This window comes from Neoarius graeffei, chromosome 5 (genome assembly GCF_027579695.1).
Source record: "Neoarius graeffei isolate fNeoGra1 chromosome 5, fNeoGra1.pri, whole genome shotgun sequence".
NCBI classification, from domain to species: Eukaryota; Metazoa; Chordata; class Actinopteri; order Siluriformes; family Ariidae; genus Neoarius; species Neoarius graeffei.
Genome location: NC_083573.1, coordinates 82800543 through 83342538, shown reverse-complemented (window position 1 = coordinate 83342538; position 541996 = coordinate 82800543). Strand labels below are relative to the sequence as shown.

At 41.5% G+C, this 541996-nt stretch overlaps 6 protein-coding genes and 1 non-coding gene across 11 annotated transcripts; 2 read left to right on the top strand and 5 right to left on the bottom strand.

Moving 5' to 3' along the window:
* Positions 1–6267: 6267 nt before the first annotated feature.
* Positions 6268–78766, top strand: si:dkey-192l18.9 (F-box/LRR-repeat protein 7). The gene is made up of 5 exons (XM_060920715.1): positions 6268–6407; positions 6509–6593; positions 20146–20235; positions 72231–72848; positions 75692–78766. Exons 1-5 carry the CDS (start codon positions 6375–6377, stop codon positions 76426–76428), a joined length of 1563 nt encoding a protein of 520 aa, XP_060776698.1. The 5' UTR covers positions 6268–6374; the 3' UTR covers positions 76429–78766.
* An 8000-nt stretch (positions 78767–86766) lies between these two features.
* On the top strand, positions 86767–134594 carry napga (N-ethylmaleimide-sensitive factor attachment protein, gamma a). The gene is made up of 11 exons (XM_060922470.1): positions 86767–86944; positions 88818–88885; positions 98968–99052; positions 99226–99243; positions 105213–105243; positions 108315–108424; positions 108517–108583; positions 113108–113178; positions 113289–113367; positions 113459–113668; positions 132858–134594. The coding sequence occupies exons 1-11, from the start codon at positions 86892–86894 to the stop codon at positions 133008–133010; spliced, it is 945 nt and encodes a 314-aa protein (XP_060778453.1). The 5' UTR covers positions 86767–86891; the 3' UTR covers positions 133011–134594.
* Positions 134595–136399: 1805 nt separating this feature from the next.
* On the bottom strand, positions 136400–143326 carry LOC132886302 (piezo-type mechanosensitive ion channel component 2-like). The gene is made up of 3 exons (XM_060920853.1): positions 143098–143326; positions 137005–137245; positions 136400–136884 (listed from the first exon to the last, which is right to left on the bottom strand). The coding sequence occupies exons 1-3, from the start codon at positions 143324–143326 to the stop codon at positions 136632–136634; spliced, it is 723 nt and encodes a 240-aa protein (XP_060776836.1). The 3' UTR covers positions 136400–136631.
* Positions 143327–144285: 959 nt separating this feature from the next.
* Positions 144286–151640, bottom strand: LOC132886301 (piezo-type mechanosensitive ion channel component 2-like). Its single transcript, XM_060920852.1, has 3 exons — positions 151412–151640; positions 145319–145559; positions 144286–145198 (listed from the first exon to the last, which is right to left on the bottom strand). Exons 1-3 carry the CDS (start codon positions 151638–151640, stop codon positions 144946–144948), a joined length of 723 nt encoding a protein of 240 aa, XP_060776835.1. The 3' UTR covers positions 144286–144945.
* A 959-nt stretch (positions 151641–152599) lies between these two features.
* On the bottom strand, positions 152600–498549 carry LOC132887095 (piezo-type mechanosensitive ion channel component 2). 5 transcript variants are annotated; one of them, XM_060922467.1, is made up of 53 exons: positions 497962–498549; positions 454226–454321; positions 404533–404658; positions 358425–358467; positions 326959–327118; positions 287410–287728; positions 277991–278204; positions 257966–258134; positions 257551–257691; positions 250050–250164; positions 248810–248958; positions 248341–248571; positions 243850–243964; positions 239662–239858; positions 239369–239517; positions 235703–235876; positions 233606–233829; positions 222586–222746; positions 219348–219524; positions 219007–219129; positions 218714–218914; positions 218334–218538; positions 215786–215887; positions 215526–215691; positions 206626–206869; positions 205359–205455; positions 205042–205207; positions 203441–203530; positions 202614–202732; positions 202137–202208; positions 200237–200340; positions 199166–199286; positions 194922–194993; positions 194589–194755; positions 191625–191704; positions 191517–191576; positions 188038–188220; positions 181844–182254; positions 179249–179507; positions 175318–175500; positions 173470–173719; positions 173219–173351; positions 169434–169581; positions 168305–168519; positions 168040–168198; positions 167672–167819; positions 165657–165845; positions 158219–158311; positions 157954–158123; positions 156086–156202; positions 155917–155996; positions 153633–153846; positions 152600–153512 (listed from the first exon to the last, which is right to left on the bottom strand). In XM_060922467.1, the coding sequence occupies exons 1-53, from the start codon at positions 498023–498025 to the stop codon at positions 153260–153262; spliced, it is 8418 nt and encodes a 2805-aa protein (XP_060778450.1). In that variant the 5' UTR covers positions 498026–498549; the 3' UTR covers positions 152600–153259. The 5 variants fall into 5 exon arrangements, with proteins under 5 accessions (XP_060778450.1, XP_060778448.1, XP_060778449.1 ...); XM_060922465.1 differs by having other exon boundaries at positions 191517–191704; XM_060922466.1 differs by having other exon boundaries at positions 191517–191704; positions 194922–194990.
* Positions 279519–279628, bottom strand: trnal-caa (transfer RNA leucine (anticodon CAA)). Its single transcript has 2 exons — positions 279591–279628; positions 279519–279563 (listed from the first exon to the last, which is right to left on the bottom strand). It is a non-coding gene; the product is annotated as a tRNA-Leu (tRNA).
* A 7206-nt stretch (positions 498550–505755) lies between the features above and the next one.
* Positions 505756–540881, bottom strand: impa2 (inositol monophosphatase 2). The gene is made up of 8 exons (XM_060922464.1): positions 540510–540881; positions 529724–529857; positions 521450–521554; positions 521306–521351; positions 521023–521131; positions 519360–519468; positions 514800–514951; positions 505756–507072 (listed from the first exon to the last, which is right to left on the bottom strand). Exons 1-8 carry the CDS (start codon positions 540591–540593, stop codon positions 506954–506956), a joined length of 858 nt encoding a protein of 285 aa, XP_060778447.1. The 5' UTR covers positions 540594–540881; the 3' UTR covers positions 505756–506953.
* Positions 540882–541996: the final 1115 nt, after the last annotated feature.

Genomic DNA, 541996 nt, shown 5'->3' with positions numbered 1-541996 from the left:
CGATCAGACCAGCCTGTACTCGTTTTAAGCATGCCAAACAAATATTTCTATCAGGAGGTTGAAAAAAAAAACTTTCTAAAAACAACACTAACTGGAAGGGCACTTGGTAGAGTGCATACCTCTGCCAAGCCACATACTCGGATTTGCATCAAAATATAATCAATTGTTCTTTGGCCCATTACTCACCTTTCCTCAAAATTTCATCAGAATTTACTTGCTACTTTTTGAGTTATGTTGGGAACAGAAAAAAAAAAATCCTGGCTCTGCATACTGGATTTGCATCATATCTGGATCCTGGATCCACACACATATCCGGATTTGCACCAAAATCTAATCAATTGTTCCTTGGCCCATGGCTCACTTTTCCTCAAAATTTCATCAAAATTCGCTTGCTACTTTTTGACTTATGTTGGGAACTGCTAAATAAATAAATAAATAAATAAATATTGGATCCGCATACATATCCGGATTTGCATCATGGATCTGCATATCCATCTAGATCCTGGATCCACACACATATCCGGGTTTGCATCAAAATCTACTGAATTGTTCCTCGGCCCATGACTTACCTTTTCTCCAAATTTCATCCGAATCCGTTTACTACATTTTGAGTCACATTAGGAACAGCAATTAAAAAAAATCAATCAATAATAATAATAATTAAAGCCACTAGCGGCCTTGACGGGCCCTCGCACGTGTGGTTCTGCAACCCAGGACATCCTGCCACCCAACAAAACAGTCACATGTCATATATTCATCAAATGTTCATCAGACAGGCCCATAACTGCTAAAGACTATCAGAATCAGAGTCATATTACAAGATATCAAGTTCAACATTCAGCAATATCCTACAGATATCAAATTCAACATTCAGTAATATCTTGGCATATTATATGTTATAATATTTCAACATATTACAATATATCAAATCGGCGGCACGGTGGTGTAGTGGTTAGCGCTGTCGCCTCACAGCAAGAAGGTCCGGGTTCGAGCCCCGTGGCCGGCAAGGGCCTTTCTGTGCGGAGTTTGCATGTTGTCCGCGTGGGTTTCCTCCGGGTGCTCCGGTTTCCCCCACAGTCCAAAGACCTGCAGGTTAGGTTAACTGGTGACTCTAAATTGACCGTAGGTGTGAATGTGAGTGTGAATGGTTGTCTGTGTCTATGTATCAGCCCTGTGATGACCTGGCGACTTGTCCAGGGTGTACCCCGCCTTTCGCCTGTAGTCAGCTGGGATAGGCTCCAGCTTGCCTGCGACCCTGTAGAACAGGATAAAGCAGCTACAGGACATGAGATGAGACAATATATCAAAAATCATTGTGCATTTTGTCTGCAACAAAATGCACAATGATAGAAAGGTCACTATTATTGTGTGTGTATGTGTGTGTCTGTTCGATTATTTGGTCCGCACCAGGCAGTAAAATTGTTACATTGTAGCATACAGACTGTGTGTGGTCCGCGTTCACACATGCAAATGAACCAATGCATCAGAATCATATTACAAGGCCCCGTCCACACGAGTACGTTTTTGTCGAATCTGCATAAATACTTTATCATTTTGGCCTCGCGTCCAGACGGAGCTGGCTTTTTCAAGGTGTGAAACCGGTATTTTTTGAAAACGGGTTCCAGAGTGGGAAAATCCTAAAACGCCAGATAGCCCGGAGTCATCTGGATGGCGAAGCGGATTTTTTCAGAAACGATGACGTATAAGCCCCGCCTCTCTAACCTTTAACCTCAGCTGCCACTGCTAGACGCGCCATAACAACAACAATGGCGGACTACAGGCTTGTGCTCGTACTGCAGAAACAACTCAGTCTATTACGGCTGCTACAACAAAACCTTCTGCTTTTATATTACTGCGAGGAGCAACAAAACTTCTCGTGTTATGAGCTTATTTTGTAAACAGCGTGTGACCTTTATACGCATGCTCCATGGCTTCTCTTCCGGTTTTAGTGTATTGGTGTGGTGGCGTCACAGCGCCACATACAGGCCTGGCATATGTACTACAGCGTTTTGGGTCGTTTCCATTGAATCGAAATGACGCCGTGTTTACGGAGATTTTTTTCAAAACGACAGCGTATTGGGTGAGGCTGTGTACTCGTGTGGACGGGGCCCAAGATATCAAGTTCAACATTCAGCAATATCTTGGCATATTATATGTTATATTATTTCAACATATTACAACATATCAAAAATCCCTTAGCAATTCAACTTCAGCAATATCTTGGCATCATGTTTGCCAAGTTTGACATGAATTTGATGAACCGTCTAGGAGGAGTACGTTAAAAATGACCATGTGTAATTTCACTCCAAATGGCCTTATGACATCATCATTCCAAAGTTCTACCCATTCATTTCAATGGGAAATGGAAAAAGGGGCGCTATGAAGTCCCTGGGCCATACCTGGGGCCAAAAGTCTGTGGCTGAGTAGCGAGGACAATGACTGATGTGTGTATCAAATTTCATGAGTTTCAGTGCATGGGAAATGCCTCAAATAAGGCCAAACGCGGCAGAATAATAATAATAATAATAATAATAATAATAATCCTTCGAAAAACAATAGGGTCTCGCACTGAATGGTGCTCGGGCCCTAATAATAATAATAATCCTGGATCCATACACATACCCAGATTTGCATCAAAATCTAATAAAGTGTTCCTTGGCCCATGGCTCACCTTTCCTCCAAATTTGGTCAAAATCTGTTCACTATTTCTTGAGTTACATTGGGAACAGACAGACAGACAGACAGACAGAGTTGAAAACATAACCTCCCCCAACAAAGTTCTCATCTCATCTCATTATCTCTAGCCGCTTTATCCTTCTACAGGGTCGCAGGCAAGCTGGAGCCTATCCCAGCTGACTACGGGCGAAAGGCGGGGTACACCCTGGACAAGTCGCCAGGTCATCACAGGGCTGACACATAGACACAGACAACCATTCACACTCACACCTACGGTCAATTTAGAGTCACCAGTTAACCTAACCTGCATGTCTTTGGACTGTGGGGGAAACCGGAGCACCCGGAGGAAACCCACGCGGACACGGGGAGAACATGCAAACTCCGCACAGAAAGGCCCTCGCCGGCCACGGGGCTCGAACCCAGGACCTTCTTGCTGTGAGGCGACAGCGCTAACCACTACACCACCGTGCCGCCCCCCAACAAAGTTGACAGAGGTAATAAAACAATCAAACAAAATTATTTTTAAAAATCTAAGTCAATCCGTTGAATCTGGCGCAAAATTATTTTACTTACCTTTTTTTATGCGTATGTAGAAAGTTAGTAAAGCTGATGAAAGTCTAGAGAGCTCCAGACACTTCTGTTAATTTAGTCTACAGTAATGTTCTGAAGAGATTTGGAGGTGATTTATATAATTTTTTATAGGCTTCTTCTTCTTCTTCTTTTGGCTCCCTGTCTTCTGCATCCTTCTCTACCACACCTGCCACTTTCATGTCCTCTCTCACCACATCCATGTGTCTCCTCTTTGGCCTTCCTCGTTTTCGTCTGCCTGGCAGCTCCATCCTCAACATTCTCCTTCCAACATGCTCTGCATCTCTTCTCAGGATGTGCCCATACCATCTCAGTCTCATCTCTCTTAGCTTAATTCCCAAGCTCTCCACATGTGCTGTCCCTCTGATGTGCTCGTTCCTTATCCTGTCCAACCTCCCATCGCAAACCTTAACATCCTCAACTCCTCCACCTCCAACTTTGCCTCCTGTCTCTTCGTTAAGGGTACGGTCTCCAATCCATACATCACAGCTGGTCTCACTACTGTCTTATACATCTTACCTTTCACTTTTGCTGGGACTTTCCTATCACAAATGACTCCCGAAATCCTTCTCCAACTGCTCCACCCTGCCTGCACTCTCTTTCTCATCTCACTATCGCAGCCCACATTTTCCTGCACAGTTGACCCCAGGTACTTGAATTCACCAACTTCCTTTATGTCTACTCCTTGCATCTACTGTATCATTCTTATAGGCTATTTTCCTAAAACCAGAGGTGGACAGTAACAAAGTACATTTACTTGAGTACTGTACTTAAGTACACTTTTTGAGTATCTGTACTTTACTTGAATTTTTTTTTTTTTTTGGAAACTTATGACTTTAACTTCACTACATTTGAAAGGCAAATATCGTACTTTTTACTCCACTACATTTCTATCAATGTCCTCGTTACTTGTTACTATGAAGCAGCTTTGAACCTAGATATTTTTTCTTTTCTTTTTTTTCTAAAACATGATTGGTTTTTTCGCAGGTGACACTGAGACAGCCGATCAGTAATCACTAGGGTCACGTCACGTCTACAGACTGTATAAAATCAAGTTCAATGATTTCTCAGCAACATTATTTAACACGAATGGAAGGAGGCAGTTCTTCTGGCGAATGCACGCACTCATGGCCCATGAACCCATGTTTCAGTTTTCTGAAAAGATTAAAGATTCGTTTTGTTTTGAATGTTTTCTTTGTTTGCCTAAAATGAACCACATCACAGCCTATGAAAACTCGCCATCCAACCTGCGGAAGCATATTGAGGTAAATAAACATTTTATTCCAAGAGAAAGCCGAGTAGCATGGTGCTTCAGTTTTCCTGGCTGGCGAGGGCCTTTCTCGGCCGGCGAGGGCCTTTCTGTGTGGAGTTTGCATGTTCTCCCCGTGTCTGCGTGGGTTTCCTCCGGGTGCTCTGGTTTCCCCCACAGTCCAAAGACATGCAGTTAGGTTAATGTGGGGCGGCCTTGGGCTGAAGTGCCCTTGAGCAAGGTACCTGACCCCTGACTGCTCCCCGGGCGCTCTGGTGTGGCTGCCCACTGCTCTGGGTGTGTGTGTGTGTGTGTGTGTGTGTGTGTGTGTGTGTGTGTTCACTGCTTCAGATGGGTTAAATGCAGAGGATGAATTTCACTGTGCTTGAAGTGTGCATGTGACAAATAAAGGTTTCTTCTTCTTCTTCTTCTTCTTCTTCTTCTTCTTCTTCTTCTTCTTCTTCAGTACTTTAACTTAAGTAAAAATTTGACTGGACAACTTTCACTTGTATCGGAGTAACATTTGACCAACGGGATCTGTACTTTGACTTACGTAATGAAGTTGGGTACTTAGATTAGAGATTAGATTAGATAGAACTTTATTGATCCCTTTGGGCGGGTTCCCTCAGGGAAATTAAAATTCCAGTAGCATCATTACAGGATAAACAGAGAATAGAAATAGAGAAAAACTTCTAGATAAATTAAATTTAATTAGGTATTTACATATACAAATATAAAAAAGAATAAGAATAAGATATGGGGAAGAGGAAGGAAAAAAAAGTCCAACAGAAGAGGTATTGCACATTGTCCAGTATTGCTTTTTGTCAGGCTAGGCTACTGCTCCTTCCCGTCCTCTGTCCTCCTGTTCCCCCTCCTCCCCCCCAGAGAGGAGTTGTACAGTCTGATGGCGTGAGGGACAAAGGAGTTTTTGAGTCTGTTAGTCCTGCACTTGGGAAGGAGCATTCTGTCACTGAACAGGCTCCTCTGGTTGCTGATGACGGTGTGCAGAGGGTGACTGGCATCGTCCATGATGTTCAGTATTTTGTCCATAGTCCTCTTCTCTACCACTGTCACCAGAGAGTCCAGCTTCATGCTGACCACAGAGCCAGCCCGCCTGATCAGTTTGTCCAGCCTGGATGTGTCCTTCTTGGATGTGCTGCCGCCCCCCAGCACACCACGGTGTAAAACAGGACACTAGCGACCACGGACTGATAGAACATCCACAGGAGTTTCCTGCAGATGTTAAAGGACCGCAGCCTCCTCAGGAAGTACAGCCTGCTCTGTCCCTTCCTGTACAAGTGGTTGGTGTTGCAAGTCCAGTCCAGCTTGCTGTCCAGCCACAGCCCGAGGTACTTGTAGGAATCCACAGCCTCGACTCCCTTGATCAGAACCTTGGTCTGGACCTCCCAAAGTCAATGACCAGCTCCTTGGTCTTCAAGGTGTTGAGCTGCACATGGTTCCTGTTGCGCCAAACGGCAAAGTCCATCTGCCGAAAACATGAAAAACAGTTGGAAGAGTTATAATGTAGACACTATCTGTGATTAAAGGGTGAAGTGTTTGGCCAAGAGTTGGACTGAAGTCTCAGCATGTGTCTGAGTAAAAAGGAGAGAAGAATGAGAGAGTATTAGATGGTGTGTGTGTGTGTGTGTTGGATGAAATGAGTGTGTACATTGAGGGTTAATGTTTGCGGTCTCTTTAAACGCCAGCTGTTCAGCCCAGACATCCTTCTGTCAGAGAGAGAGAGAGAGAGAGAGAGAGAGAAAGAGAGAGTGTGTGTGTCCCTCAGCTCACATCAGTCAGTGTGTATTAAAGTGTGAGTGGAGGGAATGAACGCACTTATCAGGACACACGCACAAACAGGATGCTGCTCAAGCCGGAGCTGTGGACTCTTCTCGTACTTAACTTTACACATCTTTCACGCCATAGTTTTTCCTCCATGCGTTCCTGAAATTGGAAGTACTTCTTAATGGATGTGTTCGTTGTTGTTTTAATCAGTGTGTCAGTGTAAAAGCGTCATGTGTGTTGGAGTGTGGGAGTTTCAGCATGGGAGCGAATAACGGCAAACAGGGTGGAAGTGAAGGTACGTCACTCACAACAACAACAACCTATAGGCTAATATTTCTCTCTCTCTCTCTCTCTCTCTCTCTTTCTCTCTCTCTCTCGCACACACGGTGCTATAAGTAAAGCACAAACTTTTTTTTAAGGTTCTTATTTTATGACTTCTACTTTATCATGTTGATACAAAACGGTTTAGATTTCCACACATTAGTTATTAAACGTTACAGGAAATGTTTTACATAAGATACACTCTACAGACAAAAACATAAGAAGCAAGTGGGACAAAGTGTCCAGAAGAACTGAATCTGGTTCTGGATGATGTTCAGTAAAACCTACACCTTATAAAACTGCACTAACTGTAACTGAGACTAATACAGTATAAATGTTTGGGGTTTTTTTTGCATTAAATATCGACTTTGTTTCATTTAATACTCTTTTTATTAATGCAGACGTTTCATTATTTTTGAAGGCATCTTTGCTCTGCATGTGCTTAAAACTTTTGTACTGTTCATCAATATTTTGACAGTTAGAGACTCCTCTACAGTCTCTAATCCATCCCTGTGCTCCTTGTTTTTATTCCAACACACATTACAGAAGGTTACTGCTTACATGATGTTTGCTTGATGCTTGCATGATATTTCGAAGTTGTTAGAGACTCCTCTACAGTCTCTAATCCATCCCTGTGCTCCTTGTTTTTAGTCCAACACACATTACAGAAGGTTATTGCTTGCTTGATGCTTGCATGATGTTTCGAAGTTGTTAGAGACTCTGCTACAGTCTCTAATCCATCCCTGTGCTCCTTGTTTTTAGTCCAACACACACTACAGAAGGTTATTGCTTGCATGATGTTTGCTTGATGCTTGCATGATATTTCGAAGTTGTTAGAGGCTCCGCTACAGTCTCTAATCCATCCCTGTGCGCCTTGTTTTTAGTCCAACACACATTACAGAAGGTTACTGCTTGCATGATGTTTGCTTGATGTTTCGAAGTTGTTAGAGACTCCGCTACAATCTCTAATCCATCCCTGTGCTCCTTGTTTAGTCCAACAAACACTACAGAAGGTTACTGCTTGCTTGATGCTTGCATGATGTTTCGAAGTTGTTAGAGACTCCGCTACAGTCTCTAATCCATCCCTGTGCTCCTTGTTTTTAGTCCAACACACATTACAGAAGGTTATTGCTTGCATGATGCTTGCATGATGTTTCGAAGTTGTTAGAGACTCCTCTACAGTCTCTAATCCATCCCTGTGCTCCTTGTTTTTAGTCCAACACACACTACAGAAGGTTACTGCTTGCATGATGTTTGCTTGATGCTTGCATGATATTTCGGAGTTGTTAGAGGCTCCGCTACAGTCTCTAATCCATCCCTGTGCTCCTTGTTTTTAGTCCAACAAACACTACAGAAGGTTATTGCTTGCATAATGCTTGCATAATGTTTCGGAGTTGTTAGAGATTCCACTACAGTCTCTAATCCATCCCTGTGCTCCTTGTTTTTAGTCCAACAAACACTACAGAAGGTTACTGCTTGCATGTTTGCTATCAAACTTTTTTTTTTAAACAGCATTTCTGTTTATAGCATGGGGGAAAAATCCACTAGTGATCTCAGCAGAGTGTTATTTCATGTCTACGGTCCAAACTATCCAAATAGCTGATTAAACACTATAGATCAATATGTGCCACTACATTTAGCTTATTTGTTATTGTGATTCGAGCCCTATAATATTCCTGAATCTTTCACTGACAAACCCCAAACACTATTTCTAGTTTTCTTCTTCTTCAAATGCCATGAGACGCGCATTGACAATTTCTCGTTTTTGCTTTTCATATTTATATAACAACATTTTGCCGATATGAGTGACATGTCATTTCTGATGACGATAACTATTTTAATAACAGTCAATAAAAAAAGGCAAGAATGAGCATGATCGCTTCCTCTATGTCATGAACCGGTTCCCAGACCTGCTTTGAGAACAAAGACACTGTCTGTCTACTTCTAAAATGTCCCAAGAAGTGGCTTATTCACACATCACAGAAATAAACTTGGAAATGAAAAGTCAGCTTAAGTCCTTGTCATGATTTGCCTTTTTAAGAATGAGCCCAAGAGCAGCCATGAGACTTGCTTAAACATTAAATTATTCAACAGTCCAAGGCAAACATCCACATCTGGGGCACAACCTACTGCTCAGACATAGGACGTTAACTGGCCAAGTTAAACTTTAAGCTTCAGTCAAGTCCTTGAGAAACCCTGAGGGAAATGTTGAATCTCTCTGTCTCTCTCTATCTCTCGACCACTTCTCATTATGTATCACTTCTCATACCGCAATGTATGACTACACACCATTTACAAGACTTAATCTGAAACCTGATTGGTCAGACAACGTTGACTAATTTTCTCTAACAGGGGATCTGACAGTAGTTCCATGTGCAAGACAAATCATGGATTCATATTAACATGCTCATTCTGGTCCATTATTGTTTCTATAGTAACAACTCATACATGAGCTCTTATGTTTGATACTCCACATTATCTAAGACTAATTAATAGATTACGAAAAGTGTCGGCATTTAAAAAACTAAAAATGTGTAATCATTGATATGGTAAAGCTTTCTGTCAGGAGATCTGTTAAAGATTAACGGAAGGAGTCTCCAGTGTCAGTTTTCGAATTTTCCAACACAAAGTCTTCAGGCGATGGGGTTTTCTTATTTTTCTGTCACATGACAAACTTTTGGGGTGGCACGGTGGTGTAGTGGTTAGCGCTGTCGCCTCACAGCAAGAAGGTCCTGGGTTCGAGCCCCAGGGTCGGCGAGGGCCTTTCTGTGTGGAGTTTGCATGTTCTCCCTGTGTCCGCGTGGGTTTCCTCCGGGTGCTCCGGTTTCCCCCACAGTCCAAAGACATGCAGGTTAGGTTAACTGGTGACTCTAAATTGACCGTGAATGTGAGTGTGAATGGTTGTCTGTGTCAGCCCTGTGATGACCTGGCGACTTGTCCAGGGTGTACCCCGCCTTTCGCCCGTAGTCAGCTGGGATAGGCTCCAGCTTGCCTGCGACCCTGTAGAACAGGATAAAGCGGCTAGAGATGATGAGATGACAAACTTTTTTTATTTTTTATTGCCTTAAGAAAAAAAACAGATTGGGAATAGAATGAGTGTTTGTTTATAGCTGCTAGAGCACAAGTGATAACAGGAACTGATTTGTTTTCCAGATATTCCATAACATCTCATCTCATTATCTCTAGCCGCTTTATCCTGTTCTACAGGGTCGCGGGCAAGCTGGAGGCTATCCCAGCTGACTACGGGCGAAAGGCGGGGTACACCCTGGACAAGTCGCCAGGTCATCACAGGGCTGACACAGACAACCATTCACACCTACGGTCAATTGCAAACTCCGCACATAAAGGCCCTCGCTGGCCATGGGGCTCGAACCCGGACCTTCTTGCTGTGAGGCGACAGCGCTAACCACTACACCACCGTGCCGCCTATTCTACAACATTAACAGGATAAAAAACCCCACGTTATTTATTTAATGTTATTAAATGAAATAATTTGAAATTGCTATGATGTAAAATGAATAAAATGTGGAGAACATGCTGTAACGGGGAAATAACCAATGCCCGGGAGGTAATATTAACTGCACTTGATGCTGTGCTACATGACACAAAGTTGTTGATTTATTTTCCTATAACGACACATCCTGTTGTAAAGCACAATAAAAGATGCTGAAATGAAACAGACTTGCAAGCAATTGATAGAAAATGAGTGAGAAGAAAAGTATATCTGAAGTTCAGAGCTACATAAAGTGGATAAGGACAAACTGCCCTTGTCATTGAGAAGGGCTGATTGTCCTGGCTCTAAAAAAAAAAAAAGTTTTGGGCTCTATTTGGGAACGCTGCTTGATGTTTTACCTGAGGCAGCGAACAAATCCCATCCAAATACAAATATTTAAAGTTCCAGTTTGACCCAAATTCATACGCTGACCCAGTATTTCAGCACAAGGTAACCTGCCAGTTGCTTGTCAAAACTCAATAAAAGAAGGAGAAAATGCAAATCTGATTTCTCCATTTCAACTGAAGCTAGATCATATGGATCCAATCATGGATAGAATTTATTATCTACAAATTTAGAAATGGAGCATCTGGCTCACTACTGGTGCGTTTCTCAAGACTTCATGTTAGCCAGGGTGTATTCAGTTCAATTAGTTACTACAGGAAGGTTCGACCTTAAAGCTGGACAACATTACAGACATGTATGAGTAACTTGGCATGCATGTGCATCTCTGCACACTGATACCTCATCACGGGTTTATAAATGCCATTTCTCTCCGTCTGTGCCACGAGCATCTGTACTCGACTGTGACCTCGTCTTGAATTTCACTTAGTGAACAAACACTCCACAAAGCTCGCTTTGCACCTTACATAAGCATAAGGCAGGAAACTGGTGAAAGTTTTTGACAGGTTGTTTTCCAGAAAAGTAAGCAAACAGGTCTCTTGGCTCTGGAGCTTTTCCCAAACCACTTCTTAAGAATGTGTCATTGGCACGTGGTGAGTGGAAGTTAAAGGAAGGGGAGACCGCAGTGCTCAACTCTCAAGGGTGTTCTCACGTTCGTATCTCGGCTGCTTGTGACATGGATGTATCTGCTGGAAAAGTGGGGAGAATAGGAAAATAGGAAGGATTCCACTGGAATAAATCATTGTCAGTGGTTTTTGGGAAGCAGCCCGGCTTTCTGCATCTTAAACAGGAAGAGCAGTGAAATATGACTGTGAAAACAGATCCGATTTATTCCCCGAGTGCAATGATCCCATGATTTTGCTTTAATTAAACAGAATTCAGAAACCGCTGACAAAAATGAGAAACAGAAAGTGATTAGGTGTGCCTGTGGTCTCTGTACAGAAGCAGAGTCAAACCTATGCTTTATGAATTCAAGCTGTGTCTGTCTCCGTTTCAAATGTTCACATGTGACCACTGGAAAATAATTGTCAATGGGTGCTAAGCTCCTGAGTAATGGAATTGCTTGTGCATGTGAAGTTTTTACACATCATTTGGAAGTCCTACATCTTGCCAAAAAAAAAAGTCATTTTATTAAAGGTTTTCTAATGCACTTAGTCTGATCAAAAGGCCAGACTTTTCACTGGCTTAACCAGACTAAGACTATAATGTTTAGGTTGATAGGTTTTAGGTTCCATTAAAGGGGCTGGCTCACCCTTCCCAGAATCCAGTTTGTCATTTTGTTTACATACTTCACTTTGTTTTGAGGCGGCACGGTGGTGTAGTGGTTAGCGCTGTCGCCTCACAGCAAGAAGGTCCGGGTTCGAGCCCCGTGGCCGGTGAGGGCCTTTCTGTGTGGAGTTTGCATGTTGTCCGCGTGGGTTTCCTCCGGGTGCTCCGGTTTCCCCCACAGTCCAAAGACATGCAGGTTAGGTTAACTGGTGACTCTAAAGTGAGTGTGAATGGTTGTCTGTGTCTATTGGCCCTTTTCCACTACCCTTTTTCAGCTCGCTTCAGCCCGACACGGCTCGCGTTTCGACTACCAAAAAACAGCACGACTCAGCTCGCTTCAGCCCTGCTTAGCCCCTAAAACTCGCACGGTTTTGGAGTGGGGCTGAAGCGAGCCAAACCGAGCCGAGTGGGGCTGGGGGCGTGAGCAGACACTCCCCTGTGTACTGATTGGTGAGGAGGAGTATCCTCACATGCCCACACACGCCCCGCGAGCATGCTGGGATCTGTAAACACCGCAAACCCGGAAGGAGAAGAATTACGAATTACGAGAATTTCTGAAGCCTTATGCACCTCGCCTCATCTATACACTCTTGCCAGTATCTGTTCGCGTTGTCGGTTTACTATTCGGGTCGTGAGACGACCGCTTAAAAGCTCACTGATGTCACTGTTTGCGCTGCTTAACGACATCACGTGACGTCCACCCACTTTCGCTAACTCCACCCAATGTGTCCACCCACTTCCAGCCAGCACGGTTCAGCGCGGTTGTAGTCGAAATGCAACTCCAACAGCCCCGCTCAGCTCGACTCAGCCCAACTCAGCACGGCACAGCTCAGCCGTGTTTGTAGTGGAAAAGCGGCATATGTGTCAGCCCTGTGATGACCTGGTGACTTGTCCAGGGTGTACCCCGCCTTTCGCCTGTAGTCAGCTGGGATAGGCTCCAGCTTGCCTGCGACCCTGTAGAACAGGATAAAGTGGCTAGAGATAATGAGATGAGACTTTGTTTTGAAAAACCTGCACGTATTTAAATAATATTGGCTGGTGTTGAGTGGTATATCAAAAATATTCCATTCAACTAGCATGATATTGAACTTGTCTTCGACTCGTTCAATATCATGCTAGCTGAATGGAATATATCTGATATACCACTCAACGCCAGCCATTCTTCTTCTTCTTCTTCTTCTTCTTCTTAATATTCCTTTCATGTGTTCAACGCGTCTTTCTCTCTCTTTCAAAATTCTTTCAAAATCTTCCATGTTTAACAAAGCAAACCTGGCTGCCATGTTTGTTTACAAATTGTCACAGTCGCTCACTAGCGTGGAAGTTTTACATCTCCAACACGTGACCTCATGTCTTGACAGCCATACAATATCGTAAACCATATTCGACTCGCATTCTCCATTGGGTAGAGTGATGTAATACACATAGGATAAGCGACATGCTAATGATATTGCATACTATCAAACCAAATAAATGGAACCTGCTAGAAGGGAATAGAACACGTGTTTTGTGTCCTGCATGTATAATATTCATCACTAGTGATCCCTTCTTGAACCGTTTCATCATCCTTGTGTAATGTGGAAGCGAACACAATATGGCCGATTATTTTCTTTCCTTCGTGGCCACCTATAAGACGTCCAAGGCCGGTTCTGTTCCATTACAACAGATTAACCATATGAAAACGGAATATATCAGTCAAAAGAATTTCAAACTACTTTGATAAAATATCTTCAATTTCACGTTACAGTTTATGATCTACAGTGGGGCAAAAAAGTATTTAGTCAGTCACCAATTGTGCAAGTTCTCCCACTTAAAAAGATGAGAGAGGCCTGTAATTTTCATCATAGGTACACTTCAACTATGAGAGACAGAATGGGGGGAAAGAATCCAGGAAATCACATTGTAGGATTTTTAATAAATTAATTGGTAAATTCCTCGGTAAAATAAGTATTTGGTCACCTACAAACAAGCAAGATTTCTGGCTCTCACAGACCTGTAGCAACTTCTTTAAGAGGCTCCTCTGTCCTCCACTCGTTACCTGTATTAATGGCACCTGTTTGAACTCGTTATCAGTATAAAAGACACCTGTCCACAACCTCAAACAGTCACACTCCAAACTCCACTATGGCCAAGACCAAAGAGCTGTCAAAGGACACCAGAAACAAAATTGTAGACCTGCACCAGGCTGGGAAGACTGAATCTGCAATAGGTAAGCAGCTTGGTGTGAAGAAATCAACTGTGGGAGCAATTATTAGAAAATGGAAGACATACAAGACCACTGATAATCTCCCTCGATCTGGGGCTCCACGCAAGATCTCACCCTGTGGGGTCAAAATGATCACAAGAATGGTGAGCAAAAATCCCAGAACCACACGGGGGGACCTAGTGAATGACCTGCAGAGAGCTGGGACCAAAGTAACAAAGGCTACCATCAGTAACACACTACGCCGCCAGGGACTCAAATCCTGCAGTGCCAGACGTGTCCCCCTGCTTAAGCCAGTACATGTCCAGGCCCGTCTGAAGTTTGCTAGAGAGCATTTGGATGATCCAGAAGAGGATTGGGAGAATGTCATATGGTCAGATGAAACCAAAATAGAACTTTTTGGTAAAAACTCAACTTGTCATGTTTGGAGGAGAAAGAATGCTGAGTTGCATCCAAAGAACACCATACCTACTGTGAAGCATGGGGGTGGAAACATCATGCTTTGGGGCTGTTTTTCTGCAAAGGGACCAGGACGACTGATCCGTGTAAAGGAAAGAATGAATGGGGCCATGTATCATGAGATTTTGAGTGAAAACCTCCTTCCATCAGCAAGGGCATTGAAGACGAAACGTGGCTGGGTCTTTCAGCATGACAATGCTCCCAAACACACTGCCCGGGCAATGAAGGAGTGGCTTCGTAAGAAGCGTTTCAAGGTCCTGGAGTGGCCTAGCCAGTCTCCAGATCTCAACCCCATAGAAAATCTTTGGAGGGAGTTGAAAGTCCGTGTTGCCCAGCGACAGCCCCAAAACATCACTGCTCTCGAGGAGATCTGCATGGAGGAATGGGCCAAAATACCAGCAACAGTGTGTGAAAACCTTGTGAAGACTTACAGAAAACGTTTGACCTCTGTCATTACCAACAAAGGGTATATAACAAAGTATTGAGATGAACTTTTGTTATTGACCAAATACTTATTTTCCACCATAATTTGCAAATAAATTCTTTTAAAATCAGACAATGTGATTTTCTGGATTTTTTTTTCTCATTCTGTCTCTCATAGTTGAAGTGTACCTATGATGAAAATTACAGGCCTCTCTCATCTTTTTAAGTGGGAGAACTTGCACAATTGGTGACTGACTAAATATTTTTTTGCCCCACTGTATGTTGCTGCGTTGTTGTAGATTGTTTGTTTATTTTTTGTTTTTTTTCCAAACGTAACCCATTGGAATGTCGATGGCTTCAAAAATGGTGACTCGCTACTCTTCTTCCCAGAGGCTTCTGGGAAGAATGAATGAGCTGGCCCCTTTAAGAGATTAAACCATTGATGGAAAGGAACCAAGGTTTAGACTTGGGATTGCTTTTCAGTCCTGCTTATATCCATGTACATCTGGAATACTCAATAATACCACAATCCTCAATCAAATGAGAATGTACGAAGGTTGCAGGGTCAAAAGCTGAGCTGGTCAGTTCTTCAGGCTGATCAATGCACACAAATGTCTTTTCAATGTTCAGCTCTACGATTTCGGTGATCTGAAATTGCTGTTTATGTAACAGGGAAATGACTGATATTCATACTGTGTGAGTGAAGCACTTTCACTCACTTACTTTGATGCATAGAGGATAGACTGATGGACTGTCTCCTTTTCCAGGCATTTCAACATGGAGGAAAACCACTGGTAGTCAAGCAAGAAAGAGTGATCTGTTGAAGTAACTCATTACATCTTTGAGCTCAATAGGTTAGTCTTGAGCTCTTGATTGAAGATCGGCACGCAAGGGATGAAATTTCTCTGAGCCATGGTCAACAAACAGCCGACTACTCAAATCGTATAGATATACCGACTACTCTTCTGTAATTTATTACTCTTTTAGGGTTTTATACTGTACTTGGCATACACTAGTGCTCATGATATGTGACAGAGACAGTAACAGTGTTTGAAAGCAAATAATTTGCCAGACTTCTGTGGTTTCTGCTTCTTAATTTCATAGATGGGAAGTGTTGTATAGCTTTAGTCATCTATATAATTATAACTTTCACATAAAGTCCACCATTTATTATGAAACAGTGCGGAATAGAATAGCTAGAACAAACAGCAAAGTGTATTTATAACTTCAGCTAATTGAGGCCATTTGACAACACGGCAAATTGCATCCACTTGTTTTGTGAGTCACATTTTAGGGCCTGATGTGGAAAACAAAGCAGATGTGCTGCTTCGGTGATCTCACCACATGTCTTTACAATGGGAATGATGAAGGGAATTTGTCTCATGTTAACCACAATACAGCACTGGTTGGTTTACCAAAGAAGAAATGCTGGAAATGACTGAATTAGCATGGGTTATTTGTTTAGGCATTGCCAATAAGGTGGGCTTTGCTACACCAGTGGTAATAAAAGAGGCTTGTTTGAAATGTTGTTGTAAGGGTAACGAGTCCCTGCTAGTCCCTGTGTGGGTGATGCTGCACCATTGCCATCATGCATAGCATTGTGGCCATGTAAAATGCTTGTGTGTTTGTGCGTGTAGATATGATGAGCACTTGAACAAAGCGTGTGAAGAAAGTCTTGTTTACATGGTGAACGCCTTATGTGGAATAAAGGCTCAAGATGATTTTGCACGAAGCCACTGGTGCTTTGAGTTTATGGCCTCCCATAAAACGGGCCCCTCACACACACACACAGACACACATTTTTTGCTGGTTTTGCATTTGTGGCTCCAGAGTCTTTGCTAAAGACCTTGATTTAGCCCTTCAATTTGCAAGACAAACATCCATATGTTAAGTTGACCATCCCGCATCCTCCAAACTGCCCATTTTATGGGCAAATAAAGATCAAGAGATTCTTATAATCTTGGTAAACTGACTATTCTGCTCTGAGAGCAGAATGACCGTTGGACTGGTGGACAGAGAAGGCTTAGCTCTGAGTTAGTGTTTAATAGATCATGAGTTCAAATCCCAGGACAGCCGGAGATCCATTGTTGGACCCTTTAACAAGATTCTCAACTGTTGAGCTCTATGCTTGAATAGTATCCTCTCTTAATCACTTAAATCAGTTTGGATAAAAGCATCTGCCAAATACTTGCAGGATAAATGGGTCTTCACTTTGATCCTGAGCAGTTTCGTACGTTTTCTCCTTGTGTCTATGTGGATTTCCTCCAGGATCTCTGGCTTCCTCTGGAGAACTAAAACCATGCAGGTAGGTGGATTGGGTATGCAAAGTTGCCCGTGTGTGTGTGTGTGCACACATGCAGTGGACTGGCCTCTTATCCAGGTTTTATTACCACGTTGTTCATAAATTCCACCATCTCCAGATCCACCATGATCCTGACCAGGATAAAGCACTTACTGAAGATGGATGAATGAGTATATTATTAAAACAGAACACGTACCATCCTGTGGCAATATTACAAATTCATTGCATTTGATCATTTTGATTTCATCAACAAGAAGCCTTTATTTTTCACACGTACACTCAAGCACAGGAGATACGCAGAACCTTTATTTTTAAATACATTTCTGAGTGGATAGTATCTCCATCCTTGACTCTTGTATGCTGCATAAATGAGATTAAAAAATATATTTTTGAGAGTTAAAATCGACTGCAAAATTGGCATTTGAGCTACCCCGCTGAGCCAGCCAGCCAGCCAGCCCTGTGTATGACGTCACAGCGGTAACCGGTTTTAAGGCCGAGGCCTTTGACAGCTACAGACCAAAGCCAGACTTGGCAGGCGAGAGTGGTTGCAATGGTCTCTTCGTTCGGATTCATTGGAGAATCTTTGGATTCCTCAGATAGTAATACATTGGACTGTGATAGTCCTGAAATTGGAGTGTGTGTACATGCTACTGCTATACACGTAGAACTGTATCAGTTCGAACCATTGAAAAGTGAATCCAATAGTAACACATCAGCCACGGAGGCCCCCACCTTAAGAAATAAAGCCAGAGAACAAAGCCGTCTAGAGAATTGGATGGAATTGAACTGACTGTCTCTTGTGACTCTCATTAAAACTGGACAGGCGTTATAACTTATGCAACATACATGTACATGCATGCAGTTTCACTGGTAAAATGTAAAAGGCTAATTAAATAAATAGATGAATTGAGACAATCACATTCTGAAGCAAATTAAATAATCTTATACTGGTAACTTAAACACACAATACAAGTTACATGTATTAATCTAAATGCAGGTAAACAACGAGTGTTGTTGTTGGTATGTAACCAAATGAGAGTCGCATCTTGCCCGTCTGTGTTCTCGCTTCTTGAAGGCCGATCTTGTGGCCGATTGTTTTGAAACAATCTGACTTTCAGTTCTTTGTTCAGTTCTTCGTTCATTCGCTTCTTCCATGTAAGGATGAGATAGTGCTGCTGAGGCGAGCATATCCAACGGAAAAAAAAGCACATCCAGTGGAGAAATCTGACTACTGGTCCACTCATTCTCCATTTTTCTCTATACTGAGTACTCTGTCATTACTGCTTGGCTCACATTCCGGGAGAACTGGTGCAACTGAACTTACTTTCCTTTTCTTGTAGTTTTCTTTTCCTTTAATTGTTGGTACTGCACCCTCTTTCAATACAGGCTTATAGCCAACGCTCCAACAGATCAGAGGTCTCGAACGAGTCATTAGTAAAATGTGCCTGTGAATTTCTTGCAAAATGTGTCCAAATCTTTGCAGTTTGAACATTCTTGGGCCATGAATGCAATGTAAATCCACCTTCTGTCATGTTGCTGCACCCGCCAGCAACACCTCTACATGGCATGGTGATAAATTAGCTCAAAATAGAGGATCAGAGTTGCAGTCAGCTCTGTGTTTTAGTATAGTGGAAATGGCAATGAGACCAATAGACTTCCTGCTGCGATGTCACAGATGTCAAGGTTATTCACTCAGACTGCTACTTCTATGAATCATTTTAATCGTAAAAATTACTATATTAGATTTATTGTTAACGCTTAAAACTATTCCTGTGCCATTCTTGAGGTCTCAAAGCATTTATAAACGAAAAGTGAGGCCGTGGTTCTGCATATCTCCTTTAAGCACACGGTGAAATTCCTCTGTGCATTTAACCCATCTGAAGCAGTGAACACACACATACCCAGAGCAGTGGGCAGCTATGTGACAGCACCCGGGCAGCAGTTGTGGGTTAGGCGCCTTGCTCAAGGGCACTTCAGCCCAACCTCAGGCCAAGGCTGCCCCATGTTAACCTAACTTGTCTTTGAACTGCAGGGGGGGAAACTGGAGCACATGGAGGAAACCCACGCAGACACCATACAAGCTCCACACAGAAAGGCCCCCCCCGGCCGCTGGGTTCAAACCCAGAACCTTCTTGCTGTGAGGCGACAGTGCTAACGGCTACACCACCATGCGCTATGAAAGCCTTCTTTCATGATACTTGTTCATTTAAAGTGGATCCCAAGTAATCCATAAGATTACGGTAGTTCCTGTCCTTGCCATTTTCAATTTACATATGGTTACGTTCTACATGTTCAGTATTTCCACATACAGATGCTAGTGTTTTGTTGTCAAATTTTTAAGTCTAGTTTTGGTAACATGACCCAATGTCTTTTATTGCTTTTCTGATTTGTATGTGCTATAACTGAATTCATGGATATTAAAAGGCAAAGAAAAAAAAAAGCTCTAGGACTGTCAGCGGTCAACGTAGTTTAAATGTGTCAAAAGCAGTGCTGTCATAGGGGATCATAAAAGAACTGAAACCAGTAAGTGATAAAACTGAGCAAATTCTTCCGTGTTTTGTTCCAGTGCTGGATACTGGTGCTCCTGTCACTGGCAGGAAGTGAGAAGGTTTTCGCTCATCTCCAGTGCATTCCTAATGAGTTTTCCTTCAATTTCTTATTCATGAAAACCTCAAACTTCAGTTTGGATTAAAAATACACTCAGTACCACTGGTAATTATCCAACAAATGGCTTGCCAACAAGGCTTGGATGTCTGATTACATTTTTCGGGCATCTGTTATAATATTGACTCGCAGTGGGAACCTTCACTCCCCGTCTTTCTATAATATATAATCAAACACTGGTTTTCTCACTGTTAAGCTGATTTGGCATCATGAGGAAGCCTGACATTGTTAAAAATACAGTAGATGCATTTCTATTCAGATAAGTAGGTATTCACAATGATGAATCATGTTCGACTGTGTTTTGGGTTACACAGGTAAAGGAAGCTCCAGCATTTCCTCCGACGTGAGCTCCGGCACGGATCATACACCCACCAAAGCTCCCAGGAATGTAACTGCCAGTGAAGGTAAGGCATCTGGTCCTCATTATGTGTGAAACCCCTTGCTCGACACGCCCCATCTTATGAAATGCTTTTTTGGGGGGGTCTTGTGTGTTCCAAAGATAACCTAAAATCAAAAACACTGTCAAATTTCTTGTTGCCAAAAGACTGAAGCACCTGAAGGCTGTTTGTATAGTAAATTATTAAAAACAAAACATATACCGTATAACTGCACTGTCTTATCTGCATGTGTGCTCTTCTAAAAGCTTTTTAATGAGTCCTTTCAAGTTTGTCAGTGAAGGATTTAGACCCGCTGGAATGCAAGAAACTATTTTGTTTCCTAATTGGCTCCTTAAAGGAAGATTGCAAGCAAGATTACAGTTGAACTTAAATCAGTTATGGTTGTAAAATCTTAAATTAGTTGCAAACGCTGAGATACTATAGGTTACTATATAAAGTGTTATTGTATCTCATGTAATCTGTTTAAAAATCATCTTTCTTTTATTCGCTGGTTTAAATGCAGTACTTGTAGTGCTTTACTTTAAACGAAAACATAATGAGACTGTCAATGACGGCGTAGCTCACTCTGGCCCGGCCTAGTCCAGAAGGAACGATCTAAAGTGGGCCACCTTGCGCAATAAATGTTGAAGGCTATAAGCTGTATATAGAAGCTATATACACCCTAGGAATACCGACCTATTTACCAGAAAGAATCCAAAACGGCGAGGAATTGACCGAGAAGAAGCGATTTTTGTTGAACTGCTCATTAAGGCTTAATTAGTCCATAACTTCATTAATAATTGTAATTAAGGAACTCTGGGTAGAAGTTACATGCACCCTAGGTACCCCTATCTTCATGCCAAAAAGAATCAAAATTGGTGAAGAATTGAGGGAGAAGAAGCGATTTGTATGGAAACTGCTCGTTAGGGATTAATCTTCATTATTAATTGCAGTTATGCAAATTTGGGTAGAAGCCATATGCACCCCAGGCAGACCGACCTTCCAACCAAAAAGAATAAAAATTGGTGAAGAATTGAGAGAGAAGAAGTGATTTTTGTGACATGTGGATGATGGACAATGGACAACACATGATGGCATAAACTCCTCGCCTCTTGACCAGATGAGCTAATAATGAACCTATGATAAAAGGTGTTAATTCTCACATTGACTGCATTTGCCAGTTTAACTTTATTTTCGAATACCTCGGAGTGCATGAATATGGGCTGTTGATCTTTTTAGGTCAAAACCCATTTTGGTTGGGTTGCAAGAGAGGGTCTAAAATTGGTTGCACTCCATTTAGTATGAACTTTTTGATGGTCTTTGCAATCGTTGAGGATAGTCTGATACCCCCGTAGTTATCAATGATATCCAGATGGCCTTTCTTAGGTAGCAGAATGATGTCGATGATTGATAGACCACTAATCTGGTTTCTGACAGTCATTGATTAGATTGTTGGTGAAAGTCAAGATGTCCTTCAGATCACACGTTTTTAATGCCTCCGGTGGAATACCATCAGGTCCTGGAGTTTTCCCTTCAGTGAGGGAACTTATAGCTTTCTCTACCTCTTCAATTTTGAACATCATGGATATCTAGGTCTTCAAAAGCATTACATTACATGACTGGCATTTAGCAGATGCTCTTATCCAGAGCGACATACAACAGGACCCTGACATACCAACAGCAGTGGGCAGCACAAGGAGCAGTTGTGGGTTAGGTGCCTTGCTCAAGGCCACTTCAGCCATTCCTGCTGGTCTAAGGAATCAAACCAGCAACCTTTTGGTCCCAAAGCTGCTTCTCTAACTTTTAGGCCATGGCTTCCAGTTGGAATGTCTTTATTATCATCTCCCTCAATCACAGACTCTTTCCCCAGTAGGTTGCAGAAGTGAGTTTCCTCCTTTGTTGCGCTTACTAAGATAGATACCTTTTTGGTGCAGACTTGCATCCAGTGACCTTGTTTATCAGCTTCTAGCTTCCTCTGTGTTTTGCCCAAGCACTCTCCACCTTCTCCAGTTTCTTGCTTGGCTCTTCTCAAAAAGTTCATTGTAAACATTCTCCAGATTATCTTTTTCTACCTGTAATTGTCCCTGGTTGACTCTTGTACTATCCTCCAAGTCCTGTACTTTCTTCTTCGCTTCTTTGACCAGTTGATTGTCTATCTTCTTTTGTGGTATCATGGTGTCTGCAGCTTCTTGGTTGGCTTTGATGAGATGGCTGTATGTTATTGATGGTGTGTCTACGCGTGTTGATAATTCAGCAAAGTGGTTACACACTATGACTGTGTCGAACTGTTGCAGATGTTTATCTCTCCGCACTGGCCAATTATAATTCTTCAGATTTGGAGGTGTTTTGCTACAGCAGAGTTTCAGTTTCATAAAAGCTGCTACCATACGATGGTCTGAGATAAGACTGATAAATGAGCTGTATGCTTCTACACTTTTGACAGAATCAATACACTTAATGTTGATCAAGTTGTAGTCCCCCTGCATCTTAGTACCACTCATGTCAGACACATATGTCCAGTGTTTTCCCGTCCTTTTCTGAAACCCAGTGCTGGTCACTGCTGGAGTGTAGTCTGTTGAGAACTTGTACATCAGTTTCATTGTTGTTGCTGTTTTCGTGGTAGCTGTACATAGCTTTGTCTTTCCCAAGGTGTCCGTTGAAGTCTCAAATCACCATGTCTTATTGCCCTTGCTAGGCACCTGACTAACTGCTCTTGCTGTTTGATGGTGTTCCTCAGCTTCTTCGTTTCCTTCCATGGGTGAATAGTGGGCTATGATGGTGGTTGCAGGATTACCGCTAAAGTTGCCATCAGTATCCTTTTGTTTTCAGAGTGACACTTCAGCGAGTGCATTTGTAGCATTCTGGTCTAACAGGAAACCAACTCCCCCGGATGCTCCATTTTGGTTATTTCGCCAAGCATGTCCCCTATTCATTGTACATCTCTCGAGTTCTTCAGCCTGAGTCTCCGAGATGAGAGAAGATCAAATACGTCATTACTGGTGATATTTAGGGAATGCAAAAAACAAATTCTCTGGTGACAAATGCTCAAATCTCATAGAATATATAACGTAGACTTCTAAAGAGTGAACCTCATTAAATTTATAGTGGTTAAATGCTTGATGATAATCCATTCCTGTTGCAGTGTTCTGTGTGTATTTTGGGAGCCACTTTAAATGGCACTCCTTGGCTTTCAACGATAAAAAATATATTGATTACATTCTTGGAATCCACATCGGGTTATTTGTTTTAATTAATTATTCTGATTTTTTTTTTTTTTTGAGGAACCAAGCACAACAGCACTACCAGTGGTCAAAGAAAAATACACAGAATGATATGAAGAAACGATGCTGGGGCTGATTTTTTTTCCTACCCCAGACTTGTACACCATGATTGTTCATGTGCATTACCATGTGGATAATTTACGATCATCCTTTTTCCCTTTGGAAGTCAAAAATACCGCTGCCTATCTGCCTTTAAGTGTGTGTGAGACAATTTGCCCCACATTATTCTTATTATTGTTAATAACCCCTTTCACATATGAAATCCGTTAATGTTTGAGGTAAAAACAATGCAGAATGGATGTCAAATTTTCATTTCCACTCAGTCTTTCATGGAATTACATATGGATATTGTGTATTCCCACCTGACTATATTTAACGGAATGCTATGGGGTTCTAACCATGTGAGACTGGATATGACGTGCAATTCACGAGGCAGCACGTCCATTGTTTTGAAAAGCCCAAGCCAGAAGCTGACACATTAGCTAGTTAGCAACTAACTTCTGGAAATGTCAGAACCCTGTTCATGAGAGCGAGAGAGAGCGAGAACATTCATATAACTTTATTACAGTATGTTGTTTTAATTTTATTACTAGTTACTGTTGTTCGTCATTGCGTGTAGTTTAAAAATGAAACTTTATCATGGGTATGTACATGAAAAACAAGCTCATATATTTAAGTTATTCCACAAAATCAAGCCGTACATGAGCTGATAGCCGACGAGGCGTGTAGCACCGAGTTGGCTATAAGCCATGTACGATGAGATTGAGTGGAATAACTAACTGTTTTATTCTATTCACTTACTTAGACTTAGTCGCTCCCATGTCTAGTGATGCATGAAGCGGTCAAGGTGCTCCATTTCGACCAGTACTGCGCTATTCTGTTGGCATATTTCCAAATTTATGGATCAGATGTAGGTCTCCACCATTTGTCGCCAACTCCTTTTGGGTTGCCCTCTTTTTCTCTTGCCTGTTGGGACCCATTTGGTGGCCTGGTTTGCAGGTCTTGTCGTGGGGAGTCTCGGTGCATGTCTTAGCCAGCGGAGGCGTCGCTTGCAGATAGTTGTTGATACAGCAGGTTGTTGACATCTGTCTCTTATCTCCTTGTTTGACACAGAGTTGTTCCATTTGATGCCTAGGATTTTTATGAGGCATTTGGTGTCAAATGCATCCAGTTTTCTCTCTTGGTTGGTTTTCAGTTGCCAGGTTTCGTATCCATATAGCAATGTGGATAGAACTTTTTTTGTCCATTTTCGTAGCTTAGTTTTGTTTATGGGTGCAGGGTGCTAGCCTGCAGCCCAACCCCCTTGCAGTTATATATAGACACTGTAGGAGGAAGATCGTCCCTGGTGTAGCCACATTCACTGGATTTTGAGAAACAGAGCATTTTTATTCTTTGCAAATTCGATAAATATAAACTTTTTATACAAACCGTCCAACAAAATCATTTCCGCTTAGAATGTAAACAAACCGGTGAAAAGACAGTAGCAATTTGTGAAAAATGTGATAATGATCATTCTTGGGGGTAAGAGATGTTCGTACCATCAAATACTTTTATTCCCTATTTTGTTGCTTTTTTTTATTTTTTGGGGTTTTGTTTTCGAATAGAGTTTTTTTTTTTTTGTCCTTGGTTGGTTCAGTAACATGCTCCGCCATTTTGTTTTTCTCTACTCATGGTATATGAGCTGATATCCTAGTAGTAGAGTAGCCAATCAGAGCGTGCAATTGCTCATATCCAGTGAATGTGGATAGCATAAATATGTATATATGATTCATTCCTATCTGTGGTTTTGGCTATCCGTGTTTGATCTTGCAACATGTCCTCCATGGATACGGCGCTCCCACTGTATCTGCTGATGTTTGTTTGCTTGTTAGTTTGAGTTTGCTGCAGGTTGTTTACTTTGAGGCAGTATTGAGTCGTGCTGTTGCAGTATCGTTATTTATGTCACCACCAAGAACATCACGACTAGTCATAACACGTAAATCTAACCATTTCGATTCCCACTGGAGCCCTAACAAAAGACTTCTGTAAATGTTACTAGGTCAACAGGGGGAAGATTAACGTTTCGACTTTGTGCTGTTTTGCTCCCACAGCATAATAATGGAAAATATACGTTTTTCACTGTGAGTGGGAATGGGGTAACAGAGACTTTGTGATATAATGCAGTGCTCAACCCTAATAGTTTCACTATCAACTTATTGATAGATATAAGATTAAGCTCTCCAGGTACTAAAAATAAACAGGACGTCGAATAGCAAGCATGCTATAGTAGAAGCATTATTTCCCCGCAGGCTGCTTTTCTGACTCTTCAGCTGCAGAGCCTGTTCCTGTTTAGCCGTCACACTTGTAGAAAAGTTTTCCAAGGAATTCAGAGTTTCTTTTTTATACCACTATCAGTCCCTATAATGAAAGCCATATTGTTGATAGTGGCTGTAATGGTGCAGTTATAAGGGCAGCGTGTGGTTGGGCACAAGTACTGCTCTTTGCAAAACAGCCTTCCAGGCGGGCATTGTTTTAATTACGGCATGGCACTCAGTTTTCCAAGGCTGAATGCCAGTAAGGCCGAATCCAACTCCGTATTTTGCCCCAATCTTCTCGTGGCTTTGCTTGTAATTGCAATAATAAGTGCCAGGTACTCAGTGAGAGCTGTATTTCTGTTTCTGGGATGTATGCTGTGAGGGGGCATTTACTTTGTTTTGGCTCCACTTGCCCTCTAAGGGAGAATCGTCTCTGTGAATTAAACGTTTCTATCCTGGTGGCAATGGTCTCTTTAAGGATGACTCCACCCCAGAGCACGAGGGTTTGAGTGTGAAAAACAGGTGTAGATCATATGCTGTGTGATCTTCATTGTCACCTGATATCAGTCCAGTTGAAGGGTTATGGGAGATTTTGGACAGACAGCTTTTGTGACACAGAAAGTGAATATTGGTTGGTGATGTCATCTACGTTCTGAACTGGTAACCTCATGAGAGGCTTCAAGTTACTTGAATAAAACTTGTCTTTTTTAAATTTTGTTAAACATCTTCCCACCTTGCACGGGAATTACAAGGTCCTTGAAGTACAACCCCAATTCCAAAAAAGTTGGGACACTGGGTAAAACATAAATAAAAACAGAATGTGATCATTTGCAAATCACGGGAACCCTATATTTCATTGAAAATAGTACAACGTATCAAATGTTGAAATTGTGAAAAATTGCTGTTTTTTAAAATTAAATGTGATATCAGCAATATGTTTCAAAAACGTTGGAACAGGGGCATGTTTACCATAGTGCTGTATCGCCTCTACTTTTAACAACACTCTGTAAATGTTTGGGAACTGAGGAGACCAATTGCTGTAGTTTTGAAAGAGAAATGTTATCCCTTTCTTCCCTGATATATGATTTTCAGTTGCTCAACAATATGGGGTCTCCTTTGTCGTATTTTGCACTTCATAATGCGCCAAATGTTTTAAATGGGAGACAGGTCTGAACTGCAGGCAGGCCAGTTTAGCACCCAGACTCTTTTAATACTGGGCCATGCAGTTTTAATATGTGCAGAAAGCGGTTTAGTATTGTCTTGCTGAAAGAAGGAAGACCTTCCCTGAAAAAGATTTTGTCTGGATGGCAGCATATTGCTCTGAAATATGTATATATCATTCAGCATTAATGATGCCTTCCCAGATGTACAAGCTACCCATGTGCACTAATGCACCCTCATACCGTACCATCACCGATGCTGGCTTTTGAGCTGTGCACTGATAACAAGCCGGATGGTCCCTCTCCTCTTTAGCCTGGAGGACATGGTGTCCATGATTTTCTAAAAAGAATTTCTACTTTTGATTCGTCAGACCTCAGGACAGTTTTCCACTTCGCCTCAGTCCATCGTAAAAGAGCTCAGGCCCAGAGAAGGTGGCGGTGTTTCTGGATATTGTTTATATCTGGTTTTAACTTGCATTTGTGGATGCAGTAATGAACTGTTTCCACAGATGATGGTTTTCTGAAGTGTTCCTGAGCCCATATAGTGATTTCCACTACAGACACGTGTTTGCTTTTAATGCAGTGTCGCCTGAGGGCCTGAAGATCACAGGCATCCAATGTCAGTTTTCAGCCTTGTCTCTTGCATACAGAGATTTCTCCAGATTCTCTGAATCTTTTAATGATATTATGTACCATAGATGATGTGATCCCCAAATTCTTTGCAATTTTACATTGAGGAATGTTATTCTTAAATTGTTGCACTGTTTGCCCACACAGTCTTTCACAGAGCAGTGAACCCCTCCCCATCTTTACTTCTGAGAGACTCCGCCTCTCTGGGATGCTCTGGGAATAAACAATCATGTTACTGACCTGTTGCCAATTAACCAAATTACAGGTTTTTTTGTTTGTTTGTTAGCATTAAACAACTTTTTCAGTCTTTTGTTGCCCTTGTCCCAACTTTTCTGAAACGTGTTGCTGACCTCAAATTCAAAATGAGCATATATGTTTTCAAAAAACAAATACAATTTCTCAGTTTCAACATCTGATATGTTTTTTGTACTATTTTCAATGAAATATAGGATTTCCATGATTTGCAAATCTTCACGTTCTTTTATTTGTTTTACACAGCGTCCCAACTTCTTTGGAATTGGGGTTGTAACCAAACTCAAAAAAAAAAAAAAATCATCACTTCCCATTGCAAAATGAGAACAGTGTCTAAGAGCCAGCATACACAAGCTAAAAAAAATGTAAATCAAAAATGCACTGTTGCATTCTGGGCCAGTCTTGAGTGATTTCAGAGATTCCTGGATGGTATATTGGGGTCTTGGAGGTCACTTTAGTGAGCACAGATTTCGAACACCTGCACCTTCAGTTTGTTCTGGACTCGGTGGTGTTTCATTGTTCAGCTTGTGGACAGAACCGATGGTGAATGGACCTGGCTCATCCAAAATGTATCAACTTGATTTATTTCAATTGCTACATGGGAGAGAGCGAGAGAGAGAGAGAGAGAGAGAGAGAGAGAGAGAGAGAGTGCTATCCCTAAATATCAGCTCAGTGCTCAATGCTGAACAACGATCGTGTACCACTTGACGACAGGAACATTTTCCCAAATCATGTGTTTTATTCGTTTGACTGTTTGTCTTTTCAGCTTTTTAATAAATTCAACACATTTACATCTTGTTCATTAGGAATGAAAAATTTGTCTGATTTACTTCCAGGTGCTATGCTGCACATTCTTCAGGGACCTACAAGGTTCAATGTAAGCATTATAAATTCTGCCCTAGCCTGGGAAGGGCTGTCATCGATGGTTTTCTTTGGCATGCTAGTGACTATGGGGCATGGTTTTTAAATGCTTTACCACAGAGTATATGAAGGAACTCGCTGCTTTGGGTTGTGGGTTGTTACCCCCCCTTTATTATTATTATTATTTTTTGTAGCACCATAAAACATTTTTGTATTTGATATTTTAAGTTATTGTTATGTGAACCATTTGATGGTCGCTGAAAAGGCAACATATTTAGCGAGACAGAATTGTTTTATGTGTATTTAATGTTTTCCCAAAAGTCAAATGGACCCATGTTATAATTTAAGATCAATAATATAAAATTTCATGCCATGTAATTACAGTATAACTGAGCATCTTCTTTTTTTTTTTGACAACCTTCGTGAACCTAATCCTTGGCTCAAAAGTGCTTGCTTATAAAAGGCAACTGAGATTTTACTGTCCGTTTGCTTTATCTGGACTCAAGCCATAGGTCATGGTGATGAAAATTCTGACCCTGTTAGTGAGTCAGGCAGTCAGCTCCATTAATGAGTCGACTCATTCAGCTCTTAAATGGCTCCTTGCCAGTTTTTTACCAAAAGTTGTTGGGCTTTGCCTATCTTACGCTACCCTTTACTTTGTATTGTGCTTGCTATGAAATTACGACGGTTGGCTTCATGGGGCTCAGAGGAAGCACATGTTGGTACCTATTGTGTAATAGCTACTGGGTAGGCATTAACAAGGAACTAAATTGAGGAAATTGTGTTTTGTTTTGTTTTTTAAAGGCGGGGGGTGTATTTCGCCTCTTGTATGCAAAATATAAATCCGATCAATGTTCATCGAAAATGACCTGGTCCAAAGAGTTGACTCATTCACAAATGACACATCACTAATAGGTTATTTCTCATGTTTTGGCACAGATAATCCAACAGACGAAAAACATAATTTTATAACCGAACACAAAGAATCCATCTTTTATTTTACTGGAGAGGAGAGTACTGACTGCAGAGCAAGTTAATTGAACGCTTCTGAAGATTTATGGACATTTAAACTGTTTCAAGCATGAGTGCATCATAGCCGGGAGATGTTCTCAGCACAGAGGATTTTGTTCTGCTCAACCACATCCAAAGTGTTCCTCCTACATCCGGGAAATTAAACTGAAATAAATCCTCATTGTTCGCTTTGTGGTACAAGGATCGTGAACAGACCAGAACAGAAGATCTGGAGTTTAGGAAGGAGGATGTTCTTCAGAGGACTGTTGATAGTTCAGACAGGTTGTGGTTGCTAACGTGCTGCAAAAACTCATCTCTTGGTACATATGCAGAATGTCATCTAATGAGGTGAATTTATTGGAAATTTCCTCGTCAAGGGTCGACTCTAGGGCCAGTTACGTTCTAAATGTTAAATAGCAGTTTCTAAGTATAGTTATAGGCAATAATATCCTGAACCTCAGCTCATTTTTGCATGTCAGGGTCTTATGTTCTTTATTTGAAACATGATTTATCATTACAAGTATTCCTTCCAATTGTGGAACGTGTCCACACAGCTGGAAGAAATGCGTATCTTCAAAGCAGAACACTAAATCATTGTTCATTAGCTCTCCAACTGATGATCTTCGAAGCACACTTCGCTGCAGTCACTCTACAACACACTCTTAATGTCCTCATCTATACTGAATTACTGGTTGTTTTGGTTTTTTTGGTCTTCTAATAACCTATATATTCCTTTTTCCTAGGTCAAGAACCGAGTTGAATTTCCATCTGAAGTAATTAAACTCACTGTACCATATCCACTCTGTGTGAATAATAAGTGTGGTCCTGTCCTCATTTCTTTTTTGGTACTGTGGGGTCAATGGAGGCAAGCATGTCAAAGCAGTGTAAACACTTTCCGGACTATTCCATACATCTGTAACACTGTAGTGCTCTCATACTACTGCTTGTAAACATGCCAAATACCAACACTTTCCATGTTTTCATCCATTTGTTTTATAGTACAAACATATCCTTGGTGCATAGTGTCAGTGTTGATCTTCTCCTTGCCAGAAAACGGAGAACTGAATGGATATTTGTTTTACACGGCCCTAAAAACTGCTCTCTGTGTAATGGAGTTTTAAATAGAGTCAAGTGATGGTGCAAATTACTATTGGAGGTTTCTAAATAAGACCAGTTTAGACATCCAAGACCAAGCATTTCCAACAAATCACCATTTCCTGGTTGTAATAGAGCATATGCCCAAAGACTTTTAAGTAAATACAATGTGAAGAATGATGGGTGGAACTCTGTAAATACGTCTTTTTGTTTTCTTTTTTTCAATTAAACATGGTACAAATGTTTCACCTCATGACTACTGTGAGTGATTCCAGTGTGTATGACATGTGATTAAGTGGTTATGGCATAGAAAGACCAATGACAATCTTTTCAGTCTTTACTAGTCTCAAGAAGTACCTATAGCAGAGGTGGACAAAGTACCCAACTTCATTACTTAAGTCAAAGTACAGATCCCACTGGTCAAATGTTACTCCGATACAAGTGAAAGTTGCCCAGTCAATTTTTTACTTTAACTTAAGTACTGAAGTACTTGCTTTTAAAAATAATTAAGTATTAAAAGTACATTTTCTGTCAACGCATCGTTGTATTATTGCCACAACGCTTACAAAACCTAATGCTGTTACCAAAGACAGAAATGTGAATTCACAAAATGAACGCGTGCTGTGCATCATGGTGGTTTAATGTTAAGCTAGCTAGTCAGTGAAGCGCCACCTGACATGCTAGCAAACTCTTTTCAAACTAGAAATCATATTGAGTAGCTAACGCTACTAGAAAAGAAACATTTCTACATTCTGTTTATTTAGCAAGATTATGCTAAAACATTTCTGAAAGGACTTCAGATAAGTTAACGTTATTCATGTTAGCATAACTCTGTTTTTACATGCTAACTAACAGTGTCCAAGTTAACTAGCTATGTGTTAACGTTAGCCGTGGACAAGGCTACGGCAACTTGGTGGGCAAATCCATAGAAAGTCATTTGACTAACCAGACTGCATAGCTATTGCAACGTTATCGCTAGCTCTAAAAGCACAGACAACTTCACTGCAAGCTTTCTCTTGGAATAAAATGTTTATATCCCTCAATATGCTTCTGCAGGTTGGATGGCGAGTTTTTGAAGGCCGTGATGTGGTTCGTTTTCAGCAAACAAAGCAAACATTTAAAACAAAACGAATCTTTAATCCTTTCTCCAGAAGAACCGCCTCCTTCCATTCTGCCATCAACTGATCGTGTTCAATTAATGCTGTGGAGAAATCACTGAACTTGATTTTATACAGTCTATGAACGTGACGTGACCCTAGTGATTACTGATAGGCTGTCTCAGTGTCACCTGCGAAAAAAAACAATCACATTTTTAGAAAAGGAAAAAAAATCCACTTTCAAAGCCACTTCATAGTAACGAGGACCTTGACAGAAATGTAGTGGAGTAAAAAGTATGATATTTGCCTTTCAAATGGAGTGAAGTTAAAGTCATAAGTTTCCAAAAAAATAATACTCAAGTAAAGTACAGATACTCGAAGTGTACTTAAGTACAGTACTCAGGTAAATGTACTTTGTTACTGTCCACCTCTGACCTATAGTAATATAAATATATATGCACTGTCCAAAAGCAGAGCTCCCGATGAGTGTATGAGCAAAATATTTGTAAGGGCACAAAATCAACCTGAATAGAATAACAAATAGCATATGAACCATCGAATTGTCTTCTCTTGTGTATTTCCCGTCAATAAATTGCTGCATTCTTTTGTGACCAATGATACCAATAATGAGATGCGCATTGCAGTTACAATTCATATTTTATTCCTTTCTTTGACACGACAAGTTATGCGCCAGAAACAACACCATCATGACATTTATTATGGTGTGACTCTGCTGGGTGCCTGGTGGACAGCAGTGAACCAGCACTTTCACTTTACATCATTACTATAGAGTTACAATCCAATATCAAACTTGATATGTCAGTTGTCTGGTTACATCTTTCACGTACACGTGTTCACACCATTAAGACTAATTACCCTGCACCTGTTCCTGATTAGAGCACAATCACAGCGCATACATATAAGGACTCTCAGTAACACTCAGACTTTGAGAAAGCCTTGTATTTTTTATCACTTTTCAGGTTTTGATCCTGTTTGTTTTTGGACTGTGTCTCGCGTGACCGCTGCCTATTTTTTGACTGTCTTTTGTCTCCATTTTGGATCGGTTTGCTAACGTGCTTTCAATAAAACTCTTCTTGCGCTTACATCTGTCTATCGCCCTTACATGACAGAAACTGTCAACTGTCCAACAAGTTAGTGGACTAATAAAACTGTTTTAACTAGTTTTATATGAAGCTGTCATGAATCTTTTCCATAAAATGTGTTAGTAAATAATCCCAAATTATTTGGAAAAAAAAAAGCAAATTAAAAATAAGTGCTGGATTAAAAAAACCCTATCTTATGTAAATAAAGATACAAATTTCTTTGTCTGATGGTCAAGTGTTTTGAGATACGTTGCCTTGCACTTGTGGTCGGGTTCCCTGTGGTAGTACACATTCGTATGTAGGTTTGTTCGTATGTTCAGACATCGTATGATCAGAACCATCAAAAATCAGGTTGATGCATTACTTTATTCTCTTAAGTATGGGGCTCTGCGCCATGTGTGCAAGGAGCTCCACTATAAATCTAGTCCGTGTTCTACTAGCAACACATGTGACTGGCTTTCTCAGGTTCAGATGTACCTCTGAGCAGGTGTTACTAAAATGGTGATGGAGCTTTTATTCTATCCACATTCACTGGATATGAACAATTGCATGCTCTGATTGGCTACTCTACTACTAGGATATCGGCTCATATACCGTGTGTAGAGAAACCGTGTGTATATCAGGCCTAGAAATTCATATATTTTTTCACCAGCCAGCCGGACTAGTTACCTTCCAAAGTAACTAGCCAAACAGAAAATCAACTAGCCAAAATTTGTTCATGTATGAATTTTACTTCTGTCAAAAATAACACAAAAGAGAGTAGTTACCATTGTTCATGACTAATGTGCATTTATTTCAAGACCCGAGTATTTTGATACTGTTGTTAAATACATAAATGAGAACAACACAGAGCACCATAATATAATAATCAACAAATAATAATATATTGAAAAACTTGGCAACTTGGTGTATGAGTATTGAAAACAAATACACTTACTATCATGACTATAGCACCCAAAATATGTCCAACATGCTTTCTGTATTTAACCATTTATGAGAGAGAAAGCATTAGGAGAAAAGCATTCCATATTGACTAGGAATCAACTTGAAAAAAAAGAATTATTCCATAAAAATCGTATCGCAGCCAAGGCCTACCCTGCTCCCACGTTTGCTTATAAGTCCTTTGTCGTTTCTCCTTCTCGTACGCTTTATCGGCGGCCTTTTTCTCCTCTTCAGACCGAGGTCGCTTTGTCCCCGTCTCTGGCGGTTTCTGTACACCTTTCAGAAAATTCCACATCGCAACGTAGCTTTGGCTGATGTAGATGTAAACAAAAACACATGTTTAAATGGGTGATAATGTGGCCACATCTATTGAATTTGATAACGTGATTACCGCGATATTCATCGAGATGTGTTATATGCATGCGCAGTAGTGAAAAAACCGACAGCCTGACTCGTACACGATATGATTCGGAATTCTTCGGTATTTTCCGTCCTGCCGATAAACACATAGATTAACACAGACACGGCACACGCTTGATATGTGGCGGCTTTAGTTGATGGTGTGTCTGAATCTTCGCTTCATATATATTTTTTATTTTCAGCTAGCCAGCCGGGCTGCCTAGTGACAGGAATTGCCCGCCAAATGACAAATTAAGTCGCCTTGGGTGACCGGACCACCATGAATTTCGAGCCGTGTATATATTTACTCTATGAGGCAGTAACCACAAAAATGACGCATAATCCAAAAATCTCATCTCATCTCATTATCTCTAGCCGCTTTATCCTGTTCTACAGGGTCGCAGGCAAGCTGGAGCCTATCCCAGCTGACTACGGGCGAAAGGCGGGGTACACCCTGGACAAGTCGCCAGGTCATCACAGGGCTGACACGTAGACACCCATTCACACTCACATTCACACCTACGGTCAATTTAGAGCCACCAGTTAACCTTACCTGCATGTCTTTGGGGGAAACCGGAGCACCCGGAGGAAACCCACGCGGACACGGGGAGCACATGCAAACTCAGCACAGAAAGGCCCTCGCCGGCCACGGGGCTCAAACCCGGACCTTCTTGCTGTGAGGTGACAGTGCTAACCACTACACCACCGTGCTGCCCCAATTTAAAAATCACAGAAGTAAAATATACCAAGTGTCTGTACTTTTATATTATTCTACTCTTACCTCTTACAGTTTTCGAAACTGCAACGTTCGAACCGAGGCTGACAGACACACGCTGTCGCCATGACCAAAACTCTTATTTCCCGGAAATGGCCCAGCGCTAGAGCTCAGTGGTCTCAATACTCTTTTCGACAACTTCCTGTAACAACTCGGAAGTGCGTCACATCTACATCACACATGGGACCACTGGCCGAAGAAGGTGAGGAAAGGGGGACGACCTGGAGTATTTTAAAATAGGAACGCACATTCCTTCTGTAATAAGCATAAACATGTCTGAAAGCGATTTCTTTAGTCTAGTCCATTTATTTCGAACGGTGAACCAAATTGTATACACTCACCGGCCGTTTTAATAGGAACACCTGTATGCGTACGTGCAGTGCGCTATTGTTACACTCCATTCTTACAACACGATGACCCTGTGGCCACAAGAACATTTAACAGTGTTCCTTTGTCATAAAGGAAATTTTTTTTTTTTAAATCTAACTGTTGAGAAAGTGCAGCTTTTTGTGATGAGATGTTTATTTCACATTTATGGAAGGAGTCAAGTGTCAGCACTTTGTACTAGTCAGGGGAAATGCTATAAATTTAAGTTTTCCATCAAAGGAAAGTCTAAGGATCAGGAATTTTGTGTTTTGCAGTTTCTCGGTAACGTGACAAGCTGTATTTTTTTTTCCCTGTCCCTAGCTGCAATAATAGATCAGGAGCTAAGTTGTATTTCAGCATTCCACTTCAATAAGTGTGACTATAAATGGATTAAATATAAAGTTCAAGTTGTGAGTCTAGTATGTTCGTATGTTAAGTTTGATTTGAAAATTTCACTAAGTGGCGGCACGGTGGTGTAGTGGTTAGCGCTGTCGCCTCACAGCAAGAAGGTCCTGGGTTCGAGCCCCGTGGCCGGCGAGGGCCTTTCTGTGTGGAGTTTGCATGTTCCCTCCGTGTCCGCGTGGGTTTCCTCCGGGTGCTCCGGTTTCCCCCACAGTCCAAAGACATGCAGGTTAGGTTAACTGGTGACTCTAAATTGAGCGTAGGTGTGAATGTGAGTGTGAATGGTTGTCTGTGTCTATGTGTCAGCCCTGTGATGACCTGGCGACTTGTCCAGGGTGTACCCCGCCTTTCGCCCGTAGTCAGCTGGGATAGGCTCCAGCTTGCCTGCGACCCTGTAGAAGGATAAAGCAGCTAGGGATAATGAGATGAGATGAGATTTCACTAAGTGAGAGCGTAAAACATGTACTGCAGCATCAGGTTTCAGTATTACCTTCAGTTTACTGTACAGAGTCTACATTTTCTCCTACTTCCAGCTGTCTTCACTATAAACCTCTTCCTAAGAATCTTACAGTAGCATCCAAATCTAATTAACAAACAACACTTCGTTATTACTCTGATAAAGGAAGTACATTTCATGCGGAATCCCCCCCGAACATCATGAAGCCCTGTTATTTGAAAAAGCATAAGGAAACATTCCTCTTGTCCTGTAACTCCTCTTCCCTTTCTCAAGGCCCCCTTATCTCTCACTGGGCGCTCTCACCCTCCTCTGCTCCCTTTCTCTCCGAGAAAGTCGGATTGTTTAAAACAAATAAAAGCCAGCAGCCGATTAAATGAGAGAACGCAGGAGTGAGGAGGACTTACCTCATATAAACAAAGAGTACAGTACAAGACTTGGAGCAAGTTTCGTAAGGAAGATTCACTTCTCTTTATGACTCGGTGTGGATCCTGTTACGGGGCACTTTTATGTGGCCACCAAGCATTTTGTATATAAGACGCTCCACACTGTAAGGGCTTTGATCATTCTCTGGGGAATCGCGTGGAGTAAATTTAAAAGATAATAAATGTAATAGTGTCCTGTATTGCTATGGTTCTAAGGGTAACTGGATAATCCCTTTGGAAGTAAATGTTCAGTATGAGGCCATGTCCTCGATGTGCTCTGAAATGTTTCCCTTGTACAATAACATAATTTCATACAATAACCATATCCACTGAACTTCCTAGTTGGCACTAATACAGAGCACTTTGTTGTTATTCAGTTTCTCAACCCAACATGCAAAGCCCCCCCGAGAAGTATTTAACTGTTTTTATATGTTTCCATGTGTGTGCATGCTATAATCCAATTATACAGCAATCCTATGACACCATGTCATTGCTCAGTGGAGAACAACACCTCTTCAAACACCTCAGTAATCTATTAGAAAGTAACACCTACCAGTTTTATTATATCGGAAACTTTTTCTTTTTCATCCAGTTTGATTTTCAGCCATCTCATTCAGCATTAATATAATAAGCCCACTGGACATGGATCAGGAAAGACTTCATTTGGAGGAGGAATATGAGAGCCCAGCAGGAAAGTGAGGGTTTGGCTCCGACAAACTTGAACCAAATGTACTCTGTCTGTATTTATGGCACGAGAATGGTCTATGCATTTCTTTCACTTGGTTTTGACACAATGATGTGTGGATGAGTAGTGTGGTTTTTTTTTTTAAATTAATTAATTAAATTTTTTTTTTTTTTTGGTTGTGCGCTACTCGGAAAAGACACCCTGACGTACCTATATGTTCTTATTAAATCAAACATGTATATAAAAGCATAGCTGTCGAACAAAATGTTGGCTTTGACAAGACTTTGCCCTCTTGTATGGCTCAAGCCGTTTAAACTATAGAGTTTGCCATTTAAACCGACTCCACTGACCCTTTAGCGTTTGCCATCCCAAAGGTTATTGGGTTCCCAAACTTGGTTTCAATTGACTGCTTGAAGACTGTTCATGGAATATTTTACAGTGACTTTATGGTTAGAGGGGAGTCAAAAAATTAGCTCTGCGTGATATAAAACGACATATCCAAACCTCATTCGTTTTAGATTTTGGGCTTCTCTGTCCAAGAAGAGACGTTATTACAAGTTTTAGGACTTTTTGTCTCCATTATTAGCAAGCACATTTGGTGTTTGGAGAGTGTGTGTGACATGTGTGCGTGCAATGTTTAAGGAGACGTACTTTCTCTCACAGAACTGTGATTCCGCATGGTCTCATTCATTCATTCATTCATTCATTCAGCTTCAGTAAAAATTGGTCCTGCTCAGGGTCACAAAAGATCCAGAGCCTATCTTGGAAATACTGGGCATTAAAGCGATGAACCAGCAAAAAGAAGACTGAACTCATGAAGATTAACACTACAAATAGCACACCAGTCACAATCGGAGGGGAAGAAGTGAAGGAGGCTGAGTCCTTTGTGTACTTGGGAAGCGTAGTAGACCGTCAGGGGGGCATGGATAGAGATGTAACAGCTAGGATAGGGAAAGCAAGAGCAGCCTTCATCATGCTGAAGAATGTCTGGGCCGCTAGAATGATACGATTAGCTACCAAACTCCAGATCTTCAACTCTAATGTCAAGTCAGTACTGCTCTATGGATCTGAGACATGGAGAACAACAAAAGCAACACAGCACAGGATACAAACCTTCATAAACACCTGGCTGAGAAGAATTTTTAAAATCAAGTGGTCAGACAAGATCAGCAACCTGGAGCTGTGGGATAGAGCAGGACAAAACCCAGTTGGAAGCCAGATCCTCAAGAAGAAATGGTCCTGGATAGGGCACACACTCAGGAAGCCACCATCCAGCATTACACACCAGGCCCTAACGTGGAATCCACAGGGCAGAAGAAAGAGAGGAAGGACAAAAAACAGCTGGAGAAGGGACACAGAGGAGGAGATGAGGAGCATAGGCAACAGCTGGCACGACCGAAGGAAGAAGGCCCAGAGACGAGTGCAGTGGAGGAACATCATCGGTGGCCTATGCTCCAACCGGGGCAAAGGGCCCAAGTAAGTAAGTAAAGCGATGAACCAGGAAATTTTGAAGTCACGAGGTTATGAAATGTCATTATTATACATGACTCCATATTGTTCTCAATGAAAAAAATTAAGCAGACTTTAGTTTAAAAAAACACGTTAACATTGTAACATGAGTCTGTTGGGCCATTTCCCTGGGCGCGGCCATACTGGATTAGCCAGATACATGGATGTATTAGGAGACGAAAATGAGAGTAGCGCTGCATGACTCAGGATTCCGCATGGCAGCATACCGTGTCGCACATCAAACAGATGGAAGATAAGCAGGTACATTTTTTAAAAAAATATAAATAAACAGGCAATAAACTCACCGCTACTTTATTTTGATTCCTTTTTAATACTGCATTTCCATAATTTTTGTGGAGAAATGCAAACAAATTGACCGAGAAGTCACGCGAGACCATAATATTACACTATAGTCTAGTTGTCACAACAGAAGGACTCTCAGGCACGCTCTGGACAGCGCACGCTCCGAACTGACAAATGTGCACACCACGAATGACCCACACCTGCACGGGATGAAGGTGCAATCAGCGCACCCATATAAGGACTCCGAATGCAGACTTGCTTTGCGAAGTATTGCGTTGTTGTGACACACATTATTTCCTTGTTTCCTGACTGAGTTCCTAGTTTGTTTCCTGTTCCTCATTTTTGATCCTGTTTCTGCTACAATATATTCTATTTGTGCCTCACTCAAACTTTTGCTTGTTTTACTGTTCATGATATACGTCTGCCCATTTGGACTGTTTGCACTTTTTCTTTATAATAAAGATCTACATTTGCATCCGTCTCCAACCATCCCTGACCGAATACGTTGTACTTTGTCCCACTGACACTAGTATAGCATGAACTTGTACACCTCTGCTGTGCTTGTGGAAAATGACATTATGCACGATGGAGTTATGGTTGCCGCTGACAAAAAATAGTCACGTCTATTTTCATCACTTTAGTGGTTATAGCATTAAGAACATTCAAAATGTACTGTAGCTTTTTTAATAAAGGACAGACAAAGACCGGCTTTTAGCTCAATTTGTTTATTTGCGAGATATTTTCTTTAATGCACCCATGCATGCACTCCATTCATTCATATCTATGGGCAGTTTAGCATAGCTAGTACACCAACCAACATGTTTTGGAGGTGGAAGGAAACTAGAGAACCCAAAAGAAACCCACACTAATGTCCATGCAGATAGTAACTCAAGGATCAAATTGGGGACCTGATAGGCTGCACTACCGTGCCACCCCTCATGGACCTACAGTTTTATTTGTTCTGTTTGATTGCTCTCACGGTGGCATGGTGGTGTAGTGGTTAGCACTGTTGCCTCACAGCAAGAAGGTTCTGGGTTCGAGCCCAGGGGCTGACAGGGGCCTTTTTGTCCGGAGTTTGCATGTTCTCCCTGTGTCTGCGTGGGTTTCCTCCAGGTGCTCCGGTTTCCCCCACAGTCCAAAGACATGCAGGTTAGGTTAACTGGTGACTCTCTAAATTGACCGTAGGTGTGAATATGAGTGTGAATGGTTGTTTGTCTCCATGTGTGAGCCCTGTGATGACCTGGCGACTTGTCCAGGGTGTACCCCGCCTTTCGCCCGTAGTCAGCTGGGATAGGCTCCAGCTTGCCTGCGATCCTGCACAGGATAAGTCACATCACACACACATCACATTATCTCTAGCCGCTTTATCCTTCTACAGGGTCGCAGGCAAGCTGGAGCCTATCCCAGCTGACTACGGGCGAAAGGCGGGGTACACCCTGGACAAGTTGCCAGGTCATCACAGGGCTGACACATGGAGACAGACAACCATTCACACTCACATTCACACCTACGGTCAATTTAGAGTCACCAGTTAACCTAACCTGCATGTCTTTGGACTGTGGGGGAAACCGGAGCACCCGGAGGAAACCCACGCGGACACGGGGAGAACATGCAAACTCCGCACAGAAAGGCCCTCGCCGGCCACGGGGCTCGAACCCAGGACCTTCTTGCTGTGAGGCGACAGCGCTAACCACTACACCACCGTGCCGCCCCACAGGATAAGTGGTTACGGATAATGGATGGATGGATGGAGGGTTGCTCTCACCCTTTGAACCCCCCCAAGCCATTGTAACATGGCTTCAAGTGTGGTGTTTTTTTAAAAATATAATTTTCTGGCTTTTGAGATTGACTTTGGCACACAATACACTTGGGTCCAATTCGCATTTCATCAGTCATCAGGGTTTAATGTGCTCGGGTGTTTCTTTACACAACAGTTTAAAGTAAGATGTTTTAAGATGTGTAACTGTCTTGACAACATGCTGCTTACAGAACACAACAGGATAAAAGTAAGGGTAAGAGTGCCCTTGGCATGGTAGATAAACAGTAACATAAAACTTTCGAAACAAATCACGTCACAGCTTTTCAGCTTGCTGCTTTCTGCTCAGCCTTGGGCCACACACACACACACACACACAAGCTCAGCTCCCTGGTAGTCTAGTGAGCAGCTATCTAAGGCACTAAATCAGCTTTGCCTTAGAAACACATCTGTGAACTTGAAACACAACATAACTAATGACATTTTGCTTTAGAAGAAAAAAAAAGCCTCATGCGGGTTTCAGAATGACATGAGGTTCCTGAAAAGAACCCAAAATCTAGGACTGCTCTGGGGAACCATTAGAGAAATCAAAACTGAGAGGAGAATGTGAGGAACTGCAAGCCTTTGCAGCTCTCAGGGTAGAATTTGTTGTGTTTTTACTTTGTTTTTTCTGTTTTTCTGAGGTTTCTAGCAAGAAGTAAAAAGACAAACTGATTGCGTTGGACACACTCGGTCTGGACGCTGTCTTTCCTTCTCCAGTGAGTGGGCATGAAAGAAAGCTCTTTGGTGTGGTCACTGTGATCTAGGCCTTTTGCGTAATGAAAGTGGTGCTGGGTTTGTGAACAGACGGATGTCAGTGCCATGTAGACGGGTTGTGGTGTCTTCGTGGTTATGGTGCTGAGCTGGTGTTCTGATCTGAAGATCTATCAGGTGACCTAAAGAAGAGGTTCACGTTTCAGTCTCAATGTTTTCCATCATCACGTTGTCCCAGGAAGCTTTTCTTTGCCGCGGTTGTCTCTGGTTTTGCTTATTTGGGATCTAAATCTGCATCCAGTTTTCTGTAAATGTGCTTTGAGCTTATGTTACTGACTATGGTGTTGTGTGGGTTTCCTCCAGGTTCTTTGGTATCATCCCATCTCAGAAAACGTACTGGGAGGCATATCGGCCATGATGTGAATGTGTATTTGTGTGTCCATAGTGTCTTGCAATGGACTGGGATAGTGTTTGGGGTGTATTCCCAACTCACACCCAGTGTTCCCAGATTCCTGGATGGGCTCCAGATCCACAGTGACCCTGACCAGGATGGTTTTGTGACAACGTATGTTGTTATTAGCTCATCTGGCCATAAGGCCGATGAGCTCTTGCCATGGCGTGGCGTCAGTCATCCATCCGTCGTCCACAATTCAGTTAAATCGTATCTCCTCCATCAGTTCGCCACGGATTTCCATTCCGATTGTTTTGCTTGAAAGAACTCATCACTCCATACAAAATTTGGTTATTGTTTTGTCAAATATTTTGCTAACGAGTTACTAATTAGGCCAAATTAACGAATTTTCCAGGCCTGTCACTAGAATTGTATCTCCTCTCTCATTTTCTCATCCGATTCCAGTTCTGACAGATGTTTTGGGTAGATCTCCCCTTGAGGAATAGAAGTTGTTTGTTGATTTTCCTGTTGTAAACAATTTGTTTACAACCTTGTTTATTTTCAGTTAAATTGTATCTCCTCCCTCAGTTCTCAGTGGATTTCAGTTCTGATTGTTTCTTTTGAAAGAACTAGTCGTTCTGGACAAAACTTGGTCATTGTATTGTCAAATTTTTGCTAACGAATTGCTAATTAGGTCAACTTACGAGTTTTGGGACTTCTCTCTAGAATTGTATCTCCTCTCTCAGTTCTCATCCGATTTCAGTTCTGATCGATGTTTTGGGTAGACCTTCGCTCGGGGAATAAACCTTGGTTTTTTTTTGTTTGTTTTTTCCTGTTGTAAACAATTTGTTTACAGCTTTGTTAATTTTCAGTTAAACCGCGTCTCCTCTCTGTTCTCAGTGGATTTCAGTTCTGATTGTTTTGTTTGAAAGAACTAGACCTTCTGCCCAACACTTGGTCATTGTATTGTCAAGTTTTTGCAAACAAATTAGTAATTAGGTCAACTTAACACATTCTTCTGACTAGAATTGTATCTCCTCTCTCATTTATCATGCGAATTCAGTTCTGATCAATGTTTTGGGTCGATCTTCTCTTGGGGAACAAAATTTAGTCCTGTGTTGATTTTCCTGTTGTAAGCGGTTTGTCGTGAAGGTTGGTCCTCTCTCACATTGTCACATTTCAGTTCTGTTTGATGTTTTGGTCGTCATGGTGGTTTTGATGGCAGCCCAGATGAGCTGCTACGTCCTTGATGTTCTGGTTTAGTTAAAAGTGCTGGCCAGTAAAATTGAATGGAAGACAAATCCCAAGACTTCAAGAGAACCACTAACCGTATGCCAAGCATTAACCCTTAATTGCTTGAATTATGTCTGGTTTCAGTAAATTGAGTTGGATAAACATGGCTGCCTGCGAGTAGCTGTAAATTTGGCGGTCTGTGTTTCCACTTATTTCCACACATGCTGTTGGATCTTTAAGAGAACCCTGGGAGAACTGTGTTTACCTAGGCCAGGGGTTTTCAAAGTGTGGGAGAGTCAGCCCCCCCTCGGAGAGCAAATAAACAACAGCGCCCCCCCTCACAATTTTTGTTGTTGCTATACTTAATGTTCCATTCGTATTTAAAAAAAAAATGGTTGTTGTACACATTATTTTTTTCTTTTTCACATTTTAAACATCCGTGCTTTTTAAAACATCTTGTTTTACACATTTTAAACATCTCATAGCATCGTTAGCTAGCGCCTCTTGGCAGACAACACACTGTGGTAGTGGAGCATCTTCAGATCCAGTCCATGAAAATCCAAACTTTAAATAATCATGGTCATACTTCCTTCTTTTTCCAGTCCCCCAGGATTCCACGGGCCTTTTTTGTGATTGTTGCGGGCTAAAATGTCTGATGTTGCGGGGGTTTCCAAAAAAATTGCGATGAAAGTTGCGGTGTTTAGGTTTTTGTTGCGATTACATTGCAGGAGGAAGTGAAAGTTGCGAGAAATTGTTGCGATTTTCTCTTTTTGTGATTAAAATTCAGTGATATGTTATTACTGAAAAACTATTGATTAAAAAAAACAAAGACACTGAGAAATGGTCCTATAAACAACTTTACCAATATAAAAGATTACCAAGACGACAAAAATGCAGAAAAATAGGCTTTACTTATCCAAATGCACCTGTTGGTTCAAAAGTTAAAGTGCAGAGAACCTCACAGCACAACATGAAGTTACCTTAAAATATAATATAAATGCCTAAGCTTTCATATAAGAAAAAAAAAACTATTAATACTAGTACTGTGTGCAGGCAGTCTCTCCTGAAGACTAAATTAAACAATAATTATAAACTAATAAAATAAATGGCTCAGGCTTCATAGAAGAAAAAAAAAACAATTTGAACAGAATCTCACAGTATGATGCTGAAGCTGCCTAAACAATGGAAAATAAAATACCATTTTGGCAAAATTGTTGGAATCCATTAATTTCTTGTATTAAGTAAAAAAATAAAGTGCACACAGTCCTTCACTGTAAACATAACACACTTTCAGTAACAGAATTTAAGCCTACATAAACACTGACTCGCACATCATGCAATGTTGCCAGATACTGCTGACGTTTTCCAGTCCAAAATATATTCAAAACCCGCCAAAATGCACTTGAAACCGCCCAATCTGGCAACACTGCGCGCATGCTGCTTCTCTTGAACATAGACATCCGGAAGTAAGGCGGAAGGTAGTTTGTCGATGTCACCTCAAGACAACGCCAACGACTGGTCAAATTTGCGGGAAAGTTGCGGTGATTGGATATAATTGCAACACCGCCCTGAATTCGCGGGGATTGGTTGAATTTGCGCTGAAGTTGCAAATCGCAACATCCTGGAGGCTCTGTTTTTTTGCTTGGCCGTCTCCTCACTCCCTGTAGCTTTAGGTACTAAAAATCGATCCATTTTGTCTCTCATGTTGCACCCCCCCGAAGAACTCTGGCGCCCCCCAGGGGGGGCGCGCCCCACACTTTGAAAAGCCCTGACCTAGGCTCATCTCATCTCATTATCTGTAGCCGCTTTATCCTTCTACAGGGTCGCAGGCAAGCTGGAGCCTATCCCAGCTGACTACGGGCGAAAGGCGGGGTACACCCTGGACAAGTCGCCAGGTCATCACAGGGCTGACACATAGACACAGACAACCATTCACACTCACATTCACACCTACAGTCAATTTAGAGTCACCAGTTAACCTAACCTGCATGTCTTTGGACTGTGGGGGAAACCAGAGCACCTGGAGGAAACCCACGCGGACAACATGCAAACTCCACACAGAAAGGCCCTCGCTGGCCCCGGGGCTCAAACCCAGGACCTTCTTGCTGTGAGGCGACAGCGCTAACCACTACACCACCATGCCACCCTTTGACCTAGGCTATTTACGTAACTATTTACCTCGGCTATTTCCATATCATATTTGTCTGTATGTTACAAGGCCTACTGCAGCCCCGCCTCTTTCCTTTCTTGTGGATTTATTGAACACTCCCTCTTGACTTTTTGACTGAGTTTTATGACCGACTTATAAAGCCACATATTTCATAAGTCAGTTTCTTTGCCCTCGTCCTGAGCAGTACTGTTTTTTCATCACCGTGCCGCACCATTTTTTTTTTTGTCTCACATTTTGTTTCCACTTCACCTTATTGTGAAGAAGTGACATCCAGTGTTCCTTTTGCCAGTGATCATTCAGCAGCAAGTGACAAAGTTTTTCACATCCTCTTGTGCTTGTGGATAGTGTTTGGCAGAATGTGGTCTATGAAAAAATCCAGATGGAAAGGAACTCGTCACAAGCAAGCTGGCATGAAGTTGATGGATTTGACTGTCTAGCCAAGCAGTACTGCAATAGATCGTTGGCATGAGTACAGGCTTTTGCACTTACAACATAGAGAATATATATATATATTTTTGGGGGTGGGGGGAGTGGTTCATCTCAGCCCACAGCTGCTCCATGCTGTACAATTCCACTGGTTTTGTACAGCGCACTGGCTCAGTGACAATACAAAAGGATCTTTCATTTTAAAAATATCCTCCCTTTCTCTGTACATCATCTTCAACTTATGTGCTAATTAGACCTGACACTGGTTCTGTAGCCATTTTATTGCCTTATTAGATGAAGCAAGAGCATTCTTGGAAGAAAATCTGCTTTTTTTTGTCATCAAAGAAAAATACTATGTGCCATTTTCAGAGTTGAGTTAAACATTCATAGTGAGGAGGTAATACTGAAATTAATTTCTGGAAAGTTGTTCAGACAGTTGCACTCAAGATGCACGAGCAGTTCAACAACACCAGAGTCATGTTTCAATTATTTTGTCTATTTATTTACTGTGTTTGTCTTCACTCTGTCCTGGTAGGGACCATGATGGATCTGGTAGATCCGGAGCCTGTCCTGGATCCTCACTAGATGAAGCACAGGGCACCACACACACACACACACACACACACACTTATTCACACCTATGTGCAATTAAGCACACCCATTTCACCTACTGGTGTGTCTCTGAGAGGAGGGAGGAAACCAGAGGAAACCCATTAGGACATGACATGCAAATCTCAATACAGGAAGTAACCTGAGGTCAGGATCAAACCAGGGACCCTGGAGCTGTGAGACAACAGTGCTACCCACCCTGTCTTACTTATTCGTGATTCTTAAAGTGCCATTCCACCATTGGATGTATTCTTTGGCATAAAATACAATATATTTTGACAACATATATAAACGGTATCACTAGATAGAGAAATCTTTTAGCTTCAAAATGATATATCAAACATAATTTTTTGACAACGACAAGTATATTAATTTTGCGACCAAAGTCACCTACCCTTTTAATTTCCGCGCGTGATGTCATCGGCAGGTTCCCCTTCTTGTGTACCACGTGACGTGTGATGTGGCACATATTATCAGCAATGGCGGATAGAATGCGATAAAAATAATACCAATAAATCTAGCTAATACCAATAAATCTAGCTAACTGAAAGATTAACTCAAAATTTTTCGCAATTTTTTTGGCCCCCATATACGAGGAGAAATGACTCTCTCACTTTGGGGGTTTCCTGGTCTAAAAATAGACCGACACATGGTACACAAGAAGGGGAACCTGCCGATGACATCACGTTTCACTACCGCGCGGAAATTAAAAGGGTAGGTGACTTTGGTCGCAAAATTAATATACTTGTCGTTGTCAAAAAATTATGTTTGATATATCATTTTGAAGCTAAAAGATTTCTCTGTCTAGTCATGTTGTCATAAAATATATTGTATTTTATGCCAAAGAATACATCCAATGGTGGAATGGCACTTTAACTTGAGCAAAAGGCTTGTGCAGTATCCGCTGTAATGAGAGGCAATATTTAGTCCAGCACCACTAGTTTAATATTTGTTGTAACAATAATATTTCACCATAAAATGATGAAATAATTACACACAAAAACATTGTGTATGCTTTAAGGGCAATATTAAATAAATAAATAAATAAATAAAGGATGAAACAAAAATTAATGAAACCGTGCTCACTATACACTCACCGGCCATTTTAATAGGAACTTGTTCTTGACTCTAAGATTCCTGTTCTTGGCTGCAGGAGTGGAACCCATGTGGTGTTCTGCTGTTGGATGCTGAGATGCTTTTCTGCTCACCACGGTTGTAAAGAGTTGCTATGAGTTGCTATATCCTTCCTGGCAGCTTGAACCAATATGACCATTTTCCTCTGACCTCCGTCTCTTATCAACAAAATGTTTGTTTCCACCCACAGAACTGTCTCTCACCTGATGTTTTTTGTTTTCGCACCATTCTGTGTCAACTCTCGAGACTGTTGTGTGTGAAAACCCCAGGAGATCAGCAGTTTCTGAAATACTCAAACCAGTCCCCACAGTGCCGCAGTGAAAGTCACTTTGAGATCGCAATTTTTCCCGTTCTGATGTTTGAAGTGAAGATTAACCGAAGCTCTTGATTTGTATCTGCATGATTTTATGCATTGTGCTGGTGTCAAGGGATCGGCTGATTAGATAAGGGCATCAAACAGCAGGTGGATGGGTGTTCCTATTAAAGCACCCAGTGTGATTGCTTTTAGATGTTTATTTGAATCTTTTTCTTCTTCTGATTTGTTTAGTAGCTATACAGAACAATTAGGTTATTTTAATAATCTAAATTGGTCATCCCAAAGAGAATAAAGTTAAGTGCTGCGTTAGACATCTGGATAAGCGTAACTTCATCCATGTAACTCTTGACGTACCTCTTGAACTTAAGTTTCCAACTTAAGTCTCCAACTTGGCCCGATTATTTTTGGAATAAGATTGAAATGTCAAAATACTACTGAAATATGATTCAAACACACAAAGTTTCAAATGCACAGTTCTTTCAGTATTTCTGAAATATGCATTAGGGGTACGTATTATTTGTCTTTCCCACCATTGTCCATTTAATGTCCTACTCAGTAATGCATTAATGGGGTGCGATCCATTATCTTCAGCTTTATGAGTTACATCTCAAATCACTGAAGTATAGTAGCTAATGATTGATCTGTAGGGACATCCATTCCTGAGCCCAAATGCTGATCCCTGCTGGTTTGTCAATCACTGGCAAATGGTGTCAGCCAAAATACCTTGCTGTGGTTACCCACTTGAAATGCAGAAGGTTTTCTTTCACATGTATTTTTCCCCTCTTTAATGTGCTCTATCCAAACCAAAGTCCAGATGTTTAACTTGTTTTTTTTCTTTGATATCTCAAACATGTGGATTCCTCGACCATGTGCAACTACTAGCGGTTCATGTCAAGGTCAGACTGCTGGAAGAGATATGAGACTCATTATATGCTCGCAAACAGCAGTCTGATTAAATATAAACATCATCCATATTAAGAATAATTCAGAAATTCTGATTGGGTCATGTTAGATCGGTAACATAATACTTGCAGCGTGTCTTGATCCTGATAACCTTTCCACAATATGTAGACATTCCCCACCCAATTTACCCGTTCTGTTTTGTCTGAGATATTGTCTCATGTGTGTTCAGTGGCTTTGGCTCTCCTTTTCAGTTTAGCTCTTGAGTGTGTATTAGTTTTGGTATGAAGATTAGTTTATGATTCGATTTCCTATTCGGTCTAAAGAGATAATCAGTCTTGGATCGAAATCCCAAATCTAATTCTCCTCACACTACAAACCCAGTGGGTACAGTTAAACTTTAATATCTTTTGGCTTCAGAGTGATGCTGGGAAAAGATTCAGTGCTTCTTCGCTGTTAGGATTTTGTCATATTTAATAAACCACTGAAATTGCTGAAGTTGCGATTTCCTTTTCAAACTCCAGTTGCTATGTTCTGATGTCAAAAGCGCTGATTATATATGCAATCAATTTAGCTATACTGATTTTTTTTTTAAATCCCAGAAGGATAATTGGTTACACTGTGTATATAATCTTCTTAGACAAAATTAGTTTCATGTGTCATTTTTTTCCCCCCTAACATTTGCCATTTGCTTACGTCTCCCATTGGCTGAATAACAGCACCGATCATGCCAGTGACTTGTGTTCTTGTCCATTTCAATTCATTCTTACACTGATTGGGTGCAGCTTCAGTATGTTGGTGCCTATATCAGTGATTTTCCTGCCGTACCAAATGATGCCACAAGTATTGTATGGGCTTGAGGCCTGGTGATTTTGCAGGCCATGCTCAAAATGTCCCAGTATTGCACTATGCTTGTCTCACAGATCCTGATTTGTTTCTCCATGCAATTCAGCATAATTTGTGCATTTTACAACCATTGCACAAAACCGAGCGCCACTATTTGTCCTTATTTCCTGTGAGCAGTAACCATAGACACTGTATCACATGACCTCATGCATACACCTGAGGCACAGTGGCGTGACATCTCTATAGAAATAAAAATGGAGAAATAATGTTGGCAATTGTGAATGCATTTTAACCCTTTGATGCAAAACATATGCACACCCCTTCTAATGCACAACATGGGTCAAAAATGACCCGCATTCATTTTCCAGGTTATTTCATGCTGAGTTTTTCTTTGCTCTATCTTTTGAAATCAATTTATTTTATGATTGAATATTCCAAGTATTCTTTAAATATCTTGTTTTTAATTACCACAAATCTCATCTCATTATCTGTAGCCGCTTTATCCTGTTCTACAGGGTCGCAGGCAAGCTGGAGCCTATCCCAGCTGACTACGGGCGAAAGGCGGGGTACACCCTGGACAAGTCACCAGGTCATCACAGGGCTGACACATAGACACAGACAACCATTCACACTCACATTCACACCTACGGTCAATTTAGAGTCACCAGTTAACCTAACCTGCATGTCTTTGGACTGTGGGGGAAACCGGAGCACCCGGAGGAAACCCACGCGGACACGGGGAGAACATGCAAACTCCGCACAGAAAGGCCTTCACCGGCCACGGGGCTCGAACCCAGGACCTTCTTGCTGTGAGGCGACAGCGCTAACCACTACACCACCGTGACGCCTATTACCACAAATCATTAATTTAATTTTTTCTTTCCTACTTCTCATCTCATTATCTCTAGCCGCTTTATCCTGTTCTACAGGGTCGCAGGCAAGCTGGGGCCTATCCCAGCTGACTACGGGCGAAAGGCAGGGTACACCCTGGACAAGCCGCCAGGTCATCACAGGGCTGACACATAGACACAGACAACCATTCACACTCATATTCACACCTACGGTCAATTTAGAGCCACCAGTTAACCTAACCTGCATGTCTTTGGACTGTGGGGGAAACCGGAGCACCCGGAGGAAACCCACGCGGACACGGGGAGAACATGCAAACTCCACACAGAAAGGCCCTCACCGGCCACGGGGCTCGAACCCGGACCTTCTTGCTGTGAGGCGACAACGCTAACCACTACACCACCGTGCCGCCTTCTTTCCTACTTTATGAACAAAAATACTTTTTATATTACTACACATGGGTCATCCAAGTGTGATTTAAAATTAAATGTCTTAATACTATAATAATAATTTGTTTCAAGTAATTACTTTAGCAGTGAATGGGGCCAGTTATTTATTTATTAACTATGTAGTTAGCTTAGCCAACTACAATAAAATTCGCTAACTAAAGTAGAATATGTCAACAGCTCGGTAGCTAATAGTAATTACTTGTAACTTTCTGACAAGTAATCTACTCACTCTTAAGGTAACCTAAACATAATAAATTTTTTCTAAGGTAATGTTCGAACAATTGGAAAACATTACTTCCATGTATTAGATGGGCAAAGGGCGCTGAGCTGAGCTGTGAAATGTCTGACACAAGCACAATTCACAGTTCCCACCAAACGCTGTAGTAAATGCATGCGGGTCGGTTCTGACCCATGTGTGTAAACTTGATGTAGAATTACAAAAGCTGTGCTTGTTCATAACTTAAGAAAGGAAAAATAAAAATGAGGATTTGTGCTAAACAAAAACAAGATATTTACTGCATATTTGGAAAAGTAAATGACAAAATGAATTTATTTCAAAAGTATATGATAGAAACACTCAGCCATACATGAAATAACCTGGAAAATGAATGCAGGTCGTTTTTGACCCATGTTGTGCATTAGAAGGGTAGTGATACAAAAAGGGTTTTTATTCAAAAAGTAAGAAAGGAAAAAATAAAATAAGGATGTATGATGATCAAAAACAAGTTAATTGAGGAATACCTTGAATACTGAATGATGGAATTAATTTATTGCAAAGATATAGAAGATAAAAACTCAGCCGGGTCACTTTTGACCCATGTTTTGCATCAAAGGGTTAAAACAACCCAAATGTTCACTTGTACTGAGAAGGAACAAATATTATATATTGAATATAAAATTCCCACTTACTAAACTAACGATGACTAAATGTATGAAACTTACAAATACACTGTGTGCACAATTATTAGGCAAGTGAGTACTCTGACCCTACCATTATTTCTATGCATGTTTTCCAACCGCAAGCTAGATACACTTGAATGCTAATTGGATTTAAGCATTCTCAGGTGGTATTTATTTGTGTAATGAGGGAGGGTGTGACCTAAAGTCATTAATACCCTATATTAAGGTCTGCATAATTATTAGGCAGCTTCTTTATCTCAGGCAAAATGGGCCAAAAAAGAGATTTAACAGACACTGAAAAGACAAAAATTGTAAAATGCCTATCAGAGGGATGCAGCACTCTTGAAATAGCTAAGCTATAGAAATGTGAGCACAGAACAATCAAACGTTTTGTTGCAAATAGTCAACAGGGTCGCAAAAAATGTGTGGAGAAGAAAAGACACAAATTAACCGCAAAAGACTTGAGAAGGATTAAACATGAAGCTACCAGGAACCCATTATCCTCCAGTGCCACAATATTCTAGAACTGCAACCGACCTGGAGTGTCCAGAAGGACAAGGTGTTCGGTGCTCAGAGACATGGCCAAGGTAAGGAAGGCTGAAACACGGCCACCACTAAACAAGACTCACAAGTTGAAATGTCAAGATTGGGCCAAGAAATATCTGAAGACAGATTTTCCAAAGGTTTTATGGACGGATGAAATGAGAGTGACTCTGGATAGACCAGATGGATGGGCCCATAGATGGATAACTAATGGACACAGGGCACTTTGACTCAGACACCAGCAAGGTGGTGGAGGGGTAATGGCATGGGCTGCTATTATTAAGGATGAGCTAGTTTGACCATTTCAGGTTGAAGATGGACTTAACATCAACTTCCAAACCTACTGCCAGTTTCTAAAAGATATATTCTTCAAGCAGTGGTATGGGAAGAAGTCTGCATCATTCAAGAAGGCCATGATTGTTATGCAGAACAATGCACCATCACATGCACCCAAGTACTCCACTGCTTGGCGAGCCCGCAAAGGCCTTAAAGATGACAAAGTAATGACATGGCCCCCTTCCTCACCTGACTTAAACCCTATTGAGTACTTGTGGCCCCTTCTTAAGCATGAGATTTACAGCGAGGGAAGACAATACACCACTCTGAATAGCATTTGGGAGGCCGTGGTTGCTCCTGCACAAAAAGTTGATCGTCAACAAATCAGAAAACTAACAGACTGGATGGAAGGCTCATGGCAGTTATTGAAAAGAAGGGTGGCTATATTGGTCACTGAATATTTTTGAAATGCTAGAAGTGTTTATTTGTTAATTCTGAGTTGTTTATTTGTTACACTGAAAATTAAAATAAACAAGTGAGATGGGAAACTTTAAGCTTTTCATTTAGTTGCATAATAATTCTGCACGGCGGCACGGTGGTGTAGTGGTTAGCGCTGTCGCCTCACAGCAAGAAGGTCCTGGGTTCGAGCCCCGGGGCCGGCGAGGGCCTTTCTGTGCGGAGTTTGCATGTTCTCCCCGTGTCCGCGTGGGTTTCCTCCGGGTGCTCCGGTTTCCCCCACAGTCCAAAGACATGCAGGTTAGGTTAACTGGTGACTCTAAATTGACCGTAGGTGTGAATGTGAGTGTGAATGGTTGTCTGTGTCTATGTGTCAGCCCTGTGATGACCTGGCGACTTGTCCAGGGTGTACCCCGCCTTTCGCCCGTAGTCAGCTGGGATAGGCTCCAGCTTGCCTGCGACCCTGTAGAAGGATAAAGCGGCTAGAGATAATGTGATGTGATGTGTGATGTGATAATTCTGCACACTAAATGTTGCCTAATAATTCTGCACACTTATATATTCCCCTGAGAAGGCCTAAACTCCCCTTTCCTTTGTTAATCATTCTGGTTTTAGGTTTATTAACAATTTGGATTGACTGAGAGCACTGTATTTGTTCAACGATAAAATTAATCATCAGGAATACAACTTGCCTAATAATTGTGCACACAGTGTAAATGGGCTCAAAACTCCTCATGGTTCATTCAGCCCGAGACCGATTATCAAGACCGAGTTTCACCCACAAATGTCTTCACAGTTGCGCTCAGCAGAAGAAGAGAAAAATTGTTGTGACTAATTATTTAGCCAGCCATTAATATGATGGGTTTACTTTTCACTTTGGGAGGACACACAGAGTGTCCTCTTGCACTCTCATCTCATTATCTCTAGCCGCTTTATCCTGTTCTACAGGGTCGCAGGCGAGTTGGAGCCTATCCCAGCTGACTACGGGCGAAAGGCGGGGTACACCCTGGACAAGTCGCCAGGTCATCACAGGGCTGACACATAGACACAGACAGCCATTCACACTCACATTCACACCTACGGCCAATTTAGAGTCACCAGTTAACCTAACCTGCATGTCTTTGGACTGTGGGGGAAACCGGAGCACCCGGAGGAAACCCACACGGACACGGGGAGAACATGCAAACTCTGCACAGAAAGGCCCTCGCCGGCCACGGGGCTCGAACCCGGACCTTCTTGCTGTGAGGCGACAGCACTAACCACTACACCACCGTGCCACCCCCTCTTGCACTCTAATATGCATAAATGTTTATATTAAACAGTAGTTATTTTTCTCAGGATTTGCACTGCAGTACAAATGTGCAGTAAATCAGCAATTCAAAATGCAGCTGAGCCATCGCTCATAAACATCCACGAGGTAAAAGTACAACCCCAATTCCAAAAAAGTTGGAACGCTGTGTAAACTGTAAATAAAAACAATGTGATAATTTGCAAATCATGGAAACCCTATTTGAAACATATCAAATGTTGAAACTGAGAAATAAACTAAGCTCTGTAGTAAAAGATTCCAGGTGCTAAACTGGCCTACCTGCAGTCCAGAACTATCTCCCATTTAAAACATTTGGCGCATTATGAAGTGCAAAATATGACAACGGAGACCCCGGACTGTTGAGCAGCTGAAATAGTATATCAAGCAAGAATGGGACAACATCCACCCATCATCTGTAGCCGCTTACCCTGTACAAGGTCGCAGGCAAGCTGGCGCCTATCCCAGCTGACTATGGCCCTGTTTACATTATTTCGAATCAGCGGATCATCAGATTAACGTTTTTAAAAAGATTCGCGTACACACAGCAACGCCAATACACGATTCGCGTGCACACAGCAACGCCAATACACGGATACCCTAATCACATGACTAATTAGACGGCACGTCACATGATCCCAGTGCATATCGGGCATGCGCAAGTCACTCACCACTTGCAAGTGGAAGGATGGCAAGCAAACACCTTCTCCAGCAAATAAACACACCTGGCTGTGATGTTCATGTTCTCACTGAGTTTAAGCACCTGAAGGAGGTTGAAATGTGTAAATAAACCTCAGTGCGGCTCAGCGCTTCCTCCTGCGCTCCAAATCACTCCGCCCTGAACAGCAAGTGCCCTCTGGAGGGTGCGCACTCCGGCCCTGCGCAGCTCACAGAGCGCGCAAGTGAAGCGCACGAGCAGTGATTCGGGACTGAGCCGCTGTGTGTGAGATCCCAACGCCAGCGAATCAGGAAGGTGGATGTCACAGTGATGTTGTCCAATGACGACGTCAGCTAGAGCTCAGCACAGCGTATCCGCATATTCTCAATGTTTACACAGCACCGGACCAGACACGAACTGGATTGAATACGTGGGCTCTGGCGGATTCCCGTTTCCCGGCGTTTTAATGTGAACGGACAGTGCATCCGCGAAGAAAACGAGACAGATACGGTCTAATGTAAACTTGGCCTCTGGGTGAGAGGTGGGGTACACCCTGGACAAGTCACCAAATCATTGCAGGGCTGACACACAGAGACAAACAACCATTCACACACTCATTCACACCTACGGTCAATTTAAAGCCACCAGTTAACCTAACCTGCATGTCTTTGGACTGTGGGGGAAACCGGAGCACCCGGAGGAAACCCACGCAGACACAGGAAGAACATGCAAACTCCGCACAGAAAGGCCCTCATCAGCCGCCGGGCTCAAACCCAGGACCTCCTTGCTGTGAGGTGACAGTGCTAACCACTACACCACCATGCCGCCGGAATGGAACATCATTTCTCTTTCAAAACTACAGCAGCTGGTCGCTTCAGTTCCCAAACGTTTATGGAGTGTTGTTAAAAGTGGAGGTGATGCAACACAGTGGTGAACATGCCCCTGTACCAACTTTTTTGAAACATGTTGCTGACCTCAAATTCCAAATGAGCATATATTTTTCAAAAAAACAATTTCTCAGTTTCAACATTTGATATGTTGTCTTTGTACTATTTTCAATGAAAAATAGGGTTTCCAAGATTTTGCAAATCTTCACATTCTGTTTTTTATTCATGTTTTGCACAGTGCCCCAAATTTATGGAATTGGGGTTGTAGCTACCTGGCTCCGCTGTTAGATTTAAAGCCATGATTTAAGTTAGTTTTATAGCGACACGTGATTTAGGATTGTTAAGACTTTATGATTTTAATATTTTAGAGCTTTTTAAGATCCTTTATTATAACAGTGATTTTAAACTATCCCTGTGTAACCTGACCTTCCTCCAGTGGAGAAGACACACACTTCTTTGCTAAGACTAAACATAGTAGAATTGTCGTAAAAATATCTCGCACGCTTTGACGTGCATAAATGCTGAAATTGCTGAATCGCTGATATGAATATTATTTTGCTTATGATTGAAGGTTTCATTCACACACACATATTGTAAGGTTTTATTCCTTTGTAAGGATAAATAATTGTAAATATTTATTCTTGACCAAGAAGGCAGTAATTCTTAATACTTAATACTTATTCTTAATATTGTAGTTAGAATGCCAGCTAGAAGGCATTGAATTCTGCGTAACTTGTAAGTTACTGTGTGACCTTCTGTCTAAGCTAGACACATTGTTCAAGACGTGTTTTGGAACATTCTATCAGAACATGAGGTAAATGTTGATCTGTTAGAACATCTGAAATGTATACAGGATATATTTTCACTTACACACATACATATTAAGGAATTGGAATTAAGATGTGATTTGCTGACTTGGGGCTGCACGGTGGTGTAGTGGTTAGCGCTGTCGGCTCACAGCAAGAAGGTCCTGGGTTCGAGCCCTGGGGCCGGCGAGGGCCTTTCTGTGTGGAGTTTGCATGTTCTCCCCGTGTCCGCGTGGGTTTCCTCCGGGTGCTCCGGTTTCCCCCATAGTCCAAAGACATGCAGGTTAGGTTAACTGGTGACTCTAAATTGACCGTAGGTGTGAGTGTGAATGGTTGTCTGTGTCTATGTGTCAGCCCTGTGATGACCTGGCGACTTGTCCAGGGTGTACCCCGCCTTTCGCCCATAGTCAGCTGGGATAGGCTCCAGCTTGCCTGCGACCCTGTAGAAGGATAAAGTGGCTAGAGGTAATGAGATGAGAATGAGATTTGCTGACTTAGCACAAGATATCCACACACACACATCTTACACCCACCCCTCTCTGAGGTCACACAGACACAATAGGCTGTTTAGAGAGATTATAATTTGTTATAAAAGGTGTTTGTAATATTTCATCTTTGGCGAGAAAACTGTGAATAAACAGCAGTGAAACCGATCTCTGGTTCTCTGTTTTTTTGCGGTGTTCCGTCCCAGATATCTGTTGGTGGCACGAGGGCATTGGTCTCAAGAAGTTGACCGTTCCAGCTGGGGGAACCCTAACATCCACCTTAGTAAGAATTGAATAAATATACACATTGCTTTTTTTTCAAAATTGGCTGAAGAATCATGAGTGGGAATTGTGGTCTCTAAGCTCAAAAACTGTGTGATTTCCTAGTTCATTAATAATCATTCAGCTCTATTTCCAGTTGTCATCCCTGAATGTCAGTGTTTGTTCTGCTTGGACAAGAAGCACAGAACTGATGATCCGGTTTTTGGTTTTTATATCAAGTTCAGTTCATCCAAGTGTGCAGTGTATTGACTGGGAACACACATTGACCATCTGGTGTCATTACATCCATTCGCTATCTGGTGTCACCTAGAAGAGGATGGGTTCCCTTTTGAGTCTGGTTCCTCTTAAAAGTGCATATCCTGGACCAAATTCGTTTTTTTTTTTTTTTAATATGAAAGAATGTCCCTTTACACACTCATCCAGAAGGGTAATTTTGCACAAGGCCATCTGTCTACAGCAGAAAAAAATAAAATGACAAAACCCATCTGGAAAAATCCCAAGGGAGTCTGGAGCCAGATTCGTGACGTCACCTGCGGAAGCGCCAGCAGGCTGCGCGAGCTTTGCACGGTTTCAGTGCACAGCCTGTGTAGACCAAGTTTAGCAGCTAGCGATTTTGCATTGAAATATGGAATTGTCACAATGAACGCAATGTGGGAAACGATGAGTACTAATCCCATCAAGATTGGTGTTACTACACCTTCCTACGATACATCTGTTAACCATTTTAATAATTACGCGATAACGTTGAAGAAATTTGCAGAAAACCACCAGGTCGTTTTCTCATAAACAAACCAGCGCTGACGTAGGATTCAGAGGGAGGCGTCCCGCACGCGACGTCATGAAAATCAATGTTTCCCAGGAAATCCAAATGCCAAGTTTTTTCAGAGGTAGACCAATTCGCCTCAAATGGCTCGATTTCAACTGAATTTTTCTGTTATTGCGCAAGGTAAAAAGATTGTACAAAATGTGACAGATATTTGACCAAAGTTTAATATAAAATAGGATAATTACATTGATCTTGGGTGGCATGGTGGTGTAGTGGTTAGCGATGTCACCTCACAGCAAGAAGGTCCGGGTTCGAGCCCCGTGGCCGGCGAGGGCCTTTCTGTGCGGAGTTTGCATGTTCTCCCCGTGTCCGCGTGGGTTTCCTCCGGGTGCTCCGGTTTCCCCCACAGTCCAAAGACATGCAGGTTAGGTTAACTGGTGACTCTAAATTGAGCGTAGGTGTGAATGTGAGTGTGAATGGTTGTCTGTGTCTATGTGTCAGCCCTGTGATGACCTGGCGACTTGTCCAGGGTGTACCCTGCCTTTCGCCCGTAGTCAGCTGGGATAGGCTCCAGCTTGCCTGCGACCCTGTAGAGCAGGATAAAGTGGCTACAGATAATGAGATGAGATGAGACATTGATCTTGCTCCTGAATTTACCCGTGATATGCACTTTAAGGTTTGTCTCAGGGAGTTATACAGATTAGGTCAACTGGCTACTCTAAATTGCCCATAGGTGTGAGTGTGAGCATGAATGGCTGTCTGACTCTGTGTTAGCATTAATTTGCAATAGACAGACTGGTAACCAACTCTCACCCAATGCCAGCTAGGACTGGCTCCAGCTCACCTGTGACCTGCAATGGATAAACGGTATAGAGAATGAATGAATCGAATTGAACCATCATAATCTTCAAACTGTAGTAAATACCTCCTGTAGGTACAAATATAGAACAACTACAGCACATATGCTGTGAATTAAAAGGGCAGTAAAATTTAAGCATGTAATAATAAATAAGCTTGACTGAAGTTGCAGGGATGATTTTCCTATAAAAGCGGGAGAGAACTTTTTGACCTCACTTCATCTACACGTACACAAAGATCGACACTTAGTTTCTCAAAACAGAAAGAAAAACCCAGCCACTTAGTCCCAGAATAGAGCGAATGAAAACATGCCCAGAGTCCATCTTGATCTAGCTGTTCCTGCCAGCTGTGATACAAGATGGAGTACACGTAGGTGGGCTAATTATCTCTTTCTGATTAGATGGCTATGGACTGTTGCCTGATCAGGGACACATGTAGACTAATTAGCTTTTTTGGAAACTGCTTCTTGGCCACCCTGAGTTGAATGGATGGATCCCAAGTTCAAGCAAGTTCTGCTGATTAGGAAGTAGTTGGCAATTGGTGCAGAGTACTTAATTCAGTTTGATTCATTCTTTACTAAGAAAATGTAGAAGAGCATCAGTTACAAAGAGGTTAATGCAGTTTACTTTGGAGAGACTACGGGATGAAGCTGACCATGGCTTTTCATTTGGATTGGTTTGGTTGTTCATGATCACTGGGCCTGTACAACATAAGATGGAGACAGCAGGAGTAATTCTGACTTGTAGATGTGTGTAGGCTTGCATAGCCCATGATGGTTGTGTGTAAAAGGGGAAAAAAAGTCTACAAAACCAAATATATAATGGATACGAGCATTTTACTGGGAAATATGCCACTCGTATTTTTCATATGAACTACGTCTGGGACATGGAGAACCCAAACTGTGACGTAATTCTCTATAAGTCACTTGTGAGGAAATTGATGAATTGTTTTGATAAATTTGGGTAGTTTTGTCTGTAAATGTATCTATATAATAAAAAGAAAACCATACATTTGCTTGAAGATAATGAAGTATATCTTCTCGTGTTGAAAAACTTGCATTTTTCATACAAAATACATCCAGGAGCTCAGTGACATTTCCCGATATTTCACTCCGATGATGTCACTCCCAGTGTTTAAATGGCGAACTGGCTCAAAAGTAAAATTCTTTTACTTAACTTTTTTTTTTGGTTGATGTGTCCATATAATATAAAGAACATTACACAGTGGAACAAAGATATAAAGTTTATCTTCTCGTGCTGAAAATAAATTTCACTTGTTCGCTTCACTCACTCGTGATGTATACATTCACCACTCGAAGATAAACTTCATATCTTTGCGGAACCATGTAATGTTCTTTATATTCTTTCTCTCTCCAATGTAAATTATAGAATATATAACATCGTGAGTGCATCCTTTAAAACAGACAACAATCTACATGGCACAGATGGTTTAGAGTCTTTTATTACTGCTACTTAAAGCAGACACTATACAAATGTGACTTAAATGCTCATTGTACATAAATGTGGTTCAGGTATTTATAATCCTGTGACTTGGAGCATGACATGAACATGTGGTGTGCAGTGCCTGATGGGTTCTGTAGTCCTGTGCCGCTGTTGGTGCTAACCTGACACAACAATGTAAAGGGAAGAAATAAAAAAATTATTTGTAATGAAAGAGGTAGGAATTAATATACAGTGGTGCTTGAAAGTTTGTGAACCCTTTAGAATTTTCTATATTTCTGTATAAATATGACCTAAAACATCATCAGATTTTCACACAAGTCCTAAAAATAGATAAAGAGAACCCAGTTAAACAAATGAGACAAAAATATTATACTTGGTCATTTATTTATTGAGGAAAATGATCCAATATTACATATCTGTGAGTGGCAAAAGTATGTGAACCTCTAGGTTTAGCAGTTAATTTGAAGGTGAAATTAGAGTCGGGTGTTTTCAATCAGTGGGATGACAATCAGGTGTGAGGGGTCACTCTGTTTTATTTAAAGGACAGGGATCTATCAAAGTCTGATCTTCACAACACATGTTTGTGGAAGTGTATCATGGCATGAACAAAGATTTCTGAGGACCTCAGAAAAAGTGTTGCTGATGCTCATCAGGCTGGAAAAGGTTACAAAATCATCTCTAAAGAGTTTGGACTCCACCAATCCACAGTCAGACAGATTGTGTACAAATGGAGGAAATTCAAGACCATTGTTACCCTCTCCAGGAGTGGTCGACCAACAAAGATCACTCCAAGAGCAAGGCGTGTGATAGTCGGCGAGGTCACAAAGGACCCCAGGGTAACTTCTAAGCAACTGAAGGCCTCTCTCACATTGGCTAATGTTCGTGAGTCCACCATCAGGAGAACACTGAACAACAAAGGTGTGCATGGCAGGGTTGCAAGGAGAAAGAACTGCTCTCCAAAAAGAACATTGCTGCTCGTCTGCAGTTTGCTAAAGATCACGTGGACAAGCCAGAAGGCTATTGGAAAAATGTTTTGTGGACTGATGAAACCAAAATTGAACTTTTTGGTTTAAATGAGGAGTGATATGTTTGGAGAAAGGAAAACCCTGCATTCCAGCATAAGAACCTTAAAGGAAAATGTCAGGACATCTGTCCATGAACTGAATCTCAAGAGAAGGTGAGTCATGCAGCAAGATGACCCTAAGCACACAAGTCGTTCTACCAAAGAATGGTTAAAGAAGAATAAAGTTTAGCCTGGGCCCGCCCATCCTAAGCATGACACAACATGAGGGCCTGTTGCGAGCTTAATAGCTCGGAGAGCTTTGAAGTCGCGTTAGCCAGGCTAAATAAAGTTAATGTTTTGGAATGGTAAAGTCAAAGTCCTGACCTTAATCCAATCGAAATGTTGTGGAAGGACCTGAAGCGAGCAGTTCATGTGAGGAAACCCACCAACATCCCAGAGTTGAAGCTGTTCTGTACGGAGGAATGGGCTAAAATTCCTCCAAGCCGGTGTGCAGGACTGATCAACAGTTACCGGAAACGTTTAATTGCAGTTATTGCTGCACAAGGGGGTCACACCAGATACTGAAAGCAAAGGTTCGCATACTTTTGCCACTCACAGATATGTAATATTGGATCATTTTCCTCAATAAATAAATGACCAAGTATAATGTTTTTGTCTCATTTGTTTAACTGGGTTCTCTTTAGGCGGCACAGTGGTGTAGTGGTTAGCGCTGTCGCCTCACAGCAAGAAGGTCCTGGGTTCGAGCCCCGGGGCCGGCGAGGGCCTTTCTGTGTGGAGTTTGCATGTTCTCCCCGTGTCCGCGTGGGTTTCCTCCGGGTGCTCCGGTTTCCCCCACAGTCCAAAGACATGCAGGTTAGGTTAACTGGTGACTCTAAATTGACCGTAGGTGTGAATGGTTGTCTGTGTCTATGTGTCAGCCCTGTGATGACCTGGCGACTTGTCCAGGGTGTACCCCGCCTTTCGCCCGTAGTCAGCTGGGATAGGCTCCAGCTTGCCTGCGACCCTGTAGAAGGATAAAGCGGCTGGAGATAATGAGATGAGATGAGATGACTTAATGTTGCTTTGGGAAAGGTTAATTCACCACACATTGACACAATCAATCCCAATTAAAGGAAAACTCCACCCTGAATTTCTCACTTATTATCATGTGATATTCCATGGCGTCCAAGATTTATTTTTTTAATGAAACTCTGAGCTGATTATATATATATTTTTTACATTAAATTACTGATATTTAGCAGACACTTTTATCCAGAGCAGCCTGGGGTTAGGTGCCTAGCTCAAGGGCACTTCAGCCATTCCTGCTGGTCTAGGGAATTGAACTGGCAACCTTTTGATCCTAAAACTGCTTCTCGAACCATTAGGCCATGGCTTCCCCATGGCTTGGTTTAAACTTGTTCTTTCATCAACATATCGGTCTATTTTGGCTTTGTTTAACAGTTTCCTACGTTACCCACACTGCTACTTGAATACTTGTATACTGATGCCAATGGGAATTTGCCCTTACTTAATCTCTACCTAAAGAGAGTGATACAGTGGTGCTTTAATCCTTTAATCTGTCCACCTTTCTCACCTCCTCATGTGTGTATATATTTGGATAAACTTCTAAAGCTTCAACTTTCATGCTAGCACTACTGTCAAAGCCTTCACGCTCATCATCCAATAGATCACTAACTAGCTGAGCCAAGTTTCTGTTGTAACTCAGCACAACTCTGTTGGAACTGCTGGAACTTTAAACCTGATGTTTATTGTCTCAACTATTTCTATTGCTGGGTTTCACATGACATCATATCCACCTCATTAGTTATTCAAAACTTTAGCTGGTGGTCTACCAAAGCTCAATTGACAAAGCGTTTGTACGGAGAAGGTGCATTGCTTGCATGAAAAATGCCTTACGCTTGCGTTGTTTTAGGTTGTTCAAATTGATCAAACCATGAAACTGAAAAGTTTCTTCAGGGTTCCCCGTGAACTAATAAAAAAGGTGAACAGGATTTCACAGAAAGACGTTGAGAAAGGTGGCTTTTGAACCTCTCCATGAACTCGAAGGGAGCCGAGTCGAAGCATGCTCGAGTTTGCAGTGATCACTTGGTGAAAGGTTTGTAGATCCTTCTCAGCTATATCCTTAGTGTTTTACAAGTACTTTACTTGCTATGTGTTGTTATTTTACGGTACTTTTTTTAGTCATGAAGTGCTAAAGTCCCCAGCTGTTTCTTTGTTTACTCCTCACAAAGTCCATATGCATGAAGGTCACGACAAAATTCTTCCCCAGCCATACAGTTACAATGCGCCGTGATCACTTCTCCGTCTTGTTTAACTAAGATCCAGGTTTTTAAAGGGGTTTCTGATTATCTTTGTGAATGATTTACCTGAGAGATAAGAGCCAACACAAGTGAGAATCAAGCCAACTGTTGTTTGTTTACACTTGCAGCGCTTCGTTGTAAAGACGTGAACGAAAAGCTTAAAAAAAATCCTTACACGGGCAAAAACAATACAGGATTCATTCGGCAGTGACTTGATAGCGAGGTCCTTTACCCAGCCACATACAAAAAAGTTGCAAGCCTCCGTACTCTTCCACGCTTTCATCGGTTTTGCGGTGTAGAAGGACGTCTGCAACACCAGATAGTTCGAGATGTCGGGGAACTCGACTGAAGGGTAGTTTTTGAGATCGTATGACAAATCCTTCTTTCTCAGACTGTAGGGGTAGATTCCATTGCACATAGCAATCTTCTGAATATATCTAAAGCGAGCAGTGGTTTCTAGATTACGAGCGTACTCTGAGTTATCGCTAGTTGTTTGCACTATGGCAGCCATTTAGATCACCAGCTATTTCACTTCTGGTAAAACTGCTAAGAAAAGTCATGTGACTGAAACCCAGCAATACTGGATTTCTCCTTAATGGATTGAATGTCGCTGGAAATTGGTGAGTGGGGGGTAGAGCCTCTTTCTTTTGTTTTTAGGAGTTAACAACAAAACTTGACCATTTTCCTTTCTGCACTATTAACCGCCATTGAACTGCACTGGAAATAATGTTGTTTTATGATGTCAGAGTAACACACAAGCACTATCTTCTCATGGGAGTAATAAAAATACACCAACCAATAAATTAACACCACCATCACCAGGTACATCACAGGTATTTCAATATAAATATATTTAATGTTTTATGGTGAAGTTTTCCTTGAAATGGAGCATTTGCATCTTTCATTTCATCTCATTATCTCTAGCAGCTTTATCCCGTTCTACAGGGTCGCAGGCAAGCTGGAGCCTATCCCAGCTGACGACGGGCGAAAGGCGGGGTACACCCTGGACAAGTCGCCAGGTCATCACAGGGCTGACACATAGACACAGACAACCATTCACACCTACGGTCAATTTAGAGTCACCAGTTAACCTAACCTGCATGTCTTTGGGGGAAACCAGAGCACCCGGAGGAAACCCATGCAGGCAACATGCAAACTCCGCACAGAAAGGCCATCGCTGGCCACGGGGCTCGAACCCAGACCTTCTTGCTGTGAGGCGACAGCACTAACCACTACACCACCGTGCCACCCCATTTGCATCATCATCTTTTTTTTTTATTTTTTTTATTTTTATTAAATTCATTCACTTAACAAACTATGTCAAAAATCCTATATGACACCACAATGCCAGCTTCTATTATCCTGGTTTATAATTCAGTTGGGCTATACTGTGTGTCGTATATGGACATGTGTTTAGAGTAAATGTTATTTGTCCGAGCAGAATAAACTGGTCATGACTGTACGTGCCTTTAAACACTGGATATGAGTCAAAGTCTGTTTCAGTATTTATACTGAAAATAAGTCCGAAGATAAACACAAGGATTATTGGACACAATGACCATCTTGAAGTCTTTTATGCAGGAATGACGAGCATGAAACCCATGACAGATGTGGTCACTTCACCAAGTAGCTTTTTAAATTCAACTCCAGGGAGAGTGGTACAGAAATTTAACCGTTAGCTTGGAAAGGACTTGTTTCACAAAGGTAGAAATGAACTTGCCTGTCCAAGGGGTCATTTCCAGCTGTGTATAATGTGTTGAATGTGCTACATGCTATAAATCCACTGGGAACAGCTGCATAGTAAGACCACCCAGGACTAAGGTCTCGGTTGTAGAGGAGCTGGGGCACTGAGCAGGGGTTGACCTAATCTCCTCTCTCTCTCTCATTTCAATCACCTGCCTTTTCTGCAGCTTTCTCTTTCATACTGGAGCTGATTGTGTCCTGGGGCAAATTCATGTGCATGTGTGGTTTAGTGCCAATGGTGGGAGAATATTAATTGAAATTCCTCTTTATTACACTAGCTCTTGATTGCTACTTTGACCTTGAACTGTCACACAGTGGAAATCAAGTGATAAAGTAGGACATTTTTCAATTCATGAATTGTATAAGAATTATAATTATTTAATCCAGAAAAATTCAGGTCTATGTTGAAAAGTATCTCAGTACATACAGTATATATTGCCAAGCATGTTTATGGCACAGCTAATTTGCACTTATTGACACATAACTCCATAAAGGACAAAACTCAGAGCTGAAATCTTCCAGTAATGTAGCTCAGCCACTGCAGTGCATCAGCTACCACAGACACACGCTAGTTGCCTCTGCCAATTTTATTAGAGGAGGTTATATTGTCGCCTCTGTTTGTTGGTTTGTTTGACTGTTCCAAACGTAACTCATAAAGTAGGGAACAGATTTTGATGACATTTTGAGGTAAAGTGAGCCATGGGCCAAGGAACAATTGATTGGGGGAAGCCACGGCCTATTGGCTAGAGAAGCAGTTTTCAGACCAAAAGGTTGTCAGTTTGGTTCCCTGGACCAGCAGGAATGGCTGAAGTGCCCTTGAGCAAAGCTCCTAACCCCCTACTGCTCCCCAGGCTGCTCTAGGTATGTTGTTTGTCACTCTGGATAGGAGCGTCTGCTAAATGCCCGTAATGTAATGATTAGATTTTCATACATGTCAACCTTTGGTCAATCAAACCTGTATAACCAACCTCCAAAATCCGTATTTCCCTTATAAAATCCTTATAAGATGCAAATTAAAATAATTTACCTAAAATTTGAATGATAATTAACAATGATTTGACAATGTTTGACAAAAACACAAAGTGTCACTCTAATGTTCTGAATTGTACTCCATGACAGCTTTTTTTAGCAGTTTGCACCAATACCTCACGAGGCTGCATGTCACAGCAAGTGTCTGTGTTGATCTTGCCGGAGTGCCCATTCAGAATCTTTTCAGTCGCTAGTGAAAGTCGCTCAGGTGGAAATACGCGTTTCAAACAAAATGTTACTTCATGGTTGGTGGGATTCTCGCAATGCGGTGTGCGCATGATCAAAAGTGGAACGAAGTCTCGCTACCACAAGATAACGCGCGATTTCATAAGACTCTTTTCTGGCTGTTTGTGCTTTCTGTGGTGTACAGTACGTTTGTAAATGTTATGCGCTCTTTTATCATCGTGGGAACTGATTATAGCTCTAAATAAATATTGAAGTTTTTTTTAAAGAATCCGTATAACTTTATTTGTACGCCCGTATACTACATTTATTGAATCAAATCCGTATAAAATATGGACATTCCGTATAGGTTGACATGTATGGATTTTGATGCAAATCCGGATGTGTGTGTGGAGCCAGGATTTTTTTTTTTTTGTCTGTTCCCAATGTAACACAAAAAGTAGAGAACCGATTTTGATGAAATTTTGAGGTAAAGTGAGCCATGGGCCAAGGAACAATTGATTGGGGGAAGCCATGGCCTATTGTCTAGAGAAGCAGTTTTTCAGCCCAAAAGGTTGCTGGTTTGATTCCCTGGACCAGCAGAAATGGTTGAAGTGCCCTTGAGCAAAGCTCCTAACCCCAGGCTGCTCTGGGTATGTTGTATGTCACTGTGGATAAGAGTGTCTGCTAAATGTCTGTAATGTAATGATTAGATTTTGATGCAAATACGGGTGTGTGTGGATCCAGGAATTTTTTTTTTTGGAGCTGTTCTCAACATAACACAAAAAGTAGAGAACAGATTTTGATGAAATTTTGAGGAAAGGTGAGCCATGGGCCAAGGAAAACATTATTAGATTTTGATGCAAATCTGAATATATGACTTGGCTCAATAAAGTATGTACTTTACCGAGTGCCCCTTTAGTTTTAATAATGTGGCATTTCATTTGTCGCAATTTAATGGCTAGTTTTATTTGTCTTAATTTATGGATCACCACATAAATAAACCAAATAAAAAAGTTAAGACACCAAATAAAAAAGTTAAGGACCATCCAACAGCGGCATCTAAGATCCATTCTGAAGATAAGATGGGATGATTATATAACGAATGATGAAGTCCTATTCCGCACCATGGCTGAAGACATCGAGAACATACTTATCAGAAATAGACTGCGCTGGGTGGGGCACGTTGCACGTCTGCCGGATGATAGACCAACTAAAGTGCTACTCTATGGGGAATTAGCAGAAGGCTCGAGAAAGATTGGACGGTCTATCCTTCGATACGAAGACACTATCAAGGATATTTTGAAACGTGGCAACATGCTTCACACATGGAACTTGGCTGTTCATGAAAGACTGGAATGGCGGAAGTGCATACATGACATAAGCAATAAGATTGATATGGAAAGGAAAGATGTAAATAAAAAGAAAAGGGTCAAGCATCAAGAGAAAAGAACTGCGCAACAAAAGAACATGAATAATCAACCAAACTAACTATTTACCAATTATTTATTCGCCCTCTTCACTCCAGTTGAACATTTACCTTGCTTTCACTATGTTACTTTTTGATAATTGTATTTTTACCCGTTTCGGGTTATAGGCGTATGGAAAATTTATGGATCCATCTTCTGGATTGTTGGATTGCTTTCTTTCAAGCTATTAACATGAACTGACTAGGTTTATAACTTTTTTTTTTCATAAAATGGTGTGTAACTGAAATAAATAAGCTGTTTTAAACTTGACCGTGTGTAATCCTTATATAAGATTCCAGTAACTCATGACAAATATATATGACCTGAAGCTGATCAATCAAGGTTCACATTAGTGAGTCTACTTATACATAAGTTTACACTGAGAACTCAGGAGCTCTTGTAGGATACCTATGTTTTTCCAATCTGACTGGATTATCATGAATACCATAATTCTTGTTTAAATGTCCTTGCAAACTATTTATTAATAAATTCATTCATATATAAGTTGATTAATGAGGCCCAGTGTGTGTCCGAGACATATGGCTGAATAAAATCTGGTGTCTCTAGCCAAAATCATCTCGACATTTTTCATTAGTCTTAAAGGAATAAAGTAAAGTGAGCTAAGGTTAGATAAATATTTCCACTGGAGTGCACCATATTGTCATTGTACTAAAACCAGTTTATGATGAAGTCTGTCAGAGGACCAGTTAAAAGCATTTTTTTTTTAAACGTGATTTTTATTTTTTTATTTTTTTTATTTTTTTAATATCTTTTGACAACTTGGTGGTACTTGATTTATATAAACTACAATGGCCATAGGACACAGACATGTCTAGACTAAAATGATTTCAGTGAAAGTGTATTTTAGTCCAAGAGAAATAATTTTACCAAAAAAAAATAAAAGTTTTGGCATCAGGGGTTTAAAACTATACAGACATGCAATAATGGATTACATACAGCTAATTTGTTTTCATTTGTCTCTTAGTACTCTCTAGATAGTCCTGAGTAAATCCCTGGTTTGTCTCTGTGTGTCTGAGAGATGCTTGGTTAGTTTTCAGAAAGCTGTCTGCTGTCCCACTGAAGACATTTTGCCCCCTGGAGAGCGAATCTGTGTATGTCATCATGACCTGGCCACCAACCAGCATGGTCTTGGGTCACGTCTGGAATACAAATCTACATGACATACTACATGCACACACGCATACATATACACCATAGTCACAAAGATTTACAGTGAAAGAAGGATTTTTGTCTCATTTATGTTTCAAAACGTTAAGGAGAGGATCCGTCTGTCCGTTGTGATGCGTAAATCTACAAGACGGCCACTCAGACTGCTGCCATCTTAAAACGATGTAGTGTATAAGTGTTCCCTTGCACCTATGCACTGCGAGAAATAAAGACTGGAATATTCATTACATGCAAAGTCGTTTATGAGACAGCTCATTACAAAATTTTAACATGAAAATCTGACACTAGTTTATCTTCTGAGAAAAGGATCATGAGGTAGGTCTACAGCTGCGTGAATGAATGTTTTCCTCATGCGGTCTTGTGACCAGAATATGGCAGAGTAGTGGGGAATTTGATGGGCTGTTGGGCTTGGTGTTATGGATGCCTCACTAATTCCTCCAGACTGATCCTGATTCCTTACCAAAAGACCTTGAGAAGCCCAGGTGCAATAATAAAGATATTTCCTGTACATAAAGGCATATCACATTTAAACCCTCATTTCCTCACCAGGATCATCTCCCAAAACTCTGCAAATGGAGCAGTTTATTGTGGGTTTGTGGAGACAGGGACTATGCATGTACAAATCAGGCTTTAAGAATGGTATTTGCCTTTATGGTAGTTTTTGTGTATGGAGAAACCGAGTAGATGGGAAAGCAGGAACAGATTATATGAATTTTCCAATTTAACATGTCTCCTTATCAGACAAAGAGCTTAACATTCAAATCTTACACAGATAGATCTTTACCTTAACTTTTGATTAAAGATTCTTATCCGAAACCAAAGAAAGATTGTTTAATTCCCAGATATTATAGTTCATAATTGTTCTGTGTAAGGCATTGTTCATGGAATTTCTGCTAGCACTCGAGAAGAGCGTGCTGGATTTGAGAGCCAGTTGTGATGCGAGAATCAGATAAAGAGTGAAGTTAATGCAGACTGAGAGACCTCATCTCATGCCATTGGTGTTGATGGGATCCAGCCAAGTGATCACTGCGTACTGCACATGTTTGCTCTTTATCTCTGCAATCAGTCACATCTGCTGACAGTACGACTTTCCGTGTTTATAAGGACCAATCATGAAACACCACACACACCATCTAATGTCTTCCCTTTGAACACTCTGATGAAACATTTAAGATAAAAGTGACACTTGATCAACACAAAATTGTGCCAAGATGATGGCTGTGGAAATGTCCTCCAGATCTGGGCTGAAAGCTTTAGTGAAAAAGTTGAGTGTTCGTTTGAGTATTTGATGACATCTGGTAAACCAGGCTGAAATGATTACACAAGTTAATCAGACTGTGTTTCACAGTAAAAGCTCTGGGTTACATTATATTTGAATACATTAGCATGTGCTGATCAAAGTTTAAGCACTAATAATTTACAGTTATTCCACAAAATCAAGTTGTACACGGGCCAACAAGGCGCGTAGCACCGAGCTGGCTATAAGCTGTGTACAATGAAATTGAGTGGAATAACTGTTTAATTTGGGCGGCACGGTGGTGTAGTGGTTAGCGCTGTCGCCTCACAGCAAGAAGGTCCGGGTTCGAGCCCCGTGGCCGGTGAGGGCCTTTCTGTGCGGAGTTTGCATGTTCTCCCCGTGTCCGCGTGGGTTTCCTCCGGGTGCTCCGGTTTCCCCCACAGTCCAAAGACATGCAGGTTAGGTTAACTGGTGACTCTAAATTGACCGTGAGTGTGAATGGTTGTCTGTGTCTATGTGTCAGCCCTGTGATGACCTAGCGACTTGTCCAGGGTGTACCCCGCCTTTCACCCGTAGTCAGCTGGGATAGGCTCCAGCTTGCCTGCAACCCTGTAGAAGGATAAAGCAGCTAGAGATGATGAGATGAACTGTTTAATTCTATCTACGGTCACTGGATTTTGAGAAACAGAGCATTTTTATTTTTTGCAAATTCGATTAATAAAAACTTTCTACAAAATGTCTGATAAAATAATTTCTGCTTAGAATGTAAACAAGCCGGCAAAATGGCAGTAGCAATTTGTGAAAATGCTATAATAATTCTTGGAAAATAAAAAAGGTATGTTCTTACCATCAAATACTTTCATTCCATATTTTGTTGCTTTTTTTTGTATTTCTGGGGGTTTTGTTTTCAAGTAGAATTTTTCTTTCGTTCTTGGTTGGTTCAGCAAGGGGCTCTGCCATTTTCTTCTTCTTCTTTTTTTTTTTTGGCAGTTGGCAAACCAACTTAAAGCTGCATTACTGCCACCAACTGGGCTGGAGTGTGAAACAGGAGATATTGTGGGGGCGAAAACAAACAAACAAACAAACAAAAAAAACCCTATATTCTTTAGCCATTTCTGTTTCTTTTTAAATACCTGATGACAAAGTGATATATCTGACTTGATGCGGGCTGTCATTTTGTTTTTCTCTACACATGGTATATGAGCTGATAGCCTAGTAATAGAGTAGCTAATCAGAGCGTGATTGCTCATATCCAGTCAATGTGGATAGAATAATAAGTGTTGTGATTTTTTCTCTCTCTCTCTCCAGATTCAGACCTGAGCATGAGGACACATAGCACCCCGAGTCCTGCTCTCATCCTGAACTTGAGTCCTTCTCATCTTTCTCCTCAAACTCTCCCCAATGGGTCTCCATCCTCATCCCCATCTCCATCTCCATCCCCCACCATTCCTAGAGAAACTGTCGCTATCGTCCATGCTCCTCCAGGAAGCTGCAAAAAGGCCTCCAAATCTCACTCCACTGCACTCATTGAATTTCTTCCAGACCCTGTCATTTTGCAGATCTTCGCTCACCTGTCTACTCCGCAGCTGTGTCGCTGTGCACGAGTGTGCCGCCACTGGTACGGCCTGGCCTGGGACCCACGTCTCTGGAGAACTATCCGACTAAGCGGAGAGTTACTCCATGCCGACAGAGCCCTGAAGGTTCTCACTCAGCGTCTGTGCCAGGACACCCCCAATATCTGTCTCACCCTGGAGATGGTGGTAGCCAGCGGATGCCCGAGGCTGTCTGATCGCGGCCTGCGTGTGCTGGCTCAGTGCTGTCCTGAGTTACGGCACCTCGAGATGGCAGGCTGTTATAACATTTCTAATGAGGCGGTATTTGACATTGTGTCCCGCTGTCCTAATCTTGAGCACCTAGATGTCTCGGGTAAGCAAAGCAGCATAGATCTCATTACTGCACCATACCACACTACTTCACAATTCCATGTTCCTCTGTTTGAACCTGAGGAATCTTGGGTTACTGTCTATGCAGAGTTTTGCTATGTTCTTCCCATGTCTGTGTGGGATTCTTCCAGGTTCTCTGGTTTCCTAGTGCCTCCAGAAAATGTGCCAGTTGGTCAATTGGCTAAACTGAATTGCCCCAAGATGTGAATGCGTGTCTGATTACAGTGGTGCTTGAAAGTTTGTGAACCCTTTAGAATTTTCTATATTTCTGTATAAATATGACCTAAAACATCAACAGATTTTCACACAGGTCCTAAAAGTAGATAAAGAGAACCCAGTTAAACAAATGAGAAAAAAATATTATACTTGGTCATTTATTTATTGAAAAAAATGATCCAATATTACATATCTGTGAGTGGCAAAAGTATGTGAACCTTTGCTTTCAGTATCTGGTGTGACCCCCTTGTGCAGCAATAACTGCAACTAAATGTTTCTGGTAACTGCTGATCAGTCCTGCACACCGGCTTGGAGGAATTTTAGCCCATTTCTCCATACAGTACAGCTTCAACTCTGGGATATTGATGGGTTTCTTCACATGAACTGCTCGCTTCAGGTCCTTCTACAACATTTTGATTGGATTAATGTCAGGACTTTGACTTGGCCATTCTAAAACATTAACTTTATTCTTCTTTAACCATTCTTTGGTAGAACGACTTGTGTGTTTAGGGTCGTTGTCTTGCTGCATGACCCACCTTCTCTTGAGATTCAGTTCATGGACAGATGTCCTGACATTTTCCTTTAGAATTCACTGGTATAATTCAGAATTCATTGTTCCATCAATGATAGCAGACTGTCCTGGCCCAGATGCAGCAAAACAGGTCCAAACCATGATACTACCACCACCATGTTTCACAGATGGGATAAGGGTCTTATGCTGAAATGCAGTGTTTTCCTTTCTCCAAACATAACACTTCTCATTTAAATCAAAACATTCTATTTTGGTCTCATCTGTCCACAAAACATTTTTCCAATAGCCTTCTGGCTTGTCCACGTGATCTTTAGCAAACTGCAGATGAGCAGCAATGTTCTTTTTGGAGAGCAGTGGCTTTCTCCTTGCAACCCTGCCATGCACACCATTTGTTGGTCAGTGTTCTCCTGATGGTGGACTCATGAACATTAGCCAATGTGAGAGAGGCCTTCAGTTGCTTAGAAGTTACCCTGGGGTCCTTTGTGACCTCGCTGACTATTACACGCCTTGCTCTTGGAGTGATCTTTGTTGGTCAACCACTCCTGGGGAGGGTAACAGTGGTCTTGAATTTCCTCCATTTGTACACAATCTGTCTGACTGTGGATTGGTGGAGTCCAAACACTTTAGAGATGGTTTTGTAACCTTTTCCAGCCTGATAAGCATCAACAACGCTTTTTCTGAGGTCCTCAGAAATCTCCTTTGTTCGTGCTATGATACACTTCCGCAAACATGTGTTGTGAAGATCAGACTTTGAGAGATCCCTGTTCTTTAAATAAAACAGGGTGCCCGCTCACACCTGATTGTCATCCCATTGATTGAAAACACCTGACTCTAATTTCACCTTCAAATTAACTGCTAATCCTCGAGGTTCACATACTTTTGCCACTCACAAATATGTAATATTTTCCTGAATAAATAAATGATCAAGTATAATATTTTTGTCTCATTTTTTTAACTGGGTTCTCTTTATCTACTTTTAGGACTTGTGTGAAAATCTGATGATGTTTTAGGTACCTATATTTATGCAGAAATATAGAAAATTCTAAAGGGTTCACAAACTTTCAAGCACCACTGCATGTGTTCATGTTGCCCTGGGATGGACTAATATCCTGCCCAGGGTGTATTCCCACCTTGTGCACAATGCTCCTGGGATAGACTCCGGATCCACCATGGCCATTCATTTTACTGAAGATGAATGAATGAATGAAATAAAATGCTAAGGGGTTTTAGAGGGAACTACATGTATTTCATGTTGTGTAATAGTTAGACATGTGGTGTGGATGATCACCAACATGGCTTAGTCGACACGCTGAACTTATCAACATATAATCTATATTTCATGGTGCCGAATCACTGCCATCATCCATCAAGCTGTATGCTGTTGGATTTGCTGGGAGAGTAATTCATAGCAGTGGTGCTTTGCTCAGAAAGCTGGGAAAAGCATTAAAGAATTTGGGAATTACTGCCAGTCTTACGGTTTCCCCTGGGAGAAGGAGAGGGCTGCTGAGTTCTGAGAGTCTCAACCTCAAGGAGAAGGGCCAGTCTGCTGCTTTCATTAATGCAATGACACACTCAAAAAAATCCTCGGTAGGCAAAGCTAAGCTACTGGTGCACCATTCAGAAAAGGAAGTAAACCCTTTGTCATAAGAATAGGTTTTGCTAGTTATGGTCGTGCATGTTGAGAGCGAGAAAAGAAAGCTGCCATATCAATTTAAACTGAAGGAAAACAGACACTGAAATGTTTCCTTTGATATTAAATGTCGCCCTGCATTTTCCTACCTTTTTGTATGTTTTCTCTAGGTTTTTTTCTCTACTCCCAGAAGTATATTACGATCTGCCATCAGGATGATTTCTGTGTAATGGGTTTATGGATTTATTTTTCTCTATATAGTTACTTGTTGGTAGTAATTGAGGTAAGATATTGTATGGGGGATTTATATATTTTATTTTATTTTATTTTAAAATAAACAGTACAATTGGACTGCAAATGTGTTGGTAACCATGGTCTGTGCAGTGAAAGTGAACAGAGCAGCAGAATTAAGATGAAGCACTGACAGTGTATTTCTGTAATCCCTCAGGCTGCCCTAAAGTGACATGTATAAGTCTGACCAAAGAGACTTCACTGCCTCTCTCTCCACTCCACGGACAACAGATTGGCCTGCGCTATCTGGACATGACAGACTGCACATCTCTGGAGGATGAAGGCCTGCGTGCCATTGCTCTTCACTGCCCGCTCCTCACCCATCTCTACCTGCGCCGCTGCACCCGGTTGACAGATGAAGCCTTACGCCAGCTGACTCTTCACTGTCCTGCTCTGCGCCAGCTCAGTCTGAGTGATTGCCATTTACTGAGCGACTTTGGCTTGCGTGAGGTGGCCCGCATGGAGGGTCAACTCCGCCATCTGAGCGTGGCCCACTGCAGCCGCATCACTGACGTAGGCCTGCGCTATGTGGCACGCTACTGTCCACGTCTGCGCTACCTGAATGCTCGGGGCTGTGAAGGCGTCACAGATCAGGGCCTGAGCCATCTTGCTCGTGGCTGCCCCAAGCTGCGGGCGCTGGACGTGGGCCGATGCCCATTGGTATCAGACATGGGACTTGAGGTGTTAGCACGTTGTTGCGTTGGGCTCAGAAGGCTCAGTCTAAAAGGATGTGAGAGTCTAACTGGCAGAGGGTTGAAGGCATTAGCTACAGGATGTCCTGAACTGCAGATGCTTAATGTACAGGAGTGCGAGGTGCCCGCAGAGGCACTGCAGCTCATACGACGCCACCGCAGGCGCTGCGTGATTGAACACACCAACCCGGCTTTTTACTGAGCACACGGGCGTCTTCTGACAAGCGGTTTATTTACCGCAGCTTTATGATCAGTTGCTGTCGAGTGTGTGTGTGTGTGTGTGTGTGTGAGGCTTAAGATGACAAGGTGTGCAATATGTCTGTAAAAAAAAAATAGTTACCTTGCCACTACATGATGTCGATGTGTGTAAGAGTATTTATCAGATAAAAAGGTTACTGGTTTTCTATTCAAAGTCTATTATGTCTGTCTGCTTTTGAAAGATAATATGTCTCCAAAAGCTTTAACTAAAATTATAAATCTGGAACGTGCTTTTCTGTGGCATTACCACTGTCCAAAGGTACTTTGCTTTATTTTAATCTGTGTGTTTTAATGGTTTTTGAAACTATCTTTATAGTTCTCTTATGATGTTTGTATGATACTGTTTCATGGGAATATTTGCACTTTAAAATTCATATATGATGATAGCTAGCATTGCAAAGATCTTTTTTTATTGTGTTTTGTTGAACAGCCCATACACTTTTCTGATATTTTATTTTATTTTTTTGTATTTTTGTTTTTCCACTTGCAATATGGAAGTAAAAAAAAATGGAACTGACTTCTACATGACCCTTTTCGAACCTCTTTTGTCCCTGAATATCAAATGGTCTGTATTGCATGTGCCTTTAAGAGTGACGTATGTAAGCAGCCCCTGTTCTGATTGGCTGACCTCTTCCTGCCCCCTACCTGTGACATGTAAAGTGGTATGAAAATCTCCAAAAAAAATTCAAAATGTCATCCGCTCAACAGGGCGGCACGGTGGTGTAATGGTTAGCATTGTCGCCTCACAGGAAGAAGGTTTTGGGTTCGAGCCCAGTGACCGATGGGGGGTCTTTCTGTGTGGAGTTTGCATGTTCTCCCCGTGTCTGTGTGGGTTTCTTCCGGGTGCTCCAGTTTCCTCCACAGTCCAAAGACATGCAGGTTAGGCTAATTGGTGGCTCTAAATTGACCGTAGGTGTGAATGTGAGTGTGAATGGTTGTTTGTGTCTATGTGTAAGTCCTGCGATGACCTGGCAGCTTGTCCAGGGTGTACCCCGCCTCTCACCTGTAGTCAGCTGGGATAGGCTTCAGCTTGTCCACGACCCTGCACAGGATAAGTGGTTACGGATAATGGATGGATCGATGGATAGTTATAGTCTGTGCAAATTAAATTAAAATTAAATACGAGTAGCCCAAATTAAACTGCCTCCTTTTTAGAATAGTTATGAACTCACTCCAGCCTGCAAAAACACCCACGTCAGGAAATTCTGAAAATAACCGATGCAATACATTACAATGAAATGAAGTACTGAGGTGTGTTTTGCTGTAAGGTGAACTGTAATTGGAAATGTCTTCTTCATCCATAAGTAGTAACGTTCAAGCAAAAATTGCACATTCTTGATCAAAAAGCAGTCCAGATTAAAATAGTTAAGTGCTTACCAGATTCTTCAGATCAAAATGCCACTCCTTTGCCAGTTCCAGATCCTTTGGAAAGCTGGGTAAAGATATATTCAGCAACATTTAGCTGCGTTCACCAATGTCTTCTGTATGCACCAGTTCATCTGTTTAACACTACCATTCAAAAGTTTGGGGTCACCCAGACAATTTTGTGTTTTCCATGAAAAGTCACACTTTTATTTACCACCATAAGTTGTAAAATGAATAGAAAATATAGTCAAGACATTTTTCTGGCCATTTTGAGCATTTAATTGACCCCACAAATGTGATGCTCCAGAAACTCAATCTGCTCAAAGGAAGGTCAGTTTTATAGCTTCTCTAAAGAGCTCAACTGTTTTCAGCTGTGCAAACATGATTGTACAAGGGTTTTCTAATCATCCATTAGCCTTCTGAGGCAATGAGCAAACACATTGTACCATTAGAACACTGGAGTGAGAGTTGCTGGAAATGGGCCTCTATACACCTATGGAGATATTGCACCAAAAACCACACATTTGCAGCTAGAATAGTCATTTACCACATTAGCAATGTATAGAGTGGATTTCTGATTAGTTTAAAGTGATCTTCATTGAAAAGAACAGTGCTTTTCTTTCAAAAATAAGGACATTTCAAAGTGACCCCAAACTTTTGAACGGTAGTGTATATGTAAATGTGTTCATGTTCATGGTTGTGATGTCACATGCTGAAACAGGCTGCATTTGAGTTTCTATATATAAATATCAATGTTTACATGGTACAGCAAATTGATTGATTAAACAAAAAACATGTAACTCCAATTTTCTACTCAGTGTTCTTTAAATGCCCCAATAATTATAGCAATAGAAGGGCTAATAGAGGTGTTGGTTGAAGGAAATGCTGAATGATACAACAAAGTATTGCTGCTACAAATAAAGGGTTACTTATTTAACATGCTTTAAATGTTGGACTTTTATTACAAATGTGCATATTGTCGTCGTCATCTTCTTCTTTCAGCCGTTCTCGGATAATGTCCCTCCATCATCTCCTGTCCTCTGTATCTTCTTCTGTAGCACCAACCATCCTCATGTCCTCCTTCACCACATCCATAAATCTCATCTTTGGTCTTCCGCTTTTCCTTCTACCTGGCATCTCCATCATTCTTTTCCCAATATACTCTGGATCTCTCCTCTGTACATGTCCAAACCATCTCAATCTCACCTCTCTCACTTTGTCTCCAAGCCGTCCTCCACTTCCTGATCCTTTAATATTCTCGTTTCTAATCCTGTCCAACTTTGTCACTCCCAGTGAACATCTTCAACTCCGCTACCTCCAGTTCAGCCTCCTGTCTTTTTGTCAGTGCCTCTGTCTCCAAATCATACAACATCGCTGCTCTTACTACTGTCTTGTACAATTTCCATACCTTTCACTCTTGCTGGCAACCTTCTGTCACAAATCATCCTGACACTCCTCCTCCATCTATTGCAACCTGCTTGCACTTTCTTCTTCACTTCTCTTCCATACTCGCCATTACTTTGTACAATATGTGCATATTGTGATGATGATAATTACTGTTCATATAGAATTTGGTTAATAAATAATGCATTGGGTGGTGTAGTGGTTAGCACTCTTGCCTCACAGCAAGAAGGTTCTGAGTTTGAGCCCAGTCGCTGATGGGGGCCTTTCTGTGTGGAGTTTGCATGTTCTCCCTGTGTCTGCGTGGGTTTCTTCTGGGTGCTCCGGTTTCCACAGTCCAAAGACATGCAGGTTAGGCTAATTGGTGGCTCTAAATTGACCATAGGTGTGAATGGGAGTATGAATGGTTGTTTGTCTCTATGTGTCAGCCCTGTGATGATCTGCTGACTTGTCCAGGGTGTACGCTGCCTCTCGCCCATAGTCAGTTGGGATAGGCTCCAGCTTGCCCGCGACCCTGCACAGGATAAGCGGCTACAGATAATGGATAGATGATGCATTGGGTTCATGTTATACATGCATAGGGTTGCAGAATGTACAAATAGGTTCATATACAAGATTCACCTTGAACTGAGAGTATCTCCCTGGTCCAAAGATGCAATGACACTGCTGCCCCCTGATGGTCCCAACTCACAGGGCGATTAACGCCATTTGGAGGTGTTTATGAAATTATTTATTTCAAATTACTACAAATTGTCAATTTCTCATATGATTGAGTATGAATTTAATTTACCCCGATCCAAACCTCATTGTGTCAAAACATCACCACAGTCAACGTAATTCACATGACAGTAATGCAGTTTAGATGAGAAAATGTCCATTAGGTCATGTCCTACAGACAAGGAGTAGAGGAATTAAAAAGCACTGGTCACTGTTTCAAAGCTCGCCTACACTTGGATATACTGCACTGACAACAGTTTGTTGACGTATACCACAAAAAGTCTTCTATTTCAGTCACAATGTTTCTGACGAAACTGCAAGTTTTGTACAAGGAAACTCCAGTGCAAGGAGTTCATAACTCGACCCATTTCCTAAGCAAAACCAAAAATCATTAAGGACTGATGAGTTGTTTTGAAAAGACCACAGACATGCTATTCTATTCACTCCAGTGTTTCAGCCTCATAACAATATGGGCCTCATCCTGTGGGAATCACATTATAATACATTAATACTTCCTCTGTGTAGTTGTGTAATGGCTAAGAAATATAAATCCATTTTACAGGCCTGGATGTTAAACACTGTTCCACTATGATTTTCCTACCAACGCACATGACTAAATAAATTCCAAGTAGTTTTTATGAACATGAGAAAGCTTCAGATGTCCTTTATAGTCCCTTCCCAATCAGGAGATCCAAATATCGAAAATCCAGAGTGACTTAGAGAAGTGCTTTAGAGTCTGTATCCAAAGCGTATGCTCATGCTAGGTCACTAGGTCGGGGACCAAGAGTACCATTGAGAGCATTTTGTGAAAACTAGTTACAACCCCGATTCCAAAAAAGTTGGGACAAAGTACAAATTGTAAATAAAAACGGAATGCAATGATGTAGAAGTTTCAAAATTCCAGATTTTATTCAGAATAGAACATAGATGACATATCAAATGTTTAAAGTGAGAAAATGTATCATTTAAAGAGAAAAATTAGGTGATTTTAAATTTCATCACAACAACACATCTCAAAAAAGTTGGGACAAGGCCATGTTTACCACTGTGAGACATCCCCTTTTCTCTTTACAACAGTCTGTAAACGTCTGGGGACTGAGGAGACAAGTTGCTCAAGTTTAGGGATAGGAATGTTAACCCATTCTTGTCTAATGTAGGATTCTAGTTGCTCAACTGTCTTAGGTCTTTTTTGTCGAATCTTCCGTTTTATGATGAGCCAAATGTTTTCTATGGCTGAAAGATCTGGACTGCAGGCTGGCCAGTTCAGTACCCGGACCCTTCTTCTATGCAGCCATGATGCTGTAATTGATGCAGTATGTGGTTTGGCATTGTCATGTTGGAAAATGCAGGGTCTTCCCTGAAAGAGACGTCGTCTGGGTGGGAGCATATGTTGCTCTAGAACCTGGATATACCTTTCAGCATTGATGGTGTCTTTCCAGATGTGTAAGCTGCCCATGCCACACGCACTAATGCAGCCCCATACCATCAGAGATGCAGGCTTCTGAATTGAGCACTGATAACAACTTGGGTCGTCCTTCTCCTCTTTAGTCCGAATGACACGGCGTCCCTGATTTCCATAAAGAACTTCAAATTTTGATTCGTCTGACCACAGAACAGTTTTCCACTTTGCCACAGTCCATTTTAAATGAGCCTTGGCCCAGAGAAGACGTCTGCGCTTCTGGATCATGTTTAGATGCGGCTTCTTCTTTGAACTATAGAGTTTTAGCTGGCAACGGCGGATGGCACAGTGAATTGTGTTCACAGATAATGTTCTCTGGAAATATTCCTGAGCTCATTTTGTGATTTCCAATACAGAAGCATGCCTGTATGTGATGCAGTGCCGTCTAAGGGCCCGAAGATCACGGGCACCCAGTATGGTTTTCCGGCCTTGACCCTTACGCACAGAGATTCTTCCAGATTCTCTGAATCTTTTGATGATATTATGCACTGTAGATGATGATATGTTCAAACTCTTTGCAATTTTACACTGTCGAACTCCTTTCTGATATTGCTCCACTATTTGTCGGCGCAGAATTAGGGGGATTGGTGATCCTCTTCCCATCTTTACTTCTGAGAGCCGCTGCCACTCCAAGATGCTCTTTTTATACCCAGTCATGTTAATGACCTATTGCCAATTGACCTAATGAGTTGCAGTTTGGTCCTCCAGCTGTTCCTTTTTTGTACCTTTAACTTTTTCAGCCTCTTATTGCCCTGTCCCAACTTTTTTGAGATGTGTTGCTGTCATGAAATTTCAAATGAGCCAATATTTGGCATGAAATTTCAAAATGTCTCACTTTCGACATTTGATATGTTGTCTATGTTCTATTGTGAATACAATATCAGTTTTTGAGAATTGTAAATTATTGCATTCTGTTTTTATTTACAATTTGTACTTTGTCCCAACTTTTTTGGAATCAGGGTTGCATATATTCTATCCACATTCACTGAATATGCGCAATCGCGTACTCTGATTGGCTACTCTGCTACTAGGATATCAGCTCATATACCATGATTAGAGAAAAACAAAATGTCGAAGCGTGTTGCTGAACCAACCGAGGATGAAATAAAAATTCTACTTGAAAGCAAAACCTCAAAAAATACAAAAACGCAACAAAATATTGAATGAAAGTATTTGATGATAAGAACATATCTTTTATTTTTAATTTTCAGGAATTATTATCGCATTTTTCACAAATTGCTCCTGTCATTTCGCTGGTTTCTTTACATTCTTCATCTTTAAGCATTCAAATTTCTTGATTTTTTTTAGCCTGGTTCAAAAGCTCAAAGAAGTTTGAAAATTACATCACTGAAATGTCCAAGAAAGAATTAAATAAATGTCTAAAGCTATTCTGTACCGCAGCACGACAGCAAGACGGCACTTTCTACAAAAAACAACAACACTAAAGTCAATTCGTGCAGCCATTGATAGGTTTTTAAGAAGTCTGCCTCAGCAGAAATGATTTTGTCAGATGTTTTGTATCAAGTTTTTATTCATCGAATTTGCAAAAAATAAAAATAAAAATAAAACTGCTCTGTTTCTCAAAATCCAGTGAATGTGGATAGAATAAAACAGTTATTCCACTAAATCTTGTCATACATGGCTTATAGCCAACTTACTACATGCCTCGTCGGCTATCAGCTCATGTACGACTTGATTTTGTGGAATAATTGTTAAATATATAATTGGCATTGATTTAAAAAATGTGATCCAACACAAACCAATACATTAAGACAAATATAACGAATCAATCAATTATGACAAAAGAAATGCCGTCATATAAACAGAGGAAGGTCTGGTCTGTGCATGGCCATAACTTACTTACTTTGTCTTTAACTCCTATCTGCTGTAGCAGACATTGACTGTCTAAGGCCTTAGCCAACCAAATCCAAATCTCTTTTACTGGAACATCTGTAAAATTTATCTGCAGTCATGCCGGTGTTTTTAAGCACTTCTTCTTCTAGTGTTATCATTGGTTTTCCTACTTTGCTATTCTTGTTGTCAGGGTGCTACTGGGCTGACGGGCCAAATGTGCTAGGTATTTTATTTGTTGTCTGTTGACAAACTTAATTATGTCTTCAGTTTTGCAGATGTTTTGCACATCACTGTTTGTTAAGATATAACTGAAGTCATGTTCTTGATCTTCTTTCGTTTTTTTTCCCTCTTGAACCCTTCTTTTATCATCTTTCTAAGCATGTTTGTATACTGTATGTTGCTCCATAATGCCTCAGGGCTTTTTATGCTCCCAGCTCTCTGTGCACTTGAACTCTGATAGTGTGTTGCAGGCATCATTAAATGCACATGAGCTGTGTTTGAAATGAGCTTTGCACATTATAGGTGATCAACAGATGCATATTAATACAAATAAAATCAGCCTTATCAAAATGTTTGCGAGTTCGATGGAAAATTTTAGTTCGGTTTGGCTTGTGCAAACATCTACGCACACCTTTGCTTAAAAGATTGATAAATGAAGCCCATTGTCAGTCATTTATTACAAGATTATTGATAGTCAAGTCAGTCAGTCAAAGTCCCTTCCATGCCAGGATCTGGTCTTCCCAGGCAGCCTCCTGTCCCAGTACTAACCAGCTCTTTGAGGGACATGGGTGCGGTGCTGATCTCCATTTCCGTAGCCCTCAGCCTCTCGCCTCTACAGCTAGGGTTACAGTGAGGGCTAGTCCTCTGGTAACCGTGAGAGTTTGACTCCCTACTCGCATCTGTATTGCAGCGTGCTTTTTGCCAGATAGCAGTAGATACCATTTTTATGATGGTCTTTGATATGACCCAACTGCAAGTAGAACTCGCGGTCTCCCGGTCGAGAGGCGCACACACTAACCATTAGGCCAACTCACAGTATAAGATTATTGATAGCTCAGGGAAAAAAAATGAGACAACTTACTTTTCTTCTTCCCCTGATCTTCAGGAAATTCAGATGATGCAACTTTCTGTTGAATATATGACTTGTGAAATACTTCAAATATTTGATAAAGGGGAATCATCTTCATGGGGTTGAATGTGTTCAGGGAACAGGGTTGAGTAAACGTAGTGGGAAATAAACAGTACATTTTTTCATAATGCAAAATGGACAATTTATGGAAAAAGAAGGTTTTCCCAAACATGGGATGTTAAATGAATTCACATATTACTGTAACAAACAAACAACAAGAAGAAACCTTTATTTGTCACATGCACACTTCAAGCACAGTGAAATTCATCCTCTGCATTTAACCCATCTGAAGCAGTGAACACACGCGCACACACACCCAGAGCAGTGGGCAGCCACACCAGAGCGCCCGGGGAGCAGTCAGGGGTTAAGTACCTCGCTCAAGGGCACCTCAGCCCAAGGCCGCCCCACGTCAACCTAACTGCATGTCTTTGGATTGTGGGGGAAACCAGAGCACCTGGAGGAAACCCACGCAGACACGGGGAGAACATACAAACTCCACACAGAAAGGCCCTCGCTGGCCAAACAAACAAACAAAAATTCTAAATACTCTACATGGCCAAAAGTATGTGTACTCCTGACCATTACAACCAGACGTGTTAGCTGAATATCTCTTTCCAACATCATAGGCATTAATATTGGATTGGTCCTTGACCTTTGAGTTTGAGGTCAAGGCTCTGTGAAGAGGTTCGAGTTCTTCCACTTTAACCTCAGCAAACCATGTCTCCATGGAGCTCGATTTGTGTACAAAGGCATTGTCATGCTGGATTGAGTCAGGTTTGGGCCTCTTAGTCACAGTGAGGGGAGATTATACAGCATACAAAGACATCCTATACAAATACATGCTTCTAAGATTGTGGCAGCAGTTTGGAGAAGATCCACATGCTATATGGGTGCGATGGTCAGGAGTTCGCAAACTTTTGACCATGTGGTGTATGCTAATAATTATACTTCAAGGTAAAGTGTAGTGAAGCATTGCTGATATGTTTAATTAAATATAATTAAACGTTTTCTATCTGAAACGTCTGCATCGTTATTGTGAAGGACACTATACCTTTATTAACAAACATATTTTGCTTTTATTTGCATCCATCTTTGAAAATGTAACATGTAGGTTGGCGCACCAAATTAGCATCACACAAATACACTCGCCGGCCACTTTATTAGGAACACCCATCCACCTGCTGTTTGATGCAGTTCTCTAATCAGCCGATCCCTTGACAGCAGCATAGTGCATCAAATCATACAGATACAAATCAAGAGCTTCAGTTAATGTTCACTTCAAACATCAGAATGGGAAAAAATTGTGATCTCAAAGTGTGACTTTCTTTCACTGTGGCATGGGTGTTGGTTTGAGCCAAACGGACTGGTTTGAGTATTTCAGAAACTGCTGATCTCCTGGGGTTTTCACACACAACAGTCTCGAGAGTTTACACAGAATGGTGCAAAAAACAAAAAACACTGAGTGAGTGGGTGACAGTTCTCATCTCATCTCATTATCTCTAGCCGCTTTATCCTGTTCTACAGGGTCGCAGGCAAGCTGGAGCCTATCCCAGCTGACTACGGGTGAAAGGCGGGGTACACCCTGGACAAGTTGCCAGGTCATCACAGGGCTGACACATAGACACAGACAACCATTCACACTCACATTCACACCTATGGTCAATTTAGAGTCACCAGTTAACCTAACCTGCATGTCTTTGGACTGTGGGGGAAACCGGAGCGCCTGGAGGAAACCCACGCGGAGAACATGCAAACTCCACACAGAAAGGCCCTCACCGGCCCCGGGGCTCAAACCCAGGACCTTCTTGCTGTGAGGCGACAGCGCTAACCACTACACCACCGTGCCGCCCGGGTGACAGTTCTGTGGGTGGAAACAAACGTCTTGTTGATAAGAAAGGGAGGTCAGAGGGAAATGGCCAGAATGGTTCGAGGTGCCAGGAAGGACATCGTAACTCATAGTAACTCTTTACAACCGTGGTGAGCAGAAAAGCACCTCAGCATGCAACAGCAGAACACCACATTGGGTTCCGCTCCTGCAGCCAAGAACAGGAATCTGAGAATCATGAACAAGTTCCTATTAAAGTGGCCGGTGAGTGTGTTTACAGCAATGACTTCTCACATAAATATTTGTCAGGAATCAGCTTTTGAATGTGTGGCTGAAGCACAAATAAATCTATTTTGTCATCTTGTTTTCTTGACTGTAATAACATCACCACCGCATCTCCATCATCATCCCCATCATGGGTGCCTCGAGCGCCCTCTAGCACTTTCGAGCATTTTCCAACCGGACAGTGAAACAGCCAATCACAGAGCAGGAGGCGGGGAACTATAGCTCAGCAGTTGCAACCCGGAAGTGAATAAAATTGCGGACTCGTCATCTTCCGTCTGGAGGAAGGCTCACAACAAACCGGTTGTTGTCTGTCACTGAATAGATCTTACTTGAATATAAACACTACATGGTGGAAGGAGCTGGATCAGAACCATGGCTCAGAAGATAAACGAGGCTCATGAACACATCGCTAAAGCGGAAAAATAGTAAGTGTTCATGCTCGGGTTAGTTCCGTGTGTTTCATGGCGCGAGCTGTGAATAAATCCGATATAAACACGCAGTGTCTGTGAGTGTCTGCCCTGTGTCTGTGAGTGTCTGCCCTGTGTCTGTGAGTGTCTGCCCTGTGTCTGTGAGTGTCTGCCCTGTGTCTGTGAGTGTCTGCCCTGTGTCTGTGAGTGTCTGCCCTGTGTCTGTGAGTGTCTGCCCTGTGTCTGCGAGGGCCTGCCCTGTGTCTGCGAGGGCCTGCCCTGTGTCTGCCCTGTGTCTGCGAGGGCCTGCCCTGTGTCTGCCCTGTGTCTGCGAGGGCCTGCCCTGTGTCTGCGAGGGCCTGCCCTGTGTCTGCCCTGTGTCTGCGAGGGCCTGCCCTGTGTCTGCGAGGGCCTGCCCTGTGTCTGCCCTGTGTCTGCCCTGTGTCTGCGAGGGCCTGCCCTGTGTCTGTGAGTGTCTGCCCTGTGTCTGCGAGGGCCTGCCCTGTGTCTGCCCTGTGTCTGCGAGGGCCTGCCCTGTGTCTGCCCTGTGTCTGCGAGGGCCTGCCCTGTGTCTGCGAGGGCCTGCCCTGTGTCTGCCCTGTGTCTGCGAGGGCCTGCCCTGTGTCTGCGAGGGCCTGCCCTGTGTCTGCCCTGTGTCTGCCCTGTGTCTGCGAGGGCCTGCCCTGTGTCTGCCCTGTGTCTGCGAGGGCCTGCCCTGTGTCTGCCCTGTGTCTGCGAGGGCCTGCCCTGTGCCTGCCCTGTGCCTGCGAGGGCCTGCCCTGTGTCTGCCCTGTGTCTGCGAGGGCCTGCCCTGTGTCTGCCCTGTGTCTGCGAGGGCCTGCCCTGTGTCTGCCCTGTGTCTGCGAGGGCCTGCCCTGTGTCTGCCCTGTGTCTGCGAGGGCCTGCCCTGTGTCTGCCCTGTGTCTGCGAGGGCCTGCCCTGTGTCTGCGAGGGCCTGCCCTGTGTCTGCCCTGTGTCTGCGAGGGCCTGCCCTGTGTCTGCCCTGTGTCTGCGAGGGCCTGCCCTGTGTCTGCCCTGTGTCTGCCCTGTGTCTGCGAGGGCCTGCCCTGTGTCTGCGAGGGCCTGCCCTGTGTCTGCCCTGTGTCTGCCCTGTGTCTGCGAGGGCCTGCCCTGTGTCTGCCCTGTGTCTGCGAGGGCCTGCCCTGTGTCTGCGAGGGCCTGCCCTGTGTCTGCCCTGTGTCTGCGAGGGCCTGCCCTGTGTCTGCCCTGTGTCTGCGAGGGCCTGCCCTGTGTCTGCGAGGGCCTGCCCTGTGTCTGCCCTGTGTCTGCGAGGGCCTGCCCTGTGTCTGCCCTGTGTCTGCGAGGGCCTGCCCTGTGTCTGCGAGGGCCTGCCCTGTGTCTGCGAGGGCCTGCCCTGTGTCTGCCCTGTGTCTGCGAGGGCCTGCCCTGTGTCTGCCCTGTGTCTGCGAGGGCCTGCCCTGTGTCTGCCCTGTGTCTGCGAGGGCCTGCCCTGTGTCTGCCCTGTGTCTGCGAGGGCCTGCCCTGTGTCTGCCCTGTGTCTGCCCTGTGTCTGCGAGGGCCTGCCCTGTGTCTGCGAGGGCCTGCCCTGTGTCTGCCCTGTGTCTGCCCTGTGTCTGCGAGGGCCTGCCCTGTGTCTGCGAGGGCCTGCCCTGTGTCTGCCCTGTGTCTGCGAGGGCCTGCCCTGTGTCTGCCCTGTGTCTGCGAGGGCCTGCCCTGTGTCTGTGAGGGCCTGCCCTGTGTCTGCCCTGTGTCTGCGAGGGCCTGCCCTGTGTCTGCGAGGGCCTGCCCTGTGTCTGCCCTGTGTCTGCGAGGGCCTGCCCTGTGTCTGCGAGGGCCTGCCCTGTGTCTGCCCTGTGTCTGCCCGGTGTCTGAGTGTGAAGTTAACATGGACATTTACTGTACGTTTCAGTTTAAAGACCAGTTTTATGAAGTGGAAGCCGGATTATGACAGCGCTGCGTCAGAGTATGGCAAAGCAGGTAAAGCCCTTCATCTGTCTTTAATAAACACACACACCACAGTAAAGTATACTGAGAGAGAGAGCAATACAGTAGTGAGGGAGAGCAGTACAGTAGAGAGAGAGCACAATACAATAGTGAGAGAGCAATACAGTAGTGAGAGAGAGTAATACAGTAGTGAGGGAGAGCAGTACAGTAGAGAGTGCAATACAATAGTGAGAGAGAGAGCAATACAGTAGAGAGAGGGTGAATAGTACAGTACACAGAGAGAGAGAGAATAGTGAGAAAGGACAGTATAGTATATAGAGTGTGAGAGAACAGTACAGTATTGAGAGAACAGTATAGCATATACAACCCCAATTCCAAAAAAGTTGGGATGCTGTGTAAACTGTAAATAAAAACAATGTAAAGATTTGTAAATCATAGAAGCCCTATATTTCATTGGAAATAGTACAAAGACAACATATCAAATGCTGAAACTGAGAAATTTTGTTTTTTGAAAAATATATGCTCATTTTGAATTTGATGTCAGCAACACGTTTCAGAAAAGTTGGGACAGGGGCAACAAAAGGCTGAAAAAATTGTGTAATGCTACAAAAAAAAAACTAATTAGGTTAATTGGCAACAGGTCAGCAAGATGATTGGGTATAAAAAGAGCATCCCAGAGAGGCGGAGTCTCTCAGAGGTAAAGATGGGGAGGGGTTCACCACTCTGTAAAAGACTGCATGGGCAAACAGTGTAAACAATTTAAGAATAACATTCCTCAACATAAAATTGCAAAGAATTTGGGGATCACATCATCTGTGGTCCATAATATCATTAAAATATTTAGAGAATCTGGAGAAATCTCTGTATGCAAGAGACAAGGCTGAAAACTGACATTGGATGCCTGTGATCTTCAGTCCCTCAGGTGACACTGCATTAAAAGCAGACACGTGTCTGTAGTGGAAATCACTGTATGGGCGCAGGAACACTTCAGAAAACCATCGTCTGTGAAAACAGTTCATTACTGCATCCACAAATGCAAGTTAAAACCAGATATAAACAATATCCAGAAACACCGCCACCTTCTCTGGGCCCGAGCTCTTTTACGATGGACTGAGGCAAAGTGGAAAACTGTCCTGAAGTCTGATGAATCAAAAGTAGAAATTCTTTTTAGAAATTATGGACCCCACATCCTCCAGGCTAAAGAGGAGAGGGACTGTCCGGCTTGTTATCAGTGCACAGCTCAAAAGCCAGCATCTGTGATGGTATGAGGGTGCATTAGTGCACATGACATGGGTAGCTTGTACATCTGGGAAGGCATCATTAATGCTGAATGACATATACACATTTGAGAGTAATGTGCTGCCATCCAGACAAAATCGTTTTCAGGGAAGGCCTTCTTTCTTTCAGCAGGACAATGCCAAACCACTTTCTGCACATATTAAAACTGCATGGCTCCATAGTAAAAGAGTCCAGGTGCTAAACTGGCCTGCAGTCCAGACCTGTCTCCCGTTTAAAACATTTGGCGCATTATGAAGCACCAAATATGATAAAGGAGACCCTGAACTGTTGAGCAACTAAAATTGTATGTCAGGCAAGAATGGGACAACGTTTCTCTTTCAAACCTAGAGCAATTGGTCCCCTCAGTTCCCAAACGTTTACATTGTGTTGGTAAAAGTAGAGGCAATGCAACACAGTGGTAAACATGCCCCGTCCCAAATTTTTTTGAAATGTGTTGCTGACATCAAATTTAAAATGAGCATATATTTTTCAAAAAACAATAAAATTTCTCAGTTTCAATATTTGATATGTTGTCTTTGTAGTATTTTCAATTAAATATAGGGTTTCCATGATTTGCAAATTATCACATTTTTATTTACAATTTACACAGCATCCCAACTTTTTTGGAACTGGGGTTATAGAGAGAACAGTACAGTATTGAGAGAACAGTATAGTATACAGAGAGAGCGAACAGTACAGTAGTGAGAGAAACAGTACCGTAGAGAGAGAGAACAGTATAGTATATATATATATATATATATGTATATATGTATATATATATATATATATATATATATATATATATATATATATATATATATATATAGAGAGAGAGAGAGAGAGAGATAGAGAGAGAGAGAGAGAGAGAGAGAGAACAGTTCAGTAGTGAGAGAACAGTATAGTATAGAAAGAGAACAATACAGTTTATATAAAGAGAGAACAGTATAGTGCATATAAAGAGACAGAACAGTACAGTAGTGAGAGAGAACAGTATAGTATAGAGAGGGAGAACAGTAGTGTGTGTGTGTGTATATATATATATATATATATATATATATATATATATATATATATATAAAAAATATACACACACAACCCCGATTCCAAAAAAGTTAGGACGAAGTACAAATTGTAAATAAAAACAGAATGCAATAATTTACAATTCTCAAAAACTGATATTGTATTCACAATAGAGCATAGACAACATATCAAATGTCGAAAGTGAGACAGTTTGAAATTTCATGCCAAATATTGGCTCATTTGAAATTTCATGACAGCAACACATCTCAAAAAAGTTGGGACAGGGGCAATAAGAGGCTGGAAAAGTTAAAGGTACAAAAAAGGAACAGCTGGAGGACCAAATTGCAACTCATTAGGTCAATTGGCAATAGGTTATTAACATAACTGGGTATAAAAAGAGCATCTTGGAGTGGCAGTGGCTCTCAGAAGTAAAGATGGGAAGAGGATCACCAATCCCCCTAATTCTGCACCGACAAATAGTGGAGCAATATCAGAAAGGAGTTCGACAGTGTAAAATTGCAAAGAGTTTGAACATATCATCATCTACAGTGCATAATATCATCAGAAGATTCAGAGAATCTGGAAGAATCTCTGTGCATAAGGGTCAAGGCCGGAAAACCATACTGGGTGCCCGTGATCTTCGGGCCCTTAGATGGCACTGCATCACATACAGGCATGCTTCTGTATTGGAAATCACAAAATAGGCTCAGGAATATTTCCAGAGAACATTATCTGTGAACACAATTCACCGTGCCATCCGCCGTTGCCAGCTAAAACTCTATAGTTCAAAGAAGAAGCCGTATCTAAACATGATCCAGAAGCGCAGACGTCTTCTCTGGGCCGAGGCTCATTTAAAATGGACTGTGGCAAAGTGGAAAACTGTTCTGTGGTCAGACGAATCAAAATTTGAAGTTCTTTATGGAAATCAGGGACGCCGTGTCATTCGGACTAAAGAGGAGAAGGATGACCCAAGTTGTTATCAGCGCTCAGTTCAGAAGCCTGCATCTCTGATAGTATGGGGTTGCATTAGTGCATGTGGCATGGGCAGCTTACACATCTGGAAAGACACCATCAATGCTGAAAGGTATATCCAGGTTCTAGAGCAACATATGCTCCCATCCAGATGACGTCTCTTTCAGGGAAGACCTTGCATTTTCCAACATGACAATGCCAAACCACATACTGCATCAATTACAGCATCATGGCTGTGTAGAAGAAGGGTCCGGGTACTGAACTGGCCAGCCTGCAGTCCAGATCTTTCACCCATAGAAAACATTTGGCGCATCATAAAACGGAAGATTCGACAAAAAAGACCTAAGACAGTTGAGCAACTAGAATCCTCCATTAGACAAGAATGGGTTAACATTCCTATCCCTAAACTTGAGCAACTTGTCTCCTCAGTCCCCAGACGTTTACAGACTGTTGTAAAGAGAAAAGGGGATGTCTCACAGTGGTAAACATGGCCTTGTCCCAACTTTTTTGAGACGTGTTGTTGTCATGAAATTTAAAATCACCTAATTTTTCTCTTTAAATGATACATTTTCTCAGTTTAAACATTTTGATATGTTATCTATGGTCTATTCTGAATAAAATATGGAATTTTGAAACTTCCACATCATTGCATTCCGTTTTTATTTACAATTTGTACTTTGTCCCAACTTTTTTGGAATCGGGGTTGTGTATATATATAATAGAGAGAGAGAGAGAGAACAGTACAGTATAGAGAGAGAACAGATATATGTATAAAATGAGAGAGAGAGAACAGTACAGCATAGAGAGAGAGAACAGATATATGTATAAAATGAGAGAAAGAGAGAACAGTACAGTATAGAGAGAACAGAGATATATAATGAGAGAGAACAGTACAGTATTGAGAGAGTGCAGCATAGTATATAGAGAGAGAACAGTACAGCATAGAGAGAGAGAGAACGGTACAGTAGTGAGAGAGAACAGTACAGTAGTGAGAGAACAGTACGAGGGAGGGAGGGAAAACAGTAGAGAGAGAGAGGGAACTGAGTGAGAGAGAGAGAGAGAACACAGTACAGTATACACAGAGAGAGAGAGAGAGAGAGAGAGAAACACACTACAGTGTACAGAGGGAGGGATGGAGGGAGAACAGTAGGGTATCGTGATACAGTGAGACGTTAATCCAGCTCTGTCCAGGCTGCTGCATGGGCAGTTAGTCACTGTGCTGCACTGACTGAATAATGTCAACAATATCTCAGTATTTTCCTTTGATGTTATTTTGAAGTAGTCTTGGATGTCTAAAACGTATATGATACATGCACCATATTTCTAAAAGGATGTGGACACCTGACCATCACACTAGGGCTGCACGATTATGGAAAAAATGATAATCACGATTATCTTGATCAAAATTGTAATCACGATTATTAATCACGATTATTCTTGATGTTAGGGAAATCACTTAAATTTTATTTCACTATATTCAAACAAACAATATGAACAGCTTTCAGTGCAGAATGAAATTTAAAAGAGAAGTTCTGATTTCCAAATGACAAATAAATGAAATTTATCCAAGAAATTACCAAAGGATGAAGGAACTGAAAACTCAATTGCAACAATTACATAGCATTATACTGAGGCCTACAAGTTTTTAGCTAGAAAGAGCAGCCTATCAACATGCTCTGGCTTTAAACATGAGCGAAGGCAGGTCACAGCATTGCCTCCAGTGCTAAATAGTCTGTTGTTCCGACATAGTTAGCTTTTCTCTCTCACCTCAATCTGTTACCTACTCTCACGCCATTAGGGGGCGAACCGACGCATGTAAGGTTTCATTACTGTGACTTGGCTTGCTTGCTTATTTAGGCGGAGTAATGAAACCTTACATGCGTCGGTTCGCTACCTAATGGTTGGCGGAGTACTGGTCAAAAAGTGCTTGATCAGATATGCAGCAGAGCTCGCATTTTAAATGGAAATAAATCACGATTTTCATTTAATTTAATCGTGGCAGCCAAAATCGCGATTTTCGATTAAATTCGATTAATTGTGCAGCCCTACATCACACCCATATGAACATCCCTTTCTAAAACCATGGCCATTAATATGGATTTGGTCCCTGTTGGATTTGGTGCCCCTTTCCTGCTGTACTACCCTCCACTCTTCTGAGCAGGCTTTCCACTGCAGGGTGTCTGATACATCGATCTGAATATGACAAATGTGCAAAACCATGATACAGTGGCTGAGAAAATGTAAGGGTGAGCATGTAGAGCACAGGCTGTAAATAATAAATACAGAAGTATGTATGTGTAATTTTACTCTCTGGTTGCTGTAGATTTTGCTGTAGCGTGTCTGTGGGATTTGTGAGAGCATTAGTGAGATCAGACACTGATGTCAGGTGAGGAGGTCTGGGGTGCGGTCAGTGTTCCAGTTCATCCCCAAGGTGTTCAGTTGGGTTGAGTTCCGAGCTTTGTTCAGGACGCTCATGTTGTTTCATTCCAACCATGTATTTATGGAGCTTGCTTTGTGCACAGGAGCATTGTCGTGCTGGAACAGGTTCAGGTCTCTTATGGCCCTTTTCCACTACCCTTTTTCAGCTCGCTTCAGCTCACTTCAGCCCGACACGGCTCGCGTTTCGACTACCAAAAAACAGCACGACTCGGCTCGCTTCAGCCCTGCTTAGCCCCTAAAACTCGCACGGTTTTGGAGTGGGGCTGAAGCGAGCCAAAGCGAGCCGAGTGAGGCTGGGGGCGTGAGCAGACACTCCCCTGTGCACTGATTGGTGAGGAGGAGTGTCCTCACATGCCCACACACACCCTGCGAGCACGCTGGGATCTGTAAACACCGTAAACCCGGAAGGAGAATAATTACGAATTACGAGAATTTCTGAAGCCTTATGCGCCTCGCCTCATCTATACGCTCTTGCCAGTATCTGTTGGCGTTGTCGGTGACAACAAGCCACAGCACCAAGACCAGCAACACTAACGACTCCATGTCCTCCATGTTTATTGTTTACTATCCGGGTCGTGAGACTACCGCTTAAAAGCTCACTGATGTCACTGTTTGCGCTGCTTAACGACATCACCTGACGTCCACCCACTTTCGCTAACTCCACCCAATGTGTCCACCCACTTCCAGCCAGCACGGTTCAGCGCGGTGGTAGTCGAAATGCAACTTCAATAGCCCCGCTCAGCTCGACTCAGCCCAACTCAGCACCGCACGGCTCAGCCGCGTTTGTAGTGGAAAAGCGGCATTAGTTCCGGTGAAGGGAGATCATCATGCTACAGCATACAGAGACATTCTAGATCATTTTGAGCTTCTGACAGTTTGGGGAAGAGCCACATATGGGTGTGAGAGTTGGGTGTCCACATACTTTTGGCCATATAGTGTATTTCTGCTACGCAGTGAGCAAATAAAACATTTTTTCTGCAACACTGTATAGAAGGTGGATAGGAAGAAATGAGAGCAAGAGAGATTTCCCACGATCATTAAACCTGTATCTCTTTCAATAAATAACTTGCTTATGAATTAAGTAATAAAGACTTGCTTCAGTGAATAATTCATTTAACTATTCAGTAATTTATTTAGTATATGTTAGTTTTTAAACTGACGATCGGATGATATTAAAGACTAAAGGATGGCGATATTTTCACTTGTTACGCTACAGAATCAGGGCTACAGCTACTGTATACTTTTTGAATTTCCCTCCAGGGATTAATAAAGTAATTCTGATTCTGATTAATCCTGATGATGTACTGCATTTCATACAAGCTAATTTCATCTCATTGTAATGTTATTAATTTAAATATAGAAAGGAAAGCAGCCTTTCTTCTCTGTTTCTTCAAAAGGATAAATCTTTGAATCAAAATAAAACTCTACTTTGCTCACATTAATGGAATGAATCAATATTTTAAATACTACATTCACCTATATATATATATATATATATATATATATAAATAAATAAATAAATAAACAAACATCAATATGTGATTTCATTTTCATCATGGATAAGAATTAACAATTATTATATGGCACGAGCTACTCCTGGTAAAATCGTGTGCTCTGATTGGTTCCTTGGCGGACAGTATTTTCCCGTAATACCCGTAGGCGATTACAGACTTTCTTTCCAAGGCGCCAGCTTTCAATGTTGCAAAAAAAAAAAAAATACCCCAAACAAACAAAACGGCAAAAAAGATGAACTGAAAATCAAAATGGAATCAAAAACGGCTAAAAGACAAACAAGAGCCACCAAGTTATTCAAGAAATGAGCGATGAAGAGCATCGCTAACCGCAATTCAGTTTTGAAACGACTAGCCGTTGATTCTGCATGCGTGACTCAAGCACGTTACAAATATGACGTGACTGAAAGCAACATCACACATCATTATACTGATTGTCTATTTTAATGTTAGAAATAAAAAAGCCATATAATAATCTACTTATTAACCTTGCTTGCTCGGTCTTTATGGGAAAATATCAGACCTTGGTCTTTTTGTACGGATCGAGCGTACAGCTTGGTCCGTACTGTCAAGATCTCAGTCTGATATTTTCCCATAAAGACCTGCGCTGAGTTAATAAGTAGTTACAGTGGTGCTTGAAATTTTGTGAACCCTTTAGAATTTTCTGCATAAATATGACCTAAAACAACATCAGATTTTCACACAAGTCCTAAAAGTAGATAAAGAGAACCCAGTTAAACAAATGAAACAAAATATTATACTTGGTCATTTATTTATTGAGGAAAATGATCCAATATTACATATCTGTGAGTGGCAAAAGTATGTGAACCTTTGCTTTCAGTATCTGGTGTGACCCCCTTGTGCAGCAATAACTGCAACTAAACATTTCCGGTAACTGTTGATCAGTCCTGCACACCGGCTTGGAGGAATTTGAGCCCATTCCTCTGTACAGAACAGCTTCAACTCTGGGATGTTGGTGGGTTTCCTCACACGAACTGCTCACTTCAGGTCCTTCCACAACATTTTGATTGGATTAAGGTCAGGACTTTGACTTGGCCATTCCAAAACATTAACTTTATTCTTCTTTAACCATTCTTTGGTAGAACGACTTGTGTGCTTAGGGTCGTTGTCTTGCTGCATGACCCACCTTCTCTTGAGATTCAGTTCATGGACAGATGTCCTGACATTTTCCTTTAGAATTTGCTGGTATAATTCAGAATTAATTGTTCCATCAATGATGGCAAACTGTCCTGGCCCAGATGCAGCAAAACAGGCCCAAACCATGATACTACCACCACCATGTTTCACAGATGGGATAAGGTTCTTATGCTGAAATGCAGTGTTTTCCTTTCTCCAAACATAATGCTTCTCATTTAAACCAAAAAGTTCTATTTTGGTCTCATCCGTTCACAAAACATTTTTCCAATAGCCTTCTGGCTTGTCCACGTGATCTTTAGCAAACTGCAGACGAGCAGCAATGTTCTTTTTGGAGAGCAGTGGCTTTCTCCCTGCAACCCTGCCATGCACACCATTGTTGTTCAGTGTTCTCCTGATGGTGGACTCATGATCATTAACATTAGCCAATGTGAGAGAGGCCTTCAGTTGCTTAGAAGTTACCCTGGGGTCCTTTGTGACCTCGCCGACTATCACACGCCTTGCTCTTGGAGTGATCTTTGTTGGTCGACCACTCCTGGAGAGGGTAACAATGGTCTTGAATTTCCTCCATTTGTACACAGTCTGTCTGACTGTGGATTGGTGGAGTCCAAACTCTTTAGAGGTGGTTTTGTAACCTTTTCCAGCCTGATGAGCATCAGCAACACTTTTTTTTTTTTCTGAGGTCTTCAGAAATCTCCTGTTTGTGCCATGATACACTTCCACAAACATGTGTTGTGAAGATCAGACTTTGATAGATCCCTGTTCTTTAAATAAAACGGTGCCCACTCACACCTGATTGTCATCCCACTGATTGAAAACACCTGACTCTAATTTCACCTTCAAATTAACTGCTGATCCTAGAGGTTCGCATACTTTTGCCACTCACAGATATGTAATATTGGATCGTTTTCCTCAATAAATAAATGACCAAGTGTAATATTTTTGTCTCATTTGTTTAACTGGGTTCTCTTTATCTACTTTTAAGACTTGTGTGAAAATCTGATGATGCTTTAGGTCATATTTATGCAGAAATATAGAAAATTCTAAAGGGTTCACAAACTTTCAAGCACCACTGTATTATTCGCCAAAAACGAAGTGAATATCGGTGAATAATAACGGAGATGAAGTCAAGATTATTATTCACTGAGCCTGAGGTGGATAATTGCTTTAGTATCAATACACAGGTGGTTTTATTTAAAAACTATTTTAAAAAATCATATTAAAAAAAAAAATCATTTGTCACTTATCTATGCCTACTCACATAAAATACTTTTTGTAATCAATAAAATAAATCACAATTCCACCTTACGTTTGAATAGTTTTAGACCAAACTTCGTAGCATCTTTCGTGCTTTCAGGTCAGGAACAGCATTTTCTTTTATAATTTGTAATTCTTCTTCATTTACGGTGACAAAGCGATTGGCCGCCGTTTTGCCGAGTCGCTCGAGGCGATTATCGAGAAATGGTCCAAATTTCTTGACCAATCAGCACATACGATTTCCTATAATCACTATCGTATTTATACTAAAACAGATATTTAAATAGATTTCAGTTAAGCATTATTGCACTTGGGCATGTTTAAGGAAGCCAAAAATTTTGATCATGAGCTAAATAGGATTAAATGTGCAGCCCTAGATTTTCTTTTTTACGAAGATGTGAGGTTTTTGTCGTGACACACACACTAAGGTCAGTGTGTTTTGAGTTTTTCTCTCCTCCGTCACGTTTCTCTGTTTACTTTCAGCTGTCGCTTTCAAAAATGCCAAACAGCTTGAAGAAGCAAAAGATGCTTATTTACAAGAGGCAGAAGCTCACACCAACAACAGAACGTATCCTTTCACCTCGAACTGGCTTCGTTAGCTGAACATGTCTGGATATGGTGTCTCATTTATTCTTTATGATAGAGTTCATGTTACTGTGTGTTCTGTCTGCTGAGTGACTCCTCATCTCCACAGTGTTGACTAAAAATACACTGGGTTTTTCTCCTTAAGTCATACTACAGGCTTTTCCATGCTGCAAAGTAAGGATTTGAAGCACGTAATTGGGCACTTTCACACCAAAGGTTGCCTTTTTCAAGTTTAGCTTCTAGGGTCATAAAAGTAAACTAAATGTGACATAATGTATCACTTTTGTTCAGAGCAATTCCAGCATTATGGACGTGACACTTGAACTCAAAATGGCAACAAATGACCCAGTGCATGTTTTATTGTCTCCCAGTATTTAAACAGGTGTTGCATATTTTAAGGCTGTACCATACTGGAGAAGTGATAGAACAAGAACAATTCCCATAGTGGGTCATTCTGTGCCAACTCACCTAAGGGTCCCCACATCACCGTCTCAGATCTCATCTCATCTCATTATCTCTAGCCGCTTTATCCTTCTACAGGGTCGCAGGCAAGCTGGAGCCTATCCCAGCTGACTATGGGCGAAAGGCGGGGTACACCCTGGACAAGTCGCCAGGTCATCGCAGGGCTGACACATAGACACAGACAACCATTCACACTCACATTCACACCTACGCTCAATTTAGAGTCACCAGTTAACCTAACCTGCATGTCTTTGGACTGTGGGGGAAACCGGAGCACCCGGAGGAAACCCACGCGGACACGGGGAGAACATGCAAACTCCGCACAGAAAGGCCCTCGCCGGCCCCGGGGCTCGAACCCAGGACCTTCTTGCTGTGAGGCGACAGCGCTAACCACTACACCACCGTGCCGCCCCCGTCTCAGATTTTGCTCAAAAAATTCTATAATCAAGAATCATATGTTTGTACCACACATGCAAAATATTAGCTCCCAATTCATTGTAGTTTTGGAACTACAGGCCTTTGAAATTTTGATGTCAAAATACCACATGACGAAATGGCTCTTTCCCCAACTTCAGAGACCCATAACTTTTTATTGCAGCTATCTAGACAGTTGTGTTTGCAGATTCTTACTGAATGATACCCACTCTTTTCAAATCTGTTGTCAGAAAGCCTCTGAATGACATACGTTTTGCATAATGGGAAGCCAAAAATGACGTTTTGGCCAAAATCACATACAATTCATTAAAACTCTAGGGGGCATAGTAGAAATATGAAGCTAGTTAGATTTTTTTCCTCACTACATAGTATTTGTAGGGTTGTTATCTGTTCACAGAAACATATTTTGCCATGAAATTTCAATTCCTGAATTTACAAAAAAAATTTTAACATCTTACGTCCTTTCCGAGGGGGCTAAAATAGGGCATTTTCGCCATCTTATTTGGTCATGTGGCTAGGGGTTTAGGATCTTCAAATTTTTTGTGAAGATGCTCTCATATAAGATGTAACTACTCCCTGATTTTTTTTAACAAACGCCCCTTGCTTCATATTTTAATAATTTTTTTTGTACATGGACAGTTTCATCATTTTTCACTTTTTTCCACATTCAGAACTCTGTAACTCTAAATTGGAAGATTCCTACTAGCAGCTATTTCAGATTTACATACACTGACACACAAATTTTCATATTTTAGTAGTTGTATGCCCAAGAAATTCATATTTTTCTTTCTATTGGGACCTAAAAACAGCTATTTGACCAAAAATGACAAAAACGCTGGGCAGCTTTTAATAAACAAGGGAATAATAAAGGGGTGTTTTGCACACAAATTAAGGCTTATAAGAACCTAATCTAGGCATACACATTTCCTGAACAACTTTTTCTGTATTGTATATTATTTTTTGCAATTAGAAAATTTTAGGTATAATTGCAATTTTTGTTGAATATCCTTGGAAAATATAGAAAAATAACAACAAAATTCTGGAGTAGTATTTTTTATATACTTCAAGGTTGTGTAAGCACAAAACATTTAGCAATGAGGTTTTATTTACATATTAACACATTCAATGATCCATGATCATGATGTTGAAAAACATCACAAGATTTGTACATAATTTAAAGTCAAATATGGGCATCCGTGATAATGGGTAATTCATTCACAGGCAGTACAGTTTCATGTGATGTGCTAAGACACTCATAAACTGTCATCTAGTAGTACATAAGTTAAAACTTAAGTCTTTCACAAGTTTGAAGTCATCCTCTGTTAGTTGGTAATGGCGTCCCCCACTTTTTATGTTTGGGGCCTCTACCACACAAAGGACATGAAGCAAAGGCACCCAACATTCATCTTTCCTGCTTTGTGGTGGCCATGAGAATGTGTTGCCTCGTCCTTGTCTCATGAAATTGACATACACATCATTTTCTTCTTCATTTCTGGTGACAATATTTCCAATGTACCATTTTCTGTCATAAACACAGGCAATATATTTGCCTGGCTGGTACATATTTGGTGCAGATTGGGACATTTGGCTTGGGGCCTGTAACTGGGACTGTAAAACTGGTGTGGTTTCAGGTCCTATGTCCACTACCGATGATGGTACCACATCAGAAGAAACCCTTCTCATCTCCAGCTGAGTGGGTGCAATTGGGCAGAAGCTGTGATGAGATCTTGTTCCAGGATAGAAAAAGTCACCACATCTTTAATTTATGAGGAAAATAGCCCATTCCCTCCAGAACTTGAAAAATATCAAGTCAACATTTTTGTCATTTTTGGCCAAATAGCTGTTTTTAGGTCCCAATAGAAAGAAAAATATGAATTTCTTGGGCAGACTACTACTAAAATATGAAAATTTGTATGTCACTGTATGTAAATCTGAAATAGCTGCTAGTAGGAATTTTCCAATGTAGAGTTACAGAGTTCTGAATGTGGAAAAAAGTGAAAAATGATGAAACTGTCCATGTACAAAAAAAATTATTAAAATATGAAGCAAGGGGCGTTTGTTAAAAAAAATCAGGGAGTAGTTACATCTTACTGAGAGCATCTTCACAAAAAACTAGAAGATCCTAAACCCCTAGCCACATTAACAAATAAGATGGCAAAAATGCCCTATTTTAGCCCCCTCGGAAAGGACGTAAGATGTTAAAAATTTTTTTAAAAATTCAGGAATATAATTTTCATCGCAAAATATGTTTCTGTGAACAGATAACAACCCTACAATTACTATGTAATGAGGAAAAAAATCTAACTAGTTTCATATTTCTACTAGGCCCCTTTGAGTTTTAATGAATTTTAAGCGATTTTGGCCAAAATGCCATTTTTGGCTTCCTATTATGCAAAAAGTATGTCCTTCAGAGGCTTTCTGGCAACAGATTTGAAAAGAGTGGGTATCATTCAGTAAGAATCTGCACACACAACTTTCTAGATAGCTGCAATAAAAAGTTATGGGTCTCTGAAGTTGGGGAAAGAGCCAATTTCGACATGTGGTGTTTTGACATCAATATTTCAAAGGCCTGTAGTTCCAAAACTACAACATAATTGGGGGCTAATATTTTGCATGTGTGGTACAAACATATGATTCTTGATTAGAGAATTTTTTGAGTAAAATCTGAGACGGTGATGTGGGGGAGTTCCTGAAATTTAGGTGAGTTGGCACGGAATGACCCTAGTACATCTAGGGCATGCCAGAAAACGCCAATAAAAGATGCGTTATGGACGTGACAGAAAAAGTATCACTTTTCTTGGGTGACTGTACATTTTTATCAAACTCTGTGAAATTGTAAACCTAATGTTGAAATGGAGATATCCATTTGATAGAGGGGTCCAAGGTGAATATTAAAAAAATCTTTGTTTAAAATATTTTGTATTTCATGCAGAGTTTCGGAAGGAAAAGTCAGCGTTATGGATGTGACGAAATTCCGTTATGGATGTGACGCGTCTGAAATAGACATGGCATATGTTTAGAAAATCAGCAATTTAACCACCATAACCCTTTGAAAAACTCTCTAAATATCAGCTAAAACTATCAAAGTTCTTAAATAATATTTAGGATGGCTATTGTTTTGCTGTTTTGTGGATTTTAGCATACATTTCTGTGGCTTGTGGCAATAATATAGAATTGTACATGATCAAAGTTGATTTTAGCTTGGGGTTTACATTATAAGAAAGAAAGATTGACAGTGACACATTAGGTTGGTTACAAATTGGTTCAACTTATTCACATCTGTAAAATACAGGCCTAGGTGATATCTCTGGGAGTGGTTTTGATGTATTACATGTTGCTTTATTTTTGCATGGTGAGGTTGACATTTACATGGAATTGCCCTTCACTGTTTTTGTGTGAGGGTCGGAAAGAAGCTACACAGTCAGTGGTTCTTCCATCCTATCATTATTGTGGAAATATTAGCCATTTTTAACATGTTTTTGACAGAATCTGCAGTCCCAAATTAAATTTTAAAATATTGCATTGAGTATTAAATAATTTCTGTCCCATGCATGGCTGAGCATGCTGCTTCCTTATATAGGGGGTGAGTCAAGAAATGTCCATTCCAAATTTCATGAAAATCGGTAAATTCGTTTGGCCGCTCTGGTGATTTAACTGAATCATGGCATTCCGTGTTAAAACAAATAAAGTGATTGTCCTTTCCTGAACAACATGAGTAACTGATAATGTGTTGTGCATTATCAGTCTAGAATAACATTTAAGAAATTGTTTTTCATCACTGTTTTCACCTCATTTTCAATTTGAACTGTTATTAAGCAGGTAGTGAGTTTTTCAGCTATTCGAAATCCTGATGTAGAATCTGCGTTAAAAATCTGTCCTCTCCAGAACTTAGGATAATCTGTAAAACTTACCTCAGTTTTATGGAGAAATATTCTTACTGGATTAATTAGGGCCCAACAATATAAAACCAATGAGAAACTATCGCATTCAAATGCATGGTTGAGATACATTTACATAAAAATGTTGTTAAAGGGGATGTCCTCTCCAGAACAGGATATTTAATATCATCTCATTCTCATTATCTCTAGCCACTTTATCCTTCTACAGGGTCGCAGGCAAGCTGGAGCCTATCCCAGCTGACTATGGGCGAAAGGCGGGGTACACCCTGGACAAGTCACCAGGTTATCACAGGGCTGACACATAGACACAGACAACCATTCACACTCCCATTCACACCTACGGTCAATTTAGAGTCACCAGTTAACCTAACCTGCATGTCTTTGGACTGTGGGGGAAACCGGAGCACCCGGAGGAAACCCACGCGGACACGGGGAGAACATGCAAACTCCGCGCAGAAAGGCCCTCGTCGGCCACGGGGCTCGAACCCAGGACCTTCTTGCTGTGAGGCGACAGCGCTAACCACTACACCACCGTGCCGCCTATTTAATATCATAATAGGCATATTTTGTACTGCGTTACACAATGCACTTCATGCACCAAACAACTCGGGCAGCAAACCTGGCCCTGCAAAAAAGTGCTTTATGGGTTCATTCTAAGGTCATTGGGTGCATTGGTACAGTTTAAGTGTAAACAGTAAACAGGTAGAAGACCAAAATTGATACATTGTATCATTTTGTTGTTTTGAATGATTTGATTGGTTTAGAATTATAGAGAGAATGCCCAGTTCACATTTCCAGGTCTTTAGAGCTAGCCTGTCCTTACCATAGGGCAGGTGCAGCTGTCAAGGTTGTACACAGTCCACTATTCAGGAGAGGACGTAATTTTTTTAACGTGGTAAGTTAATGTGCATTTTTCACCATATTTGATGTTCTGTCCCATACTTGATGGATATTTTGGTGTCTCTTTGTTCCATTAACATCTCTGCAATAATTAGGTGGAATGTAGGGGACCCAATCCACCAATTAGGCTTAAATCTGAATGATAATGTAAAAAAATCCAAATTTGTGAATTTTACCTTCCTGCTATGTTAAAACTAATCAATTTTGGAATTTGAAATGACTTGTAGCCTTGATACTTGAGGTACATGTTACCCAATATGTATTCTATGGAATTCAGGATGGATTTTTGCATTACATTGAAGTTCATTTTCAACTGTTTTTGGGACTTTTAAGGCAACCTTTGGTGTGAAAGTGCCCAATTGCTCCAACATTATACATTTGCTGTGTGTGTGTGTGTGTGTGTGTGTACACTGGCGATACTGAACCTGAGCTTCGATTTCTCTACAGGGCCCTGGAGCAGGCAGGGATGATGCTGAAGGTGAGTTCTTGTTGAAGTCAGAAACGGTTCAGTGATGTGGGCATGTGATTAAGATCTCAGAAGTACAAATTACTCATTGACATAGTTTGGGGAATTGAACAGAGGAGGAGGTGAGGATGCTGTCATTAGCGGGAGGGAACTTCCAAAACAGCCTACACTGGAAGAGTCGATCCTGCTTCACTAGCAGTGCAACAGTTGCAAAAGAAAAATAAGTTAAAAATTAAGAAGAAAAAAAACCCAGATTGTAGGTGTGCGTTCGAATTCAGCCCCCGACATTATTCTACCTTTGTGTTTTCTGTTCTGCCTGGCTTTTAAAGCAGTGACGCATTTCATCTGGAGTAAAAAAAAAAAAAAAAATCAACATTCAACATGTTTTGGATTATTTTGACTACGAATCAGGGATACATAACATATTCATATTGTCACTATAAGATAGCACATGATTTAGGTCACATGACTTTCCAGTAATTATCTGCGTTTGGGGGAGTCCCAAATTGAATTTGGGTTGAATATTTACACAATTATTTCTTGACTTGTTTGCTTATTTGCCTTTGTGGTATACTTGTACAATGAGAAGGAAGGTAAAGACAGTGTCTGAATGCTCATTAACAAAATTAATATCCGTATATTAATTGTATATTGCCTAGAATAAGCACAGAGCGTTTTAGGAATATATTTTTTAATAGATTAATTTTTAAGTATAAGTTGATGTAGGTTTTTAGATTAGGTTTTACATTTAGGCATTTCTGTCATTTATATTGTTACTTTTTTTTTTAATCTAGTGAATAGACATATATTACATTAGAATAATACTTTAGTATTTACATTATTCTTTCCTGCTCTAAAACATAACTGAATAGCAGAAAGAGGCAGAGAAACATACCTCCATTTTACCCTCGTCAACATATCCTATAATAAGTCTATAAATATGTAAATTGGGAACAGCCCCAAAATCTCCAGACACCACCGCTTCTCTCCTGGTAAACGAACACTGCATGGTCTGAATTTTGCTTATTGGGATCTGATAGGCTGTTTGATGGTGCAATACAACAACACTTGCAAGTCACGTTGTCAATCCTGACTCAGATTTTCGAATGAGATTTTTAGGTAGGATACTTTACGGTGGTGTAGTGGTTAGCACTGTCGCCTCACAGCAAGAAGGTCCTGGGTTCGAGCCCTGTGGCCGGCGAGGGTCTTTCTGTGCGGAGTTTGCATGTTCTCCCCGTGTCTGTGTGGGTTTCCTCCGGGTGCTCCGGTTTCCCCCACAGTCCAAAGACATGCAGGTTAGGTTAACTGGTGACTCTAAATTGACCGTAGGTGTGAATGTGAGTATGAATGGTTGTCTGTGTCTATGTGTCAGCCCTGTGATGACCTGGCGACTTGTCCAGGGTGTACCCCGCCTTTCGCCCGTAGTCAGCTGGGATAGGCTCCAGCTTGCCTGCGACCCTGTAGAACAGGATAAAGCGGCTAGAGATAATGAGATGAGACTTTACTGCGTGTTCAGAAATCTGGGGATGGGGTTAGAGGTTAGGGATTGGAGTTAAACCTAGTTCCAGTAGTATGGTAAAGTGTAAAATAACCCTAGGGTTAACCCTAACCCCTAACGAACCCCCTAACCCTAGATTTCTGAATATGCGGTATGGTAAACTGTAAAGTATTGAGCCCTAATTCCAGCAGTACAGTAAAGTGTAAAATAAGCCTAGGTTTAACCCTAACCTCATAACCCTAACCCTAGATTTCTGAATATGCGGTACGGTAAACTGTAAATTATTGAGCCCTAGTTCCAGCAGTATGGTAAAGTGTAAAATAACCCTAACCCTAGATTTCTGAATACCTGGTATGGTAAACTGTAAAGTATCAAACCCTAGTTCCAGTGGTACAGTAAAGCAGTGATTCCCAACCACTGTGCCACAGCACATTAGTGTGCCATGAGAGATCATCAGGTGTACCGTGAGACATTATCCAATTTCACGTAATTGTTCCGAAAATTATTTATTTACTGCAAATAATTTGTCTTCGTTCGTCTATGCCAGCGACGTATAGTGACCGGCAGAACAATTAAATACTCTTCCAATAGATGGCAGCAGGTAGCTAATTAACCTGTGTATCTACCTGTTGCCATTCAAACAATAGAATTAGTAATGCTTCGGGTGTGACAGCGGTGATGGCGATAGATAAATATTTGAAAAGAAAAAGTACACAATCCAAACTGGGCCCTGGAGAAAATTCTGACCCAGATGAAGGCCCTAGTATGAGTAGAGGTCAGAAGAAAGCAAAAAAGGTGATTTTCCACAACCTATCTATGCGAGCTGGGCTTTTCAAGCATGACTGCTTTAAAAACTAAAAAAGGAGAGAGACTCAGAGCTGTTGATCTTCGTGTGTGTCTTTCTTCAATTCCTACGAGTATATCAGCTTTGTGTTCAACTAAACAGGCCCAGGTTTCCCACTAAGGAAATTGTGAGTAAATTGAGACTAGATTATCATTTTATTTATATATATTTATATATATATATATATATATATATATATATATATATATATATATATATATATATATATATACACACACACACATTTTTGTGATATTTTTGTTTGGTGGTGTGCCGTGGGATTTTTCAAATGTAAAATATGTGCCGTGGCTCAAGAAAGGTTGGGAAACATTGCAGTAAAGTGTAAAATAACCTTTCAGGTAATATTTTTATGCCACTAAGTGGCATTATATTTTCTCAATGTCTGTCTGTCTGTCTGTTCAAGTTGCTCGTTAGCGTGATGTCTCAGAAACGAGCGGTTGAATGTTTATCGGCTTTATATGGAATCACCATCGTAACCAGAAGGCGAACTGATTAGATTTTAGGATTGATTCCTACAGGGTTAAGGTCACAGCAAGGTCAAATATCTGCAATTGGTTTTCTTTAATATAGTATTGGAGACATCAAAACCAGTAAGAAGTACTTAATTTGTTGAAGGTATCAGGTTCTACTTGTTTCGTAAAGAATATTGCCAGTCTGACTTTCCATACTGCCAGTCTAACTGTTTAGCAAAGATTACCATGATGCTTCTGCCTTCTCCAGGACATGCAGAGGCTGCCTGAGGCAATTCAGTACATAGAGAAAGCCAGTATGATGTACATGGAGAACGGTACACCAGACACTGCTGCCATGGCTCTCGACAGAGCTGGGAAGTGAGTGATTAAATATTTTTATAACCCTTACTCCATTAGAATGAGGCATCATGTGTGTTTTATTCCAATAACGGTGACACTATGATTGACAGGTTGATAGAACCGGTGGATTTAGCCAAAGCTGTGGATCTCTATCAGAAAGCTGCATCAGTGTATGAGGTGAGTGACTGACTAGAAAATGATTGTGCAAGAAAACATCGCTGACTTTTCGCTTTTGGATTTATGATCATAATGTTTTATTTGACTTGACCAGCAGTAGTGGCAGTGACGTGGCTATTTGAGCAGGTATTTTAACTATATACTTTTCATATTGTGGTGATTTGTCTAGCTTTATTTTTACAGCGGGATTATATGGCCATATAGCGTTCATATCATATATTATCTTATATGGACATAAGTGTTTTACTGGGAAATACACCACTCCGTGTTTTTTATACGAGCTACAGGCGGGACATGGAGAACCAAAACCGTGACATACACTGCCGTTCAAAAGTTTGGGGTCACCCAGACAATTTTGTGTTTTCCATGAAAAGTCACACTTATTTACCACCATAAAGCTGGGCATACACTGTGCGATTTTTTTTTTTTTTTTCTTCAATCGCGGTATTCAGCTGCTGCTCACACTGTACGAGTGAATCGCAGGGGTAAACAGCACGCAGCTTACGATTCCTGTTCTCACACTATACGATCCGATGCTCAGATGCTATCTGACTGCTCACACTGTACTTTCATACACGACTCGTTGAATTCTTATATCCGGAACTGCAACGTGAAAAAAAAAGAAGAGGAGGAGGAGACCGGAAGTCTCTGTTTTCTCTTCCGTATCTGTGTTCGTGCATGTGTAGTGTGACAGGTTGAGGTAAATCGGCTCGTGACACTGCTTCAACAGTGCGGTAGCCTCACGATGGGCGACCAGGATTTCAAACAGGTTTGATTTTCATCCGATCGATCAGGAGGAGGTCGTGAGGTGTTAATCGCTTGTCGTTACCCCATGTATACTACACTATCCGAGACGCACGATTGAGCCAAAACTCGGCCCAATCTCCAAAATAGTCGCACGAGTGAAAATCGTGTCAAAATTGGGCCAAAAATCGCACAGTGTATGCCCAGCTTAAGTTGTAAAATGAATAGAAAATATAGTCGAGACATTTTTCTGGCCATTTTGAGCATTTAATCGACCCCACAAATGTGATGCTCCAGAAACTCAATCTGCTCAAAGGAAGGTCAGTTTTATAGCTTCTCTAAAGAGCTCAACTGTTTTCAGCTGTGCTAACATGATTGTACAAGGGTTTTCTAATCATCCATTAGCCTTCTGAGGCAATGAGCAAACACATTGTACCATTAGAACACTGGAGTGAGAGTTGCTGGAAATGGGCCTCTATACACCTATGGAGATATTGCACCAAAAACCACACATTTGCAGCTAGAATAGTCATTTACCACATTAGCAATGTATAGAGTGGATTTCTGATTAGTTTAAAGTGATCTTCATTGAAAAGAACAGTGCTTTTCTTTCAAAAATAAGGACATTTCAAAGTGACCCCAAACTTTTGAACGGTAGTGTATATCTCTATATGTCACTTGTGAGGAAATCAATAACTTTTGATAAATTTGGGTACCTTTTGTTTATGAATGTGTCTATATAATAAAATCACACGTTGGTTTGAAGATATGAAGTTTATCTTCTCGTGTTGAAAAACTTGCATTTTTCATATGAAATACATTGCGGCTCTGCGTGACCTATTTAAATAATATTGACTGGCGTTGAGTTGAATGAGTCAAAGACAGGTTCAGTATCATGCTAGCTGAATGGAATATATCTGATATACCACAAAAAAAGCCATTATTATTATTATAATACAAATTCCTTTCAAGTGTTCAGTGCGTCTTTCTCTTTCAAAAACTCTCATAATCTTCCGTATTTAATGAAGCAAACCTGGCAACCATGTTTGTTTACAAATTGTCACAGTCGCTCGTTGGCACAGAAGTTTTACATCTCTGACGTGTGATGTCATGTTGCCTTGACAATCATGCAATATCGTAAACCATATTCAGTGCTCATTCTCCATTGGGTAGAGTGATGTAATACACGTAGGATAAGTGATATGCTAACAATATTGCTTGCTATCAAACCCGCTAGAAAGGAATAGAATGCATGTTTTTATTCCATTGAAAAATTGTCCTGTATGTATAATGATTCCCAATATTTCACTCTGATGACATCACTCCCAGTGTTTTTCTGCTGACTAGACGTGCGTTGTCAAAATGGCGAACCGGTTCAAAATTAAATTAATTTTTTTTTATTTTTTTTATGGATGTGTCTATGCAATATAAAGAACATTACACGGTGGCGCAAAGATATGAAGTTCATCTTTTCGTGTTGAAAATATTTTCATTTGTCCGCTTCACTCACTCATGAGTATGTTCACCACTCGAAGATAATTTCATATCTTTGCGCATCCGTGTAATATCCTCCTAATTATTTTTTTCGCGGTCCAGTTTCCATCCTGCGCTCTGATTGGCTGGCGAGCGGGTCCGTATCCTACAATACGGACCCCGGTTATGGACCTCTGGCGACTCGCTCGTTCACAACAACAAACATAGTAGCATTGTTTGTCAACATTTATCTTATTAAAAAAAAAGGTTTATTTATAAGATTATCAAAAATCTTATAAATTTTTGCCAGCATTTCTCAGGAGAATAGCATTAATTTTACAGCATGGATAGCGATAACGACAGTGTTCACAGCGAAAGCGAGTTTTACTACCCTGAGGAAGAAGAAATAAAATAAAACATTTCAGGAGAAAGCTAAAAACCTCTAACTGTTGCTAACGCCGAGCAAAAACATGGCTGAATCCTGAATGACTCAATTTTGTATAAATAGGGGACGACATAGGCGGCAAAATGTAGTTTTTTTCCTGCCATGGAAGTGCACTTGTATACCGAGGAGGAAGCCATTTGCATTACAGCCGTGAATGAGGATTCAAAATGGCGGCTCGGCTCGGTTTTCCCTTTCTGGCGCTCTCGTTTTCTGTTAGAATTTGGTAAAGAAAAAAATAAATATATTATTTACCAGCTTAAGGTCGGTCCGTATGGTGAAATACCGTGACCTCGGCCTTGAATACTGACCTCGGCCCAGAGGGCCTCGATCAGTACTTTCAAGACCTCGGTCACGGTATTTCACCATATGGACCTCCCAGCTGGTAAATAATATATATTAATTACATCACACCGTACTTACTTGAGAGATCACCCTAGGTATCATCAGCTACAGCTCTTTTACACTGAGCACGTTTTCTTGTCTCTCACAGCAACAAGTGGTTTGTTGGATGCTACAAAATATTTTAGTATGAATTTTGCCTTTCTTTTCCTTTCACCATTCAGTGCTTAATAAGCGATTGGTGAACAAAATAAATATATAATTTAAGTTATTCCACGAAATCGAGTCGTACATAAGCTGATAGCCGATGAGGCGCGTAGCACTGAGTTGGCTATAAGCCGTGTACGACGAGATTGAGTGGAATAACTCCACATTTATTGGATTTTGAGAAACGAAGCATTTTTATTTTTTTGCAAATTTGATCAATAAAAACTTGTCCGACAAAATCATTTCCACTTAGAATGTAAACAAACCAGCGAAATGACAGGAGCAATTTATGAAAAACGCGCTAATAATAATTCTGGAAAAAAAAAGATATGTTCTTACCATCATATACATTTATTCCATATTTTGTTGCTTTGGGATTTTGTTTTCGAGTAGAGTTTTTATTTCGTCCTTTGTTGGTTCAGCAACACGCTCCGCCATTTTGTTTTTCTCTACTCACGGTATATGAGCTGATAGCCGAGTAGTAGAGTAGCCATTCTGAGCACATGATTGCTCATATCCAGTGAATGTGGAGATGTATAAAATAGTGTGTGTGCATATGTGAGTCATTACTGAATAATTACTGAACATTGTGTATTGTAAAATGCCTTGGAATATCAAGATTTTAACCCGTAGTTTTTTTTTTTTTTTTTTTTTTTAATTCTTACAGTTCTTAAGTGGGATTGATTTATAAGGTGTTGACTAATTTTCTCTGATAGCTGCAATGACGATCACAGGTTTATATTAATGAAATTGTTCTAATGTTTTCTTTAGTAACAATAGGCAGATAAACCACATCTAAGGCTTTTGCGAGGCATTTTTATTAATAACGAAGACCTTGTCTCTCGATCAGTTATTCATGTGTTTTGAAATGATGCCTTCATGCTTAATCAGCCCCTTTAAGTCTGGAAAACCAAGCAAGTGAAAGCTAACCAAACGCACACAGCTCACTATTTGGTTAGTTCAAACATGTCCGATTGAACAAACGTGATTCTGATTGCATGATGCACGCTAGAATTTATTTATCATTCTAACATGTTTTGCGAACCTTTTCGTAGCGCTTGTTTGCTTCACTGAATTGTGGAATGCCTGTTATTCTAAAATGTCAGAAATAATTGAAGGGACCGTCAATGCTAGCTGTCATTATGCCGCCTTCTGACTGGGAGAGACTTTGTGTTAGAAGTTTTAACTTCTGTGTATCCATACAGCCTCCTCCCAACTGGAACATAGAGCAATGTTCATGATAAGAATATTGTGTAAATACTGCAGTATATCAGATCGTCAGCACAATTCAGAGAAGTTCCTGTTTTCTGTTACAGAATGAGGAACGTCTGCGGCAGGCTGTGGAGCTGCTCGGCAAAGCGTCTCGGCTCCTTGTCAGACAAAAGAAGTAAAGCTTGCTCATGTTCGAGAAAAGTGTATCTACTTTACTTTACTTTATAGCTGGTCTTTGAGTGAATTCACAGTTTCTCCTGTTTTTTTTTTTTTTTTCTCCTAAAGATTTGACGAAGCAGCATTGTCAATTCAAAAGGAGAAGAACATGTACAGAGACATAGAAAATTACCCGACGTGTTTTAAGGTACAGCATGTTTTACCCCAGTCCTCTGAATCAGCAGTGCAGCTGTTCTATACCTCATGATGTAGCAGATCTTTTGCTCTGTCGTGTCTAGAAAACCATCGCACAAGCGCTGGTTCACCTCCACAGAGGAGATTACGTCGCGGCCGATAAGTGTGTGAGGGAAAGCTACAGTATCCCAGGATTCAGTGGGAGTGAAGACTGTGTTGCGTTGGAGCAGCTGTTACAGGGATACGATCAGCAGGATGAAGAGCAGGTGGCCCGCGTCTGCAACTCGCCACTGTTCAAATACATGGACAATGACGTGAGTATTACATGGGCTCTGAGAACACGAGCGAATCACTTTCAACTTTCTGACTTCTTATTGCTTAATGGTACGACCCTGATTCCAAAAAGTTGGCATATCTGTCTCATTCTCATCTCATTATCTGTAGCCGCTTTATCCTTCTACAGGGTCGCAGGCAAGCTGGAGCCTATCCCAGCTGACTACGGGCGAAAGGCGGGGTACACCCTGGACAAGTCGCCAGGTCATCACAGGGCTGACACATAGACACAGACAACCATTCACACTCACATTCACACCTACGCTCAATTTAGAGTCACCAGTTAACCTAACCTGCATGTCTTTGGACTGTGGGGGAAACCGGAGCACCCGGAGGAAACCCACGCGGACACGGGGAGAACATGCAAACTCCACACAGAAAGGCCCTCACTGGCCACGGGGCTCGAACCCGGACCTTCTTGCTGTGAGGCGACAGCGCTAACCACTACACCACCGTGCCGCCCGGCATATCTGTGTAAAACATAAATAAAAACAGAATGCAATGATTTGCAAATCCTTTTTGACCTATATTCAATTGAATAGTTAATGTTTGAACTGATAAGCTTTTTTTTTTGTAAATATACACTCATTCTGAATTTAATGTCGGCAAGACGTTCCAAAAAAGTTGGAAAAATTGTGGAATGTTCAAAAAACACCTGTTTGGAACGCGCAATTGGAAAGGCTCAGTCGTTCACCAGCAAGGATGGGGTGAGGTTCGATACTTTGTGAACAACTGTATGAGGAAATGGTCCACAAGTTTAAGAACAACTTTTCTCAACATACAGTTTCAAGGAATTTAGGGATTTCACCATCGACAATCCATAATATCCTCAAAAGATTCAGAGAATCCAGAGACATCTCTGCACATAAGGGGCAAAGTTGAAAACGTATATTGAATGTCCATGATATTCAGTCTCTCAGGCAGCAGTGGATTAAAAACTGACATGATTTTATAAAGGATATTAGTGCTTGGGAACACTTCGGAAAACAGTTGTCAGTAAACAGTTAGTTGCTGCAACTACTATGCAAAGTGAAAGCCAACAGGCTTTTAGCAGACGCTGTTATCCAGAGTGACGTATAACATGCCCAGAGCAGCCTGGGGAGCTGTTAGAGGTTAGGTGCCTTGCTCAAGGGTACTTCAGCCATTCCTGCAGGTTCAGGGAATCAGACCGACAACCTTTTGGTCCCAAAGCTGCTTCTCTTACCTTTAAGCCATGGCTTCCCCACAACATCCAGAAACGCCACTGAATTCTCTGGGCCTGAGCTCATCTGAGATGGACAGACGCAAAGTGGAAAAGTGTGCTGTGGTCTGACGAGTCCATGTTACAAATTTGATTTTGGAAATCATGGACGTTGTGTCCTCCAGGCTAAAAAGGAGAAGGACCATCCAGATTTTTACCAGCACAAAGTTCAAAAGCCAGCATCTGTGATGGCATGGGGGTGTGATGGTGCCCATGGCATGAGTAACTTCTATATCTATGAAGGCACCATTAATGCTGAAAGGTACATACAGGTTTTGTTCAACGTCTTTTTCAGGGACAACCCCGCTTATTCCAGCAGGACAATGTCAGACCACATCCTGTATGTCTTACAACAGCACAGCTTCATCGTAAAAGAGTGCAGGGGCTAAACTGGCCAGCCTGCCTCTCACTGAAAATGTGTGGCGCATTATGAAGCGCAAAATACAGCGACCGAGACCCCAGACTGTTGAGCAAATGAAGTCATATGTTAAGGAAGAATGGGAAAGAATTTCCCGTTCAAAAATTTAAACAGTCTCCTCAGTTCTCAAATACTTACTTACTGAGTGTTTGTTAAAAGAAAAGATGTGTAACACAGTGGTAAACATGTCCCTGTCCTAACTTTTCTGGAACGTGTTGCAGGCATCAAATTCAGAATGAGTGTATATTTACAAAAAACACTAAAGTTTATCATTTTGGACATTAAATATCTTGTCTTTGTATTATGTTCAACTGGAGACAGGTCGAAAAGGATTTGAAAATCCTTGCATTCTGTTTTTACCATTTTACACAGGGTTGTAGATGTAGGGCTACATTCCAAATTACAGTCTGCACACTAAAAGGAATGGCTATATCATTGTTGTATTGATCTAGTGTTTAGGAACATGGTGTATATTTTCGGTTGCAGCCCAAATATTTGAGTTTCAGAGGATGTAAGTACCGAATCTTCCACCGTTATTGTCAAATCCTCAGTCGGGATGGGAGTTCTGCGTCCTTTCTGGGAGTTGGATCATTTGACTCATCATATCATATGAATTGAATCTTTCAGCTCCCACCATACACACCCAATTCAACAAACAACGCTATACCATTAATTAAAATGCTCCCATGGAAATCTCCTTTTAACATCTGCGTTGTTTGTTGAATTGGGTGTGTATGATGGGAGCTGAAAGATTCAATTCATATGATGAGTCAAATGATCCAACTCCCAGAAAGGACGCAGAATTCCCATCCCGACTGAGGATCTGAAGAAGTACCAAGAAGTCCACTCAAAAGAAGTGGATATAGAAACCACTCCATGGGATTGGATCCTTTCACGCTAACAAAGACGGATTTTTCCTATGAAAGAAAACTTTGCTAGCTAAATGTGACATTAGTAGAATTAATTTTGATCCTATTGTAGCCGGAACGAAGTACAAAGACCGTGGTCATGCACACTGTTGATTAACTTAATGTGAAGATAATTAACAGATAATCAACAGGTTTTAAGTTTTTTTATTTTTTATTTTTTGGAAGATTGTTTAGTCTTTTGTAATTATTTGTATCTGTACATGCACGACCCCACCAGCTCTGCCGATCAACTTATCGTGTTTTAAATAAAGTCATTCATTCGTTAAGAGCTGGATCATTATCCATCTGTTGAGTTCCCTGACATCTCAAACTACCTGATGCTGCAGACATGCTACATGGACAATCGGATGAAAACCTAGAAGAGCATGGACGAGAACCAGGGGCGTATCACCCGCGGGGGATGCGTACGTTTCATCCCCCCCACTTTTGTTGAAACACAATTTCATCCCCCGCACTTTTGTCAGATTAAAATCATTATGAAAATTATACAGCTACTATAAAATGTGTAACAAGGAAGTAAACTATTGCCATAACGTTAGACAAAAAACAGCCACGCAACGGACTCAAAACAGTTTCTCACCCGACCAATCAGCAGTTGCGTGAATTAGACCCCGAAGCCGCCGCCAGGCACCGCTAAAACCGCCATTTAGAATTTGAGCCGCCGCCAGCCAATAATTTTGTAAGCCAGTTTGAGCCGCTATCTAATAAAATTTGGCTGAGCCACTAAGAATTGTGTACATCAAATAATGGGTTTATCCACATCATGAGCTACAAGAAAAGTGACACAAACATGATCAACTGTACACACTAGTAGTAACACAATAGAGACGTATAGGCATACACTGTAGAGATTTAGAACTGATATCACAGCACAGAGAGCCACCACAAGCTTGCCGTTGTGACTACCTGTCTGGCTTCCCTCCCCTCACACCGTTACCACGATACACTGGGGAACCCACCCAGAGCATCAATCGACTCCGATATCGACGAGATGGCTGCATTCTTTGCCGCTGCTGAGGGAAAGTGTAAAGGTATTTTTTTTGTTTGTTTGTTTGTTTCACATACTTCGAGATTGATTAAAAAAAAAAGTACTCCACCACTCTACTTTCATCATAGTAAGATAGCTGCCAGTCCTTCACTGGTCATTGCTAGTGAGAGTAGATAGCTAGATGCCTTCCTCGAACAATCCAGATTAGCTTATTATTAGCATTGAACTACAATCTTGCTAGATTTATATTTACAATGAAGTAAGAGACCAGGGGACCTGTGGTAATTTGCTATTTATTCCCCCCATTTGTTTGATCCGTTCGCCCGGATATATGCCACACAGTGACGTCCAGTATCAACCATTTGTAGCCATAAACATTTTGGTGGCTGCAGCAGCCATTAAGGTTTTGGCTGAGTCAGCTAGCCAGCCAATAATTTCATCAGCCAGCCATTATCCTGAAAACAAACGGCTTCGGGGTCTAGCGTGAATATAATAGTCAGTTTGCGTAGCGTGACGAAAGCGCTCAATAACACAGTATCTGTCTGCAGAGCTGCAGAGCCAACACCAGTTTTACAGCTCCTGATTCACCGTTCCAGGTTTGACGTCGCATGCAGTGCTTACTGTGCCTGGCTCTGCAGACAGACCCTTCTCAAAGCGCTTGCGATGCCGTCGTTCAAACAGTTGTCCCAGGCGCCATGCCCTAAAAGATTGTGTTAATAGTAGTTACTAGTTGTAAAGTCAGTTGAGGCAAGTTTTTTATTACGAGTGTGTGTGTTTGTACCAAGTCTACTTTTCATGCATTATAACTGCTTATCACTTTTTAGAAGAGTTTTTCAATTGAGGTTTAAAGGCATTTCAAATCGAATGAATGTTCAATAATTGTTGTACAGTCTAATGTTATTTGGCCATTAAGTGTTTGTTGTATGTGTAGTCTATTGCATCTCATCTCATTATCTGTAGCCGCTTTATCCTGTTCCACAGGGTCGCAGGCAAGCTGGAGCCTATCCCAGCTGACTACGGGCGAAAGGCGGGGTACACCCTGGACAAGTCGCCAGGTCATCACAGGGCTGACACATAGACACAGACAACCATTCACACTCACATTCACACCTACGGTCAATTTAGAGTCACCGGTTAACCTAACCTGCATGTCTTTGGACTGTGGGGGAAACCGGAGCACCCAGAGGAAACCCACGCGGACACGGGGAGAACATGCAAACTCCGCACAGAAAGGCCCTCGCCAGCCACGGGGCTCGAACCCGGACCTTCTTGCTGTGAGGCGACAGCGCTAACCACTACACCACCGTGCCACCCTGTCTATTGCATCATTTTCAAATTTTATGCATTAAACCTGACGTAATACATGATGCAAACAAGTTTTGTACACGAGTTTGAATAATTAAAGACATTAAAAGCAGGAACTGCCCCGTCTTATTTGAATGCTATACTAAAGAGGTCCTTCCAGGATGCTGCGCTTCTCCAGCATGAACTGATTAGCCATGCCTCCTGCTCACACAAAGCCATCCCAGTCCAAACTGTTATGCATGATGGTGTATGATCTATACACTGTGTATGACTTCTTGGGCTATGTGAAGTTTTTGGTTTTGTGTATACCAGTGTAGGCAGCAATACTGACATCTCTGTTATAGAACAGTATCCTGTTACCTAGAATTATCACTCAATACTTTTTGCCTTCACTTACTGAATAATTACAGCCCTGGCAGGAACAACACCAAAACCCAACATGATAGATCTCTGCATGAAATGCAGAACTTGGCTGGAGTCAACTGGATTTATAGGCTTTCTGCTGTCCTCCCTTTCATTTGCATCCATGGACCATGGGGATGAAAAAGTTCCATATCGGTCATTGACAGTACATCGCAGTGTACACGCCGGGCGCGTATATAGCCATAAACCGATTTCTAATGATATGGCTTCCCCATTCCAGAACACCCCCACTTTTGGAAAGCTTGATACGCCCCTGACGAGAACAACTTTTTTTTATATGTGACTGGGTGAAAGATCTGGGGATCAGGACGTGACTAGATAAATCCTGTATCGTTTTTGCCCGGGTAAATAGGAGTTTCTGGGCTTTTTGTCCACGTCTTTGTGATGGTTGGTAGGGCGCTACAAGTTTTGGTATCGGGTGTAAACAAACGACAGCCACTCGATTCTCAATCCTTCCTGCTCTTCTGTTCCAGCAGGCATCACAGATCCATATAATTTACCTATTTATAGTGCTCTGTGTGTGTGTGTGCGCACTCTGTGTGCATGCGCAGGATAAATGTAGAGGAGGAATGTGACAAAAAAGCTTGTTCGTCTTAATTTACCCACAAATGTATTTATTCCACTTGAAAAGTGTTTGGCAAACCAGCGACTGAATTTGGGGGACGATGACATCCTGAACTATTTGGGTTCAAATGTGAAAAAAATTTTGCAGCCCACTAGCTGGCGCTTCGCAGTCCACTGCTTGAGAAACACTGCTCTAGGGTTTGCAAAGTGTTTCTTCACATTTTTCCCATGTCCTTTCCAAGCATTTTACAATGATTGGCAGGACTGGTGTCAACACCAGAATTATTGGCACCCTTCAAGAGAATGAGCAAAATTATTGTAGAAAAAAAATACATACAGTGATTTGACATTTACACCAGATGAGATCTGAATGAAGGTCGAAGAAGCAGCCTTTGTCACATGCCCACTCAAGCACAGTGAAATTCCTCCTCGCATTTAACCCATCTGAAGCAGTGAACACACGCATGCGCGCACACACAAACCCAAGCAGTGGGCAGCTATGCTACAGTGCTCAGGGAACAGTTGGGGGTTAGGTGCCTTGCTCGAGGGCACTTCAGCCCAGGCTGCCCCAAAATGACGTGACACAAAATGATTTACAACAGCTATCTCGGTCTCTGGGTTTAAACTCTATATCGAACGCCTGTTGAAGGCTGTGAACATGTACAGATCTTTAAATATAAAGGTGATTAATGTTATGAGCTAAGGATTAATTTCAGATACTTCTATAAGCATTGCCAAATAACATTTCCAGATGTTAACTCTAGGGATGTTTATAGGAGCAAAACTCATTATGTAAGTATTCTATTTCTATTTGAGTAATATTGGGTTTAAATAAACTGATGCACTGTTTGCATTTAAGCTCAAAATGCCACTCACTATGATAATCAGGTTACAGATTAATATTGACGAGGGTTCCGGTAGTTCTGAATTTGGCCTACGATAGTAAACTATAATACATTTTTACAACAGAGTAGTAAAAGTCCTTTAATCTCCGGTTGTACACGCTGTTCCTGCATTACTGTACTCGAGCGGCGGCTACAATTATCGACACCTTAACGATCTTTTGGCCGTTGCAAAAGTAGAAAAGACTTTTAAGACGTAAACTGTGCATGAATAATTACTCAAACTTCCATTGGGAAAAAGATGAGTTGGTTCCCGATTACTTAGCGTATCCGATCACGCGACACTGTTCCACAATTATCGACACCTTTTGTCAAGTTATCAACACTGTTCCACAATTATCGACACCTTTTGTCAACAGTTATCAACACTGTGTTCCACAATTATCGACACCTTTTGTCAACAGTTATCAACACTGTGTTCCACAATTATCGACACCTTTTGTCAACAGTTATCAACACTGTTCCACAATTATCGACACCTTTTGCCAACAGTTATCAACACTGTTCCACAATTATTGAAACCTTTTGTCAACAGTTATCAACACTGTCCCATAATTATTGACACCTTTTGTCAACAGTTATCAACACTGTTCCACAATTATCGACACCTTTTGTCAACAGTTATCAACACTGTTCCACAATTATCGAAACCTTTTGTCAACAGTTATCAACACTGTTCCACAATTATCGACACTTTTTGTCAACAGTTATCAACACTGTTCCACAATTATCGAAACCTTTTGTCAACAGTTATCAACACTGTTCCACAATTATCGACACCTTTTGCCAACAGTTATCAACACTGTCCCATAATTATTGACACCTTTTGTCAACAGTTATCAACACTGTTCCACAATTATCGAAACCTTTTGTCAACAGTTATCAACACTGTTCCACAATTATCGAAACCTTTTGTCAACAGTTATCAACACTGTTCCACAATTATCGAAACCTTTTGTCAACAGTTATCAACACTGTTCCACAATTATCGACACCTTTTGGCAATAGTTATCAACACTGTCCCACAATTATCGACACCTTTTGTCAACAGTTATCAACACTGTTCCACAATTATCGAAACTTTTTGTCAACAGTTATCAACACTGTTCCACAAATATCGAAACTTTTTGTCAACAGTTATCAACACTGTTCCACAATTATCGACACATTTTGTCAAGTTATCAACACTGTTCCACAATTATCGAAACCTTTTGTCAACAGTTATCAACACTGTCCCATAATTATTGACACCTTTTGTCAACAGTTATCAACACTGTTCCACAATTATCGACACCTTTTGTCAACAGTTATCAACACTGTTCCACAATTATCGAAACCTTTTGTCAACAGTTATCAACACTGTTCCACAATTATCGACACTTTTTGTCAACAGTTATCAACACTGTCCCATAATTATTGACACCTTTTGTCAACAGTTATCAACACTGTTCCACAATTATCGAAACCCTTTGTCAACAGTTATCAACACTGTTCCACAATTATCGACACCTTTTGCCAACAGTTATCAACACTGTCCCATAATTATTGACACCTTTTGTCAACAGTTATCAACACTGTTCCACAATTATCGAAACCTTTTGTCAACAGTTATCAACACTGTTCCACAATTATCGAAACCTTTTGTCAACAGTTATCAACACTGTTCCACAATTATCGAAACCTTTTGTCAACAGTTATCAACACTGTTCCACAATTATCGACACCTTTTGGCAATAGTTATCAACACTGTCCCACAATTATCGACACCTTTTGTCAACAGTTATCAACACTGTTCCACAATTATCGAAACTTTTTGTCAACAGTTATCAACACTGTTCCACAATTATCGAAACTTTTTGTCAACAGTTATCAACACTGTTCCACAATTATCGACACCTTTTGTCAAGTTATCAACACTGTTCCACAATTATCGAAACCTTTTGTCAACAGTTATCAACACTGTCCCATAATTATTGACACCTTTTGTCAACAGTTATCAACACTGTTCCACAATTATCGACACCTTTTGTCAACAGTTATCAACACTGTTCCACAATTATCGAAACCTTTTGTCAACAGTTATCAACACTGTTCCACAATTATCGACACTTTTTGTCAACAGTTATCAACACTGTCCCATAATTATTGACACCTTTTGTCAACAGTTATCAACACTGTTCCACAATTATCGAAACCTTTTGTCAACAGTTATCAACACTGTTCCACAATTATCGACACCTTTTGCCAACAGTTATCAACACTGTCCCATAATTATTGACACCTTTTGTCAACAGTTATCAACACTGTTCCACAATTATCGAAACCTTTTGTCAACAGTTATCAACACTGTTCCACAATTATCGAAACCTTTTGTCAACAGTTATCAACACTGTTCCACAATTATCGAAACCTTTTGTCAACAGTTATCAACACTGTTCCACAATTATCGACACCTTTTGGCAATAGTTATCAACACTGTCCCACAATTATCGACACCTTTTGTCAACAGTTATCAACACTGTTCCACAATTATCGAAACTTTTTGTCAACAGTTATCAACACTGTTCCACAATTATCGACACCTTTTGCCAACAGTTATCAACACTGTTCCACAATTATCGAAACCTTTTGTCAACAGTTATCAACACTGTTCCACAATTATCGAAACTTTTTGTCAACAGTTATCAACACTGTTCCACAATTATCGACACCTTTTGTCAAGTTATCAACACTGTTCCACAATTATCGAAACCTTTTGTCAACAGTTATCAACACTGTTCCACAATTATCGAAACCTTTTGTCAACAGTTATCAACACTGTCCCATAATTATTGACACCTTTTGTCAACAGTTATCAACACTGTTCCACAATTATCAAAACTTTTTGTCAACAGTTATCAACACTGTTCCACAATTATCAACACCTTTTGTCAACAGTTATCAACACTGTTCCACAATTATCGAAACTTTTTGTCAACAGTTATCAACACTGTTCCACAATTATCAACACCTTTTGCCAACAGTTATCAACACTGTTCCACAATTATCGACATCCAGATGATTATTTATGAAAAAAATAAATAAATCAGGATGTGGTATTAAGTTCACAAAACAGTTTTTATTTAAAATGTGTTGTACATAGACTTTTATATTTAGTACATTTAGTATAAATATATGGATGTCAGGTGGCACGGTGGTGTAGTGGTTAGCGCTGTCGCCTCACAGCAAGAAGGTCCTGGGTTCGAGCCCCGTGGCCGGCGAGGGCCTTTCTGTGCGGAGTTTGCATGTTCTCCCCGTGTCCACGTGGGTTTCCTCCGGGTGCTCCGGTTTCCCCCACAGTCCAAAGACATGCAGGTTAGGTTAACTGGTGACTCTAAATTGAGCGTAGGTGTGAATGTGAGTGTGAATGGTCGTCTGTGTCTATGTGTCAGCCCTGTGATGACCTGGCGACTTGTCCAGGGTGTACCCCGCCTTTCGCCCGTAGTCAGCTGGGATAGGCTCCAGCTTGTCTGCGACCCTGTAGAACAGGATAAAGCAGTGAGAGATAATGAGATGAGATATGGATGTCGGTGCTTTATGTAAATGAGGAAGTAATTCTAACGTTTTTTAAACAAATGAACTGATAATGTTTAACCCGTGTCAGAAAATCTTTTTGCTCCACTTTCGTAGATCAGTTTATTAGGGCCCGAGCCCTATGGGCGAAGGCCCTATTGTTCTTGTAAGAGTTCACTATTATTAGGGCCCGAGCCCTATAGGGCGAAGGCCCTATTGTTCTTGTAAGAGTTCACTATTATTATTATTCTTTATTTTTCTCCGCTGTTGGGCCATTTTCGGGGCGCTTGCCATGGGCGAAAACGCGCGAAATTTGGCGCCACTTCCGAGAATTGCCACCGCTACTCAGAACCAAAAGCCCACACTTGGCCGGGGCTCAGGGCCTCTATAGCGCCCCCTAAGTCGTTGTGATTTTGGCATCCTGCATTAAGGTGCCTGGTTGCCATATAGTTTGTAGTAGTGGCATGCCATTTGGTATGCATTTGTATCTCACTAAGCCGGACAAAAATGTAATGCCAATGTATTAGCCACGCCCAACAGGAAGTGAGGTAATTTCACTTTTGTGCGGAATGCATGGCCACGAAGACGGCGCAACTCCTCCTAGACCGTTCATAGGAATGTCACCAAAATTGATACACATCATCTACAGACATGGCTGACAAAAGTTACTAAATACGATTCACGTAGGATAAACCGTTCAGAAGTTATACGTCAATCAATTTTCACTTCAAAATTTTACATGCTAAAAAATTCATAATAAATCTTCTAATTGCTCAACACTGCTCATACTTCACACGCTAATCACTCATTGGGCTTCTGACATGTTACCCAATTTCTGTGATATTTCGCCACTGGGGGCGCTATTTTTGGGCAAAAAATCCAATCTTTCCTCAAATTTGGTCAAACTTCACGGCCACCCTCTTACTACCTCCCGTGTCATATATACCACATTTTGGGAATTTTCGTCCATGGGGGGCGCTGTTTTTGGCCGACGCAATTTCTCCAAAACGGGTTTTTGGTAAATTATTCCATAATGCTTTTCCTTCACACCACTACCTTGTGATAGTGCGTTGCTGTTGTGGTCACTTATTTTTCCATCTCATAATCACTCATGTACAGCATAGCGCCACCTACTGACATGGGAAAAACCAATAAATTTATTCTTCAAAAATCTATATCTCATCTTCTGTTTACTCAATTGTCATCAAACTTCATACGCAAACTCTTCATAGCTCACCTGACATGTACGCCAAATTTTGTGCACTTCCGCCCCTGGGGGTGCTGGTTATGGCAGAAATGATATTGCAGCTTCTGATTTGTCAAACTTGGCAAGCAAACTCTTTACAAGACCCTTTTTGGGGCGCTTGCCATGGTCGACATCGCACGAAATTTGGCTCCTTTTTCTTAGACTCCCACCGCTACTGAGGACCAGAAGCCCAGATCCAGGCGGGCCTCAGGGCCTCTATAGTGCCCCCTAACTCATTGTGATTTTTGGCCTCCCGCATTAAGGTGCCTGGTTGCCATGTAGATTGTAGTAGTGGCATGCCATTTGGTACGCATATGTATCTCAGTAAGCCGGACAAAAATGTAATGCCAATGCATTAGCCACGCCCAACAGGAAGTGAGGTAATTTCACTTTTGTGCGAAATGCATGGCCACGAAGACGGCGCAACTCCTCCTAGACCGTTCATAGGAATGTCACCAAAATTGATACACATCATCGACAGACAGGGCTGACAAAAGTTCCTAAATACGTTTCACGTAGAATAAACCGTTCAGAAGTTATACGTCAATCAATTTTCAATGCAAAATTTTACATGCTTAAAAATTCATAACATATCTTCAAATTGCTCAAAACTGCTCATACTTCACACGCAAATCACTCATTGGGCATCTGACATGTTACCCAATTTCTGTGATATTTCGCCACTGGGGGCGCTATTTTTGGGCAAAAAATCCAATCTTTCCTCAAATTTGGTCAAACTTCACGGCCACCCTCTTACTACCTCCCATGTCATGTACACCACATTTTGGGAATTTTCGTCCATGGGGGGCGCTGTTTTTGGCCAACGCAATTGCTCCAAAACAGGTTTTTGGTAAATAATTCCACAATGCTTCTCCTTCACACCACTACCTTGTGATAGTACGTTGCTGTTGTAGACACTTATTTTTCCAACTCATAATCGCTCATGTGCAGCATAGCGCCACCTACTGACATGGGAGAAACCAAAAAATGTATTCTTCAAAAATCAATATCTCATCTTCTATTTTCTCAATCTTGATCAAACTTGATACGCACACTCTTAACAGGTCACCTGACATATGTGCCAAATTTTGTGAACTTTTGCCACTGGGGGCGCTGTATATCTCGGCTTCTGATTGGTCAAACTTGATCAAACTTTATAAAACAACTCTTCATAGGTCCCTTGACATGTATACCAAATTTGGTGAACTTTCACCACTGGGGGCGCTCATTGCGCTGTAGCAGTTGCAGGAGAGGTGTTTACAATCATGAGGCACCAGGAGTATGTTGTTTTGGTTGCCTTAAACACACATGAATTGTGGACCACTGGGGGCGCTCATTGCGCTGTAGCAGTTGCAGGAGAGGTGTTTACAATCATGAGGCACCAGGAGTATGTTGTTTTGGTTGCCTTAAACACACATGACTTGTGGGGAATGGGTAGGCAGTCGGGAGCAAGTGTTGTAGCGTTACATACAGACTAATAGATGTCTAACAGAAGACAATCCTATGTAGCTATAGCTTGGTGACTGATGAGGTAAATACATTAATTCGGTTGGGAAGCCATGGCATAAAATGTTCTGTCCATGACAACATCTCAGCGCACCGTGTACTCTGTGTCCAATTCTGTGCTTTGTCACCATTGTGGGAGTAATGTCTCTTGCCACAGAAGCTGTGGAAGGTATTTCGCGGGGACGCATGCCCCCGCCCCCCTTGGCCGCTGGCGCGAGGGCCCGTCGAGGCCGCTTGCGGCTTTAATTATTCTTCCGTCTTCTTCTTCTTCTTCTTTATTTTTCTCCGCTGTTGGGCCATTTTCGGGGCGCTTGCCATGGGCGAAAACGCACCAAATTTGGCACCAGTTCCGAGAATTGCCACCGCTACTCAGAACCAAAAGCCCAAACTTGGCCGGGGCTCAGGGCCTCTATAGCGCCCCCTAAGTCGTTGTGATTTTGGGCTCCCGCTTTAAGGTGCCTGGGTGCCGTGTAGTTTGTAGTAGTGGCATGCCATTTGGTACGCATATGTATCTCACTAAGCCGGACAAAAATGTAATGCCAATGCATTAGCCACGCCCAACAGGAAGTGAGGTAATTTCTCTTTTGTGCGAAATGCGTGGCCACGAAGACGGCGCAACTCCTCCTAGACCGTTCATAGGAATGTCACCAAAATTGATACACATCATCTACAGACATGGCTGACAAAAGTTACTAAATACGTTTCACGTAGGGTAAACCGTTCAGAAGTTATACGTCAATCAATTTTCGATGCAAAATTTTACATGCTTAAAAATTCATAACAAATCTTCTGATTGCTCAAAACTGCTCATACTTCACCCGCAAATCACTCATTGGGCTTCTGACATGTTATCCAATTTCTGTGATATTTCGCCACTGGGGGCGCTATTTTTGGGCAAAAAATCCCATCTTTCCTCAAATTTGGTCAAACTTCACGGCCACCCTCTTACTACCTCCCGTGTCATGTATACCACATTTTGGGAATTTTCGTCCATGGGGGGCGCTGTTTTTGGCCGACGCAATTGCTCTAAAACGGGTTTTTGGTAAATAATTCCATAATGCTTTTCCTTCACACCACTACCTTGTGATAGTGCGTTGCTGTTGTAGACACTTATTTTTCCAACTCATAATCGCTCATGTACAGCATAGCGCCACCTACTGACATGGGAAAAACCAAAAAATTTATTCTTCAAAAATCTATATCTCATCTTCTATTTACTCAATTGTCATCAAACTTCATACGCAAACTCTTCATAGCTCACCTGACATGTACGCCAAATTTTGTCCACTTTCGCCCCTGGGGGTGCTGGTTATGGCAGAAATGATATTGCAGCTTCTGATTTGTCAAATTTGGCAAGCAAACTCTTTACAAGACCCTTATTGGGGCGCTTGCCATGGTCGACAACGTACGAGATTTGGCTCCTTTTTCTTAGACTGCCACCGCTACTGAGAACCAGAAGCCCAGATCCAGGCGGGCCTCAGGGCCTCTATAGCGCCCCCTAACTCGTTGTGATTTTGGCCTCCCGCATTAAGGTGCCTGGTTGCCATGTAGATTGTAGTAGTGGCATGCCATTTGGTATGCATATGTATCTCACTAAGCCGGACAAAAATGTAATGCCAATGCATTAGCCACGCCCAACAGGAAGTGAGGTAATTTCACTTTTGTGCGAAATGCATGGCCACGAAGACGGCGCAACTCCTCCTAGACCGTTCATAGGAATGTCACCAAAATTGATACACATCATCTACAGACATGGCTGACAAAAGTTACTGAATACGTTTCACGTAGCATAAGCCGTTCAGACGTTATACGTCAATCAATTTTCAATGCAAAATTTTACATGCTTAAAAATCATTACAAATCTTCTAATTGCTCAAAACTGCTCATACTTCACACGCAAATCACTCATTGGGCTTCTGACATGTTACCCAATTTCTGTGATATTTCGCCACTGGGGGCGCTATTTTTGGGCAAAACATCCAATCTTTCCTCAAATTTGGTCAAACTTCACGGCCACCCTCTTACTAGCTCCCATGTCATGTATACCACATTTTGGGAATTTTCGTCCATGGGGGGCGCTGTTTTTGGCCGAAGCAATTGCTCCAAACCGGGTTTTTGGTAAATAATTCCATAATGCTTTTCCTTCACTCCACTACCTTGTGATAGTACGTTGCTGTTGTAGACACTTATTTTTCCAACTCATAATCGCTCATGTACAGCGTAGCGCCACCTACTGACATGGGAAAAACCAGAAAATTTATTCTTCAAAAATCTATATCTCATCTTCTATTTACTCAATTGTCTTCAAACTTCATACGCAAACTCTTCATAGCTCACCTGACATATACGCCACATTTTGTGCACTTTCGCCCCTGGGGGTGCTGGTTATGGCAAAAATGATATTGCAGCTTCTGATTTGTCAAACTTGGCAAGCAAACTCTTTACGGTATTTCGCGGGGACGCATGCCCCCGCCCCCCTTGGCCGCTGGCGCGAGGGCCCGTCGAGGCCGCTTGCGGCTTTAATTATTCGTTGTTGTTTTGTATTTCTAGTTTTGTAGTTGACTGATAAATGATAGATGTCATTCCTCAAACCAAAATAGAAAATGTCTACTGATACTGTAATATGTGGTCGATATTTACAACAAACTGTTAAAAAAAAATCTGAATGGAATACAAAAATCTGAATATTACAAGCATGTAATTGTTTATACGCTAGGAATTTAATTCTGGTCTAATTCTATTTATTGCAATCGGATTCCAAATACTCTATAAGCGTTCCATTCTGTTATGAATCAGAAAAAAAAATTATTATAAATCACAGCACTTTTTTTAAATACTTCATCTACTTCAACAATGTTACACAAAGATTGATCCATAACAGTTGTAAATGTCCCTTAATTCCACAGGGTGTCGATAATGGCGGACACTGGTGAAAGTGATCACTATTATCGACACCTCACGTGACTTCTCAAACGCGCGTTTAGATACAAAATGGCGGCTGTCAAATGAAAGAGTAAGAAACAAAGTAGGTTTCGACAAGGAGATCATGAAATATCGGTGAATTTGAGAAGTAAAAACATGTCCATGATCTTTCCACCATGCTCACCACCATGTACCTGCGATGACTGATTGATAATGTCCAGGTTTTCCTCAAATTGCTGATCGTGTTATAAAATAAATTCCATCTTGGGTAACGAGCTGTGTCATCAGATGACAAGATCAAAGGGCGAGGGGGCGGGGTCTTCCGGCTGATTGATTAACCAATAATAACTGTTGTAACTGAAACTCAGCTTTTGTAAAGTTATTTTTTATTGGTAAATCTGAAAAGGTGTCAATAATTATGGACTGTTGATTAATTGTAGCCGCCGCTTTAGTCTTTTTGAATGTGCTGTCCTAGTTTTGAATGTTTTGTAGGTTATAGTAACATAATCTTACTTAGTATTTCCAAATCCAGTAGTGTGAGACACTCAACTCCATATCTTCAGCTCCCAACACATGTAATTTTAGGAATTAGTAACATTAAAGGAGAACTGAAGTCATTTTTAAACTTGCTTTATTTCTTAATTAGCGTGTTATTCAATTACGTTTTCGGTTTTAGTAACCTTATATTGTGACTCGTATTGGCAACTAATTGCAATTAAATATTATACTTATCAGCCTGTTTGGTTTTTAGCCGTGTTGAATTTAGGTCGTTTGGTCCATGGCAGGCGTCGCTTATGGCCCGGTCACACCGCCCGAACTTTGCTGGAGCGTTCCTTGAACGGTGAAAAAAATTCATCACCGCTCGTAACCGTTCACCACTGTTTAACAAAAGTTGGCCCCCGTTAAAGCAACGCCGTATACGCTCGGCCACCGCTGATGTTTCTCGAGGGGCCCTCCTACCGCTCCGAAAGTTTTGAGCTGCACAAAATATTGCGAGCGGTGAGGAGGGGGCAATTTTCCGCCCCGGCAAAGTTCACCCCCGCTCCACCAACGCCCAGTCAAAGTTTGGCACCGCTAGACGCAAGTTCGTGGACGCTTGGGTCCGCTAGGCCAACACAGAAATCTTGAACGCTGGACCACCGCTGCTTTGCTAGCGTTGCCCGGGCGGCGATTAAACGTTGCACAAACTTCGGTGGAGCGGCTGTAAGCGTTTTACGAGCGGACATGGGGTTGCTGGAACGGTGTCGGGCGTTGAAGCAGCTATCCATGGCGGCGATGAACTTTGGTTTGGCGTTGGTATAGAGGTGTCGGAGCGGGACCAGAATTTGGCTATAAATACGGGGAGAAATGGACCAGGAGCTCATTTGGAATCAAGCTGCCGTTGAGTTCAGACCTCATCTATATCGAATTTGCTCAAAGTTACAGTAAAACTGTATCACCATGGATGCTGAGAGACTTGCTATGATTGGTGCACTAGTCCAGCAGCAGAATCAGAACCTCCTCAGATTGCAACAAGCTGTTGACAGAAGGAGAAGAGAGAGAAGAAGGAGAGACAGAGTTGTGTGGGTCAGACAGTGGATACTGAGAAGGCCTGAACATGGACTGTATGACAAGCTGATGGTGGAGCTTCTATCAAAAATCTATCAGAACTTGTATCAAAACGATCCGTTCAGCTCCGTAGTCACAAGCGGTATGCCGCTAAACCAACTTTATACCCCCGCCGAGCCAAAGCCCGCATGCGCAGAACGCCGCTATACCAACGCTCGCGTCACCGCTAAACCAACGCCCGCTACCGCTCGCTACCGCTAAACCAACGCTAAAGCAACGCCGGCTTCAGCGGTGCACCGCTAAGCCAACGCCCGTGTTTTCGATTTTTTTCCCATTTTGTGCGCGGTGACGAGCGTTGTTGAAATTCGGCCCCCCCCTCCCTACCGTTCAAGGAACGCTCCAGCAAAGTTCGGGCGGTGTGACCGGGCTATTATCCGCGCGATCTTCACGAGACTTGTGCAAGACTTCGAAACGTGAAGTGTCAGCCAGGTGTCAGTGCCGCCATTTTGAAAACTCTTTTCCAAACGAAGTATTGCACAAAAACGAGTTTAAATGGCGATTACTGCCGACTTTTTCAAACTTCCAGCTTGATTACGTCAGGATTCGAAAGAGGGCGCGCGCGTCTTTTGACAACGTCGGCAGGTGTCGGTCACTTTGATTTCCGCTGTACGTTTAACTTCCATCCTACGATGTCTCGCACAGGTCTCAACGAATCTCGTTTACGGCCATTGCTTTGACATGTGGACTGATGTATTACAGAGCATATTTCAAACACTCATAACTTGCTATAGCAGCGACAAAATAGCTCTCAAAATGCATTCTGATATTTAATAAAATGAGATAAATAGAATTTTTTTTTTTTTAAGATTTTTTTGGGCTTTTTTCACCTTTATTGGATAGGACAGTGTAGAGGCAGGAAATGAGTGGGAGAGAGAGAGACGGGGAGGGATCGGGAAATGACCTCGGGTCGGAATCGAACCCGGGTCCCCGGATTTATGGTATGGCACCTTATCCACCTGAGCCACGACGACCCGTAAATAGAATTTTGAGAATAGAAATTTGCCTTCAGTTCTCCTTTAAATACCTGATTATGTTTGGAACTCAGATTGTCTGTCTTTTTTTTTTTTTTTTTTTTTGCACCAGTGATTTTAGGTACTGTAATGTCCCGGTCTGTTCAAACCTTCTATTCTTACCTTTATGCTTCACTTGTCAAATCTCATCTCATCATCTCTAGCCGCTTTATCCTGTTCTACAGGGTCGCAGGCAAGCTGGAGCCTATCCCAGCTGACTACGGGCGAAAGGTGGGGTACACCCTGGACAAGTCGCCAGGTCATCACAGGGCTGACACATAGACACAGACAACCATTCACACTCACATTCACACCTACGGTCAATTTAGAGTCACCAGTTAACCTAACCTGCATGTCTTTGGACTGTGGGGGAAACCGGAGCACCCGGAGGAAACCCACGCGGACACGGGGAGAACATGCAAACTCCACACAGAAAGGCCCTCGCCGACCACGGGGCTCGAACCCAGGACCTTCTTGCTGTGAGGCGACAGCGCTAACCACTACACCACCGTGCCGCCCCCCACTTGTCAAATAAACCTTACTATTTTCTTTTCCAGTACGCTAAGCTGGCTATCACACTCCATGTGCCTGGAGGAGGGAAGAAGAAGAAGACTGCTGCTGTTGCTGTTGCTCCTGGAGACGAAGGCGTGAACAGTGGAGGTGATAATCCTGAGGAAGAGGAGGACGAGTATGCAGGAGGACTCTGTTAGTTAGTTGTGCATAACCTTGGTGATCCCAGTGTCCATTTTCAGCCACAGGGAGAGATTTTCCAGGACTGTACATCCTACTGTTGGGGGGAAAAAAAAAAAGTTTGTGTGTTCTATGTATAGCTTTAATGCTTGATCAGGAATTGGTGACTCGAGTCACAGCCAGAAGGAGTTCTAAGACAAAGGAAAATCCACCCTGATGTTAATTTTTTATAATTAGCATGCTATCTTCAGTCTCCTCCCCCACCCTGTGCTAGAGACATCACTGTCTGACATCAGTGTGACAGACAACCACCAACTTCTCACAACAGTCGTGAGATACATCACCGGTATTTCAGTCTAAATGTATTTAATGCGTTTCAGTGTGGAGTTTTCCTTTAATCCCCAGTTTGTATTACTGTTGTAGGAAATGTGAGTTCACACATTGCTGAAAAATCAATTCCTGATTGAAGCATTAAGGCTCAGCTTTTGTCATGGGAAGCAGGTTGTAGCTGAACATTTCAAGAGCAGCATTCCGCTCGGGGTGCAGTTTCTGTTACTGCACCACGTCTTTCTCTGAGCTGCTGGAGGACACACTCTCCATAACCTTAGCATGGTTCAATCTGCCTTATCAAATGGATATACAGTACGTTCATATCACCTGCAGCCTGAGTACTGAGGCAGAAGCATGATCGTTACATTCAGTCAACATCACCATGATTCGCAGAACGTTTTGGCTTTTGCAATTCTTAACACACACGAGTAATCAAAACGTGTTTATGAAGCTATATATAAAATAATTCGAATTCCGCGACGAAGACGCATGTAAATCCAAAATAGTATAATTTATGAAATCAAAAGCTTATTTAATATAACCTGTATTTTTGTTGTCGTCACGGTAACGTGCTGTATGAGGGTTAAGTTATACAAAATGACTAAGTATTACCATGACGACAATCATTAGACCTTTTTTATTATTATCGTATAAATTTCAGCTCTCGATACCAGGTTTACCCTACATGCTGCAGCGTTGAAAACAATTGTGCCTGGAAATTTGGTTCGTCAAAGGAAAACATCATGGATAGAGTTTTAATAATTAATCAATCACTTTGTTTCGATATCACTCTACAGCCACGTTTCTCCGTCTATTTACCCATTCAAATCCAGGCTATATTCAGAAGGTATGCCTAATAATAAACTATATGATAAAATGCATGAAATGCCTTAATATTACTTTCTGGATCTGAATATAATGCATTTTCTTGTATATTGTGTATGAGGGGGAAAAAATGTACTGAACTGAAACTTCAGGGAACAATTTCTCTTTGAAGTAGTTTACCAAGAAATTACTGCTCGGTATTGGAAGAAAATGATGTATGGTGTAACAGATTTTGTAAGAAGTTATCTTGTGCAACTTTGTCCTTATACTTCCAGTTTGTGCTTTGAGATGTGTGCATGTACAGTGATGAATTATCTATAAACTCTAACTCGAAAATGTTTGAATTGCATGTAAACATACCGTGTAAATCGATAGAATCAACGTTTTGATGAAAAAAGTGCAACGTTTTCCTGAACCCAACAAAACTCCGATATAAAACAGAAATCTTACATTTTTGTGAATTTGTATTATATTTCTAGAACTTGAGTGTGAATGGTTGTCTGTGTCTATGTGTCAGCCCTGTGATGACCTGGCGACTTGTCCAGGGTGTACCCCGCCTTTCGCCCGTAGTCAGCTGGGATAGGCTCCAGCTTGCCTGCGACCCTGTAGAACAGGATAAAGCGGCTAGAGAGAATGAGATGAGATTTCTAAAACTGTTGTTTAATTTCCCACTCCCAAAGGAAATCGGGTCAATCTTGCGCACTCCTGCATGTTTGATTAGGCCCGCCTACTCAGGCATTCATTTGACCCATCCCACTTGCTCCCACACTGACTTGATTAATCCCACCTGTTCCCATACTGGTTTGACCAATCCCACCCTCTCCCATACTGGCTTGACCGATCCTGCCCTTTCCCACGCTGGTTTGACCAATCTCACCTGCTCCCATGCTGGCTTGACCAGTCCCGCCCTCTCCCACACTGGTTTGACCAGTCCTGCCCTCTCCCACACTGGCTTGATTTAATCCCACACTTTCCCACTCTGCCATGACCAATCCCAACGCTCTCCCACACTGCCTTGACCAGTCCCGCCCTCTCCCACGCTGGCTTGATTTAATCCCACACTTTCGCACTCTGCCATGACCAATCCCAACGCTCTCCCACGCTGCCTTGACCAGTCCTGCCCTCTCCCACACTGGTTTGACCAGTCCCGCCCTCTCCCACCCTGGCTTGATTTAATCCCACACTTTCCCACTCTGCCATGACCAATCCCAACCCTCTCCCACACAGGCTTGACCAATTCTGTTCATGCTGGCACTCACTTGACCAGTGCTTCCTCTCACACATGATTGACCAATCACACCCACTCTTGAAATTGCCTGACTAATGCCACCCACTCTTGCACACGCTTGACCAATCCTGCCGTAGAACGTTTGACCAATCACACCCATTCCTGCAGAAGGTTTGATCACCTTCTACGTGCTCCTGCAGACCTTCAGTTAGGCCTATCCCACCTGGTCCCACAGAAAATTTGACCAAACCCGTCCACGCCAGAAGGTAAAATTTTTTTTTTTTTTTTCCCCACCTGCAATGAGGTCCGTTGATTCTGTTTCCCAAGCCATAAACAAATTAGAAATTTAAATCACCATGACTCTGGTTAGGATGAAACTATTATTGGAGAAAGAATGAATGTGATAAATGTGTCACTCAGTGTAGCATGAGAATCCAGTACTCCCACGCTAATGAACATGCCCTTTTTGTTCTGTGAGCTTTATATCTGACTGCCTGCTCCTTCAACTTTTTAAGTGGGTCCTGCATCTTTCCCAAAGTGTGATCTTGATTATTACCACTATTAAATGAATGTCTCAGACAGAAAAGACACCTCAGACACCAGGTTTCCAAAATGTGCTTTATGCTCATGTCAGTGAACCACAATCCCATTCTACTCTACACAGAGCATCTGTAACTGCAGGACAGAAGAGTTCTTGATGCTGTGGCTGTTCGTAGCCGTATATGCTAAACCAAACTAAGTCCTGTTTTGATGATGAGATGACACTCCTGATAACATGGTTATCAGGTTTCCATACTCTCCCAAACACCGGTAATGAATCCTGTCGGTATGTCATATAACTTTTTTTTTTTTAATGAAGAACCCAAGCACTTCCCATCATTTTCTCTTGAGTCAAAAATGGCTAGCTTCTTTCAGTCAAAGTCTTCCTTTTCTTGCTCGGTCATTTTTGTGTTTACAGCTACCAGGACAGTATATTGCACAATCCAGTTCATTTCTGTTTGAGCAGGTAGGGGGTGCTAGAACACAGCTCAGCCCTGCTTATTAAAGTTTATGGCAGCTGCTCTATTCCCCCAGTCCTTTAGCTTTTCAGGTTCGGTTTAGCTCAACCTGTAGGTCACATTGTTGAAGACTCCACATTTGGAGGCCATTTTCTTATTCATTATCGTGTGAGCGCACTGATTATGTGGACAGACTCCTCTGCCGGCACGTCCTTCATCTTGCGCCTCGTTTCTTTTTATTCCCTGTAGACTCTTGTGGGTCATTTAGTCTTCTCTCTGGTCCACTTGATCATAGTCTCAGGTGAGCGGTAGAGGAAGATGAGCTTGGCGTACAGGTCTTCCTCTAGCTCGAGCTCTCCAGTCTCTCGCACCAGGAAGATGTCGGTGCACAGTTTGAGGATGCGATCCACACAGGGCAGCTCCTCAAACATGATAGAGTGCGAGATCCCACTGAAGAATTCGCGCACGAACTTGCCTATGACCAGCACCACGGAGGCATACAGACCCATGATACTGTAAGAGAGAAGAGTAACAACACTTTAATATGACTTAATGTTAAATTCTGCTGTGGGTAGGCTAGATAGGCATGGAAAAATACAGTTATACTTGGAATAAAAGTTTGACTGATCTTACCCATAGCCAGCAAGGAAGCCCAGGCTGGGAGGACTAACTTTATCATTGAAGACATACAGCTGCAGTCCAGCCTCCCCTTTCCTCTCCGCCTTCGCTCTAGATCTGATGTCGATCTTCTCTGCAGATGGCTGGTCCACGATCCACCACTCCTGAATCTCGCCACTGCTGTTATTGGTGCGTTCCAGATCCAACAGGATGTCCTTATAGACACCGTCTACATTAAGAAATAGAGCTGGGTGATCTTTTCACAAATGCCACATGCATGAACATCATTAAATTAATACAGCAACATTTCCAAACTGATGCCATTGACAAGAATTTCAAAATTTAGCACATTTCTCTGTACTGAGAAAAAACCCCACCTGTATTTAAGGGTGTTTTCACACTTGGTCCCTTTCAGCCATCTAACCGAACTCAGATCGATGACTCAGCATTTTTTGCGCATATGTGAACACTCCAACCGTACCCAGACCCCTTTAAAGCGAACCGAACTGAGACCACCTCAGGAGGTGGTCTCAGTACGGTTCGCTAAAAATCAACGGTACGGTTCGCCTAATCTGCGCATTGTGAACAAAAAGCGCACCGGGTTCATTTCGCCTTTTTCACTGTAGTTTAACCTTCTTCGTTTGCCGTAGTTGGTCACGTGACTGTAGCAGGGAAACTCAACTTCCTTTTGGAACTTACCACAGCCGCTGGAATAAATTTATTTTCCTTAATCTGCACTATTTTGATCAAAGAATACAGCAGGGCAAGCAGGGCAGCAGACATTTTGATTCAAGAGAAAATTACCCAGAATTCCGTGCACTGGGGGTCTGAGGGCTCTAGAGGACCTGGTGTGAACAGAAAGAGGACTGAGGCCCCATCAAAGCTTAACTGGACCAGAAAGAGAACCCAGTCCTCTTTGTAATAAATTCACAGTGTGAACACAAAAAGAACTGAGTTCTTTTTCTGTTGGTCCACTTTTTGGTCCACTTAAAGAGGACTGAGTCTGGTTCCTTTAAAGGGGACCAGGTGTGAAAACACCCTTAAACACTGTTATATTGGGAGCTTAAGGACAGTACACGTATTTCTCTGGAAACCTTCTGTAATCAAAAGTTATTTGTAAATTAATAAATATAATTGGTCTTTTCTAAGACAGATCTACATTTAAGAGAGACAAATTTCTAGTTATGAATTCCCAATGTTGTCAAAGTAACTGAAATAAACAGAAGTGCATTAGCAGGTGTATTGGGTTGTAGGTTTCTGGGTGGTGCAGTGGTTAGCACTGTTGCCTCACAGCAAGAAGGTTCTGGGTTTGAACCGCACAGTCGAGGGGGGCCTTTCAATGTGGAGTTTGCATATTCTCCCCGTGTCTGCATGGGTTTCCTCCCACAGTTCAAAGACATGCAGGTTAGGTAAAAATACCCAGCCACTGGGGTTACACAAGCCAGTGCATACTTAGCGCCATTCCCAAAGGTTGTGTCAAGAAGGGCATCCAGTGTAAAACCTATGCCAAATCAAATATGTGGAACAGGTCTGCTGTGGTGACCCTGAACATATGGGAGCAGCCAAAAGAAGAAGATTGGGTTGTAGGTTTCTATTCATGCTGTAAGTAAGAAATAAAAATGTCATGGGGCACACTGGAAAAAAAAAATCAACAATGGGGCAGTGTGATGTCCTGAAGTGTTGGCCCTCATTTACATCAGCAGTGGGCCAGTGATTATATATTTTGCTAACTAAAGAATGACATAGGTTTTATTTTATAGTTGACTTTTAATGTTGTGAAACTTCTGAAGCAGCTTAGTTCCTGCTATCACTTACATTGAAGTAAATAAGACAAACAAACCAACCATCCCTCCATCCATTATCTGTAGCCGCTTATCCTGTCTTACAGGGTCGCAGGCAAGCTGGAGCCTATCCCAGCTGACTATGGGCGAGAGGCAGAGTACACCCTGGACAAGTCGCCAGGTCATCACAGGGCTGACACAAAGACAACCAACCATTCACACTCTCAGTCAATTTAGCACCACCAATTAACCTAACCTGCATGTCTTTGGACTGTAGGAGAAAACCAGAGCACCCAGAGGAAACCCACGTAGACAACATGCAAACTCCATACAGGAAGGCCCTTGTCAGCCATGAGGTTCAAACCCAGAACCTTCTTGCTGTGAGGTAACAGTGCTAACCACTACACCATTGAATCACACATGCAGCTTGGTGGAAAGAGAATATTCCATTTGGAATCGAGCTGCCGTTGAGTTCAGACCTCATCTATATCGAATTTGCTCAAAGTTACAGTAAAACTGTATCACCATGGATGCTGAGAGACTTGCTATGATTGGTGCACTAGTCCAGCAGCAGAATCAGAACCTCCTCAGATTGCAACAAGCTGTTGACAGAAGGAGAAGAGAGAGAAGAAGGAGAGACAGAGTTGTGTGGGTCAGACAGTGGATACTGAGAAGGCCTGAACATGGACTGTATGACAAGCTGATGGTGGAGCTTCTATCAAAAATCTATCAGAACTTGTATCAAAACGATCCGTTCAGCTCCGTAGTCACAAGCGGTATGCCGCTAAACCAACTTTATACCCCCGCCGAGCCAAAGCCCGCATGCGCAGAACGCCGCTATACCAACGCTCGCGTCACCGCTAAACCACCGCTCGCTACCGCTCGCTACCGCTAAAGCAACGCCGGCTTCAGCGGTGCACCGCTAAGCCAACGCCCGTGTTTTTGATTTTTTTTCCCATTTTGTGTGCGGTGACGAGCGTTGTCGAAATTCGGCCCCCCCTCCCTACCGTTCAAGGAACGCTCCAGCAAAGTTCGGGCGGTGTGACCGGGCTATTATCCGCGCGATCTTCACGAGACTTGTGCAAGACTTCGAAACGTGAAGTGTCAGCCAGGTGTCAGTGCCGCCATTTTGAAAACTGTTTTCCAAACGAAGTATTGCACAAAAACGAGTTTAAATGACGATTACTGCCGACTTTTTCAAACTTCCAGCTTGATTACGTCAGGATTCGAAAGAGGGCGCGCGCGTCTTTTGACAACGTCGGCAGGTGTTGGTCACTTTGATTTCCGCTGTACGTTTAACTTCCATCCTATGATGTCTCGCACAGGTCTCAACGAATCTCGTTTACGGCCATTGCTTTGACATGTGGACTGATGTATTACAGAGCATATTTCAAACACTCATAACTTGCTCTAGCAGCGACAAAATAGCGATCAAAATGCATTCTGATATTTAATAAAATGAGATAAATAGAATTTTTTTTTAAAGAAAAAAAATTTTTGGCCTTTTTTCACCTTTATTGGATAGGACAGTGTAGAGACAGGAAATGAGTGGGAGAGAGAGACAGGGAGGGATCGGGAAATGACCTCGGGTCGGAATCGAACCCGGGTCCCCGGATTTATGGTATGGCGCCTTATCCACGACGACCCGTAAATAGAATTTTGAGAATAAAAATTTGCCTTCAGTTCTCCTTTAAATACCTGATTATGTTTGGAACTCAGATTGTCTGTCTGTCTTTTTTTTTTTTGCACCAGTGATTTTAGGTACTGTAATGTCCCGGTCTGTTCAAACCTTCTATTCTTACCTTTATGCTTCACTTGTCAAATCTCATCTCATCTCATCTCATTATCTCTAGCCGCTTTATCCTTCTACAGGGTCGCAGGCAAGCTGGAGCCTATCCCAGCTGACTACGGGTGAAAGGCAGGGACACCCTGGACAAGTCGCCAGGTCATCACAGGGCTGACACATAGACACAGACAACCATTCACACTCACATTCACACCTACGCTCAATTTAGAGTCACCAGTTAACCTAACCTGCATGTCTTTGGACTGTGGGGGAAACCGGAGCACCCGGAGGAAACCCACGCGGACACGGGGAGAACATGCAAACTCCACACAGAAAGGCCCTCGCCGGCCACGGGGCTCGAACCCAGGACCTTCTTGCTGTGAGGCGACAGCGCTAACCACTACACCACCGTGCCGCCCCCCACTTGTCAAATAAACCTTACTATTTTCTTTTCCAGTATGCTAAGCTGGCTATCACACTCCATGTGCCTGGAGGAGGGAAGAAGAAGAAGACTGCTGCTGTTGCTGTTGCTCCTGGAGACGAAGGCGTGAACAGTGGAGGTGATAATCCTGAGGAAGAGGAGGACGAGTATGCAGGAGGACTCTGTTAGTTAGTTGTGCATAACCTTGGTGATCCCAGTGTCCATTTTCAGCCACAGGGAGAGATTTTCCAGGACTGTACATCCTACTGTTGGGGGGGAAAAAAAAAAAGTTTGTGTGTTCTATGTATAGCTTTAATGCTTGATCAGGAATTGGTGACTCGAGTCACAGCCAGAAGGAGTTCTAAGACAAAGGAAAAATCCACCCTGATGTTAATTTTTTATAATTAGCATGCTATCTTCAGTCTCCTCCCCCACCCTGTGCTAGAGACATCACTGTCTGTCTGACATCAGTGCGACAGACAACCACCAACTTCTCACAACAGTCGTGAGATACATCACCGATATTTCAGTCTAAATGTATTTAATGCGTTTCAGTGTGGAGTTTTCCTTTAATCCCCAGTTTGTATTACTGTTGTAGGAAATGTGAGTTCACACATTGCTGAAAAATCAATTCCTGATTGAAGCATTAAGGCTCAGCTTTTGTCATGGGAAGCAGGTTGTAGCTGAACATTTCAAGAGCAGCATTCCGCTCGGGGTGCAGTTTCTGTTACTGCACCACGTCTTTCTCTGAGCTGCTGGAGGACACACTCTCCATAACCTTAGCATGGTTCAATCTGCCTTATCAAATGGATATACAGTACGTTCATATCACCTGCAGCCTGAGTACTGAGGCAGAAGCATGATCGTTACATTCAGTCAACATCACCATGATTCGCAGAACGTTTTGGCTTTTGCAATTCTTAACACACACGAGTAATCAAAACGTGTTTATGAAGCTATATATAAAATAATTCGAATTCCGCGACGAAGACGCATGTAAATCCAAAATACTATAATTTATGAAATCAAAAGCTTATTTAATATAACCTGTATTTTTGTTGTCGTCATGGTAACGTGCTGTATGAGGGTTAAGTTATACAAAATGACTAAGTATTACCATGACGACAATCGTTAGACCTTTTTTATTATTATCGTATAAATTTCAGCTCTCGATACCAGGTTTACCCTACATGCTGCAGCGTTGAAAACAATTGTGCCTGGAAATTTGGTTCGTCAAAGGAAAACATCATGGATAGAGTTTTAATAATTAATCAATCACTTTGTTTCGATATCACTCTACAGCCACGTTTCTCCGTCTATTTACCCATTCAAATCCAGGCTATATTCAGAAGGTATGCCTAATAATAAACTACATGATAAAATGCATGAAATGCCTTAATATTACTTTCTGGATCTGAATATAATGCATTTTCTTGTATATTGTGTATGAGGGGGAAAAAATGTACTGAATTGAAACTTCAGGGAACAATTTCTCTTTGAAGTAGTTTACCAAGAAATTACTGCTCGGTATTGGAAGAAAATGATGTATGGTGTGACAGATTTTGTAAGAAGTTATCTTGTGCAACTTTGTCCTTATACTTCCAGTTTGTGCTTTGAGATGTGTGCATGTACAGTGATGAATTATCTATAAACTCTAACTCGAAAATGTTTGAATTGCATGTAAACATACCGTGTAAATCGATAGAATCAACGTTTTGATGAAAAAAGTGCAACGTTTTCCTGAACCCAACAAAACTCCGATATAAAACAGAAATCTTACATTTTTGTGAATTTGTATTATATTTCTAGAACTTGAGTGTGAATGGTTGTCTGTGTCTGTGTCAGCCCTGTGATGACCTGGCGACTTGTCCAGGGTGTACCCCGCCTTTCGCCCGTAGTCAGCTGGGATAGGCTCCAGCTCGCCTGCAACCCTGTAGAACAGGATAAAGCGGCTAGAGATAATGAGATGAGATGAGATTTCTAAAACTGTTGTTTAATTTCCCACTCCCAAAGGAAATCGGGTCAATCTTGCGCACTCCTGCATGTTTGATTAGGCCCGCCTACTCAGGCATTCATTTGACCCATCCCACTTGCTCCCACACTGACTTGATTAATCCCACCTGTTCCCATACTGGTTTGACCAATCCCACCCTCTCCCATACTGGCTTGACCGATCCTGCCCTTTCCCACACTGGTTTGACCAATCCTGCCCTTTCCCACACTGGTTTGACCAATCTCACCTGCTCCCATGCTGGCTTGACCAGTCCCGCCCTCTCCCACACTGGTTTGACCAGTCCTGCCCTCTCCCACACTGGCTTGATTTAATCCCACACTTTCCCACTCTGCCATGACCAATCCCAACGCTCTCCCACACTGCCTTGACCAGTCCCGCCCTCTCCCACGCTGGCTTGATTTAATCCCACACTTTCCCACTCTGCCATGACCAATCCCAACGCTCTCCCACGCTGCCTTGACCAGTCCCGCCCTCTCCCACGCTGGTTTGACCAGTCTCGCCCTCTCCCACGCTGGCTTGATTTAATCCCACACTTTCCCACTCTGCCTTGACCAATCCCAACGCTCTCCCACGCTGCCTTGACCAGTCCCGCCCTCTCCCACGCTGGTTTGACCAGTCTTGCCCTCTCCCACGCTGGCTTGATTTAATCCCACACTTTCCCACTCTGCCTTGACCAATCCCAACCCTCTCCCACACAGGCTTGACCAATTCTGTTCATGCTGGCACTCACTTGACCAGTGGTTCCTTTCACACATGCTTGACCAATCACACCCACTCTTGAAATTGCCTGACTAATACCACCCACTCTTGCACACGCTTGACCAATCCTGCCGTAGAAAGTTTGACCAATCACACCCATTCCTGTAGAAGGTTTGATCACCACCTACGTGCTCCTGCAGACCTTCAGTTAGGCCTATCCCACCTGCTCCCACAGAAAATTTGACCAAACCCGTCCACGCCAGAAGGTAATTTTTTTTTTTCCCCACCTGCAATGAACTCCGTTGATTCTGTTTCCCAAGCCATAAACAAATTAGAAATTTAAATCACCATGACTCTGGTTAGGATGAAACTATTATTGGAGAAAGAATGAATGTGATAAATGTGTCACTCAGTGTAGCATGAGAATCCAGTACTCTCCCACGCTAATGAACATGCCCTTTTTGTTCTGTGAGCTTTATATCTGACTGCCTGCTCCTTCAACTTTTTAAGTGGGTCCTGCATCTTTCCCAAAGTGTGATCTTGATTATTACCACTATTAAATGAATGTCTCAGACAGAAAAGACACCTCAGACACCAGGTTTCCAAAATGTGCTTTATGCTCATGTCAGTGAACCACAATCCCATTCTACTCTACACAGAGCATCTGTAACTGCAGGACAGAAGAGTTCTTGATGCTGTGGCTGTTCGTAGCCGTATATGCTAAACCAAACTAAGTCCTGTTTTGATGATGAGATGACACTCCTGATAACATGGTTATCAGGTTTCCATACTCTCCCAAACACCGGTAATGAATCCTGTCGGTATGTCATATAACTTTTTTTTTTTTATAATGAAGAACCCAAGCACTTCCCATCATTTTCTCTTGAGTCAAAAATGGCTAGCTTCTTTCAGTCAAAGTCTTCCTTTTCTTGCTCGGTCATTTTTGTGTTTACAGCTACCAGGACAGTATATTGCACAATCCAGTTCATTTCTGTTTGAGCAGGTAGGGGGCGCTAGAACACAGCTCAGCCCTGCTTATTAAAGTTTATGGCAGCTGCTCTATTCCCCCAGTCCTTTAGCTTTTCAGGTTCGGTTTAGCTCAACCTGTAGGTCACATTGTTGAAGACTCCACATTTGGAGGCCATTTTCTTATTCATTATCGTGTGAGCGCACTGATTATGTGGACAGACTCCTCTGCCGGCACGTCCTTCATCTTGCGCCTCGTTTCTTTTTATTCCCTGTAGACTCTTGTGGGTCATTTAGTCTTCTCTCTGGTCCACTTGATCATAGTCTCAGGTGAGCGGTAGAGGAAGATGAGCTTGGCGTACAGGTCTTCCTCTAGCTCGAGCTCTCCAGTCTCTCGCACCAGGAAGATGTCGGTGCACAGTTTGAGGATGCGATCCACACAGGGCAGCTCCTCAAACATGATAGAGTGCGAGATCCCACTGAAGAATTCGCGCACGAACTTGCCTATGACCAGCACCACGGAGGCATACAGACCCATGATACTGTAAGAGAGAAGAGTAACAACACTTTAATATGACTTAATGTTAAATTCTGCTGTGGGTAGGCTAGATAGGCATGGAAAAATACAGTTATACTTGGAATAAAAGTTTGACTGATCTTACCCATAGCCAGCAAGGAAGCCCAGGCTGGGAGGACTAACTTTATCATTGAAGACATACAGCTGCAGTCCAGCCTCCCCTTTCCTCTCCGCCTTCGCTCTAGATCTGATGTCGATCTTCTCTGCAGATGGCTGGTCCACGATCCACCACTCCTGAATCTCGCCACTGCTGTTATTGGTGCGTTCCAGATCCAACAGGATGTCCTTATAGACACCGTCTACATTAAGAAATAGAGCTGGGTGATCTTTTCACAAATGCCACATGCATGAACATCATTAAATTAATACAGCAACATTTCCAAACTGATGCCATTGACAAGAATTTCAAAATTTAGCACATTTCTCTGTACTGAGAAAAAACCCCACCTGTATTTAAGGGTGTTTTCACACTTGGTCCCTTTCAGCCATCTAACCGAACTCAGATCGATGACTCAGCATTTTTTGCGCATATGTGAACACTCCAACCGTACCCAGACCCCTTTAAAGCGAACCGAACTGAGACCACCTCAGGAGGTGGTCTCAGTACGGTTCGCTAAAAATCAACGGTACGGTTCGCCTAATCTGCGCATTGTGAACAAAAAGCGCACCGGGTTCATTTCGCCTTTTTCACTGTAGTTTAACCTTCTTCGTTTGCCGTAGTTGGTCACGTGACTGTAGCAGGGAAACTCAACTTCCTTTTGGAACTTACCACAGCCGCTGGAATAAATTTATTTTCCTTAATCTGCACTATTTTGATCAAAGAATACAGCAGGGCAAGCAGGGCAGCAGACATTTTGATTCAAGAGAAAATTACCCAGAATTCCGTGCACTGGGGGTCTGAGGGCTCTAGAGGACCTGGTGTGAACAGAAAGAGGACTGAGGCCCCATCAAAGCTTAACTGGACCAGAAAGAGAACCCAGTCCTCTTTGTAATAAATTCACAGTGTGAACACAAAAAGAACTGAGTTCTTTTTCTGTTGGTCCACTTTTTGGTCCACTTAAAGAGGACTGAGTCTGGTTCCTTTAAAGGGGACCAGGTGTGAAAACACCCTTAAACACTGTTATATTGGGAGCTTAAGGACAGTACACGTATTTCTCTGGAAACCTTCTGTAATCAAAAGTTATTTGTAAATTAATAAATATAATTGGTCTTTTCTAAGACAGATCTACATTTAAGAGAGACAAATTTCTAGTTATGAATTCCCAATGTTGTCAAAGTAACTGAAATAAACAGAAGTGCATTAGCAGGTGTATTGGGTTGTAGGTTTCTGGGTGGTGCAGTGGTTAGCACTGTTGCCTCACAGCAAGAAGGTTCTGGGTTTGAACCGCACAGTCGAGGGGGGCCTTTCAATGTGGAGTTTGCATATTCTCCCCGTGTCTGCATGGGTTTCCTCCCACAGTTCAAAGACATGCAGGTTAGGTAAAAATACCCAGCCACTGGGGTTACACAAGCCAGTGCATACTTAGCGCCATTCCCAAAGGTTGTGTCAAGAAGGGCATCCAGTGTAAAACCTATGCCAAATCAAATATGTGGAACAGGTCTGCTGTGGTGACCCTGAACATATGGGAGCAGCCAAAAGAAGAAGATTGGGTTGTAGGTTTCTATTCATGCTGTAAGTAAGAAATAAAAATGTCATGGGGCACACTGGAAAAAAAAAATCAACAATGGGGCAGTGTGATGTCCTGAAGTGTTGGCCCTCATTTACATCAGCAGTGGGCCAGTGATTATATATTTTGCTAACTAAAGAATGACATAGGTTTTATTTTATAGTTGACTTTTAATGTTGTGAAACTTCTGAAGCAGCTTAGTTCCTGCTATCACTTACATTGAAGTAAATAAGACAAACAAACCAACCATCCCTCCATCCATTATCTGTAGCCGCTTATCCTGTCTTACAGGGTCGCAGGCAAGCTGGAGCCTATCCCAGCTGACTATGGGCGAGAGGCAGAGTACACCCTGGACAAGTCGCCAGGTCATCACAGGGCTGACACAAAGACAACCAACCATTCACACTCTCAGTCAATTTAGCACCACCAATTAACCTAACCTGCATGTCTTTGGACTGTAGGAGAAAACCAGAGCACCCAGAGGAAACCCACGTAGACAACATGCAAACTCCATACAGGAAGGCCCTTGTCAGCCATGAGGTTCAAACCCAGAACCTTCTTGCTGTGAGGTAACAGTGCTAACCACTACACCATTGAATCACACATGCAGCTTGGTGGAAAGAGAATATTCCATTTGGAATCGAGCTGCCGTTGAGTTCAGACCTCATCTATATCGAATTTGCTCAAAGTTACAGTAAAACTGTATCACCATGGATGCTGAGAGACTTGCTATGATTGGTGCACTAGTCCAGCAGCAGAATCAGAACCTCCTCAGATTGCAACAAGCTGTTGACAGAAGGAGAAGAGAGAGAAGAAGGAGAGACAGAGTTGTGTGGGTCAGACAGTGGATACTGAGAAGGCCTGAACATGGACTGTATGACAAGCTGATGGTGGAGCTTCTATCAAAAATCTATCAGAACTTGTATCAAAACGATCCGTTCAGCTCCGTAGTCACAAGCGGTATGCCGCTAAACCAACTTTATACCCCCGCCGAGCCAAAGCCCGCATGCGCAGAACGCCGCTATACCAACGCTCGCGTCACCGCTAAACCACCGCTCGCTACCGCTCGCTACCGCTAAAGCAACGCCGGCTTCAGCGGTGCACCGCTAAGCCAACGCCCGTGTTTTTGATTTTTTTTCCCATTTTGTGTGCGGTGACGAGCGTTGTCGAAATTCGGCCCCCCCTCCCTACCGTTCAAGGAACGCTCCAGCAAAGTTCGGGCGGTGTGACCGGGCTATTATCCGCGCGATCTTCACGAGACTTGTGCAAGACTTCGAAACGTGAAGTGTCAGCCAGGTGTCAGTGCCGCCATTTTGAAAACTGTTTTCCAAACGAAGTATTGCACAAAAACGAGTTTAAATGACGATTACTGCCGACTTTTTCAAACTTCCAGCTTGATTACGTCAGGATTCGAAAGAGGGCGCGCGCGTCTTTTGACAACGTCGGCAGGTGTTGGTCACTTTGATTTCCGCTGTACGTTTAACTTCCATCCTATGATGTCTCGCACAGGTCTCAACGAATCTCGTTTACGGCCATTGCTTTGACATGTGGACTGATGTATTACAGAGCATATTTCAAACACTCATAACTTGCTCTAGCAGCGACAAAATAGCGATCAAAATGCATTCTGATATTTAATAAAATGAGATAAATAGAATTTTTTTTTAAAGAAAAAAAATTTTTGGCCTTTTTTCACCTTTATTGGATAGGACAGTGTAGAGACAGGAAATGAGTGGGAGAGAGAGACAGGGAGGGATCGGGAAATGACCTCGGGTCGGAATCGAACCCGGGTCCCCGGATTTATGGTATGGCGCCTTATCCACGACGACCCGTAAATAGAATTTTGAGAATAAAAATTTGCCTTCAGTTCTCCTTTAAATACCTGATTATGTTTGGAACTCAGATTGTCTGTCTGTCTTTTTTTTTTTTGCACCAGTGATTTTAGGTACTGTAATGTCCCGGTCTGTTCAAACCTTCTATTCTTACCTTTATGCTTCACTTGTCAAATCTCATCTCATCTCATCTCATTATCTCTAGCCGCTTTATCCTTCTACAGGGTCGCAGGCAAGCTGGAGCCTATCCCAGCTGACTACGGGTGAAAGGCAGGGACACCCTGGACAAGTCGCCAGGTCATCACAGGGCTGACACATAGACACAGACAACCATTCACACTCACATTCACACCTACGCTCAATTTAGAGTCACCAGTTAACCTAACCTGCATGTCTTTGGACTGTGGGGGAAACCGGAGCACCCGGAGGAAACCCACGCGGACACGGGGAGAACATGCAAACTCCACACAGAAAGGCCCTCGCCGGCCACGGGGCTCGAACCCAGGACCTTCTTGCTGTGAGGCGACAGCGCTAACCACTACACCACCGTGCCGCCCCCCACTTGTCAAATAAACCTTACTATTTTCTTTTCCAGTATGCTAAGCTGGCTATCACACTCCATGTGCCTGGAGGAGGGAAGAAGAAGAAGACTGCTGCTGTTGCTGTTGCTCCTGGAGACGAAGGCGTGAACAGTGGAGGTGATAATCCTGAGGAAGAGGAGGACGAGTATGCAGGAGGACTCTGTTAGTTAGTTGTGCATAACCTTGGTGATCCCAGTGTCCATTTTCAGCCACAGGGAGAGATTTTCCAGGACTGTACATCCTACTGTTGGGGGGGAAAAAAAAAAAGTTTGTGTGTTCTATGTATAGCTTTAATGCTTGATCAGGAATTGGTGACTCGAGTCACAGCCAGAAGGAGTTCTAAGACAAAGGAAAAATCCACCCTGATGTTAATTTTTTATAATTAGCATGCTATCTTCAGTCTCCTCCCCCACCCTGTGCTAGAGACATCACTGTCTGTCTGACATCAGTGCGACAGACAACCACCAACTTCTCACAACAGTCGTGAGATACATCACCGATATTTCAGTCTAAATGTATTTAATGCGTTTCAGTGTGGAGTTTTCCTTTAATCCCCAGTTTGTATTACTGTTGTAGGAAATGTGAGTTCACACATTGCTGAAAAATCAATTCCTGATTGAAGCATTAAGGCTCAGCTTTTGTCATGGGAAGCAGGTTGTAGCTGAACATTTCAAGAGCAGCATTCCGCTCGGGGTGCAGTTTCTGTTACTGCACCACGTCTTTCTCTGAGCTGCTGGAGGACACACTCTCCATAACCTTAGCATGGTTCAATCTGCCTTATCAAATGGATATACAGTACGTTCATATCACCTGCAGCCTGAGTACTGAGGCAGAAGCATGATCGTTACATTCAGTCAACATCACCATGATTCGCAGAACGTTTTGGCTTTTGCAATTCTTAACACACACGAGTAATCAAAACGTGTTTATGAAGCTATATATAAAATAATTCGAATTCCGCGACGAAGACGCATGTAAATCCAAAATACTATAATTTATGAAATCAAAAGCTTATTTAATATAACCTGTATTTTTGTTGTCGTCATGGTAACGTGCTGTATGAGGGTTAAGTTATACAAAATGACTAAGTATTACCATGACGACAATCGTTAGACCTTTTTTATTATTATCGTATAAATTTCAGCTCTCGATACCAGGTTTACCCTACATGCTGCAGCGTTGAAAACAATTGTGCCTGGAAATTTGGTTCGTCAAAGGAAAACATCATGGATAGAGTTTTAATAATTAATCAATCACTTTGTTTCGATATCACTCTACAGCCACGTTTCTCCGTCTATTTACCCATTCAAATCCAGGCTATATTCAGAAGGTATGCCTAATAATAAACTACATGATAAAATGCATGAAATGCCTTAATATTACTTTCTGGATCTGAATATAATGCATTTTCTTGTATATTGTGTATGAGGGGGAAAAAATGTACTGAATTGAAACTTCAGGGAACAATTTCTCTTTGAAGTAGTTTACCAAGAAATTACTGCTCGGTATTGGAAGAAAATGATGTATGGTGTGACAGATTTTGTAAGAAGTTATCTTGTGCAACTTTGTCCTTATACTTCCAGTTTGTGCTTTGAGATGTGTGCATGTACAGTGATGAATTATCTATAAACTCTAACTCGAAAATGTTTGAATTGCATGTAAACATACCGTGTAAATCGATAGAATCAACGTTTTGATGAAAAAAGTGCAACGTTTTCCTGAACCCAACAAAACTCCGATATAAAACAGAAATCTTACATTTTTGTGAATTTGTATTATATTTCTAGAACTTGAGTGTGAATGGTTGTCTGTGTCTGTGTCAGCCCTGTGATGACCTGGCGACTTGTCCAGGGTGTACCCCGCCTTTCGCCCGTAGTCAGCTGGGATAGGCTCCAGCTCGCCTGCAACCCTGTAGAACAGGATAAAGCGGCTAGAGATAATGAGATGAGATGAGATTTCTAAAACTGTTGTTTAATTTCCCACTCCCAAAGGAAATCGGGTCAATCTTGCGCACTCCTGCATGTTTGATTAGGCCCGCCTACTCAGGCATTCATTTGACCCATCCCACTTGCTCCCACACTGACTTGATTAATCCCACCTGTTCCCATACTGGTTTGACCAATCCCACCCTCTCCCATACTGGCTTGACCGATCCTGCCCTTTCCCACACTGGTTTGACCAATCCTGCCCTTTCCCACACTGGTTTGACCAATCTCACCTGCTCCCATGCTGGCTTGACCAGTCCCGCCCTCTCCCACACTGGTTTGACCAGTCCTGCCCTCTCCCACACTGGCTTGATTTAATCCCACACTTTCCCACTCTGCCATGACCAATCCCAACGCTCTCCCACACTGCCTTGACCAGTCCCGCCCTCTCCCACGCTGGCTTGATTTAATCCCACACTTTCCCACTCTGCCATGACCAATCCCAACGCTCTCCCACGCTGCCTTGACCAGTCCCGCCCTCTCCCACGCTGGTTTGACCAGTCTCGCCCTCTCCCACGCTGGCTTGATTTAATCCCACACTTTCCCACTCTGCCTTGACCAATCCCAACGCTCTCCCACGCTGCCTTGACCAGTCCCGCCCTCTCCCACGCTGGTTTGACCAGTCTTGCCCTCTCCCACGCTGGCTTGATTTAATCCCACACTTTCCCACTCTGCCTTGACCAATCCCAACCCTCTCCCACACAGGCTTGACCAATTCTGTTCATGCTGGCACTCACTTGACCAGTGGTTCCTTTCACACATGCTTGACCAATCACACCCACTCTTGAAATTGCCTGACTAATACCACCCACTCTTGCACACGCTTGACCAATCCTGCCGTAGAAAGTTTGACCAATCACACCCATTCCTGTAGAAGGTTTGATCACCACCTACGTGCTCCTGCAGACCTTCAGTTAGGCCTATCCCACCTGCTCCCACAGAAAATTTGACCAAACCCGTCCACGCCAGAAGGTAATTTTTTTTTTTCCCCACCTGCAATGAACTCCGTTGATTCTGTTTCCCAAGCCATAAACAAATTAGAAATTTAAATCACCATGACTCTGGTTAGGATGAAACTATTATTGGAGAAAGAATGAATGTGATAAATGTGTCACTCAGTGTAGCATGAGAATCCAGTACTCTCCCACGCTAATGAACATGCCCTTTTTGTTCTGTGAGCTTTATATCTGACTGCCTGCTCCTTCAACTTTTTAAGTGGGTCCTGCATCTTTCCCAAAGTGTGATCTTGATTATTACCACTATTAAATGAATGTCTCAGACAGAAAAGACACCTCAGACACCAGGTTTCCAAAATGTGCTTTATGCTCATGTCAGTGAACCACAATCCCATTCTACTCTACACAGAGCATCTGTAACTGCAGGACAGAAGAGTTCTTGATGCTGTGGCTGTTCGTAGCCGTATATGCTAAACCAAACTAAGTCCTGTTTTGATGATGAGATGACACTCCTGATAACATGGTTATCAGGTTTCCATACTCTCCCAAACACCGGTAATGAATCCTGTCGGTATGTCATATAACTTTTTTTTTTTTATAATGAAGAACCCAAGCACTTCCCATCATTTTCTCTTGAGTCAAAAATGGCTAGCTTCTTTCAGTCAAAGTCTTCCTTTTCTTGCTCGGTCATTTTTGTGTTTACAGCTACCAGGACAGTATATTGCACAATCCAGTTCATTTCTGTTTGAGCAGGTAGGGGGCGCTAGAACACAGCTCAGCCCTGCTTATTAAAGTTTATGGCAGCTGCTCTATTCCCCCAGTCCTTTAGCTTTTCAGGTTCGGTTTAGCTCAACCTGTAGGTCACATTGTTGAAGACTCCACATTTGGAGGCCATTTTCTTATTCATTATCGTGTGAGCGCACTGATTATGTGGACAGACTCCTCTGCCGGCACGTCCTTCATCTTGCGCCTCGTTTCTTTTTATTCCCTGTAGACTCTTGTGGGTCATTTAGTCTTCTCTCTGGTCCACTTGATCATAGTCTCAGGTGAGCGGTAGAGGAAGATGAGCTTGGCGTACAGGTCTTCCTCTAGCTCGAGCTCTCCAGTCTCTCGCACCAGGAAGATGTCGGTGCACAGTTTGAGGATGCGATCCACACAGGGCAGCTCCTCAAACATGATAGAGTGCGAGATCCCACTGAAGAATTCGCGCACGAACTTGCCTATGACCAGCACCACGGAGGCATACAGACCCATGATACTGTAAGAGAGAAGAGTAACAACACTTTAATATGACTTAATGTTAAATTCTGCTGTGGGTAGGCTAGATAGGCATGGAAAAATACAGTTATACTTGGAATAAAAGTTTGACTGATCTTACCCATAGCCAGCAAGGAAGCCCAGGCTGGGAGGACTAACTTTATCATTGAAGACATACAGCTGCAGTCCAGCCTCCCCTTTCCTCTCCGCCTTCGCTCTAGATCTGATGTCGATCTTCTCTGCAGATGGCTGGTCCACGATCCACCACTCCTGAATCTCGCCACTGCTGTTATTGGTGCGTTCCAGATCCAACAGGATGTCCTTATAGACACCGTCTACATTAAGAAATAGAGCTGGGTGATCTTTTCACAAATGCCACATGCATGAACATCATTAAATTAATACAGCAACATTTCCAAACTGATGCCATTGACAAGAATTTCAAAATTTAGCACATTTCTCTGTACTGAGAAAAAACCCCACCTGTATTTAAGGGTGTTTTCACACTTGGTCCCTTTCAGCCATCTAACCGAACTCAGATCGATGACTCAGCATTTTTTGCGCATATGTGAACACTCCAACCGTACCCAGACCCCTTTAAAGCGAACCGAACTGAGACCACCTCAGGAGGTGGTCTCAGTACGGTTCGCTAAAAATCAACGGTACGGTTCGCCTAATCTGCGCATTGTGAACAAAAAGCGCACCGGGTTCATTTCGCCTTTTTCACTGTAGTTTAACCTTCTTCGTTTGCCGTAGTTGGTCACGTGACTGTAGCAGGGAAACTCAACTTCCTTTTGGAACTTACCACAGCCGCTGGAATAAATTTATTTTCCTTAATCTGCACTATTTTGATCAAAGAATACAGCAGGGCAAGCAGGGCAGCAGACATTTTGATTCAAGAGAAAATTACCCAGAATTCCGTGCACTGGGGGTCTGAGGGCTCTAGAGGACCTGGTGTGAACAGAAAGAGGACTGAGGCCCCATCAAAGCTTAACTGGACCAGAAAGAGAACCCAGTCCTCTTTGTAATAAATTCACAGTGTGAACACAAAAAGAACTGAGTTCTTTTTCTGTTGGTCCACTTTTTGGTCCACTTAAAGAGGACTGAGTCTGGTTCCTTTAAAGGGGACCAGGTGTGAAAACACCCTTAAACACTGTTATATTGGGAGCTTAAGGACAGTACACGTATTTCTCTGGAAACCTTCTGTAATCAAAAGTTATTTGTAAATTAATAAATATAATTGGTCTTTTCTAAGACAGATCTACATTTAAGAGAGACAAATTTCTAGTTATGAATTCCCAATGTTGTCAAAGTAACTGAAATAAACAGAAGTGCATTAGCAGGTGTATTGGGTTGTAGGTTTCTGGGTGGTGCAGTGGTTAGCACTGTTGCCTCACAGCAAGAAGGTTCTGGGTTTGAACCGCACAGTCGAGGGGGGCCTTTCAATGTGGAGTTTGCATATTCTCCCCGTGTCTGCATGGGTTTCCTCCCACAGTTCAAAGACATGCAGGTTAGGTAAAAATACCCAGCCACTGGGGTTACACAAGCCAGTGCATACTTAGCGCCATTCCCAAAGGTTGTGTCAAGAAGGGCATCCAGTGTAAAACCTATGCCAAATCAAATATGTGGAACAGGTCTGCTGTGGTGACCCTGAACATATGGGAGCAGCCAAAAGAAGAAGATTGGGTTGTAGGTTTCTATTCATGCTGTAAGTAAGAAATAAAAATGTCATGGGGCACACTGGAAAAAAAAAATCAACAATGGGGCAGTGTGATGTCCTGAAGTGTTGGCCCTCATTTACATCAGCAGTGGGCCAGTGATTATATATTTTGCTAACTAAAGAATGACATAGGTTTTATTTTATAGTTGACTTTTAATGTTGTGAAACTTCTGAAGCAGCTTAGTTCCTGCTATCACTTACATTGAAGTAAATAAGACAAACAAACCAACCATCCCTCCATCCATTATCTGTAGCCGCTTATCCTGTCTTACAGGGTCGCAGGCAAGCTGGAGCCTATCCCAGCTGACTATGGGCGAGAGGCAGAGTACACCCTGGACAAGTCGCCAGGTCATCACAGGGCTGACACAAAGACAACCAACCATTCACACTCTCAGTCAATTTAGCACCACCAATTAACCTAACCTGCATGTCTTTGGACTGTAGGAGAAAACCAGAGCACCCAGAGGAAACCCACGTAGACAACATGCAAACTCCATACAGGAAGGCCCTTGTCAGCCATGAGGTTCAAACCCAGAACCTTCTTGCTGTGAGGTAACAGTGCTAACCACTACACCATTGAATCACACATGCAGCTTGGTGGAAAGAGAATATTCCTGTGAAAGTAAAATGACTAATATTTCCCCAAAATTAGTACATAAATTTGCTCTTTAGATCCATACTTTACCTTTATATAGCTGTTCTATAGGTTTTGCATTTGAGTCACTGGGTGCTCGAATGAAACAGGGGAAGACCTGCTTTATAACTCTGTAAACAACATGAACCAGAAGAGTCAGGGTGCTTTTATATCCGTCAATGGAATTACTGATTAAATTCAGTCCGGTAGTTTTACTCACACAGCTTTGTTCCTTGTTCCGTTCAGTAACTCTATTAACTCTTGTCTCGTATTCATATCCAGATATGTCACATGCTTGTCCATGGCAATTTCAGCCTTAGCACCAAGACTAAGATTCCTATAAGAGACAATGCATAATTTTTTTTTTTATATACACTTGTGTTCAAAATAATAGCAGTCCAACACGACTAACCAGATCAGTCACTGTTTTTGGTGGAAATTATATTACTACATGGCAAATAATTTACCAGTAGGTGTAGTAGAGTCATAGAAAACCAACAGACCCAACATTCATGATATGCATGCTCCTGAATCTGTGTAATCGAATAATTAAGTGAAAGGGACGTGTTCAAAATAATAGCAGTGTGGAGTTTAATTAGTGAGGTCATTCATTCTGTGAAAAAACAGATGTCAGTCAGGTGGCCCTAATTTAAGGATGAAGCCAGCACATGTTGTACATCCATTTCTCTCTGAAAACCTGAGAAACATGGGTCGTTCCAGACATTGTTCAGAAGAACAGCGTGCTTTGATTAAAACGTTGATTGGAGAGGTAAAACGTATACTGTAAAGAAGTGCAGAAAATGATGGGCTGCTCGGCTAAAATGATCTCCAGTGCTTTGAAATGGACAGCAAAGCCAGAGAGACGTGGAAGAAAACAGAAGACTACCATTCGAATGGATCGAAGAATAGCCAGAATGGCAAAGACTCAGCCAATGATCAGCTCCAGGGTGATCAAAGACGGTCTGAAGTTGCCTGTGAGTACTGTGACAATTAGAAGATGCCTGTGTGAAGTTAATCTATCGGCAAGAAGCCCCCGCAAAGTTCCACTGTTAAAAAAAAGACGTGCTGAAGAGGATACAATTTGCCAAAGAACACATCGACTGGCCTAAAGAGAAATGGAAAAACATTTTGTGGACTGATGAAAGTAAAATTGTTATTTTTGGGTCTAAGGGCCTCAGACAGTTTTTCAGACGACCCCCAAACACTGAATTCAAGCCACAGTACACTCTGAAGACAGTGAAGCATGGTGGTGCAAGCATCATGATATGGGGATGTTTCTCTTACTATGGTGTTGGGCCCATTTATCGCATACCAGGGATCATGGATCAGTTTGCATATATCAAAATACTTGAGGAGGTCATGTTGCCTTATGCTGAAGAGGAAATGCCCTTGAAATGGGCGTTTCAACAAGACAACGACCCCAAACACACCAGTAAGCGAGCAGCATCAGGGTTCAAGACCAACAAAATGAAAGTTATGGAGTGGCCAGCCCAATCCCCGGACCTTAATCCGATAGAAAACTTGTGGGGTGACATCAAAAATGCTGTTTCTGAGGCAAAACCAAGAAATGCAGAGGAACTGTGGAATGTTGTCAAATCATCCTGGGCTGGAATACCTGTTCACAGGTGCCAGAAGTTCTCAGAAACCGTGGTTATACGACTAAATATTAGTTTAGTGATTCACAGGAATACTAAATCCTTAAGATTTTTTTCAGTTTATACAGTAAATATTTGGAGTTTGTAATGAAAAATGCAGACACTGCTATTTTTTTGAACAGCCCAATGTTCATTTTTCTTCATTTTCTGTAAAGTAATTAAAATATTGATACATTTTTCTTCATGTTTTGATGTAGAATATAATGTGCAGTGTTCCCAATGCATGGAAATAAAAACTATTATAAGGATGTTGAGCTTTACTCACGTTTTTAAACACACTGCTATTATTTTGAACACAACTGTATATTCTAAAAAAAAAAAAAAAATCCATCTTTTATATTCTTCTCTGACAAGCTGAAATATTAGTATTTCTCTTACACTAGTGAGTTCACTCTGCTCTTACATATACTGCATTTTGTGATATGTTCATTACCTCTGTATAGTCCAGGACATGGTGACAGGGAACTGGTCCTCTTTGCTCAGTACTTCCATGAGGTTTTTCCTGCTGGGTGGGCTGATGGTCCACAGAGAGTTGGAACTTCCCTCCAACTCCGCTACTGTCACATCCTCGGCAGTGTACGCCTCCAAAAACTGCATTGCACTCTGGAAACAAGATAAGAAGGGGATTTTCTTGCATTGTACATCATGTGAATACAATGTGGGTTTTGTACATGTACATGTTTTCTATGCAAACGTACCGGAATGTAGTTGTAGGAATTCATAAAATCTAGGAATTCTGCCTCTGTGACGTCCTTCAGTTGATTTTGCTGAGCACTCATTGTGAAGATTGGCTACAAGACAAACAGTAATAAAGTCAGCCCTGTTAAATGTTCACAGATTTCCATTTAGTGATGAACTAAAATACTCTCTTCCAACTTCTAGTTGGATCAAACCAGTGAATTGGACTCAGTATTACAGCTTATATTTGATTTTTGCAGAATTAAATAATAATAATAATCATCATAACCATCATCGTCATCATCATCTTTATTTATTAACCCTTTGATGCAAAACATATGCACACCCCTTCTAAAGCACAACATGGGTCAACAATGACCCGCATTCATTTTCCAGGTTATTTCATGCTGAGTTTTTCTTTGCTCTATCTTTTGAAATCAATTTATTTTATGATTGAATATTCCAAGTATTCTTTAAATATCTTGTTTTTAATTACCACAAATCATTAATTTAATTTTTTCTTTCCTACTTTATGAACAAAAATAATTTTTATATTACTACACATGGGTCATCCAAGTGTGATTTAAAATTAAATGTCTTAATACTATAATAATAATTTGCTTCAAGTAATTACTTTAGCAGTGAATGGGGCCAGTTATTTATTTATTAACTATGTAGTTAGCTAAGCCAACTACAATAAAATTAGCTAACTAAAGTAGAATATGTCAACAGCTCGGTAGCTAATAGTAATTACTTGTAACTTTCTGACAAGTAATCTACTCACTCTCAAGGTAACCTAAACATAATCAATTTTTTTCTAAGGTAATGTTAGAACAATTGAAAAACATTACTTCCATGTATGGAGCACTTGCATGTGACGTCACAGCCGATCCAGATTGTGACAGAAGCCATCTTGTTGGTCAAACGCCATATTTCCGCCTTCTGCTTCTACTTCTACCTTTTCTTCTGGAAAAACCTACTATATACAATTCTACTACAATGGCTGCGGCTACAAGCTCTCCCTACCTGTGCACGTTTTTTATGTGTATTTTTGCGTGTTGTTCGTCTGTACCAAACTTCAATATCCACTACAACCGTATGGACTTACTGGACATTGGTTTCCAGCAGAAAATGACGGTTTGTAGCGATTTCCATCGCATGCACAACATTCCGGACGAGAGAAAAAAAAAACATTCCGCACGAGATAGCGAGACCAGCGGGGTCTCCGTGGATTGTTATTGGAAGCAAAGCTAAGGAGGCGGCGCCGGGAGAGGAAGCAAAAGCGAGGCTGCAGAGCCGGCCTGTTGACTAAGCTCAGAAAACAGCCACTCAGATCTCCACTGCTAAGCCTCTACCTCTCCAACGCCAGGTAAACAAGACGGACGATTTGGAATTACAGCTGGAATTACCTTATTCTATTCTATTCTATTCTATAATTGGCTGGTCAGTGCTATACTCAATACTTAAGTGACTTACCCATCCAGTGAGGATCATTTTCTTGTTTACAAGATGCCACATCTGAGTCACTGACAAATCCTGAATTTCTGTAAAGAAAACTGTCCAGAGATTTATAAGCATGCAGTGCTTCACCACTGAGCAGCGAGGGAAAGTTAATGAGGTAATTATACACGTCCGGGTATTCCACCTCTGGCAGTTCAATATCCACTGACACGGTTGTGAAAACTCCGTCCGGAAAGCCATAAGGGTCACTAATCTGTAGATCGTTTATTTTAGACATGTATCTAGTTATCTGTTCATTAGAAAAATGAGCCGTGTAGTCCATCGGTTGAAATTGATCCATTCTGTACACGAGTGCAGCAGTATTCAGCTGTGCTGTTGACCGACAAGATGGCGGCTGAGTACTTTCCGGTCACGTGACTGCAAGATCTCTATTAGATGGGCAAAGGGCGCTGTGCTGAGCTGTGAAATGTCTGACACAAGCACAATTCACAGTTCCCACCAAACGCTGGAGTAAACGCATGCGGGTTGTTTCTGACCCATTTGTGTAAATTGATGTAGAATTACAAAAGCTGTGCTTGTTCATAACTTAAGAAAGGAAAAATAATAATGATGATTTGTGCTAAACAAAAACAAGATATTTACTGCATGTTTGGAAAAGTAAATGACAAAATGAATTTATTTCAAAAGTATATCATAGAAACACTCAGCCATACATGAAATAACCTGGAAAATGAATGCAAGGTCATTTTTGACCCATGTTGTGCATTAGAAGGGTAGTGATACAAAAAGGGTTTTTATTCAAAAAGTAAGAAAGGAAAAAATAAAATAAGGATGTATGATGATCAAAAACAAGTTAATTGAGGAATACCTTGAATACTGAATGATGGAATTAATTTATTGCAAATATACAGAAGATAAAAACTCAGCCGGGTCACTTTTGACCCATGTTTTGCATCAGAAGGTTAAGATAATTAACAGTTATTCCATGAAATCGAGTCGTACATGAGCTGACGAGGCACATAGCACTGAGTTGACTATAAGCCATGTATGGCGAGATTGAGTGGAATAACTTTTATTCTATCCACATTCACTGGATTTTTGAGAAACAGAGCAAAAACTTTATACATAATGTCCAACAAAATCATTTCCCCTTAGAATGTAAACAAACCGGCGAAATGACTACCAATTTGTGAAAAATGCTATCATAATAATTCTTGAAAAATAAAAAAGACACATTCTTACCATCAAATACTCTCATTCCATATTTTGTTGCTTTTTTGTAATTTTCTGGCGTTTTGTTTTCGAGTAGAGTTTTTATTTCGTCCTTGGTTGGTTCAGGGGGCGGCACGGTGGTGTAGTGGTTAGCGTTGTCGCCTCACAGCAAGAAGGTCCGGGTTCGAGCCCCGTGGTCGGTGAGGGCCTTTCTGTGTGGAGTTTGCATGTTCTCCCCGTGTCCGCGTGGGTTTCCTCCGGGTGCTCCGGTTTCCCCCACAGTCCAAAGACATGCAGGTTAGGTTAACTGGTGACTCTAAATTGAGCGTAGGTGTGAATGTGAGTGTGAATGTTTGTCTGTGTCTATGTGTCAGCCCTGTGATGACCTGGCGACTTGTCCAGGGTGTACCCCGCCTTTCGCCCGTAGTCAGCTGGGATAGGCTCCAGCTAGCCTGCGACCCTGTAGAACAGGATAAAGTGGCTAGAGATAATGAGATGAGATGGTTGGTTCAGCAACACGCTCTGCCATTTTGTTTTTCTCTACTCACGGTATATGAGCTGATAGCCTAGTAGTAGAGTAGCCAATCAGACCGTGCGATTGCTCATATCCAGTGAATGTGGATAAAATAAAAACGGATATCTTAAGTTACAAACATTAAATAGCTAAAAACATTAAAATATAGACAAAACACAGGGGGAAAAAATACAAAAATGCTAAAAATATATCCTGTTTAGAATTCATACTTAAAAATGAGTCTATTTACATAATTTTTAAATCTGTTGGAATTTGAGGGTGATGGCTGCTACTTTTCATTAGGTTATATGATGTTTCTTTCTTTTTCGGTAAAATAGCGTATAACGGCTGGGGCGGGTCTAAATTGCATTTCTTAAAAATATTAACATCTGCTTTCTCTAAGAGATTATGAATATTTACTTTATTTGAGCTGTATTTCCTTTTATAACATCTGTCTAAAAAATTCTAAATTTGAGTCAGATCGGAGTTGGAAGCACCATAAATAGAGAGTCCATACGAAAAATTAGGTAAAGCTAAAGTATTAAAAAGTCAGTCGACCTCTACCTGAGAAAAACCTTCCTTTCTGAGTCACCTAATTACATACAAACATTTATTTGCCTTGGTTCACTTAGCCTGTACATGCTTAGTGTATTTACAATTCTCTTGAGACGTTATCTCAAGAATAGCCAATTCTACACATTGTGGAATGTTATGAACAGGAGATAGATCGTGGCTGGAGCCTTTCTTGTGGAAAATAAGCTCTTTATGTTTTGATAGATTGCAATTCACATTATTATCCTTAGACCAAACAAGAAACTGGTCAACCAAGTCCAAGTGGCATTGTCCATTATTCCAGACCGGAACAATGACAGTTGAATCGTCAGCATATTTAAAAAGGGAGGGGTTGGTATCTAAGCTAATACTTAACATTAACACTGAACCTTAATTATTTCCTTTCTCAAGTGCCTTGCATTAGTATTCATCCCTCTTGAACTTTTCCACATTTTATAGTGTTTTAACCTGGAATTGAAATGGGTATCCCAACCTAATGGCCTCCTTACCCACTCTCTGATTTTTAGTGGATGGCCTGCTTTAGGCAGAGTCGCTTTTTGACACATTCTTTCAGTGTTTAATAATGGATTTAATGGTGCTCTCCTGGATGTTTAAAGTTTAGAGTATTTTTAGAACTAAACCCTGATATATATTTTTTCCAGAAATTTGTCCTGGACATGCTTTCATAATGCCTTGGTCTTCATTACGCTCTCAGGTCTTGCAGGAACAGGTGTGTTTATAGTCATATCATGCGACACTTCCTTGTTTCACCAGATATAGTTTAACATTTATGATTACTTAGTTCCGCACCAACCAATATGATGGATTTTTCTCCCACATGCTCCCTCCTAGGCTTAATAAATATATATATATATATATATATCTCATCTCATCTCATTATCTCTAGCCGCTTTATCCTTCTACAGGGTCGCAGGCAAGCTGGAGCCTATCCCAGCTGACTACGGGCGAAAGGCGGGGTACACCCTGGACAAGTCGCCAGGTCATCACAGGGCTGACACATAGACACAGACAACCATTCACACTCACATTCACACCTACGGTCAATTTAGAGTCACCAGTTAACCTAACCTGCATGTCTTTGGACTGTGGGGGAAACCGGAGCACCCGGAGGAAACCCACGCGGACACGGGGAGAACATGCAAACTCCACACAGAAAGGCCCTCGCCGGCCCCGGGGCTCGAACCCAGGACCTTCTTGCTGTGAGGCGACAGCGCTAACCACTACACCACCGTGCCGCCCATATATATATATATATATATATATATATATATATTATTTACCAGCTGGGAGGTCCATATGGTGAAATACCGTGACCGAGGTCTTGAAAGTACTGAGCGAGGCCCTCTGGGCCGAGGTCAGTATTCAAGGCCGAGGTCACGGTATTTCACCATACGGACCGACCTTAAGCTGGTAAATAATATATTTATTTTTTTCTTTACCAAATTCTAAAAGAAAATGAAAGCGCCCGAAAGGGAAAACCGAGCCGAGCCAAGGCGAGCCGCTATTTTGAATCCTCATTCACGGCTGTAATGCAAATGGCTTCCTCCTCGGTATACAAGTGCACTTCCATGGCAGGAAAAAAAACTACATTTTGCCGCCTATGTAGTCGCCTATGTAGTCCCCTTTTTTTTTTTTTTTATAATTTTTACTTTCTCTGCATGTTTTAAATTTACTTTAATTTTAACTCTATTCTATTTTATTCTTTATTCTATTCTGCTGGTTTCCTTTTTTTTGTTCTCCTCCTCCTATTTCTACTTTATTTTATTATTTTATTTCTACTATTGTTTAATTCTTATTATTTTCTTTTAATTCTTTTAATTAATTGCTTTAGAATAAAAATAAAATTATTTTATGTAATTTTATTTCTCCATTGTATACTGTTTTTGTTTTTACTTCTGTAAAGCACATTGAACTGCCATTGTGTATGAAATGTGCTATATAAATAAACTTGCCTTGCCTTGCCCTATTCAAACAAAATTGAGTCATTCAGGATTCAGCCATGTTTTTGCTCAGCGTTAGCAACAGTTAGAGGTTTTTAGCTTTCTCCTGAAATGTTTTCTTTTATTTTGTCTTCCTCAGGGTAGTAAAATTCGCTTTCGCTGTGAACACTGTCGTTATCGCTATCCATGCTGTAAAATTAATGCTATTCTCCTGAGAAATGCTGGCAAAAATTTATAAGATTTTTGATAATCTTATAAATAAATCTTATTAAAAAAAAGATAAATGTTGACAAAAAATTCTACTATGTTTGTTGTTGTTGTGAATGAGCAAGTTGCCAGAGGTCCATAACCGGGGTCCGTAACTGGGGTCCGTACCGTAGGATACGGACCCTCTCGCCAGCCAATCAGAGCGCAGGATTTGATGAAAACCGGACCGTGAAAAAAATAAAATGGGTTATTTGGGTGACATGGTGGTGTAGTGGTTAGCACTGTCACCTCACAGTAAGAAGGTTCTGGGTTCGAGCCCAGTGGCTGACAGGGGCCTTTCTGTGTGGAGTTTGCATGTTCTCCCCGTGTCTGCGTGGGTTTCCTCTGGGTGTTCCGGTTTCCCCCACAGTCCAAAGACATGCAGGTTAGGCTAATTGGTGACTCTAAATTGACTGTAGGTGTGAATGTGAATGGTTGTCTGTGTCCATGTGTCAGCCCTGTGATGATTTGGTGACTTGTCCAGGGTGTACCCCGCCTTTCGCCCGTAGTCAGCTGGGATAGGCTCCAGCTTGCCTGTGACCCTGTACAGGATAAGTGGCTACGGATAATGGATGGCTGGATAATGGGTTATTTTGGGGGGGCACGGTAGTGTAGTGGTTAGCACTGTCACATCACAGCAAAAAGGTTCTGGGTTTGAGCCCAGTGGCTGACAGGGGTTTTTCTGTGTGGAGTTTCCTCTGGGTGCTCCAGGTTTCCCCCACTGTCCAAAGATATGCAGTTAGATTAACTGGATACTTTAAATTGTCCATCAGTGTGGATGGTTGAGAGGAGAAAACCTCTATAATAATCCAGTAGAAGGCAACAGGAAACCACGACTGTTATTCTTCTTGAGAAACTTTGATGGCTGAAGCTGTCGGAGTGGACCTGCCATCAGGCACAACACTAAAGAAGAATGGGCTGTTTTGTGTCAATTCGTGACATACAGTATAATCCCAATGAAGTCCATTTCAGTTACAGGTTGTAAGACTACAAAATGTAGAAAAGTTTGGGGGGTGAATATTTATAATGTCATTGTGTTTGGGAGGAAATCTATCAGCTAGTAGCAAATTGTGGTGCAAAGCATTTTAAATTAGTGTTTTTTTTCGCACATGAATCTTGCTCACTTCTCCTAGCTTGTCCCACTTACATGTGGGGTCGGTGCTGTGTGGGCCTTACTGATCCACATGTCATTAATTGGAGCATAGTTTTACGCTGGATGCTCTTCCTGCTGCAACCTTCCCATTTCCAGTCTTGGGAAACAACCATTCACAGCGATGGGCAATTTAGAGTAGCCAGTTAACCTAACCTGCATGTCTTTGGACTGTGGGGGAACCTGGTGCACCTGGAGGAAACATGCAAAGTCCACACAGAAAGGCCCCCGTCGGCCACTGAGCTCAAACCCAGAACCTTCTTGCTGTGAGGCAACAGTGCTAACCACTACACCACCGTGCCGCCCCTTTTTTGCACATAAATAAATATCATAAATAAAGTAAAGCTAAAGTTGAGGCGCACCTGAAATCCTCCCAGTGTGATGGTGACCGACACATCCAGGGGTTTGTTGATGACGCCAGCCACTGATTTGATCAGAGACATGAAGAGCAGCGGGAACCAGACGATGCAGATGAGTAACATGACGATCATTCCACCCATCCCATACTTAACCACCTTCTTCTTCTTTTGCCCACGTGGCTGAGGATACCTCTGATCAATCACACACATACACATTTCTCTTACTATCATTTCAGCCAAATGCCCCTGCATCAGATATTCCTCTCTGTGGGGCATTCGGCCTCCACTGAGATACAGTATAAAAGCTTGCTCACATATATTGCATTACAACATCAACTGCATCATACATGTATCCTGTATTCTCTCCTCCTTTTTACTGAGTTAATGCAACACTTTTCTAAATGTATATACAGTTGTGGTCAGAAGTTACATGAATGTCATCTTGGATATGAATGTCATGGCAATATTTGGGCTTTCAGTAATTTCTTTGAACTGTTCTTTTTCTGTGGCAGAATGATTGTACAGCATACATCTTTAATTAAAAAAACCAAAACTCTAGAATTTGGTGCACAAGTTTTAATTTTCTTTGGGTTTTCTGAAATCAACACGGTCAAAATTATACATACAGCACACCTAATATTTGGGTAAAATGTCTCTTCGCAAGATTCACCTTGACCAAACATTTTTGTTTACCATGAACAAGCTTCTGGCAGAATTCTGGTTGGATATTTCATAACTCTTCTTGGTAGAATTGGTAGAGTTCAATTAATTTTTTTTTTTTTGGCATGGACTCAACTTATAAGCACGGTCCATACATTTTCAAAAGGGTTGAAGTCAGGACTTGTTTTAAGCTTAATATTAGCCTGCTTTATCCTTCACAACCAGCTCTGATGCGTGTTTGGGTTCATTGTCCTGTTGTAACTCCCAAGTCCCAAGTTGTGTTCAAGTTTCTGATGGATTATGCTGAAGAATTCTGAGGTAGTCCTCCTTCTTTATTATTCCATCCACTTTGTGCAATGAACCAGTTCCACTGGCAGCAAAACAGTCCCAGAACATGATGATCCTGCCACCACCAGCAGCTGGTATAGTGTCCCTCTGTGCATGGTGGCCAAACAACTCAATCTTTGTCTCATCTGACCATACAGCTTTCCTCCAGAAGGCTTTTTCTGTGTCCATGTGGTCAGCTTCAAACTTTAGTTAAGCTTGAAAGGTGTCAATTTTGGAGCAGGGGGTTATTTCTTGGATAGCAGCCTCTTAGTCCATAGTGATCTGAACTGTAGACAGTGATCCACCAGCTTCCAGTTCATGGCAGGGCTGTGTCATGGTGGTTCCCAGGTTGTTCCTGACCATCCAAACCAATTTCCTTTCAGCTGAGGGTGACAGTTTGGGTTTTCTTGAAGCAAAGTGGCTTGGCAAAGTGAGTACACCTCACAATAACTTGGATACAATTGTTTGAACTGATCTTGGAATTTGTAGTTGTTTAGAAATGGCTCCAAGAGACATTCCAGAGTTGTGTATATATGCGATCCTCTTTCTCAGATCTGCACTGAGCTCCTTGGACTTTCCCATTTTACTGTGTGTTGGTCAATCCAATAAGTGCTGTCAACAAACCCTTTTTATGAAGGCACAGAGACGCTACCAGCTGTAGTCAATCATGATCACTAACAGGAAGTTGAGAGGCCTCGGCCTTGGCAAGATAAGAGACATTTTGGAAGTTTCAGTACCTCTGAATTAATAATCTAAGTGAATGTATGCAAATTTTCCACCCTGTATGTATAATTTTGACCCTGTGTTGATTTCAGAAAACCCAAAGAAAATTAAAACTTGTGCACCAAATTCTAGTGTTTTTTTTTTTAATTAAAGATGTATGCTGTACATTCTGCCACAGAAAAAGAACAGTTCAAAGAAATTACTGAAAGCCCAAATATTCCCATGACATTCATATCCAAGATGATATTCATGTCACTGTATGTAAACTTCTGACCACAACTGTATGTTGTAAAATGTAAATTTCTCACTTTCTCTGATTCCCTCCAGCATTTGAGTACAAAGATGTGTGCGTAAATGTCCTCCACACAGATCCAGCTAGAGAGACTCAGAGTGGTGTCTGTCCAAACCCAGTCCATCACAGCCCTCAACTCGGTCAGGAACGGAACCAACCGGAACCTGAAAGCGAAACCCGCACAGACGCTGATTTACTCAGGACTGCAGAGAGTATATGGACACACACAATAACAGAGACTCCAGACCATTAAATTCCAGCTGTATTATTTATCCAAATCGTGTAAAATCATGAGTCCAGGCGAATTTATTAATGTGTGTAATTTGTATATTTGCTCTTCAGTATTTATGAGGCAGGGCAGTGATGCGTGTTCATGGTTCTCACCCCTGGAAGAGGAAAAGGTTGACATAATTATAGCTTTTGGTCAGGAAGTTGCCCAGCACACGAGTAGGGTAGCCACAACGGATCTGGTAGGCTGACAGACCAAAGTAGATGCACTTCACAAAGTACCAGAGCTGAGCCACCATGTTCTGACTGAAACGCCTAACAGAACAAAATAACAAAATAGGATACAGTTTCTATTTATATTTGTAATATAAATTCAAACTATGAAAAAGTTTCATTCTGTATGTAGACAGGAAGTATTTACCGCTCAGTGACTCCTGGAAGGATGAAGAACATCCAGAAATGGATACCAAACACTAAAATGACCTGAAAGATGACTTTCCCCATAACAGTCTTCCTCAGGTAGAGCGCACGGTCCACCACCATAGTCGCAAACTGGATGAGGACCATGACGAGGAATGCTTCGGGGACCTGATCCTCTGACAGAGACGACGTAATGTCTGCAGCAGCAGAGTGTTTCTATTCAGACATGAAAGACAGGATTGAAATTCAAGCTAAACATTCGAAAATTTCTGCTTTCTCAATGCATAAACACAAATGTCCAAGTGTTAAAAAAAAATCACTGAAGTGAAACATGAAAGAGGGATCATAATCTTATTGGAAAAGCTGAGTAAGTGTTGAATATGACAGGTACACTGATCAGACATAAAATTACAAACACTGACGGGTGAAGAAATGAATAACATATGGTTATCTCATTACAATGGCACCTGTCAAAAGGTGGGATATATTAGGCAGCAAGAGAACAGTCAGTTCTTGAAGTTGATGTGTTGGAAGGAGGAAAAATGGGCAAGTGTAAGGATCTGAGTGACTTTGACAAGGGCCAAATTGTGATGGCTAGATGTCTGGGTCTGAGCATCTCCAAAATGGCACATCTTGTGGAGTGTTCCTGGTATGCAGTGGTTAGTACCTACCAAAAGTGGTCCAAATGAGGACAACCGGTGATAGGGTCATGGGTGGCCAAGGCTCATTGATTTGCATGGGGCATGAAGGCTAGCCCATATGGTCCAGTCCCACAAAAGAGCTACTGTAGCACAAACTGCTGAACAAATTCATGCTGATACCGTTCTATTTTAGCCAGCATTAACTTTTTCAGCAGTTTGTGCTACAGTAGTTCTTCTGTGGGATTGGACCATATGGACTAGCCTTCATGCCCCATGAGACTCAGTGAGCCTTGGCCACCCATGACCCTGTCACTGGTTCACTGGTTGTCCTTCCTTGGACCACTTTTGGTAGGTACTAACTACTGCATACCAGAAACACCCGAGAAGATGTGCCATTTTGGAGATGCTCAGACCCAGACATCTAGTCATCACAATTTGGCTCCTACATTACACTCAGTTCTTCCGAGATAATACCAACGCTGAACCCACCCCAAAAGCCCAGAATCCAAAAACAATAATGATGAAATCGACAGTATCAGCCAGGAACATGAGCACGTAGACATCTGTCACTGCGCTGTATTCTGGGTGGATCAGGTTGTAGAAGAACTGGCGAATTGGAATGAAGATATCCAAGACTCTGAAATCACATACAGGTTGGGGAAACTTGTGATTATAAAACAGCATTCAAACATTTATTGTATGTAGTGGTGATAAATAGGCTTATTAATAAATAAAATTACATCGCTGAGGCATTTTTAGGGCATTACAAATCTCTTAACAAGGGTTTTATGGATGTTTTGCATACCCAGTGTACTTGGCTTCAGAAATAAGCTAGAAGGGCATACCTCCGCCAAGCCACATATTCGAATAAGCAGATGTTTACCAATCGGAAAAATTTATCCGAATCCCAAATCTGGATCCTGATCCAAATCAACATCAAAATCAAATCACTTGAACTTAGGATAATACTAAAGCTGGACGCCAAATTTGATCAAAATCCGTTCACTACTTTTTGATTTACGTTGGGAAAAGATAAAAAAAAAAAATCCTGGATCCGCATACATATCTGGATTTGCATCAAAATCCAATCAATTGTGCCTTGGTCCATGGCTCACCTTTCCTCAAAATTTTATCAAAATCTGTTCACTACTTTTTGAGTTATGTTGGGAACAGACAAACAAACAAACTGAGGCGGAAACATAATCTCAGTTGGTGGAGGTAAACATTTAGTGCTAGTGAGTTGCTATTGAGGTTTTTCACCTGACGTCACAGGGTCACGTGACGCCCCGGTGTCCGCCATTTTGAAGGTCAAGCTACATACTAACGCTGCAGACAGAGAGGGAGAACCAGCTTGAAAAAAAAAACGTGTTACAGACACCGGATCCAGTGTAAATAGCTGCCGGAGCACGCTCCGGCTTGCTCCTCCTCAAATTAAGCAGCGCGCTCCGGCTTGCTCCCCCTCAAATTAAGCAGCGCGCTCCGGCTTGCTCCCGGAGTGCTCCGGGAGCAAGCCGGAGCGCGCTGCTTAATTTGAGGGGGAGCAAGCCGGAGCGCGCTCCGGCAGCTATTTACACTGGATCCGGTGTAAATAGCTGCCGGATCATAATTACAGTAAACTAGTAAATACAGTAAAGGAAAAACTTGAGACTGAAAGGTTTTAACAGTCATCCAAATGACTGAACGTAAACATTGCTACAGTAACATACTAGCTATGTTGTTGACATTAGCTAGTGCTAACAGCTAGCTGCTAGTACACTGCTACAACACAGACACCGACCCTAATAATACAGTTCTTGGTCATTGCCTGGTAACAGCAAATTTATAACAGGCCATGTCTCAACAGACTAAGAAGTTATTTCAATGACATTTAATAACATTTTGTTTATCCTGAGGACCGAAAGTAAATGTGAACAAACCTTAGCTGTAATAAGATGGCGACCACCGGCTCCAGGGACGACCCGCTGATGTAGGCATGTTACCCAGCCTGACACAAAATATTTGTAGGCATCCAAACTCTTATACGCTTTCAGATCAATACCTGTGTATGGCGATGGGTTTTTAACGACATAGGTATACAGATCATGTGGGCCGAAGTCAGGTAAAGACGAGGGCTTGGTGTACTTCCGTACGTCAGTGAACAATCCTGGTGGAAGCAGGTAAACGTCGTTCTCCAAGCCTGCTAACCTCAATTTTTGCAAATACCTCTCCCTCTGCTCGCCCTGTAAATGCCCTACGTCGCTGGATAGTGAAGGTGTTTTCTGCATCTCGCTCCTTTTTCTTTTATGTTTTTCGTTTGTCGCCTTCCTCGCATTCAAACTGATTCGAGCCGTGACGTCCAAAATGGCAGCCTAACGATGCATCACATGACTTGGTCACGTGGGTGAAAAACCTCAATATAAATGCTTAACAGGCTTTAAGGAATACATTAAAAATGAATTACAGTGCCTTGCAAAAGTATTCATCCCCCTTGGTGTTTGTCCTGTTTTGTCACTGGAATTAAAGTGGATTTTTGGGGGGTTAGCACCATTTGATTTACACAACATGCTTACCAATTTAAAGGTGCAAATTTTTTTTTTATTGTGACACAAACAATAATTAAGATGAAAAAACAGAAATCTGGAGTGTGCATAAGTATTCACCACCCAAAATTAAAACTTTATAGAGCCACCTTTTGCTGCAATTACAGCTGCAAGTCTCTTGGGGTATGTCTCGATTAGCTTAGCACATCTAGCCACTGGGATTTTTGCCCATTCCTCAAGGCAAAACTGCTCCAACTCCTTCAAGTTAGATGGGTTGCGTTGGTGTACAGCAATCTTCAAGTTATGCCACAGATTCTCAATTAGACTGAGGTCTGGACTTTGATTAGGCCATTCCAAGACATTTAAATGCTTCCCTTTAAACCACTCCAGTGTAGCTTTATCAGTATGTTTAGGGTCATTGTCCTACTGGAACGTGAACCTTTGTCCCAGTCGCAAATCTCTGGCTGACTCACACAGGGTTTCCTCCAGAATTGCCCTGTATTTAGTGTCATCCATCTTTCCTTCAGTCCTGACCAGCTTTCCTGTCCCTGCAGATGAAAAACATCCCCACAGCATGATGCTGCCATCACCATGCATGTCGTCTGAGGGAGTTTTTCCTTGCCACCGTCGCCACAGGCTTGCTCATTGGGGATAGAGTAGGGATAAAATTAGCTCATATTTTAAGTCGTTCAAATTCTGTAAAGCTCCTTTGCGACAATGTTTATTGTTAAAAGCGCTATACAAATAAACTTGACTTGACTTGACCATGCTTCATTTTAGGGATGGTGTTCTCAGGGTGTTGGGTTTGCGCCACACATGGCATTTCCCATGATGGCCAAAAAGTTAAATTTTAGTCTCATTTGACCAGAGAATCTTTTTCCATGTGTTTGGGGAGTCTGCCACATGCTGTTGGGCAAACTCCAAATGTGTTTTCTTAAGGAATGACTTTTTTCTGGCCACTCTGTGGAGTGTACGGCTTAAAGTGGTCCTATGGACAGATACTCCCATCTCCACTGTGGATCTTTGCAGCTCCTTCAGTGTTATCGATGGTGTCTTTGTTGCATCTCTGATTAATGCCCTCCTTGCCCGGTCTGTGAGTTTTGGTGGGCGGCCTTCTCTTGTCAAGTTTGTAGTGGTGCCATGTTCTTTCCATTTTGCTATAATGGATTTAATGGTGCTCCCTGGGATATTCAAAGTTTGGGATGTTTTTTATAACCCAACCCTGATCTATACTTCTCCACAACTTTGTCTCGGACCTGTTTGGAGTGTTCCTTGGTTTTCATGTTGCTTGCTTAGTAGTGTTGCAGAGTCAGGGTCCTTCCAGAACAGGTTGATTTATACAGACATCATGTGACAGATCACGTGACACTTTGATTGCACACAGGTGGATCTTAATCAACTAATTATGTCACTTATGAAGTGAATTGGTTGGACCAGCTCTTATTTCTGGGTTTCATATGAAAGAGGGTGAATACTTATGCACACTCCAGATTTCTGTTTTTTCATCTTAATTATTGTTTGTGTCACAATAAAAAAACAATGTGCGCCTTTAAAGTGGTAGGCATGTTGTGTAAATCAAATGGTGCTAACCTTCCAAAAATCCATTTTAATTCCAGCTTGTAATGCAACAAAACAGGACAAAAACCAAGGAGGATGAATACTTTTGCAAGGCACTGTACATATTTATAGTGCAGCTTAATGCATGTGGAACATCAAGAGCTGGAGTGAAGCGAACAAGAATGACACATTATTTACATTTTGACTGTGAATTTCTTGGCTTTAATGATTTGCTCTCGGACTTTCTCCAAAATGAGTTCTTTGCGGCTCTTCTGCTGAACCCCTAACACACTGCCTGCACGAGACACACTCGTCCTTGTGAATGAACTGCCTATGGACACATACACACACAAACATGGAATGTTGTAACATATAATAAATATAAAAGACAAAATATAGACACATATGTTACACAATGCTTTTGTGCATTTGTTTCACTCCATGCTAACCTCCTCTGGAATGTGTTGATCTGTGAGAAATGTGTGATCCTGCACTGGAACTGTGCCGGCGCATGGCGGAGGGTGTGCTTGAGCGTTTTCTTGGCATGCGGACATGTATAGTCTCCATTAAAGTGTTCCGGGTCAGTGAGCTCCTTTCCCTTCGGACTGGGGGTTTCTCTGTGCTGTCCGAGTCTGAGTGACTGTACAGTGTCTTTTTAGCGTCTGATCTGGTGTCGTCCTCATCCCACAGACCATGACACTGATTCAAGAGGAGAGTGAATACACACATCAGCTTCTACACGGCTGTTACAAAGGTCATATCAGTGAATGTGTTGGGAAATAACAAGATCAACTGTGAGCTACTGCTCACGTACATATCCCCCCGCTCTCACTTCTATCAGAATGCAAGCAATCGAAAGGACACTTATTATGAATGTTGACTTCAACAAATAATTAACCTTGAAAAAAGTAAGTAAAGAGCAGTGTTCTCCCCAAGGATTTCAAATAGCATCCTGGTAAACTGTCATTTTGAAATAGCATTTTGCTTCTTGAAATAGCATCAAAATCCACCCTATATGCTTCATAAATACATTCAGTCGGTAAACAGGAAGTCGATGTGGGACAGACTTGAAAATGGTAGACATGCTATAGAACCCCAAGCTAAAGCTTGGTACCAAATATCAAGCAGTTGTGATTTGTAGTTGCTGAGAAAAGTGTTATGAAAATTTTGTAAATCCACGCTATATGTTTCGTAAATACATTGTCGGTAAACAGGAAGTTGATGTGGGACAGACTTGAAAATGGTATACACGGTATAGAACCCCAAGCTGAAGTTTGGTACCAAGTACCAAGAGGCTATGATTTGTGGTTGCTGAGACAAAGGGTGTTTCGGATGGACAGAGGTAAAAACCAGTATACCCCCCTCCTTCGGGGCGGGGGTATAAGAACAGGAAAATTGAAAATTACGTATTCCAGTGAATAATTTTAATTATACCAACATTAAAATCAAAAGCATATTATTTTCAAGACAAGTCGGTATAAAAGCAAACTATGGATAATATTCATCCTTGAAAAGAAGATTGACCACTTAACACATAAGATTCTGTCAGGTAAGACTGAGTGCAGCACAGAAATTTCATTAGTGGAAGACACTTTCATTTAGTGTCATTTATCTTTTACACGTTTTCTTATCTCTGATTAAAAAATACAGTTAAAAATGTCTTGAAAATCAACTGTAAATTTGTTATTAGGACGTTCTACCACAAACAAGACATCACGATCCTGAATGACAGGTGACAGAGGTGATGGATAAAAATTAACATTCTAATTTAATCAAGTAAAAGAAGGGAATAAATTATCTGACATAAAAACAGTTATCTATTAAGAATTGCACTATTAACCTGTTGGTAAGCCAACTGTTATTACCTAATTATGTTTTGATTGATTAGAAATGAAAAATTCCATGAAGGTCTTAATGTGGTTTTATATGGAAAAAATAACAACTACTTAACAATTAACCATAATAATAAAACAAAAAGTTAAATATAAATTTTGAGAAACTAAATTCACACAATAAAAACATGCAGTGCAAATATGATGAAAAGCTGTCTTTTTGTACAATAAACTGAAAAGTGACTTTTCTATACATTTGCTATATATGAGAAATACTTTATAAGTTGTCAACTGATTTTGACATTAACTGAATAAAGTTTCATCAAAATCAGACAGATAACCTGTGTGAATGTGGATTACATTACAGTAATTGGATTACATTACAGTTTGAGATGTCAAAACTCAAATGTCTGATATCATAGTAGGGCTAGTACAAAATGCTTAATCATAAACATAAAAACCTACCTTAAGAATTGAGCGATGGAAAAAGAGTGCCAGCAGTTGGACCAGGTCATAATGGACGTATCCCTCTTTTTTCTCAACTCCTATTATATTAGGAGGGTGGAACGGTTTGGTCTTGTCCAACTCTACGTTCTGATTGAAGGGGAAGAAACCAAACTGGAAGAAGTATTTTATTACTATGGTCACCTAGATGTGGAAAAAAGAAAGAATAAAATGTTACCTTCATGGCAGTGATAGCAGTTCACTGATTGAAACCTGTCATGTGAGTTGCCATTATGATTTTAGTGATTAGTGAAATTCAAAAACCTGATGCAATCTTCAAGCAGATGATAGTGTTACTGCAGGTGTAACAGATTAATGTTAATAAAGCTACAACAGATGAGTGATATTGAAGGTGTAACAGATGATAGTGTTACTGAAGCTGTAACAGAGATGATAATGTTAGTGAAGCTGTAACAGAGATGATAGTGTTACTGAAACTGAAAAAGAGATGATAGTGTTACTGTAACAGATATGATAGTGTTACTGAAGCTGAAACAGAGATGATAGTGTTACTGTAACAGATATGATAGTGTTACTGAAGCTGAAACAGAGATGATAATGTTAGTGAAGCTGTAACAGAGATGATAGTGTTACTGAAACTGAAAAAGAGATGATAGTGTTACTGTAACAGATATGATAGTGTTACTGAAGCTGAAACAGAGATGATAGTGTTACTGTAACAGATATGATAGTGTTACTGAAGCTGAAACAGAGATGATAGTGTTACTGTAACAGATATGATAGTGTTACTGAAGCTGAAACAGAGATGATAGTATTACTGTAGCAAAAAACAGAGATGATAATGTTACTGTAACAGAGCTGATAGTGTTACTAAAGCTGTAATAGATGACAGTGTTACTGAAGCTATAACAATATATTTGATTATTATATTTTTATAGAGTAACAATATTTTTATTTGTACATTTGTAAATATCTATTTTTCAAACTTATGGTTTGCAATTTATATTAATAAATTATTATTATTATTATTATTATTATTAAACAGAGCTGATAGTGTTACTGTAACAGAGCTGATAGTGTTACTGAAACTGTAACAGAGATGATAATGCTAGTGAAGCTGTAACAGATGACAGTGTTACTAAAGCTGGAATAGATGACAGTGTTACTGAAGCTGTAACAGAGATGGTAATGCTAGTGAAGCTGTAACAGATGATAGTGTTACTAAAGCTGTAACAGAGATTATAGTGTTACTGTAACAGAGATGATAATGTTACTGAAGCTGAAACAGAGATGATAATGTTACTGAAGCTGAAACAGAGATGATAGTGTTACTAAAGCTGTAACAGAGATGATAGTGCTACTGTAACAGAGATGAGTGTTACTACAGCTGTAACAGAGATGATAGTGTTACTGTAACAGATGATAGTGTTACTAAAGCTGAAACAGAGATGATGGTGTTACTAAAGCTGGGATAGATGACAGTGTTACTGATGCTGGAACAGAGATTATAGTGTTACTGCAACAGAGATGATAGTGTTACTAAACCTGTAACAGAGATGATAGTGTTACTGTAACAGAGCTGATAGTGTTACTAAAGCTGTAACGGAGATGATAATGCTAGTGAAGCTGTAACACATGATAGTGATACTGAAGCTGTAACAGAGATGGTGTTACTGAACCTGTAACAGATGATAGTGTTACTGAAGCTGTAAGAGAGATGATAGTGTTACTAAAGCTGTAACAGATAATAGTGTTACTGTAACAGTGCTGATAGTGTTACTGAAGCTGTAACAGATGATAGTGATAGTGATACTGAAGCTGTAACAGAGATGATGGTGTTACTAAAGCTGTATCAGAGGATATCATTATGAAAGCTATAACAGATATAATGACAGTGATACTGAAGCTGTAGGATATATAATGATAGTATTACTGAAACTGTAACAGAGATGATAGTGATACGGAAGCTGTAACAGCGATGATAGTGATATAGAAGCTGTAAGAGGATGGTGTTACTGAAGCTGTAACAGAAATAATAGTGATACTAAAGCTGTAAGTGATATAACGACAGTGTTATTGAAGCTGTCACAGAGATGATAGTGTTACTGAAGCAATAACATAGGTGACAGTGATACGGAAGCTTTAACATATTATAGTGATACGGAAGCTGTAAGAGAGTTGATGGTGTTACTGAAGCTGTAACAGGTGGAAGTGTTACTGAAGCTGTAATAGAGATGGTGTTACTGAAGCTGTAATAGAGATAACTGTGTTACTGAAGCTGCAATAGAGATGATAGTATTACTGAAGCTGTAATAGAGATAACTGTGCTACTGAAGCTGCAATAGAGATGATAGTATTACTGAAGCTGTAATATGGATGATGGTGTTACTGCAGCTGTAACAGATGGTGTTCCTTAAGCTGTAATAGAGATGATGGTGTTACTGAAGCTGTAATATGGATGATGGTGTTACTGCAGCTGTAACAGATGGTGTTACTGAAGCTGTAATAGTGATACTGAAGCTGTAATAGAGATGATGGTGTTACTGAGGTTGTAACAGATGGAAGTTATACTGAAGCTGTAATAGAGATGTTGGTGATACTGAAGTTGTAATAGAGATGTTGGTGATACTGAAGCTGTAATAGAGATGATGGTGTTACTGAAGCTGTAATAGAGATGATAGTGATACTGAAGCTGTAATAGAGATGATGGTGACACTGAAGCTGCAATAGAGATAATAGTGACACTGAAGCTGGAATAGAGATGATGGTGACACTGAAGCTGAAATAGAGATGATGGTGATACTGAAGCTGTAATAGAGATGATGGTGATACTGAAGCTGGAATAGAGATGATGGTGATACTGAAGCTGGAATAGAGATGATAGTGATACTGAAGCTGTAATAGAGATGATAGTGATACTGAAGCTGTAATAGAGATGATGGTGATACTGAAGCTGGAATAGAGATGACAGTGATACTGAAGCTGTAATAGAGATGATGGTGTTACTGAAGCTGCAATAGAGATAATAGTGACACTGAAGCTGGAATAGAGATGATGGTGACACTGAAGCTGTAACAAATGGAAGTTATACTGAAGCTGTAATAGAGATGATGGTGTTACTAAAGCTGCAATAGAGATGATGGTGTTACTGAAGCTGTAATAGAGATGATGGTATTACTGAAGCTGTAATAGAGATGATGGTATTACTGAAGCTGGAATAGAGATGATGGTATTACTGAAGCTGTAATAGAGATGATGGTATTACTGAAGCTGGAATAGAGATGATGGTGATACTGAAGCTGTAATAGAGATGATGGTATTACTGAAGCTGGAATAGAGATGATGGTGATACTGAAGCTGTAATAGAGATGATGGTATTACTGAAGCTGGAATAGAGATGATGGTGATACTGAAGCTGTAATAGAGATGTTGGTGATACTGAAGCTGTAATAGAGATGATGGTATTACTGAAGCTGGAATAGAGATGATGGTGATACTGAAGCTGTAATAGAGATGATGGTATTACTGAAGCTGGAATAGAGATGATGGTGATACTGAAGCTGTAATAGAGATGTTGGTGATACTGAAGCTGTAATAGAGATGATGGTGATACTGAAGCTGGAATAGAGATGATGGTGATACTGAAGCTGTAATAGAGATGTTGGTGATACTGAAGCTGTAATAGAGATGATGGTGATACTGAAGCTGTAATAGAGATGATGGTGATACTGAAGCTGTAATAGAGATGTTGGTGATACTGAAGCTGTAATAGAGATGGTGACACGGAAGCTGTAACTAGGGTTAGGGTTACCAAAGATGTAATGGAGAAAATGCTCTTATTGAAGCTGTAACAGACATAAAAATGTTACTGAAGCTGTAATAGAGATTATATATAGCTCTAATGGAGTTGATGGTGTTATTGTATCTGTACCTCTGTGTAAACTATGGCGGTCATCCAGAAGCGCTTGCTGGGCCGGGGTACAGACAGCATGGCCCACAGGAAGATGAGGATGGGGAGCACCAGTGTGGCCACTGATGCTGAGACCATGTGATTAAGGATAATGACTAGGTAGCATACCATCTCTGAGTGGGCCACCAGCATGTTATAGAGGGCATAACACAGCTGTAGGATCTGTGGCTGGGAGCTGTAGAAGCGCTCAGATTCCTCCAGCTCTTCATCATAGAACATCCTTTTGGAGAGAAACAGAAGCAATACTAAAAGACTGGAGATGACAAAATTTAAGACAGAGCATTTCACCAAAGGGCGGCACGGTGGTGTAGTGGTTAGCGCTGTCGCCTCACAGCAAGAAGGTCCTGGGTTCGAGCCCCGGGGCCGGCGAGGGCCTTTCTGTGCGGAGTTTGCATGTTCTCCCCGTGTCCGCGTGGGTTTCCTCCGGGTGCTCCGGTTTCCCCCACAGTCCAAAGACATGCAGGTTAGGTTAACTGGTGACTCTAAATTGACCGTAGGTGTGAATGTGAGTGTGAATGGTTGTCTGTGTCTATGTGTCAGCCCTGTGATGACCTGGCGACTTGTCCAGGGTGTACCCCGCCTTTCGCCCGTAGTCAGCTGGGATAGGCTCCAGCTTGCCTGCGACCCCGGGGCTCGAACCCAGGACCTTCTTGCTGTGAGGCGACAGCGCTAACCACTACACCACCGTGCCGCCCCTGCAGTTTTTATGTATGACCTTTCGATAATTGGATGACTGGGCAATTTAGGTAATGATGACACTATTAGTAAGTTAAGGCAATCAGTACAACATCGGTAACTATAGGAGTCTGCGATATATTTATGTTTATTTGGTTAAGGCAAGGGTTATCAAAACTTTGTACTGACAGAGACCCATTTAAACGTTGAGATAAATTTCACTGACTGACTTCAGGACAAATTTATTTAAAATATTATACATACAGGACACTTTTTCAATGGAATAAAAACATGTATTCTCTTCCCTTCTAGCGGGTTTCATTCATTTGGTTTGATAGCATGCAATATTGTTAGCATATCACTTATCCTACATGTATTACGTCACTCTACCCAATGGAGAATGAGCGTTGAATACGGTTTACGATATTGCATGGTTTTCAAGACAAGATGACGTCACACGGTGGAGCTAATGCGAATATTCAATGAGAAAGTTTTCAGTTGCGTATGTGCACAAGCATTTCTTTGTTTGCCAGGAAAGAGAAAGATGCATTGAACACCCGAAAGTCTACCACAACTTCATTAGAAATTCTTCACGCAAAATTACAAGCCATGGCGAACTGTTACTATTAGAGCTGGGACTTAAGCTCAGCTAAAACTTAGCCAAACACACCAAAAAAGCAACAGGGTAAAGGATTTCGCAAGGGATTAGCAGCAGAGTCCCAGGTTGCTCCGTTGTGTCTAGTTGCCGATGTTAAGTTTAAAAGTAACTAAGTAAATTAGACAGGGAAATTAATCCTTAGGTCTGAGTGAAAAGTACTGTGGCGAGCGTGCATGGAAAAAGAGTCTGGAGACAGAAATCTTACTTTCTCAGTTGTTTGCCTGTGCTACTTGCTCTCGATAGCACTGGCTTGACCGGTTTATTAGCATTTGGTAACACTACTGATGAACGCTACACCGGCTGGAAGCTGACAGCACCAACTCATGGGTAAGCTATAGTAGCGTTGGCCTTCGAGAATGCAGATATGCTGGTATGAAGAGAGTGTGTATGTATAATAATAATAATAATAATAATAATAATAATAATAATAATAATAATAATATTGGCTGAGTATATTTTGTGGTATATCAGATATATTCCATTCAGCTAGCATGATATTGAACTCATCTTCAACTCGTTCAATATCATGCTAGCTGAATGGAATATATCTGATGTACCATGAAAAAAAGCCAGCCAATATTATTTAAATAAACTATCCAAATATTAAGCTCATTCTTGAAATATGTACATTAGATTAATAATGCCATTATATTCAAGTTGATATTATTTACTTCGGCGGCACGGTGGTGTAGTGGTTAGCGCTGTCGCCTCACAGCAAGAAGGTCCGGGTTCGAGCCCCGTGGCCAGCGAGGGCCTTTCTGTGTGGAGTTTGCATGTTCTCCCCGTGTCCGCGTGGGTTTCCTCCGGGTGCTCCGGTTTCCCCCACAGTCCAAAGACATGCAGGTTAGGTTAACTGGTGACTCTAAATTGACCGTAGGTGTGAATGTGAGTGTGAATGGTTGTCTGTGTCTATGTGTCAGCCCTGTGATGACCTGGCGACTTGTCCAGGGTGTACCCCGCCTTTCTCCCGTAGTCAGCTGGGATAGGCTCCAGCTCGCCTGCGACCCTGTAGAAGGATAAAGCGGCTAGAGATAATGAGATGAGATTATTTACTTCTTTTTTGAGGTTGGGATTAAACCTATTCAACTGAAATAATCAAACAGATTAATAAGATGATGAGGTATGATTTCCATCAGCGTAACAAAATGCAAAAATCAAGATGCTTCATGAACCTCAGTGTGTGAAGCATGGGATTAAACAACTGACAGTGTGGTTTTTCTCACCTGTTGCGCAGAAGTTCACTGGCTGTGAGCTCGTGGCTCAGTGAGGGGACTGTGCTGTTGTCTGGTGCATTTATCCTGAGTTTTTTCTCTTCAGTGTGAGCTGCTGACTCATACACAGAGTCCAGACCTGTGGCCTTGCTGTAGGACGGAGGAATGTCTGCCTCTGAAGGGAACCTACTGAGCTGTGGCCATATCGTCTGCTCGGATGCTAATGCAGTTTCCCACTCAGATGCTAAACCACCTTTGAGAGTCTGCCCCTCACTGCTACAACGCCGGATAGCTGAGGGCTCAGGCAGCTCTGTGGTTGTCCATCTGTCACCACAGTGAGAACTTTCTCCAGCATTGTTTTGCTCTTCAATGGTGTCACCAGTGCCTTGGCGAGAGTATAATGTTGTGCAATGTGTGTTTTCACTGCCACAAGAGGAAAGAGGTTGAAAAAAAGCAATCAGATATTAGTGAATAGATATTAGCCAATTACAGCGTCTTGCAAAAGTATTCATCCCCCTTGGTGTTTGTCCTGTTTTGTTGCATTACAAGCTGGAATTAAAATGGATTTTTGGGAGGTTAGCACCATTTGATTTTCACAGCATGTCTACAACTTTATAGGTGAAAATTGTTGTTTTATTGTGACACAAACAATAAGATGAAAAAAAAAAAACCAACAGAAATCTGGAGTGTACATACAATGTAAAAAAAAAAGTTACGCCAACTTAAAAATTCAAGGCAACTTACTGCACAGGATTTTTGAGTTTATGTGACAACTAAGATTTTTAAGTTTTGAAGAAAGTTGTGCCAACTTGTACTTTTGGTCTCAGATAACTTAGCCTTCATATTCACACGAACTTAATTTTTTCAGTTTTACATGATAAGAATTCAACTTTAAGGCCACTAATCTTTCATCCAAGTAAAAACTAATTTGACAAACGAAATGTGCAAACACGCTCCCCATGGGGAGCGGCGGCGGGCTGGTGTGGGCTTCCTTATAGCTCCCCAGCTCAGCCGCCATGTGTTGGAGTTTACCCCAGTGAACGAGAGGGTCGCCTCTCTGCGCCTTCGGATTGGGGAGAGGGCTCTTGCTGTTGTTTGTGCCTACGGGCCAAATAGCAGTATAGAGTATCCGGCCTTCTTGGAGTCCCTGGGAGAGGTACTGAGGGGTGCTCAGACTGGGGACTCCATTGTGCTACTGGGGGACTTCAATGCTCACGTGGGCGATGACAGTGACACCTGGAGGGGCGTGGTTGGGAGGAACGGCCTCCCCGATCTGAACCCGAGTGGTGTTTTGTTATTGGACTTCTGTGCTAGTCACAGTTTGTCCATAACGAACACCATGTTCGAGCATAGGGGTGTCCATAAGTGCACGTGGCACCAGGACACCTTAGGTCGGAGGTCGATGATCGACTTTGTAGTCGTGTCATCTGATCTCCGACCCTATGTCTTGGACACTCGGGTGAAGAGAGGGGCTGAGTTGTCAACTGATCACCACCTGGTGGTGAGTTGGATCCGCTGGCGGAGGAGGAAGCTGGACAGACCTGGCAGGCCCAAACGTATGGTGAGGGTCTGCTGGGAACGTCTGGCCGAGCACTCTGTTGGGGAGGTCTTTAACTCCCACCTCCGGGAGAGCTTTTCCCAGCTTCCGAGGGAGGCGGGGGACATTGAGTCTGAGTGGACCATGTTCTCTACCTCCATTGTGGACGCAGCTGTTCGGAGCTGTGGCCGCAAGGTCTCCGGTGCCTGTCGTGGCGGCAATCCCCGAACCCGGTGGTGGACACCGGAAGTAAGGGATGCCGTCAAGCTGAAGAAGGAGTCCTATCGGGCCATGTTGACCTCCGGGACTCCTGAGGCAGCCGACGGGTATCGGCAGGCCAGGCGTGCTGCAGCTCGGGCAGTTGCGGAGGCAAAAACTCGGAACTGGGAGGAGTTCGGGGAGGCCATGGAGAAGGACTATCGGTCGGCCTCGAAGAAATTCTGGCAAACCGTCCGGCGCCTCAGGGGGGGGAAGCAGTACTCTGCCAACACTGTTTACAGTGCGGGTGGGGAGCTGTTGACCTCGACTGGGGACATTGTCGGGCGGTGGAAGGAATACTTTGAGGATCTCCTCAATCCCACCGTCATGTCTTCCACTGAGGAGACTGAGGCTGATGACTCAGAGGTGGACTCGTCCATTACCCAAGCCGAAGTCACTGAGGTGGTTTGCAAGCTCCTCGGTGGCAAGGCACCGGGGGTGGATGAGATCCGCCCTGAGTATCTCAAGTCTCTGGATGTTGTGGGGCTGTCTTGGTTGACACGCCTCTGCAACATCGCGTGGCGGTCGGGGACAGTGCCTCTGGAGTGGCAGACTGGGGTGGTGGTCCCTCTTTTTAAGAAAGGGGACCGGAGAGTGTGCTCCAATTATAGGGGAATCACACTTCTCAGCCTCCCAGGGAAAGTTTACTCCAGGGTACTGGAGAGGAGAATTCGACCGATAGTCGAACCTCGGATCCAGGAGGAACAATGCGGTTTTCGTCCTGGTCGCGGAACACTGGACCAGCTCTATACCCTTCATAGGGTGCTCGAGGGTTCATGGGAGTTTGCCCAACCAGTCCACATGTGCTTTGTGGATCTGGAGAAGGCATTCGACCGTGTCCCCCGTGGTATTCTGTGGGGGGTGCTTCGGGAGTATGGGGTTCGGGGCTCTTTGCTAAGGGCTGTCCGGTCCCTGTACGAACGGAGCAGGAGTCTGGTTCGCATTGCCGGCAGTAAGTCAGACCTGTTCCCAGTGCATGTTGGACTCCGTCAGGGCTGCCCTTTGTCACCGGTTCTGTTCATAATTTTTATGGACAGAATTTCTAGGCGCAGCCAGGGGCCGGAAGGAATCCTGTTTGGGAACCACAGGATTTCATCTCTGCTTTTTGCGGATGATGTTGTCCTGTTGGCTTCTTCAAACCAGGACCTTCAGCATGCACTGGGGCGGTTTGCAGTCGAGTGTGAAGCGGCTGGGATGAGAATCAGCACCTCCAAGTCCGAGGCCATGGTTCTCGACCGGAAAAGGGTGGCTTGCCCTCTCCAGGTTGGTGGAGAAGTCCTGCCTCAAGTGGAGGAGTTTAAGTATCTCGGGATCTTGTTCACGAGTGAGGGAAGGATGGAGCGTGAGATCGACAGGCGGATCGGTGCAGCCTCCGCAGTGATGCGGTCGCTTTACCGGTCCGTCGTGGTGAAGAAGGAGCTGAGCCAAAAGGCGAAGCTCTCAATTTACCGGTCGATCTACGTTCCGACTCTCACCTATGGTCATGAGCTTTGGGTAATGACAGAAAGAACAAGATCGCGGATACAAGCGGCTGAAATGAGTTTCCTTCGCAGGGTGGCTGGGCGCTCCCTTAGAGATAGGGTGAGAAGCACAGTCACTCGGGAGGAGCTCGGAGTAGAGCCGCTGCTCCTCCACATCGAGAGGAACCAGCTGAGGTGGCTCGGGCATCTTTTTCGGATGCCTCCTGGACGCCTCCCTGGGGAGGTGTTCCAGGCATGTCCCCCCGGGAGGAGGCCCCGGGGAAGACCCAGGACACGCTGGAGGGACTATGTCTCTCGGCTGGCCTGGGAACGCCTCGGTGTTCTTCCCGAGGAGCTGGCCGAGGTGTCTGGGGAAAGGGAAGTTTGGGCTTCCATGCTTAGACTGCTGCCTCCGCGACCCGGTCCTGGATAAGCGGAAGAAGACGAGACGAGACGAGAAATGTGCAAACAAAAATTGTTTGCACATTTCGTTTGTCAAATTAGCTTCAGGCTTAAAATAAGTGATTGTGTGACTTAACAAAAAAGCACTGCCACAACAGTTTTATAGCAGTTTTGCTACCATCATGTTAAAATAAACATGCTATTTGAACTGGATTGTTATTTGTTTTATTGTGGGATAAAAAGAAAATTGAACTCAAATTTTGAAGTTTTTACTTGGATGAAAGATTAGTGGCCTTAAAGGAACAGTCCACCATACTTCCATAATGAAATATGCTCTTATCTGAATTGAGACGAGCTGCTCCGTACCTCTCCGAGCTTTGCGCGACCTCCCAGTCAGTCAGACGCAGTCAGACGCGCTGTCACTCCTGTTAGCAATGTAGCTAGGCTCAGTATGGCCAATGGTATTTTTTGGGGCTGTAGTTAGATGCGACCAAACTCTTCCGCGTTTTTCCTGTTTACATAGGTTTATATGACCAGTGATATGAAACAAGTTCAGTTACACAAATTGAAACGTAGCGATTTTCTATGCTATGGAAAGTCCGCACTATAATGACAGGCGTACTAACACCTTCTGTGCGCTTCGGCAGCGCATTGATACGGAGCTCAGATATCAATGCGCTGCCGAAGCGCGCAGAAGGTGTTAGTACGCCTGTCATTATAGTGCAGACTTTCCATAGCATAGAAAATCGCTACGTTTCAATTTGTGTAACTGAACTTGTTTCATATCACTGGTCATATAAACCTACGTAAACAGGAAAAACGCGGAAGAGTTTGGTCGCATCTAACTACAGCCCCAAAAAATACCATTGGCCATGCTGAGCCTAGCTACATTGCTAACAGGAGTGACAGCGCGTCTGACTGCGTCTGACTGACTGGGAGGTCGCGCAAAGCTCGGATAGGTACGGTGCAGCTCGTCTCAATTCAGATAAGAGCATATTTCATTATGGAAGTACGGTGGACTGTTCATTTAAAGTTGAATTCTTATCATGTAAAACTGAAAAAAATTAAGTTTGTGTGAATACGAAGACCAAAAGTATAAGTTGGCACAACTTTCTTCAAAACTTAAAAATCTTAGCTGTCACATAAACTCAAAAATCCTGTGCAGTAAGTTGCCTTGAATTTTTAAGTTGGCGTAACTTTTTTTTTTTTTACAGTGTAGGTATTCACCCCCCAAAGTCAATACTTTGTAGAGCCACCTTTTGCTGCAATTACAGCTGCAAGTCTCTTGGGGTATGTCTCGATTAGCTTAGCACATCTAGCCACTGGGATTTTTGCCCATTCCTCAAGGCAAAACTGCTCCAACTCCTTCAAGTTAGATGGGTTGTGTTGGTGTACAGCAATCTTCAAGTTATGTCACAGATTCTCAATTGGATTGAGGTCTGGGCTTTGATTAGGCCATTCTAAGACATTTAAATGTTTCCCTTTAAACCACTCCAGTGAAGCTTTAGTAAACCTTCGTCCCAGTCTCAAACCTCTGGCCGACTCAAACAGGTTTTCCTCCAGAATTGCCCTGTATTTAGTGCCATCCATCTTTCCTTCAGTCCTGACCAGCTTTCCTGTCCCTGCAGATGAAAAATATCCCCACAGCATGATGTTGCCACCACCATGCTTCACTGTAGAAATGGTGTTCTCAGGGTGTTGGGTTTGCGCCAACATGCATGGTATTTCCCATGATGGCCAAAAAGATAAATTTTAGTCTCATTTGACCAGAGAATCTTCTTTCATGTGTTTGGGGAGTCTGCCACATGCTGTTGGGCAAACTCCAAATGTGTTTTCTTATTTTTTCTTTAAGAAATGGCTTTTTTCTGGCCACTCTTCCAGAAAGCTTCGCTTTGTGGAGTGTACGGCTTAAAGTGGTAGGCATGTTGTGTAAATCAAATGGTGTTAACCCTCCAAAAAGCCATTTTAATTCCAGCTTGTAATGCAACAAAACAGGACAAACACCAAGGGAGATAAATACTTTTGCAAGACACTGTAAGTGTCCATTAGGTGACTATTAGGTGTCCACTGTGTGAAGTATTACACACTTGGGACACTACAGAGAAGCATTTCTAAATACTGGTGAGCATTTACATCTATTTAAACATGACAGAGGCAACTTAACGTTAATAGATCAATATATCAATCATGTGCTGCTGATCCCACACAGAGTTCCAGTAGATTCCAGATTAATCAGAGAGCTTTGGAAACATCTTTGGAAATATCATCTGTCTGTCACCACTGTGCAACAGAAACCACCCACATTATAATGTGTGTTTCATTTAGACGACAAAAAAATCCCAGTGTCTAACAGTCAGCTGCGTCTTGTGTTAAAGCCACTTTATTTCTTGTCCTGTATTTGTTCAGATTGCTCAGTGAGACCGTGTGGATTGAAACACGAGACAAAATAGAAGCATATGGGATCCATTAGAAGTGTGATTTGATTAAAACACTTCAAAAACACTTTTAGAGTTCTGAATTTTAATTTGTTGACATTTTTTAACTGCTACCTGACTGCAGCACTGGCTGAACTCTCCGCAGATGATGAAGAAGAGGAAGAAGAGAGCTCCACTCCCTGCAGGCGGCGCAGTTTGGGTCGATGTCTCTCACTCGTCCTGAGTACGTGGTCCGCACCGGTCTCGCTGGACTCCAGTGTGGATTGACTGTACGCCATTGTGGACTCAGTGTACATACTGCAAACAAAAACACACACATGGCTTCTCACAATAACAGGGATTTTTTTTTTGTGATTGCAGGTTGCATGGGGCGGCACGGTGGTGTAGTGGTTAGCGCTGGTGCCTCACAGCAAGAAGGTCCTAAGGTTTGAGCCCAGCGGCCAACGGGGGCCTTTCTGTGCGGAGTTTGCATGTTCTCCCCGTGTCCGCGTGGGTTTCCTCCGGGTGCTCCGGTTTCCCCCACAGTCCAAAGACATGCAAGTTAGGCTAACTGGTGGCTCTAAATTGACCGTAGGTGTGAATATGAGTGTGAATGGTTGTCTGTGTCTATGTGTCAGCCCTGTGATGACCTGGCGACTTGTCCAGGGTGTACCCCGCCTTCGTCCATAGTCAGCTGGGATAGGCTCCAGCTTGCCTGCGACCCTGTACAGGTTAAACGGCTACAGATAATGGATGGATAGGTTGCATGATCATAGCTGATGTAGGACACTGTCTAAAGGATTCAGCAGGGTCACACAGAAACTCAGGTGCTTACAAGATTTCATTTCAGGTTTTACTGTTTAACACAGTTGGTATAGTCATTAAGACTCCTCAGAGGTTAAATGTGAACAGAAGTCATACATCACTGAAGCCACATTAATGGTTTATAATGAATGGCATGTTGAGAAAAAACAAAACAAAACATGGAGGCTTCTGGGATTTGCAGAAACAGAAGCAAATGAGAGCCAAAATCTGCTGAAGAGCTGGAAATTTCTCAAAGATGCTTCAAACAACAAACTATAAATCTGCAACAAGTGAACTTAAAAAATAACAACACTGTCAATGACGGCGTAGCTCACTCTGGCCTCGTCTAGTCCAGAAGGAATGATCTAAAGTGGGCCACCTTGCGCAATAAATGTTGCAAGCTATATACACTATATATAGACGCTATATACACCCTAGGAATACCGACCTATTTACCAGAAAGAATCCAAAATGGCGAGGAATTGACCGAGAAGAAGTGATTTTTCTTGAACTGCTCATTAAGGCTTAATTAGTCCATAACTTCATTACTAATTGTAATTAAGCAAATCTGAGTAGAAGTTATATTGTTCATGAGTACCCCTACCTTCATGCCAGAAAGAATCAAAATCGGTGAAGAACTGAGGGAGAAGAAGCGATTTGTGTAGAAACTGCTTGTTAGGACTTAATTACTCCATATCTTCATTATTAATTGCAATTATGCAAATTTGGGTAGAAGCTATATGCACCCCAGGCAGACCGACCTTCCTGCCAAAAAGAATAAAAATCAGTAAAGGATTGAGAGAGAAGAAGCAATTTTCATGAAATGTGGACGACGCCAGACAGACGGACAACACATGATGGCATAAGCTCATCGCCTATCAGCCGGATGAGCTAATAATGGGTAGAACCAACAAGCATGCATTCTTTCCAAACTTGTCCTGTCTCTATTTTGGAAAACTCTCATCTTGTCATGAAAACACTTTGGATAATTGGGTCATTTGAGCATAACACAAGCTTTCGAGCCCTGTTTTTGTCGGTTCCTACAGAACACTGGGCTTAGGATTAAAATGAAAGCTTTTTTGTATTCAATACAACACTGAACAGTTTCCCTGGAGGTAAATCTGAGTATAAAGTGTGTAGAAATGTGGCTAAAGTGGTCTGTCAACAGAAAAGCTGTGAGGACCATAGACATATAAACATAGACGCCGCATTCTGCATACTGTAGAATCATACGTCATCCTCGCCGCCATATTGGATGTGGCAAAGTGGAGATTCTTCAACGTCTCTGGTGTAGCGTCTAGACAGTAGCCGAGAATAAAGATGCCTCATTCATGTGCTGCGTTTAACTGTACCAACAGGTTTACCGTCCAAACGAGATCACATGGGATTACCTTTCACAGGCGAGACTGGAAAAATACTTTTCAATACTGTTCCTTCAGTCTTCAGTTTCCCAGCTCATCTCCACCGGGTAGGTGTATAGTTATAAGCAGTGAGAATTAGAGAATACAGTGCCACACTATGATGAACGTTTTTGAACGTATGATGAATGTTTTTAACCTTTCTGAATGTGAAGGAATCAGTGATGTATTTTGTTTTGGTATGACGTTAGAACCTGGCCGAACTCAGTTTGGCGGTCATTCAGCTCACTTTATTCAGCGAGAGTAGGTCTGTGTGGTGACTCAATAAATAAAATAGTACATTTTTATTTTCATTCACTATTTCCAGTTTTTCCACTATTTCCATCATTTATCATATTCAGTCTTGTAGGTTGGTTATTGTGGCCTCAGGTTTTGGTGGCTTGCTACGGTATGCTGACTGATTAGCTTACCTGAGCTATCTATCACGTATCTGTCGCTAGTTTGCAGTGTACAGGGTATTTCGCACACTATTTATAACCATCACATTAAAAGTTATATATGTTGTTTTGAGGGTGGCACGGTGGTGTAGTGGTTAGCGCTGTCGCCTCACAGCAAGAAGGTCCTGGGTTCGGGTCCTGGGTTCGAGCCCCGGGGCCGGCGAGGGCCTTTCTGTGCGGAGTTTGCATGTTCTCCCCGTGTCCGCGTGGGTTTCCTCTGGGTGCTCCGGTTTCCCCCACAGTCCAAAGACATGCAGGTTAGGTTAACTGGTGACTCTAAATTGACCGTGAGTGTGAATGGTTGTCTGTGTCTATGTGTCAGCCCTGTGATGACCTGGCAACTTGTCCAGGGTGTACCCTGCCTTTCGCCCGTAGTCAGCTGGGATAGGCTCCAGCTTGCCTGCGACCCTGTAGAAGGATAAAGCGGCTAGAGATAATGAGATGAGATGTTGTTTTGATGCCTGTTTCCCAAATATATACGTGTGTGTCTTAATGGGTGAATAAAAGGCATCGAGTTAAATATTATTGTAGAAAGGGGCTTTATGAAGTTCAGTCCATTTACTTGCATTGGTTTACGGGGAAGATTTGCCACATCCAATATGGCGGACACTCTGACGTATCCCAGCAACGGGGCCACCAGCTCAATGCGGCGTCTATGTTTATATGTCTATGGTGTGGACTACCTGCAGGATCTTAATTGTCTGAAGGCTAAAGGAGAAACCTACTGTACTTTCAGAGTATAAGGAATCCTTCACTTCACTCATTTTTGTACTTTACAGTCTTAATCTAAATGGATTAAATACATTCCTCCCCAAGTCTGGAAAAAAAATGCGGCGTAAAAAATCCCAACAACACAAAACAGTGGTTTCTTATGAAATCCAGTGAAACAAAAAGTGAAGGGAGCATTGCATGGTTTAATTGTGAGTGTCCTGAGAAGTACTTAGTGATGATGTACCTGGTCAGACTGTCTTTATTGGGAACAGAGTTCATGCTCTCGTCCTCTCTGTCCTGATGCTGTGCTGAGTCAGATCCACGCTGAACCTGCAGTCTCTCTGCTCCCTGCACAGCCGTCTCAGAGGATAAAGGTCTGCACAGCTGCTGCTGGTAATACGTGTGTATGATCCCTCGTGATGGAGTGTTTCCCTGCACACATTAGAGAAAAACATTTTAGTATCACACACTGGATCCTATTTCAGCATATGGTTTTACAGCAAGTTCATCCAAATGCTTGACTGTACTTGCTGAATAAGTAATAGCAGTTGATAAATAATCTGTTTTATTCTATCCACATTCACTGGATATGAGCAACCGTGTGCACTGATTGGCTACTGTACTACTAGACTACCAGCTCATATACCGTGAGTAGAGAAAAACAAAATGGTAGAGCGTGTTGCTGAACCAACCGAGGATGAAATAAAAATTCTACTTGAAAACAAAATCCCCAAAAATACAAAAAAGTAACAAAATATGGAATAAAAGTATTTGATCGTAAGAACATATATATCATCTCATTATCTCTAGCCACTTTATCCTGTTCTACAGGGTCGCAGGCAAGCTGGAGCCTATCCCAGCTGACTACGGGCGAAAGGCGGGGTACACCCTGGACAAGTCGCCAGGTCATCACAGGGCTGACACACAGACACAGACAACCATTCACACTCACATTCACACCTACGGTCAATTTAGAGTCACCAGTTAACCTAACCTGCATGTCTTTGGACTGTGGGGGAAACCGGAGCACCCGGAGGAAACCCACGCGGACACGGGGAGAACATGCAAACTCCGCACAGAAAGGCCTTCGCCGGCCACGGGGCTCGAACCCGGACCTTCTTGCTGTGAGGCGACAGCGCTAACCACTACACCACCGTGCCACCCGTTTTTATTTATCGAATTTGCAAAAAATAAAAATAAAAATGCTCTGTTTCTCAAAATCCAGTGACTGTGGATAGAATAAAACAGTTATTCCACTCAACCTCATCATACATGGCTTATAGCCAACTCAGCGCTACGTGCCTCATCGGTTATCAGCTCATGTACAACTCGATTTCGTGGAATAACTTAAGTGTAAGGTATAAAACAGGACAACAACAATGCTTTTATTGGAAAATAATGACAAACAAGGTGGCGTGATGTGGCTTGATGCATAGCAGAGTTACTGTTACCACCATGAAGTTGATTATTTTTCAATAACGGCACACCCTGAAGTGTTTAATTCCTCTTATTCTGCAGTGCCTTACCAGCATTTCCAATTTTCTATTAATTAAAGAACAGCACATTGTATGTTTTATGAATTTTTAGCTATGTTTAATGTTGTGGAATGTCCAAAGAATGAGTTAGTTCCTGTTATCAGATATGTTATAGCAGCTATAAACAGTCTTTCCCTGAACAGCCTTTATTGAAATCAATAAAACCAAAAAGCAGCTTGATGTTTTTTGTTTTGTTTTACACCAAGAAACTACAGCGTGTAAAGCCCTCGACCCTGAAGGCTACAGATTTAGCACTGATATTGGAGAGTCATTCCAAAAATACTCAATAAACATCTCCATACCATCTCCTTTACTCTCGCAGGGAGAAGCTGTGTTGCCAGATGATGCAATTTTGCCAGTTGTAGCATGTCCTCCCACAGGCTATGAGAAAATTTTATACTCATTCAGACTGAAGACTGACAACTCATTTGTTTCTACAATAGAGGAACAAGTCTCAGTACTCTAAGTAAATGCCAAGTTAAAGAGGCACAAAGCTCATAGCTTGTATCTAGATTTAGTCTGATAATGACTGAAAGTCCACAAGTTAATTCTTTAAGGTCCCAGGACTCATTGGTGCATCCAGTCTTACAGTAATATCACTTTGGAGAAAGATTCACCATATCAATGATTACAAACATTTTAAATTCATCCATTATCCATAGCCGCTTATCCTGTTCTACAGGGTCGCAGGCAAGCTGGAGCCTATCCCAGCTGACTACGGGCGAAAGGCGGGGTACACCCTGGACAAGTCGCCAGGTCATCACAGGACTGACACATAGACACAGACAACCATTCACACTCACATTCACACCTACGGTCAATTTAGAGTCACCAGTTAACCTAACCTGCATGTCTTCGGACTGTGGGGGAAACTGAAGCACCCGGAGGAAACCCACGCAGACACGGGGAGAACATGCAAACTCCGCACAGAAAGGCCCTCGCCGGCCACAGGGCTCGAACCCGGACCTTCTTGCTGTGAGGCGACAGTGCTAACCACTACACCACCGTGCCGCCCGTATTTTAAATCCCTTAAGTCCAAATGTAAATGAGTGCATTAATACGGACTTTACAGCTAGAACTATTGTCAGAGTTGCTGTTATAGAAAATAAAACATTCTGACCAATTAGATTCAAGAATTCAACAGAGCAGTGATACAGTACTGTGCAAAAGTCTTAAGCACATGTAAAGAAATGCTGTCGGCCAAAAATGGCTTAAAAATAATGAAATTAAATGCTTCAAAATAAAAAAAAAAAACTTTAAACAGCAGTAAGCCATAATAAATGAAACAAAGTCAATATTTGGTGTGAGACGACCCTTTGCTTTTAAAAAAAAAAAAGATTAGTAGTCTCCGGTCCAATGAGTGCAGTTTTATGCGGAAATGAGCTGTAGGTTTTACTGAGCATCTTACAGAGCCAGCCACAGTTCTTCTGGACACTTTGACTGTCACACTTGCTTCTTAATTTTGCACCAAAACCCAGCAGCCTTCATTATGTTTTCTTTTTTTAATCTGAAAAGTGGTCTTTTAGGTAATATGCTGCTCAGATACAAACTCTTTTTTCTGTAACATTTAATGTTGTGCTGGAAAACGAACATTTGGACTCTAAAATGTTTTTGTACTGACTCGATAATGTAGAAGTCTAAAACAGAAATTTATAACAAAGTTTTTATAAAAAAAAAAAGCCTGCCTAAGACTTTTGCACAGTACTGTACATCATCATGTTTTCCAGCTCTGGTGGCATTAGTCATGTTTGGTAAGGCTGTTTCTTTGGCTGCACCAGTACCTTTTTGACCTCGTGTGTGAGCATACAGCGTTCAGTGCGCAGAACAGTAGAGATGTCAATGTATTCCTGGCACATTGAGTTGAGCCAGGCTGTGAAACTGTCCAATAATGCCAGGAAGAGTACCCAGGAAAACTTCACTATGTTAAACACACGCTTCAGGATGTTGTCTAGAAGTGTAGAGGAAAGCCGTGAGTCAACAAACAATAGAAACTGTACAGATATAGAAAGAATATAAATGCACTGCGTATAACTCTTGTCTGATGTAATGTTAATGTGTAGAGTTTAACCAAAAGCTCGTGGCTGTAAGTGCAGTTTAAGACAACGATGATGTACCTGGCCCATCTGATCTCTCTTCTTCGACTGTGTCCTCCACCTGATCTCCCACCTCAATGGCTACATGAGCTGCTGAAGAGAGGCAAAACATCTCAGCTACTAATATCACTAAACCCTAAGATTAGAAAACCATTATTAAATATAATGTTTAATGTCTTGATACTGTAATTGATGCTGTCGCTGGTATAGTGTTAGACACTAGTTTTTAGTAGTTTTCAGGCAAAACTACGAGTTGATTTACAACCCCAATTCCAAAAAAGTTGGGACAAAGTACAAATTGTAAATAAAAACGGAATGCAATGATGTGGAAGTTTCAAAATTCCATATTTTATTCAGAATAGAACATAGATGACATATCAAATGTTTAAACTGAGAAAATGTATCATTTAAAGAGAAAAATTAGGTGATTTTTAAATTTTATGACAACAACAAATCTCAAAAAAGTTGGGACAAGGCCATGTTTCCCACTGTGAGACATCCCCTTTTCTCTTTACAACAGTCTGTAAACGTCTGGGGACTGGGGAGACAAGTTGCTCAAGTTTAGGGATAGGAATGTTAACCCATTCTTGTCTAATGTAGGATTCTAGTTGCTCAACTGTCTTAGGTCTTTTTTGTCGTATCTTCCGTTTTATGATGCGGCAAATGTTTTCTATGGGTGAAAGATCTGGACTGCAGGCTGGCCAGTTCAGTACCCGGACCCTTCTTCTACGCAGCCATGATGCTGTAATTGCTGCAGTATGTGGTTTGGCATTGTCATGTTGGAAAATGCAAGGTCTTCCCTGAAAGAGACGTCATCTGGATGGGAGCATATGTTGCTCTAGAACCTGGATATACCTTTCAGCATTGATGGTGTCTTTCCAGATGTGTAAGCTGCCCATGCCACACGCACTAATGCAACCCCATACCATCAGAGATGCAGGCTTCTGAACTGAGCGCTGATAACAACTTGGGTCGTCCTTCTCCTCTTTAGTCCGAATGACACGGCGTCCCTGATTTCCATAAAGAACTTCAAATTTTGATTCGTCTGACCACAGAACAGTTTTCCACTTTGCCACAGTCCATTTTAAATGAGCCTTGGCCCAGAGAAGACGTCTGCGCTTCTGGATCATATTTAGATACGGCTTCTTCTTTGAACTATAGAGTTTTAGCTGGCAACGGCGGATGGCACGGTGAATTGTGTTCACAGATAATGTCCTCTGTATTCCTGAGCCCATTTTGTGATTTCCAGTACAGAAGCATGCCTGTATGTGATGCAGTGCCGTCTAAGGGCCCGAAGATCACGGGCACCCAGTATGGTTTTCCGGCCTTGACCCTTACGCACAGAGATTCTTCCAGATTCTCTGAATCTTTTGATGATATTATGCACTGTAGATGATGATATGTTCAAACTCTTTGCAATTTTACACTGTCGAACTCCTTTCTGATATTGCTCCACTATTTGTCGGCGCAGAATTAGGGGGATTGGTGATCCTCTTCCCATCTTTACTTCTGAGAGCCGCTGCCACTCCAAGATGCTCTTTTTATACCCAGTCATGTTAATGACCTATTGCCAATTGACCTAATGAGTTGCAATTTGGTTCTCCAGCTGTTCCTTTTTTGTACCTTTAACTTTTCCAGCCTCTTATTGCCCCTGTCCCAACTTTTTTGAGATGTGTTGCGGTCATGAAATTTCAAATGAGCCAATATTTGGCATGAAATTTCAAAATGTCTCACTTTCGACATTTGATATGTTGTCTCTGTTCTATTGTGAATACAATATCAGTTTTTGAGATTTGTAAATTATTGCATTCTGTTTTTATTTACAATTTGTACTTTGTCCCAACTTTTTTGGAATCGGGGTTGTATAAAGGCATCAGATTTTTTCTTCATTTTCCTAGTTTCAACTGACGATACATGAACATCATTGAGTTACAAGTTAAGTGTGAACTATTCTCAGGAAAGACTGTGAAGTATCACTACACTAGGGATGTAAGTGAATATGTACAATTATTATATCCACATTCACTGGATTTGAGCAATCGCTCGCTCTGATTGGCTACTCTACTACAAGGCTATCAGCTCGAATACCATGAGTGGAGAAAAACAAAATGGTGGAGCGTGTTGCTGAACCAATGGAAGAGGAAATAAAAACTACTCGAAAACAAAACCCTAAAAATTATCACGTATTTAAAAGAAACAGAAATAGCTAAAAGAATATAGATTTTTTTTCCCACCCCAGTATCTCCTGTTCCACACTCTAGCCCAGTCGGTGGCAGTAATGCACCTTTAAGTTGGTTTGCCAACCACCAAAAAAACCCTAAAGAAGAAGAAGAAGACCCTCCCCCCCCAAAAAAAGCAACACATATGGAATAATAAACTGTGGGTGGTAGAAATGGGCAACTGGACTTGCTTGAAGATTCTTGAAAACGTTTCACCTCTCGTCCAAAAGGCTTCCTCAGTTCTGTCTGACTAATAGGGAGTATCCCTATTAGTCAGACAGAACTGAGGAAGCCTTTTGGATGAGAGGTGAAACGTTTTCAAGAATCTTCAAGCAAGTCCAGTTGCCCATTTCTACCACCCACAGTTTACTATGACCTGGATGATTGAGAATCTTCACAGATATGGAATAATAGTATTTGATGGCAAGAACGTATCTTTTTAATTTTTCAAGAATTATCGCATTTTTCACAAATTGCTGTCATTTCGCCAGTTTGTTTACATTCTAAACAGAAATGATTTTGCCGGATGTTTTGTATAACGTTTTTATTTATCGAATTTGCAAAAAAAAAGCTCTGTTTCTCAAAATCCAGTGACTGTAGATAGAATAAAACAGTTATTCCACTCAATCTCGTCGTACATGGCTTATAGCAAACTTGGCGCTCCGCACCTATATCTATCACCTATATATATGAGGCTGTCAGCTCATATACTTGATTTCATGGAATAACTTTCAAGTGTACATAAGTTAGAATGAACAGATGATGTGTTTTAAACAAAAACAAATACAGCTGCTGTTTTTTTTTTTCTTAGAAAGCTGAAAAGGAAAGTTCACATGCCATCTAGTACAAACTAGAGGTTACATCCTGATTGGGAAAGAGATCTTGCTAGATAATATCGCAGACCTGAATTACCGGGATTACAAAACAGTCCCGTCCACATCTGTATTTAAAAAAAATAAATAAATAATGCTTTTGTTTTAGGCCATGCCCACTCCGGGTTAAAAATTGAATGCAGATGCAGATACGATTATTTGGAGCCACCAGATCCAGACAGTGCCACTGCGTCACACTCTTACTGTACACAGGACTTTTTGATGATGACTGCAGCATTTTTTCTGTGTGTTTCCATTGTCCGAATGAACCCTATAGCTAAATACGTCAACCTCAACATTCTGGATAAGATAAAGAAAAATTCCTAATAAGGAATCACTTAAAACTTTGACTTGTCCCTATATGGTATATGCTGAAAAGTTCTTGAGTTCTTATTGGTGCATGACACAGTTCAGAAAAGACGTGTTAATCTATTTATTTCTTTAAGCAGTCTACTAAGGGTTAATGGTGGCTCAATAATTAAAGGCTTTGGATTACTGATCAGAAGGTTGGGAGTGAAAACCACAACATTGCTAGGTTGCCAGTGTAGGATGTAGGGCCCTTGAGCAAGGCCCTTAACCCAATCCGCTTTGGGGGCATCGTATCATGGCTGATGCTGTGCTCTGACCCCAGCTGGAATATGTGAAGAATAGAATTCCACTATACTGTAATATATATGTGACAAATAAGGATGTCTTCTAAATATGTTGCTGTAATCCTAACAGGCCCAGTCTTTTCAACATTTTGAATAACTATCTGGCACATTTGAGCTTGAAGTTCTTGGCTGACTGAGTTTCTCCTCTCCCATGTCCAGCCATTATATGGGATGAATTGACCATAGCAAATGCAACATGCTGGTCTTCATCTCTCAATACCCCCTGCTGAAAACGCCTAGATCTGAAAGGAAGCGTGCCAATATGGAGTTGGCCGCATTCAGGACTGGACACAGCATGGCTCCCATTTAAAGACTTGAGACTTGTTTTAAGTTCCTCATATAGAGAGACAGACAAAATTCTCATCCCTGATCAAAACATGGCGTTATAGGTTGAAACAGCGCTACAGAGAAGAGCGAAGAATGATTGCAGCAAGCGTGGACATGATAAACTGAATCACTCTGGGCTAGCCAGTTCTTCTCTTTGTTCTGAATAAAATATCTGGAATTGATCTTTCACATACCCTCCCGCTGGTCTTTCTTGGTTTTGCGTCCCTCTGTGTATCTCTGCCAGAAATGCCGCCTCTCTTTGCTGCGTTCCTTCATGGCTGTTTTGGAGTCAGTGATCCATGCATGATACACGAACTGAATAGACAGAACAATGCCAAAGACAGGCATGAAGAGGTGAGGGAACAGATTCGATTGGTTCGTGTTTGGAATTCATGATCCAGATTATTTTTGTGATCTCTTGTCAAGTATGCAAGAACAGTTTGACCACTAGGAAGACGCAATGTGTAAAACAAGGCTCGGGGTGTGTTTTAACCCAGATGTGACAATTTTTAATTGACTTTGGAGAAAAAACACAGCCTCAACATCAACCAACACAAAACCCGAGTCTCCACTGAAAAGTAGCCCTGCTTCTCGTGCATCCTACATTAAAACATATTGCACTGCATTTCGTTCACATGCAAAACTGACCATATGGCTCTTCATAGCTGCCTGGAAAACAGACATACGAAGCTGTGAGACATTCCTCAATGCCTCACCGTTCAGGCTCAGACCACACTCTGGTTTTCCTGAATGCACAGGACTAAAAGCAAGTGTCAGGAAAATACAGTGTGCAATGAAGCACACAGGCTGGGTTGGACCAAAGAGGGAAAGAAACATCATGCACAGAACAAAGGCACAGTAGAAGAAAATGGAGGGCAAAGAGAGATATATTAGGCCTCGTGGAAGTACCTTGGCTGCCCTGATTGCATACTGCAGTGTAGTTTTGGGGAGCATAATGACAGACTTAGATAAAGCCAGCAAAGCAGAGACAAACATTCAGATACCGTAGCTCTCTAGAAGCAGGACAGAGCAGGGACGGAGTTAGTAAGGACATGGTGTGTAGTCTTTACTATGGCGGTTCTAAACTTCCACACAGGAAGTTAGCAGTTAGTGGTCTGACAAATAAAGAAACATTGTTAAATGCAGAAAAAACAAAATGTCTGCAAGATCTCGGTGCTATAGGGCCACAAGAGTTAGATTATTGACTTTGCATGGTCAATATATACAGGGCAAATTAAATTCATAAAAAGTGTCATATGGCTAACTTGAAATGCAGATTTCTTCGGTGGTTCTTCCTCTTTTTTCTCCTCTTCTTCCTCTTCTTCTTCACTGTCCGTCTCGAACAAATAGTAATTCCCGCTTCTCACCACTGAAACAACAGGTAACAGTTAACAGTGTGGTCATTTTGGAGCCTAAAAGCATGTGCTGTACACAGCCTGTTAGGATTTTTATCCCATTTCTCCATCTCTATTTAGCGCTCTCTTATCACACAACCAGGGCCGAAGAATGCCAGCGTATGCCTCCGCTGAAACACGTGAAGCTGCCTCATCTCATTCTCATCTCATTATCTCTAGCCGCTTTATCCTTCTACAGGGTCGCAGGCAAGCTGGAGCCTATCCCAGCTGACTACAGGCGAAAGGCGGGGTACACCCTGGACAAGTCGCCAGGTCATCACAGGGCTGACACATAGACACAGACAACCATTCACACTCACATTCACACCTACGCTCAATTTAGAGTCACCAGTTAACCTAACCTGCATGTCTTTGGACTGTGGGGGAAACCGGAGCACCCGGAGGAAACCCACGCGGACACGGGGAGAACATGCAAACTCCGCACAGAAAGGCCCTCGCCGGCCTGAAGCCGCCTCATGTTTTCAAATTTCTGCTCATGAGATATCACAGGGCAGCTCAGAGGAAAGTGCTAACCACTATCTTCCGTATACACAAACTCACAGATGCACATGATTGCTTAGTGTTGCCGAGATTGACAGAGGACACAGCAACTTAATCCCTCCCACCCTGAGAGCACGGCCAATTCTGCTCTCTTGGACTCCCAGCCATGGATGGCTGTGACATCTTTGGGATTCAAACGTCCGATCACCCAATGATAAAGTGAGAGTTGTTCTGTTGTGCCACTCTGGAGTCCCCTGTGCACAGTTGTTAGCTCATCCGGTCGACAGGCGATAAGCTTATGCCATCATGTGTTGTTCGTTGTCCGTCCGTCGGGTATTGTCCATATTTCACGAAAATTGCTTCTTCTCTCTTAATTCTTCACCGATTTTTATTCTTTTTGGCAGGAAGGTAGGTCTGCCTGGGGTCCATATGGCTTCTACCCAAATTTGCATAATTGCAATTAATAATAAAGACACGGAGTAATTAAGCCCTAACAAGCAGTTTCCACACAAATCGCTTCTTCTCCAATTCTTCACCGATTTTTATTCTTTTTGGCATGAAGGTAGGGGTACCTAGGGTGCATAGAACTTCTACCCAGATTTGATTTCTCATGGGGCCAGAGTGAGCTACGCCATCATCTGGCTGACAGGCAATGAGCTTATGCCATCATGTGTTGCCTGTCGTCCATCCGGTGTTGTCCACATTACACGAAAACTGCTTCTTCTCTGTCAATTCTTCACCAATTTTTATTCTTTTTGGCAGGAAGGTAGGTCTGCCTGGGGTGCATAAAGATTCTACCCAAATTTGCATAATTGCAATTAATAATGAGAGCCCTAATGAGCAGTTTCCACACAAATTGCTTCTTCTCCCTCAATTCTTCACCGATTTTGATTCTTTCTGGCATGAAGGTAGGGGTACCTTGAGTGCATATAACTTCTATCCAGATTTCCTTAATTACAATTATTAATGAAATTATGGACTAATTAAGCATGAATGAGCAGTTCAACAAAAATTGCTTCTCCTTGGTCAATTCCTCGCCGTTTTGGATTCTTTCTGGTAAATAGGTTGGTATTCCTAGGATGTATATAGCATCTATATATAGCTTGTATATAGTGTATATAGCTTGCAACATTTATTGCGCAAGGTGGCCCACTTTAGATCGTTCCTTCTGGACTAGACGGGGCTGGAGTGAGCTACGCCGTCATTGATTTTTTTTTTTTAAACCTAAAATGAGTATTATAAAGATGAGAAGTGATGCGTGAGCACTCACTGGAGGCGTGATCAACCCAGGGTCTCCACCATTGTTTCCTTTTCCCTTTTCTCATCTCTTTACTCGTCTCTCCTGCAAAACCCAATGCAGTGAAGGATACATGAACCTTAAGAAGCACCATATGGATAAGAGTAGTTTGTCCTAACGTCTGGTATGTGTGAGCTCATATGTTTTCAATCCTGCTGCAGTGCATTTAAGGCGGTAGTTAAGCTCAGGCACCTGTGGAATTTATGAACTCGTCTGTGTTGTGAACTTTCAGTACACTCAAAACCAAACCTGACTGCTGCATTAAAACTTTATTTCTGACAAAATGAAATGTGACACTGAATAATACAAAGCTGTATATTTCAAATACTATATTCTTTGCAAGAGAAGTAAGACTAACGGGAACGGTATATCTAAATTAACTGCATATAATTCAATTAACATGGAGTCAGCTGAATGAGTCATATTTAGCTGACACAATTTACCACACACCGTCATCTTCCACTTCTTCTCTGGACAGTGATTGACTCTCGCCACTCTCCTGTGCCAAGCTCAACATCCTCTCCTTTCCCCTCTTAAATTTTTGCTGCCGGCTCTTAATACGGTCCATCCTGTGTGAGTGTGAGAGCGAGAGAGAGAGAGAGAGAGAGAGAGAGAGAGATTAGCGACAGTCCTTACTATGTCCGGTTTCAGTGGGTTGAGCTAAATGAGTTTTCTCCTCTGTGAGATTTATAGTAATAACACCAGGCCTTAATTGGGGAAAGAGTTTGAGAGAGTCGTTTCATATTAAGGTACGTGCAGAAGTGCTAAGTGCTTTGTCTTTCAACGACAGGGCTGGAGGGTTGGGAGTAAAACTGGGCAGAGCATAGCAGTGCCGAAAGATCCTTTTTGTCTCATATAAACACACTGCAGATGTCATGTAAACACAGCGTACTGACTTAGCACACCGGTTCTGCAGTGTGGACAACAAAACACTAAGTTAAAGCAGATTTTGAGGTATTATAGTAAAATAAATCGCTACTGCTTTGTCATTTCTATGAATTCAAATAAAAGTATTATCATTCTTATAATTAGTATCAATTCACATTATATAAAATTTTCACTAACTTAATAAAAACATGCATTTTACTGATGTGCATGCTGCACACCAGGAATAAGTAACTCATTGTAATAGGTAAAAAGATATTTTTTGAAGCACATTCTAGCTCCTCAAAGCAGGTTAATATTCCTCAGGTAAATATAATATCCATAATGGTCCAAGACTGTTCCATGAATAATAAATAGTGAGGTGTGAACTATGAGGTGTTATATAAACGCACTGTCGCTTTAGCAGGTCCATGGATTTTTTCTCCTCTTCAAGTCGTGCTTTCACTGCCTTCACAATTGTGGCCTGGAATAACTCCGCTCCTCTGAGAGAGAGAGAGAGACAGAGAGAGAGAGAGAGAGAGAGTAAAGACCACACGATTCAGATTAATGTGTTTGGCTTTATCTAATGCTTTAGCTGCTCATTGACAAACAGCTGGCTTCATGAGGTCAGTGTCAAGCACGCTGAATCCTGAATTTAATGCATGAAATAAACATCAGACTTCATTTATCAAGCTTTATACAAATGAGTTTATTTGTAAAATCAGTCACAAGAGCATTTACATACACTACCGTTCAAAAGTTTGGGGTCACCCAGGCAATTTTGTGCTTTCCATGAAAAGTCACACTTTTATTTACCACCATAAGTTGTAACATGAATAGAAAATATAGTCAAGACATTTTTCTGGCCATTTTGAGCATTTAATCGACCCCACAAATGTGATGCTCCAGAAACTCAATCTGCTCAAAGGAAGGTCAGTTTTATAGCTTCTCTAAAGAGCTCAACTGTTTTCAGCTGTGCTAACATGATTGTACAAGGGTTTTCTAATCATCCATTAGCCTTCTGAGGCAATGAGCAAACACATTGTACCATTAGAACACTGGAGTGAGAGTTGCTGGAAATGGGCCTCTATACACCTATGGAGATATTGCACCAAAAACCAGACATTTGCAGCTAGAATAGTCATTTACCACATTAGCAATGTATAGAGTGGATTTCTGATTAGTTTAAAGTGATCGTCATTGAAAAGAACCGTGCTTTTCTTTCAAAAATATGGACATTTCAAAGTGACCCCAAACTTTTGAACGGTAGTGTATTTAACAGTTATTCCATGAAATCGAGTCGTACATGAGCTGATAGTCGACGAGACACGTAGCACCGAGTCGGCTGTAAGCCATGTATGATGAGGTTGAGTGGAATAACTGTTTTATTCTATCCACATTCACTGGATTTTGAGAAACAGAGCATTTTTATTTTTATCTTTTGCAAATTCGATAAATAAAAACCTTATACAAAACGTCCGACAAAATCATTTCCGCTTAGAATGTAAACAAACCGGTGAAATGACAGGAGCAATTTGTGAAAAATGCTGTAATAATAATTATTGGAAAATAAAAAAAAAAGATATGTTCTTAGCATCAAATACTTTCATTCCATATTTTGTTGCTTTTCTTTTTGTATTTTTTGGGGTTTTGTTTTCGAGTAGAGTTTCTATTTCGTCCTCGATTGGTTCAGCAACACGCTCTGCCATTTTGTTTTTCTCTACTCATGGTATATGAGCTGATATCCTAGTAGCAGAGTAGCCAATCAGAACGCGTGATTGCTCATATCCAGTGAATGTGGATAGAATAAATATATATTATAAATCTTAAATAACACTGGCATGTTTTGTGCTCGTTTGCTTGGCCTGCAATGACTTCCAGGAATGTACTGGAGTCAGAACAACACACTTCTATCAGTGTTAATTTATTAACTGCACTTTTCAAGAGTATTTCAATGTTCAGTACCTGAAATTTCACTGCCATAGTGTGTAGGTGTGTCTCTGTGTATGTGTACCTGGAGGCCAGAACCTGTGAAGAGCGGATATCAGCCACCACATGCAAGAAGTAGTAGCTCATGAAAACCCGTCTCTGCAACAGCAGGGAGGCAAAACAGATGCTGTCCCAGATGATTCCTGCTTCATCACTGGGCAGTTCACACTGTTTATTCGCCTGCTGTTCCGCTAATTAACAAGAGACAGAAAGAAGGATTTAATACATTCGTTATTTAACTGCATAATGACACAATAAGTACTGAAATCGAACTTTTTGTGACTATTACCGCAACAACTAATTGACTCAGAAAGCCTTTGCATGCTTTAGGTGATAACTTACGTCGTGAATAGCCCTTTATAGTGCATGCCAGACTGAACAGCTGGATGAGCCAGCAGTGATTCACCACCAAGGCTTTAATATATCCACAGGCAGCTATCTGAGAAGTGAGAGGACATGGAGCAGCGTCATTAAACTCATAAATCTGGAGCCGTGTGGCACAAGGAAATGTTGTTGAAAGCACAACACACACACACACACACACAGACACAAATAAAAAACACACATAATTTAACTGAACTGACCGCTGCAATTTTTTAATTTTTTAATGAATGTCAATGAAATCATATTTATGATATTTAAGTGCACTTTGTACTGGACCTTCTATACATGGGTCATTCTAGAATTCGGGGTGCATTTCATGTCTCTGAGATAAACCTTTTGTTATTTTCCACAAAAAAAATCTTTATTGAACCAGTTTTGAACAATAATGCAAATTATGAAACATTTTCACCAATAGCAATGCTTGATGTACATTTTAGACCCAATTTATCCATAAATGACCCCCCCCCATTATTGGCTGTCTTCAACTATGGATTCATCCATTCAACTCGAATACACAGGAAGTGATTCAGTCTAACAATCTGTTCTTCGGGGCTTATTCTATTAACTGTTATAAAATCAATTGCACAGAAAGTCTATTTTCTGTATTATGTGAAATTCCAGTAATAAAATAAAAAATATATACTTTTTATCTGTTCCAATGTTCTTGCCAACTCTGTTAATGCTGTTATAAAACCGCATAAAATCCACAAAGACTTAATACGCATGAAACCTGCACCGAGAGACGTCACTTCCTCTGGCGGGAAACTTCAGAAAGGTAGTGAGGGATGTTATGTTTCTTCTCTCATTAATTTGAACAAAATCTTGAGGATACACCAACAGTCTATTAATTATTCGTCAAATCTGTTATTGCGATATTGGAGTGAATCTCTCACTCATTTTTTAAAAACAATAATATGATTAAAATCCATAAAATCCTGTTTTTTTTTTTTCTGTTACATGCCATGTGGTAGCTAGTTTGAAGTTAGCATGTGGAGTTAAGACACAAAATGGTGGGAAATGTCAACTCTTATCATCGGTTCTGTTAACGGATTGCCCAGTTTAACGATAACAGAGTTGACGATGACTAACAGAGTCCACACTTGAAATGTACCCACAATTATAGAATGGGCCATATAAAACATCCAATTTAGATGATACTGGATGGTACTCAAGAGTCCATCACCTCCTTCTCTGAGATCCTTCTATATGAATATGGTTTACTCACAGAGAGGATGTTCTTCATGGTAATGACAAACACGTTGTATGCGATGAGGAAATCCCAGTAACGCAGAATGGTTTTAATTGGTTTGAGTAACAGCTCGCCACCAAAGAGCAAGAAGTAGAAACAGGCTACCAGGTAACCCATGCAGAAGATGCTGATGCGTGTGGTCCCCGTAATGAAGATGATGGTGAGGACGAACCAGAACAGATAGCTGAACATGATCACCTTCAGCATATCAAGATATGAGCTAAAAGAAACAGAGGGAGAGCAAAAGAGACACATATGGAAGATGGTATTTGTAGTAGACATACAGATGTTGATCTAGATTGCTTAATGAGCAAGCCAGCAAGAAACGCTTGCTGGGATGACATGAGAAAGAATCCAAGAGAAGAAACAGATTCCAATGGGAACCAATCCTCTTTTGGAGACACTCACTCACTCACTCACTCACTCACTCACTCACTCACTCACTCACTCACTCACTCACTAACTAATTAACTAACTCCTACACTACTATGATTTGTTTACTCATGACAATGATTATTAAGTGTGCAACTTTGCCAATGGAAAAGTTCACAATATTATTTTTGTTAGCTCTAAATTATTAGTTTATTACCTCACCCGGGATGGAGTCCACCAGGGGGCGAGGTATTGTTTTTGGCGGGGTTTCTTTGTTTCTTTGTTTTTTTGTTAACGATATTATGGGAAAACAACTGGACCAATGTTCATGAAACTTTCAGGATAGATGGGCATTGGTCTCAAATAGAACCTCCAACATTTTGACCTTGGTGATCAAAATCAAATCAATTGTTCCTTGCATGATGACTCAGTTTTCCTCAAAATTTCATCAAAATCCGTTTACTACTTCTTGAATTACTTTGGGAACAGGCAACCAACCAATCCACAAAACAAACAAACAAAAAGAGCCAAAAACATAACCTCATCCAACAAAGTTGGCGGAGGTAAAAATGAATCTTCCAGAAGTTGACCAGTGTGCCAATTATCTAGTGACTTCATTTATTGGAATCCTGTGTACATTTTTAATTCCTCTGACTTCAAATACACATACTTCTGTTTCGTACCTTTTTATCACACCAACACTTTCAAAGAATCATAGAATAAAAAAAAAAATCCAAAGCCCTTCCTCAGAAAACTATCAATAACTTCACCCTCACAATCATCACACCTTCTTACTCATTTGTTTAAACTGGCTGTAAGCAGCACAGAAAGTGCACACTTGGTACATTTCACATTTCCATACACTGATGAATGAGCTTGTCCAGAATCCAAGTAGGAATAGCTGCCACAAAACATGCCACACGATTGTGGATTTCTACTTATATGAGTAATGAGTTGTGAGTAAAGTTCATGTTGTAGACCTTATTGGGTTACAGGACACGGTGAACACCGACAAAGACTGGTGAAGTCATTACGGGTTGCACAAAGTAACTGAACATCTTGGAGTTATCTGATATGAGGCAGGAAAGAACAGAGCACTACTGAGGACTTTTTTCCTTTTCCATGAAAAAAAAGCCTCACTTTTGAACGTCAAAACAATATCGATATGATGAACGGGATCGCTGAAAAGTGTGATTTTATCTGATTTTTTATCTTGTACTCAATATAGTGTAGAACAACATCCCACATGTTTTTAGCTCATGTATGAGAAATCACAATCTAAATGTATGTCTTAAGGCACAGATCCAGAAATATACATGGGAAAATGAGAACTTATTCACAAAATCCAGGAGGATATGCCAAGAGGAGTCTAAATTTCTGTCTTAGTATTGCTGGACCTGATTGCAATATTTCACTATATTGACCAAAACATTTTAATAAACAAGCTTGAAAACACAGTTGGACAGACAAGTTATTGCCTAGTATAGATCACAAATGTAAATCAGACTATTATCAGTTTTAACATAATTACTATTACTAGTTCATTAACATAAATGGTGATTTTACAGAGCATGGTGTCCCACAGGGCTCTGTATTAGGTCCACTATAATGCGCTGTTTAGATCCAACCCCTTGATCATGTCATAAATGTTGCTGGCTTCTGCTTCTTCTCTGATAATGAGAAAAAATTTCCTTCTTCTAAATTCTGACAAGACTGTAATAGTTATGTGGGCTTGTAGGTCTACCTTTAGTAAGGTTGCTGATTTTGCCCTGGAGCTTGATGGTGTAACTCTAGATATTGCTTAGTCATCGAATTCCCATGTAAGTTTTAAAAATTTTATATATATATCTCATCATCTCTAGCCGCTTTATCCTTCTACAGGGTCGCAGGCAAGCTGGAGCCTATCCCAGCTGACTACGGGCGAAAGGCGGGGTACACCCTGGACAAGTCGCCAGGTCATCACAGGGCTGACACATAGATACAGACAACCATTCACACTCACACCTACGGTCAATTTAGAGTCACCAGTTAACCTAACCTGCATGTCTTTGGACTGTGGGGGAAACCGGAGCACCCGGAGGAAACCCACGCGGACACGGGGAGAACATGCAAACTCCACACAGAAAGGCCCTCGCCGGCCCCGGGGCTCGAACCCAGGACCTTCTTGCTGTGAGGCGACAGCACTAACCACTACACCACCGTGCCGCCATATATATATATATATATATATATATATTTCAGTAATACATTTTTTTTCTATCTTTCCCAATTTTCTTGTCAACTCTGTTAACTTTGTTATAAAACCGCATAAAATCCACAAAGACTTTTAATAATATGCATGACACCTGCACCGAGACACGTCACTTCCTCTGGCGGGAAACCTCAGAAAGCCAGTGAGGTATGTTATGTTTCTTCTCTCATTAATTTGAACAAAATCTTGAGGATACACCAACAGTCGATTAATTATTCGTCAAATCTGTTATTTGTGTTTGAATGATCCTAGGAGCTATGTTGTCGGGGGCATTATGCCCCTGTCAGGGTTTCCCAAGGCAGACAGGTCCTAGGTGACAGGCCAGACTAAGAGCAGTTCACCAAAACCCCTATGGAGAGAAATCCGAGGACCGTGACGTCGCCCGGGATGACGCAGCCGGGGCCCCACCCTGGAGCCAGGCCCGGGGTTGGGGCTCGTATGCGAGCGCTTGGTGGCCGGGCCTTTGCCCATGGGGCCCGGCCGGGCTCAGCCCGAAGAGGTGACGTGGGCCCGACCTCCTGTGGGTTCACCACCCACAGAGGTAGCAGTAGGGGACTGGTGCAATGTGGATTGGGTGGCAGTCGAAGGCAGGGGCCTCGACGACCTGATCCCCGGACACAGCGGCTGGCTGTTGGGACATGGAATGTCACTTCGCTGGGGGGGAAAGAGCCTGAGCTTGTGCGGGAGGTTGAGAGGTACCGACTAGAGATAGTCGGGCTCGCCTCCACGCACAGCTTGGGCTCTGGAACCCAGCTCCTCGAGAGGGGCTGGACTCTCCACTTCTCTGGAGTCGCCCGTGGTGAGCGGCGGCGGGCTGGTGTGGGCTTGCTTATAGCTCCCCAGCTCAGCCGCCATGTGTTGGAGTTTACCCCAGTGAACGAGAGGGTCGCCTCGCTGCGCCTTCGGATTCGGGAGAGGGCTCTTGCTGTTGTTTGTGCCTATGGCCCAAATAGCAGTATAGAGTATCCGGCCTTCTTGGAGTCCCTGGGAGAGGTACTGAGGAGTGCTCAGACTGGGGACTCCATTGTGTTACTGGGGGACTTCAATGCTCACGTGGGAGATGACAGTGACACCTGGAGGGGCGTGGTTGGGAGGAACGGCCTCCCCGATCTGAACCCGAGTGGTGTTTTGTTATTGGACTTCTGTGCTAGTCACGGTTTGTCCATAACGAACACCATGTTCGAGCATAGGGGTGTCCATAAGTGCACGTGGCACCAGGACACCTTAGGTCGGAGGTCAATGATAGACTTTGTAGTCGTTTCATCTGATCTCCGGCCCTATGTCTTGGACACTCGGGTGAAGAGAGGGGCTGAGCTGTCAACTGATCACCACCTGGTGGTGAGTTGGATCCGCTGGCGGAGGAGGAAGCTGGACAGACCTGGCAGGCCCAAATGTATGGTGAGGGTCTGCTGGGAACGTCTGGCCGAGCACTCTGTCGGGGAGGTCTTTAACTCCCACCTCCGGGAGAGCTTTTCCCAGCTTCCGAGGGAGGCGGGGGACATTGAGTCTGAGTGGACCATGTTCTCTACCTCCATTGTGGACGCAGCTGTTCGGAGCTGTGGCCGCAAGGTCTCCGGTGCCTGTCGTGGCGGCAATCCCCGAACCCGATGGTGGACACCAGAAGTAAGGGATGCCGTCAAGCTGAAGAAGGAGTCCTATCGGGCCATGTTAACCTCCAGGACTCCCGAGGCAGCTGACGGGTATCGGCAGGCCAGGCGTGCTGCAGCTCGGGCAGTTGCGGAAGCAAAAACTCGGAACTGGGAGGAGTTCGGGGAGGCCATGGAGAAGGACTATCGGTCGGCCTCGAAGAAATTCTGGCAAACCGTCCGGCGCCTCAGGAGGGGGAAGCAGTACTCTGCCAACACTGTTTACAGTGCGGGTGGGGAGCTGTTGACCTCGACTGGGGACATTGTCGGGCGGTGGAAGGAATACTTTGAGGATCTCCTCAATCCCACCGTCATGTCTTCCACTGAGGAGACTGAGGCTGATGACTCAGAGGTGGACTCGTCCATTACCCAAGCTGAAGTCACTGAGGTGGTTTGCAAGCTCCTCGGTGGCAAGGCACCGGGGGTGGATGAGATCCGCCCTGAGTATCTCAAGTCTCTGGATGTTGTGGGGCTGTCTTGGTTGACACGCCTCTGCAACATCGCGTGGCGGTCAGGGACAGTGCCTCTGGAGTGGCAGACTGGGGTGGTGGTCCCTCTTTTTAAGAAAGGGGACCGGAGAGTGTGCCCCAATTATAGGGGAATCACACTTCTCAGCCTCCCAGGGAAGGTTTACTCCAGGGTACTGGAGAGGAGAATTCGACCAATAGTCGAACCTCGGATCCAGGAGGAACAATGCGGTTTTCGTCCTGGTCGCGGAACACTGGACCAGCTCTATACCCTTCATAGGGTGCTCGAGGGTTCATGGGAGTTTACCCAACCAGTCCACATGTGCTTTGTGGATCTGGAGAAGGCATTCGACCGTGTCCCCCGTAGTATTCTGTGGGGGGTGCTTCGGGAGTATGGGGTTCGGGGCTCTTTGCTAAGGGCTGTCCGGTCCCTGTACGAACGGAGCAGGAGTCTGGTTCGCATTGCCGGCAGTAAGTCAGACCTGTTCCCAGTGCATGTTGGACTCCGGCAGGGCTGCCCTTTGTCACCGGTTCTGTTCATAATTTTTATGGACAGAATTTCTAGGCGCAGCCAGGGGCCAGAAGGAATCCTGTTTGGGAACCACAGGATTTCATCTCTGCTTTTTGCGGATGATGTTGTCCTGTTGGCTTCTTCAAACCAGGACCTTCAGCATGCACTGGGGCGGTTTGCAGTCGAGTGTGAAGCGGCTGGGATGAGAATCAGCACCTCCAAGTCCGAGGCCATGGTTCTCGACCGGAAAAGGGTGGCTTGCCCTCTCCAGGTTGGTGGAGAAGTTCTGCCTCAAGTGGAGGAGTTTAAGTATCTCGGGATCTTGTTCACGAGTGAGGGAAGGATGGAGCGTGAGATCGACAGGCGGATCGGTGCAGCCTCCGCAGTGATGCGGTCGCTTTACCGGTCCGTTGTGGTGAAGAAGGAGCTGAGCCAAAAGGCGAAGCTCTCAATTTACCGGTCGATCTACGTTCCGACTCTCACCTATGGTCATGAGCTTTGGGTAATGACCGAAAGGACAAGATCGCGGATACAAGCGGCCGAAATGAGTTTCCTTCGCAGGGTGGCTGGGCGCTCCCTTAGAGATAGGGTGAGAAGCACAGTCACTCGGGAGGAGCTCGGAGTAGAGCCGCTGCTGCTCCACATCGAGAGGAATCAGCTGAGGTGGCTCGGGCATCTTTTTCGGATGCCTCCTGGACGCCTCCCTGGGGAGGTGTTCCAGGCATGTCCCCCCGGGAGGAGGCCCCGGGGAAGACCCAGGACACGCTGGAGGGACTATGTCTCTCGGCTGGCCTGGGAACGCCTCGGTGTTCTTCCCGAGGAGCTGGCCGAGGTGTCTGGGGAAAGGGAAGTTTGGGCTTCCCTGCTTAGACTGCTGCCTCCGCGACCCGGTCCCGGATAAAGCGGAAGAAGACGAGACGAGACGAGACGAGACAAATCTGTTATTGCGATATTGGAGTGAATCTCTCACTCATTTTTGAAAAGCGATAATATGATTAAAATCTATAAAATTCAGTTTTTTCTGTTACATGCCATGTGGTAGCTAGTTTGAGGTTAGCATGTGGAGTTAAGACACAAAATGGTGGGAAATGTCAACTTTGTTATCGTCGATTCTGTTAACGGGTTGTCCAGTTTAACGATAACAGAAGTTGACGATGACCCACAGAGTCCACACTTGAAATGTACCCGCAATTATAGAATGGGCCATATATAATAATATGTAAATGTATATAATATATTGTGATCATCTGAGACATATCCAAAATGAGACATATGTTACATGACGCTGTTCATGGCATGCTTTCATAACATCTAAACTAGACTACTGTAACATGTTGCTGGTTCGCTGCCCTGCTGCCTCTTTAAGGAGGAAAAATTTTACCAGGAAAAGAAAGTCAAAACACATTACTCTATTACTCTGTGAATGTTTTAGCTCTGGATATATCATGGTGATCCTCTGAAACTGTAGACCTAGTTTTAGGGTCAGATTTGCTAACAGTCTGAAGCATGTGCAAACACTCTTTTGGCATTAAAAAATAACCTACTGTCAGGATTTACTAAAGCCGTGCAGTGAAAAGTCAGTGTGGACAAAGTTATTTTTGCGGCTGACCTCATTGCATATGTATTTGTAGGAGGTTTCCTTTGTTTGGTAAGGTTAAGCTAATATCTCATCTCATCTCATTATCTCTAGCCGCTTTATCCTTCTACAGGGTCGCAGGCAAGCTGGAGCCTATCCCAGCTAACTATGGGCGAAAGGCGGGGTACACCCTGGACAAGTCGCCAGGTCATCACAGGGCTGACACATAGACACAGACAACCATTCACACTCACATTCACACCTACGCTCAATTTAGAGTCACCAGTTAACCTAACCTGCATGTCTTTGGACTGTGGGGGAAACCGGAGCACCCGGAGGAAACCCATGTGGACACGGGGAGAACATGCAAACTCCACACAGAAAGGCCCTCGCCGGCCCCGGGGCTCGAACCCAGGACCTTCTTGCTGTGAGGTGACAGCGCTAACCACTACACCACCGTGCCGCCCGTTAAGCTAATATTTTCTACTCAAAATATACCTTGTTTATGTGCTTGCGGAAGTCCCACTGCACACTCAGAAATGAGGCACAAAAAAAGAGCTCATGGTAGAATGGACAGAATTCCAGAATGCCAGAGGAAGATGTTACTAGTACATATCGATTGCCAAGGCACATTATTCTGTACCTGTTTTAGGCTGTTCTTGGTAGATTGTGTTGGTCATTATTAAAATGAACTGACTGCATCTGCGTTCATTAATTTGCACATTGCTGGTAGAAGACCTGCAGAAATAGTCACTCCTATTAGCGCATTTTTTAATTGCGACTTCATGCTAGTTTGGAATGCTTCGTAAATCTGGGGTGGCACAGTGGTGCAGTGTTCACCTTCTTGAACTTTTGCAATTGAAATGGACATCACCACCTAATACCCTCCTTTATGGGTGGCATGGTGGTGTACTGTTAGCACTGCTGCCTCACAGCAAGAAGGTTCTGGGTTTGAACCTCAAGGCCATCAGGGGCCTTTCTGTGTGGAGTCTGCATGTTCTCACCATGCCTGCGTGGGTTTCCTCCCACAGTCCAAAGACATGCAGTTAGGTTAATTGGCTACTCGAAATTGCCCACAGGTCTGAATGGTTGAAAGGAGAAAACCTCTATAATCCAGTAGAAGGCAACAGGAAATTGTACTGTAATTCTCCCCTAGAAACTTTGATGGCTGGAAGAAAAAGTCGTCAGAGCTGCCATGTTACTGCAGTGATATGCCAAATAGAGAGAGATTTTGCTATAATGGATTTAATGGTGCTCCCTGGGATATTCAAAGTTTGGGATATTTTTTATAACCCAACCCTGATCTATACTTCTCCACAACTTTGTCTCTGACCTGTCTGGAGTGTTCCTTGGTTTTCATGTTGCTTGCTTAGTAGTGTTGCAGAGTCGGGGTCCTTCCAGAACAGGTTGATTTATAGACATCATGTGACAGATCATGTGACACTTTGATTGCACACAGGTGGATCTTAATCAACTAATTATGTGACTTATGAAGTGAATTGGTTGGACCAGCTCTTATTTAGGGGTTTCATATGAAAGGGGGTGAATACCTATGCACACTCCAAATTTCTGTTTTTTCATCTTAATTATTGTTTGTGTCACAATTTAAAAAAAAAACAATCTGCACCTTTAAAGTGGTAGGCATGTTGTGTAAATCAAATGGTGCTAACCCTCCAAAAATCCATTTTAATTCCAGCTTGTAATGCGACAAAACAGGACAAACACCAAGGGGGATAAATACTTTTGCAAGGCACTGTAAAGTACTTTGAAATGAATTGTGCTTAATAATATACATAACAACAACTCTTTCTATCTTCTTATTATTCTTATTATCATTATTACATAATTGTTTGGCCGCCTACTTTATCCTACTGTAATATATTTATTAGTTAGCAGTACAAACTGAATCTGAATCTTGACTAGAGACGAACATATCAAGAAGCACTTCATTTCACTCTCTATTGGAAAATGTAGGAGCTTATTATTCTCAGTACAGGATACGAGAATGAGGGACGTACAGAGTGAGTGACTAGTCTGATCACTGCAGGATTACCGGCAATGGATGAAATCAGGGACAGGGTTATGTTGACTGAAGGTGGCAGCGTCCAAATCTCTGCAGATCTCCACATTATCACCAGCCAGGAGACGTACTGCAGGATCGTTCTCCTCATCAAACACATGTCTCTGCAGCGATGCACACAGCAGCAACATGAAATCATCTACAAATGGACAGAGATATAGATTAGAATGGAGATGGCGCATTGATCAGGTCTTAGAGAAAACCTTACATGTTCTGTGCATGTCAGCACTCACAGAGGAGGAAGAGAGGGTTGGGTCTGGTATGGAAGTCAGGCAGGTAGAGCCACTTGACCACATTGGAGTCCATGCTGGATGAGGGACGTCTCCATGGATAGTCTGAACCACGGTAGAGACAGAAACAGAATTAGCTGACTGTGCAGCACATTAGCCCATGTTTTCTGTTCTCACTCAGTTGCTATTTTTTGGTCAGAAATAAACATGCATGAATGGACTTTGGTCAAGCAGTGTATCAAGGAGCAGTGAAATCCCAAACCCATGTTACCACAATTGAGGCTCTGGTTTAGAGCAGACACAAAAACAAATCAGTACTTTCCTGACTTTAAGAGAAATATTAAAAATCCTTTCCTATTTATCACAACTGTTTCTTGTAAATGTGAATCAGACAGCTGACAGAATTTAAACTGGACCTAATCTGATTATTCTCTCCACATTCACTGGATATGAGCAATCGCGTGCTCTGATTGGCTACTCTACTACTAGGCTATCAGCTCATATACCGTGAGTAGAGAAAAACAAAATGGCAGAGCGTGTTGCTGAACCAACCGAGGATGAGAGAAAAACTCTACTCGAAAACAAAACCAAAAAATTATCAAGTATTTAAAAGAAACAGAAATGGCTAAAAAAACATAGTATTTTTTCCCCTCAATATCGCCTGTTCCACACTCCAGCCCAGTTGGTGGCAGTAATGCACAGGGATGAGAATGGGACATTTAAAAAAACTCTGAAATGTCTGCCAACTTTCCCACATAAAATATATATATATATATATATATATATATATATATATATATATATATATATATGAATGTTTTCAAATTCAATGATGGTTTAAAACGTTTATAAACTTTAAGATAACAAATCCCTACAGATATAATTTTATATATATATATATATCGTGAGTGATAATGGAGGTAACCGTAACGATATATTAGATTCCTCCTGACTCTATCTTTGACAATTTAAGTACAACGTACCTTTGTGCTTTTTTGTTTTGATGTGCTCCTGGATGTTTCTAGCTCCTCTGTTTCCATAATTGATCATATCTGAGCACAGAATACACAGAACCTTTCCCGGCATGTCCACTTTTCGGATATATTCCATCAGGCACGTCGTCACAGTTTGTGTCCCTATCTGCACGGTAACGCTACTATCGAGCCATGCCCATCGGAAACAATTCTTTATCCCGTTCGATTTATCGATTTCCCTGGCACGATCCTCATTTTTGCGGTCCAAAACTTTCGCCATATTGGCGAAGTAACTTTGAAAACTAACCAAAATAACTAGAACTTAAGAAGTGATCAAAACCGTATACGTATAGCTTGTTTCTCCGTGAATTGTAGAAGTGAGATGAAACTAGCGCCAAAACGTTGCCGGAAATCGTCGTGAGTTGTCGTTAGCATAAATATTGAAGAAAGCAATGACGATTTCCGTTATCACAGCTGCAACTAATTTTGCGATGAGCGTTGCCGAAAGATGCTGGCGGGCGGTCGGGCGGTCCTGCCTGCTTGTGCCACCACAAGCCTTGCCTCGCTCGTTTAAACGTTTCACAAAAATGACATTTTCAGTGGGAAAAACTCGGAATTCCGCAGATCCGCGGAAAATTCTCATCCCTGAATGCACCTTTAAGTTGGTTTTCCAAACACCAAAAAACCCTAAAGAAGAAGAACCCCCCCTCCAAAAAAAAAGGAACAAAATATGGAATGAAAGTATTTGATGGTAAGCGCGTATCCTTTTTTTTTAATTTTCCAAGAATTATTATTACAGCATTTTTCACAAATTGCTCCTGTCATTTTGCCGGTTTGTTTACATTCTAAGCGGAAATGATTTTGTCGGACGTTTTGTATAAAGTTTTTATTTATTGAATTTGCAAAAAATAAAAATAAAAATGCTCTGTTTCTCAAAATCCAGTGACTGTGGATAGAATAAAAAAGTTATTCCACTCAATTTCATCACACATGGCTTATAGCCAACTCAGCACTCCGCACGTCGTCGGCTATCAGCTCATGTATGACACGATTTCGTGGAATAACTGTTAAATATACTCAAAATATCACATGATCTTATTATACTGTATGTATAAGTGTTGCCATGTCATAGCTCCAAGGTCCCTGGAGATCATATGTTCTCTCCATGTTCTCTTGGGATCACTCTAGGTTCTCTGGCTTCCTGCCATTTCCCAAAAATATGCTGGTGGATGGATTGGCAAAGCTAAATTGCCCATATATATATATATATATATATATATATATATATATATATATATATATATATATATATATATGAATGAGTCTGTAAATGTGTGTTTGTGTGCATGAGGCTCTGATCTGACACTGACCAGGATAAAGCAGTTACTGAAGATGAATGAATGGGCAGATAATGCAGTGATCCCATGCAGTGTACCCTTGAGTATGTTGTCACTGATGTAATTCAGCAGCCAATATATACAGGAGCTTGATAGTTAAAGTAACTATTATCTTATAATTGTTTTAAAAATATTTATCAACCTGAGCTACTACTAAGGGGCCAGGTGTTGCCCTCTGACCTGAGCAGGCTGCCGGTGGGATACCAATGCATATCAGGTACTGGTAGGTAAGCATGCAGGCCAGGAAGCAGCAGTATTTGGGCCAGACCCCAGCGATGGCCTTCCTCCTGCGCTGGTACAGCACTGCAATCAACCCGAACGCATGTAGCATTGCACAAAAATCCATCCGCTGACCAATGACGTTCACGGCTAGCAGGAAGCAGGTCTAGAGGAAGGAGGATTCTTATTTAGGCTACAAACATAGAAAAGTTCTCTAGTCAAACATCACAATACTATGAGTATATTTCTACAGTCAAGTACGCCTACCAAAAGAACAAATAAAGTAATACAGAATGATTCCCCCATATAGAAACTCATATAATGATGCAGATATGTAGTACCTCTAAGCCGAACTTGTAGAAGAAGTAGTTGATAAAATACTTGGCACAATTAATGATGCCATCGTCCAGGTGTTGGCGTGTGATGTTGTGGAAGATTGTTCTAGTGACAGGAGCAGTCAGGTTGTTTTTCATACGGTAAAAATCTTGGTGCCGGTAGACAGTTACTTCAAATGCCAGTAGCGCTAACATCAACAAGTTATTCTAGACAGAAAGACACATGTAAAAGTCAAACATATTAAAGAAAATAAAACAGCATACATAGCTGTCTGTTTGTGGTTTTACGCTAAGCCTACCCTTAAATTCTCCAGTAATGGAGAGAACTTCTTGAGACCGACCCAGTTGGCAGGGTCTATTGGGCTGCTGTAGAGAACAGACCTGGCCATGTCCAACCTCTGAACATCTGTATAGTTATCCGGCTGAGATACAAAGCGAGAGGATGAGTAAATGGAGGATGAGAATATGGTACAATATAAGAAATTAGCTGTAATGAGATTTGATGAGATTAAACACACCACACAGCATTTCATTTCTACTTACAAGGGTTTACTTTCACTTCATGAAGTGGTTTTTTTGAGTGTTTGTATACTATATACATGCCTTCATTCTGTGTGTGTGTGTGTGATTTGTATCTCACCATGATGCAGGTTTTGGAGTATGTGGCAGGCTGGATGGAGGTGAGCTGGTAGAGCATTTTGCACACAATAATGACGCAGGTCCAAACAGTGCATGCGCTGGAGGCCAGAGGGCGAAACTGGTTGAAGGGCAGAGCGAAAGCCCAACTCACCAAGAAAACATAATTAAACAGAGACACCTGGAAACACAACACCGAGCTCATTACACACTTACTGACAACCTTCTTATATCATAAACCCTACCAATTAGCCATTTATACAGTTATATTTAACAGTTATTCCACGAAATTGAGTCGTACATGAGCTGATAGCCGACAAGGCACGTAGTAAGTTAGCTATAAGCCATGTACGACAAGCTTGAGCGGAATAACTGTTTTATTCTATCCACATTCACTGGAGTTTGAGAAACAGAGCTTTTTTATTTTTATTTTTTGCAAATTTGATAAATAAAAACTTTATTAAAAACGTCCGACAAAATCATTTCCACTTAGGCGGACTTCTTAAAAACCTATCGATGGCTGCACGAATTAACTTTAGGGTTGTTTTTTTTAATAGAAAGTGCCGTCTTGCTGTCGTGCCGAGGTATAGAATAGCTTTAGATATTTCAGTTCTGTAATTTTCAAACTTCTTTGAGCTTTTGAACCAGTCTAAAAATTTTCAGCAAATTTTAATGCTTAAAGGAGATATGCAGAACCATGGCCTCACTTTTGGTTTATAAACGCCTTGAGACCTCAAGAATGGCATAGGAATAGTTTTAAGCGTTAACAATAAATCCAATATAGTAATTTTTATGATTAAAATTGATTCATATAGGTAGCGGTCTGAGTGAATGACCTTGACATCTGTGACGTCACAGCAGGAAGGCTATCGGTCTCATCGCCATTTCCGCTATACTAAAACACAGAGCTGACTGCAACTCCGATCCTCCATTTTGAGCTAATTTATCGCCATGCTATGTGGCCGGTGCAGCAACACGACAGAAGGTGGAATTATGTTGCATTCATGGCCCAAGAATGTTCAAACTGCAAAGATTTGGACGCGTTTTGCTAGAAATTCACGGATTGGGCGCCTATGAAGTGGTCTCTCCTCTGCTCTGCACATTTTACTGAAGACTTGTACAAGACCTCTGATCTGTTGGAGCGTTGGCTATAAGCCCGTATTGAAAGAGAGTGCAATATCAACAATTAAAGGAAAAGAAAACTACAAGAAAAGGAAAGTAAGTTCAGTTGCACCAGTTCTCCCGGAGTGTGAGCCGAGCAGTAATGGTGGAGTACTCAGTATGGAGAAAATGGAGAATGAGTGAACAAGTCATCAGATTTCTCTGCTGGATATGCTTGCCTCAGCAGCAATATCTCGCCCTTACATGGAAGAAGCGAATAAACGAAGAACTGAAAGTCAGATTGTTTCAAAACAATCGGCCACAAGCTCGGCCTTCAAGAAACGAGAACACAGATGGGCAAGATCCGACTCTCATTTGTTTACCTGCATTTAGATTAATACATGTAATTTGTGTTGTGTATTTAAGTTACTGGTATAAGATTATTTAATTTGCTTCAGAATGTGATCGTCTCAGTTCATCTGATTATTTAATTAGCCTTTTACGTTTTATCAGTGAAAATGCATGAATGTGCATGTATGTTGCATAAGTTATAACACCCATCCTGTTTTAATGAGAGTCACATGAGACTGTCAGTTCAATTCCATCCAATTCTCTAGATGACTCTGTTCTTTGGACTTATTTCGTAAGGTGGGGTCTCCGTGGCCAACGTGTTACTATCGGATTCATTTTCCAATGGTTCGAACTGATACAGTTCTACGTGTATAGCAGTAGCATGTACACACATTCCAATTTCAGGACTATCACAGTCAGATGTATTACTATCAGGAATCCAAAGAATCTCCAATAAATCTGAACAAAGAGGCCATTGCAACCACTCTCGCCTGCCAAGTCTGGCTTTGGTCTGTAGCTGTCAAAGGCCTCGGCCTTAAAACCGGTTACCGCTGTGACGTCACCCACTCAGGGCTGGCTGGCTCAGCGGGGCAGCTCAAATGCCAACTTTGCGGTCAATTTTAACCCTCAAAAAATATATATTTTTTATTCCCAATTATGCAGCATACAAGAATCAAGGATGGAGATACTATCCACTCAGAAATTTATTTAAAAATAAAGGTTCTGTGTATCTCCTTTAAAGTTGAAGAATGCAAACAATCCGGCGAAATGACAGGAGCAATTTGTGAAAAATGCTACAATAATAATTCTTGAAAAATAAAAAAAGATACATTCTTACTATCAAATATTTTCATTCCATATTTTGTTGCTTTTTTGTATTTTTTGGGGTTTTGTTTTTGAGTAGAGTTTTTATTTCGTCCTCGGTTGGTTCAGCAACACGCTCCGCCATTTTGTTTTTCTCTACTCACGGTATATGAGCTGATATCCTAGTAGTAGAGTAGCCAATCAGAGCACGCAATTGCTCATATCCAGTGAATGTGGCTAGAATAATCAGAGTTATCTAGAGTTATTGCTGGTTGGCTGAGCTACAAGATGAGTTATATACAGGGTATACAAAAAGTCAGGAACCAATGGGACCAAGTATAATATTTTTGTCTCATTTGTTTAACTGGGTTCTCTTTACCTACTTTTAGGACTTGTGTGAAAATCTGATGATGTTTTAGGTCATATTTATGCAGATATATATTCAACGAAGAAAATCATTGACATTGTGAAACTCTTTTTAAAGAGACATTTGTTTAATATTTTTGAAGAAGTCTCCAGCATAGGTGTTTTGTAATAGTCAGAGGTAAAAGTATAACTTTTAGTTTTCCAGCATAGGAAAGCCCTCAAAATGCAGCATCTTCTTGAGTCAATCTCACAAAAACAGTGCAAAACTGTAGATGGCTCCACCACTTGGGACACCATAAAGTTTTTCATTAATTTGGAAACTTCGGCGTCAATATGCATCACAAGTCCCAGAAAGAATACAATTATCTCCCTGCCTACACCCACACAGAATATAAACACTGATAACTTTCACTCCAGGTCTACAAAAACCCAAATGTAATGATCCAGATCAAGTATGTATAGAGCTACAGAAGATCAGTACGTAGCATTGTTCAGGTTCAAAGTGAGAGTATTGGATCACTAGTGGCTAGTATTAGACCCATGAGCTGCATGTAACCCATAAGTCCGAGTCAGGTCCCATCCATTCAGGAAACTCTCTTTATACCCTCCAGTGAGCTCACCTCTTTGACAGAAACCCAGATAATGTAAGACGACACAATCTTGATGATATGAAGCTCCAGAAGCCACCAGATGAAGAGCTGCAGCTGATGGACATACTGCAGGAACTTGAGGAACAGTACAGTCAATCGGTCCATCACCAAGTGCCACTTATTCCTCAGATCTGCATGTGAGGAACAATATGCTAAGAACTTTGAGTGATGTATTCCAAAGAGTAATTACAATTTGATACAGATAATAACAGACCAGTAGAGATATTAATAGGTGAGAAAACCTAAGAACGTATCCACTAAATAGAATAGCAACAACACTTGGTGGGCCTCCGTGTCCTGAGAACAATGTGTATAAGCAATATCAGACGTTCGTCATTCGTTCAGGTTTTTATATTTCAGGTTCCTTAACGCTAACAGAGACAGATCGCTGTAGATGGCACATTTAATAAACTATTTATCAAAAATTACTGCCCATAAGTGGCGTTGCAGTCATGTTTTGAGGGCATGAGGTGAACAGCTGGTGTCAAGCAAAACATTTAGTCTAGTTTCTTGACAACAAAGAGGAAAAGCAGTAAATTCCTGAGAGCAGCATGCAACGTCCTCAAACACTGATGAATCATCACGGCATTTTTCGACATATTATGTCACTTCCTGATTAATGAAGAAACAAAAAAAACCCACGTATAAAATGTAAGCAGACGAGAAACTCTGGCGACACAAAAGCTTTTTGATCAACACTGGTGTAAATTATTTCAAAGCAGCTGCTTTGTGTTAAGTAAAGTGTAGTTGGAAACTTTGGTACACTGGGAACAAGACAAACTCAGATCACGTCTTACCTGGATCATCATTTTAAGAAAGAAAAAAAAAGATATGTACTTTTCCAATTCTTAAATATGTTTTGTGAGATACATTTTTTGTGGTACAATAACCAACATAAGGAAGCTTCTAAGGGAGCACAAACATATAGTCTTGGATAAAAGGGTTCAATCTAGAAGCCCATTTGGATTGTCAGTCTGGGGGAACCCTTAACTCAGGGGCCACCAACCGATGGAACACGGTCTGAAAGGTCTGACCCAGAAATGTTTCAACTGAACGGAAAAAATACTGTAGGGAAACATTCGCTGTATGAAAAGCTGGCTGAAGTTCAGCAACTCCAGATTTGTAAACATGAACAATCACAGCTTTTGGAGCAGATCCTCTGTTGTGGCTTATCCAATCCGCTTGCATTCATTTATTTATTTAGCTGAAGGAAGCTAATTGGCCCAGACATGAGATCCTGGTTTAGAAACATTCACAGACTTTTCATTTCATTTCCCCTCCCTGGTCTGATTGTAGTGACAACATGGCATCTCATCTCATTATCTGTAGCCACTTTATCCTGTTCTACAGGGTCGCAGGCAAGCTAGAGCCTATCCCAGCTGACTATGGGCGAAAGGCGGGGTACACCCTGGACAAGTCGCCAGGTCATCGCAGGGCTGACACATAGACACAGACAACCATTCACACTCACATTCACACCTACGGTCAATTTAGAGCCACCAGTTAACCTAACCTGCATGTCTTTGGACTGTGGGGGAAACCGGAGCACCCGGAGGAAACCCACGCGGACACGGGGAGAACATGCAAACTCCGCACAGAAAGGCCCTCGCCGGCCATGGGGCTCGAACCCGGACCTTCTTGCTGTGAGGCGACAGCGCTAACCACTACACCACCGTGCCGCCCACAACATGTAACACCAATGCTCACCGGCCACTTTGCCTTGCGACCCTGTAGAACAGGATAAAGCGGCTAGAGAAAATGAGATGAGATGTCCTTGATTCCAAGATTCCTGTTCTTGGCTGCAGGAGTGGAACCCAATGTGCTGTTCTGCTGTTGCATGCTGAGATGCTTTTCTGCTCACCACGGTTGTAAAGAGTTGCTATGAGTTACTATATCCTTCCTGGCAGCTTGAACCAATCTGGCCATTTCCCTCTGACCTCCCTCTCTTATCAACAAGGTGTTTGTTTCCACCCACAGAACTGTCGCTCACTCAACATTTTTTGTTTTTTGCACCATTCTGTGTAAACTCTCGAGACTGTTGTGTGTGAAAACCCCAGGAGATCAGCAGTTTCTGAAATACTCAAACCAGTCCATCTGGCTCAAACCAACACCCCTGCCATAGTGAAAGAAAGTCACACTTTGAGATCACAATTTTTCCCGTTCTGATGTTTGAAGTGGACATTAACTGAAGCTCTTGATTTGTATCTGTCTGATTTTATGCATTGTGCTGCTGTCAAGGGATTGGCCGATTAGATAAGGGCATAAAACAGGAGGTGGGTGGGTGTACCTAACAAAGTGGCCAGTGAGTGTATGTGTTTTGTTTTCGAGTAGAGTTTTTATTTCATCCTCAGTTGGTTCAGCAACACGCTCCGCCATTTCCTTTTTCTCTACTCACGGTATATGAGCTGATAGCCTAGTAGTAGAGTAGCCAATCAAAGCGCACGATTGCTCGTATCCCGTGAATGTAGATAGAATAAATTCAACTAGTCTTATTTATAAAACCATAAACCAGCCACTTACATTTAAGTGTTAAACGGCAACTTCTTTACCCATTTAGAAAGAAAGGAGATTTATGAAAGTGGAGCTTTACGCATTTTAGTTGCTTTAAAACTTCTGCATCAAACTCTGCAAGAGAGGGTTTCCCGATTATAGACAGTTCAAAAAATCTTGTAAAGAAGCTTTTAAAAGTGTATGATGAGAAAATAAATGAACATAAATATATATTTTGTTCAATAAGATAGTAAGAATAATCAAGGAATTTGAAAAAACAACAGTCTGCTGGAAGTGCAGTGGTGTAGTGGTGTAAGCTGGTGTTAAAATAAGAGTCACTGAGACACTTTGCTCTTCCAAACTGAATGTAGACAATGGAGCATGAGTGTTTTTTTTTCTTTGCTCTGTCTGCAACTGTGTTTACTCATCAAACATGTCTAGACACTTTTACTCCTGTCTGTTTACTTCTCTGCTCCTGCCCTGTGCTGCCAGGCCTCTCCCGGTGGTTTTATTGGCGCACAAGGACTTAAATGAATTGTGATTACTGGATATTATTTATGATTAAATTGTCATCCTCGGATCATTTAAATGTGCGTTATTCAGATTCAGGTTAAAGTTTAATAATTTGATAACAGCAATTTACATTAAACTTCCCTGAAGTAAAAGTATTTTCTGTGTTGTTTATTAACAAAACATCAAATTCAACATGAATAAACCTTTAAAGTAATGTTAAGAAAATAAGTTAACACATATACAGTAAGGGCGGCACGGTGGTGTAGTGGTTAGCGCTGTCGCCTCACAGCAAGAAGGTCCGGGTTTGAGCCCTGTGGCCGGCGAGGGCCTTTCTGTGTGGAGTTTGCATGTTCTCCCTGTGTCCGCGTGGGTTTCCTCCGGGTGCTCCGGTTTCCCCCACAGTCCAAAGACATGCAGGTTAGGTTAACTGGTGACTCTAAATTGACCGTAGGTGTGAATGTGAGTGTGAATGGTTGTCTGTGTCTATGTGTCAGCCCTGTGATGACCTGGCGACTTGTCCAGGGTGTACCCCGCCTTTCGCCTGTAGTCAGCTGGGATAGGCTCCAGCTTGCCTGCAACCCTGTAGAACAGGATAAAGTGGCTAGAGATAGTGAGATGAGATGAGACATATATAGTACCAGTCAAAAGTTTGGACACACCTTCTAATTCAATGCTTTTTTCTTTATTTTAATGAATTAAAAGACACTTCTTCATCTCATCATCTCTAGCCGCTTTATCCTTCTACAGGGTCGCAGGCAAGGCTGGAGCCTATCCCAGCTGACTACGGGCGAAAGCCGGGGTACACCCTGGACAAGTCACCAGGTCATCACAGGGCTGACACATAGACACAGACAACCATTCACACCTACGGTCAATTTAGAGTCACCAGTTAACCTAACCTGCATGTCTTTGGACTGTGTGGGAAACCGGAGCACCCGGAGGAAACCCACGCGGACACCATGCAAACTCCACACAGAAAGGCCCTCGCTGGCCACGGGACTCGATCCCGGACCTTCTTGCTGTGAGGCGACAGCGCTAACCACTGCACCACCATGCCGCCCACACTTCTTCATGTCTTAAAGTAATGATGGATGTCATTTCTCTTTACTTAGTTGAGCAGCTCTTGACATAATATGGATTACTACAGTTGTGGTATTGAATAGGGCTATTTACTGTATTTTTATTATTTACTGTTTACTGTTTGATCTCAAACATATTAAGAAGGCAAGAAATTGCACTAATTAACTTTTAACGAGGCACAGCTGTTAATTGAAAAGCATTCCAGGTGACTACCTCATGAAGCTGGTTAAGATAATGCCAATAGTGTACAAAGTATCATCAAGGTAAACACTGGCTACTATGATGGATCTAAAATATGAAACATATTTTGTTTTTATAACACTTTTTTGTTTACCAAATAATTCCACATGTGTCATATGTTATTTCTTAGTTCTAGTGTCTTCAGTATTGTTCTACAATGTAGAAAATAGTCACAGTACAGAACAAGAGTGCTCTGAGAGCACAATATCCCCCACTGGCAACTATGCTATCACTCCAGTAAAATGCGACTGAATTGAACGAAATTGCAATATGCATATTACCAACATATAACAAAGAATCCTGCCAAGTTTTGTGAAATTCCTCCAAAAATTGTGAGAGGAGTTGATTTCAGAAGGTGAGTACCCTTCCCAAGACGGACGGACAGAAATCGCCATGACATAATCCACCTTCGGGCCTTTCAGCCAGCGGGGGATAAAAAAACTATGAAAGAGTAGGGGTGTACAAACTTTTGACTGGGACTGTATTTAACGATGTTTAAATGTCAGTGAATTCACTAATAGTTATTCAATCCTATAACTGAATTAATAACTCCACTTAAAATAGCAAACAACTCAATTCCATCAGCTCTGGTTTGACTTCTTGCTTCAGCTGCCTTCATGTGCAAGTCAAAAGGTCCTACTTCCCACTTGTGAAATCAGAATTACGAGTACAAATATGGAAAAACGAATCAAGGGGAACAACTTCCAAGTCGGTAACTCGTAGTTCCCATCACTCTGATAGCATGTGAAGGCAGAATGTATCCAAATCATGGTTTTCCCCAAAGCGTTTTAGCGTATTGGGCCTGATACGCTTGCTCTGCCTGCCGATACGCTTAGTCGCTTTAGTTAAAATCCGATACGCTTAGATTTATACCAGTACGTTAAATTTCCTACCCACAAGTAATGATACATAGGAGAGCAAATAACAGATCCATTTACATATTGATTGATATTTGTGTTAAACAAGCGCTCTTTTTTTCCAATGTTTGTGTTGATTCTGTCAAAGTAATATGTCCGCGTGGTATGATGTAAACAAACTGTAATCTGTTGGCTACGTCAAGATCACGTGTTCAAACCGTCCAATAAAAATATCAAAAGAAAACATCAAACATCCCAGAATTTTCCAATTCATTATAAGCGATCTCAGTGGCTGGCGATGTTGTCCCCCACCAGACGGACAAAGCCGACTGATTTTAATCACAAAAGTTTGACCTAGTCTATTATCATTATGGCTTCGATCAAAGATTGGTTGAGTAAACGTCAACAAACCCACGTGAGTGATGGCGCACAAAACCAGACAACTGTCACGACAACGAAAACGTCGTCAATTTTGATCACAGCGACTGGCTCAAAAAGCACTCGCTGGACAATTTGATCCACATCAGCATGGATGATAGCGAGATGGACTATGAGAGGGTTGGCCAACATTGGGCCAAGCAAAAGCCAAGGAGAATTAATCTGCTTTAAAGGAGTAGAAAACTTAATTCATTAGTTTGGGTTTGCAGAAAGATTATGTACTTATAAACACTCTCACAAAGTGAAGTTGTCCAAATGTGTCAAATACAGCATCATTTCAAATAATAATCATAAGCATTTTTGGCAGTGTGACGTCACTGGGATCCATTTAAAGGGGAACAGAGGGCAATATATAGAGTAAATATAACAATAAAACACACATTAATGAACCTTATTCAAGACTTACAAAAGTTTTTTGTTCTAAGGTTGGAAAGTTATAGTGTTTTGAAAGTAGCTCGAGCAAACTATTTCCGCAGTTTGAACAGCCCGCCATGATATTAATTTTATCCAATCAGAATGCACGTTCATTTTCTCTGCGTAACACTCATGACGTATGTATGTGCCCAGTTGTGTTGGCTCATTGAGGTTGGGAATAGCACGTGTGAATCGGAAAGTAGGATGAATTGTAAGTGATCGGCTACACAATGCCACAGTGTGTTGCTTTCGGGTGTAATAACAGGACCGATGGAAAGCATAACGATCCTCCAGACGTGTCTTTTCACTCGTTTCCGCTGAAAAACACTAAGCGAGTTCGAGCTTTCTTCTCTTCTTTCGTCATCACCGGAGTCGAGAGTACCTCTCCTAGGTTCAAACTGGTACCCTTCTAAGCCATAGCCTGCTTGCAGTGTGTCTTGCGGGATCTCTTCGTATGATTCGACAGAGCTGTCGCTTTCACTTGATGCGCCCGACGCCATGATTACACGCTTCTCTCCTAGTGCAGTGGGTAGGGCTGACGTCACGGTCTTTTAAAAATGGCGACTCTTGTGCCGTTTAGCGTACCGACTATTATATTTACAATTACCAAGATATTTCGTTGTTTTCTAGTATATAAATTTGATAGAATACTTAAGAATACGTTACTTTGTCACATCAGCAGCTGTATATATTATATTTGGTACCCCTTTAACAAAAGAAGGCTCTGGATTATTCTTTTGTTAAAGGCTCACAGTGACATCACACTGCCAAATATGCTTATCATTATTATTCGAAATTATGCTACATTTGACACTTATTAACAAATTCTCCTCATGAATGTGTTCATAAGTACATAATCTTTCTGCAAACTTAAATGTATGAATTAAGTTTTCTTTTTCTTTAAATATGTTTTAATCTTAATCTAGTCCATTTAATAAAGTGCCAAAATTTAAACTTTATAATATGCAGTTGCCTTACTTTTCTTTTCGGTGTGTCTTAGTTATACATATATTATGGTAATTGCATCAGAAACATTCTAAATCATTATAGTTATAGTAATACAGCAATTTATTTTAAGGTGGCAGTTCTTAGGTTCAGATCCCTCTGTGATCAACAGGAGGTCATGATGATCGATTCTCTTCACTGGATTGCAGAAGATGGAGCAAACCACTGGTCATATTTTCAGGCACATTTTTGTTACAACACTACTTGATCAGAGATAATTAAGGGATCCCCGTAGATTTTCAATCTATCATATACCTAAGGAATCTATAACAAAACAGTTTAACTTGCATGTTGAACTTTAAGGTGAAATTTCAAATGTGTATACATTAAAATACTATTTAGGTCAGAAATCATTGAAACACTGGTAAAATCTATCCGATAATCATGGATCTAAAACCTCTCAGAGACCCTGAAAAGGTGGCATGGTGGTGTAGTGGTTAGCGCTGTCGCCTCACAGCAAGAAGGTCCGGGTTCAAGCCCCGTGGCCTACGAGGGTTTTTCTGTGTGGAGTTTGCATGTTCTCCCCGTGTCTGCGTGGGTTTCCTCCGGGTGCTCCGGTTTCCCCCACAGTCCAAAGACATGCAGGCTAGGTTAACTGGTGACTCTAAATTGACCGTAGGTGTGAATGTGAGTGTGAATGGTTGTCTGTGTCTGTGTGTCAGCCCTGTGATGACCTGGCGACTTGTCCAGGGTGTACCCTGTCTTTCGCCCGTAGTCAGCTGGGATAGGCTCCAGCTTGCCTGCGACCCTGTAGAACAGGATAAAGCGGCTACAGATAATGAGATGAGATGAGATAATTTCACAATCGGGCGGCACGGTGGTGTAGTGGTTAGCGCTGTCGCCTCACAGCAAGAAGGTCCGGGTTCAAGCCCCGTGGCCTACGAGGGCCTTTCTGTGTGGAGTTTGCATGTTCTCCCCGTGTCCGCGTGGGTTTCCTCCGGGTGCTCCGGTTTCCCCCACAGTCCAAAGACATGCAGGTTAGGTTAACTGGTGACTCTAAATTGACCGTAGGTGTGAATGTGAGTGTGAATGGTTGTCTGTGTCTGTGTGTCAGCCCTGTGATGACCTGGCGACTTGTCCAGGGTGTACCCCGCCTTTCGCCCGTAGTCAGCTGGGATAGGCTCCAGCTTGCCTGCGACCCTGTAGAACAGGATAAAGCGGCTACAGATAATGAGATGAGATGAGATAATTTCACAATCGGGCGGCACGGTGGTGTAGTGGTTAGCGCTGTCGCCTCACAGCAAGAAGGTCCGGGTTCGAGCCCCATGGCCGGTGAGGGCCTTTCTGTGCGGAGTTTGCATGTTCTCCCCGTGTCCGCGTGGGTTTCCTCCGGGTGCTCCGGTTTCCCCCACAGTCCAAAGACATGCAGGTTAGGTTAACTGGTGACTCTAAATTGAGCGTAGGTGTGAATGTGAGTGTGAATGGTTGTCTGTGTCTATGTGCCAGCCCTGTGATGACCTGGCGACTTGTCCAGGGTGTACCCCGCCTTTCGCCCGTAGTCAGCTGGGATAGGCTCCAGCTTGCCTGCGACCCTGTAGAACAGGATAAAGCGGCTAGAGATAATGAGATGAGATGAGACCCTGAAAATGCACCTGAGAGCATCTATTTTCAAAAAATTTTCCGGGGGGACATGCCCAGACCCCCCTAGTTTCGCTTCGCGCCTTCGGCGCTCGCTTTCACACCGTTGGCGCTCAATTGTCTGTGTACTATCATGCCAGAATTTAGGGCTTTAATTTTTTTCTGGGGAAAACACTGCAAATTGTTTTTCGTTGTAGCCATTTCAACTCCAGTCTTTCTTTTCTTGCTTTGTATAGCAGTGTATGCTGGTGTAGGTATAATATTAGGAGTAAGTGAAAAGTTTGGCTGCCCTTTCTCTGCCATTCTTGAGTGACTAGCTCGCTAGGGTTAGCATTATATCTGCATAACCTTGTGGAAGCTTCTCGTCAAGCACAATGAGCGCGCAGGCAGAGAGCACACAGGTTAGCAGGTCGGTATGTATGCAGGTAGACAGGAAGGGAGGCCATCCAGTTATTTAATTCAGATAGAATGAAATGACTGGACGGGCTTTTTACAGCCCTGTGACTTCCACAGATGACAGGCTTTTTTTTCCCCTTTTCTTTTTATTGATTTGATTTTGATTTATTAATTGGATGTCAAGATAATTTTAAGAAATATAACAAAACATATCTGAAAAAAATTGCCTACCATGCCTTTAATGAAGGTGTTGATGATTTGTCTTATTTGGTTTATTGTTTAAAAAAATAATACAAGTGTGAATTACTTATTATAATTACTGTGCAATGATGCTGAAGGTCATAGTTTGTTCATGTTAACTAATAATGTTCATTAGTATAAACACAGGGGCGGCACGGTGGTGTAGTGGTTAGCGCTGTCGCCTCACAGCAAGAAGGTCCGGGTTCGAGCCCCGTGGCCGGCGAGGGCCTTTCTGTGCGGAGTTTGCATGTTCTCCCCGTGTCCGCGTGGGTTTCCTCCGGGTGCTCCGGTTTCCCCCACAGTCCAAAGACATGCAGGTTAGGTTAACTGGTGACTCTAAATTGACTGTAGGTGTGAGCATAAATGGTTGTCTATGTGTCAGCCCTGTGATAACCTGGCGACTTGTCCAGGGTGTACCCCGCCTTTCACCCGACATAGGCTCCAGCTTGCCTACGACCCTGTAGAACAGGATAAGCAGCTACAGATAATGGATGGATGTAAGGAAGAATTACAAATGATGAAAGAAAATGCTGTTCCTAAAAGCACTAAAGATGCTACGAAGTCTGGTCTAAAACTATTGAAAGATAAGGTGGAATTGTGATTTATTTTATCAATTTCAAAACAAAGTATTTTATGTGACTCGGCATAGATAAGTGACACAATCTGCTCACGCCTTTATTACATTTGCATGCAGCTTTTGAAGTTTGAAATAATTTTTTTAATACGTTTTATTTTTATTTTTTTAAATAATCACCTGTGTATTTATATGAACACAGTTATCCGCCTCAGGCACACTGAATACTGGTGAATAATAACCTCGACTTTATCTCAGTTATTATTCACCAATATTCGCCTCGCCTTCAGGGAATAATTGGTAAATAATGTCAGTTAACGTTACAGTTATTTTCCCATTATTTCACTGGCAGTTAAAATAATCAGTATACAGCGTCACTGCTCATGTGTGTGTGTGTGTGTGTGTGTAATGTGGAACGGCATGATAGTGAGTGGATGTCAAAAGCACTTTTTTAAAGTGACGGTGTTGTGTACGGGCGGCACGGTGGTGTAGTGGTTAGCGCTGTCGCCTCACAGCAAGAAGGTCCTGGGTTCGAGCCCCGTGGCCGGCGAGGGCCTTTCTGTGCGGAGTTTGCATGTTCTCCCCGTGTCTGCGTAGGTTTCCTCCGGGTGCTCCGGTTTCCCCCACAGTCCAAAGACATGCAGGTTAGGTTAACTGGTGACTCTAAATTGACCGTAGGTGTGAGTGTGAATGGTTGTCTGTATCTATGTGTCAGCCCTGTGATGACCTGGCGACTTGTCCAGGGTGTACCCCGCCTTTCACCCGTAGTCAGCTGGGATAGGCTCCAGCTTGCCTGCGACCCTGTAGAAGGATAAAGCGGCTAGAGATAATGAGATGAGATGAGATGTTGTGTACTGAGTATAGCTGAGAACTCAGATTTCCTGGCCTTCTGATGAACTCTTCTCTCTCACATTTCAGTCATTGGACAATAAATCTCTATTTCTAACCCTATTGAATATGATATGTAAATGATTCTGCTTTATTGACTGATGAGTGACCATTAGTTAAGTCTCAATTCTGTTGTGCGTGCACGCACACACACCCACACACACACCCCAAGCTCCAAACCACAAGCTCCTCTGACACATTTTTCAGTAACATAATCATATCCTGAATATTATGACATTAAAGTAAATATTGTTGGACTGCGTAATGTAAAACTTACCGTCTCCCTGATCAGGCTCTGGTTCTGATAGTATGTGGCAGGAGAAACTCGTCGTCTTGGAATACACATCGCATATCTCTTCGTCTTCCTCTTCTCTTTTCTTAATGTCATCCTCATCCTCATCAAGATCTACCTTCTGCCCAATTTCTTCATCTTTTACAGAGGAGTTAAATTCAGGTTTTATCATAGATAAATCCGCCAAACTGCCATCAAGGTGCACGAGTCTGAAAAAGACAAGGTCAACTTGATTCAATTTTAACAAAACAACAACAACAATGCACATAAAAAGACAATAGGCGAAACAGCTTTACAGAAATGTGAATGTAGATTTAGATCTTTAATGAGCAAGTCAGTGGTGAATGTAGTAACGAAATCTCTGAATAAGGATGAATCTTTTGTGCACCAATTTTACTACTTCTGTCACCTTAAATTGAACCAACACCTATAAAAAAGATTAATTACTCAAACAAGAGTGCTTGGAGAGCACAATATCCCTGTCTGGCAACTATGCCATAACTCTGCTAAAATGCGATTGAATTGAACGAAATTGCAATATGCATATTACTGACATATAACAAAGAATCTTGCCAAGTTTTGTGAAATTCCTCCAGAAATTGTGAGAGGAGTTGATTTCAGAAGGAAAACACACTCTCGTGAAATTGTCAAAGTATAATTTTGTTAATCAAAGGCTGTAACTCTGGTAAAATGTGACTGAATTGAACGAAATGACAATATGTGTATTACCGACATATAACAAAGAATCCTGCCAAGTTTTGTGAAATTCTTCCAAAAATTGTGAGAGGAGTTGATTTCAGAAAGTGAGCACCCTTCCTGAGATGGACAAACGGGCAAACGGACATCGCCACGACACAATTCAACTTCAGACCTTTCGGCCAGCGCGGGATAAAAATTGTGAGGGAAGTTGAATTCAGAAAGCAAGCACACCTTGATGAAAATGCCGAAGTACAAGTTTGTTAATAATCAAGGGCATAACTCTGGTAAAATTTGCCCAAATTAAACAAAATTCAGTATGCGTATAACTGTCATATAACAAAGCCTTTTGCCAAGTTTGGTGAAATTCCTCCGCAAATTGTGAGAGGAGCTGATTTCAGAAGAAAAACACACTCTTATGAAATTGTCAAAGTATAATTTTGTTAATCAAAGGCTGTAACTCTGGTAAAATGTGACTGAATTGAACGAAATGACAATATGTGTATTACCGACATATAACAAAGAATCCTGCCAAGTTTTGTGAAATTCTTCCAAAAATTGTGAGAGGAGATGATTTCAGAAAGTGAGCACCCTTCCTGAGATGGACAAACGGACAAACGGACATCGCCACGACACAATTCAACTTCAGACCTTTCGGCCAGCGCGGGATAAAAATTGTGAGGGAAGTTGAATTCAGAAAGCAAGCACACCTTGATGAAAATGCCGAAGTACAAGTTTGTTAATAATCAAGGGCATAACTCTGGTAAAATTTGCCCAAATTAAACAAAATTCAATATGCGTATAACTGTCATATAACAAAGCCTTTTGCCAAGTTTGGTGAAATTCCTCCGCAAATTGTGAGAGGAGCTGATTTCAGAAGAAAAACACACTCTTATGAAATTGTCAAAGTATAATTTTGTTAATCAAGGGCTGTAACTCTGGTAAAATGTGACCCAATTTAACAAAATTACAATATGCTTATTAGTGACATATAACAAAGAAGTCTGCCAAGTTTTGTGAAATTCCTCCAAAAATTGTGAGAGGACTTGATTTCAGAACGTGAGCATCCTTCCTGGGACAGACGGATGGAAGGATGGACAGACATCGCCATGACATAATCCCCCTTCGGGCCTTTTGGCCAGTGGGGGATAAAAAACCATGCATGTCCATCTATCCAAAATCACAAAAATATGAAACAGACTCTATATGACTGGAATGCCCCAATGTTGCTGGATGGAAAATTACTGCTACAGTCATCACTGTAATCCTGTAAGACCTTCACTCACTTCTGGGATCAAGGAAGGATTATAACACAAAGTTCCTGAGCAACCCGATACATATAGAAGAGGACACACTGAGGATCAGTTTGGAGTGAAGTGGACTCACCTGGAGATGGTGCTTTTCTGCTTATCTGCGACTGCCTTGATGTCAGTGAGCTGCAAGAAACGTTCGTGGAAGTAGTGCAGGTGCAGGATACACACCAGCAAGAAGGAGGTGGGGATGAATATTCGTGTGAACAGAGCTGGAACAGAGAACCTCTCCAGGCCTAGATCTTCCAGCCTACACACACATACACACACACAGCTCAGTGAGCTTATTACACAAAGTGTTCAACCCCTTACAGAAAAAAAAACATGAATTTCCCATGTATTTCACATGTGATCACATCTTACCACATGTGATCACGTTACCACATGTGGTAACATGTGGAATACATGGTATCAGATTTTGTAACGTGTTACCATGTAGAGCACATGTGGAAAACATGTTACCACATGTGTAAAACATTCCCACATGTGATTCACTTAAAATTGGGCCAAAACCATATGTTTCCCATGTGCAAAACACATTTTCCACATATTTCACATGTGAGAAATCACATGTGAAGTTCATGTGGTTTTTCTGTAAGGGACCTTACTTTTTAATCATAAAGTCTTAAAATTACATTAAAATAATGTTGTATTTGTATTTTGTTGTATTTGTATTTTCGGTGGTGTAGTGGTTAGCGCTGTCATCTCACAGCAAGAGTTCTGGTCTGGGTTTGAGCCCAGCGGCCGGCGAGGGCCTTTCTGTGTGGAGTTTGCATGTTCTCCCCGTGTCTGTGTGGGTTTCCTCCGGGTGCTCCGGTTTCCCCCACAGTCCAAAGACATGCAGTCAGGTTAACATGGGGTGACCTTGAGCAAGGCACCTAACCCCTAACTGCACCCTGGGTGCTGTAGCATAGCTGCCCACTGCTCTAGGTATGTGTGCGTGTGTGTGTGTGCATGTGTGTGTTCACTGCTTCAGATGGGTGAAATGCGGAGTGGAATTTCACTGTGCTTGAGGGTGCGCATGATAAATAAAGTTGTTGTTCTTCTTTGTAAAAAAGTAACGTAGCGTTTCAGTTGAAACGAACTGCGACATTAACTATAACATTCCCTGACTGGTGTTTGGGGAAAACCCTTGTGTTTAAATGCTGAGTGACTTTTAGATGAGGTGATGAGAGACACTGATGTCGATGAGGCTGATAATCACAATGATAATAAGCATTTCCTATTGTGAACCAAATCTTTAAAACTTTGCAGTAACGTGTCCCCTTCAACATTAACAGCGGTTCTTTTAAATGTAGACATATCTAAATGTAGCTCTAGATGTAGTGAGCATCTTTCAGTGGAACTGGAATAAAATGTTTAAATGCCTTTTCAGTTTTGGGGAAACCAGATTTCATAATATGAGGACTTGTGATTGGGATCCGTACAAAATAAAAAAAAAAATGTTTAAAAATGACCGTGCGAAGGGATTCCTAGGTCAGTACACAGTACATACCTTTATGTTGAGCCCACATTTTTTAACCTGTCAATAACAACCCAAATGTATGCATGCACAAGTTTATATCCTCCTCACATACGGTACCAGGCAAAAGTTTGTACACCCCTACTCATTCAGGTTTTTCTGTATTATGACTATTTTCTACATTGTAGAACAATACTGAAGACATCAAAACTATGAAATAACATTTGGAACATATCTGGATTTACAGTGGTGCTTGAAAGTTTGTGAACCCTTTAGAATTGTCTATATTTCTGCATAAATATGACCTAAAACATCATCAGATTTTCACACAAGTCCTAAAAGTAGATAAAGAGAACCCAGTTAAACAAATGAGACAAAAATATTATACTTGGTCATTTATTTATTGAAGAAAATGATCCAATATTGCATATCTGTGAGTGGCAAAAGTATGTGAATGTGAACCTTTGCTTTCAGTATCTGGTGTGACTCCCTTGTGCAGCAATAACTGCAACTAAACGTTTCTGGTAACTGTTGATCAGTCCTGCACACCGGCTTGGAGGAATTTTAGCCCATTCCTCCGTACAGAACAGCTTCAACTCTGGGATGTTGGTGGGTTTCCGCACATGAACTGCTCGCTTCAGGTCCTTCCACAACATTTCCATTGGATTAAGGTCAGGACTTTGACTTGGCCATTCCAAAACATTAACTTTATTCTTCTTTAACCATTCTTTGGTAGAACGACTTTTGTGCTTAGGGTCGTTGTCTTGCTGCATGACCCACCTTCTCTTGAGATTCAGTTCATGGACAGATGACCTGACATTTTCCTTTAGAATTCGCTGGTATAATTCAGAAGTAATTGTTCCATCGATGATGGCAAGCTGTCCTGGCCCAAATACAGCAAAATGGGCCCAAACCAGGATACTACCACCACCATGTTTCACAGATGGGATAAGGTTCTTATGCTGGAATGTAGTGTTTTCCTTCCTCCAAACATAACACTTCTCATTTAAACTAAAAAGTTCTATTTTGGTCTCATCCGTCCACAAAACATTTTTCCAATAGCCTTCTGGCTTGTCCACATGATCTTTAGCAAACTGCAGATGAGCAGCAATGTTCTTTTTGGAGAGCAGTGGCTTTCTCCTTGCAACCCTGCCATGCACACCATTGTTCTTCAGTGTTCTCCTGATGGTGGACTCATGATCATTAACATTAGCCAATGTGAGAGAGGCCTTCAGTTGCTTAGAAGTTACCCTGGGGTCCTTTGTAACCTCGCCGACTTTTACACGCCTTGCTCTTGGAGTGATATTTATTGGTCGACCACTCCTGGGGAGGGTAACAATGGTCTTGAATTTCCTCCATTTGTACACAGTCTGTCTGATTGTGGATTGGTGGAGTCCAAACTCTTTAGAGATGGTTTTGTAACCTTTGCAGCCTGATGAGCATCAACAACGCTTTTTCTGAGGTCCTCAGAAATCTCCTTTGTTCGTGCCATGATACACTTCCACAAACGTGTGTTGTGAAGATCAGACTTTGATAGATCCCTGTTCTTTAAATAAAACAGGGTGCCCACTCACACCTGATTGTCAACCCACTGATTGAAAACACCTGACTCTAATTTCACCTTCAAATTAACTGCTAATCCTAGAAGTTCACATACCTTTGCCACTCACAGATATGTAATATTGGATCATTTTCCTTAATAAATAAATTACCAAGTATAATATTTTTGTCTAATTTGTTTAACTGGGTTCTCTTTATCTAATTTTAGGACTTGTGTGAAAATCTGATGATGTTTTAGGTCATATTAATGCAGAAATATAGAAAATTCTAAAGGGTTCACAAACTTTCAAGCACCACTGTATGTGGTAAACAAAAAGTGTTAAAAATAACAAAATATGTTTCATATTTTAGATTCATCAAAGTAGCCAGTGTTTACCTTGATGACGCTTCACACACTACTGGCATTATCTTAACCAGATTCATGAGGTAGTCACCTGGAATGCTTTTCAATTAACAGGCGCCTCGTCAAAGGTAAATTAGTGCAATTTCTTGCCTTCTTAATGCGTTTGAGATCAAACAGTAAATAGTAAATAATACAAATACAGTAAATAACCCTATTCTATATTACATCAAGAACCGAACTACTAAGTAAAGAGAAACAACATCCATCTTTACTTTCAGACATGAAGAAGTGTATTTTAATTAATAAAAATAAAGAAAAAAACATTGAATTAGAACGTGTGTCCAAAGTTTTGACTGGTACTGTACATGTATACTCACTTCTCTTTGCTCAAGCCAGTCATATTGGACCAGGCATGTAACGAGGACTCAAACTGAAACGTGTATATGAGGACGAGCACCAGCATGGTGTACACCACCACTGACATCCAGAAGTACTTCAGCATCCATCTCCACCTCTCATAGTTCAGCTGCGGGGAAAAAAAAAGTACAGAAATGACACTTTTTATAGAAGGAGGCACTAACACTAACAAAAAAAATATGAAAAACTATACAAGTGCTGTAATAATCATAATAATGGAGAACTATTCAGTAGACAGATACTACTGACCCACCTGATAGAGTGCTACACAGAAAAGGAACATCATCATGTAGATGATCTTGTACATGACGATGCGTCCCTCGAAGCTTACGAAAAAGAACATTCCTCCACAGATGTAGATCCAATACTTATTCAACATGGCCATTAGCGTATTGCCCAACACATCCATCATCTCTCTCTGTCCCCCAACCTGTCCATCCATATATTTCTCTGTAATAAGCACACACACACACATTACTAAATGGATCAACTTTCTCTTTTCCAATACCAATACTGAAACTTTGAGCTGATTATACTATTATTATATAAAATATTGTGTATTATTTAGAAATATTATGTATTTCTCCACAATAAAGCAGCACGAATAATTTTAGATTTACTTTATCCTTCGTCAAGAACGGAGGCCTTAAAAAAGCTTAAGTGGAAGCCACAGACATGCTGAACATCGAGCTACTTTCATTTAAAAGTGTCTAAACCAGCTGTTCGCTCATAAGTTTGAAATTAATTTCAATAAGGCTTATCACAACTATAACACTAGATTTAACAGTAATATCCGAAAAACAGCAGCCAACAGAAACTGGGGCTTGTGGACTTCTACGAATTTTGCTGTAGATGATCAGAACGAGTTAGATAAGTCCTTGAGGGAAGTGGCATCATTAAGAAAATTTAAAAAATGCCTCTGCAAAGTAGGTTTCTAGCATGTTTTGCCAAAATAGTCTCTCTCTTTTTATCTAAACAAAAAACAAGCAAACAAACAAACAAAAAACTTACTTTATCATCTATATATTATTATTTTTAGTGGAGTGATTTTCATTAACCCCTGAAATCTAAGTTAATCCTTTTTAGCTTACTGTACTTCAGTTGTACAATTTTCTTTTCAGTGCTCTCTAATCCACTTTCTAATTTATTATCCTGCGCTGGCCGAAAGGTCCGAAGGGGGATTATGTCGTTGCAATGTTCGTTCGTCCGTCTGTCCGTCCATCCCGGGAAGGGTACTCACCTTCTGAAATTAACTCCTCTCACAATTTATGGAGGAATTTCATGAAACTTGGCAGGATTCTTTGTTATATGTCGGTAATAAGCATATTGTAATTTCGTTGAATTCAGTCGCATTTCATCAGAGTTATGGCCGAGTTGCCAGTGGGGGAATATTGTGCTCTCAGAGCACTCTTGTTTATATTTTTGAGGACCCACTCTGACATTGGCATCCTCAATAAAGATCATTAATCATTCATTTCATTATGTTTATAATCATCTCATCTCTCATCTCATTATCTCTAGCCGCTTTATCCTGTTCTACAGGGTCGCAGGCAAGCTGGAGCCTATCCCAGCTGACTAAGGGCGAAAGGCGGGGTACACCCTGGACAAGTCGCCAGGTCATCACAGGGCTGACACATAGACACAGACAACCATTCACACCTACGGTCAATTTAGAGTCACCAGTTAACCTAACCTGCATGTCTTTGGACTGTGGGGGGAAAACCGGAGCACCCAGAGGAAACCCACGCGGACACGGGGAGAACATGCAAACTCCGCACAGAAAGGCCCTCGCCGGCCACAGGGCTCGAACCCAGACCTTCTTGCTGTGAGGCGACAGCACTAACCACTACACCACCGTGCTGCCGTTTATAATCATATATTTTTTATTTAAATTGTACTGAAGTTATTTTATTAAAATAAAGCAGTTTGATAAAAAAAAAAAAGTATGGGGGCGTCATGGCTCAGGTGGATAAGGCGCCATACCATAAATCTGGGGACCCGTGTTTGATTCCGGCCCGAGGTCATTTCCCGATCCCTCCCTGTCTTTCTCTCCTGCTCATTTCCTGTCTCTACACTGTCCTATCCAATAAAGGTGAAAAAAGCCCCAAAAAAATATTTAAAAAAAAAGTATGACTAATGCTAACCATATACAAGAAGTCTTTGAAAATACTCTTTTAGTCATTTAAAGGACTCAAGTCTGACACTCTTTCACATCTAAAGACAAAGTGTGATTAGTAACAGATATCCCAGTCTTATACCAAATGTCTCTTCAAGCAATTATCTATGATTTTGCAAATACTGGCGATCTTGCGGTGTCACTATTTGTATGAGCCAAGGCTAAAGATAATATTAAACACGGTTGATTTTATCAGAATGTCAAGACAAGAAAAAGACTGATAAAGACAGCTATCCTGACCACCTTACACTAAAAGATTGAGATGATGGGAGCGCACTCCAACTCCAGCAAAACTCTCATGATTTTATTCCGACGTTGGAAACTTGTCTGTGAGTGTCAAACTGTTTGAAAAGTCGTTTGGTGTAAGGCTGGCATTAACCAAACCTGGAAAGGCCGATAAGTATAATATTTAATTGCAATTAGTTGCCAATACAATTCACAATATAAGGTTACTAAAACCTTAAACATAATTGAATAACACGTTAATTAAGAAATAAAGCAAGTTTAAAAATGACTTCAGTTCTCCTTTAAATATCCAATGAACCCTTAAAGAACCATTTCTAAGAGAAACCCCTTTTCCAGCAACAGGGAATGGGTTCCGTTGTGGTTTGTGCACCAAATTTTCAGAGTTTCAACCAAAAATAAATCAGTTCAGAACCTGAAAAGTTGGTCTCAGCTGGAACTAAAATATAGCTGGTTTTTAGTGTTAACCATGATGACATCAGTGGGTGTGCCATTAGATTGGAGAAGAAGCAGAGTGTAATGATGGAGAACACAACGGAAAAGGATATATCTTCAGAAAAAAATGGACGGAAAACAAATATCTGCATTAACAAAACAAAAGCTCACAGGTAATCAGTGTGTTCCACCATCTTGCTACGACTGTTTACTCCCGTTGTGAATTGTGCAACACTAGTGGTGAACTGTTACTATTGGAGCTGGTACTTGAGCTCAGCCAAAACTTAGCCAGACACAACAAAATAGTAACAGGGCAAAGGATTTTGTAAGGGATTAGCATCAGGGTACCAGGTCGCTCCGTTGTGTGTAGCTGTCGATGTTGATTTTAAAAGTAACTAAGTCAATTACAGAGGGGAATGAATGCTTAAGTCTGAGTGAAAAATACTGTGTTGGTTCTATGCTTTTGTTTTTTTTTCTTTCAAATATAAAAATCCTGTTTCATCATCGACTTCGTTTTACATTTCAACTATAACTAGAAGGGCACTCGGTAGAGTTCATACCTCCGCCAAGCCACATATTATCAACATCAAAATTAAAGCACTTGAACTTAGGATAATACTAAAGCTGTACACCAAATTTCATCAAAATACGTTCACTACTTTTTGAGTTAGGTTGGGAACAAATAAAGACATCCTGGATCCAAATACATATCCGGATTTACATCAAAATCTAATCAATTGCTCCTTGGCATGTGACATGGCCCACCTTTTCTCAAAATTTCATCAAAATATGTTCACTACTTTTTGAGTTACATTGGGAACAGACAAACAAACAAACAAATGGAGGCGAAAACATAACCTCCTCCAACAAAGTTGGCGGAAGTTAATATAACTGTAAAATATAATATAATCAAATCTATTCTAACAAAAATGCACTCAAATCTCTTTATATGTAAACATTTCACTTCCTAAAAAAAAACCTTTAAAAAAAGGTGTCTTAGTGTGAAGTAGGAGAACATTAGGTCATGTGGCTTCTGCCATTATCACATGGCCTACTTTAACTTGCTTTATGTTGTTGGGCTACATGCAAATCTCTGCACATCTCTAATTCATTGCACACAGAGCTCCTAGAAAAATAGAAACTTTCGAGTGTGCACGAGAAACTACCTGAGAGAAATCTGGACTCCATAAATATGATGAAGCGTTTCTGACAGGGGAATGGCCATACAGAGGGATATAGTCAAGAACGTAAATCTACAATATATATCTTGAGAATGCGAAATATACCACAAGATATCATGAATCAACTAACAGGCGACATGTGCAACAGATTCTTTCTCATGCACACCATTTTTTTTTTACACACGTCCCTCCAGGGGCTCCGTAGTTAAAGGAATTTGTTCTGTTTTTTTTTTCCCACTCCAATATACGAGCCATGTTTTTTTGTGAATATTAATCTGATACCAGTCATGGATATCATGACGGACGTAAGGTTGGAAAACCAGAAGGCAAAAGGATAAATAGACGTGAAATTGCTTGGAAAGTTTAATTTGGGAAAGTAATTTTGTTCGAGAGGAAAAGGTATCACCTTGTGAGCTGTCCTCCACTCTGATATCAGACAGCTGTGTTTCGTCTCTCTGTCTCTCTCTCCTTTCTGTCAAAGCTTGTCTTAGAAGTAGCCAGAAACTCAGAAGACACAGGATCTACATACACACAAAAATATTTTAATTGACATGGAAGGATTTTTTTTTTAAGCCAGGTTTTTTTTTTAATGATCATTAACAGTCAGACCAATATTGTCTAGAGACTCTGGTTTGATATCAGTGAAAATGTAAAAGATTTTAAAACTCAGAGGAACACTAAAACTGACGTGTGTTATGATACCATTCTGGATCCATACAAATCTTTGCCAATGACTTTTCCCATCACAGGATGTTCTTGGTTCCTGTGTACAAGTCTGTCTCTAGATGAGTACAGCCTGCTAGAGTGTTGGATGCAGGATAGTGTGTGTGTGTGTGTGTGTGTGTGTGTGTGTGTGTGTGTGTGTGTGTGTGAGAGAGATGATTTGAATGAATTGGCAGTCTTGGTTTCTTCTTTCTCTGTAGAGAATGTTATCCTTCACAAATTCACAAAGAAATAACAATTTGTTTCCAAAATTAGAAAAAGTAAGCAATAGGAACAACAGTGAAAATTTTCATTATTATGGTTAAAACTGGTTTAAAAATCATCAGGCATCAGCGGAGAGATCTGGATTAATTTGTGACCAGCAAAATGTTTGGAAACACTGCAGCATATGTGATCTTGCAAGCCCTTCTTGCTGCCATCGGGATATTCCTATACCTCACACGGAAGTAAGAATATTTAACAGTTATTCCACAAAATCGAGTCGTACATGAGCTGATAAACGATGAGCCACGTAGCACCGAGTCGGCTATAAGCCATGTACGATAAGATTGAACGGAATAACTGTTTTATTCTATCCACATTCACTGTATTTTGAGAAACGGGGCATTTTTATTTTTTGCAATTTCGAGAAATAAAAACTTTATACAAAACATCCGACAAAATCATTTCCGCTTAGAATGTAAACAAACCGGTGAAACGACAGGAGCAATTTCAATGACAGGGCGGCACGGTGGTGTAGTGGTTAGCAGGGTTGCCTCACAGCAAGAAGGTTCCGGGTTCGAATCCAGCGGCTGGTGAGGGTCTTTCTGTGTGGAGTTTGCATGTTCTCCCCGTGTCTGCGTGGGTTTCCTCTGGGTGCTCTGGTTTCCCCCACAATCCAAATGCATGCAGTTAGGTTGATGTGGGGCGGCCTTGGGCTGAGGTGCCCTTGAGCAAGGTACCGAACCCCTGACTGCTCCCCGGGCGCTCTGGGCTGCCCACTGCTCTGGGTGTGTGTGCGTGTTCACTGCTTCAGATGGGTTAAATGCAGAGGATGAATGTCACTGTGCTTGAAGTGTGCATGTGACGAATAAAGGTTTAAAAAAAAAAAAATTGTGAAAAATGCGAGAATCATAATTTTTGAAAAATCAGAAAAAGATACATTCTTACCACCAAATACTTTCATTCCATAATTTTGTTGCTTTTTTGTATTTTCTGAGGTTTTGTTTTCGAGTAGAGTTTTTATTTCATCCTTGGTTGGTTCAGCAACACGCTCCACCATTTTGTTTTTCTCTACTCACGGTATATAAGCTGATACCCTAGTAGTAGAGTAGCCAATCAGAGCGCGCGATCACTCATATCCAGTGAATGTGAATAGAATAATCACAGTTCTCTTCTCTGCTATATGCTTATTGAGTAAACATATTGAATATTTATTTATGTTTCTTTTTTTGGATTAGACTGCAAGCAACTCTGAGTATTATACCATCCTGGCTGTCTTGTGTATGGTTGTGTACTGAATCAAAACACCTTTTGAGGTACATAGTTTTGACATCAGTGTGTTAATACTTTCATTAACACACTTTCATCCTGTTCAGGGTGAATCCCGAACCCAGGAACATGGACAACAATTCAGGTAAAAATGAATTCTTATACAACTTAAGACTTAGTTACTAGGTGTCTGAATTTGGCTGAAGAAATGTCCTGTGTAAACATCATGGTGTTTACATCACATATGCTTCAAAACCTTGAGTTGTGTGGTTTCAGACACTGTGTGACACACTGATATCTATAAAATAGTGCAGAGCTGTGCTCATCAGGGTGCTGGGGATCACGACACACAAGCATCCGACTCTTGCTGGAGGTATGGCCTAAAGTCTGAGGGCTGAATTGTACTTTAAAGGTAATATGAATGATAATAAAGTTTCTATTTAATTTGTGCAGTTTTCTCAGTACATACATATTCTGCTCATTTATGAAACTCTTGATGTACAACTCTTACTTTAAGGCAATAATAAATTAGTAGCCTGTTTAATTAAACATACTTATTAGCCTCCAGTACAAGTTTAAAGAAGCAAACTTGAAACCCAAATCTCAAACAAAAAACCTAATATGCTGCATTTGATGTCATGGGAAAAGTGTCTAAATTTAAAGGAGAACTGAAGTCATTTTTAAACTTTCTTAATTAACGTGTTATTCAATTACTTTTTCGGTTTTAGTAACCTTATATCGTGACTCGTATTGGCAACTAATTGCAATTAAATATTATACTTATCGGCCTATTCGGTTTTTAGCCATGTTGAATTTAGTTCGTTTGGTCCATGGCAGGGGTGGCACGGTGGTGTAGTGGTTAGTGCTGTCGCCTCACAGCAAGAAGGTCCGGGTTTGAGCCCTGTGGCCGGCGAGGGCCTTTCTGTGTGGAGTTTGCATGTTCTCCCCGTGTCCGCGTGGGTTTCCTCCGGGTGCTCCGGTTTCCCCCACAGTCCAAAGACATGCAGGTTAGGTTAACTGGTGACTCTAAATTGACCGTAGGTGTGAATGTGAGTGTGAATGGTTGTCTGTGTCTATGTGTCAGCCCTGTGATGACCTGGCGACTTGTCCAGGGTGTACCCCGCCTTTCGCCCGTAGTCAGCTGGGATAGGCTCCAGCTTGCCTGCGACCCTGTAGAAGGATAAAGCGGCTACAGATAATGAGATGAGATGAGATGGTCCATGGCAGGCGTCGCTTATCCGCGTGATCTTCATGAGACTTGTGTGAGACTTCGAAACGTGAAGTGTCAGCCAGGTGTCAGTGCTGCCATTTTGAAAACTGTTTTCCAAACGAAATATTGCACAAAAACGAGTTTAAATGACGATTACTGCCTACTTTTTTCAAACTTGTCCTGATTGCTATCAAAACAAACAAAACTTCCGGCTTGATTACGTCAGCATTCGAAAGAGGGCGCGCGCGTCTTTTGACAACGTTGGCAGATGTCGGTGACTTTGATTTCCGCTGTACGTTTTAATTCTGTCCTACAATGTCTCGCACAGGTCTCAACGAATCTCATTTACGGCCATTGCTTTGACATATGGACTGATATATTACATAGCGTATTTCAAACACTCATAACTTGCTATAGCAGCGACAAAATAGCTATCAAAAATGCATTCCTATATTTAATAAAATTAGATAAATAGAATTTTGAGAATAAAAAAAATTGCCTTCATTTCTCCTTTAATTTTTACTTGAAATATTGTGGGAAGCCATGGCCTAATGGTTAGAGAAGCAACTTTGGGACCAAAAGGTCACTGGTTTGATTCACTGGACCAGCAGGAATGGCTGAATTGCCCTTGAGCAAGGCACCTAACCCCCAACTGCTCCCCATGCTGCTCTGGGTATGTTGTACGTTGCTCTGGATAAGAGCATCTGCTCTAGTTACTCATCATAGGCCAAGTTTACATTAGACGGTATCTGTCTCGTTTTCTTCGCGGATGCACTTTCCGTTTACATTAAAACGCCTGGAAACGCCGGGAAACGGGAATCCGCCAGGGTCCACGTATTCAATCCAGATCGTGTCTGGTCCAGTGCTGTGTAAACATTGAGATACACGGATACACTGTGCCGAGCTCTAGCTGGCGTCGTCATTGGACAACGTCACTGTGACATCCACCTTCCTGATTCGCTGGCGTTGGTCATGTGACGCGACTGCTGAAAAACGGCGCGGACTTCCGCCTTGTATCACCTTTCATTAAACAGTATAAAAGTATGCAAATACTGCAAATACTGATGCAAATACTGCCCATTGTGTAGTTATGATTGTCTTTAGGCTTGCCATCCTTCCACTTGCAAGTGGTAAGTGACTTGCGCACAGCGGCTCAGTCCCGAATCACTGCTCGTGCGCTTCACTCGCGCGCTCTGTGAGCTGCGCTTGGGCCGGAGTGCGCACCCTCCAGAGGGCACTCGCTGTTCAGGGCGGAGTGATTTGGAGCGCAGCCGCTGAGGAGGAAGCGATGAGCCGCACTGACACATTTCAACTTACGTGCCGAATTAGTCATGTGATTAGCGTATCCGTGTATTGGCGTTGCTGTGTGCACGCGAATCGTTTTTAAAAACGTTAATCTGATGATCCACTGATACGGTCTAATGTAAACCCCACCATAGTAACTGGATTCAGACACAGACAAATAAACACTGACTCTCCATTGACGTGTCCTACCTTGGAGCCCAGTTCCCGAAAGGGCACCTCCTTCTTGAGGAAGAGGCCTGGTACAGGCTGCAGTGTCTGGAAGCTCCAGATGTACTGGAGCACAATGAGCAGATCCCCATAAAATACCATAAAGGGAGACGTGATCATGGCGTACTTCCTTCTGTCCCGCACCATCCACAAGGTGCATGACCAGATGAGGAAGACGAAAGTCAGCCAGCTCACGTATGTGATACTCCATGCCTGTGAGGAAGAGAAGCACGAGTGGCCTGTAGGCTGCAGGAGCTGGAGGTTGTTTTGAGTGTCGATGTAATTCTGTCTTGAGATCTGGCTTTATTTTTAAATGTGCATTTGCCAATGTTTTTGCCAATGTCATACAAAATAAAAAGGAAGGGCGGAGCGTAATTACCTTAATGAGGCTTAATTAAACTTGATTCCAGCTTCAGCTAAAAGCCAAAGACTACAGTTTGTATAAACTCACCATCATAGCGATGAGGGCACAGATGTAGCTCTGTTTCATAACAAAGCGAAAAATCTTGACCACTGCATTCACTCGGATGGTTCTCTCAGGCGAACCTGGGACTCCTGAGAGCACAGGGCTGATCTCATACACACTGGTGTCCATTCTCTCTGCAATCACAACACAACAATTGAAAAATAATAACTTAGAGAATTCCTCCTCTACAACAGCCGAAGGATCTGCCCTTTTCTCACCACTGACTCTACTCAGCTCCTGATCCAAGCACTGATCCTCTCCTGCTTGGACTACTGCAACTTGCTCCTTGCTGGCCTTCCAGCTTCTGCCATCAGATCCCTGCAGCTCATCCAGAACGCTGCAGTTCACCTGTTCTACAACCTCCCTCGTTCTTCTCATGTCACCCCTCTGCTTGTTGACCTGCACTGGCTACCTAGCACAGCTCACATCAAATTTCAAACATTGGTGCTAGTTTATCAGGCTCTCAAGGGGTTAGGGCCAGCATACCTCCAGAGACTGATCCACTCTACACACCAGCCAGATCCTTACACTCCGCTACTACTGGTCGCCTGGCCCTTCCTTCTCTCCACTCCTGCCCAGCCTGCTCAAGACTGCTGTCTGTCCTGGTTCCCCATTGGTGGAATGACCTTCCTATTGAGGTCAGAACTGCCGACTCCCTGACCACCTTCAAGCGCAGACTGAAGACTCACCTCTTCAGGCTGCACCGCTCCCCTTCTTCTCTGCCCACTGTGTAACTGCGTTTCGGTCTAGACCAACCCAAGCTGCGTACTGTCTAGCCTGGAGTTAGCTGTTTTGAGTTCTCTATTTAGTTGTACTTTATATGGTTGGTTTGTTTCCTTGGCTGTTTGAGTATTGGTACTTCAGCAGCATATTACACTAGGTATTGCTGTCACTCGTTCAGCTGGCACTACAACTTTCTTGTCTAGAAGTTCAGCACATCATGCACCTGACTTTTGCACTCGTTGTACGTCACTCTGGATAAGACATCTGCTAAATGCCATGTAATGTAATGTAATAACCTTTGGGGTAGTAACAGTATCACCATATGATTGATCATTTTCCAATAATAGCATCCTCAGTTGGGTTTTATCCCATACAGACTGCAATATCATGTCTTTATAGCTTATCCAGATGTAAAAAGGTATTTATATATACACATGGTGTTTTAATTGTATTTTGTAAATTTGCATTTTGATATCTTTGTCCATTGTAAGGGACAACTAACCTTCGTCTGGCTCATCCTGGCTTTTGTATTTAGGGGTGGAGTAGAGTTCTGGTCTGTTCTCCCGTGACAAAGTCATCAGATCCACGGGTCCTCCATTGGACGTCACAATCAATACCTGAGAGACAATTCAATATCCATTAATGCATTTCACCAGCTGCATAAGACATTTTTGCAACATAATACACCCTATATATAGGTCCATATTGCTAACAGGCCCATAGCTTGTCTATAGTTATACAATTTGTTAAATTTAGTCATGGTGTATAATGCAAGAAAAACTAATATTTTAAAATTGAATTTATGAACTTGAAAAAAAAGATGCCATTCTACGACCCAGGCATAAAGATACCATTTATAAAGTTTACAGTGGTTTCAGTACAAAACTGTATTTTTTATTGGCCCATTATATGCTTATTAAGTTCTCGTACAATGTATGATTTGACTGTGGTACTTTATAGTAGTAGTAATTGATATTACTCCTTAAACTCCCAGAACTCATCAAGCTCATCATCAATACTCATTAATTCATCTTGAGTAACGACATGATCCTGGTCACAGGCACTGAGGCATTTAGGGTTATCCTGGGCACACTGGGGATGAGGCATGAACACACTCTGGATGGAACCCCAGTCAATCTCAGGGCACTCTCACCATGATGCTGATATAAATATAATATAATACATGTAACAGGGGCACCATGAGCAGGACACATGGTCGGTCTTCACCATAGAGAGTCTAGTGTGATCAGCTCTTGAGTGATCATATCAAGTCAAGTCAACTTTATTGTCAAATATGCTGTACATGCTCGACATACAGCACAGATGAAATTTCAGCCCTCTCTGACCCACGGTGCAAACAGGCAATGCAATAAATAAAAAATAGAATAATTGAAATAAACAATACAAACAGTATAAACACTCTAGATAAGAACTAGACATAGACTAAATAAACTAGACATAGACTAAATAAACAATACAAACAGTATAAACACTAGATAAGAACTAGACATAGACTAAATAAACTAGACAGACTAAATAAACAATACAAACAGTATAAACACTCTAGATAAGAACTAGACATAGACTAAATAAACTAGACATAGACTAAATAAACAATACAAACAGTATAAACACTCTAGATAAGAACTAGACATAGACTAAACACTCATATATACAAACACACAAATTGGAGCAAATAAACAGTCAAGGGCACTTGAGGTATAGCAGGTAAACATGAAATAAGCAGTATAAACAATAAACTAATAGCTGTTAAGGTGAGGTAGTGCGGAATAGTGCAAATGAGCGAGGTAAAGTGAAATGTGCAGTCCCTGAGTTCAGTGTGTTAATGAACATTGAGTATGTGTGTGTGTGTGTGTGTGTGTGTGTGTGTGTGTGTGTGTGTGTGTGTGTGTTGTGGGGGGGGGGACCGTGAGGGTGACATCATGTCAGATGCTGAAGTGGGGGTAGGGGGGTGTACAGGCAGAATCTGTGGCAGGGGGCAGAGGGGGGAGGAGGGGCAGAACAGGGAGGGAGTTGAGCCTCCTGACCGCCTGGTGAAAGAAACTGTCCTTGAGCCTGCTGGTTTTGGCCCGGAGACTCCGCAGTCTCCTCCCCGATGGCAGGAGACTGAAGAGGCTGTGAGATGTGTGGGTGGGGTCACCTGCAATCCTGATGGCTTTGTGGGTGAGGCGGGAGTTATAGATATCCAATAGAGAAGGAAGAGAGACACCAATGATCCTCTCAGCTGCTCTCATGATGCGCTGCAGAGTCTTGCAGCAGGACACGGTGTAGGCGCCGTACCACACAGTGATGCAGCTGGTCAGGATGTTCTCGATGGTGCCTCTGGAGAATGTGTGCATGATGGGGGCCGGGACTCTTGCTCTCCTCAGTTTGCGGAGGAAGTACAGATGCTGTTGGGCTTTTTTGGCCAGTGATGTGGTGTTGTTGCTCCAGGACAGGTCTTCAGAGATATGCACACCCAGAAACTTGGTGCTGCTCACCCTCTCCACTGCAGCACTACCGATAGATAGTGGAGCATGCTGGGTGTGTGCTCTCCTGAAGTCCACAACAATCTCCTTCATCTTCTCCACGTTCAGGTGGAGATTGTTGTCCTTGCACCACATGGCCAAGCGGCTCACCTCACTCCTGTACATTGTCTCATCGCCATTGTTGATGAGACCCACCATAGTCGTGTCATCCGCAAACTTAATGAAGAGATTAGAGCTGGATGTTGGTGTGTAGTCGTGGGTCAGCAGAGTGAAGAGGAGGGGGCTCAGCACACATCCTTGGGGGGCCCCCGTGTTCAATGTGATGGTGCTGGAGGAGTTGCTGCTGACCCATACAGCCTGTGGTCTCCTCGTCAGGAAGTCCAGCAGCCAGTTGCACAGGGAGGTGTTGAGTCCCAGCTGGTCCAGTTTATGAATGAGCTGCTGAGGAATGATTGTGTTGAATGCTGAGCTAGTCTATGAACAGCATTCTGACATACGAGTCTTTTGTCTCCAGGTGGGTGAGGGCTGAGTGGAGGGCAGTGGAGATGGCATCATCGGTCGAACAGTTGGACCAATATGCAAACTGGAAAGGATCCAGGGCGGGGAGGGCAGACTTGATATGCCGCATGACTAACCGCTTGAAGCACTTCATGAGGATGGGAGTGAGTGCAATAGGGCGGTAGTCATTGAAGCAGGAGGGAGACGGCTTCTTCGGGACCAGGACGATGGTGGTGGCTTTGAGGCACGTGGGGACAACAGCCTGGCTCAACGAGATGTTGAAGATGTCTGTAAAGACATCTGTGAGCTCCTTGGCACAGTCTCTCAGGACACGACCAGGAATGTTATCTGGACCCGGGGCTTTCTGTGCATTTGTTGTCCTGAGAGCTCTCCTTACGCTGTCTGGGGACAGTGTCAACACTTGGTCGCCGGGAGGTGGTGGAGTCTTCTGTGCCATGGTGCTGTTGTCTGCCTCAAAGCAAGCGAAGAAGTCATTCAACTGATTCAGCAGAGACATAGAGTTGTCACAGGTCTGCAGCGAGGGCTTGTAGTTTGTGATGGTCTGAATCCCCTCCCACAGGTTCCTGGTGTCTCTGCTGTCATTGAAATAGTCAGCAATGTACCTGGAATACTGTCTCTTGGCCACCCTAATTCCTCGTGACAGGTTGGCCCTAGCTGTCCTCAGGCCCACCTCATCCCCAGCTCTGAAGGTGGCACTCCGAGCCCACAGGAGCCTGTGGACTTCCCCTGTCAGCCATGGTTTCTGATTGGCCCGAATGGAGATGGTTCTGGTGACCGTAACGTCGTCCATGCACTTCCTCATGTAGGCAGTGACGGTCTCCGTGTACTTTTGGAGATCTGTGGAGTTGTTGTAGGTGGCCACCTGTCTGAACATGCTCCAGTCAGTGGTGGAAAAACAGTCCTGGAGTGCCTCTGAGGACCCCTCTGGCCACACACGTATCTGCTTTGTAGCTGGTTTGGTGACTTTAACCAGTGACCTGTATGCTGGCATTAGCATAACAGTGGAGTGATCTGAGGCCCCAAGGTGGGGGAGGGGGAGGGCTTTGTAGGCGCCTTAATGCAGATTATTGTTTCCATGTGTGGGAAAGTTATGTCCATAGAGTTTTGGAAACACGCTCTTGGGGTTTGCATGGTTGAAATCCCCAGCCAGGATGAGGAAAGCATCTGGGTGGGCTGTCTGCTGCTCACTGATGTGCTGATAGAGTTCATTCAGTGCTTCACTCCTGTTGTTATTGGAGCCGGGAAGGATGTATATTGCTACCAGCAATATGGCTGTAAATTCCCTCGGCACGTAGAATGGCCGGCACTTAATAATTATAAACTCCACCAGTGGTGAGCAGTGTTTGCAGACAACAACAGCATCGCGGCACCAGGCATCACTGATGTAAACACAGAGTCCTCCGCCGCGAGTCTTCCCCCCCTCGACTAGCGCTCTGTCTGACCGGTAGCATGTTAGCCGGGCTAGCTAAATGGCACAGTCCAGGACGCTGTCATTAAGCCATGTTTCCACAAACACAAGGACACAATACTCACTCACAGACTTAGAAGATAAGCGGAGCAGGCAGACATAATCCAGCTTGTTGTCCAGCGAGCGTACGTTGGCCAGAATGATGGTAGGGATAGCCGGCCGGTGAGGGCTAGCCGCTAGCCTAGCCCGGATATCACCGCGCTTGCCCCTCTTCTGCTTCCACATGTTCCGCCTGTGGCGCTTCCACTGTGGGCTGGATGCAGGAGTGGGGGTTGGTGGTTGAGCAGGCCTCCGGAGCAAACCGTAGTCGCATAGCACTTCCGCGTCCGCTGGATTTATATCCGTGAATATAGTTCTTCGGATGTCGAGCAGAAACTCACGGGAGTATGTGCGCCTTTAGACTGATGGACGCGACAAAGATGAACAGATACACACTGTTTTAAAACACAAAAAACACGAAAACACCATTCTGTCGGGACAGAGAGGAGCCGCTGCGTGGGTACCTGCCGCCATCATATGTTGCACTTCACAAGGTGCTGGATGTAGAGAGACAAGTCTAGGATGCCTGTGTAGGCCGCTAGGAAAGGTGCTACTCCTCCAGTGATCCTTAACCCAGATGGTGAATCTAGGGGAAAAGGAACCCCGAGAACAAACCTGCCACCTAGTGCCTGAGGTGGTGAAACAAAAATCCCTACAGTGTACACACAATGCTGGGTCCCATTGCCTTGTGGGTAGCTAGGGATAGTGAAAGGCTAAGGGAACACAACTCCAACAGAAATATCAGTGTGGAGCCCTGTAGCTGGTATTTGTTCTAGTCCGACAAGTCCCTGGTAACTCCTGCATCCGGATGCATCTCCAGCCATTTCGACTATGTCCTCCCACTAGATCCAGATGTTTCTGGACGAGAGAGTGCGGATGATGCTGCGCAAGTCCTCCTCACTATAAACTAAGTCACACGTAAATCATTACATCAATCAGTGGTTGAAAAAATAACACACCTCTCTATCTATATCTATATCATAGCACTCTACTGCCAAGTCTCAGTACACATACAGCAGAAGGGAACCGTCAGGGCCTTCTAGTCCTTCAGAGAAGGCCCAAACACTTCAAATGTTATATTTAATTTCTTTCATTCTTTAATTGCTTTCATTCTTTCATAATTTCATTATACTTATTCTCTTCTAATTCTAATTTGGCCTCATTTTCTATCAAATTTGCTTCAGAAATGAAAGGGTTACTGTCCTGAAAACACTAAAATCAAGTTATCCAATGAGTTTTTTTGTTGTTGTTGTCTCTAGGTTGAGAAGAATTTAGAGCTGGCTCACTCATTACTTAGGACTTCATTGTCGGGACAGAAGGCCATGGCAGTGTATGTTTATGTAGGAAGTGACAGATGGATTAATCAATCAGATTTTGATTTATGGTGGGAGGGACCAATTTATCGCCCTAGACCTTCTCGAAGGCCAACGCGAGCTTAACCATGAGTTGGCGCCGTCAGCACAGCAGTGAAGTCACCTTCCAGCTGGTGTAGCATTCATCAGTAGTATTAGCAAATGCTAATAAAGCAGTCAAGCCAGTGCTATCGAGAGCAAGTAGCACAGGCTAACGACTAAGAAACTAAGATTTCTGGCTCCAGACTCTTCTTCCACGCTACACACTCGCCACAGTATTTTTCACTCAGACTTAAGCATTCATTTCCCTCTGTGATTTACTTAGTTTACCTTTAAAATCAACATCAACAACTACACACAATGGCGCAACCTGGCACCCTGCCGCTAATGCCTTGCAAAATCCTTTGCCCTGTTGCTTTTTTGGTGTCTGGCTAAGTTTTGACTGAGCTCAAGTCCCAGCTCTAATACCGTAGTACCGGTTCACCACTATTCTAACACTATTATGTTCATCTTATTGCATAATTTATAACGAATGCATTGAGGATATTAAGACCTAGATGAGAAACAGTTTTTGCAGTTAAATGAGAATACTCACAATATTCTGTAAATAATTTAGGAGTATTGGCAAAATGTGTTCGACCATGGGTGAAGAATCAGTGTTTTATACATTTGTGACTTCAGATTTGCTTGGCAAAAGTAGATTTTTATCAATGAGCGATTTCTAAAAGCAAGCTATTCATTGCTTTTCAGGACTTGGGGAAAGTTATACATGCTTTTATCTCATCTTACTTAGATCATTGCAATTCACTATATTTTGGCATTAATGCAGCTTCTCTTGATCACTTACAGTTACTGCAAATACAGCTACGAGACTCACTAGAATTAAGGAAAGAAACCACATCACCACGGTTCTGGCGTCTCTGTCCTGGCTCCCTATCCTTTACGGGATCCACTTTAAAGTTTTACTGTCTGTTTTTAAAGCTTTGAACTGTTTATCTCCCACCATCATGTCTGAACTACTGCCACTACTCTGATCCCAGGTCTCTAAGGGTTTCACATCAGTTACTGTTGGCTGTTCCACAATCTCAGGTTAATATATTAATGTTGATTTCAAGAAACCCCAAATAAGTTCAAACGTATGTGCCAAATGCCTGTTTTTTCTACTGAAGATGCATGTTGTACAAACACTCTCTTTCCCAGAAAAAGAACAGTTCAAAGAAATCATTTAAAGTCCAAGATTGCCATGACATTCATGTATGTAAGCTTCTGACTACAATGTGTGGTCTCTGGGGGATGAACAACATACAGTATGTAATGACTAACGTGGCACTCCTAAGCCCTGTTTTCTCTGCATAATAATGTGATCTTTCTTTCTTTCTCTTCTTGAGTAATGAGCTGAGTGTATGCGTATGTAGCCAGGAAATGAGCAAAACAGAAAGTGGCAAGTTATTTGTGTTGACAAGTTTTATGTCATTGACTAAATAAACCGTCCGATCTTACCTTGGGTCTCCTGTGTCTCCAAACCATCATTTGTTCCCCAGTTTAACATGAACAGTGATTGTTTTAATATATACACTACACATTGCCAGTCAGACCATAATCATACTCATGGTTTGCAAACTGTGGATTTTAGCTCATCCGGCCGACAGGACCTGAGGTGATGAGCTCATGCCATCATTTGTTGCCTGTTGTCCGTCCGTCGTCAGTCATCCACATTTCACGAAAATCACTTCTTCTCTCTCAATTCTTCGCCAATTTTTATTCTTTTTGGCAGGAAGGTCGGTCTGCCTGGGGTGCATATGGCTTCTACCCAAATTTGCATAATTGCAATTAATAATGAAGATATGGACTAATTAAGCCTTAATGAGCAGTTCAACAAAAATCGCTTCTTCTTGGTGAATCCCTCGCCGTTTAGGATTCTTTCTGGCAAATAGGTCGGTATTCCTAGGGTGTATATAACTTCTATATATAGCTTGTATATAGTGTATATAGCTTGCAACATTTATTGCGCAAGGTGGCCCACTTTAGATCGTTCCTTCTGGACTAGACGGGGCAGGAGTGAGCTACGCCATCATTGACGGTCTCGTTATTATTTATAGTGGTTCTGTCATAAGAAATAGGAAATATCCATTCTACCTTTCTCTCATCTGGGAGATAGCGTGCCATCCTCCACATCTCTCTCTTTTTCTCTGCTGTCTGACGGCGCTCAGGGCTTACAGGAGGCTGCTCTTCAGTGTCCTCTGCTACTTCAGCCTTCCCCTCTTTCTCTTTTGCCTGCTGGATAATCAATATGGCCCATCATAGCTAATTAGGATTAAATCCTTAATTGCAAATGAGTTCGGGAATCTCAATTACAAAAGAATAAAAGTCAAAAAATGAAAACAAATGATCAGAAACAGAAAGTAATGTTGGAGTCAGATGATTATGACAAATATCATTCTTTACAGGACCATTAATCACTGGCATTAATCATTTTTGATCCAGTTTGCCATTTCTAAACTGAATGACTAAAGTAAACGCTTCGTATCAGACAGCTTGCTTGGAGACTGACCGTGTCCACTGGTTCCTGCAGCCACAGGCGGACGAGAGTGGCCAGCGTGTAATACAGCACCAGGAGCATGATGGGATTAACGAAGTGGTGCCAATCAAGCTCAGGGTTCACCTTAAACATCCAAGTGTGGGAACAGTCACTCAGCACCACCGGAGAAATACCAAACAGACTGAGAAAGAGAAGCAGAAGGTCATTGAGTTAGGGTGTTGTTGGTAAAATGTCACAATTATTGATTTTTTTTTTTTTGGGGGGGGGACAGTCTGTTGTATAAATCAAACTCATTGTGCACTTATGTGAAATCACTTCCTGAAACTATTACTGAGACTTCATAGAGGACACTGTGTCCTCTCCAGCGCTGTGTATTCAGTCTCTTGGCTGCTAATCCACACCAGATCTTTCTGCTTTTCTTCGATACACAGAGTCACAATTCCTCTACTGTTGTTACTTTTTTGCTCTTACAATAGAGCTGAAGTGCCTGAGAAGCAAATAAAAAAAACAACCTCTTTTTTAAGAGGATAAAAATAAAAAGAAGGAGGCAAAAAGAGCTAAAACCAGTGAGCAGCCAAAGAGAACAATACGGTCAATCTCTCCAACTGTCGTTCAGTTTCATTTGATACCAAGCATTTTAAACGACCAGAATTATTTCATCCTGTCACTTTGGCTATGGTTATAAAGAATAATCATAATAATAATACGAATTTAAAAAAAACCCTACAATAAAGAACGAAGCTTAAACTGTAGGATGAACATGTAGAACATGAACTGTAGAGAACATGTGCTGCTCATATGCCTGGGTGTAGCTTTTGGATTTGAGTTCATGCTGTATGCTATAGGATCCAAATGAAGCAAGTCCTTTTATATCTTCCAAAGCAAATGGAAATCATCCAAGCCGTACTGCCATCATGAATAATTCTTTGTAGATGCAGAGAAATAATGAAATCTCATTTTATTTTGAACACATACTCAAGAGGAAAGGAAAATGGTACAAAAATGAAGCACTGTGGTATTGTGGGATTTTTAGGAGGCTGCTCCAGCTTGTTGTTTAAGCCCATTTCCATGTCAGATATAACAAAGACTTCCACAGAGACCAAAAGTGGGAATAATTAATACCATTTGTTCGGGATGTGTTTTTTGTGCATGCCACTAAAAAGGCCTCCAGTGGCTTCTAACATGGTGGTTTTTGAAATTGCTATTTTTCTGCCCTCAGTGGCTCATTACTGCAGTTTGGGTTAAACTGAAACGGATGCACACTTGGGCTAGAAAAAAAAATGCATTGATTTGGACTGTTTTTGTATCAACTCCTTTCTAACAGTATTTAGCTTGATGGTAGTCTTAGACCAATAACTCTTTGTAGAACCACCAGGATGTGTTTTTGATTGAGACGATAAAGCAATTTTGTAATTTGCTCTAGATAAGGGAATTTGTGAAATGCTGGAAATGTAAATATACAGTATACCAGTCAAAAGTCTGGACACCTTTTAATTCAATGGTTTTTTTCTTTATTTTTATGAATTAAAAGACACTTCTTCATGTCTTAAAGTAATGATGGATGTCATTTCTCTTTACATACTCAAGCGGTTCTTGACATATTGTGGATTACTACAGTTGTGGTGTTGAATAGGGCTGTTTACTGTATTTTTATTATTTACTGTTTGATCTCAAACACATTAAGAAGGCAATAAATTGCACTAATTAACTTTTGACGAGGCACCTGTGTACTGACCTGGGAATCCCTTCAGACGGTCATTTTTATTTTATTTTGCACAGATCCCAATCACAAGTAAAGTCCTCACATTATGAAACCGGGTTACCAAACAAAATGAAAAGGCATTTAAACATTTTATTCCAGTTCCACTGAAAGATGCTGTTAATGTTGAGGGGGACACGTTACTGCAAAGTTTTAAAGATTTGGTTCACAATAGGAAATGCTTATTATCATTGCGATTATCAGCCTCATCGACATCAGTGTCTCTCATCACCTCATCTAAAAGTCACTCAGCATTTAAACACAAGGGTTTTCCCCAAACACCAGTCAGGGGATGTTATAGTTAATGTTACAGTTCATTTCAACTGAAACGCTTCGTTATTTTTTCCATCTCATTATCTCTAGCCGCTTTATCCTGTTCTACAGGGTCACAGGCAAGCTGGAGCCTATCCCAGCTGACTATGGGCGAGAGGTGGGGTACACCCTGGACAAGTCGCCAGATCATCACAGGGCTGACACAGAGACAAACAACCATTCACACTCACATTCACACCTACGGTCAATTTAGAGTCGCCAGTTAGCCTAACCTGCATGTCTTTGGACTGTGGGGGAAACTGGAGAACCCGGAGAAAACCCACAGAGACACGGGGAGAACATACATCCACACAGAAAGGCCCTCGCCGGCCTCGAACCCAGAACCTTCTTGCTGTGAGGCGACAGTGCTAACCACTACACCACCGTGCCACTCTTCGTTATTTATTTATTTATTTATTTATTCATCTCATCTCATCTCATCTCATTATCCATAGCCGCTTTATCCTGTTCTACAGGGTCGCAGGCAAGCTGAAGCCTATCCCAGCTGACTACGGGCGAAAGGCGGGGTACACCCTGGACAAGTTGCCAGGTCATCACAGGGCTGACACAGAGACACAGACAACCATTCACACTCACATTCACACCTACGGTCAATTTAGAGTCACCAGTTAACCTAACCTGCATGTCTTTGGACTGTGGGGAAAACCGGAGCACCCGGAGGAAACCCACGCGGACACAGGGAGAACATGCAAACTCCGCACAGAAAGGCCCTCGCCGGCCATGGGGCTCGAACCCAGACCTTCTTGCTGTGAGGCGACAGCGCTAACCACTACACCACCGTGCCGCCCTTATTTATTCATTGTTTACAAATATAACATTACCTTTATTTTAATGTAATTTTAAGACTACCTCATGAAGCTGGTTAAGCTAATGCCAGTAGTGTGCAAAGCTATCATCAAGGTCTATGATGGCTACTTTGAAAAATCTAAAATATGAAACACATTTTGTTTTTTTAACATCTTTTTGTTTACCACATAATTCCATATATGTTATTTCATAGTTTTGATATCTTCAGTCTCGTTCTACATTGTAGAAAATAGTCAAAATACAGAAAAGCCTATGCATGAGTAGGGGTGTACAAACCTTTGACTGGTCCTGTATATGTGAAAAGAAATCTGCAAAGCTGGAGTGGATTGTAAAGCTTTTTGTTGTTTCAGCTTTATCTATTTCAGATAGCAGTTCTGTTTTTCCCCTTAAAGTCAATCCTGTACTACACTCACAGGAAAAAAGTACTAAACCACAGCTTTCCTTGCTGGGATGGTGTCCTCAAGGGTATGCCTTTTGTACTTTTAGTATGCATCTTTTTTTTTTTTTTTTTTACTTTTCTCCATTTTCTTGCTAATGAATCTTGGCCAATTCCCAACTAGCATGCAGAGCTCTCCTGTCATACAACAACAATCAACCAGGAGGGTGAAGGTTAACATCCTTCTGTTAAGACACATGAAGTCAGTTGAACACATCTTTTCAAACTGCTGCTCATGCTGACACATTTAGAGGAAATCACTATCCATCCTCTTCTGCCTACATGAGCTTACAGATGCCTGTTGTTGCCTAGTGTCGCTGTGATTGACAAGAAACAGAGAACGCCATCCCTATGACCCAGACTGCACAGTCAATTTTGCTCCCTTGGCTTTCTTGTTGCATGACTTCAGAGCCCAGTATGCATGTTGTACCTACAACCCCGATTCCAAAAAAGGTGGGACAAAGTCTCATCTCATTATCTCTAGCCGCTTTATCCTTCTACAGGGTCGCAGGCAAGCTGGAGCCTATCCCAGCTGACTACGGGCGAAAGGCGGGGTACACCCTGGACAAGTCACCAGGTCATCACAGGGCTGACACATAGACACAGACAACCATTCACACTCCCATTCACACCTACGGTCAATTTAGAGTCACCAGTTAACCTAACCTGCATGTCTTTGGTGGGACAAAGTACAAATTGTAAATAAAAATGGAATGCAATGATGTGGAAGTTTCAAAATTCCATATTTTATTCAGAATAGAACATAGATGACATATTAAATGTTTAAACTGAGAAAATGTATCAATTAAAGAGAAAAATGAGGTGATTTTAAATTTCATGACAACAACACATCTCAAAAAAGTTGGGACAAGGCCATGTTTACCACTGTGAGACATCCCCTTTTCTCTTTACAACAGTCTGTAAACGTCTGGGGACTGAGGAGACAAGTTGCTCAAGTTTAGGGATAGGAATGTTAACCGATTCTTGTCTAATGTAGGATTCTAGTTGCTCAACTGTCTTAGGTCTTTTTTGTCGTATCTTCCGTTTTATGATGCGCCAAATGTTTTCTATGGGTGAAAGATCTGGACTGCAGGCTGGCCAGTTCAGTACCCGGACCCTTCTTCTACGCAGCCATGATGCTGTAATTGATGCAGTATGTGGTTTGGCATTGTCATGTTGGAAAATGCAAGGTCTTCCCTGAAAGAGACGTCATCTGGATGGGAGCATATGTTGCTCTAGAACCTGGATATACCTTTCAGCATTGATGGGGTCTTTCCAGATGTGTAAGCTGCCCATGCCACACGCACTAATGCAACCCCATACCATCAGAGATGCAGGCTTCTGAACTGAGCGCTGATAACAACTTGGGTCGTCCTTCTCCTCTTTAGTCCAAATGACACGGCGTCCCCGATTTCCATAAAGAACTTCACATTTTTATTCGTCCGACCACAGAACAGTTTTCCACTTTGCCACAGTCCATTTTAAATGGGCCTTGGCCCAGAGAAGACGTCTGCGCTTCTGGATCATGTTTAGATACGGCTTCTTCTTTGAACTATAGAGTTTTAGCTGGCAATGGCGGATGGTGAATTGTGTTCACAGATAATGTTCTCTGGAAATATTCCTGAGCCCATTTTGTGATTTCCAATACAGAAGCATGCCTGTATGTGATGCAGTGCCATCTAAGGGCCCGAAGATCACGGGCACCCAGTGTGGTTTTCCGGCCTTGACCCTTACGCATAGAGATTCTTCCAGATTCTCTGAATCTTTTGATAAATTTATGCACTGTAGATGATGATATGTTCAAACTCTTTGCAATTTTACACTGTCGAACTCCTTTCTGATATTGCTCCACTATTTGTCGGCGCAGAATTAGGGGGATTGGTGATCGTCTTCCCATCTTTACTTCTGAGAGCCGCTGCCACTCCAAGATGCTCTTATTTTACCCAGTCATGTTAATGACCTATTGCCAATTGACCTAATGAGTTGCAATTTGGTCCTCCAGCTGTTCCTTTTTTGTACCTTTAACTTTTCCAGCCTCTTATTGCCCCTGTCCCAACTTTTTTGAGATGTGTTGCTGTCATGAAATTTCAAATGAGCCAATATTTGGCATGAAATTTCAAAATGTCTCACTTTCGACATTTGATATGTTGTCTATGTTCTATTGTGAATACAATATCAGTTTTTGAGATTTGTAAATTATTGCATGCCGTTTTTATTTACAATTTGTACTTTGTTTGGAAACAGGGTTGGAAATTGCCTGAAATGTACCTTTAAAGTTTCATTCTAAAAGATAATTACAGTCTAGTCGTATTTACCGGTACATTATATCCACATTTCCAGGTGAAACTGCATGTTAAAAGGTACAATAAGTGTAACCTTGAAGGTCCCACCACAGTAACAATTAAAAGTACAGATTAGCATTTTATTTTTGAGAGGGTATTAGAGTGAGGTGCAGATTCATTTGGACAGATATCTGGTTTAAAGGTGCTGACTGCGAAGTCATCTGAAATTTTTTATTTTTTTTTTTTGTGCATGGCATTTTCCTATGTCTTGCAAGAACAATATCATGCGCAAAAGATGTGATCATTTTGATGTCCTGAGGGTTGTTTTTCTCCATTTTGGGATCGTTTTCCTCCCTCTTGAGGTAAACAGTACGGTCCTACAGAAACAGCCAAACACGAGGAGCTTGGACTAATTAGCATAACTATAGGACTGTGTGGGCGGCACGGTGGTATAGTGGTTAGCGGTGTCACCTCACAGCAAGAAGGTCCTGGGTTTGAGCCCAGCGGCTGGCGAGGGCCTTTCTGTGTGGAGTTTGCATGTTCTCCCCGTGTCCGCGTGGGTTTCCTCCAGGTGCTCTGGTTTCCCCCACAGTCCAAAGACATGCAGGTTAGGTTAATTGGTGACTCTAAATTGACTGTAGTTGTGAGTGTGAATAGTTGTGTATCTCTATGTGTCAGCCCTGCGATGATCTGGCAGCTTGTCCAGGGTGTACCCCGACTCTTGCCTGTCGTCAGTTGGGACAGGCTCCAACTTGCCTGCGGCCCTGTAGAACAGGATAAGCGGCTACAGATAATGGATGGATGGATAGAACTGTGTCACACCAAGATGGCGACATGTGGAAAAAAACGTGACTCTGTATCAACCTCAGAGAGTTCTGAGTCACAGGGATGTAATTTGTGGTTGACATTTGCGAATAGATCCGTGAAACAAAAGACGAATATATCTTTTCTCTGTTACTGCTTTTGCGTTACTGTTTCTTTCTCTGTAAGATCAAAACATTAGGTGTAGAACTCCATACTCAGACTCATCAATCCAAGACAAGTGCTGCAAATTCTTCAGCAGATTTCATGTCTGTTTTATCCTTCAGTCGATTACAAAAAGTCGCTCTGTTCCTTCACGAAAATTCCTGCAGACAACCTTTTGGTTTCCATCGCTTTTCTGGCACACTTTCTAGCTGATTCACTTTCAAATTTTCCTTTTCTTTTCCTCTGGCTTTTAGCTGGAGGGAGAGCGGAGTCCGCCATGTTTGCCCACGCTGACTTGTTTTGGTTAAAAGTAGGTCAAACGCCCCACGGTGGTCATGTGATATTGTTGCTCGCTTGCTTAGGCAATATCCGGAATCGTAAAATGCGGGACACTTTTTATCTTGGCAAAACATTTACACACAGGATACACGGTGTGTGCAGCAGCACAACTCCTCAATTTCAACTCAAATCAACACGAAACATCTCAAAACTCTGACAGCAATTGAAACAGAACATTTTTGCCCAGAATTCAACTTTGCAGTCAGCACCTTTAACTAAGATAGAAACCATTATATTCTTTAAAATCATTCACTTGATGAGTTTTTATTAAAATGATTGATTTCTGGCGGCACGGTGGTGTCGTGGTTAGCGCTATCGCCTCACAGCAAGAAGGTCCGGGTTCGAGCCCCGTGGCCGGCGAGGGCCTTTCTGTGCGGAGTTTGCATGTTCTCCCCGTGTCCGCGTGGGTTTCCTCCGGGTGCTCCGGTTTCCCCCACAGTCCAAAGACATGCAGGTTAGGTTAACTGGCGACTCTAAATTGAGCGTAGGTGTGAATGTGAGTGTGAATGGTTGTCTGTGTCTATGTGTCAGCCCTGTGATGACCTGGCGACTTGTCCAGGGTGTACCCCGCCTTTCGCCCGTAGTCAGCTGGGATAGGCTCCAGCTTGCCTGCGACCCTGTAGAAGGATAAAGTGGCTAGAGATAATGAGATGAGATGATTGATTTCTCTAAAATCTTTTGCTGTCTTTGCACACTATCAGTCCACCTCGTCTTTTTGTATATACAGTACAAATGATAACAGTCTTCCTCTGTATCGACCTTGTTTTCTTTGTTCAGCCAATTTCACCCTACCGTACAAATTATCTGAATGTCTTTCAAACCTCATTCTGCAGCTCACACTTGTAAAATATCTGCCTTTTATGGTGCCTTTGAATGTGTATGAAGTTTCAAACACTGACTTCTGTGCTAGATTGAGACAATGAAGTGATAATGTTTAACACATTGAAATTTCGCTTTCCCGGAGGTCAAAACGCCTGTGTTTATTTGTGCTGTTGGGTCATGGTGTAATTTTTCATTTTGTAATCTTGGTTAACAGCTCCTAAATTAACATGAAGGGAAAAAAAGAGTTTAAACAAAGAGAAGATCTGGGACGGATCCTTCTGGAGAGATGATGTGCAGAGTTCGGCAGTTGAAGGTTCGGGGGACATTGGCAAAGCATTTATGACACAACAGATACACAATAATGAGGACTGGGAAAACTAAGCCGTGTGGTTTGGGAAATATTATACCGTACACACCCTGCACACTGCCTGCTGCATGCTACTCAACCGCCGAGTGGCTTTACTTTGATTAAGACCTAATTTAGAACAATTGCACCTACTTAACTCCTACAGCATTTTGTCTTTTTTTGCTCTCCCACTTTCTGTCTTTCTCGCTCCACTCTGTGCAGCGATTTGTGCAAAATTCCCTAAAACCAGCTGTGTAATTTCAGCACAGGCCAAGAGGCATCCTGCTGTAATGAGAACCACCTGGACCTTTGCAGGCTGTCGCTCCTACTTCCCTTTCTCTTAGTGTGAGTTTCTGAGTGAGCTATTAACATTTTCTCTGGAATAATACACAGCTATACAGGAAGGCAAGCTCAAATGTACACAGTAAAGTAACTCACATTTCTTACTGGTTATGTAGGAAGAACTGTGAATAAGTAAAGCAACGCTTTTATACAGCCGCATATAAACCACGCTTGTTTTTCATAGGATAATAATAAAAAATAAGTTCTGGTTGGATTTTTGTTTCAGTTACGACTTCAAGATAAAGGTCAGAGATGTAGCAAATAGATAAAAAAAAAAATCTGATCTTACTGCCTTTCCGAGTCCCATATGCAGTATAGCAGTATAACACTCACACATTTGCATGGACAACTTTATAAACAGTAAGCAACACAAAAACTCAACATGATATAAAGACCCTGCTTCCATCAGATCATCACTGAGTCCCTCTTTGACCTGCTATAGTCAGGGGAATATATGACTGATACAGGCATGCTATTAGCTCTTTAAATAACATGAAAATGATATATTTTATATAAATATTTATTTGATATATATCAGTGTTTCTCAAACTTTTTCAGACCAAGGACCACTTGGTCCCAAAAAAAAATTTCAGGGACCACCTGTCAACACCCACCCCACACAACACACACACACAGATGTGTACTATTAGGTGTTTTTAATTGAAAAAATTATGGTTAACTAAGGGGCGGCACGGTGGTGTAGTGGTTAGCGCTGTCGCCTCACAGCAAGAAGGTCCGGGTTCGAGCCCTGTGGCCGGCGAGGGCCTTTCTGTGCGGAGTTTGCATGTTCTCCCCGTGTCCGCATGGGTTTTCTCCGGGTGCTCCGGTTTCCCCCACAGTCCAAAGACATGCAGGTTAGGTTAACTGGTGACTCTAAATTGACCGTAGGTGTGAATGGTTGTCTGTGTCTATGTGTCAGCCCTGTGATGACCTGGCGACTTGTCCAGGGTGTACCCCGCCTTTTGCCCGTAGTCAGCTGGGATAGGCTCCAGCTTGCCTGCGACCCTGTAGAACAGGATAAAGCGGCTAGAGATAATGAGATGAGATGGTTAACTAAATACATTAAAGGCCTATCCATTCCATATCCTCCGTGGTTTTTAAAGGCAAAAGTATGGAGGTTTAAAATTCAGCAAACAGTTAATCAGAACATTTCATATCAATTGTTCAAAATTAGGAGGAACATGAATGAACAAAAATTTTAGATTTAACAGATTACACTTACTTGTCTTCTGCTCAAAACTGACTCTTTTTTCTTAATGGGAGGATCAGTGATTTATTATCTGGTTCCAAGCTGGACAGCTTTAATCTGTGACTGGGGGCCACATTGACTCGGTTTTGCTTTTTAGTTTTCAACCCAACCAGTGCTGAAAACCCAACCTCGCATCTGTATGTGGATGAAAATCGGTAGTGGTCAGGTTTTTTCCTCTTAACTGAACCTGTCAGCCACTTCTCCATCCTTGTCGTTTCACTTTCAGTAAATAAAAAAAAATCGCCACGAACACGAGCTAGTTAGGATTAGCCTATTATATGTTCAGAATTTTCGTTTGCTTGTTTTCAGGTCTGCCTGCCTGTTTGCCTGTGAGGCAGAGATTTGTGAGGTGACTGTTGCCTAGAGACGAGAGGCGGAATAAGAGCATGTGCACACTACAAGTTTTATGTGGTGCAAATTCAGATGCAGAACGCTTTTTAAATAATAATAATGATGAAATTACAGGCCTGTTTGATTGCCGTTAAAAACAAGATTGGATAAATTTAACTTTCTAATAATGTTACAAAGCATACGCTAGCTTATCTTGAAAACGCTGACTACATTTGTAGATCACCTCGTGGACCACCAGTGGTCCGCGGACCACACTTTGCGAAACACTGATATATATATAGGGGAGAGCGGGGTAAGACGAGCCAGGGGGTAAGATGAGCCACCCCCTGTTTCTAAGAAACAGTAAACAAATGTGACCATGTGACCACATTCAAAGGGGGGGCGGGACCATTTACTTACACTTGTGGAGAGGAGCACCACATGTCACACTAGGTGAGGGAGATATTTATAAAAATGTGTTTTTGTGCTTTCTAAGTCAATTCCATGTTTGTCCACAGTGAAGGTGATTTAGAGAAGACAAAAGTAGAATAATATTTAGACACATTAGGGTTAAGTTAGTGGCTTTCTAAGCTATGATATGAATGCTAATAAAAATAATTTTGATTAGCCTAATCCCCTTTATTAGCATTTTTCTACAAAATGGTGGCCACGGGGTAAGATGAGCCATTAGATGTGGGGCAAGTTCAGCCACTGGCTCAACTTACCCCATTGGTGGCTGAGCTTACCCAATATGGATGACACTTAAGTTTTCACATTTACTGGTCATATATGACAACAACAACAAATAAACAAACAAATAAATAACATGTTAATATAAATAATATGTTTAAAAGGTTTTTAATAAATAAAATAATGCCCTCTGTTATTACAGGTGTGCATGATGCCACACTCATACAAAAGAAAAACAGACAGGGCCGCACAGTCCTGTGCAGTTTTGGAGAGAGCCGCAGAGGAAGTCAGGAAAGGCAGGCCTATTCGGGCTGTGGCGAGGGATATGCATTTGGACAGGATGACTCTGACTAGGTTCATTGAAAAGATAAAGAATGGAGAGGTAGAGACAGGTTATACCAAGTTGGTGAAAGTGCATTTCTTCATTGGCCAGATAATCAAATTGGATGTCTTCGAAATAGAGGCAAGATTTCTCAAAAGAAGCCGGTCATGCCATGGCTCTGCAAGAAAGCCAACCTTTGTCTTCAAAGAGAAAGATGAGGCTGTCCTGTCAAGACAGGATATTGTGAAAAAATTGCCCTGCCCCTTTACTGTTGGGGGGACAGCACGGAGGGAGAGGCAAATGGTGTTCCCTTGCAATTTGAACGCTTGGAACAATGAATAATGATGAAATGATTGATGGAATGATTGCTGCATGTTTTAGCAATGTTTTAACCTACTGAAAGAAATAAGATTTTTTGGCACTGCTCTACTGTTTTAGTAATTTCTATAATATAGTATATCTCTCATTCCCTCTCTAACCATCCCTCTTTCTATCTATCTACGCATATCTCTCTCTCTATCCATCTATCTATCCCTCCCTATCCCATCTCGTTCTATCACCTCTCTCTTCATCTCCCCTTCTCTATGCAACGGCCCTATCCCCCACTTGATTGACTTGACTTGATTCATTGATTGCATTTCTAATAATAAAAGTTGTTTACTTTGTTAACCTAACATGTTTTGTGTTGGCTCAATTTACCCCACACAGTGGCTCATCTTACCCCGTGCATGGGGTAAGTTGAGCCACTTGACATTTTTTTTTCAAGAGGTAATATCACTCTAACCATAAGAGCTTATCAATTATTTTTTGCTCAGATAGTAACAGTACACTTTGAAATTTGGTATGGTGTGTAGACTGGAAGCAAAAATGGCTTTAACATGTAGTTATGATGAAAAATGTAAAAAGTGGCTCATCTTACCCCACTCTCCCCTAAAGGGTTGCCGGTTTGATTCCCGGGACCAGCAGGAAAAATGTGAGAGGAGTTGAGTGAATGAACAGTACTTTCCCATCCCTCTGTATCATCCCTGAAGTGCCCTTGAGCAAGGCACCTAACCCCCAACTGTTCCCCAGGTGCTGTAGCATAGCTGCCCACTGCTCTGGGTGTGTGTGTGTGTGTTCACTGCTTCAGATGGATTAAATACAAAGGAGGAACTTCACTGTGCTTAAGAGTACATGTGAGAAATAAAGGCTTCTTCTTCTTCATATACTGAAATGTGCTTACAGTGAACCCAGCAAATACTGAACGTTTCTCGAATATTAGCATGTGTTTCAGCTTCTTAACATTCCAGGAACATTCTCTTTTAGTTAAAAAAGCCAAGTGCTGCTCGCAAAACATTCTGGGAACTTTTAAACACAACGTTCTCTTATGAGTATATGACAACTGATATGGAACATTCACCAAATGTTGCTTATGGGTACTAAAGTACAAACTAACCTTCTAGGAATGTTCTGTGAGGGTGAGTCAAATAAAAACCTAAAAAAGTGTAACATAGATTAGTGAAACTCTAGAAACTACAATAAATTTGTAGCTGCTAAAATAAAAATGAACTACTGGTCCATTGTTCTCAGTCGGCCCTTTTACTGTGGCCTAAAACCTGATACACTTTTGTGACACTTTTGCTGCAATAAATAATGCAGCAAATAAATAAGTATGTAAGTAAGTAAGTTTTCATTTGACTCACTCTCATATTTCCTTCTATTAAAAAAAATCCTACCTGGAAAAACTCTGGGAACTACAAAAAATATGTCCTCAAAATGTTCCCAGAACATTCCGGTAACAGATAATTGTTAATTCAGGAAGTGTAACAGCCCCTGTTGGGGCAATCATTCATCCATCCATCCATTATCTGTAGCTGCTACAGGGTTGCAGGCAAGCTGGAGCCTATCCCAGCTGACGACGGGCGAAAGGCAGGGTACACCCTGGACAAGTCGCCAGGTCATCACAGGGCTGACACATAGACACAGACAACCATTCACACTCACATTCACACCTACGCTCAATTTAGAGTCACCAGTTAACCTAACCTGCATGTCTTTGGACTGTGGGGGAAACCGGAGCACCCGGAGGAAACCCACGCGGACACGGGGAGAACATGCAAACTCCGCACAGAAAGGCCCTCGTCGGCCACGGGGCTCAAACCCAGGACCTTCTTGCTGTGAGGTGACAGCGCTAACCACTACACCACCATGCCGCCTGGCAATCAATCAAAGTTTATTCAAAATATGTAATTTTTATTCTTTTTCAGCCAAATCTGTGTGCAAATGAAGCTCTAAATCTGTTTAAAGGTCATAGGCAATGGTCAGAGGTGAAACGTAGAATATCAACTTTATTGTGTAGAAGAACGACCCAAAAAGCAAAGTCAATTTTCCTAGTGTCTGATTTGCACCCTAAAATTGAATAAAACGGTTAAAATATACTGTTTTGCCCAATTTCCGAAGGTTTGTTTACATCTCACTTATGCGCACTTTCACCGCCAGGGGGCCGTCATCGTGACGTCATTCAAGCCAAACAGACTGGGAGCAGCTCTGTTTTTACCTGCGAACCGAGCACACGTGTATGGACTTTGGTCGTGAGAAGTTGTGTAAAATGTCTGAAAGTGATAGTGATTTTGAAGTAGGAACTCTCCAAATTGAATATCGAGAGGTGAAACCATATATGTATGAACCTATGGCTGTTGCGAAGCAATCGGTGAATGTGGCTCACTGGTTTGACCGTGCGGCCTCGGAATCGGACAGCGACTCGGCCGACTCTGATCGTGGTGACCCCGGACCTCAACAAGACTCGCACCCAAACAATTTATCCTGGTAGTTATGATAAATTCTTACTTTCATCGTAATACTAAATAAGAGCCCTTTTGAAGAATAATTAAACCGCCCTCCCTAGTGGATATAGGTAACGATTACTGGACACTGCGCTGGTAGGCCACATTAGCCTCCCATCCGCGGCATTATACTATTTATGGCCTACTCTGAACGAGGAAATATCCCTTTGTCTCATTTCCACAATGATTGTACAGGATCCCTCAGGATTCTTGACTTGTCAATTGCAAGCAAGAGTAAAAATGTTTACCTCCAATCTTCTCCTTTTTGCTTGAGCGTTGCTGGTCCGTTTCTTCTTTGACTGCTTGATTTTGTTTCACGCGCACAATCCACTCTCTCCACCTCGTCTCCTCTTCCGGAAAAAAACAACCCTCTGGCTTCACACGCACAATCCACTCTCTCCGCCTCGTCTCCTCTTCCAGAAAAAGTCAACCCACTCGCTCCGCATCTTCTCCTTTTTCGGAAAAAGCCAATCCTCTCGCTCTGCCTCTTCTCCTCTTCCAGAAAAAGCCAATCCATGCTCTCTGCCTCTTCTCCTCTCTCAGTAAAAGGTAAAAACTTCTTCCTGAGCCGGTCCTGTTGTTACAGTTCACTGCACATCAATAAGGCATGGTTTTTCTTTGGAAATTCCTGAACGCACATCTGCACTCAAGCCGAGCGGCAATGTAAGTGAACAGAAGTGGACTCAACTCAAGCGGTTTATTTGACTTAAATGACATCACGCGCCGAGTGGTCACGAAAATAGCCGAACAGAAATTCGCCACGATCTGCGCTAACTTATTTTAATTATTACTTATTAACAATACTTCTTGGGACCAGAAGAAAATTACAGAGGGTTTTTTAACATATAAAGTTTCAAATGTGCATAAAATTAAAACCATTGCCTATGAGCTTTAATTTTATATATATATATATATATATATATATATATATATATATATATATATATATATATATATATATATATATATATATATATATATATATATATATATATGAAGTTTATCTTCGAGTGGTGAACATATTGACAAGTTCATAGGTGAGTGAAGCAAACAATCTTTGTGCAACCATGTAATTGCCTATATTCTGTACAGTTTTATACTAAATTATACAGAAAGCACAAGTAACCACAATTATTACTGAATGTGGGGAAGCCATGGCCTAATGGGTAGAGAAACAGCTTTGGGTCAAACGATTGCTGGTTCAATTCCCTGGACCAGCAAGAATGGTTGAAATGCTTTTCAGCAAGGCACGTAACCCCAGACTGCTCTGGGTATGTTGTATGTCTCTCTGGGTAAGAGTGTCTGTTAAATACTATTAATGTAATATAATACCTCTAGTATCAGCAAAGTGTCAAAAAAATGGATTTGACATGATTTTCTTTCACATCTGTATAATTTAAGGACCTGTAATGTTAAACTGTAATGGTTGTAGCTTTGGAATTGCATTATATAGTCATTACACGTTTTGAATGTGTATCAGTGGATTCTAAAAACTGCCTTTAAACTGTGTGATATTCACCCCATTTTACTGTCACAAATAAAAACTCCATCTTGGAAAATCATTTTTTGGTCCTGGGCTAAGATCCGAGAATGTCATACTCACTAGCAGTGGTGAATTGTAAATGAAATATGTGGGATTGAAAAAGGAGCAGTTTGTTGAATTGGTGCAGCAGAGAGGCTGTCTTATTGATGTCTCATTCCAGTTCTCTCATGACAGGGCAAAAAGGTCGAAAAAAGGAAGATTAATTACATTACAGCTTCCAGGTACTGTATGTACAAAGCTAATTAGCATAATAATAATAATAATAACAACAAAAAGCGGGTGGCACGGTGGTGTAGTGGTTAGCGCTGTCGCCTCACAGCAAGAAGGTCCGGGTTCGAGCCCCGTGGCCGGTGAGGGTCTTTCTGTGCGGAGTCTGTATGTTGTCCGCGTGGGTTTCCTCTGGGTGCTCCGGTTTCCCCCACAGTCCAAAGACATGCAGGTTAGGTTAACTGGTGACTCTAAATTGACCGTAGGTGTGAATGGTTGTCTGTGTCTATGTGTCAGCCCTGTGATGACCTGTCCAGGGTGTACCCCGCCTTTCGCCCGTAGTCAGCTGGAATAGGCTCCTGCGACCCTGTAGAACAGGATAAAGTGGCTAGAGATAATGAGATGAGATAGTAAAAAGCTCTTTTCAAACATGTCTATTTTTTTTTTTCACTCCAAAAAATTGAAAACTGAATTTGAGGAGAAAATTCCTTAATACTAGTGAAATTATCTTGCTGCATCATGGACAGATAATTTTACTTGACTCTTGGAATAAATTGGTTACAATCTAGAACTAGTTTTAATAACCTCAGAGATGGTGTCGTGTATTCTTCTAATAGGAAATGCTAGATTGTTTCAACTATATTCAAGATATTCTAATTTGCTAAGAGATCATTTTTGCAGCGTAGAAGAATACAAGACACCAACTCTGAGATTATTAAAACTAGTTCTAGATTGTAACCAACTTATTCAAAGATGTCTTGTCAAGTAAAATTATCTGTCCATGCAGCAAGATAATTTCACTAGTATTAAGGAATTTCCTCCTCAAATTCAGTTTTCAGACTTGTGCAGTGTTACTATTATGACAATGTGAAACTATTTCATTTTTCTCCGCTGAAGATGTACAGACCCATGCTGCATCGCTGTGCACAACTCATGACTCATGATTTTCTCATTATTATCTCATGGCACAATTTTTGCAGGTCATATAATCATACAATGTGACAAGTATGCCATCTTAAAAGACATGAAAATGATTGCTTTTGGCAATCGCACGTATGCTACACATGCATTAGCTAGAGATATGGTTGAAAATAACTCTGGAATATTCCTTTAAAGGAACAGTCCACCGTATTTCCATAATGAAATATGCTCTTATCTGAATTGAGATGAGCTGCTCCATACCTGATATGAAACAAGTTCAGTTACACAAATTGAAACGTAGCGATTTTCTATGCTATGGAAAGTCCGCACTATAATGACAGGCGTACTAACACCTTCTGCGTGCTTCGGCAGCGCACTGATACGGAGCTCAGATATCAATGCGCTGCCGAAGCGCGCAGAAGGTGTTAGTACGCCTGTCATTATAGTGCGGACTTTCCATAGCATAGAAAATCGCTACGTTTCAATTTGTGTAACTGAACTTGTTTCATATCACTGGTCATATAAACCTATGTAAACAGGAAAAACGCGGAAGAGTTTGGTCGCATCTAACTACAGCCCCAAAAATACCATTGGCCATGCTGAGCCTAGCTACATTGCTAACAGGAGTGACAGCGCGTCTGACTGCGTCTGACTGACTGGGAGGTCGCGCAAAGCTTGGATAGGTACGGAGCAGCTCGTCTCAATTCAGATAAGAGCATATTTCATTATGGAAATACGGTGGACTGTTCCTTTAAGATTCTCCTCCCATGCTTGGTACTCAGTGTTTTTCCACGAGACCTTCTCAGTACAGTTAGAGTACTATACACATTTCTCTCCCCATTCACGTCTTAGCAGTTTCAGCCAGGCCAAAGAATTTCACAGATGAAAGATGGCATGCTAGTCTGCCCTGTGCAGCTGTCAAGCACATTGTTACCTGGCTGATTTACAGGCTTTATTCTGCCTTTAATCAAGCAGCAGAGCATCTACTGACCGCAGATGGGTGAACAATGCTTCAGTGAGGAATGAAGCCAAAACCCTACAACTCTGTACACACTGGAAAACTAGAAGGGCAGTGGGTAGAGCGCATACTCATGGGAGAAGCCATGGCGTAATGGTTAGAGAAGCAGCTTTGGGACCAAAAGGTTGCTGGCTTGATTCTCTGAACCAGCAGGAATAGCTGAAGTGCCACTGAGCAAGGCACCTAACCCCCAACTGCTCCCCAGGCTGCTCTGGCTATGTTGTATGTCACTTTGGATAACAGCATCTGCTAAATGCGATTAATGTAATGTAATGTAATATCTCCGCCAAGCCACATATTCAGATTCGCATCAAAATCTAATCAGTTGTTCCTGAGCCCGTGGCTCACCTTTCCTCAAAATCTGTTCACTACATTCTGAGTTACGTTGTGGACAAACAAACAAATAGTGGTGAAAAAATAACCTCCTCCAACAAAGTTGGCAGAGGTAAAAAAAAAAAAAGGAATATGTGGTTGATCAGATTGAAGAGAAAATAAGTATAATTTACATACACAAAATAAATTCTCATTAAAACATGATTTCATTGCGTATGGCCTAATGGTTAGATAAACAGTTTTAGGATCAAAAGGTTGCCAGTTTAATTCCCTGGACCAGCAGGAATGGCTGAAGTGCCCTTGAGCAAGGCACCCAACCCCTAACTGCTCCTCAGAATGCTCTGGGCATGTTGTACATCGCTCTGGATAACAGCGTCTGCTAAATGCCATTAATGTAATGTAATATAAGAAATTTAAACAAGTATCTAATCTACTAGTTAGAATTATATAGAGTGCGATCAATTGATGTTGTATCAACATGATCGAATTACATTATAAAGTCTTGTGAGGATGCTCGTGCTGACAGGAAGAAATCATTTAACTTAATTAGTCCATGTATGGAATAATAACACTATAGGTAACGTTGCCATCTAACAGTGCCAAGAACGCAACTTTGATTCTAAGCTGCACGATGGTGGAGTGGTTAGTACTGTTGCCTCACAGCAAGAAAGTTCTGGGTTTGAGTTTAGTGGCCGACGGGGGCCTTTCCGTGTGGAGTTTGCATGTTCTCCCCATGTCTGCGTGGGTTTCCTCCGGGTGCTCCGGTTTCCCCCACAGTCCAAAGGCATGAAGGTTAGGCTAATTGGTGGCTCTAAATTGACTGTAGGTGTGAATGTGAGTGTGAATGGTTGTCTGTGTCTATGTGTCAGTCCTGTGATGATCTGCCAACTTGTCCAGGGTGTACCCCGCCTTTCACCCATAATCAGCTGGGATAGGCTTCAGCTTGCCTGCGACCCTGTAGGACAGGATAAGTGGCTACAGACAACGGATGGATGGATGGCTATAAATTGACTGTAGGTGTGAATGTGAGTGTGAATGGTTGTCTGTGTCTATGTGTCAGCCCTGGGATGATCTGGCGACTTGTCCAGGGTGTACCCCGCCTCTCGCCCATAGTCAGCTGGGATAGGCTCCAGCTTGCCCGCGACCCTGTAGAACAGGATAAGCGGCTACAGATAATGGATGGATGGATAGTCCATGTATGGAAAAATAGCACCATAGGTAATGTTGCTGCCTCACAGTGCCAAGAATACAACTTTGATTCTTAGCTGCACGGTGGTGTAGTGGTTAGCACTGTCGCCTCACAGCAGGAAGGTTCTGGGTTTGAGCTTAGTGGCTGACAGGGGCCTTTCTGTGTGGAGTTTGCATGTTCTCCCCGTGTCCGCGTGGGTTTCCTCCGGGTGCTCCGGTTTCCCCCACAGTCCAAAGACATGAAGGTTAGGCTAACTGGTGGCTCTAAATTGACCGTAGGTGTGAATGTGAGTGTGAATGATTGTCTGTGTCTATGTGTCAGCCCTGTGATGATCTGCCAACTTGTCCAGGGTGTACCCCGCCTCTCACCCATAGTCGGCTGGGATAGGATAATGGATGGATCTGAAATCATTCACATGGAACCGATGTACACATCTGAATTAAGTAAATCCAGTGGACTTTTTCACTCAAGGACAGGAATCTGCTATGTACCACACACACACACATACCATGCAACTGAAGCAGGTGACCATCAGAATGAACCCATTCAGAATCAGGTCTCCATTTTTTTTATATCATGATCCTATTTTGTATAAAGCTGTAATCTCATTGGTTACAGTATAAATGAGAGCGCATCATGCTGGAACAGTTAGCATGTAGCTGAAAAGCCTTTTAACTGCAAAAACGTGCATGACCGAAATTGGACTATCAACCTTGAGACGTTTTACGGACCACGTTTTACACAACCTATATAACATTCTGCTTTTTGTAGTGAAAACAAACGTGACATTTGGTAATTCAAAACCAAAACCTTCCAAAAAGGCTTTGCCAAATATGGAGCCAGCAGTTTACCTCAGAAAGCAGTGACATAAATCCGCAATACTGTCAGACCTGCATGGCAAAATCATACCCTACTCTGAAAGCTACAGCAAACACAAGAAAGAAAAACCTCAGAGGATGGATGTGATGCTGGTGGTCTGACCTGGCATAGCGATTTCCAGGAGGAACGACTTCCTGGAAGAACTGGAACTGGTAGAGGTAGAGGATGATGAGATGTCCAGCGCTGAAGATGGCCATCAGCACACAAAGGCAGCTAAAGAGCAGTGTGTCAAACGAGCGGCAGAAAGACCACCATGTGCACAGGCCCAGAAAGGTAAAGAAGTACATGGCAGAGGTGAGGGAGGGCAACATGATGCCTGCAGGACGACACAGAGAACAATAAAGTTTTGATCGTCAATACAGATAAATTAAAAACATTCAAAGAAGTTATCCACTTCTCCCAAATGTAAATCAGTCAAGACATTGTTGGTGTCAGATGTTTGCTTGTATAGGTTTGCAATGTAATGGAAGTCTATCTCAGACAAAATCTTCTCCATAAAATACATGTAGAGACTTTTATGTGTGTTCTTTAAATAACATTAAGCTACATCATCTTAATTTAAAATGAAATGGATTGCCGCTAATATAAAATCAATCTGTAAGAAAAGCAAAAGAAAGAAAGAAAATTCTATAAAACAACGTAGATACTATACAAAGTACTGTGCAAAAGTCTGAGGCACCCTATTGTTTTTTTTTCATACAAACTTTGTCATAGATTTCTATTTTATAATTTCTACATTATCGAGTCAGTACAAAAACATTTTAGGGTCCAAACGTTCATTTTCCAGCACAAAATTAAATCTCATTATCTGTAGCCGCTTTATCCTTCTACAGGGTCACAGGCAAGCTGGAGCCTATCCCAGCTGACTACGGGCAAAAGGCAGGGTACACCCTGGACAAGTCGCCAGGTCATCACAGGGCTGACACATAGACACAGACAACCATTCACACCTACGGTCAATTTAGAGTCACCAGTTAACCTAACCTGCATGTCTTTGGACTGTGGGGGAAACCGGAGCACCCGGAGGAAACCCACGCGGATACGGGGAGAACATGCAAACTCCACATAGAAAGGCCCTCGCCGGCCCCAGGGCTCGAACCCAGGACCTTCTTGCTGTGAGGCGACAGCGCTAACCACTACACCACCGTGCCGCCCACAAAATTAAATGTTACAGGAAAAAAAATGATGGTATCTGAGGAGCATATTACATAAGAGACCACTTTTCAGATTAAAAAAAGAAAACATAATGAAGGCTGCTGGGTTTTGGTGCAAAATTAAGAAGCGAGTGTGACAGTCAAAGTGTCCAGAAGAACTGTGGCTGGCTCTGTAAGATGCTCAGTAAAACCTACAGATCATTTCTGCATAAAACTGCACCTTATTTTTTAAGCAAAGGGTCGTCTCACACCAAATCTTGACTTTGTTTCATTTATCACACATACACTCAAGCACACAGTGAAATTCCCCCTCTGTATTTAACCCATCTGAAGCAGTGAACAGCTATGTTACAGCACTTAGGATTAGGTGCCTTACTCAAGGGCATTTCAGCCCAACCTTCAGGCCATGGCTGCTCCATGTCAACCTAACCGCATGTCTTTGAACTGTAGGGGGAAAAACACCACCGCAAAATCTTTGTCAGAAGTGGGATTTGAACCCACGCCTCCATGGGAGACCAGAATCCTCACCATAGGAAGGCTTATTACACCTTGAGTCTGGCGCCTTAGACCACTCGGCCATTCTGACACACAAGCCCTTCTTTGGCAGCGGTGGAATTCGAATCCATGCCTCCAAAGAGACTGGCATCTTAATCCAGCACTTTAGACCGCTCAGCCATGCTACAATATTTATTACGGCTTCCTGCTGCTTATAGTATTTTTTGTCATTCTGAAACATTTTATTTAATTCTTCTAAAGCCATTTTTAGTCTACAAAATTTCTTTCCATGTGTCTAAGACTTTTGCACAGTACTGTATTTACAAACTTGATCTACACTGTCCAAGATGGCTGCCGCCATAACATTGGTCACATGCTGTGGACTGTCCAATGTTTTAAAATCTCTGATATATGATGTCTAAAAACTGTACTGTAACGATGTTGCTTTTGTTTAAAATGTAAATAATACTGCAGAAAATGTATATTTATCCCATGTTTTGATGCTGTTGAATAAGAACTAATGTAGAGAGAAATTGTTCAGGATCAGATATATATATATATATATATATATATATATATATATATATATATATATATATATATACACACACTATATATATATATATATATATATATATATATATATATATATATATACACACACTATATATATATATATATATATATATATATATATATATATATATATATATATATATATATATATATATATATATACACACACAGTGGTGCTTGAAAGTTTGTGAACCCTTTAGAATTTTCTATATTTCTGCATAAATATGACCTAAAACAACATCAGATTTTCACACAAGCCCTAAAAGTAGATAAAGAGAACCCAGTTAAACAAATGAGACAAAAATATTATACTTAGTCATTTATTTATTGAGGAACACGATCCAATATTGCATATCTGTGAGTGGCAAAAGTATGTGAACCTTTGCTTTCAGTATCTGGTGTGACCCCCTTGTGCAGCAATAACTGCAACTAAACGTTTCTGGTAACTGTTGATCAGTCCTGCACACTGGCTTGGAGGAATTTTAGCCCATTCCTCCGTACAGAACAGCTTCAACTCTGGGATGTTGGTGGGTTTTCTCACATGAACTGCTCACTTCAGGTCCTTCCACAACATTTCCATTGGATTAAGGTCAGGACTTTGACTTGGCCATTCCAAAACATTAACTTTATTCTTCTTTAACCATTCTTTGGTAGAATGACTTGTGTGCTCAGGGTCGTTGTCTTGCTGCATGACCCACCTTCTCTTGAGATTCAGTTCATGGACAGATGTCCTGACATTTTCCTTTAGAATTCGCTGGTATAATTCAGAATTCATTGTTCCACCAATGATGGCAAGACGTTCTAGCCCAGATACAGCAAAACAGACCCAAACCATGATACTACCACCACCATGTTTCACAGATGGGATAAGGTTCTTATGCTAGAATGCAGTGTTTTCCTTTCTCCAAACATAACGCTTCTCATTTAAACCAAAATGTTCTATTTTAGTCTCATCCGTCCACAAAACATTTTTCCAATAGCCTTCTGGCTTGTCCACATGATCTTTAGCAAACTGCAGACGAGCAGCAACATTCTTTTTGGAGAGCAGTCTCTTTCTCCTTGCAACCCTGCCATGCACACCATTATTGTTCAGTGTTCTCTGGATGGTGGACTCATGAATATTCACATTAGCCAGTGTGAGACAGGCCTTCAGTTGCTTAGAAGTTACCCTGCGGTCTTTTGTGACCTTGTCGACTATTACACGTCTTGCTCTTGGAGTGATCTTTGTTGGTCGACCACTCCTGGGGAGGGTAACAATGGTCTTGAATTTCCTCCATTTGTACACAATCTGTCTGACTGTGGATTGGTGGAGTCCAAACTCTTTAGAGATGGTTTTGTAACCTTTTCCAGCCTGATGAGCATCAACAACACTTTTTCTGAGGTCCTCAGAAATCTCCTTTGTTCGTGCCATGATACACTTCCAGAAACATGTGCTGTGAAGATCAGACTTTGATAGATCCCTGTTCTTTAAATAAAACAGGGTGCCCACTCACACCTGATTGTCATCCCATTGATTGAAAACATCTGACTCTAATTTCACCTTCAAATTAACTGCTAATCCTAGAGGTTCACATACTTTTGCCACTCACAGATATGTAATATTGGATCATTTTCCTCAATAAATAAATGACCAAGTATAATATTTTTGTCTCATTTGTTTAACTGGGTTCTCTTTTTATACTTTTAAGACTTGTGTGAAAATCTGATGATGTTTTAGGTCATATTTATGCAGAAATATAGAAAATTCTCAAGGGTTCACAAACTTTCAAGCACCACTGTATATATATCACTCACTCACTATCCATTTTGAGTCAGTTGACACGTCAGACGTGTGTATGACTAGCAGTCTTCAGCAGAGCTCTCCATTCAGCACGGTCTTGAGTTGCCTTCTCTGCGATATTCCATAGCTTCAAGTCAGCATGGACAGATTCTTTCCAACTTTTTTGAGGTCGGCTACAGTTGTTCGCTCCTTCAACTTCCAAGGTAGTACATCATATATACTACCTTGACATATATATATATATATATATATATATATATATATATATAAATAAAATACATACAGGACACTTTTTCGATGGAATAAAAGCATGTATTCTATTCAGTTCTAGCAGGTTTAATTCGTTTGGTTTAATAGCATGCAATATTGTTATTATATCACTTATCCTACGTGTATTACGTCACTCTAACCAATGGAGAATAAGTGTTGAATATGGTTTACGACATTGCATGGTTGTCAAGACAACATGACATCATACGTCGGAGATGTAAAACTTCCGCGCTAGTGAGTGACTGTGACAATTTGTAAACAAACATGGCCACGAGGTTTGCTTTGTTAAATACGGAAAATTTTGAGAGAATTTTGAAAGAGAAAGACGCGTTGAACACCTGAAAGGAATGTGGATGTATTATAATAATAATAATAATAATAATATTGGCTGGCTTTTTTTCGTGGTATATCAGATATATTCCATTCAGGTACTCATCTTCGACTCGTTCAGTTTCATGCTAGCTGAATGGAATATCTCTGATATACCACTCAATTTCAGCCAATATTATTTAAATATGGAGGTCAGTGTGTGCACGCAGAAGTAGGCAAACCCATGGTTTCTTAAATTAATTATTAAATAATACTGTATATAAGGTGCTCCAAGTACTCTGTAACAAATAATTCACTTGCACATGCAATGGATATTGATTAGCTATGTACAGCATGTTAACTTCAACCCAGTTATACATAACGGTACTTATAGGTATAGCTTACATGCTTGCTAATAACTTATTTGAGGAGTTTGAAGCACATATCACATACAGCTAAAGCATTAAGTATTTAAATTGAACAATTTTATGTTTATCCAAAAACGTTTAAAAGTTCAAATGAAACCTGTTTGCCTCAGTTTGCTGAATTTGAATGCAGCTAATATTTTGATTCTGTCAGGGTTGCCAGATTGGGTTGGTGTAATCAGTGTCATCTTTTTTATGTACAGTTAGGTCCATAAATATTTGGACAGAGACAACATTTTTCTAATTTTGCTTCTGTACATTACCACAATGAATTTTGAACAAAACAATTCAGATGCAGTTGAAGTTCAGACTTTCAGCTTTAATTCAGTGGGTTGAACAAAATGATTGCATACAAATATGAGGAACTAAAGCATTTTTTAAACACAATCCCTTCATTTCAGGGGCTCAAAAGTAATTGGACAAATTAAATAATATGTTCATTTTTAATACTTGGTTGAAAACCCTTTGTTGGCAATGACTGCCTGAAGTCTTGAACTCATGGACATCACCAGACGCTGTGTTTCCTCCTTTTTAATGCTCTGCCAGGCCTTTACTGCAGCGGTTTTCAGTTGCTGTTTGTTTGTGGGCCTTTCTGTCTGAAGTTTAGTCTTTAACAAGTGAAATGCATGCTCAATTGGGTTGAGATCAGGTGACTGACTTGGCCATTCAAGAATATTCCACTTCTTTGCTTTAATAAACTCCTGGGTTGCTTTGGCTTTATGTTTTGGGTCATTGTCCATCTGTATTATGAAACGCCGACCAATCGGTTTGGCTGGATTTGAGCACACAGTATGTTTCTGAATACCTCAGAATTCATCCGGCTGCTTCTGTCCTGTGTCACGTCATCAATAAACACTAGTGACCCAGTGCCACTGGCAGCCATGCATGCCCAAGCCATCACACTGTCTCCGCCGTGTTTTAAAGATGATGTGGTATGCTTTGGATCATGAGCTGTACCACGCCTTCGCCATACTTTTTTCTTTCCATCATTCTGGTAGAGGTTGATCTTGGTTTCATCTGTCCAAAGAATGTTCTTCCAGAACTGTGCTGGCTTTTTTAGATGTTTTTTAGCAAAGTCCAATCTAGCCTTTTTATTCTTGAGGCTTATGAGTGGCTTGCACCATGCAGTGAACCCTCTGTATTTACTTTCATGCAGTCTTCTCTTTATGGTAGATTTGGATATTGATATGCCTACCTCCTGGAGAGTGTTGTTCACTTGGTTGGCTGTTGTGAAGGGGTTTCTCTTCACCTTGGAAATTATTCTGCGATCATCCACCACTGTTGTCTTCTGTGGGCGTCCAGGTCTTTTTGCATTGATGAGTTCACCAGTGCTTTCTTTCTTTCTTTCTTTCTTTCTTTCTTTCTTTCTTTCTTTCTTTCTTTCTTTCTTTCTTTCTCAGGATGTACCAAACTGTAGATTTTGCCACTCCTAATATTGTAGCTATTTCTCGGATGGGTTTTTTCTGTTTTCGCAGCTTAAGGATGGCTTGTTTCACCTGCATGGAGAGCTCCTTTGACCGCATGTTTTCTTCACAGCAAAATCTTCCAAATGCAAGCACCACACCTCAAATCAACTCCAGGCCTTTTATCTGCTTAATTGAGAATGACATAACGAAGGAATTTCCCACACCTCCCCATGAAATAGCCTTTGAGTCAATTGTCCAATTACTTTTGGTCCCTTTAAAAACAGGGTGACACATGTTAAGGAGCTGAAACTCCTAAACCCTTCATCCAATTTTAATGTGGATACCCTCAAATGAAAGCTGAAAGTCTGGACTTTTTATCCATGTCAATTATATAACTATAACCTGAATATGTTTCAGTAAACAGGTAAAAAAACAAAATTTGTGTCAGTGTCCAAATATATATGGACCTAACTGTATTATTGTCCCATACATTTAGGTTGAAATCAATCTTGATGTTGGGAAAACACAAAATGATCTCTGTCAGTTGCATCATTCTTGGGGCGAACGACGGCAAGCAGCCTTGGTGAAGCTTCTCCAACTGACACGATCTCGGGCAGCATTCCTGATCTCTTCTGAACTCATCTCACATTCAGTACACAGCAGCTGAGATATGTAGTTGTTGAATTGCAACTTTGGGCTTCCTTTTGATGTGGTCCTGTGAGTTGGAGAGTACAAAGCATACTTTGACACAAGATATTTTGTGGGTCTCCATCGGGAATGAACAAGTAAGTGTAACTGACGATCGATGATGATGACAGACAGAGACTCTGACTCTGTTCGCTTGTAAACTTCTTCATTGGACACATGGTCTTCGTTCTTTATTTCAAGGATGATTCTTAAGCATGCGGTTTGGAATGAGTTGATCTGGTATTCATGCTTTGTAGTGATAAAGAAAGACGCTCAGAACGGCTGCTCTAAACAGGCTGATTTTCATCTTTAGTTCAGCACTTGAAGACCAAAATTTCTGAAGCTTCCAAAATGCGCCCCATGCTTTCCCTTTGTGATGCTTGATGTCATTTTCTGTTGAAGCAATGTAAGAACCCAAGTACTGAAAATCCTGCACCATCTCGAGTTATTTGCCTTCGTGGAACAATGAAACATCTGGGAAGTTGTATGATGCAAAATAAAAATAATCGATAATTCCGATTAACTGCATTAAAACTAAAGGAATGAGCCTGATTTGAAAATGTAAAGAGTAGAAAGTACAGATATTTGTGATAAAATGTAGGGAGTAAAAGAAAGAGTTGTCAGAAAAATAAAAACTCAAGTAAAGTACAGATATCTGAAAACTCTACTTAAGTACATTAATGAAGTATTTGCACTTTGTTACTTATCACCTCTGTGTCATACCATGACCTTAACTACATCAGGAACTGAAGTGGATATGAGTTCAAACAAGTAAGTGGACATTCACTGACCAAATCATTAGGAACTCTATTCTAAAACTGGGTAGCACTGTGCAATCAGAGATGCTTTTCTCTTCACAACTATTGTAATGAGTGATTATTTGAGTTGCCATACCCTTCCTATCAGTTCGAACAAATCTGTCTATTCTTCTTTTACCTCTCTCATTAATAACATGTGTTTACTCACAGAACTGCTGCTTACTGGGTGGTTTATTTTAGGGTTTTAAAAAAATTTTGTAGGGTTCCCCCCCTGCCGCCATAATGTTCTCTTGTGTAAAGTTTAGACAGTTAGCTTTGAAAATCCCAGCAGATCAGCTCTAACAACCATGCCATGGTCAAAATCTCATCTCATTATCTCTAGCCGCTTTATCCTGTTCTACAGGGTCGCAGGCAAGCTGGAGCCTATCCCAGCTGACTACGGGCAAAAGGCGGGGTACACCCTGGACAAGTCGCCAGGTCATCACAGGGCTGACACATAGACACAGACAACCATTCACACTCACATTCACACCTACGGTCAATTTAGAGTCACCAGTTAACCTAACCTGCATGTCTTTGGACTGTGGGGGAAACCGGAGCACCCAGAGGAAACCCACGCGGACAACATGCAAACTCCGCACAGAAAGGCCCTTGACGGCCATGGGGCTTGAACCCAGACCTTCTTGGTGTGAAGCGACAGCGCTAACCACTACACCACCGTGCCGCCCATGGTCAAAATCACTAGAGTCAATTTCCCCCTAATCTGATGTTTGATCTTAATATTAACTGGTGCTCTTGACCAATGCCTGCACGCATTTATGGACTGAGGTTTTGCCTCATGATAGGCTGATGAGATATTTGCATGAATGAACAGATGTTCCTAATAAATTGGTCAGCGGGTGTCTCATCTCATCTCATTATCTCTAGCCGCTTTATCCTGTTCTACAGGGTCGCAGGCAAGCTGGAGCCTATCCCAGCTGACTACGGGCGAAAGGCGGGGTACACCCTGGACAAGTCGCCAGGTCATCACAGGGCTGACACACAGACACAGACAACCATTCACACTCACACCTACGGTCAATTTAGAATCACCAGTTAACCTAACCTGCATGTCTTTGGACTGTGGGGGAAACTGGAGAACCTGGAGGAAACTCACACAGACACGGGGAGAACATACATCCACACAGAAAGGCCCTCGCCAGCCTCGAGCCCAGAACCTTCTTGCTGTGAGGCGACAGCGCTAACCACTACACCACCGTGCCGCCCATGGTCAAAATCACTAGAGTCAATTTCCCCCTAATCTGATGTTTGATCTTAATATTAACTGGTGCTCTTGACTGATGCCTGCATGCATTTATGGACTGAGCTCTTGCCTCATGATAGGCTGATGAGATATTTGCATGAATGAACAGATGTTCCTAATAAATTGGTCAGTGGGTGTATGTGCCAATATTTATGGAAAAGATTTTTTTTTTAAATGTACTGTTTTACTACCTATTAAAAGTGTATATACCTACAGATGCAGACTTAAAAAAAGTCTTCTCTGATCAATTACATTTAGTTTAACAGGGAAATTAAATAAAACTTTTTTTTTTGCTAAACCATTCCATTATATATGTCATTTTAATGATGTACAGCAAGCAGTCTTCAGATATATGTACCTGTAAGGCCCAGTAATATTGTTACAACTACTTTCCCTGCAGTTGCAATCAGATTTCCAATGATTTCTTTGAGTCTGGATGCCACTTCTGCTATCTGCCTCAGGATCTTCATCTTGGTGCTCTCCTCCTCCTCTTCCTCAGGCTCTAACCCCTCCAGCTCTTCCTGCCCTGCTTCTAACACCTCATCAGGTGGTTCACAGGCTTCATCACCCAACTCAAAGTCTTCCTCGAGGTGCAGCTCAGGCTCCAGCTTGAGCTTTTCATTTTTCTCCTCCTCATCTTCCTTTTCCTCTTCTTCCTCTTCTTCATCATCCTGCTCCTAAACAGATGTGAAAGAGAAGAGCTAAGAAGAGATCTGATTCATTTATAATGGAAAATATGTGGTAGCACTTAAAGTAATATGTACCAAAAATAACATATTCAGCAGATACATAAGCAAGAAATAAATATCAATAACATGATCAAATTATTCCAAGACTCTGCAGTCTAATGTTACACCCTCAAGGACACACAGCATTTGAAATCCATTAAACCATGAACAAGAATTCTAAATAAATACTGTACATCAGCGCTAAATAAAATGTTCAACTGTCCCCAGGGGAAGCTCACTCAGGACTGGAGTTAAACTCTGTCTGAGATGATTTTCTGAGAAGACACAGAACAACAACAACAACAACAACAAACCCTCTCCAACTTTTGTATATACAGCACTGCAAAAAATGGCCTTTCAAAAATAAGAAATAAAAGATTAAAACAAAGCATATTTGCTTGAATCAGGTGAAAAAAAATCTGCCAATGGAGCTAGTCAAATTTGACTCGGTAAGATTTCTTAAAGTAAGATGAAAAATCTAACCTGTTTTTAGATGAAATAATTCCAAAATAAGATTGGGGAACTTATTATGCGAGATCTGATTAACTCAAAATAATCAAAATGGTTCTTATAACAAGATCGTACTCCTTACATTTAGCCATTCAAGTCATTTTTATTTATTTCATTTTAAGGGTATTTCACTTAAATTCATGACAAAGTCTTAGCAGTAAAAACTGAATTTAAGATAAATATACTAATATTAGGATTGTTAACTTCTACAACTAAGCATTGCTAGCTTAAAAGATTCTCCTTTTGTGACCTGTAATTAGTAAAATACTCTAGATATGAGACCAGAGGCTATCTTGAATCAAGTTGACGACACGTGTAGCATTGCAACAAGGTTTTTTTTTTTTCCCATTTCAACATTCAAACATCTCTTAAGATTCCACTTCCCCAGGACCTCAGGCACCAAAAAAAAAATTAAATAAATAAAATTTAAAAAAAAGTCTACGCATTTTGACTTACAGTGCTTACACAACACCAAAGCAACAGTGCATTTTGGGGGCGCTGACTATTCATGTGTACGAGGGGTTTACAAGATCAGGCACAAAACAAACAAACAAACAAACAAAAAAACACTGAACTTAACTCACAGCATTCCAAAAAGACCTCACTAAAACGCCCTCCACTCACTCATAGCCTTTTTGAAGGCACTTGTCTGGTCTAGAGTCTGTACAGCGTCTAGAAGGAGCTCACTCTGAATGACTGAGAAAACAGTCACAGTAAACTTAGGATATGTAAGGTGGAGTTGAATTGTAATGAAAGATTCAAAGATTTCAGTAAAGTTCATTTATTCCCAAAACAAGCATACTTTTTTTTTCTTGAAACAAGATGAACCGCATTTGACAAATGTCCAAAATGTACTTACTTGTTTTTTTTTTTTTAATTGTTTTATTTTCAAAGGTGCTCCAAATAAGACTTTTTCAAGACATTTTGTCTATACAAGATTTTCAAGATGGACTGTCTAAAAACTAGCCTTTCTAGCTAAATGAGGTTTTGCTTGTTGGGCAATTATGTCTTATAATAAGGGTGGCTAGATGTTTTGACTTGAAAATAGACAAATAAACTTCCTAAGATTTTAATTTTTTGCAGTGAGGCCAATAGCTTAAAAAAAAAACATGAATGAGAAATATTCCACAGAATAAATCACACATATTGCCAACACATTTTGTCTCTGGAAAAAAAAAAAAGTAACTAAGCACTTAAATTAAACAGGGTTTTTAGCTTGATGGTATTCTTAGACTGTGCCTTTTTATACTAGCATGATGAGATGTTTTGACTGAGAATAAGGTGCTTCTGTAAGTCGGCAAATGTTCAAAAGATCTTCCTTAGGAACAGGACAACTTCACAAATAGTGAATGACATATGTTCAAAGTAATATATATACACATATAGTACTGCGCAAAAACCTGTGTGATGAAATGCTGTAGACCAAAAATGACTTGAATTAATATAAAAATTAATTCAACATTAAAAAATACTATAAAAACAGTAAGCAGTAAGACATAATAAATGAAACAAAGTCAATATTTGGTATGAGACGACCCTTTGCTTTAAAAAAAAAAGAATAGTAGTCTCAGGTACAATGAGTGCAGTTTTATGTGGAAATGCGCTGTAGGTTTTACTGAGCATCTTACAGAGCCAGCCACAGTTCTTCTAGACACTTTGACTGTCACACTCACTTCTTCATTTTGCACCAAAACCCAGCAGCCTTCATGATGGTTGTTGTTTTTTTTTTAATCTGAAAAGTGCTCTCTTATGTAATATGCTCCTCAGATATAAACTTTTTTTTCTGTAATATTTAATTTTGTGCTGGAAAACAAACGTTTGGACTCGAAAATGTTTTCGTACTGACTTGATAATGTATAAGTCATAAAATAGAACTCTATTAAGTTTGTGTGAAAAAAGGGTGCCTGAGACCTTTGCACAGTACTGTATTGTATCAATGCTGTTTTAGCTCACTGCAAAAAAAAAAAAAGAAAACTGAATTTGAGGAGAAAATTCCTGAATACGAGTGAAATTATCTTGCTGCATGGACAGATATTTTTACTTGACGAGACATCTTAGAATAAGTTGGTTGCAATCTAGAGCTAGGTTTAATACGGCACGGTGGTGTAGTGGTTAGCACGGTCACCTCATAGCAAGAAGGTTCTGGGTTTGAACCCTGTGGCTGGCGAGGGCCTTTCTGTGTGGAGTTTGCATGTTGTCTACGTGGGTTTCCTCCAGGTGCTCTGGTTTCCCCCACAATCCAAAGACATGCAGTTAGGTTAATGGGGGGTAGCCTTGGGCTGCAGTGCCCTTGAGCAAGGTATCTGACCCCTGGGTGCTCTGGTGTGGCTGTGTGTGTTCACTGCTTCAGATGGGTTAAATGCAGAGGAGGAATTTCACTGTGCATGTGACAAATAAAGGCTTCTTCTTCTCAATAATCTCAGAATTGGTGTCTTGTATTCTTCTAATAGGAAATGTGATTGTCACTTGCTAAGATATCATTTTTTGCAGTGTACTTTGTGGCAGTTAAATATAAATATATGTACACATTTTTTTAAAGCGGCAGCATGGTGGTGTAGTGGTTAGCGCTGTTGCCTCACAGCAAGAAGGTCCGGGTTGGAGCCCCGTGGCCGGTGAGGGCTTTTCTGTGCGGAGTTTACATGTTCTCCGCGTGGGTTTCCTCCGGGTGTTCCGGTTTCCCCCAAAGACATGCAGGTTAGGTTAACTGGTGACTCTAAATTGACCGTAGGTGTGAATGTGAGTGTGAACGGTTATCTGTGTCTATGTGTCAGCCCTGTGATGACCTGGTGACTTGTCCAGGGTGTACCCCGCCTTTCGCCCGTAGTCAGCTGGGATAGGCTCCAGCTTGCCTGCGACCCTGTAGAACAGGATAAAGCGGCTAGAGATAATGAGATGAGATGAGACAAATACAAAATGTCAGTATACAGTACCAGTCAAAAGTTTGGACATGCCTTCCAGTTCATCTCATTATCTCTAGCCGCTTTATCCTGTTCTACAGGGTCGCAGGCAAGCTGGAGCCTATCCCAGCTGACTACGGGCGAAAGGCGGGGTACACCCTGGACAAGTCACCAGGTCATCACAGGGCTGACACATAGACACAGACAACCATTTACACTCACGGTCAATTTAGAGTCACCAGTTAACCTAACCTGCATGTCTTTGGACTGTGGGGGAAACCGGAGCACCTGGAGGAAACCCACGCGGACACGGGGAGAACATGCAAACTCCGCACAGAAAGGCCCTCACTGGCCACGGGGCTCAAACCCGGACCTTCTTGCTGTGAGGCGACAGCACTAACCACTACACCACCGTGCCACCAGCCTTCCAATTCAATTTAAAAAAAAATTTAAAATTAAAAGACACTTGTTCATGTCTTAAAGTAATGATGGATGCTGTTTCTCTTTACTTACTCAAGCGGTTCTTGACATAATATGGATTACTACAGTTGGGGATGGAATAGGGCTATTGACTGTATTTGTATTATTTACTATTTACTGTTTGATCTCAAACGCATTAAGAAGGCAAGAAATTGCACCAATTAACTTTTGACGAGGCACGCCTGTTAACCTGTTGAGGCCAGAAAGAGTCTTGTTCCTGCCACTTTTATGTCTGTGTCGGATTATGGTGATGTGATCTATATGCATGCATCTTCTCAGAGTTTACATGCTCTTGACACAGTTTACCATGGAGCACTAAGGCTCATCACAAATTTTAAAGCCCTGGCTCATCATTGTTTGTTGTATGCTCATGTTATTTTGTCTGCCACGTAGACTTAAACTCTGGCATGCCCTCGTTTATACAGTGGCGCTTGAAAGTTTGTGAACCCTTTAGAATTTTCTATATTTCTGCATAAATATGACCTAAAACATCATCAGATTTTCACACAAGTCCTAAAAGTAAATAAAGAGAGCCCAGTTGGACAAATGAGACAAAAATATTGTACTTGGTCATTTATTTATTGAGGAAAATGATCCAATATTACATATATGTGAGTGGCAAAAGTATGTGAACCTTTGCTTTCAGTATCTGGTGTGACCCCCTTGTGCAGCAATAACTGCAATTAAACATTTCTAGTAACTGTTGATCAGTCCTGAACACCGGCTTGGAGGAATTTTAGCCCATTCCTCCATACAGAACAGCTTCAACTCTGGGATGTTGGTGAGTTTCCTCACATGAACTGCTCTCTTCAGGTCCTTCCACAGCATTTTGATTGGATTAAGGTCAGGACTTTGACTTGGCCATTCCAAAACATTAACTTTATTCTTCTTTAACCATTCTTTGGTAGAACGACTTGTGTGCTTAGGGTCGTTGTCTTGCTGCATGACCCACCTTCTCTTGAGATTCAGTTCATGGACAGATATCCTGACATTTTCAGTGAGAATTCGCTGGTATAATTCAGAATTCATTGTTCCATCCATGATGGCAAGCCATCCTGGCCCAGATGCAGCAAAACAAGCCCAAACCATGATACTACCACCGCCATGTTTCACAGATGGGATAAGGTTCTTATGCTGGAATGCAGTGTTTTCCTTTCTCCAAACATAACGTTTCTCATTTAAACCAGAAAGTTCTATTTTGGTCTCATCTGTCCACAAAACATTTTTCCAATAGTCTTCTGGTTTGTCCACGTGATCTTTAGGAAACTGCAGATGAGCAGCAATGTTCTTTTTGGAGAGCAGTGGCTTTCTCCTTGCAACCCTGCCATGCACACCACTGTTGTTCAGTGTTCTCCTGATGGTGGACTCATGAACATTAGCATTAGCCAATGTGAGAGAGGCCTTCAGTTGCTTAGAAGTTACCCTGGGGTCCTTTGTGACCTCGCCGACTATTACATGCCTTGCTCTTGGAGTGATGTTTGTTGATCGACCACTCCTGGGGAGGGTAACAATGGTCTTGAATTTCCTCCATTTGTACACAATCTGTCTGACTGTGGATTGGTGGAGTCCAAACTCTTTAGAGATGGTTTTGTAACCTTTTCCAGCCTGATGAGCATCAACAATGCTTTTTCTGAGATCCTCAGAAATCTCCTTTGTTCATGTCATGATACACTTCCACAAACATGTGTTGTGAAGATCAGACTTTGATAGATCCCTGTTCTTGAAATAAAACAGGGTGTCCACTCACACCTGATTGTCATCCCATCGATTGGAAACACCTGACTCTCATTTTACCTTCAAATTAACTGCTAATCCTAGAGGTTCACATACTTTTGCCACTCACAGATATGTAATATTGGATCAGTTTCCTCAACAAATAAATGACCAAGTATAATATTTTTGTCTCATTTGTTTAACTGGGTTCTCTTTATCTAGTTTTAGGACTTGTGTGAAAATCTGATGATGTTTTTGGTCATATTTATGGAGAAATATAGAAAATTCTAAAAGGTTCACAAAATTTCAAGCACCACTGTAAGTGTACTTTAGATCTGCTTTCATCATACCCTCAAATGTACGTTTATCAAAAAAGTGTGGGCAGTTACAGTCTTAGTTTGTGAGATCTGTTCTTACTTTCTGTTACAAAGGTCCGGACTGAATTTGGGGGGAAAAAAAGCATTTAAGTTTTTTTCCACTCTCTGCTTGGAACCAATTACAAACTGACCTGAAACTTAAGGAGTTAGTCTCATTACACATATTTAAAGTGATTTTAAATGATTTGCAGACAGAAACACCTAGCTGTAGCCTGACTTTTTGGTATATTGATTTTTAATTGAACTTTTGTCGATTACTTTTAAACTGTGGGTGGTAGAAGAGACCAACTGGACTTGCTTGAAGATTCTTGAAGACGTTTCACCTCTCATCCAAAAGGCTTCTTCAGTTCTGTCTGACTAATAGGGAGGATCAGGTATTTATCCTCTCATGGATGAAAAGCAATCCTAAGGTGTCGTTGAGTCATCCTGTTGGTGTGGATCACTGGGGGCTGGGTGTGAACGGCCTACAGGGAGTGCAGAATTATTGGGCAAGTTGTATTTTTGAGGATTAGTTTTATTATTGAAAAACAACTATGTTCTTGATGAACCCAAAAGACTCATAAATATCAAAGCTGAGTATTTTTGGAAGTTGGAGTAGGGCTTTCTTAGTTTTAGCTATCTTAGGAGGATATCTGTGTGTGCAGGTGACTATAACTGTGCATAATTATTAGGCAACTTAACAAAAAACAAACATATACCCATTTCACTCATTTATTTTCACCAGGGAAACCAATATAACAACTCAACATTCACTAATATACATTGCTGGCATTCAAAAACAAAAAAAAAAACAAATCAGTGACTAATATAGCCGCCTTTCTTTACAAGGACACTCAAAAGCCTGCCATCCATGGATTCGGTCAGTGTTTTGATCTGTTTGCGATCAACATTGCGTGCAGCAGCAACCACAGCCTCCCAGACACTGTTCAGAGATGTGTACTGTTTCCCCTCCTTGTAGATCTCACATTTGATGAGGGACCACAGGTTTTCTATGGGGTTCAGATCAGGTGAACAAGGAGGCCACGTCATTAATCTTTCTTCCTTTAGACCCTTTCTGGCCAGCCATGCTGTGGAGTACTTGGATGCGTGTGATGGAGCATTGTCCTGCATGAAAATCATGTTTTTCTTGAAGGATGCTGACTTCTTCCTGTACCACTGCTTGAAGAAGGTGTCTTCCAAAAACTGACAATAGGACTGGGAGTTGAGCTTGACACCATCCTCAACCCGAAAAGGTCCCACAAGCTCATCTTTGATGATACCAGCCCATACCGGTACCCCACCTCCACCTTGCTGGCGTCTGAGTCGGACTGGAGCTCTCTGCCCTTTGCTGATCCAGCCACGAGCCCATCCATCTGGCCCATCAAGACTCACTCTCATTTCATCTGTCCATAAGACCTTAGAAAAATCAGTCTTGTGATACTTCTTGGCCCAGTCTTGACGTTTCATCTTGTGTGTCTTGTTCAGTGGTGGTCGTTTTTCAGCCTTTGTTACCTTGGCCGTGTCCCTGAGTATTGCACACCTTGTGCTTTTTGACACTCCAGTGATGTTGCAGCTCTGAAATATGGCAAAACTGGTGGCGAGTGGCATCTTGGCAGCTTCACGCTTGACTTTCCTCAGTTCACGGGCAGTTAGTTTGCGCCTTTTTTTTTCAACGCGCTTCTTGCGACCCTGTTGACTATTTTGAATGAAGCGCTTGATTGTTCGATGGTCACGCTTCAAAAGCTGGGCAATTTTAAGAGTGCTCCATCCCTTTGCAATATATGTCACTATTTTTGACTTTTCTGAGTCCGTCAAATCCCTCTTCTGACCCATTTTGCCAAAGGAAAGGAAGTTGCCTAATAATTTTGCACACCTGATATAGGGTGTTGATGTCATTAGACCACACCCCTTTTCATTACAGAGATGCACATCACCTGGTATGCTTAATTGGTAGGAGGCTTTCAAGCCTATGCAGCTTGGAGTAGGCCAACATGCATAGAGAGGGTAATGTGGTCAACATACTCATTTGCCTAATAATTCTGCACTCCCTGTAGAGAGTCATTGGGGTGATCAATGGGTTGTTGGTTCTCTCTGTCCTCCTGTGAGTCACTGAAAACAGCTGGGTTTTGGTGTGCATTCAGTTGTCTGGGAAGTGTGCGAAGGACTGCATTGTATGTTGCTGAGAAATGATGTCTTAGACCACCACCTTTTCATCCATGAGAGGATAAATACCTGATACTCCCTATTAGTCAGACAAAACTGAAGAAGCCTTTCGGATGAGAGGTGAAACATCTTCAAGAATCTTCAAGCAAGTCCAGTTGCTCTCTTTTACCACCCACAGTTTACTATGTCCTGGATGACTCAGAATCTTAACAGACGAGATTACTTTTAAATTACCTCTTCATTGCATAACTTATTTTGGAAATTACTTAATGTTTGTGTGTATGAATGTATGTGTTGGTGCTAGGCTTTTTTAAACTGCGCTGGTACCTGTCTTAGTCAGGACACTCTTGTAAAAGATTTTTAATCTCAGTGAGTCTTTCCTGGTTAATCTATCCATCCATCCATCCATCATCTGTAGCCGCTTATCATGTACAGGGTTGCAGGCAAACTGGAGCCTATCCCAGCTGACTATGGGCGAAAGGCGGGGTACACCCTGGACAAGTCACCAAGTCATCGCAGAGCCGACACATAGAGACAAACAACCATTCACGCTCACACCTACGGTCAATTTTAGAGCCACCAATTAGCCTAACCTGCATGCCTTTGGAAAGGGGGAAACCAGAGCACCTGGAGGAAACCCACACAGACAGCATGCAAACTCCACACAGAAACGCCCTTGTCAGCCACAGGGCTCGAACCCAGGACCTTCCTGCTGTGAGGCGACAGTGCTAACTGCTACACCACCAATAGTGTGCAAAGCGTCATCAAGGTAAACAGTGGCTACTTTAAAGTACCTAAAATATGAAATGCAATTTTTGTTTACCACATAATTCCATATATGTGTTATTTCATAGTTTTGATGTCTTCAGTATTGTTCTCCAACGTAGAAAATAGTCACAATACCGAAAAACCTATGAAGGAGTACAGACTTTTGACCGGTACTGTATGCTAACATGACACAGAGGCCAAACTAGAAGGAAGAAAAGTTCCCAGTACCTGATCAATCTAATCTAAGGTAAATCTAATCTCCTTGAGTGGCTTCAGCATACCAGAGTGACTCGACTCCAGTCGTACTAAGCACAGCTGATTTAATCAGGAGAGACTATAACTCAACATGACTCAATTCAGACTGTTAGAGTCATGTTTCAAAAACAATGTATACGATAGACACTAATGTTCTGCTTGGAACAGAGATGTAAACTCTGGTTGCATAAAATTCAATGTCAGTTTGTTCTGAACACACACACACACACACACACACACACACCGTATTTAAAAAAAAAAAAAAACCAGGAAAAAAAGTTAATTAAAAAAAATGCAATTCAGTGCTTCAGAGAGCAAAAAGTGACCTCTGAAGTTTCCTCGTCCCAGTATAAGCAAACAGTTTTTCAAACTTCATTAGTAAAGGATTAAGATGGCATATGACACATTGACTTATGCATGAGCTCAATTTGAAAGTTGTTCAAAGTATTTCCTCAAAATGTCATTTTCAGGCAGTGTGCATAAAAATTGACCATTTTCTTTCTGGTAACTATTGCAGAGTAACTTTTTAAAAAAAAAAAAACTTATTCCAACCTTCTTCCATTCAAACGCAGATTGAATATGACCAAACTGCAATAAAGCTCAAGTAGACCAGTCAAAAGCATCTTGTAGATGCATGGCAAAAATCCCAAGTGTGCCTGACCTCACTGTATTTATCATACTACTGTGGTGAACGAAATCTCTGTGCAGCACAATTAAGGAGTTATCTCGATAGGCAAAATTACACAAACAAATCTTTTTCACATGTCTGAACAAAACGAAGAAAATTCCCTCTATGATGTGTGTAAACTCAGACCACTGAGCATCCTAATTGATTAAATGAGTTGCATTTGGTGAGTTTGGCACTGTTTGTGGAGCCTGTGTCTAGCATGTGGAGAGATATCAACAACGCCATTCATTAGAGTAGAAGACTGAGGAGTTTCGTCTCACATCCTCAACCTTATCTCATAAGAAATTCCTACGGATTTGAGCGAGTAAAGACGATGTGATTGGATTTCACTCAATTTCACATGAGGCCTCACCTAAATCTGTTTACCATTTAAATGAATTAAATCATGCGCAGTGTGAGAGCATTTGATATGTACTACATGTCATCAAGACTTTTGCTTAAAAAAAGGAAAATATTTCTAAAGACTGAAAATGGGTTGTCATTAGTTAGACTCTATCAGATAGCATGCTCATATGCATTCCTGGCTTGGCATAAACATTTTTCTGGGTTGTAGGTGAAATGTATTTTGTGCAATCTCACCTAATAAACTGAACACACTATCATTTTGGAAAGTTCCCCAAGATAAATTAAACAACCTGTCACCTGATTGCCTTATAAAACAACACCAGTGCACGTGAGAAATAAAGGAAAACTTTTACATGAATTAAATCATGTGAATAGTGATGTATTTGATAAATACAAAACATTCCCTTAAAAGGAGAAAACACTGGGGCTCCTGAATGATGCAACAGAACAGCATAGGTCTCCCTATCATCTGGAGGTCACTAGGTTGAATTCCGATGATCCCACAGCCATCAGTGGCTGGGAGCTCAAGACAGCAAAATTGGCTGTGCTCTCAGGGAGGGAGGGGTGGAGGTATCCTCTTTCTCCCCTGTCAGTTAAAGCCTAGGTCACAACCGGACATACGATTTTTTGGCTGTGCGATTTTTGGGGTTTCCCAAATCGCTGTGGTTTTTTTTGTTCATGGAGAAAGACGCGCGTTGGCCGTAAGTTTGTCTTGCAACCTGAAAAAAACGTAAGCGCCCATAGAGTTTGTTTGACATGACAAAGAACCTCTGCGGCCGGTCTGCGGCCAGTCTACGGCTCGAAAATCAGCACGTCACACGCACGCCCTCCGTGCGTTTCATGCGCGTCCTCCGTGCGTTTCTTGCGTTTTTTGCACGTAGACCGGCCGTAGGAGCACGTACGGCCGGTTGTGACCGAGGCTTAAAGTACTACTAGCCAATCATGGGTGTCTATGAGCTCATGAGTACAAATGTGGCTGGATAACACTTTCCTCGGAGTGTGTTTTGCCGCCCTGGACCTCAAAAGAACAGCAGTTCAAAAACATGCGGCTGGCTGGTGTCATGTGCCTCGGAGGAAGCAGGTGACAGATTTCGCCCTCCCTGGATGGTAGCTGTCATGTGACAGGGGAGATCTGTTTGGTGGATGGGAATTAGCCATGACTAAATTAGAGAGAAAATAGAGGAAAAGAAAAAAGGAGAAATTATTGCTAAAGAATGAGAATGGGTCATCGCTCATGGATCATAATTTACCAAGTAATTGTCCAAATCATTTCAAAGCTTGCGTTTACAAGGGATTTTTGGAATCCATCAGAAAATGTTATTTATTTTTTCCTTTTTAAAGCAATTTTGGTATCTAGAAACATAAACTGGGGCGGCACGGTGGTGTAGTGGTTAGCGCTGTCGCCTCACAGCAAGAAGGTCCTGGGTTCGAGCCCCGGGGCCGGTGAGGGCCTTTCTGTGTGGAGTTTGCATGTTCTCCCCGTGTCCGCGTGGGTTTCCTCCGGGTGCTCCGGTTTCCCCCACAGTCCAAAGACATGCAGGTTAGGTTAACTGGCGACTCTAAAGTGAGTGTGAATGGTTGTCTGTGTCTATGTGTCAGCCCTGTGATGACCTGGCGACTTGTCCAGGATGTACCCCGCCTTTCGCCCGTAGTCAGCTGGGATAGGCTCCAGCTTGCCTGCGACCCTGTAGAAGGATAAAGCGGCTTGAGATAATGAGATGAGAAACATAAACTGATTATCTTAAAGCATCTACATTTTTTTTGTGGGTGGCACAGGGGTATGGTGGCTAGCACCGTCGCCTCACAGCAAGAAAGTTCTGGGTTCAAGCTCAGTGGCCGACAAAGGCCTTTCTGTGTGGAGTTTGTATGTTCTCCCCGTGTCTATGTGGGTTCTTTCCGGGTGTATGTATGCAGTTAGGTTAACTGGCTACTCTAAATTTCCCATAGGTGTGTATGTGTGTGTGAGTGCACGGAAAGGAACCAGGCACCCTATTGCTGCAATTCTGGCCAAATCAACCAAGCATGGTTTGCCTCAAGCCTGGGTCAGGTTTGGCAGTGGCAACAACACTTTTGAGAATTTTGCACCACCCAATAGGTGTCTTTGTTCATCAATCTATTCATGGGGGCAGCCATGGACTGAAGGTTAGAGAAGCAGCCTTGGACTCAAAGGGTCGCCGGTTCAATTCCTAGGTCTGGCAGGAAAAATGTGAGGGGAATGAACAGCACTTTCCCTTCCTTCTGTATCATGGCTGAAGTGCCCTTGAGCAAGGCACCTAACCCCAGGCACTGTAGCATAGCTGCTCACTGCCAATGTGTGTGCTTATTGCTCACTTGTGCATGTGTGTGTTCACTGCTTCAGATGGGTTAAATGCAGAGGAGGAATTTCACTGTGCTTGAGTACATGTGACCAAATAAAGGCTTCTTCTCGACCTTCAAGAACTGTGTTATCCTGCTCAGGGTCATAGCATCATCCCACTTGTGTTTGCATACTCATTTGGAGTAGCCACTCGGACTACTAGAATGTTTTTCGGAGGTGTGAGGAAATTGGAGAACCCAGTGGAAACTCATGTGGAGTTTCACAGGAAGAAAATGTGAAGCTCCACATAACCCGAAGTCAGGATTGAACCTGGAATTTTGGAGTTGTGAGGGGGCAAAGCTACCTGTTGCAAGACCATGTCAGCTGGACATCTAGTCTAGTCTTCATAGAAGCAGAAAAATATCTTCAACATTTAAATAATATTGGCTGGTGTTGAGTGGTATATCACATATATTATATTCAGCTAGCATGATATTGAATGAGTCGAAGACGAGTTCAGTATCATGCTAGCTGAATGGAATATATCTGATAGACCATGAAAAAAAGCCAGCCAATATTATTATTATACATACACATTCAATGGAACAAACCTGGCAGCAATGTTTGTTTACAAATTGTCACAGTCGCTCACTAGCTTACTACATATTACACTGTTTTACGTGTAGTATGTATCTTATGGCATTTTCAGTTCTATTGTCAATGTTGCGACGGTTTACTGCGGGTGCCACTACAAACAAAGAAATGCTTCTGCGCATGTGCAGCAGAAAACTTTCTCATTGAATATTCACATCAGCTCTGACATGTGACATCATATTATCTTGACAACCATGCAATATCATAAACCATATTGCACGCTCATTCTCCATTGGGTAGAGTGACGTAATACACGTAGGATAAGTGATATGCTAACAATATTGCATGCTATCGAATCAAATGAATGAAACCTGCTAGAAGGGCATAGAACACGTGTTTTTATTCCATTGAAAAAGTGTCCTGTATGTATAATAATACAGCATATAGCATTGGATAAGCCCATGTACGTCAAGCGTATAGTTTACTGTGCATGCAGTACGTGGTCAACGTACAGTTGTACAGAAAATGTGCTGACAAACACAACTAGATTTTTTTAAAAATTTGTTTTCTTCATCCTCAACATTAGCATAAATTATTGAAACCTGAAACTACTGGCATGTGTTGGTGCAAGTTGTCTAGTCACATATCATTCTCATGGATGTCAATGTAAAGAAGTCAAAAAGTCATTGTAAACACAGCCACTAAATTCACCTCATAGGCGCTTAACAACAACACAAAGCAATGCTTTCCTAAGCTCCTAAAATGTCGCCTAATTGAAAACACCTAATTAAATGTGAATCAGTTGTGCTGTCCGTGGTGCTGAAATTAAGTGAACAAACAATCAAAATCATTGATAAAATACATTTTACAGGAGACCAGGACACATTTGTGTTCTACATACAGATACACATACAAAGAAAAACGCACTTCCACTCAACTACAGGCCATACAGTGGAATTTGGTTTTAATTATCTGTGTCACAATCCATAAACGTCTTCGCTTGGGGGAGAACACCACTCCTCATTACCACCCTTAAACTGCACATGCGGACAAAACACTTCCATGTAGGAAACAAAACAAGAGTAAAACAAGAGACAGACACAGACTCCATAATATGGAGTAAAAGTTTAACTAGTGTACAGTATGATGGTGCGTTTATGGCTGTCTATGTCTGTTTGTGATCAGTAGTTATTCTGATTCAGCACTCCGGTTTGTCATCTGACATTCTGACAGCATGAAGTAACTTAGCATATGAGAGAAAGAAAGAAAGAAAGAAAGAAAGAAAGAAAGAAAGAAAGAAAGAAAGAGAAAAGTAGGAAACAGACAGTGAGAAAGAGAGGAAGAATGGATGGGAGGAAGAGAAAGACAAAGAAAGAAGGATAGTAATTTAAGCACCGTCGCTGCCACCGAAAACACAACATCAGCTAATGCATTCCAGATGTGGCCTTCTTTCCAGTCAAACACACACACACACACACACACACACACACACACACACACACACACACCCCATTCATTTACACACCTACACAAACACACAAGGAGTAGAACGCTGGAATGCACATTCATTCTTAATGGCAGTGAAACACACTGAAGCAAGGACGTGTAGCTGCATTGCACATGTAGTTTCGTGGGGCTATATAAATATTGTACCAGGATTAATGTTGCATTCACCAAAATTCCCTCAAGTTTATACAGCGCCCACTTCACTGGCAGGATGTCTTGATTGTGCGCTACGCCAGTTCTTCAGCATTATACTGAGATACTCCATACGCCTTCCTGACAGACTGTGTATTTATATTTGATCTGAAATCGAGGGGTTATAAAAATATTCATTAAAACAAGAGTATCCCCCGCTGGCAACTATGCCATAACTCTGGTAAAATGCGACTGAATTGAATGGAATTGCAACATGTGTATTACCGACATATAACAAAGAATCCTATCAAGTTTTGTGAAATTCCTCCAAAAACTGTGAGAGGAGTTGATTTCAGAAGGCAAGTACCCTTCCCGGGATGGATGGACAGATGGACGGACATTGCCACAACATAATTCCACTTTGGGCCCTTCAGCCAGCGGGGGATAAAAACTGGATTCGGAGTTGAGTTACATGTGCATGCTTAGGTGTTGATATTGTTGGAATTGCACACATCGCTATGTAGACACACCTATGGCTTTATTTGCTGAATGGACAGCATAAGATTAGTACAACAGGGCAATGTTTTCTCAAAACAGAGGTGTATCTCAGGTATATGCAATTCTAATTATGGATATAAACCAATTTTCCTTCGGTGAGAGCAGCATGATTGAGGAGCAGTGTCAACTCCAGGACCGCTGTCTGATAGTCTAATATTACCACAATATATCATAATGCTTTTGGGCTCTGAATACAATTTCTTATGGAATTCCATTAAAGAGTAATATTACATACATAAATATGACATTATTCATTTAATAATAATAATAATAATAATAATAATAATAATAATAATATCATCTTTGTAAAGGCCACAAAAATAGCTTATTTTGTATTGAAGTGATCAGAAGAGACAACATCTTAATCAGGGATACTGTGTAGCTCAAGGACCAAATTGCTTAAAGCAAAGTGTTTTCTTTTGATCTGAATTTACAAAAACATTGACAACAAGAAGACAGAGTCATCTATATCCCCCGCCCTATATACCAAATATATACCAAGTTTCAAGATATTATTTGTCACATTTTTCAAGTTCTGCTGCAGGAAACCAACCGTACCTCTTTACACTGACCTCAGTAGCCCATGGCATAAACCCACCAGACCTTTGGTTCAGGTGAGCTAAAAAATAAAAATTTCTCACATTTGTTCATATCAAAAGGCATATACATTACTTAATCAACACATATACCAACTTTCAAGACCATATCAATCATAGTTTTCAAGTTCTGCTCTGGAAACAAAACCTACCCCTAGAGACTAACCTGAGAGACTAAGTCTGAAATTGTTTCCATGGAAACTTAGAAACTAAGTCAAAATCTATTTTTTATGTAAAAATTTGAAAAATCCTTTTTTTACAAAAATCCAAAAGAGCAAAAGGCACCAGTTCACATGTTGATTGATATGTATACAAAGGTTCATGGAGATATCTTCAGTAGTTTTAAAGATATGGCCCAGAAACAAAAACATGACCGGATGGACAGCCAGACAGATGGACGGACAGCCAGACGGACGGACAGATAGAGCCTGTTTCTATACCCCCCGCCAAACTTCATTTGGGCGAGGGATAATATTTTATTTATTCAACTTCAACGAAGCATGTGGAGGCCGAAATAAATTCAAGGATAGGAAAGGCGATGGCAGTCGTTCAGAGAATGCAGGCAGTGTGGAAATGCAATAAGATTTCCAAGACACTTAAAGTCAGACTCTTGCAGACAACAGTCTTGCCAATAGTCTTGTATACCAGTGAAACTTGGAAGATCACAGTGAAGATAAGGAAGAGGCTGAATGCATTCCAACAAAGGTGCCTTAGAAAAATCCACAGGATCACCTTCAGGAACCGCATTACAAATGAAGAGGTATACCTTAGTACTGGAACCTGACCACTGGTAGAATTAATCACGGAGAGGAGGATAAAATTCATAGGACACATGCCAAGAATGCCACCAGAACGACTACCCAAGACAGCGATTAGCTGGCAAGCAGAGGGGAAAAGAAAAAGAGGCCGACACAAAATGACATGGAGGCAAATGTATAGAAAAGATCTGGAGACTGTGGGCGTTGATGCAATGCAAGCTGACACTGCAGCACAAGACCGGAAGAAGTGGAGTCTACTTGTCACCCTATGCACAGAACAGCCCAGGAGGAACTAAGTCTAAGTAAGTCAACATAGCAAAATAAAAAGAGTGACAAAATAGCTTATATTTTGCACACATACTGCAATTTCATGACTTCAAGTTAGCATCTAAGGGCCATGTTACACTGTATGCATAATCAAATTTTTAAACATGAATATGTAGAGACAGAATTTTTCATCCCTTACTTAACTTAGCAATATCACACAAGCAAGAGTGCTCTCAATATCAGTAGTAATATTCACTATAACAGCACGACTGTGAGTGTAATGTTGCTTTTATTCAATAGTTCTATAGATATAAACAAGAATTTTGAGTAACTGACAGTTCAGACTAAATATGGCCAAATATATAATTCATATTTACTCCATCAATGAAAATAGTTCCCAAAGGAGCCACAGCTGGATAGGGACACTGCATGTTGCCAGACAATGCACAGACTGACTGCCAGCCCAAAGTAAGCGTAGTAAGTGAAGTAATGGTTTTAACATAATGATCTATTGAACTGGAGTTTTATGTACCGAACACAGACAAGCAGAGTGATAAAAATGGTGAAAGGTACCAGTTCTGTTCTTAATAACAGCACTCTTGGAAAGCCACTTTCCTGACCAATCAAATTAGTGAACAGGAACTACAGTGGTGCTTGAAAGTTTGTGAACCCTTTAGAATTTTCTATATTTCTGCATAAATATGACCTAAAACATCAGCAGATTTTCACACAAGTCCTAAAAGTAGATAAAGAGAACCCAGTTTGTTTGTTTGTTTGTTTGTTTGTTTGTTTGTTTGTTTGGCCATAAACGTACAATAAAAAAACGGTACAGGTGTGGCAGGGATGACACAAAAAAGCGTAAAAACTTGTTTCCATTGTGGTCCCTTACCACAGACAAAAAATAGCTACACACAATTAAAAAATAACAAAATAAAAAAATTTGACAATACTATATAACTGAATATCATGGGGAGCCTGTTTCTATACCCCCCGCCAAACTTCATTTGGGCGAGGGATAATATTTTATTTATTCAACTTCAACGAAGCAGTTAAACAAACGAGACAAAAATATTATACTTGGTCATTTATTTATTGAGGAAAATTATCCAATATCTGTGAGTGGCAAAAGTATGTGAACCTCTAGGATTAGCAGTTAATTTGAAGGTGAAATTAGTCAGGTGTTTTCAATCAATGGGATGACAAATAGGTGTGAGTGGGCACCCTGTTTTATTTAAAGAACAGGGATCTATCAAAGTCTGATTTTCACAACACATGTTTGTGGAAGTGTATCATGGCACGAACAAAGGAGATTTCTGAGGACCTCAGAAAAAGCGTTGATGCTCATCAGGCTGGAAAAGGTTACAAAACCATCTCTAAAGCATTTGGACTCCACCAATCCACAGTCAGACAGTTTGTATACAAATGGAGGAAATTCAAGACCATTGTCCCCCTCCCCCCAGGTGTGGTCAGTCAACAAAGATCACTCCAAGAGCAAGGCATGTAATAGTCGGAGAGGTCACAAAGGACCCCAGGGTAACTTCTAAGGCTACATCCACACGACAACGGCAACGAGATGTTATTTAAAAAAATATCGCGTCCAAATGGGCAACGATCAGTAAAATATCAGGTCCATATGGCAACGCAACGCTTGCTGAAAACGATGCAATACACATGCCACACCTCTAGGGGCGCTGTAAGACGGTCCCTTCGGAGACACCAGAACAATAGAAGAAGTAAGGACGCATGCGCATAAACTATTATGCGCGAGACTTCATATTAGCCACAAAGTCAGAAAAATCTGTTCGTAAAATTACATTATAATGACCAAATACAATGAAAAGTATTTTTCCAGTCTCACCTGTGAAAGGTAATCCCATGTGAGCTCGTTTGGACGGTAAACCTGTTGGTACAGTTAAACGCAGCACATGAATGAGGCATCTTTATTCTCCGCTTTGACCTATCCAATATGGCGGCGAGGATGACGTATGATTCTACGTGGAAGGCGGCGTCTTTAATGGTCCGGAATAAATTGAATGCTACACGTTGATGGATTAATTTGTTCTTCTACACCCTTTTTGAGGAATGTATTGTAGGACTTAAACCAACATCTGAAGAGGTGAGATCGCTCCTTTTTTTCCCTATTTTTGCTGGCGGGATTGACTCTCTCTCTCTCTCACTTTGCACCATTACACAATAAATATTCACAGTGAAAATATTTTGTAAGCGCGTTTCATGAACCAAGTTATAGGATTTGTTGACAACTCGCATCGAGTTCGTTACACTTCTACCCGGCGTGAAGCACATGTGGTTGTGACGTCATCGTAAACAAATCCGTTCTACTCATCCAGACGACTTCGCAATGGCAATGTTGCCAGATCTTTCCACTCTGGAACCCATTCTCAAAACATTGCATTTTGGGGCACCCAAAACGCCGGTGCCGTGTGGACGCCAGGCCGAAACGATAAACAATTGTATCGGATTCACCTGAATCCATTGCCGTGTGGACAGGGCCTAAGCAACTGAAGGCCTCTCTCACATTGGCTAATGTTAATGTTCATGAATCCACCATCAGGAGAACACTGAACAACAACGGTGTGCATGGCAGGGTTTCAAGGAGAAAGCCACTGCTCTCCAAAAAGAACATTGCTGCTCGTCTACAGTTTGCTAAAGATCACGTGGACAAGCCAGAAGGCTATTGGAAAAATGTTTTGTGGACGGATGAGACCAAAACAGAACTTTCTGGTTGAAAGGAGAAGCGTTATGTTTGGAGAAAGGAAAACACTGCATTCCAGCATAAGAACCTTATCCCGTCTGTGAAACATGGTGGTGGTAGTATCATGGTTTGGGTCTGTTTTGCTGCATCTGGGCCAGGACAGCTTGCCATCATTGATGGAACAAGTAGCTCTACCAAAGAATGGTTAAAGAAGAATAAAGTTAATGTTTTGGAATGGCCAAGTCAAAGTCCTGACCTTAATCCAATCAAAATGTTGTTGAAGACCTGAAGCGAGCAGTTCATGTGAGGAAACCCACCAACATCCCAGAGTTGAAGCTGTTCTGTACGGAGAAATGGGCTAAAATTCCTCTAAGCCGGTGATCAGTCCTGCACAACAGTTACCGGAAACGTTTAGTTGCAGTTATTGCTGCACAAGGAGGTCACACCAGATACTGAAAGCAAAAGTCCACATACTTTTGCCACTCACAGATATGTAATATTGGATCATTTTCCTCAATAAATAAATGACCAAGTATCATATTTTTGTCCAATTTGTTTAACTGGGTTCTCTTTATCTACTTTTAGGACTTGTGTGAAAATCTGATGATGTTTTTGGTCATATTTACAACCCCGATTCCAAAAAAGTTGGGACAAAGTACAAATTGTAAATAAAAATGGAATGCAATGATGTGGAAGTTTCAAAATTCCATATTTTATTCAGAATAGAACATAGATGACATATCAAATGTTTAAACTGAGAATGTATCATTTAAAGAGAAAAATTAGGTGATTTTAAATTTCATGACAACAACACATCTCAAAAAAGTTGGGACAAGGCCATGTTTACCACTGTGAGACATCCCCTTTTCTCTTTACAACAGTCTGTAAATGTCTGGGGACTGAGGAGACAAGTTGCTCAAGTTTAGGGATAAGAATGTTGACCCATTCTTGTCTAATGTAGGATTCTAGTTGCTCAACTGTCTTTGGTCTTTTTTGTCGTATCTTCCGTTTTATGATGCGCCAAATGTTTTCTATGGGTGAAAGATCTGGATTGCAGGCTGGCCAGGTCAGTACCTGGACCCTTCTTCTACGCAGCCATGATGCTGTAATTGATGCAGTATGTGGTTTGGCATTGTCATGTTGGAAAATGCAAGATCTTCCCTGAAAGAGACGTTGTCTGGATGGGAGCATATGTTGCTCTAGAACCTGGATATACCTTTCAGCATTGATGGTGTCTTTCCAGATGTGTAAGCTGCCCATGCCAGACGCACTAATGCAACCCCATACCATCAGAGATGCAGGCTTCTGAACTGAGCGCTGATAACAACTTGGGTCGTCCTTCTCCTCTTTAGTCCGAATGACATGGCGTCCCTGATTTCCATAAAGAACTTCAAATTTTGATTCGTCTGACCACAGAACAGTTTTCCACTTTGCCACAGTCCATTTTAAATGAGCTTTGGCCCAGAGAAGACGTCTGCGCTTCTGGATCATGTTTAGATACGGCTTCTTCTTTGAACTATAGAGTTTTAGCTGGCAACGGCGGATGGCACGGTGAATTGTGTTTACAGATAATATTCTCTGGAAATATTCCTGAGCCCATTTTGTGATTTCCAATACAGAAGCATGCCTGTATGTGATGCAGTACCGTCTAAGGGCCCGAAGATCACGGGCACACAGTATGGTTTTCTGGCCTTGACTCTTACGCACAGAGATTCTTCCAGATTCTCTGAATCTTTTGATGATATTATGCACTGTAGATGATGATATGTTCAAACTCTTTGTAATTTTACACTGTCAAACTCCTTTCTGATATTGCTCCACTATTTGTCGGCGCAGACAAAAAAGATCTAAGACGGTTGAGCAACTAAAATCCTACATTAGACAAGAATGGGTTAACATTCCTATCCCTAAACTTGAGCAACTTGTCTCCTCAGTCCCCAGATATTTACAGACTGTTGTAAAGAGAAAAGGGGATGTCTCACAGTGGTAAACATGGCCTTGTCCCAACTTTTTTGAGATGTGTTGTTGTCATGAAATTTAAAATCACCTAATTTTTCTCTTTAAATGATACATTTTCTCAGTTTAAACATTTGATATGTCATCTATGTTCTATTCTGAATAAAATATGGAATTTTGAAACTTCCACATCATTGCATTCCATTTTTATTTACAATTTGTACTTTGTCCCAACTTTTTTGGAATCAGGGTTGTATGTTCCATATCTTATTTCATAGTTTTAATGCCTTCAGTATTGTTCTACAATGTAGAAAATAGTCAAAATACAGAAAAAATAACCCTATGGATGAGTAGGCATGTCCAAACCTTTGACTGGTAGATTCATTACAGTGGCTAGTTTGTCACAGATTAGAGAAATGTATTTTCTGGCTAAATTTTCCTCTGGCTAATTTTTAGAAGCCAAATCGGCCAATTGAGGGTCCTGCTGCCAAATTACACATTTGTAAGTAATAACAGTGAATGGGCCTATCATAGTGACTTTAACGGGAAACACTTTTAATGAAAAACAACTGAGTATAATAGCTGTGTATGCACATTTATTCATGTGCATATTTGTCGACAGGAATGCACAAGTGCAAACGTCTTAGACTCTACATATTTAAGATACATTTTGTCTTAGATGTTTAGTTTCATGTCACCTTCATTTATGTGTCCGCTGATGTTCAGCGTTTAATCATTTATTTTAGCAAAAATTACAGGAATGTCCACATGCCAGTAAGTAAATATTGCATAACAGTCCTTTGATTCTGATAAAAAAAACATCTTTGAAGTCATTTTGGACAAGTAAAAGGAGGCATAGTGGGCTGAAAATGAAAAGCATCCAAGAAAAAAAAAAACCTACCAGTTGATTTCTGTTAAATAGTGTACTCTAAAGAATTAATGCAGTTACTGTTTACTGCAATACTGATATTTGGAAATTGCATTTACTTAATTTTGAAACATTTTTACAAGTATGATAATTAGATTAGATTAGATTAGATTAGATTAGATTAGATTAGATTAGATCGATCTTTATTGATCCCTTTGGGAGGGTTCCCTCAGGGAAATTAAGATTCCAGCAGCATCATTACAGGATAAACAGAGAATAGAAAATAGAGAAAAAACTTCTAGATAAATTAAATTAAATTAAGTATTTACATATACAAATTTAAAAAGAATAAGATATGGGGAAGAGAGAAAGGGGGAGAAGGGGCCAGCAGGAGAGATATCGCACTTTATATTGCACATTATACTGCACATTGTCCAGTATTGCTTAATATTGCTTATTGTTAGGCTAGGCTACTCCTCCTTCCTGTCCTCTGTCCTCCTGTTACCCCTCCTCCCCCCCAGAGAGGAATTGTACAGTCTCAGGGACAAAGGGGTTTTTAAGTCTGTTAGTCCTGCACTTGGGAAGGAGCATTCTGTCACTGAACAGACTCCTCTGGTGGCTGATGACGGTGTGCAGAGGGTGACTGGCATCGTCCATGATGTTCAATAGTTTGTCCATAGACCTCTTCTCTGCCACCGTCACCAGAGAGTCCAGCTTCATGCCGACCACAGAGCCAGCCCGCCTGATCAGTTTGTCCAGCCTGGATGTGTCCTTCTTGGATGTGCTGCCCCCCAGCACACCACGGTGTAAAACAGGACACTGGTGACCACAGACTGATAGAACATCCACAGGAGTTTCCTGCAGATGTTAAAGGACCGCAGCCTCCTAAGGAAGTATAGCCTGCTCTGTCCCTTCCTATATAAGTGATTGGTGTTGCAAGTCCAGTCCAGCTTGCTGTCCAGCCACAGCCTGAGGTACTTGTAGGAATCCACAGTCTCCACCTCAACTCCCTCGATCAGAACTGGTTGTGACCTTGGTCTGGACCTCCCAAAGTCAATGACCAGTTCCTTGATCTTCGAGGTTTATGCAACTAAACTTCATATAGTCTTCAGATGAATAAAAATAACTTTTTCAAGATTATCGCACCTTGGCCTATTATCACTGGACATTGCAACATGACCTGGATGACTAAAAAGTGTCATGAAATAAAACCATGCATGAGATTTTATAATTTATTGGTGTGTACTCACTGCATCCTGAAAGCATGTGAGGTTTCTAAAAGCCACAATGTGATAATCTCCATCACAGTTTGTCTGTAAAAGGATTATTACTGGCAATTATTACTGGCGATTATAATCACTGGTGGTTTCAGGATACAGGCAACTTACTACCATTTTAAATTCCTCAGTCTGTTCCATAAACTGGACAGACAAAGACTGGACAAAGACCCATCTTCAAATGTCCACTGGAGACTCAGATTTTGGCTGTCAGGGGTAGAGCATGACATGACCTTGTGCTGTTGTAGCCGAACCGCCTCAAGGTTTGGTGTTCTGGGCATTCTGAGATGCTTTTCTGCTCACTACATTTGTAAAGAGTGGTTATTAGCTCATCTGGCCAACAGGCGATGAGCTTATGCTATCATGTGCTGTTCACTGTCCATCCGGCATCGTTCACATTTCACGAAAATCACTTCTTCTCTCTCAATTCTCACCGATTTTTATTCTTTTTGGCAGGAAGGTCAGTCTGCTTGGGGTGCATATGGCTTCTACCCAAATTTGCATAATTGCAATTAATAATGGAGTAATTAAGCCCTAACAAGTAGTTTCCACACAAATTGTTTCTTCTCTCTCAATTCTTCACTAATTTTGATTCTTTCTGGCATGAAGGTAGGGGTACCTAGGGTGCATATAACTTCTACCTCATCTCATCTCATTATCTCTAGCCGCTTTATCCTGTTCTACAGGGTCGCAGGCAAGCTGGAGCCTATCCCAGCTGACTACGGGTGAAAGGCGGGGTACACCCTGGACAAGTTGCCAGGTCATCACAGGGCTGACACATAGACACAGACAACCATTCACACTCACATTCACACCTACGGTCAATTTAGAGTCACCAGTTAACCTAACCTACATGTCTTTGAACTGTGGGGGAAACCGGAGCACCCAGAGGAAACCCACGCGGACATGGGGAGAACATGCAAACTCTGCACAGAAAGGCCCTGATCAGCCACAGGGCTTGAACCCGGACCTTCTTGTTGTGAGGCGACAGCGCTAACCACTACACCACCATGCCGCCTAACTTCTACCTGGATTTGCTAAATTACAATTATTAATAAAGTTATGGACTAATTAAGCCTTAATGAGCAGTTCAACAAAAATCGCTTCTTCTTGGTCATGCCACACTCACAACCTGCCGTAAGTGTTTTGGACACACACGGGTCGCAGGGTTTGGTAGCTCGCAGCCGTGCCTCAGGGTCGCAATGAACATTTGGGGGAGGAGTACGGGCAAAATACTTGTCAAGTACAGGTTGCACGCCTGACTTACTCGCATACATGTCAACCTATACGGAATGTCCGTATTTTATATGGATTTGATTCAATAAACGTAGTATATGGGCGTATAAATAAAGTTATATGGATTCTTTAAAAAAACCTCAATATTTATTTAGAGCTATAATCAATTCCCACGATGATAAAAGAGCGCATAGCATTTACAAACGTACTGTACACCACAGCCAGCCAGTAAAGAGTCTTATGAAATCACGCGTTATCTTGTGGTAGCGAGACTTCGTTCCACTTTTGATCATGCGCACACCGCATTGCGAGAATCCCGCCAACCGTGAAGTCATAGACATATAAACATAGACGCCGCCTTCTGTGTAGAATCATACGTCATCCTCGCCGCCATATTGGATGTGGCAAAGTGGAGATTCTTCAGCGTCTCTGGTATAGCGTCTAGACAGTAGCCAAGAATAAAGATGCCTCATTCATGTGCTGCGTTTAACTGTACCAACAGGTTTACCGTCCAAACAAGATCACATGGGATTACCTTTCACAAGTGAGACTGGAAAAATAATTTTCAATATATTTGGTCATTATAACGTAATTTTACGAACAGATTTTCCTGACTTTGTGGCTAATATGAAGTCTCGTGCATATTAGCCACTCGGTGAAACCTGTCTCCAAACAACAAAGTATTTCCTTCATAACTACGCTGATAACACTTTGTGTTTTTGTCAAATATTGGATCTTTGTATTCATTCTGAAGGTTTATTGTTATTAATATTGAATAAAAAGTAACTGGGATATATCATTGTTAATTATCATTCAAATTTTAGGTAAATTATTTTAATTTGCATCTTATACGGATTTTATAAGGGAAATACGGATTTTGGAGGTTGGTTATACAGGTTTGATTGACCAAAGGTTGACATGTATGTACTCGAGCCATGGGAAAAATTGCACCACTAGCCTGTGGAAAGAGTATGTCTGACGCACGTGATCAGGGCATGGTCAGTGAGTGTGGAGTGCGTGTGACTTGCATTTTACCAGTTTCCTGCACTAGGAGTACGGGCCGCACTTGTAAAGCATGTGTGATGCACGTGATTAGCACATGACAATCACTCGTGACTTGTGTGATGCAAGCCAGGAGTGGGTATAAAACCAGCGTGTCTGCAGCATTCTGTGTCTGTCTTTCGGCTGAAGAACAATATCACTTCGTGCTGCTCCTCAGCTTCTATCATCTGCCTATAAGGGTTCAACTCCCTCAGCTGTTGCGGCGGTATGGCGATAGCCATCTTCTTCCCTTCTACAATGCTACACATTACATGATCGGTTCTTTGGTTCCTCCCCAATACCCAGAGTCTTGCCCCTCGTGTCACGTGCGGGTCGCATTCGCTGCGTGCACACCACACATAGGGGTAGAAAGTAAGTTATACTTCTGTCTTGGGGGCCGCACAAATACGTAGCAAGTGTGGAGTACTTGTGTAGTACTTCTGAGGCACGTCACTTGTACATTGACCGTGCATCGCTCGTGTGTCTTACTGTCATCACAAAGCCCCTACTAGCCAGGCTGCTGACTTGGTTCAGGCATACAAAAGGGTCCTGTACGTAGTGTATGCGTTCTTGATTTTTCGCAAGACCCGTAGAATCTGCATGTGCAGGACCAAAAGTCTCCATGGGCAGTCTGCAACCTTCTATGGCGCTGAATACACGCAAGTGTTGCATAAGTCTCAAGCACGGTTTTGCCAAATTTTTTACCGTAGACCGCCCCTAGTAGCACATACGGCGGGTTGTGAGTGAGCCTTCAATTCCTCACCATTTTGGATTCTTTCTGGTAAATAGGTCAGTATTCCTAGGATCTATATAGCTTCTATATATAGCTTGTATATAGTGTATGTAGCTTGCAACATTTATTGCGCAAGGTGGCCCACTTTAGATCGTTCCTTGTGGGCTAGACGGGGCTAGAGTGAGCTACGCCATCATTGACGGTCTCATTTGAGTTGTCATAGATGTCATTTCAGCACAAACCGGTCTGGCCATTCTCCTTTGAGCTCTGATTAAGAAGACTTTTCTTATTTTCTGAACATTAAAGGAAAACTCCAGGATTTATAACCTGGACTCTATTTTCCCATCTCTTTGGGTCCAAATATTTACTATGACACTTACAATTTTGCTATGATGGCTGAAGACTACAGTTGCCATGACAACCTTAGGACTACAGTTGTCATGAACAGTTTTACACTCAAGTCTCCATCAATGAACAGTTGATAACTTCAACAATGTAGGCTTCATGCTAAAACTAAGAGCAAGTTCTGTTTCCAGTTGAGAGTACGAGTATGCTTCATGTGTTTTGGCTGCCGCTTCTTGCCAGAGCTTTTTCTTTATTTTCTTTCCCCCCCTTTTTTTTCTGTGTTGGTATGGTTTGATGTTTGTTCTTTGTTTGAATGTTCTGTTCACCAGTTGTGGCATAGCTCCAGACCCAGTTTTGTGCACCAGTTTCCTCAGGCCTTGGTCCGCCATGGGTAATGCATATTCTGCTCACTAAGGACTGCAGTGAGCCCAGTCTTCTTACCTCAGTCTTTACCTGTTATCCCTCATGGTCATAAACATGGGCTGTTAACATCCCATAAACATGGGATGTAAACAAAGATCACCATCTGTGTTTACATCCCTCAGAAGGCAGATGCAGCCACTGCATGTGAGAGGATTCACTCTGTCACAGCAAGGCTGCAGACACAACACCCTGAGGCATTTGTCATCATTTCTGGGGACTTTAATCATGCTACTTTGGACTCTACTTTGGCTGCTTTTTACCAGGCTGTGGATTGTCCAACAAGGAACAACAGGACAATTGACTTGCTGTATGCTAATGTGAGGGATGCATACAGAGTCACACCCCTCCCCCCACTAGGGAAATCTGACCACAACCTGGTTTTTCTACAGCTGAAGTACACCCCCCTGGTTCAAAGGCAGCCTGCAACAACTAGCTCCATCAGGAGGTGGTCCCCTGAAATGGAAGATGCCCTCAGAGACTGCTATGACATCATGGACTGGGATGTGCTGCTTAGCCCACACTGTGAGGACATAGAGGGGCTGGGACACTGCCTGACAGATTACCTCAACTTCTGTGCAGACATGGTCTCTCCCGCTAAGACTGTATGGTGTTACCCTAATAACAAGCCATGGGTAACACAGGAAGTCAAAGCTGTCCTCAACAGGAAGAAGGCCACCTTCAGGAGCAGGGATAGGGAAGTGATGAAAGCAGCACAGCAGGAGGTGAAACGCTGCATGAGGGAAGCTAAGGACAGCTACAGGAGAAAGGTGGAGCAGAAGCTGAAGGAGAACAGCATGAGGGAGGTCTGGGAAGGTGTGAAAACCATCATAGGCCACAATACAAAGACCAGAGTCATTGAGGGGACAGTGGAGAGGGCGAACGAGTTGAATGGCTTCTTCAATCGGTTCAACCAGCCCATGTCCCCCCCACCCTCTCCCTCACTGCAGCCATCTCTCCTTCTTCCCTCAACACACCTCCCCCCAGTCATCACAGCAGCCCCCTCCTCCCTCTCCTCCCCCACCTCAACACAGACTCCTCTATGCATTACTGCAGACCAGGTCAGAGGTCAACTGAGGAAGCTTCACCCCAGGAAAGCAGCAGGCCCGGACAAGGTGTGTCCATGACTACTGAAGACCTGCGCTGCTGAACTGGGTGAACCACTCCAACGCATCTTCAACCTCAGCCTGCAGCTGGGGAGAGTGCCAACCCTCTGGAAGACATCATGTATCGTTCCAGTTCCCAAAAAGAATCGGACCAGCGAGCTGAATGACTTCCGACCGGTGGCGCTCACTTCACATCTGATAAAGATGGAGCGGCTTTTCCTCAGCCTCCTCAGACCCCAGGTACAACATGCCCAGGACTGTCTGCAGTTTGCGTACCGGGCAGGTGTTGGTGTGGAAGATGCCATCATCTACCTGCTACACCGAGCCCACTTGGATCTCGATAAGGGAAATGGCACAGTGAGGGTCCTCTTCTTGGACTTCTCGAGTGCCTTCAACACCATCCAGCCCCTATTGCTTCAGGACAAACTGAACAGGATGCGAGTGGACCCCTGCCTGATCACCTGGATCTCCAACTACCTCACTGACAGGCCGCAGTACGTCAGGCTGAAGGACATCATGCCTGACACTGTAATTAGCAGCACTGGAGCACCCCAGGGCATGGTGCTGGTCCCTCTTCTCTTCACCCTGTACACCACGGACTTCTGCTACAACTCGGAGCTGTGTCACATTTGCCGATGACACAGCCATTGTTGGGTGTATCAGTGACGACAGAGAGGAGGAGTATAGGAGCCTGGTGAGGGACTTTGCTGTGTGGTGCAACAGGAACCATCTGCATCTCAACACCTCAAAGACCAAGGAGCTGGTCATTGACTTTGGGAGGTCCAGACCAAGATCACAACCAGTTCTGATCGAGGGAGTCGAGGTGGAGGCTGTGGATTCCTACAAGTACCTCAGGCTGTGGCTGGACAGCAAGCTGGACTGGACTTGTAACACCAATCACTTATACAGGAAGGGACAGAGCAGGCTATACTTCCTTAGGAGGCTGCGGTCCTTTAACATCTGCAGGAAACTCCTGTGGATGTTCTATCAGTCTGTGGTCGCCAGTGTCCTGTTTTACACCGTGGTGTGCTGGGGGGGCAGCACATCCAAGAAGGACACATCCAGGCTGGACAAACTGATCAGGCGGGCTGGCTCTGTGGTCGGCATGAAGCTGGACTCTCTGGTGACGGTGGCAGAGAAGAGGTCTATGGACAAACTACTGAACATCATGGACGATGCCAGTCACCCTCTGCACACCGTCATCAGCAACCAGAGGAGCCTGTTCAGTGACAGAATGCTCCTTCCCAAGTGCAGGACGAACAGACTCAAAAACTCCTTTGTCCCTCACGCCATCAGACTGTACAACTCCTCTCTGGGGGGAAGGAGGGGTAACAGGAGGACAGAGGACGGGAAGGAGCAGTAGCCTAGCCTAACAATAAGCAATACCAGACAATGTGCAACATAATGTGCAATATAAAGTGCATTATCTCTCCTGCTTCCCCCCCCACACACACTTACCCTAACCCCCCTCCCCCTTCCTCTCTTCCCCATATCTTATTCTTTTATATTTGTATTTGTAAATCTCATCTCATTATCTCTAGCCGCTTTATCCTGTTCTACAGGGTCGCAGGCAAGCTGGAGCCTATCCCAGCTGACTACGGGCAAAAGGCGGGGTACACCCTGGACAAGTCGCCAGGTCATCACAGGGCTGACACATAGACACAGACAACCATTCACACCTACGGTCAATTTAGAGTCACCAGTTAACCTAACCTGCATGTCTTTGGACTGTGGGGGAAACCGGAGCACCCGGAGGAAACCCATGCGGACACAGGAAGAACATGCAAACTCCGCACAGAAAGGCCCTCGCCGGCCACAGGGCTCGAACCCAGACCTTCTTGCTGTGAGGCAACAGCGCTAACCACTACACCACCGTGCCGCCCCTGTATTTGTAAATACTTAATTTATTTTAATTTATCTAGAAGTTTTTCTCTATTTCTTTTCTCTGTTTATCTGTAATGATGCTGCTGGAATCTTAATTTCCCTGATGGAACCCTCCCAAAGGGATCAATAAAGTTTTATCTAATCTAATCTAATCTAATCTAATCTAATCTAATCTAATCTAATCTAATCTAATCTAATCTAATCTAATCTAATCTAATCTAATCTAATCTAATCTGTGTCCAAAATCACTCACTCACTCATTCTATACTCCCTACTCACTATATAGGGAATTACTATATAGAGGACTATACAGTGAGTTCATTGGTAAAATGAAAAAACACTTTTGGACACTATTCCGCCATGCCGTTATTTACGTCATTACTGTCGCACAATTAAAACATGCCAGATCAGTCGGCTGGTGGGTTTTGAAAATAATAAATACATGCATGTATTTTTGTGATAAATACATATTATACTGAGCGTATTTCCCACATTAATCAATACAAAGTACTTTGTGTCTGCTGCATCTTTCAGTTCTTTTAAATCAAGGATGAATACTTTCTTCTTTGCTGCTGCCTTAAATCAATTACATCATATTTGAGGCTTTTGATTAACTACTGGGGACGGCACGGTGGTGTAGTGGTTAGCACTGTCGCCTCACAGCAAGAAGGTCCGGGTTCGAGCCCCGTGGCCGGCGAGGGCCTTTCTGTGCGGAGTTTGCATGTTCTCCCTGTGTCCGTATTGGTTTCCTCTGGGTGCTCTGGTTTCCCCCACAGTCCAAAGACATGCAGGTTAGGTTAACTGGTGACTCTAAATTGACCGTAGGTGTGAATGGTTGTCCATGTGTCAGCCCTGTGATGACCTGGCGACTTGTCCAGGGTGTACCCTGCCTTTTGCCCGTAGTCAGCTGGGATAGGCTCCAGCTTGCCTGCGACCCTGTGGAACAGGATAAAGCGGCTAGAGATAATGAGATGAGATTCTATTTTAGCTTTTTTTCTATTCTCTTACTATTTTTAATTGTACTTGAATGGCCATTTATAATGTGTTTCTTCCTCCGTCCATTCACCCCAACACTTTACAATATTGTTGCCATTTTCACACCACAACTTATAAATCTGTTGTCATAAGGAAAAACAAACTACTGCTATAGTCAATCTAAAATACTTGACGTTCCTTATAAAACAGCTTTTACCGCAATGCATGATGGTATATATTGCTCGGTTAGTGACCATCGGTTGTACACTACTTTTCACAATGCATTGTGGGATACTATGCGTCCGCTATATAGGGTGTAATAATTCTCACTATACATTCAGACAGCACTACAAAATGGCGAATTCACTATATAGTCCACCATGTAATGAGTAGTGAGTGATTTTGGACAGGGATGGTTTCAGCTAACTTTCAGCTCTGTGCTCTTCATTTTATTAATAAATTAATTTATTTGTTGAGCGTTCCTTAAATACAATTGCAACAACAAACATTTTCATTGTTAAATTGCATTGTTAGCCTCACAAGAATATCATAATTAGGTGAACAAGAAGATTCAGTTGGCAGAACTCTTATCTAAACTTGAAAACATTATTAAAGTCAATAATAGTCAAAAGTTGAGAAAACTCAAAAATTATCAAGGCACGTTGCCTTGATAATTTGAGTTTTCTCAACATTTTCGTTTTTACAGGGTATAACTGGCACCCGTTCTGATGTCTACAAAAGAGATCTTTTCCACGTTGTCATACACTCATCCATATTGTCATAATCAGCTAAACATTCAGGCATTACTTTGGAAATAAACTTCACAAATTCTGTCTGATTTCTTCTTTTGTCAGCATCAGAAATCAGAAAACAATCGACTCCAGGGGTGCTGAGTCAGAGATTGGAAGAAAATAAAGTGAAACAATGACTGTAGAAACAGTAATTTTCAACAGTGTCTTTACAGCTGTTGACATAAACCAACACAGGCGTATTTCTGTAGGGATCTGTTCCATGCTGTCAGACACTTCGCCTGTATTTGCATGATTTTATGCATTGCACTGCTGCCACAGGATTGAATAATTGCATCCATGAGCAGGGGTACTGGTGTCCCTATTATGTGTATTTTCTGCAAAAATGTATTTTTGAGTGTGAACACTTCTGTGTGACCCAAAATAATAAAATTATTCAGCATGAATGCCAGGTTACACATTTCTCCTGCTATCCAAATACTCATTTGACCAGAACTGCAATGCTCCAAAACAGAATTAAAATGTGGAGCGCCACCAGGAACCAAAGTAGTGATCTGCATTTTGTGACAGATATGAGGCCAAGGAAAGATGCTAAGTGGCTTCATAGATATATGACCTGGGTTTTTATTGAGCAAGTATTTCATCTCTAACACAAACAGCTCATCGGTCTACAGGCTCCACCTGTCCGTTTCCCTTCTGACTCCACATCCATCAGTCCTCCTGTCAAACAGGCCATTTACCTGAATAAATACTGCCCTGATTGCAAAATAAGACATGGCAGAGGGGAATCATCAAAAATAAATAAATTCCATGCCAAGGAGAAGAGGAATTAGGCCAGGGCATTGCCGCCAGGACAAACAGGAACAGGACTGGCAGTCCTCAAGAAACCAAGGCTAGGCAAAAAAAAAAAAAATAGGATGGGTGAAGCAATGGTGTTTTTTTTCATGTATATACAGGGTATTTTCAGGTGTTTGTGTGATCTTGAGATTTTAAATAACAGCACTTTTAAATTCACAAATACGACAGGTTGGAAAGTGTTGATTAATTTTCTAAAATAGAAGCTCTGACAATATTGCCAGCTCTAATTCAGAGAGATTGGTGGACACATAATTTAAGATTAATAATAAACAGACATAAAAATGTGTTGCTTTTAACAAATCTTTATTTAAAGTTTATGCAAGGAGTCACCAGTGTCAGCACTTCTTCTTGGTCAGAGATAAAAAATACAGCTATAGGTTTTCTGACAAGAGAAAACATTTCAGAAGAGGAGTTTTGTACTTTTTGGTTTCTCTATAACATGACGGGCTGTTTTTTTTTGTATCATTAACTTAAGGAAATGACTGTTTATATCTGTTATACCATAAGTGATAACTAATTTGTCTGACAGACCTTTCCACAACTTTAAATGTAACAATGAAGAGTTTGAAGTGATTAACAGGGACATTTTGAAATTACAGGGTTATGAAATGTCATCATTATACATTAATACAAGATGTTCGAGATGAAAAAAAATTAAGAGGACTTTAGCTTAAAAAACATGTTAAAGTTGTAACATCAGTCCGTTGGGACATTTCCCTGGGCGCGGACATGCTGGATTAGCCAGATACATGGATGTATTAAGAGATGAAAATAACGGTGGTGCTGCATGGCGTAGGATTCCACACGTCTTCCTCATTCCGTCCTGGATCCGCTATTGCATGCAGCCAAAGCTATTATTACCGTCTATTTTTTTCAAGCATTATTTTATCTGTGTATTACATTTTAAGTATTCTAGTGGTTTGTGCAGGAGTAGTGTCTTCATCTATATCTTCTCAATGATGGGTAAATGCACCACCTACAAGTGTGAAAACCATGATTCGGAACCCAAGAAAACATTGGGACTGTCATGGCATGGCTATCCTTTGAAGGAACCAGGACATTTGGCTGAGTGCTTTCATCAAGTAAAGCGAGAAAACTTAACTCCTGGAAAAAGCAGCAAATTGTGCAGTAAGGATTTTACAGAAGATTGTTTTGTGGAGAAGTTGTATGAAAAAAATCACTGGGAAGAAGCGAGACACGAGGCAAGAACGACAACTGAAGCCAGACGCGATCCTGACTTTGTTTCACCACAAAACACCAGCAGCACGACAGCATCCCGCGTCATGCATCAAACGGATGGAAGATAAGCAGGTGATTTAAAAAAAAATAAACAGGCAATAAACTCGCCACTACTTTATTTTGATTCCTTTTCTAATACTGCATTTCCATAATTTTTGTGGAGAAATGCAAACAAATTGACCAAGAAGTCATGCTCGGCCATAATATTATACTATAGTCTGGTATAGCATGCACTTGTACACCTCCGCTGTGCTTGCGGAAAATGACATCATGCATGATGGAGTTATGGCGGCCTCCCTGACAAAAAGTAGTCCTGTCTATTTTCATCACTTTAGTGATTATATCGTTAAGAACAAATTCAACATGCAGCTTTTTTATAAAGGATAGACATAAAGACTGACTTTTAGCTCAATTTGTTTATTTGCGAGATATTTTCTTTAAAAGTACATCCCTCACTAATAAATATAAAATGTAAACACTGGCAAATTGATGTGATTTACAAGCAATATAACACTTCTGAAAATGTTGTTACCGGAAAATAATCAACTCCAGGGTGGTAAGAGTAACTCTGCTCAGCACCAGGCTGCATCACACCACCCATTATTTTCCTATAGCAGAACATCCTGTTACATTTTATTCTTTACTTAATCAATGTATCACTATAAGGTATAGACAAAATACATTTAAAATAAGATGTCTCATCTCATTATCTCTAGCCAATTTATCCTGTTCTACAGGGTCGCAGGCAAGCTGGAGCCTATCCCAGCTGACTATGGGCGAAAGGCGGGGTACACCCTGGACAAGTCGCCAGGTCATCACAGGGCTGACACATAGACACAGACAACCATTCACACCTACGGTCAATTTAGAGTCACCAGTTAACCTAACCTGCATGTCTTTGGGGGAAACCGGAGCACCCGAAGGAAACCCACGCGGACACGGGGAGAACATGCAAACTCCGCACAGAAAGGCCCTCGCCGGCCACGACCCCGGACCTTCTTGCTGTGAGGTGACAGTGCTAACCACTACACCACCATGCCGCCCCTAGAATAAGATGTAAAGCCTGAAATCTAAATCTGGATGTAATTTATGCATTTTTAAAGCTTATTTTAAACCTGAGAACTCTCCAGGGCAAGAATATTCGTTATGTATTCCACTAAGATTTCTGATATGTTTTCTTGAACCAGTGCAATGTTTAAATTTCCTGTTCTTTCTCAAAAAAAAAAAAGATCTCTTCCATTATTTTATATGTCATGTAATTAAAGAGCCAGCGCACAAGGCAGTACGACTATTATTATAGGAACTGGAGAATCTTAAAATCAATGACAGGCTCAAGTTCAAAACTGGCACTCAGTGGAAATTGATGCAATTTAAATATCAGCGCACTTATTGGATGAATTAATGTCTTGCGCACGTTATATTGAACGTAAACCTAATTTATACAGCAAGAGAATGATTCTAACTCTTGTGTAGCATTCCAGGAATCTGCAGGGGATTATATGGATCCTGTAGTTGTCATAGATGTGAAATATAACAGAAAAATGAATAAGGATCGAGAATAATAAAAAGAAGCATAGAATAGAATGATAATTATTTCCATGTCATCACATGCTTCCCAATGCTAGAAATGAAAGGATCACATGCTATAGCCTTTATTTTGCCAGATAATACAGTATGAGCCTGTGAGTTATAATTTACTCGTATATTATATTTGTAATTTAATTTACCATGAAAGCAACACATTCCAGTACATTTTAGTGAGTTCAAAAATAATTTAGCAAAAATCTTTGAACATCTTTCAATCTATGAGCATACAGTGCCATCATAACCACATAAGGGTTGCTAGTTCTAAATTAAAAGACCCTGTGATCTCTCTGATGTTTTATGATTTTCACAAGAGCCTTCTATAACTCAAGAAGTCTGGATGAGCCATCAGTAAAAACATTAAAACTGATTTTTATTTGGTTCCCAGAGCCATGTTTTTCCACAACACTCTCTACATCTCCATCCACATTATCTCTCAATCCACAAACCCAACCAGATAACCAGTAAATGGCACAGACTGGCAAGAGAAGTTCTCAGAGTGTATGTTAGTTGATCTAAAGCAGTAGCCGTCTCTTCATTTCAGAGGGTTTCCAGGCTGAGTGTCTCTGGCCCATTGTGGGAGGGAAGAACAGCAGCCTTGGGAGAAATGGTGCACTATGAAAATGTCTCTGGTTGATATTCATCTAGACAGTAATGGGTTCACCTTATTATCCTCTTCATAACTGTGGCTTATAATTTATCACCGTAGAGACCTTTCTATCTTCCTGAAAGGGAGCAGCCTCTCTTAGTAAAAGAGTAAGATATATTACAGGCCCCTGGTTGTGTGCACTCCAAGAAAGTATTAATCAAGCAGATTCATATAGAACAAAGAGAACAGCTTAGATATGAATAAGGAGTGGGCAACACACAATATACCAGCAGGGAAAATTTGTCCGGGTTATCAGAGAAGAACATTGTTTTTTGGGTTGTGGCTGCTCAACATGACAATATGATATCCATGTCACTATTAATTACATCATACTGTACTTTTCTGAGATATCACGGGTATCATTAGTAGAATTTCTATCACACTGACAGACTCTATTGGTACTCCCAGTAGTTTATTGGATGCTAGGGTAGTTGGCATGTGCCATCCTTGACTGCCACTCAATGGAGTAGTAAGGCGTCTCCTTCCCTCCACTAGCCTGGGGTGGTGCCTTGAGCAAGCACTAGCAACCCCTCGCTCTGCCCTGGTCAAGGTTATGACCGAAGACTGGACTCTGCAGACTGCGTGGAGGAGACCACCACCTGGTGGTTCAATGGGCAGGAAGGCGGACCCAGCAAAGTATTTGTGGAGTGTGATCAAGGCACAGTGCAACAAGTAGAACACTGTTGGCCATCCATTGCAACCCAACCTAGCTCCAGCTGTCTTGATTCTGTCTTGCCCCTGGACTCAGTTAGGTCAGGACAAGAGAGTGAGGCTGATGGCTGTGCAACTCTCCCTCACTCTAATCCAAGTCACGCACAAGTCATGACTTCAAATTCAAGTCTTGTGGCGATGGGCAAGTAGCGAAACAGCAGGTGCAGAAACACTGGAAACTATAGTCATGAACCTGCACACAGGCAGCCCAGGGTATAGGGTAGCTCTCTGCTGGAATGAAGCAGCAGCAGAGTTCGGCATCCCCCTGGGTGTCTGAGCAGCCCTGTTTAGGATTCGCTCTGCTCACCTCCATGGAGGAAGGGGCTAGAAAAGGTGCCCCAAACATAGTCTGCTTCACCTCACCCTGGCCAGCACACCACGGCTGGCAGGGATCCCACTCAGCCGTCAAAATACAACAAAAAGACAGTGAAGGTACTCAACCTTGGCACATGGAACGTCGACATGTGGGTGTACCCTCAAAGCCTGGATTGGCCTCATCAGTCACCTCCGGACCCACAACCGCCACCCACCAAATTGAAGTCATGGTGATCTTCGACCCCAAAGGATGAACATCATCATATTGGATGCTAAAATATTTTCCGAATGTTTTATTTACCCTTCTCTCTTCCATGTTAAATGAATTATTGTTTCTAATTTCAACAAAAATAATGTTGTACCATGATGCAGCACTACTCTGCTTTTTCTAAATCTAAGTACACCAATGTACAGACAAGTGACTAAGTAAAGTGAAAAAAAAAAAGGCAACGTTTGTTAGGAAGGTGCTTTTTATAAAACCACCATGAGCCATCATGAGCTTGGGCACAGATTCTACCGTCTATCTCTGGAACCATACTAGAGCACTGAACACCATTTTACTAAAAGACATTCCCTCAGTCATTGCTTTGAGAATGCTGGTAGCAAGCCTAACACACTGGTCCAGAATCTCACATGCATGTTCAACTGGGATGAGGTCTGGTGACTGTGAAGGACATAGAATAAGATCTGCATCATTTTCACACTCAAACCATTCACTGAGCCCTTATATCCTGTGGATGGGGGTAGGTCATCCTGGAAGAGACCACTCCCATTAGGATAAAGATATTTCATTGCAGTTATGACTTACATTGACCAAAAGTATGTGGACACCCCACCATCAAACCCATATGTGGTTCTTCCCCAAACTTGGAAGCACATTGTTGTCTGTAGTGTCTTTGTGTGCTGTAGCCTTAAGATTTCCTTTCACTGGAACTAAGAGGCCCAAACCTGTTCCAGCATGATAATACCCCTGAGCACAAAGTGAAGTCCATGAAAACATGGTTTACCAAGGTTGGTGTGGAAGAACTTGAGTGTCCTGCACAGGGCTCTGACTTTAAACCCAGTGAACGCCTTTGGGATGAACTGGAATGCTGACACCACCCCAGGCCTCCTGACCCAACATCAGTGCCTGATCTAACGGATCTTGCGGCTGAATGGACATTGGCTGGATATGGATATGGCTGAATGTGAATTGTGGCTGAACGGATTTCCAAAATTTAGTGGAAAACCTTCTCAGAAGAGTGGACACTGTTGTAAGGGGGAACAATTCAATATTAAAGTCAATGGTTTTGGATGTTCAATATTTGGGCGTCCCCACATACTTTTGGCCATATAGTGTTCTTCCTGTTAAGAGGACAAGTGGAGCCAAGTCATATCAGCAAAATGCTTCGAACAGAATAACAGAGTCACCAGTTTTTCCTTTTATTTGACACCAAATATGAGAAGTTCTTGCTGATCTGGGTATATTTCCTAACCCTAAACCAGATCAACATGCTTCATTGAAGGTATAGCCTTGTTGAAAATTTATAAATCTTGATTTATATTGTTAGGCTCACTGACAATCATACGATAATAGAAAAAGCCTTCTTTAGAAAACATCACAAGTCCTTCAAAGTATCAAATATTGTGTAAACTCACCTGGTTCCCCATGTCAAAGTCAGTACTATGCTGCAAGACATCTTTCCCTGGAGGTTTTTCCAGACTGCGACACAGGAGCCATGTAACCAGACCAGCAATGAACATGCCAATGTCTGGGATGAAAACACGGATGCCATTACCTGCATCTGCTCCACGGACACTGTAAAGAAATGTAAAAATGTTAGAAAGATTGTTTGCAAGCTGGAAGAAATGGTCTTGAACATCATCTCTATTCTTGTTGGTGTCATTTCAATGTGCTGGCATGATTCTTTGGGTTCATACTGACCTATTCAGTTGTTTAGGACTTTAAGCCAATATGTACCTTAAATCAATCTACACATTTCATAAATTATGTTAAAACTTTCTATTAACCAAATATACTTATTGAATTAATTATTTACATATTGTATTATTTGTATACAGTGCCTTTCACATCCCTTTATTGGCACCTCTTGTGAAGTTTAGTAAAAAACCTTAGAAAAAAATCTATGAGATGCTCTGCTCCATACCTCCAACCTTATAAATATTATAGGAGAAGACTCAGTGCTGTTTTACTGACAAAGGAAGGTTGTACAAAGTTAAATGCAGGGGTGCCAATAATTGTGGCACATATGTTTTTGTTGAAAAATATTATTTCTTGATGAGGAATTTGTTTTTCTCTGAATACATTTTTTCACTTTTTTTTATTAGCTCATCCGGCTGATAGGCGATGACCTTATGCCATCATGTGTTGTCCATTGTCCGTCTGGCGTTGTCCACATTTCACAAAAAACACTTTTTCTCTCTCAGTTCTTCACCAATTTTTATTCTTTTTGGCAGGAAGGTAGGTCTGCCTGGGGTGCACATACAGTGGTGCTTGAAAGTTTGTGAACCCTTTAGAATTTTCTATATTTCTGCATAAATATGACCTAAAACATCATCAGATTTTCACACAAGTCCGAAAAGTAGATAAAGAGAACCCAGTTAAACAAATAAGACAGAAATATTATACTTGGTCATTTATTTATTGAGGAAAATTATCCAATATTACATATCTGTGAGTGGCAAAAGTATGTGAACCTTTGCTTTCAGTATCTGGTGTGACCCCCTTGTGCAGCAATAACTGCAACTAAACATTTCCGGTCTTTATTCTTCTTTAACCATTCTTTGGTAGAACAACTTGTGTGCTTAGGGTCGTTGTCTTGCTGCATGACCCACCTTCTCTTTAGATTCAGTTCATGGACAGATGTCCTGACATTTTCCTTTAGAATTCGCTGGTATAATTCAGAATTCATTGTTCCATCAATGATGGCAAGCTGTCCTGGCCCAGATGCAGCAAAACAGGCCCAAACCATGATACTACCACCACCATGTTTCACAGATGGGATAAGGTTCTTATGCTGGAAGGCAGTGTTTTCCTTTCTCCAAACATAACGCTTCTCATTTCAACCAAAAAGTTCTATTTTGGTCTCATCTGTCCACAGAATATTTTTCCAATAGCCTTCTGGCTTCTCCACATGATCTTTAGCAAACTGCAGACGAGCAGCAATGTTCTTTTTGGGGAGCAGTGGCTTTCTCCTTGCAACCCTGCCATGCACACCATTGTTGTTCAGTGTTCTTCTGATGGTGGACTCATGAACATTAACATTAGCCAATGTGAGAGAGGCCTTCAATTGCTTAGAAGTTACCCTGGGGTCCTCTGTGACCTCGCCAACTATTACATGCCTTGCTCTTGGAGTGATCTTTGTTGGTCGACCACTCCTGGGGAGGGTAAAAATGGTCTTGAATTTCCTCCATTTGTACACAATCTGTCTGACTGTGGATTGGTGGAGTCCAAACTCTTTAGAGATGCTTTTGTAACCTTTTCCAGCCTGATGAGCATCAACAACGCTTTTTCTGAGGTCCTCAGAAATCTCCTTTGTTCATGCCATGATACACTTCCACAAACGTGTTGTGAAGATCAGACTTCGATAGATCCCTGTTCTTTAAATAAAACAGGGTGCCCACTCACACCTGATTGTCATCCAATTGATTGAAAACACCTGACTCTAATCTCATCTCATCTCATTATCTGTAGCCGCTTTATCCTTCTACAGGGTCGCAGGCAAGCTGGAGCCTATCCCAGCTGACTACGGGCGAAAAGCGGGGTACACCCTGGACAAGTCGCCAGGTCATCACAGGGCTGACACATAGACACAGACAACCATTCACACTCACACCTACGGTCAATTTAGGCCCTGTCCACATGGCAACGGATTCAGGTGACTCCGATACAATTGTTTATCGTTTAGGCCTGGCGTCCACATGGCACCGGTGTTTTGGGTGCCCAAAACGCAATCTTTTTGAGAACGGGTTCCAGAGTGGAAAGATCTGGCAATGTTGCCGTTGTGAAGTTGTCTGGATGAGTAGAACGGATTTGTTTATGATGACGTCACAACCACACGACTGTGAGTGCTTCACGCCGGTTAGAAGTGTAACGAACTCGATGCAAGTTGTCAACAAATCCTATAACCTGGTTCATGAAACGCGCTTACAAAATATTTTCACTGTGAATATTTATTGTATAATGGTGCAAAGAGAGAGAGAGAGAGAGAGAGAGAGAGAGAGAGACTCTGCCCTTAGGGCAGAGTCAATCCCGCCAGCAAAAATAGGGAAAAAAAGGAGCAATCTCACCTCTTCAGATGTTGATTTAAGTCCTACAATACATTCCTCAAAAAGGGCGTAGAAGAGCAAATTAATCCATCAACGTGTAGCATTCAATTTATTCCGGACCATTAAAGACGCCGCCTTCCGCGTAGAATCATACGTCATCCTCGCCGCCATATTGGATAGGTCAAAGCGGAGAATAAAGATTCATGTGCTGCGTTTAACTGTACCAACAGGTTTACCATCCAAACGAGATCACATAGGATTACCTTTCACAGGTGAGAAACAACAAATTAATCCATCAACGTGTAGCATTCAATTTATTCCGGACCATTAAAGACGCCGCCTTCCGCGTAGAATCATACGTCATCCTCGCCGCCATATTGGATAGGTCAAAGCGGAGAATAAAGATTAGCTGCGTTTAACTGTACCAACAGGTTTGCCGTCCAAACGAGATCACATGGGATTACCTTTCACAGGTGAGACTGGAAAAATACTTTTCATTGTATTTGGTCATTATAATGTAATTTTACGAACAGATTTTCCTGACTTTGTGGCTAATATGAAGTCTCGCGCATAATAGTTTATGCGCATGCGTCCTTACTTCTTCTATTGTTCTGGTGTCTCCGAAGGGACCGTCTTACAGCGCCCCTAGAGGTGTGGCATGTGTATTGCATCATTTTCAGCAAGTGTTGCGTTGCCATATGGACCTGATATTTTACTGATCATTGCCCATTTGGACGCAATATATTTTTAAATAACATCTCATTGCCGTTGTAGCCTTAGAGTCACCAGTTAACCTAACCTGCATGTCTTTGGACTGTGGGGGAAACCGGAGCACCCGGAGGAAACCCACGCGGACAACATGCAAACTCCGCACAGAAAGGCCCTCGCCGGCCACGGGGCTCGAATCCAGACCTTCTTGCTGTGAGGCGACAGCGCTAACCACTACACCACCGTGCCGCCCTACCTGACTCTAATTTCACCTTCAAATGAATTGTTAATCCTAGAGGTTCACATACTTTTGCCACTCACAGATATGTAATATTGGATCATTTTCCTCAATAAATAAATGACCAAATATAATATTTTTGTCTCATTTGTTTAACTGGATTCTCTTTATCTACTTTTAGGACTTGTGTGAAAACCTGATGATGTTTTAGGTCATATTTATGCAGAAATATAGAAAATTCTAAAGGGTTCACAAACTTTCAAGCACCACTGTAACTTCTACCTAAATTTGCATCATTGCAATTAATAATGAGGATATGGAGTAATTAATCTCTAACAAGCAGTTTCCACACATATCACTTCTTCTCCCTCAATTCATCAATTTTGATTCTTTCTGGCGTGAAGGTAGGGGTACCTGGGGTGCATATAACTTCTACCCAGATTTGCTAAATTACAATTATTAATGAAGTTATGTACTAATTAAGCCTTAATGAGCAGTTCAACAAAAAATCTCTTCTTCTTGGCCAATTCCTCGTCGTTTTGGATTCTTTCTGGCAAATAGGTTGGTATTTCTAGGGTGCATATAGCTTCTATATATAGCTTGTATATAGTGTATACTAATAGTTATTGCCCGTGAATCTGATTTCCTCTGAATGGTGCTCTTCGAGGTCCCATACAACTGAAACTCTCAGGCGAGTGGGGGAGGGGATTCCCCGCTGAGGCTGCACGCAGTGTGTTAGCGTGAGCATGTAGCCTATGGGAAATGAATAGTGTGTTGGATTAGCACTAATCCCATGTTTTGGAAAATCGAAAATGTTGTCTTGGGACCCTCCAGTGTGTCACCAATCCATGTGCAAAGTATGGAGTATGTGCATCCAGCTGTGTTGATTTGCATAGGTGAACAGACAAAGAGACAAACAGCCTTCCTTTAGTAGTATAGATAGCTTGCAACATTTTTTTGTGCAAGGTGGCCAATTCTTTCTGGACTAGATGGGGCTGGAGTGAGCTACGCTGTCATTGACGGTCTTGTTTCAATGTGAGATTAAGTGATTTCACCAAAAGGTGGATTTATTCTGACCCTTTTTTTTTACTAATCTTTACAAAGGGTACCAATAATTGTACTCTTCTATATACTCTACTATAATCTAAAGGTATGTGTCTAAGATACTTATCGGAAAGTACAACTACAAAGCACACAGTTCACAGTCAGTTTTTATACTACTTCGGACGTTTTCAGGTACTCTGGTCATCCCAGTAGTCAACACTCTATAAAATATATATTATTGAAAAACACTGTAATTACAAAAGACAAATTTGAATCCCAAAACTTCTTGAGCCAAATTATCTTGTAAAATATAGTATTTAGTGCAACAATGAGCTGGAGTGCCTCACCAGCGCACACAAAAATGAGCCACACTAAAGGTCTGCGATTGCCAGTGTCCTTGGTTAATGTGCTAGCCCGTCTGGTTCTCATTTCCATGCTCAGGCAAACTACAGCCTTTTGTGGTTCACTCTGCTCAAGTCCCCTGGCTCGCAAACAATCCCTTCAATCCCCAAATCAGCCTTTCTTTCCAGATCTGCACATTTCTGTCCTGAAAACTGAAACTCCACTTGTTTTATCCTTGCCCAGTCCAGGCATCACTCAGCTGCTGCCATTCTTCAAAACCCTCATTTTTAAGCTTTACATAGACAAGGTTAGGTTATACGGCATTAAGAGTTGAAGGTCTTTTGGAAAACTGGGGTGTATTACCACACTAGAGACCCATAAACCACAGTGACTCAACGTTCTGCAACACCATCTCACAATACAATGGGAACAAGCTCCATTGTAGCTATGTCTAATGCTAACATATGCTAGAACAAACAGATTGAGTCGCATTCCTTGTGAATTATATCTTGTTTGTCAATTACTGTATACATGCTCTCATCAGTCACTATATAAATCACAAATAACCAAATGAGAAAAAGAAAAACAGCTCAAACAACAACAAGATAAGCAGCCAAGTGGCTCTTCACCAGAAAATCATCTTGTACCTTGTTGATGTTGGGTCTCATACAACCCTAAACAAATGTTTGGATACACATGCGACTTGCTCTACATGGAATCCGGCTTTCAAAGAGAAATGTCGGCGACTGCGTAGCCTCTTTGAAGTCTACCGTGTTTGCCTCATAAAATTTAATAAGCAACAGACGGCGCTAGTTGACGCGAGTATTTTGCGATATGCTTTGTCCAGTGTAGACTCTCTCTAAAGGCGCCTCCCTGTACCTAAATAGTTTGCACTGCTGCTAAAGGCCACCTTTCATCTCAGTATGCTAATAAATAGAAAAGCGTGAGCTGGCAAAATGAAGGGCCTACAGATGGCACTGATTTGGGAATAAGACAGTGGTGAATTAACTAGGCAACTTTGGCCTGTAAAGAGAATTAAAAGGAGTCGCTATCAAAGTTAACAGTGAAAGTACCAATTTGAAGAGACACCCAGAATATTGTTGGCTCCACACAAAGATCTGTGTTTTTGGTTTGCTTTTAGAAGTCGCTGAGTGGTTTTAATTCTTGCATTTATTCAGAGGTTGGATTCTCATTCCAGCTGGGGTTGAGTTACTCTTTGATGAGTGCGGGTTGGATGAGTGGGGGGCAAAGTCATTAGCTGGCACTGAAGCCAGAACATCAGCAGGGGATAATGTACAGTCTGGAGGCTCTACAGACTGTCACATTGGCCAACAATACCTCCATCTCCACAGCAGGCACAAAAAAGGATCCAGGACCCAAATACCAAAAACCTGAGCTTTCAACAAGGCTGAAAAGATGAAATTGTTTAAAAAGAAGCACGAGACATAAATAAAGATATGCTTCCAACACCTTTATATATAGAATCTGCTTAAAAGCTCATCTTACATTCTTTTATTACGTTACTGGCACTGAGCAGACGCTCTTATCCAGAGTGATGTACAACATACCCAGAGCAGCCTGGGGGTTAGGTGCCTTGCTCAAGGGCACTTCAGCCATTCCTGCTGGTCCAGGGAATGGAACCAGTGACCTTTTGGTCCCAAAGCTGCTTCGCTAACCTTTAGGCCACAGCCCTCCCCATGGCTTATTATTGGTGGTTTATGTATGTATATACAAAAAAAAAATTAAGAGTTTCATAAGATAATAAAAAAGCTTGACATTTCTTATTATTTGTACTTCACATCAACTACTTTACAAATTTTAATACCCAAACTATAACTGAGTGCAAAAGTTTACATCCCCTTGGTTTCTGAGTAAAAAAAACCCAAAACATTTATTTTATAATTTACCTTACAACACACAAGTATCAGAGCATTAAGTCAGCAGTTATGCCTATTAGCATTGCCAAAAGTTTGCACACCCCCTATTAGCAAGCTATAGTTAAATTACTTGAATGTCCCTCATTGAGGACAGTCTTATTTAAGTCATGACAAGTTAAAATTCTTAAGCTGTTTGCCAGTAGGATCAGAACAAAGAGGTCACAAGACCTAGTACAGTAAATATTGATTTTCATATACAATACAAAAGTTTGCACACCTCTACTCATTCATAAGGTTTTCTGTTAAAGAATAGGTTTTCAGAAAATTTTGCCAGAAAAGAAATTTCTGTAATTTATGATAAACTAGTCACTGTATTAAAAATGCCAGTCAAAAAAGTTTGTATATGCCGAGTCATCCATAGGGTTTTCTTTTTTTTTCCCTTCTTTTTTTTCTGTATTTTGACTATTTTCTACATTGGTGTGCCTCGTCAAAAGTTAATTAGTGCAATTTCTTGCCTTCTTAATGTGTTTGAGATCAAACAGTAAATAGTAAATAATAAAAATACAGTAAATAGCCCTATTCCACAACTGTAGTAATCCATATTATGTCAGCTAAGTAAAGAGAAACGACATCCATCATTACTTTAAGGCATGAAGTGTCTTAATTCATAAAAATAAAGAAAAAAAACATTGCATTAGAAGTTGTGTCCAAGGTTTTGACAGGTACTGTATACAATATTTTCCATGTTGCGCATTCCTACTACAGAAGAGATTTTATGACCATTATTATGTAATGAAATATTTCTATAAATAGACCAGAAGTGGCTTGGAAAATACCAGAAAGTTACAGACAAAATCTGGGCCCAGTAGCAGGTCAACATGTTGAGGAAGGCAAGTTTGTTAGTCAATGAGATTTAATTTGTAACTAAATTTCAAAGGTCCAGCTGGCTTTCTGGCCATCATGTAATCCAATCTCATCTGTCAGAGATATCTGCAGTGAAGGTGGCCGATCATTATCACAGCAATTCTGAGAAGATTGAGCAACTGGACTGATTTTTATTTTTTTTTTTCATAACCTAAAGAGATTTTAATATGCCATATAATATAAGAACAATATAATCAATATTGCAGATAAAATAGCATGCCATGAGTAGTGACTAACTTTCCTAAACTTCTCTAGCCTAGTGAAAGTCTGTTGGGCTTTAGTTCTAAAGAGAGCAGCAAATTTATGAAAAATAAAAAGTATTCCAAATATTTTTCAAATATCCCTGCAGAGAACAGCATCTGGACCACACACTGACAAAAACTGTTCACAGAGCTGAGTGCAAATAAGAGCCATTCATCTAAAATCAGAGATATTTTACGAACATCATGCCAAGAGGCATCATCTCAACACAGTGATTTGAGAAGCCCACCATGTCAGTGTTCTTAAACTAGTGCCAGTGTCCTGGCCACATGGTGACATCTTTTCCAGTTTCTCTCACTGACATTCTCAGGATCTTCATTTAACACTTATGCTGACTGCACCTACATGCTCAAGAACCAAAAACCTATATGCAGCCAATACAGTTTTTGAGGTCAAGGGCCAAGGATTCCACCAGGGATCAATTAGCGTAAGGAGAAATTAATATAGGTGAATGATAGAAAGATAACACACAGGCACTATCTGCTATAGGAAGCCATGGCCTAATGGTTAGAGAAGCAGCTTTGGGCCCAAAAGGTTGCTGGTTTAATTCCCTGGACCAGCAGGAATGGGCAATGATTTTAACTTTATGCACATTTGAAACTTTATATGTTAAAAAACCCTCTGTAATTTTCTTTTGGTCCCAAGAAGTATTGTTAATACAGTGCCTTGAAAAAGTATTCATACCCCTTGAACTTTTTCACATTTTTCCACCTTACAACCACGAACTTAAAAGTTTTTTATTGAGATTTTATGTGATAGACCAACACAGAGTAGCACATAATTGTAAAGTGAAACGAAAATGATAAATGGTCTTCAAAATTTTAAACAAATAAAAATCTGAAAAATGTGATGTGCATTAGTATTCAGCCCCCCTGCGTCAATACTTTGTAGAGCCACCTTTTGCTGCAATTACAGCTGCAAGTCTTTTGTGGTATGTCTCTACCAGCTTTGCACATCTAGACACTGAAATTTTTGCCCATTCTTCTTTGCAAAATAGCTCAAGCTCAGCCAGATTGGATGGAGAGCGTCTGTGAACAGCAATTTTCAAGTCTTGCCACAGATGCTCAATGGGATTTAGGTCTGGACTTTGACTGGGCCATTCTAACATATGAATATTCTTTGATCTAAACCATTCCATTGTAGCTCTGGCTGTATGTTTAGGGTCATTGTCTTACTGGAAGGTGAATCTCCTTCCCAGTCTCAAGTCTTTTGCAGCCTCCAACAGGTTTTCTTCCAGGATTGCCCTGTATTTAGCTCCATCCATCTTCCCATCAACTCTGACCAGCTTCCCTGTCCCTGCTGAAGAAAAGCATCCCCATAGCATGATGCTGCCACCACCATGTTTCACAGTGGGGATGGTGTGTGCAGGGTGATGAGCAGTGTTGGTTTTCCGCCACACATAGCGCTTTGCATTTAGGCCAAAAAGTTCAACTTTGGTCTCATCTGACCAAAGCACCTTCTTCCACATGTTTGCTGTGTCCCCTACATGGCTTCTGGCAAACTGCAAATGGGACTTCTTATGCCTGTCTTTCTTCTTGCCACTCTTCCAAAAAGGCCAGATTTGTGGAGTGTACGATTTATAGTTGTCCTGTGCACAGATTCTCCCACCTGAGCTGTGGATTTCTGCAGCTCCTCCAGAGTGATCATGGGCCTCTTGGCTGCTTCTCTGACCAGTGCTCTCCTTGCTAGCTCTGTCAGTTTAGGTGGACGGCCATGTCTTGGTAGGTTTGCAGTTGTGCCATACTTTTTCCATTTTTGAATGATGGATTGAACAGTGCTTCTTGAGATGTTCAGAGCTTGGGATATTGTTTTTTTTATAACCTAACCCTGCTTTAAACTTCTCCAGAACTTTATCCCTGACCTGTCTGGTGAGTTCTTTGGTCTTCATGATGCTGTTTGTTCTTCAGTGTTCTCTAACAAACTACTGAGGCCTTCACAGAACAAGTGTATTTATGCTGAGAGTAAATTACACACAGTAGGACTCTATTAACTAATTAGATGACTTCTGAAGGCAATTGATTGCACTAGATTGTATTTAGAGGTATCAGAGTACACGGGGCTGAATACTAATGCACACCACATTTTTCAGATTTTTATTTGTTTAAAATTTTGAAGACCATTTATCATTTTCGTTTCACTTCACAATTATGTGCTACTCTGTGTTGGTCTATCACATAAAAATCTCAATAAAAAACTTTTAAGTTCGTGGTTGTAAGGTGGAAAAATGTGAAAAAGTTCAAGGGGTATGAAGACTTTCAAGGCACTGTAAGTAATAATTAAAATAAGTTAGCGCAGATGGCGGCGAATTTCTGTTCGGCGATTTTTGTGACCACTCGGCGCGTGACATCATTTAAGTCAAACAAACCGCTTGAGTTGAGTCCACTTCCATTTACTTACGTTGCCATTCGGCTTGAGTGCAGACGTGCGTTCAGGAATTTCCAAAGAAAAACCATGCCTTATTGTTGTGCAGTGAACTGTAACAACGGAACCGGTTCAGGAAGAAGTTTTTACCTTTTTCCGGAAGAGGAGAAGAGGCAGAGCGAGTGGGTTGGCTTTTTCCGAAAAGGAGAAGAGACGGAGCGAGAGGATTGGCTTTTTCCGAAAGAGGAGAAGAGGTGGAGCGAGAGGATTGGCTTTTTCCGAAAAAGGAAAAGAGGCGGAGAGAGTGGATTGTGCGCATGAAGCCAGAGGGTTGGCTTTTTCCGGAAGAGGAGAAGAGGCGGAGAGAGTGGATTGTGTGTGTGAAACAAAATCAAGCAGTCAAAGAAGAAACAGACCAGCAATGCTCAAGCAAAAAGGAGAAGATTGGAGGTAAACATTTTTACTTTTGCTTGCAGTTGACAAGTCAAGAATCCTGAGGGATCCTGTACAATCATTTTGGAAATGAGACAAAGGGATATTTCCTCACTCAGAGTCGGCTATAAATAGTATAATGCCGCGGATGGGAGGCTAATGTGGCCTACCGGCGCACTGTCAAGTAATCGTTACCTACATCCACTAGGGAGGGCGGTTTAATTATTCTTCAAAAGGGCTCTTATTTAGTATTACGACGAAAGTAGGAATTTATCATAACTACCAGGATAAATCATTTGGGCGCAAGTCTTGTTGATGTCTGGGGTCACCACGAGTCGGCTGAGTTGCTGCCCGATTCCGAGGCCGCGCGGTCAAACCAGTGAGCCACATTCACCGATTGCTTCGCAACAGCCATAGGTTCATGCATGTTCCTATGTTTCACCTCTCGATATTTAATTTGGAGAGTTTCTACTTCAAAATCGCTATCGCTTTCAGTCATTTTACACAACCTCTCACAACCAAAATCCATACACGTGTGCTCAGTTCGCAAGTAAACACAGAGCTGCTCCCAGTCTGTTTGGCTTGAATAACGTCATGACGACGGCCCCCTGGCGGTGAAAGTGCGCATAAGTGAGATGTAAACAAACCTTCGGAAATTGGGCAAAACAGTATATTTTAACCGTTTTATTCAATTTTAGGGTGCAAATTAGACACTAGGAAAATTGAATTTGCTTTTTGGGTCGTTCTTCTAGACAATAAAGTTGATATTCTACGTTTCACCTCCGACCATTGCCTATGACCTTTAAGTGCCCTTGAGTAAGGCACCCAACTCCCAACTGTTCCCCAGAGTGATCTTGGTATGTTGTACGTTACTCTGGATAAGCGTGTCTGCTAAATGCCTTTAATGTAATGCTGTAACGCAAGCAGGCAGAGCCGTCACCTGACAACGACTGAAGACCTGGACAAGGTACAAGGTAAGGTAAGGTAATGCTGTAGCAGCACTGAGGATGTGAAAAAAAAGTGTTGCTTTGCCTGATCTCTCATGACCAATCAGTGAGTCCAGACCTCTATACTTTCCTAACTCCTTACCTATTAGTTTAACTGTCATTAGTGAACAATTTATAGTTCCAGAATAATATGCTTTAGTATAAATACACAGGTGATTATAGAAAATTGCATGTGCTGATTGGTCGAGACATTCTGACTATTTCTCGATAATCACCTTGAGCGACTTGGCAAAATGGTGGCCAATTGCTTTGTCACTGTAAGTGAGGAAGAATTACAAATTATGAAAGAAAATGCTGTTCCTTAAAGCACTAAAGATGCTACGAAGTTTGGTCTAAAATTATTCAAAGGTAATGCAGAATTGTGATTTATTTTATCGAGTTCAAAGCAAAGTATTTGATGTGAAACAGCATAGATAAGTGACACAAGTCTGTGCCATGCCTTTATTACATTTGCATGACACTTCTTTTTTTAAGCTTTTTGCACAGGACAGTGTAGAGACAGGAAATGAGCAGGAGAGAGATGGGGAAATGACCCCGGGCCGGAATCGAACCCGGGTCCCCAGATTTATGGTATGGCGCCTTATCCACCTGAGCCACGACTCCCCCATTTACATGACACTTCTGAAGTTTGAAATAAATTATTTTTAATATGTTTTTTTCATTTAAATTATCACCTATGTACTTATACTAAAACAATTGTCCACCTCAGGCTCAGTGAATATCAGTGAATAATTGTTAAATACTGTATGCTGTTGAATTTTCATGTGTTTAAATGATGAGTCAGAAGGTGTGAGTAATTTCTATAGTAACAACTTACTCTGGGACTTGTATGACGGACACTCGGTTTATTCCTGAGCTTGGGTTGTTGTCTGCATACACTTTCTGTGCATGTTCTCTGTAGCGTTCCTCCAGGTCTTCTGGTTTGTTCCCACCTCAGAAAAACATGCCAGTAAGTGGACTGGCTTAGAAAAATTGCCTGTATGTGTGAATGTTTGTCTGTATGGTGTCCTGCGACAGACTGTTGTCCCATCCAGGGTGTATTTCCACCTCACTCCCAGTGTAGGCTCTAGATCCAACACAACCCTGACCAGAATAAAGCAGTTATTGAAAGTCGTCTTCTCTCAGGTGCTCTTAGGGGTCACCACAGCAGATCTACTCTGCATATTTGATTTGGCGTAGGTTTTACACCAGATGCCCTTCCTGACACAACCCTCCCCAATCTATCCAGGCTTGGGACTGGCACTAAGTATGCACTGGCTTTGACAAAGTGGCTGAGTATTCTACCTAACCTGCATGCCTTTTTGGACTGTGGGTGAACCCGGAGTACCCAGAGGAAACCCACACAGGCATGAGGAGAACATACAAACTCCATACAGAAAGGCCCCTGTTGGCCATGAGGTTCAAACCCAGAACCTTCTTGCTGAGAGGCGACAGTGCTAACCACTTCACCATCATACTGCATGTTGCTATGATAAAGATTTTTTTTTGTTTTGGAAGGGAAATTTATTTTTTTATTATTTAGCATGGCGGCACGGTGGTGTAGTGGTTAGCGCTGTCGCCTCACAGCAAGAAGGTCCTGGGTTCGAGCCCCGGGGCCGGTGAGGGCCTTTCTGTGTGGAGTTTGCATGTTCTCCCCGTGTCCGCGTGGGTGTGCTCCGGTTTCCCCCACAGTCCAAAGACATGCAGGTTAGGTTAACTGGTGACTCTAAATTGACCGTAGGTGTGAATGTGAGTGTGAATGGTTGTCTGTGTCTATGTGTCAGCCCTGTGATGACCTGGCGACTTGTCCAGGGTGTACCCCGCCTTTCGCCCGTAGTCAGCTGGGATAGGCTCCAGCTTGCCTGCGACCCTGTAGAAGGATAAAGCGGCTAGAGATAATGAGATGAGATTATTTAGCATTTTTGGAAGGAGTCTCCAGCGTCAGCACAGAAGCAGTCAGAGCTAAAGCTTTAACTTTTTTTGACATATAAACGTGTTTAGGAGAGAGGAATTTGTAGTTTCAGTCACATGACAAGCTGCTTTTTTTCTTTTTTATTAACTTCCAGAAAGAGAAAGAAGACAGGGTGGTGAGGGACACACTGTATATGGAAAAAAAATGTTTAGCTTTCCACATGGGGTAGCACAGTGGTGCAGTGGTTAGTATTGTCACCTCACAGCAAGAAGGTTCTGGGTTTGAACCTCACAGTTGACTGGGGCCTTTCATTGTGGAGTTTGCAATGTTCTCCTCATGCCTGTATGGGTTTTCTTTGGGTGCTCAGGTTTCCCCCACAGTCCAAAGAGAGAGGGTGTACCCCACCTCTCAGATCCGGCTGTGATGGATAAGTGGTGTAGATAAAGGAGGAATGGATTTTCCACATTATTAAAAGGACACAAAGTTCAATGTGCCATTCTATAATTTAAAAAAAAAATGCTGTGATGGTCCGGCATCAGGCCACGTCACATCTCCCAGTCAGTGATTATTTTTGCTATAACAGCACAGCCTGTTATGTTTTATTCCTGACATACACTTCATCCTAATGGCAAGTAACTAGCAATGTAATATCAATCAGTGTCATGACTATTTGATAAAGACTGTTATCCGTGAAGATGGATTACTTCTTATTTGATCCCTTTCTCAATTTGCTTGAAACCTGATTGCTTGCTTTGATCTGGAACACAGCTAATAGGAGTAATTGACATTCAGTAATTGTCATCTTTCGGATGTAAGGCTACCAGTTGTTCCGCTATCAGGAGAGACACACGCAACACTGATGTTCCCGGATTGTTTAGCAACAGGCTAACCTCCTTGGGGAGAAATAATATGCACATAATTTCCCTTTCCAGTTCTGCCAGTAGCTTTTCGTCAGCTCGGTTGCTGACTGAGCGCACAACATGCAGACGAGCTCAATATAAAAGTTACAGATCATGAGTAATACATAATTCATGACCTAGCAAGCTTGCACAGAGACCTGGATTAATCCTCACACAAGTCTGGCTTTAATCTAGCTCAGATTTACTCGGCATGGTTCCAACTTCCTGCTGTACTTTGCTCTGTTTATCCCATCTCCGTCCTAAGAAAATGGAGGCCTGGCTGGCTTCAAGTCTCAATCATTTTGGCCTTGTTGTTTGCAGAGTGAGTCAGCGAGGCCAGCAAAGCCACAACGTTGCACAGTGGTCTGTTTCAGGACACTGACAGCTCACAAACACACACCATTTTTCTTGTTTTTACCGTAGCTTTGAGCTTTTCAGACAACCTCTTCTGGCTTCTTGGAACACCTAAACATAGATATTTAACAAGGTTTAAGGAAACGAAAAGAGAGAACGTTCTAATAAAGTGAAGGATGAATCATCGATCTTCACAAAACACTACTTGTTTTGGCCATGGTGATTAGTTGATGTGAGTAAATAAGCAGATGATCAGGACTTGTTATTTTTTTCCTGGCTGAGCACAACTTCACCTGATGACAAGCTCGAGTTCAGGAAGCTTCTCCTCCACCTAAGGTAATATGCTAATGAGGTTGGCAAGGACAGCTTTTAACATTAACGCCATGCTCACTTCCCGATAATCCCTAATAAAGCTCTCTGAGTGCGGCTTTTACTGCTTAATAATTTTCACAGCAAATAAGAAACTGTCCAAATACATGGAGCCGAAATGGCCACCGAGGCTTTTGGCTGCTTTCTGTCCAAAGCTAACATGCAGCACAGTGCTACGATTCAGGGCTCACATGGCATTGAGGATAGGGAAGTGCCTGTTGCAACCTCTCTTGTGTTTTAATTACCTTTATCATCGGTTCAAGAAAAACAAGCTAATTTATTCTGCACCAATACCATTTATATAGCCAATGTATCATTTCATCAATTTGGCATCTGTAGCCAATGATGACCGACTTCCTAAATAATGATCAGCTATTAGAAAGCAATGAGTATCTGTGAAATAATATTTATTAAAAGGAATGAATATGAAATAAATCTGGAATCTTCAAAACAGTCCTTCAAAGTACTGATAACGGACTTATATAGCAACATTTCCGTCAGTTCAATAGTGCTGGAATCATCCTTTCTTACAGCTGAATTATGAAGGACACAGCTCAACATGGCCGAGTCAAAGGCATACGAAGGCGCTGCTGACAGCCGCCATACTACTCGTGCTCAGAAATTCACACCTATACACAATTTAGAGTAGTCAGTGAACCTAACTGAATGTCTTTGGACAGTGGGGGAAACCGGAGCACCCCCACACAGACACGGGGAGAACATGCAATCTCCACACAGAAAGGCCCTCATCAGCCACTGGGCTCAAACCCAGAACCTTCTTGCTGTGAGGTGACAGTGCTAACCACTACACCACCGTGCCACCCAAATAAATATGAGACAAAGCACTATGTTGAGGTCAAAATAGCCTGTCTGAAGATCCATCCATCCATTATCTGTAAACACTTATCCTGTGCAGGGTCGCGGGCAAGCTGGAGCCTATCCCGGCTGACTATGGGTGAGAGGCGGAGTACACCCTGGACAAGTCGCCAGATCATCACAGGGCTGACACAGAGACACAGACAACCTCATAGCAAGAAGGTTCTGGGTTTGAGCCCAGTGGCCAATGGAGGCTTTTCTGTGTGGAGTTTGCATGTTCTCCCCGTGTCTGTGTGGGTTTCCTCCAGGTGCTCCGGTTTCCCCCACAGTCCAAAGACATGCAGGTTAGGCTAATTGGTGGCTCTAACTTGACCGTAGGTATGAATGTGAGTATGAATGATTGTTTGTCTCTATGTGTCAGCCCTGCAATAATCTGGTGACTTGTCCGGGGTGTATCCTCATGGTAAATTTGGAGCCACCAATTAGCCTAACCTGCATGTCTTTGGACTGTGGGGGAAACTGGAGCACCCGGAGGAAACCCATGCAGACACGGGGAGAACATGCAAACTTCACGTAGAAAGCCCCTAGTCGGCCGCTGGGCTCAAACTCAGAACCTTCTTGCTGTGAGGCGACAGTGCTAACCATTACACCACCGTGCCACCCAAATAAATATTAGACAAAGCAATATCCATCCATCCATTATCCGTAAACGTGTATCCTCTGCAGGGTTGTGGGCAAGCTGGAGCCTATCCCAGCTGACTATGGGTGAGAGGCAGGATACACCCCGGACAAGTCGCCAGATTATCGCAGGGCTGACACAGAGACAAACAACCATTCATACTCACATTCATACCTATGGTCAAATTAGAGCCACCAATTAGCCTAACCTGCATGTCTTTGGACTGTGGGGGAAACCGGAGCACCTGGAGGAAACCCACACAGACATAGGGAGAACATGCAAACTCCACACAGAAAGGCCTCCATTGGCCACTGGGCTCAAACCCAGAACCTTCTTGCTATGAGGCGACAGTGCTAACCACTACACTACCGTGCCGTCCAAATAAATATTAGACAAAGCAATATGTTGAGACAAAAATAGCCTGTCTGAAGATATAGCAATAAATTTGAAAAAGAAATTAAAGGAAACTGATAACATTCACCTGTTCTGTTATTCAGCCAGCTTCAAAACATGACGTCCAGACTGCCAAACAACAGAATCTACAAAAGCCTGCTTGATCTCAGCATGCCCCGGCATCAGATACACTCTTATCTGAATGTCAAAGGAAACCAACCTCGCCAAAAAATTGCAAAACTTTTCCCTTAACAAAAAAGGTAACATTAATGTGGGTTAAACCAGTAACAGTAGCTTGTCCTTTGTCTTGTACACAGTTGTTTATAAGAGAGTGGAAAAAAAGTTATTATTCCCATGTATTTATTCAAAGGATCAACACAACATCGCATGGGAACTCGTTTTTGTGAGTCAGAATCTGAAGACCCCAGGCAATTTAGATATCTGGAGGATTTTTAGAACAAACAGCCACCTAATAAGACTAAACCAAGGAACAATAAATAAATGGACAGATTTTCCTCTTTTGCATCAGAGGATATAAATAAAAACAGACCGAGGGTAAGAGGATGTTCGTTAGATTTAATGAAGAATCTTGTCCCTTGCTAATTTATTTAGGGATGTGGACATGGATATTATGTAGTTATCTAACTATCGTGATCATTTCCTCATAGTGCATGGGAAAATAGTCTGTACTGTTCGTTTATAGTTGTTGTTGTTTTTTTTTTTTTATCAATGGACCAAGATAAAATGATAAGTGAAGATGAATGAATTAAGTTTTGTATTATAGCACTGTTGTCTTTGAATGAATAACTTTATTTGAACATGATAAGTTGATCAGCAGTGCTGGTGGGGTTGTGCGTGTACAGATACAACTAATTACAAATACAAAAGGCTAAAAATATACACAATCTTTAAAACAAAACAGCCTTAAAATCTGTTATTTGTTAATTATCTTCACATTAATTTAATTAATAGTATGCATAACTATTGTCTTTGTATTTAGTTATGGCTACAATAGGATCAAAATTTATTCTACTAATGTCAAATTTAGCGAGTAAACGCTGGAATACATTGAAGTTATTGTCAGTAAATTTCTTGCTAGATACACTGTTCCATACTATTGCTCCTCTGTATCGTATGGAGTTCCTTGTATAGTTGGTTTCTGGAATTGGAAGAATTACAGTGGTGCTTGAAAGTTTGTGAACCCTTTTGAATTTTCTATATTTCTGCATAAATATGACCTAAAACATCATCAGATTTTCACACAAGTCCGAAAAGTAGATAAAGAGAACCCAGTTAAACAAATGAGACAAAAATATTATACTTGGTCATTTATTTATTGAGGAAAATTATCCAATATTACATATCTGTGAGTGGCAAAAGTATGTGAACCTCTAGGATTAGAAGTTCATTTGAAGGTGAAATTAGAGTGAGGTGTTTTCAATCAATGGGATGACAATCAGGTGTGAGTAGGCACCCTGTTTTATTTAAAGAACAGGGATCTATCAAAGTCTGATCCTCACAACACATGTTTGTGGAAGTGTATCATGGCACGAACAAAGGATCATCAGGCTGGAAAAGGTTACAAAACCATCTCTAAAGAGTTTGGACTCCACCAATCCACAGTCAGACAGATTGTGTGCAAATGGAGGAAATTCAAGACCATTGTTACCCTCTCCAGGAGTGGTCAACCAACAAAGATCACTCCAAGAGCAAGGTGTGTAATAGTCGGCGAGGTCACAAAGGACCCCAGGGTAACTTCTAAGCAACTGAAGGCCTCTCTCACATTGGCTAAAGTTAATGTTCATGAGTCCACCATCAGGAGAACACTAAACAACAATGGTGTGCATGGCAGGGTTGCAAGGAGAAAGCCACTGCTCTCCAAAAAGAACATTGTTGTTTGTCTGCAGTTTACTAAAGATCATGTGGACAAGCCAGAAGGCTATTGGAAAAATGTTTTGTGGATGGATGAGACCAAAATAGAACTTTTTGGTTGAAATCAGAAGCGTTATGTTTGGAGAAAGGAAAACACTGCCTTCCAGCATAAGAACTTCATCCCATCTGTGAAACATGGTGGTGGTAGTATCATGGTTTGGGTCTGTTTTGCTGCATTTGGGCCAGGATGGCTTGCCATCATTGATGGAACAATGAATTCTGAATTATACCAGCGAATTCTAAAGGAAAATGTCAGGACATCTGTCCATGAACTGAATCTCAAGAAAAGGTGGGTCATGCAGCAAGACAACGACCCTAAGCACACAAGTTGTTCTATTGTAAGAATGGTTAAACAATGGTTAAAGAAGAATAAAGTGAATGTTTTGGAATGGCCAAGTCAAAGTCCTGAGCTTAATCCAATCGAAATGTTGTGGAAGGACCTGAAGCGAGCAGTTCATGTGAGGAAACCCACCAACATCCCAGAGTTGAAGTTGTTCTGTACGGAGGAATGGGCTAAAATTCCTCCAAGTCGGTATGCATGACTGATCAACAGTTACCGGAAACATTTAGTTGCAGTTATTGCTACATAAGGGGGTCACACCAGATACTGAAAGTAAAGGTTCACGTACTTTTGCCACTCACAGATATGTAATATTGGATCATTTTCCTCAATAAATAAATGGCCAAGTATAATATTTTTTGTCTCATTTGCTTCTCTGGGTTCTCTTTATCTACAGTACTTTTAGGACTTGTGTGAAAATCTGATGATGTTTTAGGTCATATTTATGCAGAAATATAGAAAATTCTAAAGGGTTCACAAACTTTCAAGCACCACTGTAACTGATGCCAGTACAACCTGTGTGTAGAAGTCCTCCAGTTGCTTCCAGAGGAGAAACTGCATATGTCGGAGTAAACTTAATTTAAGCGCAAAGGACTTTGCTACATTTGCAGCATGATCTGACCTGGACATCTTATTGTCCACTTGAACTCCAAGGAGTCGTTCTGAGGTTGTCTGCTTTATGATTTTGTTTGCAAGATGCAGAGCTTGAATGGGACCAGTAAATGGTTTGCTTTGCATGATCGTTGCTTTGCAACTGTCTGGCTGTGATACCAATAGATTCCTGTCACACCATTTCTGGACTTCAGCTAGGACCTTATTTAGTGTGTTTGTTAATACATTGATTGTTTCTGCAACACAGAATATTGTTGTGTCGTCTGCATACAAGTAGGTTTCCACAGAGTATATTGACTTTGGGAGGTCGTTTGTGAAGAGCGAGAATAACATGGGTACAAGGACTGACCCTTGCAGTATTCCATGCAATATGAACTGTGTATCTGAGTCATATCCATTGTACTAATAATTTGTATTTGTACCAATATAGCTTGTTTTTTTTTTCTTCCCAATTTACAGCTGTACAGTTTTGACGAGCCTTTGCTTACTGTGAAATCAGATTCCTGTTCTTGTCTGACAGGATTGGAACTTGATGAGATCTTCTGTTGTTTGTCTGAGAAGGTTCTCAGTCATCCAGGTCATCGTAAACCGTAGGTGCTAAAGAAGGCAAGTGGACTTGCTTGAAATTCTTGAAGACGTTTCACTCCTTTATCCGAAAGGCTTCTTCAGTTCTGTCTGACTAGTGGGGAGTAGTTGACTAGTCAGACTAGTGAGGACCCACTAGGCTGCTAACACTGTTCACACCTGGCCTCCAGTGAACTTAACACCTACAGGATGAGTGAGAGGGTCAACGACCCATGTGACCTCAACGACTCTCCTTAGGATTGCTTTTGGTCCACTCAAAGATAAATACCTGGAACTCCCCACGAGTCAGACAGAACTGAAGAAGCCTTTCAGATGAGAGGTGAAACGTCTTCAAGAATTTCAAGCAAGTCCAGTTGCCTTCTTTAGCACCTATGGTTTATCTTCTGCTGTTGCAGGTCATCCACCTCAAGGTTCAACGTGTTGTGCATTCTGAGATGCTTTTCTGCTCACCATGGTTGTAAAGAGTGATTATTTGAGTTAACACTGTCAACTTAATCCAGTCTGGGAATTCTTCTCTGACCTCTCTAATCTCTCACCTCTCACAGAACAACCTCTCACTGAATGTTTGTTTGTTTCCTGTATCATTCTGTATAAAGTCTAGAGACTGCTGTGTGTGAAAATCTCAAGAGATAAGCCGTTTATGAAATACTCAAAGCAGCCCATCTGGCACCAACAACCATGCCGCAGTCAAAGTCACTGAGATCCCATTTGGTATAATGTGCTTTAACTTATGTGCTTTGCTACTGCCATATGACTGGAGGGTATTTTTCACCAAGCAGCTCTCAGACACCGTCGGTTCACTAGTATTCATCAGAATCATGTCATCTCTCTCTCTTCCACCTGTCACTTCCCAGCAGACAGACAGCCGCCATGGTCGAGCAGACACGTAGCCAGTCAAACAATACCAATAATGCATAATAATAACAGTCCAGCAAACATGATTATAACGAAACTAAATGAGGCTCGTTTGAATGGTGCCACCTGTCCTAAAGACTAACTGAATCACACACATCTGTTGCCAGTCATCTCTGAGAGTCCCGTTTAGAGCTTTGAGTTCATCAAATAAATGAGCGCTGTCTAGGCTGTTCTTGGATGGTGCCTACTGCAGAGATATGGTATTGGTTTTCATTTCCTAATCTAAATTTGATTAACCATAACTATAATGCAGTGATCTCAGTTAAGAAATGCCAGTGTGAGAAATGTTAATTTAAACAGGACATCTACAGTAATTATTTTTAGTGTCGGAAAAGAAAAAAAACCTCAAAATCATACTTGAACATTTTATTTTCCTGATTATGGCACATTTATGCTGTGGTTAGACAACAAGCCCAGAATATCATTTAGGTTTTATAAACTATGCTTGACAAATTCTTTTCAGACCATAATATGGTATATTCATTATACTGTACACAACAGTTATGTCTCTGTATGTTAAAGCACTTTATACAATCAGTTGTTTTTACACGCTGCGAGTGAATGGCACCTGAAGAGACCACTGTGTGCCTAAAAACAAAAACAATTTAAAAAAAAAATTGTGGTTTGGGAAGAGTGGAAAGCCCAGCTTCATTCACTTTGCGCATTCCCTCCGAACCTTCAAGGAGATTCAGGATGCACTTTACTTCCTCATACACATGGATTTTTGGTAGAATTCCACAAAATAAGTGAGACGTCAGTCAAAAGTGGGTGGAGAAATAGGACATGTCGCTGATTACAAATTCCATTCAATGTAACCAAACTCGACAAGTAAAGGCCTTTACACACACAAGCCCTTTTTTTTCCCCATGTAATTAATTTGCATGTCGATCTATTTTTCAAACTGTTGTTTGTCATGAGTACTTTCACACAGAACGTCAATACTATGTAGTGAAAAAGCATCATCTTTTCACAACAAACTCAATTTTTCTGAGCTTTCGCACCATGAATAAACGTATCAACCAATCACGTTGTGCAGAATAAACGTTACGTCATGTGGTACGAGAACTGAGCGGCTATATTTCACCAGTGAACACACAACACAATGAGCGTTGCTTTCTTTCTTGTTGCCCAGCATCCTGTCTCGCAGGTTTAACTCTTGAACGAGATTATAAAACTCTCTCTGTTCTTGTTTGTAGCCAGAAGTTTCTCTTTTTTGAGAGCATATCTATAATTATTGTCTTCATCATTACTGGAGAACTCCATCATTGACTCCGGACACTACTGACAGTTGTGGTGCGAAGCCAGTGTGAAAAGAGCAGAAAATAGAATGTGAAATCTCATCTCATTATCTGTAGCTGCTTTATCCTGTTCTACAGGGTCGCAGGCAAGCTGGAGCCTATCCCAGCTGACTACGGGCGAAAGGCGGGGTACACCCTGGACAAGTCGCCAGGTCATCACAGGGCTGACACATAGACACAGACAACCATTCACACTCACATTCACAACTACGGTCAATTTAGAGTCACCAGTTAACCTAATCTGCATGTCTTTGGACTGTGGGGGAAACCGGAGCACCCGGAGAAAACCCACGCGGACACGGGGAGAACATGCAAACTCCTCACAGAAAGGCCCTCGCCGGCTACGGGGCTCGAACCCAGACCTTCCTGCTGTGAGGTGACAGCGCTAACCACTACACCACCGTGCCGCCCAGAATGTGAAATATTTGTAAAACTTTTAATTGAACTCTCTGTGCATACTCTGTGTGCAAAAATTGCACACAATTTTTTTTTTCGCATCACTATTTCATATCATATCCGGTGTGTAAAGGCCCTAAAGTTTGGGGACAACTTTTGTGTTGAATTTTGTCTGCCCCTGTGTGTTATTCAGGGGATTATAGGTACTCATCACTCTCATTTTTCTTATTTTTTGTCTGTCTGTCTGTCGACAACAATAAATAACAATATGCTATATTTTACAAACAACTGTAGGACCTTGGTGGAAGAACCATTCAGGTTACTACAGCTAATTAACAATTATTCACCGAATGCAAAGTGAATATCGCTGAATAATAACCGAGACAAAGTCAAGATTATTATTCACCGATATTCACTGAGCCTGAGGGGGATTATTGTCTCATCTCATTATCTGTAGCTGCTTTATCCTGTTCTACAGGGTCGCAGGCAAGCTGGAGCCTATCCCAGCTGACTACGGGTGAAAGGCGGGGTACACCCTGGACAAGTCGCCAGGTCATCACAGGGCTGACACATAGACACAGACAACCATTCACACTCACATTCACACCTACGGTCAATTTAGAATCACCAGTTAACCTAACCTGCATGTCTTTGGACTGTGGGGGAAACCGGAGCACCCGGAGGAAACCCACGCGGACACGGGGAGAACATGCAAACTCCGCACAGAATGGCCCTCGCCGGGGCTCGAACCCAGACCTTCCTGCTGTGAGGTGACAGCGCTAACCACTATACCACCGTGCTGCCCAGAATGTGAAATATTTGTAAAACTTTTAATTGAACTCTCTGTGCATACTCTGTGTGCAAAAATTGCACACAATTTTTTTTTCGCATCACTATTTCATATCTTATCTGGTGTGTAAAGGCCATAAAGTTTGGGGACAACTTTTGTGTTGAATTTTGTCTGCCCCTGTGTGTTATTCAGGGGATTATAGGTACTCATCACTCTCATTTTTCTTATTTTTTGTCTGTCTGTCTGTCTACAACAATAAATATAACAATATGCTATATTTTACAAACAACTGTAGGACCTTGGTGGAAGAACCATTCAGGTTACTACAGCTAATTAACAATTATTCACCGAACGCAAAGTGAATATCGCTGAATAATAACCGAGACAAAGTCAAGATTATTATTCACCGATATTCACTGAGCCTGAGGGGGATTATTGTCTCATCTCATTATCTGTAGCTGCTTTATCCTGTTCTACAGGGTCACAGGCAAGCTGGAGCCTATCTCAGCTTACTACGGGCGAAAGGCGGGGTACACCCTGGACAAGTCGCCAGGTCATCACAGGGCTGACACATAGACACAGACAACCATTCACACCTACGGTCAATTTAGAGTCACCAGTTAACCTAACCTGCATGTCTTTGGACTGTGGGGGAAACCGGAGCACCCGGAGGAAACCCACGCGGACACGGGGAGAACATGCAAACTCCGCACAGAAAGGCCGTTGCCGGCCACGGGGCTCGAACCCAGACCTTCGTGCTGTGAGGCGACAGCACTAACCACTACACCACCGTGCCGCCCTGGGGATTATTGTTTTAGTATAAATATACAGGTGATTATTTAAAAAAAAATCAAATTTATATTAAAAAAATTACTTCAAACTTCAAAAACAGCATCCAAATGTAATAAAGGCGGGGCACAGACTTGTGTCACTTATCTATTCTGACTCACATAAAATCCTTTGTTTTGAAATAGATAAAATAAATCACAATTCCACCTTACCTTTGAATAGTTTTAGACCAAACTTCATAGCATCTTTAGTGCTTTTAGGAACAGCATTTACTTTGTGATTCTTCCTCGCCTACAGTGATGAAGCTATCAGCCACCATTTTGCTGAGTCGCTCGAGGTGATTATCGAGAAATAGTCCGAATTTCTCAACCAATCAATGCGCGCGATTTCCTATGAACACCTCCATATTTATACTAATGTGTTTTAATACGCCTGCAATCCTGCACAGGATAAGCAGTTAAGGATAATGGATGGATGGATGGATGTTTTAATACTGCTGGTCCATTGGGGGCGGCACGGTGGTTAGCGCTGTCGCCTCACAGCAAGAAGGTCCTGGGTTCGAGCCCCGTGGCCGGCAAGGGCCTTTCTGTGTGGAGTTTGCATGTTGTCCGCGTGGGTTTCCTCCGGGTGCTCCGGTTTCCCCCACAGTCCAAAGACATGCAGGTTAGGTTAACTGGTGACTCTAAATTGACTGTAGGTGTGAATGTGAGTGTGAATGGTTGTCTGTGTCTATGTGTCAGCCCTGTGATGACCTAGCGACTTGTCCAGGGTGTACCCCGCCTTTCGCCCGCAAGGCAAGTTTATTTATATAGCACATTTCATACTCAATGGCAGTTCAATGTGCTTTACAGAAGCAAAAACAAAAACAGTAAACAATAGAGAAATAAAATTACATAAAATAATTTTATTTTTAATCTAAAACAATTAATTAAAAGAATTAAAAGAAAATAATAAGAATTAAACAACAGTAGAAATAAAATAATGAAATGCCAAAAAGAAAAAAGGAGAAAAAGAAAAAGAAACCAGCGGAATAAAATAGAATAAATTAAAGTAAATTTAAAACATGCAGAGAAAGTAAAGATTATAAAAAATGTAAAAATATTAATTATTTAACAGAAAGCATCTGAAAACAGCTTGGTCTTTAACCTAGATTTGAAGCTGCCAACAGCAGGAGCATTTTTAATGTCCTCTGGCAGTTGGTTCCATAGATGTACTGCATAGTAGCTAAAAGCTGCTTCACCACACTTTGTTTTAACAACTGGTTTTAATAGTAAATTTTTCTGTTGCGATCTGGTAGATCTGATTGGGTTAGGCCGCTGCAACATATCAGAGAGGTAATTGGGCCCTGTACCATTTAGAGATTTGTACACCAGCAGCAATGCTTTAAAGTCAATTCTGTAGCTTACTGGAAGCCAGTGAAGGGACCTTAGAATTGGGGTAATGTGCTCTGTTCTTTTTGTTTGTGTGAGAACCCTCGCCGCTGCATTTTGAACCAGCTGAAGTCGTTTGATGGTCTTTTTTGGCAGGCCTGTGAAAAGGCCATTGCAGTAATCAACCCTACTAGAGATGAAGGCATGTATTAGTTTTTCCAGATCATTTTTTGACATACAGCGACCCTGTAGAACAGGATAAAGCGGCTACAAATAATGAGATGAGATGAGATGGTCCATTGGGTTGCTACTGACACACAGATCTGGCAACCTCTGTCCCAGCATATATGCCACACAACTTCTACTGTACATCAGATTCCTCACGTCAAAGACATTCAACACACTAAACAGGATTTTTGCAACATTTTGTGGTAGTTTTGTAAATGAGAAGAGAATGGTGTGTGGTGTAGTGGTTAGCACGGTCACCTCACAGCAAGAAGGTTCCGGGTTCAAACCCAGCAGCCAGCGAGGGCCTTTCTGTGTGGAGTTTGCATGTTCTCCCCGTGTCTGCGTGGGTTTCCTCCGGGTGCTCTGGTTTCCCCCACAATCCAAAGACATGCAGTTAGGTTAATGTGGGGTGGCCTTGGGCTGAGGTGCCCTTGAGCAAGGTACCTGACCCCTGACTGCTCTCTGGTGTGGCTGCCCACTGCTCTGGGTGTGTGCGTGCGAGTGTGTTCACTGCTTCAGATGGGTTAAATGCAGAGGATGAATTTCACTGTGCTTGAAGTGTGCATGTGACAAATAAAGGTTTCTTCTATATAAAGCAGTCTTTTCCTTAGACTAAAACGTAACAGCAGCCATATGAATGCAGGGCTAAAAATAAACTTCAGTGCTTGGTCGCCACTCGGGCCAGTATCGCTGAATTCTTAGTGGTCCAGGCCAAAATAAAGTAGCCCTTAAATTTACTCTAGTCGAACACAACATTTTTTTTTAAACCATTTTTACTTGAATAACACCCCACGGCGTTTAACTTATGCCCCAGAAATGGATTAATCAACAACATTAATTCTATATCATTGTTGGTTACAACCCCGATTCCAAAAAAGTTGGGACAAAGTACAAACTGTAAATAAAAACGGAATGCAATGATGTGGAAGTTTCAAAATTCCATATTTTTTCAGAATAGAACATAGATTACATATCAAATGTTTAAAGTGAGAAAATGTATCATTTAAAGAGAAAAATTAGGTGATTTTAAATTTCATGACAACAACACATCTCAAAAAAGTTGGGACAAGGCCATGTTTACCACTGTGAGACAGTCCCTCTTCTCTTTACAACAGTCTGTAAACATCTGGGGACTGAGGAGACAAGTTGCTCAAGTTTAGGGATAGGAATGTTAACCCATTCTTGTCTAATGTAGGATTCTAGTTGCTCAACTGTCTTAGGTGTTTTTTGTCGTATCTTCCGTTTTATGATGCGCCAAATGGTTTCTATGGGTGAAAGATCTGAACTGCAGGCTGGCCAGTTCAATACCCGGACCCTTCTTCTGCGCAGCCATGATGCTGTAATTGGTGCAGTATGTGGTTTGGCATTGTCATGTTGGAAAATGCAAGGCTTTCCCTGAAAGAGACGTCATCTGGATGGGAGCATATGTTGCTCTAGAACCTGGATATACCTTTCAGCATTGATGGTGTCTTTCCAGATGTGTAAGCTGCCCATGCCACACGCACTAATGCAACCCCATACCATCAGAGATGCAGGCTTCTGAACTGAGCGCTGATAACAACTTGGGTCGTCCTTCTCCTTTTTAGTCCGAATGACACGGCGTCCCTGATTTCCATAAAGAACTTCACATTTTTATTCGTCTGACCACAGAACAGTTTTCCACTTTGCCACAGTCCATTTTAAATGAGCCTTGGCCCAGAGAAGACGTCTGCGCTTCTGGATCATGTTTAGATATGGCTTCTTCTTTGAACTATAGAGTTTTAGCTGGCAACGGCAGATGGCACGGTGAATTGTGTTCACAGATAATGTTCTCTGGAAATATTCCTGAGCCCATTTTGTGATTTCCAGTACAGAAGCATGCCTGTATGTGATGCAGTGCCGTCTAAGGGCCCGAAGATCACGGGCACCCAGTATGGTTTTCCGGCCTTGACCCTTACGCACAGAGATTCTGCCAGATTCTCTGAATCTTTTGATGATATTATGCACTGTAGATGATGATATGGTCAAACTCTTTGCAATTTTACACTGTCGAACTCCTTTCTGATATTGCTCCACTATTTGTCGGCGCAGAATTAGGGGGATTGGTGATCCTCTTCCCATCTATACTTCTGAGAGCCGCTGCCACTCCAAGATGCTCTTTTTATACCCAGTCATGTTAATGACCTATTGCCAATTGACCTAATGAGTTGCAATTTGGTCCTCCAGCTGTTCCTTTTTTGTACCTTTAACTTTTCCAGCCTCTTATTGCCCCTGTCCCAACTTTTTTGAGATGTGTTGCTGTCATGAAATTTCAAATGAGCCAATATTTGGCATGAAATTTCAAAATGTCTCACTTTTGACATTTGATATGTTGTCTATGTTCTATTGTGAATACAATATCAGTTTTTGAGATTTGTAAATTATTGCATTCCGTTTTTATTTACAATTTGTACTTTGTCCCAACTTTTTTTGGAATCGGGGTTGTAGATATTGTACATTATTCAAACATTGCACTACATTACAGTCATTTAGCTGACGTTTTTATTCAAAGTGACTAACAATAAGTGCATGTAGCCAAGAGAATCCAAGAGTGACCAGTGCTGAAGTACCAGTGTAAACAAATAGCTTACAAATACCATCCAATATCTGGAATGATCAGGGTAGTTAAGAAGTTGAAGAAACTTGGACAAATACATAGACAAGGAATTATTTAAGTATGATATGTTTATTGTTTCCAAAGTTTGACAACATTTGCATCAGCATTAAAATGGTTAGCCTGTCTGTGCTTCTCTGACCTAGCTTTTGCTTCTTGAGCATATACAAGAGACATTACGGTACAGTAGGCTGGTAGAGTTCTATTAGACTAGATCTAGGTGCTGATGGTTAATATGGTTATAGTTATGGTTATGGTATTTGGCAGACACTTTTGTCCAAAGCGACTTACAATATATAAACACTACATTATTAGTAAACCAATACAATAATACAGTCACTCTACTCTGACATAGCCGACCTTCCAGATGATACCTGCTGCATGACTGCAGGATTCCCCTTTTTTTGCTCTGGCTAAGCTCAACCTCAGCCTTTAAGCAAACAGACTCGCCCTGTCTTTTACACATAATTTTGCCAATTTTATTACTGTGTAGATAAGTGTAGTTCCTTAGCTCCTTGCCATCGACACCCTCAAAAAAGTCAAGTCAAAGTCCCTCTCACACCAGAACCTGGTCTTCCCAGGTAATCTCCTGTCCCAGTACTAACCAACTCTTTAAGGTGTATGGGTGTGGCGCCGATCTCCATTTCGATAGCCCTCGACCTCTCACCTGTACAGCCAGGGTTACAGTGGGGGGCTGGTCCTCTGGTAACCGCAAGAGTTTGACTTCCCCACTTGCATCTGTATTGCAGCGTGCCTTGCCAGACAGTAGTAGGTACCATTTTTATGATGGTCTTTGGTATGACCTGACAGCAAGTAGAACTCACGATCTCCCAGTCGAGAGGTGGACACGCTAACCACGAGGCCAACTCAGTCATCAACACCCTCACTAAGAATAAAATAATTGACAACGTCAACATAGCTGACATCGGGCCACAACTTCATGTCATCTATCCATTCCGTGAGGGTAGACAGATGGAGCACTCTGACTGTATTATCCCCAGAGCATGCCAGAAAATCAGACCCATGTAACCATCTTTTAAACATCTTCGATCTTACCTACCTAGCAGTTAGCGTTAGCTACAAACGTCAACACAGTGGAGCGGAAGAAAGATCTCGGCTTCCAGTATAATGCAGCAATGAATCCTGGGAAAGGTTAAAGTTTGGGAAAATTGTGGATATCATGGAGCGATCTGAAAACTCACGAATGGCTTTGAATTGTTCACTTTAGAACTAAACTTTTACTAGAATTCATGAACTTAGAGTTGAGGAAAGGAAAGCAAAGAAAGAAAGGTACTCCAAGGAAGGAACATTTTATTTAATTTTTATTGTCTTTTTTTTCGTACTTCTTAAATCGTACTTCTTAAACCCTGGTCAGTTTTTAATCGCCACTGGTGACCATGCGACTGCCAAGTTTCAACCCTGTGAATGTGCTCCATATTACTCACTTGTCCTGACGTGAGTCTCTTCATTTAGTATATCTTCATTTATTAACACATTTATACCTTTCTTCTTTAGTTCTGAGCTTTACATGCTATGGTTGACCATTTCTACCATTTCACAGCAACTTTTAAACTGAAATTTATGCATTTCAAACGTGACAATTATGTGATAAACTGAACTTTAAAGTCAGACTTCATGCATTTTGGGGCTGCAATAGTCGTGATTTGTGGAGCCCTCTTATGTGTGCACATCTGGCCCTGTGTGTGTATATGTGTGTGTCCCTCACAGTTCCTTTTCCCAAATAACTGCCTATTTTTCTTGATCTTATTTTATAGCTGTGTTTACAGTCCAGCCAGTATATATGTATATGTGTGTGTGTGTGTGTGTGTGTGTGTGTGTGTGTGTGTGTGTGTGTGTGTGTGTGTGTGTATACAAATAATTGCACAAACACTCAGTGTGTGGCCCTTGCTTGTGGTTATGTGTATTATTTGGCGCTCTATTAGAAATTTTTTAACTTGGCAGAATGTGTGTGTGTGTGTGTGTGTGTGTGTGTGTGTGTGTGCGCATTCCTTCCTCTGTTCTTCCTACATGTATCTTACACTTGCGTGTGGTAAGTTAGTAAAATTTGCTGGCTCCTTTAACAGCTATGTGCTTGGGTTGGATTGGATTCTGCCTCGCACTTGGATGAAAGCGACTGTCACATGAATAATAATAATAATGAATGTTCTTTTCTTTTATTTGCATGGCTTGATAAAATATCCTTCTGTCTAATATCCTGGCTTGTTGTGGCAAAGAAAACGTGGTCTCCAGTGAAAACATGCGGATCAAAGCAAACGATAAATTGTCTGTTGTCATCGTTCACATGTAAACGCTGTCCAGCTGAATTTATCATTTGGAGGCAACACACTCCTACCTTTCAAAGCCCAGCTGTCTTATTGATTTCTCCCATGATGAACCTGCGGGGGAAAAGAAGCAGAAGCAGGATTTAGAGACACAAATAACTTACTGAGTATAAACTATACATATAAAACAATCAGATTTTCACACAGGTCCAAAAAGTAGATAAAGAGAACTCAAGGCAAACATATTCTACTTGGTCTTTCATTTGTTAAGGAAAATGATCCAATAAATATGACATATCAGTGAGTGGCAAAAGTATGCAAACCTTTGCTTTCTGTATCTTTTGGGACCTTTTTGCACAGTAATAACCGCAACTAATCATTTCTGGTAACTGTTGCACATCGGCTTGGAGGAATTTTAGCTCATTCATCAGTACAGAACAGCTTCAGCTCTGGGATGGTGGTGGATTTCCTCCTATGAACTGCTTGCACAACATTTCTATTGGATTCAGGTCAGGACTTTGACTTGGCCATTCCAGAACATTAACTTTATTCTTCTTTAAACATTCTTTGTTGGAACAACTTGCATTCTTAGGGCCACTGTCTTGCTGCATCATCCACTTTCTCTTGAAATTCAGCTCATGGACAGATGTCCTGATATTTTCCTTTAGAATTTGCTGGAATCATTCAGGATTCATTGTTCCATCAATGATGTTAAGCCGTCCTGGCCCAGATGCAGCAAAACAGGCCCAAACCATGATACTACCACCACCATGTTTCACAGATGAGCGAAGGTTCTTATGCTGGAATGCAGTGTTTCTTTTCTCCAAACATAACGCTTCTCATTTCAACCAAAAAGTTCTATTTTGGTCTCACCATCAACAAAAGTTTTCCAGTAGCCTTCTGCTTTGTCCATGTGGTGAAGCAGCAATTATTGTTCTGGAAAGCAGTAGCTTTCTCCTTGAAACCCTGTCATGCACATGATTCTTATTCAGTGTTCTCCTGATGGTGGACTCATGAACATTAACATTAGACAATATAACAGAGGCCTTTAGTTGCTTCGAAGTTATCCTCACAGATTATTACACACCTTTTTATCTTTTCTTTGCTGGTTGATCACTCCTGGGGAGGGTAACAGTTATCTTGAATTTCCTCCATCTGTCTGACTGTGGATTGATGGAGTCGAAACTCTTTAGAGATGGTTTCATGACCTTTTCCAGCCTGATGAGCATCAACAATTCTTTTTCTGAGGTCCTCAGAAATTTCCTTTGTTCGTGCAATAATACACTTCTACAAACTTTAACAGATCTCTGGTTTTTTTTTTTTAATTTAATTTATATTTTTTTAATAAAACAGGGCAAACACTCAACACCTGATTGTCATACCACTGACTCAAAACATCTGACTCTAATTTCAACTTCAAATTAACTGCTAATCCAAGAGGTTCATATACTTTTGCAACTCAGTGATTATATACAACCCCGATTCCAAAAAAGTTGGGACAAAGTACAAATTGTAAATAAAAACGGAATGCAATAATTTACAAATCTCAAAAACTGATATTGCATTCACAATAGAACATAGACAACATATCAAATGTCGAAAGTGAGACATTTTGAAATTTCATGCCAAATATTGGCTCATTTGAAATTTCATGACAGCAACACATCTCAAAAAAGTTGCGAAAGGGGCAATAAGAGGCTGGAAAAGTTAAAGGTACAAAAAAGAAACAGCTGGAGGACCAAATTGCAACTCATTAGGTCAATTGGCAATAGGTCATTAACATGACTGGGTATGAAAAGAGCATCCTGGAGTGGCAGCGGCTCTCAGAAGTAAAGATGGGAAGAGGATCACCAAGCCCCCTAATTCTGCGCCGACAAATAGTGGAGCAATATCAGAAAGGAGTTCGACAGTGTAAAATTGCAAAGAGTTTGAACATATCATCATCTACAGTGCATAATATCATCAAAAGATTCAGAGAATCTGGAAGAATCTCTGTGCGTAAGGGTCAAGGCCGGAAAACCATACTGGGTGCCCGTGATCTTCGGGCCCTTAGACGGCACTGCATCACATACAGGCATGCTTCTGTATTGGAAATCACAAAATGGGCTCAGGAATATTTCCTGAGAACATTATCTGTGAACACAATTCACCGTGCCATCCGCCGTTGCCAGCTAAAACTCTATAGTTCAAAGAAGAAGCCGTATCTAAACATGATCCAGAAGCGCAGACGTCTTCTCTGGGCCAAGGCTCATTTAAAATGGACTGTGGCAAAATGGAAAACTGTTCTGTGGTCAGACGAATCAAAATTTGAAGTTCTTTATGGAAATCAGGGATGCCGTGTCATTCGGACTAAAGAGGAGAAGGACGACCCAAGTTGTTATCAGCGCTCAGTTCAGAAGCCTGCATCTCTGATGGTATGGGGTTGCATTAGTGCGTGTAGCATGGGCAGCTTACACATCTGGAAAGACACCATCAATGCTGAAAGGTATATCCAGGTTCTAGAGCAACATATGCTCCCATCCAGACAACATCTCTTTCAGGGAAGACCTTGCATTTTCCAACATGACAATGCCAAACCACATACTGCATCAATTGCAGCATCATGGCTGCGTAGAAGAAGGGTCCGGGTACTGAACTGGCCAGCCTGCAGTCCAGATCTTTCACCCATAGAAAACATTTGGCGCATCATAAAACGGAAGATACAACAAAAAACACCTAAGACAGTTAAGCAACTAGAATCCTACATTAGACAAGAATGGGTTAACATTCCTATCCCTAAACTTGAGCAACTTGTCTCCTCAGTCCCCAGACGTTTACAGACTGTTGTAAAGAGAAAAGGGGATGTCTCACAGTGGTAAACATGGCCTTGTCCCAACTTTTTTGAGATGTGTTGTTGTCATGAAATTTAAAAATCACCTAATTTTTCTCTTTAAATGATACATTTTCTCAGTTTAAACATTTGATATGTCATCTATGTTCTATTCTGAATAAAATATGGAATTTTGAAACTTCCACATCATTGCATTCCGTTTTTATTTACAGTTTGTACTTTGCCCCAACTTTTTTGGAATCGGGGTTGTAATATTGGATCATGTTCCTCAATAAATAAATGGTGAAGTGCAATTTTTTTTAAAATCTCATTTGTTTAATATGGTTCTAATTATCTACTTTGAGGACTTACTGATATTGTTTAAGGTTATATTTATGCAGAAACATAGAAAATACTGAAGGGTTCACAAACTTTCAAGCACTACTGTATATCTATGAATGTATTATATACAAGGTCATTGCTTGTAGGTGGGGGATAATTTTAGGAGCAAATAATTAAATTCTGTATAGTATTTATATGTATATAAGACATTATTCTATCCACATTCACTGGATATGAGCAATTGCGCGCTCTGATTGGCTACTCTACTACTAGGCTATCAGCTCATATACCACGAGTAGAGAAAAACAAAATGGCGGAGTGTGTTGCCGAACCAACCGAGGACGAAATAAAAACTCTATTCGAAAACAAAACCCAAAAAAATACAAAAAAAGCAACAAAATATGAAATAAAAGTATTTGAAGAATATATCTTTATTTTTCAAGAATTATTATAAAAGTATTTTTCACAAATTGCTACTGTCATTTCACCATTTTTTTTACATTCTAAGTGGAAATGATTTTGTTGGACGTTTTGTATAAAGTTTTTATTTATGGAATTTGCAAAAAATAAAAATCCTCTGTTTCTCAAAATACAGTGAATGTGGATAGAATAAAACAGTTATTCCACTCAGTCTCATCGTACATGGCTTATAGCCAACTCGGTGCTACGTGTCTCATCGGCTATCAGCTCATGTACGACTCGATTTCGTGGAATAACTGTTAAATATAATATTAAAAATGGTTTGTGGTCCAGAACGATATTTTTTTAAAGGTCCCATGGCATGAAATTTTCACTTTCTGAGGTTTTTTAACGTTAAAATGAGTTCCTCTGACCTTCTTAAGTCACCCCAGTGGCTAGAAATTTCATAATGTGTAAACCAAACTATGCCCAACATTTGAGGATGGCGCGTCAAAACGGCGCGTTGATAAACTCTTCCCTTTACTACGTCAGCAAGGGAGATGATCCCCATGCCCCCCCCCGGATTCCCACCCACTGTATGAATTGCCTGCCCAGTTGTAGTGAGGAGACCATAGAGGACACAACATGGCACCACCTAAGCGAGCGAAACTTGGAAATTGCGCTGTACATGGATGTGACAACACAGAAAAGAGTCTGTTTTTACTGCCGACAGGAGAGCCCCTGAAGACGCTGTGGCTTAATTTTATTTACTTCAATAATATGCCGTCGAGTCTACCTAAGACAGTGTACGTTTGTCGGAAGCATTTTCCTGAGGAATGTTTCCACAACTTGGGACAGTACAGGGCAGGTTTTGCACATCAACTGTCACTGAAGCCTGGGTCCGTACCAAGCATCCCTGCCGCATCAGCCACAAACAGCGAACAAGTAAGTGTATAACTGTTAAGTCGTTTTGCCGTGTTTTAAAATCGGTGCCACGTTAGCCTTGCAATGGCTACATTAGCTGTGCAGCTAACCGCTTCCTGCAGTTAGCCAGGTAATCTGCGCTACAAAACCAAAAAGCATGCAGCATGCTCTGTTAAACTGAGTTTAGTCTGGAAATTGACTGTAACTTATGAGCTTATGTTTTGCCGTGTTTTAAAATCGGTGCCACGTTAGCCTTGCAATGGCTACATTAGCTGTGCAGCTAACCGCTTCCTGCAGTTAGCCAGGTACTCTGCGCTACAAAACCAAAAAGCATGCAGTATGCTCTGTTATAATAGCCAATCAAAACAGTTTTTACAAAGACACCCACATTCTTTTTTTTAAGTCACTCGTTCATTTTATTTGTTGGTTTGTTCAGTAAAAACCCAAACATTTGTTGAATTTATTTTATTTCCTCGCGTCGCACCTTAATGACGTCAGCACGCGGTATTTTTCCCTTCGCGGTTTGTTCCTTCTCTCTCGCCATAGTAAGACACCCACATCCGCTTGTTCTGACCCACTGGAGGTAGCGTCACAGTGCTGTTAGCCAATCAGAGGTAACACGTTTACATGTCATGAATATTAATGATAAGACCCGCCCCCACCCTCTACCCTTCCCCACCTCCATGCTTCTCATTAGCAAAACGACGCACTGGGAAAAGCGCTGAAATGGGGCTTTCTCCCAGGAGGCTATATCTACGTGCCGAGGGTTCATTTCGAGAAAGGCTGCGGATATAACATCCGGAAACCTCCATGAGCCCGTTTAAAGCATCAACAAACCACCATGCCATGGGTCCTTTAAGATGGCTGAGAATTCACAGTTATGCTCCTGACAGTATATTATATATCACTATTCATCTGCAGATAAACATAATTTAACTGTATCTCATCTCCTGTAGCTGCTTTATCCTGTTCTACAGGGTAGCAGGCAAGCTGGAGCCTATCCCAGCTGACTACGGGCGAAGGCAGGGTACACCCTGGACAAGTCGCCAGGTCATCACAGGGCCGACACATAGATACAGACAACCATTCACACCCACGGTCAATTTAGAGTCACCAGTTAACCTAACCTGCATGTCTTTGCACTGTGGGGGAAACTGGAGCACCCGGAGGAAACCCACGCAGACAACATGCAAACTCCACACAGAAAGGCCCTCACCGGCCACGGGGCTCGAACCCAGACCTTCTTGCTGTGAGGCAACAGCGCTAACCACTACACCACCGTGCCGCCCAATTTAACTGTATATGCTTATAAATATTGAATGTTTTCCTGTAATGTTTGTATCATTAATTGCAAAGTCTAGCAAGGTTTAAATAAAGTGAAATACAATATCAAAAAAATGCATGCAAGCTACAGTATTGTCGGCCACTTAAACCAGAGAGCACTCACTTCTGAGTATTTCTTTCAATCCTGGACGTGCTGTACAGAAGGGCGTATGAGATATACACACTGTATGTAGTGATTCACACCTCTTTTACTCCATTTCACTGATAGAAAGCATGTGTTTCAAATTGCAACACATACTCTGTGTGGAGCCGAGCAGCTTCACGAGTCAGAGACAAGCTGTCATCTCACAGGAGGCCATGCATAAGAAATCAGTACGTCTGGAGTGAGCCCAGTTTTCAGCCCCCTCTCCCAGTGGTTTCTGAATCATGCTCAATCTCAAATCTGATCGAGAGAATAAAAGCACCAAAGCAAGCGGTCCACACATGACATACTGGACCTTCCTGTTATGATGGAGAGTCTGTTGATGATATTGACGCTCAGTGTGAGTATCCAGAAACATCTTTACGTGCTCACTCTCAGGCCTTTTGCACACTCTGTGTGTCTGAGAACGGTTGATTTTAACTTTATGCCTTCCAAGAGCAATGAACAGACAATCTCATGTGGTCCCTGGATATCTTAAAGAAAACTCTGGGGTTTTTTTGTTCAACATTTTTCAACTTAATCTCTATCCACCACATCTGTAACATATACACGATTACCACAGACAAGAATTTCTCCACGTTTTCCTGCACTGAGAAAAGAACAAAATGGCTGTTTACTTCAAACTAACTTATAATGCAGGTCCATGGGCGGTTGATGGGAAAGTAACAAAGTGTATATATGCAAAACATATTTTATGCAACTAGTTTTTCTTCTTAGATCTTTTTCCCAGCTCTGTGTGGGGTCGATGTGGTTACGTGGAGCCGTTAGAATTATGTTCTTTGCCTAAGGATTGAACAATGGCAGCTTGGCAGTGCTGAAGCTCAAATCCCTGACCATCTGATCAGTAACCTGGAGCCTTAACCCACTGAACCAGCACTAACCCCATTTTTTAAAATTCAGACAGGTTTCATGATTCCTTTAGTCAAAGTTGCCTGAAAAGTTGGTTGGAATTTATAAGTTATCAATGTAAACATGAAACAGCCACCATTCCCAACAGATTACACATGAATAATCCCAAAATTCCATGTTACGAAATTGCTCCAGTCAAGTCAAAGTCCCTTCCATGCCAGGATCTGGTCTTCCCAGGCAAAATGGCATTCCAGTACTAACCAGCTCTTTGAGGTGCATGGGTGCGGTGCCAATCTTCGTTTCCATAGCCCTCAGCCTCTCACCTATACAGCAGTAGGTACCATTTTTATGGTGGTCTTTGGTATGACCCGACCGCAAGTAGAACTCACAATCTCCTGGTCGAGAGGCGGATATGCTAACCATTAGGCCAACTCGCAGTAAATTGCTCCAGTGCTGAGAAGTAAAAAAATATATATATATATATATTTATTTTATAACAATTTGTGTGTGCCGTGTGTGCTTTCTCTCTCTCTGTCTCTGTTTCTCTCTTTTGAGTTACACATCAGTCCTGAGATACCAGTGATGCTGGCCTCTCCTGCTCTCTGGACCCGCCTGATCCATTCTGAGGCCCTGCTTCTGGCTGGAGTTCTCATCACTTCGCTCCTCCGATGACCCCATATGTACAACTCCTGATCCGTCCTGATGCCCTACTTCTGGCTGAGGTTCTCATTGCTTTGCTCCTGTGGAGGACGGCCCCATATGAACAGTCTAAAGATACACTTGGAAGATGTCTCTGGACACTTACAGTTATGCAACGATGGCTTAGGACTACAATTGACACAATAACTTTAGGACTGTAGTTGTCATGAACAGTTTTGCACTAAAGTCTCCATCAATGAACAGTTGATAACTTCAACAAAATAGACTTCATCCTAAAACTATAATTAATTTCTTGGTTACACAATTGCACCTTTTCGCGCACTTATAAATAGCTCACTTTTATAAGTTATGCAATCTGTTATCACCCAAATGGAAATGGGTTCCCTTTTGAGTCTGGTTCCTCTCAAGGTTTCTTCTTCGTGTCATCTCAGGGAGGTTTTCCTTGCTACTGTCGCCACAGGCTTGTTCATTAGGGATACATTTATTAATTCATATGCTTTGAAGCGGGGCGGCACGGTGGTGTAGTGGTTAGCGCTGTCGCCTCACAGCAAGAAGGTCCGGGTTCGAGCCCCGTGGCCGGCGAGGGCCTTTCTGTGCGGAGTTTGCATGTTCTACCTGTGTCCGCGTGGGTTTCCTCCGGGTGCTCTGGTTTCCCCCACAGTCCAAAGACATGCAGGTTAGGTTAACTGGTGCCTCTAAATTGACCGTAGGTGTGAATGGTTGTCTGTGTCTATGTGTCAGCCCTGTGATGACCTGGCAACTTGTCCAGGGTGTACCCCGCCTTTCGCCCGTAGTCAGCTGGGATAGGCTCCAGCTTGCCTGCGACCCTGTAGAACAGGATAAAGCGGCTAGAGATGACGAGATGTTTCGAAGCTTTATTTTTCTGTAAAGCTGCTTAGTGACAGTGACTATTGTTAAAAGCACTATACAAGTAAATTGACTTGATTTGACTTTGTTCAGACTTTTTCCAGTATCTTTCTCATCTTGAGATGTACTTTACTGTTGTATTTTTTATTTGAATTAGTGTCATATAGTCACTTTTTAAAAACCACTTATTAAAAAAAATCTGTCCATAGACTCCCATTATAAATTGAGTTTTCTCAGTATGGTGAGACATGTTGAAATTCTTGTCTGTGGTATTCTCACATACACCACAAATGCAGAGATTAGGTTAAAAATGTATGAGTGTATTCACTTTCAGTAACCGCTTTATCCTGGCGGCAGTCGCGCTGGATCCGAAGCCTATCCTGGAAACACTGCACACGAGGTGGGAATGCACCCTGAATGCCAGACCATGTACACACACATTCCCACCTAGAGTAGCCAATGCATCTATGAGCATGCTGTTGTGAGGCCTGAGGAGACCAGAGAACCCAGAGGAAACCGACATGGACATGGAGAGAATGTTTAAAATTCTGCAAAGACAGTAACCTGAGTTGAGGATCGAAGCAGGGACTCTGGACCTCTGAGGTGGCAAGGCAACCTGCTGTAACACTGTGCCATCCATGACAGAGGCAAGAAATTAGTGACTTGTTAGCATCATGTAGTGCAGTCCTTACAAATGTTTCATGTCAAATAGAAAAAAAGTTGCTGAAAGATTTCTTTAATGTCTTTGAGTGGGACTGAACACCTTGTTTACTTTGTTTAAACAAGTGTCACAGATATCTCTGAAGGTTTTCAGCTTCCCAGATGATTGGCTATAGGACGGTATTCAGAATCAGCGAAGTTCTCTGTATTTAGAGGTCCAGAAAGAAATTATTATATATACCTTGGATAAACTATATGATTATGGATTTAATTTGAAATAATAAAAAACCCGGGCGGCACGGTGGTGTAGTGGTTAGCGCTGTCGCCTCACAGCAAGAAGGTCCGGGTTCGAGCCCCGTGGCCGGCGAGGGCCTTTCTGTGTGGAGTTTGCATGTTGTCCGCGTGGGTTTCCTCCGGGTGCTCCGGTTTCCCCCACAGTCCAAAGACATGCAGGTTAGGTTAACTGGTGGCTCTAAATTGACTGTAGGTGTGAATGGTTGTATGTGTCAGCCCTGTGATGACCTGGCGACTTGTCCAGGGTGTACCCTGCCTTTTGCCCATAGTCAGCTGGGATAGGCTCCAGCTTGCCTGCGACCCTGTAGAAGGATAAAGCGGCTAGAGATGATGAGATAATAAAAAACCCAATCTTTTATTTATTTTGGTTAATGCCATTACTCTTCTCTTTCTACTCTTTAAAGTTTTATGCTGTTACTTTATGTTATGTACTCGTAAAGCAACCTCTGGTTTTAGAAAGGCACTATACAACAATCCGCCATAACATTAAAACTACTGAGAGGTGAAGAAGTGAATAACATTATCTCATTACAATGGCACCTGTCAAGGGGTGGGATATATTACGCAGCAAGAGAACAGTCAGTTCTTGAAGTTGATGTGTTGGAAGCAGGAAAAATGGGCAAATGTAAGGATCTAAGTGACTTTGACAAGGGCCAAATGAGCTACTGTAGCACAAACTGCTGAAAACGTTCATGCAGACACCTTTCTGCTTTAGCCAGCATTAGCTTTTTCAGCAGTTTGTGCTACAGTAGCTGTTCTGTAGGATTGGACCATATGGGCTAACCTTCATGCCCTGTGCGAATCAATAAGCGTTCAACACCCATGACCCTGTCGCCGGTTCACTGGTTGTCTTTCCTTGGATCACGTTTGGTAAGTACTAACCACTGCATACTGGGAACACCCCATATGGTGTGCCATTTTGGAGATGCTCAGCCCCAGTCATCTAGCCATCACAATCTGGCCCTTGTCAAAGTCATTCAGATCCTGACGTTTGCCCATTTTTCCTGCTTCCAACACGTCAACTTCGAGAACTGACTGTTCTCTTGCTGTGTAATATACCCCACTCCTGGACAGGTGCCATTGTAATGAGATAATCAATGTTTTCACTTCTTCACCTGTCAGTGGTCATAATGTTATGGCTGATTGGTGTATACGTAAACTTTAATTTAATTCAAAATTGTATCCATAAACAATTTGGACCTTCATGTAAGATATGCTTCTGCTTAAGATATAAAGATGCTGTCTCTTCTGAAAACAAAACATTATTTATAAATTGAATATTGGTCTCAAATGGCACCTTTTAACATGACATTATGCTTACATTAAACTGTCAGAGAGAGGTGCTAGAGGTAATGTTGCGCTGTACTCAAGCCTATATTATGCAACAAGTCCAAGTTAAGAACTGCACATAACTGAGACAGGCCTCTGTTTAGGCAAACTCCACCGACAGTTACACCTGTATGAACGTTTAACGTCTGAATATCAGTGTGTGCAAGTTTGGGTTTTAATCCTCACTATGTTCACACATTTCAACTCTGAGTGTTAAAGTCAAGGCAAAGTAACTTGTGTTATAATCTTGAAGATATTTCACCAGAACATGCATACATTCACAGATACGAGTTCATCAGAAAAGTGCCAAAGAAGACAAACATATCAACAGAACATGAAATGCTCTGCACTAGAGATGTCAGATGTGCATGTCCATCACTGAGGCTGATGCGATACACATCTCAAAGCGTTGCTCAGTGATCCAATATATTAAAGATATATGAAGTAAATACTAATGTGATACGATATGATTCACCCCGGACGGCGCGGTGGTGTAGTGGTTAGCGCTGTCGCCTCACAGCAAGAAGGTCCGGGTTCGAGCCCCGTGGCCGGTGAGGGCCTTTCTGTGTGGAGTTTGCATGTTCTCCCCGTGTCCGCGTGGGTTTCCTCCGGGTGCTCCGGTTTCCCCCACAGTCCAAAGACATGCAGGTTAGGTTAACTGGTGACTTTAAATTGACCGTAGGTGTGAATGAGAGTGTGAATGGTTGTCTGTGTCTATGTGTCAGCCCTGTGATGACCTGGCGACTTGTCCAGGGTGTACCCCGCCTTTCGCCCGTAGTCAGCTGGGATAGGCTCCAGCTTGCCTGCGACCCTGTAGAAGGATAAAGCAGCTAGAGATAATGAGATGAGATGATTCACCCCATTGTGATGCAGTGCGATTCGACACCATCTGATTCAACACAATGTGATGCAAAAGAACATCCATCCATTAGCCATAACCACTTATCCTGTGCAGGGTCGCAGGCAAGCTGGAGCCTATCCCAGCTGACTATGGGCGAGAGGCGGGGTACACCCTGGACAAGCCACTAGATCATCGCAGGGCTGACACATAGACACAGACAACCATTCACACTCACAGTCAATTTAGAGTCACCAGTTAACCTAACCTGCATGTCTTTGGACTGTGGGGGAAACCGGAGCACCTGGAGGAAACCCACACGGACACAGGGAGAACATGCAAACTCCACACAGAAAGGCCCTCATCGGCCGCTGGGCTCGAACCCAGGACCTTCTTGCTGTGAGGCAACAGCGCTAACCACTACACCACCATGCCGCCCTGCAAAAGAATGTCATGCTATGCAATTCAACATAGTACAGATAGTTTGATTTGATTTTGATTTTATTTCTTTGGTTTTTCTTAAGCAGACAGCAAACCATAAATTAACCCCCCCCCAAAAAAAAAAAAAAATCAGATTTTACCCAAGCAAAGATGTTAGAAATACACTCTTTTAATCAGCGCAATAAAATTGTGAACTTTTATGCTGGTCCACAGATACAAAATCAATTAGTCTTACTATCCCTTCTCTGCACAATAGATAGTACTGTTCAGGTGTGTTGCATTAGACTGACAGGTGTTAAAACCTGTGTATATATCCTCTCACCATGTTGGTGTTGTATTGAAAATCACAAGCGTTTCCACCTGCTATACCTGTGTGAGCCAAAAGCAACACATCATACACTGGTATTGCCCTGGACTGATGACAGAACGAAGACATTTTCCACGACAACAGACGCTGGTGAGATATTTGTTTACATTGGGAAAACTGACATGAGGGTCTTAAAGATTGTAAAGTGTCTACTGTGTATTGATCTTAACAACAATAATAATATATGAAGTGTATATATGTTCTACGAGGTTCAGTGATTATTTACTTTTGGTAAAGGTCAGACACACCCAAAATGTACACATGCACAGTATGTGATGTTCCCTCTCTCCCCCACTCTCTCTCTCTCTCTCTCTCTCTCTCTCTCTCTGAGTCTCTTTTTCATTATAGGTTTGTTTTTTCTCATAGAGTTACATAATGCAGTACCTCAGAGCAGCATTAAAACTGAGCAGAGCTGAAACCAGATCCATAAGGTACCTTGATTTTGGACTTGTTTCCTCTTCATTAATGCAAAGACTTGAGTCGAGATTTACTCAGTGACAGGCTAAAATACCAGCTCAACATCCAGCCAATGTTTTTCTATCGGTGCTCTGTGCACTGTCTGGTCAGTTTGTGTGAAACTTCAAAGTTTTGGTTTCTCCCGAAACTCAACTCTAATCTGGATCTGTGTGCTTAAGGCTCCTGAGTCCCCAGTCCTCTGGTAACCATCTCTCATATCCTTTCACCTAGTTTTTCATTAGGTATAGTATGCTTGTGTTCCTGCTGCTCCCTAAAAATAGGCAGAAATGTTCATCCATAGTGTGATTAAACCCATAATCTTTAGCTGCCTAGCTCTGAAAATCATAGCTTGTATTCATGTTTTCTGTCTTCTGAGCTCATGGTGTATTCTGAGTTGGCATTGCAAAGCACTCTATTACTATACTATTACAACAACAACAACACCTTGCAACAAGCTCTGGACATGAAAATGAAGTAGACAGACACACATGCATGAAGGAATCTTCTACAAGTATACACCTAGTTCTTGTGATCACTTATGCTGTAGCAGCAATAAACAGTCTTTCCTTCAACAAGCTCTCTTTGTTTCTTGCTGTCTTGAAACTAATAGGCCGATAAGAAAAGAAACACAACTTGTCGCATACATGAAACACTGCAACGAGCAAAGTCCTGCACTCTCACAAAATAAAAGATGTTATTGTACCTTTACATTACATTAAATTAATGGCATTTAGCAGACGCTGTTATCCAGAGTGACATACAGCATACCCAGAGCAGCCTGGGGAGCAGTTAGGGGTTAAGTACCTTGCTCAAGGGCACTTCAGCCATTTCTGATGGTCCAGGGAATCAAACTGGCAACCTTTTGGTTCCAAAACTGTTTATCTAACCATTAGGCCATACACAATGAAATCATGTTTGAATGAGAATTGTGTGTGTAAATTATGCTTTATATTTTCTCTTAGATCTGATCAACCACATATTCCTTTTTTTTTTAACCTCTGCCAACTTTGTTGGAGGAGGTTATGTTTTCACCTCTGTTTGTTTGTTCACAACATAACTCAGAAAGGGCACTTCAGCCATTCCTGATGGTCTAGGGAATCAAACCAGTGACCTTTTGGTCCCAAAGCTGCTTCTCTAACCATTAGGCCAAGGCTTCCCACAAGGCTTCTTTTAGAGGTACAATGACTTCTCACTGGGGCAGTGATATTATTTGTACCATTTATATATTGCTTGGGACCATATATGTACCTTTTTGGCCCCAAAAGGGTACACTTAGTTACCTTGAGGCCCAATAATGAGCCCTAGGAGGTACATTAGTGTAGATTGTACCTTTGGGGACAAAAATGGACTTCTACTGTACTCCTGTTTCTGACAGTGTGGATAGTTAAAGCAGCAGATTGTTAAGAACAGTTTGCAGTCAAGTCTCCATCACTGAACAGTTAATAACTTCAGTTTGATACAACTGACTTTAAATATAAAATTATAATGAATTCAGGAATGACTCTGATGCTAATAATAATAACAATGGCGGCACGGTGGTGTAGTGGTTAGCGCTGTCGCCTCACAGCAAGAAGGTCCGGGTTCGTGGCCGGCGAGGGCCTTTCTGTGTGGAGTTTGCATGTTCTCCCTGTGTCTGCGTGGGTTTCCTACGGGTGCTCTGGTTTCCCCCACAGTCCAAAGACATGCAGGTTAGGTTAACTGGTGACTCTAAATTGACTGTGAATGGTTGTCTGTGTCTGTGTCAGCCCTGTGATGACCTGGCGACTTGTCGAGGGTGTACCCTGCCTTTTGTCCGTAGTCAGCTGGGATAGGCTCCAGCTTGCCTGTGACCCTGTAGAACGGGATAAAGCGGCTAGAGATAATGAGATGAGATAATAACTGCTCATAAACTCAAATTTATAAACGCAATTAGCATGTTTATTATTGTACAGTATAAAGTTATAGAAGAGAAATTTTTATAATCACACTATCTGTTGTCACTAGTGATGGAGTTCCCTTTTGAGTCTGGTTCCTTTTAAGGTTTCTTTCTCATGTCATCTCAGGGACTTTTTCCTTTCCACTGTCACCTCTGCTGGCTTGCTCATTAGTGAAATTTTATAAATCTAATGTTTATCTGGAATTTATATTTTTGCTAAAGCTGCTTTGCGACAATGGCAATTGTTAAGAGTGCTATACAAATAAAAACAGAACTGAATTAAATTCTCTGTTCATAACAACAGCTTTTTATTCTCTCATTGTAAGGCTTAGATTAAATGCAGCATCCGCCATCTAGGTCTATGAATAAATTAGGAACTTAGGATAGATATACTGAACTACAATTCATACCATCTCTCATCTCATCTCATTATCTCTAGCTGCTTTATCCTGTTCTACAGGGTCGCAGGCAAGCTGGAGCCTATCCCAGCTGACTATGGGTGAGAGGCGGGGTACACCCTGGACAAGTCGCCAGGTCGTCACAGGGCTGACACATAGACACAGACAACCATTCACACTCACATTCACACCTACGGTCAATTTAGAGTCACCAGTTAACCTAACCTGCATGTCTTTGGACTGTGGGGGAAACCGGAGCACCCGGAGGAAACCCACGCGGACACGGGGAGAACATGCAAACTCCGCACAGAAAGGCCCTCGCCAGCCACTGGGCTCGAACCCGGACCTTCTTGCTGTGAGGCGACAGCGCTAACCACTACACCACCGTGCCACCCCAATTCATACCATTTCATCTCATTATCTCTAGCCGCTTTATCCTTCTACAGGGTCGCAGGCAAGCTGGAGCCTATCCCAGCTGACTACGGGCGAAAGGCGGGGTACACCCTGGACAAGTCGCCAGGTCGTCACAGGGCTGACACATAGACACAGACAACCATTCACACTCACATTCACACCTACGGTCAATTTAGAGTCACCAGTTAACCTAACCTGCATGTCTTTGGACTGTGGGGGAAACCGGAGCACCCGGAGGAAACCCACGCGGACACGGACAGAACATGCAAACTCCACACAGAAAGGCCCTCGCCGGCCCCGGGGCTCGAACCCAGGACCTTCTTGCTGTGAGGCGACAGCGCTAACCACTACACCACCGTGCCACCCCAATTCATACCAAACATTGCATATTAGAAATGTAACTGATTTAAGCAACATTCCACACCATCTGTGATTCAGTTACATTCAATAATGTTATGCATTGGTGGGAGTAGTAATAGCAACAGGATGTTGTGTTTTTATCAAGTAAACTACTGTCCATATGTACAATAATGTCTGTGGGTCAGTGTAATGGATGTGGAGGGGTAGTGAAAGTTCAACTCGCTGTAATTACAATACACTTCATTTACAAAAGTAATATGAGACAGCAGAACAGTGAACTCATGGGAAATGAGAATGTGGTGATAATGATGTCCTTATCAAACAGTGCATTTGTATTCATTCTGGTTACTTACTGTTAGTGCAATAACTATCATTCATGTACAAACACTTTGCTCTGCAGCTACAGACTGCACAGTCATATACCTGTTATACAACCCCAATTCCAAAAAAGTTGGGACACTGTAAATAAAAACACTGCGATAATTTGCAAATCATGGAAACCCTATATTTCATTGAAAATAGGACAAAGACAACATATCAAATGTTGAAACTGAGAAATTTAATTTTTTTTTAAATATATGCTCATTTTGAATTTGATGTCAGCAACACGTTTCAAAAAAGTTGGGACAGGGGAATGTTTACCACTGTGTTGCATCACCTCTACTTTTAAAAACACTCTGTAAATGTTTGGGAACTGAGGAGACCAACTGCTGTAGTTTTGAAAAAGAAATGTCATCCCTTTCTTCCCTGATATACAATTTCAGTTGCTCAACAGTTCGGTGTTTCCTTTGTCATATTTTGCACTTCATAATACACCAAATGCTTTAAATGGGGAACAGGTCTGGACTGCAGGCAAGCCAGTTTAGCACCCAGACTCATTTATTGCAAAGGCATGCAGTTTTAATATGTGCAGAAAGCGGTTTGGCATTGTCTTGCTGAAAGAAGGAAGGCCTTCCCTGAAAAATATTTTGTCTGGATGGCAGCATATTGCTCTGAAACATGCATCTATCATTCAGCATTAATGATGCCTTCCCAGATGTACAAGCTACCCATGTCATGTGCACTAATGCACCCTCATACCATCACAGATGCTGGCTTTGAACTGTGCACTGATAACAAGCCGGACGGTCCCTCTCCTCTTTAGTCTGGAGGACGTGGTGTCCATGATTTCTAAAAAGAATTTCTACTTTTGATTCGTCCAACCTCAGGACAATTTTCCACTTTGTCTCAGTCCATCGTAAAAGAGCTCAGGCCCAGAGAAGGTGGCAGTGTTTCTGGATATTGTTTATATCTGGATATTTTGGATATTGTTATATACTTGCATTTGTAGATGCAGTAATGAACTCTTTTCACAGACGATGGTTTTCTGAAGTGTTCCTGAGCCCATACAGTGATTTCCACTACAGACACGTGTCTGCTTTGAATGCAGTGTCTCCTGAGGGCCTGAAGATCACAGGCATCCAATGTCAGTTTTCAGCCTTGTCTCTTGCATACAGAGATTTCTCCAGATTCTCTGAATCTTTTAATGATATTATGTACCATAGATGATGTGATCCCCAAATTCTTTGCAGTTTTACATTGAGGAACATTATTCTTAAATTGTTGCACTGTGGGGCGGCACGGTGGTGTAGTGGTTAGCGCTGTCGCCTCACAGCAAGAAGGTCCGGGTTCGAGCCCCGTGGCCGGCGAGGGCCTTTCTGTGCGGAGTTTGCATGTTCTCCCTGTGTCTGCGTGGGTTTCCTCCGGGTGCTCCGGTTTCCCCCACAGTCCAAAGACATGCAGGTTAGGTTAACTGGTGACTCTAAATTGATCGTAGGTGTGAATGTGAGTGTGAATGGTTGTCTGTGTCTATGTGTCAGCCCTGTGATGACCTGGCGACTTGTCCAGGGTGTACCCCGCCTTTCGCCCGTAGTCAGCTGGGATAGGCTCCAGCTTGCCTGCGACCCTGTAGGACAGGATAAAGCGGCTAGAGATAATGAGATGAGATGTTGCACTGTTTGCCCATGCAGTCTTTCACAGAGCAGTGAACCCCTCCCCATCTTTATTTCTGAGAGACTCTGCCTCTCTGGGATGCTCTTTTTATACCCAATCAAGTTACTGACCTGTTGCCAATGAACCAAATTAGGTTTTTTTTAGCATTACACAACTTTTTCAGTCTTTTGTTGCCCCGTCCCAACTTTTCTGAAACGTGTTGCTGACATCAAATTCAAAATGAGCATATATTTTTAAAAAAACCAATAAAATTTCTCAGTTTCAACATTTGATATGTTGTACTATTTTCAGTGAAATATAGGGTTTCCGTGATTTGCAAATCATCATATTCTGTTTTTATTTATGTTTTACACAGTGTCCCAACTTTTTTGGAATTGGGGCTGTAGATTATGATTTAAAATAAAGTTCATAACATATAGAAAGTCAAAAATACTATTTAGACTATGCTTCAATTAAGTCAGGGCTTTAAGTGTAATCCTTAATGAAGTTAGTGTGGATTAATGACTGAATATTGATTCATGACTTCGCTCTGCTGAGAGGACAATTGGCTGCAACCTTCCATCTCTTCAGGACCTGTACGAGCCCAGGACCCTGAGGAGAGCAGAAAGGATTGTGGCTGACCCCTCGCACCTCAGACACAATCTTTTTGAATTGCTTCCCTCTGGTAGGAGGTGCCGGTCCATCAGAACCAAAACCTCACGCCATAAGGCCAGCATAAGGCCCCCACTGCAGCTGGCCTCATCAATAAGACCCCCACTGACTCTAATCTCTAAACTCACACTTTCATTCTGTAAAATAAATGCACTTCCTCTCTGAACTGCGATTTTGCCCCTTCATGGTCATGTCATTCATCTTCATTCTGTGAATTTTTATTGCACATTCCGGCACACACTGTATAGCTTGGTCATTTATTTATTTAACCCATTGCACATATTCTCTTCCTCTCACACATTCATATCATGACTCTTCTCCATCTTCATCCTGTGACTTATTTTTGCACATTCTGGGACATCCTGTACAGCTTGGACTTCAAAACATACTCCTTAAATATGTCCACTTTTCACATTTGTATAGTTTAGACTCTGACTTATTTTTAATTCTATTTATATTACTACTTTTGTATATTTTATATTCTTTTATTGTAACTGTTCAAGCACCAACCACCAAAGCAAATTCCTTGTATGTGAGAACATATTTTGGCAATAAACTTGATTCTGCTTCTGCTTCTAAATAGTGTCAGACAAACCTTAGAGAACTCTTCAGTATCTACTGGCCTTTTACTCAAGGTTTATAAGTGTAAAAAGCTGATTTATTAACACAGTCTACAGAGATTTGCATCTAGGCAAAAATAGCATGTGTTGTCCAATTTTGTGTGTGTGCCTTAATGAATATGCAATACTTAAAAGAAAAAAAAAAATCCTGGACAGAGTCAATGCAAATAGATTAATTTAGCACCCACAATGGTATTTTACTAAATCTAAAATCCCCTTTTGGAACATAGTGTGTGTGAGCGAATAAATCCATCCGGTGACAATGTATTAAATTTGAAGAAGTTTGTTTCCGCAAGATTTCCACAAGCTTGAGAAGGGTTATCAGTATTATTCCTTCATATCTCAAAATCATTCACATCAGATATTCACCACAGCAAATCATCTCATCTCATTATCTCTAGCCGCTTTATCCTGTTCTACAGGGTCGCAGGCAAGCTGGAGCCTATCCCAGCTGACTACGGGCGAAAGGCGGGGTACACCCTGGACAAGTCGCCAGGTCATCACAGGGCTGACACATAGACACAGACAACCATTCATACTCACATTCACACCTACGGTCAATTTAGAGTCACCAGTTAACCTAACCTGCATGTCTTTGGACTGTGGGGGAAACCGGAGCACCCGGAGAAAACCCACGCGGACAACATGCAAACTCCGCAAAGAAAGGCCCTCGCCGGCCACGGGGCTCGAACCCGGACCTTCTTGCTGTGAGGCGACAGCGCTAACCACTACACCACCGTGCCGCCCACAGCAAATCATACACTATTATTTCATGTTCAAATTGTACTTTCTACAGTTTTCTGATGCAGCTCACACCCTTGAACTGGTGTTATACTGGATACACAATTATACACATGTGGTTAAGTTTGGTTTCAGTTTGACCTTTCAGAGATTCCCTTAGATATCCTTAGTTATTCTATCCACATTCACGGGATATGAGCAATCGCACATTCTGATTGGCTGCTCTACTATTAGGCTACTACTAATACCGTGAGTAGAGAAAAACAGAATGGCGGAGCGTGTTGCTCAACGAACCAAGGATGAAATAAAAACTCTACTTGAAAACAAACCCCCCAAAAATAAAAAAATTTAAAAAATAAAGCAACAAAATATGGAATGGAAGTATTTGATGATAAGAACATATCTTTTTTTATTTTTCAGGAATTATTATTATCACATTTTTCACAAATTGCTACTGTCATTTTGCCGGTTTGTTTACATTCTAAGTGGAAATTATTTTGTCGGACGTTTTGTGTAAAGCTTATATTTATCGAATTTGCAAAAAATAAAAATGGGGGCGGCACGGTGGTGTAGTGGTTAGCGCTGTCGCCTCACAGCAAGAAGGTCCTGGGTTTGAGCCCCGGGGCCAGCGAGGGCCTTTCTGTGTGGAGTTTGCATGTTCTCCCCGTGTCCGCGTGGGTTTCCTCCGGGTGCTCCGGTTCCCCCCACAGTCCAAAGACATGCAGGTTAGGTTAACTGGTGACTCTAAATTGAGCGTAGGTGTGAATGTGAGTGTGAATGGTTCTATGTGTCAGCCCTGTGATGACCTGGCGACTTGTCCAGGGTGTACCCCGCCTTTCGCCCGTAGTCAGCTGGGATAGGCTTCAGCTTGCCTGCGACCCTGTAGAAGGATAAAGCGGCTAGAGATAATGAGATGAGATGAAAAATAAAAATGCTCTGTTTCTCAGAATCCAGTGAATGTGGATAGAATAAAACAGTTCTTTCACTCAATTTTGTCGTACATGGCTGATAGCCAACTCGGCACTACGCGCCTCGTCGGCTATCAGCTCATGTACGACTTGATTTTGTGGAATAACTGTTAAATATTCCCTTAGAAAACTTCATTTAAATATTGTTTTATACTTTGCATATGACATAAATAATGAGTAAAATCTGCTTCTGAGTTAGTTGTATTACATCATTCAGCCTCTATTCTTCAATACAATTCTTACGTGTAATCAAACATCTTGGATTACATTAATCTAAAGCATATGATTATACAAAACCCATGATTGAGGGTTGCAGCAAACAGTGATTATTATAATTATTATTTTCAACTAGCCGTTCATGTCTGATCCTGTATAGATATAACTGCATCTCCGTAACCTTCTGTTTCTTTCACTCTCCTTTTTTTTTTTTTTTTTTGTGTGTGTGTGTGTGTGTGTGTGTGTGTGTGTGTGAGAGAGAGAGAGAGAGAGAGAGAGAGAGAGAGAGAGAGAGAGAGAGAGAACAGCTGTAGGATTAGCTCAAGGCCTTAGTGCTGAATTTAAAAACAATAAAGTTCAGGAAAGCATAGAACACAGGATGGGGTATAAGGCTAAATAAAGCCTGTTCGATTCAGAGCATGCTGATTTAATAACAATGTTCTATGCAAAGAAGAACAACAAATGCTGATGTCAGTGAGCCTCTTGGGCAAATAAATAGGCTTTTTGCTTTCTGTTCTTTTTTTGGTCCATGAGCCTGATTTAAAAAAGTGTTAAAAATGCCTCAATGTCACATACACCTACAATGGGAAATAAATAAACTGGGCGGTCCCTGCCTTTCCCTGAAATTGTACGCTTTTGTTGCTCAAATACCAAGCAGTTCAGAAATTATTTTTATAAAGGCACCTGTGGCGTAGTTGCACTAAAACCAATCCCTTGCAGAAAGCGAGTGGTTTCTTATTGTTGAAACGCAGCCACTGCCAAGGCAGAGTGCACGCCAAAGCTCGGCAAAGAGTGCAAATAAAGAAGAAAAAAAAAATGTTACTGAAACCAGACTTTTCATCGGACTAGCAAGAAGAAAATGACACTCAACAAGCATAAGTGAGAAAACTAAATGCTTAAATATCACCGTTTAATCCCATTCCAACTAAGGATACAACTCTTAATTTTAGTGTTAAGATTTAACAAGTGTTTAGATTTAAATTTTAAAAATGCTTTTCAGTCTACATGCCATATAAGTCCTTTTTAGGAGTATGTGCATTTCACATGTACGTCTTAAAAAGAAATATGTATCTGACACTTAGATTTGTGAATCAACACAATTTTGTAACAAGAACAAAATCAAACCAATAAATAAATAAAAACCTCTACCAATGTATGTTTTAGAAATCATCATCAAGACTGTAAGCATCTGCACAAACTACTCGAGTCTCTGTGAATGAAATTCTATCCAACACCACTCCACCCTTGTGAGATGCTCAAATACAGTACTACATCATTACCCCAACCTTGTGTGGGTAATGATTTAAATGTGGCCTTTGTTAGAAAGCTTCATATAAAAGAAAAAAAAATATGGGTAAGAGTGCAGGCATATTTTTAGTGTGTGTGGGTTGTGTGTCCTGGGGAAGACAATTCTTATCATGGATTTTTTTTATATATAAGCTCTTGACGGCACACCAGAACACGTTGGGACATTGTTGTTATTATTATTGGCTGCTTTTCAACTTGGGGACGGTCGAAAAGTCAGGATTCTGGCATCAGGACAAAGCTACTGTAAGCTTACGCATGCACCAGAGAGGCGAACAATGGCTTATTAATTCACACCAAGAGGTCGCGACAGGAGGTCACAGTGAGGTGGGAGTCTCATTAGTGGGCTTAAAAATGCTTTCACATTCCACAATAAGCATTTCAAGTCCAGCAGACTGGAGATGTTGTGTAAAGCTGTGCCCGCCTGCCTGCCACAAGTATTTTTACCATCTGAGAACTTAAAACCATAGGAACTGTTTTACATTGTTATGCATTGCTCTTATAGATGGAGTCTAACTGATAAGCAAACCATATAATTACACACAGAAAATGTATGTTACAATATATAGTTATACAAAATTCACTGTCAAAGCGAATTTTGAACATCCTAATACATTCCAGTGTACAGATCTAGCGAAGCCACAACAAACTAAATCGTTAAAATTGTCTTATGTTCATCCGCTTTGTTTGATTCTGTCACTGCTTTTTGAATAAAAATATAACCTTCATTAACAATGTGTCGACACAAATCCATGTACACAGCCATGATGCTGTAATTGATGCAGTATGTGGTTTGGCATTGTCATGTTGGAAAATGCAAGGTCTTCCCTGAAAGAGACGTCGTCTGGATGGGAGCATATGTTGCTCTAGAACCTGGATATACCTTTCAGCATTGATGGTGTCTTTCCAGATGTGTAAGCTGTCCATGCCACACGCACTAATGCAACCCCATACCATCAGAGATGCAGGCTTCTGAACTGAGCGCTGATAACAACTTGGGTCGTCCTTCTCCTCTTTAGTCCGAATGACACGGCGTCCCTGATTTCCATAAAGAACTTCACATTTTGATTCGTCTGACCACAGAACAGTTTTCCACTTTGCCACAGTCCATTTTAAATGAGCCTTGGCCCAGAGAAGACGTCTGCGCTTCTGGATCATGTTTAGATACGGCTTCTTCTTTGAACTATAGAGTTTTAGCTGGCAACGGCGGATGGCACGGTGAATTGTGTTCACAGATAATGTTCTATGGAAATATTCCTGAGCCCATTTTGTGATTTCCAGTACAGAAGCATGCCTGTATGTGATGCAGTGCCGTCTAAGGGCCCGAAGATCACAGGCACCCAGTATGGTTTTCCGGCCTTGACCTGTACGCACAGAGATTCTTCCAGATTCTCTGAATCTTTTGATGATATTATGCACTGTAGATGATGATATGTTCAAACTCTTTGCAATTTTACACTGTCGAACTCCTTTCTGATATTGCTCCACTATTTGTCGGCGCAGAATTAGGGGGATTGGTGATCCTCTTCCCATCTTTACTTCTGAGAGCTGCTGCCACTCCAAGATGCTCTTTTTATACCCAGTCATGTTAATAACCTATTGCCAATTGACCTAATGAGTTGCAATTTGGTCCTCCAGCTGTTCCTTTTTTGTACCTTTAACTTTTCCAGCCTCTTATTGCCCCTGTCCCAACTTTTTTGAGATGTGTTGCTGTCATGAAATTTCAAATGAGCCAACATTTGGCATGAAATTTCAAAATGTCTCACTTTCAACATTTTATATGTTGTCTATGTTCTATTGTGAATACAAGATCAGTTTTTGAGATTTGTGAATTATTGCATTCCGTTTTCATTTACAATTTGTACTTTGTCCCAACTTTTTTGGAATCGGGGTTGTACATACATAGGTGCTTTTTTTTTTGTGGCTATTCATCACGTTTTAAACACTGTGCTGCCAAAATTCATTTTGTAGATTAAGTGGTTGGATGGAGCAAGTCTTTTTTCATTTATTTTTATTGTTAGCATACATAAACGCAAGCAAGTGCTTTTCCAACCATAGTTGGCACAATCTTCCTATAATCTCTTACGATGCCAATGCAATCACAGCTCCACAGTTCCCAGTCCAATCTTGAGCTCAGGTAATTCTCAGTGTCTGCATGGGTTTCTTTGGTTTCTTCCCAGAAACATGACTGTTGGTGAACTGGCGATTTGAAATTACCCCGGGGTGTATAAATGTGCAAATGTGTGTGCATAATGCACTGCCATGGACTGGCATCCCATCCAAACTGGCTTCATGCCTAGTGTTTCTGAGATTGGCTCTGGATCCAGAGACACCCTGACCAGCATAAAAGAGTGACTCAAAATTAATACATGAATGAATATACTATATATATATGTAGCTCTTTTAAAAATAGACATTATCTCAACATAGAATTAAATTTGGCTTTAGATATAATAGTAGGTCCCAGGGCTGGCGAGAAGGAAAGAAATTTTTTGACTTATGAAAAAGAACCCTTCTGAGGAACAAAGTCTCTTCTCAGCAACACCAGATAGTGGAACACATTGAATTGGGAAGCAATGGTGTAATGGTTAGAGAAACAGCTTTGGGACCAAAAGGTTGCTGGTTCAATTTCCTAGGTCTGCAGGAATGGCTGAAGTGCCCTGGAGTAAGGAATCTAACCCCCAATGGCTCCCTAGGCTGCTCTGGGTATGTTGTACAGTACATCACTCTGGATAAGAGCATCTACTAAATGCCTGTAATGTATAGTGTGGCAGCAGGGGCGTGGTCAAGTGTCAGTCTGTGACTGGAGGGTGGAGTCGGGGAAGGTAAGTGGCAGAATCACTGCACCTGATGTCAGTTAACCTGTGTTTGTGTGTCTTCCCCAGTGACCGTGCCCTATATAAGGAGAGAGAGAGCACAGGAAGGGAGCTCTCTCCCCAACCAGACGACTGATGTCTGTGTGGCTGGGAGACTGCAATAGCACTGAAAAGTGTAAAAATAAAGAGTTGAAAACTCAGTTCTGGCCTGCCGTACTTCTGTGCTCCACCCACCCACTCAAAGTTTTACAGTGGTGCCGAAACACCTGACGATCTTCCTATTGCACCAGCATCAGGGCCTCGAACCTTTGCTCTTGCTCCTTTCGGAGGGTGACCAGCGCCTGGTGCTGGCTCTGTTGGGCCATGGCAAGGGCGTGGATCAGGTCCACGAAGGGGGAGGACTCCATGGGGCTGTTCTCCTCTGTGCTCCGGTTCCCGGGTTTCGGCACCACTGTAAAACTTTGAGTGGGTGGGTGGAGCACAGAAGTACGGCAGGCCAGAACTGAGTTTTCAACTCTTTATTTTTACACTTTTCAGTGCTATTGCAATCTCCCAGCCACACAGACACGCACACACACATCAGTCGTCTGGTTGGGGAGACAGCTCCCTTCCTCTGCTCTCTCTCTCCTTATATAGGGCATGGTCACTGGGGAAGACACACAAACACAGGTTAACTGACATCAGGTGCAGTGATTCTGCCACTTACCTTCCCCGACTCCACCCTCCAGTCACAGACTGACGCTTGACCACGCCCCCGCTGCCCACAGTTTCTAGAAGAGTCATATTCACCAAGAACTGGTTTTCATTCCAACCAGATAGGACCCAAGTGCTTTGGAGAGTTGTTTGAACAATTTATTAAAAGTAGAATCAGGTTCTAGCTTGATTGGACTGAAAAACTGCATCAGCAGTTTACAGATAAGAACGTACTCAATCCTTACTGCTTAGTGACTGATTAAGCAGAAACTTCTATACTGAAAATGATTAATGATTTATCATAAATTTGACAAAAAGTATGTCTATTAAAACCCAAATTGCATTCACAATCTAAACATTTATCAGAACACATTTAAAGAGTTAACCATAGTATCAATCACTCAGTTACCATTTCCCTTATCATATAAATATAAACACATGGTACGGTGGTGCAGTGAAGATTAACACTGTTGCCTCACAGCAAGCGGATTCTGGGTCAGAACCTGACGGTTGACTGGGGTCTTTCTGTGTGAGTTGCATGTTCTCCTCGTGCCTGCGTGGGTTTCCTCCGAGTGCTCTGGTTTCTTCCCACAGTCCAAAGACATGCACATTAGGTTAACTTGCTACTCTAAATTGCCCATAGGTGTGAATGTGAGCGTGATAAGCTGTCCGAGTCTAGACCACTATTGATCCGAGTCGAGTCTGAGAATAAGACTCCACCCGCACCATTTGACGGTGGCTGTTTTGGCGCCATCAACATTAGTTTGTTCTTGAACATGACGTATGAACAGGTGAATGTGCATTCTCTTTGTCAGGGAGTATGAAGTATTCTGTCAGAGATGGTTGGGAGATGGATGTGAGGAGTGCAGAAGGTGTGTTTATTAATACAAGTGAAGACAGGTAAACAATCCAGAACGGCAGGCAAAATCGTAAAATGGTGAAACAGGCAATAGGTTGTGCCTCGCTCAAACAGGCTATCGTAGACTCAGCAGAATCAAAAACAAGAAACAGGAAATCAACGATCAGGAAACCAAACAAGGAAATAAGGCTCGGTAATGTGTCAGCAACACAACTCAATACTTCGCAAATAAGTGTGTTTTCACAGTCTTTATATAGCTGCACTGATTGCATCTTAATCCTGTGCAGGTGCGAGTCGTTTACAGTGCATGCACGCAAGAGTCCGCTTGGTGCGCCATGTCCGGAGTGCACCCAAGAGTCTATCTGATGCACGTGTCAAGGGACGCAGGTGTGATGCTCTTGCATGAAATTAGTACAAAAATTAATGTACATATAAATATCTTATGCCAAATTATTATGGCATGCTACAAAAAAATAAAGAAAAAATCCGAGTCCTCATCTCCAATTTACAAGTCTGAATGCAATTAATGCACAAGTCCGAGTCCAAGTCCGAGTCATCAGTGCTCAAGTCCAAATCAAGTCACGAGTCCTTAAAGGAGATGCGTCGAACCATGGCCTCACTTTCGTTTATTGAGACCTCAAGAATGGCACAGGAATAGTTTTAAGTGTTAACAATAAATCTAATATAGTAATTTTTACGATTAAAGTGATTTATATAGGTAGCGGTCTGAGTGAATGACCTTGACATCTATAACGTCACAGCAGGAAGTCTATCGGTCTCATCGCCATTTCCGCTATATTAAAACACAGAGCTGACTGCAACTTCGAGCTTCCATTTTGAGCTAATTTATCGCCATGCCACGTAGATGTGTTGCTGGCAGGTGCAGCAACACAACAGAAGGTGGATTTACGTTGCATTCATGGCCCAAGAATGTTCAAACTGCAAAGATTTGGATGTGTTTTGCGTGAAGTACATGGGGACATTGAGTGCCTACAAAGTGGTCTCTCCTCTGCTCTGCACATTTTACTGAAGACTCGTACGAGACCTCTGATCTGTTGGAGCGTTGGCTATAAGCCCGTATTGAAAAAGGGTGCAGTACCAACAATTAAAGGAAAAGAAAACTACAAGAAAAGGAAAGTAAGTTCAGTTGCACCAGTTCTCCCGGAGTGTGAGCTGAGCAGTAATGGCAGAGAATGAGTGGACCATTCATCAGATTTCTCTACTGGATATGCTCTTTTTTTCCTCCACTGGATATGCTTGCCTCAGCAGCAATATCTCACCCTTATGTGGAAGAAGCGAATGAACGAACAACTGAAAGTCAGATTGTTTCAAAACAATCGGCCACAAGATCAGCCTTCAAGAAGCAAGAACACAGACGGGTAAGCTCCGACTCTCATTTGTTTACCTGCATTTAGATTAATCCATGTAACTTGTATTGTGTGTTTAAGTTACCGGTATAAGATTATTTAATTTGCTTCCAAATGTGATTGTCTCAGTTCATCTGATTATTTAATTAGCCTTTTACATTTTCTCGGTGAAAATGCATGCATATACATGTATGTTGCATAAGTTATAACTAGGGCTGTCAAACGATTAAAAAATTTTATCGCGATTAATCTCAGAATTTCATATAGTTAATCGCAATTAATCGCATTTTTTTTTAATCTATGTAAATTAATAAGGCTTTTAAAGTGAAATGTTACAATTAAAATGGTGAACACATTTTATGCTAAAAGTACTTGTTAAAAACCGCTGGGACAAGAGAAAATGGTAAGGGAGTTTATTCACTCACATACTAGGCAGTACTGAACATACAAAAAACACAAAATTGGGTTTTGTGATGGATTAGGGAGCTGTAGTCTCAAATATAAAACATGTAGTCACATACTACTGTGTCTCAGTTCAGACATGTGTGACAAAAGAAAATAAAAATGAAATAAAACTTCAATTGTGCTGGAATTGTATTCAGTCACAGCCTATAGAACTTCACAGTGCTGTGCAAACAAAAATAAATTGCAGTTCGACTTCAAGAAAGACATTTAGTGTCATATCACAGTGCTACAGCATACTGAAATCTCACTTTACAAAAGTATTTTAGAACTGCAAAGTGCATACCAAAACCTACTCAATCACACTCTTCTTTTGAAATGAAACTTCCAGTTTAACAGACCTTTCTCCATCACTCACGCTTACTCTTACTGAAGCAGCGCGCGACAAGCCTCAACAGGAACTACGGGTGACTCGCAGGGCCAAATTAGAATTTGCGTTAACGGCACCATTTTTTTTAATCGCGATAAATTGAGATCGCGTTAATGCGTTATTATCGCGTTAACTTTGACAGCCCTAGTTATAACACCTATCCTGTTTTAATGAGAGTCACATGAGACTGTCAGCTCAATTCCATCCAATTCTCTAGATGGCTTTGTTCTCTGGCTTTATTTTGTAAGGTGGGGCCTCCGTGACCGACGTGTTACTATTGGATTCACTTTCCAATAGTTCGAACTGATACGGTTCTACGTGTATAGCAGTAGCATGTACACACACTCCAATTTCAGGACTATCACAGTCCAATGCATTACTATCTGAGGAATCCGAAGAATCTCCAATAAATCTGAACAAAGAGGCCATTGCAACCACTCTCGCCTGCCAAGTCTGGCTTTGGTCTGTAGCTGTCAAAGGCCTCGGCCTTAAAACCGGTTCCTGCTGTGACGTCATGCACTCAGGGCTGGCTGGCTCAGTGGGGCAGCTCGAATGCCAACTTTGCAGTCAATTTTTAACTCTCAAAAAATATATATATTTTTTATTCCCATTTATGAAGCATACAAGAGTCAAGGATGGAGATACTATCCACTCAGAAATGTATTTAAAAATAAAGGTTCTGCATATTTTCTTTAAAATTAGGGCACGAGTCAGACTCAAGTCCGAGTCCTGGACTCGAGTATTACAAGCCTGATCGATAATGAATGAATATAAATATATAACAACAATGAAGAATTTGGGCACCTCATAACCTCATCATCTCTAGCCGCTTTATCCTGTTCTACAGGGTCGCAGGCAAGCTGGAGCCTATCCCAGCTGACTACGGGCGAAAGGCGGGATACACCCTGGACAAGTTGCCAGGTCATCACAGGGCTGACACATAGACACAGACAGCCATTCACACTCACACCTACGGTCAATTTAGAGTCACCAGTTAACCTAACCTGCATGTCTTTGGACTGTGGGGGAAACCGGAGCACCCGGAGGAAACCCATGCGGACACGGGGAGAACATGCAAACTCCGCACAGAAAGGCCCTCGCCGGCCCCAGGGCTCGAACCCAGGACCTTCTTGCTGTGAGGCGACAGCGCTAACCACTACACCACCGTGCCGCCCCACCTCATAACCAACAAACGTAAATTTGTGTTAATGTTTTACAATGCTTATCATAAACCTAATGATATACAGTGCTCAGCGTAAATGAGTACACCCCCTTTGAAAAGTAACATTTTAAACAATATCTCAATGAACACAAACAATTTCCAAAATGTTGACAAGACAAAGTTTAATATAACATCTGTTTAACTTATAACGTGAAAGTAAGGTTAATAATATAAACTTAGATTACACATTTTTCAGTTTTACTCAAATTAGGGTGGTGCAAAAATGAGTACACCCCACAACAAAAACTACTACATCTAGTACTTTGTATGGCCTCCATGATTTTTAATGACAGCACCAAGTCTTCTAGGCATGGAATGAACAAGTTGGCGACATTTTGCAACATCAATCTTTTTCCATTCTTCAACAATGACCTCTTTTAGTGACTGGATGCTGGATGGAGAGTGATGCTCAACTTGTCTCTTCAGAATTCCCCATAGGTGTTCGATTGGGTTCAGATCAGGAGACATACTTGGCCACTGAATCACTTTCACCCTGTTCTTCTTCAGAAATCCAACAGTGGCCTTAGATGTGTGTTTAGGATCATTGTCATATTGGAAAAGTGCACGACGACCAAGGGCACGGAGTGATGGTAGCATCTTCTCTTTCAGTATAAAGCAATACATCTGTGAATTCATGATGCCATCAGTGAAATGCAGCTCCCCGACACCAGCAGCACTCATGCAGCCCCACATAAGGACACTGCCACCACCATGTTTCACTGTAGGCACCATGCATTTTTCTTTGTATTCCATTCCTTTGCGACGCCATACAGTTTTGAAGCCATCAGTTCCAAAAACATTTATCTTGGTCTCACCACTACAGAGTATAGTGTCCCAGTAGTCTTCATCTTTGTCAGCATGGGCCCTGGCAAACTCTAGGTGGGCTTTTTTGTGCCTGGGCTTTAGGAAAGGCTTCTTTCGTGGACGGCATCCATGCATGCCATTTCTCTGCAGTGTACGCTGTATTGTGTCATGGGAAATAGTCACCCCAGTTTGGCTTTCTACTTCATTAGATAACTGCAGTGAACTTGCATGCCGATTTTCTTCAACCCTTCTCATTAGAAGACGCTCCTGTCGAGGTGTTAACTTCTGTGGACGACCTGGACGTCTCTGTGAGACGGTTGCAGTTCCATCTTTCTTAAATTTGTGTACCACTTTTGCTACAGTATTCTGACTGATAAGTAAAGCTTTGCTGATCTTCTTGTATCCTTCACCTTTGTGGTGTAAAGAAATTATTTTCTTTGGGGAATTCTGAAGAGACAAGTTTTTTTAAATTTTTTTTTTATTTATTAGTTTATTTGTCAGGGACAATGCAGCGCACATTATTACATACATAATATCACAGTCAATGCCATAACAATATGTGTAGATGTGTTGCATAAAAGGTTTCTAGCCAATTGGCTAATTTGCAACCCCAGTCCCTGGTCAGGCCTTTCTAAAAAATAGTCCAAATATAATTTTTAAAAGCGCAGCATAGTGTGAGTTACACAGTAGCAGCAGATATATTGGATACCAATACATTACATCAACATTTCACAGAATCATGACCATATCACAAGAGCAGCGCACCATATGCATGTGTGCAGTTGCCGTTGCTTTTTCCCTTTTTTTCCATTCTCCTTTTTTAATATAAACATACAACATTAAGAACATCACAAAAACAGCACATCACACAACAACATAAACCCCAAACAGTTGAGCATCACTCTCCATCCAGCATCCAGTCACTAAAAGAGGTCATTGTTGAAGAATGGAAAAAGATTGATGTTGCAAAATGTCGCCAACTTGTTCATTCCATGCTTTGAAGACTCGGTGCCGTCATTAAAAATCATGGAGGCCATACAAAGTACTAGATGTAGTAGTTTTTGTTATGGGGTGTACTCATTTTTGCACCACCCTAATTTGAGTAAAACTGAAAAATGTGTAATCTAAGTTATATTATTAACCTTACTTTCACGTTATAAGTTAAACAGATGTTATATTAAACTTTGGCTTGTCACATTTTGGAAATTGTTTGTGTTCATTGAGATATTGTTTAAAATATTACTTTTCAAAGGGGGTGCACTCATTTACGCTGAGCACTGTAGTTGGTAAACAGAGTGAATTAATCTTTAGTTTTAAAATTGCAATATTAAACACTTTATGAGGATGAAGTGAAGAGACGATTTGGGAGTGGTTTGTGCCGTTTGGTTCATTGACCGATGAGGAATGCTTTTCATGCAGGAACTCACCTCTTGCCACAACATACCCTTTGAGCATAGGGACTCATTTTTCAAATCTGTTCATCTCTAAACTTCCTCCAGCTCTCCTCTACAGAAAGACTGCTTGTTTTCCTGTACCTCACCGCGGCCCGGCTCAGAAGCATACAGCTTTTTTTTTTTTTGGACAACTAGCTGAAATTTATTCACTGCCAACAGCTATTGGGCAGGAGATGTCATTTCTGGCACAGGTTTGGCATCTAGCATTGTACAGAGATGTTAAAAGCGGTCAAGAGACAGGAGACGAAGCTGGTGATAAGTAGTGCAGGATTCACGTAAATGTGTTACGTTATTGCCTATGCAATGCATGCATTAGTTTTTTGGTGGGAGACAGACATTTTCTAACACTAGTCCTATTCAGAAGTAGGGGGAAAGTGTGAAGAACAATTGGTAAGGAAGAAAATTTTATGTGCACATCATGAATCAAATCAGCTGATGTTGTGCAGGAGTTACTTTATATACGGTACCGGTAGATGAATCACTTTATTGTACTGTAATATCAAACTCCTGCACACTAATGAGTGCACAATGTAGTAACTAAAGGGTTTTGGGTTTGATTAAATTCCGGAGAACCAGAGGGCATCAACTGGTGGACCATGGTCTGGATGCGAACCCAGCAGGACTAAATTGAACACTCCAAAAAATATTGTAGCAGCTGATCAACGTATGAAAAGACTGGCTGTAGTTCAGCAACGAACCTTTTAAACATGAACCACTAGACTTCTGTAGCAGATCCTCTATAGCAGCAGATCACATGCTCACAGAGAAAGGGAACCATTTCCACAGACTTTCCTATCTTAAAATGTTATTTATCCTCTCTGGCCTTATTAGTAAAATGAAAACATGGTTTTGTTTTTTTTAAGTCAATGGGGAAAATAGAATATTTTGCATATATTGCAGTCAGGCAGCACGGTGGTGTAGTGGTTAGCACTGTTGCCTCACAGCAAGAAGGTCTGGGTTCAAGCCCCGTGGCCGGCGAGGTCCTTTCTGTGCGGAGTTTGCATGTTCTCCGTGTGGGTTTCCTCCGGGTGCTCCGGTTTCCCCCACAGTCCAAAGGCATGCAGGTTAGGTTAACTGGTGACTCTAAATTGACCGTAGGTGTGAATGTGAATGGTTGTCTGTGTCTATGTGTCAGCCCTGTGATGACCTGGCGACTTGTCCAGGGTGTACCCCGCCTTTTGCCTGTAGTCAGCTGGGATAGGCTCCAGCTTGCCTGTGACCCTGTAGAACAGGATAAAGTGGCTAGAGATAATGAGATGTCTCTCATCTCTTCAGAGTCCACGGCTCTAGTCAAAAGTGGTAGCATTCAACGCAAGTGAGAAACAATACATAACCACTTCGAATTATCTTATTTACAGGCATGTACGACTAATCACTCATGTTTAAGCATTAAAAATCAACTGTTGTCACTATTCAGTCATATTTTTTTCCGTAGTTTGATTCCTCCAGGTTAGACTTTTGCACACATTTCCCAAAGTGACTTTGTAAAATATTGTCAATTATTATACATACAAGACACTTTTTCGATGGACTAAAAACGTGTTCTATTCCCTTCTAGCGGGTTCCATTCATTTGGTTTGATAGCATGCAATATTGTTAGCATACCGCTTATCCTACGTGTATTACATCACTCTACCCAATGGAGAACGAGCATGCAATATGGTTAACGATATTGCACGTTGTCAAGACAACATGATGTCACATGTCAGAGCTGATGCGAATATCCAGTGACAAAACTTTTCTGCTGCACATGCGCAGAACCATTTCTTTGTTCGCCAGGGAAAGAGAAAGAAGAGGCTAATCCAGTGCTACTGATAGGATTAGCTATGCTATAATTAAGCACTATATAAATAAACTGAAAACTGAAACTAAAAATGTGCTGAACACCCAAAAAGAAAGGCTACCAAAAGTTCATTAGATATACTTCAGACACATTTACAAGAGAAAAACATATTAACGGACATCACAAAACTGGAAAAGATACGCATCGGAGGCTGGAAGGTGACTTCACTGCTGTGCTGACAGCACTAACTCACGGGTAAGCTAGCGTTGGCTTCACTAACACTACTGATGAACGCTATACCAGCTGGAAGCTGACAGCACCAACTCATGGGTAAGCTAGCAGTGGCCTTCGAGAATGCTGATATGCAGAGAGCGTATAATAATAATAATAATAATAATAATAATAATAATAATAATAATGGCTTTTTTGTGGTATATCAGATATGTTCCATTCAGCTAGCATGATATTGAACTCGTCTTCAACTCATTCAATATCATGCTAGCTGAATGGAATATATCTGATATACCATAAAAAAGCCAGCCAATGTTATTTAAATATCTTGCTAAAATACAGGATTAAAAATGACCCAATTTGTTACCCTGTATTAACTCTGGCCATGTGTATGTCTAATATGGTTTGTTTAAACACCAGCCGTTTCCAAACGTTGTTTGCAGCTCAGCTGTCACTTCCTCTTCCTCTCTACCCCATATGGATGAGGACAGGACAAGTGCTGAGCTTCTCTACTGTACTGTACTGTACTGGGATGAGTATATATGTGTACAGTATTATATCACACTATGTGAATGGAACCAGCACGAGATCCATTTTAAACAAATTGGGTAATATGGGTGACGTGGTAAGTTGAGCTGAAACTAGCTCCCACTTGGGGCCACTGCCAAGCAAGATGAAAGGAAATGGTTTCTGCATGCCGATCAATCGCAGAGGCCTGTTTGCCTCACAATGTGTTTCTTGTATATCGCTGATTTAACACTCACACACAAAAATGCTTGCGGGCTACGTCTTGTTGAAGTCAACCAAGGTAATACCAAAAAGTTGCACTAAAAAAAATGGAACAACTTTGAATGTAATATGACACAGACTTAGTGCATCGACAGTGGTCTAGTCATATTTGTAACTATATTCAGCTTTTTGCAATGTTTGGCTATTTTAGATGTTATTAAATTTTGGATTTTTTTTTTTCCTGGAGATTTTGTATGTTTCAGAACCACACTGGTAAAAGACCAGTTTGAGGAATATACAAGTTGACATGAAAATATTCTGAGGTGACAATTATGCAACCGCAACATTTATTTTTAAAAGTTTCCTATATTTGAATCTGCTTATAAATCACATGCACACCTGTAAATATTGAGCAAGTTTTCTTTTCGGTTACTAAATAAAGGAAACCTTGGGTGAAATGGAAGAAGAGCTATGAATAGGATAATGGCATCAGACAGCAATAAATGAGGAATGTTACCCTTCAGGTGTGAAGCACGGAGAGAAGAAGAAAACCGATACAATATAACATGATATTTGTCCTTTACTTATCTGATTTTATTGCGGCGTGCAAAATGCGTGTGAGGAAATGAAATACTAGAATACAATGTGTCCTCTATGTGTGTGTGTGTGTGTGTGTGTGTGTCTAAGTATACATGTACATGCATGCTCTGATCCCATTCCAAATTTTTAGGAAGTTTCATTTGTTTAGTTGATAAAGTAAACCTGCTGGGTTCACCACTTGTCCATGAACTTATGTACTGGGGTCACTGAGTTCGTCTGCCAATGATAACACAGCATATTATATTAAGCATATTATTTTAACTAATTTGAGATGGACCTTTCTGTTTCACGACCTGTAACTTTATATAAAGTACACTGAGTGCAGAATGTGAATAATTTAAGAGGCGGTACAATAGCACTGCATGACAGAGTGGTTATATCTGGTCAAACGATGCTGTTTATTAAAGATAGGGTCAGTGGTTTTAGGTCAGAGTGCTTTGAATAATATTTTACTTCTTTTCGTTTTGTAACATTCACTAGAATATTTGCTCAGAGGAGAAACTTGTTTCTCTGTAGCCGACCTGGACGAGAAGAAAAAAAAAAAACACCAGCCAACTTCCAATTAATGCTGCAGAGTGATTTTGGAGGGAACACTAAAGGGACGGGCTATAATTTTTTGTTTATTTTTAGCTCATCCGGCCGACAGCTTATGCCACTGTATGTTGTCCGTCGTCGTCCACATTTCAAGAAAATTGCTTCTTCTCTGTCAATTCTTCGCCATTTTTTATTCTTTTTGGCAGGAAGGTCGGTCTGCCTGGGGTGCATATGGCTTCTACTCAAATGTGCATAATTGCAATTAATAATGAAGATATGGAGTAATTAAGTCCTAACGAGCAGTTTCCACACAAATCGATTCTTCTCCCTCAATTCTTCACCGATTTTGATTCTTTCTTGCATGAAGGTAGGGGTACCTAGGGTGCATATAACTTCTACCCAGATTTGCTTAATTACAATTATTAATGAAGTTATGGACTAATTAAGCCTTAATGAGCAGTTCAACAAAACTCACTTCTCGGTCAATTCCTCACTGTTTCGGATTTTTTCTGGCAAATAGGTCGGTATTCCTAGGGTGTATACAGTATATCCATCCATCCATTACCGCTTATCCTGTACAGGGTCACAGGCAAGCTGGAGCCTATTCCAGCTGACTATGAGTGAAGTACACCCTGGAGAAGTCACCAGGTCATCGCAGGGCTGACATATAGCGACAAACAACCATTCACACTCAAATTCACACCTACGGTCAATTTAGAGCCACCAATTAGTCTAACCTGCATGTCTTTGGACTGTGGGGAAAACTGGAGCACCCGGAGGAAACCCACGCAGACACGGGGAGAACATGCAGACTCCACACAGAAAGGCCCCCATTGGCTGCTGGGCTCAAACCCAGAACCTTCTTGCTGTGAGGCAACAGTGCTAACCACTACACCACCATGCCACCTAGGGTGTATATAGTTTGTATATTATAGCTTGTATATAGTGTATATAGCTTGCAACATTTATTGTGCAAAGTGGCCCACTTTAGATCATTCCTTCTGGACTAGACGGGGCTGGAGTGAGCTATGCCGTCATTGACGGTTTCATTATATTTATATTTCAAAACCTCTAGCTTCAGTTAACCTCTGCCAAAAGCAATGACTGTAACAAACAAGCAAAAATAAATAAATAAATAAATATTTTAAAAAAATACTAAAAAAAAAAAACCAAAACCCAAGTAACAAATAATTAAACTCTCACTGCCAGACAATCCCTGGATATTATTAGAGTCAGAAATTAAGAAATAATTATTTGGTTTTGGATCATTACATTCCTGTGCCAGTGCTCCACTCCCCCTCTTTAGTTTCAAGCCAGTTTAATTTAAAATGGTTCTTTACATTTGTCAGTCTACTCTGCTTATAGGAAACATAGAGATTAAACAAAACACTGTAATTAATCAGATATGTAAGAACTAAATTAATTTATAATTAAATGTATTTATTTTTATCACATTCATAGCCTTTTTCTTTGCAGTGTGATATTTTTGCTTGAAGAATCCATCCATCTATCCCAGCTGACCACGGGCGAGAGGTGGGGTACACCCTGGACAAGTCACCAGGTCATCGCAGGGCTGACACATAGAAACAAACAACCATTCACACCTACGGTCAATTTAGAGTCACCAGTTAACCTAACCTGCATGTCTTTGGACTGTGGGGGAAACCGGAGCACCCAGAGGAAACCCACGCAGACACGGGGAGAACATGCAAACTCCACACAGAAAGGCCCTCGTTGGCCGCTGGGCTTGAACCCAGGACCTTCTTGCTGTGAGGCAACAGTGCTAACCACTACACCACCGTGCCACCTGCTTGAAGAATCATATGAAAAAAAATCTTTCTACAGATTTTCCTGCCATTGCTCCTTTTTTGAAAACCCAACTACAGCAGCTACCTGGCCTCATACCTCCCTGTAGCCAGGTGTGCAGGAAGTGACAAATTCTGGACAGGAATTTTTGGCTCTGGGGAAAATATTGAGGTTTAGGCTATACTTTCTGGAAATCACACCAGCACAGAAAAATTACTTTATTAGCCAATTAATCAATTTTAAAAATAATGTTTTCTTTTTGGAAAAAATTTAGAGTGATTTTGTTCAATTTCCAATGATGCTCAAAGATGTTCACATTTTGTTTTGGTTCCCTGTAATGTTTCTAATCCTTTATTATAACCATTCAGGAATACACACTAAAACAGTTAATGTTAAGGCTTAATGTTCAATATTTAAGAAAAATGCTATCATAACATAATTCCTAATTAAGAGAGAGAGAGAGAGAGAGAGATGGACAGAATAAGAAGGTAAAAAAAAGCCTAGATGATATAACAATGAGGATATTTATGGAAATCAAGTGTTTTGTCACTACCCAAAGTGAATTGTGTAATTTTTTAAAGTTTATTTTTAATTTACATATTAAAAAAACCAACAACAATTAACACTACTACTACTAATAATAATACATTCACCAGCCACTTTATTAGGAACACCCATCCACCTCCTGTTTGATGCGGTTACCTAATCAGCCGATCCCTTGACAGCGGCACAATGCATAAAATCATACAGATACAAATCAAGAGCTTCAGTTAATGCTCACTTCAAACATCAAAACAGGAAAAATTGTGATTTCAAAGTGTGACTTTCACTGTGGCACTGTGGGTGTTGGTTAGTGCCAGATGGACTGGTTTGAGTATTTCAGAAACTGCTGATCTCCTGGGGTTTTCACACACAACAGTCTCTAGCGTTTACACAGAATGGTGCAAAAAACAAAAAACACTGAGTGAGCGACAGTTCTGTGGGTGGAAACAAACGCCTTGCTGATAAGAAAGGTCAGAGGAAAATGGCCAGTGGTGGGTTTCCCCAAAAGCCTCTTAACACTAAGAGCATTTTAACTAGGAGAGAGAGTGTTCATTGTGCCACTCGCTCTACCATTTAACGATGATCTTTGTGCTATGATGCTTTTGAGAAACTCAGCACAGATTGGTTCAAGCTGCCAGGAAGGATATAGTAATTCATAGCAACTCTTTTTTTTTTGTAACTCTATTTTTATTAGGGAGGTCATTCACAGTCCAAGTTTGTAAAAATGCATAAATCCCATTTACAAAAAATACATAATAATACAGGTATAACCCAAATAATGGCATTAAACTTCATCTCATCATCTCTAGCCGCTTTATCCTTCTACAGGGTCGCAGGCAAGCTGGAGCCTATCCCAGCTGACTACGGGCGAAAGGCGGGGTACACCCTGGACAAGTCGCCAGGTCATCACAGGGCTGACACATAGACACAGACAACCATTCACACTCACACCTACGGTCAATTTAGAGTCACCAGTTAACCTAACCTGCATGTCTTTGGACTGTGGGGGAAACCGGAGCACCCAGAGGAAACCCACGCGGACACGGGGAGAACATGCAAACTCCACACAGAAAGGCCCTCGCCGGCCCCGGGGCTCGAACCCAGGACCTTCTTGCTGTGAGGCGACAGCGCTAACCACTACACCACCGTGCCGCCCTGGCATTAAACTTAGTCAAAATAATGCTTGTGTACCTTCTATTTTTCTCCCTTCCATTTTACTGTTAGTAACTGTGAACAATTGAACAAACAATGTCACACATACTCATTTATCTATAAAAGTCTGTTCCTCATAGTCCTTTGAAAATGGCAATTTACATAGCAACTCTTTTCAACCATGGTGAACTGTTAGGTTTATATAAGTATTATTCTTGACCAAGAAGGCAGTAATTTATTAAAATGGTGACAAAATTAAGGATTAATTTCTGTTCAGTTAAAATGACCTTCTGTCTCGGCTGGACATTGTTTGGGAACATTTTGCTTGTTTTGATATGAGATTTGCTTGTCTTTGTTTAGGTTTGTTCTTAATTTTTGTTTACTTTCTTATAACATATCTTTGTTGAAAAATTCCGTATGTACTTAAGCAATGACCTTTAAAATCTGTTTGTACCTTGCTATCATGTCATATCATCAGAAATATGTCATCATGTTATGATTTACACACACACATACATCTGAACATTCCATCAGAACAGTGATGTAATTAAGATGTGACACACACACACACACACACACACACACACACACAGATATCAAAATGATGTCACTTACTCACACCCTCCCATAGACACACACACACACCCCTCTCTGAGGTCACATACAAACACACACACATTCGACAGACACAATAGCCGTTTAGAGAGCTTATAATTTGTTATAAAAGGTGTTTGTAATCTTTCATCTTTGGCGAGAATACTGCGATTAAACAGCAGTGAAACCGATCTCTGGTTCTCTGTTTTTTTTTACGGTGTTCCGTCCCAGACGTCTGCAGGTGGTACAAGGGCAGGGGTCCCGAGAAGTAAGTTGACCGTTTCCGACTGGGTGAACCCTAACAATTTGGTGGCCCGTACGGGGATTACTCCCGCATCTCAGCATGCAACAGAAGAAGGACACATTGGGTTCCACTCCTGCAGCCAAGAACAGGAATCTTAGAATCAAGAACAAGTTCCTATTAAAGTGGTCGGTGAATGTAATAATAATAATAATATTAATAATAATAATAATAATAATAATAATATTATTATTATTATTAAAAATATCCAAAAGATGATTCTGCTTACTAATTAAGCATCAGGAAATAGATCCAAGAATCATCATAGATATCAGATGTATAGCATATTATATAATGTGCTAAGATTACTGTCCATATCTTGCAACTCTACGGGCTCGGCTCACACTGTGTTGTGTACCACCCAACATGACACAGCACATCTGCCCTGAGTGAGTACATGTTCCAGTAACGCTGTTCTCCATCTCGCTGTCAGTAGACCTGACCTCTGACCTCAGCAAGACAGCTTTATGTGTCTGTGTGATTTGTAACCAGTCTGAACGTGTATGACCTCAACACTCTGTGATCACCTGCAACAACACTGACCTAGTAGTGAGTATTTCACTCATCTGTGGATTCTGTCTAACTAACAGAAACCGCTTTCCTTATATGTTACGTGATATTATATTAGTTGTCAGATGTAACTGCAATTTTATATGAAATAATTGTGTACAGGTGGTCTAAGATCTGACTGCAAAACTTGATAATATTCATAACCATGTGACACATATACACTTATTACCGTTGCATGTTTAAGTCTCTGGAGCTCCATCAGAGAATATAAAGTGTTTCATATCCCAGCTGTGGTCTTCGGCACTTCTTTACCACATACTTGGCATCAGTTAGAATGAGTATGAACAGACAGAAAAGTCATTAGATCCAAGTCCTCACCATGACCATTTTAACAGTCTGAATTAAATCATTCAATTTTCCGGTACATTAGAAATGGTGGACACCAACACCTGGGAATACTTCCATGACTCATGTTAATGAACCACTTTTAAAGATCTAATGATAAATTAAAACAAGCACGCTAACCTTAAATGCTCAACTCATCTTTAACACTTCTAATCTCTCCCTTCATTATATTTTATATTCAATTTCAAGAGTGATATCATGTTTTTATAAACACAGACAGAATAAATGAAGTGGGCTGTTTAGAGTTTTGTGAGGTTTTCTTTATGGTTTTTAAACAGAATTTTAAGGAAGAAAATGGTTATTATTCTATCCACATTCACTGGATATGAGCAATCGCGCACTCTGATTGGCTACTCTACTACTAGGCTATCAGCTCATATACCGTGAGTAGAGAAAAACAAAATGGCAGAACATTTTGCTTAACCAACCAAGGATGAAATAAAAACTCTACTCGAACCCCCTCTCCCTCCAAAAAAAATCAACAAAATATAGAATGAAAGTATTTGATTGTAAGAATGTACCTTTTTTCAAGAATTATTATTAGAGCATTTTTCCAAAATTGATACTGTTTGTTTCAGTGTTGTAGTTGAGTCACTAAACCTCGAGTCTGAATCCAGTCTCGAGTCTCTAGTGTTCAAGTCCGAGTCGAGTCCAAGTTGAGTCCACTATTGATCCGAGTTGAGTCCGAGAACAAGACTCCACTCGCACCATTTGACGGTGGCTGTTTCAACACCATTAACATTAGTTTGTTCCTGAACATGACGTATGAACAGGTGAATGTGAATTCTCTTTGTCAGGGAGTATGAAGTATTCTGTCAGAGATGGTTGGGAGATGGATGTAAGTGCAGAAGGTGTGTTTATTAATACAAGTGAAGACAGGTAAACAATCCAGGGGTGGGTTTCCTGAAAACCTCTTAAGGCCAACAGCGTCTTTAATTACCTCCTATGATCCATCGTCAAGCTAATGTGGTTTTCCCGAACAACATCGTAGCCCAAGTAGTCCTTTAGTTTGCTCTGAGTTTATAAGGGACCCAGACTACTCGTTCAAAACAAAGAGCGACTGGCTCACATCCGAATACACAGACTGCACATGCGCCTCCGAGGGACTCTCAGAGTCAACGAGGGAAACTGGTGTTGAATCTGCTGCCAGCGTTCAATGATTTTTCTTGTACATTGCAAGTACATCGACTTAATTATTAAATAAATATACAAAAAACATTATGAATATATTTCAATATGTTATGGAATCGGGGCGGCACGGTGGTGTAGTGGTTAGCGCTGTTGCCTCACAGCAAGAAGGTCCACGTTCGAGCCCCGTAGCCGGCGAGGGCCTTTCTGTGCGGAGTTTGCATGTTCTCCCCGTGTCCGCGTGGGTTTCCTCCGGGTGCTCCGGTTTCCCCCGCAGTCCAAAGATATGCAGGTTAGGTTAACTGGTGACTCTAAACTGACTGTAGGTGTGAATGTGAGTGTGAATGGTTGTCTGTGTCTATGTGTCAGCCCTGTGATGACCTGGCGACTTGTCCAGGGTGTACCCCGCCTTTCGCCCGTAGTCAGCTGGGATAGGCTCCAGCTTGCCTGCGACCCTGTAGAACAGGATAAAGTGGCTAGAGATAATGAGATGAGACTATTCCATCCAGCCTGCTCATTAGGGATTTAACTCCACATCTGGATTTCTGTAAAACTACTTTGTGACAATGCCTATTGTTAAAAGTGCTATACAAATAAAATTGAATTGACTTGAACTGAAAAAAGGCTTGGAACAGAAGCATACAATAGCAGAGCAATACCCATAGCCAGATTATGAGGCTTGTAACTGAAAAAAACTTACATCGGGAAGCAAAATAAATATTTTGTGATTTATGTGAGTCTCTGATGAAAATTCACTCGCTGTTTAGAGAGGCTTCTAGCACATGGGCTGCAAAAAATAAATAAAACATCATCTTGGAAAGGGGCGGCATGGTGGTGTAGTGGTTAGCGCTGTCGCCTCACAGCAAGAAGGTCCGGGTTCGAGCCCCGTGGCTGGCGAGGGCCTTTCTGTGCGGAGTTTGCATGTTCTCCCCGTGTCCGTGTGGGTTTCCTCCGGGTGCTCCGGTTTCCCCCACAGTCCAAAGACATGCAGGTTAGGTTAACTGGTGACTCTAAATTGACCGTAGGTGTGAGTGTGAATGGTTGTCTGTGTCTAAGTGTCAGCCCTGTGATGACCTGGTGACTTGTCCAGGGTGTACCCCGCCTTTCGCCCGTAGTCAGCTGGGATAGGCTCCAGCTTGCCTGTGACCCTGTAGAACAGGATAAAGCGGCTAGAGATAATGAAATGAGATGAGATCATCTTGGAAAGAAGAAATATCTTGTAAGTAGGAAATCTGTCGAGTATTTCCTAATATTATATGGACACGAGTGTTTTACTGGGAAAGACACCACTTGTATTTTTCATATGAGCTACATCTGGGACATGGAGAACCAAAACCGTGAGATAAATCTCTATAAGTCACTTGTGAGGAAATCATTGAATTATTTTGATAAATTTGGATACTTTTTATTTGTGAATGTGTCTATATAATAAAAAGAAAAAAATCACATCTTGGATTGAAGATATGAAGTTTATCTTCTCATGTTGAAAAACTTGTATTTTTCATACAAAACACTTTGTGGATCTGAGTAACATTTAAATAATATTGGCTGGCGTTGAGTGGTATATCAGATATATTCCATTCAGCTAGCATGATACTGAACAAGTCAAAGAAGAGTGAATGGAATATATCTGATATACCATGAAACAAACAGCCAATGTTATTATTATTATTATTATTATTATTATTATTAATACACACTCTCTTCATATCAGCATACTCGAAGGCCAACGCAAGCTTAATTGCAAATCGGTGCCATCAGGGCAGCAGTGAAGTCACCTTCCAGCCAATGTAACGGTCATCAGTAGTGTTAGCGAATGCTAATAAAGCAGTCAAGCCAGTGCTATCGAGATCAAGTAACACAGGCTAACGACCTAGAAACTAAGATTTCTGTCTCCAGACTCATTTCATTTCCCTGTGTAATTTACTTCGTTACTTTTAAAATCAACATTGACAACTACACGCAACAGAGCGACCTGGCAGCCAAAATTCTCTCAAAATCTTCCGTATTTAATGAAGCAAACCTGGTGGCCATGTTTGTTTACAAATTATCACAGTTGCTCGCGGGCGCGGAAGTTTTATGTCTCCGACGTGTCTCTTTTCCAGTTTTTCGATGTCCATTGATATGTTTTGGTTTTTTTTTATCTTGTAAATATGCGTGAAAACTATCTAATGAAGTTTTGGTAGCCTTTTGGGTGTTCAATGCGTCTTTCTCTTTCCTGGCGAACAAAGAAATGATTGTGTGCCTGCGCAGCAGAAAAGTTACTCATTGGATATTCACGCTCCAACGTGTGACGTTGTGTTGTCTTGACAACGTGCAATCTTCTAACAATATCGCATGCTCATTCTCCATTGGGTAGAGTGGCGTAATACACGTAGGATAAGCGATATGCTAACAATATTGCATGCTATCAAACCAAATGAATGAAACCTGCTAGAAGGGAATACAATACATGTTTTTATTCCATCGAAAAAGTGTCCTGTATGTATAATAATTCCCAACATTTCACTCTGATGACATCACTCCCAGTGTTTTCCTGCTGACTAGATCCGTGATGCATGTTGTCAAAATGGCAACCAGGTTCAAAATTAAAGTTGTTTTGATTAACTTGCATTTTTTTTCCTGGTGGATGTGTCCGTATAGTATAAAGAACATTCCATGGTGGCACGAAGATATGAAGTTTATCTTCTTGTGTTGAAAATATTTTCACTCGTTTGCTTCACTCACTTGTAAATATATTCACCACTCGAAGATAAACTTCATGTCTTCGTGCAACCGTGTAATATCCTCTATTTATAAGATATAATAAACCAAATATAAGCTCATTAATCTTATTTCTAGAAATGTTGTTACTAATTTCAAGCTTGAAATAGTCTTGATCTGTTAGTAGAGCTTAATTTTCCCTAATTTTAAGCATATGTTCCTAGAAAGAAGCAAAATTATTATCCAATAGAATTAAAAAAAAAAATCTTGAAATGAGTATAAGAGTCTAAAACCAGGCTGAATAATCATATGTTTGATTTACAGTAATCTCACAATCAGAAATATTAGATCAGTTTGTCAAGATCTTTTCACCTGCTAATGTAGCGTGGACACTCAACCATGTAACTCCACATTCTGCCTCTGAAAACACTTCTGCTGGATTCGAACACTTTTCTGTTGATTACGTGCACGTTCCCCATCTTGTGCACAGATGTTGTGGCTTATAGCCGCTCAGAGATTGTGTATACTGCTACGTGCCAGTTATGAGCGGTGCTGTTTGGATAAATGCCCAGTCCGTCTTGGGGTTTCTGATAAAGCCCCCTTGTGTCAGGGTAAACAAACCCAGGAGAGAGCTTCTAACATATGGTTTCCTGCACCGGTGATCAGAGTCAGGCTGAGTTCATATTTAAATATATATATATATATATATATATATATATATATATATATATATATATATATATATATATATTTTTTTTTTTTTTTTTTACACTGCAATATCTTTTTGAGAGACAGACTAGGCTGGTACTTACAGTTGAAGTTGGGCTTGATGTTGTCTCCTGCTAGCAGGCTGTTAATGGTGATCTGATAAATGATGTGCAGCAGTAAGAAGGTCAAACTGGTGAAGCACAGGGATTTCAGCAAGCGTCCTGTGTGGCCTGGAGGAGAGACAGAGGTGTGTTTAGGAAAACATGGGACACTAATGATCACAGATGATGAGTAACTGTAAGGGTGTTTTATTTAAATATAGTTTTCTCAGATTTATACCTAAAGAAAGTCCTTGCAGTGCTACTGAATGAATTATTATTAAACAGGTAGAAAGACTTGAAAAGCTCTGGGCCCAGAGTGAGGCTATCTCTCATATGGAGAGGAAATCCAGAAATCCAGTTGTCCAGGTGAAAGTACACTTGTGATCCTCTGTATCTACACATTATGTGAAAGAGCTGTCATAATCCACCACTGTTAGCAGCAATACACCCTGCTTTACATCTCTCTCTCTCTCTCTCTCTCTCTCTCTCTCTCTCTCTCTCTCAGTAGTAATATACCACTGATGTTTTTGGCAGCCTGTAGACCATTCATCATGCAAAGTCCGCCGAACGCAGTGCGAGTTCAGAGCTGTTACCATTTTCAGAAAACTTCAACTGAAACAGCATGTGCAGGAGAAAAAAGTTGGACTCAATTTGTCCTCTGACACATAAACATCTCATGACGTGATGGGACACATGGATGGAAACAGCTGGGGGTCGATGCTGATAACTGTTTATCACGGTCACTGTAAAAGTCAGCAATCATCATCCAGAGTAGCACTTAGAAACACAGCCACAAACTCAGCCACAGACATTTACAGAAACACTGCAATTCAGTGAAAAAAAAAAAAAAGAGTAACAACAAACTAATGTATTGGTAATAAATTTTTGTGAAACTATTTAACAGTTATTCCACAAAATCGAGTCGTACATGAGCCGACAGCCGACGAGGCACGTAGCACCGGGTTGGCTATAAGCCATGTATGACAAGATTGAGTGGAATAACTGTTTTATTTTATCCACATCCACTGGATTTTGAGAAACGGAGCATTTTTATTGTTATTTTTTGCAAATTCGATAAATACAAAACTTTGTACAAAACGTCCGGCAAAATCATTTCTGCTGAGAACGTAAACAAACCGGCGAAATGACAGTAGCAATTGGTGAAAAATGCAATAATAATAATAATAATAATAATCTCATCTCATTATCTCTAGCTGCTTTATCCGACCCTGTAGAACAGGATAATAATAATAATAATAATAATAATAATAATAATAATAATAATAATAATAATTCTTGAAAAATAACAAAAGATATATTCTTACCATCAAATACTTTTATTCCATATTTTGTTGCTTTTTTTGTATTTTGGGGGGTTTTGTTTTCGAGTAGAGTTTTTATTTCATCCTCGGTTGGTTGAGCAACACGTTCCACTATTTTGTTTTTCTCTACTCATGGTATATGAGCTGATATCCTAGTAATAGAGTAGCCAATCAGAGTGTGCGATTGCTCATATCCAGTGAATGTGGATAGAATAATAAATAATAGCGATTGCGCTATATTTTAAATATGAGAAAAATATCCGTACTCAAACTTCATCTCTATTTTACGGGTAAATCCATGAGATACAGTATTACTTTGGTCATTACAAGTTGTTTCCCCTAAAATTTACAATATGTATATCATCTGTGGATGGAAGTGTGCAGGAATTACTTCTCCTACTCATTATATGAGGTTTAAAATGAGATCTAAAATTTTAGTGGCTCTAAATTACATTACAGGCTGAAAAACCAAGTGTTCTTTTAGTACATTCAGAGCTCATGAATTACATAAGCATTTTCAGTAAAACAAAAAATTGTATTTAATTTTGTGTTAAAGAATTTCACACTTTTTTGTATACAATTATTTACAGTATATACAACAGTAATGCAGTGGTAACATTAAAAACAGAAATGTGAAGCACAATTACAAACTACTTCTTCTTCTTTCTCTTTGTCTTCTTCTTGGTGAGGTCTTCATCCGTCTTGTGACGAGTCTGCCTGCTCACAATCTCTTAATTGTTGTTTGGCAGCGCGTAGGATTCAGTGCCATTGAGCTTGATCCAATGTACAAAACTTCCCCATCGCAATATTGTAATTCTCTCCTAGATACAGCTCAAGATCATTATCCAGCGTACTCAGGATGTTTAGTCCTGGGCGTCCAACACATCTAGAGCCATGGGCGGGAACCCAATCTAGCAGGAATTTAGGGAGCCTGCCATCTGACATTTATGCCACATGGCCAAACTAAAGGAGACGGCAGTAGCTTATGCTAATTCCCAGGCTACAGCAACTATTTCTCCTTCTTATCTCAAGAATCACATCTTCGATCTGCCAGCTTTATGTGCCGTTCCAGGCGGTAAGCTCTCCTTTAGAACTCTGGTCCTCCAGGTTGGAGGCTTTGCATAGGAGTATCTTCCCTGAAATGTCAAACCATCACTAGCTATAGAAACTCACAGAAACTCACAATTACAAAAGTACAACTGCTTTATTATTGTACAACCCTGATTCCAAAAAAGTTGGGACAAAGTACAAATTGTAAATAAAAACAGAATGCAATAATTTACAAATCTCAAAAACTGATATTGTATTCACAATAGAACATAGACAACATATCAAATGTCGAAAGTGAGACATTTTGAAATTTCATGCCAAATACTGGCTCATTTGAACTTTCATGACAGCAACACATCTCAAAAAAGTTGGGACAGGGGCAATAAGAGGCTGGAAAAGTGAAAGGTACAAAAAAGGAACAGCTGGAGGACCAAATTGCAACTCATTAGGTCAATTGGCAATAGGTCATTAACATGACTGGGTATAAAAAGAGCATCTTGGAGTGGCAGCGGCTCTCAGAAGTAAAGATGGGAAGAGGATCACCAATCCCCCTAATTCTGCGCCGACAAATAGTGGAGCAATATCAGAAAGGAGTTCGACAGTGTAAAATTGCAAAGAGTTTGAACATATCATCATCTACAGTGCATAATATCATCAAAAGATTCAGAGAATCTGGAAGAATCTCTGTGCGTAAGGGTCAAGGCCGGAAAACCATACTGGGTGCCCGTGATCTTCGGGCCCTTAGACGGCACTGCATCACATACAGGCATGCTTCTGTATTGGAAATCACAAAATGGGCTCAGGTATATTTCCAGAGAACATTATCTGTGAACACAATTCACCATGCCATCGGCCGTTGCCAGCTAAAACTCTATAGTTCAAAGAAGAAGCCGTATCTAAACATGATCCAGAAGCGCAGACGTCTTCTCTGGGCCAAGGCTCATTTAAAATGGATTGTGGCAAAGTGGAAAACTGTTCTGTGGTCAGACGAATCAAAATTTGAAGTTCTTTAAGGAAATCAGGGACGCCGTGTCATTCGGACTAAAGAGGAGAAGGACGACCCAAGTTGTTATCAGCGCTCAGTTCAGAAGCCTGCATCTCTGATGGTATGGGGTTGCATTAGTGCGTGTGGCATGGGCAGCTTACACATCTGGAAAGACACCATCAATGCTGAAAGGTATATCCAGGTTCTAGAGCAACATATCCTTCCATCCAGACGACGTCTCTTTCGGGGAAGACCTTGCATTTTCCAACATGACAATGCCAAACCACATACTGCATCAATTACAGCATCATGGCTGCGTAGAAGAAGGGTCCGGGTACTGAACTGGCCAGCCTGCAGTCCAGATCTTTCACCCATAGAAAACATTTGGTGCATCATAAAACGGAAGATACGACAAAAAAGACCTAAGACAGTTGAGCAACTAGAATCCTACATTAGACAAGAATGGGTTAACATTCCTATCCCTAAATTGAGCAACTTGTCTCCTCAGTCCCCAGATGTTTACAGACTGTTGTAAAGAGAAAAGGGGATGTCTCACAGTGGGAAACATGGCCTTGTCCCAACTTTTTTGAGATGTGTTGTTGTCATGAAATTTAAAATCACCTAATTTTTCTCTTTAAATGGTACATTTTCTCAGTTTAAACATTTGATATATCATCTATGTTCTATTCTGAATAAAATATGGAATTTTAAAACTTCCACATCATTGCATTCCGTTTTTATTTACAATTTGTACTTTGTCCCAACTTTTTTGGAATCGGGGTTGTACTTAATATACTTGAGTTTTTCTTTCAGCTCATACTTTTGGCTTTTACTCCTCACTTTTCAAAAGAAAATATCAACTTAGTTACCTCTGCACATAAATACACACTACATTTCTTTAGAATCACATATTTTTAAAGGGATTACATATTTTAAGCATCAGACAGCTTCAAGGAATGGATCAAAATTCCTAACGAGTCTAAATTTCAGTCGATGTGACATAAAGAATGAGACGTAATACCTCTCACTGTGCTCTATCTGCTACTACGTACACTGTGTATCGATCAAGGCAGTTTGTATCATGACAGCTAGGGCCCTAATAGCACTTGTGCATGGTACAAGTGTATTTTGAGGCATGTCTAAATCCAGTTCTGCGAGTTTAACAGCAGCAGAAATGATCGCAGCGCCAGGGGCATGGTTCAAAAGGTTTGTACTTAGTCTCTTAATTAATCATGGGTGTGTTTTGGGTGTACCATGCAATAAACCAATCAGAGTGTCATCTCCCATTCCCTTTAAAAGCCAGGTGTGCTTGCACCTTGGCAGATTGCTATAATAATGGTCGCAGGAAAGAACACTTCTCTGCAGAGGAAGTGAAACCATGCGAGCAAACCACCTCGAGCATCAGCAGGATTCCACTAAAGTTCCCTGAGGTGAAGCAGGTGTACGAGGAGGTAGCAGTGAGTAACAGCCGAAATAATATTAGTACTGACCTTTATGATATACTGTATATATTTTTAAATGTCTTGATGTACACAATACTATCTATTAATAATATTTCACGCTGTAATCTTTTCATCTTTAATCTTTTGTATGTGTGTGTGCACATCCCTGTAAGTATAACAAGCTGCGTGTATGGACTTTGATCACCTACCTATGTAGGCACATACTGCTATCTTGATAATGCACCCTTAAAATAACAGTGAAATACTGCACCATTGACTTCGGACCAGGTTTTTGTTGGGCAATCATGCAGTCTCTTTCTGTAGCCTCAAGAGAGCAATACACCAACAATGGACCTGACTAAACTTCATTTTAAGACCAACATGCCTCAGATGGGTGCAGGTGTAGTTGCTATTTAAACAATGTTGGCACTGGATGGGTAAATGACAACTGTGTCGGTCTCAAACTAACAAAGATGCTTGCGTTGTGCTTGGCGCTGTTTTGCGCCAGGTATAAGATGGGGCCTACACTGTCAGAAATAGGGATACAGTAGGAGTCTATTTCTGTCCCCCAAGGTACAATCTACACTAATGCACCCCCAGGGCTCATTATTGGACCAAAAAGGTACATATATGTTCCCAAGCAGTATAAAGGGTATAGATAAGTACCTTAGAGGGTACTGCCCCAGTAACAAGGCATTGTACCCCAAAAGGTACAAAAATGTACTTTATTTTCTGAGAGTGCCTAGAGTTCAGCATTTAACTAGTTTGTATGGTCAGAGTCATTAGCTGTGTCTGAGATCACTCACTCATTCACTACTCCCTACTCACTATCTAGGGAATTCTATATAGAAGACTATATAGTGAGCTCACTGGTACTGTAAAATGAAAAAACACTTTCAGACACTTCGCCGCCGCACCGTCATTTACGTCATTACTGTCGCACTGCCAGATCAGTCGGCTGGTGGGTTTTCAAAATAATAAATACATGCATATATTTTTTGTGATAAATACATATTATACTGAGTGTATTTCCCACATTAATAAATACAGAGTACTTTGGGTCTGCTGCATCTTTCAGGTTTTTTTTTAAATCAAGGCTGAATACTTTCTTCTTTGCTGCTGCCTTTTATTAAATCAAATTTGAGGCTTTTGATTAATTCCTCGCTCTGCACTGTAATTTTTATTCTTGTATTTTACCTGTCTTGTTCTATTTTAGTTTATTTTCTATTCTCTTACTATTTTTAATTGGACTTGAATGTCTGTTTATAATGTTTCTTCCTCCGTTCATTCATCCCAACACACTACAATATTATTGCTATTTTCACGCCACAACTTATAAATTTGTCTCGTGCGTGTTGTCATAAGGAAAAACAAACTACTGCTATACTCAATCTAAAATACTTATTGGTTCTTATGAAACAGCTTTTACAGCTTTTCTTTCAGTCCGACCGCAATGCATGATGGTATATATTTATTGATCAGTGACCATCGGTTGTACACTACTTTTCACGATGCATTGTGGGATACTATGAGTCCAATATATAGGGTGTAATAATTCTCACTGTACATTCAGACAGCACTACAAAATGGCGAACTCACTACATAGTCCACTATATAGTGGGTAATGAGTGATTTTGGACACGGGGATTGTCATGCTAGCTAAAATTTGAGAGATGAGGAGTAAAGCTGTAGCTGTTCTTAGCATTAGCTAAAGTTTTCCCATGTTCCTAGGTTCATTGCTGAAAAAAAGGTCAACCAAGTTTACCAGTTTATACTTTTCTACTTGAAAAATTTGTAGCTGTACTACAACTTTTACCGGAACATTCATGTGCTATATATGAGTTATTGCACTTTTAGTTGTGTGCAGAATTTGGGTACTTCAAGTCAAGTCAACTTTATTGTCAAATATGCTATACATGCTCGACATACAGCACAGATGAAATTTCAGTCCTCTCTGACCTACGGTGCAAACAGGCAATGCAATAAATAAAAATAGAATAACTGAAATAAACAATATAAACAGTATAAACACTCTAGATAAGAAACAGACATAGACTAAACACTCACAGGTATATATATATATATATATATATATATATATATATATATATATATATATATATATATATACACACACACACACACACACATACACACACTATATATATATAGCCCTGTGATGACCTGGCGACTTGTCCAGGGTGTACCCCGCCTTTCGCCTGTAGTCAGCTGGGATAGGCTCCAGCTTGCCTGCGACCCTGTAGAAGGATAAAGCGGCTAGAGATAATGAGATGATATATATATCACGGGCGATTGCTCTAAGACAATGAGGGAGGCTCAGCCTCCTCTAAAAATGACGAACATCGTGTAGGATGAAGTGCGCTAGGCTTATGTTATAGCCAACCTTATAACATTGCTATTTCAGATCCAGAATCATAGAAATATATGTGCTCAACCCAACTACAGTGCGAAATCATTCCGTTATAACTTTCCCCAGTTCGCCTAATGTGTGCGTGAGTTTTTCCCCCTCGTGACAACACGATGCAGCCCAGCCTCAGTGGACTTCAATGGCATTTGGGAGCTATGCGCTTTTCAATATCAAAATGCAAGACGGTTATTGGACAAATACTGCGAAAACGCCCGCCCCATGGACTCCCAGCCTCAGTGGACTTCAATGGCATTTGGGAGCTATGCGCTTTTCAATATCAAAATGCAAGACGGTTATTGGACAAATACTGCGAAAACGCCCGCCCCATGGACTCCCAGCCTCAGTGGACTTCAATGGCATTTGGGAGCTATGCGCTTTTCAATATCAAAATGCAAGACGGCTATTGGACAAATACTGCGAAAACGCCCACCCCATGGACTCCCAGCCTCACAGTGGGAGGGACATGGCAAAGCTTTCCGCGAGGAGACTGGTGATTGGTGAAAGCGGCCGGATATTTTCTTTGATTGACAGCTCATTTCAAATATAGACAGGCAGCGGTGAATTTCAGTTCAGTCCCATGCGGATTCGCAAGTGGTGTGGTGTACTGTAAGAGATCAGCTTACATTTCGATTTCATTCATTACATACAGTTTCTACCAGCTTTTTTAGTTTGTATATATTTTCATTGTAAATAAAGTGTAAATATAGTGTTGTCAAGTTTGCTATCTTAGTTCCAGAAATTTCGCTTATTTGAGTGACTGAACTTGAACTTGAGGGGGCTAGTCAGCTAGCAAGAAAGCTGCGTACGGATGCCAAGCATTGCTGATTTAATTTTGGCGAAGCCATTTGCCAGTCTTCCTTTCGAGGAAAAAATTTAAATTAAAGAGCAGGGTAGACCAACGCCTCAAATTGACTTGGTGAAAAAGGTAGGGAATAATACTCATTCCTTTCAGCTCTCCTGGTACGAGAAAGTGAATTGGCTAACAGCAAGTGACCCACATCAACAACAGTAAATAGGCTACTTTAGTAATATGTCATGGATGGACCAAAAATATAGAATCTATTTAAAATGTTTATGCTGAGTATATTATATTGGAATATATATTTTTCTGGATATGAATTACACACAGCTACAATTTGGAAAACATTTTTAAACAAAAATACAGCCGAGAACATTTCACACTACAGACCTGGATTAAAAGTGAAGGGTTATGAAAATTGACAATAAAACATTTCTCAGTCAAAATAAGTAAAATATAGGGAAAGTGTCATTGAATGAAATGTGTGGCACCCAGCTCTATGTTTGGCTCCCCAAGGTCAGTGCTTGTGTCTATTCCAGAACACTCTGCTGTTACTGCTGAGGTTCCTGACAAAGAGCTGCTTTCAATAATGATCAATTTTTAAACAACATGCCACAATTTTAAAATATAAAATGTTAAAATATACCCCCCAACACCACCATCATGTATACTGGACAGTAGGCTAATGGGCCAAAAGAACCTGTTATTTCACAGTTTGTGACCCTGCCAACAATCAGCCAGATCAGAGGCAAGAGTATGGGCAAAATTGATGTGTTTTTTCTTTTTTTCTTTTAAAATCTGGAAATATCGTAACCTACCAGCCTCCCCTGTTTGAAAGACTACCAGCCGCCACTGATATATACACACACACACACACACACACACACACACACACACACACACACCACCTCCGAGTGAAAATAAAAGATTCAAAATAAGGCAAATTCACAAGATTTGCTGAACTAAAATTCTGCTTTAATACCTCATAATCTGAGCACTTTCACCCTTTGGGCTAAAAAGCACAACTCTTAAATAATGGCGTCTGTGATGACTGGCCGCTTGCAATGAAAAAGTGACTGCTACACAGAGTGTGAGTGAAAGCAAGGCTTTGCGTTGACGTGTGTCTGGATGAAGGAGTCAGCCAGACCACAGACACAGTGCAGACCTGCACTCCTCTAAACACACGCTAAAGCTACACTTCCATTTCTCCCACAGGTAATACCCCATGGGTCAACAAGCTGCCACATGCAGCCTATCCACAATCATTTTTAGAAGCAGGTGCTCATAAATAGTATCACAACTAAACCCTCCACAGTAGCAGAGTGCAGAGTCCTTCACACAAGTGGTACTAACCAGAACACACTTCCATACAGTGGTGCTGGAAAGTTTGTGAACCCTTTAGAATGTTCTATATTTCTGCATAAATATGACCTAAAACATCATCAGATTTTCACACAAGTCCTAAAAGTAGATAAAGAGAACCCAGTTAGGCAAAAATATTATACTTGTTCATTTATTTATTGAGGAAAATGATCCAATATTACATATCTGTGAGCGGCAAAAGTATGTGAACCTCTAGGATCAGCAGTTAATTTGAAGGTGAAATTAGAGTCAGGTGTTTTCAATCAATGGGATGACAATCAGGTGTGAGTGGGCACCCTGTTTTATTTCAAGAACAGGGATCTATCAAAGTCTGATCTTCACAACACATGTTTGTGGAAGTGTATCATGGCACGAACAAAGGAGATTTCTGAGGACCTCAGAAAAAGCGTTGTTGATGCTCATCAGGCTGGAAGAGGTTACAAAACCATCTCTAAAGAGTTTGGACTCCACCAATCCACAGTCAGACAGATTGTGTACAAATGGAGGAAATTCAAGACCATTGTTACCCTCCCCAGGAGTGGTCGACCAACAAAGATCACTCCAAGAGCAAGGCGTGTAATATTAGTAGTGTTGCAGAGTCAGGGTCCTTCCAGAACAGGTTGATTTATACAGACATCATGTGACAGATCATGTGACACTTTGATTGCACACAGGTGGATCTTAATCAACTAATTATGTGACTTATGAAGTGAATTGGTTGGACCAGCTCTTATTTAGGGGTTTCATACGAAAGGGGGTGAATACCTATGCACACTCCAGATTTGGTTTTTTTTTTCATCTTAATTATTGTTTGTGTCACAATTTAAAAAAAAGAAATCACCTTTAAAGTGGTAGGCATGTTGTGTCAATCAAATGGTGCTACCCCCCCAAATCCATTTTAATTCCAGCTTGTGATGCGGCAAAACAGGACAAACATCAAGGGGGATTAATAGTTTTGCAAGACACTGTAAGTGTACTGTTATTATGCATACGTGCTGTTTTATGTGTTGCAACAAAACAAATTGTGTGTCTCTGGCATTAATACAAGAGAAATATTATGCCAAGTGGATTACTGCTATGTTTCCTATTATTCTCATTAAAGCTGCACATTGTTTTTTCCAAATTCAAACAGAGCTATCATCACTTTTAATTCAGCCTTGTACCTCAGCACCTACCTGTAATCATTGTAGAAACCTTAAAACGATGTTCTCCACATTCCCAAGCTACATCTGACAAGGTGCCATTCTTTTTACAATGCTTTACTGTTGTGGAAATGTTTTACAGGGCCCCGTCAAGCCACACTATTTTTTATTGTTCGCTTTTATGGTTTGTTTTGGCTTTGACTGATTAGAATGTGTTTTATTCATAACAGCAAATAAAAGGGGAAAATAAATTATTACAAAGCCATACAATGATTTAGCCTTAAACTGTTCCAAAATTAAGACTGAATGGGTGTTGTGACTGACAAAAATACACTCATTCACCTTCTTTAAATGTCTGATCCCAGGCTGGGTCATGGTGGATCTGGGGTAAATCCTGGGAACACTGAGAATGAGGTAGGAATATACTCTGGATGGGACTCCAGTTCATCATAAAGCATCATACACACATATTCTCACACTTGTTCTCAGCTAGGGGTAATTTTATGTCACCAATCTACCTACTGGCATGTTTCTGGACAGTAGGAGGAAACCAGAGAACCCAGATGAAACCTGCACGGATACAAAGTGAATATGCAGACATGCAAACATGCTCCACGCAGACAGACCTGAGCTCAGGATCAAACTGAGGACTCTGGAGCTATGAGGTGGCAATGCTACTCTCTGCACCACTATGTCATTCAAAACAAACAGACGTCATGTACGTAGATATTTAGTAACTAATCTGACCAGATATGAACACTACATAAGGTTTAATGGGTTATAGCAGTACTCCAACATCTAGGGAATTGTTCATATGGATTTTAGTTACAGTAATCAAATATTTAATGCACTGAGAGGCTCCGGTTGAAATTATGGATTCTCTGAAGTGACTGGCGCAGCCTCAAAGAAAATAGTACTATGCCAGTCACCAAAGAGAATCCATAATTACTGGAGCCTCTCAGTGCATGGTATATTCGATTTATATCCCTCATCAAAAAATTCCAAACTAAAAGTGTTAAGATTGAATCTCAGCATAAATTCACTTGAGGCAGCCATGTTTGTTGTTTACATCGAAATGACCTTTGACCTGTGCATGTGCAACATACCATGCTATTGCTTGCCTCACTAGGCTTGATCATGATATGTTGATCTACACAGACAGAAATGCTCGCGGAGCCACAGCTGTGACTCGATTTGGCCGTATAGCTTGAAATTGTGGCGTCAGTTCATGGTATATCCAGAATATACCATGGCTGACTCAAAGCATATACTTTTTATTTTTTTATTTTTGATGTCACAAGATACATTGCTTAATCGCTCCTGTGGAGGACGGCCCCATGAGGACTGTTGAGGGTTACACCTGGAGGATGCTCTGGACTCTTACAGTAATGCTTTTATGGCTGAGGACTACAGTTAACTTGCTAACTTTAGGACTGCAGTTGTCATGAACAGTTTTGCACTCAAGTTTCCATCAATGAAGAGTTTACAGCATCAACGAAACTGTCTTCATGTTAAAACTGTTAATGTTATAGTCATGCTGTCTGTTGTTGCCCAAATGAGGATGGGTTCCCTTTTGAGTCTGGTTCCTCTCGAGGTTTCTTACTCATGTCGTCTGAGGGAGTTTTTCCTTGCCACCGTCGCCACAGGCTTGCTCATTGGGGATAGATTAGGGACAAAATTAGCTTATGTTTTAAGTCGTTCAAATTCTGTAAAGCTGCTTTGCGACAATGTTTATTGTTAAAAGCGCTATACAAATAAACTTGACTTGACTTGACTTAATCAATCAAAATTTCATGTCACATGAGCCATCCTTGGCCAATCCCTGCACGGGAATTTTTTTGATGAGGGATATAATACATTTTATTCTATCCACTTTCACTAGATATGAGCAATCACATGCTCTGATTGGCTACTCTGCTACTAGGATATCAGCTCATATACCGTGAGTAGAGAAAAATAAAATGGCGGAGCGTGTTGCTGAACCAACCAAGGATGAAATAAGAGCTCTATTCGAAAACAAAACCCCAAAAATACAAACAAAGCAACAAAATATGGAATGAAAGTATTTGATGGTAAGAATGTATCTTTTTTCAAGAATTTTATCCCATTTTCCACAAATTACTACTGTCATTTTGTCAGTTTGTTTACATTCTTCATCTTTAAGCATTAAAATTTGTTGAATTTTTAGATTTGTTGAATTTTTTTTAGACTGGTTCAAAAGCTCAAAGAAGTTTGATAATTACATAACTGAAATGTCCAAGCAAGAATTAAATAAATGTCTAAGGCCCACTTTACACGGGGACGGTCTGAAACAAAAACGCAAAAGTCCGTTTTCGTTCCCACTTTTTTCCGCGTCTACATGACCGTTTTCAAGGAGGAAATCTGCGTCTATACGGTGATGCATAAATGTGTGGAATTCAATTGGATGTGCATGCCAGGCGGCTAGGTGGTGCTGTGAAAGACCTCCGCTATGTCTGCACGCATGCGCAACGTCTTCCGTCTTGTCTGATCTGCACATCTGCGCCGCGAAAACTTTGACTACTCTGGCTATGGTAAGTAAGTAAGTAAGTAAAAAAGTAAGAGCATACTATACCCGCCTCTGTTCATTAGCGGTATATGTGCAGATTCGGTATAGATGTTCGAACGACTCCTGGACGTTTATTAAAGCTGCCAGAGCAGCTTGAAGGTCCGTTGGATCGATGTAATCAGACATGCTCTTACTTTTTTACTTACTTTCTTACTTCCCGTGCTGGCATGTACAGTATATGACATATGTATGACGTAAACGCGTACCCGACATGAGCAGATCTGAGCAGAGTTTCACGTATTGGGTAGTTTAGACGGATATGCAACGGGGGCTGTTTTTAACTTATCCACTCTGGAAGGCGTTTTCAATTTTTTCCGTTTTTCAGCCTCGGAAACGCCGTCGCCGTGTAGACGAAAGGCACTTCCGATAAAATATTTAGTCATTTTTACCCGACACCGTCCTCGTGTAAACGGGCCCTAAAGCTATTCTATACCTCAACGCGACAGCAAGACGGCATGTTCTAATAAAAACAACAGTAAAGTCAATTCGTGCAGCCGTTGATAGGTTTTTGAGAAGTTCGTCAAAGCAGAAATTATTTTGTCAGATGTTTTATATAAAGTTTTTATTCATCGAATTTGCAAAAAAATAAAAATTAAAAACACTCTGTTTCTCAAAATCCAGTGAATGTGGATAGGATAAAACAATTATTCCACTCAATCTTGTCATACATGGCTGTGGCAGCGGGGGCGTGGTCAAGTGTCGGTCTGTGACCGGCGGGCGGAGTCAGGGAAGGTAAGTGGCAGAATCACTGCACCTGAGGTCTATTAACGTATGTTTGTGTGTCTTCCCCAGTGACCGCGCCCTATTTAAGGAGAGAGCAAGAGCAGAGGGGAGCTCTCTCCCCAACCAGAAGATTAGTGTGTGTGCGCGCGTGTATGGCTGGGAGAGTGTTGCAGCTGAAAATCTGAAAATAAAGAGTTTGGAACTTAATTCTGGCCTGCCGTCTTTCTGTGCTCCTCCCACTCATACGAACTGTCACAGTGGTGCCGAAACCCGGGAGATAAAGTACTCGTACTGTTGCCCACATCGAGCTCCAAATTGATCGCCAAGTGGCAAGGACCCTTTGAGGTCACACGGCGAGTCAAGGACGTCGACTACGAGGTGAGGCGAACAGACAGGGGTGGGGTGCTACAGATTTACCACCTCAATCTGCTCAAACTCTGGAATGAGGAGGTCCCCGTGGTGTTGGTGTCGGTGGTTCCGGAGAAGGCGGAGCTGGGGCCGGAGGTTCAAAAGGGAGCATTGGCATTGCGTACCTCTCTGGTCCCCTGTGGAGACCACCTCTCCCCGACCTAACTCGCGGAGGTTGCCCAGTTGCAGACCGAGTTTTCGGACGTGTTCTCGCCCCTGTCCGGCCACACCGACCTCATAGAGCACCACATTGAGACGCCCCCGGGGGTGGTAGTGCGCAGCCGCCCTTACAGGCTACCTGAACACAAGAAAAAGGTGGTTTGGGAAGAACTCGAGGCCATGCTCGAAATGGGCATCATCGAGGAGTCCCACAGTGACTGGAGCAGCCCGGTGGTCTTGGTACCCAAGGCCGACGGGTCGGTCCGGTTCTGTGTAGACTATAGAAAAGTCAACGCGGTGTCTAAATTTGACGCGTACCCAATGCCTCGTATTGATGAGTTGCTCGATCAACTAGGCATGGCTCGCTTTTACTCGACACTGGATTTGACAAAGGGTTATTGGCAGATCCCCTTGACTCCATTATCCCGAGAAAAAACAGCCTTTTCCACACCATTTGGCTTACACCAGTTTGTCACACTTCCTTTTGGGCTGTTTGGGGTGCCCGCTACGTTCCAGTGGCTGATGGATAGGGTCCTCCGCCCCCATGCCACCTATGTGGCCGCGTACCTCGACGACATCATTATTTATAGTAATGACTGGCCACGGCACCTAAAACACCTGAGGGCCGTCCTTAGGTCACTGAGGCAAGCGGGTCTCACAGCCAACCCGAAGAAGTGTGCGATTGGGCGGGTGGAAGTATGGTATCTGGGCTTCCACTTGGGCAACGGGCAGGTGCGTCCCCAAATTAACAAGACAGCAGCAATTGCGGCCTGCCTGAGGCCCAAGATCAAAAAGGGGGTGAGACAGTTCCTGGGGCTGGCTGGCTACTAACGTAGGTTTATACCTAATTATTCGGACGTCACCAGCCCGCTGACTGATCTCACTAAAAAGGGGGCACCAGATCCGGTCCAGTGGACGGAACAATGCCAGCGGGCTTTCTCTGAGGTGAAGACTGCACTGTGTGGGGGGCCACTGTTACACTCCCCTGACTTTTCTCTCCCCTTTATGTTACAGACAGATGCGTCGGACAGGGGGCTGGGGGCCGTTTTGTCCCAGGAGGTGGAGGGGGAGGACTGTCCAGTGCTGTACATCAGCAGGAAGCTGTTGGTATGTGAGGGGCGCTACAGCACCATCGAAAAAGAGTGCCTCGCGATCAAGTGGGCAGTCCTCGCCCTCCGCTACTACCTTCTGGGATGCCCTTTCACCCTCTGTTCGGACCACGCACCCCTCCAGTGGCTCCACCGCATGAAGGATGCCAACACGCGGATCACCCGTTGGTATCTGGCACTCCAACCCTTTAATTTCAAGGTGATCCACAGGCTGGGGGCGCAGATGGTCGTGGCGGACTTCCTCTCCCGTTGGGGGGGGAGTCGGCTGCAGGCCGGACGGCCGCCCGGCCTGAGTCGGGCGGTGGGGGTATGTGGCAGCGGGGGTGTGGTCAAGCGTCGGTCTGTGACCGGAGGGCGGAGTCAGGGAAGGTAAGTGGCAGAATCACTGCACCTGAGGTCTATTAACATATGTTTGTGTGTCTTCCCCGGTGACCGTGCCCTATTTAAGGAGAGAGTGAGAGCAGAGGGGAGCTCTCTCCCCAACCAGAAGACTAGTGTGTGTGCGTGTATGGCTGGGACAGTGTTGCAGCTGAAAAGCTGAAAATAAAGAGTTTGGAACTTAATTCTGGCCTGCCGTCTTTCTGTGCTCCTCCCACTCATACGAACTGCCACAATGGCTTAGAACTAACTCAGCACTACGCGCCTCAACGGCTATCAGCTCATATACGACTTGATTTCATGGAATAGTTGTTATTTATACACACACCATTTTATTACTAATAGATACCTATACATATAAAATGCAGACTATTTGTCTAAAAACAGAAAGTAGCAGTTTGTTACAGTCACAAAATCTGATATCAGTTGACAAAGTAACAGCACTCTGACTAAAAGAAAGAAAAAAACAGAGAATATTCACACCAGTTACTGCTAACAGAGAGTTTCAACCTTTTTGTGTTATTCATGCTGATAATACATAGAGATTTTTTTTTTTTAATGCATATGATTTATACTGTTAGGGGAGGTTGATATTTGTTTTGGGGGCCAGGACGGATATGGAAATTTACCAGGCATATAAGGGGCATTTTTGGATAAAAATGAATTAAATCAATAAATCTAGCTAAAACTAAGAAAAAACAAACTAGTCAATTTTTACAGTTGCTTGTATGCCCATGTGTTGATGGAGTGTGGAACCATGCAGAGCTTTAAGAGATACAACAGTAAAATGTCCTTAAAAACACCACTAGGGATAAACTCTTGGGCTGCTGGAGGCTGATCCTGGCGCAGGAAGCTCAAATATGGACCAGATGTGTTTGTGATGTCGGCACACAAGAACAAAGAAGGTTGTGTTAGTGCATGCCTATCGGCTCGCCATTTAGGCAACAGGCTCTGATTTCATTTCCCCCTGATGGGCTACTTCATCCATTCTGTGATGATTGAATGGGTTTCTGTGTTGTGCTCGAGCACTACCTCAGTTAGACTTTCTAAATACATCTGTGTGGATCATAAGGAAGGTAATAAAGTTGGATTAAACCAATAGAATACATGTTGTGCTCTATGAAGTTCCTTGTGCATGCCCAAGTAGTAATATTGTCATCCTGAATGCTGAAATTTCATCAGTCTGATTGTATTTAAACACCATTTCCTGATGACTTCATCTTGCCAAATTTTGGAATGAGCTCCTTAGGTCATTTAGAAAGCCCCGTGCTGAGAGCTTGACTCATGCCAATCAGAGATGTGGGTTTTGCAACTTGGCTTCTGTTTGCGAACATAATTTGGGATGCTGCTGGAGAGTAAAAAAAAAAAGCCTTTACAAAGACACATTGCTGATGTCTCAAGGAAGTTCAGTGTCATGTGGTAATCCTATCAGGGCCTCTATAAGCTTTTACTATTATTGGCATACTTGGCATCATTAATCTGAAATTCAGTACTGCCCGAGTAATATAGTAGAGAGTCAAACAAAATCAGATGAACTGTAAAATGTTGCTCCACTGGGAAAAGCTTTCATGTAGCGAATTACATAATTGATTTGAATCAATTCATTGTTGGACAGCAACCATTTCGACTGGGGCCCAGTAAAGAAGTCCAACACGACTGATGGATATGAATATGTTTCACCTTCCCATCCTGCATACACCAATTCGTAGGTTTATTTTATCCAAAGTGACTTGCAAATAAAGTAGAACACAATCTAAAGCCAAAAGTCAAGGGTCTTTCTCAAAAGCCTTGTGGTTCTCTGGCAGTCCTAAAATTTCAACTTGCATGACTTCATACATGCTTAGGATAAATAAATAATTTTTTTTTAAAAAGATCTATAACCCTGAAGATCTTTAAATTTTAACTCTTAATTTCCCAAAGAATATTTGAGAAACCATTTTTTCTCCCTAAGAGCACACTGCAATGTTTTTCACTTTGAGGCATTACAACTTCTCATATTACTGATTAGAAGTTGGTCACTCGTTGCATCACTGCATTTTAGTGTAAATTCTATTTTCAGATATTTTTTCTCAGTCATAACCTGAGTTAAAATGAACATTCCAGAGATTATTAGAGATTCGTTGCACTCAGAAAAGAAATTCCACAAAATCAGACTCCATAACATGAAAAGTGCCTCAGATATCAAGAGCTGTTGAACTCCACCTGACATCAGAAGTGGAAGACATTTTGCTCTAAAGTGTGTAGAATCTAATTGACTAACTAAAAACAGAGTACATTTTAATCCCTGATAAATCACTGATATTTCATATTTAATTTTATTTATATAAAAAACGTATTCAACTGCAGACATTTTAATAACTTATAATTGCAAGCTAAAACACGTCACATGCATAAGAAAGAAAGAAAGAAAGAAAGAAAGAAAGAAAGAAAATGGAAGTTAAGAAAGATTTAATTTTATTTATCCATCTATCCATTATCTGTAGCCGCTTACCCTGTACAGGGTCGCAGGCAAGCAGGAGCCTATCCCAGCTGACTATGGGTGAGAGGCAGGGTACACCCTGGACAAGTCACCAGGTCACCGCAGGGCTGACACACAGAGACAAACAACCATTCACACCTACGGTCAATTTAGAGCCACCAATTAACCTAACCTGCATGTCTTTGGACTGTGGGGGAAACCAGAGCACCCGGAGGAAACCCACATGGGCAGAACATGCAAACTCTGCACAGAAAGGCCCTCGCCGGCCACAGGGCTCGAACCCAGGACCTTCTTGCTGTGAGGCGACAGTGCTAACCACTACACCACCGTGCTGCCCGCAGACAGTTTAATAACTTATAATTGCAAGCTGCAACACATTTCCCATGTGAAATAATTAAAGAAAGAAAGAAAGAAAGAAAGAAAATGGAAGTTATAAAAGAAAGAAAGAAAAAGATTTAATTTTATTTATATTCATTCAACTGAAGACAGTTGAATAACTTGTAATTGCAAGTTGCAACACATTTCACATGCAAAATGTAAAATAAATAAATAAATAAATAAAATGGAAGTTAAGAATGAAAGAAAGAAAATGGAAGTTAAGAAAAAGAAAGATTAAATTTTATTTATATTAAAAACACATTCAACTGCAGACAGTGTAATAATTTATAATTGCAAGCTGCAACACATTTCACATGAGAAATAAATAAATAAATAAATAAACTGGAAATTATCAAAGAAAGGGAAAGAAGAAAAGAAAGAAAGAAAATGAATGAATGAATGAAAGATTTCATTTTATTTATATTAAAATCACATTCAACTGCAGACAGCTGAATAACTTGTAATTGCAAACTGCAACACATTCCACATGTGAAACAAACAAACAAACAAACAAAATGGAAGTTATCAAATAAATAAAGAAAGAACAATTTAATTTTATTTATATAAAAACACATTCAAGTGCAGACAGTTTAATAATTTACAACTGCAAGCTGCAACACATTTCACATGCGAAAGAAAGAAAGAAAGAAAGAAAGAAAGAAAGAAAGAAAGAAAGAAAGAAAGAAAGAACAACCCCCTGAGGTATTTACCATATAAAATGTAGCAGAATGTTTACGCTATTTCCTGGAGCAGAGAGGCAGCGTGAGTTCGACTCATTACGAGAACTAAACTAATGCCGTATTATTTCCTTTTAAAAACACACTAAATGTATTATGCTGTTAAATCTTTAACATCTGCCAGATTCCCTTTCAACTTATCTGTTTCTATTTTAGAAAAGCTAGCACAAGCCCTTTTCTTAAAAAAGAAAAAAAAATCCCTATATACTAACTGCAAAAACAGGAGACTCAGGAGATGCACTCACGGTTACACCAAGAAGAAAGTTCCCACAGTTTGTCTTTATTATAAATGATGGCTTTGAGTCAAAAAAAAAAAAGTCTGATGCTAAATTTTAAGTTCTGTTTTGCTTTTAATTTCACCTGTCAACCTCAGAACCTATCTATATCTGAATCTGTATCTGAATCATTTCTAAATAACCAAAACTAACCTGGACGTAACACCATAACATATGAAGACAGTAAAAGACATTAGCTGACTCAAACAGCCCTTGATTACATTTTATGACGTGACTCACAGCTGAGATATGTGCTTTTCTTGAAGTGTGTGTGAGAATGAGTAGGAGAGAGGGAGAGGGAGACTGAGCAGGAGGCTAACACTGAGTCACAGAATCAGTAACAAAGAACCAGTGCTTTCCTGAGTCCCAATCTGAATATCTCCAAAGGATATCTTGCTGTGCTGTAGGCACATCGGCAGATACTTAAAATTCCTTCTCCAATTCCTTTGTTGTTTAATCGCAAACATTTTAAACTTGAACATTTTCTAAAGCGAAATATAAAAACACATGAAAGTGTGTTCAATCACATGAACGCTGTTTGTTAGAGTTATCTGAGAATGAAAAGAATAAGTTGGAATGAAATCAATAGAACGGAACCGAAAAATGATCCTGTTGCCTCGTTGAACCTTGTGAGTCATCGTTTTCCTGAGGAAGCGCTGTGAAGCTGACTTACAGAGATCCACAACATTCAAGGTCCCTTTCCTATGACCTCTCCATTCTGCTCCGTTTCCTCAGGAAGCCATCTTGTCTCCTGCGTTTTCTCAAGTGGACAAATTGCATCTGTTTTGAGGCAAGAGCAGAGGACGGCCTTGTGGCCTTGAGATGCTGTTTCCTTCCCTTAAGTACTGCCGTGTGAATGTCTTTGCAGACTGAGCTGCTTTCTGGAAGTCTGAGTCTAAATGTCAAGTTGAATTACTGAAACATTAAATAAAGGTCAATGTTTTTGAGATAACCATATTTAAGTTCGATTTTCAACATTCAGGGAAATTCATTTGGCATGACCATTACAGCAGTAACAGTATTGCCAAAGCATTGACAGGAATTACAGTTTGAATTGTCTACAAATCCAACCAGTTTGCTTAAATTTACAATGAAGTGGGATCTTATTAAGCTTCAGCTGAAATAGAAATACACATCTCCTGTAACTTCCACTCAATTCTACGCAGCACATATCATCACCTTGTAACAATTTAGGAAAAAGCTGAAAGAGTTTCGGCATTATAATTAATCACCAACATCTGGCGGTGGTGACGTAAGGGCCAGCCAAGGTGCACCAACAGAGACTGTCTCTCCCCTTTCCTGCTCTAGCGGAGGGTCTTAACCAAACAAACGCCCGAACTGAGGCACCACAAGCTGAACAAAGCCACAGGTTCTTATGGTCTGTAGCCCAGCATAAATCTACTGCTCCACACCTTCCAGAGGGAAAAAGGTCTCACAGATCACTATTCATGTGTCTCCTGGACGATGTTAACATATTTGGCTTAGCAGTCATAAAATATGATAGAAGATTTTATTCTATTCACATTCACTGGATATGAGCAATCGTGTGCTCTGATTGGCTACTCTACTACTAGGCTATCAGCTCATATACTGTGAGCAGAGAAAAACAAAATGTCGGAGCATGTTGCTGAACCAACTGTGGATGAAATAAAAACTTTACTTGAAAACAAAACCCCCCAAAATACAAAAAAGCAACAAAATATGGAATGGAAGTATTTGATGATAAGAACGTATCTTTTTAAAAAATTTTAAGAATTATTATTATTGCATTTTTCACAAATTGCTACTGTCATTTTGCCAGTTTGTTTACATCCATCCATCATCTGTAGCCGCTTATCCTGTTCTACAGGGTCGTAGGCAAGCTGACTATGGGTGAGAGGCGGGGTACACCCTGGACAAGTCACCAGATCATGGCAGGGCTGACACGGAGACAAACAACCATTCACACTCACACCTAAGGTCAATTTAGAGCCACCGATTAACCTAACCTGCATGTCTTTGGACTGTGAGGGAAGCAGGAGCACCCGGAGGAAACCCACACAGACACGGGGAGAACATGCAAACTCCACACAGAAAGGCCCTCGTCGGCCGCTGGGCTCGAACCCAGGACCTTCTTGCTGTGAGGTGACAGTGCTAACCACTACACCACTGTGCCACCCACTTTGTTTACATTCTAAGCAGAAATGATTTTGTCGGACGTTTTGTATAAAGTTTTTATTTATTGAATTTACAAAAAATAAAAATGCTCTGTTTCTCAAAATCCAGTGAATGTGGATAAAATAAAACAGTTATTCCACTCAATCCCGTCATACATGGCTTATAGCCAACTCAGTGCTACGCACCTCATAGGCTATCAGCTCATATACGACTCAATTTCATGGAATAACTCTTAAATATTTAGTGAAGATGGAAAGAGTGTTTGATAATGTTAAACATACAATTATTATCCTATACACCGAGATAAAATTAATTAAATTTTTGCAGCATGTAGCATGTAGATGTTGAAGTGAAATCTGGATTTATTCAATTTGACTTGACTAGCGTTTCAGGAAAATCCCACCATGAAATACATTTAGATTCTAATATTTGTGATATGTTTAGTTATGCTGGTGCAAGAGCTTCTTTTTCCACTCAGCATTTTTCCAGTGATGTTTAATGTCATACTAATGAGAACTTTAGTTGTAGAATTGGTGCAGACATCGATGTAAACGCTGGACTCAAAGAGCCAGATTGCAATGTAGCTCCAGTATACGTATTACAGAGTTGCTCCAAGTTATGGAATAGACTTGACTCAGCTAGTTTATGATTTTCGAGGTGAGAAATGTGATAGCATTGACGGTAGTAATAGCAAGAAAGTTCTGAAAGCTTTGGAAGTTGATCTGTTTAAGCAAAGTATACAGATGAGGAGGTGAAAGAGCTGGACAGACTAAAGGGCTAAAGCTCTGCTGCATTGCTCTTGTAAAGCCCAGCGCACACATTGCCGATTTCATTGGAGCTTCGTGTGTCGGGCAATCGGTTACGAGTATATGGGCCTGATTTGATTGGTTCAAAATTCATCGCACACATTTGTGAGACATCGTACACTCAGCCTGAATAGATGGTCACGTGTTCAAGATACAGTGGGGCAAAAAAGTATTTAGTCAGTCACCAATTGTGCAAGTTCTCCCACTTAAAAAGATGAGAGATGCCTGTAATTTTCATCATAGGTATACCTCAACTATGAGAGACAGAATGGGGGAAAGAATCCAAGAAATCATATTGTAGGATTTTTAATGAATTAATTGGTAAATTCCTCGGTAAAATAAGTATTTGGTCACCTACAAACAAGCAAGATTTCTGGCTCTCACAGACCTGTAATTTTTTCTTTAAGAGGCTCCTCTGTCCTCCACTCGTTACCTGTATTAATGGCAGCTGTTTGAACTTGTTATCAGTATAAAAGACACCTGTCCACAACCTCAAACAGTCATACTCCAAACTCCACTATGGCCAAGACCAAAGAGCTGTCAAAGGACACCAGAAACAAAATTGTAGACCTGTACCAGGCTGGGAAGACTGAATCTGCAATAGGTAAGCAGCTTGGTGTGAAGAAATCAACTGTGGGAGCAATTATTAGAAAATGGAAGACATACAAGACCACTGATAATCTCCCTCGATCTGGGGCTCCACGCAAGATCTCACCCCGTGGGGTCAAAATGATCACAAGAACGGTGAGCAAAAATCCCAGAACCACACGGGGGGACCTAGTGAATGACCTGCAGAGAGCTGGGACAAAAGTAACAAAGGCTACCATCAGTAACACACTACGCCGCCAGGGACTCAAATCCTGCAGTGCCAGACGTGCCCCCCTGCTTAAGCCAGTACATGTCCAGGCCCATCTGAAGTTTGCTAGAGAGCATTTGGATGATCCAGAAGAGGATTGGGAGAATGTCATATGGTCAGATGAAACCAAAATAGAACTTTTTGGTAAAAACTCAACTTGTCGTGTTTGGAGGAGAAAGAATGCTGAGTTGCATCCAAAGAACACCATACCTACTGTGAAGCATGGGGGTGGAAACATCATGCTTTGGGGCTGTTTTTCTACAAAGGGACCAGGACGACTGATCCGTGTAAAGGAAAGAATTAATGGGGCAATGTATCGTGAGATTTTGAGTGAAAACCTCCTTCCATCAGCAAGGGCATTGAAGATGAAACGTGGCTGGGTCTTTCAGCATGACAATGATCCCAAACACACTGCCCGGGCAACGAAGGAGTGGCTTCGTAAGAAGCATTTCAAAGTCCTGGAGTGGCCTAGCCAGTCTCCAGATCTCAACCCCATAGAAAATCTTTGGAGGGAGTTGAAAGTCCGTGTTGCCCAGCGACAGCCCCAAAACATCACTGCTCTAGAGGAGATCTGCATGGAGGAATGGGCCAAAATATCAGCAACAGTGTGTGAAAACCTTGTGAAGACTTACAGAAAACGTTTGACCTCTGTCATTGCCAACAAAGGGTATATAACAAAGTATTGAGATGAACTTTTGTTATTGACCAAATACTTATTTTCCACCATAATTTGCAAATAAATTCTTTAAAAATCAGACAATGTGATTTTCTGGATTTTTTTTCTCATTTTGTCTCTCATAGTTGAAGTGTACCTATGATGAAAATCACAGGCCTCTCTCATCTTTTTAAGTGGGAGAACTTGCACAATTGGTGACTGACTAAATACTTTTTTGCCCCACTATATCACGTGATAGTACAAAAAAAAAATATATATATATATATATATATATATATATATATATATATATATATATATATATATATATATATATACATAGAGAAGTATTACATTTTGAATATTAGAATCAAAAAGGGATAATAATCCAAAATAGACAAATCAATAATAAGAACTGATTCTAATTTGTTCAGTCACTCTATGTGTATTACGTCACTCTACCCAATGGGGAATGAGTGTGCAATATGGTTAACGATATTACACGTTGTCAAGACAACATGATGTCACAAATCGGAGCTGATGCAAATATCCAATGAGAAACTTTTCTGCTGCGCATGCACAGAAGCATTTCTTTGTCTGCCGGGAAAGAGAAAGATATGTTGAACACCCGAAAGGCTACCAAAATTTTTTTAGATAGTCTTCACGCATATTTACAAGAGAAAAACATACCAACAGACATAAAAAAAACTGGAAAAAAGACACATTGGAGACGTAAAACTTCCGTGCTAGTGAGTGACTGTGATAATTTGTAAACAAACATGGCCACCAGATTTGCTTTTTTAAAAACGGAAGATTTTGAGAGAATTTGAGAGGTCACTCCGTTGTGTGTAGTTGTCAATGTTGATTTTAAAAGTAACAAAGTAAATCCATCCATCCATCTATTATCTGTAGCCGCTTATCCTGTGTACGGTTGCAGGCAAGCTGGAGCCTATCCCAGCTGACTATGGACAAAGTAAACTACACAGGGAAATGAATACTTACAGTAAGTCTGAGTGAAAAATACTGTAGCGAGTGAGCGCGGAAGAAGAGTCTGGAGACAGAAATCTTTAGTTTCTTGGTCGTTAGCCTGTGCTACTTGTTCTTGATAGCACTGGCTTGACTGCTTTATTAGTATTTGCTAACACTACTGATGAACGCTACACTGGCTGGAAGGTGACTTCACTGCTGCGCTGACGGTGCCGACTCACAGATAAGCTTGCGTTGGCCTTCAAGAAGGCCGAGGGAGATAAATTTTTGTTCCCTCACACTATAAATCAAAATCTGATTAGTTAATTCATCTGTCACTTCCTACATAAACATACACTGCTATGGCCTTCTCTCCCGGCAATGAAGTCCTAACCAATGAGTCAGCAGCTCTAAACTCTTCTCAGCCTAGAGACAACAAACAAAAAAATTTCATTAGATAACTCGATTTTAATGTTTTCAGGACAGTAACCCTTTCATTTCTGAAGCAAATTTGATAGAAAATGAGGCCAAATTAGAATCAGAAGAGAATAATTATAATGAGATCATGAAAGAATGAAACAATTAAAGAATGAAAGAAATTAAATCATATGTACCAATGGACATCGAAAAACTGGAAAAGAGAGTGTGCATCCATCCATTATCTGTAGCCACTTATCCTGTTCTTATCTATTCACCTGGTAAAGGTGTAGATCTGGAGGGTCCTCAGACATAGAGTGTTTTGGTAAACTGGGATGCATGGATGCTGTCAGTCCCCACTCGCTTGCTCACTTGAGTTTGTTGACGGTGTAGTGGCTGGCTGCTTTATGTCCCGGGGCTCCCTCATGCCTGTGTTACCTTCTGGCTCTCCCCTTTTAGTTATGCTGTCATAGTTAGTTGCCAGAGTCCCTGCTTGTACTCAGTGCAATATGTATACTGTTCCTACTTATTCAGGTGACATTGGGCATACCTAACAACCTGTGTTTTCTCCCCCCCCCCCCCCCCCCCAAAAAAAATAATCTGTCCCTTTGAGTTACATGTTGGTCCTGGGATAGAGATGCTGACCTCTTCTGCTCCTCGGACCTGCCTGATCCATCCTGGTGCCCTGTGTTTGGTTGGAGTCTCATCGCATCGCTTCTGTGGAGGGCGGCCCCATGTGGGCAGTTGGGGGTCGCGCCTGGAGGACGCTCTGGACTCTTGCAGTGGTGCTTTTGTGGCTGGGGACTGCAGTTGACTTGCTGACTTTAGGACTGCAGTTGACTTGCTGACTTTGGGACTATGGTTGTCGTGAACAGTTTTGCGCTCGGGTTTCCGTCGGTGGGGGGTTTATAGCATCAACAAAGCTGACTTTGTTAGGACTGTTAATGTTATAGTCACGTTGTCTGTTGTTGCCCGGATGGGGATGAGTTCCCTTTTGAGTCTGGTTCCTCTTGAGGTTTCTTCCTCGTGCCATCTGAGGGAGTTTTTCCTTGCTGCCGTCACCACAGGCTTGCTCATTGGGGATAGAGTAGGGATAAAATTAGCTCATATTTTAAGTCGTTCAAATTCTGTAAAGCTGCTTTGCGACAATGTTTATTGTTAAAAGCACTATACAAATAAACTTGACTGTTCTACAGGGTCGCAGGCAAACTGGAGCCTATCCCAGCTGACTATGGGCAAGAGGCAGGGTACACCCTGGACAAGTCACCAGGTTATCACAGGGTTGACACAGAGACAAACAACCGTTCACACCTACGGTCAATTTAGAGCCATCAATTAACCTAACCTGCATGTCTTTGGACTGTGGGGGAAACCGGAGCACCTGGAGGAAACCCACACAGACAGAACATGCAAACTCCACACAGAAAGGCCCTCGCCGGCCGCTGGGCTCAAACCCAGGACCTTCTTGCTGTGAGGCAACAGTGCTAACCACTACACCACCGTGCCGCTCAGAGAGTGTGTATGTATAATAATAATAATAGTGGCTGGCTTTTTTTCGTGGTATATCTGATATATTCCATTCAGCTAGCATGATACTGAATGCATCTTTGACTCTGTCAATTTCATACTAGCTGAATGGTGATGAATATCGAGATGAATATCTGATATACCACTCAAAGCCAGCCAATATTATTTAAATATATAATATGTCTAATAGTATGCCTATATGCATATACACATGTTCACAATACAGCAGATTTCCAGTTTAGAAGGAAACATCGGTCATTAAACAGCACCCTTGAGGTGGACTTGACAGTTAAGAGGCTCAACTGAGGCAGTGTCAAAATTCTGGGATTTAAACTCAACACTGCCAATGATACTTAAAACATCAATGCTAAGTGATTAACTCATACTTGAGGTATAATAGTGCTCAGAACTTTTTAGGGAGTGTTTCTCTACAGCCCTGTTGAGGCATGATATAAGGACGTTATGTGCTATATGGAAGCATCTATAGAAATGAAACATATAGACCGCTCAGAGGCTCTTTTCCCACTGTCTCCTCTCTATTTCCTGCTTTTCCTTCATTTCTCATGTTGTCGCAGCTCCCTGCATTGCTGCCAAAAATGGTGATTGACAACTTTTAAGATCTCTTTGACTCTGCTGTATCAGGTCAGTCTCTCAGTCCCGTCCATACCTCTTCTGGTCTCAATAGAACAGCCAGGAATTGGGCCAAAGCAGCACTTATGAGTAGGAGACAATCTGTAAAAGCCTTTTCAGGAGCCGGGGTGATTTTTCACAAACTCAGGAAGCTCAGGAGCTGATTTCATTTCCTGAAACCATGATCATTTTTTAGTTCCTGCTGCAAGGTCGGTATTTCTGTTACAGTTACAGGTACACAGCAATTTTGTTCATGGATTAAGTAGCAGCTGCTCATAGGAAGTGGAAAGGTTCATAATGTAGAAGCGTGCAAAGCTGATTAATAAAGGCTTGACAACAAAGAAAAGAAGAAACAAAAAAAACTATAAAAGCACAACACACCTTAAATTTCAACCATATTCATTTTTAATAAATCCTGCATGTCATTTTTCCACGTGCTGAAATGTCTCTGACTACTTTCACATTACCAGGTTGAAGTCATACAAAGTAAATGTTCTGTCTTAGGTTAAAGATCTGATTTTTTTCAGGACTGTGTGAAGAAAAAACTTCAAATCAGACCTGAGCCACTTTCATATATGATTCTAAGTTTGATACATAAGAAGAATAAGCCTTTATTTGTCACATGCACATTTGAGCACAGTGAAATTCATCCTCTGCATTTAACCCATCTGAAGCAGTGAACACACAGACATACCCAGAGCAGTGGGCAGCTATGCTATAGCACCTGGAGAGCAGTTAGGGGTTAGATGCCTTGCTCAAGGGCACTTCAGCCCAAGGCTACCCTATGCTAACCTAACCACATGTCTTTGAACTGTGGGGGAAACCCAGGCAGACACAAGAAGACCATGCAAACGCCACACAGAAAAACCCCCATCGGCCGCTGGGCTTGAACCCAGAACCTTCTTTCTGTGAAATAACAATGCTAACCACTACACCACCATGCCGCCACATATCCAATATATGGCCATGCACCATGAATGAGATGAGAACAGTCAGCTTGGAAAATCCTGTGGCTTTTTCCCAACGGTAATGCGCACGTCAGTGCCGTCGTCATCGTTCAGTGTCCACAGCGCTGCAAAACAACAATGGAGGACAGCAGAAGCGGTGGCTGTATTCAATAGAAGGATGAGGAAATTGGTGATTTATTTGGTATTTGGGAAACTGATTCAAGCAAAACTGGAAGGAAATTACTGAACAGTTCCCCAGGAGCTTTGTAATTAAAAAACATGGGTCACTTGTGATTATGAATGTATGCCATCAAGACAGATGGATCTGGTTAAAAAAATAAAAATAAATTAACCATCCAAGGAAGCTTGTAATGTGAGTCTCTGTCGCACAGTTTGGGTCACTTTTATTTCACATAACGAGTGCATTGGAAATGCAAACTTGGAAATGTACAGATCTTGTTCTGTTTCAAGACAGTTCCACAACTTTTCAATGCCTCTTAATATTCAGTTCACTTGAAATCAGCTGATTGGCCAGCAATAGAAGCCAAGCCAAGAAGCCTTTATTTGTCACACGTACACTCAAGCACACAGTGAAATTCGTCCTCTACATTTAACCTATCTGAAGCAATGAACATACACATGCACACACAAGTGAGCAATGAGCACACACACATACCCAGAGCAGTGGGCAGCTATGCTACAGCACCCAGGGACCATTTGTAGGTTTGGTGCCTTGCTCAACTTCAGCGCCCCATGTTAACCTCACCGCATGTTTTTGAACTGTGGGGGAAACTGGAGCACCCGAAGGAAACCCACGCAGACACGGGGAGAACACATAAACTCCACACAGAAAGGCCCCGTTGGCTGCTGGGCTCAAACCCAGAGCCTTCTTGCTGTGAGGCGACAGTGCTAACTACTACACCACAGTGCCACCCACATTGCACATATAGCAGACTGAATGGGTCAAAGAAGAATATCCTAGATTGTTTACAGGAAGTCCAGCAGGAGCTTGGCTATTCCTAAAACTTTGCCACTGTGCTGTTGCTAAACCAGCTATAAAGACCAACAATGCTATTACTTGGTTGAAACCCATGGCTGTTAACAAATGACTACAAGCATGACCAGTTTGAGTTAATGCCAAGGTGAACTTAATTAATGATGTGTCCTCATAGATGATGGACTGTGTACCTTTGGAGCTGCAGTAAATAAAAATACACAGCAACTATATCTAAGGTTTCAGTTTAATTATCTCACCAGTGTATGTGTTAACCTCAGGCGTTCTAGTGCAGTGTTTCTCAACTACTGGCCTGCAACCAAAGCGTCATCTAGTTGGCCACAAATTTTTTTTTTCAAGCTGAAGTTAATTTTTTACTCGTAGTAGGGTACAATTGCTGGGTTGCATCCGACGTCACATCCGACTTCATTAAGCTACGGTCACACTACAGCTCGCGATGCCTTGCGATGGGTTATCAATGAAAATGAGGCATTTTGGTAGCGATATACACGTGAGCTAAAAGTTGTGGTCACACAGTAGGTGAACAGTTGACTGTCAGGCCTTTGCGCACTTGAGTCTGGCGCAGCTCAAACAGCCACGCACGTCCATATAGTGCATTGTACGTGCGCCTGGGACCCAGTTGTTATGGAAAACACCTGATACTGGTTTAAGTGCAATCAGCATGTTCGGACACTTTTCACAGAGGCTTTGTGAAGCATTATTACTTTCACATTTGTTTCTAGCCATGTTTATAACGCTGTTTAAATAATCTGCTTCCGGTTTTGTTTTTGTAAATATCATGCCTCTTCCTACACTTAGATCCGTCTACCGCAGTCTATCTTGTAGTGTCCTGATACCCAGATGTTTAACCCAGCCATATATAAAAAAGTTGCACGCCTCTATGCTCTTCCAGGTTTTCATCTGTTTGTCTGTGTAGAATGATGCCTGCAGCACCAGGTAGTTTGAGTTGTTGGGGAACTCAACGGATGGATAATTTTCCAACTAATGGGAAAAATCCTTCTTTGTTAGTGTGTAAGAATCTATCCCATTGAGTGGTTTCTATATCCACTTCTTTTGAGTGTACTTCTTGGTTTTAATAACTTGCTTGTTTGTTGTACACAAACATGGCAATAAGTTCTTGTATTAATGGACCAGACTCCACTTTTGGATCATTAATCCCTTTTGACTGAGAATGCTCTGCATGCATGGTTTTATGTTGGCTTCTGGCACATCAATACATTTTTAAATACAATACCTACAATTAAAAACAGTTTGTTTTTATTGCATTTATTTAATTCCTGGGCTCCCATCTGTAACAGGGAGTGATGCTGCATTCCATTAATACACTTTACAGTAGATTATTAGATTCTAATAGAATAGATAAGTCAAAATAATTAGGGATCTTTTTTAGTGGGCCCTGACTCGTTACAAGTATGAATAGATAGGCCTCGAAGCAGAAACGGTTGAGAACCCCTGGTCTAGTGTATTCTGTGGATTAGCAGCACAGTTACAATGATTCATTCAGGCTGGAATGATCTATGCTACAAGATCCTACAGGCCTTGAAAACGTGTCAGACAGCATCAAAGCAGACGATACCTCAGGTGCTAATAAGTCAGCTAAATAAACAGTGAATATCATTCCCAAACAAAGTGTTGGCTTACTTTCACGGTCTGTAAAAAGCTTGCTATTGGTGACGTGTCTGATTGATGATAGCAGTTTGCCTCCACAAACCATGTGTCAGTGAGCGCTGATGAAAAGAGACTGTTGAAGAGAGATTTCCTGAAACTCTAAATAACTAGTTGGTAATGGTACAAAATATATACTCACCATTGGTCATGTTTGTTCATCCAGTAACACCTCTAATGATGTTTCTCTCATTATATATCACATTAAATCATAGCAAGCATGAAGAAAGGGCATCAAGCTTAACAAGGTGTGTTGCTCCATCACAGCTCCAGAATCCTGATCTGAAGCTACTGTTCGTATAGATTTTCACATGTTCACGTGGGTCGTGGCACAGTGGTGCAGTGATTAGCGCTGTTGCCTCACAGCAAGAAGGTTCCGGGTTCGAACTTCACGGCCGACGGGGACCTTTCTGTGTGGAGTTTGCATGTTCTCCCCTCCGGGTGCTCTGGTTTCCTTCCACAGTGCAAAGACATGCAGATTAGGTTAAATACCCAGCCACTGGGATTGTACGAGACAGTGTATACAACCCCGATTCCAAAAAAGTTGGGACAAAGTACAAATTGCAAATAAAAACGGAATGCAATGATGTGGAAGTTTCAAAATTCCATATTTTATTCAGAATAGAACATAGATGACATATCAAATGTTTAAACTGAGAAAATGTATCATTTAAAGAGAAAAATTAGGTGATTTTAAATTTCATGACAACACATCTCAAAAAAGTTGGGACAAGGCCATGTTTCCCACTGTGAGACATCCCCTTTTCTCTTTACAACAGTCTGTAAACGTCTGGGGACTGAGGAGACAAGTTGCTCAAGTTTAGGGATAGGAATGCTAACCCATTCCTGTCTCATGTAGGATTCTAGTTGCTCAACTGTCTTAGGTCTTTTTTGTCATGTCTTCCGTTTTATGATGCGCTAAATGTTTTTTATGGGTGAAAGATCTGGACTGCAGGCTGGCCAGTTCAGTACCCGGACCCTTCTTCTACACAGCCATGATGCTGTAATTGATGCAGTATGTGGTTTGGCATTGTCATGTTGGAAGATGCAAGGTCTTCCCTGAAAGAGACGTCATCTGGATGGGAGCATATGTTGCTCTAGAACCTGGATATACCTTTCAGCATTGATGGTGTCTTTCCAGATGTGTAAGCTGCCCATGCCACACGCACTAATGCAACCCCATACCATCAGAGATGCAGGCTTCTGAACTGAGCGCTGATAACAACTTGGGTCGTCCTTCTCCTCTTTAGTCTGAATGACACGGCGTCCCTGATTTCCATAAAGAACTACAAATTTTGATTCATCTGACCACAGAACAGTTTTCCACTTTGCCACAGTCCATTTAAAATGAGCCTTGGCCCAGAGAAGACGTCTGCGCTTCTGGATCATGTTTAGATACGGCTTCTTCTTTGAACTATAGAGTTTTAGCTGGCAACGGCCGATGGCACGGTGAATTGTGTTCACAGATAATGTTCTCTGGAAATATTCCTGAGCCTATTTTGTGATTTCCAATACAGAAGCATACCTGTATGTGATGCAGTGCTGTCTAAGGGCCCGAAGATCATGGGCACCCAGTATGGTTTTCCGGCCTTGACCCTTACGCACAGAGATTCTTCCAGATTCTCTGAATCTTTTGATGATATTATGCACTGTAGATGATGATATGTTCAAACTCTTTGCAATTTTACACTGTCGAACTCCTTTCTGATATTGCTCCACTATTTGTCGGCGCAGAATTAGGGGGATTGGTGATCCTCTTCCCATCTTTACTTCTGAGAGCCGCTGCCACTCCAAGATGCTCTTTTTATACCCAGTCATGTTAATGACCTATTGCCAATTGACTTAATGAGTTGCAATTTGGTCCTCCAGCTGTTCCTTTTTTGTACCTTTAACTTTTCCAGCCTCTTATTGCCCCTGTCCCAACTTTTTTGAGATGTGTTGCTGTCATGAAATTTCAAATGAGCCAATATTTGGCATGACATTTCAAGATGTCTCACTTTCGACATTTGATATGTTGTCTATGTTCTACTGTGAATACAACATCAGTTTTTGAGATTTGCAAATTATTGCATTCCGTTTTTATTTACAATTTGTACTTTGTCCCAACTTTTTTGGAATCGGGGTTGTACTTAGTGCCGGTCCCAAGCCAGGATAGACTGGGGAGGGTTACGTCAGGAAGGGCATCCGGTGTAAAACCTATGCCAAATCAAATATGTGGAACAGATCCACTGTGGCGACCCCGAATGGGAGCAGCCGAAAGAACAAGAGTCCCCATGTCCACGTGGGTTTCCTCCAAGTTCTCCAGTTTCCTTGCAAAAAACATGTAGTAGGTATATTGGCTACACTAATATGTGTGTGATGCTCTGTGATAAACTGCCATTCCATCCAGAGTTGTATTCCAGCCCAGTGTTCCTGGAGTAGGTTCTAGGGTCAGGGTGACCCTGACCAGGATAAAGTGGTGACTGAATAAAATGAATGAGTGAAAAGTATGAGGGATAAAGCAATTGAGGTCCAACGTTTGTGCATAAAATCTCTGATTTAATCATAGGGATTAAGCTAAGTATGAATAATGGAATAAGCTAAAGATAAGAGGAAAGGGAATATTCCCAGGTAATAAATCGACATTAAAATATGACTGTAAAATATGACATGGATTGCATGCGAGTATGAAAAAGGTTTGTACTCTCTGGGAAGATAAAATAAAGAATTGTTAACTGTAGGAAGCTAAGTTCAATTTGAGTCCAGCATACAGTGTGATGATGTGGCCCGGGGTTCAACTGACGGCCGTGATGAAGTAATGGTTGAAGTAGTGAACTGATGACATGTGTGGGGGTGTTTGGGGTGAAAGAAAAAGAGAAAAAACCACACACACACACACACACACACACACACTGCATTCCTCTCCTGCTCAGACTCTCCTCCTCCTCCTCCTCCTCCTCCTCACACAGATCACTCAGTGGAGCTTTCACTGCCTGTTGCTGGTATGTTCAGTGCAGTCTGGGTGTGAAAATGTGTCTCATTTTTAAAAGTTTTGACTGCTCCTTAACACATGGATTAAAATGAAGTTGGATGGCTTCTACAGCTGCATTGTGTTAGTCTGCAATGTGCACAGTACGATTGGTTTTATACATTTTGGTTTTATAAGTTCTTGTATAGGACAGCATGGTGGTGTAGTCATTAGCACTGTTGCCTCACAGCAAGAAGGTTCTGGGTTCGAGCCCAGTGGCCGATGCAGGCCTTTCTATGTGGAGTTTGCATGTTTCCCCCACTGTATCCAGTTCTTTAGCACAAGTCCTAAAGTCTCTTAGCACAACTCTATGTTCTTCAACACAACTCTGGATTATAGTCACAATAATCGAAAAAAATACTCATCTCATCTCATTATCTCTAGCCACTTTATCCTGTTCTACAGGGTCGCAGGCAAGCTGGAGCCTATCCCAGCTGACTACGGGCGAAAGGCGGGGTACACCCTGGACAAGTCGCCAGGTCATCACAGGGCTGACACATAGACACAGACAACCATTCACACTCACATTCACAACTATGGTCAATTTAGAGTCACCAGTTAACCTAACCTGCATGTCTTTGGACTGTGGGGGAAACCGGAGCACCCGGAGGAAACCCACGCGGACACGGGGAGAACATGCAAACTCCGCACAGAAAGGCCCTCGCCGGCCACGGGGCTCGATCCCGGACCTTCTTGCTGTGAGGCGACAGCGCTAACCACTACACCACCGTGCCGCCTGAAAAAAATACTCATCTTGATATAGAAAGGGGTTTATTATGATTGTTTAGGGACTGGAAGCTGGAATTTCTCCTGCTGTGCATGTTAAGGATCAGTTGTTGATCCCTGAAACGTGGACTGAAAATCCGATTCTTTGGTGTCTTTGGATATTTGTAGTTAAGCCATAACAAACCTTGAATTGTGGGCACCGTCATAGATAACTTCAGTCACTTCTGATCATATCCCAAATTCAACTGACTGTCAATAATTACGCATTTGCCAAATTAATTAACCGGAGGATTATGTCTCTTGCCCTGCTTGACAACATGTGTTCTGCCGACTAAGAGAGGACTCTATTCCTAAAAACTTACTCAAATTATTAAAAGTCCATTTGATATCACATATTACTGTTTTCATATCAAACATGGCAGTTTCAAGATGGTGGAGTGGGGAAATACAATCGCTTGTTTTTGATCGGAATCTCGGCAACTTTCATTAAAAAATCCATCAAACATCTTTAAACATGATCATTAAGTATTCATAATAAAGATTTGTTCCTGGATCTTGTGCTAAAGAACATTGAGTTGTGCAAAGAGACTTTAGAACTTGTGCTAAAAGACTTTTGTGCTAAATAACCGTAAACCTCCCCACAGTCTAAAGATATGCAGGTTAGGCTAAATGGTGGCTCTAAATTGACCGTCGGTGTGAATGTGAGTGTGAATGGTTGTTTGTCTCTATGTGTCAGCCCTGCAATGATCTGGTGACTTGTCCAGGGTGTACCCTGCCTCTCGCCCATAGTCAGCTGGGATACACTCCAGCTTACCTGTGACCCTGCACAGGATAAGTGGTTATAGATAGTGGATGGAAGTTCTTGTATAGATTCATAAGCTGATGCCTTAGCTATTTCTAAATGCTTACAGGATGCCCGAGGTGTATAGTACGCCAAACATCACATTAGACATTCTGTATCCCACATCTGAACTCTCAGTCTCAAAGAATTCATAGTTTGTGCGATTCAGCAAGCAATGACGTTTGGCTCGGTCCTGGAAAATGCAACTCGGTTCCACAGATGATTAAATTGGAAACACATCTTGGTTTATGGGTTTCATGAGAGCAACATACAGATGTCATAAATAGACAATGCCTTAATTTGGACAATCACTTCCTTCTGTTTTCTGCTATCCATCACTCATGAAATTCATACCACAACTTACCAAACTGCTCTGATAAAGCTTTATATAAACACATTACGCAACAGGTTTACACACATTCAGGAGCTGCTATTATAATTGTGGCTTTGGGCACAGTCCCACAACACCAATCACTATAACTATACCTATAACTACAACTATGACTATGCCTCTGCCTGAATTTAGTTCCAGTCTGGAGCAGTCACACCACAACTATAATCCCCACTATAATATCAGTTGGTCCTGTCACTCAGGGAAATAAATTCATGCAACTTAGGAATAGTCATGGAAGTTTCTTACAAGTAGTAGCACATTATTCTGGGTCACAGTGTACAGCTTGGACTCCAAAGCAACCCATGCGTATACTCCGGTGGTTGATATAATATGAATAGGTCACGGATTACAGAAATATAATTATAAAAAAAGGATACAAAATACGGAGTGGTTACGGATTTTAATACAGATGCATCACAGATGCTAATAATTTATGGATTGGTCACGGACGTTTCAGTATATTACAGATCGGTTACTGATTTCACACAGATGATGCATCACAGATAAAAAAACTTAAGAAGTCTAAAACAATTAAATATTTGGACTGCCGAAGTTCAGAATTAGAATATCTTACCTGTGTTTATATATTTACTTTATTAATTTACTGTTGATATTTCATGGAAAATCACATATCCATGAATAAAAGAGCCGCGCTTTGTATTTGTGGCAGCGGGGACGTGGTCAAGCGCCAGTCTGTGACAGGAGGGCGGAGTCAGGGAAGGTAAGTGGCAGAATCACTACACCTGACGTCAATTAACCTGTGTTTGTGTGTCTTCCCAGTGACCACGCCCTACTTAAAGAGGGAGAGCAGAGGGCAGAGGAGCTCTCCCCGAACCAGACGCCGAGTGTGTGTGTGTCTGTAAAGTTCATATAGTTGTTAGACTGAAAAGTGTAGCAATAAAATGCTCTATCAAACCGAACTCTGTTCTGCCGTCTTCTGTGCTCCACCCTTCTACATGAACCGCTACAGTGGTGCTGAAACCCGGGACCTGGAGCACAGATGCCGAACCGCCCCATGGAATCTTCCCCGTTCGCCGACCTGGTCCACGCCCTCGCCACGGCCCAACAAAGCCAGCACCAGGCGCTAGTCACGCTCCGTAAGGAGCAGGAGCAGCGTTTCGAGGCCCTGGTGTTGGCCCAGCAAGAGGATCGACAGGCGTTCTGGCACCTCCTCGCATCGGTGGGGACTACTGATGCTCCCACCGCGGGCCCGTCCCCCCTTACACTGACAAAGATGGGCCCGCAGGATAACCCTGAGGCTTTCATCACGCTCTTTGGGCAAGTCGCGGAGACCTCGGTGTGGCCAATGGATCAGCGCGCGGCGTGCCTCCTCCCCCTGCTAACGGGAGAGGCGCAGTTGGCCGCGCTACAGCTCCCCGCCGACTGGCCTACACGGACCTTCGCCGGGGCATCCTCCAGCGTGTGGGGCGCACCCCCAAACAGCAGCGCCAGCGCTTCCGTGCTCTGCGCTTGGAGGAAGTCGGCCGGCCATTCACGTTTGGCCAGCAACTCCGGGACGCCAGCTGGCGGTGGCTGAGGGCCGACAACCGCGACACCGAGGGGATTGTCGACCAGGTGGTACTGGAGCAGTTCATCGCGCGCTTGCCAGTAGGAACCGCAGAGTGGGTCCAGTGCCACCACCCGGCGTCACTGGATCAGGCCATCGAGCTGGCGGAGGACCATTTGGCGGCTGTTCCAGCGGCAGGACAGCAGACAGCCTCTTCTCTTCTCTCCTCTTCTCTCTCTGTCTCTCTCTCCCTCCTCCTGTGTCCCGTCCTCGCCCCATTCCCCCACCGCGGAGGCGGAGGCCGGCACCACCCCAGCCGGCCCGCCGCACCCGCGGTGCCCTCCCGTTTCTCCCTCCTGCGTCTGTCTCTCCTCCCCCCTCAGGTGAGTGAGCCCCAGAACACCGGTGCAGAGAGGAAGCCCGGGCCGGTTTGCTGGAGCTGCGGGGAGCCAGGCCACCTCCAACAGCAGTGCACGGTGGTTTGGATCCCCGACGCGCCAGAGGCCGCCCTCAATCGGGCCGGAGCATATCGCATACCGGTGAGTATTCAAGGGGATACATGTCAGGTGTTGGTGGATTCCGGTTGTAATCAAACCTCATTTCACCAAAGCCTGGTGCAAAACGAGGCATTGGGGGGAGCACAGGGGGTGAAGGTGTTGTGTGTGCACGGGGATGTTCACAGCTACCCTTTGGTGTCGGTTCACATTTTTTCCCGAGGGGAAAAATTCATAGTAAAGGCGGCGGTTAATCCTCGCCTCACCCACTCGATAATTTTGGGGACTGATTGGAGTTCAGGGAGTTGATGAGCTGTTTAGTGGAGAGTGGGTCCTGCCATACTTCAGCAGGGGGAGGTCCTGGTGTCGCCTTGGCGGGAGCAGCTGTCACAGAGCCGTCTACGTCATCTCCGCATCAGAGTGAGGAGCCACAGGCCCCTCCTCTCTCTCTCTCGGGGAATCCCTCGCGGATTTCCCGTTAGAACAGTTGCAAGATGAAACTCTGCGGCATGCGTTTGACCAAGTGAGAGTAATCGATGGTCAAACGCTCCCACCGAACGCCACCCCGTCCTTCCCCTATTTTTCTATTATGAAGGATAGATTATACCGAGTGACGCAGGACACTCAGACGAAAGAGCAAGTCCCGGCAGCTTTTAATTCCAAAGAGCCGCCGGGAATTGGTATTCCAGCCAACTCACTTTAATCCCATGGCTGGACACTTAGGGCAGGATAAGACACTAGCCCGAATAATGGCCCGATTCTATTGGCCGGGGATTTGTGGCGACGTTCGGAGGTGGTGTACGGCATGCCGCGAATGCCAGTTAGTAAATTCAGCGGCCATTCCAAAAGTGCCTTTGCGCCCTCTACCATTAATCGAGACCCCGTTCGAAAGAGTTGGGATGGATCTCGTCGGGCCATTAGATCGGTCGACACGAGGGTACCACTTTATATTAGTTCTGGTGGACTATGCAACGCGATACCCGGAAGCAGTGCCTCTGCGCAATATCTCAGCATGCAGTATTGCGGAGGCGCTCTTCTGCGTTATCTCCCGAGTTGGAATCCTGAAAGAGATTCTGACTGATCAAGGCACCACGTTTATGTCACGGACACTGCGCGAACTGTATGGGTTACTGGGGATTAAGCCGATCCGCACCAGCGTATATCACCCACAAACGGACGGTTTAGTGGAACGGTTCAACCGCACCCTCAAGAACATAATTAAAAAATTCGTAAGTGAGGATGCACGTAATTGGGATAAGTGGCTCGAGCCCTTGCTGTTTTCAGTGCGAGAGGTCCCCCAAGCCTCCACGGGGTTCTCCCCGTTCGAATTATTATATGGGCATAAGCCGCGTGGCATTCTAGATGTGCTGCGGGAAAATTGGGAGGAGGGACCTTCACAAAGCAAAAACGAAATTCAATACGGTATGGACCTGTGCGCAAAACTCCACACCCTCACCCACCTAACCCAGGAGAATTTGCGGCAGGCCCAAGAACGGCAAACCCGCCTGTACAACAAGGGTACGTGCCTTAGAGAGTTCGCACCGGGAGATAAAGTACTTGTACTGTTGCCCACATCGAGCTCCAAATTGGTCGCCAAGTGACAAGGGCCCTTTGAGGTCACACGGCGAGTCAGGGACGTCGACTACTAGGTGAGGCGAACGGACAGGGGTGGGGCGCTACAGATTTACCACCTCAATCTGCTTAAACTCTGGAATGAGGAGGTCCCCGTGGCGTTGGTGTCGGTGGTTCCGGAGAAGGCGGAGCTGGGGCCGGAGGTTCAAAAAGGGGCATTAGCGTCATGTACCCCTCCGGTCCCCTGTGGAGACCACCTCTCCCCGACCCAACTCGCGGAGGTCGCCCAGTTGCAGACCGAGTTTTCGGATGTGTTCTCACCCCTGCCCAGTCGCACTGACCTCATAGAGCACCACATAGAGATACCCCCGGGGGTGGTAGTGCGTAGCCGCCCCTACAGGCTACCCGAACACAAAAAAAAGGTGGTTCAGGAAGAACTCGAGGCCATGCTCGAAATGGGCATCGTCGAGGAGTCCCACAATGACTGGAGCAGCCCGGTGGTCTTGGTACCCAAGGCCGACGGGTCGGTCCGGTTCTGTGTGGACTATAGAAAAGTCAACGCGGTGTCTAAATTTGACGCGTACCCAATGCCTTGGATTGATGAGTTGCTCGATCGACTAGGCATGGCTCGCTTTTATTCGACACTGGATTTAACAAAGGGATACTGGCAGATCCCCTTGACTCCACTATCCCGAGAAAAAACGGCCTTTTCCACACCGTTCAGTTTACACCAATTCATCACACTTCCGTTCGGGCTGTTTGGGGCGCCCGCTATGTTTCAGCGGCTGATGGACAGGGTCCTCCACCCCCACGCCACCTATGCGGCCGCTTACCTCGATGACATTATCATCTATAGCAATGACTGGCCGAGGCATCTCGAACATCTGAGGGCCGTCCTTAGGTCGCTGAGGCGAGCGGGTCTCACAGCCAACCCGAAGAAGTGTGCGATTGGGCGGGTGGAAGTACGGTATCTGGGCTTCCACTTGGGCAACGGGCAGGTGCATCCCCAAATTAACAAGACCGCAGCAATTGCGGCCTGCCTGAGGCCCAAGACCAAAAAGGGGGTGAGACAGTTCCTGGGGCTGGCTGGCTATTATCGGAGGTTTATACCTAATTATTCGGACATCACCAGCCTGCTGACTGATCTCACTAAAAAGGGGGCACCAGATCTGGTCCAGTGGACGGAGCAATGCCAGCGGGCTTTTTCTGAGGTAAAGGCTGCACTGTGTGGGGGGCCACTTTTACACTCCCCTGACTTTTCTCTCCCCTTTATGTTACAGACCGATGCGTCGGACAGAGGGCTGGGGGCGGTTTTGTCCCAGGAGGTGGAGGGGGAGGACCGCCCAGTCCTATACATCAGTAGGAAGCTGTCGGTGCATGAGGGGTGCTACAGCACCATAGAAAAAGAGTGTCTGGCAATCAAGTGGGCGGTCCTTGCCCTCCGTTACTACCTGCTGGGGCGCCCTTTCACTCTCTGTTCGGACCACGTGCCCCTCCAGTGGCTCCACCGCATGAAGGATGCCAACGCGCAGATCACCCGTTGGTATCTGGCACTCCAACCCTTCAATTTCAAGGTGGTCCACAGGCCGGGGGCACAGATGGTCGTGGCGGACTTCCTCTCCCGTCAAGGGGGGGGGGATTCGGCTGCAGGCTGGACGGCCGCCCGGCCTGAGTCGGGCGGTGGGGGTATGTGGCAGCGGGGTCGTGGTCAAGCGCTGGTCTGTGACAGGAGGGCAGAGTCAGGGAAGGTAAGTGGCAGAATCACTACACCTGACATCAATTAACCTGTGTTTGTGTGTGTCTTCACAGTGACCGCGCCCTACTTAAAGAGGGAGAGCAGAGAGCAGAGGAGCTCTCCCCGAACCAGACGCCGAGTGTGTGTGTGTCTGTAAAGTTCATACAGTTGTTAGACTGAAAAGTGTAGCAATAAAACGCTCTATCAACCCGAACTCTGTCCTGCCATCTTCTGTGCTCCACCCTTCTACACGAACCGCTACAGTATTATATTTTTTATTTTCTGTGAATCCATATTCCGTGACTTCATGATGCAACAAGGATGTACAAAGATGCCCGGGAAAAATAGCAGGTGCTCAGACAACATCACATGTAAACAATTACCTGATTGGCCAGATGTTTATTGGATCAGGTCCAGGCCTGGAAAAATCACTCCAGAAGCAATCTCACCGATACGGATAAACACAGGCCTGGGCTATAGGTATTGTTATCGGTCTGGTGTGAACACCAACCTCAAACTGCAGGTGTAGGTGCAACAGGCTTATCAAATCAGTCTCATGTAAAAAGGGATCAGTCTCATAAATTCATTAATCATTAATTCAAGTGTCTAATAGTTTATAGCTAAACTATTAAAATCAATGGAATAACTTAGTGGTGATGCTGCTATTAGCTTCAGTGAGTATTGTAGCTCTAATGTAATACATTTACTCTAGATCTATAACATTCATATAACAACCCAATGGGCGAAGGCAATTAGAATACTTGTTTGGCAGAGGTTGGCACTCAGTGAATGTCGTAGCTGAGTCGCTATAACATCGACATCGCGACTTTGAGTGAAACCAGGTTACTGGATGAAGGGTCATTAACAGAGGAGGGGATGGGCTACACCTTTTTCTGGAAAGGCTACCCCCCTGGTGGACAACATCTGCATGGTGTGGGACTAGCCATTAAGAACACACTGCTGCCAAGACTCACTGAAACACCTGTGGGCATTAGTGAAAGACTAATGACCCTCCATATCCCCCTGGTGAAGAACTGCTTTGCTACACTTCTTAGCGTATATGCGCCAATCCAACAGTGAGATAAAAGACTCCTTCTATCAGTCACTAGATGAGGCTCTTTGCAGGATCCCCAAGAGTGACAAGATCATTCTGCTTGGGGACTTTAAAGGGCTGATGACAGGTTTTTGACATCTTTGGCAATGTTTTATACCATAAAAAGTAATTCCCGATGATCCATATATTAATTCACAAAGGCGCCTATTTCACAAGTTATGATAAAAAACGCGGCTATTTGGGCAAATTTGACGGGCTGCAGCACCCAGGAGACGAATGAGGAGGAGGGGCTATATGACGTCAGCGAAAGAATCTTCCTCCTAACTTACCAGTTTGTTGTTGATGCGACAGGTGTTCAGTTTATCATTATTAGTATTATTATTATACATTATATATATATATATATATATATATATATATATATATATATATATATATATATATATATATATTATGCCTTCGCGTTGTGTTGCCGGCTTTTGCTCCAAAATCCACAAGGATGGGGTAAGTTTATTCAAGTTTCCCAGAGATCCCGAGCTGCATGCGAAGTGGGTGAAGCAAGTCAGGCGCACTCGTGACAAGTGGGAGCCCTCACCAACATCCGTCCTGTGCTCTGAACACTTCGATTTGGATTGTTTTGACACCCTTCCCAGCTTAAAAGAATCTCTTGGGTGTGCAGTTCAGCACAAACGTGTGTTGCTACCATCAGCAGTGCCTACAGTATTCCGGAGGGGGTCTACTAGTAGCTATGCCGGATCCAGCAGTCGCCTGGGACAAGGCGACTCCTCCAAAGACAGTCCTCCTGTCAGAACATGTGTTGAGAAACGACATAAGATAAAGGTACGTAGAGCTATAGAGTGCTCCGACATGATGCTAAAAATAGTAACCATGCGGTCTGCGCAGCCATCTTGGAAGTGACTCGCTCCAGAGCGCTCATAGAGTACACATCATAGAGTACACATTCATGATAATCATAAATGTAATCATAAAGTCGGCGTGATATCAGTCATGTATTTGCTTGTGAAAGCTTGCGGCTTTCATGTAACTGCCGCCTAGCAACGAGAGGCAAAGGGTAAAGAGGGTAGGCTATCATAGATTCTATTCGGAAGAGATCAATACATGATTGCTTAAAAATTAGGTATTTTAACAATTTGCATCTGTTTTGTGATTATCATGACACTTGTGTGTTATATAGAACTGTATGTCTTATCAGCACATTGAGGATCTTCCACCGGAGGCTTTAGCAAGTACTCGTAGCAACACTACACTTTGCCCTTTGCCATGCGTTGTTAGGGAACGGTAGCAAGTTCCCCGATGACCGACTTCAAGAATATGTAGAAAAAATTTAGAAATTATACTTTCCAAAAGTCATTTGAGCTTAGTGTATTGCATTTCCATTTATATTGTAGGTTCTTGCTGATGTTTTTGCAGAGAATGACGCAGCTGCTGAATCTGAAGCTGCAGAGTTTGTATGTACTAGTTGTGAACATTCACATTATTATCAATCTCATTTATTTAAAATCAGATAAAATCATGCCATCATGATCACTGCTTAAAGTACCAGTATTTGGTTGTTCTTTTGTTCAGAGGAAGAGCTAGCACTAGAGAGTTCACCGGCGTTTTCATGCGCCATTTCCATTGAGTAGAACAGCCAGTGAACCGCAGCGTGTTCTTCCGCTGACGTCACAGCATGGCCGCGAGCCACGGACCCAGTTTTCTTGCGCTGTGCAATTAAAAGTTGGATATTCACGTAACAACAGCTTCTTTTCACGTAATTATAACAGAAATCTAACATGTTTGCCATGTTGTATAGTTTATTTAAGAAACTGCATAGAGTCATGTTCGTGTCATCAGCCCTTTAACGCCCAAGTGGGCCAGAAAAGTGGGATATGGGAAGGGGTGCTTGGCAAGCATGAGATTGGTCAGGCCAACTCAAATGGTATGAGGTTACTTGCCCTCTGCTCTGTGCACAACCTGACCATAACAACACCATCTTCCAGCAAAAGGCTAAGTATAAAACATCATGGATGCACCCACGCTCCAAACACTGGCACCTGATAGACTATGTCATAGTGAGACGCTGTGACATCAGTGATGTGCTCATAACCCGCGCCATGAGAGGTGCAGAGTGCTGGACAGATCACTGTATGATAATGTCCAAAGTCTACCTAAAAGTGCGCCCCCCATTGCAGAAATGTGGGCCCAATGGGAGGCGGCTTGACTGTGTGCATCTGGAAAACACAAAGGCAAGAGATGAGTTTCGTTGCTTCCTGGATGGAAAACTAGGGGAGCTAGAACTCTTCCTGAGTGGTGACCACTCCCTAGATGAGCAGTGGACAGCCATAAGCTCAGCCCTCCATGAAGCAGCAGCCCAGACAATCGGCTTTAAGTGCAAAAACCACCAAGACTGGTTTGACAACAACTCGGACACTATACATAATCTTCTGAATAACATGCATAAAGCACACCAGGTAGCCATAAAAACCCCTTCATCCAATACCGCCAGACAACTATGGCAGAAAGCTCGACAGGATGTGCAGAAGACTCTGTGGACCATACAAAATGTGTGGTGGACAGCAAAGGCACAGGAAATCCAGTCTTTTGCAGATAGAAATGACATGCACAACTTCTACAATGCAGTCAAATCTATCTATGGTCCAACTACCCACAGCATCACTCCCCTGAAAACAGCTGATGGTCTCAAAATCTTGAAAGACCAGAATAATATTCTTGAAAGGTGGGCTGAACACTTTAACACCCTACTAAATCAGGATGCTGATGTAGACCGAACCATTCTGAGTGAACTGCTTGAACACCCACAAATCGACAGCCTCAATCAGCCCCCAACATTCCGGGAGATTCTATCAGCTGTCCGCTCCCTGAAGAACAACAAGTCCCCCGGCACTGACAAAATCCCTGCAGAACTGCTAAATCAAGGGGGTTACCTCTGTACAAGAGTACTCCACCAATACATCGTCAAGGTCTGGGCAGACGAGAACATCCCACAGCAATGGAAAGATGCTAGTATTGTCACCATCTATAAGAAAGGTGACAAGGCCATCTGTGGAAATTACAGGGGGATATCACTCCTCGCTGTTGCCGGCAAGGAACTGGCCAAGGTGATGCTTCAGAGGCTGATCAATAACATCACAGAGTCAATGCTACCAGAGTCACAGTGCAGGTTTAGAAAGAACAGGAGTACTGTCGACATGATCTTTACAGCCCGGTAACTTCAGGAAAAGTGCAGGGAACAACACAGAGACATGTTTATGGCTTTTGTCGACCTCTCCAAAGCCTTTGAGACTGTGCAGAGAGATCTTTTATGGGACATCCTCCTCTGGATCGGATGCCCCAACAAATTTGTCAACATACTGCATCAATTTCATGATGGAATGACCTCTAGGTTGACGATAGGAGGAAAAGAGTCTGCCCCTTTCCCTGTGCGAACAGGAGTTAGGCAGGGGTGTGTACTAGCACCTGTGCTCTTCAACATCTTTCTTATATGTGTCACCCAGCTTCTCCACAAGGAGATTGAGAACAACAGTGGGGTGACAGTAGCCTACAGGTTAGATGGAAACCTCTTCAACATCAGGAGGCTGCAAGCAACCACCAAGCTCCACAGGGTGAAGGTCCTTGAGCTACAGTATGCAGATGACTGTGCTCTTGTGTCTCACACCCCACAGGACCTCCAGACTGTTCTTGATGCAGCAGTGAGGGCATATAGCAGGTTGGGGCTGACCATCAACATTGCCAAAACAGAGGTAGTCTGCCAATGGAGCACCAACATTCCATCCACACCACCTGTCTTTACTCTCTCTGGCAAACAACTGTCTGTAGTTCCATCATTCAGATATCTGGGGAGTATTCTCTCTGATGACAACAGCATTGACAATGAGGTCCAGAACCGAATCCATCAAGCATCAGCTGCCTTTGGGAGACTCAGGCACTGGGTCTTTCAGAATAAGAATTTACATCTCCACACTAAAGTCTACCAAGCAGCCTGCATTACCACCCTCCTCTACAGTTGTGAAGCCTGGGTCACTTATAGTCGGCACATCAAGGCCATGGAACAATTTCACATACGCTGCCTTCAGCGTATCATGGGGATCACCTGGCGGGATCGAGTACCTCACACAGAGATACTCAGCAAAACTGGCTGTATAAGTATTGAGGCAACCATCACCCAACACCAACTGCGATGGCTGGGGCATGTCATTAGAATACCTTATAATTGGCTGCCTCGCAAAGTGCTGTATGGCCAATTAGACCATGGCCAGCACTCCGTTGGAGGGCAAAAGAAGCACTATAAAGACCAGCTGAAAACAGCACTAAAGAGGTGCAACATGAAGCCTGGGGACCTGGAGCACATGGCTGCTGACCGCAACACCTGGCGGCAGCTGTGCTCAGATGGGACCCAAGCATTGGAGGGGAAGGACAGTGAGGAGACAACAGAGAAGGCTGAGGAAGAGAAATACATCCATGGATGCCAGTAACACCACCACCACTTTCATATGTTACACCTGCAATAGGACTTGTGGGTCTAGGATAGGACTATGTAGTCATCAGAAAACTCACCGTTGAATGACAGAAGTGGACGTCATCATCGGACTACGATGGACAACCACAAGCAAGCAAGCGTGAGAGTGTGTGTGTGTGTGTGTGAGTGTAGGCGTGTGCATGCATGTGCACAGCTGCGCACTAACGAGATGAGGAGGAGCTAGGGAGAGAGAGAGCGTGCGCAGGTACACAACAAGGAGGAGGGGAGTGAGGGAACGAGGCGGCGTGTGGGCGAGAGATGGGTGTGGTATGTGAATGTAGTGCGCGAGCCTTTGTGCTAGGCACTGCCAAAAGGGGGGGGGATGGGCAACAATGAGAGTGCACGAGGGAGCGTAACAAAGGATCGTAACTTAAGCGTTAGTCTCAACTAGGCCTTAAACCCAAACTTCTACCCAACCCTTAGCTACTCCTGAAATCCCAATGTTGAGGGGTGTAGTGCGACAGACATAGTTAAAGAGAGAGAGAGAGAGAACGCATGCACGATCTAACTAATACGAATAGGAAACAAAGCAAATCAAACCACACTCGGTCTAAGACCAACTTTCATGTGAATCAAAATGCGTACATTAAAACCATGAATGAATTCAAATAAACAACACTCTTCGCATTAACTAGCCACAGCTAAGACTAACAATTGCCCAAATGCCAGCCTTACTTGAGATTGCTCTTGCTTGGTGACTGAAGGTGCGTCGTCTGTTATCTGAAGACAGTGTGGAGCGCAGGTCCAGGGAGAAAACAGTTCTGTTCCTTTTGCTTTTACAGCTCATCAGCTGAAGATCTTCGGTGTCCTGTCGGTCGTCTGATGATCTGGAAGGAATCTTGTTTGTAGTTCATCGACGTTGCAAAAGGGAAAAGGGATCCGGTCGCCTTTTCTCTTTAAAAATACTGCGTGGGCTGCAGTAACTAACCGGTTCAGTTATTATTACAATTATGCAAAGATCAAATACATTGAACTTTGGCTAAAGGTCCAGTATCAATAGCTCATTCTTTGTTCTTCTTTAGCACAGATGCAACAACGTCTCTTTCACGCATGGGGATCCACCACCAGAGAAAAAGAATTTTGATTCCGCCGCGGGTTTTAAAGCACAGTTGTGACGTCACTGTATTTGGTATCCGGTATCATCTCTGTATCCAATATCATTACAGGGAGTCAGAAGAATGGGCGGAGATAGAACATGGCATCGAGTACAGGGATTGTTGTGTTCAATGCTATAACAGTGGAAGGGGAGAAGATGGGCCATAAAGTGAAGCAGGGAATTGTGGGTACTATGGCTATGGCATGGCAGCCCCCCTACACAGGGGATTGATTTATTTATAGTTATCGTTATAGTTGTAGTTATAGTTATCGGTATTGTGGGACCGGGCCTTTATAGTCAAATGAAAAATTCTCGGTGGAGCAATTAAAAATGCACGTCTGTTTTATAGTTTACATCTGCACCAGAATTATATGTTCATTTAATTGTCTGAGAGGTTTGCATTAACTTTAACATTTGTCTACTTCGTTCATTTCCTTGTGCCTCACTGAGGTGGTTAAGAATTTGAAAGTCATCATATTTTCTTTGGTAAGTTTCAAAAAATGCAAACAGCCTCAAACTTTTGTTAACAATCAAAGCAAAAGCATTGTTTAGTCAATAACATTATGTTCCTAAGCGGCTGAGAGCTAACCCTCATAGCTGTTGGGTTTTAACTGGCAGGACATCATGAAAACAAATATCAGATGTCGGCTCAGATATATCCTGCGTCATCACACCTGAAAGTAGTGCAGCCAAAGACACATCCCCAAATTTCCAGCCCACAGAGTTGCAGACATCATCAAAGAGAAGCCTTTTCTTTTCGATCATCTTTGACCCAGATTGCTCATGATAATCAAATTTAAGGTCAAGTAGCTTTGGGGACAGCTTGTCAACTCACTCCACAAACCTGCACAAGCAGTATACTGATGGAGCATAACAGATTCTCCTTCACCAAGCTTGGCTAGCTTGCTACAGTACCGTACATCAATCATGTGAGTACTACTTAGGCACCCTATTTAGTACCTAACATCTTCCATTTAAAGACTTCTATTTCCATAGCCTGGAAGTGTCATATTAAATGTGTATTACTTGCCTACTTTTTGACCAAAATCTTACCGTACATCCTGTATCTTTTGGAATAAGTGAAAGATAATGTCAGTAAAATAGAAATATGTCATTAGTAAAATAGATATAACATCCTAAAAAATTTTATAACTAATGAAGTGTACAAAGAAATATATCAACTGCCACAACCCTGAGAAAGTTCTTAGAAGCAAGTGGAAAAATTCGCATTGTCTGTTACATGTGCAAATGATGGGAATTCTGCAAAATCCTAACTTGCATTTCATGTCTTGGTTTCTTCATTTTGATTTTGGCGTATTGCATTCTCACCTTGCATTGTTGTCTTCGTCGGCTCTGCAAACAGCGGGATGAGCAGGAGGTAGACGAGGTAGACGAAAGACAGCACGTTGTACCGGAACAGACATGCTATAGCAAAAAGAAAGCAGATTAAATGTGTGAAATAGTGTCTGGGATGCCCACAGACTGCTTGAAGGCCTAAATCAGATCCTTTATTATAGTACAGACTAATTACAAGTGGCAGAAATAGCAGCAAAACAGTGCATATTAAAGGACTGAGATCATACATTATCCCCTAAGGACATTAAGGAGGCCTATTGCTGCTGCTAGCTCTGATTTATACTTGTAGAATTTGACATTCCAACACTGTTTAACAACAGACCGTGAGACACTCATGAAACACGCCAAATTTTCACAGGCATGCAAGAGTAAAAGAGTAAAAACTCACATTCGTATATGTCTAGTCCAAATCAAAACCACTGTGTGATGTCATCATTCTACTCAGGCACTCTGCCAGACATTATTTTATTCTAGATGCATGAAAATGATCATACATGCAACATCTGTATAAAACTGAGCAGCTTGTCTGTAATTAAAACCATACAATCAATCCACGTGGAGACTTAACCAATTTGACCTGATAGCCTCAACAGGAGACAAGATGGACTTAATTACTAAGAAGTGTTTTTGTGGAATGAATAATTCAGATTACATTGTTAAACAAACAGATAAGAGCTGGATATCTACAATTTACAACAGCCATCATTCATGTTTATTTTTTACAGCATTTGGCAGACTCTGTTATCCAGGGTGACTTACAGAAGCACTTTATAGTCTCTATCAAAAATATATATCCTCCTAGTACAGATAAGTCAGCGTCTAGGAATTCTACCCAGTTGTAATGTTGTTAGAGAAGAAATAATACAACAATGAGTTGGTACAGCAACAAAGTCTGTTGTTGTTTTTATTCCCCTGTCTCTTTCAGGATTTAGTGCTCCGTTATGTGCTTGGTGAAGAGGTAGCTTCTTTGTCTTCTTTTGAAGACAGACAGTGACTCAGTTGTTCAGACAGCCAGGGGAAGGTGGGTGCCCTGATAGAGAAGAATCATGATACTTGTCGTCCTTGACTTAGACAACCTTTATTGTCATTCAGTATGCAACAAGTGTACACAGAACGAAATTTTCATTGCAATTTGGCTCAGCACAGAATTAAATATGAAGTGTATTAAATTAAATTATGCAGCAGCAAAAAATATTATGAAGTGCAATAGTATAAAGTGACCTGTGGAATTAGGAAATGTTCCAGTATAAATAGAAGTTTAGAGTTTAGATTTGGAGTTCAGCAGTCTGGTGACCTGGGGGAAAAAGCTGTTACAGAACCTGGTGGTCCTGCACCAAATGCTGCGGAACCTCTTTCTAGAGGCCAGGAGGGAGAACAGTCCATGGTGAGGGTGTGAGGGGTCACTGATGATGTTTCTGGCTCGAGACATGCAGCGCCTTGGTGCAATGTCTTGAATGGAGGGAAGAGAAGTCCCAATGATTTTCTCTGATGTCCTCACCACTCTCCTCACAGTCTTCCAGTTGGAGGCACTGCAGCCTCCACACCACACAGAGATGCAGCTGGTTAGAACGCTCTCTATGGTGCTTCTGTAGAATGTAGTGAGGATGGGCCGGGGCAGGTAGGCTCTCCTCATCCTATGCAGGAAGTGCAGACGCTGCTGTGCCTTCTTGACGAGTGACATGGTGTTCACAGACCAGGTGAAGTTGTCTGTGATGTGCACCCCCAGGAACTTGGTGCTATTGACCACCTCCACAGCCGTGTTGTTGATGACAAGTGGAGTGTGGCTGGGCTGGTTTTTCCTGAAGTCAACAATGATCTCTTTAGTTTTGTCCATGTTCAGGATCAGGTTGTTTACCCTGCACCAGCCCACCAGCTGCTCCACCTCCTCTCTATAGGCCAGGTCGTTCTCGTCCCTGATGAGGCCCACCACTGTTGTGTCGTCCGCAAACTTCACAATGTAGTTGCTGGCAGCCCTGGGGATGCAGTTGTGTGTCATCAGAGTGAACAGCAGAGGGCTCAGGACACAGCCCTGAGAGGAGCCTGTGCTGAGGGTGATGACACTAGAGGTGTTCTGTCTGACCCGCACTTACTGTGGTCTTTCAGTGAAGAAGTATAGCAGCCAGTTGCACAGGAGGGTGCTGAAGCCCAGGGAAGCCAGTTTGTTCACCAGATGCTGTGGAATGATAGTATTAAACGCTGAACTGAAGTCCAGGAACAGCATCCGCACATGAGTGTTCTTCTCCTCCAGATGTGCAAGGCTCAGGTGAAGAGCAGAGGAGATGGTGTCTTCAGTGGAGTGGTTTGGCCAGTAGGCAAACTGGAAGGGGTCGAATGTGGGAGGGAGCCTGGAGGTGATGGTGGGTCAAGCTGTGCTGGAGATTTGAAGTGCCTTCGGGTAGGTGGGTGTCCATTTATGGCTTTGGAAGCATACATTAGTGTTTTAAATCTGATCCTATAGGAAGACAGTTGAGGGGACATAGGGTTAACTGAAAAACAAATCATGCACGTGCATTCTTATCGGATGCAGGGGTCTGATGGCATGCAGGAGAAAACCTGCCACACTGTCAGAAATAGGGGTACAATAGGAGTCCATTTCTGTCCCCCAAGGTACAATCTACACTAATGTACCCCTGAGGGCTCATTATTGGACTTCAAGGTAACTATGTGTACCTTTTTAAGATCAAAAAGGTACATATATGTTCCCAAGCAGTATATAAAGGGTACAAACAAGTACCTTAGAGGGTACTGCCCCAGTGACAAGCTGTTGTGCCCTGAAAGGTACAAGAGTCATCAGGAGATGACATATCCCCCTGGCCCCCACATGAAACCCCACTTCAAATTTTCTGAAGTTGAATTGGCTGCCATAGAAATACAGAAAAAATTAAAATCACAGAAATCCAAAAATGTCAAAAGGCACAACTCCTCTAGTTACTTAACATAACTGTTAGGTTTCGTGAAAAAATTCCTCAGTTTTTGAGTTATGCTCCAGAAACTAAAATGTTTACAGACAGACAGAACAATAGCTATATCCCCCTGCATTATATGCCAGGGGGATAACAATGATGTACTTTGTTTTCTGAGAGTGCAGGAGTGACTTGCAGTGATCCAATCTTGAGGTGACATGGAACTGAACAAGCACCTGAGTGACTTCCATGATAAATAATCCTCCTGATGATGTACAGGAGAATCCAGTATGACCAAATCAGGTTATCAGTATGGGGAGAGACAGATAGTTGGTTATCCTTAACTACACCCAGGCGAACTCCGCAGTGGCAGATGGTGTGATCTGAGAGTTTCCCAGAGAAATGACAAGATCTTGATATGAGGATAGAACTCCAAGGACACACAGCAGCTCTGTCTTATTATTATAAACAGCTATGCCATATCTCTATCCATTTATGCCATTAAAGTGAGTGTACTAAATTTATTATGACTTATTTTATCAAACATCATAATCGTCCTCAGAGGAGAAAGAAAGCAGACAGTTGCTGTAAGGCAAAGGAATTCAGGAAGAAAGTTTCCATTCAATAAAAAAACACTTGTTTGGAAAGCCACAAATCACAACAATCAGCGGATCCAAGCAGAGTTGAGCAGAGTAGCAACAATGCATCAAACAGATAAAGGATTTCAGCCATTAAAAAAAAAAGTTGTACACATAAACCAATGGCATGTATGTACAAATCACATTTTTTGTTTTAACTGAATATTTTTTGTACACAATCGTGTTGTTGCACTGATGCAAGTGCACAATTGTGCATGTGTCATAGAAGTATAGTGACCTTGTAGAAACCTTGCACATTAGGGTTATGACTGTGAAAGTGTTTTCAAAATTTATACCTTCCTGATGGTGCATTTGGTGAACTTTTACTCATATATTACTTTTTTGAAGTTATTTTTATTGGGTCATGCAAAAACCTCCCGCACCCAACATCACCTCACTTTTGATAAATACATGTGTATTAAATAAATAAATCATGATTATAAAATAAATTCATTGAAAGATGTGTAAAGTACGCAATTTATTGTTATATAAAAGTACTTTACACATCTTTCAATGAATTTATTTTACAATCATGATTTATTTATTTAATATACATGTATTTATCAAAAGTGAGGTGATGTTGGGTGCGGGAGGTTTTTGCATGACCCAATAAAAATAACTTCAAAAAAGTAATATATGAGTAAAAGTTCACCAAATGCAACATCAGGAAAGTAGAAATTTTGAAAACACTTTCACAGTCATAACCCTATTGCACATGCATAGTAGAACTACAGTGGTGCTTGAAAGTGTGTCAACCCTTTAGAATTTTCTATATTTCTGCATAAATAGGACCTAAAACATCATCAGATTTTCACACAAGTCCTAAAATCAGCAGGACTGATTTTAGGACTTGCTGGGTGGCACAGTGGTGTAAGTGGTTAGCGTGTTTGCCTCACAGCAAGAAGGTTCTGGCTTCGAGCCCAGCAGCTGGTGGGGGCCTTTCTGTGTGGAGTTTGCATGTTCTCCCCGTGTTTGCGTGGGTTTCCTCCAATTTCCCCCACAGTCCAAAGACATGCGGTTAGGTTAATATGGGATGGCCTTGGGCTGAGGCTGCTCCCCTGTTAGCATGGCTGCCAACTGCTCTGGGTATGTTTGTGTGCTCATTGCTTGCGTGTGTGTGTTCACCCCTTCAGATGGATTAAAGGCAGAGAGGAATTTCACAAGTGTGTGATGAATAAAGTTGTGCTTTTTCCTTAAAAGTAGATAAAGAGAACCCAGTTAAACAAATGAGACAAAAATATACTTGGTCATTTATTTATTGAGGAAAATGGTCCAATATTACATATCTGTGAGTGGCAAAAGTAGATGAACCTTTGCTTTCAGTATCTGATGTGACCCCCTTGTGCGGCAATAACTGCAACTAAACGTTTCTGGTAACTGTTGATCAGTCCTGCACACTGGCTTGGGGGAATTTTAGCCCATTCCTCTGTACAGAACAGCTTCAACTCTGGGATGCTGGTGGGTTTCCTCACATGAACTGCTTGCTTTAGGTCCTTCGACAACATTTTGATTGGATTAAGGTCAGGACTTTGACTTGGCCATTCCAAAACATTAACTTTATTCTTCTTTAACCATTCTTTGGTAGAATGACTTGTGTGCTTAGGGTCATTGTCTTGCTGCATGACCCACCTTCTCTTGAGATTCAGTTCATGGACAGATGTCCTGACATTTTCTTTTAGAATTCACTGGTATAATTCAGAATTCATTGTTCCATCAATAATGGCAAGCTGTCCTGGCCCAGATGCAGCAAAACAGGCCCAAACCATGATACTACCACCACCATGTTTCACAGATGGAATAAGGTTCTTATGCTGGAATGCAGTGTTTTCCTTTCTCCAAACATAACGCTTCTCATTTAAACCAAAAAGTTCTATTTTGGTCTCATCCGTCCACAAAACATTTTTCCAACAGCCTTCTGGCTTGTCCAAGTGATCTTTAGCAAACTGCAGACGAGCAGCAGTGTTCTTTTTGGTGAGCAGTGGCTTTCTCCTTGCAACCCTGCCATGCACACCATTGTTGTTCAGTGTTCTCCTGATGGTGGATTCATGAACATTAGCCAATATGAGAGAGGCCTTCAGTTGCTTAGAAGTTACCCTGGGGTCCTTTGTGACCTCGCTGACTATTGCACGCCTTGCTCTTGATCTTTTTTGGTCGACCACTCTTGGAGAGGGTAACAATGGTCTTGAATTTCCTCCATTTGTACACAATGTGTCTGACTGCGGATTGGTGGAGTCCAAACTCTTTAGAGATGGTTTTGTAACCTTTTCCAGCCTGATGAGCATCAACAATGCTTTTTCTGAGGTCCTCAGAAATCTCCTTTGTTCATGCCATGATACACTTCCACAAACATGTGTTATGAAGATCAGACTTTGATAGATCCCTGTTCTTTAAATAAAACAGGGTGCCCACTCACACCTGATTGTCATCCCATTGATTATGATGATTGTTGGCTCGCAATCGCAGGGTTGGGGGCATAGACTCGCAAAATCTTCAGCGCCCAGCTCCTCCACCACTACGCACGGATCTTATCCCGGTGCGTTGGACTCCTTGCTCCCTCCTCAAAACCACACGCACTGGCGGAGTAACTGCAGTGAATCTTCATTCACTACCAGCCCATATGAACTTAACATTATCCCCGATACCAGCAACTCAGACATCACCGATCAGCGTCGCCCTAATAAATGTCCGATCCCTGACAAATAAGACTTTTATTTTAAATGACATTATAACATCTCGTCAACTGGATTTTCTTTTTGTAACCAAGAGTTGGCTTACTGTTGGTGATCACCTTTCACTCAACGAACTCTGTCCCCCTCATTTTTGTTTTTTAAGCTCACCAAGGTCTTCTGGTCATGGAGGCGGTTTAGTCACCGTTTCCAACAACTCATTTAAATGCAGATTTCTTCCCACCAGCGCTTATTCTACTTTTGAGGTGTAACTCTTATCAATTAATGGCCCTGCCCCTGTCCTATGTGCTCTGGTGTACAGGCCCCCCAAAGCCTCTAGCACTTTCATTCAAGAGTTTTCTGACCTTTTGTCTGTCATGGCCTCTCGTTCTGATAAGGTGTTAATTTTAGGTGACTTTAACGTTCATGTGTGTTGTCCAAATAAGCCCATGGTGAGCAAATTTTTAAACCTGGTTGACTCTTTTAATTTAACCCAATCAGTATCTGGCCCTATACATCAGAAAGGCCACACACTTGATCTTGTCCTGTCATCTGATTTTCCTGTCTCACATTTCGTCATTTCTGACATCACTGTGTCAGATCACTTCATGATACAGTTTAAATCTCTCTGGTCCTCCTCCTATCCCTCCTCCCCCATCATCCCCTGCTCTTTTACCCGATCTGTAAACTCAGCCACTTCACAGCTTTTCTCCAATTCATTTTCTGACTGCCACCTACCCCAAATCACTGAAGCCCTAGCCACCTGCAGTGACACCGCCGAGCTTGTCAATCTTTTTAACTCTACTTGTGCCAACATTTTAAATGATGTGGCCCCTCTCAAGTCTCGGAAAGTTAGGTCCAATACTACACCCTGGCTTAATGATTCCACCCGCGCTGCACGACATGCCTGTAGACGGGCTGAGCATAAATGGAAAAAAGACAAACTACAAGTATCATATGAAATCTTGCAAGACCACCTAAAACGCTACCAACTCTCTGTACAGTTGGCACGAAAGGACTATTTTAGTAACTTCATAAACAAAGACGCAAATAGACCTAGAGTGGTGTTCAAGACAATCAACTCTCTTTTAAACCCAGCTGCTCCAGTTACCTCAGCTTCCAATAATGAAACGTGAGAAATTTTTTAAATTCTTTACTGAAAAAATTGACACCATAAGGGCAAACATTCCACAGTCACAGTTTAATTTCACAGATAGCCCCCATCCTGTTAATGTTCTCCAGTATTTTACCCCAGTGACATCTTCCCAACTGTCTGAGGTGATCTCACAGATGAAGCCCACTGTCTGTCCCTCAGACATCATTCCTTCTCGCCTTTTTAAAGATGTTTTCCCTTCCATTTGCCCCCTGATTTTAGCCATAGTTAACAGCTCACTAAATAATGGTGTTGCCCCCTCTTGTTTTAAACATGCCACTGTACAACCACTTTTAAAAAAGCCAAGCTTAGATCCTTGTATCCTAAAGAATTACCGGCCCATATCCAAGCTACCTTTTTTGTCTAAGATCTTGGAAAAGGTGGTTGCTTCTCAGCTTTTATCCTATTTGAACACGTTCGATATCTTTGACAAATTTCAATCTGGTTTTAGAGCTCTACACAGCACCAAGTCTGCCTTGCTGAAGGTACTCAGTGATATCTTGCTGTGTACTGACTCTGGGTCCAGTGCTGTCTTAGTCTTACTTGACCTTAGTGCTGCTTTTGATACAATTGATCATGACATCCTTTTAACTTGCCTGAAGAACTGTGTTGGTCTACAGGGCCCAGTTTTAAATTGGTTTACCTCATACCTGAAGGATCGAACTTTTTCTGTTCAATTGGGAAACTGCATATCATCCTCCACCCCATCAAATGTGGTGTCCCCCAAGGTTCAATTCTAGGCCTTCTTCTCTTCTCTCTGTACATGCTACCACTTGGCTCAATTCTACAAAAACACAACATTCAATACCATTGCTACGCAGATGACACACAGTTGTACCTGCCTGTGACAACACTCAACACCTCACTAAACAATCTGTTCAACTGCCTGGATGATATTAAAATCTGGATGGCAACTAATTTTCTTCAATTAAATGACAATAAAACTGAAGTAATGGTATTTGGATCCCCCTGTTCTGTAGCCAGCCTGACAATTGTACTTGGCCCCCTATCTGCGAATGTTCACAGTACAGTGAGAAATCTTGGCATTTCAATGGACAATTCACTGAGTTTTAACAGTCAGGTCAGCAGTGTGGTGAAGGGAAGCTTTTATCATCTTCGAACCATAGCCAAACTAAAGCCACTTTTATCTTCTACTGATCTTGAAACTCTCATTCATGCTTTTATTTCATCCCGTTTGGACTATTGTAACTCTTTGTACACAGTTTTAATCCAGTCTAACATCAATAGGCTACAAATGGTCCAAAATGCAGCAGCTAGGCTTTTAACTGGTACTAAAAAGACAGAACATATCTCACCTGTCTTGGCTCATCTCCATTGGCTACCAATTAAATATAGAATTGATTTTAAAATTTTACTTTTTGTTTTTAAAGCTCTCAACGGTCTTGCTCCATCTTATATAACAGAGCTTTTAACCCTCTACTCTCCCCTAAGGTCACTCAGATCATCCTCCCAGCAACTCCTCACAGTCCCCCACTCACGCCTCAAAAGCAGAGGTGACCGGGCCTTTTCTGTTTTTGCCCCAAAGCTTTGGAATAGTCTCCCACCTCACATCAAATCCTGCCCAACCATTGCCAGTTTTAAATCTAATTTGAAAACCTATGTTTTTACCCTTGCTTTTAGTTCAGTCTGACAGAGTTTTTCCTTTTTCTTTATTATCCTGTTCTTATTTTAATCTTATTGTTTCTATTTATTCAAGTCATATTTGTTGTTTTGATTTCTATTTATTTACTTATTTTAATTTGTGTATTTATTGATCATCTTTATCCTTGACTCTTAATATCTTTTTTTTTTAACTTGTCTTATATTCCTTGCCCTTCTTATGCTGTAGCCTGTGTCCTGCTCTGATTTCTAAACGCCTTTTTACTGCCTTTATTTGTGAAACACTTTGGGTCAACTGCTGTTGTTTTTAATTGTGCTATATAAATAAATGGACTTGACTTGATTGAAAACACCTGACTCTAATTTCACCTTCAAATGAACTGATAATCCTAGAGGTTCACATACTTTTGCCACTCACAGATATGTAATATTGGATCATTTTCCTCAATAAATAAATAACCAAGTATAATATTTTTGTCTCATTTGTTTAACTGGGTTCTCTTTATCTACTTTTAAGACTTGTATGAAAATCTGCTGATGTTTTAGGTCCTATTTATACAGAAATATTGAACATTCTAAAGGGTTCACAAACTTTCAAGCACTACTGTATAACCTGCGGGGCTAAGTATTAGCCTTGAGCCTTTTTAGACCTTATTTTGGGGCAAAGTGACCAAACTTTGTCAGTTTTCTTTTTAATTTACTTTTTCTTCAATCAGATTTAACTGATGATTTTATACATGCAGTTTTTATGTCTCAGTGGCCACTAAAAGTGCAGTTATGGCTTCTCCCCATTCATTTTGAGAAAGGCTTGATCTCCTTAGCCTGAAATAACTGCTCAGGCGTGTTACCAAGATGGCTGCCAAGTGACAAGAGTTGCCGATAAGGATTTTGGTATTTCATAGTTATGTTAACATTGAATATATGCTATATTTGAGTGATGAAGATGGATTAATTTTTTTTTTTAATTAAGCAGGCTATACCTTGAAAACAGATACAGATAATTAATAAATGTGCATGTTTCCAAATGAATCGTCATGTATATAGTTTATATATATACGGTATTTATATAGATAGATAGATAGATAGATAGATAGATAGATAGATAGATAGATAGATAGATAGACACAACCCCGATTCCCAAAAAGTTGGGACAAAGTACAAATTGTAAATAAAAATGGAATGCAATAATTTACAAATCTTAAAAACTGATATTGTACCCACAATAGAACATAGACAACATATCAAATGTCGAAAGTGAGACATTTTGAAATTTCATGCCAAATATTGGCTCATTTGAAATTTCATGACACAACACATCTCAAAAAAGTTGGGACAGGGGCAATAAGAGGCTGGAAAAGTTAAAGGTACAAAAAAGGAACAGCTGGAGGACCAAATTGCAACTCATTAGGTCAATTGGCAATAGGTCATTAACATGACTGGGTATAAAAAGAGCATCGTGGAGTGGCAGAGGCTCTCAGAAGTAAAGATGGGAAGAGGATCACCAATCCCCCTAATTCTGCGCCGACAAATAGTGGAGCAATATCAGAAAGGAGTTTGACAGTGTAAAACTGCAAAGAGTTTGAACATATCATCATCTACAGTGCATAATATCATCAAAAGATTCAGAGAATCTGGAAGAATCTCTGTGCGTAAGGGTCAAGGCTGGAAAACCATACTGGGTACCCGTGATCTTCAGGCCCTTAGACGGCACTGCATCACATACAGGCATGCTTTTGTATTGGAAATCACAAAATGGGCTCAGGAATATTTCCAGAGAACATTATCTGTGAACACAATTCACCGTGCCATCCGCCGTTGCCAGCTAAAACTCTATAGTTCAAAGAAGAAGCCGTATCTAAACGTAATCCAATGGCCAAGGCTCATTTAAAATGGACTGTGGCAAAGTGGAAAACTGTTCTGTGGTCAGACGAATCAAAATTTGAAGTTCTTTATGGAAATCAGGGACGCCGTGTCATTCGGACTAAAGAGGAGAAGGACGACCCAAGTTGTTATCAGTGCTCAGTTCAGAAGCCTGCATCTCTGATGGTATGGGGTTGCATTAGTGCGTGTGGCATGGGCAGCTTACACATCTGGAAAGACACCATCAATGCTGAAAAGTATATCCAGGTTCTAGAGCAACATATGCTCCCATCCAGATGACGTCTCTTTCAGGGAAGACCTTGCATTTTCCAACATGACAATGCCAAACCACATACTGCATCAATTACAGCATCATGGCTGCGTAGAAGAAGGGTCCGGGTACTGAACTGGCCAGCCTGCAGTCCAGATCTTTCACCCATAGAAAACATTCGGCGCATCATAAAACAGAAGATATGACAAAAATGGCCTAAGACAGTTGAGCAACTAGAATCCTACATTAGACAAGAATGGGTTAACATTCCTATCCCTAAACTTGAGCAACTTGTCTCCTCAGTCCCCAGACGTTTACAGACTGTTGTAAAGAGAAAAGGGGATGTCTCACAGTGGTAAACATGGCCTTGTCCCAACTTTTTTGAGATGTGTTGTTGCCATGAAATTCAAAATTACCTAATTTTTCTCTTTAAATGATACATTTTCTCAGTTTAAATATTTGATATGTCATCTATGTTCTATTCTGAATAAAATATGGAATTTTGAAACTTCCACATCATTGCATTCCGTTTTTATTTACATTTTGTACTTTGTCCCAACTTTTTCAGAATCGGGGTTTTATATATATATATATATATATATATATATATATATATATATATATATATATATATATATATATGGTATAGAGAGAGAGAGATTATTAGAGAGATTATTTATATTATACAGACACAGCCACAAAAAAATGCAAGTTAATCAAAAGAATTTGAACCGGTTTGCCATTTTGACGACGTGCATCTAGTCATTGGGAAAACACTGGGAGTGACATCATTGGAGTGAAATATCGGGAATTATTATATATACAGGACACTTTTTTGATTTTTGATGGAATAAAAGCATGTATTCTATTACCTTCTAGCGGGTTTCATTCATTTGGTTTGACAGTATGCAATATTGTTAGCATATCACTTATCCTCCGTGTATTACGCCACTCTACCCAATGGGGAATGAGCGTGCAATATTGCTACAAATATTGCACATTGTCAAGACAACACAATGTCACATGTTGGGGCGCGAATATCCAAATGAGCAACTTTTCTTCTGCGTATGTACACAATCGGTTCTTTGTTTGCCAGGAAAGAGAAAGGTGCACTGAACACCCAAAAGGCTACCAAAACTGTATTAGATATTCTTCAAGCATATTTACAAGAGAAAAAAAAAGCACATCAACGGGCATCGAAAAACTGGAAAAGAGACACGTCAGAGATGTAAAACTTCCATGCTAGCGAGCGACTGTGACAATTTATAGACAAACATGGCCACTAGGTTTGCTTCATTAAATATGGAAGATTTTGAGAGAATTTTGAAAGATAAAGATGCGTTGAACACCAGTTAATAACATTAATATTATTATTAAGAACACATGAGTTGTTATTAATAATAATAACACTGACTGGCTTTTTTTTCCATGGTATATCAGATATACTCCATTCAGCTAGCATGATATTGAACTCATCTTTGACTCATTCAGTATCAGCTAGCTGAATGGAATATATCTGATATACCACTCAAAGCCAGCCAATATTATTTAAATCTGTCAGTCAGATCCATGATGTATTTCGTATGAAAAATGCGAGTTTTTCAACACGAGAAGATAAACATCATATCTTCAAGCTCATGTGTGATTTTTTTTTATTTTTATTATTATATAGACACATTCACAAACAAAAAGTACCCAAACTTATCAAAACAATTCACCAACATCCTCACGACTGACTTACAGGGATTTATGTCACAGTTGCCGCCCGGATGTAGTTTGTATGAAAAATTTAAGTGGCGTTTTTAACAGTAAAATACTCACATATATATATATATATATATATATATATATATATATATATATATATATATATATATATATATGACTAATTAAAGTGATTCTGTTGTGTACATTGTTCTTTTTTTTCATGTACATTTAGGTCGACTTGACTATTTCTGTACTATTCACAATTTTTTCATACAATTCTGTATAAATGAAGACATTTGCCTTTTTTTTCCCCGAGGGGTGGGTATCAACTGACAATAATCAGTTATCAGGAAGCACAGACATTATTATTATTTTTTTTTTTATCATTATCTATATCAATGTCAAAAATCCCCTAATGGGTGGGCCCTACTTCTCAACTGCAAGTTCCTTCCCAGTCTGTGGCGTGATAGAAGCGTTTGATTTAGATCAATCAACATACACACATATTAGCTTGTTAAGTCTATAACATTGACTATACAGGTCACCATTTTGAGGAGGAAAATGTACACCACTCATCACAGTTAGCTTGTTGCTAAAAAATAACAAAAACAGAGCGGTCCATGTTTTTGTCCACTTCATATGTCGATTGTGCCGAGATCAAAAATGGCGTCATTCTGTCCTTCAAATCACCAATTTTGAGGGGAGTCAAATGCAGCATTACCTAATGCATGTCCAATCATCTCAGATGATCTGCTTTATATCTTATATGACCCTGAGCCATGAGACCTGCAAAATTGCACTGCATTACCGGAAATTAAAAAAAATCATCAGTCAGCTTCCAAAAACACCTAGGTCTTCTGCAAATGTTATTGAAAAAATAATCACCACCATATCACCTCAGAAGCAACATGAGCTTGAAAGATGAGGCATAAAACGTAAGCTTGAAGACAGTTTTGTAGTGGATTCAATAAAATCCAGAATATATAGTCTTAGAAATACAAGAATGACAGACAAAAATAGGAGAGAGTATCAAGTTCTCGCCCATGGTGCATGCAACTCTGTTGGAAAGTATTCAGGGATGAAGAGAAGAGTGGCAAGATTTCTTGGGATCGGTGGCAAGGTCTTGAGGGAAAAAAACTTCGTAAGAAAGAAAAGGAAAGATGTTATTCCTGAAACAACTAGGCAAACCATCCAGGAGTTTTGGTTTTCTGAGGGAATATCAAGAGAGGTGCCGTTAAAGAAACGTGTGAAGAAAATGCAGCCACCATTTCTGTTGGAATGTAGCTACACACAGGCATACAGGTGTTTCAGAGAAAAAAACCCTACTGTAAAAGTAGGCTACTGTAAGTTTGTGGCACACAAGCCAAGAAATGTGATGCACATGAAGACCCTGGAGCAAATTGCATGCTGTTGCATTCGATGTGAAAATGTTAAGTTGAAAGTCCAGGCCCTTAACCAAGCAGTTGTCAGAATGCAGGTTAATGACCTTCGAGTGAAGAAACCTGATGACCTCTCTGCTAAAACCATGTGCCCACCAATCAATGGCCAGCTCAATTTGAAATGTATTCAGAGGAAATGCACACACTGCAGTGTGGATGCAATCAGGAAGCATTACTTGCCATTGATGCAGAAGGATCATAATCGGGTGACAGTACACAAATTTGATCAATGGCAAAATGTCAGTGTGGAGGTTATTGGGAAGGATCTAGAAGGAAATCATGTGAAGAAGCAGGTTAAGCGCCTCAAAAGGGTGACACACAATGTTGACAATGTATCACAAATTGTGCAGCTCTTGATGTCTGATATGGAGGAGTATTCTGCTCATAAATTCAGGGCAGATTGGCAGAAGTCACAGTTCGAGCACTTGAAGGCCAACATGCCACCAAAGTCTGTGGTCATCGTAGTGGACTTTGCCATGAACTACACTTGCTTTTTGCAAGATGAAGTTCAGAGTTACCACTGGGCGCCACCCCAAGTGACCATCCACCCATGCTATAGCTATGTAAATTCCTCTAGTGAGGTATCACCTCCAACAAACACAGAGGCCATCATCTTCATCTCACCTGACACACAGCATGATGCTGCTGCAGTGGCAACCTTCCTCAAGATCTGTAGCAAAAAGCTTAAGGAAGAATATGACATCACAAAATGGCTCCAGTTCAGTGACTGTTGTGCTGGACAGTATCGCTCAGCAACCAGCTTTGCTGACTTGTCATTCAGTCTTAAAGACACCGGCCTTGAAACCGAACGGCATTACTTTGAAAGTTCCCATGGAAAATCTCCAGCAGATGGCCAGGGGGCTATAGTCAAGAGTTCAGCCACAATGGCTGAGACTCGCAGGGAGACACAGATAAGGTCAGCAAGGGAATTCTTTGAATTTTGTGAAAGGAAACTCACAGACGTAGGACAAGGCATCTTTCCGTCTCGTAAGCAAAGTTACTTGCATGCTCACCGGAGGTTTGTTTTTGTGGATACTGAGGACATAGAGAGGAACCGTCCAGAGAGAAAAGTGAAGACTGTGTCAGGGACAAGGAATTTGCATTGTATCAAATCATTAGGAACACTCTATCACATTAAGACAAGGAAGCTGAGCTGCTTCTGCGACCTATGCATCTCAAATCTTCCCAACAAAGGCTGTAATAATTCCAGTATTGTTGATGCATGGGCTGACGTTCACCTGCAGAGGATAAAAAGCATCCTTTTTTTTTTTAATTGGTAAAAGTTCTAAGACTAAAGTGATAACATTGGAGTTGTACATATTTCAAAACTTTTGACAATTATCTGTCTGAAATATTCCTTATGAAATATTAGCTTCACAAGGAAATCCTGGCAATACAGAAGTGATTCCCACAGTACAGACCATGGGGGAACATGTTGAAAGTGTCCTTGGCATGCAGGTCATGGAAAATGAAGATGAGCACAGTATCCTTTATGTGATACAATTCACACTTATATTGATTTTCTCAGTATTACAGAACATGTTTTTTTTTCCATCCCACATCAGTAACATAAGTTCTGTGATAGAACCTTAACGTACACTACAGCTGATGATCATGTGTGTATATCAACAAGATCTGCATCCAGTACCCAAGCTGATAGTGCCGCTAATACAGGTGCTCAAGTCTTCTTGTTGAATAACAGACATGTTCTTTTAAAGCAAATGATACACATTTCTTTAATCTAGTGTCATATTTCAGTAATATAGTATAAATGTTGCCTTGTCTCATTTTAACAGCTGTGGCTCCAAATAAATGGTGTGCAGTGATCTATGATAACACCTGGTGGCCTGGTGTAATTGAAACCATCGATCCTTCATCAGAGAATTGTACCATCTCATTTACGGTTCCCCAGAGTCGGAGGAATCGGTTTGCGTGGCCTGCAGGAAAAGACACTGACACTATACACAAGTCCACCATCTTGTGCATGCTACCTGAACCCCCCCAACCAGTCACAAGGTGTAATTTTGCTCTGCCAGAGGAGGCTTTTCTCTTTGTGCAACAAATTTTTAATAGGGTTACGGGGTTTGATGCCATTTAAATTTATAGATAGTTATTTCTACGGTTGTAGCTTTATAGTTTTGCTATTAGAGTTGTAGTAGTTTGCTTTGCATGAATGTCACATTGCGCTTTTCACTTTTATGAATATTACCTATCATAATATCAGATACTTGTTAATGTCAAAAAAATGTCCTCTCTGAGACAATTGTCAGAACTGTATGAAAATACAACTAGATAGAGACAAATATATTTAGTATTTCAGTGTTATCTAGCTGAACTGTAAAAACAATATGCATAACTGTTAAACCATGGAAATTGGCTGTTTAAAATGTAAACATGCATCAATAATCATACAATAATGTTCTTTATTACAGTTCTTTGTTAACATTTAATATTTACATGTTGAAAATGTTTAAACATGTTTTATGCACAATAAAATATATCAACTGATTTGAAGAGGCTACAAAATGGTCCCATTTCATAGTTTATGGACCATTTAATGTTTATTTCTATGTGTCAATAAAATTGTCCTCTCCGAGACATTTCACTGTTTGTGTTGTTGACAGGAAATGATAAATCAAAAGCCTTTGAACTGATACAATTACATCATTTTTAAGTTGAATGCATAACTACAAAATGATTGTGAATTATACATTTCTTAAATATGATTTAAGTGAAAATAATTGCCACACATAAAATGAAAAGATATCAGACATATTGAGATTTGATGCCAAGAAAAAAACTCTAGAAATTACATGCTTGCATACTGTGTTAATAAAATGTACCACCAGATGGTAGATATGAATATTAATTGTTAAAGATTTCATAAGCAATTTATTTAGCAGTTAATAGGTGTAAAAAAAAAAAGTCCTCTCCGAGACAAAATGTCTCGGAGAGAACAGTTATTTTGACATAAGGTCACAAGTGTTTAGGAGACCCATGCATAAATCATTTTTAATATGGATATATAAATGGGTAAGGACTACTTTGCTAAGATAAAAAATAGTTCCTACTACTACTACTTATTCAAGGGACATGAATTTTGTATTGTCAATTTAAAGAAATAGGTGACACTCAAATAGACAAGACTGTGCAAGGTCTGCAGACTACACAAGAAAAAAAACCTAAATAGTTCATGAACATGCTATAACATTAGGTGAATGTTATGGACTACTAACAATTTCTTAACTGTTGGAATTTTATTTCTATCAGCTATTTTTGACAAGGAGTCTTTGATAACATTTTTGCTACTTTTCTTTATCTTATAGCAGATTACACAAAACTACCATACACATACCGTATGTCAAAAAATTACCTGAAATCTGTTCTTTAACTTGTCCTTCACTTAAAAACTGGTACAAGAACCAGTTTGAATCAATTTGAATTTTGGACCCCTGTGACACAAACTTTGTACCCTGATTGTAAAACAACCCTTAAACGAGGCTTATAACACTTTGCTTAATGAGACTGATGACATACAGGCATTGACTCGTTGTATGCACTTCCTGTTTCTGAGACTGGATGGGAAAACCAGCAGGAACCAACGCTGGCCCCCACAGCTCTGTCACTCTGTCACTACACTGAGCGCTTCTGACACTGTGCAATTGTTTTGGCTGTCTTTCTCCACACTCCTGTTGAAGTTTTGCAAGCTGTGAGCCATTGTGTATTTTTTCAAGGACCATTAGTTTTCATTGATTTCCTTGAAAACATAAAGCTTGTTTTCTCTGACAAATTGTGCAATGCTAATTGTGTGAGGGCAAGCAAAGAGGGAGAGGTTTGGGTTTGTCTCATTTGAAGCCACATCCTGGCTTTTCCAAAGTAGGAAATTAAATACAGCTGAATCTGTAATGGGCAACAACCCCACTGTCCCCCTGCGACCGACTTCTGACTGCACCAAAACTGGTTTCTCTGGGATTGAAAAATAAGAGATCAAAAGTTATTAAGCAGAAAATGGACCTTTTGTTTGTACCAAACAGTTCAATAAAACTCAACACAGATTTATCAGATACAGTACTTGTAGAGGAGTGTGTGTATTTTGTCTATTTTGGACATTGCAGATCTAACCCTCTTTCCTGTTTGTGGTAATGTTTTCAGCCTCCCTTTCACATCAGGATAAATATTATGCCAGCTTTGAGTTTCCATATCAGGGAGAAATTATTTATTGGTTTGTAGCAGGTTCTTGGATGCAGCTCTTTTTTTTTCTTCAGATCGCTAGACGGGAGCTCGTTTCTGCGGTATTAGCAGGATTAGCCCACTATTAACACCTCCCAGATGGTGACCTCATATTGGCAACAACACAAGGAACTACCCAGTGGCAGTGCTTTAAATTACCCATGGACTCTGGCTGTTTGGAGAGAGAAGGGTAAGCCCCAGGCCATTACAAATGCACCATCTCCTGGAATGATGCACGTTTATCTTCTTTATCTTGCTGAAACACTAACAGTCACTGGCCATGAAGACAATATGCAGGTTAAAACACGCCTGGTTCTCAGATATGCCCAGAGGCGACCAGATGCATATTTTTGTGTGTTCACATCTATGGACCATTGCCTTCTTGACAGAGTTCAGGTTAAACAGAGTTAGCGCCTCATCCCAACAACATAACAAATACCATAAACGGAGTTGTTATTTGAGTACAAAATGTCTTTTGTATTTTATTTGTTTTATTTGAGTATAAAAATATGATTAACAATCTTTGATTGCTTTGTGTCCTAGATACGTAATTCTACTTTACCAATTAAAAAAAAAAACAACACTAAGAAACCCTGTTTTTACAACATATTGGGCAGTATGTAAGGTTCAATAACTGGATCAAGCTGACTGAAAAGCAGTGAAACACATATCCTTTTTGATTCATGACAGTCTCAGAAAGCTGCACTGAAAAAACCCGATGCTTTTCAGAAGATAAACATGATTCATGTAAACTAAACCAATACTGGGATGAACTGAGGAGCAATGCCACTGTGAATCTGTAATAAGTAATGAATTGAGGTGGGATTTAATACATTTTTTTTTACACTTTTATGTATCTGTTTGTTTTTTTCATTCACTCAATACTTTAGATTTTTTTCCCCCTGACTACATTTCAAAAGAAAGAGCTCTCCTTTCTGCTCACTACACTGTCAAACACAACATCAGTCCATTTTCAATAATCTTATATTTATAAAGTAATAAGACACCTTTTTATAGTATCAAAGAGCTAACAAATCCTGACAAATCTAAACTTTAACAAATGCGACAGCGAAAATGAGACATAATACCCATCACTGTAATCTATCTGCTCCTACACACATTTTGCATTTATTAAGGCAGTGTGTAATGTGACAGGTATGCAAAATACAAATAAAAAAAAGAAAGTAGTGATTTCTCAATCTTTGTTGACTTGTATTTCATTGCAGACAGTATTAACCCAAGATATTTCATGTTTTGTCTGGCCGACTTCATTTCATTTGTTAATATATATACATTCCTGTGTTTCAGGCCTGCAACACGTTACAAAAAAGTTGGAATTGGGGGCGATTTAGGGCTAGTAATGAGGTAAAACAATTAAATAATAATTTGATTTGAAATAGGTGATGTCAACAGGTGATTGTAATCATGATTTGGTACAAAATCAGTACCCAGGAAAGGTCTAGTCTTTGAGGAGCAAAGACAGACTGAGGAGCTCCAGTGCGTCGTCAAATGTGTGAGAAAATTATTGAAATGTTTAAAAACAATGTTCCTCAGAGAAAGATAGGAAAGGATTTGGATATTTCATCCTCTATGGTACATAATATCATTAAAGGATTCAAGGAATCTGGAGGAATTTCGGTGCGTAAAGGGCAAGGGCGCAAGCCTAAGCTGAACACTTATGATCTCTGATCCCTCAGACAACACTGCATCAAGAACCGTCATTCATCTGTAGTTGATATAACCACATGGATTCCGGATTACTTTGGCAAACCTTTGTCAAGCACTACAATACAGAGTTATATCCACAAACACCAGTTAAAACTTTACTGTGCAAAAAGTTAGCCTTATGGTAACTGTGTCCAGAAGTGCTGTCTACTTCTCTGGGCTCGGCGGCATCTGGGATGAACCATCACACAGTGGAAAAATGTGTATTGTGGTCAGACAAATCAGTATTCCAGGTCTTTTTCGGAAGAAATTAATGCTGTGTCGGAGCTTGCATGTTCTCCCCGTGTCCGCGTGGATTTCCTCCGGGTGCTCCGGTTTCCCCCACAGTCCAAAGGCATGCAGGTTAGGCTAATTGGTGGCTCTAAATTGACCGTAGGTTTGAATGTGAGTGTGAATGGTTGTTTGTCTATGTGTCAGCCCTGCGATGACCTGGCGACTTGTCCAGGGTGTACCCCGCCTTTCACCCATAGTCAGCTGGGATAGGTTCCAGCTTGTCTGCGACCCTGTAGAACAGGATAAGTGGCTACAGATAATGGATGGGGATGGATGGATGGATGGATGGATGGATGGATGGATGCTGTGTCCTCTGGACCAAAGACGAAAAGGACCATCCAGACTGTTACCAGCAACCAGTCCAAAAGCCAGGGTTTGTCATGGTATGGGGTTGTGTCAGTGCCCTTAGCAAAGGTGACTTACACTTCTGTGATGAATTAATGCAGAAAAGTACATTGCGATTTTGGAGCAACATATGCTGCCTTCAAGACGACGTCTTTTCCAAAGAGATTTCAACAAGACAATGAAAAACCACATTCTGCACACATTAAAAAGGCATGACTGTGGAAGAAGAGGGTATCTGTCCCCTCTGTCCACAATAGAGACTGTGTGGCAAATTTTAAAACCAACAATATGGCACAGATGACTCTGTATTGTTGCACACCTTAAGACCTGTTTGCAGGAAGAATGGGACAAAATAACACCTGGAACACTGCATCACTTGGTGTCTTCAGTCCCAAAACACATTTTAAGTGTTGTGAGAAGGAATGGTAACATTATAAAGTGGTAAATGCTTGACCGTTCCAATGTTTTTTGAAATGTGTTGCAAGAATCAAAAATGTGATAAGTGAAAAATTAAAAAAAAAACCCATGAAATTCATGAGGTAAAACAACAAATAATGTGCTGTTGTATCATTGTGAGTGCAAAGCAGGTCAGAGATTATTTACAAAACACTGTTTTCAGTTTTAAATTTCAATTTCACCATACTATCCCAACTTTTTCTGATTTGAGGTTCTATGATTTGAATCACTTCTTATACTTTAACCTTCATACCTTTAGTAAGTTTTAGAGTTTACTTAAACATTAATGGTATTCAATAGTTTTCTAATTTAAGTCGAGTGAAGAATTTGAAGCAGTACTTTTACCAGAACATTTATACAGCATATGAAAATGTCTCTTTGTCAAATGTTCTCTTTGTATTGCACCATTGAAATTATATCTTATTATGAGAGATAACAGATTAATTGTCTTGTATTCATCTGTTACACTGTAAAATATAATAAGTTGACTTTACTTAAAAAAATATGCAAAGTCGTTGCCTCAAAAAAAGTCATTTATGTTGATTTAGATAAATTAGATTGGGTTAACTTATTTTTTGTGAGTTTGCAGTACTCAAATTAACTTAGATTAGTTTGATTACATTAACTTATTTATTTTGAGTTTGCAGTACTCACATAAACTTATATTAATTTGATTACATTAACTTATTTATTGTGAGTTTGCAGTACTCATCTTATATAATTTTGATTACATTAACTTATTTATTTTAAGTTTACAGTACTCAAATCAATGGAATTCATGAATATTAAGTTAAATTTATGAAAAAAGATATCTGAAAGCCATTGATTTGAGTACTGTAAACTTAAAATAAATAAGTTAATGTAATCAAAATTATATAAGATGAGTACTGCAAACTCACAATAAATAAGTTAATGTAATCAAATTAATATAAGTTTATGTGAGTACTGCAAACTCAAAATAAATAAGTTAATGTAATCAAACTAATCTAAGTTAATTTGAGTACTGCAAACTCACAAAAAATAAGTTAACCCAATCTAATTTATCTAAATCAACATAAATGACTTTTTTTGAGGCAACGACTTTGCATATTTTTTTTAAGTAAAGTCAACTTATTATATTTTACAGTGTATGAAAATAATTGTTAATGGATTAATTATATGTGTGTATGGGAAGCCATGGCCTAATGGTTAAAGAAGCAGCTTCGGGACCAAAAGTTGTCAGTTCGATTCCCTGGACCAGCAGGAATGTCTGAAGTGCCCTTGAGTAAGGCACCTAACCCCCAGGGTGCACTGGGTATGTTGTATGTCACTCTGGATAACAGTATCTGCTAAATACCTCGAATGTAATGTATCATTTTATTTTACCTTTATTTCTATATTTTCATTTTTATACTACAGCTTTATTGTATGGCATGCTACTATAAATAAATTGAATTTGTTCTATAATTCTATATAGAACTTCATTCTATATCAAATATTTATACCTAACTGTAAACATATTACATTGTTGCACATAGTATAACAAACATCACACTTATTTGTAATAATAAATACATAAAGCAGAGAAGGCATAAGAGCCACAATAAAAGTGCTTATTGAATATGTGTGTCTTCAAACACTGTTGGCATCATAGGACAATTGAAAGTAGTGAAAAATCCCTCAGACAGGATGTCAGATGACACACAGTGCTTATTATGACATTTTTTTTTATACAACCAGCAATTAACTTACTCAGTTCAAGGACAATCGTTTTCCAATAAAAATCACTCCACAATATAATGCCATACACAGTAAATCAGCTGTACTATATCTGCATGACATTACAGATCTATCTTCAGTGTCTTGCAAAAGTATAAAAAAACAGCATGTATGCATAATAACAGTACACTTACAGTGTCTTGCAAAACTATTAATCCCCCTTGATGTTTGTCCTGTTTTGTCGCATTACAAGCTGGAATTAAAATGGATTTTTGGAGGGTTAGCACCATTTGATTTACACAACATGCCTACCACTTTAAAGGTGCAAATTGTTGTTTTATTGTGACACGAACAATAATTAAGATGGAAAAAAAAGAAATCTGGAGTGTGCATAGGTATTCACCCCCTTTCATATGAAACCCCGAAATAAGAGCTGGTCCAACCAATTCACTTCATAAGTGACATAATTAGTGATTAAGATCCACCTGTGTGCAGTCAAAGTGTCACATGATCTGTCACATGATGTCTGTATAAATCAACCTGTTCTGGAAGGACCCTGACTCTGCAACACTACTAAGCAAGCAACATGAAAACCAAGGAACACTCCAAACAGGTCAGAGACAAAGCTGTGGAGAAGTATAGATCAGGGTTGGGTTATAAAAAACATCCCAAACTTTGAATATTCTAGGGAGCGCCATTAAATCCATTATAGCAAAATGGAAAGAATATGGCACCACTACAAACCTGACAAGAGAAGGCTGCCCACCAAAACTCACAGACCGGGCAAGGAGGGCATTAATCAGAGATGCAACAAAGACACCAAAGATAACACTGAAGGAGCTGTAAAGATCCACAGCGGAGATGGGAGTATCTGTCCATAGGACCACTTTAAGCCGTACACTCCACAGAGTGGGGCTTTATGGAAGAGTGGCCAGAAAAAAGCCATTGCTTAAGAAAACACATTTGGAGTTTGCCCAACAGCATGTGACAGACTCCCCAAACACATGGAAGAAGATTCTCTGGTGAAATGAGACTAAAATTGATCTTTTTGGCCATCATGCGAAATGCCATGTGTAGCGCAAACCCAACGCCCTGAGAACACCATTCCTACAATGAAGCATGGTGGTGGCAGCATCATGCTGTGGGGGCATTTTTTATCTGCAGGGACAGGAAAGCTGGTCAGGACTGAAGGAAAGATGGATGGCACTAAATACAGGGCAATTCTGGCGGAAAACATGTACGAGTCATCCAGAGGTTTGAGACTGGGATGAAGGTTTACATTCCAGCAGGACAATGACCCTAAAAATACTGCTAAAGCTACACTAGAGTGGTTTAAAGGGAAGCATTTAAATGTCTTGGAATGGCCTAATCAAAGCCCAGACCTCAATCCAATTGAGAATCTCTGGCATAACTTGAAGATTGCTGTACATCAACGCAATCCATCTAACTTGAAGGAGTTGGAGCAGTTTTGCCTGGAGGAATGGGCAAAAATCCCAGTGGCTAGTTGTGTTAAGCTAATAGAGACATACCATGAGAGACCTGCAGCTGTAATTGTAGCAAAAGGTGGCTCTACAAAGTATTGACTTTTGGGGGGTGAATACCTATATACACTCCAGATTTATGTTTTTTCATCTTAATTATTGTTTGTGTCACAATAAAACAACAATTTTCACCTTTAAAGCTGTAGGCATGTTGTGTAAATCAAATGGTGCTAACCCCCAAGAAATTCATTTTAATTCCGATATGATAAATAGCTCATATGCAACTGTGAGTTAAGACAACAGTGTATAGCTTTTTAAAAATCTGATGACAGAGCACAGTGGTTGATTCAACACTCAGTCATTTCATAGCGCACAAGAGAACCACTAGAGTATCAGTTACGGCAGAGAAATGACAGACGAACCATTTTACAGTAAAACAAAAACAAAGTATAAACATCCCTCGATCGTCGTGCCAGTGGCAGGTCCACTTAACCAACATTCATTTCATTTTTTTTCAGCACAGGTCATATACCTTAGCTGAAAGATTTGTTTAAATATAGGTGCTTAGAAGTTGGAGATAATTATGAGAAGAATGGCCCTCTGTGTGCAGCAGGTCCAAATTGTTCTCCACTCCACATGATGGTGTGTTCAGGACTGACGCTCATTATGGCTTGTTATGACGTTGTATAAACATAGTGGTATTAATGTATGCCTAAGACTGTGAGCTGTTCCCTGCAACATGTGCATTCGATTAGGAGTGCCAGCCACGAAATCAGATAACTAATGGAGAAATTCACATTATAATTCAATAATACTGCAGCATTATAAATCTCCTGCATCACCTCGCATGATATACACAGTCAAAACCAGTGGACTTAGTTCAGCATTTTGGCTAATTCCAGGTTTTTTTCAGTGACTTTAACATTTCTGAGCATTTCAATGGTTCTCTTGAGTCGCTGTGTGTGCGTCAGAGCCGCTGTGGCCTTCCTTGTCTAAGTGCCTCATGTGTGGGGAAGAGCTCTGGCTTCGAACAGTGTCTGAGAGAAACGTTCAGTCCCCGCTGGCAATCTTATAGACCACTGTGCTCTTTCATTCAGATGAGTCAGTAAACCAAGATTACAGCCAAGATGACAAAAAATGAGCTCCTTGTGAAACGACAGACGTATGACTAACCATTTTGGGAGCAAAAGAAGGTCTTACGAGTTTTGGGATTTTTATTCAAAGCATCAAAAACATGTGTGGAGACATGCGTTCCCTCAACATGAGCTCAAATTCACACAAAAATGTGACACATTGTTAAGGTCAGGGTGAAGAGTGGGATTGGCAGTTTCATTTATGCTGAGGAACTAAGTGTTTGTGCTTCTTTCAAATTAATTTTATTCTGTGTAGCTGACATTAGCGGCAGTCGTTAATCTTTTGTATAGAGTTTAATGACCTCATTAAAAATCTTTTTTTTTTTTTGTATGACATTGAGTTTGCTTCTTGATAGTAGGGAGACGGTAATATCTTTTATCTATTGCCCTATTTGAACAATTGGAACAACTAAAAACAATGCAAAAATGAACCATATCAAAGACAGATTAAGCCTTGCTCACAGGAAAGATGGTGTCTGTTTGACCCCCAGGTGAAATTATCACGTGATGCGTGACATCATGCGCAAGGGGTCTATACCCTGGGCAGGTAGCAAATTTATTGCAGGGCTAACACAGCGAAGAACAACCATTCACACTCACATTCACACCTCTGGGCAATTTAGAGAAGCCAGTTGACCTAATCCACATGTCTTCGGACTGTGGGAGGAAACCAGAGCACCTGGAGGAAACCCACGCTGAGATGGTGAGAACATGCAAACTCCAAAGAAAAAGGGCCCAGTCAGCTGCAAGGTTCGAACCCAGAACCTTCTGGCTGTGAGGGAATATAAAATCATTCATTCCCAATCAATTACTATCCCTATTTTTTTTTATGTGAATGTGTATTATATCACTGTATTGGAATGAGCCATCAAACTAAGCCACAAACCAAGTCATGAAGATGTGAAAAACACAAAAGAAAGTCAAACATACTTACCTGAAAATATACACATAATTTAAACTAGACTCTGTGGTTAAAGCTTTCTATTTGGTTAGCTGGCTCAGAACACACCAGCATTCCTGATGCGAACATTCACATCCAAGCTAAATAAGCTGGTGTTGACATTGAAATAATACCAAAGATGACTAAATATGTCCAAAAATTATTAAAAAATATCAGATTTTATACAGGAGCTAAATATTAATGTTAAACATAAATGTGTCAGCTCACGGATGCTGAGCAATTTATAGGAGGTTGGGAAGCAGGAATGGTGTGTGTGTGTGTGTGTGTGTGTGTGTGTGTGTGTGTGTGTGTGTGTGTGTGTGTGTGTGTGTGTGTGTGTGCTGCCTGAATTGTTTTCTGTTCCTATTTTATTGCTCTGTTTACAGTCATTCTGCTAAAGTAGAGATGATTGTTATTCAAACTTTGCACTTGAAAGAACAATGAGAAAACTCTAAGGACCATTTGCGAAATATTTTCCTCTCAATTGTGAACATTCTATAACATTGTACTTCTGCCTTTATTCATTTTAAACCGAGCCCAAAGTAGAATGCGTCACAAGTGAAAGTCAGCAATAACACATGACTCATGCAGGGCACAGCTGGTGATCCTCCAGTGTATAACAAACATTCCAGATCAGGATATAGAATAAACTAACATATCAGAAAACATTAGCGATTAAGGTACTTACTAGCTATTAAAATATGACATGAGCATAGCTGTGTGTGTACATACATTCTTAGGAAAAGTTTATCAAGGATAATAATATGTGGTTCAATTGAACTTAATTTTCAGCATCATATTATTCTTGGATATGCTTATTCACACGTCAATCAAATGCAACATGCTCAGTGAAAACAAATTTGTCTTTTACAGACCATATATTTACACTGACTATTTAAATAACCTCCTGCCACACATACTTACTGTCAGTGACTGCAACCATGTCAGAAAAACAATCACTCATTTTAGCCCATACTGCAACAGCTCTGTATTATGAACCTTCAGAGTTCACTCCTCACTTAACACGTCTCACAAACACAACAGGCTCACAGCTGCACCGAGGAGAGCTTCAACACACATGCACACACGCATGCATGCACGCACCAAAATCACAGCCAGCAGCAAAATCCTGTTGCCAACATCTGCTCTTGTCTGGCTTCATTTACACATAGATGAGCGCTTGTAGAGATTTTTTTTTCTTTCAGAAATATAAATAAATCTGCGAGTGTGATGCCATTCAGAAGGAGCCACCTGTATTATTTAAAAAATCCCACAAATGTGGATGTTAGTTCTGTAAGGAATAAAACACTTGAAGGAGTGCTTTTAGAGAAGCATTGTCGATAACAGGGTGGCATGATGCAGCTCAAAGTGAATCAGAGTTACTGTAACCATCCTGAAGTTGATTATTTTCTATAACGGCTTGTCATGAAGTGTTTTATTCTTTTTATGCAACAGTAATATGCCAATGATTACAATTTCATAGAGATTAACAAATGTCATGAAACAAATTAGCCCCTGTTGTCACTCAGATTAAACAGCTCACAGCATTAAACAGCCGTTCCCTCTCCAGTATGTCTGTTTTCTCACTTTTAAAGTTAATAAGACAAAATCACAGATGGTCATGCTAGAAGAAGAAGCAGAATTTGTGACCCCTACAGTTATATATAAAACATATCTCAGCTTGTCAACAGGTTAAGGTGATACTGACTGGAAGTTTGGGGGTTCAAGCCCCAGCACCACCAAGCTACCATTGTTGGGCCCTTGGCCTCAACTTATCCACACTGACCCCATTATAGAGATGGGGAAAAGATGGAAGAAGGATGAGAAGAAGAACAAGAAGAACAAGAAGATGATCCCAGCTTGTGAAGATAAAGAAGAAGAAGATAGTCAAGTCAAGTCAACTTTATTGTTAAATATGCTATACATGCTCGACATACAGCACAGATGAAATTTCAAGATGATGATGATGATCCCAGCTTGTGAAGAAGATGATGATGATGATGATGATGATGATGATCCCAGCTTGTGAAGAAGAAGAACCCAGCTTGTGATGAAGAAGAAGAAGAAGAAGATCCCAGCTTTGAAGAAGAAGAAGATCCCAGCTTGTGAAGAAGAAGTAGAAGATGATGATCACAGCTTGTGAAGAAGAAGAAGAAAAAGAAGACCCCAGCTTATGCAGAAGAAGATCCCAGCTTTGAAGAAGAAGAAGAAGAAGAAGAAGATCCCAGCTTGTTAAGAGGAAAAACAAGACCCCTGCTTGCTAGTAGGAGGAAGAAGAAGAAGAAGAAGAAGAAGATCCCAGCTTGTGAAGAAGAAGAAGAAGAAGAAGAAGAAGAAGAAGAAGAGCCAGCTTGTGAAGAAGAAGAAGATGCCAGCTTGTGAAGGAGAAGGAGAAGAAGAGATCCCAGCTTGTGAAAAAGAAGAAGGAAGAAGATGATGATCCCAGCTTTGAAGAAGAACAAGAACAAGAAGATCCCAGCTTGTGATGAAGAAGAAGAAGAAGAAGAAGATGATCCCAGCTTTGAAGAAGAAGATCCCAGCTTTTGAAGAAGAAGAAGATCCCAGCTTTTGAAGAAGAAGAACAAGAAGGAGGAGGAGGAGGAGGAGGAGGAGATCCCAGCTTGTTAAGAAGAAGATGATCCCAATTTGTTAAGAAGAAAAACAAAATCCCTGCTTGCTAGGAAGAAGAAGAAGAAGAAGAAGAAGACAATACCAGCTTTGAAGAAGAAGAAGAAGAAGAAGAAGAAGAAGAAGAAGAAGAAGAAGATGAGCCCAGCTTGTGAAGAAGAAGAAGAGGAGGAGGATCCCAGCTTGTTAAGAAGAAAAACCAGACCCCATTTGCTAAGAAGAAGAAGAAGAAGAAGAAGAAGATCCCAGCTTGTTAAGAAGAAAATCAAAATCCCTGCTTGCTAGGAAGAAGAAGAAGAAGAAGAAGAAGGAGAAGAGAGTCCAGCTTGTGAAGAAGAAGAGATCCCAGCTTGTGAAGAAGAAGAAGAAGAAGAAGAAGAAGACAATCCCAGCTTTGAAGAAGAAGAAGAAGATCCCAGCTTATGAAGAAGATGATCCCAGTTTGTTAAGAAGAAAAACAAAATCCCTGCTTGCTAGGAAGAAGAAGACAATGCCAGCTTTGAAGAAGAAGAAGAAGAAGAAGATGATGATGATGAGCCCAGCTTGTGAAGAAGAAGAAGAGGAGGAGGAGGAGGAGGATCCCAGCTTGTTAAGAAGAAAAAACAGACCCCGTTTGCTAAGAAGAAGAAGAAGAAGAAGAAGATCCCAGCTTGTTAAGAAGAAAATCAACATCCCTGCTTGCTAGGAAGAAGAAGAAGAAGAGAGTCCAGCTTGTGAAGAAGAAGAGATCCCAGCTTGTGAAGAAGAAGAAGAAGAAGAAGAAGAAGAAGAAGAAGAAGAAGAAGACAATCCCAGCTTTGAAGAAGAAGAAGAAGATCCCAGCTTATGAAGAAGATGATCCCAGTTTGTTAAGAAGAAAAACAAAATCCCTGCTTGCTAGGAAGAAGAAGAAGAAGAAGAAGAAGAAGAAGAAGAAGAAGAAGACAATGCCAGCTTTGAAGAAGAAGATGATGATGAGCCCAGCTTGTGAAGAAGAAGAAGAAGAAGAAGAAGAAGAGGAGGATCCCAGCTTGTTAAGAAGAAAAAACAGACCCCGTTTGCTAAGAAGAAGAAGAAGATCCCAGCTTATTAAGAAGAAAATCAACATCCCTGCTTGCTAGGAAGAAGAAGAAGAAGAAGAAGGTGATGATGATGATCCCAGCTTGTGAAGAAGAAGATCCCAGCTTGTAAAGAAGAAAAACAAGATCCCTGCTTGCTAGTAAGAAGAAGAGGAAGAAGAAGATCCCAGCTTGTTAAGAAGAAAAACAAGATCCCTGCTTGCTAGTAAGAAGAAGAGGAAGAAGAAGATCCCAGCTTGTAAAGAAGAAGAAGAAGATGATCCCAGCTTGTTAAGAAGAAAAACAAGATCCCTGCTTGCTAGTAAGAAGAGGAAGAAGAAAAAGATTATGATGATCCCAGCTTGTGAAGAAGAAGAAGAAGAAGAAGAAGAAGAAGAAGAAGAAGACGATCCCAGCTTGTTAAAAACAAGATCCCTGCTTGCTAGTAAGAAGAAGAAGAAGAAGAAGATCCTAGCGTGTTAGGAAGTTGGGTAATACCACACCCCTAAACAGATAGGGTTATAGGCCTTGCTCAAGAGCCCAACAGTGGCAGCTTGAGGGGAATGGAAATCCTGACCTTGTTATCAGTAACCTAGAGTTTTAACCATTGAGCCTTAAACATTTTAGCAAGAAAGTCATCTGTCCTGAAAACTTTCCTGTGGCTGAAATCACCAAAGTCTCCTTCCATAAAATATTAAACAAATGTCTCCTTACAGAAAGCTTCACCATATGAAAGGCAGCCTTCCATCCATTATCTATACTGCTTATCTGTTAGGATTGCGGGGGAAGTTGGAGCCCAGCTGATTTCGTTTGAGAGGTGGGGTTCACCAACACAGAGACAAACAACCATCCACACTTACATTCACACCTAGGGAGAATTTATTAGAGTATCCAGCTAACCTAATCCACATGTCTTTGGACTGTGGGAGGAATCCCACACATAAACAGATGCTACATGCAAAATCCACACAGAAAGGCTCCAGTTGGCCATGAGGTTCAAACCCAGAACCTTCTTGCTGTGAGGTGACAGTGCTAACCGTGGCATTGTGCTGCCCACCATATGAAATGCTCTACATTTTTCTTTGTTAAATAACCATGCTTTAAAAAAAATCTTGTTATTATTAGCCTTATACCATGTGTAGTGTCCATCGTGCACGTCTCTGTGTATGAGCTGCTACTCTAGCAATGATGAAATATTACAACGCGCACATTAATCTAAATGTGATTTGAATTACAGCAGAACTATCATCAGGGATGCTGTCATAGAAAATGAATCAACACCTAACCAATCAGAAGAGAAAATTCAACAACTCTGTGGAATAAACTTCTTTAACATTTAACTGAGTGCTGCGCAATATGCTGTTTATCAGTTGTTACAGCTAGCAAGATTATCTTTTAAGGCAGAGACATGATATAAGGAAATGAACCCTCTAACATATCAGAATATTTTACTGTGATCATCTCAGGTTTCAGAGTTTTCTGCAGGAGTTTGGGCACAAACTAAAGAAATGATTCATTTTGATCAAATGAATGCATGAATTAAAAGAATGAATTCTTTTTTTTTTTTTGCTTGTTTTAAAATGTTGCAAGATATATAGTAACTGTGCAGGATTATAATCACACGCATTGCTTTTGTCTATACTGTATATCCCTAAACTGATATATGGGTCATTCTAGAAATCAAGGTACATTTTGCATCTCCAAGATAAACCTTTTGTTATTTTCCACAAAGAAAATTTTTATTGAATCAGTTTTGAACAATAATGCAAATTATGACAAATTTTCACCAATAGCAATGCTTGATGTACATTTTAGACCCAATTTATCCATAAAGCATTAACTAAATGACTCCCACCCCTCCCCCCACATTATTGGCTGTCTTCGACTCCTGATTCATACATTCAACTCGAATAAACAGGAAGTGATTCAGTCCAACAATCTGTTTTTTGGGGGGTTATTGTATTAACTGTTATAAAATCAATTGCATTTAAAGTCTATTTTCTGTATTAGGTCACATTTCAGTAATATATATATATATATATATATATATATATATATATATATATATATATATATATATATATATATATCCGTTCCAGTGTTCTTGTCAACACTGTTAACTCTGTTATAAAACCTCATAAAATCCACAAAGACTTTTAATAATATGCATGACACCTGCATCGAGAGATGTAATTTCCTCTGGCAAGAAACTTCAGAAAGCCAGTCAAGTATGTTATGTTTCTTCTCTCATTAATTTGAACAAAATCTTGAGGATACACCAACAGTAGATTAATTATTCGTCAAATCTGTTATTGTGATATTGGAGTGAATCTTTCATTCATTAAAAAAAACCCAATAATATGATTAAAATCCATAAAATTCTGTTTTTATACATGCCATGTGGTAGCTAGTTTGAGGTTAGCAAGTGGAGTTAAGAGACAAAATGGTGGAAGATGTCAACTCTGTCATCATCGATTCTGTTAATGGATTGCCCAGTTTAATAACAGCGTTGACGATGACTAACAACACTTGAAATATACCCGCAATTATAGAATGGGCCATATACTAGGCATCTCTATATATTTATGCAAATTCAAGCACCAAACCAAACTAGAGTTAAGGAAAGAAAAAAAAAATCTGCAGTTGATTTCTGTAACAATTGCAAAACTTGCAGAAACAAGCGATTTCTGCACCAACTGCTACCTATTTTCTTGTCTCGAGTATGAGCTCTTGGAGGTGTGATATACAGCTAGCCTGTTCCTTGTAGCCTCAATTTAATTGCTGTGGTGAGGAAAAAAAAAGGATTTAGTGTGGCAGGACGAGCACACACAAAAGGTGCTTTCAGGTGACTGAGTGAATTTCAGAGACTGAACTGTCAGATCACAGACAGGAAACAGTTCCGATAAAACTGAATGAATAGTGCTACTATGAGGCGAGAGAAGAAAAAGCAACACATGGGTGATCAAAATCTGATTTATGTCAAATATGCTTTGCACTCTGCTCTTTTAAGAGACTCTGGACTTATCACGACTGTCTCCTAAAGGGAACTGTTTGAGGATTTATTTATTCAGGCTTTACATAATAAAGTAAAGGATTATTACCAAGCCTGACTCCTGAAACAAAACACTGGCGCATACTGTATTATACACTATATGCCATGGCTGAATAGTTTATTATGAACCTGGCCTTTATGCAATAGAGTTAGACTTTGTGCAATGCACATGCACCATCTTACAAATCACTGAATATTTTCTTGCATGCTGTGAACATCCTGACTAATCTCAGCTGCTCCACATCAGCGTTTCTGCAGTGGGTTTGATGAATCACAGCTTTTAAATGATCTGAACACACACACAAAATAATTCTGGTCAATATAATGGAAACAAGTCTTACATCAGAACCCTGCTGTGCGCTTTTAATATATCTCCTAAGGCCTTTCGCAATAGCAAGATTAAATTTATTTTCCATACTGTGCAGTTGTATTCAAGATCATAAACACTTAGGCTGTAGATAACTGCAGTAGCTCCTCACATGTGCCTCTTATGCACTTATTAATCTCGTTGTAAATACTCAAATTATTTGAGCTGGAACACACCGAGAGACCTGTACTGTATAGACTTTTATCCTGAGGGTCTGTTTGCTCAGACAGAAAGAAACGGCTGTGATTTAATGATACAGTCATTATCAGCAAGTTAAGACTCTCTCGATTCTCATGTTTGATGAATGACATACGACTGTATGTTTTACACATGGATCCACGATATAAATTCATTTGCTTTGTGTGTGTGTGTGTGTGTGTGTGTGTGTGTGTGTGTGTGTGTGTGTTGCTTATTTACTTGCATACTTTTGATGCAGTCTAGTCAGGGTTAACTTTCATTTTCTTTCCCAAATTCTCATCTCCAGAAAACTAATTTGTGTCCGAGGGCATAAAGTCAGACGGCATCTAACCTTAGTAAAGGGCACTATGTCATGTGAGACTCTTAACTGTGACCGTTTATGGTCAGATTGTTAATCAAGTAGAGACTAATGTGAACATGGGACGGAATGTGAACTATACGTATTGCTGACTGATTCCTGAATATAATATAAGCCTAATTCTGTGTAAACAAATACCTTATTTATTGATGTGAAATAAAAGCTAAGTTTAATCACTTCTTGAAAACGAGCTCTGTTCTTTGTTGTTTTAAAAGGGCGAATCAGATCCTAGACACCTTTTACACCAGCACTACAAATTAGCAAGGATTCAGACACTTTAAAATGGCAACTAGCTCACCTTTTCATCTTATTTATATCAGTCACTCCATTGCTACTATCAACTGTATGGAGTTACAAGTATGAGGAAAGGAAGTCTGTAAAAATCTGTGATACCAGTGTATCCAGGGAGTTTAAGGTGTTTAGGTTAGTGTGAAAGCCAGCATTAGGGGTTATTAGTGCATTTTCTTAGGACCTCTTTCATATGAAATCAAACATCGCTCACAGTCATGATCCCTGTATGTTTGTTTGTTTGTTCTTTAATGGGATTGGGTTGTTTACACTGCATTTTATCAAGAGTAAACAACTCAGTCTCATACAAAATGTATCCTTTATGATGGTTGCCAAAAAAAAAAATCACCATAAATGCTACCATAATAAATAAATAAATAAATAAGGCAGGTCAAACATCCCTGCACTGGGAGACATTTCTCTCAATGGCACGTGACAGATTATCGTTCGTGATCTGGCAATAACATTCATACCTGACTCAAGAATTTAAAAAATTTTAAAAATTAAAAATATATATTCAGTACTGTGCAAAAGACTTAGGTAGCATTTTTTTTTCATGCAAACTTTGTTATAAATTTCTCTTTTATGATTTCTATATTATTGAGTCAGTACAAAAACATTTTAGAGTTCCAAATGTTCGTTTTCCAGCACAAAATTAAATGTTACATAAAAAAATGTTGGTATCTGAGCAGCATATTACATAAGAGAGCCCTTTTCAGATTTAAAAAAAAAAAAAAAGATAATGAAGGCTACTGGGTTTTGGTGCAAAATTAAGAAGCAAGTGTGACAGTCAAAGTGTCCAGCACTGGTGAAAATCTTTCAAGGATCTTCAAGGATCTGTAAAGTTCTTTGTGAGGGTCTTTGAGGATCCTGTTGAGGACCTCAACAAAGATCCTCGAAAGAGCTTCAAGGTTCTTTAAAATTCTCGCCAAGATCTTCAAGGATCTTTGAAATTCTTGACAAGATCTTCAAGGATCTTTAATATTCTTGGCAAGATCTACAGGAATTTTAAAACACACACACACACACACACACACACACACACACACACATTCAATTCAATTTTTTATTGATGCTATCATAACATATACACTGACATTTCCAGTAGAAGAAACCAATTGATTGACCAAGAGATCCTTTTAAGATCTCTGAAACCTTGAAAATCATGAAAGATTCTTTCAAAGATCATTTTAAGATGTTGGCTATTCAGGATTCCTTGGCATATCCTTATCAGATTCTTATGAATCATAATTATGTAAGTTTCAATCTATTTCCATCCTTGCCAATTCCGTTGAATTAGGATCATTTTTAAAAATTGAAAGATCCTCATTAGATCCTCGAGGATCTTAAAGGATCCTCACAAGTATCTTGTAAAGACCTTGACAAGGATCCTTACAAGATATTAAATCCTTGAGGATTCCAGTTAAGATCCTGAAAAGGATCCTTTTAAGATCTTTGAAGGATCCTTGTTAAATCTTTAAGGATCTTGGAGTAACTTTGCAAAGATCTTGTGAAGATTTTGACAAAGATCCTTAAAAGATCCTGATCACATCCTCAAAGATCCTAGCAAAGATCTTAATAAGATCGTTAAGGATCCTTCTAACATCTTTGAAAGATCCTTGTCGAATCCTTGAGGGTCTTAAAGGATCCTTGCAAAGATCATTTTGTTCTCCAGTTGAGAGTATGCCGTGCGCATTCTGGCTGCTGCTGCTTCTCACTGAAGCCTCATCTTGTCTCGTCTCGTTTTTTTCCGCTTTATCCGGGGCCGGGTCACGGAGGCAGCAGTCTGAGCATGGAAGCCCAAACTTCCCTTTCCCCAGACACCTCGGCCAGCATTTCGGGAAGAACACCAAGGCGTTCCCAGGCCAGCCGAGAGACATAGTCCCTCCAGCGTGTCCTGGGTCTTCCCCGGGGCCTCCTCCCGGGGGGACATGCCTGGAACACCTCCCCAGGGAGGCGTCCAGGAGGCATCCGAAAAAGATGCCCGAGCCGCCTCAGCTGATTCCACAATCCCTAAGGGAGCGCCCATCCACCCTGCAAAGGAAACTCATTTCAACAGCTTGTATCCGCGATCTCACCGAAGCTTTTTATTTTATTTTCCCTTTTGTTTTTCTTTTTTGTGTTTGTGTAGTTTGATGTTTGATTTTTGTTTTTGTTTGTGTTTTGTCCGCTGGTTGTGGTGTAGCGCCGGACCTAGTTTTGGGCGTCGGTTCCCTCCAAACCTTGGTTTGCTGTGGGTAATTGTTCCTCACTATGGACTGCAGTGAGTTCATTGCTCTTTTTAACATCATGGTTGTCCAGCGCTCTGTGCAGCGGTGCTTTTGTGCTTGGCGCGGTGTTCAGAGCGATGTTGCTTGGTGGCATCACGGCAGCTGTGCAGGTGGTTTGAGACATGCCAGTGCTCTGTGTGGCGGTGCTTCTGTGCTCACTTTGTGGATCCATGGCGTGGTGTTCCGGGCAGTATTGCCCGGCAGCATCACGGCGGCTGTGCAGGCGGTGTGGGGCTTGTTTTCATGCACCTTTTGGTGGGACTGTGGCTGCTACACCACTGGAATGGCATCCTGACCTTCTTTTGGTGGACTTTTTTTCTTTCCTTATAATTGTAAAGTGACCTTGGGTATGAAAAAAGGCGCTATATAAATTTAACTGATTATTATTATGAGGATCTTTGTAGGATCCTGAAAAGGTCTTCGTCAAATCCTTGAGGATCTTCACAAATGATTTTGCATATGAAGATCTTTGAAGATCTTTCTAAGATCCTTTAAGGATCCTATAAAGATCCTTATCTTTAAGGATCTTTGGCAGGTCTTTGACAATCCTCATGAATCCTTAAAGATCCTTTGAGATTTTTCACCAGGGTTCTGCAAGATGTTCAGTAAAACTGAACTGTGAACTGTGTGAACTGTGTGAACTGTGGCTGGTTCTGCAAGATGTTCAGTAAAACCTACAGCTCATTTCCTCATAAAACTACTCATTAGACCGGAGACGACTTTTTTTTTTTAAAGCAAAGGGTCGTCTCACACCAAATATTGACTTTGTTTCATTTATTATAGCTTACTGCTGTTTATAGTTTTTTTTAATGTTGAAACATTTCAGTTAATTATTTTTAAGCCATTTTTGGTCTACAGCATTTATTTACATGTGCCTAAGACTTTTGCACAGCACTGCATATATCCATAATTCCTTCCTTCCATGAAACCTGAACATATCTCCTCTTCATTGTGCAAATACTGTATAGTTCGTTTTCTGCAAATGCGCACCTTAACTTACAAACTGACTCTTTGTAAAGTTTACAATCTCTATATACAGCCTGATACAGAGTAAACTAAATGTTTGTTCAAAGTGAAAACTGCAGTAAAACACTTAAGTAGTAGCGAAACAAGGCTTGTCCGGGTTTTCACGCCCACACTAGAGGAACACACTGAAGGACTAACATCTTTAAAGAAATGCTTGTACAGGGTGTTTCAAAAAATTTGATATCATTTCACAGTCGAATAACGTTGCCAATTCTAGTTCAATTGACCTTAAATTTTAACAGCATGTGTGGAAACAGGTCAAAATGTTAAGTTTAATGGTTTTGTTTTTATCTTTTTAGGTATAGAAATGCCATTGACTGGAAAAGAAAAGGCGTTTTGTGTGTTAGAGTACGCTCGAACACAGTCGAACAAGACTGCGCAGCGTCCATTTATGAGAGAATTCTCTAAAAATGCATCAACTGCAATGCAGATTTGGACACGGCACAAAAAGTTCAAAGAGGAAGGCTGTCTGTGTGTGTCTGTGTGCCGTGTCTCAGGCGGTGCGCATATTGAAAATTTGTGAAATCGTTCATGGACTCCACATACCTTTGAATTTCTCATTCAAATTTTGAGGAATAAATCTTATATCGCTCAATATTAAGCCTGTTCAGTTTCATTTGCCGAGACTATGTACTAGTGCATCTCAAAAAATTAGAATACCATGAAAAAGTTCTTTTTTTCATAATTTAATTCAAAAAGGTAAACTTTCATATATTCTATATTCATTACATGTAAAGTGAAATATTTAAAGCCTTTTTTGTTTTAATTTTGATGATCATGGCTTATAGCTCATGAAAATCAGAAATCCAGTATCTCAAATTATTAGAATATTCCCTAAGATCAATCAAAAAAAGGATTTACAATACAGAAATGTCCAACTTCTGAAAAGTATATTCATTTATACACTCAATACTTGGTTGGGGCTCCTTTACCATGAATTACTGTATCAATGCGGTGTGGCATGGAGGTGATCAGTCTGTGGCACTGCTGAGGTGTTACTGAAGCCCAGGTTGCTTTGATAGTGGCCTTCAGCGTATCTGTATTTTTGGGTCGGGTGTTTCTCATCTTCCTCTTGACAATACCCCATAGATTCTCTATGGGGTTCAGGTCAGGCAAGTTGGCTGGCCAATCAAACACAGTAATATCATGGTCAGCAAACCATTTGGTAGTAGTTTTGGCACTGTGGGTAGGTGCTAAGTCCTGCTGGAAAAGGAAATCAGCATCTCCAAAAAGCTCGTCAGCAGATGGAAGCATGAAGTGCTCTAAAGTCTCCTGGTAGATGGCTATGTTGACTTTGGACTTGATAAAATACAGTGGACCAACACCAGCAGATGACATGGCACCCCAAATCATCACAGACTGTGGAAACGTCACACTGGGCTTCAAACACCTTGGATTCTGTGCCTCTCCACTCTTCCTCCAGACTCTAGAACCGTGATTTCCAAAATAAATGCAAAATGTACTTTCATCTGAAAAGAGGACTTTGGACCACTGAGCAACAGTCCATTTCTTTCTCTCCTTAGCCCAGATAAGACACTTCTGACATTGTCTCTGGCTTAGGAGTAGCTTGATATTAGGAATGCGAAAGTTGTATCCCCTTTCTTGAAGATGCCTGTTCGTGATGGGTCTTGATACACTGACACCAGCCTCAGTCCACGCCTTGTGAAGCTCTCCCAAGTTCTTGAATCAACTTTTCTTGACAATCCTCTCAAGACTGCGGCCATCCCTGTTGCTTGTGCACCTTTTCCAGCCACCCTTTTCAGCAATGACCTTTTGTGGCTTACCCTCCTTGTGGAGGGCATCAGTGATCATCTTCTGGACAACAGTCAAGTCAGCAGTCTTCCCCATGATTGTGGTTGTGTGTACTGAACTAGACCGAGAGATACACTGTGTTCATACTGTTTTACTCAAACTCGAAATGAAATATTCTAATATTTTGAGATGGGGTTTTTTTATGTTTTTGTATTGTATGCCATACTGATTAAAATTAAAATCGAAAAATGCTTGAAACATTTTAGTTTATGTGTAATGAGTCTATAATATATAACATTTTCACTTTCCTAAATAACTGATGGAAAATATTGAACTTTTTCACAATATTCTAATTTTTTGAGATGCACTAGTAGTTTCTGGGATATTTACATTTCAAATAATATCAAATTTTTTGAAACACCCTGTACAATACAACTGAGCATCTTCTTACTAGTTTGACCAGTCATGATTATAGGTTTTAACTTATTCCTCTGTTGTTTTTAGAGCTGGAATTAAAAAAAAAAAAAAAGGAGTGAGGAAGATCAATAGGCTGAGGGCTGCACAGATTAGCAAACAGAAATCCTTGGCACTTGGTAATTTGCTATTTAGAAAAGGAACATTAATAATAAATTTGCACTCAGACACAAATTACAGTGAAAAATGATGACAATATCCCACTTGCACCTGATTAGTTTCTTTCTCTGAAACAAACGTAGCTGCATTGAAACTTCAACTCCTTAAAACAGCTGAATAACCTTCAGAATGTGGAACAAAGAAGAAAAATATATATATTTGGCCGATATTGGATCTTCCAGACTATCTTGGTAAACTCTTTGATCTGCCCTGACCCAGCTACCAGCAGAGATAAACAGTCATTGTGGTCATTGTAAATGAGGCTTTCCAGGGCGTTTGGCTTGTGGGAAACTCTGGACCTTGATTGTAACTCTCAACTATAGAAGGTTTAAAAAGCCCAGGCCTGGTGTGTGTCTGCAAAAACAAGACTTTCTGATTAAAAACTCATGAAGCATGCAGTGCAGATGTCAAGGAGACAGTTAGCAGTATCTGGACAGAGGAAAGCATGGCTTCTTCTGTTGCCGAGAGATTTGTAAGCTGTGCATTCAAACAATGAAGAGTGTGAATAAAAAAGCCATTGTATTTGACAGCATGCTGATACAGAACAGTCCTTCGCAGACCATGACATGGACGACCGCTTTAGTCACAAGCCCCGTTTTCGAATAATTCAAGTTATATGATTCTGATATTATTATTATTATTATTATTATTATTATTATTATTATTATTATTAACATTATTAATTGTTCATGCAGACATTTCACAATACACTTGTGAAGAAGACACATTTTATATGTATTTAGCATGGTTTACTCACTATTGGCATCTAAATAAGTGTTCCAGCTAATATTTGAGAAAATCTTTGTGCTTACAGACTACTTCATCATCCACTCTAAGACTCTTAGATTGTGGCACTTTAAATTAAAGCTTCTAAGCTTGCATCAAGCACACTTGAGTGATCAAGAAGTTACTGCAAGACTAAATTTGTCTCAGCTTGATATTACACAGTAAGCCAAATATACTGTATATGCCTAATCACACACTCTGATTAGCTACTCTACTACTAGGATATCTGCTCATATACCGTGAGTAGAGAAAAACAAAATGGTGGAGTGTGTTGCTGAACCACCACGGGATGAAATAAAAACTCTGCATGAAAACAAAACCCCAAAGAATACAAAAAAAGCAACAAAATATGAAATGAAAGTATTTGATGGTAAGAACGTATCTTTTTTTATTTTTCAAGAATTATTATTATAGCATTTTTCACAAATTGCAACTGTCATTTTGCCAGTTTGTTTACATTCTAAGCAGAAATTATTCTGTTGGACGTTTTGTATAAAGTTTTTATTTATTGATTTTGCAAAAAAATAAAAATAAAAATGCTCTGTTTCTCAAAATCCAGTGAATGTGGATAGAATAAAAGAGTTATTCCACTCAATCTCGTCATATATGGCTTATAGCCAACTCGGTGCTATGTACCTCGTTGGCTATCAGCTCATGTACGACTCGATTTCATGGAATAACTCTTAAATAGACTGTCTTTTTCACTTGATATTTTTCCCAATAAAATAAAAATTCACAAGCAGATTTTCTCATTGATTCACTTGAATCAATTTCTTGACATTTAGCCAAAAAATACCAGTGTACTTTGGACATTAATGTGTTTTAACACAAAGGAAGATTTTTTTTTTTAGCTTTTGGCTATAAAGCCAAGGTTACAAAATTAAAACTTCCCAAATGTCTGCTGTGACACACATGCAGACCTTTCTGTGACTCATTAGTCAGGAAAAGTCTGAAAGAGTCTTTGTCTCTTCAGCAGCAGCTCTATGACAATTGACTCTCAAGCTGAAAAAAATCGAACCCAAGTTCTCGTTCATACACTCCAAAGTCATTACTTATACAATAAGGCCAATTGTGCATATCAGAAGAATCTTTGCCCATCATTATCTATCTTTCCAGACATACCATACACCACTGTAGCTGTACCTGTGAGTGTGTTTGTTGTGAGCTTAAACATCCTGTGTTTTTCAGCTTTATGTGTTGTATGAACCCAGCATCGGAAACAGATGGAATTTTTATAGCCCAATTATAAGAAGTCCTTGGGCTATTTTAAAGGAACCATGTTGCTCTGTGGATGAAGATGATTATAATGAGAGAGGAACATTTATAGTAAAGCACCAAGTGAACACATAAAGTAAACGTGTCAATGTGCTGGAAAAGTGACTCATGTCTCAGCTCAAGTCTCGCTACCTCTCCAGCACGTACGCTGATCCACAAAGCTGGTTAAAGTTCTCCTTCAGTCTCAACGGATAGAAAGCAAACATTCAGCTGAGGCCGTGTCTGTCCATATCACACGAGAAGACTTCCAGATCAGAAAGCATACAAGTGTGAAAAGCCCATTTGTTTGATGCAGGTTGTAACAAATAAAATGCCACTTGCTGTTAATAAAGTGAACATATACTGTACAATAAATGAGTTGGTATCTTTAGATAATCAAACTGCAATGTGGGAAAAAACAAACAAAAGATGAGACACTGAACACCCCCCCCCCGCATATTCTCACTTGCATTAAGGCAAAACAGTGTTTATATTCTGCTTTATGAACTTATTTTAGGAGACACGTTTTGCCTACTGCATAGATGTCCAAATTAAAATGATTAAATACCATATTTCAAATTAAAAAATCATACTGTTCCTTAGATGTGTTCAATAAATCTGATTCTCAATGCTAACTACAGTGTAAAAAAATGAAATCATATTCCATTATAATCAATTTTATCCACATCAGAGCTGTATGTTTAATAATAATAATAATAATAATAATAAATACAAGTTTTAAAAAGTTAAAACTGCCTCTCTCCTGCTTTTGCATAAATGATAATATATTGTTATTGAATCCTCTAAATGTAAAGAGTGTAAAGAATAACAAAACAAATGGATTTGTTCGTTTGTTCATTAACTGCAGGAATAGCACAGTGCTTGTGGTATAATAATAATAATAATAATAATAATAATAATTAGTAGTAGTAGTATCATCTTATTGACAAAAGTTCGGCCAAGATCCACATGTTCAATCAAATCAAATTTCAAGTTGACAAGTAAAAGATTACACACACAGTTCAGGGCTGGGAGTGACAAGGATGGAACAGTGGTAACTGCTGTTACTCCTCAAGTGCCACTTGATGAAAAGTAATAACATTTTGACAGCTATTCAGCGATTATCTGTTTTAGACTGTTGAGGCAACAGTTTCAGCTTTTAAAACAGAATGTAAGAAACGAGACTGCCTACACTAGACTAAACTATACTAGACTTGTACGTAGTCTGGTGTTTTATACATTGAAATGGGGCTGATTTTTCTAAAACCAACTAAAATGCTCACAAAGATGTGAAATGATTGTGAAATGTATTTACCAAGGTGAAGGACAGACACCTCAGTGATATATTATAATCTAGGATGGTGGTGTTGAATCCTGCTTTTTAAAAAAGCCTCCTCTATGTGAGGAGTTTTATTCAAATATCTTCAATCTAATGATACCTAAGTCCTCATTTTCTTCGATCAGGTGTGTGGTTTAATGACTTTACACCTATGTAATGAATTAATTGTAAGTAGTAAGTTACCTGCAGCGAGGCAGACTGGCAGGAGCAGTCTGAAGATGAGTCCGCATACCATTTCAGAGGCCATATCTTCCTCACCTTCAACTTCATCAAACAGCCCACACCTCTTCAGTCTTTGTTTTAAACGCCTAGAGATTTACCATCAGAGCTCAGGTCCAGTCATCAAGCACAAGATACGGGTGCATCATCCTGTACTTTGTTCCTTACCACCTTAACTCCAGTGTTATAACTTCACTGAGTCCTCATGAAGAAAGTTTTCTGTCCGATCTTCTGCTCTTCTGCTCCACAGATCCAAATCCTCCTACACATCTGCAGCAGCAGCAGCAGCACACACTCTCAGTCTGTTTAAGATCTGAGTGAGTGAAATGCCATTGTAAAAGATCCAATAGCAGCTCCCAGTTTCTCCTCATTACCTGTTGACAGGAGAAATCAGAGCTCCTGGTCTGAAAGTAAACAGCAGTGTCAAGTAGTCCAGAATGACACCAAAGTCAAATCTTCAAAAGTATAGCCTACTTTTTCAGACGCCCAAGTGTTTTGGGTTTGGAGGTTTATAGAGTAACACTCTCCCTTTGAAGTGAGACTCGTCTGGGAAACAGCTGGACGCTGGACAAATCCCTTTCGATTGCAAAGCGCTCATCAATGAGAAGCTGAACCGGACTCGAACGTGATTGACAGGCGGCTCAGCCAATCAAAAGAGGAGAAACTCAGAGGCCCCACCCTCTCTTTACAACTAGATACTGTCTCAAAGACTCAAACAGCGGATCACTGAAGTATTAAATAATAGACCTGTATCAGGGAGAATAATTGCACACACTGTTTACTGTTTCCTCTTTAATTGTCGTGTTGTTTACAGATAACATTGTGTAGCTTTTTGGACCTAACGGTTTATTTATTTGTTTGTTTGTTCCCACAATAACACCAAATTCACCACATTCATAATCAACATAGACAATAATAATAATATAGAAATAAATTAAAAAAAACACCTAAATATATGGGCGGCACGGTGGTGTAGTGGTTAGCGCTGTCGCCTCACAGCAAGAAGGTCCTGGGTTCGAGCCCCGGGGCCGGCGAGGGCCTTTCTGTGTGGAGTTTGCATGTTCTCCCCGTGTCCGCGTGGGTTTCCTCCGGGTGCTCCGGTTTCCCCCACAGTCCAAAGACATGCAGGTTAGGTTAACTGGTGACTCTAAATTGACCGTAGGTGTGAATGTGAGTGTGAATGGTTGTCTGTGTCCATGTGTCAGCCCTGTGATGACCTGGCGACTTGTCCAGGGTGTACCCCGCCTTTCGCCCGTAGTCAGCTGGGATAGGCTCCAGCTTGCCTGCGACCCTGTAGAAGGATAAAGCGGCTAGAGATAATGAGATGAGATGAGACCTAAATATATCACCAAACTCATCATCATAAAAACACTAAATCTAGAGGCTAATTATGGGCTTCACGACTCATTTTAGTGAATCGGTTCTCTTCACTTCTTTTGATTCATCTCCAAAAATCGGTATCCAGAAATAAATAAACAAATATATCAGTCTATCACTGATCCTTACAGTAGCCCATGGTCACTGTGTCCTATTTTTTTTTTCTCCCTCTTTGTCCATAAAACTAGTCTTGTGAAATAATATCAATTTACCTAAAACCACATTTACGATTCGGAATCTAGTTCAATTTCTAATATCACACCATCCTGCTTTATTGATAACAACCACGACAATACAGCAGAGAAAGAAATATTGTTTGAAAACAACAACAACTGCCAGCTTGCAAGTGATTTGTGCTTGTGAATCATTTTGTTCACTCAGCTGAAAGAGTCATTCAAAAGGAACCGACTCTTTAGTGAATCGAACGCTCTGGAGAGTTGATCTGATTTTGAAAGTTTGAGAACTTGTTTATTAAAGGATAGAGCATGAAACCCGGTCATAAAGTTAACGTTTCCTTAAAATCATTATTTAAATAAATGAATAAAAATAATGGGAAATGGACCTGTATGCAAAGTAGCAGTTTAGTTTAATAACCTATATCTGATTGTCCTTTGCTGGTAATAAGTGTCTTTAAAACTTTTTTTTTTTTTTTAGTTATTATTTTTGGATTATTTTTACTGATTCCTGTTTCAGAAATGAAAGTGGAGTATACTGTGTAACATCTAGAAGGAAGAGGACGAGCTCCACCTATCGGCCAAAGAGCAAATGACTAAATGTGCTGTGTGTAAATATGTATTTTAAAAAATGAAGTCTCAAAGGGGGCGGCACAGCAAGGAGGTCCTGGGTTCGAGCCCAGTGGCTGACGGGAGTCTTTCTGTGTGGAGTTTGCATGTTCTCCCCGTGTCCGCGTGGGTTTCCTCCGGGTGCTCTGGTTTCCCCCACAGTCCAAAGACATGCAGGTTAGGTTAACTGGTGACTCTAAATTGACCGTAGGTGTGAATGTGAGTGCGAATGGTTGTCTGTGTCTATGTGTCAGCCCTGTGATGACCTGGCGACTTGTCCAGGGTGTACCTCGCCTCTCACCCATAGTTAGCTGGGATAGGCTCCAGCTTGCCTGCGACCCTGTAGGACAGGTAAGCAGCTACAGGTAATGGATGAATGGATGGAAATATCAAAGGGGGAGGCACAGCAAGAAGGTCCTGGGTTCGAGCCCAGTGGCCGATGAAGGCCTTTCTGTGTGGAGTTTGCATGTTCTCCCCGTGTCCACATGGATTTTCTCTGGGTGCTCCGGTTTCCCCGACAGTCCAAAGACATGCAGGTTAGGCTAATTGGTGGCTCTAAATTGACCGTAGGTGTGAATGTGAGTGTGAATGGTTGTTTGTCTCTATGTGTCAGCCCTGTGATGACCTGGCGACTTGTCCAGGGTGTACCCCGCCTCTCACCCATAGTCAGTTGGGATAGGCTCCAGCTTGCCTGCGACCCTGTAGGACAGGATAAGTGGCTACAGATAATGGATGGATGGAAGTCTCAAAGGTCTGCTTTGTAATAATCAGTGTAAGATAGTGGCCTTGATTAGTCCAGCTTCAGTATTACACTCATCTATAAGGTTCCTCTGATGAAACATGAGAATGAGAGCTTCCTGTCAAGCCACCAATTGCTTAGTCTTTACATCATGAAGAACTGACCTTCCCTTAATAATTCGTTCAAGTTTGATATAATAAAGCTGATTCTTTACACAGATACCCACGAGTTTAACCATACACAATCATGCATTCTTCTCTGTATATGTAGCATAAACAGGTTATGTTGTGACCAAATAAAACCTGCTCCTCCATACTATTCCTCTGTTTCTATGAAGATAAACATTAAACCTGTTTATTACCAACCAAGTGTAGAACCACGATACAATCTGTTCAAATTAAAAATGCTCATGTCAAGAATGTTTTCAATTAAAAGATGTATTACCTGTGACTCACTCAGTGGAAAGCACATACAGCTCTGACTGAAAATAATAACCACACAAGACAAATATTCATTCTGCACTTTTATTTGACCAGCCACAATAAACTTCAGAATTACAACGTGACAGATAACACAGGAGGATTATACATACTACTCCTTAGATTCAGGGCTTGGAGTTAAAAAGCATATAACAGTAACTAGTTTTACTCGTCAACTGTGACTTGATGAAAATAACAAATGGATTTAGGCCAAATCCATCGTAGAGGAGAGTTTAGCCTGTTTAAAAGGTGAAAGCGTTTCAGCTTTTAAGTCCAAACTGAAGAAATGAGGCTGGCACAAAGTTTTATGGATTTAGAAGAAGTTGAGCTTTCCTAATCTTAGTCAGCCAAACAAAAATTGTCACATTAATGTGAAATGGATGTCAAAGTTACTCCGGCAAAGCAACCAATGATAATTATTACTATAATCTCGTTGGTGATGTTGAATCCTGCTTTCAAAAACCTGCTATTTATGGGGAGTTTAGTTCCAATTTGAATCTAATAATCCAGAAGTTCAGTAAGTCCTGACTTATATTTATTAGGTATGTTAGTTGAAGGATGAAAGCGGTTCATTCTACAGACAGGTTTTCTCCCAGCTCTCAAAAAACATGCAGGTCGGTAGCCTAAGTATTGAAATGTCCCCTGGATGTAAAATGAGTCTATGAGAGAGTTGCGTCATCTTCATATCATCCATAAAGAATAAGCAAAGAATTGGTCATGAAACTTGTTGAACTGATTTCAAATTTTATTCTTAACTTAATTGAAACACAATGGATATTGACTGAATTACTGCCTAAAATTCATACAGGTGCCAATGTTGAAGGCAATAAAAGAGCAGTAAGGTGTGTATTAGTGTTCAGTTCACTATAAGATGGCATTAACAAGGAATATTCATCTCACACACACACAGGTACTGCCCTGAAAGGAGACAAATTATTATTTGTGTAGTAGCCCATTATAAAATGCATAAAAAGGTAAACCGTGAGTATTAAAACATCATATTTCTAACAAATATACGTACTAGCAGCTGGGCAGTCAAACTCATTAAAACCTTAATTACAGTTCATGAAGACTGTCTACTCCAGGGATGTCCAATCCTATCCAGAAAGGGCCAGTGTGGGTGCAGGTTTTCTTTACCACCAAGCAGAACCCACACTTGATAGTCTATTGAAAGCCAAGATCAACTATTTAACAGTTATTCCACGAAATCGAGTCGTATATGAGCTGATAGCCGGTGAGGCACGTAGCGCCAAGTCAGCTATAAGCCATGTACAACGAGAGTGAGTGGAATAACTATTTTATTCTATCCACATTCACTGGATTTTGAGAAACAGAGCTTTTTTTCTGGCAAATTCGATAATTAAAAACTTTATACAAAACATCCGGCAAAATCATTTCTGCTTAGAATGTAAACAAACCGGCGAATTGACAGGAGCAATTTGTGAAAAATGCTATAATAATAATTCTTGAAAAATAATTTTTTAAAAAAGATATGTTCTTACCATCTTCCATATTTTGTTGTGTTTTTTTGTATTTTTGGGGTTTTGTTTTTGAGTAGAGTTTTTATTTCGTCCTTGGTTGGTTCAGCAACACGCTCCGCCATTTTGTTTTTCTTTACTCACTGAATATGAGCTGATATCCTAGTAGTAGAGTAGCCAATCAAAGCACACGATTGTTCATGTCCAGTGAATGTGGATAGAATAATTCAGTGTAGCTCTTGCTTGACTGGAATGAAAGCCCACACTATTTTTTTCTGGATAAAATTGGACATCCCTGGTCTAACCAATGTCCTTTAAACACAAAACAGTCTCTAGAGTTTACCGAGAACAGTGTGAAAAACAAAAGGGAAAAAAAAAAACATCCAGTGAGTTCTGAAAGTTCTGAGGTTGGAAAAAGGCCTTGCTGTACGTAGGTCAGGAGAGGGAGAATAGCCACACCGGTTTAAGCTGACTGGAAGGCTATGGTAACTCTTTACAACCATGTTGAGCAGAAAAGCATCCCAGAATGCACAATACATTGAACGATGAGGAGGATACTTGGGCTACAACAGCAGAAGATTATATTAGGTTCTGCAGGAATCTGAGGCTACAGTGGTCACAGGATCACTGAAACTGGACAGCTGAAGATTGGAAAAGGACAAATTTTCAAGTATTTTTGCACCGGTCTGTATAAACTTGAGAGACTGTTGCGTGTGAAAATTCCAGAAGATCAGCAATCTTTGAAATACTCAAATGTGGCTTTATAGTGTAAGTATTAATCCACTTCATATTCCTGCCCCAAGGTGAGGTGAAGGCTTTATGGGAGCTACACTAGGATTAAAAATGTGCATTATTCACTATAAAAAAATGCTGACCCCACACCAGACACCTCAATTCCTAATGTTCAATGCCTTTTCATTTGCTACAGAAGAACACATGAAAAACACTCCTCCATCTCAAAACCAAGAGTAAATCTGAAGCAGTAGGAATACACTCAACTTTGTTGACCTTGCAAGTTGCAACACACAACACTCAGTAAATTAAAAAGCAAAAGACGTTCACACTGATGTTAATAAATGAACACAATAATGAGTTTGTATATGTTTCCATTACCTTTAGCCTAACACCAATATATAGTGCTTACTTTTTCTTATGCAAGTTAAAGCCTTAAATTACAAAAGATTTGTTTAATTCCTGAGTAAATATATGAATTGCATAATGGGACCTAGTTGCTAAAATCCTTACTAACGTTCAGGAATGTGCAGTGCAGCAAATAAATAGGTTTGGGTTATTCACTCACATATTTCCTCAGGAAAAAGCACTGCAATATATAGAGGATATTACACGGTGGTGCGAAGATATGAAGTTTATCTTCAAGTGGTGAACATACAGTATTTCATGAGTAAGCAAAGCAAATGAGTGAAATATTTTTCAACACGAAGATAAACTTCATATCGTCACACAACCGTGTAATGTTCTTTATATTATATAGACACATCCACCAAAAAAAGCAAGTTAATCAAAAGAATTTTAATTTTGAACCAGTTCACCATTTTGACAACGCGTGTCAAGTCAATGGGAAAACACCGGAAGTGACATAATTGGAGTGAAATATCAGGGATTATTGTCCATACAGGACACTTTTTCCATGGAATAAAAACATGTGTTCTGTTCCCTTCTAGCGGGTTTCATTCATTTGGTTTGATAGCATGCAATATTGTTAGCATATCGCTTATCCTCCATGTATTATGTCACTCTACCCAGTGGAGAATGAGTGTTCAATATGGTTAACGATATTACATGTTGACAAGACAACACGCCGTCACACGTCAGAGCACAAATATTCAATGAGAAACTTTCTGCTGCACATGCGCACAATCATCTGTGTTTGCCGGGAAAGAGAAAGACGCGTTGAACACCCGAAAGGCTACCAAAACTTCATTAGATATTCTTCACACATACTGACAAGAGAAAAACATACCAACTCGTCTTCGACTCATTCAGTATCATGCTAGCTGAATGGAATATATCTGATATGCCACAAAAAAAGCCAGCCAGTATTATTTAAATATGTCGCTCAGAGCCGTGATGTATTTTGTATGAAAAATACGAGTTTTTCAACACGAGAAGATAAACTTCATACCTTCAAGCCAACGTGTGATTTTCTTTTTATTCTACAGACACATTCACAAACAAAAAGTACCCAAATTTATCAAAGCAATTCATCGATTTCCTCAAGAGTAACTTATAGAGAAATATGTCACAGTTGTAGTTCTCGATGTCCAGGATATAGTTTGTATGAAAAATACAATTGGCATATTTCCCAGTAAAACACTCATGTCTATATAATAAAAGGCAATATTGTATGGAAATGAGTGTTTTATTGGGAAATACACCACTTGTATTTTTCATACAAATTACATCCCAGACATCGAGAACTACAACTGTGATATATTTCTCTATAAGTCACTCGTGAGGAAATCAATGAATTGTTTTGATAAATTTGGGTACTTTTTGTTTGCGAATGTGTCTGTAGAATAAAAAGAAAATCACATGTTAGCTTGAAGATAAGAAGTTTATCTTCTCGTTTTGAAAAACTCGCATTTTTCATAAAAAAATACATCATGGATCTGAGTAACATAATTCCTGATATTTCACTTCAATTATGTCACTCCCAGTGTTTTCCTGCTGACTAGACGCATGTTGTCAAAATGGCGAACTGGTTCAAAATTAAAATTATTTTGATCAGTGTTTCTCAACCACTGGGCCGCGGCCCATTAGTGGGCCGCAAATTTTTTTTCAAGTCTGAAGCCAAATACTAAGTAGTTCAGGATGTCATATTGTCCCAAATCTGGTAGCTGGTTTGCCAAACACTTTTCACGTGGAATAAATACATTTGTGGATAAATTAAGAACAAGTCTTTATTATTGTCACATTCCTCCTTTGTCTGTGTAGAACGATGTCTGCAGCACCAGGTAGTTTGAGATGTTGGGGAACTCAATGGATGGATAATTTTCCAACTCATAATGAATGAATAACTTTATTTAAACACGATAAGTTGATCAGCAGAGCTGGTGGGGTCGTGCATGTACAGATACAAATAAACACAATCTTTAAAAAAACCCTTAAAATCTGTTGATTATATGTTAATTATCTTCACATTAAGTTAATTAATAGTGTGCATAACTATCATCTTTGTATTTAGTTACAGGTACAACAGGATCAAAATTTATTCTACTGATGTCAAATTTAGCTAGCAAATTTTTCTTTCATAGGAAAAATCCTTCTTTTTTAGCATTTAAGGATCTAATCCCACTGAGTGGTTTCTATATCCACTTCTTTTGAGTGTACTTCTTGGTTTTAATAACTTGCTTGTTTGTTGTACACAAACATGGCAATAAGTTCTTGTGTTAATGGACCAGACTCCACTTTTGGATCATTAATCCCTTTTGACTGAGAATGCTCTGCATACATGGTTTTACACTGGCTTCTGGCACATCAATACAGTTTTAAATACAATACCTACAATTAAAAACAGCTTGTTTTTATTGCATTTATTTAATTCCTGGGCTCCCATCTGTAACAGGGAGTGACGTTATATCCCATTAATACACTTTACAGTATATTATTAGATTCTACTAAAATAGATAGATAAAATAGATGAGGCAAAATATATATATATTTTTTTATGGGCCCCAACTCGTTACAAGTATGAATAGGTGGGCCTCGAAGCAGAAAAGGTTGAGAAAGCTTTTGATTAACTTGCCTGTTTTTTTTTTGTGTGTGACTGTGTCCATATAATATAAACAACATTACATGGTGGTGCAAAGATATTAAGTTTATCTCCTCGTGTTGAAAATATTTTCACTTGTTTGCTTCGTTCACTCATGAATATGTTCACCACTCAAAGGTAAACTTCATATGTTCAAGCAATTGTGTAATATCTTCTATTTACTTTAATCCTCCAATGGAGTTACAGAAAAAAAACTATTTAAAAAAAAGCATTGCATAAAGGACACTGCAGATAACATGGCAGGATTGTAGGGATTTGAGGTAAAAGGCTGAGATTTGCAAATTAAGGGCTCAAGGCTGGTCTCTGGGTCAGGGGTCATCGTCATCACGCCCGTAGCTGATCGGCTTGAGCTGCTGGACGATGTAATCCGCTATCTCCCGGGAGCCAGCCGCTACAACACGGCGGGACATGAGATCAAGAGGACCCCCTGGGAGAGAATTGCATTAATTTATTAGTATTTACGTACACAGACACAGAGTTTAATTGTGCAAAGACTCCTAGATGATGGCGGCCCTGCCTTTGAAATGTCTATTTACATATCTGGCAGATATTTTTAATTCATGTCACCTTACAAGTGAGGCAGAATCCAGTCCAATGCAATGCAAACATTCAGCTGAGCACTGGAGGGTTTAGGGCCTTAACCACTGAGCTACCACTGCTAGAAACAATCCGTGCACAAGTACCTTTCATCATGAAAAGGAAAATGTGATTTCACATCACTACACAAATACAAGATGTAGGAAGAATTACGCCCAAGGTAATGCGTTGATGTATTGTCTTCCTATGCACAGAAAATGAAGGAGAAAGCAATATACCGTCTTTAGATCAAACTCAAACAGGAATTATTATTATTATTAAATACACAGTGGGGCTAAATCCCAAATGGCTTCATACTTGCTCTACACATGGTGTTGTAGAGCCTACCTATAAGCTCGATACAATGCCATTTGAGATTCAAGAGAAGCTTCAATAAGTGCCTGTTGGAAACAAATTACTTACAAGTAAGATTTGTACTTGTAGTATTTAAAGGTCGACTGCCTTTCAGATTTTTAAGGTTTAGATCATAAAAAGAATTTTCCCTGACACCCAATTATTTTTGTTTAGCGGACTGAAAGCTGCTGAATTCGAATCACAGACTTCCAATTTTATTTTTATTAATTTTTTTAAAGAGAACAATTAATGAATTTAGGGCCACGTGGCCCTAAATTCTCCGTCATTTTTTCCTGCTTCACCATGACCCAATTCAAGATACTACGTCATGCATCACGTGCTGGGCTTTCCCCATTCACGCAAGGCATTGTGGGATACAAATTTGAAACAGGAGAGAAAAGGGAGGACGTGAGTGTGCGAATGAAACGTGAAAAACCGACTACAGTAACAGAAAGCGAGAAGAAAAGACATTATGCTATATACGAAAGAAAGGAAACAAAGGACCAAACTAATAAATATTAGCGGTCAGCGAGCACCTCGGTGTGATCAGCTGTTCGTTTAGTGACAGAATGATGAAACTGTCAGTGCACGGCCAAAGGTAAACCTGTAGATGGCAGTAATACAACACTGTGGATGCCAGCTGCCATAAAACCCAAAAGAAGGTGGTAAACCTGCGCATGCGCACACGGACTTCCTCTGTCTGCTTGACTGCGTGAAGCGAGCAATTTCATACACATTATTTGTTAGGGAACCCCCTCAAATTAATTAACTTGCCTGCCACAGAATGGCCTCTTTTTTTGAGATATTACAGAAATAAACATGTATCACAATGACCAAATTTCAGAGGGAATTAAATTTCACCGATTTTATGAAATCAAAAGGCCGTCTAGCTTTAATTAGAAAATTGATACATAATTCATAAGTATGGTACAAACGGCTTGCAATTATTTAGACCTATTTTCCTCAAACGAGTGACAAAGGTCATATGAGTAAATTAATATTCTGCAAGCAACAAATCATGACAGGGCATGCTATAACGTGAAAATAATCAGCAACAGGGTGATGTGATGGTACAAAGCAGAATTAAGGTGATGATACATGGGGCAACTTTTTGGGCAATGTTGCCAGTAATGGACAACCAGGTGCGGCAAATATTTAGGGCAACAGACAACTAGCAACAACCAATTAGATAAGCGCAACTCACAAAAAAAGAAAAAAAAAATCATGAGCTGCCCATCACTTTTAACTTGATGCAAAAGAGCTCACATTATCCCTACATAGCTAGCGATAACATTCAGCTAACTATGTTAGCAAAAACTAGTTAGCTAAGTGCCATTCGGTCTTTATGGAGCAATGGTTAGCTAATGTCAGTTTACACTTAGCCAAATAAATAAATAAATAAATAAATAATCGATGTCTTAATTACAACCTGAGCACATAAAAATAGATGTATGTTGGCTTTCTAAGCATTTGATGAGGTAAATTCACCATTTTGGGTTTACACATAACAACTTAGCGGCATAAAAACATATAAGTTGTCTCTCTTTTTCTTCGTTCCACTGCCGTTGAGACGCCGCCATCTTTGTTGAAAAGTTCAGAAGCTCTCAGGTGGTCATGTGATTCGCTGCTAGCACTCTGATTGAATGATCTTAAAAAGTTGCCCAAAATGATCAAAATCATTCAGATAGAAATTATGTTGCCCGATCTCAATGGGAAAGTGTCGAAGTGCAATTGCCTGGCAACAATGTCCAAAATATAGTTAGTTTTTTCTTTTTTTTTATCAGACATCTAGTTTTTAGGTTTGTTTACCTGACATGTTTCGACGTACAACTGTCGTCTTCCTCAGAGTGTCACCGGATGTTGTTGGTGACGCATCTTTTATCAGCTGATGTTTCCGAAGGCGTGGCCTTCCTGTCTGGTTTGACAGGTCGGTCACGCCTTCTACTGTCTGTTCGTCCCCTGCAAGATGGCACTCCAGGTATGGGAGAGCATGTATGCTCCCTCATCCCGGTTGATGGTCCTCGGGCTCCGCTTACGGATCTCCATGGCCTCCCTGATCCAGCGCTGATGTTTATTATCTTCTGTGCGGATGACTCTGGCATTCCCCCAGTCCATAATATGATTTCCCTTTTGCAGTGACCTGTTATAGCTGACTTATAATTTTCCTGTTGTGCCGAGGACCATCAACCGGGATGAGGGAGCATACATGCTCTCCCGTACCTGGAGTGCCATCTTGCAGGGGACGAACAGACAGTAGAAGGCGTGACCGACCTGTCAAACCAGACAGGAAGGCCACGCCTTCGGAAACATCAGCTGATAAAAGATGCGTCACCAACGACATCCGGTGACACTCTGAGGAAGACGACAGTCGTACGTCGAAACATGTCAGGTAAACAAACCTAAAAACTAGATGTCTGATTAAAAAAAAGAAAAAAAAAACTATATTTAATATATGACATAATGAACGTAATCGAAAGGAAAAAAAAAAAGCCCAAAATGTTGCCCTGTGTATCATCACCTTTACTCTTACCAGTCGACCTGTGTTACAAAGAAATCAGACAAAGCACCAACATCTCTGGCATAAAACTTACTGACACTGGAGACTCCTATCATAACTGTTCGATAAACATCTCCTTAATGAAAGCTTCACTAGATCAATGCCTACATGTTTTTCTCTGGCAAATAACAGCACATTTTATCTGTTTATTATTAGGCTTGGATTATGTAACATGCTCAGCATACAAGTCCCTATGAATAAGCGGTTACTATAGAAATAATAACAGATCAGCGCACTGAGCACACTGTGATTTGCTTTACAGCCAGCAGAGATGCTGTTATAGAAAATTAATCATCACCTTCTGACCAATCAGAGCTGAGAATTCAACAGCACTGTGATAGAAGAATTAAATTTGTATTTAAACTGACATTTATTTCCTTGACTGTTTATTTTTAAGCAATGACCTACAGAAGATTATTGGTTTTCTACAGGTTTATAGTCAGTGTCTCTGTCACCAGACAGGGCTGTTAAATCAGTGCAGCTGGTGTCATTCTGAGAGCTAACAGAGGATAGTGTCTGAATGAGAAAGTGCTGGAACTGCTGTTTTACTGACCTCACATCTCTCTAGATCTCTCAACTCGTGACATGGTCAGAGACAAAACACTGCAAATCAAACATCAGTGAAAGCCTGTGAACTCAGCAACTCCCTTTACACAGATCTGCCTCTTTCCTGTCTAACGTCTCACTCCCTCATACTTCTTTTTCGATCTCTTTCTGACAGACGGAGTGAGAGGGCAAGCATTTGGCTGACCACATGATCTTGACCTCACTGCCCTCTCCAACAGAGCCTCTTTGTGCACTCTCACACAACCTAGTCTATCATGACACACTGCTGCCCACCTTCTACTAAACACACCGAACACACTGCAAAAACCGTCCATAAGACAGGCCTTGTAGGCTGTACAAATATCTCCGACAGAGACAATTATCTGGGATTGGAATGATGTTTGTATTGAGTAAAGCACAAAAAAATAGGTGAAAAGTCACTTGATGTGATGATGTCGGGAGTGGTTACCTCACACATGGAGGATTGATGTCTGAATAGTTCATGTTCTCAATCTAGATAAAGAGATTCTTATTACGGTATTACTTAGAATGTCACTAGATAATCCCGGATGTCTGCTTGATATGAAGCAGGACCTCATAATAGTCTGTTATGGCAACAAGCTTAATGGTGCTTTTGAAACCCTCTATTAAACACAAAGACTCTGGGATCCCTGTAGAATCAGGAACAACAAGGGTGGCACGGTGGTGCAGTGGTTAGCGCCGTCACCTCACTGCAAGCGGGTTCCGGCTTCAAACCTCATAGCCAACGAAGGGCCTTTCTGTGTGGAGTTTACATGTTCTCCTCGTGTTTGCGTGGGTTTCCTCTGGGTGCTCCAGTTTCCCCCACACTTCAAAGACATGCGGTTGTTCATTGGAGAAGGATGGGCTCCACCAAGTTTAAAATGCCCCAGACATGCCAATGATGGACTGTTGCTGGCTATGGGAGGGGACCAAGAAAGAACAATGCAATTGGGCGGGGTGTGTTTGTGTGTGTGTACCATAATAGGAAAACAATACAAGACGACGTGGTGAGATGATCACCATTACTACCCCAAAGTTGATTATTTCCCTATAACACCAGTTAAAATAGTGGTTAGCGCTGTCGCTTCACAGCAAGAAGGTTCTGGGTTTGAGCCCAGCGGCCAACGGGGGCCTTTCTGTGTGGAGTTTGCAGGTTCTCCCCGTGTCTGCGTGGGTTTCCTCCGGGTGCTCCGGTTTCCCTCACAGTCCAAAGACATGCAATTAGGTTAACATGGGGCAGCCTTGGGCTGAAGTGCTCTTGAGCAAGGTACCTAACCCCCAACTGCTCCCCGTGTGCTGTAGTATAGCTTCCCACTGCTCTGGGTATGTGTGGGTGTGTGCTCATTGCTCGCATGTGTGTGTTCAGTGCTTCAGATGGGTTAAATGCAGAGAGGAATTTCACTGTGCTTAAGTGTATGTGTGATAAATAAAATTCTTCTTCTTCTTCTATTCCTCTTATACCAAGTCACACTTACAGTATAGAAAGTCATACTTTTCACACCTTTATATTTATATCTAATGCTGTCTGCAAAGCAAGTTATCACTCACCTTATAGCAGCTATAAACAACCCTTCCCTCACCAGGCTCTCATTTTCCTCTCGTCATGTCACCAAGAAACCATAAAGCGCAAACGCCTCTGACCTGAATACTTTCCCATGTCAAAAGAACAGACTGAACAGAACAGCTTTACCTCTGACTCCTACTATGGTAAGTACCGACGCTGGAGACTCCTTCCATAAATGCTAAATGAATGCCAACTCACAGAAAACTTCACCATTCAATAAATACACACATTTCTTCATCCATTTAGGTGACGCAACTACCATACTGTACATGTCTCTGTGTAAGGCTACAGTCACACTACAGCTCACGATGCTTTGTGATGGGTTCATCTCATCTCATCATCTGTAGCCGCTTTATCCTGTTCTACAGGGTCGCAGGCAAGCTGGAGCCTATCCCAGCTGACTACGGGCGAAAGGCGGGGTACACCCTGGACAAGTCGCCAGGTCATCACAGGGCTGACACATAGACACAGACAACCATTCACACTCACATTCACACCTACGGTCAATTTAGAGTCACCAGTTAACCTAACCTGCATGTCTTTGGACTGTGGGGGAAACCGGAGCACCCGGAGGAAACCCATGCGGACACGGGGAGAACATGCAAACTCCGCACAGAAAGGCCCTCGCCGGCCACGGGGCTCGAACCCGGACCTTCTTGCTGTGAGGCGACAGCGCTAACCACTACACCACCGTGCCGCCCTTTGTGATGGGTTATTGATGAAAATGAGGCGTTTTGGTAGCGAAGGTTCCCCGAGCTACGGGAAGTATTCCCAAATATCTGTGAGTATTCACTGCTTAGTTTGCTGACGAAAACATCACCACCAAATTTCAATGCATGCACTGAAATTTTTCATGATGTTTTTGGCCACTCATAAGGTGGAGACGCACCAAAAACAACTTGCAAAGCTCGGAGAACATTCACCGTGCATCGCACGATTGGTGACGATGCTACCAATTTTTCATCGCCAAGTATTCGCAAACTCATCATGAGCTGTGGTGTGAGCGTAGCCTTAGCCATTACTATAGGAACACTAAAGTATTAGAACAAGCTCACTGACACAACACATTCTGACCAATAAGAATTGAGCACTCCACAGTGTTATGGGATAATGACACAATACCTCATCATTATCAGGCTTGTAGTACTTGAATCCAAGACTCGGACTCGAGTCAGACTCGTGCCCTAATTTTAAGGACTCGTGACTTGACTTGGACTTGAGCACTGATGACTCGAACTTGGACTCGGACTCGTGCATTAATTGCATTTGGACTCGTAAATTGGAGTCTGATTTTTTTTTTCTAACATGCCATAATAATTTGGCATATTTATATCTACATTAATTTTTGTACTAATTTCATGCAAGAGTGTCACACCTGCATGCCTTGGCGTGTGCATCAGATAGACTCTCGGGCGCGCACCAGACAGCGCGTGCGCCAAGCGGACTCTCGCACGTGCATTGTAAATGACTTGCATCTGCACAGGATTAAGGTGCAATCAGTGCACCTATGTAAAAACTGTGAAAACGCACTTACTTTGCTGCATTGCTGATACATTACCAAGCCTTCTTTCCTTGTTTGGTTCCCTGAGCCCTGATTTCCTGTTTCTCGTCTTTGATTCTGCCGAGTCTACAATGGCCTGTTTGTGCCTCGCTCGACCTATTGCCTGTTTCACTGTTTTACGATTTTCCCTGCCATTCTGGATTGTTTACCTGTCTTCACTTGTATTCATAAACACACCTTCTGCACTTACATCTGTCTCCCAACCATCTCTGACAGAATACTTCACACTCCCTGACAAAGAGAATGCACATTCACCTGTTCATACGTCATGTTCAGGAACAAACTAATGTTAATAGCGCCAAAACGGCCACCGTCATATGGTGTGGGTGGAGTCTTGTTCTCGGACTCGACTCGGATCAATAGTGGACTCGCACTCGGACTTGACTCAAATTTTTTTTGAATGACTTGGACTTGAACACTGGGGACTCGAGACTGGACTTGGACTCAAAGTTTAGTGACTCGACTACAACACTGATCATTATACTACATGTAACTGCAAATCATATCCAGCTCACCTCCTTTTCACCACGTCAAATATTTGAAAAGGAGTTATTATAAGTTCTGTCTAAATGAAGGGAATATTTGTCACACTGATCCAAAGTCTGGATGCTTTGGATAAAAGCATTATGCATAACGACAACTGTAATAATGCTAACCAAATATGGCACTATTTACACATGTGCAAAACCCAAAATCCTTTCAAGGAATTCACATAACACTAGCTATAAATAACCTGACAGTACTATTTGCTATTTTGCGGAATCAAATCCACATCATTCTGAATGGAAAAATCCACAGTCGCATTACTGCCAAACAATTCTATGTAAATATTTTTTCTCATTTGGATGTTGGTCAAAATCGAGTTTGTGATAATTCAAGAGAGCACGCTTTAGTTTAAACAGGAAGTGAAATGTTTGTCCGAAAAGTCAGTTTAACAAGTCTGTGGTGAGCAGGATAAGTGAGAGTGGTGCTGACCTGTGGTGTCGATCACACAGCCGCCTGCTTCAGTGATGATAAGTGCCGCTGCAGCGATGTCCCAGCAGTGCAGCCCATACTGGTAGTAAGCCTCGGCTGCTCCGGTCGCGACCTGACACAGTGCTAGAGTTGAGCTGCCCATGATCCTCACTCTGAGCACACACAAATGGGCCTGGTATAAGACAGCTGGTGTAAAATCCTCAAACTTGTCCTCTGGGGTACAGTTCAGCAATTATACAATACCAGTCAAAAGTTTTTACACCCCTACTCATTCATAAGTTTTTCTGTATTGTGACTATTTTCTACATTGTAGAACAATACTGAAGACATCAAAACTATGAAATAACATGTGGAACATATATGGAATTATGTGGTAAATAAAAAAAAAGTGTTAAAAAAACCAAACAAAATATCTTTCATGTTTTAGATTATTCAAACTACCCACCGTTTTACCTTGATGACGCTTTGTACACTATTGGCATTATCGTAACAAGCTTCATGAGGTAGTCACCTGAAATGCTTTTCAATTAACAGTTGCCTCATGAAAAGTTAATGAGTACAATTTCTTGCCTTCTTAATGCATTTGAGATCAACCAGTAAACAGTAAATAATAAAAATACAGTAAATAGGCCTATTCCACGATGGTAGAAATCCACATTACGTGTCAAGAACCGCTTGAGTAGGTAAAGAGAAAGGACATCCATCATTACTTTATGACATGAAGTGTCTCTTATTTCATAAAAATAAAGAAAAAACATTGAATTAGAAAGTCTGTCCGAAATTTTGACTGGTACTGTATGCAATATATTTATATTTAACAGTTATCCCACAAAATTGAGTCGTACATAAGCTGATAGCTAACGAGGCGCGTAGCACTGAGTCAGCTATAAGCCATGTACGATGAGATTGAGTGGAATAACTGTTTTATTCTATCCACATTCACTGGATTTTGAGAAATGGAAGATTTTTATTTTTTGCAAATTCAATAAATACAAACTTTATACACGTCGTCTAACAAAAATCATTTTCGCTTAGAATGTAAACAAACTGGTGAAATGGCAGGAGCAATTTGTGAAAAATGCTATAATAATAATAATAATAATAATAATAATTTGTTGAAAAAAATATGTTCTTACTGTCAAATACTTTTATTCCATATTTTGCTGCTTTTATTTTTTTTGTCTTTTCTGGGGTTTTGTTTTTGAGTAGTGTTTATTTTGTCCTCCGTTGGTTCAGCAACATGCTCCACCATTTTGTTTTTTTCTACTCATGGTATATGAGCTGATAGCCAAGTAGTAGAGTAGCCAATCAGAGCGTGCGACTGCTCATATCCAGTGAATGTGGAGAGAATAAAATCATATATACATTATTTTCACCTCACGTGGTCTTTCCAGTTGTCACCCACTAGCTAACTCTCCCCATCACACAACAGCTACCAACCAGGGAGAGTGAAGGCAAACATGTGCTTCCTGCAAAACACATGTACCCAACTACCACATCCTTTCGAACTGCTGCTCATGTTGCACCACAGGACAGTGTAACACACTCGGCAGAAACCACCATCTCCCCAGTTCTGCAATGTTAATTAACACTATATAATAGTGATATAAGATATGAGTGATGCTTTATATCATAATTAACTTAACATCATCATCTTCTTCTTCTTTTGGCTGTTCTCGTTAGAGGTTGCCAAAGCAGATAATGTCCCTCCATCTCCTCCTGTCCTCCGTATCTTTTTCTATAGCACCAACCGTCCTCTTGTCCTTCTTCACCACATCCATAAATCTCATCTTTGGTCTTCCTCTTTTCCTTCTACCTGGCAACTCCATCTCCAGCATTCTTTTCCCATTATACCCTGGATCTCCCCTCTGTACGTGTCCAAACCATCTCAATTTCACCTCTCTCACTTTGTCTCCAAGCCGTCCTACATGTCCTATCCCCAGGGCTCGAAATTAACTTTTTTTCTTTGTGTCCCCCAGTGGTCCCGAATTCTGTGTTGTATTGTCCCGAATGGAAGCAATAGTGTCCCCATTTTTTTTCCTCTCTGAAATAACCAGTGGTTAATATTATCATATGAAGTTACTATTATATTTGTAACTATGCGATTTTGAACCCTTTATATCATTTTTACAATAAGTCACAAGACACAAGCGACACGTCCTATATATCATCTACTTCAAAATTAGTTATTGCATTTTCAGTTTATTAAACTTTGGAGATCTCACTGTATGAATAGATACCCGTTTATTTAAAGGGGCCAACTAGCTCATTCAGAAAATGTTTCAGCTCCCTACATCTGCAGTACACTTTAGTTGAAAATAAGACCCCTTTTATGTTCATTTCATCTACTTATACCTTGAATATCTGTTGGCACTTATAAGGCCAACTTATAATTTTCACCATTACCGTTATCCATAGCCCTGTGATGACCTGGCGACTTGTCCAGGGTGTACCCTGCCTTTCGCCCGTAGTCAGCTGGGATAGGCTCCAGCTTGCCTGCGACCCTGTAGAACAGGATAAAGCGGCTACAGATAATGAGATGAGACCGTTATCCATTTTATGAACTTTTGCTGCCGAAACGTGGGTGGAACATCAACATAGTGGCAGGTCCGAGCCTAGTTGTGCTGCTGACTGACTAAACTTTCTGAACTAGAAAGACACCAAGAAAACTCACTTATTCTGTTGAACGGTATCTTCCGTCAATATCATCCACATCATTCCTGTTGTATTTTATAACGTGTCTAACAGTGTTCATTAAGTTCATCCAGTTGCTAGCGTTGCCTGCAGACCAGGCGATGACACTTTGGATCCTGAAGGTCCCGGAGACGTTATGTCTGGGCTTTCAGTTTCTTCCCCGCGGTCGGTCCGCTTCAACCACTTCAGCATTTTTGTTCTGGCAAGAGTCGGCGCAGCGTGTGCGGTAGCAATTCCATTCCAAGCCCATATAATGCGGACTCCGGCCGAAGATTCTAGAACAGAATGCGCTGCTCTGTAGCCTACGGATGCAGGTGCATCGAAAGTGTAGCTACTATGTATTTTTCGCTGTTAACGTTTTAAAATTAAAATTGACAAATTAGGTGAATGTCTACGTATGTGTTACGGCTTTGTAAATATTATTAACGTAGAACTTTTTTTCTAGATCTATTTTTTTCCATTGTCCCGGGATTGTCCCAGATATGATAATTTTGTGTCCCGATGACATTTTTTATGGTCCCCGGGACATCGTTAGTTTCGAGCGCTGCCTATCCCTCTAATATTCTCATTTCTAATCCTGTCCAACTTTGTCACTCCCAGTGAGAATCTTAACATCTTCAACTCTGCTACCTCCAGTTCGGCCTCCTGTCTTTTTATCATAATGAACCTCACATAAATACTCAATATTTAACTCACGCCGATATCACTAGCAGACAAGTGTACATAAAGTTGCCAATGACGGTACCAATACTTAAGTTATACTGTACACTCATATATAAGCTAAACACTCATTTTGTTTATAATTAGTTTCTTTATGAATTCCACACAATACATTTTATATATTTGGCGTAATTTCTGCGAACATGAAAAATCATTTAAAACGTGAAGATCTTGGTTGGTTGGTTGGTTGGTTGGTAGCTAGCTAGCTAGCTAGCTAGCTAGCTAGCTAGCTAACTAACTAACTAACTAACTAACTTTCAACCAAGTCTAATGTTCATTTGCATGTGGAGATAACCAAAGCACTTTTGGTGTTATGTTTCACTAATAAAGAATAAAACATGATGGGGCATGTTGGTAGAGGAAAATAGTCAATGCTGGTGTGTGTGTATTATCATTACCACCCTGAAACATTTAGTTCCTCTTATACCACAGCAATATGTGATAAAAACATTTCCACTTTAATAAACCATGACATAGTGTATGTTTTGACAATTTATGGTTAATGCTGTGGAATGTCAGCGGTTGAATCCTGCTATCACGCTTGCACCACCAGCCTCTCTTTGCCAATAAATAAATAAATAAATAAATAAATAATAATTAAAAAGACAGAAAATGCAGCTCGTCATGTTACCCCAAAAGCAGAAAGTGCAAAGCCGTCTATCCTGAAGACTTTCTCATATTAAAAGCTGAATGTTACAGCTTGACCTCTGTCTGTTACAAAGTGCTGACACTGGAGACTCCTTCCAACTATGAGAACGAGTGCAGTAATGTAAACCTGTGAATTCAAATACAGCCAGAACTTCTGTCAGAGCTGCTGATAAAGAAAATGAATCAACACCTTCTGACCAATTAGAATCGAAAAGTGGGGTTTAATGACAAATAATGTATCGATATAACAGATGTACATACTGTAGGTTCTGGCAAATTTATCCTGAGAGTGACAATGTGAAATAAAGGTGTGAAATGACTGCTCTGAATGCTCTTTTAAAATATGAAACAGAAAATGATTTGTTTTCATCCCATTCTCTGGAGACATGGATTGTCACAGGAATATTAAAAATAAAGTAAAGATCAACCACATGATGCTTTTGGGAAACTTTCTTTTTTCCATAAGGATGTCTTTTGGCACAAATAAACACGTCTCACCCGTGGACTGGTGCACTCAGCAGCTGCTTCATATTCTCCAAAAAGATATCCAGTGTGTGAGGATCTCTCTTTGCCCCGATCTCTGTTAGAATGAGGGCTTTGGAAACATCTGATATAAAGAGGAGGAATGGGTCATTTAGGACTCTTTCATTTACACACAAAGCAAAGTCTTTAAAGTGCTAGTCTTACGGAAATTACATCATAAAATCCCGGGTTTTCTGTGTATAATATGATCAAATAGGTCGTAAAGTTCACCGATAAATAAAAAAATTGGTTTGAAAAAGAATTTTTTTGTGTCTGAATTCTGTTCCAAAAATCCCTAAAAGCTTGTCTGCCATTAGATCGCAGCGATTTATTGGTCAGCGGCGCTGCACGTGTGATGTCATATGCGCCACTGCTTTCTTCTGTAAAGCTCTCTACACAACTTTACGACAACAGGGACGAAGAAGTGACCCAGAGTAAGCATGTTTTGGTTTGCTTTTAGATCAGTAACTGTCGTCTATCTAAGTATTATATTTGGCCACACAGAAACAACCTTAGAACGTTATTGATCTGACTAAGGACAACTAATCAATTCAAGCAACAGGCTAAACACAAGCTCGACCCTTAGTGTGTGGTGGTGAACTCTTTGGGACGGCACTTCTGACTTCTGTTTCCAGATCGTAGGAACTGCTCCGTGTACCAGACGTCGCTCAAATCCTTCTATGTGAATTTGCCTCACAAATTTATCTTTTTCAAAATGTACGAAGCAGACACCAAACTGTCCTGTCAGCTTGAAGTTGCCTCTCTTTGTCCGTACAAATCGAGCCCATTCTTTCTGTAAGTGCCCTGCCAACTTTGGGCTATACTGTATATAATGGATCGAAATTCTGCTTTTTTATCAGCTGCACTTGAACAGCCTTGAACGACACACCTCTGAGGAGGCATGCTTTAGTTTTAATTTTGTTTTGGAATAAAGAAAAGAATAAAAAACATGCTACATTTTGCAAAGCAAACGAAGCCAGAAATGCCACCAACTTTCAAGCGCTGAGCATATGATGTCACTTCCTTTGAATTAACAGTAACTTACCAGGAATGCATTTGTGTAATGGCGGACTCAAAGAGCCCAAATTTACTGGCTAAATAGAACATGTTCTTGGTCTCGTATTAAAATACAATTTAGAGAGTAAACTATTTAACATGTCTAGTTTTATAAGGTATAATTTCCAGGGGGCGGCACGGTGGTGTAGTGGTTAGCGCTGTCGCCTCACAGCAAGAAAGTCTGGGTTCGAGCCCCGTGGCCGGCGAGGGCCTTTCTGTGTGGAGTTTGCATGTTCTCCCCGTGTCCGCGTGGGTTTCCTCCGGGTGCTCCGGTTTCCCCCACAGTCCAAAGACATGCAGGTTAGGTTAACTGGTGACTCTAAATTGAGCGTAGGTGTGAATGTGAGTGTGAATGGTTGTCTGTGTCTATGTGCAGCCCTGTGATGACCTGGCGACTTGTCCAGGGTGTACCCCGCCTTTCGCCCGTAGTCAGCTGGGATAGGCTCCAGCTTGCCTGCGACCCTGTAGAACAGGATAAAGTGGCTAGAGATAATGAGATGAGATGATAATTTCCAGGGGTGATGCCATTTTCCTAAGACTAGCACTTTAAAAAGACCAAAGAAAGTTCAGAGATAGCACCCACCTTTCTCCTTTGAAACGTGGAGTCGGACTCCATTGCAAAATGCCCCGTGACCTCTTCTGCCAGTGTATAATGTTCCATCAAAACAGTGGTATATGACCCCGAACTCCAGCTGCAAATTAGTGAAGTGCAAATGATCATTTGGAATATTTTCTATGATAGAGAACATCAAAACATATACAGAGGACATGCAGTGACCAACTGACAATCATTACAAATCCACCCAGATTTCTACTGTTAAAAGTGAAGCTATATTTATGTTATTGGGGTTTTGGCATTGATCTACCTGTTTCTTTACTGCAAAGCCAATGCTTACTGCAACCATGGGAAAACTGCAAATTAAATATCACGTATTTTAATTGAAGTCATATCCCTGAAATGAATGATTAATTCATTGGCAGACTCAAATGTAATACTGCACATTATGTACCTGTGAACAAAGTTACATGTGCCATCAATAGGATCTATTATCCATGTGGGGTTATCTGTGAGAACACACTTCTCTCCTGCAGCGCATGACTCCTCTCCAATAAATCTGAAATGAAGGGGAAACAATCTTTAAAACAAGATATACACCCATCAGCCATACATTATGACCACTGACCGGTGACGTGAATAACATTAATTATCTCATTACAGTGGCACCTGTCAAGGGGTGGGATATATTAGGCAGCAAGAGAGCAGTCAGTTCTTGAAATTGATGTGTTGGAAACAGAAACAGAAAGCAAAGTCGAAACCAGAGTAGCAGAACAGTAATCAAAGGCTTAGTAATGTCAGATACAAGGAACAGATTGTATACGTCACAAAGTCTGTGTGTGAGTAGAGTCCTTATATGCGCAAGCTGTGATTGCACTCTGATCAGGAACAGGTGTGTGGCAATTAATCCTAATGAGCTTGAACGTGGTGCTGTACACGACTTGCAATCCGAAGTGCACCAACACACACGGACGTGACAGATAGAATCTTATCAATGATTTCAGATACGTTATCACAATTACATGCAGTCTCTACATAATTTAGCTAAAATATACTGTAATTTATTCTGTCCATATTCACTGGATATGAGCAATCGCGCGCTCTGATTGGCTACTCTACTATTAGGCCATCAGCTCATTTACCGTGAGAAGAGAAAAACAAAATGTCGGCGTGCATCAAGTCAGATATATCACTTTGTTATCAAGTATTTAAAAGAAACAGAAATAACTAAATAAAAGAAGATAGTTTTTTTCCCCCCAGTATCTCCTGTTCCACACTCCAGCCCAGTCGGTGGCGGTAATACACCTTTAAGTTGGTTTGCCAGCCGCCAAAAAAAGACGAAAAGAAAATGGCAGCGCGTGTTGCTGAATCAACCGAGGACAAAATAAAAACTCTACTCGAAAACAAAACCCAAAAAATACAAAACAAAAGCAACAAAATATGGAATTAAAGTATTTGATGGTAAGAACGTATATATTTTTTTATTTTTCAAGAATTATTATAGCATTTTTTACTAATATTTTTATTGAATTTTACATGCATCACATATACATACGTGCTCATACATTGTAAATTTTTCAGAGTAATTTAACATAAACATAAACATCCCTCCCCTCCCACTAGCCACACCTACAAACCATGATTCCTGAGGAGTATTATTCCTGGAGTGTTGTAGGGAACTGCTGGAAGTCAAGTACTGAGTCGCAAGATAAATAATAAGAATAAAAGTAAAATAAGTAAATAAACACACAAATGGGACGAATAGATAAAAATAAATAAAGGTAAATAATTAGGAGGCGGCAAATTTAGACAATGACTGATACAGGCACTGTAACTGAGAAAAAAAAATAAGGAAAGGAAAGAGGGGCAGATATCTTAATCCAACTTAAGGTTCTCAAAGTATTTCAGGAAAGGTCCCCATACCTTCTGGAACTTCTTGCTTGAGTCACAAACTGAATAGCGGATCTTTTCGGAGTCTAGACAGGACATGATGTCACTTAACCACTGTGCGTGTGTGGGCGGGGCAGCATCGCTCCACCTTAATAGAATCGCACGCCTAGCCAAAAGCGAGGCAAAGGACAGCGTGCGGCTTTTGGTTGGAGTGAGGCGCGTGTCATCTGCACCACTGGTGAAGATGACACGCGCCTCACTCCAACCAAAAGCCGCATGCTGTCCTTTGCCTCGCTTTTGGCTAGGCGTGCGATAATTTTCTCCTCTGGACAAAATTAAAACTGCTTAGGAGCAGTTTTAATTTTGTCCAGAGGAGCTTGTTTTATGCCCATCAGTTTGTCATAAATGACCGATATTAACCCCTTGTGCGATGGATGTAGACCAAGTAACATGTCGGCGGTGGTCACAGTAGTTGCCCCAGGGAAACTAGCCGTCTGAGAATGGAGAAAGTGTCTTGCCTGCAGGTATCTGAAAAAATGAGTGTTTGGTAGACTAAACTTTTCAGACAGTTGTGCGAATGATGCAAAGGTATTACCAATGAAAAGATCTTTAAATTTCTCTATACCCCTCCCACGCCACTCTTGGAATGCAGAATCAGATAGAGAGGGTTGGACAGAATAGGACTAAGGAGAGAGAAATCATGTAAACCGAAATGCTTCCTGAACTGAGCCCACACCCTCATTGTGTGCCAAACCGTCGGACTATCAATCCATTTACCTGGGGGGAGAGGGAGCGGCGACCCAAGCAGAGCCAAAATGGAAACATTTCGGACCAAACTCAACTCCATCCTCACCCATGTCGGACAGTCAGCTTGATCGAGAAAGTGCGACCAGAAAGTAATGCAGCGTATATTAGCAGCCCAGTAGTAAAGACGGAAATTAGGCAGTGCCATACCTCCATCTTTTTTGGATTTTTGAAGATGGACTTTATTTAGTCTAGGGCGCTTGCCCCTCCATATATATAGGCCGCTATGGTTGAGTCCAATGAGTCAAAGAAAGATTTGGGAATAAAGACTGGTATAGATTGAAAGAGATATAAAAATTTAGGGAGAATGTTCATTTTAACAGAGTTGATCCGGCCCACCAGGGATGTAGACAGTGGTGACCAGTGCATCAAGCGCTCTTTCATATGATTTAGTAGAGTATAAAAATTTTCTTTAAAGAGACACTTATGTTTCCTTGTAATTGTAACACCAAGGTACAACCCCGATTCCAAAAAAGTTGGGACAAAGTACAAATTGTAAATAAAAACGGAATGCAATGTTGTGGAAGTTTCAAAATTCCATATTTTATTCAGAATAGAACATAGATGACATATCAAATGTTTAAACTGAGAAAATGTATCATTTAAAGAGAAAAATTAGGTGATTTTAAACTTCATGACAACAACACATCTCAAAAAAGTTGGGACAAGGCCATGTTTCCCACTGTGAGACATCCCCTTTTCCCTTTACAACAGTTGTAAACGTCTGGGGACTGAGGAGACAAGTTGCTCAAGTTTAGGGATAGGAATGTTAACCCATTCTTGTCTCATGTAGGATTCTAGTTGCTCAACTGTCTTAGGTCTTTTTTGTCGTATCTTCCGTTTTATGATGCGCCAAATGTTTTCTATGGGTGAAAGATCTGGACTGCAGGCTGGCCAGTTCAGTACCCGGACCCTTCTTCTACGCAGCCATGATGCTGTAATTGATGCAGTATGTGGTTTGGCATTGTCATGTTGGAAAATGCAAGGCTTTCCCTGAAAGAGACGTCATCTGGATGGGATGTTGCTCTAGAATCTGGATATACCTTTCAGCATTGATGGTGTCTTTCCAGATGTGTAAGCTGCCCATGCCACATGCACTAATGCAACCCCATACCATCAGAGATGCAGGCTTCTGAACTGAACGCTGATGACAATTTGGGTCGTCCTTCTCCTCTTTAGTCCAAATGACACGGCGTCCCTGATTTCCATAAAGAACTTCAACTTTTGATTCGTCTGACCACAGAACAGTTTTCCACTTTGCCACAGTCCATTTTAAATGAGCCTTGGCCCAGAGAAGACGTCTGCGCTTCTGGATCATGTTTAGATATGGCTTCTTCTTTGAACTATAGAGTTTTAGCTGGCAACGGCGGATGGCACGGTGAATTGTGTTCACAGATAATGTTCTCTGGAAATATTCCTGAGCTCATTTTGTGATTTCCAATACAGAAGCATGCCTGTATGTGATGCAGTGCCGTCTAAGGGCCCGAAGATCACGGGCACCCAGTATGGTTTTCCGGCCTTGACCCTTACGCACAGAGATTCTTCCAGATTCTCTGAATCTTTTGATGATATTATGCACTGTAGATGATATGTTCAAACTCTGTGCAATTTTACACTGTCGAACTCCTTTCTGATATTGCTCCACTATTCGTCGGCGCAGTATTAGGGGGATTGGTGATCCTCTTCCCATCTTTACTTCTGAGAGCCGCTGCCACTCCAAGATGCTCTTTTTATACCCAGTCATGTTAATGACCTATTGCCAATTGACCTAATGAGTTGCAATTTGGTCCTCCAGCTGTTCCTTTTTTGTACCTTTAACTTTTCCAGCCTCTTATTGCCCCTGTCCCAACTTTTTTGAGATGTGTTGCTGTCATGAAATTTCAAATGAGCCAATATTTGGCATGAAATTTCAAAATGTCTCACTTTCGACATTTGATATGTTGTCTTTGTTCTATTGTGAATACAATATCAGTTTTTGAGATTTGTAAATTATTGCATTCCATTTTTATCTACAATTTGTACTTTGTCCCAACTTTTTTGGAATCGGGGTTGTAGGTTCTGAAAAAAACACCCCCATCCCCCCTTCCCACAACAAGACAGCTGCCAAATAACATAGCAGCAAGCTCTTCAAAACTTCCATTATCCACCTAACAGAATTCTTCCTGTGGTACCATCTTCAGCTCCTGCATTATTATTCAGAACATAAACTACACTCCTATGTTAACATCTCTTTTTAAGAACACAAGCCTATAGGAGGAAAAGCAGCGCCCCAATGGGTCTCATATGTAGCCTTGAATAATGTACAGAAAACTACACATATAAATGGTTACTTAAAAAAAAATACCAATGAACTTTACAGTGTTATTCCTACCACAATAGAATAGTCCGTTAAGTTTAAAGAGGAGGAAAATACTCACACCGCCGCTGCTTTAATTGCCATGGTAACCTTGACTCTGACGGCGGAGGCAGAAAGACCTCGCTGCCAGAAATAAGGGGAAAAACAAAGTATGACAGCGGCCAAACAAAGTAGCTAAGAACCACAGTAATCCGTCAGCCACAGTCACTAAGCAGTCCTTTATGGTGTGCACGAAACACTTGGGAGGCCGTCGACATATCTCCGTGCCTCATCCGCCGATCGCAGCCACTTCCTCTCCCCGCTGGAAAGTGTGATATGGAGCCAAGCAGGGTACAGTAGTGAGGGCTTGAGTCCTCGGTTGTAAAGCTCCGTCATTACTTCCCTGTATTCGGCGCGCTGGCTCAAAACTTCTGGGCAGTAATCCTCCACAATACGGATCTGCTGGCCGCGGTAGTCCAGTTTCCCCCTCCGTCTAGCCTCAGGAATCAGAAGATCTTTTATCTGTTAACGGTGAAACCGAAGAATGACCGGCCGCGGTCTCTGTCCCGGGGCCGGTTTGGGTGCCAGTAAACGGTGGGCTCTATCGATCTCCGGCGGGGAGGAAAGCATCTCCTTCCCAAAAACCTCACACAGCAGATCAGAGAAGAATTCCGTGGGTCGCCCTCCTTCAGTAGTCTCCACTAGGCCAAGGATGCGTAGGTTTTGCCATCTGTTCCGTCCTTCCAGATCGACGACTTTAGCGGTTAGCTTGGAGTTGCTTTCACGGAGGCTGGAGCAGACATTTTCCAGCTCACTGACGTGCTGGCTTAGGTCCTCAGAAACAAGCTCGAGTGAACTCAGACGCTGGCCATGTTCTTCTACAGTGGACCAAACTTGGTCGAATTTCATTTCCAGCAAGCTGAAAGAGGACCTGAAGTCTGTAGCTAATGCCTCGCGGTGCTGGTTCAGTTGCGCCGAGATAGCCTCCATCGTTAAGCTAGTCGACGAATCGTCCTTTTTTCCGCCTTTGCCACTCTTTGAAGCCATTTTAAAGTAGGTGCGACTGAAATAAAATAATTGTGCAAATTCTTCAATCCTTTGGTTGTGAAATAAATGGTTGAAGGAGTGAAAAAGTTTGAAACGAGCAGGAGCACATGGGCGTTGCGTCTACTCCACGCGGCTGCCACAGGAACTCCCCTTATTATAGCATTTTTTCACAAGTTACTACTGTCATTTCGCCGGTTTGTTTACATTCTAAGTGGAAATTATTTTGTCAGATATTTTGTATAAAGTTTTTATTTATGGAATTTGCAAAAAATAAAAATGCTCTGTTTCTCAAAATCCAGTGAATGTGGAGAGAATAAAACAGTTATCCCAGTCAATTTCATCGTACATGGCTAATAGCCAACTCGGTGCTAGACACCTCTTCGGCTATCAGCTCATGTATGACTTGATTTCATGGAATAACTGTTAAATATTCTACTCAGCTACTTCATTTAAAAAACTGTACTACATGTTTTAAGGACTGGAAATCTACTAGTTCCTGTGTCCTTAAGTTTGAGCACTTTTGGAAAAGTTGCTAAATATGCCTAATAGTAGAACCATAGAATGATGGTGAATTTTGAAATTCTCTTTTTTTATTTATTATACCAAAATTATTAGCACAACTTAATGTTAGCAAATTTTCAATTAATTTCAGTTTTCTGAAAGTGCTAATAGAGATGAAACAATGTGGTCACTAATATTTCTAGATTTACAGTCCTGACTTTGACCCCTCATTGGTCTGTGCATGATCTCACATTAGACAGATTGAAGGGCCACCTGTAATTGGGAAGGGCCAGTAGATTTCTAGCTCAACTATCCCTTCTAGCCGGTGACAAAAAGTGACTTACGTATTTCTACCACTGTGGCAAACACAGGGACCGCGCCTCCTTCGGTGGGACTGACGCGCACAGGGACCGCGCCTCCTTCGGTGGGACTGACGCGCACAGGGACCGCGCCTCCTTCGGTGGGACTGACGCGCACAGGGACCGCGCCTCCTTCGGTGGGACTGACGCGCACAGGGACCGCGCCTCCTTCGGTGGGACTGACGCGCACAGGGACCGCGCCTCCTTCGGTGGGACTGACGCGCACAGGGACCGCGCCTCCTTCGGTGGGACTGACGCGCACAGGGACCGCGCCTCCTTCGGTGGGACTGACGCGCACAGGGACCGCGCCTCCTTCGGTGGGACTGACGCGCACAGGGACCGCGCCTCCTTCGGTGGGACTGACGCGCACAGGGACCGCGCCTCCTTCGGTGGGACTGACGCGCACAGGGACCGCGCCTCCTTCGGTGGGACTGACGCGCACAGGGACCGCGCCTCCTTCGGTGGGACTGACGCGCACAGGGACCGCGCCTCCTTCGGTGGGACTGACGCGCACAGGGACCGCGCCTCCTTCGGTGGGACTGACGCGCACAGGGACCGCGCCTCCTTCGGTGGGACTGACGCGCACAGGGACCGCGCCTCCTTCGGTGGGACTGACGCGCACAGGGACCGCGCCTCCTTCGGTGGGACTGACGCGCACAGGGACCGCGCCTCCTTCGGTGGGACTGACGCGCACAGGGACCGCGCCTCCTTCGGTGGGACTGACGCGCACAGGGACCGCGCCTCCTTCGGTGGGACTGACGCGCACAGGGACCGCGCCTCCTTCGGTGGGACTGACGCGCACAGGGACCGCGCCTCCTTCGGTGGGACTGACGCGCACAGGGACCGCACCTCCTTCGGTGGGACTGACGCGCACAGGGACCGCGCCTCCTTCGGTGGGACTGACGCGCACAGGGACCGCGCCTCCTTCAGTGGGACTGACGCACACAGGGACCGCGCCTCCTTCAGTGGGACTGACGCGCACAGGGACCGCGCCTCCTTCAGTGGGACTGACGCGCACAGGGACCGCGCCTCCTTCAGTGGGACTGACGCGCACAGGGACCGCGCCTCCTTCAGTGGGACTGACGCGCACAGGGACCGCGCCCCCTCAATGTAACTGACACGCACAGAGAGCTCGCTTCCTTCAGTGGAACTGACACACACAGGGACCGCACCTCCTTCAGTGGGACTGACACACACAGGGACCGCGACTCCTTCAGTGGGACTGACACGCACAGGGACCGCGCCTCCTTCAGTGGGACTGACACGCACAGGGACCGCGCCTCCTTCAATGTAACTGACACGCACAGAGACCGCGCCTCCTTCAGTGGGACTAACACACACAGGGACCGCGCTTCCTTCAGCGGGACTGACACGCACAGGGACCGCGCCTCCTTCAGTGGGACTGACGCGCACAGGGACCGCGCCCCCTCAATGTAACTGACACGCACAGAGAGCTCGCTTCCTTCAGTGGAACTGACACACACAGGGACCGCACCTCCTTCAGTGGGACTGACACACACAGGGACCGCGACTCCTTCAGTGGGACTGACACGCACAGGGACCGCGCCTCCTTCAGTGGGACTGACACGCACAGGGACCGCGCCTCCTTCAATGTAACTGACACGCACAGAGACCGCGCCTCCTTCAGTGGGACTAACACACACAGGGACCGCGCTTCCTTCAGCGGGACTGACACGCACAGAGACCACGCCTACTTCAGTGGGACCAAATGACAGAGACCACACCTCCTCCATTGAGACTGACAAATCAAGAGTTTTCTTGTATGTTGTACCTGTGTGAGGGAAACTTCTCCCTGAGTGTGGACATGATCAACTCCTCCACGTGCTGGTCAGCGTCCGTCACCAGGTCTGTAGGAGTGCTTTTACTGCTCACATGCTTCTCTTGCATCACGAACACCCGGACCATCTGAGAAGAACAAAGGAACACTACACAAACTGTCTCTACCAAAACAAACCTAGAGATGTATTGGGAATTGGCTTTGATACAGTGAGAATGTCAGCCAATGTTAACCAATGTTTACAGCACTGATGTGGAAACAGTGGGATTAGTGCATTCCGAACCACCACATCAGGATCACTGCTGTACTGAGAAGAATCCACCGAACATAATATCTGGTTTGTGATGATCCTATAAGTGGGTGGTCCTGCTCCAGTAATGAAGATGGGTTAAATGCAGAGGATGAATCTCACTGTGCTTGAGTGTGCATGTGACAAATAAAGGTTTCTTCTTCTTTTATTGCATTTCAATCAAAAGTGAGATGTAATCACTTCAGGCTGTGCTTATAATCAGTATTATCGGTTCGTACGTAGAGAATCACATGAATGCTGACCAAGAAGATATTTGACAATCATAATACTCTGAAAGCATAAGTACATTTTATGTTTTTGTGTCCTCGGACTAATAGTGAGACAGCTGCACCCCCTCTAGTGGACAAATAATGAACTGCTATATGTATTTTTTGTCATCTGCTCAAGAAGATGATGTTGAAAGAAAGAAAATAAATAAATAAATAAATAAATAAATCACCCATATCATTATTGGCTATGAACTGCATGGTGCAATATGTTGTGCACATTAGATCTTCAGACATTAATTAAAATGATATATATACACACACATACAGTTAGGTCCATATATATTTGGACACTGACACAAATTTTGTTTTTTTACCTGTTTACTGAAACATATTCAAGTTATAGTTATATAATGGACATGGACATAAAGTCCAGACTTTCAGCTTTCATTTGAGGGTATCCACATTAAAATTGGATGAAGGGTTTAGGAGTTTCAGCTCCTTAACATGTGCCACCCTGTTTTTAAAGGGACCAAAAGTAATTGGACAATTGACTCAAAGGCTATTTCATGGGCAGGTGTGGGCAGTTCCTTCATTATGTCATTCTCAATTAAGCAGATAAAAGGCCTGGAGTTGATTTGAGGTGTGGTGCTTGCATTTGGAAGATTTTGCTGTGAAGAAAACATGCGGTCAAAGGAGCTCTCCATGCAGGTGCAGTGTTTCCCACAGACCAGGTAGCAATTTGTGGTGCTCCACTGTGCCGATGAGGGAATTGTGCATGGTGGTGTCGCGGCAGTCGGTGGAGTTGGTCATTGGGGTGTATGCAAAGTGTTTACAGCGGGCAGTGTTCAAACACAGTATTTTTCTTCAGAGTCACCTGCTGGGACTATTTTAAAGCTACAAGAAGCATTTGAGATTATTAAGTTCAATCTAAATTCTTTAAAGTTCTTTAAGAGAAGACAGCTAAAACAATTTTTACCAGAACCCTGCCTGGTTTCATTCCTCAACCCAACTTTACATTACAGGGCAGGCCATTAGTTTGCTGGGCTTGATGTTGGTGGAAAACCTGTCTTTTAAATTTATGAAAATTACTCACCAAAATTGAAGTTAAAGTTTAGTTTTTACAACCCCGATTCCAAAAAAGTTGGGACAAAGTACAAATTGTAAATAAAAACAGAATGCAATAATTTACAAATCTCAAAAACTGATATTGTACTCACAATAGAACAGAGACAACATATCAAATGTAAAAGTGAGACATTTTGAAATTTCTTTCCAAATATTGGCTCATTTGAAATTTCATGACAGCAACACATCTCAAAAAAGTTGGGACAGGGGCAATAAGAGGCTGGAAAAGTTAAAGGTACAAAAAAGAAACAGCTGGAGGACCAAACTGCAACTCATTAGGTCAATTGGCAATAGGTCATTAACATGACTGGGTATAAAAAGAGCATCTTGGAGTGGCAGCGGCTCACAGAAGTAAAGATGGGAAGAGGATCACCAATCCCCCTCATTCTGCGCCGACAAATAGTGGAGCAATATCAGAAAGGAGTTTGACAGTGTAAAATTGCAAAGAGTTTGAACATATCATCATCTACAGTGCATAATATCATCAAAAGATTCAGAGAATCTGGAAGAATCTCTGTGCGTAAGGGTCAAGGCCGGAAAACCATACTGGGTGCCCGTGATCTTCGGGCCCTTAGACGGCACTACATCACATGCAGGCATGCTTCTGTATTGGAAATCACAAAATGGGCTCAGGAATATTTCCAGAGAACATTATCTGTGAACACAATTCACCGTGCCATCCGCCGTTGCCAGCTAAAACTCTATAGTTCAAAGAAGAAGCCGTACCTAAACACGATCCAGAAGTGCAGACGTCTTCTCTGGGCCAAGGCTCATTTAAAATGGACTGTGGCAAAGTGGAAAACTGTTCTGTGGTCAGACGAATCAAAATTTGAAGCTCTTTATGGAAATCAGGGACGCCGTGTCATTCGGACTAAAGAGGAGAAGGACGACCCAAGTTGTTATCAGCGCTCAGTTCAGAAGCCTGCATCTCTGATGGTATGGGGTTGCATTAGTGCATGTGGCATGGGCAGCTTACACATCTGGAAAGACACCATCAATGCTGAAAGGTATATCCAGGTTCTAGAGCAACATATGCTCCCATCCAGACGACGTCTCTTTCGGGGAAGACCTTGCATTTTCCAACATGACAATGCCAAACCACATACTGCATCAATTACAGCATCATGGCTGCATAGAAGAAGGGTCCGGGTACTGAACTGGCCAGCCTGCAGTCCAGATCTTTCACCCATAGAAAACATTTGGCGCATCATAAAAAACAGAAGATACGACAAAAAAGACCTAAGACAGTTGAGCAGCTAGAATCCTACATTAGACAAGAATGGGTTAACATTCCTATCCCTAAATTTGAGCAGCTTGTCTCCTCAGTCCCCAGACGTTTACAGACTGTTGTAAAGAGAAAAGGGGATGTCTCACAGTGGTAAACATGGCCTTGTCCCAACTTTTTTTGAGATGTGTTGTTGTCATGAAATTTAAAAATCACCTAATTTTTCTCTTTAAATGATACATTTTCTCAGTTTAAACATTTGATATGTCATCTATGTTCTATTCTGAATAAAATATGGAATTTTGAAACTTCCACATCATTGCATTCCGTTTTTATTTATAATTTGTCCCAACTTTTTTGGAATCGGGGTTGTACTCGAGCTGCATCGATTGCAATTTTTTGGGCCGATTCCGATTTTCCATGGAGTGTGACCTGCCGATACCGATTTTGGCTGATTCCAATTTCATTTTTTCAAACAACTTCACAGCACACACAAAGACTATTTTCTTTTTATCTTTTCTTTAATAGAACATTCCGCCAGATTTTCAGTAATAAATTTTCAACACCTCAAAGGTTGAAAACAAACAAAAAGACATTGTTCTTTGTAAAATCTTTCTTCATGTTTGGTATTAACATATTAATTCCAGAAATAGGAAATTCACACCAACATTTTTTCTTTTCCCATCCAATACCTGGCACAAAAACAACTTCCCCCTCATATATTATTTGCCTACTGCTATGGAACACACTTTCATAAGCCTATTTAGATCTGAAAACTTATGCCTTATGGAACAACCCATTTCTTCATTCAGTATCAAAATACAAAAATAATTTCCAGTCATACTTATACCATAGCCATTCTATCATCTTTGTCAAATGTGTATTTGTAGAGTAATTTCCAATGGAATCAAGTGCAACCAAGGTCGTAAAACAAACAAAAAGACATTTTTTTTCCTCTCTCTCTTTGTACAAATCTAACTAGATGTTTGGTAATAGGCTAACGTATTAATTCCTGTAATGGGAAATTCACACAACCACAAACATTTTCTTCTTTTCACATCCAATATCTGGCACAAAAAAAAAATTCACTATATTTGGATATCCAAATATAGTGAATTTTTTTTTTTGTTAATGGCGCGCGCACCGGAGCCAGTTAGGCGTGCAGGACTGACACTGTTCTGCGCAAGCGCAACACAATCGCACTAGAAAGCATGTTCAAGCTGCCAGTGTAGCTGCAGTCTTTTTAGTTGCGAATTACGAGTATTTCCACTTTCATCTCTATGTGATACACAAGTTTTGATCGGCAGAAAATCGGCATATTTTAATTTTGACCGGCCGGTCGCTGGTCATGGCCGATCACGTGAAAATCGGCCGATTCTGTCTGTCTGTGTGCGCGAGCGCGCATGAACGAGAAGAAAGAGCACTATGAATGAACGGAATGATACGCAACGGAATTTTTTTTTTTCAAAATCGCGAGTCTGATTGTGTGGCGATAGGAATCAATTGTGTGGCGCTGCGCCACACAATGGTCTATGTATGGGAAACCCTGAGGTGAAACAAGCCATCCTTAAGCTGCGAAAACAGAAAAAACCCATCCGAGAAAATGCTACAATATTAGGAGTGGCAAAATCTACAGTTTGGTACATCCTGAGAAAGAAAGAAAGCACTGGTGAACTCATCAATGCAAAAAGACCTGGATGCCCACAGAAGACAACAGTGGTGGATGATCGCAGAATAATTTCCATGGTGAAGAGAAACCCCTTCACAACAGCCAACCAAGTGAACAACACTCTCCAGGAGGTAGGCGTATCAATATCCAAATCTACCATAAAGAGAAGACTGCATGAAAGTAAATACAGAGGGTTCACTGCACGGTGAAAGCCACTCATAAGCCTCAAGAATAAAAAGACTAGATTGGACTTTGCTAAAAAATCATCTAAAAAAGCCAGCACAGTTCTGGAAGAACATTCTTTGGACAGATGAAACCAAGATCAACCTCTACCAGAATGATGGAAAGAAAAAAGTATTGCGAAGGCGTGGTACAGCTCATGATCCAAAGCATACCACATCATCTGTAAAACACGGCGGAGGCAGTGTGATGGCTTGGGCATGCATGGCTGCCAGTGGCACTGGGTCACTAGTGTTTATTGATGATGTGACACAGGACAGAAGCAGCCGGATGAATTCTGAGGTATTCAGAGACATACTGTGTGCTCAAATCCAGCCAAATGCAGCCAAACTGATTGGTCGGCGTTTCATAATACAGATGGACAATGACCCAAAACATAAAGCCAAAGCAACCCAGGAGTTTATTAAAGCAAAGAAGTGGAATATTCTTGAATGGCCAAGTCAGTCACCTGATCTCAACCCAATTGAGCATGCATTTCACTTGTTAAAGACTAAACTTCAGACAGAAAGGCCCACAAACAAACAGCAACTGAAAACCGCTGCAGTAAAGGCCTGGCAGAGCATTAAAAAGGAGGAAACGCAGCGTCTGGTGATGTCCATGAGTTCAAGACTTCAGGCAGTCATTGCCAACAAAGGGTTTTCAACCAAGTATTAGAAATGAACATTTTATTTACAATTATTTAATTTGTCCAATTACTTTTGAGCCCCTGAAATGAAGGGATTGTGTTTAAAAAATGCTTTAGTTCCTCACATTTTTATGCAATCATTTTGTTCAACCCACTGAATTAAAGCTGAAAGTCTGAACTTCAACTGCATCTGAATTGTTTTGTTCAAAATCCATCGTGGTAATGTACAGAACCAAAATTAGAAAAATGTTGTCTCTGTCCAAATATTTATGGACCTAACTGTATATATAAAATGCACTACATAGCAAACAAGTATCATGGTTTGGGCCAGTGTTGCCACATTAGAAGCTTTGTCACTAAATTTGATGACATTTTGTCCATTTCTGACCACTTATTACCACTGCTTCTTTTTTTGTCTGTGTTATTGATAGAAAGTGTCATAATGTGTAACTATGTAAATAATTAGCTAAGAAACAAGTTATAATGCATTATACCAGAGTTCAGGTGAATTTTGAATTATTTGTTTATACAACCGCACAGCTATTTTTTTGTATACCCACACAGTAGTTCCAACTATTACTTGAACAATTTATATTAATGCACTCGTTCTAATACGTTATCATTTCCACATAACACAGGAACTTGTATGAAGGATGTTAAATACAGTCTAAGAAAATGATTTAATGCTTTTTTAAGCGCCGTTTCAAAACGTAAAATGCATTATCGTTGACGTGGTGACTTTTTTTTTTATGGAAGGAGCTTGATGGAATGACTGTATTGTTGCTATGAGTGACAACAGGAACTAATTTTTCTCGCAGATGTTCAACAACGTTAAAACTTAACTATAAACCACTACAATACGCAGTGTGTCACTTGTTCAGAAATTAAACATGCACTCATTGATAAATCACTCGAGTATAAAATGAATAACACACTACAGACCATATGGCTATATGAAAACAATACACTTCCGGGTCGTAGCAGCACTCCGCTTTGTATTGTTCCACATTGCATCACCCCATTGTCTATTATTTTGTATAACTAACTCCATGGCAGGGTCTGTCGTATGTGATTCCTTACTTATTTTATTATTATTATTTTAAATTCTAATCTATTCTCTTACATTTTAAGTATCTTCACACAATCATACTTCTTCATGGAACATGTTTCGATATGCAAATTGCCTTTTCACGACTGAGTATGCATTAAATATTTTCCCCTGAAAAGAGACATGCGGTCAGTCTTGCATAAGCCAGTCTGTATAATTTGTAAGAACTGTGCCATTGTCGGTGGAAACCTGACCTTGTTTACATTCTGCCTCTTATCAGCAGAAACAAGAGGGGTTATTTATATCACAGGATATAAAGGTGAGAGGGTGTTTATATCAGTTGCAAGAAAAGGAGAAAAGGTCAACTGTAATGGAGTCTGTAAGCATGATATGTGAATCGTTCAACTAAGTAAAGAGTCCATCATTACTTTTAGGTAATACAGTCCATCATTACTTTTAGGTAATACAAATAAAGAAAAACATTGAATTTGAAAGCGTGTCCAAACTTTTGACTGGTACGCTCTATCTATCTATTTATCTATATTATATATGTATGGAAATTAGCTAGTACATTTCCTTCTGTAGACTTTGTTACACATGTTCAAACAGCTCCTGTGCCCTTATTGTAGCATTAAAGGTTGTTTTACAATCAGGGTACAAAGTTTGTGTCACAGGGGTCCAAAATTCAAATTGATTCAAACTGGTTCTTGTACCAGTTTTTAAGTGAAGGACAAGTTAAAGAACAGATTTCAGGTAATTTTTTGACATGTGTGTATGGTAGTTTTGTGTAATCTGCTATAAGATAAAGAAGATTATTGCCGCTTTTCCACTACCAACGTGGCCGAGTTGGGCTGAGCCGAGCCGTGCCGTGCTGAGTTGGGCTGAGTCGAGCTGAGTTGGGCTGTTGGAGTTGCATTTCGACTACAACCGCGCTGAACCGTGCTGGCTGGAAGTGGGTGGACACATTGGGTGGAGTTAGCGAAAGTGGGTGGACGTCACGTGATGTCGTTAGGCGGCGCAAACAGTGACATCAGTGAGCTTTTAAGCGGTAGTCTCACGACCCGGATAGTAAACAATAAACATGGAGGACATAGAGTCGTTAGTGTTGCTGGTCTTGGTGCTGTGGCTTGTTGTCACCGACAACGCCAACAGATACTGGCAAGAGCGTATAGATGAGGTGAGGCGCATAAGGCTTCAGAAATTCTCGTAATTCTTCTTCTTCCGGGTTTACAGATCCCAGCGTGCTCGCGGGGCGTGTGTGGGCATGTGAGGACACTCCTCCTCACCAATCAGTGCACAGGGGAGTGTCTGCTCACGCCCCTAGCCCCATTCGGCTCGGTTTGGCTCGCTTCAGCCCCACTCCAAAACCGTGCGAGTTTTGGGTGCTGAGCAGGGCTGAAGCGAGCCCAGTCTCGCCGCTCTGAGGTAGTCGAAACGCGAGCCGTGTCGGGCTGAAGTGAGCTGAAAAAGGGTAGTGGAAAAGGGCCATATGTGTAGCTTTAAGCAGGGCTGGGAGAAACAAACGAAGTGATTCTTGGAGAGGACATTTTTTTTGACAATTCAGAATCCACTACTTCCATAGTGCTTTTAAATCTAAGGCTGTAAGCTTTGTGTTAGTTGTCTCTAATATTTATGTCCCAATATCTTGACCACATTTTAGGATGAAAATAATCATTTTAGATATGTTATTTTATATTGAAAAATTAGCTGTCTCGGAGAGGACTTTTTTTTTTTTTTTGACACAATTACATACTAATTTGATCAAAATAGTCTGAAAACTTACCGGCATTCAACATTAAAACTTAACTATGTTCCCAGTGATATGGAACCTTAATTGTTTTATGGTATAAAGAATGATTTAAGTGCATCCCTTTTGGAGCTACCTGTGGTCAAAAAAGCACTTTTTCTAAAATGACACGAGTAATTTTGCTAAATACACTACCGTTCAAATGTTTGGGGTCACCCAGACAATTTTGTGTTTTCCATGAAAAGTCACACTTTTATTTACCACCATAAGTTGTAAAATGAATAGAAAATATAGTCAAGACATTTTTCTGGCCATTTTGAGCATTTAATCGACCCCACAAATGTGATGCTCCAGAAACTCAATCTGCTCAAAGGAAGGTCAGTTTTATAGCTTCTCTTAAGGCTACGTTTACATTACGTCGAATCAGCGGATCATCAGATTAACGTTCTTAAAACGATTCGCGTTGACACTAAAACCGTTAGCCGTGCACACAGCAACACCAATACGCGGATACGCTCGGCTCCGCAGGCATCCTGCGCTCCAAATCACTCCGCCCTGAACAGCGAGTGCCCTCTGGAGGGTGCGCACTCCGGCCCTGCGCAGCTCACAGAGCGCGCGAGTGAAGTGAACAAGCCACGATTCGGGACTGAGCCGCTGTGTGTGAGATCCCAGCGCAGATCACTTATTACTTGCAAGTGGAAGGATGGCAAGCCTAAAGACAATCATAACTACACAATGGGCAGTATTTGCATCAGTATTTGCAGTATTTTCATACTTTTATACTCTTTAATGAAAGGTGATACAAGGCGGAAGTCTGCGCCGTTTTTCAGCAGTCGCGTCACATGACCAACGCCAGCGAATCAGGAAGGTGGATGTCACAGTGACGTTGTCCAATGAGACGCCAGCTAGAGCTCAGCACAGCGTATTCGCGTATTCTCAATGTTTACACAGCACCGGAGCTGATACGATCTAGATTGAATACGTGGACGCTGGCGGATTCCCGTTTCCCCGCTTTTTCAGGGGGGTTAATGTAAACGGACAGTGCGTCCGCGAAGAAAACGAGACAGATACGGTCTAGTGTAAACGTAGCCTAAAGAGCTCAAGAGCAATTCCAGCGTTATGGACGTGACACTTGAACTCAAAATGGCAACAAATGACCCAGTGCATGTTTTATTGTCCCCCAGTATTTAAACAGGTGTTGCATATTTTAAGGCTGTACCATACTGGAGAAGTGATAGAACAAGAACAATTCCCATAGTACATCTAGGGCATGCCAGAAAATGCCAATAAAAGATGCGTTATGGATGTGACAGAAAAAGTATCACTTTTCTTGGGTGACTGTACATTTTTATCAAACTCTGAAATTGTAAACCTAATGTCGAAATGGAGATATCCATTTGATAGAGGGGTCCAAGGTGAATATTAAAAAATCTTCGTTTAAAATATTTTGTATTTCATGCAGAGTTTCGGAAGGAAAAGTCAGCGTTATGGATGTGACGAAATTCCGTTATGGATGTGACGCGTCTGAAATAGACATGGCATATGTTTAGAAAATCAGCAATTTAACCACCATAACCCTTTGAAAAACTCTCTAAATATCAGCTAAAACTATCAAAGTTCTTAAATAATATTTAGGATGGCTATTGTTTTGCTGTCTTGTGGATTTTAGCATACATTTCTGTGGCTTGTGGCAATAATATAGAATTGTACATGATCAAAGTTGATTTTAGCTTGGGTTTTACATTATAAGAAAGAAAGACTGACATATTAAGGCGAAGGGAACAATTCTTGTGACAAATTGGTTCAACTTATTCACATCTGTAAAATACAGGCCTAGGTGAGATCTCTGGGAGTGGTTTTGATGTATTACATGTTGCTTTATTTTTGCATGGTGAGGTTGACATTTACATGGAATTGCCCTCAACTGTTTTCAGCTGTGCTAACATGATTGTACAAGGGTTTTCTAATCATCCATTAGCCTTCTGAGGCAATGAGCAAACACATTGTACCATTAGAACACTGGAGTGAGAGTTGCTGGAAATGGGCCTCTATACACCTATGGAGATATTGCACCAAAAACCAGCTAGAATAGTCATTTACCACATTAGCAATGTATAGAGTGGATTTCTGATTAGTTGAAAGTGATCGTCATTGAAAAGAACAGTGCTTTTCTTTCAAAAATAAGGACATTTCAAAGTGACCCCAAACTTTTGAACGGTAGTGTATGACATATATTGCCATACATTCACCAAAAATAACGTTATCACCAAATGTTTTTTTGCATGGTAAATAGAGCTATCACAGGGCTACAATAAACAACCAAGTTTATTTAGTCAAGCCGTTTGATATTGAAGATAAGTGTTAAATGTGATTTTTAGCTTGCGGACCCTGATTGTAAAACAACCCTTAACCATTTGTGAATTGGCAGGTCTGTCACTCGGCCCTGTGCTATGTTGTTATTATTATGTTATTGGACCTTTTTCCCCCTCTTATCCAGATCAGCAGTCTTTTCTTCGGGTGATGTTTCAGCTGTTAATGGCAGTGTGTGTGTGTGGTGTTTGGAGCGGTAATGTGTGCGCTACCTGGCCGGCTCTGAGCGCTGTCCTCACGGCCACATCCAAGCACTGTGCAGCCCAGCAGCTCTCTGCCTCCGCGTCCGAGCTCATGGCGGAAACTGAACGGATTACAGGCGGTGTGTCTCCACGCTCATGGTTCACCGCCTCGGGCTGGAGGACACGAGTTTCCGCGGTGACTTTAAAGCAACATGGAGTCTGGACATGGATGTGCTCGGGTTAGTCCTGCTGCACGCCTGTGTGTTTCACCTCTGTGCGGTCACGAACACGCTGGATAGAGATAAAGCTCACAGCACTGCCTGAAACATCCCAGAACAACAAGCCGAATTTGGTTCTAAACAGAAGACTGAATTCCAAATGGCGCAGTGAACCCTACAGAAGTGCACATCACACACACACACGATGGCTTCTCCACCCTCTTTAGTGCACTGTGTTTCCTCTATGTGTCATTTGGGATTAATCCGAAAGCCAATGGACTAGTTATTTCTCACTGGAGCTTTCATGAAAAATAGAAACTTTTAAACCTTTTAAAGGCTTTTGCATTTTAATCTATGCAACTGTGCAGCAAGTGAACAGTGAATAAATACACAAATAAAAATGCTCGTATAGACATCAAAAGTTGTCGCATTGAAATTAAAGCTAAAAAAAACTAAAATATTAAGACTTAGTGTTGTGTCTCATTATGATATTTATCAAGGAAATTTATACATATTAAAGCAGGGCTTTTCAAAGTGTGGGGCGCGCCTCCCCTAGGGGGCGCCAGAGTTCTTCAGGGGGGGCGCAACGTGAGGAAAAATAAACCAGAATAAGTTACTATTGTGGACATTTATGCTGCATTCATGTGCTCTGGGAAGATGATATTTTCCAGTTGGGAAGTGGTATTTACCAGTGTGTTGTGTTCACATGCTTTTGTTGTTGTTGACAAATTAAAGATGGTGGACCAGATTCAAGTTAGCAATAGTTAGTTAGCTATCGTTAGCAATAGCGTCTGCTCTGGATAGGTAAAAACAAACCATAACAACACATTTTTAAAGGAAACGGATTTCTAACGTATTATATTACACTTGTTAATGACGCAACATTGCATAGACACAAAAAACTACCTACTAGTACTAGTAAAAAAAAAACTTTAGTAGCGTACAGTGCTTAACATTCAAGTGTCTTGTACCGCTCGCCGCCATGTTGAAAAGGTTAAAGTTCATCTCATCTCGGCAACTCGTGTATCAAAATTTTCTACGAGTTGCCCAGTGGAAAATACCACAAGAGGGGGTGTTCATGTGTGCTTCCCATGTCGGCGTTTGGTATTTACCATAATTCCCATAGCACATGAACGCAGCATTAGCGAACTTCAGCTAGCTTTTGCCAGAGACAAAATGGATCGATTTTTAGGACCTAAAGCTACAGTGAGTGAGGAGACAGAGTCTGGGCCAAGCAAAAAAAAAAAAAACAAGGAAGTATGACCACGATTATTTAAAGTTTGGATTTTCATGGACTGG

Bases quoted from the DNA above. Each gene is read 5' to 3' on its own strand.
- si:dkey-192l18.9 (XM_060920715.1), top strand. From the start codon at position 6,375: ATGCTGCTCAAGCCGGAGCTGTGGACTCTTCTC. The intron at 20,236-72,230 runs GTAAGGCATCTG...CTCTCTCTCCAG, and splicing joins GAATGTAACTGCCAGTGAAG to ATTCAGACCTGAGCATGAGG. The intron at 72,849-75,691 runs GTAAGCAAAGCA...GTAATCCCTCAG, and splicing joins TGAGCACCTAGATGTCTCGG to GCTGCCCTAAAGTGACATGT.
- napga (XM_060922470.1), top strand. From the start codon at position 86,892: ATGGCTCAGAAGATAAACGAGGCTCATGAACACATCGCTAAAGCGGAA. The intron at 105,244-108,314 runs GTGAGTTCTTGT...TGCCTTCTCCAG, and splicing joins AGGCAGGGATGATGCTGAAG to GACATGCAGAGGCTGCCTGA. The intron at 108,584-113,107 runs GTGAGTGACTGA...TTTCTGTTACAG, and splicing joins AAGCTGCATCAGTGTATGAG to AATGAGGAACGTCTGCGGCA.
- LOC132886302 (XM_060920853.1), bottom strand. From the start codon at position 143,326: ATGGCAGAGTGGGAAAGTGTGGGATTAAATCAAGCCAGTGTGGGAGAG. The intron at 137,246-143,097 runs GTGGGATTAATC...ATTTGTGAAAAG, and splicing joins TCAAACCAGTATGGGAACAG to ATCACCCAGCTCTATTTCTT. The intron at 136,885-137,004 runs GTAAGATCAGTC...TCTCTCTTACAG, and splicing joins GGCTTCCTTGCTGGCTATGG to TATCATGGGTCTGTATGCCT.
- LOC132886301 (XM_060920852.1), bottom strand. From the start codon at position 151,640: ATGGCAGAGTGGGAAAGTGTGGGATTAAATCAAGCCAGTGTGGGAGAG. The intron at 145,560-151,411 runs GTGGGATTAATC...ATTTGTGAAAAG, and splicing joins TCAAACCAGTATGGGAACAG to ATCACCCAGCTCTATTTCTT. The intron at 145,199-145,318 runs GTAAGATCAGTC...TCTCTCTTACAG, and splicing joins GGCTTCCTTGCTGGCTATGG to TATCATGGGTCTGTATGCCT.
- LOC132887095 (XM_060922465.1), bottom strand. From the start codon at position 498,025: ATGGCCTCTGAAATGGTATGCGGACTCATCTTCAGACTGCTCCTGCCA. The intron at 278,205-287,409 runs GTACATATATCT...GTCGTCCTGCAG, and splicing joins AATATTACTGGGCCTTACAG to GCATCATGTTGCCCTCCCTC. The intron at 155,997-156,085 runs GTGAGTAAAACT...TGTTGTTTACAG, and splicing joins GGAACAAGGAACAAAGCTGT to AGTTATAAAGCAGGTCTTCC.
- impa2 (XM_060922464.1), bottom strand. From the start codon at position 540,593: ATGAGCTCGGACGCGGAGGCAGAGAGCTGCTGGGCTGCACAGTGCTTG. The intron at 521,555-529,723 runs GTACAACATACA...CCTTCATTTCAG, and splicing joins GAGAAGTTTCCCTCACACAG to ATTTATTGGAGAGGAGTCAT. The intron at 519,469-521,022 runs GTGGGTGCTATC...TCTTTATATCAG, and splicing joins CCACGTTTCAAAGGAGAAAG to ATGTTTCCAAAGCCCTCATT.